Raw genomic sequence first — 576,716 nt, 5'->3', positions numbered from 1 at the left:
TGGACCACGGTGTGAATTACTTGTACGATGGACTCCTCGCCAGAGACGGACTACACCTCAAGAAACCTGGGAAACACACATTCGCCAGAAGACTCGCTACACTCATCAGGAGGGCGTTAAACTAGAAGAAGAGGGGACAGGAAGAAAAACATTAGACTTGAACAAAGAAGACCCAAGAAAACATACTCAGAAGGGAGGTAGGAACATTTCTAAAACAATCCACAGCGAGGAGATTGGAACAAAACAAAATCCTCTAAACTGCATGCTCGCAAACGCCAGAAGCCTGACAAACAAGATGGAAGAACTAGAAGCAGAAATATCTACAGGTAACTTTGACATAGTGGGAATAACCGAGACATGGTTAGATGAAAGCTATGACTGGGCAGTTAACTTACAGGGCTACAGTCTGTTTAGAAAGGATCGTAAAAATCGGAGAGGAGGAGGGGTTTGTCTCTATGTAAAGTCTTGTCTAAAGTCCACTTTAAGGGAGGATATTAGCGAAGGAAATGAGGATGTCGAGTCCATATGGGTCGAAATTCATGGAGGGAAAAATGGTAACAAAATTCTCATTGGGGTCTGTTACAAACCCCCAAATATAACAGAAACCATGGAAAGTCTACTTCTAAAGCAGATAGATGAAGCTGCAACCCATAATGAGGTCCTGGTTATGGGGGACTTTAACTATCCGGATATTAACTGGGAAACAGAAACCTGTGAAACCCATAAAGGCAACAGGTTTCTGCTAATAACCAAGAAAAATTATCTTTCACAATTGGTGCAGAATCCAACCAGAGGAGCAGCACTTTTAGACCTAATACTATCTAATAGACCTGACAGAATAACAAATCTGCAGGTGGTCGGGCATCTAGGAAAAAGCGACCACAATATTGTACAGTTTCACATGTCTTTCACTAGGGGGACTTGTCAGGGAGTCACAAAAACACTGAACTTTAGGAAGGCAAAGTTTGACCAGCTTAGAGATGCCCTTAATCTGGTAGACTGGGACAATATCCTCAGAAATAAGAATACAGATAATAAATGGGAAATGTTTAAGAACATCCTAAATAGGCAGTGTAAGCGGTTTATACCTTGTGGGAATAAAAGGACTAGAAATAGGAAAAACCCAATGTGGCTAAACAAAGAAGTAAGACAGGCAATTAACAGTAAAAAGAAAGCATTTGCACTACTAAAGCAGGATGGCACCATTGAAGCTCTAAAAAACTATAGGGAGAAAAATACTTTATCTAAAAAACTAATTAAAGCTGCCAAAAAGGAAACAGAGAAGCACATTGCTAAGGAGAGTAAAACTAATCCCAAACTGTTCTTCAACTATATCAATAGTAAAAGAATAAAAACTGAAAATGTAGGCCCCTTAAAAAATAGTGAGGAAAGAATGGTTGTAGATTTCGAGGAAAAAGCTAACATATTAAACACCTTCTTCTCCACGGTATTCACGGTGGAAAATGAAATGCTAGGTGAAATCCCAAGAAACAATGAAAACCCTATATTAAGGGTCACCAATCTAACCCAAGAAGAGGTGCGAAACCGGCTAAATAAGATTAAAATAGATAAATCTCCGGGTCCGGATGGCATACACCCACGAGTACTAAGAGAACTAAGTAATGTAATAGATAAACCATTATTTCTTATTTTTAGGGACTCTACTCTATAGCGACGGGGTCTGTTCCGCAGGACTGGCGCATAGCAAATGTGGTGCCAATATTCAAAAAGGGCTCTAAAAGTGAACCTGGAAATTATAGGCCAGTAAGTCTAACCTCTATTGTTGGTAAAATATTTGAAGGGTTTCTGAGGGATGTTATTCTGGATTATCTCAATGAGAATAACTGTTTAACTCCATATCAGCATGGGTTTATGAGAAATCGCTCCTGTCAAACCAATCTAATCAGTTTTTATGAAGAGGTAAGCTATAGGCTGGACCACGGTGAGTCATTGGACGTGGTCTATCTCGATTTTTCCAAAGCGTTTGATACCGTGCCGCACAAGAGGTTGGTACACAAAATGAGAATGCTTGGTCTGGGGGAAAATGTGTGTAAATGGGTTAGTAACTGGCTTAGTGATAGAAAGCAGAGGGTGGTTATAAATGGTATAGTCTCTAACTGGGTCACTGTGACCAGTGGGGTACCGCAGGGGTCAGTATTGGGACCTGTTCTCTTCAACATATTCATTAATGATCTGGTAGAAGGTTTACACAGTAAAATATCGATATTTGCAGATGATACAAAACTATGTAAATCAGTTAATACAAGAGAAGATAGTATTCTGCTACAGATGGATCTGGATAAGTTGGAAACTTGGGCTGAAAGGTGGCAGATGAGGTTTAACAATGATAAATGTAAGGTTATACACATGGGAAGAAGGAATCAATGTCACCATTACACACTGAATGGGAAACCACTGGGTAAATCTGACAGGGAGAAGGACTTGGGGATCCTAGTTAATGATAAACTTACCTGGAGCAGCCAGTGCCAGGCAGCAGCTGCCAAGGCAAACAGGATCATGGGGTGCATTAAAAGAGGTCTGGATACACATGATGAGAGCATTATACTGCCTCTGTACAAATACCTAGTTGGACCGCACATGGAGTACTGTGTCCAGTTTTGGGCACCGGTGCTCAGGAAGGATATAATGGAACTAGAGAGAGTACAAAGGAGGGCAACAAAATTAATAAAGGGGATGGGAGAACTACAATACCCAGATAGATTAGCGAAATTAGGATTATTTAGTCTAGAAAAAAGACGACTGAGGGGCGATCTAATCACCATGTATAAGTATATAAGGGGACAATACAAATATCTCGCTGAGGATCTGTTTATACCAAGGAAGGTGAGGGGCACAAGGGGGCATTCTTTGCGTCTGGAGGAGAGAAGGTTTTTCCACCAACATAGAAGAGGATTCTTTACTGTTAGGGCAGTGAGAATCTGGAATTGCTTGCCTGAGGAGGTGGTGATGGCGAACTCAGTCGAGGGGTTCAAGAGAGGCCTGGATGTCTTCCTGGAGCAGAACAATATTGTATCATACAATTATTAGGTTCTGTAGAAGGACGTAGATCTGGGGATTTATTATGATGGAATATAGGCTGGACTGGATGGACAAATGTCTTTTTTTCGGCCTTACTAACTATGTTACTATGTTACTATGTTACTATGTTACTATGGGAGTTACAGCAAGCAAGTCCCATTTTATTATTTTGAAATTATACCTACTGCTTGAAAAATGTGTGTAAGAATGGACAACCTCTGTAAGGCAAATCTGTGTGTGGCGCCCCTGAGGGTTCAGTCGCCACAGAGGTACTGCACCTCATCAAGAGGTGTGGTATCCCACTCTCACGTAAAGAGGGGGCACTACCCAGGACTCTAACACCAGCATCCAACACCACACCACTCCAGTCAGGGCATCTGGGCGTACCCCATGGGAGGATGGCCTCAATCCAGTCTGGAGGGAGTTACTAGGTAGAGGGTGTGGGTGGAGAGAATAGAGTTGTTATGGAAACAAGAGGGAGGAGTCAGGAAAGGTCTAGAAAGTTAGTCAGTCTGTACTCTGTAGGGAGAAGTGAAGCAGAGCAGACATGAGAGACAGTTGGAGCTGGGGACTTGAGCAGTGAGGAGCTGGTCCCAGCCTCAGAAGACAGAGAAAGTGAGAGAGAAAGAAGGGGTCCTAGGGGCACTTATAGTGAGAAATCCACCCTTGGGGCCCACATCCACACTGACCATCGCTAGGTGGAGGGACCGGCCCCCAAGACTAGTGGAGAACTACAAGGCTCAGCTAGCCAGCCGGAGGCTGTGGTATCTGTACGTGTCACAGCCAGATCCACACATATTCGCTGAAAAGGCAGCCACAATAATCAATGGGACTAGAGAGACATCGCCCGACAAGATCCGCGGCTGCTGGCTGGGGACACTGTGTGTAAAGGCGCAGAGAGATGGCCAGGAAAGGAACATAAGAACGGGGTCCTGGCAAAGTGCACCCAAATTACCTGAGAGCTGGCTGGACCACAGACCCGGAGGACACAACACCCTGGCTGGGGACTGCATCTAAGAACTATGAGTAAAATCATGGAAACTGCACCCTGCTGTGTCCTCTGAATTATTACTGCGTCACCTGCCCTGCACCACAACATCCATCATCACCTTTAACTCCATCACTGCCCTGGTGCTAAGCTCTACCTTTGGAGAGCTGTACCAACTCTGCTGCATCACCATCAGCCCCAGCGGTCTCTTTAAGCAGCGCCGGCCATCCCTAGCCGAGTACCACAGATGGCATCACAAACAATTCCCCATAAACTTTATTTCCCCTTCCATTTCATTTCATCATTTTATTGGACGCCCAGGGCCATGGACCGGGTCACTGCTGCCGCGACAAGCACCCCTTTAAGAACCGTCTGACCCGGTCTGAGTGCCCCACGGCTCTAGTGGGCACACCTTGTGCATGAATATTCATGAATTGTCATTTTGTTAAAGGGAATCTGTCACCTCATTTTGGCCCTATAAACTGCGGCCACCGCCTTCAGGGGCTTATCTACAACATTTTGTAATGCTGTAGATAAGCCCCCGATGTAACCTGAAAGATAAGAAAAACAAGTCGGATTATACTCACCCAGGGGCGGTTCAGTGCAGTTTGGGTCCGATGGGCGTCGCAGGTCTGGGTCCGGCACCTTCCATCTTCATGCGATGTCGTCATCCTCCTTGCTTCTGTCGCTGGGCCTCTCTGACCTTTCCTGGGCGCTGCGCACTGCAGGACTTTGCCCTCAACAGGGCAGAGAATTACACCTGCACAGGAGCCGCGACAGAAGCAAGGAGGATGACGACATTGTATGAAGATGACAGGCACCAGACCTGCGACACCCATCGGACCCGGACCGCCCCTGGGTGAGTATAATCTAACCTCTTTTTCTCATCTTTCAGGTTACATGGGGGGTTTATCTACAGTATTACAGAATGCTGTAGATAAGCCCCTACTGGCGGTGGCCACAGTTTATAGGGCCAAAATGAGGTGACAGATTCCCTTTAAAGAGCCATTCTGGTCCAAGTAATATTATTTTATTCATTCATTAGTTTACATAGCGCTAACATTCATGCTGGATGAGGGACCATGTAACAAGAACAGAGTGAGGACCCGGAAATGACGGATTTACCGCAGAGGGGCACAAAAGGAATGAGCCAGGTAATGTTACTCCTGTCACATAATATTAGTAATATTACTTTTATCAGTAATAACACTTTGGCCCTAGAACGCAGGGCTCATTAATAATGAGGATAACGTGTCATTTTATAATGACTCGTTCATGGACAAGAAAAGAAACCTTTTGGTGATAGATGACAACAGATGCCACTCCTCGTCATTTCGGCAGTTGGGGTGACATTCGGGTATGGGGTCCACATATGCAGGATCTGATATGCCTTTGGGGACATTTGGTGAATGGACAGTGGTCTTATAAGGGTAAGGCGGCTTTTTCTTACAGTTCACTACAGAAGATAATATTCCATAGAAACATCTGTTCTTCCAAGGGAGTGGGGAGCAGCACAGATGTCAAAAGTCAAGTGGGGGTTTAGGGGCCCGGCAATATGGGGTCTTTCTACAGAACTCTCTCTCTCCATTGCCTTAGCTGTGTCCCTACAGAAGCTCCCAGGATCCAGCAGTGCGGTGCTGCCATGTTCCCCCACCCATGCTATGCCAGGCAGTCACACAAAGCTGCAGGCTTGTATTTAGAGGGAAGATGGACAGTATGGAGGTGGCAGGCAGAGAGGGGTCACTAGTGCAGTGGGTGGCTGCTGGATTTCCTCTGTCCTGCAGGTCCACACACGGTTAACAGCCATGGCAGGCAGCAGGTAGGGGAGGAGCAGCAGGCTGTGGTAATGGTTTGCTGGTTGTGGGGGCCGTCCTCCACCGTCTCCTCTCACTCTCAGTCTGTAACAGCACGAAGATGGCGACAGTCGGGGAGAGCGGGGAGCAGCCGTTCTCCGGTGACCATGGGGAGGCGGACAATGTAAGGAGGCTGTGGGCGCTAATGTGGGGTGTGCAGGGGAGGAATGGTCTGCAGGGCTGTTCGATAATGTAGGGCAGTACAGTGTGGTGCAGGCTGACCGTGCAGTGTATGTGTAGTGCATCCTGGCAGGGCACTACAGTGTGGTGCAGGCTGACAGTGCCAGTGTCTGTGTGAGGTACATGGTTGCAGGGCAGTACATGGTAGCAGTGTGTGGTACAGGCTGGCAGTGCAGTGTGTATAGGCTGGCAGTGCAGTCTATAACGTAAGCTAGCAATGCAGTGTGGTACAGGCTGGCAGTGCAGTGTGTGATACAAACTGGCAGTGCAATGTGGTACAGGCTGGCAGCACAGTGTGTTGTGTAAGCTAGCAGTGTAATGTAGTACAGGCTGGCAGCGCTGTGTGCGATGTAAGCAGGCAGTGCAATGCAGTGTGGTCTAGGCTGGCAGTGCAGTGTGGTGTAACTTGCAGTGCAGTGTTGTACAGGCTTGCAGTGTGTGGTGTGGTCCAGGCTGGCAGTGCAGTGTGTGTGGTACAGGCTTGCAGTACAGTGCAGTGTGGTCCAGGCTGGCAGTGCACTGCAGTGTGTGGTAAAGGCTGGCAGTGCAGTGTTTGGTCCAGGCTTTTAGTACAGTGCAGTGTGTGGTCCAGGCTGGCAGTGCAGTGCAGTGTGTGGTCCAGGCTGGCAGTACTTTGCAGTGTGTCGTACAGGCTGGCAGTACAGTGTAGTGTGTAGTCCAGGCTGGCAGTGCAGTGCAGTGTGTTGTACAGGCTGTTAGTACAGTGCAGTGTGTGGTCCAGGCTGGCAGTGCACTGCAGTGTGTTGTACAGGCTGGCAGTACAGTGCAGTGTGTGGTCCAGGCTGGCAGTACAGTGCAGTGTGTCGTACAGGCTGGCAGTACAGTGCAGTGTGTGGTCCAGGCTGGCAGTGCACTGCAGTGTGTTGTACAGGCTGGCAGTACAGTGCAGTGTGTGGTCCAGGCTGGCAGTGCACTGCAGTGTGTTGTACAGGCTGGCAGTACAGTGCAGTGTGTGGTCCAGGCTGGCAGTGCACTGCAGTGTGTTGTACAGGCTGGCAGTACAGTGCAGTGTGTGGTCCAGGCTGGCAGTACAGTGCAGTGTGTGGTCCAGGCTGGCAGTGCAGGCATTACAGACTGTCATGTGTATCCAGTTGTGCTGTTGGATAAACACACGGCTCTATCCATGACCGCAGTGACCACTGATGTCCTGTGCTCCAGTGCGTGGTCACAGCCATTTGTGCCCCTCTAGCAGTGCTGCCAGGGACTGGGGACAGAGATATTCTCCATTCCAGTGAGGTTATGTGGCAGTGAGAAAGCTGTGGATCTGATAGATAAATGCCCACGTAGTTGTGCTGACTGTCATTGTGATTTTCTATAGACCCGCAGATAAGCCTACAGTCATCATACGAGCAGATGCTGCGTGTGACAAACTGAGCTCTGCTCCATTTCTATGTAGTCTTGCGGGAACGGCGGTCAGTAAATGGCGTGCTGCTGGAGTATAAATAGTGGACATGTGCCAGGGCTGGAGGGCTGATCCGGGAGCAATGCCCTGACACTGGGAGGGCTATCAGAGATACTGTCAGCGCTGCACTACTGACATCAGACACCACTGGGACATTGCCTGCATTCATGTCGCCAAGAATCCTGCTCTGTTCTAGCCTGAAACAGAAGGACCTCAGTGTCTGCATGCAGATGGCGGTGACCTAGATGAAGATGTGACTTCTGATCCTTCCCTACCAGCATCGTATCTAATAATAAGAAAGAATAATCTTTATTTTTATATAACGCTACATATTCCACAGCGCACATTGCACACATTATCATCACTGTCCCCGATGGGGCTCACAATCTAAATTCCCTATCAGTATGTCTTTGGAATGTGGGAGGAAACCGGAGAACTCGGAGGAAAACCCACGGACTCCAGCGCTGCAAGGCTGCAGTGCTATCCACTGAGCCACTGTGCTGCCCAAAGTCCTCTATCTATCTATCTATCTATCTATCTATCTATCTATCTTTATTTATCCATCCATCCGTGCAGCCGTAGTTCACATCTCCGTTTTGTACATTACAGTATAGTGTGAGCTGAGTAAATAGCTATCCCCTAATACCAGCTAATGATATTATTCCTCTCCGAGCCGTAGTGATCCAGTAATCAATGTGTGGGGTTGCAGGTCTGTGTTTGCCTGGCGCGGATCTGCAGGAACCCTCAGCAGAATACATATTCCTGCAGCCTGTTCTTTGCACACCGCTGACACAGCCTTGTCTTACACATACTGTACATGTTTTGCTCTATCCTTTTGTGTACCGTAATTTTTTTCTCACCCCAAGTCATATTCTGCTTTGTGTAGAGAAATCTGCAATTGCATGGCTTATGTCTTGAAAAAATACATTGTAACACATCTATTTGTTTACTGTATGGAAAAACATTGTTTCAAGAAGGAAACAGATGAACACACACAGACACCTGAGGCATAGATTTCTCCCACAGAAACCTATGAGTCCATCACGTGATATCTATGTATCCTTCAGACCTAAGCCGTAAACATGGTGTGACCTCAGCTGTACATGGAGTCATTCCTGTAGTATCATTATATCAGGGTATTGACCTTTCTGCAGATCTCTATTATAACCTTCAGGGTATGTTTTCTTACCGGGGATTGGCCTGAAATCCGCAGCAATGTAATAAATGCAGTTTCCTGGCCACACTGCAGTAGATAATAGTGAAAAGGTTATGTTAGGATATAGCTTTCAGATATACAGCTTGTCCTAGTCTGTCTTTACACCTGTGTGCAGTAGTGTTAACCCTCATTCGCACTCGCTGTGCTGTACCTTGTATTGCATGTTTTCTCTCTGGTGATCCAGACTACTGTCTAGGTTGAGAGTTTGATTCGGAAAGAACCCTAGGGGTATTGCATCTTGGCCAACGATGAATGAAACCTGTTCATGTGATGCATACACTAAATTGTAAGAACGTCATCCCGCATCTCTTCATCCACATTCGCGGTAGGAGTACATGGAAGGTGTAGCGGGCATCCTGATTTCTAGAAAGCTTTTCTCCCTATATGTGTCGATCTTACATGGCATAAGGGACATTCGGCTTCCCTGTTTGGGGGCTATTGCAATAATGATTAGTGGTCACAGAATTGGGCATTATATTCTAGTTGCCGTGTTTTGTTCTTAGACTCAGCCCATGTGAACGCTTAGTGCAGATTCCCTAGTGGTCGATATCCCAGTTCTGCAGTAAACATGTAAGGCCTCATTTATCAGAACTGTCTGAGAAATCGTGTCTTGTTACCCATAGAAACCAGTATTCAGCCTTCCATTTTCACCAACAAAAAGCCAACATTTATACCCCTGTCTTCTGTCACTGATTTTGCAGATCTGCTCTTTAAAGGGAACCTGTCACGTACATGAAGTCCGATCTGTGGACAGAAGCGGAGCAGAATGATATTTAGGTGTACAGTAATAGATTCAGTATAACTTGTAATGGGTTCATTTGAAATCCCTGGTGTTTGTATGTATGAGTCCAGTTGGCGGTCCTACTAGTGATTGACTGCTATCTCTGCATGTACATTCTTACAGGGACAACTGCAATCACTAGAAGGATCGCCCGCTGGACTATATACAGACAGCCAGGATTTCAATGCATGAAATGAGTTTTACTGAGTCTTTTCCCAAAAATGTATATCTGCTCCTCCTGGTGTATGCCATCCTGCCTACAGATTAGATACCATTTTCAACATGACAGGTTCCCTTTAAGGTCTGTCAATCCCTTGAGATGGTCCTCCAGACAAGGAGTAGGATCACTGGGGAGGCATCTTAGTCTGGTCCAAGAGAGGAAATGCTGCCTGTTGTAGATTCTTGCTCTGTCTAATGAAGGCCTTTTATTTGATGTGATAGATGGGATTCCATCCTTTCTGACAAAGAGAAAAAAAAAAGAAAGAAGAAGGATCCTGCATTCCCTCTGCCAAGAAGCTGTGGCAGTGCCTTTGTGGGGATCCTACATTACGCTCAGTGAAAGCTATATAAAAAGCCAAGTGCTGAATCAATATGTAGCTTAGAGACTGCATTCTTTTCTGTAACGGTTGCTTCTGCTATTCCAGCTGAACTCTGTGGGCTTCTTGAAGCGCATAGTTCTTGTACCTCATCTGCTGTGAGTCATGCACATATTGGATTCCAACGTTTCTGAGCTGTGGCCACTGCCATATAGTTTGTTCTTACTTTGTGAACCCTGATGCCATAAAGCCTCATCAAGTGTAAGCCACTATAATGCTCTGCCCATACCATGTTATATCTACACCTTTGGTTCACTGTCGTACAGTTGTTAATGTCACCTGTAGACTACCATTGGAAAAAAAAAAGCAAGTACCACATGTTTGTTTTTTTTTAGCAGGCCCCTTTTTACTCTGGAAGGTTCACATCATCAGCGTTGGTAAGATCCTAAAAGATCAGGGGCCCAAACTACATGTCTCCCCATATGACCCCCCGCCACATAAAGGATTATCTATACATATATAGTTACAGTATACCACTGTTGCTAACCATATAACACACTATACGAAAAAAGATTATTATCAAAATTACCACTAAACAAAGCCAAAATAATATGGCTACACAATGGAAAGCTCAATTATCACTATATAGTGAGTACAAAATACATTATGCAAACACTAAAAATACACCTTCCACTATGTAATTACCAAAATACATTAAAGGGCACCTGTCAGGTGATACATACAGCTCCCTCTGTACATAGTATGAAGGTTATACTCTCCTAATCCCGATACTCGGCACTGCAATCTCTATCTTTTCTTCTGTTTTTTTAAAGTGGACCTTCAGAGGCTGCGCAGCGCAATGACATCTTCACGCCATCTATGTGGGTGCACTGAAATCTCATAAGATGAAAGCCTATACTGGTCTGTGGCTTAGGAGACTGACCGCAATAGAGTAATAATAATAATCTTTATTTATATAGCGCCAACATATTCCGCAGCGCTTTACAGTTTAACAGTATCAAACACAACAGTCATAAGTAGCAACGTTAACAATACAATAATTAAAGCGAAATAAGACGACCCTGCTCGTGAGAGCTTACAATCTACAATGAGGTGGGGGAGATACAAAGTACAGGTGTGTATTTACAATGATGTATTTACAATGATGGTCCAGCCATCTTTAGGGGGTGGGGGATAGATGGAGATAGCGAATGGGCTACACACACAAACATAAAATGACTTTGATTAGTTTAGTAAACGTGGTAGGCCGCTTTGAACAAATGTGTTTTGAGCGAGTGCCTAAAACTATGCAAATTGTGGATGGTACTAATATCTTGGGGTAGAGCATTCCAGAGGATTGGCCCAACGCGGGGGAAGTCTTGGAGTAGGGAGTGGGAGGTACGGATTAGTGCAGAGGTTAGCCAAAAGTTATTTGCAGAGCGCAGTGGTCGGTTAGGCCGATAGACAGAAATGAGGGAGGAGATGTATGTGGGTGCCACACTGTGGAGAGCTTTGTGGGTGAGAACAAGTACTTTGAATTGTATCCTGTAATGAATGGGCAGCCAGTGCAACGACTGGCGAAGAGCGGACGCGTCCGAGTAATGATTAGCCAGATGGACGACCCTGGCTGCTGCATTAAGGATGGACTGGAGAGCGGAAAGTCGAGTGAGGGGGAGGCCAATTAATAGAGCGTTGCAGTAGTCCAGGCGGGAGTGGATCAGGGCGACAGTGAGGGCTTTTGTTGTTTCCAAAAGGGCGGATTCTAGAGATGTTCTTTAGGTGTAAGCGGCACGAGCGGGCAAGAGATTGTATATGGGAGGTGAAGGAGAGATCGGAGTCAAACATAACACCCAGACAGCGCGCCTGCTGCTGGGGTGTTATTATGGTGCCACCCACAGAGAGGGAAATGTCAGATTTAGGGAGGTTAGTAGATGGTGGAAGCAGAAGAAGTTCAGTTTTGGAGAGGTTGAGTTTCAGTTAGAGAGCGGACATGATGTTGGAGACTGCAGACAGTCAGTGGCGTTCTGTAGTACAGCAGGGGTAAGGTCAGCGGATGAAGTGTATAGTTGTGTGTCATCAGCATAAAGATGGTACTGAAAGCCAAATCTGCTGATGGTCTGTCCAATTGGGGCTGTGTAGAGGGAGAAGAGAAGGGGGCCAAGGACTGAGCCCTGAGGTACGCCAACAGTGAGAGGAAGAGGAAATGAAGTGGAGCCAGAGAACAGAACACTGAAGGAGCGGTCAGAAAGATAGGAGGAGAACCAGGAGAGGACAGTGTCCTTAATGCCTAGTGACTGGAGCCTAGAGAGTAGGAGAGGGTGGTCAACAGTGTTGAAAGCTGCAGAGAGTGGTCATCGTTACGTTTTGCTGTCAGAAGGTCATTGGTCACTTTGATGAGTGCAGTTTCTGTCGAATGTAGGGGGCGGAAACCGGACTGTGAAGGGTCTAGGCGGGAGTGAGTGGAGAGGTAACGGGTAAGGTGGGAGTATATCAGGCGCTCCAAGAGTTTAGAGATGAAGGGGAGATTGGAGACTGGTCTGTAGTTGTTTGTGCAGGATGGGTTGAGAGCGGATTTCTTTAGTAGTGGAGTAATGATAGAGTGTTTGAAGGAGGAGGGGAAAATGCCAGAGGAGAGGGAGAGATTAAAGATTGTAGTTAAGTGATTTGTGACGACTGGAGAGAGAGACTGGAGGAAGTGTGAGGGAATGGGGTCGGTGGTGCATGTAGTCGGACGAGAAGAGGAGAGGAGCCTGGAGATTTCTTCTTCTGTGATGGGATCGAATGTGGAGAGTGAGCCAGGGGAAATGCAAGGACAGATGGAAGTCACTGAACTGAGTGATTGGGAGTGGATTTCCTGACGGATATTGTCTATTTTCCCTATAAAGTGGGAGGCCAGGTCATCAGTACAAATGTCTGTGATAGGGGCTTGTGCTTTAGTAGTGAGCTTTTTCTCGCTGCTCTATCACAGGATCGGACTGTATCGGTGTCATGCGTATGCCGACACAATTCAGTGTGGCAGTCGCAGGAGATCCTACATTCTGGACAAGAAGCTCAGAGCCGGAGACCTTTGATGCTAGCGACGCCTGGTTCACACTGGACCGAAACATTGCCATAATGGGCCATTAAAGGGAACCAGTCACCAGGTTTGGCCAATATGAGATATGGCCATTACCTTTCAGGGCTGATATACAGCATTCTATAATTCTGTATATCTGCCCCCAACCCAACTTGCAAACCAGAAAAAGAGCATTTATTATCCTCACCTGTGGGGCGGACCGATCCGTGGGGTGTCGCTGGTCTCGGTCCAGTGCCTCCTTTCTTGCTGGGGAGAATGTATGGATAATGTAGGGACGTGTCATCCACACGAAGTAAGAAGATGGGAGGCGCTGGACCAGGACCAACGACACCCCATGGACTAGACCGCCCCACAGGTGAATATAATACCGTAAATGGTCTTTTTCTTCTCTTGCAGGTCGGGTTGGGAGCAGATATACAGCATTATAGAATGTTCTATATCAGCCCTGAAAGGCGATGGCCTCATCTCATATTGGCCAAACCTGGTGACAGGTTCTCTTTAAACTTTCCTATTCTTCATATCTTTGGGTGTGCAGCCTCCAATTGCCTTTTGTATCTATCTATATAATCTATCATCTGGACACTTCTCCTTTCTTTAGAAGTCTTCCAGGCTGTACAAAGTGAAGCATATTAGATGCGTCTATTATAATTCACAAAATATCCACAAAGTGCTTTAAGTTCCCCTTTTTTTTTTTTTTTTTTTTTTTCAATAAATTGGAAAGAAAAAAGAAAACCGGACCACACTAAGTTGGCAATCTGAGTTCTGTCGGATATTTTTCACTGACCCATAGATTAGCATTGCCAATATGATGTGACACTCGTATCCCTAACAGACTCTTATGAACAGCCCCTCACTGTTATGTGGACGAGTGCTTCCTGAAAAACCCAGATAGCACTCGTACACAGAAAACTGATATATTCACAGTTCATTCAGCCATATCCCCGTGAAGTAAAATGTAGTGTGCAGACACAGACCTGTATGAAATGACAAGACTTCTGTTGTGCGTTTCATCAGTAGGTTGGAGAATAATATTTGGATTTGAGAATGTAATAACCAGTTGTTCCTGTTTTCTCGTTGAATTAGCTTAGTAAATACCATAGGCAGACATATCCATTGCAGCGTTGATGTGATTGTTGGCTGCTGTATAGAGAATACTCCCACAGACTTGCTTACATAACGAATTTCCCCTATTAGGCTATGGGACTAGTGTAGGAGTTTGTGAGATCAGATCCTTGGTGACCTTTCCAGGGTGGCCATTCCGGAGCACAGAACAGACATGTAATGGAGACCTTTGGGTGTACAGTTTCACGCTGGAAGAGGGGAATTACTACATGAAAAAATGGGATTTATGTCCATATTGTGTGGTGGGGGTGGTCGGAGAGAATTGGGATGGTCTAGCTGTCTGCTTCCTGAATCCTAATGCGTTGCTAGGCAACATGTTTATCATAGATGGTTACTTTGAAATGACTTGCTGACACTGCTGGGCAACCTGTCATTATTGCAAAATCACTTTTGTGCTATATCTTAAGGGTACTGCATAGGAAGATTATTAATATATTCTATAATGTGTCATAAGACTGTAAGAAACCTCATTGCGCAGCTCTGCAGTGCATGTAGGTTCCTATATTTATTGCCACGAAGAAGAGTCCGGCTAATTACTGAGCAACCTTCTATCAGCCAGACGTTGACTTTAATCCTGGGGTAAAATCAGTTTCTGTGCGGAGCTTTTTATTTCTCCCATGTCTAATGGTTAATTGGCATTCTGTAAAATTAGCTGTTGTATGAACTCGTGCAGACGACCGTATTTTCAGTCCTAGTGCGATCCGACAAAACATTGGATGGCACGACGTTATTCTTTGGGGCCGTGCACGTCTGATTTTTTTTTTTTCCCCTCGGTCCGAGTCTGTCCGGGAGAAAACATAGCTGGATACACAATTTTCATCCGTAAATCGGATCACACACTGCCATGCAAGTTAATGTCTGTTGAAAAAAAGTCATACAGGGTACCCACCTGTAGGATTAGTGCGCACCGTGGCTCGGTCCCCAGCTGCTATTAAAAGAATTTTTTTTTTTTTACTGAAATGCCACAGTGTTTCAGGGTCAAACATAAATGGCTGTGATTGTACAGCCAGTGCCTGATATGTGCTGCCCACAGTTTGGACAGCGTGTATCCCCAGTCAGGTTCCCTTTAAGCTACAGAAAATAAATGATTTAAAGGGGTTGTCCATTACTAGGACAACCTGTTCTTGATCCAAATGTTTGGCTCCTGTAAAATACTAAAGCTTATACTCAACTCACGTGCCAGCGCCGTTCCAACGGTGTCGGCACTCGCGGTCCCATGGCTCAAATGTGGTTGCTGTGACAAGTAACACCGGCGCTCAGCACTGGTGTCACTGTCCCCGCCTTCGGACAAATCAAGCATGAAGAGGAAGGCAGGGCTGCAGCTGTTTTCGGACTTCGGACTTCTGCTCAATTCGACAGGAGGCAGGGACAGTGACACTGGCGCTGAGTGGGCACTGACGTCGCGTGTCTCAACAACCGCACAGGAGACTCGGGATTGCCGATACTATGGGAACAGCGCCAGCACGGGGGGTGAGTATAAGCTTTATTATTTTGGAGGGCTAAGCGAGGGGTATGAGATGAAGTTGTCCAAGTAATGGACAACGTCTTTAAAAAAGAATAGGAAAGCAGAAAAATCTTTCATTTGGAAAATAATTGGATGTTTTAGTCTGATGAGAGTTTAGTACCAAAAATACAGTGGTGTGGAAGTGCTCTCATTTCCCATTAACTTCATACATAGGCATATGTATTTGTAAGGACAACTATAGTGGCATGTAAAAGTTTTGGCACCAATGGTCAAAATTACTTTTATTGTGGAAGCCCACAAAGCAGGAGAAGGCTATAAGAAGGTACCAAAGTGTTTTCAAGTTTCCCTTTACTCAATGCAAAATGAAATTAAGAAATTAAGAAATGGCAGTTAACAAATGGTGGAGGTCAAAATAAGGTCTGGAAGACCAAGCTAAATTGTAGCGATTTTAGTGAGACCTGCTTTTATAATATCTAAAGAGGTGAATCTGAACCCCCTGCTTGACTGCAAAAGACCTTTATAAAGATTTAGCAGACTCTGGAGTTGTTCAAAGACACCTGCACAAATATGTCCTTCATGGAAGAGTTATCCGAAGAAAACCTCTCCTGCATCCTGACCATAAAATTCAGTATCGGAAGTATGCAAAAGACCATCTAAACAAGCCTGATGCATTTTGAAAACAAGTCCTCTGGACTAGAGTTGAGCGACCTTGACCTTTTTAGAGTTGAGCCGGGTTTCGCGAAACCCGACTATCTCAAAAGTCGGGTTGAGTGAAATCGGCCGATTATGACGTAAAGTCGGGATCGACCGAAACACGAAACCCAATGCAAGTCAATGGGGCAGCATAGTCGGCAGTGAGTGGGGGCCAGGAAAACACCTAGAGTGCCCATTTTAATGTCAAAACCATCCATTCTTCTTAATGAAGCTTGTCAAGCGTAATTTACCTTATAATAATTGGAAGGCATTTGAAATTGGGGGTCATTTGGCTAAAGTTGTGGTGGGTAGGGCTGGTTCAAGTAATTAGTGGGCCCAGGAAATCTGGACCACGTCACGGCAGTGGAGCAGGGAGAGGTAAGTATTTCAACTTTGCAAGTGCTGTGAACCTGAGCAAGCAGGGGGGGCCCACTCGTTGGCATTGGCACTGGCACAGGGCCCCTCAAAGTACAGCGGTGTGTTTGCACGGCGGGGGCGCCTCCCACCGGCAGCAACACTTTTGCGTACTATGAGAGGCCCTGTGCCAGTGATGTCGCCAACTAGTATTCCTCCCCCCACCTGATGAAGGAACCTGCACTTTCATCTGCACCTTCCTCTTTGTCCCCGTGTAAGGTGGTATGGTATGCGGGAAGAGCAACCTGACTTTCAGCAGGGTCACAATGTTGTTGTGTAGCGTGCACGGGGAATGTTGCGTTATGGGTCAATGTACCAGCAGACTCATCTATCACTGGCTGGGCAATGGGCAGGATGAGGAGGAAACACAGATATAGGCCCAAATAATAAAGTGGGCTAAATGCAGTTCAAAATTGGTAACACAGGAATAACCAGGGGGCATTGCAGTGGAGGACAACTGGAATGAGAGGCTGACACAGAGAGTAGGCCCAAATCAGTAAGTAGTCGAAATGCAGTTCAAAATTGGCAACCGTAGTAAACAGGCGGCACAGCTTTGTTCAGTGGAGGAGAACAGCAAGGAGTGGCAGACACCGATAGTAGGCCCCAACCCAACTAGTAGGCCAAATGCAGTCTAACATTAACAACTACTTAACGAGCGCCTGAAAACGGAATTTCAGGACAGGAAACCAGGAGAACAGCAAGGAGCGGCAGACACTGTTAGTAGGCCCCAAACCAACTAGTACGCCAAATGCAGTTGTTCCATTTAACCACAATTTAACGAGAGCCTGAAGATAGAAGCTCAGGAAAGGCAACCTGGAGAACACCTTGGAGTGGAACACACCATCTCTCTCCACCCCATACCCATTTTGTAGGCCTAATGCTGTGTAGTTTTCTACAACTACTAAACGAGAGTCGGAAGACCGAAGCAATGGCAAGGCAACCTGGGGAACACCTTGGAGTGTAACACACCATCTCTCTCCACCCGATACCCATTTTGTAGGCCTAATGCAGTGTAGTTTTCTACAACTACTAAACGAGAGTCGGAAGACCGAAGCAATGGCAAGGCAACCTGGGGAACACCTTGGAGTGTAACACACCATCTCTCTCCACCCGATACCCATTTTGTAGGCCTAATGCAGTGTAGTTTTCTACAACTACTAAACGAGAGTCGGAAGATCGAAGCAATGGCGAGGAAACCTGGAGAACACCTTGGAGTGTAACACACCATCTCTCTCCACCCCATACCCATTTTGTAGGCCTAATGCAGTGTAGTTTTCTACAACTACTAAACGAGAGTCGGAAGACCGAAGCAATGGCAAGGCAACCTGGGGAAAACCTTGGAGTGTAACACACCATCTCTCTCCACCCGATACCCATTTTGTAGGCCTAATGCAGTGTAGTTTTCTACAACTACTAAACGAGAGTCGGAAGACCGAAGCAATGGCAAGGCAACCTGGGGAACACCTTGGAGTGTAACACACCATCTCTCTCCACCCGATACCCATTTTGTAGGCCTAATGCAGTGTAGTTTTCTACAACTACTAAACGAGAGTCGGAAGATCGAAGCAATGGCGAGGAAACCTGGAGAACACCTTGGAGTGTAACACACCATCTCTCTCCACCCCATACCCATTTTGTAGGCCTAATGCAGCCTACTTTCCGACAACTACTAAACGAGAGCATGGAGATCGAAGCTCAGGAAAGGCAACCTGGGGAACACCTTGGAGTGTAACACACCCTCTCTCTACACCACAGAAGGGCTGATTCTTAGGAAGGAAGGCTGTCGGAAAGAAGCAGGGCGCGTCCGAGGGTGATTATATTCTTATTAGGTATATACTCACCCTCGGACGCGCCCTGCTTCTATATTTGTAATGAATGTTTATTTGCAATGTGGTTTTGACTTACTCTATTTTTTTGGTAAATAATGATTTTATTATTTTCATTGTTTTGCATCTTCTTGGCAATAATATAAAGAAGACGCGACAGGACAACACTCGGTGGATGCCATATCTGTGTTTTAAATTGAAAAAAACTTTCAGTTAACTACTTGCAGGAGAAAGTTATTGTAGCTGGTGGCCATTTTTAGTACTGTACCAGATTTTTGTTGTATGTGTTTGTTTTTAATGTTAAAATGTCTGCATTTGATATCTCTCCAGTATTTTCTTTTTTATAAGCAAAATACTTATTTTTATATTTTCTGATGTTGGTTCAAGGGGTACACGGGCAGCAGTAGACAGGTCAGTGGAGGCCTAGTGGAAGGAGGGACCGCAGACAGGCTTCGAAGCCCTAACATAATAAATTGGGCTGGCTGTAGGCAATTTAAAATTGGTTCCAGGGGAACCCGGGCGGCAGTAGACAGGTCAGTGGAGGCCTAGTGGAAGGAGGGACCGCAGACAGGCTTCGAAGCCCTAACATAATAAATTGGCCTGGCTGTAGGCAATTTACAATTGGTTCCAGGGGAACACGGGCGGCAGTAGACAGGTCAGTGGAGGCCTAGTGGAAGGAGGGACCGCAGACAGGCTTCGAAGCCCTAACATAATAAATTGGGCTGGCTGTAGGCAATTTACAATTGGTTCCAGGGGAACCCGGGCAGCAGTAGACAGGTCAGTGGAGGCCTAGTGGAAGGAGGGACCGCAGACAGGCTTCGAAGCCCTAACATAATAAATTGGCCTGGCTGTAGGCAATTTACAATTGGTTCCAGGGGAACACGGGCGGCAGTAGACAGGTCAGTGGAGGCCTAGTGGAAGGAGGGACCGCAGACAGGCTTCGAAGCCCTAACATAATAAATTGGGCTGGCTGTAGGCAATTTACAATTGGTTCCAGGGGAACCCGGGCAGCAGTAGACAGGTCAGTGGAGGCCTAGTGGAAGGAGGGACCGCAGACAGGCTTCGAAGCCCTAACATAATAAATTGGCCTGGCTGTAGGCAATTTACAATTGGTTCCAGGGGAACCCGGGCAGCAGTAGACAGGTCAGTGGAGGCCTAGTGGAAGGAGGGACCGCAGACAGGCTTCGAAGCCCTAACATAATAAATTGGGCTGGCTGTAGGCAATTTAAAATTGGTTCCAGGGGAACCCGGGCAGCAGTAGACAGGTCAGTGGAGGCCTAGTGGAAGGAGGGACCGCAGACAGGCTTCGAAGCCCTAACATAATAAATTGGGCTGGCTGTAGGCAATTTAAAATTGGTTCCAGGGGAACCCGGGCAGCAGTAGACAGGTCAGTGGAGGCCTAGTGGAAGGAGGGACCGCAGACAGGCTTCGAAGCCCTAACATAATAAATTGGGCTGGCTGTAGGCAATTTAAAATTGGTTCCAGGGGAACCCGGGCAGCAGTAGACAGGTCAGTGGAGGCCTAGTGGAAGGAGTGACCGCAGACAGGCTTCGAAGGCCTAACATAAGAAAAATGTCAATACAATGGTATTGACAGTGCCAGGCATTAAAGGATGTCAGCGCATAGACTAAACATTGGTGGAGCTGTGAGAGAAAATTTTGCAAGTGGTAGAGCACTGTTTGACCTGGGGGGGGGGACTGTCTTGTGGCCGGCGGTACAGGCCCAGGGCCCCTCATATTACAACGGTGTGTCTGACGTTGTGTGCGCACCACCACCGCCAGACACTTTATTGTACTATGAGGGACCTAGTGGCAGTGCCGTCGACCAAAAGCGGGCACACCCACCTCTTCAGACAAACAGTACTCTCACGGGTGCTGGCGCCAAGTGGCGATACCACGGCCCCGTGTGGGGACTTTGGCCATTTAGGGAGGTGTTAACATGTCGGATGCTGGACAATCAGGTGCTGCAAATTACGAGATTGGAAAAGTCGTTCAGAATAGTCCACAGGCAAGACCTTTACATAGGAAAGCTAGGTGTCAGCCGGGCAAGGTGGGGCAAAAGATTTCGAAATCCAGTTGTGGTTCATTTTAACGAAGGTTAGATCATCTACATTTTGGGTAGCCAGACGAGTCCTTTTTTCTGTTAGTATTGAACCTGCAGCACTGAATACTCTTTCTGATAGGACACTAGCTGCCGGGCAAGCAAGCTCCTGCAATGCATATTCTGCCAATTCTGGCCAGGTGTCTAATTTTGATGCCCAGTAATCAAATGGGAATGACGGTTGAGGGAGAACGTCGATAAGGGATGAAAAATAGTTAGTAACCATACTGGACAAATGTTGTCTCCTGTCACTTTGAATTGATGCTGCAGTACCTGTCCTGTCTGCGGTCATAGCAAAATCACTCCACAACCTGGTCAGAAAACCCCTCTGGCCAACGACACTTCTGATTTCTGCCCCTCTAACACCTCTGGTCTGCTGGCCCCTGCAGCTCGTGTTAGAACGATCACGGGCGCTGTGTGCAGGGAATGCCAGAAGCAAACGGTCAACAAGAGTTGATTGTTTGGTTGCTAATATTAGTTCCAAGTTCTCATGTGGCATTATATTTTGCAATTTGCCTTTATAGCACGGATCAAGGAGGCAGGCCAACCAGTAATCGTCATCGTTCATCATTTTTGTTATGCGTGTGTCCCTTTTGAGGATACGTAAGGCATAATCCGCCATGTGGGCCAAAGTTCCAGTTCTCAAATCTGCGGTTGTGCTTGGTTGAGGGGCTGTTTCAGGCAAATCCACGTCACTTTTGTCCCTCCAAAAACCAGAACCCGGCCTTGCCGCGCCAACAATTTCCACTGGCCCCGGAAAAGCTTCCTCATTAAAAATATAATCATCCCCATCATCCTCCTCGTCCTCCTCCTCCTCTTCGCCCGCTACCTCGTCCTGTACACTGCCCTGGCCAGACAATGGCTGACTGTCATCAAGGCTTTCCTCTTCCTCAGCTGCAGACGCCTGATCCTTTATGTGCGTCAAACTTTGCATCAGCAGACGCATTAGGGGGATGCTCATGCTTATTATGGCGTTGTCTGCACTAACCAGCCGTGTGCATTCCTCAAAACACTGAAGGACTTGACACATGTCTTGAATCTTCGACCACTGCACACCTGACAACTCCATGTCTGCCATCCTACTGCCTGCCCGTGTATGTGTATCCTCCCACAAAAACATAACAGCCCGCCTCTGTTCACACAGTCTCTGAAGCATGTGCAGTGTTGAGTTCCACCTTGTTGCAACGTCTATGATTAGGCGATGCTGGGGAAGGTTCAAAGAACGCTGATAGGTCTGCATACGGCTGGAGTGTACGGGCGAACGGCGGATATGTGAGCAAAGTCCACGCACTTTGAGGAGCAGGTCGGATAACCCCAGATAACTTTTCAGGAAGCGCTGCACCACCAGGTTTAAGGTGTGAGCCAGGCAAGGAATGTGTTTCAGTTGGGAAATGGAGATGGCAGCCATGAAATTCCTTCCGTTATCACTCACTACCTTGCCTGCCTCAAGATCTACAGTGCCCAGCCACGACTGCGTTTCTTTCTGCAAGAACTCGGACAGAACTTCCGCGGTGTGTCTGTTGTCGCCCAAACACTTCATAGCCAATACAGCCTGCTGACGTTTGCCAGTAGCTGCCCCATAATGGGAGACCTGGTGTGCAACAGTGGCAGCTGCGGATGGAGTGGTTGTGCGACTGCGGTCTGTGGACGAGGTCTCGCTTCTGCAGGAGGACGAGGAGGAGGAAGAGGGGGTGCGAATGGCTACAGCCAACTGTTTCCTAGACCGTGGGCTAGGCAGAACTGTCCCAAACTTGCTGTCCCCTGTGGACCCTGCATCCACCACATTTACCCAGTGTGCCGTGATGGACACGTAACGTCCCTGGCCATGCCTACTGGTCCATGCATCTGTTGTCAGGTGCACCTTTGTGCTCACAGATTGCCTGAGTGCATGGACGATGCGCTCTTTAACATGCTGGTGGAGGGCTGGGATGGCTTTTCTGGAAAAAGTGTCGACTGGGTAGCTCGTAGCGTGGTACAGCGTAGTCCATCAGGGCTTTGAAAGCTTCGCTTTCAACTAACCGGTAGGGCATCATCTCTAATGAGATTAGTCTAGCTATGTGGGCGTTCAAACCCTGTGTACGCGGATGCGAGGCTAAGTACTTCCTTTTTCTAACCATAGTCTCATGTAGGGTGAGCTGGACTGGAGAGCTGGAGATCGTGGAACTAGCGGGGGTGCCGGTGGACATGGCAGACTGAGAGACGGTGGGAGATGGTATTGTTGCCGCCGGTGCCCTAGATGCAGTGTTTCCTACTACGAAACTGGTGATTCCCTGACCCTGACTTCTTTGGCCTGGCAAAGAAACCTGCACAGATACTGCAGGTGGTGCAGAAAATGGTGGCCCTACACTGCCGGAAGGGATGTTGCGTTGATGACTAGCTTCATTGGCCGAGGGTGCTACAACCTTAAGGGACGTTTGGTAGTTAGTCCAAGCTTGCAAATGCATGGTGGTTAAATGTCTATGCATGCAACTTGTATTGAGACTTTTCAGATTCTGCCCTCTGCTTAAGGTAGTTGAACATTTTTGACAGATGACTTTGCGCTGATCAATTGGATGTTGTTTAAAAAAATGCCAGACTGCACTCTTTCTAGCATCGGATACCTTTTCAGGCATTGCAGACTGAGCTTTAACCGGATGGCCACGCTGTCCTCCAACAGGTTTTGACTTTGCCACGCGTTTTGGGCAAGATACGGGCCCGGCAGATGGAACCTGTTGCGATGTTGATGCCTGCTGCGGCCCCTCCTCCTCCGCTTCAGAACTGCTGCCGCCTGCACCCTGTTCCCCCAATGGCTGCCAATCGGGGTCAAGAACTGGGTCATCTATTACCTCTTCTTGTAGCTCGTGTGCAACTTCGTCTGTGTCACCTTGTCGGTCGGTGGTATAGCGTTCGTGATGGGGCAACATAGTCTCATCAGGGTCTGATTCTTGATCAGCACCCTGCGAGGACAATGTTGTGGTCTGAGTCAAAGGACCAGCATAGTAGTCTGGCTGTGGCTGTGCATCAGTGCACTCCATGTCAGATTCAACTTGTAATGGGCATGGACTGTTAACTGCTTCACTTTCTAAGCCAGGGACGGTATGTGTAAAGAGCTCCATGGAGTAACCCGTTGTGTCGCCTGCTGCATTCTTCTCTGTTGTTGTTTTTGCTGAAGAGGACAAGGAAGCGACTTGTCCCTGACCGTGAACATCCACTAACGACGCGCTGCTTTTACTTTTACCAGTTTCACGAGAGGAGGCAAAAGAGCTAGAGGCTGAGTCAGCAAGATAAGCCAAAACTTGCTCTTGCTGCTCCGGCTTTAAAAGCGGTTTTCCTACTCCCAGAAAAGGGAGCGTTCGAGGCCTTGTGTAGCCAGACGACGAACCTGGCTCCACAGCTCCAGACTTAGGTGCAATATTTTTTTTCCCACGACCACCTGATGCTCCACCACTACCACTACCCTCATTACCAGCTGACAATGAACGCAACGTATTTGTTGCTGTCACACAACTTACACGGTGAGCTATAACTTCAGTATGATTTAGCTACCCCTTTACAGGTGGGTGAGACCACAACGAAAATCAGGCACAATGTTACACACTCTGTTGTTGGTGGCAACAAATGAGAGAGATGCCACACACCCAGGACTGTCACTGAAGCGCAAATGTAATTAATCTCCCACTGATTTGTGTTTTTTTTTTTTAAAAAGGAGACTTTAGAAAAAAAAAAAAAAAATGATTTTTTAAGGAAGAATTTATAAACCAAATAAAATGAAATGATTTTTTCAGGTAGATTTTGGAACCCAAATCAAGCAAAAAAATTAATAGGCTTTCTATGGCCCACAATTGGAGAGAGAGAGAGAGATGGCACACCCAGGAGTCAAGACTGGCACACAAGCAGAAAGGGCAATATTAATCTCCCACTGATTTGTTTTTTTTGTTTTTTTTTTCAGGGAGACTTTAGAAAAAAAAATACAAAAAAATGAATTTTTCAGGAAGAATTTAGAAACCAAATAAAATAAAATGATTTTTTCAGGGAGAATTTAGAAAACAAATAAAACAAAAAATAGGCTTTCTAGGGCCCACTGAGTGAGAGAGGACGCACACAGGAGTCAGGAGTGGCACACAAGCCCAGAGGCCAATATTTATCTCCCACTGATTGATTTTTTTCAGGTAGAATTTAGAACCCAAATCAACCAAAAAAATAAATAGTCTTTCTATGGCCCACTATTTGTGAGAGAGATGGCACGCTTAGGACTGGCACACAAGCCCAGAGGCCAATATTAATCTCCCAATTTTTTTTTTTTTTTCCAGGGAAAATTTATAAACCCAATAAAAAAATAAATAAATAGGCTTTCTATGGCCCACTGAGAGATGGCACACACAGGAGTAAGGAGTGGCACACAAGCCCTGAGGCCAATATTTTTCTCCCACTGATTGATGTAGTGATTTTTTCAGGTAGATTTTAGAACCCAAATGAAGCAAAAAAAAAAAATAGGCTTTCTATGGCCCACTGAGTGAGAGATGACACAGACAGGGATGGCACTCTAGCAGAAATGCCAATCTTAATCTCCCACAAAAAAAAAAAAAAGGAACTGTCCTTCAATTACTATCTCCCTGCAGTAATCTCAGCCAGGTATGGCAGGCAGCAATAAGGAGTGGACTGATGCACAAATTAAATAAAAAGTGTGGCCAAACAAACAAGATAGCTGTGCAGAAAGGAAGGAACAAGAGGATTTGTGCTTTGAAAAAAGCAGTTGGTTTGCACAGCGGCGTACACACAGCAATGCAGCTATCAGGGAGCCTTCTAGGGCAGCCCAATGAGCTACAGCGCTGAGGGGAAAAAAAAAAAAAAATGTAGCTTCCACTGTCCCTGCACACCGAAGGTGGTGTTGGGCAGTGGAAATCGCTACAGCACAAGCGGTTTGGTGGTTAATGGACCCTGCCTAACGCTATCCCTGCTTCTGACGAAGCGACAGCAACCTCTCCCTAGGCTCAGATCAGCAGCAGTAACATGGCGGTCGGCGGGAACGCCCCTTTATAGCCCCTGTGACGCCGCGGACAGCAAGCCAATCACTGCAATGCCCTTCTCTAAGATGGTGGGGACCAGGACCTATGTCATCACGCTGCCCACACTCTGCGTTTACCTTCATTGGCTGAGAAATGGCGCTTTTCGCGTCATTGAAACGCGACTTTGGCGCGAAAGTCGCGTACCACATGGCCGACCCCGCACAGGGGTCGGATCGGGTTTCATGAAACCCGACTTTGTCAAAAGTCGGCGACTTTTAAAAATGTTCGACCCGTTTCGCTCAACCCTACTCTGGACCATTGAGGTTGAAATAGAGCTCTTTGGCCACAATGATCAAAAGCATGTGTTTAGAAAAAAGGGCACAGAATTTAAGGAAAATAACATTTCACCAAGCATGGGGGTGATTCAATCATGCTTTGGGGTTGTGTAGCAGCCAATAGCACGGGGAGCATTTCATGGCCAGAGGGAAGAATGAATTCAATTAAATTTCACCAAATACTTGAAGCAAAACATAACACCATCTGTAGAAAAGCTGAAGTTGAAAAGAAGATGGATTCTACAAATGGATAATGATCCTAAACACACATCAAAATCCACAATAGACTACCTCAAAAGGCGCAAGCTGAAGGTTTTACAGTGGCCCTCACAGTCCCCTGATCTGAACATCAATGAAAATCTGTGACTAGACCTCAAAATGGCAGTGCATGCACAACGACCCAGGAATCTCACAGAACTGGAAGAATGGATGAAAATCCCTCAGACAAGAATTGAAAGACTCTTGTCTGGCTCCAAAAAGGTTTACAAGCTGTGACACTTTAAAAAAGGGTGCTACTAGGTACTATCCAACTAACGTTTGCATTGGCCCATTTTCCTTTTTGTAATTTTTAAAATGTAAAAGATGCAAATGTATGTAAATTTTTGCCTAAAATAGCATTTTTAACTTTAAGCCTTTTAGAGCTCATTTAATCTTCAACTTGCTTAAAGGGAACCTGTCACCTGAATTTGGCGGGACCAGTTTTGGGTCATATGGGCAGGGTTTTCGGGTGTTTGATTCACCCTTTCCTTACCCGCTGGCTGCATGCTGGCTGCAATATTGGATTGAAGTTCATTCTCTGTCCTCCATAGTACACGCCTGCACAAGGCAAGATTGCTTTGTGCAGGCGTGTACTATGGAGGACAGAGAATGAGCTTCAATCCAATATTGCAGCCAGCATGCAGCCAGCGGGTAAGGAAAGGGTGAATCAAACACCCGAAAACTCCGCCCATATGACCCAAAACTGGTCCCGCCAAATTCAGGTGACAGAGTCCCTTTAAAGGAGTTGCCCACTACTAGCACAACCACTTCTTGATGTTTGATGTTTGGCCCCGATTAAAATTAAAATACCTATACTCACCTCCTATGCTACGCCATTCCAGCGGTGTCAGATCCCAGCGCTATCGTGTGGTTGTTGTGACATGTGACCCTGGTGCCAAATCGGTGTCACTATCCCTGCCTTCAGACAAATCGAACATAAAGAGGAAGTCCGGTCTGTAGCTGCTCTCACTTCTTCTTTATGTTCAATTCGACCGGAGGCATGGACAGTGACACCAATGCTGATTGGGCGTCGGGGTCCTGTGTAACAGCAGCAGCATGATGGAGCGAGTGCCAAAATAGCGGGAAAGGCGCCAGCACGGCAGGTGAGTATAGGCTTTATTATTTATCGGGGCCTAGTGTAGTGCATGAGATGAAGTTGTCAAAGTAGTGAACAACTTCTTTAACTGTTCACAATAAGGGTAAGCTCACACAGGGCGTTTTTGCTGCTTTTTTTTTTCTGCAGCAAAACCTGATCATCTTGGCAGGAAAGAAACTGCATCAAAAACGCAGGTTTAGATGCGTTTTTTTGGTGCTTTTTTTTTTTTTCTTTGTCCGTGCTAATGTCCTTGGATTTTCAGCAGCAAAAATGCAGCAAATAATGATACCTGCATTTTTGCGGCGTTTTTTTCAACACCCCTTTAAGTCGACAATGGGTGAAAAAACGCAGCAAAAACGCTGAAAGAAGGGGCATGCTCTATGTCCAAAAAATGTAGCAAAGCACAAAATACTGATCACACAAAAAACAATGTGTGTGCATGAGATTTTTAAAATCTCATAGGCTTTGCTGGTACTGTAAAAAGCAGCTGAAAATTAGCATAAAAAATGCAGCAAAAAACACACGGAAAAACGCCCTGTGTGAACTTACCCTAACAGTGTAATTTTGACTATGGCAGTTCATATTTGTGGTAGAATCACTTAGGTTTAGGACAAGAATAGCAGATGTGTAGTTTCACTTTCTTTTTTTTTGTTTTCTTTTATAAAACAGTAATTTGTTTGTTTCCCTTTACACTTTTGGACTTGTGTATGCATGCAAATGTACAAGGGATTAAAGTATGACATTCAGTAATAACTGTGCTTTCCCAGGCAAAGATACTGGGGAAAAACTCTGATCTTGGCCATTTAACCCTCTGGATGCTGCAGTCATTATCCCAGCAGTTGGAAACAGAGCCAAGAGGCTCACTTTGTTTGCTAATTAGGACTGTAATCAACACATGACTCAGGGTACCGTCACACAGTGGCATTTTGATCGCTACGACGGCACGATTTATGACGTTCCAGCGATATATCCGTGACGTTCCAGCGATCTCGCTGTGTCTGACACGCTCCTGCGATCAGGAACCCCGCTGAGAATCGTACGTTGTAGCAGATCGTTTGAAACTTTCTTTCGTCGTCTAGTGTCCCGCTGTGGCGGCATGATCGCATGGTGTAACAAAGGTGTGCACGATATTGTATACGATGTGCGCATATTAACCAACGGCTTCTACATCGCACATACGTCATGAAATTATCGCTCCTGCGTCGTACATTGCAAAGTGTGACAGCAGTCTACGACGCTGGAGCGATATTGTTACGATGCTGGAGCGTCACGGATCGTGCCGTCGTAGTGATCAAAATGCCACTGTGTGACGGTACCCTAAAGGTACCTTCACACATAACGATTTCGTTAACAATATCGTTTCTTTTTGTGACGTAGCAACGGTATCGTTAACGAAATCGTTATGCGTGACAGCGACCAACGATCAGGCCCCTGCTGGGAGATCGTTGGTCGCTGGGAATGATCAGGACCTTTTTTTTTGTCGCTGATCACCCGCTGTCATCGCTGGATCGGCGTGTGTGATGCCGATCCAGCGATGTGTTCACTGGTAACCAGGGTAAATATCGGGTTACGAAGCGCAGGGCCGCGCTTAGTAACCCGTTGTTTACCCTGGTTACCATTGTAAAAGTTAAAAAAACAAACAGTACATATTCACATTCTGGTGTCTGTCACGTCCCCCGGCGTCAGCTTCCCTGCACTGACTGTCAGCGCCGGCCGGCCGTAAAGCAGAGCACAGCGGTGACGTCACCGCTGTGCTCTGCTTGCCGGCCGGCGCTGACAGTCAGTGCAGGGAAGCTGACGCCGGGGGACGTGACAGACACCGGAATGTGAGTATGTACTGTTTTTTTTGTTTTTTTAACTTTTACAATGGTAACCAGGGTAAACATCGGGTTACTAAGCGCGGCCCTACGCTTAGTAACCCGATGGTTACCCGGGGACTTCGGCATCGTTGGTCGCTGGAGAGCTGTCTGTGTTACAGCTCTCCAGCGACCACACAACGACCTAAACAGCGACGCTGCAGCGATCGGCATCGTTGTCTATATCGCTGCAGCGTCGCTAAATGTGACGGTACCCTGTGGTCTGCAGGGTGAGTATATTTGGCCCCCTCCCTCTACCATCATTCTCTGCGTCTGCCATGTCAACGCAGAAGGTACGATGACGTCATTACAATGCGCCCGCAGTACCCTAGCAGTGCAGAGGATCAGAAGATGTGCTGCAGAGACCAGCAGGGGAATGAGGAGACGTGATTATTTTATTTATTTTTTTGTGAGGCTCATTATACTGTATGGGGCACTATGTGAGGGCCAATTATACTGTAAGGAGAATAAAAGGAAAAGGATTTTCTCCGGCACCCCAACCCGTGAGATAAAATAAAAAACCTTTATTTGGCATGTCAAGCCATGATTAAAATAATAAAAGAACCTGACGCGTTTCTGACGCATTTCTGACGCGTTTCTGACGCGGTGGTAGCGCCCTTAGTCATAGGATACAAGAATGGCAAAACATATGATCATATATAGGAAAAGTGAGCCAATCAAAAACAGCAAAGCATAATTACATTAGTATGCATAAGGATGTGCTGTGCTGACATCGTAAACATTAAAGGTGAAAAAAAAGTAAATATACAATAAATCATATGAGTAAAAAAAAAATGTGTATGTATATATATATATATATATATATATATATATATATATTTGTTTTTTTTATTGCACCTTTGATGTTTCTGATGTCAGCGCAGCACACTGCTTGTGCATACTAATATAATTATGCTTTGCTGTTTTTGATTGGCTTACTTTTTTCCTATATATGACAATATGTTTTGCCATTCTTGTATCCTATGACTAAGGGCGCTACCACCGCGCCAGATACGCGTCAGGTTGTTTTATTTTAATCATGGCTTCACATGCTGAATAAAGGTTTTTGAATTTATCCTGTTCGTTGATGTACAGAAAACAAAAATTGTTCTAAATGTGGGCCATAGATGAGGTATTTCCATTGAAGACATGACTGGCATATTCACAAGAAGTGCCATAAATGTGGTACATATTGGGGTTCTGCGCCTATTTAGAGCCTTCAGTCATCTCTGTAATGTAAAACAATTCTCTGCTCTTGAGTATACCGTACTTTAATTTTTAAATATGACCGCTAATGTTGCTTGCAGACATTTATTTGGGTTGTTTTCTGTTAGGCTACATTCCAACAATGAGCTTCTGTTGAGTTTTTGATGTTGCAGAATTTCTGCACCTGTTCAATTACCGTAGGTTACTTTACTTTATTTTTTATTGCATTTACTGTATGTTTGTATCGCGTTTTTGATGCTGTTTTTTTTTTCATCTTGTTGGTCAACCATGCTCCTGGACTGATATATCTGGCTTGTATTTTCTGTATTGTATTTATTCCATTCTTATTAGCAAATGAAGGTAAAGTGAGCCAATCACCTCCAAAAAGTTTATTTATCTGCAGATAGTGTTAGTCTTCATGTAAATAGTATTTTATTGCAAATATGGTTATAAGGAAAAGATTAAATGGAACCAGCCATGTGTGTTAATGCTATTAACCGGCAGATATAGAGTTAAATTGTAGGTTAATAACGTTATGAAGGTGTCCAGCCGCAGTGCTGACAGCAAGGTACTGGGAGAAAATGAACTATACACACTCCTGTGCACTGATGCACTTCAGATCCGGCTGTCAGTCAGAGTGCCAGGGCATGCCTACAGCCGCCTCTGTCGCCATATCGGGCATGCCTGCATGACTGATAACTGGTGGCTCTAAGGAGAAAAGTAGAGTTTATTTTCTCCCCGATGCCGCACTTTCATAATGCAATAGTAATATATTAATACCATATCTGCAGGTTAATAGCGCTATCAGACCTGACAGGTTCCCTTTAAGTTTTATTCTGGCTGCAGCCGCTCACTTCTAGGCATTGGGGTGGTGCAGGAAGCTGTTAGTCACCACTCACTACACAGTGTGCTGTTATCATGCCCCTTGAATTTTGAGTGACGGGTTGCTCCACAGTGTTTGTACAGCATGTGTGCGGAGCCGGCTGTCACTGTAACTGCAAGGGTAATGATAACAGGCCACTCGCCATGCAGCTAGTGTTGACTTATTATATCGCCATGCACTGCTTTCATAACTGGAAGGCTACGGGGAGAATAAAATGTATTTTCTCTTACCCCCATGACGGCATCACGGAGAGAGAGGGATCCGCCCTCAGGGACAGGAAACCTACAGATGAAAAAGGCGGTACCTCTCTCCCACATCAGTTCGATTTCCTGTCCCTGACGGGGAACCTGCAGCATGATTGTCGTGGGATGCCGGGGGTCACCGTCCATCAGTTCGATTACTGGCAGCGGGGACCCCTGCTTCGGATACGGTGGATATCTCTCCCCGAAGGCCACGATCCCAGGGTCAGCGGGCCTTGTCTGTGAGCGGGGGGAGAAGCAGTGAAGAAAGGACCCAGTCTGCTTCTCCCTATAAAAAGTTAGAAAGCTGGTAATAGGTGACGGCGGTCACCTGGTGTCTTACCGCCGGTTCACCTTCTGGGCGTCGCGGAGTCTGAGCTCTGACGCTCCTTCTGAGGGGCTGTGCGCCGGTAAGATAGGCGGTATCTCGGGAGCCACCTTTGGTGTGGTGATCTGGCAGGCAGTGGAATGGCGGCGCTTCTGATGCTCCCTCCAGGAAGCGGGATGCCAGAGAAATGAATGCACGTGCGTACTGGCCGCAAAGCATTCTGGTAATCCCAGAATGCTTAGCGCAACGGTCAATTCCGGGGCGGCGCACGGCATCTCTGGGTAATGGATGCAGCGTTGCGCTGCCCTGCTTATGCATAAAAGAAGCAGAAATCACATGGCTGGTGCTCAGAAAATAGTCTCACCATGAGTGAGAAGGAGCAACCGGCAGAAGAAATTCTGCAGTCCCCACCGAAAAAGCGCCAACTGCAGCAACGTCAGCAGCACCATCACCAGCAGCGACGACAGCATCATACTCCTTCCCAGCGTCTCAGCTCAGGATCTCAACGTAGCAGAGGCTCGGGTGGATCCGGAAGACTAGTAATGGTTCAATTCGATGAAGCTACTCCTACGCCAGAACCGGTATCCCCCTTAAATTAGGAGGGTAAGTGATCTTCGTGAATGCTCATTTTCTAAAAAGGGGTTTTATTGTATCTTTCTTAGGGGAAGAAGTGTACAACGAAAACCAGGCACAGACTATGTCCGATTTGCTCTGTAGAACTGCCCGCTACATGGGTAAAAAAACTCTGTCATATGCATAGAAAATACTATTTCTAGAGAGTCCCCAAGATTTGCATCTGACTTAAAACAGTTAATTAAATCCCAAGTAGAGGATGCGTTAAAAAGTGCCAAAAGTTTAAAAAGGAAACAGAAGTCCAAACGTAGATCACAGGAACTAAGTTCCAGCGAAGAAGATAGCTATAGTTCTAATTCGGACAGTTCGCTCTCCTCTCTATCATCTTCTTCCTCGGAGGGGGTCCGCAATTGCTTTCCCATTGATGAGACAGATGCTTTAGTAAAAGCGGTAAGAACAACCATGGGACTGGTAGCGACCAAATAAAAAAAAAAAGTGCAAGACTTTGTTTAGCGGTCTAGAACCAATTAAACGAAGAACGTTTCCAGTAAATGATAAAATACATGCTCTAATAAAAAAAAGAGTGGAAGAGGCCAGACAGAAAAGTCCTCTTAACCCCGAAAATGAAATATCCTTTTGACGACCCAGCCTGTTCTTCCCGGAGTAAGGCACCAAAACTGGATGTCACAATTGCAAAAGCATCTAAAAAATTTTCTTTACCTTTTGAAGATATGGGGACCCTAAAGGACCCTATGGATAAGAAGGCTGAGGTATTTTTAAAAGGCTCTTGGGAAGCTGCTGGGGAAGGGGGGGGAACTAAAACCAGCTATAGCCGCCACATGTACCGCCAGAGCATTAATGGTGTGGTTAGATCATTTACAATCACAACTAAAAGAGAGATCTCCGAGAGAATCAGTCTTAGATTCAATTTCAATAATGAAAGGAGCAGCTGCGTTTCTAGCAAACGCCTCTATAGACTCTGTGAGACTAGCGGCGAGAGCTGGTTCCTTTTCAAATGCAGCAAGGAGGGCTTTATGGCTCAAATGTTGGCCAGGGGACCTACAAACGAAAGCCAAATTATGTTCCATACCCTGTGAAGGGGAGTTCCTATTTGACTCTACCTTAGATGGCATCCTGGAGAAAGCGGGGAACAAGAAAAAAGCCTTTCCGTGGTTCCGTAACCAATTATATAAATGGTCCTTTCGGAACAGAAAATTCATGCGTAGAAGGCCCCCTAAAAATCAGAAAGAAGGATGGGACGATAAAAAATTTAAGGGAAAAGGCTACTTGTTTAACAAGCCTGACACCAAAAAACAACCCCAATGAAGGTGGTCCCCAGGTGGGAAGAAGACTGGCACACTTTCTTCCAGCCTGGGAAGAAATATCGGGGAGCCTATGGACACTAAATATAATAAAAACGGGGCTGAAACTAATATTCCATACAATGCCGTCTCGTCACTTTGTCATGACACCACAAAGGAAAGCGGAGGCCGAACAACTGGGCTTTCAAAAGGAGGTACAAACGCTATTAGCAAAGAATGTCCCACAGGAAGTCCCAAACCAGGAGAAAGGCATGGGATTCTACTCTCCTCTGTTTCTTCGGACGAAACCGGATGGAACTTACATGACGATAATAAATTAAAAAAAGCTGAACTAGTACCTATTGACGGAGAGTTTCAAGATGGAAACAATAACGACATGGGTGAGAATGCTTTATCCGTCTTGTTTTATGACTGTCATCGATTTAAAGGATGCATATTGCCATGTGCCCATCCACCCAGACTACCAGAAATTTCTCAGAGTGGCGGTATTAATGCAGGGAGAGTTAAAGCACTACCAATTCAGGGCCCTTCCCTTCGGCCTAGCCATAGCCCCGAGGGTATTTGCGAAGTTGATGGCAGAGGTCATGGCTCACATAAGAGAGCAAAACATATTAATAGTTCCATATTTGGACGACCTCCTGGTAGTTGGCAAAACTCCTCTCCATTGCACTAAACAATAGAACAAAGTAATGACATCCCTGACAAACCTAGGTTTGATGTTGAACCTAGCAAAGTCCAGAATCATTCCAACCCAAGTACAATACTTGGGGTTAATAATAGACTCAAACCAGCAAGAATGCCGCCTTCCTGGGGAAAAAGTTTCAAACATGGTCCAACTGGTAGAACAACGCAGAGTGTCTCCAATGGTAACTCTACGAAAAGTGATGTCCATACTGGGATCGATGACAGTCTGTTTTCCAGCGGTCCAATGGGCCCAGAGTCAAGTCACACTAGAGACCTCCAGTGGGAGATCTTAGAAGCAGATTCTATGTTAAAAGGGGATTTAGAAAAGCACTTAAAAATCTCCTTGCAAACAATGCATTCCCTAGCTTGGTGGGTAGATCCACACAATCTAACCAGGGGTGTTCCATGGGTATGGCCAACATCTATAACCCTAACTACTGACATGAGTCCTTGGGGTTGGGGGGCTCATTTACACAAACAGATTGCTCAGTGGCCATGGTCGGAGGAAGAAAAACTGGGTTCATCAAGCATGAAAGAACTCCTAGCAGTAAAATATGCACTCGTCCACTTCCTACACTCCCTCCATTCCCATCACATGAGGGTATTATCGGACAACAGGGTGGTGGTAGCCTACTTAAATCACCAGGGGGGCACGAGATCTCGTACACTGATGGAAGTGACAAAATCCATTCTATTGTTAGCAGAGATCAATCTGTCGTCACTGTCAGCCTTTCACATCAAAGGGTCGGAAAATAGAACTGCAGATTTTCTAAGCCGAACACAACTGAAACAGGGAGAGTGGGAATTGAACTAGGCAGTCTTCAACCACATAGTACAATTGTGGGGTCTCCCAGAAATAGATTTATTTGCAAACAGCCAAAATCGAAAGACTCGGGCCTTTTGTCAAATCGACCCATTCGGGAACCCGGTGACCCTAGATGCCTTTTCAATTCCATGGAATTTTCGTCTAGCCTATGTTTTTCCCCCAGTAGTGCTAATTCCTTTAGTGTTGAGAAAGATCAGGGAGGACGGAGTGAGAGTCATCATGATAGCTCCCTTTTGGCCAAAGAGAGCATGGTTTTCATGGCTAAGGATAATGTCTTTAACAGACCCTTGGGTCCTTCCTGAGATTCCGTACCTGCTGTATCAGGGGCCGGTAAATCACCCATCACCCGCAAGTTAAGAACTTGTATATGACGGCCTGGAATTTGAAAGGAAACTTCTAATCAAGAGAGGGTTCTCTGCAAATCTAGTTTCCACTGTTCTGTTAAGTAGAAAGCCAGTGACTACTAGGGCGTATGGGAAGGATTGGTGGAGATTTTTATCAGTATCAGGTTCCAGTTTATCTGAGGAAATCCCAATTCAGAAGGTACTAGAGTTTCTTCAGAAAGGGCTAGAAAAAGGCTTAGCAACAAGCACCCTTAAAGTCCAGGTTGCAGCGCTGGGGGCCCTTTACAACTGTGACTTGGCGGGGAACCGCTGGATAAAGAGATTCATTAAGGCCTCGGCCAGATCTAGACCAGTGGTACACCATACTACACCTTCCTGGGATCTAAATCTAGTTCTCTCTGCACTAACCAAAGCACCTTTTGAGTCACTGTCCCAAGCCTCTTTAAAAATAATATCTCTCAAAACCTCCCTTCTTGTGGCACTAACGTCAGCATGGAGGATTAGTGACATGCAGGCCCTATCAGCATACCCACCTCTGACACGCATACTAGATGACAGAGTAATCCTTAAAACCAATCCATCCTACCTTCCTAAAGTGGCATCACGTTTACATAGATCTCAGGAAATCTCGTTACCCTCTTTCTGTCCAAAACCCAGAAATAGGAAAGAGGAACATCTACACACACTAGACGTTAAAAGATGTTTAGTCCAATATCTAGCAGCCACAAGGGACTATAGGACGGATAGGTCTCTGTTTGTTTGTTTTTCAGCGTCCAAATAAAGGGCATAGAGCGTCGAAGGCCACATTTGCAAGATGGATAAGGGACGCCATCATCCTCTCGTATTCGTCAAGTAATGAAGCCATTCCAGAGGAAGTCAGAGCTCATTGAACCAGATCGGTGGCGACCTCCTGGGCAGAGAGAGCAGGAGCATCAATTGAACAGATATGTAGGGCGGCCACTTGGTCGTCTCCTTCCACATTTTTTAAACACTACCAACTAGACCTGACTCCCTCTTCAGACCTCACCTTTGGCAGAAGGCTTTAAGAGGCAGTGGTCCCTCCCTAATGTACATCTATGAAATTCTCTCAGTGGTGCCATCATGGGGATAAGAGAATATTGTAGTTACTTACCGATAACGGTATTTCTCTGATCCCATGACGGCACCCATACATTCCCCCCCTTCACGTGTGAGTGTGAACACTAGAGTTGGTCTTAATACTTAGTCACGCGGTGCGTCTAATAAGTTAAAATTAAAATTTTGTTTGATAACATTTAAGTTACAGCTGAAGTTCTGTTAAGGCTCTGTAAACCAACTGATGTGGGAGAGAGGTACCGCCTTTTTCACCTGTAGGTTTCCTGTCCCTGAGGGCGGATCCCTCTCTCTCCGTGGTGCCGTCATGGGATCAGAGAAATACCGTTATCGGTAAGTAACTACGATATTTCTGCCCATAGCTGCACTTCCAGTAAGAGTGCAGTCAGATCACATCGCAATCGTCAGACCGGCCGGCGCCTCTTCTGAACTGAGCATGGCAGCATGTATTCTATGCAGCTGTCACGCTCAGGAGGGCTGACAGCCAGTCCGAGAACTGCGATCCTCTCACGGGTAACACTACAGTCTGACTGTACCCTTACACAGTAAAACATGTTTACAATGTGATTTACCTATAAACTAACGCTATATATACAGGTAAATAGCATTTTGGAGGTTACAAGTTTAACATTTAGAATTCAACAGTTATGCTTCAGGAACTGCCATAAAACTGTCATGTTCTTTGTAACCTAATCACCGCTCCTAAAGTTAGACGCACTCATGACATAATTGTTGGTCCCAACACGAATTTCTTCCCCCATGTGCACGCTAGCCACGGATGAATGTCCTTTTTTTTAACCTTCTTTAGAGGCTTCTTCACCCCAACATTTGTGAGTTCAGGCGACTTTTCTCTAATGTGCACCTTGATCGAAATAATGTGTACTTTTTCTTTTTCATCCTCCAACTTTTCATTTTTGTTTTTGAAAAAATGTCAAATATATCCTCTCCTATCGGAGCAGAGGGGTATAAGGAATGGTAGATGCTTGTAGTTAGTGACTAAAGGCACTCAGGCCTCTACAACTACACAAATACTAGGTGTGGGGGTCTCTTCTGTCTTTCCTTTGGTTTTTAACCCCTTCCCGACCTTTGACGCCACGTAGGCGTCATGAAAGTCGGTGCCAATCCGACCCATGACGCCTATGTGGCGTCATGGAAAGATCGCGTCCCTGCAGATCGGGTGAAAGGGTTAACTCCCATTTCACCTGATCTGCAGGGACAGGGGGAGTGGTAGTTTAGCCCAGGGGGGGTGGCTTCACCCCCCGTGGCTACGATAGCTCTGATTGGCTGTTGAAAGTGAAACTGCCAATCAGCGGTTTGTAATTTATAGGCTGAACTGGATGGACAAATGTCTTTTTTCGGCCTTACTAACTATGTTACTATGTTACTATGTTACTATGTAATATTTCACCTAAAAAAACTGGTGAAATATTACAATCCAGCCATGGCCGATGCTGCAATATCATCGGCCATGGCTGGAAACAATGGTGTACCCCCCCCACCGCCACCGATCGCCCCCCCCAGCCCTCCGATCTATGTTCCGCTCCCCTCCGTCCTGTGCTCTGCTCCCCCGTCCTGCCCGCTGCCCCCTTTCTCTGATGCCAGCCCCCCGTGCTCCGACGCTCCCCCCCCCCGTGCCCTGATCTCCCCCTCCCTTATACTTACCGGGCCTCCCGGTGTCCGTCCGTCTTCTCTCTGGGCGCCGCCATCTTCCAAAATGGCGGGCGCATGCGCAGTGGGCCCGCCGAATCTGCCGGCCGGCAGATTCGTTCCATGTACATTTTGATTTTTGATCACTGTGATAGGTTTTATCACAGTGATCAAAATAAAAAAAAAAGTAAATGACCCCCCCCCCCCCTTTATCACCCCCATAGGTGGGGACAATAATAAAATAAAGAAAATTTTTTTTTTTCCACTACAGTTAGAATTAGGGTTAGGGATGTGCACACGTATTCTGGTCCTCTGCGGATTTTTCCGCAGCGGTTTTTATAAATCCGCAGTGCAAAACCACTGCGGATTTATTGCGGCTTTACCGCGGTTTTTCTGCAGATTTCACTGCGGGTTTTCTATTGGAGCAGTTGTAAAACCGCTGTGGAATCCGCAGAAAGAAGTGGAATGTAAACCGCTGCGTTTCCGCGCAGTTTTTTCCGCAGCATGTGCGCAGCGTTTTTTGTAAACTCATGGGAAACTGCTGCGGACCCGCAGCGGCGGAAACGCTGTGGATCCGCAGCCTTTTCCACATCGTGTGCACATATCCTTAGAATTAGGCTTTATGCACACGGTGCGGATTTGGCTGCGGATCCGCAGCGGATTGGCCGCTGCGGATTCGTAGCAGTTTTCCATCAGCTTTACAGTTCCATGTAAACCTATGGAAAACAAAATCCGCTGTGCCCATCGTGCGGAAAATACCTCGCGGAAACGCTGCATTGTATTTTCCGCAGCATGTCAATTCTTTGTGCGGATTCCGCAGCGTTTTACACCTGTTCCTCAATAGGAATCCGCAGATGAAATCTGCACAAAAAACACTGGAAATCCACAGTAAATCCGCAGGTAAAACGCAGTGCCTTTTATCCGTGGATTTTTCAAAAATGGTGCGGAAAAATCTCACACGAATCCGTAACGTGGGCACATAGCCTTAGGGTTAGGGTTGGAATTAGGGCTAGGGTTGGAAATAGGGTTAAGATTAGGCTTGTGGTCAGGTTTATGGTTAGGGGTGTGTTGGGGTTAGGGTTTGGATTAGGGTTAGGATTATGGTTAGGGTTAGGGGTGTGTTGGGGTTAGGGCTGCAGTTAGGGGTGTGTTGGGGTTAGGGTTGTGATTAGGGTTATGGCTAGAGTTGAGATTAGGGTTAGAGGTGTGTTGGGGTTAGTGTTGGAGTTAGAATTGAGGGGTTTCCACTGTTTAGGCACATCAGGGGTCTCCAAACGCAACATGGCGCCACCATTGATTCCAGCCAATCTTGCGTTCAAAAAGTCAAATGGTGCTCCCTCCCTTCCGAGCCCCGACGTGCGCCAAAACAGTGGTTTACCCCCACATATGGGGTATCAGCGTACTCACGACAAACTGGGCAACAACTATTGGGGTCCAATTTCTCCTGTTACCCTTGTGAAAATAAAAAACTGCTTGCTAAAACTTCATTTTTGAGGAAAGAAAAATTATTTTTTTATTTTCACGGCTCTGCGTTATAAACTTCTGTGAAGCACTTGGGGGTTCAAAGTGCTCACCACATATCTAGATAAGTTCCTTGGGGGGTCTATTTTTCAAAATGGGGTCACTTGTGGGGGGTTTCTACTGCTTAGGCACATCAGTGGTTCTGCAAACGTAACATGATGCCCGCAGACCATTCCATCAAAGTCTGCATTCCAGAACGTCACTACTTCCCTTCTGAGCCCCGACGTGTGCCCAAATAGTGGTTCCCCCCACATATGGGGTATCGGCGTACTCGGGACAAACTGGACAAAAACTTTTGGGGTCCAATTTCTCCTGTTACTCTTGTGAAAATAAAAAATTGCGGGCTAAAAAATAATTTTTGAGGAAAGAAAAATGATTTTTTATTTTCACGGCTCTGCGTTCTAAACCTCTGTGAAGCACTTGGGGGTTTAAAGTGGTCACCGCACATCGTGGTTAGTTCCATGGGAGGTCTAGTTTCCAAAATAGGGTCACATGTGGGGGAGCTCAAATGTTTAGGCACACAGGTGCTCTCCAAACGCGACATGGTGTCAGCTAACGATTGGAGCTAATTTTTCATTCAAAAAGTCAAATGGCGCTCCTTCCCTTCCAAGCCCGGCCGTGTGCCCAAACAGTGGTTTACCCCCACATGTGAGGTATCACTGTACTCAGGAGAAATTGCCCAATAAATTTTAGGATCCATTTTATCCTGTTGCCCATGTGGAAATGAACAAATTGAGGCCAAAATAATTTTTTTGTGAAAAAAAGTACTTTTTCATTGTTATGGATCAATTTGTGAAGCACCTGGGGGTTCAAAGTGCTCACTATGCATCTAGATAAGTTCCTTGGGGGGGTCTAGTTTCCAAAATGGGGTCACTTGTGGGGGAGCTCCAATGTTTAGGCACACAGGGGCTCTCCAAACGTGACATGGTGTCCGCTAAAGATTGGAGCCAATTTTTCATTGAAAAAGTCAAATGGCGCTCCTTCCCTTCCGAGCCCTGTCGTGCGCCCAAACAGTGGTTTACCCCCACATATGGGGTATCGGCGTACTCAGGACAAATTGTTCAATAACTTTTGGTGTCCAGTTTCTCTTTTTACTCTTGGGAAAATAAAAAAATTGTTGCTAAAAGATCATTTTTGTGACTAAAAAGTGAAATGTTCATTTTTTCCTTCCATGTTGCTTCTGCTGCTGTGAAGCACCTGAAGGGTTAATAAACTTCTTGAATGTGGTTTTGAGCACCTTGAGGGGTGCAGTTTTTTAGAATGGTGTCACTTTTGGGTATTTTCAGCCATATAGACCCCTCAAACTGACTTCAAATGTGAGGTGGTCCCTAAAAAAAAATGGTTTTGTTAATTTTGCTGTAAAAATGAGAAATCGCTGGTCAACTTTTAACCCTTACAACTTCCTAGTTTGGAATTTTTTTTCACCACTTAGATAAAAAAATAACCTAGTCATGTTTGGTGTCTATGAACTCGTACTGACCTGGAGAATCATAATGGCAGGCCAGTTTTAGCATTTAGTGAACCTAGCAAAAAAGCCAAACAAAAAACCAATGTGGGATTGCACTTTTTTTGCAATTTCACCGCACTTGGAATTTTTTTCCCATTTTCTAGAACACGACATGCTAAAACCAATGATGTCGTTCAAAAGTACAACTCGTCCCGCAAAAAATAAGCCCTCACATGGCCAAATTGACAGAAAAATAAAAAAGTTATGGCTCTGGGAAGGAGGGGAGCGAAAAACGAACAAGGAAAAAAGAAAAATCCCCCGGTCATGAAGGGGTTAAGGTCAAAATAGGCTGGATTATGAAGGGGTTAAGGAGGCTTCTACTTGTGTCAGCGCTCAGTGATAGTAGTTGCTGACGTGTTATGAATTGAGAGTCAGCACCATTTCTTTTCTCAGTGTCTTCAGGTTATTAGCAATAAAAAGTGTGGAATCAATTGAACCAGTAAAATACCAACCAGGCCACCAAGGACATGAGTGGGTAGCAGACACATGGGGTTCACAGGTCATGTTAACTGTCTGACACAACACTGAACCATAGAATCATCAGGCTGTGCATTATGTTGAGCCACAGGCTGTTTACAGTGCTTGGCTATTTTATGATTCACAATATTTCTTTTTTTATACAATTATTATTGTGGGGAAATCCAAATGACTACATTCTCTTTATTTCCTGTAACAATACGCTTTCCGTATACTCATTATAGTCTCATCGTCAGGTGACCTCTATCCCCGGCCAGGGAAGAAAACAATGGAAAGGAACAGTCATTTCCCTGCACCTTGGATTTTCCATGGCCGTCCATTACAGTATCTGTACTTTATCAAGCATTCATACATTTTTACATTTCTCTGCAGCCCAGTAATATGGCTGTTTTACAGCACAGTAAACGCTGACAAGCAGTTGACACTGACTGCAAGATGCCTGGGAGATGAATCGTGCAGAAACATAGGGAGTATTTATTTTTCTAAATTTCTGCAGACCAATGCATATTTTATCCAATGCCTATCAAATATTAATGAAACGCTATTTGGGTTGTGTATCTTTAAGACTGGATCACTACAGCGTCATGTCTCCATTGAAGTGTTTGAAAGGGTTGGTGCTTGCAATTTTTTGGGAACGCGGCCAATATTTTAATATATACAGAACGTGCAGTTGTAGGGCTTGGTGTGTATCAGGAGCGCGTGCTATGCTGTGAATAATTGTAATGAATGTAGTGAAATGTCAATATTTAAAGACGGGGTTATATTAGTCCTATAAGCATAAAGGAAAGTCAATAACCTTTTCCATGATGTTGTCCGTACAGATGTAACATTTTCACTTTTTTCATGCTGTTTGCTTTGGATTTAGGCACAATGTAGAGTTTCTTTTCCATCACTCGTATTATATTCTGTGATTTTAATATTCATACTTTATTTAGTTTCAGTTTTTGTATTAAACAGATGCTTCAAAATATTGTTTTGTCAAGTATGGTACATTGTATGGGATCTGAAGCAATAACTTTGCCTACCTTATAGTGTGCCTGTACAATAGGGATCACCAGAGTACACAAAGACACAAAAATGCTAACCATAGATATAATGATCATTAAAGGGAATCTGTCAGTAGGATCAACCCTCCTAGGCTGTATATATGGGCATATGGTCATAGGAGGCTGACTAAAATAACTTGGTATCTTTAATCCGATGTCCTATTTTACAGAAATCCACATTTTTCTTAATATGTAAATGAAATTAGCTGATAAGCACATAGATCTGTCAGGGAGATCTATGGGCCGGTCATAGATCTCCCTGAGAATCTGCCTCCAGAGCTTATTTTAAGTGAAAGGGGCCGTTACCAGTGTGAGACATGTAAACCAAGAGAACAGACTGTCAGTCATTACATGTCTCACACTGGTAATGGCCCCTTTCATGTAAAATTATCTCTGGAGGCAGATTCTCATGCAGATCAGTGTTCTGAACAGTTCATTTACATAAAAGAGAAACATTGATTTCTCTGGAATAAGACATCAGATTGCAGATATCAAGGTAACATTTTATTCAGCTTCCTATGACCTACATGCCCATATGGACGGCTTAGGAGGGCTGATCCTACTGACAGATTCCCTCTAAACTATGTCTGTAGCAATGTAATGGTTTCTTCATTGCTTCCACTTGTGATGACCTGCTTCCAAGTAATAATAATAAGGTGGCACCATTGAAAAGTTTATATTGCCCAATCTTCCATCAGATCATCATACAGTATCGACAGAGACCTGAATCCAAGGTTGGACATGTGAGATGATGAAGGACAATAGTAGCAACAATGAGTACAATTTTCCACATGGAAGCATGTTATCAATCTCTCTATAAGTAAACCGCCTTCAGGCATCCTGATTTTAAGTGATCATATTTCTGATTTGATTCTCACACCATTTTTGCACAGCTCCAACAAAGTGGGTAGGACGGGGTGTGGTAACCCTCCACCTGTCAAATTCATGACACGCAGCGATCTTCAGGCAGCAAATCTTATTCCAGTTCTAAATTGCAATAAGATTTGTAGTGAGGATCACACCGAGGTTTCTTCATGAATCAAGAGCGTCTGCCTCCAGCACACATCCTCCTTAAGACCACCGTTTTTTTTACACCAGACTTCATGCCTTTTGTATGACTCCAGTATCATTAGCAATTATTGTACAGTTGTGCAACTTGTGGGTGGCATTATTAGCCTATCTCTATTGTCTTAAAAAGGACCTGTCAGCCGGTGAAAAGTGGCCTTATTTTATTCCCGTTGCTCCCCTGAGTGCCATGTGGTTCTAAAGATATGGAGATAAAAAAAGACAAAAAATCCAGCTACTGCAAAAATGTTCTTTTAGGAAAACAAGTGAAAAAATATTAAAAACATCATTTATTTAAATGCTCTAAAAACTGGACTTTAGCTAGACTTTTTGGCTATGTATTCATGCTTATCTGAAGCCGGAGCCAGATTTTGTCCGTGCTCCACACCCCTTGTGGATGATTGTCTACACTGGTGAGCTGATGTGGACTTTGTTTTTTTTCTTTTACTAACCTAGAGTTATGGACCTTTTTATTTAGTGCTAATTTTTGTGGTCTTTACAAAGGGGCATGGCTCACAGAATAATAGCCTAAAGACCTGCCCACGGAGAATTGTAAGCCACTCCCCCTCATCAATGAAATGAAAATGAGCACTTAATAACAAGGTCCACATCTCTGGAGATGTATGGCATAGTTGCAATCAGAAGTGGGAATAAAATAGGTGCAAAATCTGTCCATTTTCAACTGGCTTGGCTAAAGGCAGTAAATGCTATGAAATGCCAAACTCTAGGGTAGCTGGTTGAATGTCCAGTCACCGGAGTACCACCAATCTGGTGGTCTGCATTAGCCTCTTTACCTTTCTGCAGTGGTCTTGTGTCGTAGACTTTAGCATCACCTCCGAGGTGAGTGATTGGCTCTAGCAGTCATATGTGATCACAGCAGGAAAATTTAGACTGTCAGCGAGTACCATATCTGCAACACTGGCGCCAAAAGGAATTTAATAGTTTTGTTCTTTTTTTTTTGCACTTATTGACTTTTTTTTGGTTGCCCCTGGAAAAATCCTTTAACCAGTTCCTGACATGAATGGGGCGGGCTCCCCTTAATGTTTTAGGTGCCAGAAGTAGCAGTGCTTTGGACTTGTGTTCGCTGCGTCCAAAGCGCTGCCTTCTATTGAACGCTGGTGAATCCATATGTGTTCACTGAACTGTGTGGATTTATCGCATCCTATACATTCTTTTGATGAAATTTCGGTTGATGACTTGAAAGACTCGCTGCATGTGAGTCGCCACGGGTGATCCGCAGACGCACATACATGCATAGTGGACATGGGATCTCTGGAAATCCCATGCACTGTGCTGTAACAACTGGTCGCCGCGGTTTTGACATTGCATAAATACATAGCGTCCAACCTGTAGCAATTCCTGATTAGCATGTACCCTTATACAGCCAGCACCTGCCTCTATGTAGTACAGCTACTTCTGATCACTGTTGTTTAACCATTTCAATGCTGCTGTGAATCTCTGCTATAGGGGCCTGGGCTTCATACAGTGGGGAAAATAAGTATTTGATCCCTTTCTGATTTTGTAAGTTTGCCCACTGACAAAGACATGAACAGTCTATAATTTTAAGGGTATGTTACTTTTAACATTGAGAGACAGAATATCAAAAATAAAATCCAGAAAACCATATATAAATTTATTTGCATTTTTCAGTGAGAAATAAGTATTTGATCCCCTACCAACCATTAAGAGTTCTGGCTCCTACAGACCAGTTAGTTGCTCTTAATCAACTCGTTACCTGCATTACAGACAGCTGTCTTACATAGTCTCCTTTATAAAAGACTCCTGTCCATAGACTCAATAATTCAGACTCTATCTTCCACAACATGGGCAAGACCAAAGAGCTTTCTAAGGATGTCAGGGACAAGATCATAGACCTGAACAAAGCTAGAATGGGCTACAAAACTATAAGTAAGAAGTTGGGTGAGAAGGAGATAACTGTTGGTGTAATAGTAAGAAAATGGAAGAAATATAAAATGACTGTCAATCGACATCGATTTGGGGCACCCTGCAAAATCTCATCTCGTGAGGTATCCTTAATCATGAGGAAATCCCATCCACTATGCTGTAACAGCTGGACGCTGCGGGATGGACGGCTGCGCAAGTGCGCAGCATCCAACCCGCAGAATTTACTAACCGTGGGCCCCTACCCTTAGTCTACTGAAGCTCCATATACATATATCCGAAGGGAAATGCATTGGGACATACAACAGTCTGTTCTCAGGGAGGTATTCTGGCTTATGTCTCTGTCTCTGTCTCTTTATCCGGTGTGGTTAGCTACCCCCAGCTGACTGACCAAGGTGACACGTGGCTTGGTTATAGGCAGAGCCAGCCAGGTGCACCTACTCACAGCCTGCACTTATATGCACATGTACACGAACACACACATACTGTATTTATACACTAATAATATGAAAAAAAAACAATTGCTCTTGGAAAAAAAGGGGGAAAAGAAAAGAGCCAAATTAAAATTAATTTTGAAGGAAGGGGTTAATGTTTTATTACCACTAACATGATAAACAATATTTTTTCCAGTTCTCACACTTAAGTTAATGTAATAAGCTTAGCTACTCCTCCACATTTCCCAGTCTTGATAAATCTTTGCCATTGTTTGTTCAGAACATGCCGGTCAGAAGCATCTAATCAGCTGTTTTTATAATGACTTCTCTTTTCAATTTGTAGGCGAAAGATTTTAATATGGAAAATTTGAGCAAGCCGGAACTGCGTTTTCTTTTAAGTATATTAGAAGGAGAGTTGGAAGCAAGGGACCTTGTGATAGAAGCATTAAGGGTAAGTTTTATTTCTCATGCTGTGTCTTGTTTTTTTAATAATGCAATACACATTTTAATGAGCGTACAGAGTAGAAAATGTATTATCAAAATGTACAGATATTCGGATTACTAAACCATTGGGGAACCTAGGTTTGATACTTATGTGTAGGAATAGCCACGGAGAGAGTCACAAACATTGTAACATTATTAGGGCCCCTTGTAATCCTTCTGTTAATTTGATGTCATTGAGGTGCTAGCTGTAGAGCATTGTCCTCAGTTGGCCCTAACATACATTACTGGTGCACCAGTCCTCCGATAAGTGTGATCCTTGTACCGTGATATTGGTCCCCTTTAGGCTTGAGCGAAACGGATCGGACAAATTCAAAAGTCGCCGACTTTTGGCAAAGTCGGGTTTCATGAAACCCGACCCAATCCTAGTGTGGGATCGGCCATGCGGTCGGCGATCTTCGCGCCAAAGTCGCGTTTCGTATGACGCGTTTGGCGCCATTTTTTTCAGCCAATGAAGGAGCGTGGGCAGAGTGATGACATAGGTCTTAGGGGCGTGGACGCCTATCGCCATCTTGTCGCTTGTGCGCTGTAGCGATTTGCAATGTGTAACACCAGCTTTTCTGTTCAGGGACGGAGGGGAGAGAGAGGGATAGGGAGAGATGTTATATTTCCATAATGTTTCAATTACATGACCAAATCCTAGGAGCCAAAATCTGTTTTTTTTTTTATTTTTTAGAAGATTTATTTTAATATCTTGTTTTTCCTAACCTGTATGTGTCACATTCATCTGCAGTTTGGGTGGTAGTATAATGATGACGTCACTAGGGTTCTTTTCCTAGAATCTATGTTCTATTTCTACACTGTTGTCATGGTGAGCTACCAGCATTTAGAGGATCTAAGTCACTATATTTCATCCAGCCTGCTTTGCAGTCTTTAGTTGACTAATGGTCTCCAGGTTGGTTTGCAAAATTACATAAGACAGAAATAGTTGTCAGCTCACCTTGTGACACTTCGGTTGCATTGCAAGGTACTGAGCCACATGTAGTCGAACATATAACAAAATAGCCAACATCCGATATGCGATTGTCACGATACGTATTTCGACCCAACGGGGTTTGGTAGCGGACGGCACAACAAACTCACAACAGGATGGAAAAGGGGGAGGAAGGCCCTATCAATAGGGAAATTAAGAAATGGTTACCTCCTGCTCAAAGCTAAGCCTGTCCCTGCACTCCTCTAATGCCCTAAGTGGGTCCTTTTCCCCACCGCCGTCAGGAACCTCGTCCCTAGGTGCACTGGCCGGCAAGGAGCACTAGCTTCACCACTGCAGATGGTACCACACAGGGGATAGTGACAAAAACGAAAGGGATGAGGGAAAAACACCACACTTAGCTTCCAGACTCAGCTGCCAAGCTCCACATCGCAGATGACACTGAAGAGGACCTCAAATAGCTGATACATGCTGGCACCAGAGAGCTTCTCACAAATCGACTGGTCTCCAGAGAAACTCTATCAGCAACAGTCAGCTGATGCATCAGGTGACCATTTAAAGGATGGTGGGAGTGGTCACCACCCACATCAGCTGACCCAGCAGCACTGCAGTTACACCAGATTGCCAGCATGGGAAAAACTGACATTAAAGGGAACCTGTCACCACCCCAGGCATTTGTAACTAAAAGAGCCACCTTGTGCTGCACTAATGCTGCATTCTGACAAGGTGGCTCTTTTAGTTCGGGTCCCTGGCACTGCTGAAAGAATAGTTTTTGAAATTTGTCCCTCATACCATGAAATCGCCACGGGGGGCAGCTCTTTCCCCCCTAATCCAGACGCTTCACAGCCATCAATCATGGCTTCTGGGCGCCGCCTCCTCTTCTTCCTTCATTCGGGTCCCTGGCTGCTTTTAGTTACAAACGCCTGGGGGGGGGGTGACAGGTTCCCTTTAACCCCTGATGGTCCTGAAAAGAAAAAGGCTACTTTTAAAACGTGAATCCAGAGCTGCCACGAATCCAAAAATGGATCGTGACAGCGCTAAACCATTTTGGCTTTATTTCATCCTTTTTAAAATTATGGGTCTTTACATATAGTGAAGACCTAAATTTGCCATGTAACGCGTTTGAGGCCTATTCAGTCCTTGGTCATAACCAACTAAGTCTAAGGGCTTATAGGTCTAACTCATGTCTTCGTTGATTTAAAAGCATGAAATAAAGCTGGATTTTTTTTATTGCATGTTGGATGCTGTCTATTTTTACAACTGTTTTCAAAGGAACTGTAAAAGTCCAAGTGAAGTGTCACCAGTGCATGTGGAGTTTTGCAAAATGATCTAACAATTGTAAAGCATGTGGATTTTTTTCACATAAAGATACATCAAACGTTAATGCAGAGAAAAGCTAATCTTTTATCTCAAAATAAAATGTACAAAGTGGACCCTAAGATAATGATGAATTTATTAAAATCGGATTTCCCCATTTGTAGAATATTACACCGTAAACTCCGTACTGCAAATGAAATTAACTGCGTTACTTCAAAGCTGGATATGAATGTACTATATCTTGTGTCCATAATATACTGCTCCAATTTTCAGCAATCCCTAAGGCAACAGTTAGTGGACAGTAGTGTGGACAGCTACGTGATATTTTGGGTTGGCTGCACATTGTCAGCCTATGGGACCCATCATACTGTTTATAAAGCAGTGTTTGAAAAATGTTTCATAATGAAAAGAGATGCCAATGGAGTGCTAGAATGTAGAACATGTTCATTTTATGTGGATTAGGAGCAAATTTTAAAAGAAAAAATAACTCTTGTTCTAGAGGACAGCGCACGCCATAATTCTAGTGTGAAATGCGCTTGCACTGGCTTTTAGGTGAATGGTGATCAGGCTGACTTAACAGTGCGTTGTGGATGATGTAGGGGAAATCGCATTTAATGGGGCTGCATTATAAGTTTAACAGGAGATGCTGAGGACAGTCTGCCCATGAGTCTGCCCATGAGTCTGCCCATGAGTCTGCCCATGAGTCTGCCCATGAGTCTGCCCATGAGTCTGCCCATGAGTCTGCCCATGAGTCTGCCCATGAGTCTGCCCGGCTGAGTTGATTAAATGAGTGCACATTTAGAAACCTGTTTTTATGGCTAACAAAGGGGTGGAAGCTGTTTAGTATGGACAACCTGCTGACAGGTTCCCTTTTAATAGATTTTTTGGGTTACCATTCTATTCGATTTGTTTCCATCATGTTCTAGGCCTAATGTAGTTTTCTTTTTCTAAATCTGTCCAAAACTCTGACATGTGCACGCACTTCTGCATGTGATAGCTGGAGGGTACACATCCTTTTACAAAAGCGCTGTAAAGTACTCTCGTTATAGAAATTTCTAAAGCTCTTTTATACAAGATACATCACAAGTACATTTTATCTGAAATAAGCCAATTAAAGTATCATCTGAGAATGTGCAGAGCGTGACCTGGCCCTTAGGCCTCATTGTGCTTATGGCCACTGCTTCTACCTCTTCTTTGAGGCTGGTATGAGGCTATTAATAATCCAAGACTTTTTTTATATTAAATACATAAGACATTCAAACTGCAGGAAGCAATTTTTCAGGCACTTTGTACTAGCAAGAAAATATCTACAGAGCAGCTTCTTCCTAGGGGTTTTTTAGAAGCTGAGCAGTTTGATGTTATTTGATCCTTTTACAAGGCTGCCCTTGACCAAGGAAGAGTGTTCTTCTTCCACTCACAAATATACAACTGAGAATAAATCTGGGATTTTAATCTTCTTTTAGAAACCTTATCATCATCACCCTCCGAATCATTTTAGTTAGGTATATCTCTGAAAGTTAAGACACTTTTCCTGATGAGCACCATCTCCTTGGAAAAGAAGGGTTGTTGACCATGACCACTAAAGATTCATTTTGAATTTCACAACTTATTTGTCGCTATTTTGAGATCATCTAAAGCCACAGACAGTTTGTAAAGTATGATGACAAGCTCAAGTGGGCAATTTCCAGAGCTTAACACATAAAATAGCCCATGTCTTGGAGCTGAGCCAGTCTGGCTCAAGTTTTTGCAGCGGTCTGGAACGACAGAGTTGAATCACAGTGAATTTGGTTTGAACTCTGTTACAAAAAGTCAGAAAAACACTGACTTCACAGGAAGTCCTTGCAAGAAATTTGAAGCCTGTTAAAAATTCAGACCTTACTACACATTAGACTCTAAAAGTTCTAGCTTTCCTCAGGCGTTTCCAAATTGAAAGATGTGTTATCTGCGGCATGCAGTAAAAACCATGCACCCACTACCTCCATCTACCCACAGAATAGCGCAGTTAATGGCCACCTCGTTCAGGAGTGATGTTGGCCATATGCTGCAACGTGAGCTCCCAGCCGAAGGCCGAGTCCAGTTCAGTATTGGTCCCTCATCCAGAGAAAAGGATGATTTTTCTTCTGTATAGTGTTCTGTATGTGGTTTTCACATAGATCCATTAATTTTTTTTACATCTGAATGCCATACGTTTTTTACTTGCACAATTAACAAAAATTATTAAGTTCTGAATTACTTTGCTGTGTAGTCTTTGCAATGAATCCATTAAAAACAATGCTGTCTTTATGGCATCTGTATTTTTTTTTTTTTATGTGCCCGTTGAAAATTGGTCACCAAGTCTTATCTGAAAAACAGAAGAGATTAGTCCATGGTACTCTTTTTTCACAATGGCACTCGGTCTGTGTAGAAACACGTTCATCTAAACTGGTCCAGTTGTATTGTTTTGCAGATGGACAGCATGCGGTTGTGTGAACCTGGCCTTTATATATACATCATTAACCCCTTCATGACCAGGGGATTTTTCGTTTTTCCGTGTTCGTTTTTCGCTCCCCTCCTTCCCAGAGCCATAACTTTTTTATTTTTCCGTCAATTTGGCCATGTGAGGGCTTATTTTTTGCGGGACGAGTTGTACTTTTGAACGACATCATTGGTTTTAGCATGTCGTGTACTAGAAAACGGGAAAAAAATTCCAAGTGCGGTGAAATTGCAAAAAAAGTGCAATCCCACATTGGTTTTTTGTTTGGCTTTTTTGCTAGGTTCACTAAATGCTAAAAATGATTTGCCATTATGATTCTCCAGGTCATTACGAGTTCATAGACACCAAACATGACTAGGTTATTTTTTATCTAAGTGGTGAAAAAAAATTCCAAACTTTGCTAAAAAAAAAAAAAAAAAAATTGCGCCATTTTCCGATACTCGTAGCGTCTCCATTTTTCGTGATCTGGGGTCGGTTGAGGGCTTATTTTTTGCGTGCCGAGATGACGTTTTTAATGATAGCATTTCGGTGCAGATACGTTCTTTTGATCGCCCGTTATTGCATTTTAATGCAATGTCGCGGCGACCAAAAAAACGTAATTCTGGCGTTTCGAGTTTTTTTCCCGCTACGCTGTTTAGCGATCAGGTTAATACTTTTTTTATTTGATAGATCGGGCAATTCTGAGCGCGGCGATACCAAATATGCGTAGATTTGATATTTTTTTTATTGATTTATTTTGATTGGGGCGAAAGGGGGGTGATTTAAACTTTTATGTTTTTTTTTATTTTTTTCACATTTTTTTTAAACTTTTTTTTTTAACTTTTGCCATGCTTCAATAGCCTCCATGAGAGGCTAGAAGCAGGCACAAGCCGATCGGCTCTGCTACATAGCAGCGATCTGCTGATCGCTGCTATGTAGCAGAATTGCACGTGTGCTGTGAGCGCCGACCACAGGGTGGCGCTCACAGCGACGGGCAATCAGTAACCATAGAGGTCTCAAGGACCTCTATGGCTACAATGGAGACGCATCGCCGACCCCCGGACATGTGACGGGGGTCGGCGATGACGTCATTTCCGGCCGCCCGGCCGGAAGCGGTAGTTAAATGCCGCTGTCTGCGTTTGACAGCGGCATTTAACTAGTTAATAGGTGCGGGCAGATCGCGATTCTGCCCGCGCCTATTACGGGCACATGTCAGCTGTTCAAAACAGCTGACATGTCCCGGCTTTGGTGCGGGCTCACCGCGGAGCCCTGCATCAAAGCAGGGGAGCCGGCATCGGACGGTATAGTACGTCCGATGCCGGTAAGGGGTTAAAAGAAAAGCACAAACTAACCTTTAGCTAGTTAAGCTTTGTAGCAGAAGGGTGTTGACCTGTATTGTTAACACCTGTGTTTCTTTAAAACCTGTGCCAAGAGGTAATCATTGGCTACACCCATTTTATTCCCATGTAATGAATGACTTTGTAAATTATGTGACATCTTTCAAATGCCTGTACCTGTGCTTATACATCAGTAATGCAGATTGTGCCTAAAATGTATATGGAATTTTAAATTTTCTGCATATTACTCTACCATAGATTATAGTTAAGGTTTCTGTGCGATTTGAAATAACTGTGTTGTCCAGCGAAGTATTTTTTTATTTCTTATAACACTATAAAATAATAAAAAAAGGGGTCATACTTACTTACCCTACTGATTCCCTGCCATTAACACTAGGACTACTGGACTCGTGACCCCCGACTAGAACAACTGCAAGTAAGTAGTCAAAATGACTATACCAGTAGTCCTAGTGTTAACTCCCTCACCGTCTTCTCGGACAAATCCTGGGAATGATGGAGCCAAAGCATACTCCATTGGATATTGTTCTGGTTCTTGTTTGGCTGCAGTTGTTATATGTCTAGGTAGACCTTTTTTTTTCTTTTAAATGCAGGCATTTCCCAGCTATCTAGAAGTCAGTCTTTTTGGCGGAGAGATGGTGACTGACAAGGCTCTCCACTTCTGCATGTTCACTATTTCATGACAAATGCATTTTATTAACTATATGCACAGGAGAGTGAGAGGAGTGAGCCGTAAGACATAGTTTCATGAAGCTCGATCTGCTTATGTTATTGCACAGCTACACAGCTCAGTACTGCGGTATAATGTCTTCTTTACTGCTGCTTCTCATGCTTGTGAGCAGGGCTGTGGAGTCGGTAAGCCAAACCTCCGACTCCACAATTTCCATGACCCCGACTCCACCAGTATTGGCTCTGACTCCATGACTCCTCAGCCCTGCTTGTAAGAGATATCCTCTATCTCTGTGTGTGCTGTGTATAGGGTAATCTATGGCAGCTAATCCCACCACCTCAGAGAGAAATGAGAAATGAAGACTAGAAATGGTCTGATATAAACGTAGACTAGATAGTATAAAAATGCAACAAGAGCGTGAAACACTTTGTAAAGAAAGACTAGTCTAAGTTTGCGAACAGAAACGTCCAGAAAAGCTGATAAGGCATCAGTACCAACATATAGCGGTATCTATAGTCTTCAGAACTCCCTTGCAGAGCAATATGCCGTAAATCACATCTATCGGTGGCGCTCACATTAGAATTTCAAGTCAGGAAAGAAATATATCTTGGTACCGTTGGTTGGTTGATACAAAGGTATCAACCACTGAGGACTCTCAATTCTAAATAAATTTCAAGTCATGCATCCCAGAAAAAAAGAGAAAGCGGCACTCACAGGGTATGCGATTCATAAGTCCTTTATTTCCAGTTTATTAGAACAAAGACTAGCAGAGCGGAGGGCAGGGAGTGTGCAGCAGAGTACTAGAGCGGTGGCCGTTCTGCGCAGCTGCACTTAAATGAAGTGAAGCTCAGTTGCGCGAAATGGCCGCCATTCTCTGTTTCTTTCCTGCACACTCCCTGCCCTCCCCTCTGTTAGTCTTCTAGTGAACTGGAAATAAAGGATTTATGAATCGCATACCCTTTTTTCTTGGATGCATAGTATGGTAAGTTTGCATTGTCTAAAAGTAAGACTGTGCACACGTTGCACACACATGCAGAAATTTCTGCATCATTTCTGCATGTTTTGGCTGGAAAAACGAAACGTTTTTGATGTGTTTTTTTTTTGCCTGGGATTTTGACTGATTTGAGTGAAGTCAATCGTGAAAATGCAGAGAATTGACACGCTACAGATTATTTTCTGCACCAAATCTGCAAGTCAACAACACTCAGCGTGTGCATGACACGTCAGGTTTCACATTGACTTTGCTGGCGTTAGGATTGCTTCAGGTTTTCCTAGCAAATCTGCATGGCAAAAACGCGCCAAATCTGCAGCATGTGCACAAACCCTGTGACCGTTTTCTCTCTGATTGGTATTTGTGTATAAAGTAATAAACCACACACTCTGAATTAGCACACAGGCAGCCCAATAATGTACTAATTCTTCATTAATATATAAACAGGAGTGAAAGCGGCGCTGGTGAAATAGGGTGTATGAATACCTGCAGCGAATTAAAACAATCACCACCAGATTGTAAAAGAAAGTACCAAATAATAAAAGATTATTCGCGCTGGTATACCCTAAATAATAAATAACAGTCCAATTGCCAAAATAAGTAGTTTTTGAGATAAAATCGCATATGTAGTATAATCCGGGGATTCACATGGGTGTCATCCCACAACCCGTTCCTGCACTCGATAGTCCAATATCCAATTGTCACACAGTCAATGCCCCAATAAGAACATCAATGTGAATTACCAAATAAAAACATATTCCCGTCTCCTGCTAAAATTGTGACATACACTAAAACAATAATAATCCGTACCTTAGACGGTAAGAATCAGTCATCTCCTGGCTTGAATTAGTTTTCCGGCTGTGCTAAACAGCACATGCAAACTCTTTGCAGAAAGCTTGATGCCGGAGAGCTGCCCCGGCCGGTGGCAGCTAACTCCGGATGTCGGGTTCCAGTTGGTGGCGGAGATCCTGCGTCTTGGTCCGGCGACGCCGCGAGGTGCGAGTGGTGTGAGCGGCGCGTCTAGGACCTGTGTGACGTCAGTGATCAGGTGACCGCCCCACGTGACCGTGAAACTCCGTACGAATCGCTGTAAGGACCAAAAACTAACCTTGGAACCCGACCAACTGGAACCCGACCAACTGGAACCCGACATCCGGAGTTAGCTGCCACCGGCCGGGGCAGCTCTCCGGCATCAAGCTTTCTGCAAAGAGTTTGCATGTGCTGTTTAGCACAGCCGGAAAACTTCTTCAAGCCAGGAGATGACTGATTCTTACCGTCTAAGGTACGGATTATTATTGTTTTAGTGTATGTCACAATTTTAGCAGGAGACGGGAATATGTTTTTATTTGGTAATTCACATTGATGTTCTTATTGGGGCATTGACTGTGTGACAATTGGATATTGGACTATCGAGTGCAGGAACGGGTTGTGGGAAGACACCCATGTGAATCCCCGGATTATACTACATATGCGATTTTATCTCAAAAACTACTTATTTTGGCAATTGGACTGTTATTTATTATTTAGGTCATACCAGCGCGAATAATCTTTTATTATTTAATTCTTCATTAATATTTACTATTATGAACCATCTTTGGAGGCCTCTTTAGAACTGTCACCATGAATCCACTGACATTTAGGATTGTGTTTCCTCTTAAGTAAGTGGTAAGCAAGTTAGGTTATTAATACATACGAGAGCTTATGCTCTCTTCATAAAACTTAAGGTAACACAATTCTGGCATCAAACTAATTTGACTATGGGTTTTGTGACCGTAATTCATGTTTGTGAAGCTTTAGCCATTTGTTTTTGCCGTTTCTACTGCTGTAAAGAAACAAGTGAAAGAATGGACTTGTGGCTGTAGAACGAGGATCTGACCAAAGTCCTCACATAGCATTGCTGAGATGCCTGTAAATGTCACTGATCTGCTTGTAAACATACTGCAGGCAACTGGAAATGTTAGATTTATGTGTCTAGTTTCAGCTTCTTCATATCTTCATGCATAACCCCTGAGCTATACTATTTGTGACATTGCGCGTCTCTGCATACCTACAGTATTTTGATGACTCCCATGTCTGTATCGTACTATTACTTTAAAAAGGACCTGTCAGCTCTTCTGACACATCTGCTATTTATATTCTTCGTAGAATAACGATGCAGTATGTATTGTGAGAATTATGCATTATGGATCCTATGGATAAATTCACTACTGGGTGTTACCATCTCATTTGCCAAATCGGCATGTTTCTACATATCGTAGTTTATTTACAATAATTGGACAATGTCAAACTAAGTAGGGGCATACTGCTTTGTCAAATAGAATGGTAACACCCAGTATTCATTTTGTTTTTACATTTCTAGGAGGAATAATGAAGGAACAACACAATCCAGCTTCTTATGTCACTATTATCTCCATAGGCTTTAACCAGTTGAAACAGGCCTCTGCTCCATGACTTTTCTCCCTTCCTTCTGTACTTCTGTAGGTAGCTGAGTCTTTGCATTGTATCTTTCTCCCAATGCAATTGCATCTGAATCAGAAGTGCATCAAGTGGCAACTAGCTGGAGTTGTTCTGAAGTCTGGTTCTAAGGCCACCAGCTTCCTTATCTGGGTTCTCCGTTCCCTTAAGGCCTCTATGTACCGTACATTAGACTAATCTAGGTGAACCCACCGATATCGCAGGATCAGCCAACATCCTAATGTAATAATTCTCCAAATTAGTGCCGAAACGTGCATCAGAGTCTGGCGGCATCCCTGGTGGAAAGGAACAGTATAAGAAAGTTCATTATACCTTTTGTATTTTGATATGATCTGTCTTTCAGTACTCCTTACTTATTCTTGATTGACCTTCATTAATTGTAGGGTTATCACTTGAGCTGTTAATCTATTTATTGTTATTATTTTCTATTTATCACATATTTTGTTGTTGTGATCATCCCTACCTATATCCACACTCACCCTACATTTATCATGTATTTTCTAAATCGTTTTTATAGTCCTCTCTAACCTGCTTTGTCGCCCCATTCTTTGAGACGCTATTTCTACTTAGTTTATAACCATATATTTTAACAAATACATTTTTAGTACATTTTTCATGGGTATTTTAGTTTTTAAGATGTAAGATTATTATATTTTTTAAAACATTGAAGCATTACATGTATTATTTGTGCTACTTTCCACATTACTTTATCGTTTAGTCTCTGGCGCCCTTATCTCTGTTGTTTTGGATTTACAACATTCTAATATGTATGAGGGCCTCCCAACTCTTTTCTGATAGATGGTGTCCAGGGAGATAAGGATCCGGAACAGCGGATTTCCGACAGCTGATCCTTTTGCTCCTTAGATGATATGCTACCTTAGGAGGAGTCGGGCAGTGGCTCTCTCAAGGAGAACAGAAGAGCTCTTGACTGAGCCAAGTATTCTTGTGTATAGAGGAGTCAAGAAAGGTAGCATTGGCTGTCTGACAAAGACCGTGCCTTTGGTGAGAGTACTCAATAAATAGATATTATTTCCGTCCATTTTTCTTTTGGAAAATCTAAACAAAAGGCTTTTGTGTCTACAGAGAATCAGATTATTTGGAAGCAAGTAGCACGTCATTTACCACATTGAGTGCCGCTTTTTGTGAAAAGGTAAAGAATTCTGTCCCTTTTACCTATCTGGGTGTCTGTGTCCAACTGAAACACAAGGAGGTCCCCTAGGTAGATTAGATGCCGTACTTCTGATTACCTAAGTTTTGAAATTGACACATTTCATCGTCCACAAAAGTTATATTGGGCATCTAAGAGGCCAAACACCATTATAGTCCATTTTAATGCTCTTCTGTGAGTTGCATAGTCATATATAGGTTGAAAAAAGACCTAGGTCCATCAAGTTCAACCTTTCTCCACCAATTGTACAATTCGTCACTAATTTAGCTATAACCCGCAATGTTATGTGTAACAAGGAAACCGTCCAGCCCTTTTTTAAAATCTTTTATAGTGTTTGCCATTACTACCTCTTGTGGTAGGGCAGTCCACATTCTGACTGCTCTAACTGTAAAGAACCCTTTCCTGTTTAGCTGTCGGCATCGCCTTTCTTCCACCTGTAATGAGTGCCCCCCGGTCCTCAGTACAGTCTTTGGAAGGAATAAGTCATGTGCCAGTGTTTTGTACTGACCACACATATATTTCTACATGTAAATGAGATCTCCTCTGAGGCGTCTTTTTTTCTAAGCTAAACAAGCCCAACTTTTCCAACCTCTCCACATGAGAGGCCTTCTATCCCTTGTAACAATCTAGTTGCCCGTCATTCAACAGATTCTAATTTCTGAATATCCTTTTTAAAATGTGGAGCCCAAAACTGGATCCCATATTTTAGATGTGGCTTCACCAGTGATTTATAAAGTGGTAATAATACATTGGGATAGCGGGATTTTATCTCTGTTTTTATACATCCTGAAATTGTTTGCCTTTGCGGCTGCTGCTTGATATTGAGTACTGCTGCTCAGCTTACTTGTGACCAGAATACCCAAGTCTTTCTCCTGTTTTGTAGTCCCGAGTATACTCCCATTTAATGTATATGCAGCAATAGGATTACTCCATCCTAGGTGCATTACTTTACATTTATCTACATTAAATCTCATTTGCCAAGTGTTTGCCCATTCAGACATCTTAATCAGATCGTTTTGCAATATTGTAATGTCAAGGTCAGATTTTAATATCCTACATAGTTTGGTGTCGTCAGCAAAGACTGACACTTTACTCTCAATCCCATCAGCAAGGTCATTAATAAAGAAGTTAAAAAGAATTGGTCCTAGCACAGATCCCTGCGTTCCCCACTGCATTTCAAGATCGGATCTAGACTTGTCAGAGTGACAGACTAAGGGGCTTTTCTTTGAAAATGAAACTTTTCTAGAGGGTATGTTTGGCCATTCCTCGTCATATTTAAAGCCCAGCATCCTAACCAGATGTTCTCCTAGTGTTTGTTTTAAATATATCTATGGGAAGACCCCTTTTTTCTCCTCTCCTTTCTTCTGGGAGTGGATGTTGAAAAGGAGAGTCAGAGATTTAGATACTATTCAGTAAATTGTAAGCGCATAATCATTATCGTCACTACTCTCTTCTGTTAATGTCTTTTTCTACTGTCCCCTTTCAGTGGCTGTAGCACATTGATCAATCTACTTCTCTCCTTTTTAAATCCTTTCAGGATGCCCATACACACAAGATAGCTGTAGGCCAAACACTTGTTCATCCGACAACTATCTTTTTCCAATTCCTAGTACACATGAAATCTGTGTTGCCGGGCATTTTTGTTTTTATTGTGGAGAGGTGAATGCTACTTCAGACTCCTCTGACGACGACTTACCTCTCCTGAGAAAAATAGAGTTGGGCATTTCACTTTAAACCGCCCAATCCTTCCCTCACCGGACATCAGACCTTGCCCTTATATAAGGGTAGGTAAAGCTATACAAAAGAAACAGGATTCGTCTTCTGGAGGGCAGGACGCTAGTTGAATAGGTTTCCACCATGCTACGTAAATGTCCACAGAACCCTTCTGAGTCAATACACCAGCTGACATTGTTGGGGAAGGTTGCACTTGGCCACAGTGATTTTATTTTTCTTCAAATAATTGTTCAATCTTTTGTTTATTTTCTGATATCTGATTGACATGACTATGAAGCTTTATTATCTTTTGAGGAAAAGCGCATCGGAAACCGTTTTTACGGGAGGGGTATCCCAATAAACCTTTTATTTATAAAAATTTAGAAGGGCCTCAATGTAAACTTAGTAGCGGGGCACCCAGTCACAATATTAGTGACCTATCTAGCAAAGAGCCCCTTTTGCCCACTTAGTGGCCAAGCCTAGGTGCTAGCGCAACCTCTGCACCCCCTATTCTTTAAAGTTCCAGTAAAGACAAACATTTTGTACAGTGGGATAAGAACTTCTTGCTTCAGAGTTTTGTCTGCAGAGCCTTGGCCTCAGAGTTTATGTTTAGGAATATAGCAGTTTTACAAAGCCAAATATGGCTGTATGTTGGGGTCTGCAGAAGAGACGGCGTATATAGCTTTGTCTCCTCTTCCGTGCACACTCGACAGAGCTGCTTGGAACTTTCAGATCTTTATATTCCAAGTGACAGGCGCTGTGTGCTGGCGAAGATTATGCAGCGCCGTCTTGATTAATCTTTCTGTAGCTGACTTGGTCTGTTTTGATTCAATCCAGATGTTCGCTTGTCATTCTTTTTTGTATTTTGTTACTTTTTGTTTTAGAAGTCTGCATTGAAACAAGCATTGCATATTTTATAATGTTTCCTGACATAATTCCTGAAGATTTGTCTTTTACATAAAACAGCAACAGAAAAGAAAAAGGAGTCTCCATTATTTAACCATAAATGAGATACCGTATCTTATGGAATGTACAGTTATATGAAAAAGTTTGGGCACCCCTATTAATCTTAAGCTAAATGTTTTATAAAAATTGTTTTTTTTTTTGCAACAGCGATTAATAGGGGTGCCCAAACTTTTTCATATAACTGTATTTTATTGGGCGTTCTGACTCTTAAAATATTTAGTTTAAGCTATTTCATTTTTGCAATTGATAGTTAAAAGTATGTTACAGCTACCACGTTCACTGGAGCACATTAAAATGGAAGCCATTTGCAGCGGCTGATTGACAGTGTTAGTCCCCCCCATCGATCAATTTTAGTGTCCTGATGACCCCTTGGAGGATTAAATTCATTATCTCATAGAACAATTCTAATGTTAAACATGAAACTTTTTAGTTTGTAATTCCCATTTTAACTAAAGTTATTACAGCAAACATGGCATTGACCTTCATGTATTGAAACCATATTGGAGAGGAGAAAATGGCAATCAGTTAGACTTTTAAGGAGTTTTTCCATCACAGAAATAAGACGAGCACTGCTGTGCCAGCAAAACCTTTGAAGGTGCCACTTAATTTTCAGGATTGGTGGGAGTCCTGGCAGTTGGACAGACATTGATAATATTCCTTAGAATTCAGCATTATTTGGACTCCATTTTTCTGAAACTCACTGAAGAACAATGTGAAGTCACCCATTTGTTACTATAGACAACAATTCTACTTTTTTCTGTTTTTGAGATTACGGTAGTTTGAAAATTGAAGCCCATAGTGATTCAGTATCATGGTTAAAGGGATTTCTGCCACCCAAAAATTGAAATTGAACTATTGAGACATGTAGGGAAATTAGCCCCTATAATAATCATAGTATTGGTAAAGATATTAGTAATTTTAGTTTTATATACAGTTTTATTAGAAATGTAAGAAGGCATCAGTAAAACGTTGGCATGGCCAAGGGCTCAATGTACCGTTCTACCCTCTCAATTTCCATCCTCCATTCCTTTCCTCTTGCCAATTGATAGCGTTCATTTTAAGGCGCTGCCTGATCTAAATCCCCAACCCTGCACATACTAACACTGCACTGCAGGGACCATGAGCTCACAATGTCATTGTGTGCAGGTGTATTCTAATCCCTTTCCTGTGTGTACTGAGGCCTCGCTGCACACAGGATCACTAAAAGAAAGAGACTGGAGAGGAAGATGATAATGTCAGTGCGTGCTCATTTTCATCTTCCTCGTGTCAGCATCTGCCGCTATCACCAGTATGATTTTTATGGGGGCTAAGCCTCCTATATGAAAGTATAAAAAGTTTAATTTCAGTTTTGGGGTTGACATACTCTCTTTTAAGGGGTTAGGATTCAGGACAACAGAGCAGTTTTTCCTCTTTTGGGCTGCTCTGTTAACAGGGCGTGACTGTCTACGTCATGCTGATTGTCAGCTGACTTATCGCAGTTGGGCAGCAGGTAGCCTGATGTCAATCACCATGAGATCAGCAGTCACACCCCGTCAACAGAGCGGAAGAGAAGTCACTGCTCTGTCATTGTGATGCCAGCGGAAGCTGCACAAACGCCGGCAGGACCAGTCTGTGACCCCTCTGTGCCAGCAGAGAACCAAGCTTGCCAGTTGTGCCTGTGGATATCACACAAACCTGTAGCACCTAATATTTTTTTTATCTTACCACTGAATTTTGGTTGGTTTTCGTATGGGGTTTCTTCTGAAATTTTAAGGAAATGAAAATATATTTTACGGAGTTATTTTGTTAGCCCAGTACAGGCAGGTAGTTAGCCTGTTAGTTCTTAGGCTCATAGTGAAAACGTAATATAGTCCTGTAACCTCCTTTAAGGCAACTCAGAAAACTCATTTCTAGACTTTTTTCACTTAGTGGCTGTAGTCAGAGATATCCAATAAAGGGAATGTTTAAACCCTTACCTGCATTGGGTGTGATAGTACACTGATGTCAGTATCCCTCCCTTTGATGTGGGCTCCGGCGGTGAGCCCACATCTTTCCCGAGACATGTCAGCTGTCTTGAACAGCTGACATGTGCATGCAATAGCCGTGGGTGGAATCGCGATCCACCCATGGCTATTAGCTCATTAAATGCCACTGTCAAACGCTGACAGCGGCATTTAAATGGGGCTTCCGGCAATCGTGCCAAAAGTTTGCACATCGGTGACCTGCGTCACGTTATCGCAGGTCACTAGTGTGTCGGCATGACAGCTCGAGGTCTCCTGGAGACCTCTATGGTTGTCACTGCCGGATTGCTGTGAGCACCACCCGGTTGTCGGCGCTCATAGCAAGTCAGCAATTCTACACAGAGGCGATCTGACCATCGCCTCTATGTAGCAGAGCTGATCTCCCAGCTTCTAGTCTCCTATGGAGGCTATTAAAGCATGGCAAAAGTTAAAAAAAAAAGTTTAAAAATATTTAACCCCTTCCCGACCTTTGACGCCACGTAGGCGTCATGAAAGTCGGTGCCAATCCGACCCATGACGCTTATGTGGTGTCATGGAAAGATCGCGTCCCTGCAGATCGGGTGAAAGGGCTAACTCCCATTTCACCCGATATGCAGGGACAGGGGAAGTGGTAGTTTAGCCCAGGGGGGGTGGCTTCATCCCCCCCGTGGCTACGATCGCTCTGATTGGCTGTTGAAAGTGAAACTGCCAATCAGAGCGATTTGTAATATTTCACCTATTATAACTGGTGAAATATTACAATCCAGCCATGGCCGATGCTGCAATATCATCGGCCATGGCTGGAAACACTAATGTGCCCCCACCCCACCCCACCGATTGCCCCCCCAGCCCCCCGATCTGTCCGGTACACTGTACCGGCTCCCCTCCGTCCTGTGCTCCGCTCCCCCCATGCTCTAGTCCGCTCCCCCCGTGCTCCAATCACCCTCCCCGTGCTCCAACCACCCTCCCCGTGCTCCAACCACCCCCCATGCACTCCTTCCACCCCCCCGTGCTCCGTTCCACCCCCCATGCTCCGATTCCCCCCCCCCCGTGCTCCCCCCTCCACCCCATACATACTTACCGATCCTGCCGGGGTCCGTCCGTCTTCTCCCCGGGCGCCGCCATCTTCCAGTGATCTTGCATTTTGATCACTGAGAGAGATTATATCTCAGTGATCAAAATAAAAAAAATAATAAATGACACCCCCCCCCCTTGTCACCCCCATAGGTAGGGACAATAAAAAAATAAAGAATTTTTTTTTCCACTAATGTTAGAATAGGGGTAGGGTTAGGGCTAGGGTTAGGGGTAGGGTTAGGGTTAGGGGTAGGGTTAGGGCTAGGGTTAGGGTTAGGAATGTGCACACGTATTCTGGTCCTCTGTGGATTTTTCCGCTGCGGATTTGATAATTCCGCAGTGCTAATCCGCTGCAGATTTATGGCAGATTTACCGCGTTTTTTCTGCGCATTTCACTGCGGTTTTACAATTGCGATTTTCTATTTGAGCAGTTGTAAAACCGCTGTGGAATCCGCACAAAGAAGTGACATGCTGCGGAATGTAAACCGCTGCGTTTCCGTGCAGTTTTTCCGCAGCATGTGTACAGCGATTTTTGTTTACCATATGTTTACATTGAACTGTAAACTTATGGGAAACTGCTGCGGATTCGCAGCGTTTTCCGCACCGTGTGCACATAGCCTAATTCTAAAGGTATGTGCACACGGTGCGGATTTGGCTGCGGATCCACAGCAGTGTTCCATCAGGTTTACAGTACCATGTAAACATATGGAAACCAAATCCGCTGTGCCCATGGTGCGGAAAATACCGCGCGGAAACGCTGCGTTGTATTTTCCGCAGCATGTCAATTCTTTGTGCGGATTCCGCAGCGTTTTACACCTGTTCCTCAATAGGAATCCGCAGGTGAAATCCGCACAAAAAACACTGGAAATCCGCGGAAAATCCGCAGGTAAAACGCAGTGCCTTTTACCCGCGGATTTTTCAAAAATGATGCTGAAAAATCTCACACGTATCCGCAACGTGGGCACATAGCCTTAGGGTTAGGGTTGGAATTAGGGTTGTAGTTAGGGTCAGGGGTGTGTTGGGGTTAGGGTTGGAATTAGGGTTATGGTTACAGTTGGGATTAGGGTTAGGGGTGAGTTGGGGTTAGTGTTGGAGGTAGAATTGAGGGGTTACCACTGTTTAGGCACATCAGGGGTCTCCAAACGCAACATGGCGCCACCATTGATTCCAGCCAATCTTGTATTCAAAAAAGTCAAATGGTGCTCCCTCACTTCCGAGCCCCGACGTGCGCCCAAACAGTGGTTTACCCCCACATATGGGGTACCCGCATACTCAGGACAAACTGCGCAACAATTACTGGGGTCCAATTTCTCCTGTTACCCTTGTGAAAATAAAAAAATGCTTGCTAAAACATCATTTTTGAGGAAAGAAAAATGATTTTTTATTTTCACGGCTCTGCGTTGTAAACGTCTGTGAAGCATTTGGGGGTTCAAAGTGCTCACCACACATCTAGATAAGTTCCTTTGGGGGTCTAGTTTACAAAATGGTCACTTGTGGGGGGTTTCTACTGTTTAGGTACATCAGGAGCTCTGCAAACGCAACGTGATGTCCGCAGACCATTCCATCAAAGTCTGCATTTCAAAAGTCACTACTTCCCTTCTGAGCCCCGACGTGTGCCCAAACAGTGGTTTACCCCCACACATGGGGTATCAGCGTACTCAGGAGAAACTGGACAACAAATATTGGGGTCAAATTTCTCCTGTTACCCTTGGGAAAATTAAAAAATTCTGGGCTAAATAATTATTTTTGAGGAAAGAAAACGTATTTATTATTTTCACGGCTCTGCATTATAAACTTCTATGAAGAACTTGGGGGTTCAAAGTGCTCACCACACATCTAGATAAGTTCCTTTCGGGGTCTAGTTTCCAAAATGGGGTCACTTGTGGGGGGTTTCTACTGTTTAGCCACATCAGGGGCTCTGCAAACGCAACGTGACGCCCGCAGAGCATTCCATCAAAGTCTGCATTTCAAAACGTCACTACTTCAATTCCGAGCCCCGGCATGTGCCCAAACAGTGGTTTACCCCCACATATGGGGTATCAGCGTACTCAGGAGAAACTGGACAACAACTTTTGGGGTCAAATTTCTCCTGATACCCTTGGGAAAATAAAAAATTGCAGGCGAAAAGATCATTTTTGAGAAAATAATTTTTTTTTTTTATTTTCATGGCTCTGCGTTATAAACTTCTGTGAAGCACTTGGGGGTTCAAAGTCCTCACCACACATCTAGATTAGTTCCTTTGGTGGACTAGTTTCCAAAATGGGGTCATTTCTGGGGGATCTCCAATGTTTAGGCACACAGGGGCTCTCCAAACGTGACATGGTGTCCGCTAATGATTGGAGCTAATTTTCCATTTAAAAAGCCAAATGGCGTGCCTTCCCTTCCGAGCCCTGCCGTGCGCTCAAACAGTGGTTTACCCCCACATATGGGGTATCAGCGTTCTCAGGACAAACTGGACAACAACATTTGGGGTCCAATTTCTCCTATTACCCTTGGCAAAATAGGAAATTCCAGGCTAAAAAATCATTTTTGAGGAAAGAAAAATTGTTTTTTATTTTCATGGCTCTGCGTTATAAACTTCTGTGAAGCACCTGGGGGTTTAAAGTGCTCAATATGCATCTAGATAAGTTCCTTGGGGGGTCTAGTTTCCAAAATGGGGTCACTTGTGGGGGAGCTCCAATGTTTAGGCACACAGGGGCTCTCCAAACGCGACATGGTGTCCGCTAACAATTGGAGCTAATTTTCCATTCAAAAAGTCAAATGGCGCGCCTTCCCTTCCGAGCCCTGTCGAGTGCCCAAACAGTGGTTTACCCCCATATATGAGGTATCAGTGTACTCAGGAGAAATTGCCCAACAAATTTTATGATCCATTTTATCTTATTGCCCATGTGAAAATGAAAAAATTGAGGCGAAAAGAATTTTTTTGGGAAAAAAAAAGTACTTTTTCATTTTTACAGATCAATTTGTGAAGCACCTGAGGGTTTAAAGTGCTCACTAGGCATCTAAATAAGTTCCTTGGGGGGTCTAGTTTCCAAAATGGGGTCACTTGTGGGGGAGCTCCAATTTTTAGGCACACGGGGGATCTCCAAACGTGACATGGTGTCCGCTAAAGAGTGGAGCCAATTTTTGATTCAAAAAGTCAAATGGCGCTCCTTCCCTTCCAAGCCCTGCCGTGCGCCCAAACAGTGGTTTACCCCCACATATGAGGTATCAGCGTACTCAGGACAAATTGGACAACAACTTTCGTGGTTCAGTTTCTCCTTTTACCATTGGGAAAATAAAAAAATTGTTGCCAAAAGATAATTTTTGTGACTAAAAAGTTAAATGTTCATTTTTTCCTTCCATGTTGCTTTTGCTGCTGTGAAGCACCTGAAGGGTTAATAAACTTCTTGAATGTGGTTTTGAGTACCTTGAGGGGTGCATTTTTTAGAATGGTGTCACTTTTGGGTATTTTCAGCCATATAGACCCCTCAAACTGACTTCAAATTTGAGGTGGTCCCTAAAAAAAATGGTTTTGTAAATTTCGTTGTAAAAATGACAAATCGCTGGTCAAATTTTAACCCTTATAACTTCCTAGCAAAAAAAAATATTGTTTCCAAAATTGTGCTGATGTAAAGTAAACATGTGGGAAATGTTATTTATTAACTATTTTGTGTCACATAACTCTCTGGTTTAACAGAATAAAAATTCAAAATGTGAAAATTGCGAAATTTTCAAAATTTTCGCCAAATTTCCGTTTTTATCACAAATAAACGCAGAATTTATTGACCTAAATTTACCACTAACATGAAGCCCAATATGTCACGAAAAAACAGACTCAGAACCGCTAGGATCCGTTGAAGCGTTCCTGAGTTATTACCTCATAAAGGGACACTGGTCAGAATTGCAAAAAACGGCAAGGTCTTTAAGGTCAAAATAGGCTGGGTCATGAAGGGGTTAAAAAGGGAAAAAATATAAAAGTTCAAATCACCCCCTTTCGCCCCATTCAAAATAAAACAATAAAAATAAAATCAAACATACACATATTTGGTATCGCGACATTCAGAATCGCCCGATCTAAAGTCAAAACTTGCCTGTACAGCCCAGGAGCTGTGGTATGATCAGACCATGTTCCTGGACGGTCAGACACAGCCATTACACAGTACACAGGTGCACATTTATAAGATTATCTCAGCACAGGAACATTTTATTTAAACACATGCAATTGTGGAAATTATTATAATTTATACATCTATTGATTACAATCAACTTTCAAATTAACTTTGTTCGTGGGAAGACCCGTTGGAAAAAAAATGAGATATATATCGATAGATAGATAGATAGATAGATAGATATATAGATATATAATGTAATATTTAATGCTTATTTATCTTTTATTCTCTGTATCTTTCTTTTTGTCACCACTTCAGTTTTTTTCACCCACTCCTCATTTTGGCTTATAAATACTGATGTACAGTACTGACGGTGTGCGTGTGGGCTTATATTACGCCTAGTGGTCAGTGTGAAAATTGCTTCATTTCAGATTGCTTTTTGTAATATAGAAAGTGATATGACAAATATAAAACAATATTCGTAAAAAAAATTAAAACCACTAAATTAACATAAACACCAGATATAAACGATAGGTCATTTCTTGATTGCATTTTATTTAAGTAAAATAAGCATTGTGCAAAGGAAGTTACCTTTCATAAATGACCTCTTACAACAAAATATAAATAAATAAAAATCCATTTAACAAAAAACCTGATTTAAACAATAGATCATTTTCTGATGACTACTTCCCTTTACGTTTCATCTCTGTTAATTATGAGCAAAATTGTTGCCTCCCTCCAGTGCAGTTGGACCACATACATATGGTATTTGTGGAAATTATATACCTTTTAGTAATATGAAGATGGTACATGATGATGATCTTTTCAATAGCACCAGCATATTCTGTAGCACTTTACATTTGTAACAGACAAGATAAATGTCAAATAATAAAAACAAAATATGAGATAAGGGAGAGTGGCTCGTTTATACTAAAGAAGCAATATTTTCTTTCTAACATCTAATGACCAGAATTGGCTGGCAAATGATTAAACTTAATAATGGCATAACAAGTCTGTGTTGACAGATGGTGTGCTCACTTCAGCTCTTCTAAATGCATATTTATTATAATTCTCTTCCACAGAGAGAATTTAACCTGACCTTCACTGTGAAAATTCATATATTTGAATTATTGTGGGTTTTTACAGTGATGGTTTAATTTGAAGCACACATGAAATATTTTTATTCCTACTAATAGGATAAAAAAAACCCATAGCATTTCTTTTCTCCTTCTGTGAAAGACGCTAGCTCTACATGGCCATACAGTAATAAAATTCTGACCTGAAGAATGTTTTAGGGTTAGATTTGTAACTTGCATGCTATCACTTTTTATACCTGAAACATCGCATTTAAAGTGAATGTGTCAGTGGAAATTACCTATTGTTTGAAGTAGGTTTTTGTGTTAAAATTTGTTTTAATTTTTTGTTCAATGTTTTTTCCAATATAACAATCTATATTAATTCACATGTACATTAGCATCAATAGAGTGACTAAAGGTACCGTCACACTCAGCAACTTTGCAACGAGAACGACAACAATCCGTGACGTTGCAGCGTCCTGGATAGCGATCTCGTTGTGTTTGACACGCAGCAGCGATCTGGATCCCGCTGTGATATCGCTGGTCGGAGCTAGAAGTCCAGAACTTTATTTTGTTGTCAGGTCGGCGTGTATTTTCGTGTTTGACAGCAAAAGCAACGATGCCTGCTATGTTTTACACGGAGCTAACAACCAGCGAGAAGGATAAGTGAGTCGCCATTACGTCACTGGATCGCTCCTGCATCGTTCTGGAGCTGCTGTGTTTGACGTCTCTACAGCGACCTAAACAGCGACGCTCCAGCGATCGGCTCGTTGTCTATATCGCTGCAGCGTCGCTGAGTGTGACGGTACCTTTAGATCCTGTCTTTATTGGGAAGTGCAAAGGTTGTTGTGAAAGAGGGGGATGGGTCAGCTGTGACATGGTGAATGGTGTAAAAGAAAAGCATTGTTAGAAGTGTATAAAAATACCGTACTTTCCACATTCAGGTATTAAAAGAAACCTTGCAACTTTCATAGTGGACACCAAATTTTAACCTTTTAGTGTTTCTGGAAATAACCTCTGTAGATAGCCACAATGGTCAGATCCTGATGTTTTGTATTGAAGGGTCTAATGATGCAAAGGGCATTGTGAAAGACTGGGGAGCAGGCGTGTCATTGCCTATTCTGATTGGTAGAACATGCGTTATCAAGTGGGTGCAGAGGTGTTACCTATCATTGTTAGGCTGCCGTCACACTAGCAGTATTTGGTCAGTATTTTACATCAGTATCTGTAAGCCAAAACCAGGAGTGGAACAAATAGAGGAAAAGTATAATAGAAACATATGCACCACTTCTGTATTTATCACCCACTCCTGGTTTTGGCTTACAAATACTGATGTAAAATACTGACCAAATACTGCTAGTGTGACGGCAGCCTAAGGGTATGTGCACACGTTGCGGATTCTCTGCGGATCCGCAGCATTTTTTGCAGTGCAGAAACGCTGCAGATCCGCAATTGATTTACAGTACAATGTAAATCAATGAGAAAACAAAAATGCTGTGTACTTTTTGCGGAAAATCTGCTGCGGAAACGCTGCGGTTTAAAAGAAGTAGCATGTCACTTCTTTTTTGTGAATCTGCAGCGTTTTTGTACCCATTCCATTATAGAAAACCGCAGGGGGAAAAAACGCAAGAAAACCGCAGCAAAAATGTACAAAAAACGCTGCGGAACCGCACAAAAAACGCAACAAATCCGCAGGTGCGTTTTCTGCCAGGAGAGGCAGAATCTGCACCAGAAATTCCTAAGCCTAATCCGCAATGTGTGCACATAGCCTAAGGGTACCGTCACACTATACCTTTTCGATCGCTACGACGGTACGATTCGTGACGTTCCAGCGATATCGTTACGATATCGCTGTGTCTGACACGCAGCAGCGATCAGGGATCCTGCTGAGAATCGTACGTCGTAGCAGATCGTTTAGAACTTTCTTTCATCGCTGTATCTCCCGCTGTCATCGCTAGATCGGTGTGTGTGACACCGATCTAGCGATGCGATCCAGCGATGCGTTCACTTGTAACCAGGGTAAACATCGGGTAACTAAGCGCAGGACCGCGCTTAGTAACCCGATGTTTACCCTGGTTACAAGCGTAAAACTAAAAAAAAACAAACAGCACATACTTACATTCTGGTGTCCGTCAGGTCCCTTGCCGTCTGCTTCCCGCACTGTGACTGCCGGCCGTAAAGTGAAAGCAGAGCACAGCGGCTGTGCTTTCACTTTCACTTTACGGCCGGCAGTCAGTGAGTGCGGGAAGCAGACGGCAAGGGACCTGACGGACACCAGAATGTAAGTATGTGCTGTTTTTTTTTTTTTTAGTTTTACGCTTGTAGCCAGGGTAAACATCGGGTTACTAAGCGCGGTCCTGCGCTTAGTTACCCGATGTTTACCCTGGTTACCCAGGGACCTCGGCATCGTTGGTCGCTGGAGAGCTGTCTGTGTGACAGCTCCCCAGCGACCACACTACGATTTACCTACGATCAAGGCCAGGTCATATCGCTGGTCGTGATCGTAGGTAAATCGTATAGTGTGACGGTACCCTAACTCTCTCTTGCTAATTAGTCTAAGGGTATGTGTCCACGTTCAGGATTGCATCAGGATTTTGTCAGGATTTTACTCAGGTAAAATCCTGACAAAATCTGCACCTGAGCTCACTGGCAGGTCACCTGCGTTGTCCTTGCGTTGTTTCAGCATTGTAAGGACATGCTGCGTTCTTAACTCTCCGTCACATACAATATTCGGACTAACGAGTTCACATACAATGTGCCTGTCAGGCGCCTGCTGGAAAAATACCTATAATATCTAATGTTTGCAATTTCAGTGCTCTAAAAGTGATCAGTGACCTTCATAGGGATGTAATAAAAGAGACTACACATAATCAGTTGCAAAAAAAAAACATTTACTTAACATAAAACATTTAATAACTATGAAATACAAACTTTTCAAAACTCCCGCCAAATAGTCCCCAGTTCGACTCTCTCAAAAAAATGTACAAAGAAAATTTTTGAACACAAACTTAATTTTAAGGTACCTTAAGTACTATTAAAAACATATTCAATCAGAAGTAGATGCTGAGGTTTCCCCAGAAAAGTCACACTTGCAGAGCAAATAGCAAGAATTACACACCATTTTTGCATGTGTCAGGCAAATTGCTTTATGACATTTGAGACATTCATAATTTGAAAGCCTTCTGGTTCCGCGTTCCGTTTGGCAGGTGGTGCATCTCCTTCTTTTGTGAGGTGGTGCAGATGGTGACTTTTCACCATCATCTTCTGGGCGGAACCTTTTGAGCTGAACTTGAAGGCGAGAGGGGATACCGATTGTTTTCACGCTTCTCCTGCGTAGCTCTCCAAGTACTAGTTCATGGGCCAATTTTTTCAGATACAATCGTCTACGGAGTGGTTCAAGCTTGTTTTCAAGGTAAATTACTTGTGAATTTATACCACCCAAATTCAACATAGCAAAAAATATGACCATTGGCCAGCGTTTGATGTTTCTGCTGACGTTGAAAGTGGAGCACATCTGATCTGCTGTATCCACACCCCCTTTGGTGGCATTGTAAAATGTAATTATCTCCGGTTTTTTTTCTGCCCCAGTCCCAGGATCGATGGCAGCATCATCATGAAGTGTTGATAGAAGAAGTACGATTTTTTTGGCATGTGGTACATAGGAAACTAAAGCCTTTCCATTATGGAATGCAAACATACTGCTGTACTGTTGTCTCTCTTTCACACTTACAAACTGTGGCGGCAATTCCCTTTTGTTTTTTCTTACAGTTCCCACATATGACAGCTTCTGAATTTTCAGATAATCAATCAGATCACAACTTGTAAACCAATTGTCAGCTGTAATATTGCGACCCGATCCAAATAAGGGTTCAGCCAGTCTTTTTACAACATCAATGGGTTTGTTGCTCACACAGTAAGGACCTTCTGGTTGTTTTCCTGCATAAACTTCCAGGTTGTAAGTGTAGGTCTTACTGGCATCAACAAGGGCATAAATTTTTATTCCATATTTGTTTGGCTTTGATGGAATATATTGACGAAAGGCACATCTACCACGAAAACCAGGGAGCATTTCGTCAATAGTGAGATTCTCTCCAGGGTAATAACTTTGTTTACAGTTTACAACAAATCTTTGAAATATATCACGAATTGGAGCAAGTCGGTCATGTGTTTTGCGTTCGGTTCGGGTAGTTCTGTCGTCAAACCGAAGGCAACGAATTAGAATCTTGAATCTGTTTATGGACATAACAAGGCTAAATTTTTCAACTCCATCCCCATATTTACCCCAAAGTTCCTCCAAAACTTTGTCTATTTGCCCTATAAGCTCCTGCAAGGTACTGTAATCCAAAATAAGCACGCAGTTCTATTTCATCTGTGGGCTTGATGGTTCTGTTGCAGATGTACTTGTCCTTTATAATGTCTATATATTGGTTGGTATATGTGACAATAGAGTCCAGAATGTCATCTGTAAATATACTGTTCCAGCATTCAACTGCAGTTTTTGCATTACGTGCAGTTCCTATTACTGCAGGAAGGTGAGTAATAATGTTTAAAGGTTCCCTACGTTTTTTCTGGAATGGCTTCTTGTTCCATTTAGTATTTTTATCTTTTCCAATATAATATGATCCAACTTCTTCATCCTCACCACTGTCACCATCTTGTTCTGTTTCAGAATCCAGGACACATTCTTCCACCTCATCATGAGAATCAATCTCACTTTCCTCTCCTAAATCCTCATTCAGTGTGAGGTCTCTATCATCTAACAGCATGTTTGTTACTTCCTCAACATCAAGTTGTTTGGATAAATTGTACATTTTCCTCTCCATTTCAGCAGATAATCTGAAGCAAAGAAGGAATATGTTAGGGAACTACTGTATATGCCTGAGCAGCACACTTTCTTTTATAAAATCTCCCTTATTTCTGTGAAATATCCTCATATTTTGTGCTATACATTCATAAAACAAGCTAAATAAACTATTGTGATGAATAAAAACATAAAATACCAACCTTACTGAATGTGACGTATTCACATACAATGAGCCTGAGAGATCTGTGCAGCTATATCCTCTCCCCTGAAGCTCTGAAATCCAACTGTGATATCAGGTTTCACAGACCTTCAAGAGACAGGAGACTACCTGGAGGGAGGGGGTTTCCTCACAATCTGGTGAGGAAGGAGAAATGAAAGTAAAAGAGAAGCGCCTGTCAGATCAGTTGTATGTGACAGAGGGTTAACCCCTTCATGACCCAGCCTATTTTGACTTTAATGACCTGGCTGTTTTTTTGCAATTCAGACTAGTGTCCCTTTATGAGGTAATAACTCAGGAACGCTTCAACGGATCCTAGCGGTTCTGAGATTGTTTTTTCGTAACGTATTGGGCTTCATGTTAGTGGTAAATGTAAGTCGATAATTTGTGCGTTTATTTGTGAAAAAAAATGGAAATTTGGCAAACATTTAGAAAATTTTGCAATTTTCAAATTTTGAATTTTTATTCTGTTAAACGAGAGTTATGTGACACAAAATAGTTAATAAATAACATTTCCCACATGTCTACTTTACATCAGCACAATTTTGGAAACAAAATTTTTTTTGCTAGGAAGTTATAAGGGTTAAAATTTGACCAGCAATTTCTCATTTTTACAACGAAATTTACAAAACCATTTTTTTAGGCACCACCTCACATTTGAAGTCAGTTTAAGGGGTCTATATGGATGAAAATACCCAAAAGTGACACCATTCTAAAAATTGCACCCCTCAAGGTACTCAAAACCACATTCAGAAAGTTTATTAACCCTTCAGGTTCTTCACAGCAGCAGAAGCAACATGGAAGAAAAAAAATGAATATTTAACTTTTTAGTCACAAAAATGATCTTTTAGCAACAATTTTTTTATTTTTCCAAGGGTAAAAACAGAAACTGGACCCCAAAAGTTATTGTACAATTTGTCCTGAGTACGCCGATACCCCATATGTGGGGGAACCACTGTTTTGGAGCACAACAGGGCTCGGAAGGGAAGGAGCGCCATTTGACTTTTTCAATGAAAAATTGGCTCCAATCTTTAGCGGACACCATGTCGCGTTTGGAGAGCCCCTGTGTGCCTAAACATTGGAGCTCCCCCACAAGTGACCCCATTTTGGAAACTAAACCCCCTAAGGAGCTTACCTAGCCGTATAGTGAGCACTTTGAACCCCCAGGTGCTTCACAAATTGATCCGTAAAAATAAAAAAAGTACTTTTTTTCACAAAAATTTTTTTAGCCTCAATTTTTTGATTTTCACATGGGCAACAGGATAAAATGGATCCTAAAATGTGTTGGGCAATTTCTCCTGAGTACACCGATACCTCATATGTGGTCACAAACCACTGTTTGTGCACACGGCAAGGCTCGGAAGGGAAGGCGCGCCATTTGACTTTTGAATGAAAAATTAGCTCCAATCGTTAGTGGACACCATGTTGCACTTGGAGAGCCCCTGTTTACCTAAAGATTGGAGCTCCCCCGCAAGTGACCCCATTTTCGAAACTAGACCCCCCCCCAAGGGGCTTATCTAGATGCATAGTGAGCACTTTGAACCCCCAGGTGCTTAACAAATTGATCCGTAACTATGAAAAAGTACTTTTTTTTTTTTTTTTTACAAAAAAATTATTTTAGCCTCAATTTGTTCATTTCCACATGGGCACCAGGATAAAATGGATCCTAAAATTTGTTGAGTAATTTCTCCTGAGTACACCGATACCTCATATGTGGTCACAAACCACTGTTTGTGCACACGGCAGGGCTCGGAAGGGAAGGAGTGCCATTTGACTTTTTGAATGAAAAATTAGCTCCAATCGTTAGCGGACACCATGTCGCGTTTGGAGAGCCCCTGTGTTCCTAAACATTGGAGCTTCCCCACATGTGACCCCATTTTGGAAACTAGACCTCCCATGGAACTAATCTAGATATGTGGTGAGCACTTTGAACCCCCAAGTGCTTCACAGAAGTTTTACAACGCAGAGACCCGAAAATCAAAAATTATTTTTCTTTTCTCAAAAATGATGTTTTAGCAAGCAATTTTTTATTTTCGCAAGGGTAAAAGGAGAAATTGGATCCCTATAGTTGTTGCCCAGTTTGTCCTGAGTATGCTGGTGCCCCATATGTGGGGGTAAACCACTGTTTGGGCGCACGTCAGGGCTCGGAACGGAGGGAGCACCATTTGACTTTTTGAACGCAAGATTGGCTGGAATCAATGCTGGCGCCATGTTGCATTTGGAGACCCCTGATGTGCCTAAACAGTGGAAACCCCTCAATTCTAACTCCAACACTAACCCCAACACACCCCTAACCCTAATCCCAAATCTAACCATGACCCTAATCACAACCCTTACCACAACACATCCCTAACCACAACCCTAATCCCAACCCTAATCCTAACCCTAATCCCAACCCTAACCACAACTTTAACCCCAACACACCCCTAACCCTAAGCCTAATCTTAACCCTATTTCCAACCCTAACCCTAAGGCTATGTGCCCACGTTGCGGATTTGTGTGAGATTTTTCCGCATCATTTTTGAAAAATCCGCAGGTAAAAGGCACTGCGTTTTACCTGCGGATTTACCACGGATTTCCAGTGTTTTTTGTGCGGATTTCACCTGCGGATTCCTATTGAGGAACAGGTGTAAAACGCTGTGGAATCCGCACAAAGAATTGACATGCTGCGGAAAATACAACGCAGCATTTCCGCACGGTATTTTCTGCACCATGGGCACAGCGGATTTGGTTTTCCATAAGTTAACATGATACTGTAGACCTGATGGAACACTGCTAAGAATCCGCAGCGGCCAATCCGCTGTGGATCCGCAGCCAAATCCGCACCATGTGCACATTGCGTAATTCTAACCCTAGTTCTAACCCTAACCCTAGTTCTAACCCTAACCCTAGTGGAAAAAATGATATATATTTTCTTTATTTTATTATTGTCCCTACCTATGGGGGTGATAAAGGGGGGGGGGGTTCATTTACTTTTTTTTTTTTTATTTTGATCACTGTGATAGGTTTTATCACAGTGATCAAAATGTACCTGGAACGACGGAGGGGAGCGGAGCACAGAACGGAGGACTGGGGAGGAGATTGTTGGCAGTGGGGGGGTGCAGATCAGGGTTTCCAGCCATGGCCGATGATATTGCAGCATCGGCCATGGCTGGATTGTAATATTTCACCAGTTTTCATAGGTGAAATATTACATATAGCTCTGATAGGCTGTTTCACTTTCAACAGCCAATCAGAGCGATCGTAGCCACGGGGGTGCACATTATCACATTTCTGGCGGTCCTGGAAATATCTCCCCCAGTTCTAATAGTAAATAGCATTGGATCATATGTGTATTGAGTACTTTCTCCATGTAGACTGTGCATGGTGTACATAGCAAGCCGTCCTCTATATATTTAACCCATTGCACTTTTTGGTCAGCATTACCTGCATGTGAATTCTACACATAGTATTTACATATTAAGTCATCTCATTTATAATTAGCACTTTGCACTTTCTTATATGCATTTTCCGCATGTTATATAATTTAAACACATACATTTCTGTATATATTCAGGTTTGCTTGGTATATATATACTTTCTTATATATGTATATATATAACCTTTTTTATACTTCCTTACATATGATCTCGGCTTTTATACTTAGAAATAAATTTTTTTACTTACTGGGGTATCCAGCTTACATATTTAATATATTTTTTGACTTGCCTACAGCACTATATATATATGTCCTTTATGTGCACGTAAGAAAATATTCTTTGGTATAAATTCTACATATACCGTATATACTCGAGTATAAGCCGACCCCCCTAATTTTGCCACAAAAAACTGGGAAAACTTATTGACTCTAGTATAAGCCTAGGGTAGGAAATGCAGCAGCTACCGGTGAATTTCAAAAATAAAAATAGATGCTCCATACCGTTCATTATTGCCCCATAAGATGCTCCTTATAAAGCTGTGCCACATATAATGCTCCATACTGTTCATTATTGCCCCATAGATGTGCCATAGAAAGCTGCGCCATATAGTGCTCTGCACCGTTCATTATTGCCCCATAGATGTGCCATATAAAACTGCCATATAGTGCTCTGCACCGTTCATTATTGCCCCATAGATGTGCCATATAAAACTGCCATATAGTGCTCTGCACCGTTCATTATTACCCCATAGATGTGCCATATAAAGCTGTGCCATATAGTGCCCTGCGCCGTTCATTATTGCCCCATAGCTGCCATATAGTGCTCTGCGCCGTTCATTATTGCCCCATAGCTGCCATATAGTGCTCTGCGCCATTCATTATTGCCCCATAGCTGCCATATATTGCTCTGCGCCGTTCATTATTGCCCCATAGCTGCCATATAGTGCTCTGCGCCGTTCATTATTGCCCCATAGCTGCCTTATAGTGCTCTGCGCCGTTTAGTATTGCCCCATAGCTGTGCCATAGAAAGCTGTGCCATTGCTGCTGCTGCAATAAAAAAAAAATGCCATACTCACCTCTCTTGCTTGCAGCTCCCAGCGTCCGGTCCCGGCGTCTCTCCGCACTGACTGATCAGGCAGAGGGCGACGCACACTATATGCGTCATCGCGCCCTCTGACCTGCACAGTCAGAGCGGAGAGACGCCGGGAAGATGGAGCGACGCCCGGCGTGTGGAACGGGGACAGGTGAATTTTACATACTTACCTGCTCCCGGCGTCCCGCTCCCTCTGCCTGTCACACGGTCTTCGGTGCCGCAGCCTCTTCCTCTATCAGCGGTCACCGTTACCGCTGATTAGAGAAATGAATAGGCGGCTCCACCCCTATGGGAGGTGGAGCCGCATATTCATTTCTCTAATGAGCGGTCCCACGTGACCGCTGAAGAGGGGAAGAGCTGCAGCACCGAAGACCGTGTGACGGGCAGAGGGAGCGTCAGGATCGCCGGGACTAGGTGAGTATGCCTCAGCGCCCTCTCCCCCTCACCCGCCGACCCTGCCGCTCACCGTGACTCGAGTATAAGCCGAGAGGGGCACGTTCAGCCCAAAATTTTGGGCTGAAAATCTCGGCTTATACTCGAGTATGTACGGTACATAGTTATTTTATCCTAATATTTTACTGATTTCTGGCTGTTGCTATAGAATAATAAAAGTAATATATCTAAATATTCCCTGTCATCTTTTTCCTTTCTGGTCTGATTCATGTTCGGTGCATGCTTCTTCTGTTAATGACCTTGTAGAGGGCATGAAGAGTAGAATTTCAATATTTGCCAATGATGCCAAACTCTGAGGCTATGTGCACACATCGGGATTTCTTGCAGAAATTTCTTGATCAAAACCGGACATTTTCTGCAAGAAAGCTGCATGCTTTTTTTCGCTTTTTTTGTCCATTTTTGATGCGTTTTTTTGTGCGTTTTTCGTGTTTTTTTCCGGAGCTTCCCAATGCATTAAATAGCGGGAAAAATGCGAAAAATCCACAAAATTAATGAACATGCTGCGTTTTTTACCACGATGCGTTTTTTTCCCGGAAAAAAAAGCGCATCATGTGCACAAAAATTGCAGAATGCATTAAAAATGATGGGATGCTTATGTATGCGTTTTTAAGCTTTTTTCCCGCGAAAAATGGCTGAAAAAACGTGAAAAATCCTGAACGTGTGCACCTAGCCTGAAAGTGAATTGTTATGCATCTGGATTCTTGGTCCTGTGCTTTGTGGTCGGCTTCTCTAGCCTATGAGCCACACCAGCTGCACCTTTTCTCTGGATGTTTATTATGTTATCCGTGCTTTAGTCTTTTTAGGCTAACAGGTGTTTTCATTTGTCTGCATTATCACCTTTCGGATTCACCCCTGCTGGTATTTCCTGCTGGGGATATTCTTATTTGTATATCCAGCCATATTTCCGCCATGTGTCATTCAGTGAAATATCAACAAGGGTTTACCTTCTGATTATGTTTTTCATGCTGTACCTATCTTCTGTTTCTTGCTTAGAAGGTAGCTGGCATACTCTCTGGGTATGTGCACACGTCAGGATTTCTTGCAGAAATTTTCCTGACAAAAACCGGACATTTCTGCCAGAAATCCGCATGCGTTTTTACCGCGATTTTGACGCATATTTTCTCCTTCGCCTCATTGGGGGACACAGACCGTGGGTGTATGCTGCTGCCAATAGGAGGCTGACACTAAGTGATACAAAAAAAAGTTAGCTCCTCCCCTGCAGTATACACCCTCCTGCTGGCTGTCAGCTAACCAGTTCTTGCTTAGTGTCTGTAGGAGGCACATGGGTCTGTTTCAGACCCCAACGTTTTTATTTTATTGTTTACTTTTCTGTAAATTTTTATTTTTTAATTAACGGAGTGAAGGGGGCGACGGTTCCTTTCAAGGTTCCGATCTCCCCACACCAGCAGCAGGCGACCACATGGAGTGTCGCCTCCATGTATCCTCTCCTGGAGCCAGGCCTAATGCCGGACAACTGGCCCTGTCCACCCGGACTGAACTCCGTGGCTGTACAGAGGCCCCTCTCTATGGCGTCCGAGCAGCCCCCACTGTCCCACCACTGTGAAAGCGGATGGCACAAGGAGGCAGATGGTTCCTCTCCACCTCCCTAACAAACGGATGATGGATTGAGGTTTATCCCTGCACCGTCCACGCTGCACAGAACAGCGCTGAAACCCACATCGACTCTACATCAGTACCCGGGTAAGGAAGTACCTGGCCTGGTCTTAAAGGCATATGGCCAGTATTCCCAGTCTTAAAGGCGCATGACCAGTATTCTCTGGTCTTAAAGGTGCATGACCAGTATTCCCTGGTCTTAAGGGCGCATGACCAGTATTCCCTGGTCTTAAAGGCGCATGACCAGTATTCCCTGGTCTTAAAGGTGCATGACCAGTATTCTCTGGTCTTAAAGGTGCATGACCAGTATTCTCTGGTCTTAAAGGTGCATGACCAGTATTCTCTGGTCTTAAAGGTGCATGACCAGTATTCTCTGGTCTTAAAGGTGCATGACCAGTATTCTCTGGTCTTAAAGGTGCATGACCAGTATTCTCTGGTCTTAAAGGTGCATGACCAGTATTCTCTGGTCTTAAAGGTGCATGACCAGTATTCTCTGGTCTTAAAGGTGCATGACCAGTATTCTCTGGTCTTAAAGGTGCATGACCAGTATTCTCTGGTCTTAAAGGTGCATGACCAGTATTCTCTGGTCTTAAAGGTGCATGACCAGTATTCTCTGGTCTTAAAGGTGCATGACCAGTATTCTCTGGTCTTAAAGGCGCATGACCAGTATTCTCTGTTCTTAAAGGCGCATAACCAGTATTCCCTGGTCTTAAAGGCGTATGACCAATATTTCCTGGTCTTAAAGGCGCTTGATCAGTCCGAGGAGCCCTCCGCCGCCGACCCCAGCTTTATCCTCTAGTTCCCCTCAGTGGACTTCTTCACTGACCAATCCATGGTTCTCTGACCAAGAGATTGAATCCCTCTGTGTACCCTCTGTGTTTGGAGTGCTCGCAGGACCAATATACATGGTTCCTATCCTACATGGTCCCTATCCTACATGGGAGCCGTCGGCTAGCAGGGGCCGCAAGTATTCTAGAAACGTGCAGGCGTCCAGAAACATACAGGCATCTAGAAAACGGAAGTTTTTCGTTTCCTGCTCCCTCACCAATGATTTGATGACAACAAGGCTCTGAATATGGATTGGATATTGCCTGAGCTTGCCAGAGCTTCAGAGACTAAACTCCCTCGAGAGCATTTGCCATTCAATTCGGATAAGCGATTCACTGGACAGAAGCCTCTACGTGGGATGCCATGCCTGGCCTGTTTTTTAAGGGCGACGGGTCCTTTAAAGGGCACCGATCTCCCCACACCATCAACAGACGAGCACACGGAGTGTCGTCTCCATGTTTCCTCTTCTGCATCCAGGCCTAACGCCAGACAACCTGTCCTGTCCACCTGGAGACCTGTACTCTGTGGACATATAGAGGCACCCTTTTTGGCGTACGAGCTCCCCCCTCTGCATCACCACTATTTAGTGGATGATGCAAGAAGGCGGACAATTCCTCTCCACTTCCCTGTTAAGAGGTTGATGGATCGAGGGTGCCTAATTTTTATCTCTGCACCGTGAAAAGAGGAGATGGCAAGAGACTATGACCTGCTGGATGCAGCTGCACATTCTGCCATGGGGCAGATTAACCGGGTAGAATCTCCTGTGGTATTCCTACCAGTATCCCTACCTGATGGGTCATCAATTAAAAATACCACGGACTGTCAGATAGCAAATCTGGTTCGTTCCGTCTTGCGGCTTCGAGTCCAGCGCTCTATCCTCCCTAGCGGTCGCATGGATTGCTAGAGCAATGGTCTCCTGGCTGGAGACCTTAACTACCTTGATTCACACCAGCAACAACTGGCCAATCAAATCCTTTGAGCGGGAGACTGACAAAGGATTGTATAAGGATTGTCCAGCACAGTCTAGATCTAAGGGATCTTGGTTCCAAACAGGGGAACGAAAAGTAAGTCGACCCTGGACCTCAAACTTCTAACAACCTTTGACATGGTCCTCCTTCTTTGGATGGAGTTCCTCCGCTCAGCCATTACTTCAACAGAAAAAGGTGCAGTTTCCGGCATCCATCGACATTCGGGTTGCTTGCCCTCTGCAAAAATTCCTTCGCCTTTCCATTCATCAACAGCATTTTCATGTCACAACCTTGTCCTTTGGCCTTGCTTCCGCACCCAGAGTGTTCGCTCGGGTCATGGCGGATGTCATGTTTCTCTTGCACTCTAGAGGCGTGCTTGTCCTGCCCTGTTTGGTCTGTTTTGCCGCCCTTCCAGGACTACGCTGAGTCGTCTATATCTCTTGCGATACCTTCTCTCCTGGGCTGGCAGCTACACTTAGACAAGTTCTCCTCATTTCCAGCCCAGCAGATATCCTTTTTGAGGATGATCCTGCACACCTCTAGAAGGATGGTAATTCTTCCTCGAGACAAGGTCATGGCCCTTCAACAGGGAGCTCGCGCAAAGAGAGTTCTGAGGACTTGATTACTCACCCCTCATTTCATTCGATTTGCTAAGAGAGTTCTGAGCAGAAATGGTGACGACAATGGAAACGGTTTCCTTCGCTCCGCTCGTTTTCAGCAAGTCAAATAGACTTTCAGACAATAGTCTCTGAGCTCCTTCTTTATCCAGGGCCTTTCTCCCGGTTCAATGGTTATTAGTAACTACTAATGCCAGTCTTCTTCTCCCCATCATTGTTCTGGAGATCCGAACGGTAGTCTTACATCAGGTCCACTGCCTTCTGGCAGGTCACCCTATCCGAATTCAATTGGATAATGCCACGGCGGTGCCTTACGTCTGTCATCTAGCAGGTACCCACGATCAGGCGCCATGACCGAGGTACCTCACTTTCTCTGATGGGCCGAAGTCTATTATTCGGTGATCTCGGCAGTATATATCCCAGAAGTAGAACTCTGAATGGCAAAAAAATTCAGCCGTCAGGGTTCCGCCTCAAGTCAGTGGGAACTTCACCCCGAAGTCTTCCATCAGATCTGTCCTTACTGGAGCTCTCCAGTTGTAGGTGGGATGACATCCAGACTGAAGGCCAATGTACTCGAGTTCGTGGTTCGGCCTCGAGATCCAAGAGCCATCGCTCCATGCTCTGGTTCTGCCGTGGTACCAGTTTCCATAACTCCCCTTCCACTGCTTCCGAAAGCCTTTTGGAAGCAGAAAGGGGCCCCAGTGATCCTCAGAGATCCGCACTGACCGCGTCTGTTTTTTTTTGTTTGCGGAGCTAGTATCTTCTCGCCTTATCGCAGCACAACTGCAAGTAGGGACTTTCTCACAGGGAGTTTTCACATGTAGTTCTTCCCTATCGCATACCGTTAGATCATTGGGACCTTATCATTCCTAGGAGCCTTACAGTAGGCTCCTTTTTCATCCGGGCAGACTTTACGATCAGGGAAAGTCGTCCCGTTCTGCTCTGCGATATTCTCACTCTGACGAGTCTTCGGAGCTAGCTTCTCTGCTCTTTCAGACTTTTTTTTCCCTTATTACCTTCGAGGCAAGGTTGTCCTCAGGCCATCTCCATCCCTTGTTACCAAGGTGGTACTGTATTACCACTGTTATGAGGGCATAGTTCTTCCCTCATCTCTTTTGGCTCCAGTCCACAAAATGGAATAAGATCCCCCATATTCTGGACGAAGTGATTGCTTTGAGTAGGTACGTCTTGAGGACAGCGTCCTTCTGAAGGTTGGACATTTTATTTGGGCTTCCTGACGGTAGAGGAAGGCTTCCTGTCATTTTCAGGAAGGGTTTAGCCGTTTCATCGACCATGATAACATGGTGAATTCTTTTCACCATCCAGGAGTCCTTCCGTGCTAGATGTCAGCCTATCTCCCTGTCTATCAAGGGTTCTAGGCACCAGGCGTCAGTAAGGCACGCCTGCAAGCTTGCGGATTCATCCAGTCCGCATGCATTCTTGCAGCACTATAATTCCCACACTTCCACAGATGTGAGTCTGGGCAGGCGGACTCTGCAGGCTGCGGTGGCGCACTTATAAGTAGCGGTTACACAGGGCCTGATCTATTGTTGTCCCCACCCAGGGACTGCTTTGGGACGTCCCACGGTCTGTCCCCCAATGAGGCGAAGGAGAAATAGGGATTTTTGTGTACTCACCGTAAAATCCTTTTCTCCGAGCCATTCATTGGGGGACACAGCTCCCACCCTGTTATTAGCTTATGCTTGTTTTTTAGAATATGACATGCTATACGCTCATATATTGTTATTGATCTCCTACTGCTTTTGCACCGAACTGGTTAGCTGAGAGCCAGCAGGAGGGTATATACTGCAGGGGAGGAGCTAACTTTTTTTTGTATCACTTAGTGTCAGCCTCCTATTGGCAGCAGCATACACCCACGGTCTGTGTCCCCCAATGAATGGCTCGGAGAAAAGGATTTTACAGTGAGTACACAAAAATCCCTATTTTTGTGCGTTTTTTCCCAAATGCATAGAATTGCGGGAAAAACGCAGAAAATCTGCAAAAAAAGAACATGCTCATTTTTTTACGGCGATGCGTTTTTTTAGCGGAAAAAAACGCATCCATGTGCACAAAACATGCAGAATGCATTCTAAATGATAGTGTGTAAGCGTTTTTAATGAGTTTTTATAGCGTTTTTAGTGCAAAAAAAACGAATTGTATTTTGTGGTTTCTTTTATTCACTGTGGGATCTCTTTCTATCGCAGTAATCCTTCTCTTCTATAGGTAACTAGCACTCTGCCCTGCCCTCCAGTATCTAAGGGTGAATATGACATTCCCACCGCCTTTTCAGACTGCAAGTCCGAGCAGCCATTGTTTAGTTTGTTTACAGCATTACAGAATGCTGTAGCTAAGCCCCTGATGACGGTGAGCTTACCTCACCATCGATTTTGGGGGTGACAGGTTCCCTTTAATCTTAAAAAAAAAAAAAAAAAAAAAAAAAAAAAAGCCAAAAATTGTTATAAAATACATGTTAAATAGTCAGTTATTTAATTACGACACATTGCTTTTTAAAGGGATTGTCTTCTTTCCTCTAAAGAAAAATGGGGTAAATGCTGACAATGCTTTAAAATATAATAATAAATTAGTACTTGTCTGTTAAAATCTCCATTGTCTACACTTGGTCTTTGTTTATATGGCTGCAGCAGTGACCTCATAACACCGCAGAGTTCCATGATTTGTCGAAGTTGTAATGTGTTATACACTTGACATCACCACTGCAGCTCCGTAGACAAAGATTTGTGGGGGGCAGCAGAGAGGTGCGTTGGAGTAGCAGAGACTCCATTAGGTAAATTATGCTTATTTTGTACATTTAAAGCCTAAGCAGCCTGGCTACCTTTTTTTTTTTTTTTTCTGAAAGCAGATAACCACTTTAACCCCTTAGCGACCGCCGATACGCCTTTTAACGGCGGCCGCTAAGGGTACTTAAACCACAGCGTCGTTAATTAACGGCGCTGTGGAAAAAGTGTATAGCGCCCCCCAGAGTCCGATTTTCTCCGGGGTCTCGGCTGCCGGGTGTAGCCGAGACCCCAGAGAACATGATTCGGGGTTTTTTTTACCCACCCCGCATTTGCGATCGCCAGTAATTAACCGTTTACCGGCGATCGCAAAAAAAAAAACGCGATTTGCGTTGTGTTTCTCTCCCCTCTAACGTGATCGGACATTAGAGGGGAGAGAAATAGGGTCCCCCGAGCCCCCCACGGTACCTAATGTACCGGTGAAGGTGCCTCCCCGGTCCCCGACCCTCCTCCTTCCGGTGCGGGCTCCAAAATGGCGGGCGCAAGTGCAGATGCGCCCGCCAAAACCTAGCTTCCCCCGCAGTGTATTGGGGTCGGTTTTTACCGACCCCTGGAGCGATCGCAATCCCGGGGGTCTTTATAGACCCCCGGGGTTGCGATCGCTGCAAATAGTTTGTTAAAAAAAAAAAAAAATGCTTTGCATTCCTCTCCCCTCTGATGTGATCGCACATCAGAAGGGAGAGAAATAGAGCCCCCGAGCCCCCCACCATACCGCCTGCACATTAGTGCTCCTGTCCCCGGTCCTCAGCCCACAGCTCCTGGCCCCCCTTCTTCTTCTCTGCTGGAAGAAAATGGCGGGCGCATGCGCAGTGCGCCTGCCATGATCTGCCAGCAGAGACCCAGCAACCTATGAGAATTTTCTCATTGGCTGCTGGGTTTTGATTACTGTAATATGTCCAATTACAGTGATCAAAACCCCTAATATTTGATAAACATGGCAGCACTTGGGCTGTACCTTTCTCTTCTCTCCTTGTAGTTGTTCTAGGAGAGAAGAGAGAGAGACTACAGTTCAAGTGCTGCCCTGTCAGTTACAAAAAACATAATATCTGCCTCCGCCAGCATCCCATTTACCCACCCCCGTTCTCCGTAATCCCTGCATCATCAGCAGAGGATTATAAAGAAAAAAAAAAATTATAATTTTTTTTTTTTTAATTTTTTGTTAGGGTTAGGGGAGGAATTAGATAAAATGGCCCACAGAACTTTTAGCGCGGAGCAAGCTTACAGCCTGCTTTGCTCCGGCAGCGAAACAGATTCTGCCCCTGAAGTTGAGCAGTTTTCAGACAGTGATGACGACTCTTCCTCCATGGGAGCCCCCAGCCCGGTGGTAGCGGAGTCGGTCGTCACTGCTGAAGCTTCAGAGGCAGGACCAAGTACCGCAGTCCCCCCACCGCTGTGGTATAATGACACCTCATTTTCCCCTCAAATTCCCCCTTTTTCTGCAGTCCCTGGAATAAAAGTAGATGTCGCCAATTTTACCCCCATTGATTTTTTTAAAATTTTCATTAGCCCCGAAGTCCTGCAATTAATTGTCCACCAAACAAATCTATATGCCCGGCAATATATTTCCCAAAAACCCACTGCCTTTCATTCCCGTTCCTGGATCCCCACAAATGTCCCTGAAATAAAAAAATTCTTAGGCCTCACCCTGAATATGGGTATAGTAAAAAAAACCACTCTCCGCTCTTACTGGGCAACAAAAGCTGTCCACTGCACCCCTGTATTTGCAGCCATCATGTCCCGAGCCCGTTACGAAGCCCTGATGAGATTCCTCCACTTCAGTGACAATTCCCAAGCTCTCCCAAGAACTGACCCCAACTACGATCGGCTAAATAAATTAAGACCCCTAATTTCCCTCCTAAAAACTTCCTTTCTAAATTCCTATACCCCAGAGCAAAATATGGCAGTCGACGAGTCCTTGATGAGCTACAAGGGCCGTCTGTTATTCCGCCAATTTATTCCCTCCAAGAGAGCCAAATACGGCGTAAAATTATATAAAGCTTGCGAGAGCTCATCAGGGTACACGTCCACCTTCCTAATTTATGAAGGTAGGGACCGCCAAATAAACCCCTCAAACTGCCCCCAGACAATTGGTATCCCAGGCAAAATTGTCTGGGAGCTAATGACGCCCTTTCTCAATCAAGGGTACCACGTGTATACCGATAACTATTACACGAGTATCCCCCTATACAAATCCCTCCATGCTGCAAATACAGGGGCCTGTGGGACAGTGAGGAAAAACAGAGTGGGGTTTCCGTCACAGTTGGTGTCCAGACGTTCGGAGAGGGGGGCGTCATTTTCACTTGCAAGCGACCAACTTCTTGCAGTGAAGTGGAAAGACAGGAAGGACGTCTATATGCTTTCCACACTGCATACGGACACCACTGTGACGGTCAGAGAGAGGGGTGCCACCAGGGACAAAGAAAAACCTGTCTGCGTCACAGACTATAACAGACATATGGGTGGCGTAGACCTGTCAGACCAGGTTCTGCAACCATACCTGGTCAAGAGGAAGACCAGGGCGTGGTATAAAAAGGTGGGAATCTATCTAATTCAGACTGCCACCTACAACAGTTTTGTCCTATATAAAAAATCTCAAGGACCGCTAACTTTCCTGCACTTTCAGGAAAAAGTAGTAGAGAGCCTCATATTTGAGTCCATGGCACCGGGGGAAGCCTTCGACTCTGAGGATTCCTGGAGACTGTCAGAACGCCATTTTCCTCACCCTGTCCCTGTCACTCCCACCCAAAGGTATCCTCAAAAAAGGTGCCGAGTTTGCAGAAAGCATGGCAGGCGGAGTGATTCCCGATTCTATTGCCCCATATGCTCATCCCAACCAGGCCTTTGTATCTCCCCCTGTTTTGAGACCTACCACACCACCTACAATTATTAGTTTGCTTTTTTTTCAATAATTTTTATTTTCTGCTTAGTGGCCCCAGTAGTACAATTTGGAACAATTGATAAATAATATTTTAATTAGTAGATCCCATTTTACCCCATTTCACAATTAATTCCAGAACTTGATCAATCCCATACCAAACTACTATCCCAACAAATTCTCGTCCACGTACCCACGTCTGTACGCTCTAGAGTGTGGACCCCACAAATGTTCTTGCAAAGTCAGGTCATCTGAAAATTCTACGACTCGATCAATCCCATACCAAACTACTATCCCAACAAATTCTCATCCACGTACCCACGTCTGTACGCTCTAGAGTGTGGACCCCACAAATGTTCTTGAAAAGTGAAATCATCTGAAAATGAATTCTAGGACTTGATTACTCACAAACATTTTTGACCATTTATCTAACTTTGACTGTTTTATGACTCTTGCTACACAAAACTTTGGCTTCCATTTATATTACTTATATTTATGTTGATGATACGGGCATGATCATTGTATTGTAGGATTTCTAAAAAAATTAGGGAGTTCCGTACTTATACACTATGGGCTTTACTTTATGGTTCTTGCCGAACCTCTGGTACCAGACAATACTTTCTATAGAGAACTGGTTGTTTTGTGCATATAGCGGTTCTGACCTTGGTGGGTGGGAGCTTGCTATGGTGTACCACGTCTATTGGCACATTCGTCTCTCATATAGGGATTGATGGAGCTAAAAGGACGTTGTACGACCAGTCTCTGAAAGTGTCTGCCATTCTAGCCCTGATGGTGTTCTTTCATCTTTGGAACAAACTCCGCTTTGCCACATAGTTGGCTGCATTTTCCTACACATTTTGCCCTTCATTCCAGTACAGTTTATTCTTCCTGCTACAATATACGCAAATGCGGGACAACTGTTTTGTTAGCAAGACCAATTTTATAGTCAGCCATTGTGTTTTAGGAGCATGCCTCCCTCTGTGAGTAATAATTCCTGGAAGGATTTTCTTTTTTGCTCAGTGTCTCTAAAAGCTTTGAATGGGTCCTGGATCTTCAATTTCAAATAAAGCCAAATTTGTCACATTGTGCCCCTTTCTGTCCAAGCCCTGCCATTTGTCCAAACAGAACTTTTTGACTACATATGGGATATCGCTGCGCTCATAATAAAGTGGGTAACGAATTGTGGGGTCCACTTTTTGATGTTATTTCTGAAAAAGTGAGACATTCAGGTCTAAAACAAGATTCTCGTGGAAAAAAATGAATTTTTTCAATATGACGACCTAATGTTATCAAACTCTGTGTCATACATGTGGGTTCAAATTGCTCAATATACCCCTGATTAAAATCTTTGAGGGTTGTAGTTTCCAAAACGGGGTCAGTTGTGGGGTGGTTTCTGCTGTTAGGCACATCTACAAACCCAAAATGGCGTCCGCTCTCACAATTAAGAGATTAAAAATTCAAACGGCGCTCCTTCCCTTCCAAGCTCCGCAGTGCGCCCAAACAGAGGTTTACCCCCACATACGGGGTATCGACATACTCAGGACAAATTGCACAACAACTTTTGGGAACCAATTTCTCTTGCTACCCTTAGGAAAATAAAAAATTGGGGGTGAAAAGATCATTTTTGTGAAAAAAAAAAAAAGATTTTTAATTTTTTCGGCTCTATGTTATAAACTTGTGTGAAGCACTTGGGTGTTCAAAGTGTTGACCACACACCTAGATAAGTTCCTTAGGGGGTCTAGTTTCCAAAATGGTGTCACTTGTGGGGGGTTTCCACTGTTTAGGCACATCAGCGGCTCTCCAAACGCGACATGGTGTCCGATCTCAATTCCAGGGAATTCTATGTTGAAAAAGCCAAATGGCGCTCCTTCTCTTCTGAGCTGTACTGTGCACCCAAACAGTGGTCCTTCCCCACATATGGGGTATTGGCATTCTCCGGACAAATTGCACAACAAATTATGTGGTTCATTTTATTTTTTTACACTTGTGAAAATAAAAAAAATTGGTTCTGAAGTAAAATGTTTGTGAAAAAAAGTAAAATGTTCATTTTTTCCTTCCACATTGCTTCAGTTCCTGTGCAGCAACTGAAGGGTTAATAAACTTCTTGAATGTGGTTTTGCGCACCTTGAGGGGTGCAGTTTTTAGAATGGTGTCAATTTTGGGCATTTTCTGCCACATAGACCCCTCAAACTGACTTCAAATGTGAGGTGGTCCCAAAAAAAAATGGTTTTGTAAATTTTTCTGTAAAAATAAAAAATTGCTGGTCAAATTTTAACCCTTATAACTCCCTAATAAAAAAAAAATGTTATTTCAAAATTGTGCTGATGTAAAGTAGACATATGGGAAATGTTATTTATTGACCATTTTGTGTGACATATCTCTTTGATGTAAGGGAATAAAAATTCAAATTTTGAAAATTGCTAAATTTTCAAAATTTTCGCCATATTTCCGTTTTTTTAATAAATAATCGCAAGTAATATCGAATAAATGTTACCACTAACATGAAGTACAATATGTCACGAAAAAACTATCTCAGAATCAGCGGGATCCGTTGAAGCGTTCCAGAGTTATAACCTCATAAAGTGACAGTGGTCAGAATTGCAAAAATCTGCTTGGTCATTAAGTACCAAATTGGCTCTGTCACTAAGGGGTTAATAAATATCTATATATTAATGCCACAACTTTCACTTCCATTATTTTATTTTTTTGTGAAATGGGTTCTGAATTTTTCAAGCAGACCAACCTTGAAGCAGTGCTGTCCCATTCGTTAACCCTCCGTCAGGAAAATATTCGCACTAACTCGTAATGGAACAATGTGCCTGTCAAGCGCATGCTAGAAAAATTCCTAGAATATCTAATTTTCTCAATTTCAGTCATCTAAAAGTGATCATAGACCTTCATAGGGATGTAATAAAAGAGACTACGCATTATCAGGTGCAAAACAAACCAATTTACTCAACATAAAAGTAATAACTTTGATATACGCAAATTTCAATTTGTGTCATTTACAAATTTCATTTGTAAGAAAATCTGCCTTATTTATATGAAATATCCACAAACCTTTCTCTATCCATTCATAAAACAAGCTAAATAAACAATAGTAATGACTAAAAACATTAAATACCAACCTTATAAAGTGTGATGTGTTCGGGACCAATGAGCCTGGGAAGCCAGCACAGCTATATCTTCCTTCCCGAAGCTCTGCAGACCAACTGTGGTATCAGGTTTCACACAGCAGCTAGAGCCAGGAGACTATCTAGAGGGAGAGGGTTTCCTGAAAATCTGGTGAGAAGGGAGAAATGAAAGTAGAAGAGCTGCGCCTGTCAGATCCATTGTTCATGACGGAGGGTTAATATATGAAGTAAGTGCAATCTGAACCTCTATTGTAGGAGGCAAAACCAAATACTACTTTAAAAGTACAGTGGCACCTCGCTATTCCTCATGAATTGGCTCAGAGAGTTGTGACAAGTATCAAAAACTACTACCAAATAAATTTTTCCTAAAAACAATAAAATAAATGTAATGTGTTCCCAAACAAAAGACCGTGTGCATCTTAAGGCAACATGTAAAATGATAGGGATGTATATCATTACTTTACATGAGAAAGAAACCTAAAAATGAAAAAAAAAAAAATTGTTAAATAAAATAAAAAACGTCACTTTATCTGTACTTAGAAGAGTCCATGGCTTGATGAGATAGTGAGATGAGAGTGGTGGTTACATGGATAGCCCAGTAGAACATTGGGCACCTGCACTCTTTCTCTCATCTGCCTGTCTCTGATAAGATCTCAAGGGGATGTGCACAGGAGAAGGGCTACCGCGTAACCAGTGCAAGACCCTTTGTCTTGGCTGCACAGAGTAGCGAGTCATGAGGCAACCAACATCAAGTTCTAGCTTGTTTGTCGGTTACCAATCAAACGTTGAGTACTCGGACAAAAGTCTCATGTCCCAATGTGGCAAATAACAAATTTAGCAACCATAGGCTAATGCAGCCACCAAAAGAGTCAGAAAAATTCAAACTAAGTAAAGCAAATAACCCTTAATTTTCTACGATGATATAGATAAAACATCAAGTTTATTACGTTCAATTAAAACCATGACACAACTACAACCAGATAGACACAAAAATAACACACAACCGTGTGCTCTAGATTGCCCTGTTAGGCAGGATTTGTATATAGGTGCTAATAACAGGGCAATCTAGAGCGCACGTTTGTGTGTTATTTTTGTGTATATCTGGTTGTAGTTGTGTCATGGTTTTAATTGAACGTAATAAACTTGATGTTTTATCTATATCATCGTAGAAAATTAAGGGTTATTTGCTTTACTTATTAAATAACAAATTTAACAAGTTTCAAAGCAGTTGAGTGCCAAGGTATGACTGTAATGTTTTCTATTGAGTACTGACATATTAAGTGGACATTCTAAGATAGAATCTGAAGAACACCAGGAGGCACCATGAAAAGTATTGTGTATTGTTGTCTAAGTGTCAGGCTATGTGCACACGTTGCGGATTCGTGTGCGGATTTCTCCGCACCGTTTTTAAAAAATCCGCAGGTAAAAAGCACTGCATTTTACCTGCGGATTTATCGTGGATTTCCTGCGTTTTTTGTGCGGATTTCACCTGCGGTTTTACACCTGCAGATTCCTATTGAGGAGCAGGTGTAAAACTCTGCGGAATCCGCACAAAGAATGGACATGCTGTGGAAAATACAACACAGCATTTCCGTGCAGTATTTTCCGCACCATGGGCATAGCGGATTTGGTTTTCCATAGGTTTACGTGGTTCTGTAAACCTGATGGAAAACTGCTGCGTATCCGCAGCGACCAATCCGTTGCAGATCCGCTGGCAAATCCGCAATGTGTGCACATACCCTTACATTTATTTTCACTGATTTGAGTTCTTGTTTGTTTTGCATCGTCATTACTAGTTAAACCCTATGATCTTATCATGCAATATGCTACAGTATTACGTAATCCATATGCAGCAATCGTTGTGTGTTTTTTTTTTTTTGATTATGCGATATATTTTCAGCTGGAAGTATTGCAGATAACTTGCATTTTACAGTAAATTGATATATCACACATTTATTTCAGAATTTGCTTTGTAATAGTACATCGTTTAATATGAGTAGGATTTATTTTCCCGGAAAGCAGATGAACAGAAAAGTTGCAGAAATGTCTTCAACAAATGTGCTATGTATGATTTCACCTTTAATGAGCAGTGCAGAATCCCAACATGTTAAAGTATCTGAATGTGTGCTGGATCATATTGAAGGGTCACAAATATCTGGCCAGCCTAATATAGGCAACCCGAAACAAAAACAGACCACCCAAGAGACGTGGACAGCTTTTCTAGATGTAACATGTACCGTAAGTAGTGATACTAGGGGTTGTGTCTCATCGGATATGACAAAGAGGTTGTCACAACTCATTTTTGGAGTCTGGTTCTGCTTTAATTTAAGTGTGGTTTTTACCTTTGTGCCAGCCAGGGTTAATGTCAGTTCTTGCTGGCAGCTGCTTTATTGCTGGTCAGCTGATGTGGATAAGGACCACTCCCACCATCCTTTAAATATTCACATAACGCATCAGCTGACTGTTGGTAATACAGTTTTCTATGTAGACCAGGCTAGGAGTTTGCAGCTCTCTGGTGTCAGCGCTGTATCTGATACTTCTGTGGAGTTCGGGGTCCTGTTTACGTATCTTCTGTTGAGTGGAGCTCGGCAACGGAGCCTGGAGCCGTTTCTTGTTTTCTTACCTAGTCTGTCTTGTGCTTGTCACTACCCCCTGTGTTTATACCATCTGCAGTGGTGAGGCTAGCTAGAGACTAGGTACGTGGTGCTGTGGGGGAAAGGACTCGCATAGGGCATTAGGGGAACTTATGGATAGGCACAGGTTGTTGTTAGGCGGTGCTCCATCCCTCTCCCTTTTTACATCCCAGTGAGTGTGTGTGTGTGTGTGTGTGTGTTGTGCCGTTCGCCGGACTTTGCCATCCTGTGCGTGACAGAGGTCTTTTGTTAGGATCCTAATAATATAGGGCAATGTGGAACCTGTGTAAATGTTTACTTATGTGGACATCACTGTGAATGAGTGATTGGTGAACCCTGATTAATGGCATATCTGCAATGGCACAATGATGGTTTTTCAGAAACACCTTTTTAGTTAGTTTTTTGTACACCAAGCACTAGATTCCTGGTTCTATATACTTTACATGGTATGTAGGGTTTAACTTAATGCCATGTTTTTTTATTTTTAAGGCACGAAGAAAGGAAGTTTTTGTGCAAGAAAGATATGGAAGATTTAATCTTGGTGACCCATTCCTTGCTCTTCAGAGAGACTGTGAAGCAGGTGCTTTTGACAAGGAGAAGAAACCAATTTGTAGCAACCCTCTTACGATCTTAGAAGCTGTCATGGCACACTGCAGGAAGATGCAGGAGAGGTTGACGACTCAACTCGCTGCTGCTGAAAGAAGACAAAGAAAGGCAAGTGTTCCTTTTTTCTTCAAAACTTTTTTTTTAGTACCTAACACTAAAGACTGCACAAAGTAACCGTCAGAAACATATTTCAAACTTTATATCTCTTTGAGTTAAACCGCCATATGTAGGCCAACATAAAGATTCAATCCATGTATATGGACACACATAGCAACTGCTTAGCTACAATTTATCTTATAAAATTTTCAAGGCTGTTATATATTTCAGAAAAAAATAGGTCTAAGTTTATACAGAGATTTTTTTAGCAATTTTTTAGGGAATGAATCCACTCCAAAATACTCCTCCAAAAACAACTTCACAAGATGCTTGGAAAACTATTCCTATTCAATTCAATGGGAAATCCAATTTGAAGTTTATATAAGAAGGTTTTTGAGTATTATTTTCCTGAAGAGGTTTGGACAAAAGCCTGATGGTGGGAAACAAGGTATTTGTCACGACTTTAAAGTGTCCTCTTACATAATCTGCTCCAAACTAAGCACTGTCAAATAAAAAGGCTGCAAAAAAAATGCTTCAGGGATAAACTCCTCCAAAACTCTCTCAAACCCTTTCAGGAAATGCATCAAGAAAATAAAATTCCCTCCCCCAAATAGTATTTCCTAGAGTGGTTTCTGCTTGAAAAACGTATAATTTTTGAATACTTCAGAATACTGTGAGATCATAGTCAGATCAGCATAGCATACACCATAACCATTGTCCTGTTGTTCAGTAACTCTTGATACAATGCCTTGTTGCTCAGAAAGGTAAAAACATGCTCAATAAGCCCTTCCAATATGCCGAACTGGCATGTATGTGAGCCAGATCATTAGAGGTCACTGGACAAGAAGACCATTTTTTCATATTTGCCTATATTAGCTGGCTCTTTATGGCTCACATTTGCCCACGTTGACTTTTAGCTGATAGTTATCTCTCCTGATTCCCCCTTACACATGAGGATCCACTTAATCAAGCTTCACTGTGTTCTCTATGAAAGGCTCCCAGATTCCTCTGGCGGTGTATCTACTGAAGAAAGGATCATCGGTCAGAATTCAGACATGCTGAATGCTTCTCTCCCCATTGTATGCAAATTTCCTCTTCTGAGAAAAAGAGGACTTAAGGTACCTTCACACATAACGATATCGTTGCTTTTTTGTGACGTAGCAACGATATCGTTAAGGAAATCGTTCTGTGTGACAGCGACCAACGATCAGGCCCCTGCTGGGAGATCGTTGGTCACTGAGGAAAGTCCAGAACTTTATTTCGTCGCTGGACTCCCTGCAGACATCGCTGGATCGGCGTGTGTGACACCGATCCAGCGATGTCTTCACTGGTAACCAGGGTAAACATCGGGTTACTAAGCGCAGGGCCGCGCTTAGTAACCCGATGTTTACCCTGGTTACCTGCGTAAAAGTAAAAAAAACAAACTACATACTTACCTACCGCTGTCTGTCCCAGGCGCTCTGCTTCTCTGCACTCCTCCTGCACTGGCTGTGAGCGTCGGTCAGCCGGAAAGCAGAGCGGTGACGTCACCGCTCTGCTTTCCGGCCGCTGTGCTCACAGCCAGTGCAGGAGGAGTGCAGAGAAGCAGAGCGCCGGGGACAGACAGCGGTAGGTAAGTATGTAGTGTTTGTTTTTTTTACTTTTACGCTGGTAACCAGGGTAAACATCGGGTTACTAAGCGCGGCCCTGCGCTTAGTAACCCGATGTTTACCCTGGTTACCTGGGGACCTCGGGATCGTTGGTTGCTGGAGAGCTGTCTGTGTGACAGCTCTCCAGCGACCAAGCAGCGACGCTGCAGCGATCGACATAGTTGTCGGTATCGCTGCAGCGTCGCTGAGTGTGAAGGTACCTTTAAAGGACCACTGTCACACCCCTGCAGCCGTTATAAACTAAAAGAGCCACCTTGTGCAGCAGTAATGCCGCATTCTAACAAGATGGCTCTTTTAGTTTTGTGTTCAGGTATTACTAAAATAAAGCAGTTTGAAACTTTGCAGAAATACCTGTCTTTGTCCATGGAGGCGGGTCTGAAGCCTCCTCTGGGAAGCGCCCAACTGCCTTCATTCATCTCTTCTGGGGCGATGGTCGCCGCCCCCTGCGCGCTGTTTTCTTTTCAAATCCGGTGCCGGCGCTGTGTAAATATTTGTGGGGCAGGCGCAGTAAGCTCTGGCGGTCTGAGGTCCCAGCCAGGCTTGCAGACTGCGCCTGTGCTGGCAGTGCGGCCACCCACCTCGGTAATCCCTGCCCTGCACTGTGTTATGCATTATGCACAGTGCGGGGCTGGGATTCCTGGGCATGCGCACTGCGTGTGTCAGCCACTCACCCAGGTCCCCCTGCTGACACACGCAGTACGCATGCCCAGGAATCCCAGCCCCGCACTGTGCATAATGCATAACACAGTGCGGGGCAGGGATTACCGAGGTGGGTGGCCGCACTGCCAGCACAGGCACAGTCTGCAAGCCTGGCTGGGACCTCAGACCGCCAGAGCTTACTGCGCTTGCCCCACAAATATTTACACGGCGCCGGATTTGAAAAGAAAACAGCGCGCAGGGGGCGGCGACCATCGCCCCAGAAGGGATGAGTGACGGCAGTTGGGCGCTTCACAGAGGAGGCTTCAGACCCGCCTCCATGGACAAATACAGGTATTTCTGCAAAGTTTCAAACTGCTTTATTTTAGTAATACCTGAACACAAATCTAAAAGAGCCACCTTGTTAGAATGCAGCATTACTGCTGCACAAGGTGGCTCTTTTAGTTTATAACGGCTGCAGGGGGGTGACAGTGGCCCTTTAAACTCTATAGCGCCACCTGTTGGAAGTAGCGATCCTACAAGTCACAATCAACTCTTTAACGAGTCATGCAATATGACTTAGGATAAAAGGCAAATTAGTATCTCAATTCGCAGACACGGTGTTTCGGGCTGTTGGCCCTCGTCAGTGCGAAGCATGAGAACTAATTTGGCTAGGTGAGAGGCTCTGGACTGGGGTCTAAGGGGTATTGTTTCTCCTTATGGAGAGTGACATACCATCTCTGGCTTGTCAAGGTAAGGAGGCTTATTTGCCGTACAATGCTCCTCTGGGAAATATAATATGCAAATTGCCTCTTCTGAGAAAAAGAGGACTTAAACTCTATAGCGCCACCTGTTGGAATTATAATTTGTTGGGGAGAGTCGGATGCCCACATACAAATTAGTATGTCAGCTGATCCCACCGACAACGGCAGGTTTGGTGATGTTGCACTACCGTATATACAGACCTTATCTCTTGATCCAATACTCTGATTAAATTATGTTGCTTAGAAATGCTAACAAAATTATAAATGCTCAATAAGACCTTCTAATATTCAGTCATCAGAAGTCACTTGACAGCACTCCCATGCACTCACGTTTGCTCATGTTCACTAACTTTTAGGGTATGTGCACACGCTGCGGATTTTGCTGCGGATCCGCAGCTGTGGGTCCGCAGCGGTTTCCCATGCGTTTACAATATAATGTAAACTTATGGGAAACGAAATCCACAGTGCACATGCTGCGGGAAAAAAACGCGCGGAATCGCAGCGGTTTACATTCCGCAGCATATCAATTCTTTGTGCGGATTTCGCTGCGGGTTTACACCTGCTCCAATTGAAAACTGCAGGCGTAAACCCGCAGCGGAATCCGCAATAGAAACCGCGATAAATCCGCAGGAAAAACCGCAGCGGTTTTGCACTGCGGATTTATCAAAACCACTGCGGAAAAATCCGCAGCCCTCACAGATACGTGTGTGCACATACCCTTAGTCATTCAGGTTACCTTGCATACAATAACATTCTGTTTTACAATGTCACACGTGGATTCGGCTTTGCTTTCGCACAAAATGGCAACGTTTGTTATAAGAAGTGTTGTTTTGTTCTTATCAGATTGATTTAAGTTACATCATTTGCTGAAAAGAGTAAGAAATTAACAATATACTTGCTAAATGGTTGGCATGTTGCCCAACACCTGCTCCATGCTAGTTGTACTCCTCCTTCTGGCATCTGTTACCCTTTTAACTGAAACAAAGTTCCGAAAAGAGATATACCGTATTTTTATCAATTAAAATTTTTGCAAAAACTACTTTTAAGCAGCTGCTTCTTACACTGTTATAATTTATACACCACTCAAAGCATTAGCATTGCAAGGAAACATGAACCAGAGGTACAAATATTAAGAGTTACAAATATTATTCAAAGATATGTGCTGTTTTTCAATGTTTCTGCAAGTTTCTTCAAAATAGATATACCATGTGTAGAATAAAGCGATAATTAGGGGAGACATTTTTCTGGACTTCCCAGCATCAATGTATCTGAATTTCGCTATAGTCCTCCTCTCTTCAGCTTGAAACAACTGCGTAGTAGATTACAGAACATGTATAGATCAAAATACATTCCGCCAGTAGGCTACATTAACATCTGATTCTCTACCCTGCCGTCTGGTACATCACTTGAAAGGTATATCAATGTTTAAACGGTAGGTTCATTTTGCCCAGGATCACTACTTGACATATCAGCATTCACAATTTGTCTGACAAAAAGGAACACTGTTTCCTCCACTTTGAGAAAATGTGAGTGATGTAGCCGATCAGTGATTGCTGACTAGTTACAGCACTCCCATGATGCCCGCTCTATTTTGATTCCAGCAGATCAGTGGGGGGGGGGGGGGGAGAAGTGCTGAGTATGAGAAAGAGAGGCGCCAGTCCGGGAAGTGAGTCTGAATTTTTGTAGTTTTTCTCACCTCCCTGGGCTCATTAATCATGGGTTATGAAGTAGTTATGTTCCCTACACTATTTGACTGTTTTCATATCTGTGTTAGATGGTTTGTTTTTGTGGAAACAAAAAATGTAAATCATTCAATGATGGATTCATCACATGATAAACACAAACATCCAAAAGACCCTATTGATTTTATAGCACTCCGCCTAGTTTCTGTCATTTTACAGAAAAAATGCAGCATGCAACACTATTTCTTTCTTTCTTACTCATTAAAGAAAAGCTATAATTAGAAAATTACCTATTGTTTAAATCTGGTTTTTGTGGTACGTGCACTTAAAAGAAAACATTGGCAATTTTTTTTTAATGTCACGATCATTATTTAAAAACCAGCACCAAAAAAAGCAATATTCTTTCAATTTTCACCCTGGCTTTTTGGCTTTTTTTAAACTCATACTCTCTGTCCTTTCTGAAGAGTGTCCAGCAGACTCTTTATCATCAGACGTAGGCTAACCATGACAGGTAACACCTATATAGGCAGCTAATAACACAGGATCAACCCATCACAGCAGGCAATATCAAAGCTGACCCTGCTTTCCATCCCTCCATAGTGACCTTTTGTACAGATGTTTCAGTACAAAGGATAGGGTCAGGGTCTGACTATTGTGGCTATGTACATATGTTGTTTCCTGAAACAGGAAGTGAGAGTCTGAAAAAGTGCCAGAAATTTGCAAGAAATCTATATTTGTAATAGAGATTATAATATGGAAAAAAACATTTAAAAAATAAATACATAAATTCAAAACACAAACACAAAAGGACATTTTCTATTGCTAGTGCCTCTTTAAAACAAAGTAATTTGCAACATAGCAAGCAGATGTAAATGAGGCCTAATAAACATAGGAAACTCGATCCATTCTACATGAAATGTGCTATTCTCTGAATACTGTTTACATAGTAACTCAATGTAAGCACACAGAACAGATAAGTAAGGCTATGACAAAGAAAAGCGGAACGTATTTTCAGAAACATTTGGTCACAATTGTGTTGGTCTTTCAACTTTGAGATTAGGTTTGTAGTCTTGCAAGCAAATAAATTATTAACCAGTAGATTAACCACATGCTCTATTAATTCAGCAGCACAAACCAAAGAAAGATTGACTTGCACTCAATAAGGTAATTTGTACAAAAACCATTATGTATATTTTCCAAATTAATTTGGCTGCATAATAATCATAATTTAAACATACATGCCAGACTCGCATTGTATCACTTACATCAGTCTAATACTACTGAGGCGCACAATCTAATATTTATATCTCTGGTACAGATGCACACTTGTTAAGCCGCCATACACATTAGATAGCTGTTCTACTGACCTCTATTTCTCCTGACTTTCTCATACACAGTACCATACTCGATAATGATTGGTCGAGAATGCATTTGTTCTCTATTACAGAGCCACTGTGAGAATCCAAAGAATCAGCTGTTGAAAATCAACAGGCCAGATCCTTCTCTCCCTCAACATCTTCTGTCAAGTGAGAGTTGGAAGGCCCCATACATCTAAATGGTTGTCCAATCCTCCCACATAGCACAATTTCTAACATGTTTTTTGTAATACTGATTTCCTCAAATGTTATGGAAAGACTGTTAAGCATCTTCACCACCAGCAGTCACCACCAAGAGCTTGAATGTAAATGCAATTTCCGCAACCCCTATGGCTGTATAGCCTACAGCTATACACCTGCTAAGATTGCTGAGGGTCTTTAAATTTCATACAGTATCTCAATAGGTGCCATCTCATCTCAGTGGAGATATCACTGAACCTGGGCTGCGCTTCTGGGTATGAAGAATCCTCAATGGTATAGAATTAAAGTTTTTATTCCACCAACACATTTCGACAACGGACTGGCGGCAGTCCTGGGCCGAAACGCGTTGGTTGATTTTTATTTTATACCATCAAGAATTCTTAATTTCCTCAAGCCCAGGTACCATGATCTTATCAAAGAAGTGAATTGCTATCTGCAAGATCTTCTCCTCCAACCATGGTGATGCAGCTGTGGCTTTTCTGTGGGGTTTTCTGTGTCATTTTTATACAATGTTTTTAAAAGAAGCCATTATTCCATTGTGGACACATCCAGAAGCATGCTATGAATGTGCTAAAATGAGATGTCTCTCTAGTGACAGATTTTGTTTTTGCTGCCTTTACTTTTTGCTTTAGTCTTTGCCTTCTGACATATTCATTGAAGCCAATAAGTTGTCAAAAGGAGCTTCAAGAACATATACATGAACAAGTAATATATTATTAATAGGAGAGATAAACCAGCAGAATGTAGCATAATTATATGTAACATTAGAATAATTTGGTTTGTTTTTTTCCTAAATGCAGCTCGAGTCAGAAAAAAGTGAGCTTCAAGCTATAGAAGAAGACCACAAAAAGTTATTGGCACGTCTAGAGGAAGAACGCGCCAAAAATAAACATGTTGTACTGATCCTAGTTAAAGAGTGTAAACTTTTGTCCAACAAACTAGTGGAAGAGTCTCAAAAGTTTGATGATGTAGTGTCAAAACTAGAATTGGAAAAGAAGAAGAGTTCTGAGCTAGAAGAAGCTCTAGCTACCGAAAAACAGATCAGGTCCCAAATGGAAGCACAGATGGAGGCTCGGGTTGAAAAACAACTTTCTGAATTTGATACTGAAAGAGAGCATCTCCATGCCAAGCTCTCACAAGAAGAAGCACACACCAAAGAACTACAAGATGAAATAGACAAGATGAAGAAAATGATTGAGCAGCTGAAAATGTATAGAGAAGAAGATAAAACAACTACATCTCTTCGCAAAAATAAAGATAAGCACTCTCTGTCTGCGGGACCTGGATCACGTTCTGTTTCTTGCCAGACATCAGTTGTCGATGGTGACTCTGAAAGTATAAAGAAGTCTCCTTTGACTATACCAGCCAAGCCATCAATAGTTAATCATGTCATGGCAAGCAATGCAAAGGGAAATGTTTGTACAAATTCAGCTTTTGTAAAACATGCTACAGATAGACATACTGTACAAAATGATTCCTTAACAGGTCTTCCTACAAACCATATAGTATCTTCATTTTTAAGCCGCACAGAAGAGAATGGCTGCTCATCAGAACAGATGAGCATTAACTCTGCCAACCCTAACATTCCATTTTGCACCACACCAGCTTCACCAAGCTACCTGTCTCAGTCTATGCAGAGTTTACATACAACTAGTTCTATCACAACCGTAAACTCAGGTCTTAGCCCTCGTATTCAGGCTGCCAAGTTTAAGTTTCAGGCAAATGCCAATGAGCATGACCAAAATGGAAACACGACTCAAAATCTTCAAACAAGAGAATTATCCCCCAACAGCCGTGAAAATATGGTTGCAAAGCAAATGGCTAGAAATACTGTGACCCAAGTCCTTTCTAGGTTTACTAGTCCTCAGGGGAATGCACAAATCAGACCTGGGTTCTCGCACGCAATGGAAACTGGTACATATCCACCAGTTGCTGGACGAATTGGGCATCCATCATTTGCACTTAAATCAACTTCAGTTTCAAGAGTTGATCGAGGAAATCCACCACCTATTCCTCCAAAAAAGCCTGGACTTTCCCAGACTCCATCTGCACCACATCCTCCATTAAAGACTCCATCAAATATTGGGGTGAAAAATGAGCATAAACCCATTACATCTGTTCCTACCACTTCAACACATGGATTCAGGGTAAACGAGGAAACTGTATCTAAGTCTTCACCTCAGCTGCCACCAAAACCATCTATAGATATACCTGTGGCATCTGCAGGCTGTGTCATACCAGCCATAGGCACATCACAGGTGGGTGCTTGGCATTCCCAATCCCCTGGATGGACCGAACCTGCATGTTCAGAAAGTTCCCTTGTCATTCCCACAACCATTGCCTGTAACTCCTCCATACACCCTGTTAGTGCCTCATCCTGTAGACCATGTGATTCAGACAGCCTCCTGGTAACAGCATCAGGTAATGGGATATCAGCTTTACACTGTTTACTCTGCCAAATGTATCATTCTGTGATTACTTGTTTCTTACCTTTCATTCTTCAGATAAGTCTCTATAGCACATTGTACTTCCTTTCATACATGGGGTATGAGAATCTGTTTTATTACCAAATCAGTTTGCACATTCTTTTCCCAACTGATTTTAGAGATTTTTCAGAATTGGGTTAGTGCAATCAAAGTATTTCTTTAAAATTCTATATAATACTATTTTTAGGCAAAATATATGGTGTTTGAGTGTTACGCGTGAGCGTTCTATATAGAAGAAAACAATTATAGCATTAACCGCATTGATGACTGCTTGCCAGATGCTGGTTTTGGAGGACATTTCTAATCTACGGTATATTATAGACAAAATAGACAACTGGAAATAAGGATATTTATTAGCTTAGTTGGACTATACAATGAACCATGGCCCCAGTTGGACAATTTAGGTTCATACATCTTGTTGTATTGCTGTAGCTGTCCATTTCCATTAGGCACTGGCACATGTAATTTTCCCAGAACTTCACTCAACCATCTGTAAGGTTCACCTTCATACTCAACAGTGCTAGCTTACTTATGAAAGCAAGACTTTTCTAGAAGGTGCATAATTGGCAGTTATAAACCCCCTCTACTGTAATTAAAAAGAGGGGCCCTATCAAGTCCTTGACTGTATATATTTTGTGACTCTCTAATTGCTTTCCAGTAGCCCAGATAAAAGATCCCAATGACACGGTGGCAGTCTCTGTTTAAGTGTGATGAGCTGCTCATGAACATTTAGCGACATATAAATTGTGTTTGGACTAAAGTTGCCTTTTCTTCTTATTCCTAGATTTGCCATTTTCCATCAAACAGTCTTGGCTTACTGTGCTCTGCACTTGTTCATGCAGTTTTGAAAAAAGCAGAACATTCTGCCAATTAGGAGGCCCAGCTTCACATAAAAATTCACAAGCGTTTGCCTTGATAGAAGTTAGGTCAGTAACTGTAACCACTTTCTTAATGTAATATTGCCAAAACTGAGTTTATCGGAGACTCTGTGGAGCCTCTTGTCATAATAGTATTTCTCCTGTTTGCTTAGGATTTTGTTTTATCGCACTTCTTAGACCTGTAACTGTTAACAACTCTATATTTCAAGGGGTTCTACAGATTTATGAATTTATTCTTTATTCAGCCTAGCTCTGAATGTGCTCTGAGATTGTAATTTACATCATGTTGGAATTCTGACCTCTATCTTAGAACTGGTGGATTGAAGCTGTAAGGTTGCCTTGTTTTTTTACGTACAACCAACTTCATAAGTCTTCAGAACCTCTTCTAATGGGAGGTAAAATGCTTACGAAAACCATCGAACCTAGAATACTAGTTGGCCTATAAAGAGCTACTAACAAAATACTAATTTACTGAACAGTTATATAACCTGCAAAAACATCTCAAGTGATGGAATGTCTCTAAGGTCATGGCCATTTCACATCTGGTGACTCTGTTTTTGGTAGGATGTGTGAGACAAAAAGAATATTAACCCCTTCCCGACCTTTGACGCATACGCTGCGTCATGAAAGTCGGTGCCATTCCGACCCATGACGCAGCATATGCGTCATGGAAAGATCGCGTCCCTGCAGATCGGGTGAAAGGGTTAACTCCCATTTCACCCGATCTGCAGGGACAGGGGGAGTGGTAGTTTAGCCCAGGGGGGGGTGGCTTCACCCCCTCGTGGCTACGATCGCTCTGATTGGCTGTTGAAAGTGAAACTGCCAATCAGAGCGATTTGTAATATTTCACCTAAAAAAATGGTGAAATATTACAATCCAGCCATGGCCGATGCTGCAATATCATCGGCCATGGCTGGACACACTTATGTGCACCCACCCCACCCCTCCGATCGCCCCCCCCAGCCCCCCGATCTGTGGTCCGCTCCCCTCGGTCCTGTGCTCCGCTCCCCCGTCCTCCTGCCCGCTCCCCCCGTGCTCCAATCACACCCCCCGTGCTCCAAACAAACCCCCCCGCACTCCGATCCCACCCCCGCACAGCGATCCCCCCCCCCGCACAGCGATCCCCCCCGTGCTCCGATCCACCCGCCCGCACAGCGATCCCCCACTCCGTGCTCCAATCCACCCCCCCGTGTTCCGATCCGCCGCCCCCCCCCCCCGTGCCCTGATCTCCCCCCCTTATACTTACCTGGCCTCCCGGGGACCGTCCGTCTTCTTTCCTGGGCGCCGCCATCTTCCAAAATGGCGGGTGCATGTGCAGTGCGCCCGCCGAATCTGCCGGCCGGCAGATTCGTTCCAGAGTGAATTTTGATCACTGAGATAGGTTATATCTCAGTGATCAAAATAAAAAAAAAAGTAAATGACCCCCCCCCCTTCCTTTGTCACCCCCATAGGTAGGGACAATAAAAAAAATAAAAAAAAATTTTTTTTTTCCACTAAGGTTCGGGTTAGGGGTAGGGGTAGGGTTAGGAATGTGCACACATATTCTGGTCCTCTGCGGATTTTTCAGCTGCGGATTTGATAAATCCGCAGTGCTAAACCGCTGCGGATTTATGGCGGATTTACCATGTTTTTTCTGCGCATTTCAATGCGGTTTTACAACAGCGATTTTCTATTTGAGCAGTTGTAAAACCGCTGCGGAATCTGCAGAAAGAAGTGACATGCTGCGGAATGTAAACCGCTGCGTTTCCGTGCAGTTTTTCTGCAGCATGTGTACAGCGATTTTTGTTTTCCATAGGTTTGCATTGAACTGTAAACTCATGGGAAACTGCTGCGGATCCGCAGCGTTTTCCGCAGCGTGTGCACATACCTTTAGAATTAGGCTATGTGCACACGGTGCGGATTTGGCTGCGGATCCGCAGCAGTGTTCCATAAGGTTTACAGTACCATGTAAACATATGGAAAGCCAAATCCGCTGTGCCCATGGTGCGGAAAATACCGCGCGGGAACGCTGCGTTGTATTTTCCGCAGCATGTCAATTCTTTGTGCGGATTCCGCAGCGTTTTACACCTGTTCCTCAATAGGAATCCGCAGGTGAAATCCGCACAAAAAACACTGGCAATCCGCGGTAAATCCGCAGGTAAAACGCAGTGCCTTTTACCCGCGGATTTTTCAAAAATGGTGCTGAAAAATCTCACACGAATCCGCAACGTGGGCACATAGCCTTAGGGTTAGGGTTGGAATTAGGGTTGTGGTTAGGGTTAGGGGTGTGTTGGGGTTACGGGTGTGTTGGGGTTAGGGTTGTGATTAGGGTTACGGCTACAGTTGGGATAAGGGTTAGGGGTGTGTTGGAGTTAGAATTGAGGGGTTTCCACTGTTTAGGCACATCAGGGGGTCTCCAAACGCAACATGGCGCCACCATTGATTCCAGCCAATCTTGTATTCAAACAGTCAAATGGTGCTCCCTCACTTCCGAGCCCCGACGTGCACCCAATCAGTGGTTTACCCCCACATATGGGGTACCAGCATACTCAGGACAAACTGCGCAACAATTACTGGGGTCCAATTTCTCCTGTTACCCTTGTGAAAATAAAGAAATGCTTGCTAAAACATCATTTTTGAGGAAAGAAAAATGATTTTTTATTTTCACGGCTCTGCGTTGTAAACGTCTGTGAAGCACTTGGGGGTTCAAAGTGCTCACCACATATCTAGATAAGTTCCTTGGGGGGTCTAGTTTCCAAAATGGGGTCACTTGTGGGGGGTTTCTACTGTTTAGGCACATCAGGGGCTCTGCAAACGCAACGTGACGCCCGCAGAGCATTCCATCAAAGTCTGCATTTCAAAACGTCACTACTTCAATTCCGAGCCCCGGCATGTGCCCAAACAGTAGTTTACCCCCACATATGGGGTATCACCGTACTCAGGAGAAACTGGACAACAAATATTGGGGTCAAATTTCTCCTGTTACCCTTGGGAAAATTAAAAAATTCTGGGCTAAATAATTATTTTTGAGGAAAGAAAACGTATTTATTATTTTCACTGCTCTGCATTATAAACTTCTGTGAAGCACTTGGGGGTTCAAAGTGCTCACCACACATCTAGATAAGTTCCTTTCGGGGTGTAGTTTCCAAAATGGGGTCACTTGTGGGGGGTTTCTACTGTTAAGCCACATCAGGGGCTCTGCAAACGCAACGTGACGCCCACAGAGCATTACATCAAAGTCTGCATTTCAAAACGTCACTACTTCACTTCCGAGCCTCGGCATGTGCCCAAACAGTAGTTTACCCCCACACATGGGGTATCAGAGTACTCAGGAGAAACTGGACAACAACTTTTGGTATCCAATTTCTCCTGTTACCCTTGGGAAAATAAAAAATTCTGGGCTAAATAATTATTTTTGAGGAAAGAAAACGTATTTATTATTTTCACGGCTCTGCATTATAAACTTCTATGAAGCACTTGGGGGTTCAAAGTGCTCACCACACATCTAGATAAGTTCCTTTCGGGGTCTAGTTTCCAAAATGGGGTCACTTGTGGGGGGGTTTCTACTGTTAAGCCACATCAGGGGCTCTGCAAACGCAACGTGACGCCCATAGAGCATTCCATCAAAGTCTGCATTTCAAAATGTCACTACTTCACTTCCGAGCCCCGGCATGTGCCCAAACAGTGGTTTACCCCCAAATGTGGGGTATCAGCGTACTCAGGAGAAACTGTACAACAACTTTTGGGGTCAAATTTCTCCTGTTACCCTTTGTAAAATAAAAAATTGCAGGCTAAAAGATCATTTTTGAGAAAATATTTTTTTTTTTTATTTTCATGGCTCTGCGTTATAAACTTCTGTGAAGCACTTGGGGGTTCAAAGTCCTCACCACACATCTAGATTAGTTCCTTTGGGGGTCTAGTTTCCAAAATGGGGTCATTTCTGGGGGATCTCCAATGTTTAGGCACACAGGGGCTCTCCAAACGTGACATGGTGTCCGCTAATGATTGGAGCTAATTTTCCATTTAAAAAGCCAAATGGCGTGCCATCCCTTCCGAGCCCTGCCGTGCGCCCAAACAGTGGTTTACCCCCACATATGGGGTATCAGCGTACTCAGGACAAACTGGACAACAATATTTGAGGTCCAATTTCTCCTATTATCCTTGGCAAAATAGGAAATTCCAGGCTAAAAAATCATTTTTGAGGAAAGAAAAATTATTTTTTATTTTCATGGCTCTGCGTTATAAACTTCTGTGAAGCACCTGGGGGTTTAAAGTGCTCAATATGCATCTAGATAAGTTCCTTGGGGGGTCTAGTTTCCAAAATGGGGTCACTTGTGGGGGAGCTCCAATGCATAGGCACACAGGGGCTCTCCAAACACGACATGGTGTCCGCTAACAATTGGAGCTAATTTTCCATTCAAAAAGTCAAATGGCGCGCCTTCCCTTCCGAGCCCTGCCGTGTGCCCAAACAGTGGTTTACCCCCACATATGAGGTATCGGCGTACTCGGGAGAAATTGCCCAACAAATTTTATGATCCATTTTATCCTACTGCCCATGTGAAAATGAAAAAATTGAGGCGAAAAAATTTTTTTGTGAAAAAAAAGTACTTTTTCATTTTTACAGATCAATTTGTGAAGCACCTGAGGGTTTAAAGTGCTCACTAGGCATCTAAATAAGTTCCTTGGGGGGTCTAGTTTCCAAAATGGGGTCACTTGTGGGGGAGCGCCAATGTTTAGGCACACAGGAGCTCTCCAAACGCGACATGGTGTCCGCTAACGATGGAAATAATTTTTCATTCAAAAAGTCAAATGGCGCTCCTTCCCTTCCGAGCCTTACCATGTGCCCAAACAGTGGTTTACCCCCACATATGAGGTATCGGCGTACTCAGGAGAAATTGCCCAACACATTTTAGGATCCATTTTATCCTGTTGCCCATGTGAAAATGAAAAAATTGAGGCTAAAAGAATTTTTTTGTGAAAAAAAAGTACTTTTTCATTTTTACGGATCAATTTGTGAAGCACCTGGGGGTTCAAAGTGCTCACTATGCATCTAGATAAGTTCCTTGGGGCGTCTAGTTTCCAAAATGGGGTCACTTGTGGGGGAGCTCCAATTTTTAGGCACACGGGGGCTCTCCAAACGTGACATGGTGTCCGCTAAAGAGTGCAGCCAATTTTTGATTCAAAAAGTCAAATGGCGCTCCTTCCCTTCCAAGCCCTGCCGTGCGCCCAAACAGTGGTTTACCCCCACATATGAGGTATCAGCGTACTCAGGACAAATTGGACAACAACTTTCGTGGTTCAGTTTCTCCTTTTACCATTGGGAAAATAAAAAAATTGTTGCTAAAAGATAATTTTTGTGACTAAAAAGTTAAATGTTCATTTTTTCCTTCTATGTTGCTTCTGCTGCTGTGAAGCACCTGAAGGGTTAGTAAACTTCTTGAATGTGGTTTTGAGTACCTTGAGGGGTGCAGTTTTTAGAATGGTGTCACTTTTGGGTATTTTCAGCCATATAGACCCCTCAAACTGACTTCAAATGTGAGGTGGTCCCTAAAAAAAATGATTTTGTAAATTTCGTTGTAAAAATGACAAATCGCTGGTCAAATTTTAACCCTTATAACTTCCTAACAAAAAAAAATTTTGTTTCCAAAATTGTGCTGATGTAAAGTAAACATGTGGGAAATGTTATTTATTAACTATTTTGTGTCACATATCTCTCTGGTTTAACAGAATAAATATTCAAAATGTGAAAATTGCAAAATTTTCAAAATTTTCGCCAAATTTCCGTTTTTATCACAAATAAACGCAGAATTTATTGACCTAAATTTACCACTAACATGAAGCCCAATATGTCACGAAAAAACAATCTCAGAACCGCTAGGATCTGTTGAAGCGTTCCTGAGTTATTACCTCATAAAGGGACACTGGTCAGAATTGCAAAAAACGGCAAGGTCTTTAAGGTCAAAATAGGCTGGGTCATGAAGGGGTTAAAGTAACCGTTTATTAACTGGATTCTGACTAGAGCAACACCTAGTTTTTCTATTTTAATTGTCCCCAACCAACACCGAAGTATACTTGTGTGGAGTAGTGCCGGCTGTATCTGTCTCTATATGAGGGCTATTGGAGCAGTTATATCGCAGTTCTATCAATATCAGACTTAAAGGGAATCTGTCACCTCATTTTGCCGCTATAAGCTGCGGCCACCACCATCAGGGGCTTATCTACAGCATTCTGTAATGCTGTAGATAAGCCCCCGATAGAACCTGAAAAATAAAAAAAAACAAGTTAGATTATACTCACGCAGGGTCAGTCCCGGTTCGGTTCGGGTCCGATGGGCGTCGCAGGTCCGGGTCCGGCGCCTCCCATCTTCATGCGATGACGTCATCCTCCTTGCTTCTGTTGCAGCTCCTGCGCAGTCGTGCTGATTTGTCCTGTTGAGGGCAGCGTAAAGTACTGCAGTGTGCAGGCGCCGGGCCTCTCTGACCTTTCCCGATGCCTGCAGAGAATTAGGCCTGTGCAGCAGCTGCGACAGAAGCAAGGAAGAAGACGTCATCGCATGAAGATGGGAGGCGCCGGATCCAGACCTGCGACGCTCATCAGACCCAGACCTCACCGGACGGCACCTGGGTGAGTATAATCTAACTTGTTTTTCTTATCTTTCAGGTTACATCGGTGGCTTATTTACAGCATTACAGAATGCTGTAGATAAGCCCCTAATGCTGGTGGCTGCAGCTTATATGCAAAAAAGGAGGTGACAGATTCCTCATTACCTATTACATCATTGGTCATATTCAAAAAGTACAAACATCTAGTAGAATCAGATAATCTTAACGGAGTTAGCTACTTTATAGTTAATATTAACAAATGTTTGTCAAACTATAGACCAAGCAATTTACTAATATGACACTTTTGCAAAGTCTGCATTTTCAGAAATTGTGGAAAGTATCCATTTTTTGTATTATAAAAACAATGCCCCCTCGCTTGGTCCACTTACTTCCCATCTGCACAACTCTCTCGACCATAAGATAGCTTCTGATGGAGGGTCATTTGTCTCAAAAAGTCACTCCGTCTCTGTTGAAACAATCTGCACTTGTAACATCTGTAATGTAATGCGGTTGACATGTGTTTCAGCAGAAATGGCTGGTTTATGTGCCTGGTGAAAGCATTTTCAGCATGACTGCTAGTATTTATGCCATCTATCACATTGTGGCCACAAAAACAGCAGCGTTAGTCTGCCACAATCCACTATTACTTTTCTTGCGTAAGGGTTGTCCTGTGTTTAGGTTTGGCATTTAGGTTCTATTCACACGTGGAAGAAATTTCTGGAACTGTCCCATTAATCTAAATAGTGATTTCAGAAGTCCATGTCATAGTTGCCAAAGACTATCGAGATACTTCAGAATCAATCCCATGAAATTCAAAACATCCATGAAAGAATTGGGGTGGGATTTATATAAAACCTATCGACAAGTAGATTATCCTTTACAATTTGGAATCATTCTTGACAGATTTGGGGGCATTCCTGGGCAAGACTGGTAACATGACTTAAATGTCCATATCTTTCCAACATCAGTGAGTAAGTTTGCAATGTGCTTACTGTCCCAGATGTATAGACCTGATGATTATCATCTCTCCTGATTCTTAGCCTTTACAGCATAATCTGGTTATTTGCAGCCAGCCAGAAGTCTCTTGATATTAGAAGTCAATGTTTATACCTAACTATTTTCTAAAGTTACATAATAAGTTTGCTTAAACACGCATAGTCTAAACTTGTTAGTAGCTCTTTAAGAAGAAAGTATTTTAGGTATTGGTCTTCATCAATTCTTTAAAAAGTGTTTAACAGCAAGAAAATGGTGACCAATACTCATTTATATCTTATATTTTTTTCCTTTTTGTCAAATTGCAATAGCTATCAAAGACATACATCTGTTTTTACTATAGTTTGCATTTAAATGACTCATTTTTTATGATTTCCAGCATGATGCATTTGAGTTATTGGTTAATTTAAGCTCATAGATTTTCATACCCCATGATATTTATTTTGTATTAAACTGCAATTATTTTTCTTCAAATTGTGAAATCACTGTCTTCACCTCCTTGATATGCAATAATTTTTCCAATGAATGGGATTTGGCTTGGAAGTAGGGCAAAAAGATTAAAATATTGATTTTGGCTCTCAAATTAACCATCTCCACATTCTGAAGCTGATGCCAGAAGCTGTTCTTCTGTCTTTACTCCCTTTTCCATTACTGCATGTTTTTCCGGCTTAAGCAAATGCTTCACTCGTTGGCTTCTTTTGTATGACACATTTTTTTTTTGCTTCTTAAATAATTTGTTCCTTTCTTGAAAAGTGATTTAGACATGTATGTTAAATGGTAAGAGAAAATTTGCCAGTTTGTTAAAATTTATTTTGTTTATTGCATTCACGTTTTTTGCTGTCTTCCCCATATACCATATACCATGCAACCAGTATTGTGTTAAAACAGTGTTAAATTTCTCATCTTATATATCATGATGATAAACTTCCCTTTTGTTTTCCCAGTCTTTTGACAGTGGCAGAGTTAACAGAATGTTAAGAGGTCTCTTTAGCAAACTTACTGGATTTCACCAAATTCCCTATAAAACTTTTAAAATGGGTTAATGGGCTAGATTTACTAAACGGACATAAATTTTCTTACATTGTTAAATCTATCATCTCAATTAAACTTAAAGGGAACCTGCAAACATAGTTTTAACCTGCAAGTTAACACCATTAAAATCATTCCTTCCTTACCTGTTAAAGCAGCGGCTACAGGGAGAAAATGAAGTTATAGTCTCATTGAGCAGCTGCAGGGAGGATATAAGTTCATTTTCTTACTGGTGCCTCTGCTCCGGTAAGGCAGGCATAATTTTAACTCTGTTTTCCTGCAAATTACTACTATATCTGCAGGTATGAACATGAAAAATTCCTTTATCATTTCAAATTGAGAGTCCTCAGTGGTTGATACCTCCAGATTTGGATTGTAGGTAACTACTAGAGGTACCCGGTTATTTTTTTCTTTAGCTTTGTAATGTAGCAGATGATTCCTTGATATTCTGGTGGCTCTTGTAATCTGGTTTTCAATTGTTCTTGAATGGTAGCCCTGATTCAAAAAAGCCTTTGCCTGATGAAGAGACCTGTGTAGTCTCGAAAGCTTGCAATTTGTTACCATCTTTTCAGTTAGCCATTAAAAGGTATCAACCGCTGAGGACTCTCAATTCTAAATATTTTTCTATTTACTGGCTAACATGGTACCAAGATATATATCTTTCCTTTATCATTTCAGATAGTTTATACACAGGTAGATTTAACGTTAGCTATAAATTTATCATACATCTTTGATCAACTTTTGTACCTTTTGTTTATATGAAGTCGACAGATCTTTCAGCATTAATGCAGCAGTATATGTTTTTTTCAGATATTGCTGTCTTAGGCTGGGGTCACACTTGCGAGTGCAATGTGAGAAATTTGCACGAGTCTCTCGCCTCAATACCCGGCACTGCCGCCGGCACTCGGGACCGGAGTGTGCGGCTGCATAGAAGTACATGCAGCCGCACATGCAGTACATGAGACTTGCGCGAGTTTCTCGCATTGCACTCGCAAGTGTGACCCCATCCTTAAAGATAGCCATGCACATTAGACAGAAGTTGATGGTTGAACAATCATTGAATGAGCTATAACTTAACGATCATTATTCTGACACCATTACAACTGGCCATTCATGTTCATTCAAATCAGTCAATGAGCAAACAATATTCATCGAAATGTTCTATTAACTTTCTTTTACTGGAAGATTGTTTATTGACCATCGACTACCACATGAAAACTGACGACATGAGCACAGTCCATGATCATTTAGTTTAAAATATAGTTTATGATCAATTTTAATCAACAAATTGTCATTGTGGTTAAAATCATCTTTCAACTTCAAATTAATGTCTATGGGCACCTTTTGGTGTCCATAGTCATTATTAAGCTTTCATACAATCAAGAAGCCCTCACAGTGAATCTAGATATCTGAAATAAATGGCTAACTGTTTTTGAAGGTCTACCCAAACTTCTGCCATGATGTTAGAAGATCTGTCATTCTTCACTACTGTAAATGAGGTGCAGAGAGTTCCCATTCACAGTACTGTAGGTGCCTTGTGTGAGGGTATGCTTCCTGAAGGGTTTATCCGCTACTCAGACAACTCCTGAATCCCTATGTTTCCCCCAATAAAGTAATAACACTTATGCTCTCCTCCAGTGCCGTGCCAATCCAGTTGTGTCAGCACTGGCTTTTCCGGGGCTCGTGTGACATTGTGATATTGCGGTCAGTCAGTGTTGGCTTCACTCTCCAGTCCTTCAGACAAAACAAGACATCTGGAGGAAGTGAGAGAGCAGACAAAGCTCTCTCTTCCTCCTTTGTCCTTAAGAGAGGAGCATGAAGACCGCATTGATTGGCTTTAGGGATCGCTTGACATAACAATGTCACATGTTCCCCGGGTAAGCCGTTGCTAACACTGCTGGAATGGCGCTGGCACCAGAGGTGTGTATAGGTGTTATTATTTACATGTTATTATTTTACATAGCAATTCAGAAGGGGTTGTTCCAGTAATGGAAAACCGCTTTAAGGGTATGAACTCACAAACTTTTTGATGTGGATTTTTTCCTTGATGTTAACAGTGCAGGGAAAACAAGCATTTTGCCACCAAGTCACATGAAATCTCACACTATATAATCAATGGAAAATTAGGTGATATGCATTCCATGTTGTAATGCATTGAAGGAATATTAAAGTAAGAGTAAACTACCACTTATCCATGGGTTATGTGATAACTACTAGATTAGTGGGGGTCTGAACGCTGAGATTATGGCACTGCCAGAGATCGCGCTGTGCTGTTCCCTGTTCTGGCAACCAGTTGAGTCTCATTGGTTAGATTTCCGCAAACGTAACAATTATCACCTATTCTGTGCATAGGTAAACACTTTTTTGCTATAGTATTCCTCATAACAATATCATGCATGATATCTATATTGATGCTAGTTCTTAATATAGCCGTATGCATGAAGCCTTAGGCTGGGTTGGAAAACGACAGTGATGGTGAAAGTTCCACACTTGTTAATATTATATGTATAACATTGTGTATAGAGGGGGAGGGGATGTGCAGGTAGTCCTGATTAATTGTGCTCAACCTGAATGATAATCTAAGTTGTAGTCTAACACAGCTCTGTGTAGCCCCAGCATTAAAACCATGAGGATTTTTAGTGCAGCCGCAGTTATTCCCATTCACATGTCTATTGGCCACGTAGTTCTGTCTAGTGAATGTAGCCCAAAGACCAAGAAGCCTGTGGTTTACTGGCATAGCTTTACATTTCCCCAAATCATCCTAATTAACTATATAACCATAGCTATCTACCTAACCTGTGATTACGTTAACATTTCTATAAATCTAATCATACCTCTTTTGTATCAACCAAGAAATGATATCATTGCTAATGAAGTCCAGATCCTGTTTTTTTTTACTTAACCTGCATTCTTTCCAGATACTTATATCTGTATTCCCCTTATCATCTATTACTTTGACTCACAGGCTGGTCACCCTCCTTAACTTCTTTGTTAACAAGTGGTGGTCCTGTTCCCCTGGGAGACAGGTCCACCCTTCTTCACCAAGCTGCTGCCCAGGGAAACGTCACTTTATTGTCAATGCTGCTTAATGAAGAAGGACTGGATCTAAATAACTTATGTAAAGATGGCCATACTGCCTTGTATTCTGCTGCTATCAACGGACATACAGGTAAAGTGTTATGCTACCTGGATATACAAGTGTTGTTGTTTCATTTCTTTAGGCTAAAGTTAATTTACACTGGTTTCATGTTTATCCTAGATATTAAGAGGAAAATAATGACAATTTGAGGTCCGATTTCATTGCCTAGCCTGCAGGGCCTAAATATTGGATCAAGGGGATGGGTGCTATTTAATCTAATGCATGTAAATCAACCCATTCCGACATTCATAGAATTGGTCTTAAAGTGATAACAGTAGTGGACAACCTGTTCTGAAAGAAAAAAAAAAAAAAACACATTCTCATCTACCAAAAACAAAGAAGTCAACAAATCTCCAAAACGTCAATAAAAAAAATATAGAATTTTATCAATCAACAAATTCGTAAAATAATACAAAGCCATGCTATTTAGCAATGGCGCATAAGGAAACCTTTTCCATGTGTGAAAATAAATGAGGTTCACAAACTGAGCCCTAAAAATAGACATCAAAGGGTCATGCAGCATAAAAATGTACATGGAAAAGTAAAAAGTGAATATAAATCAATACATCTTCAGCAAGATGTATTGATTTCTATTACTTGCTGGGTCAGTATTGGCCATGCTTGCAGTTGAAATTTGCTGTTACTATTTGGTTACATATACATTTCTGCTATATAAGTATTAGGTTTTGCACATATATATTTCTTGTGCCCCTTCTCCATGTCATACATGGTAACCTCCTTTCTTACTCTCTGTATGTGTTTGGGTGACAGCTGCCCTGTTATGATTTTACTATTCATAACCTTTGATATTTATTAAGTGTGTTGGCTTCACACAATCGCATACAGATTTCTGCTGGTGATGATTTGACTGATAGTTCAGTAGCTATGTCACCCGACTCCTCCATAAACAGACTCCTCGGATTATCTCGAGAGAAAAGGATTCTCACTCAGCAGACTTGCCAGATTGCCACCCCCCTCCTCCCTTACTTCATCTGTCTCTGAGGCCCCCAATCTGTCGTCTAAGTCCACCAATATTGATGATTTCTGTTATTTCACTGGAAAAAATAAATTCTCATTGCGGAGCTATTGTTTTTACTAAAAGCGAACCTGTCATCAGGATTTTGCTAAGTAAACTACAGGCATTGTCAGGACGGCACTGTTATGCTGATTAAAAAACAACCACAAGATGGATTTCTTCAACCCAGTTATTTTAATCTGTGTTTGCAGTTTTGAGTTAATGAGCTGCTCGTGCTTCGGGGCGGCCTGCGGGTGGGTCTTTTTTTTGTACTCTGTCCTCATCAGCATTATTCTCGGCTTAAATTACGGCTCATTGAGCCTTCAGTGACCTGCCTCCTATTTTAAATATTGCACCTGTGCATTTAATATTCTGGTCTTTAAAAAAATGTTGCTTCAACGAAATGGCAACGACACCAGCAATGCTCTCAATCTGCACATGCGCCGCACACTGTGTTCTGGGGATCAGTGCGGGAGCACGCACAAGAAGAGGAAATTGTCGCTACTAAACATAGCAACAGTATCGCACTGGTTCCCGAACACAGTGGGTGGCGCATATGTAGATTGAGAGCATTTCTTGCTTATAGATGCTACTGCGCATGTGCCGCTGCCGGCATCATTTTCTTCAAGCAAATTTTTTTTTTCTTTAAGACCAGAATATTTTGCAGTATTGAAAATAGGAGGCAAGTCACTGAATGTTCAGTGACCTGTCATCTAAGCCCAGAATTATGATGATGCGGCCATTGCATGAAAAATTGAACCGCCCACAGGCACATTGCGCAGCATTAGCATCTTATTAACTCAAAAGTGCAAGAACAGCTTAAACAACAACCACAAGGCACATTTCTTCAACCCAGTTATCATTTTAATCAGGGTAACAGCGCCAACCTGACAATGCCTGTAGTTTACTTAGCAAACTCCTGATGTTTGGTTTGCTTTAAACATAACAATATCTATCATGGAAGCTCTGATACAGAGGTGATAAGCAGAGCTACCAGTGTTGGAACTTCACTTAAAATGTGTCTCATATTTTACATTTGTTGTCATTAATCCTGTATATACTGTATGTATATGTGTGTATATACAGTGTATACTTCTCTCCATTGAAATTGCAAAACCAAGAAGGAAAAGTCGTAGAATAATGAAAATTACTGGATTGATAATATGGAAACAATGAGAAAATGGAGACAAATTTTTCAAATGATCTCAGCTTCTTCAGTATCGAGCATGAGCACCACGTGCAGAAATATATGCAATTCCTTGCCTTGGCATACTATCATTGAGGTTATTAATGGTTGTCTAAGGAATGTTCTGCCGCACTAAATGCTCTTGAGCACTCACATCATCAAGATCCGCTGTTGGCAGCTCCCTTTGCATTTGTGAACCAATGATGTACCAGATGTGTACGATTGGAGACACTGCAGTCCATGGTAGAATGTTTATGCCATGCAGATCGCTCACAGCATGAGCAGCATGCTGCCTGGTGTTGTCTTGTTGACAGACCACTACTGGTACCCTTTGGAGAAATGGCTGTACCACTGCCATTTCAATGTAACGACAAGCTGTTAGTGTATCTGGAATGAAGAACAAACACATACCTGCTGGGAGTCTGTAGTCACACCCCGTAAACAAAGCAGCCTGGAAAAGGAAGAGCTGCTCTGTTGACGTGAAGCATCAGAATCGCTGAAAGGAGCAGTCTGTGATCGCTCTAAGTAGGCGCCAAGCAGAACAGGCAAGTAGTTAGCAACTACCTGCCTTTCAATTCTTATATGCGGCACTCACCCCAATTCAGCAGTGGAAGGCGTGAACTTTAATGGAGAACATAAACAGATACAAAAAATCCGTTAAAACATCAGGTGAGCAGGAGGGTGCGGTGTTGGAGCGTGGACGACGGCCGTTTCGCACACCAGGTGCTTCGACTGGTCCCGATACTGTGTATATATATATACTGTGTGTGTGTATGTATGTATGTATGTGTATATATATATATATATATATGTATGTATATATATATATATATATATATATATATATATATATATATATATATATATATATATATATATATATATATATATATACATACACACATATATATATATATATATACACACACACTAGATGGTGGCCCGATTCTAATGCATCGGGTATTCTAGAATATGCATGTCCACGTAGTATATTGCACAGCCCACGTAGCATATTGCCCAGTCACGTAGTAAATTGCCCAGTCACGTAGTATATTGTCCAGCCACGAAGTATATTGCCCAGACACGTAGTATATTGCCCAGACATGTAGTATATTGCCCAGACACGTAGTATATTGCCCAGCGACGTAGTATATTGCCCAGTCACGTAGTATATTGCCCAGCCACGTAGTATATTGAACAGCGACGGAGTATACAGACTTAAAATAAAAAATAAACATATACTCACCCTCCGTTGAAGTCCTAGCCCTTTGTGCGGTGTACGCGGCAGCTTCCGGTCCCAGGGTTGGTATGGGCGCAGGACCTGTGATGACGTCGCGGTCACATGACCGTGACATCATGGCAGGTCTTTCTCGCAGGACCTGTGATGACGTCGCAGGACCTGTGATGACGTCACATGACCGTGACATCATGGCAGGTCTTTCTCGCAGGACCTGTGATGACGTCGCGGTCACATGACCGTGACGTCATGGCAGTTCCTTGTCGCATACCATCCTTGCCACCGGAACCTGCCGCTTGCATGGAGCGGAGCATCGCGAGGAGCGGGAAAGGCGCCAGAAGGTGAGTATATGATGATTTTTTTTTTTTTTATTATTATTTTTAACATTAGATCTTTTTACTATTGAGGCTGCATAGGCCTGTGTGAGCGCTGACTGGAGGGGAGTACGGAGCGGGCACTGACTGCGGGGAGGAAGGAGCGGCCATGTTGCCGCCGGACTGCACCCGTCGCTGATTGGTCGTGGCAATGGTCGTGGGCGTTTTGCCACGACCAATCAGCGACTTGTATTCCATGACAGACAGAGGCTGCGACCAATGAATATCCGTGACAGAAAGACAGACAGACAGAAGGACAGAAAGATCGAAGTGACCCTTAGACAATTATATAGTAGATATATATATATATATATTATATATTTTAGTGCCTTGCGAATGTATTCCGGCCCCTGGAACCTTTCAGCCTTTTCCCTCATATCATGCTTTAAACATAAAGATACCACATGCAAGTTTTTGGTGAAGAATCAACAAGTGGAACACAATTGTTATTTTAAATTTTTTTCGAAATTCAAAAACTGAAAAGTGGGGAGAGCAATATTATTTGGCCCCTTTACTTTCAGTGTAGCAAACCCGCTCCAGAAGTTCATTGTGGATCTCTGAATGATCCAATGTGGTCCTAAATGCCTAATGATGATAAATATCCACCTGTGTGTAATCGTCTCCGTATACATGCACCTGCTCTGTGATAGTCTCAGGGTTCTGTTTGAAGCACAGAGAGCAGCATGAAGACCAAGGAAAACAACAAGCAGGTCCGTGATACTGTTGTGGAGAAGTTTAAAGCCGGATTTGGATACAAAATTATTTCCAAAACTTTAAACATTCCAAGGAGCACCGTGCAAGCGATCATATTGAAATGAAAGGAGTATCAAACCACTGCAAATCTACCAAGACCCAGCTGTAACTCTAAACTTTCATCTCAAACATGGAGAAGTCTGATCAGAGATGCAGCCAAGAGGCACATGATCACTCTGGATGAACTGCAGAGATCTACAGCTGAGGTGGGACAGTCTGTCCATAGGACAACAATCAGTCGTACACTGCACAAATTTGGTCTTTATGGAAGAGTGGCAAGAAGAAAGCCATTTCTCAAAGATATCCATAAAAGGTGTCGTTTAAAGTTTGCAACAAGCCACCTGGGAGGCACACCAAACATGTTTAACCCCTTAAGCCCCAAGGGTGGTTTGCACATTAGTGACCGGGCTAATTTTTACAATTCTGACAACTGTCCCTTTATGAGGTTATAACTCTGGAACGCTTCAACGGATCTTGGCGATTTCTGTTTTTTCATGACATATTGTACTCCATGATAGTCGTAAAATTTATTCGATACAACTTGCGTTTATTTGTGAAAAAAACTAAAATTTGGTGAAAATTTTGCAATTTTCCAACTTTGAATTTTTATGCCCTTAAATCACAGAGATATGTCACACAAAATAATTAATAAGTAACATTTCCCACATGTCTACTTTACATCAGCACAATTTTGGAACCAACATTTTTTTTTGCTAGGGAGTTATAAGGGTTAAAAGTTGACCAGCAATTTCTCATTTTTACAGCACCAATATTTTTTAGGGACCACATCACATTTGAAGTCACTTTGAGGGGTCTATATGATAGAAAATACCCAAGTGTGACATCATTCTAAAAACTGCTCCCCTCAAGGTGCTCAAAACCACACTCAAGAAGTTTATTAACCCTTCAGGTGTTTTACAGGAATTTTTGGAATGTTTAAAAAAAAAAATTAACATTTAACTTTTTTTCACAAAAAAATTTACTTCAGCTCCAATTTGTTTTATTATACCAAGGGTAACAGGAGAAAATGGACCCCAAAAGTTGTTGTACAATTTGTTCTGAGTACGCTGATACCACATATGTGGGGGTAAACCACTGTTTGGGCGCATGGCAGAGCTCGGAAGGGAAGGAGCGCCATTTGACTTTTCAATGCAAAATTGACTGGAATTGAGATGGGACGCCATGTTTCGTTTGGAGAGCCCCTGATGGGCCTAAACATTGAAACCCCCCACAAGTGACAACATTTTGGAAAGTAGACCCCCTAAGGAACTTATCTAGCTGTGTTTTGACAGCTTTGACTCCCCAAGTGCTTCACTACAGTTTATAACGCAGAGCCGTGAAAATAAAAAAATCACTTTTTTTCCACAAAAATTATTTTTTAGCCCACAGTTTTTTAAATTTTTCCAAGGGTAGCAGGAAAAATTGGACCCCAAAAGTTGTTGTCCAATTTGTCCTGAGTACGCTGATACCACATATGTGGGGGGTAACATGGGGGCACATGGCAGAGCTCGGAAGGGAAGGAGCACCTTTTGGAATGCAGACTTAGATGGATTGGTCTGCAGTCGTCACGTTGCATTTGCAGAGCCCCTGATGCACCTAAACAGTAGAAATCCCCAGAAGTGACACTATTTTGGAAACTAGACCCCCCCAAGGAAGATGTATTTTGACAGCTTTGAAACCCCAAGTGTTTCACTACAGTTTATAACGCAGCGTCGTGAAAATAAAAATTAATTTTTTTCCCACAAAAATGTTTTTTTAGCCCCCCAAATTTTTATTTTCTTAAGGGTAACAAGAGAAATTGGACCACAATAGTTGTTGTCCAATTTGTCCTGAGTATGGTATGTTTATACCGTTCCACGTTTGGTAAAATGGATAAAGCAGTTTTATTCTTCGGGTCAGTACGATTACAGCGATACCTCATTTACATCATTTTTTTTAAATGTTTTGGCGCTTTTATACGGTAACTATTTTATAGAACAAATAATTATTTTTGCATCGCGTTATTCTGAGGACTGTAACTTTTTAATTTTTTCACTGATAATGCTGAATGGTGGCTCATTTTTTGCGGGACAAGATGACGTTTTCAGCGGTACCATTGTTATTTATATCCGTCTTTTTGATTGCGTGTTATTCCGTTTTTTGTTCGCTGGTATGATAATAAAGCATTGTTTATTGCCTCGTTTTTTTTTTTGTTTTTTTTTTTACGGTGTTCACTGAAGGGGTTAACTAGGGGAACAGTTTTATAGATCGGGTCGTTACGGTTGCGGCGATACTAAATATGTGTACTTTTATTGTTTTTTTTATTTAGATAAAGAAATGCATTTATGGGAACAATATATTTTTTTTTAATTTATTTAGGAATTATTTTTTTTTACACATCTAAAATTTTTTTTTTTTTTTCTACTTTGTCCCAGGGGGGACATCACTGACACTTTGCAGAGCACTGTGTCATATCAGCGATCTGGCATACCCTGCTCCTGGCTTACCAGCGCCTGCTCTGAGCAGGCGCTTGGTAAGCTACCTGCAGGACCCGGAAGTAGCTCAGTGGCCATTTTGGATCCTGTACCGATCGTCTCAGGAAAGCACGCAGGGAGCCCCCTCCCTGCGCGATGCTTCCCTATGCCCCCGGAACACTGCGATCATGTTTGATCGCAGTGTGCCAGGAGTTAATGTGCCGGGGTCCATGACCGCTCCTGGCACATAGTGCCGGATGTCAGCTGCAATAGTCAGCTGACACTCGGCTGCGCTCCCCCCGTGAGCGCTGCCGATCGCATATGACGTACTATCCAGTCACTGGGAATTAAGTCCCAGGTCAGCTCGACGGGATAGTACGTCATATGAGATTAAGGGGTTAAGAAGGTGCTCTGGTCACATGAAACCAAAATTGAACTTTTTGGCAACAATTCCAAACGATATGTTTGGAGTAAAGGCAACACAGCTCATCACCCTGAACACACCATCCCCACTGTCAAACATGGTGGTCGCAGCATCATAGTTTGGACCTGCTTTTCTTCAGCAAGGACAGGGAAGATGGTTAAAATTGATGGGTAGATGGATGGTGCCAAATACAGGACCATTCTTGAAGAAAACCTGTAGGAGTCTGCAAAAGACCTGAGACTGGGACGGAGATTTGTCTTCCAACAAGACAATGATCCCAAACATAAAGCAAAATCTACAATGGAATGGTTCACAAATAAACGTATCTAGGTGTTAGAATGGCCAAGTCAAAGTCTAATGGTACCGTCACACATAACGATATTGTTAACGATATCGTTGCTTTTTGTGACATAGCAACGATATCGTTAACGAAATCGTTATGGGTGACAGCGACCAACGATCAGGCCCCTGCTGGGAGATCGTTGGTCGCTGGGGAAAGTCCAGCACTCTATTTTGTCGCTGAATCGGCGTGTGTGAAGCCGATTCAGCGATGTCTTCACTTGTAACCAGGGTAAACATCCGGTTACTAAGCGCAGGCCCGCGCTTAGTAACCCGATGTTTACCCTGGTTACCGTTGTAAATGTAAAAAAAAAAAACACTACATACTTACATTCCCGGTGTTTGGTCATGTTCCCCGCTGTCAGCTTCCCGCACTGACTGGTGAGTGCCGGCCGGCCGTAATGTACAGCACAGCGGTGACGTCACCGCTGTACTTTACGGGCAGCGCTCAGTCAATGCGGGAACACTTTTCAGTGTTTGAGTTTCCACATAAATTTAAAATAACCAATAAATTTTTTTCAACCTTACAATTGTGTTCCACTTGTTGTTGATTCTTCACCAAAAATTAACATTTTGTATCTTTATGCTTGAAGCATGATATGTGGGTAAAGGTTGAAAAGTGGGAATATATATGTATCTACAGTATGTGTGTGTGTGTATATATATTATACAGTACTGTGCAAAAGCTTTATGCAGCTGGGAAAATATGCCGCAAAGTAAGAATGCCTTTAAAATTAAAAGTGTCTATTTTTATTAGTTAACAAAACATGAACAAGCAAAAGAGAAATTTTAAATCAAATCAATATTTAGTATGACTACCTTTTGCCTTTAAATGATTATCCATTCTTCTAGGTACACTTGCACACATTTTTTTGAAGGAACTCGGCAGGGAGGTTATTCCAAACATCTTGGAGAACTGACCACAGATCTTCTGTGGATGTAGGCTTATGCACATACTTCTGTCTCTTGTAATCACAGACAAACTCGATATTGTGATCAGCTCTGTGGAGGCCATATCATAATTTCCAAGTCTCCTTCCTAATTGCTGAAGATAGTTCTTAATAACATTGGCTCCACAATTTCTTCTGTAACAGGCCTAAGACCCCAAACATACAACCAGTCAGTCATTTTCCTGATGGTAGTGTATGATGGATAAGTATCTGTGTGACTCATCATTGTGGGCATCATTAATCCTGACTAAGTCTTCAATTCCATTTGCTGAAATATGGCCCCAATCTTGCAAGGAACCTCCACCATGTTTCACTGCCTACAAAAATATTTAGAATTGAGAGTCCTCAGTGGCTAACACGGTACCAAGATATATTTCTTTCCTGTATCACTGCCTACAGTCATTCATTATTGTACCGCTCTCCAGCCCTTTCGTGAACTAACTGTCTTTTGTTTCAGACAAATATTTCAAATTTCAAGTCATCTGTCTACAGCACTTGCTGCCATTTTTGTCTGTGCCTTACTTCCTATTTTTTCATGCACAGTTGAATTACTTGGTCTTGTTTCCATATTGAATGTGGTCAGTTCAGTATGAATTTTTGGTCACAATTCTTCCATGAAGACCACATCTGGCCAGACTTCAAAAAGTAGAAGAATGTAGCTCGATCCCACTGTTTGCTTCCAATGTTGAACTGATAGCACTGCTGGACATCTTCTGATTTTGAAGGGAAGTAAATATGATGTGTGTTTTATCTTTTGCATTGTTCACTTTGTCGACCACAGCATCTTCGGTCATCTAAGTTGAGCTGTTCTTGGTGTTTTTCCAAAAGAGCTGTAATTGCCCATCTTAAAACCCCAGTCTGCTTTGAAATCTTTTGTCTATAAGACCTTACTGATGCAGAATAATCTTGACATGGTGTATGACCTGTTACATGACCATGTTTTCCACGACCTTACCTTTAGCACAATGTGACTGTTCCTCACCCAGTTTTAAGCCTCCTACAAAGCGGTTTCTGCTTCAGTTAATGACTGTGTTTTAACCCACATATGAAAAGGATGATCACCTGATTGGTATAATTTCTTACTGATACACCTGACTATAATCCTACAAAATCCCTGACAGGCAAAAGGTGGTGACAACAAATACTGATGTGATTTAAATTACTCTTTTTTTGCTCATTCACTTTGCATTTTGCTAATTGATATTCAATTTATGAAAGCATCCTAACTTTCCAGCATTTTTTTCCACTCTTACATAAAAGTTTGTACTGTATATATACAAATAAATGTGTTTTTGTGTGTGCATATATATGTGTTTATGTATGTATGTGTGCATGTATGTTTACAGTTGTGGCCAAAAGTGTTGACACCCCTGCAATTCTGTCAGATAATACTCAGTTTCTTCCTGAAAATGATTGCAATCACAAATTCTTTGGTATTTTTAGAGGAGGAGATGACATACAGCAGGTATATACTATATACAGGGGAGATAACACACAGGTATATACTATATACAGGAGATGACATACAGGTATATACTATATACAGGAGATGACATACAGGTGTATACTATATATAAGGGAGATGACAAACCTGTATATACTGAGGTGAAAATGAGGTGTGATTGCAAAATGAGAGGAGTGAGGGAAAATAGTGGAGTGATTGGAAAATGACTGATGTGAGGTCGAAATGACAAGTGTTAGGGGGAATGAGAGGAGTGAGGGGGAAAACGAGCCGTGATGGGAAAATAAGAGAAGTGAGGTGCTGTAACCAACCACAGATATTTAATATGCCCAGGCAACGCCGGGCTCTTCAGCTAGTATGTGTGTGTATATATATATATATATATATATATATATATATATATATATATATATATATATATATATATATATATATATATATATATATATATATATATATATATATATTATACATACACACTAGATTGTGGCCCGATTCTAACGCATCGGGTATTCTAGAATATGCATGTCCCCGTAGTATATGGACAATGATGATTCCAGAATTCGCGGCAGACTGTGCCCGTCGCGAGGCGACCTTTATGACATCATCGTCGCCTTGGCAACCATTATGACATCATCGTCGCTGTGCCCATTGCTATATATATTATGTATTTATGTATGTATATCTATATTATTTATGTGTATAAGTATATGTGTATGTATGTATATATATTACATATATATCTATATTATTTGTGTATAAGTATATGTGTATGTATGTGTGTATATATATATATATATATATATATGTATATATATATGTATATATATGTATATATATATATATATATATATATATATATATATATATATATATATATATATATATATATATATATATATATATATATATGTGTAAATTTTACTTGCAAAGGTCATTAGTGCCTCTACTGTTCCCATATTGTTTATTGCACGGATTGTATGATCATTCTCTTTATCTACCTCCACAACACATTTCTCCAGCGTTGTTTCTTTCATTTTGCACCCTCATGCTCTATTTTTGTTCTCTTGCAGACTGTGTAAAGTTGCTGCTGACGTCAGGAGCACGAGTAGATGCTACTGTTTCAAATGGCTTTACTGCCTTATGCACAGCAGCTGCTCAGGGACATTCAAAGTAAGTAGCAGATCACTTTGCAAGTATAACCTTAATTTTCTAAATAAGTCTATTCAAAATGTTTACTAAAGCTAAAGGTAGGCATATACCTTACTATCATGGAGCTTCAGACCAAGGCAGCCATAAGGTTATTAAATCGTTTGAGTAAAGTTGCAGCTGAAACATGCCAGGGAGCCTAGTGTCCATAATTTTGGAAAGTAAATAAAGAATAGATATTTGACGTTAACACTTCATTCAGTCTATATGGGGCTCAGTCAGAGGGGCACATCATTCAACCTTTTACATTTTGTTTTCGCCCAAGTCCCTTCATGGTTGATGCTATAAGCTGCCATTACTTGGAGATAAATTCACCCAATAACTCATGGCAACACAAGACCCATTCATTCAAATAAAAGACCAGACATAGTTTGGAAGAAATGGCCGTGATATTTATTTTGGGTTACTTAAAGTCAAATAACACACCACTTTTAATAAATTAAACTCTTAAAATGTCCAAAGCTTAACCACCATAAAACCAATCCACCCAATAAACGGCGATTTTCCAAACGCCATGGCTCAACAAGACATGGCCCCCCACCATACCACAGCCATTTTTCCACCATTGTCTGAAGATTCAGGTTAAATATATCTAAACCTATATCGGACAGATAAATTAAGTCATTTCTATAAAAACCCGGTAAGAAACCTTCAAGGTCTTCATGTCTGAAAGAGAAACCATTAATAAGAGTAAGAAATTTCGCCATATCTCTGTTCACCCTTTTCCGGATTTTCTCTAAAAAGTAAAATTTACCTCTGCTCCATAATAGCCTGGAAATTATTTCGGAAAAAACAAAAGAGGTACCAGGAAAAGCTTGTTTAAGGCCAGTAATGTCCAATCTAAGGGAAGCCAACAAATCTAGAGTTTTGATTTTTCCGAGATCATTACCTGCCAAGTGAAAAATAACCAAATCCGGATAAGGGAGATTACGAACACATCTATAAAACTCGGTAACTAGCTTATCCCAAGACATGTCTCGAATACTATGCCAAAAAACTTGCACAGCTTCAAGGCTGAAGGAAAGTTTCTCTGAGTATGAACGTTGGCTGGCCCTCTTCTCGGCCCAAAATACAAACGAATGTCCTATAATACAGACACCCTTGGGACCTGAAATCAAACTTAGTTAGTAGTCATAAAGGTCATGCCGGACATAAAGTTTAAATCTACCCGATTCCCATCTGCCCAACTGCATAATCTCAGAATCCCGAAGGCCGGATCTCGCTGCTTCCGTAGCCGCTCCAATCTTGAAAGAATGCGAAGTAAACTTCAAATGATCTTTTCCCAGCAAACGTAGACATTTTTTTAAAAGACTTAAATTGAAAAACAGTAGCTGGAGTGCCATCCAAATGAAAGCACAATGGACCAGGAACCCGAGGCCTTGATTGTAACCATCTGCTGGTGTTGGCCAGAGGTCAAATTACTGAATCAGGCATGGGCTCAATTTTTAACTTGAAAACCCTTACCTAATTGATCCGTCTTAGATTTTCTAATAAATAAAATTAAATAAGAATCAAATAAGGTCACATCCGAAATTAAAAGCCCAGAAGGTTCGGCCTTTCTTGATGAGACTAACTCACCAACCCGTAATGCTCCAAAAAATGCTAAGGAAAAAGCAGATGAGAACAGAATGGTTTCGGAGGCATTAACCCCTTCCCGACCTGTGACACAGCGTAGGCGTCATGAAAGTCGGTGCCAATCCGACCTGTGACGTATATGCTGTCACAGATTGATCGCGTCCCTGCAGATCGGGTGAAAGGGTTAACTCCAATTTCACCCGATCTGCAGGGACAGGGGGAGTGGTAGTTTAGCCCAGGGGGGGTGGCTTCACCCCCCCGTGGCTACGATCGCTCTGATTGGCAGTTTCACTTTCAACAGCCAATCAGAGCGATTTGTAATATTTCACCTATTAAAACTGGTGAAATATTACAATCCAGCCATGGCCGATGCTGCAATATCACCGGCCATGGCTGGAAACACTGGTCTGCCCCCCCCCCCACCGCCACCGATTTTCCCCCCCCCAGTCCTCCGATCAGTCCTGTACACTGCTCCGCTCCCCTCCGTCCTCCTGTCCGCTCCCCCGTGCTCTTGTCCGCTCCCCCCGTGCTCCAATCCCACCCCCGTGCTACAATCCAACCCCCCTGCACTCCGATCCACCCCCGCGCTCCGATCCACCCCCCGCGCTCCGATCCACCCCCACGCTCCGATCCACCCCCGCGCTCCGATCCACCTCCCGCGCTCCGATCCACCCCGTGCTTCGATCCACCCCCCCGCGCTCCGATCCACCCCGTGCTTCGATCCACCCCCCCGCGCTCCGATCCACCCCCGTGCTTCCCCCCACCCCATCATACTTACCGAGCCTCCCGAGGTCCGTCCGTCTTCTCCATGGGCGCCGCCATCTTCCAAAATGGCGGGCGCATGCGCAGTGCGCCCGCCGAATCTGCCGGTAGGCAGATTCGTTCCAATGTGCATTTTGATCACTGTGATAAGTTTTATCACAGTGATCAAAATAAAAAAAATAGTAAATGACCCCCCCCCCCCCCCTTTTGTCACCCCCATAGGTAGGGACAATAATAAAATAAAGAATTTTTTTTTTTTCCACTAAGGTTAGGGTTAGAACTAGGGTTAGGGTTAGGGTTTTGGTACCGCTGCGGATTTATAGCGGATTTACCGTGGTTTTTCTACGCATTTCACTGCGGTTTTACAACTGCGATTTTCTATTGGAACAGTTGGAAAACCGCGGCGGAATCCGCAGAAAGAAGTGACATGCTTCGGAATGTAAACCGCTGCGTATCTGTGCAGTTTTTCTGCAGCATGTGTACAGCGATTTTTGTTTCCCATAGGTTTACATTGAAATGTAAACTCATGGGAAACTGCTGCGGATCCGCAGCGTTTTCCGCAGCGTGTGCACATACCTTTAGAATGAGGCTATGTGCACACTGTGCGGATTTGGCTGCGGATCCGCAGCAGATTCGTGGCTGCGGATTCGCAGCAGTGTTCCATCAGGTTTACAGTACCATGTAAACCTATGGAAAACCAAATCCGCTGTGCCCGTGGAGCGGAAAATACCGCGCGGAAAGCTGCGTTGTATTTTCTCTATCCCCATAATGGCACCACGGAGAGAGGGGTCCGACCCCAGGGACAGGAAACCTACAGATGAAAAAGGGCGTACCTCTCTCCCACATCAGTTGGTTTCCTGTCCCTGACGGGGAACCTACAGCACGTACCTGAGGATTCGGCGTGGGATTCCAGGGAGCTGGTCTGGTCGGTTCCTGACAGGGGGTGCCCTGTCACGACGGGACCCAGCAGGTTTTCTCCCCCATTTTTGTCCAACCCTGAAGCACCACCGCTGGGGTCGGTGGGCCATATGGGTGAGTGTGGCAGGGGGAGGCAGTGAAGGGGATCGAGCCTGCCTTCCCCGTGGAAAACAAAAAAAAAAAAAAGGGGAGGAAAGAGGCAGGTGACGGCGGTCACCGATATAGCCTCTGTACCGCTAATCGGTACATGGAGGTAGCGGCGGCTACGCTACCATGTGGGGACGCAGGAGCGCACCAAAAGCGCCCATGGCACCGCCGGACGCCGCCGCCTAAACCGGAAGTGAGGGGGCAGCATAACGAGGGCGGAACGCTAGAGCGCGCGCACAGGCGTCCCCAATAATATCCTCCCTATAGGACGCCTGTGCTGCGAACCGGAAGTGACTCGCGCGCATGCGCAGATCGCCGCTTTCACCGGCGGGAGATTTAAAAAGAGCGTTTTCTAAGGGGAATACGTGGCAATACCTCCTCTTTGCTAAAATCACAGCGGGGAGCCACTATGAGTGACAAAGAGCAGCAAGAGGCACAGGAGTGTGCACAATTGTCGCCTGAGCAAGTGCAGGTACAGCGGCACCCACGCTCACAGCATCAGCGCAAGGGAAACGTTTCCTCTCAGCAGCGCAGCAGCAGTGGACGCTCAGGGTCACAACGCAGCCGAGTCTCTGGGAAAACTACGCGTCCGGTGACGGATCCAGTGGATATAGTCCCGAGGCCAGAGACGGTATCTCTTATTCACAAAGGGTGAGTGATCTACGTGAAAGTAATAATGTAATACGGGATTACTCTTTCTCCTAGGGAAGAAAATGTACAGCCAAATCAAAGCACAAAGTGTGTGCGATATGTCTGGAAGAGCTACCTTCCTCCTGGGAGAAAAAGCTATGCGGGCCTTGCATAGAAAAAACCATTCAGGAGGAATCTCCGGCGTTCGCATCAGACCTAAAAACACTAATAAAAAATCAAGTGGAGAGTGCCCTCAAAGGCATTAAAGTCCCGAAGAAAAAGCACAGTTCAGGTCATAAATCTCCTGAATCTAGCATAGACGAATCAGACAGTGAATCATCCGATTCTAACGATTCGTCGACATCCGAGACCTCTTCACTATCGTCAGAGGGGGGACGCAGTTGCTTCCCCATCAAAGAGACAGACGCACTGGTAAAAGCCATCAGAACGACCATGGGTCTGGTAGACGAACGTCCCAAAAGAACAGCACAGGACATAATGTTTAGCGGATTAGAACAAAAGAAAAGAAGAGTATTCCCGATAAATGAGAAAATTCATTCTTTGATCAAAAAAGAATGGAAAAAAACGGATAAAAAAGTTCTCTTGACCCCCAAGAGAAAATACCCGTTTGACGACCCAGCCTGCTCATCCTGGAGCAAGGCACCCAAACTGGATGTGGCCATAGCAAAGGCCTCCAAAAAATTCGCCCTGCCCTTCGAGGACATGGGCACTCTAAAGGACCCGATGGACAAAAAAGCGGACACTTTTTTAAAAAACTCCTGGGAAGCAGCAGGAGGTGGCCTAAAACCAGCCATCGCAGCCACTTGTACGGCCCTTGCCTTAATGGTATGGCTCAAGCACTTGGATTCACAACTAAAGGAGAAAGTCTCAAGAGAAACAATCCAGAAGTCAGTGTCCATGATGAAAGGGGCGGCAGCCTTTTTAGCGGACGCTTCGGTGGACTCAGCAAGATTAGCAGCCAGGTCGGCCTCTTTTTCAAATGCCGCAAGACGTGCCCTGTGGCTAAAGTGCTGGCCGGGGGACTTGCAAACAAAGACCAAGTTATGCTCAATACCTTGCGAAGGTGAATTTCTGTTTGGGTCAACATTGGATGACATCCTTGACAAAGCGGGAGATAAAAAGAAATCTTTCCCCGGGTTCCCTAACCAGTCATATAGGCGTTCCTTTCGGAACAGAAAATTCATGCGGAGAAGACCCCCAAAAGGGAATAAAGATGGATGGGAAGACAGAAGGAACAAAAACAGGGGCTTCTTGTTCAACAAACCCCCTCCCCCCCCCCCTCCAGATAATAAAAAATCTCAATGAAGGTACTCCCCGGGTCGGAGGGAGACTAGCCGAGTTTCTTCCAGCCTGGGAAAAAATTTCAAACAGTCCCTGGATTTTAGGTATTATACGAGAAGGCCTCAAATTCAAATTTCGTATCCCTCCCGGCTTATCTCCCTAAAATAGCGTCACAGTTTCATAGAACGCAAGAAATTTCTTTACCCTCCTTTTGTCCCAACCCTAAAAATGAGGGGGAAAAAACACTGCATACCCTAGACGTAAAAAGATGTCTGGTCCAATATCTATCAGCCACTAGGGAGTGCAGGAAGGATAGGGCTCTGTTTGTCTGCTTCCAGGGTCCACGGAAGGGACGAAAAGCATCGAAAGCCACGTTAGCAAGATGGATAAGAGACGCCATCGCCCTATCCTACTCATCCTGTGGGACAGCCATCCCAGAGAACATAAAAGCTCATTCGACCAGAGCAGTGGCATCATCCTGAGCAGAGAGAGCTGGCGCTTCAATACAACAGATATGTAGAGCGGCCACTTGGTCTTCCCAGTCTACATTTTTCAAGCATTACCGCTTAGACTTGACCTCCTCTGATCCTACCTTTGGGCGAAGGGTTCTAGAGGCAGTGGTCCCTCCCTAAGAGTTCTATCTATTCAAATCTCTCCGTGGTGCCATCATGGGGATAGAGAAAATGGTAGTTACCTGCCGATAACGGTATTTCTCTGATCCCATGATGGCACCCGTATATTCCCTCCCTTTTTCACACACAGGTGTGCACTGATAATGTACTAGTAATTAATTTTAGTCACGGTGCCTCTGTTAAGTTAAATAGGTTAAGTTTAATTTGTGTAAATATTGAGTTGCAGCTGAAGTTCTGTATAAGGCTCTGTAATCCAACTGATGTGGGAGAGAGGTACGCCCTTTTTCATCTGTAGGTTTCCTGTCCTTGGGGGCGGACCCCTCTCTCCGTGGTGCCATCATGGGATCAGAGAAATACCGTTATCGGCAGGTAACTACCATTTTCCGCAGCATGTCAATTCTTTGTGCGGATTCCGCAGCGTTTTACACCTGTTCCTCAATAGGAATCCGCAGGTGAAATCCGCGGTAAATCCGCAGGTAAAATGCAGTGCCTTTTGCCCGCGGATTTTTCAAAAATGGTGCTGAAAAATCTCACACGAATCCGCAACGTGGGCACATAGCCTTAGGGTTGGAATAAGGGTTGTGGTTAGGGTTAGGGGTGTGTTGGGGTTAGGGTTGTGATTAGGGTTATGGCTAGAGTTGGGATTAGGGTTAGGGGTGTGTTGGGGTTAGTGTTGGAGGTAGAATTGAGGGGTTTCCACTGTTTAGGCACATCAGGGGTCTCCAAACGCAACATGGCGCCACCATTGATTCCAGCCAATCTTGTATTCAAAAAGTCAAATGGTGCTCCCTCACTTCCGAGCCCCGACGTGTGCCCAAACAGTGGTTTACCCCCACATATGGGGTACCAGCATACTCAGGACAAACTGCGCAACAATTACTGGGGTCCAATTTCTCCTGTTACCCTTGTGAAAATAAAAAATTCCTTGCTAAAACATCATTTTTGAGGAAAAAAAATGATTTTTTATTTTCACGGCTCTGCGTTGTAAACGTCTGTGAAGCACTTGGGGGTTCAAAGTGCTCACCACATATCTTGATAAGTTCCTTGGGGGGTCTAGTTTCCAAAAATGGGGTCACTTGTGGGGGTTTCTACTGTTTAAGCACACCAGGGGCTCTGCAAACGCAATGTGACGCCCGCAGACCATTCCATCAAAGTCTGCATTTCAAAAGTCAATACTTCCCTTCTGAGCCTCGACATGTGCCCAAACGGTGGTTTACCCCCACACATGGGGTATCAGCGTACTCAGGAGAAACTGGACAACAACTTTTGGGGTCAAATTTCTCCTGTTACCCTTGGGAAAATAAAAAATTGCGGGCTAAAAAATCATTTTTGAGAAAATAATTTTTTTTTTTTTATTTTCATGGCTCTGCGTTATAAACTTCTGTGAAGCACTTGGGGGTTCAAAGTCCTCACCACACATCTAGATTAGTTCCTTTGGGGTCTAGTTTCCAAAACGGGGTCATTTATGGGGGATCTCCAATGTTTAGGCACACAGGGGCTCTCCAAACGCGACATGGTATCCGCCAACAATTGGAGCTAATTTTCCATTCAAAAAGTCAAATGGCGCGCCTTCCCTTCCGAGCCCTGCCGTGTGCCCAAACAGTGGTTTACCCCCATATATGAGGTATCGGCATACTCGGGAGAAATTGCCCAACAAATTTTAGGATCCATTTTATCCTATTGCCCATGTGAAAAAAAAGTACTTTTTCATTTTTACGGATCAATTTGTGAAGCACCTGAGGGTTGAAAGTGCTCACTAGGCATCTAGATAAGTTCCTTGGGGAGTCCAGTTTCCAAAATGGGGTCACTTGTGGGGGAGCTCCAATGTTTAGGCACACAGGGTCTCTCTAAACGAGACATGGTGTCCGCTAAAAAGTGGAGCCAATTTTTCATTCAAAAAGTCAAATGGCGCTCCTTCCCTTCCGAGCCTTACTATGTGCCCAAACAGTGGTTTACCCCCACATGTTAAGTATCGGTGTACTCAGGAGAAATTGCTCAACAAATTTTAGGATCCATTTTATCCTGTTGCCTATGTGAAAATGAAAAAATTGAGGCTAATAGAATTTTTTTGTTAAAAAAAGTCTCTTTCATTTTTACGGATCAATTTGTGAAGCACCTGGGGGTTCAAAGTGCTCACTATGCATCTAGATAAGTTCCTTGGGGGGTCTAGTTTCCAAAATGGGGTCACTTGTGGGGGAGCTCCAATTTTTAGGCACACGGGGGCTCTCCAAACGTGACATGGTGTCCGCTAAAAAGTGGAGCCAATTTTTCATTCAAAAAGTCAAATGGCTCTCCTTCCCTTCCAAACCCTGCTGTGCGCCCAAACAGTGGTTTACCCCCACATATGAGGTATCCGCGTACTCAGGACAAATTGGACAACAACTTTCGTGGTTCAGTTCCACCTTTTACCATTGGGAAAATAAAAAAATTGTTGCTAAAAGATCAATTTTGTGACTAAAAAGCTAAATGTTCATTTTTTCCTTCCATGTTGCTTCTGCTGCTGTCAAGCACCTGAAAGGTTAATAAACTTCTTGAATGTGGTTTTGTGCACTTTGAGGGGTGTAGTTTTTAGAATGGTGTCACTTTTGGGTATTTTCAGCTATATAGACCCCTCAAACTGACTTCAAATGTGAGGTGGTCCTTAAAAAAATGGTTTTGTAAATTTCGTTGTAAAAATGAGAAATCGCTGGTCAAATTTCAACCCTTATAACTTCCTAGGAAAAAAAAAATTTTGGTTCCAAAATTGTGCTGATGTAAAGTAGAAATGTTGGTAAGGTTATTTATTAACTATTTTGTGTCACATAACTCTCTGGTTTAACAGAATAAAAATTCAAAATGTGAAAATTGCGAAATTTTCAAAATTTTCGCCAAATTTCCGTTTTTATCACAAATAAACGCAGAATTTATTGACCTAAATTTACCACTAACATGAAGCCCAATATGTCACGAAAAAACAGTCTCAGAACCGCTAGGATCCGTTGAAGCGTTCCTGAGTTATTACCTCATAAAGGGACACTGGTCAGAATTGCAAAAAACGGCCAGGTCATTAAGGTCAAAATAGGCTGGGTCATGAATGGGTTAATACATACTTTATGCAAACACAAGCAAAGGTCCTTTAAAAGTGGTATGGAAATAGGGCGTCTGGAATCAGGCTTGAAGTTATGACGTTTGAAACCCTTTTAAGAATTGTTTTATTGGAAACAAAACCGTTAAAGGGACTTTCCCGAATAATTTGAGAAAAAATGATACCCCAGCAAAGGATTTTGCTACTGCCGAATAGGACAGGCCTTTGTTAACTAAAAGCTCCAAACATTTCAAACCAGAAATCGGACTGGAAGTCATAAAATCAAAATTATACACATTACAAAAAGTAATCCACTGCAGCCATGCAGCCGAATAATCGGCCCATGATTGCGCTGGTAATGAATGTTCAATAAAATAAGGTATCAGTTCAGGACAATGTCCCAAATCTCCTGCGGTCAAGGCGTTGCCTCCACATCTGCATTGGGCACCTGTTGGCGAAAAATTGGCCAATGGTGACGACAAAGAGAATAAGTGATCAAACCTAACTTACTTGTCCCCATCTTGGCTTTTAGCCAGATATTAAATTTCAAACAGGCCAATACTAGCTGTCTCAAAATTCTAGTGGTCCATAAATTCTTTGAAGATAGGGTGTTGATAGAAAAAAGTACACCCTTATTAGACAAAACCAGCAGCCTAGCATTCCTCATCTTGTGACCCCACAAATACAAACCTACAAAAATTGAAAACCGTTCCAAAACCGTTGTGTTATCCGTTATATGGTCAGCCAGCTGGCCACTGGTGAGCAAACCAATGAGTAGAAAGTAGAACACCGACGCCATCACTACTGTTAGCAGCAAAAGCAAAGGGAAAAGTATCAGCCAAAACAAAAGGGGTTTGCCAACAGGATTTACCATTAAATCATGAAATGAAAGCAAGCCAGATCTTGGCATCCTCATTTAAATCCATGGAAACCCTAACATGAGAATCAGGGGACGAAAGGCCTATCGTTGCATTATACAACCGTCGAGAAAAAAACTCTGCCCATTGGAATAACGCGTAAGGCGAAATTCAGAAGGCCTAGTAAAGATTGCAATTCTTCTAAAGACACCACCTTTTTTGACAAAAATTTGGTCAATAAGAGGCGTAATTTCAAAATTTTGTCCTCCGGGAGCCTGCATTCCATTGTGGTGGAATCTAAGGTAATGCCTAAAAACTCAATTACCTTTGAAGGTAAACATGTTTTTCTCTTTGCCACGACAGCACCCACTGAGAGAGGGGATCCGCCCCTAGGAACAGGAAACCCTACGGAGAGATAAAAGGGGCGGTCCCCCTCGCTCCCACAGTTTTGGTTTCCTGTTCCTACGGGAAGATCCACGGAGAAGAGGATTCCCAGCCTGGACGCCGCTTGCGCAGTTTACCTGTGAGGACGGCAAGGGCTCCAGGACTGGATGCAGCGTCGGGGGTGCTGATTCAGTTTTCCCCCCTCTGCTGGCAGACGTCGCGAGACCGGGTTGTGGGGGGCCGGTTCGCGGCAGATGTCCGGCGGTCTGCGGGGCAAGCACCAGGTGGTAGCGTCGCGCCGTCCTCGGCGGACGCCTGTGCGGTGTGGAGCCCACTGTATGCCCCCGGAAGTGCTGGTAAGCTTCCGGGGTGCGGAGGAGTGAGACGACGCCGACGCTGAAGCCGGTAACAGCGCCGGAGTATCCAATATGGCCGCGACCCGGAAGTGGTTAGCACTTCCGGGTTCAACAGGAAGAACATGGCGGCCCCCATGTGAAAAGGACGCCGGCGCTGCATCCCGGCGTCCAGAATGGATTCTGCAAGAGAGCCTGCGGTACCTTCTCTAGAGGTTACCACCGTCACCCCTCGCAGCCATGCCAGCAGCAGCAGCCGCTCTAGGCAGAGCGGATCGTCCAAAAGGAAGCCACCTGCATCTGTGTCTCCTCCTCAGCCGGTACCTGATCGGTCAGCTTCTGGGTGAGTGTGCATCTACCCCACTAGTCTGATTATTGTCCCTCTCCCTTTATAATAGGCAAAAAGGAAAGAAAAAGCGAAACACAAGCAGTGTGCGTTATGTATCCAGCCCCTTCCGGATAGTTACACTAAAAGGCTATGTGATTCATGTATAAAATCAACGTTACGTGAGGAAGCCTCAGTTAAATCAGAGGATATAAGGGCCATGATTAGGGAAGAATTACGAGCCCTACAAAGCGTTGACAGAGAGCCACGTATTAAGGAGAAAAGAGGATACGTTTCACCTGTATCCGATCAGCTGTCTGAGTTAGAGGAAGCAAACTCAGATAGATCGCAGCAGGAGATATCCTCAGATGAGGATCAGGATACGTGCTTTCCCACAGATAGCATTGACAATCTGGTGAGATCAGTTTGCAATACCATGGGCATAGAAGATCTTAAAGTCCCTAAAACACAGCAAGACATTGTTTGCTGGCCTATCCGAAAAGAAGAGACCCTCTTTTCCAGTTATAACGGCAGTAAAAAGTCTGATCAAAAAAGAGTGGGAAAGCCAGGGGCAGAGGGGGTTACCACCATCCTCAAAGAGACGCTACCCCTTTAATGATGAAGAATTCACAACATGGTCAAAAGCCCCAAAAGTAGACGCAGCTGTGGCGTCTACATCAAAGAAATCCTTACTGCCTGTAGAGGATTCAGGCTCGTTACAAGATCCTCTAGATCGCAAAGCCGATTCGCTCCTTAATAGAGCATGGGAGACTTCGGCAGGGGCCTTTAAACCGGCAATCTCAGCCACATGCACCGCAAGATCCATGCTTGTTTGGCTGAGTGACTTGGAAGAAGGGCTGAAAGGAGGTCTCTCTCGAGAGAGAAATTATTGTCCTCTATACCCCTAATTAGAGGTGCCACAGCCTTTCTAGCGGACTCATCTGCCGACTCTATACGCCTGGCAGCCAAGTCGGCAGGATTAACCAATGCAGCACGTAGGGCCCTATGGCTTAAGGGCTGGAAAGGTGACCCTCAGACCAAGTCTAAGTTATGCAGCCTTCCGTGTCAGGGTGAGTACCTGTTTGGTACCAAACTGGATGAGATCTTAACTAAAGCAGGGGAAAGGAAGAAAGGCTTTCCAAATAGTAATAATTACGTTCCATTTTATAGGAGAGCGTTCCGAAAGCCCGCATTTAATAAAAGGAAGGAGTTTAAGAACCAGGATCGCTGGGCCACAAGAGACACAAAACAAAAGGGTGCGTTCTTTGGGAAGCGCCCTTTCAAGTTTGAAGAAAAACCCCGTTAGGACAGATCTACCTGTGGGAGGCAGATTGTCCTCCTTCGCTAATGAATGGCGGGCCATAACAGCAAATATTTGGGCAAATAACCTTATTGCCTCTGGGTTACAATTAAAATTTTCCCGAGTCCCTCCTGACTCATTTCTATTGACTTCATTAAAGTCTCAGTTACAACAAGAGGCATTGGAGCAGGAGGTAATAAATCTCCTAGCTAAGGGAGTCTTGGTGGAGGTTCCATTCCTACAGGAGGGAAAGGGATTCTATTCCCCGTTATTTTTGATTCCAAAACCAGATGGAACATTCAGAACTATTATTAATCTTAAAAAATTAAACATCTACCTAGATAATCAAACCTTTAAGATGGAATCTATCCGGTCCACCATTAAACTCCTGTTTCCCTATTGCTTTATGACAGTTCTCGACCTTAAAGATGCATATTACCATCTACCTATCTATGCAGAGCATCAACAATATCTACGGGTAGCGATTGTATTGAATGGGTGTGTCCGACACTTTCAGTATACTGCAATGCCTTTTGGGCTATCTATAGCCCCAAGAGTATTCACTAAACTAATGGCGGAGGTAATGTCATATCTAAGACTAAAAGACACTCTCGTAATTCCCTACTTAGATGACATCTTAGTAGTAGGAAATTCTCCTTCGCAATGTCAACAACGGTTGTGTGATATGATGGCATCTCTGCAAAAATTGGGTTGGATAATAAACTGGGAGAAATCTAGACTTATCCCAACAACTCGGCAAATTTTCCTAGGGATTATATTAGATTCTACAAGCCAGAAATGTTTCCTTCCGGAAAATAAACAGATAACGGTCAGGAATAAAGTTCAGTCAGTAATAGATAAACCCCTAATTTCTTTGAGAGAAGGCATGTCCCTTCTTGGCTCCTTCACGTCATGTATTTCAGCGGTTCCATGGGCCCAATTTCACTCGAGGCATTTACAGTATGCAATTTTACATGAAGAAGAAAAATCTCATGGTCATTTAAATATTAAAATTTCCCTTTCTAATAATGTAATCCAATCTCTAATATGGTGGCTAGATCCAAAAAACCTGGTCAGTGGAGTCCCCTGGGTAGTTAAACCCTCAAATATAATATATACTGATGCCAGTCCTACTGGCTGGGGCGCACATTTAAAAGACCATTTAGTCCAAGGATTATGGTCAGTCACGGAGTCAGACGACTCTTCTAATATAAGAGAGCTAAAAGCTATCTATCATGCTCTATGTGAATTCCTTCCGCAGCTACACGGGACACATACCAGAATTCTGTCCGACAACATGACCTCAGTCGCCTATATCAATCATCAAGGAGGAACAAGATCAGGAACGCTCATGTCTATAACCGAAGACATTCTAACCATAGCCGAAGAACATCTTCTGTCCCTGTCAGCGCTACATGTCAGAGGAGTGGACAACTCAAGAGCAGACTTCCTCAGTCGTCATACCCTCCACCAAGGAGAGTGGGTCCTAAATCATCAAATTTTCAAAATGATAACCATGAAATGGGGTACACCCGAGATAGATCTCTTCGCCACAAGACAAAACCGACAACTAAAAAGATTCGCTTCAATGTTCCGGGCCGACAATCCCGACATTCTCGATGCCCTTCAGACTCCTTGGACATTTCAGAAAGCATACGCTTTTCCTCCTCTGATTCTTCTACCAACAGTAATCAGGAAGATAAGGGAGGACCGGGCAAATATAATCCTGATTGCCCCATTTTGGCCAAAAAGACCATGGTTTTCCCTGCTCAGAGCCATGTCCATCTCGGATCCGTGGATCCTCCCGGAGGATCAGGATCTTCTTTCCCAGGGGCCCTTCAACCACCCTCTTGTGAAGGGACTAAGGTTGACAGCCTGGAATTTGAGAGGCAGCTGTTAAAACTAAGAGGCTTCTCCGATAGTGTAATTAATACCTTGTTATCAAGTAGAAAAAGATCCACTACTGACATATATGTGAGAGTGTGGAAGAAATTTCTAAATCTCTATCCATCGGCGTTATCTAGTGAAATTCCCGTCTCCACTATTCTAGAATTTCTTCAAAAAGGACGTGACCTAGGTCTTTCAGTTAATACTCTGAAAGTACAAGTTTCTGCTCTAGGGGCCTTGTATAGTCACAATGTTGCGGGTAATAGATGGATAGCTAGATTTATTTCAGCTTGCCAGAGATCAGAGCCAGTTCAGATTCCGCAGATGCCTCCTTGGGATATTAATTTGGTCCTGGAAGCCTTAACAGGTCATCCATTTGAGCCTCTAGACTTAGCTCACATTAAATATATTTCACTTAAGACCGTTCTTCTTGTCGCATTAGTATCGGCAAGAAGAGTAGGTGACATACAGGCGCTATCAGTAGATCCTCCCTTTATGTCAATATTTCCTGATAGAATTGTCCTGAAAACAGACCCTTCCTACCTACCTAAAATGTGTACAAAATTCCATAGGTCTCAAGAGATCCTTCTTCCTTCTTTCTATAATAATCCTACAGACCAGGAAGAAGAGAAGTACCATACTTTAGATGTGAGAAGGGCTATAATAACTTATCTGGATAGGACTAGCGCCTGGAGGAAGAGCAGGGCTCTCTTTGTTTCCTTCCAGGGTCAAAGGAAAGGATCTGGTGTTACAAAAGGCACACTATCCCGATGGATTCGGAAGGCGATATACCTGGCCTATTCATCTAAAGGGGAGAATCCACCTGAGACTGTGAAGGCACATTCTACCCGGGCGATAGCATCATCCTGGGCTGAACGAGCAGAGGTTCCTATAGAACTCATATGTAAGGCCGCAACCTGGTCCTGTCCTCCTACCTTCTATAGTCACTATAGATTAGATCTATCTGCCTCCACTGACTTGTGTTTCGGTAGATCAGTCCTTAATACGATAATCCCCCCCAAATAACTATCTCTGAAAGTCTCTCAGTGGGTGCTGTCGTGGCGAAGAGAAAACACCGGATTACGTACCGGTAATGCTCTTTTATAGAGCCACGACAGCACCCCTTCACTTCCCTCCCATTTACATATATTCGTGTACATATGAGCACTGTTAAGGGTGGTGGATTCTTGTACTTATACATAGTTAAATTATAATGAATGATGATAAAGAATTGTCTACTAAAACTGGTGGGCGGTTCCTCGCAATCTCTGTAACCCAAACTGTGGGAGCGAGGGGGACCGCCCCTTTTATCTCTCCGTAGGGTTTCCTGTTCCTAGGGGCGGATCCCCTCTCTCAGTGGGTGCTGTCGTGGCTCTATAAAAGAGCATTACCAGTACGTAATCCGGTGTTTCTCATGTGCAATAGGAACCCCGAATTGTTCGCACATCGTGATGAATTTATTTAATGTTTGAATGCAATTACGAGAGGCGGGAGGACCGGCAAAAAGAAAATCATCCAGGTAGTGTAAAATACCGGCATCCTGGGTGTTGGATTCTAAAACCCAATGTAAAAGGGTTGAACATTTTTCAAAATAAAAACAAGATAAGGAGAAACCCATAGGGAGACATCTATCAAAGAAAAATTGACCTTCAAAATGAAAACCCAAAGAATTAAAGCCAGATGGGTGAACAGGAAGCAACCTGAATGCGGATTTAATGTCAGATTTCGCCATTAATGCATCTTTCCCGAATTTGTGAAGCAAATCAATAGCTGCGTCAAATGATGAGTAAGATACTGAGCATAAGGTTTTGTCTACTTCATCATTTAAAGAGAAGCCATGAGGATATGACAAATGATGTATCATATGGAAGCTGCCGGACTCCTTTTTTGGGACAATGCCGAGGGGGGGAATACGAAAATTTTGAAAAGGAGGAACAGAAAAAGGGCCGGCAATTCTACCTAATTTAAATTCTTCAGAAATTTTGTGTCTAGCTAATTCGCGGTGTAAATTTGGAGCTGACAAATTTTTAACTATGTGACAACCAATACCATCAAATTGAGGGATTGCAAATCCCTGGAAAAAAAAACATCAAACAATAGTTTACTGGTCTCCCGATTTGGGTATTTGTTTAGCCACCAAAGCATTTCTTCCAATTTCACTGGGGTCTGTGCTCTTTGAATTAGGATCCCTGGAAGCTGATTGTGACAATTGTTTCCGAAAGCATTTTGACATGGGATGTGAGTTACCGCAGAAAGAGCATTTGTGGCGAAATCGACAAGAGTTGTTCCATTTACAAAAAGACTCATTGTATGCAAAACAAACACCTCGTTTAGACAATCCAGTCACCGGTTGCTTGCCTGCATAGTGCCTCTGGGGGAGCATAAGGTTGATCCACAAACCAACATCTTTCACTCCCCAATTAACATCAGGGTGAACCGCCAGCTTTTGCCTAAAGGCTTCATCATAATGAAGCCATGTGAGGCCTTCAAAATTGCGGTAAGCCTCAAGAATGTCAACGTGCTAAAATAATTTACTGTATAAATTGGGAAACTTTTCCCCAAGGATGGCTGAATAGATTGAAAAGGCCTGGATCCAATTATGAAACGACTTTAGAGAGCTGCGTTTAGGATCATCCATATCAGCCTTTTCATCTTTCTTTTCAGTTTGTCTATTCAGCTGTTCCTTACGAGGGAGTAGAGAAAATATGTCAACGTAATTGTTATTCCATATGAGCTCCTTAGTAGAGGAGCTCAAATGGAAGCCTAAAGGTGAAAGATCACATGTCAGAGCCTCCCAAAAGGGGTTAATAGGGGCTGAATCGCCAGACAAGGCAGACTCAGGGTTAACACCAAGAGCAGAGGTTGGGGTTGAAGCAACATTAACAAAATGCCCCAAAGCTTCTGACAGTACACTTCTAATAACTTCTCTAAGGTGGGTATGGGGTACAGACAGGGGTACATTAAGCATCTCACCCCTTCCGGGCAGCCTTTTATTGTTAGTCTGATCCGCTGGATAGCCAGTACTCAAGCCCTGAAGTGGCGACGAGTACAGCTGAGGGTCCGCTGGAGGTGATGCATCCTGCTCGTCGTCCGACCCGTCCTGCTGGATACTAGCAGGCGATGCTGGAGGCTGCGCAGCGGACCCGGAGGGTGGTGAGGCCATTGCCACCTGACAGGACAATGCCGCCGCAGCGCTTTTACGACTACGGCAGTCATATGTCCCGCAGGCGGCCTCAGATGCCGTGGAGGTCGCTGCTTGATGACAGCGCTGTAAATCTCGCACTGGGCTGCGAGACTTCCTCAAAGATGGGCAGCGGGACTTCCCATGTAGTTCCTGTGGGCGGCTCCCGGATCTCTGCAGCAGCAACGAAGGGGAGAAGGATTTACGGGGCTTCCTTCTCCTCCCCCGGCTAGACTAAATCGGGGTTGCGTGCGGCTCTTGACCCGGTGTCTGCACCTAGAGGCACGGTTCTAAAGGAGGAGCGACGGCGTCGTAAGCTGCAGGTAAAGGTTCTATAGCTAAGCAGCTCTTAAGCCAGTCCACTCCATCCTCCCGGCCGGCCCTCGTCAGAAGCTGCTGTAGAAGGCTCTCCATTCCTCACTCGGTATCTTCAATTTCTTCTTAAAAACACCGTATGAGGAAAAACCGTCACAATAGGGCTTTATATAACTTTAAAAAGCCCGCCAATAGCCAATGAAAAGCCGTTAAAAATGGAGCCAAAGAACTAGTTTAAACCCGATCTAACTGCTCGTGGTGCTAAAAATACCACAGCTCCTTGCCTCAAAAAGACGTATAAAGTACAGTTAATATACAGAACTCCAATATTAACTCCTCAGGGCCTGTGTTTCCATGAGACCCCCCCCTGTAATGCTTTTATTATGTACGGGGGAGGGCTGTCATTACCCAGGTTTCCAGGGTGTTTTTAAACTAATTTTTCCTGTCATCCACATGCCACTGCCCCAGTATATAAATGGTTTGTTGATAAAAATGACAAATCACATGGCAGCATGTATCTACGATAGAGGTGTGCAACCTTTTTTTGGTCTGTTAGATTAAACCAATCCCAATGGCCGCAATCAATCCTAAAGGCGTAATACTTTCTGAGACATGTAAGGCATATCGAAACTATATACCATAAAAGTATGTTGGGAACCAGCTGACTAACTAGGGAAACCTGTTGCTGATTTTTTTTTTTTTTAGTTCATGCAAAAAAATTGTAGTATTCCATGGTGGTCATTCAGATGGGAAACCACTTCTTGGATGTCCCTGTGGCCTAAAAAGGCATATGGGCTGGGGTTGTTCTAAAGCACCACCCCTCTAAAGCTCAACGTAGATTCTAGAAAGCAACACTTCTAGGTTAATGGGAGACATGCGGTATATAAGGATAACTAGAAGATACAGATATAACTATTTTAGCTAGTGGCGAGAAACGGTTGTGAATAGTCATTTTAGTAGATGCACATGATGAACAGCATGTAACTTCTTTTTTTGTACAACTTTGGTAAATCTTAACTTCCTCTAAACCTTTAATCATGAAATGTAAGATTAATATAAGTAATAATTTTTGCTTTACTTTTTTCTTCTAGTTGTGCAAAAGAATTACTTGTATACAATGCTGACATCAACTATGTTGGTGGAGGACAAACCCCATTATATCTGGCTTGCAAAAATGGAAACTGTGAAACTGTTAAACTTTTACTGGACTCTGGTGCCAATAGAAATATTGCAACAAATGTGGGTACAACCTTGTAAATACTATATTTGTTTTTCTCCTACTGTAAAATGAATTTAAGACTGCAGAGCCTATGATGTGACTCATGTAATTTACATATCTGTAGCCCATAGAATGATGAGCTGTGCTGCCATACTCCATTTTTGTGTTGCTTGATAGTAAAAATGGCCAGGATATAAAGAAAAGGTTTGTGTTTATGAGACAACCCTATAGTAAGAACATTCGTGTGTCCTTTTGGATCATTGGCGGAGTTTGCATAAAGCCATTCAGCGGTCTATAAAGGACTGGTTCGGCCCGTGCACAGGGGCATGAGAATAGAATCGCATAAATGAAGAAGAATGAAGGGTTTTCTTTACCACTCCATTGTAACTGGGCTCTTCAGGACCTCCCTTTCAGGGCTCGCAACAGTTTGGCTCTCAGTGTTTGGGAAGTTATCCAAAGGATAGGGAATAACTTCTAAACCTGGTATTACCCTTTTAAAAATGAGTCCTGGATAAATAGCTTTTCCCAAGATTCATAAGGGTAGGAGTCCACTTTCAGGATGGCCGGCGGTATCGTCGGAGCGGCTTTGCCGCTCTGCGCTACGCCCTGCCCCCTTCTGGGACGCGATGATGCCGGATGTGTTCATAGCACACATCCAGGATCATCACACCCATCGCATAGGGCCCTGTGCTATATCTTGCGTCGCCGCAAGATATACGGACATGCTGCGATCTGAAAAGACGCGCAGCATGTCCGGAGTCGCAGGGCCGCCGCGTGCGTGTTACCACGCATAGTGGAGACGGGATTTCATTCAATCCCCTCCACTATGCTGTAACATCTGGACGCTGCGTGTCTGACGCTGCGGCTCTATGCAGCGTCAGACACGCAGCGTTTCCTGCACGTGGAAACATACCCTAAGAATAATTTTTCATCTACATGTGGAAGTTGATCTTAGAATTATTTTCCTTGCAGTGTAATTTGCTGAGTGTTAATGAGCATTATTTAAGCGCTAGTAATGTCTAGATTGATGTCGAATAGTTTTTGCGATTATAAATTCAATGCTTTCTGCTTTTCTAGACTGGCTGGACACCAGTTCACGCTGCAGCCGACTCTGGGAACACAGATTGCCTCAAGCTCCTCATGTATTATGGAGGTCGAAGTCATTGTGATTCCCATAAGGAGTTTGATGTGAGACTTTATGACCTAAAGAACCAGGACAATGGTAATCTCGAAGCTGTCATTTCTGCAACACTAATCAATAGTGCAGACAGTGAGGGATGGACAGCTGCGCATATTGCAGCATCCAAAGGATTTAAGGTGAGCTTTTCAAAATACTTCTTTTTTTTGTTGTTGTGCCCATGTAAGGTTAGAAGGTGTCATAAAAGAGTGAGTATGAACCCTCCAATAACCTATCCTTTCATCTAAATGTATTGTTCAGCATAAGCGCTATTGTTAGAGAGATCATTTGACTGGTCTGAATATTGGGGCCACAAGATAGAAATGTCAGCAGATGACCTTAGATCTGCTATTACTACAGGAGTGTTGTAGTCGCGTCTATTTTCAGTACAAAAGTAATTATGCCAGCTTCAATGCTGTATAGACGAACATGTTTCATCTGTGTGCTTCTCTTTAATGTTTAGATGTGTCCTATGGCAATTAAGAGATTTTACAGTCATTTAAAGGGGTATTCTCATCTCCAAGATCCTATAATATGTAGTAGGTGTAATAATAATATTCGCAAATAACCTCCAAATAGAAATATAGTATAGTACTTTGATAAGGTATGTACCAAAGGAGAACCAAGAGTCCAATAAATTGCCAAAAAATATAATCAATCATGAGTAATATTTATTGAAAATTATACAACTATACAAAAACAATTAGAACATGTACCACTTATGTAACAACATGTGAAAAATCCGTGAATACATCAGAACCAAGGATCACGGAGCAGGACACTGCCAAGTATACTTATATGCAACATGCAACTAGTGTGCTATGATAACAGGTGTAAAACCACTGATAGACCATGGCACTTAGACTGTCCATTAAAACTAATGTGTGCAATGACGGTAATGTGCAATAGCAGTCATGTCGCCAGGCCGGTCAGATACTCATGGGTAGTGAAACATACAAGATAAAATCCAAGGTTTTATTTACCCATAATAAGTGTGACAGGTCCTGTCCTGAGGGGGCCCCCTGAGGAAGCGGTATTCACCAGACGCGAAACGCGCGTTGGGGTAGCTAACAAGGACCAGGACAGGACCTGTCACACTTATTATGGGTAAATAAAACCTTGGATTTTATCTTGTATGTTTCACTACCCATGAGTATCTGACCGGCCTGGCGACATGACTGCTATTGCACATTACCGTCATTGCACACATTAGTTTTAATGGACAGTCTAAGTGCCATGGTCTATCAGTGGTTTTATACCTGTTATCATAGCACACTAGTTGCATGTTGCATATAAGTATACTTGGCAGTGTCCTGATCCGTGATCTTTGGTTCTGATGTATTCACGGATTTTTCACATGTTGTTACATAAGTGGTACATGTTCTAATTGTTTTTGTATAGTTGTATAATTTTCAATAAATATTACTCATGATTGATTATATTTTTTGGCAATTTATTGGACTCTTGGTTCTCCTTTGGTACATGATTATGATTTGAGTCGCCATCAGTTACTTGGGAAGGTATTTTTGGCTGATGCTCTGTTGATATTCTGATAAGGTATGTTGCTTACCCCATGTGCAGGCATTGCAAGATCTTGGGTATCCATGGTTCCGATCACTACCAACTAGCTAAGTGTTACTATATCAGGGGTCGTGACCATGGATATCTAAGGTCCTGCAATGCCTGCACATGAGGAAAGAAACATAGTGAATAAAAAAAAAAAACAATTCTACATTTCTAATTGTAGACATTTGCTAATATTATTATACCTACTACATATTGGGATAGGATCTTGTAGATGGCAATAGCTCTTGAATTTTTCAGTGTCAGATGGATCCATATAGAGAAGCAATCTTTTATTATTCTTCTAAATACATAGTACTAGACACTTGAAAATCTATAGAACCATAGTTGTGACTGGAGTCAGTATGTTTAAGGGCTAAGCAAAAAAAAAAAGTAGTTTCTATGTAGATCATTAAAATAATAATGACTTCCTTAGCACTGTCTTTAGTTCTCAGCTTCTCCGTTGTTCTCACAGTATAGTTCTCTGTAGCTTTATCTCAGTGGGAGAAGTTAAATCACAGTCCTGAGTGATAATTGTGCATGGCACCTCCCAAAGTGAAGCCCTCCATTGTTTCAAAGAGTTTCTGGAGTCTTCTTTTTAATGCAAGCAAATTATTCACAGAATTCACAGCTTGTTCAAATGTGTGTTTCTTTCATTTGGATTTGCATGAAAAAGGCTTCAAACAACAGCCCCCTGTCATCTCATCCAGGAAGATTTTGAGAGGAAATGGCTTTGCTAGAAGGATTAGTATGCATTTATACTAAAAGTTTGCGCCCGTTCAATGACCCCTCATCTTCTACACACAGGCTGATTGGGGGTCATTTAATAGCCTGTTTAGAAAGGCCGAAAAAACTTTATATACATGATTGTTCTGTGCAAATAAAATATCATTTTTCTCAGCAGCACGTTATGTTTTCTGCCTCAATTGATGATGTTTAGGTAAGGAAAAAGGTACAGATTTACTTTTGAAAAGTAGAGGTTTAGTACCCAAAATTCTTATTCAGGACAAGAAAACAGAAAATATCCATGTGAAATGTTTGGTGATGGAAAAACAATTAAAAAAGAAAATTTGATTCCTACCATAAGATGTGACATTTTGAATGATCATTTACCGATTCTTGACCTGTCTAAATGCACATTTCGCCATGCGTTACTTTACACTACTAGAGAGGGAATTCCTTACCATGTATTTTTCCTATTGGGCTTTACCTGGATCAGCTCTTGAGTTCTACTGTGTATCATAAAGATGCACATAGTGAGAAACCGGACCCCTTATATTTCCTATTTAATAAATATTAGTGATGATCATGCGTACTTGGGTAAGGTGTTATCCGAACATGCTCGTGTGCTAATAGAGCATCTTTGGGGTTCTCTAATACTATGTTTGAGTCCCCGCGGCTGCATGTCTCGCAGCTGTTTGACAGCCACAACACGTGCAGAGATTGTCTAACAAACAGGCATTTCCTGCATGGGTTGAGGCTGTCGAACCGCTTGAGACATGCAGCCGCAGGGACTAGAACATAGTTTTAGAGTACGCTAAAGACATTCGGTTAGCACTCAAACATGCTTGAATTCCCTGACCTGTTTACCTGAATACACCTGTCTATTCTACAGTCGATTACTATGCTACTCTTCCTTTCTTTTCGTGTTCTCATTTTATATTTCTTTTCTTGAGCCCCACCTACTCGGGCTCCCACCTCTATTTCCTCTTCTTTCAATCTCCCCCCTGGGTGAGCTGTTCACCTTCCACCAGCTCGGTGTGATAGGTCTATACTATGATTTATCAGTTACTTTTATAATGATACTATTTGCGTGCATGTCTCGCTCTAGGGGACATGGGCGAACTGATTTTAGGTATGCTTTATTTTATTCACGGTAAGGAAAGTCCTCGCCTGTTGCGGGGGCAAGGAGTTATTGCTTATATGTTAAAGATACCGTAGTCATTCTAGAGGGTTTACTCCCTCTAATTTTTTATTTTTTTTATTTTTATTCTTTCTCTCTTTTATGTAAGATTTATGCAAGGTTTGTGAACGAGTGTTTTTTGTGTTACTCTTCTCGAATTGTATATTATAAGAAAATGTACTTTGATCATTGACGTAGTTTTCAACTACTGTTTTTCTTGTAAAATTCTCTTCTCTTTAATAAAAATATATTTAACCAAACATGCTTGAATAACACCTTAAAAAAGCAAAAGCACCACAAACCGACCAACCAGTCCAATATAAAATAGTTTCATTTTATTAATATGTAATTCCAATAAAAGAAGGTACAAAACGGGAAAATAATTACAGGTAAAAATTATAGGCCACAATGCCAAAATTTCAGCAATAAAACAAGCTAACCACACACAAAACACAAATCATACAACTCCATTGAAGGAAAAATGACAGTTGCGCTTCTGAGAGAATAGGTTCACAAACCAATTTTTTTTTTCTACATTTTTTGAAAGCAGACAAATCTGAAAAAAAATATGTAAACTGGAATCCCTCAGAATTAGAAAATCATGCTAGCGGGTCATTTTTATTTCACGATGAATGCATTGAAAACAAACCACCCCCAAAAAAGCAATGGGATATTCCTTTTTTTTTTTTCCATTTCACCCACTTGAAATTTTTTTTTACAAGTACTTTATTGGGTAACGTGAATGGTGAGATTCACACCTACTACTCGAACTGTCACAACAGACAAACGAACAAAAAAAAAAGTTATGGCTCTTTGAGGTAGTGGAGGATAAAAACAAAGTGCAAAATGAACTATTCTAGCAAACAGAAATTAGTAGCAAAGTACATCATAGGATGCCAACAATGCAGTGATGGTGAACAGATAATATGATGGGTAAATAAAATACCCAGTGCTGTTTGTAACTGTAAGGAAAGTAGTAAATGATATTGCTCCGGGCGTCCAGCTGCTTTCAGCTTGTGTCACAGACCTCTATTTCACTGTGAGATGGAGCCAAGCTGCATGGTGAGAAGCTGTGGAGTCACCAGGAGAGCACCACCTGCTATTTGTCTGAGTACTATTCATGCTTGGCCAGAAAGTTTACCGCACTGGCCATGCCCGCCATATACATGCCAGTAATGGTCTCTTTGTTAGTTACCCATTTATTTCTACTAGATATTTTCTTTTATCTGGCGACAACCCAACAGTCCAGCATAACAGATGACCTCACAGTATAAATTCCTAAAGTACATTTTGGGGAACTTCTCCTTACCCACACAGTAATTCCATTTACTCTTGGCTTTGAATGGAGTAACAGAGAAATGCATGTACAGCTGCTTGCACTCTAAAATAAAAATCAATCATTAAAATCTTTGTCCCCTTATAATTGTTTTGCAGAAGTGATATGTTGCCTAGAATTAAGGGATAATAAATGTATCTGATTAGTCAAGCAGGCAAATGTAATATTTAATACATGGGCAAATCCGGCCCTTTAATAGGCATAAGAGTTAGTGTGTGAAAAATACAAAGTTATTCTTCTTTATTTTATTGTTTTTTTAATTTCCCCTTTAAATAGGAATCTTAGGCATGAATGATAGCTTGTTGAGGATTTTTTATTTATGATCTGCCTCAGCACTGTTCATGTATGAATAATAGATTTCTTCTGCTGGAGAGATTTTATGTTTTCTGGCCAAAGGCAATAAATGAATGCAGCTAGTCATTGGCTCCCTCTGTGGTGTATTCTTCAGAGATTTTCTTGAATTCTCCTTCGCTTTACTAAATAGCATTTTATTTTAGAAGCTAAATGCGTCATTGGTTATGGGTTGTTTTTAATGGTTAAATGTAGAGGTAAAGCAGTTGCCCAGCATTAGACTATTAAAGTAGAAGTCATCAGAAACTGACTTTTAGTTTAAATCAGTTTTTTATGTTTTTTATTTATATCTTCTTTTTTTAAAGAATTTTTCATATCACAATCTGTAATATAAAAAACAATAATAATGATAATCTTACAATTTTCACATTGGCCACTTAGACTTTTTTAGACTTGTATTTCCTTTTCTTATAGGAGGAATTTTTAGCCGGCTCATTATCACCAGTGGCATAAATGCAATGATGCTAACACCTATACACAGCTGATAATGCAGGATCCACTATTCACAGTAGTCACAGCTGACCTTCCTCCATCTCCCTTTTTACTGACAAAAGATAGTCTGAATCAGTCCTTTCCTGCTAATGTACATATGAATTTCCCAAAATAGAAAGTTGTCTAAAATAGTCCAAATGGCCACAATGAACATTGCAAGATTTCATTTTTTTTTGTTTGGCAGTATGGAAAATATTGTCAATTTTTAAAAACGATACATTTGGCTTAAAATCCTGATCTACAACAAGACCACAAAAGCAGAAATTTTCTGATGATGACCCATTCCCTTTCACACACGTTCAACTATTGCAATATATATATATATTGCAATAGTTGAATGTGTGTGTGTATATATGTGTGTGTGTGTATGTATGTATATGTGTGTGTATATATATATATATATATATATATATATATATATATATATATATATATATATATATATATATATATATATATATATATATATAGTATTATTTCAGTAGTGACTGCTGCGTTTCCAGGAGTGTTATGTTGCAGAACTGAAATGGTTACTAAGAACAACGTCTGTGTCTCTTTGATTGGCATTTCTAACAATAAATCAAAATTATTATGGTGGAAAAGGGAAGAGGGCAGTAGTATATTTAATGTTAAAGTGTGACATTTATTGTTAGCCATTGCATACAGTTGCACTTGCCATTTAGCATCCTTGGAACTGCTGGAGAGAGCAGAGCACTGCACTTGACTATCTTCATCATTTTCATAAACAATGAAGCAATAGTGAACAAGCTTGACCAGTCCTCTCTTCACACTGGTGATTAGGGACCTTCAGTTTTGGTTATCAGTGGGGGTGCTATCAGTCAGACCACAAATAATCTATGTTTTTATTCTTTATAAATAAAATATGACTCTATAGTTGCCTATATACATATGAGCATTGAATGATATGCTAATGAGCTGCAAGTGCAGCAGGGTTGGATAATGCACTTGCAGCTGTCCTGCCTCTCTCCCTATTCCCCACCTACCTCCTGTCTCTAATCAGTCTTAGTTCAGCGACCTGCTTTCCCTAACAAGATCTCTCGGCAGTGCAATCAGTGTTGGAGTATGCACAGTAAGGTCCTGATGATGTCACAAGATCCAGTGAGTCGATGTGAACCTGACTTAATAATTATTACTATTAATATAACACCATCATATTTCGAAGTGCTTAAGAGACACCAGCATCATGTAAATCCAACATATGAACTCCTCGCAGATGTTGTCCTTGGTGGTATTTGAACCCAGGACACCAAGATTGCTAACCACTGAGCCACCATGATGCCCAACCCACCTCAGGCACTGACTGTGTTGTTAAGAGTTCTCTGTAGGGAAAGTAGGTCACTAATATGAGTGACCGGTCAGTCAGAGACAGGAGGCATGCGATGTGTAGGGAATAAGTTAAGACAGGAGAGCTAGGAGTGCATTCGACAACACCACTGCACTTGCAGGTCATTAGCATACAATTTCAGCATAGGATTTCTCTAAAATGTCAGGACAGATTTCTACAAACAAGGTAAGCATTTAATCAGCATTAAAGTACATGTACATAGATGCCTTTCATGGGCTTATAAATAACTAATCATAGTAAAAAAAAATATTTTTTTATCTACAATAAATATAATTTTATTAATTACCAACACAGAAGAAAATCAATAGTCACCCCTTAAGACCCTAAAAAGGGACAGTGTGGTCAAAGTTAAGTCATTCTGGACATAATATAAATAAATTTCAAATCATCAGAATTGCATAGAAAAAACAACAATAATCCAAAGAAGGAAAGTCGCCTTGCATAAAATAAATACTGTACATTCAGGGAATGATTGGAAACATGATTGGTAGAAGGAATAACACTGATTGACATACATAGACCGCACAGAAGATGGCCAAATAGTAACCAACAATAGCCAAATGCCAATTAATGACACAAATAAACCCTAAATTACCCACCAGCAAAAGTTATGAACATGCCAAAGTGACAGACAGCACTGCCCTGTATCCCGACGTGTGTTTCACATTAGTTTAGTCAGGGGGTATTATGTCAATTGGTGTTATTTTTTCTAGTCAATAATGTTTGTGTTTTTGTAATTTAATAAAATTATATTTATTGTGGATAAAAAATAAATATTTTTGGTATTTTTCATATTTCTTGACATTGATTGGTTACTTATAGGTCTATACTTGGTTTTGTGAACTGAATCAAACTTATTATTTATTGGTTATGTTGTATGGGTTTTTTGATCCAGTTTTGATTTATACATGCCTATTAGTTTGAGGTATAAAATCCTGATGACCGGATAATCCGTCATGACCAATATTAGGTGAACCCTCCAACTTCCTTTTGGAAATGGCATTCATTGGCAGTCAGAAGGTGACTGATGAGAGCTGCTCTACTGGCAGGAGAGGTCTCAGTGGCTACACAACAAGAGTCAAACGAGTTTCTCAGGGCTTTTTTGACTGCCACACTGGTGTTTTCCACCATTTGGTAACTACTGTATATTTAAAACCGTAACAGAACTTGTGTTATGTATTGACGAGCTGATCTGCAGCTGATATTTTCTCGCTAATCCTCCTAAAACTAATCTGTTTTTGTCCAGGATTGCTTGGAAATCCTATGCAGTCACTCTGGTCTGGAGCCAGATAGTAAAGATAAGTGTAACCGGACAGTGCATGATGTGGCAACCGATGACTGCAAACAGCTCCTGGAGAATCTTAGTGAGTGAACTTTGTTCTTTATTTATCGTGGTATTCTGGTGGCTCAACATTTAAGCTGCATAGATCGCATATAGTCGGAAAGTCTTATCACATAATCCTATTATAGTCTAGGAAGAAAGATTATCATGTTCCATCTATTCATCTTCAGAAGAAGCAATTTCAGAGGAAACCTAAGCAATATAATAGTTTCTTCTTTTAGAATTCTATTACGAAGTAATCAGGGCACCTTCTTCTGCATCTGCCCATATTAGTTCAGATTTTTAAAGTTGTGCAGACTTCATTACATCTGTTAAATTGGTATGATATATACAGTAGGTAACCAATAAAGGTATCTCCTATATTATACTTTTGTCTTTTAAAAAATAAAAAATACTTACGATCACAGTAGTGTATAATATACATTACTACCTTATAATTGTGTGTGTGTGTGTATATACACATATATATATATATATATATATATATATATATATATATATATATATATAATTAGCTATTGAACCCGTTCTACGCCCGGGTGGCGAGCATTTATATTGGTATATGGTCTCCATCCTGGTATGTGCGGCTCCATCCTGCGTCCCCATCCTGTCATGAGCTGCTCCATCCTGCGTCCCCATCCTGTCATGTGCTTCTCCATCCTGCGCCCCCATCCTGCCATGTGTTGCACCCATCTTGCACCCCCATTCTGTCATGTGTTGCACCCATCCTGCACCCCCATCCTGCCATGTGTTGCACCCATCCTGCGCCTTCATTCTGTCATTTGCTGCTCCCATCCTGCGCCCCCATCCTGTCATGTGCTGCTCCCATCCTGCACCCCCATTCTGTCATTTGCTGCTCCCATCCTGTGCCCCCGTTCTGTCATGTGCTGCTCCCATCCTGCGCCTCCATTCTGTCATTTGCTGCTCCCATCCTGTGCCCCCGTTCTGTCATGTGCTGCTCCCATCCTGCGCCACCATTCTTTAATTTGCTTCTGCCATCCATATGCCCCATATGCTGCTCCATTATGGTTGATGGCCCCCATAAGATGCTCCATAGGATATGCCCCCGTACACTGCTCCATTATGGTTTATGGCTCCCATAAGATGCTCCATAGTGTATGCCCCCCCGTACACTGCTCCATAAAGGTTTATGGCCCCCATAAGATGCTCCATAGTGTATGCCCCCGTACACTGCTCCATAAAGGTTTATGGCCCCCATAAGACGCTCCAGTGTGTATGCCCCGTTATGAAAGGTAATTCAGTAACACAATGGACATAGAGGTCAGCGCACATACAGTGACCTGGCAATAACCCAAAAAACAAGAACGAGCTCTGAGACGTGGGAACTCTGTTGACCGCAATCCCTAATCCTCTCCAACCACACTAAAGGCAGCCGTGGATTGCGCCTGACGCTCCCTATGCAACTCGGCACGGCCTGAGAAACTAGCTAGCCTGAAGATAGAAAATAAGCCTACCTTGCCTCAGAGAAATATCCCAAAAGGAAAAGGCAGCCCCCACATATAATGACTGTGAGTTAAGATGAAAAGACAAACGTAGAGATGAAATAGATTTAGCAAAGCGAGGCCCAACTTTCTGAACAGAGCGAGGATAGGAAAGGTAACTTTGCGGTCAACACAAAACCCTACAAAAACCACGCAAAGGGGGCAAAAAGACCCTCCGTACCAACTAACGGCACGGAGGTACACCCTCTGCGTCCCAGAGCTTCCAGCAAGCAGGAAAAAACAAATAGACAAGCTGGACAGAAAAAAACAGCAAACAAATAGCAAAGAATAACTTAGCTATGCAGAGCAGCAGGCCACAGGAACGATCCAGGAGGAGACAGGTCCAATACTAGAACATTGACTGGAGGCCAGGATCAAAGCACTAGGTGGAGTTAAATAGAGCAGCACCTAACGACTTGACCATATCACCTGAGGAAGGAAACTCAGAAGCCGCAGTACCACTTTCCTCCACCAACGGAAGCTCACAGAGAGAATCAGCCGAAGTACCACTTGTGACCACAAGAGGGAGCTCTGCCACAAAATTCACAACAGTACCCCCCCTTGAGGAGGGGTCACCGAACCCTCATTAGAGCTCCCAGGACGACCAGGATGAGCCATATGAAAGGCACGAACAAGATCGGGAGCATGGACATCAGAGGCAAAGACCCAGGAATTATCTTCCTGAGCATAACCCTTCCACTTAACCAGATACTGGAGTTTCCGTCTAGAAACACGAGAATCCAAAATCTTCTCCACAATATACTCCAACTCCCCCTCCACCAAAACCGGGGCAGGAGGATCAACAGATGGAACCACGGGTGCCACGTATCTCCGCAACAATGACCTATGGAATACATTATGTATGGAAAAAGAATCTGGAAGGATCAGACGAAAAGACACAGGATTAAGAACCTCAGAAATCCTATACGGACCAATAAAACGAGGTTTAAACTTAGGAGAGGAAACCTTCATAGGAATATGACGAGAAGATAACCAAACCAAGTCCCCAACCCGAAGTCGGGGACCCACACAGCGTCTGCGATTAGCGAAACGTTGAGCCTTCTCCTGGGACAAGGTCAAATTGTCCACTACATGAGTCCAAATCTGCTGCAACCTGTCCACCACAGTATCCACACCAGGACAGTCCGAAGACTCAACCTGCCCTGAAGAGAAACGAGGATGGAACCTAGAGTTGCAGAAAAACGGTGAAACCAAGGTAGCCGAGCTGGCCCGATTATTAAGGGCGAACTCAGCCAAAGGCAAAAAGGACACCCAGTCATCCTGATCAGCAGAAACAAAGCATCTCAGATATGTTTCCAAGGTCTGATTGGTTCGTTCGGTCTGGCCATTAGTCTGAGGATGGAAAGCCAAGGAAAAAGACAAGTCAATGCCCATCCTACCACAAAAGGCTCGCCAAAACCTCGAAACAAACTGGGAACCTCTGTCAGAAACGATATTCTCTGGAATGCCATGTAAACGAACCACATGCTGGAAAAACAATGGCACCAAATCAGAGGAGGAAGGCAATTTAGACAAGGGTACCAAATGGACCATCTTAGAGAAGCGATCACAGACCACCCAAATGACTGACATCTTTTGAGAGACGGGAAGATCTGAAACAAAATCCATAGAGATATGTGTCCAAGGTCTCTTCGGGACCGGCAAGGGCAAAAGCAACCCACTGGCACGAGAACAGCAGGGCTTAGCCCGAGCACAAATCCCACAGGACTGCACAAAAGTACGCACATCCCGCGACAGAGATGGCCACCAAAAGGATCTAGCCACTAACTCTCTGGTACCAAAGATTCCAGGATGACCAGCCAACACCGAACAATGAAGCTCAGAGATAACTGTATTCATCCACCTATCGGGGACAAACAGTTTCTCCGCTGGGCAACGATCAGGTTTATTAGCCTGAAATTTTTGCAGCACCCGCCGCAAATCAGGGGAGATGGCAGACACAATTACTCCCTCTTTGAGGATACCCGCCGGCTCAGATACACCCGGAGAGTCGGGCACAAAACTCCTAGACAGAGCATCCGCCTTCACATTTTTAGAGCCCGGAAGATATGAAATCACAAAGTCAAAACGGGCAAAAAACAACGACCAACGAGCTTGTCTAGGATTCAACCGCTTGGCGGACTCGAGATAAGTCAAGTTCTTATGATCAGTCAAGACCACCACGCGATGCTTAGCTCCTTCAAGCCAATAACGCCACTCCTCGAATGCCCACTTCATGGCCAGCAACTCTCGATTGCCCACATCATAATTTCGCTCAGCAGGCGAAAACTTCCTGGAAAAGAAGGCGCATGGTTTCATCACCGAGCAATCAGAACTTCTCTGCGACAAAACAGCCCCTGCTCCAATCTCAGAAGCATCAACCTCGACCTGGAACGGAAGAGAAACATCTGGTTGACACAACACAGGGGCAGAAGAAAAACGACGCTTCAACTCTTGAAAAGCTTCCACAGCAGCAGAAGACCAATTGACCACATCAGCACCTTTCTTGGTCAAATCGGTCAATGGTTTAGCAATACTAGAAAAATTGCAGATGAAGCGACGATAAAAATTAGCAAAGCCCAGGAACTTTTGCAGACTTTTCAGAGATGTTGGCTGAGTCCAATTATGGATGGCTTGGACCTTAACAGGGTCCATCTCAATAGTAGAAGGGGAAAAGATGAACCCCAAAAATGAAACCTTCTGGACACCAAAGAGACACTTTGATCCCTTCACAAACAAAGAATTAGCACGCAGGACCTGAAACACCGTTCTGACCTGCTTCACATGAGACTCCCAATCATCCGAGAAGATCAAAATGTCATCTAAGTACACAATCAGGAATTTATCCAGGTACTCTCGGAAGATGTCATGCATAAAGGACTGAAACACTGATGGAGCATTGGCAAGTCCGAATGGCATTACTAGATACTCAAAATGGCCCTCGGGCGTATTAAATGCAGTTTTCCACTCATCGCCTCGCTTAATACGCACAAGATTATACGCACCACGAAGATCTATCTTGGTGAACCAACTAGCCCCCTTAATGCGAGCAAACAAATCAGATAATAATGGCAAAGGGTACTGAAATTTAACCGTGATCTTATTTAGAAGGCGGTAATCTATACAAGGTCTCAGTGAACCATCCTTCTTGGCTACAAAAAAGAACCCTGCTCCTAATGGCGACGATGACGGGCGAATATGCCCCTTCTCCAAAGACTCCTTCACATAACTCCGCATAGCGGCGTGCTCAGGCACAGGTAAATTAAACAGTCGACCTTTTGGGAATTTACTACCAGGAATCAAATCGATAGCACAATCACAATCCCTATGCGGAGGTAGGGTATCGGACTTGGGCTCATCAAATAAATCCCGGTAATCAGACAAGAACTCAGGAACCTCAGAAGGGGTGGATGACGAAATAGTCAGAAATGGGACATCACCATGTACCCCCTGACAACCCCAGCTGGACACAGACATGGATTTCCAATCTAATACTGGATTATGGACTTGTAGCCATGGCAACCCCAACACGACCACATCATACAGATTATGCAACACCAGAAAGCGAATAACCTCCTGATGTGCAGGAGCCATGCACATGGTCAGCTGGGTCCAGTACTGAGGCTTATTCTTGGCCAAAGGCGTAGCATCAATTCCTCTCAATGGAATAGGACACTGCAAGGGCTCCAAGAAAAACCCACAATACCTAGCATACTCCAAGTCCATCAAATTCAGAGCAGCACCTGAGTCCACAAATGCCATGACAGAATACGACAACAAAGAGCAGATCAAGGTAACGGACAGAAGAAATTTTGACTGTACCGTACCAATGGTGGCAGATCTAGCGAACCGCTTAGTGCGCTTAGGACAATCAGAGATAGCATGAGTGGAATCACCACAGTAGAAACACAGCCCATTCAGACGTCTGTGTTCTTGCCGTTCAACTCTGGTCAAAGTCCTATCGCACTGCATAGGCTCAGGTTTAAGCTCAGGTAATACCGTCAAATGGTGCACAGATTTACGCTCGCGCAAGCGTCGACCGATCTGAATGGCCAAAGACATGGACTCATTCAGACCAGCAGGCATAGGAAATCCCACCATGACATCCTTAAGGGCTTCAGAGAGACCTCTTCTGAAAATAGCCGCGAGCGCACCTTCATTCCACTGAGTGAGTACAGACCACTTTCTAAATTTCTGACAATATACCTCTATCTCATCCTGACCCTGACACAGAGCCAGCAAATTCTTCTCTGCCAGATCCACTGAATTAGGCTCATCGTACAGCAATCCGAGCGCCAGGAAAAACGCATCAATATTACTTAATGCAGGAGTCCCTGGCGCAAGGGAAAATGCCCAGTCCTGAGGATCGCCACGCAAAAAAGAAATAACAATTCTCACTTGTTGAACTGGATCACCAGAAGAGCGAGGTTTCAAGGCCAGAAACAGTTTGCAATTATTTTTGAAATTCACAAACTTGGCTCTATCACCATAAAACAAATCAGGAATAGGAATTCTTGGTTCTAACATAGGCTTCTGAACCACCAAATCTTGAAGCTTTTGTACATTTATAACGAGATTATCCAATGAAGAGCACAGACCCTGAATATCCATGTCCACACCTGTGTCCTGAACTACCCAAATGTCTAGGGGGAAAAAAAGTCAAAACACAGTGCAAAGAAAAAAAAATGGTCTCAGAACTTTTTTTTCCCTCTATTGAGAATCATTAGTACTTTTGGCCTCCAGTACTGTTATGAAAGGTAATTCAGTAACACAATGGACATAGAGGTCAGCGCACATACAGTGACCTGGCAATAACCCAAAAAACAAGAACGAGCTCTGAGACGTGGGAACTCTGTTGACCGCAATCCCTAATCCTCTCCAACCACACTAAAGACAGCCGTGGATTGCGCCTAACGCTCCCTATGCAAATCGGCACGGCCTGAGAAGCTAGCTAGCCTGAAGATAGAAAATAAGCCTACCTTGCCTCAGAGAAATATCCCCAAAGGAAAAGGCAGCCCCCACATATAATGACTGTGAGTAAGATGAAAAGACAAACGTAGAGATGAAATAGATTTAGCAAAGCGAGGCCCAACTTTCTGAACAGAGCGAGGATAGGAAAGGTAACTTTGCGGTCAACAAAAAACCCTACAAAAACCACGCAAAGGGGGCAAAAAGACCCTCCGTACCGAACTAACGGCACGGAGGTACACCCTCTGCGTCCCAGAGCTTCCAGCAAGCAGGAAAAAACAAATAGACAAGCTGGACAGAAAAAAACAGCAAACAAATAGCAAAGAATAACTTAGCTATGCAGAGCAGCAGGCCACAGGAACGATCCAGGAGGAGACAGGTCCAATACTAGAACATTGACTGGAGGCCAGGATCAAAGCACTAGGTGGAGTTAAATAGAGCAGCACCTAACGACTTGACCATATCACCTGAGGAAGGAAACTCAGAAGCCGCAGTACCACTTTCCTCCACCAACGGAAGCTCACAGAGAGAATCAGCCGAAGTACCACTTGTGACCACAAGAGGGAGCTCTGCCACAGAATTCACAACAGCCCCCGTACACTGCTCCATAAAGGTTTATGGCCCCCATAAGACGCTCCATAGTGTATGCCCCGTACACTGCTCCATAAAGGTTTATGGCCCCCATAAGACGCTCCAGTGTGTATGCCCCCGTACACTGCTCCATAAAGGTTTATAGCCCCCATAAGACGCTCCAGTGTGTATGCCCCCGTACACTGCTCCTTTATGGTTTATGGCCCCCATAAGATGCTCCATTGTATATGGCCCGTACACTGCTCCATTATGATTTATGGCCCCATAAGATGCTCAGATGGACAGAGTGAAAATTGCAAGATTTATTTATTTTTTTATATTTAATAAAGACTGTTATAAACAGAATTGCAAACATTAAAATATATACGGTATATGGAACATGAAAACTTGAATTAAATAGTCACTTTCTGATGAGAGGTTACCTTTAAATCATGCCACACTTGTTACTTCCAACCCAAGCCTATTGCCAGTTTTGCCTTAATAAGCATACAATTGGTGCCTTGTGACTTGTTACCTAGTTACCCATTTAAAAATACTATAGTTGTTGGGCATTTGTTCCATAGCAACCAAACAGCTTCACTTTTTTTCACCTCCTCAGGTTAAGGGTAGATTTTCATTGTGCTGATAGCAGAGAAAGAAACTTGGCGTGTATGTGTACAGTGGGAGAAATAAGTATTTGATCCCTTTCTGATTTTGTAAGTTTGCCCACTGACAAAGACATCAACAGTCTATAATTTTAAGGGTAGGTTAATTTTAACATTGAGAGATAGAATATCAAATATAAAATCCAGAAAATCACATTGTATAAATTATATAAATTTATTTGCATTTTACAGTGAGAAATAAGTATTTGATCTCCTACTAACCATTAAGAGTTCCTGCATTAGAGACAGCTGTCTTACATAGTCACCTTTATGAAAGACTCCTGTCCACAGACTTAATCAGTCAGACTCTTATCTCTACAACATGGGCAAGACCAAATAACTTTATAAAGATTTCAGGGACAAGATCATAGATAGACCTGTGCAGCGCCCCAGAGTCCTGGACGTTGCAGTAATGTCGTTCTTCCACCGGGGGAGCGATGTTACGTCTGATGACACCGAAGGAGTTCACCCTGCCAGGTATCACAGCCACACACACACTTCACAAGCCGGTCCACCAGGGGGAGCTAAGGGTTCTATGTACTAGGTCACTCCTCACAAAGGGTAAAACTGGTGGGTTGGTTAGGAAGTTAGGCAGTCAGAGTCAGGAGACAGTTGGAGCCAGGAGGAGGAGAGGCTCGGGAATTCCTGTCGGGCAGACAGAGGAACAAGAAGGAACATCAGCGGCTCAGCAGGAAGGACACGGAACTGCGCCTGCAACCCATGCGGCAGCCTCCTCAGAAAGGACAAGAAAGGAAGTGTGCCGTAGTGAGTGAACACAGAAGTCATCAACAAGAGTGAAACAACAGTGGGAGACCAGCTAGAAGCAGGCTGCCTCCATCTGAGCGCAGAGTCGGTGGCTGGAACACCGAGGGAGTAATAGACTCCCTGCTTTACTTCAGAGACCGACAGGGCAGTCGATTCCAAGTTGGTGGTCCGACCTAAACACCTAAGCAGACAAGGTAGCAACACAGAGGAGGGGCTTCTCTAGGGTCCCTATAAAATAGCCTCAGGCCACCACCGTCATACGGGTTATGTCCTATCCATCTGGGGGACGGAGAGAGAGAAATAACAAGAGTGAAGACCTTATGGTAGCTAATGCAAGTAGGGACCTACTACGTTACTGTGCGCAAGGGGAAGGCTACTGATTTCCACCTGGATAAGGGGACTCTGGAATTGCCATCAGAACGGCCCGACTCTGCCTACCCTGTCATCCGGCACTCTGGACTGTGGATGCTGAAGCCTTCAGTAAAGGTAAAGAGACTGCACTCATTGTGTCCTCGTTATTCACCGCGCCTTGCACCATCCACCATCACCATCTACACGTCTGGGAAGCCCTGGGGATATACTTCACCTGTGGGAAGGTATACCATCTAGCTGCCATTCCATCACCCCAGTGGACCCCTAAGCAGCGTCTGTCAACCTGACCAAATACCACAGGTGGCGTCACGAACACTACCGTTTTCTACGAACTCTGCCTTTTATTGGGCGCCCCTCTTAAGGCCACGGTCCGGGTCGGGCCACCGTGACATCCTCACTGAGGGAACTGAAGGACCCGGTACCGAGTACCCCATTGCCCTTACGTGGGGGCGATCCACCTGCACAAAGCTGGAATGGGCCACAAAACCATACATAAGACGCTGGGTGAGAAGGAGACAACTGTTGGTGCAATAGTAAGAAAATGTAAGAAATACAAAATTACTTCCAATTGACATCGATCTGGGGCACCATGCAAAAGCTCACCTGTTGGGGTATCGTTGATCATGAGGAAGGTGAGAGATCAGCCTAAAATTACACGGGGGAACTTGTTCATGATCTCAAGGCAGCTGGGACCACAGTCACCAAGAAAACCATTGCTGTCAAATTATGCTGTAAAGGTTTAAAATCCTGCAATGCTCACCAGGTCCTCCTGCTCAAGAAGGCACATGTGCAGGCCCGTCTGAAGTTTGCCAACGAACACCTGAATAATTCTGTGAGTGATTGGGAGAAGGTGCTATGGTCAGATGAGACAAAAATTGCACTCTTTGGCATTAACTCAACTCGCTGTGTTTGGAGGAAGATAAATTCTTCCTATGACCCAAAGAACACTGCACCCACTGTCAAGCATGGAGGTGGAAACATTATGTTTTGGGGGTTTTTCTCTGCAAAGGGCACACAACTACTTCGCCACATCAATGGGAGAATGAATGGAGCCATGTACTGTAACATCCTAAGTGACAACCTCCTTTCCTCTGCCAGGACATCAAAAATGGGTCGTGGCTGGGTCTTCCAGCAAGACAATGACCCAAAACATGCACTCAAGGCAACAAAGGAATGGCTCAAAAAGAAGCACATTAAGGTCATGTAGTAGCCTAGCCAGTCTCCAGACCTTAATCCCATAGAAAACTTATGGAGGGAGTTGAAGCTCTGAGTTGCCAAGTGACAGCCTAAAAATGTTAATGATTTAGAGATGATCTGCAAAGAGGAGTGGACCAAAATTCCTCCTGACATGTGCGCAAACCTCATCATCAACTGCAAAACCATCTGACTGCTGTGCTTGCCAACAAGGGTTTTGCCACCAAGTATAAAGTCTTGTTTGCCAGAGGGATCAAATACTTATTTCTCACTGCAAAATGCAGATAAATTTATATAATTTATACAATGTGATTTTTCTGGATTTTATATTTGATATTCTCTCAATGTTAAAATTAACCTACCCTTAAAATTATAGACTGTTCATGTCTTTGTCAGTGGACAAACTTACAAAATCGGCAAGGGATCAAATACTTATTTCCCCCACTGTATATGCATGTATATATATATGTGTCTGTGTATATAATATATATGTACAGTATGTGTATATGTAGTGTACGCCTTTAAAAATCATATCATCTCTGATCTAAATATCTACAAATAGAAAAAATAGCACATAATGACACATAATAGAGCACATAATGACTGCAATGGATGTAAATTTATTTGCAGATGGACTCCGGATCCCTGTTAAGATTTTCCTGGATGATAATATTCACATAAGCGACAGCCCAAGTGATTTTGAGAGTGAGGGCATCTGCTATCTTCGTGTTCTCAGACAAACAACATGGGATGATTTTTCAGCGGCTGTAACTCAGGCTTTATTGAACCATTTAAGTGTTATCATGTCTGATGGATGGGAAAGTCAAGAAGCCATGACATTTAATAACTCTGCAGAATCCAACCTTGGACTTGGGGCAATCACGGACCTGTCATTCAAGCTAGGTAGTGAGATTCTTGTAAGATACATGGTCTTCATGGATGTACTTCCATTGTTTCATGCTTAAGTGTTTCTCTTTAATCAATGTAATCAATATTTGTCTGTAATGGATATGATGCATTGCTATAATCAATTAGAGCTGGGACGGACACAATGATGATTGTGACAGTTTTGTTCTTGTTGGTAAAAAACAACATTTAAAAAGATATACATTTATATATTATACAATATTTACAGTCTTTTCATAGAGCTTGCAAGCGCATGCTCTTTGCCTAGGAAACTGGCCACCTCTCAAAGATTGCAGATGTAGCTGGTAACTTTTGGAATGAACAGTAAATTATAGAATTAAAAATCCCTCAGTTAGAATGGAAAGGATTTTAATAAGGCTTACATTGCAGACTTATTTATACAAGCATTTTGCAATAATACATATTTAATAAGGTAAGACAACCCCTTTAAGAGGCATGCGCCTATTACTGAATTGGCTCCTAATACAGCTGCCATGCGCCAGTGTAAGACCTCTACTCCAGTTAGTGATAAGTCTTATATTATTATTATAGTGCCATTTATTCCATGGCACTGTACATGTGACAAGGGGTATACATAATAAAAAACAAGTACCATCACGAAGAATACAATTGACCGACTGGTGCAGGAGAAGAGGACCCAACCCCTGAGGGCTCACAGGCTACAATTCTAGTTTCTGTATTTAGTGTTGATGTACAACCATGCTGTTTACACGTTGTTTGCACCTAGTTTAACGGTGAGCGAAGTCAATATAAAAAATGGAAACTTGTCACTTGTTTCAGCTCTAAAGTGGAGAGTGTGGTCTACATTTATATCATTCTTGTCCAGAGGTGAAGCGGACCATTTCTTCTTGGATAGAGCCTGGTGACACAGCCGTGTTTTAGCAGCACATTGCTGATATAGACTTCTGTCTACACGGCGGTGTATAGGTGTGAAAATAAGCTCGCGTTCCCTACAGCTTATGTCGTTACATTTCCGCTTGGGCATCAAAGGGAATGTAGATTATAAGCAGCATATATAAAGATATGCAGTATTTAATAATGCAGGAAAGACCGTTTAATAACTAGCTACAGCCATCCAAGCCAACTTGCAAAATTGAGTTAGTACATTTATTTAATGCACAGGCTTGCTCTGCTGAAAAATGATAATCGGTCACTCCGCTGCCGCCAATCACTGGGCTCAGCGGTTATGCAGATTATAGAAGGCACAAGACTACTGATCCCAATGATTGGTTAAGTGATCACTGTGGTGCCATGTTGGCAAAGACCGGGGGAGGCCGGGGGTAATTAAGGTTATTTTTTTTATTTTTATGCAGAAAAAAAACTTTAAAAAAAACTAAATTTCATAGTTTTCAGCTTGCTCTAGTTTTCAACAATTTTCTTCCAGAAAATATTGACTGCTTATTGCATTTTGTTTTCAGGAAATTCTACCTGGTCTGTTGGTCAAATTTTCCTCCAGTCACCATGGGAATTTCTCAGAATGAGCAGGGTGGATCAAGTAACAGTGTTCATGCCAGGTAAGGGACGTTCGTGGTCCTTTGTTATAGATGCATTTGTAGCTATGTGAGATATAAGAGCAGGTAAGGCTCAGAACACAGATGGACTTCTGTTCTATTTCATTGTACTCCTACCCTCTGCGTTAGCTATCCCGTCAGCATTTCTTTGGGGTAATGTAAGCCATTAGTCACACCGAGCTAACACTCCAAATTCAGGCCGTGACGACAGCTACACACAATGTAACTTTGGGCCAGAAGAAGGATCTGATGATGGGTCGATATCTTGCTCATCTGTATTGCTGAGACATCTGGCCATTGGAGCAGCGCTGCGGCATATAAATATGGAGATGCGGTTCTCTGCAAGCTGTACAGGTGAAATAGTGCTGCGTGAGAGAAATTGTGCCCCGGAGCAATTCATGTCATTGCTTCAGAATGAAGCTCCGAGAAATAACTCAGCTGAGACTCTGATATTCCCGTGAGACACAAGACATGCTAGCATGCATTTAGGACAAAGTGGAAGCTTTCAGAGATACCAAATATCAGCAAAACAAAAAATCAATAGGAAATATGTGCTGATTACAATGTGTCTGTTCCCCAGTTTCAGTATAATTATAATAATGTCCCATGCTGTCCCCCCTAATAGGACAAACATTTTAGATCTTTTTTTCAAACATTATTATCACATTCTCTATTTTATGACATTCTGCACCAGTGGATCTGTACAAATAGGGGTCCTTTTCCTTAGCACCTTATTTCTGTTTGCTTTTTATCTTTAAAAAGGGTTGTCTGGTGAAAAAATGCTGTCCCGTGTCCATATTATAGGTGACCGCTTATTTATTAGTGGGGTCTGATCACTGGGTCCGCACAAATCAGCAGAATGGGGCCCTTTTATCGTTGTTGCAATAAAGCAGTTTTGTGCATGTATGGCTACCTTTACAGATGTAAGATTATCTCAGCACGGGAACACTTTATTTATACACATCCAATTGTGGAAATCATTATTATTCCAAGATCTATTGATTAAAATCGACTTTTGTTTGTGGGAAAACCAGGCACCTAGTAAAACACTGGGAAAATTCTGTTTGTTTAGTTATTAATGAAGCTGAATTCTCCTTCAGAGTTGATGATTACCCAGAAAGTGGATATTTTCTCTGGCAACAATATTAAACTCTGTAAAGTCGTTGCATCAGTAACACAAAATCTGGAGGTTATTATCAGGCAGTTGAATGCTAAATTTCTTCTCGACAAGTCCTAGTTAATCGGGGTTAGTAGCGTGTCAATTGTTTTTCTTTGAACACGCAGACACCTTACACTTGATTTTATAGATAAGGAATCAAAGTTTTTATATGAGATGGGAAGCAAATGAAATATTTATTTTGCCAGCTGATAATTTAATCATTAATAGTACATTAAATTCTGTTAATTATCCAAATGCGTAACCTTGATGAGTGCACTGTGAGAATTCAGAAGTCTGCAGTCACATAGTATGACTGCAGACTCATCACAACCTTGGACATCCCCTTTAATGTTCCTAACAAATAAAAATGAGAATTAGTATCACAAAAAAAACACATTTACATCCAGGTACCTGATAGATGACGTTGTTTGTGGAGTCGCCTCTTTCTTTTCATCTTCACCTTGTCCAGATGCCATGATGACTCTTCTCATCCACCGGCAGAGCTCGTTTCTGCAGACTTCCATCTTCTCCTGTCTTCTGCAGCACATCCCGACACAACACCCTTAAAGATAGCAGTGTTATTATAATGCTCCGGAATAACAATATCTGCCCTAGGCTGAGCCCCTGAGTAAATAATTGCCCCTCACTTTATTCCCAGCACATATGACCCTCACTGTCCCTCTTATGGTACATGCCATCCACACTACCCTCTCTCTCTTTTCCATACTTCACACTGCCTTCTCATACGGTGTCCCTCATAGAGAGCCCAGTCTCTCTACTGTGCCCCTTCATTACACTCCTGCTACTTGGCATACTGTCTCCTCCTGGCTGTTACCCTCACACTACTCAGTATCTATTATGTGTCCACTCACACTTTCATCCCCCCATACTGTCTGCACACATTTCTAATAGCCCCCTCATGTACATCCCCCCCTGCTAACATACCCCTTTGCTCTCTCCATATTTCCTCCTCACACATTCCCCCCTCACACATTCCCCCGACTCCCCATACTGTCCTCACACATCCCATCACCGTTGCTCCCAGTACTGTCAGCACACATTTTTCCCCCTGCTACTGTGTCCACCCCCATCTCCCCACTCACCCCCACAGAATATATCCACTCCCCTTCCGATAGAATAAATCCATCCCCTTCCACACAGAATAAATGCACCCTGCCCCACACATGCTAAATAAATTCCAGCCCCCCCCCCACGTACACACTGAATAAATCCCACACACTGAATAAATCCCCCCCACACACTGAATAAATCCCCCCACACACTGAATAAATCCCCCCCACACACACTGAATAAATCCCCCCCACACACTGAATAAATCCCCCCACTCACTGAATAAATCCCCCCCACACACTGAATAAATCCCCCCCACACACTGAATAAATCCCCCCCACACACTGAATAAATCCCCCCCACACACTGAATAAATCCCCCCCACACACTGAATAAAGCCCCCACACACTGAATAAATCCCCCCCACACACTGAATAAATCCCCCCCACACACTGAATAAATCCCCCCCACACACTGAATAAATCCCCCCCACACACTGAATAAATCCCCCCCACACACTGAATAAATCCCCCCCACACACTGAATAAATCCCCCCCACACACTTAATAAATCCCGCCCCACGCTGAATCTTCGGTGTCTTCAGCTCCACAGCACAGGAGCACTTACCACCAAGTGTCTTCTGTCTCCTGCGCGCCGGATAGTGACGTCAGCAGCGTGATCACATGACTTGATAACGCTGCTGGCGTCGCTCTGACCCAGCGGTCAGAACCTCAATTGTACTCGCAGCTGGTAGATGTCTGCGAGTACAATTGATCTCCGGGAGCCGGCGCGCTGCAGCTCCTCTGTGCCGGCTGTCAGCTTGACAGTCGGCACAGAGAACAGCTGACTCCCGTTCCCCGCGGCACACCCGACCATGTGTCGCGGCACACTAGTGTGCCGTAGCACACTGGTTGAAAAACACTGGCCTAGACAAATCCCCTCTGTAGCAGCTCTCCTTTATTTGTATGCTCGATCACTAATTGCCTTCTATAGCCATGAACTGATAGGTAGACTGACCTTTCTAGCAGGCACAGATTTATGGATGCCTGAGGTAGGGAGATTAGTTCGCACCCTCGGGGGCATGGACTTGTGGGAGTAAATACATTCTCTGCATGCTGCTGTAAAATGTGTGTGCTGGAGAAAAGATAAGTAATGGCACCCAGATCTGATGCTCTTCAGAGCACGTCTACATGCAGAATCCTTTACAGTATTCATCTTTTTAAGACAAGAAATCCGTTTCTGGTTTTGTATTCGTAAAGCTATAAACTTGTGGTCCAGTTTTGGGCACCACATTTCGAAAAGTATATAGGAATACTAGTCCGTACACAGGCAGGCTAATTACATGGGAAGAAAAAGCTCTCTTATAATAAGAGGTTAGAAAAGTTGGACTTGTTCAGCTTAGTAAAACTAGTCCTCAAAGGCGATCTCATTTACATGTAAATTCATTTGTGGTCAACATAAAGGCACATGATTCATTTCTTTCAAGTACCGTACAAAAGATGGATGCTTTTCTCATAACAAATGACATTGTAGGTTATAAATAATCTAGGAATTCAGAAGGTATAACTGGTGGTGAAAGGCTCCACATGATGGACCGTTGTCTTTTTTTTTCAATTTATAGAACATGATCTGTTTGGTTAGCAGTAATTTCACCATTTAAATAAAACTGCTTTCTGCTGGCTGCTTTGTAATAATTTTGTGTTTTATATTTAATTGCGATAGTATTTAATGTTATTTTTATCATCCCAGGTCCAAAAGTTGGATGTCTTAATAGTGTGGCTTATGCATCGATGATCCCACTCCAGACATTGCAAAATTTCCTCCGTTTGGTAGGTTTTAATATTTGAAGTGGCACATAGTATCTTGCTGATTTCACAGTTACGGCAATTTGCTATCATGTGCCATCAGTACCTTATTTGTCTGCTTAGCTGGGACTTTCATTGACCAAGAGAACAATTGGGCAAAGGGTTATTCATATTGAGTCTCCACAAGCAGGTGATGTGCAGAGACATTATTATTATTTATTATTATGGCGCCATTTATTCCATGGCGCTTTACATGTGAGGAGGGGTATACATAATAAAAACAGGTACAATAATCTTAAACAATACAAGTCACAACTGGTACAGGAGGAGAGAGGACCCTGCCCGCGAGGGCTCACAATATATATATCTTGTATTTTTCAGACTATACCAGGCACCGTACAATAAGATGCACCCCAGGATTAGACGGCAGGAAATAGGAAAAATATTTTTTCTATTAATTACAACTTCCCTGGTGGTGCAAAGTGGAGGGGTCATTATCACAAATTTAAAAGTACTAGGGCAGAATAGAAAAGTAATAAATCTATTGTTAGTATCTCTCTGCAGTGTGTATTATACACACACAGCTCTGCTGCTACATATGCCCATGTACATACACAGCTCTACTACATGCACATATAGACAAACACATTTCTTCTACATATGCATATATAGACACACAGCTCTGCTACATGCACATATACATACACAGAATACATATGTGGACTGGCAGCAATTTAAACTGCAAATCCATGCCAGAAACCCATGGTTCTGTCTAAGACTTCTAGAGATTCCACAGAAAATGTCACATTTTTCCGATGTGTATTTACTGTGTGAGTAGGTCTCGTGGACCAAATACATCAACATGTAAGTATAAAGAAAGCTGCAATCAGCTCTGTCTGCTCTCTGATCAAATTGGTAAGTGTTAAGTGCTGGAAGAAAAATGTCTCTTTAAGGGCTGATTAAGATAAGTATATTATGCGGATGACTTCTACAGTTACGTACACCCATCTCTGACACACAAACAACACTGTACATCACCACATCTTGCTGTTCCTGATCGGGACCTCAACGGAGGCTGCACAAGCTGAGCACATGACCTGAAAGATCCTTTAATTATTCGGGTGAAAGGTCCTTCAGCTGCTCAGCTAGTGCAGCCTCCGTTTCTCAGTAAGCTTAAGCTTCCTCTCCTGCTGTGCACCAATCACATAAATCAGTATCCGACAGGAAGAGACAGGCCAACTATCTGTGATTGGGAAGGATGCTGTGTCAACGTTCTCCTCCATCACAGGAAGCTGCCTCCAGGCTATAAAGGGAATCGCCAAGGAAAAGTATAACTATTGCATATAATCTATAGAGAAACCATCAAAAATGTACTTTCTAAAATATATATTTATTAAATATATTTAGAATCCAATGATAATTACACAAGAACAACAACAACAAAAATTAGTAGGCCACCCTTGAGATTCCAACATCATTTAAAAGATATATTATTGTAGGATATTGTTGAAAATCTGAAAAATGCTGGTGTTCCGTTTGTACGTATTGGGGTGATTCCTGTGTTTGTCCTGCTGGTCTGAATATCTGGTCTATAGTATATACTACATGCCAATTAATGTCCTTATTGGCACGTAGCCCATTTTGGGGGTTTTGTGTGAAATGATGTCCTATTTGCCTTTGTTTCTCTATTTCCTTTCTGTGTATAAGAACAACACACAAAAAACAAATATCTGTATAACAAAATGTATAATTGCAATAATTTTCTTGGCGAAATACTTCAGTTTCTGGAGCAATTTCAAGGGTGCTAACGCTTTCAGCCAAGACTGTATAATTAGATACAGATGTACCATTCTAAAAATGTCAACTATATCATGATGCCAAATTATATTCCAGCACTAGCTGAAGAGCCCGGCGTTGCCTGGGCATAGTAAATATCTTTGGTTAGTTATAGCACCTCACTTCTCTTATTTTCCCATCACGCCTCTCATTTTCCCAATCACATCTTTCATTTTCCCCCTCACATCTCTCATTTTCTCCCTCACACCTCTCATTTTCTCCCTCACTCCTCTCATTCCCCCCTAACACTTGTCATTTCGACCTCACATCTGTCATTTTCTGATCACTCCACTATTTTTCCTCACTCCTCTCATTTTGCACTCACACCTTTTCATTTTCACCTCACACCTCTCATTTTCACCTCATCACCTCAGTATATACATGTTTGTCATCTCCCTTATATATAGTATACATCTGTATGTCATCTCCTGTATATAGTATATACCTGTATGTCATCTCCCCTGTATATAGTATATACCTGCTGTGTGTCATCTCCCCTATATATAGTATATACCTGAATGTCATCTCCTTCTATATATAGTATATACCTGTATGTCATCTCCTCCTGTATATAGTATATACCTGTGTGTCATCTCCCTTGTATATAGTATATACCTGCATGTCATCTTCTATATATAGCATATACCTGTATGTCATCTCCTCCTGTATATAGTATATACCTGCTGTGTGTCATCTCCCCTATATATAGTATATACCTGAATGTCATCTCCTTCTATATATAGTATATACCTGTATGTCATCTCCTCCTGTATATAGTATATACCTGTGTCATCTCCTCCTGCATATAGTATATACCTGCATGTCATCTTCTATATATAGCATATACCTGTATGTCATCTCCTCCTGTATATAGTATATACCTGTCATCTCCCCTGTATATAGTATATATCTGAGTGTCATCTCCTCCTGCATATAGTATATACCTGCATGTCATCTTCTATATATAGCATATACCTGTATGTCATCTCCTCCTGTATATAGTATATACCTGTCATCTCCCCTGTATATAGTATATATCTGAGTGTCATCTCCTCCTGCATATAGTATATACCTGCATGTCATCTTCTATATATAGCATATACCTGTATGTCATCTCCTCCTGTATATAGTATATACCTGTGTGTCATCTCTCCTGTATATAGTATATATCTGTGTGTCATCTCCCCTGTATATAGTATATACCTGTGTGTCATCTCCTCCTGTAGTAGACCTCGTTCACACGTTATTTGCTCAGTATTTTTACCTCAGTATTTGTAAGCTAAATTGGCAGCCTGATAAATCCCCAGCCAACAGGAAGCCCTCCCCCTGGCAGTATATATTAGCTCACACATACACATAATAGACAGGTCATGTGACTGACAGCTGCCGTATTTCCTATATGGTGCAATTGTTGTAGTTTGTCTGCTTATTAATCAGATTTTTATTTTTGAAGGCTAATACCAGACTTGTGTGTGTTTTAGGGCGAGTTTCGTTTGTCAAGTTGTGTGTGTTGAGTTGCATGTGGCGACATGCATGTAGCGACTTTTGTGAGATGAGTTTTGTGTAGCAACATGCGTGTAGCAACGTTTTGTGTGTCGAGTTGTATGTGACAGGTTAGTGTAGCAAGTTGTGTGCAGCAAGTTTTGCGCATGGCGAGTTTTGCGCGTTGCGAGTATTATGTGTGGTGCCTTTTGAGTATGTGCAAGTTTTGTGTGAGGCAACTTTTGCATGTGTTGCAACTTTTGTGCATGTGGCAATTTTTCCGCGTGTGCAAGTTTTGCGTGTGGCGAGTTTTTCATGAGGAGAATTTTGCACTTGTGGCGAGTTTTGCAAGAGCCTAGTTTTTGCATGTGGTGAGTTCTGCGCGTGGCGAGTTTTGAGTGGCGACTTTTGTGTTTTGACTTTTATGTGGCGAGGTTGGTGTATTTGTGGTGAAATGTGTGCTGAGGGTAATATGTGTTCAAGCACGTGGTAGTGTGTGGCGCATTTTGTGTGTGTTCATATCCCCGTGTGTGGTGAGTATCCCATGTCGAGGCCCCACCTTAGCAACGGTATATACTCTTTGGCGCCATCGCTCTCATTCTTTAAGTCCCCCTTGTTCACATCTGGCAGCTGTCAATTTGCCTCCTACACTTTTCCTTTCATTTTTTCCCATTATGTAGATAGGGGCAAAATTGTTTGGTGAATTGGAAAGCGCGGTGTTAAAATTTCACCTCACAACATAGCCTATGACGCTCTCGGGGTCCAGACGTGTGACTGTGCAAAATTTTGTTGCTGTAGCTGCGACGCTTCCAACACTTTTCCTTTCACTTTTTCCCCATTATGTAGATAGGGGCAAAATTGTTTGGTGGATTGGAACGCGCGGGGTTAAAATTTCACCTCACAACGAAGCCTATGACGCTCTCAGGGTCCCGACGTGTGACTGTGCAAAATTTTGTTTCTGTAGCTGCGACGCCTCCAACACTTTTCCTTTCACTTTTTTCCCCATTATGTAGATAGGGGCAAAATTGTTTGGTGAATTGGAACGCGCGGGGTTAAAATTTCGCCTCACAATATAGCCTATGACGCTCTCGGGGTCCAGACATGTGACTGTGCAAAATTTTGTGGCTGTAGCTGCGACGCCTCCAACACTTTTCCTTTCACTTTTTTCCCCATTATGTAGATAGGGGCAAAATTGTTTGGTGAATTGGAACGCGCGGGGTTAAAATTTCACCTCACAACGAAGCCTATGACGCTCTCAGGGTCCAGACGTGTGACTGTGCAAAATTTTGTTGCTGTAGCTGCGACGGTGCAGATGCCAATCCCGGACATTTTTTTAGAAAGCAGCAACATTCTCCTGATAACCCTTCCAAGCAAACCATACTTGTTCAGTCTTTTTTTTTAATTCTTCAGTCATGCACTTAAACATTTAACATTCTAAGGCTACGTTCACATTAGCGTTTCCCGACGCAGCGTCGGGAAACGCAGCGGCGATGCATGCATCATGCGCCCCTATATTTAACATGGGGGGCGCATGGACATGCGTTGTGCTGTTGTGCGACGCATGCGTTTTTTTTGCCGCAAGCGTTGGGCAAAGAAAACGCAACAAGTTGCATTTTTTTTGCGTCGAAATTTCGGCAAAAAACGACGCATGCGTCGCAAAACGCAGCGTTTTTGCATGCGTTTTGGTGCATTTTTATTTGCGTTGTGCGTTGCGTCGCCGACGCAGCAGCGCTCAACGCAAATGTGAACGTAGCCATATTGAGTCCTTTGCAGCGTGAGCTCTTGGCTTTTTTGCAATTTCTTTGGGCATTTTAATCTGGGGTGAATTTCCACTATGGAAAGATTGGCGGCAATCTTGAATGGTTGCCAAAACTTTTGCTTTTAGTCAGCATTCACACCTTGCAGCCGCTTTGCAGTTTTTGGGGAAATTACATCAAATTAGGTGGTTTTTATGCTACAATTGTGGCCGCAAAGTGTGAACACATCCTCCGATGGTTGTCTACCCTATCCACCGGAGGTTGTTATTAATTAAAACAAAAGTGTATCTGGACCCCATTCTTTCTCAGTTCATTTCGGGCCCAAATAATAAGGGATCCGAGCCTGTTTAGTTAAGGCCTCATCTAAAAAAAGATGGCAGATGGGCTCACATACAGATCAAAATGTGTGCAGTGTACCTCCCCTCTCTACGTATTTATGTATATAATGTTTACAGAGTATTCATGTCTGTAGGTAGAGATATTTATTTAGCCTTGTCAATTGGAACATCATTATTTCTATAATTTGCGTAAGTGTGAAGGTTACTAACGGTTACATTGTATTGCAGGTTGAACAATATCACAATATTATCTTTCAAGGTCCAGAGGGAAGCCTGCAGGAATATATAGTGGATCAGTTGTCATGCTGCATTAAGGTAGTACGCTTTGGCTGGTTGCTAAGTATGGATGCATATGAATAAGTCTAGACGGCTGACAAATGGCATCTTTTCATAACAGCACAAAGAAGAGGCTACTGGATTTAGCTGTGATATTGTTAAGGTCGAGGTGGAGTCTGAGTTATCGAAACAGCAACTCGTAGACATATTCATCAATTCAGGTAAGCATCTCGTGGGATGAAATGGTTAATAATTATTTTGTATAGCATGCATAGGTATGCATATGTCATCATTTTGTTTTATTGCATGTGTTTTTTTTATTACTGCTGCAGACCAGGAATGGTGTGGCCTGGATGTTTTACCATGGTTACCTAATCTTAGATATTTTATTGAATCTGTGCAGTACGCTTTGTTCTTTTACCAAATCTATGCCTTGGCCTTGGATCTGCTATAGTGCCTAGACAGGAAACTCCTCTACTCAATACACTTCTTTGTCTTTTCAGTGGCGTTACTTGAAGTTCTTGGACCCCAATGCTAAATCTCCATTGGTACCCCCATCTATCACAGGTCTTTTAATAATACTGGTCTCGTTTGACCCAAAGGGACCATTTGTGCCTCCTAGACTATTTGGACCTGGTGTGAATTTCAACCCCTACACCCACTATAGTCATGCCCCTGCTGTCTATCCAGTGGAAATGACTAAGGGCTTAAAAATTGTTGTGCAGTACTACATGTGCCACACTCTGTACCCCAGACCCACAAGACACGCTTTAATGGATGCCTGACACACACCTAATCCTCATCTACTGTACACAGTATGGTGGTAGCATGCAGTGTATAGTTTACAACATTATTGGAGTATGTTTTAGCTTGTAGTGGTTTACCATGAATACATACGGTAATTTTGGAATAACCATCCATATTTTCGGCTGTACTCAGTAACGCAGCTCAGTCACTTCATAAGGCCAGACCTAGTCGTATGTGTAGATGCACTGTCCTGTCCTAACTGAAAAACATTGATTTGGTTTGTATAGCTGTATTGTCCATTCTGCTGATCAATGATTGTTGAACCCAAAAGATTAGTAGATGCATTGTAGCGATATACCCTCAAAACCATTTTGCTGGCCATAAAAAAAAAAAATATTTGGTAACCTTAAAAATGGTGGTTATTACTGAAAACTCACTATTCTGTGAGCATTACTGAATTTGTGATTAGTATGACTAGCCATTATTCTTTTCTGGACACATTATAGGTTATTGCAGGGATAATTAGACAATTATCATTAGTTAATTGCTTTCTGTTCAGGTTGCCTGATTCCAGTTACTAATGCACCTCCTTCTAAGAAGAAAATCATTATTGTTCTGGAAAAATTGGAAAAGGTCTCCATGTTGGAGCTTCTCGGAGATTTAATGTCTTCCTTAGAAAATCGAGGCTTGGAAAATGCATTTTGTGTTCAGAGAGGTAATTAAAGATTAGTACATTGTTTCTGCTGGTTCATTCCCAAGTGTTGTGGATATCACTGTTAATCTGATGTGTGTGCTGTTTTAGCCAATGGAGTGTCCGAGGCATACTACTTCCATGAAGATTGCTTTTTGATGGGTACAGTGGGAAGATCTCGTCTACAAGGATCTGAACTACTAGTTCAGCAACACTTCCGTTGGGTTCAGCTAAGGTGGGATGGAGAGCCAATGCACAGTTTACTGCAGAAGGTTTTGAAGAGGAAGGTTTTACAGAAGGTATCACTTTAACTGTTGTTATGCCATACAAAAATAGATTATAGCACAGTTTTAGATCACTATGGACATTTGATCCCTCCCTGGCTGCCATAGATTGGGGGGATATTTGTAACCATATATTTCTATGATACTGAAGTGATAAGTGTGGTGTCCTAGCAGCTGAAAAATGGCTACTGTTTCCTAGTTCCCGGACCCAGTTATTAGTTAAAGAAGAGGTTTGCCTCTTAACTATCTGACTGGTATACCGTGATTGATCAAAAGAGTACACGGCAAACCCATGTATTTTAGTTTTGTCCATAGATTGACCTTAATGTTCAGCAAAAAAACAAAAAACATTTTGAACAGAATACTTCCACTTTAATACATAATGTGTTTATATCACAAGTGTGAAATGGTAAAATGCCATAGATTCTTCTTTTTAAAACCCTGCATCCTTAATAAGGTGTGTATCCTGGAGAAATGTCACCATTGATTTGTGGCCTCAGCACCTACTGTGCTTACAAGACAAATGAGAGTTGTATGCAACATGTTTTCCAGTCACATTGTGCTGATCCACTATTGGAAAGTACTTCACGCCAATCTATAAAATGTAAGAGGTCTCAGGTTTGCAATAATCAGATTAAGTTTTGATTTTCTTTTGCAATAAAACATTGCATAATTTGAATCCATTAGCTATGTGTGTCCTTTGAATACAACCCATGAGAATATTTGATTATGTATTTCTATTGTTCGTACAATTGTCAGACTGCTGCTTAACCCGTTAACGTCCAGTGACTGATGTATTCAACATTGATCGCCTCCCCCTTTTCCGGCACATGACAGCCCATCAGAGCCCATGTCACATGACCGTAGGTTGCCGATGGGTTGGCATGACCCGAAGTCTCCTGGAGACCCCTGTGGTTGTCATAGTCGGATAGCTATGAGCGCCGCCCATCGGTTAGAGCTCATAGAAAGTGAGCGTTTCTGCTACATAGTGCAGGGTAGCAGCCCTACTCTATGTAGCACAAGCGATACTGAGCATGCCCATAAAGTGCAGCATGGATTCATCTCAACCAAAAGCCGAGAAACAGACATTTATAGGACATTTCATAACTTTCCCAAATTGTTATGAAAACATTTACAGCACATACTACACTGAACTACTTAACTCAATTTATTATATACACTGCTCAAAAAAATAATGGAATACTAAAATCCCACATCCTAGATATCACTGAATGAAATATTCCAGTTGTAAATCTTTATTCATTACATAGTGGAATGTGTTGAGAACAATAAAACCTAAAAATGATCAACGTAAATTACAACTAATATCCCATGGAGGTCTGGAGTTGGAATGATACTCAAAATCAAAGTGGAAAATGAACTTACAGGCTGATCCAACTTCAGTGGAAATGCCTCAAGACAAGGAAATGATGCTCAGTAGTGTGTGTGGCCTCCACGTGCCTGTATGATCTCCCTACAACGCCTGGGAATGCTCCTGATGAGGCGGTGGATGGTCGCCTGAGGGATCTCCTCCCAGACCTGGACTAAAGCATCCGCCAACTCCTGGACAGTCTGTGGTGCAACGTAACGTTGGTGGATGGTGCGAGACATGATGTCCCAGGTGTGTTAAATCGGATTCAGATCTGGGAAACTGGCTGGTCAATCCATTGCTTCAATGCCTTCATCTTGCAGGAACTGCTGACACACTCCAGCCACATGAGGTCTGGCATTGTCCTGGATTAGGAGGAACCCAGGGCCAACCGTACCACAAGGGATCTCATCTCGGTACCTAATGGCAGTCAGGCTACCTCTGGCAAGCACATGGAGGACTGTGCGGCCCTCCAAAGAAATGCCACCCCACACCATTACTGACCCACTGCCAAACCGGTCATGCTGAAGGATGTTGCAGGCAGCGGATCTCTCTCCACGGCATCTCCAGACTCTGTCACGTCTGTCACAAGTGCTCAGTGTGAACCTGCTTTCATCTGTGAAGAGCACAGGGCGCCAGTGGTGAATTTGCCAATCCTGGTGTTCTGTGGCAAATGCCAAGCGTCCTGCACGTTGTTGGGCCGTGAGCACAACCCCCATCTGTGAACGTCGGGCACTCAGACCATCCTCATGGAGTCGATTTCTAACTGTTTGTGCAGACACATGCACATTTGTGGCCTGCTGGAGGTCATTTTGCAGGGCTCTGGCAGTGCTTCTCCTGTTCCTCCTTGCACAAAGGCTGAGATAGCGGTCCTGCTGCTGGATTGTTGCCCTCCTTCGGCCCCCTCCACGTCTCCTGGTGTACTAGCCTGTCTCCTGGTAGCGCCTCCATCCTCTGTACAGTATGCTGACAGACACAGCAAACCTTCTTGCCACAGCTCACATTGATGTGCCATCCTGGATGAGCTGCACTACTTGAGCCACTTGTGTGGGTTGTAGAGTCCGTCTCATGCTACCATGAGTGTGAAAGCACAACCAACATTCAGAAATGACCAAAACATCAGCCAGAAAGCAGTGGTACTGAGATGTGGTATGTGGTCCCCACCTGCAGAACCACTCCTTTATTGAGTGTGTCTTAATAATTGCCAATATTTTCCATCTGTTTATTCCATTTGCACAACAGCATGTGAAATTGATTGTCAAACAGTGTTGCTTCCTAAGTGGACAGTTTGATTTCACAGAAGTTTGATTTACTTGGAGTTTTATTCTGTTGTTTAAGTTTTCCCTTTATTTTTTTGAGCAGTGTATTTTCAGTCGGTGCATTTTATATCGCCTCCGACTCCTCAGCCCTGGCTTCAATACAGAGACTGTTTTAACACCAGGAGCTTATCATTTTCCAGACGGGTACCCAAATGAGAACTGGTCTAACACCCCCAGTAATGATTAGCAATTTACTGTCAATATACAATGTGCACAGAAAGCTCTGGTGTGGATGAGGGCAGCTTTCTGAGCTCTGCTGCATCTAAAAGCTCTGAATGTATCACAACTGCTGCACCCAGTAATCTAAGTGATACATCACTGGAATCAAGGTCTCTTTTCCTACATTATGCTGCTCTCAGATGTGGTAGCAAAAATGTGGTGACAGATTCCCTTTAAATGTATTGCTTGTTAAAGGTGTTTTCTTAGTTAGACAACCTCGATTGAAATGCCATTGGGGACCGGTGTAATATTTTATTTTCCTCGTGGTAGTGCTGCATGGGAGTTGAATCCTTGTTACTGGATCTTCCAATGTTACAGCTGAGGATAATAAAAATGTGGGATATCCTTTGATCACGTAATTATTATGACAGTTTCCAACACGTTCTGTCGAAAGTTAGGGTTCACATTCTGATTTTAATCTCCACTAAGTGTCTATGCCAGAAAAAGCTCTTGAGGTTCATGACAAGCTTATTCCAGGGACATGACGGAAGGAAAAAATAGTTATTTTGGCCTGTACAGTTATGTTTTTCTGTAACTTCATATTGGTATATCACTAAAACGTTCTAGAATGTTGTAGTAGCCTATGGCATTTCATACAATGGTGTAAGTATGAACCACACGCCTCCAGTAAAAAAGCGTGTAATGCGAATATTCATTTTAACAAAAGGACTCTATAGGGGATGGATACCACTTTATGGCATTTGTTAAACTCGGGAGGTTTTTTTTTATTTACTCCCAATGAAGACCCTAAACATAATGTGAATGGAGCCTTTTTTATACACGAAGTTTAAAATAAGCATTCATATTATATTCTATATGTCTTTATTTAAAATACATTTAATCTGTTGTATGTTTTAGTTCAAAGGTAAAACGCCTTCACCCTGTGACCCTTTATGCCGAGGCACTGACTGGATATACATGGTTTGGCACCAGCTCAACTCCTGCTTATCCCGCTTAGGCACCCCAGAGGCCCTCATAGGCCCGCAGCCATTTATGTCTTGCCCAGTAGTACCTGGAAGTCTTCATATAATGGTGAAGTAAGTCCACAATTCTGATTCTTCATACCTGATTTATCATTTCATACCAATGTTGGGTTGTAATGGTATCTTTCTAAAATGAAAGCTTTTAACCCCTTCATGACCTTGGGATTTTCCGTTTTTTCCGTGTTCGTTTTTCGCTCCCCTCCTTCCCAGAGCTATAACTTTTTTATTTTTCCTTCAATATCGCCATGTTAGGGCTTATTTTTTGCGAAACAAGTTGTACTTTTGAATGACATCATTGGTTTTAGCATGTCGTGTACTAGAAAACGGGAAAAAATTCCAAGTGCGGTGAAATTGCAAAAAAAAGTGCAGTCCCACACTTGTTTTTTGTTTGGCTTTTTTGCTAGATTCACTAAATGTTAAAACTGACCTGCCATTATGATTCTCCAGGTCATTACGAGTTCATAGACACCTAACATGACTAGGTTATTTTTTATCTACGTAATGAAAAAAAATTCCAAACTTTGCTAAAAAAAATTGCGCCATTTTCCGATACCTGCAGCGTCTCCATTTTTCATGATCTGGGGTCAGTTGAGGGCTTATTTTTTGCGTGCTAAGCTGGCTTTTTAATGATACCATTTTGGTGCAGATACGTTCTTTTGATTGCCTGTTATTACATTTTAATGCAATGTCGCGGCGACCAAAAAAACATAATTCTGGCGTTTCAAATTTTTTTCTCGCTACGCTGTTTAGCGATCAGGTTAATGCTTTTTTGATAGATCGAGCGATTCTGAACGCGGCGATACCAAATATGTGTAGGTTTGATTTTTTTTTTATTGATTTATTTTGAATGGGGCGAAAGGGGGGTGATTTAAACTTTTATATATATATATATTTTTTTTTTTTTTCACTTTTTTTTTTTTTTTTTTACTTTTGCCATGCTTCAATAGCCTCCATAGGAGGCTAGAAGCTGGCACAACTCGATCGCCTCTGCTACATAGGAGCGATCATTAGATCGCTGCTATGCAGCAGAAATGCAGGTGTGCTATGAGCGCCGACCACAGGGTGGCGCTCACAGCTACCGGGGATCAGTAACCATAGAGGTCCCAAGGACCTCTATGGTTACTATACAGAAGCATCGCTGACCCCCAATCATGTGACGGGGGTCAGCGATGCGCTCATTTCCGGCCGAAAGCGGCGGCTGAGTGCCGCTGTCAGCGTTTAACAGCGGCATTTAACTAGTTAATAGCGGCGGATGAATCGCGATTTCACCCGCCGCTATTGCAGGCACATGTCAGCTGTTCAAAACAGCTGATATGTCCCGGCTTTGATGCGGGCTCACCGCCGGAGCCCGCATCAAAGCAAGGGTTCTGACCTCGGACATACTATCCCGTCCGAGGTCAGAAAGGGGTTAATATTTCATGCTCTACTTATAAGAACACTTTAGCATATATTTCCTATATTTCCATACTTTTAATAATTTAGGACAATTTGAAAATGTTTTGAAGACCCTTACTTATTGAAGTTTCAATTCTCATGATCCTAATGAGTTATAGAAGTGGTTTATAGTTCTTCAATAACTTAGGGTGAAACCTGATATGTTTTTATAGGTGGATGTCAAAATTGTGGAATGCAGTAATAGCTCCAAAAGTCCAAGAAGCCATTCTGTCCATTGCCACATCAAAAAGGGCCTCTGTTCTCCGACAAGTTACAGCCACAAAAACGCCAAGCCGAGGTCAACAGGCAATTGTTAAGGCTGCTCTCAGCATTCTGCTTAACAAAGCTATTCTACATGGCTGCCCAGTTCCAAAAAATGGTAAGAATGGCCTGTAAAATGGTTAGGATTAAGTATAAATAATCGCATTGCAACAGTCTTTCACAGGGTGATTGTTTTTAGACTAAAGGAGTTGTCCGGCCTCAGGGTACAAGTCTGCAGTCACCATGTGTGACTGCAGACTTGTGAATCCTCACATTGCGCACACTGCACTGTGAGGATTCTCCGGTGCTGGCATCTGGAGCAGGTGGTCATGTGATCGCAAATATGCAATTTGCATGCTTCTGACCTCATTAGAACTAGACGTGTCTGGCCTTGCTCAATACACTTACATTGAGCTAGGCAGCGCATGTCTACTTCATGGTGGTGTTTGGTTAGTGAGTCTCTTGTTAATGGTGTTGCAGCCTCTGTGGCCTTTCAGAAAAGGTGTGTATATACTGACAGACCATGTGACACTTAGATTGCGCACACGTCGACTTCCTTTCACTAAGCATGTGACTTATGGAGGTAATTACATGCACCAGAAATGTTTAAGTGCTTCATCACAAAAGCAGTGAATACATATGCCCATGCCAATTTTTAGTTATTTGATCCTATAAATTTAATCTGTGCCTATATTTTCTCATTTCACTTCACCAACTTAGACTATTTAGTGCTGATACATTACACACAAATCGGATTGCAAAAATATTTAAACACAGGATGTAATGTAACAAAATAGGTAAAAAAAAAAGGGGGTGAATACTATTGCAAGCCACTGTAGATGTTTCGTTATGCTCTTTAGTGGCCATCTGTGTGTGTTTAGACTAATAACTGGAAGCATAGATGACCGAAATACATGAAAATCCAACATAGGAAGCGTTACGATTAAAAAAATAAGCTTTACTGCCTTAGGTTAAGTGCACACGTTGCAGAATTGCCTCGGAAATTTCCACGGCAATTCTGCGCCTCCTGCCGCGGGTATATCGCATGCATATTCCCGCAGAAAACTAGCGTTTTGCAAGCATAATTAGCTTGCAGAATGCTAGCGCTTTCCAAGTGATCTGTAGCAGCGCTTGGAAAACTGATTGACAGGTTGGTCACACTTGTCAAACATAGTGTTTGACAAGTGTGACCAACTTTTTACTATTGATGCAGCCTATGCCGCATCAATAGTAAAAGATAGAATGTTAAAAATAAAAAAAAATAAAAAATGGTTATACTCACCGCAAACAGCCGATCTCCTCAGCGGCTTCCGTTCCTATAGATGGTGTGTGTGCAGGACCTTCGATGACGATGGAGCTAGCAGATGCTCCATCTGCGCTAGCGCAGTGCCAAATTCGGCACTTGCGTTAGTGCAGTCCGTTTAACGGATTTGTTGAACGGACGCAACAATGCAAGTGTGAACCTAGCCTTAGTAAGTGTAAAAATGGCCAGTACGCAGCCTGGTTTGCATGCGGTAATGCATTTGACATTACATCTGACAGATGCAGAATATGTACAGTATTTTTCTGATAAGAGACACACGTCTTATAATGCGGATATACCAGGGATTCAAACCAGGGATTCAAGCTTGAGGAGGATAATTTGCATATTCCAGGTGCCTTCTGGGAAAGCGAAGAGTCTCCCTAAGCTAGAAGATCGTTGGGTACAGCCGGGACCAGCTGCTTGGAAAGAATCATCAAACCAGGGATTCAAGCTTGAGGAGGCTAATTTGCATATTCCAGGTGCCTTCTGGGAAAGCGAAGAGTCTCCCTAAGCTAGAAGATCGTTGGGTACAGCCGGGACCAGCTGCTTGGAAAGAATCATCAAACCAGGGATTCAAGCTTGAGGAGGCTAATTTGCATATTCCAGGTGCCTTCTGGGAAAGCGAAGAGTCTCCCTAAGCTAGAAGATCGTTGGGTACAGCCGGGACCAGCTGCTTGGAAAGAATCATCAAACCAGGGATTCAAGCTTGAGGAGGCTAATTTGCATATTCCAGGTGCCTTCTGGGAAAGCGAAGAGTCTCCCTAAGCTAGAAGATCGTTGGGTACAGCCGGGACCAGCTGCTTGGAAAGAATCACCAAACCAATTTTTGCCTGTAGGACATTATTGCAAGAGAGCTTGGCTGAGTAGATTACACAAGAAGGAAAACACACAGCAAGTCAGCAGGATCTAGGAGCAACATGGCAGATGTGACAACCTACATGGTGAGCTGCAGCATGTGCTACATGTTCACAGATCGACCAGAAGAAGAATTAAATTTCACCTGTCAGAAGTGTAGACTAGTGGCCCTTTTAGAAGAAAAGGTGCGGGGTCTGGAAGAAAGAATAGCAACCTTGAAACTCATCAAAGAGAATGAAGACTTTCTAGACAGAACAGAAGCATCTCTACTGGTCACAGAAGGTGAAAAAAGTGTCAGAGAACCTCCAAAAGCAGATGAGTGGAAGCATGTGACCAAAAGAAGCAAGAAGACCATGGAGAAATCACCAACCACACAACTGAAGAACCGATATCAAATCTTTGTAGAGGATGAAGATGGCACACCTAAGAATGAAGCAATACCAGCAAGCAAAAAAGAAAAGGGCACACAGCAACAAGTGACAGAAAAAAGTACAGCCAAGAAGCAACGAAGAGTGGTGGTGGTGGGAGACTCACTACTGAGAGGCACAGAAGCAGCCATCTGCAGACCGGACATAACTGCAAGAGAAGTATGCTGCCTTCCAGGTGCGATGATCAAGGATGTGACCGATAGGATACCAAAGCTCTTCAACTCCAAGGACGTCCACCCATTTCTTCTGATACATGTTGGCACCAATGACACGGCAAGGAAGGACCTACCGACAATCTGCAAAGACTTTGAAGAGTTGGGGAAGAAAGTAAAGGAACTGGATGCACAGGTAGTTTTTTCTTCTATCCTTCCAGTAGACGGGCATGGCACCAGGAGATGGAACAGGATCCTTGATGCAAACAACTGGCTAAGACGATGGTGCAGACAACAAGGATTCGGATTCCTGGACCACGGTGTGAATTACTTGTACGATGGACTCCTCGCCAGAGACGGACTACACCTCAACAAACCTGGGAAACACACATTCGCCAGAAGACTCGCTACACTCATCAGGAGGGCGTTAAACTAGAAGAAGAGGGGACGGGAAGAAAAACATTAGACTTGAACAAAGAAGATCCAGGAAAACATACTCAGAAGGGAGGTAAGAACATTTCTAAAACAATCCACAGCGAGGAGATTGGAACAAAACAAAATCCTCTAAACTGCATGCTTGCAAACGCCAGAAGCCTGACAAACAAGATGGAAGAACTAGAAGCAGAAATATCTACAGGTAACTTTGACATAGTGGGAATAACCGAGACATGGTTAGATGAAAGCTATGACTGGGCAGTTAACTTACAGGGTTACAGTCTGTTTAGAAAGGATCGTAAAAATCGGAGAGGAGGAGGCGTTTGTCTCTATGTAAAGTCTTGTCTAAAGTCCACTTTAAGGGAGGATATTAGCGAAGGAAATGAGGATGTCGAGTCCATATGGGTCGAAATTCATGGAGGGAAAAATGGTAACAAAATTCTCATTGGGGTCTGTTACAAACCCCCAAATATAACAGAAACCATGGAAAGTCTACTTCTAAAGCAGATAGATGAAGCTGCAACCCATAATGAGGTCCTGGTTATGGGGGACTTTAACTACCCGGATATTAACTGGGAAACAGAAACCTGTGAAACCCATAAAGGCAACAGGTTTCTGCTAATAACCAAGAAAAATTATCTTTCACAATTGGTGCAGAATCCAACCAGAGGAGCAGCACTTTTAGACCTAATACTATCTAATAGACCTGACAGAATAACAAATCTGCAGGTGGTCGGGCATCTAGGAAATAGCGACCACAATATTGTACAGTTTCACCTGTCTTTCACTAGGGGGACTTGTCAGGGAGTCACAAAAACACTGAACTTTAGGAAGGCAAAGTTTGACCAGCTTAGAGATGCCCTTAATCTGGTAGACTGGGACAATATCATCAGAACTAATAATACAGATAATAAATGGGAAATGTTTAAGAACATCCTAAATAGGCAGTGTAAGCGGTTTATACCTTCTGGGAATAAAAGGACTAGAAATAGGAAAAACCCAATGTGGCTAAACAAAGAAGTAAGACAGGCAATTAACAGTAAAAAGAAAGCATTTGCACTACTAAAGCAGGATGGCACCATTGAAGCTCTAAAAAACTATAGGGAGAAAAATACTTTATCTAAAAAACTAATTAAAGCTGCCAAAAAGGAAATAGAGAAGCACATTGCTAAGGAGAGTAAAACTAATCCCAAACTGTTCTTCAACTATATCAATAGTAAAAGAATAAAAACTGAAAATGTAGGCCCCTTAAAAAATAGTGAGGAAAGAATGGTTGTAGATGACGAGGAAAAAGCTAACATATTAAACACCTTCTTCTCCACGGTATTCACGGTGGAAAATGAAATGCTAGGTGAAATCCCAAGAAACAATGAAAACCCTATATTAAGGGTCACCAATCTAACCCAAGAGGAGGTGCGAAACCGGCTAAATAAGATTAAAATAGATAAATCTCCGGGTTCGGAGTGCATACACCCACGAGTACTAAGAGAACTAAGTAATGAAATAGATAAACCATTATTTCTTATTTTTAGGGACTCTATAGCGACAGGGTCTGTTCCGCAGGATTGGCGCATAGCAAATGTGGTGCCAATATTCAAAAAGGGGTCTAAAAGTGAACCTGGAAATTATAGGCCAGTAAGTCTAACCTCTATTGTTGGTAAAATATTTGAAGGGTTTCTGAGGGATGTTATTCTGGATTATCTCAATGAGAATAACTGTTTAACTCCATATCAGCATGGGTTTATGAGAAATCGCTCCTGTCAAACCAATCTAATCAGTTTTTATGAAGAGGTAAGCTATAGGCTGGACCACGGTGAGTCATTGGACGTGGTATATCTCGATTTTTCCAAAGCGTTTGATACCGTGCCGCACAAGAGGTTGGTACACAAAATGAGAATGCTTGGTCTGGGGGAAATTGTGTGTAAATGGGTTAGTAACTGGCTTAGTGATAGAAAGCAGAGGGTGGTTATAAATGGTATAGTCTCTAACTGGGTCGCTGTGACCAGTGGGGTACCGCAGGGGTCAGTATTGGGACCTGTTCTCTTCAACATATTCATTAATGATCTGGTAGAAGGTTTACACAGTAAAATATCGATATTTGCAGATGATACAAAACTATGTAAAGCAGTTAATACAAGAGAAGATAGTATTCTGCTACAGATGGATCTGGATAAGTTGGAAACTTGGGCTGAAAGGTGGCAGATGAGGTTTAACAATGATAAATGTAAGGTTATACACATGGGAAGAAGGAATCAATGTCACCATTACACACTGAATGGGAAACCACTGGGTAAATCTGACAGGGAGAAGGACTTGGGGATCCTAGTTAATGATAAACTTACCTGGAGCAGCCAGTGCCAGGCAGCAGCTGCCAAGGCAAACAGGATCATGGGGTGCATTAAAAGAGGTCTGGATACACATGATGAGAGCATTATACTGCCTCTGTACAAATCCCTAGTTAGACCGCACATGGAGTACTGTGTCCAGTTTTGGGCACTGGTGCTCAGGAAGGATATAATGGAACTAGAGAGAGTACAAAGGAGGGCAACAAAATTAATAAAGGGGATGGGAGAACTACAATACCCAGATAGGTTAGCGAAATTAGGATTATTTAGTCTATAAAAAAGACGACTGAGGGGCGATCTAATAACCATGTATAAGTATATAAGGGGACAATACAAATATCTCGCTGAGGATCTGTTTATACCAAGGAAGGTGACGGGCACAAGGGGGCATTCTTTGCGTCTGGAGGAGAGAAGGTTTTTCCACCAACATAGAAGAGGATTCTTTACTGTTAGGGCAGTGAGAATCTGGAATTGCTTGCCTGAGGAGGTGGTGATGGCGAACTCAGTCGAGGGGTTCAAGAGAGGCCTGGATGTCTTCCTGGAGCAGAACAATATTGTATCATACAATTAGGTTCTGTAGAAGGACGTAGATCTGGGGATTTATTATGATGGAATATAGGCTGAACTGGATGGACAAATGTCTTTTTTCGGCCTTACTAACTATGTTACTATGTTACCTTACCGGTACCGTTGCTGCAGGCTAGGATGAGGGGGGAGTCCCGTGTTGCTGTGGGTGTCTTCGGTGCTGCGTGGGCTCTGCCAACATTTTGTGAGAGGCCAGAACCCCCACAGTTCCATGATTTCCTATGCGGTGGACACCCCCGCAGTACCGGGCGCAAGCAGCGGCGCGCCACACATCGGAAAATCACCTCATCACAGCCTGCGGCCTGCAGCATCACTCCACTTCCAGCAATGACCCTGGGACCCCACTTCACTACAGCCACCACCCCCCGGTCAGCGATAAGACGCATTGTTTATAAGAAGCACCACCATTTTATATACAAAAAATGTTTCCTATTTTTCTCCTCAAAATTTGGGGTGCGTCTTATAATCCGGATCATCTTATAATCCTAAAAATACGGTATATGACTACATGAAATCTCATCCAACATTTCCAAGTTGCCTTCCTCTGATAATCAAGGCTTTGTAGCTAAGATAGTAACAAAAAGCAAAAATTGAAATCTCTATATACACTGCTCAAAAAAATAAAGGGAACACTTAAACAACAGAATATAACTCAAGGAAATCAAACTGTCTACTTAGGAAGCAACACTGTTTGACAATCAATTTCACATGCTGTTGTGCAAATGGAATAGACAACAGATGGAAATTATGGACAATTATCAAGACACACTCAATAAAGGAGTGGTTCTGCAGGTTGGGACCACAGACCACATCTCAGTACCAATGCTTTCTGGCTGATGTTTTGATCAGTTTTGAATATTGGTTGTGCGTTCACACTCGTGGTAGCATGAGACGGACTCTACAACCCACACAAGTGGCTCAAGTAGTGCAGCTCATCCAGGATGGCACATCAGTGCGAGCTGTGGCAAGAAGGTTTGCTGCGTCTGTCAGCGTAGTGTCCAGAGGCTGGAGGCGCTATCAGGAGACAGGCCAGTACACCAGGAGACGTGGTGGGGCCGTAGGAGGGCAACAACCCAGCAGCAGGACCGCAACCTCAGCCTTTGGGCAAGGAGGAACAGGAGGAGCACTGCCAGAGCCCTTCAAAATGACCTCCAGCAGGCCACAAATGTGCATGTCTGCACAAACAGTTAGAAACGAGTCCATGAGGATGGTCTGAGCGCCTGATGTCCACAGATGGGGGTTGTGCTCACAGCCCAACACCATGCAGGATGCTTGGCATTTGCCACAGGACACCAGGATTGTCAAATTTGCCACTGGCGCCCTGTGTTTTTCACAGATGAAAGCAGGTTCACACTGAGCACATTTGACAGACGTGACAGAGTCTGGAGACACCGTGAAGAGCGATCTGCTGCCTGCAACATCATTCAGCATGACCGGTTTGACAGTGGGTCAGTAATGGTGTAGGGTGGCATTTCTTTGGAGGGCCGCACAGCCATCCATGTGCTCGCCAGAGGTAGCCTGTCTGCCATTAGGTACCGAGATGAGATCCTCAGACCCCTTGTGAGACTATATGCTGGTGCGGTTGGCCCTGGGTTCCTCCTAATGCAGGACAATGCCAGACCTCATGTGGCTGGAGTGTGTCAGCAGTTCCTGCAAGATGAAGGCATTGAAGCTATGGACTGGCCCGTCCGTTCCCCAGATCTGAATCCGATTGAACACATCTGGGACATCATGTCTCACACCATCCACCAACGTTACGTTACACCACAGACTGTCCCTGAATTGGCGGTTGCTTAGGTCTGGGAGGAGATCCCTCAGGAGACCATCCACCATCTCATCACTGGAGCATGCCCAGGCGTTGTAGGGAGATCATACAGGCACGTGGAGGGCACACACAGTACTGAGCATCATTTCCTTGTCTTGAGGCATTTCCACTGAAGATAGATCAGCCTGTAACTTAATTTTCCACTTTGATTTTGAGCATGATTCCAACTTCAGACCTCCGTGGGATATTAGTTGCGATTTACATTGATCATTTTTAGGTTTTATTGTTCTCAACACATTCCACTATGTAATTACAACTGGAATATTTCATTCAGTGATATCTAGGATGTGGGATTTTAGTGTTCCCTTTATTTTTTTTGAGCAGTATATGAGGGAGCCATCTGCACCACTAGTCAAATAATTTGCTAATTTAGAAAGTGTAAGGGTTAAAGTAAAACGCAAATAAAATCTCACAATCCTCATTTGTCTGATGTCAACTGGTTGCTGAAATAATATACCGTACTGCTGTTCCAATGCTAAAAATCAATGTGTCCATCTGGTTCTTCAGCAGTGCTCAGCTTATTGAGTTCATGAACGCCTTCACGCCAGGGCCGTTTTCTGTTTTTTGTTCCCCTTCTTCCAAGCGCCATAACTTTTTTTATTATAATCGTATGAGGGCTTCTTTTTTGGGGACTAATTGTATTTTTGAATTACACCTTTCATTCTACTGCATAACTGCATAGTTTACTGGAAAACGGGAAAAAATTCCAAGTGTGTTGAAATTTTTTTAAAAAAGGACAGTTTCTCAATTATGTTTTGGGGTTTTTATTTACCATATTCACTATATGGTAATACTGACCTAGCAATATGATTCTCCAGGTCCGCATAGTATGCAGATAGTAAACATGTATAGTTTTTATTTTAAGTGTCGAAAAAGAATTCAGAAATTTGTATTAATTTTTTTGTTTGTTTGTTTTTTTCACCATTTTCCAAGACCTGTAACATTTTCATTTTTGGGGATCTGAGGCTATGTGAGGGCTTATTTTTTTGTGCCTGAGCTGACATTTTTATTGATGCCACTTGGGGGTAGATGCAATGTTTTGATTACCTGTTATTGCATTTTATTGCAATGATGCAACAGCCCAAAAAAAGCAATTCCCGTGTTTTGTTTTGTTTTTTTCACTACGCCATTTTACCGATTGGATTCATTTATTTGATAGATCAAACTTTTACGAACGTGGCAATCCCAAATATGTTTATATATATATTTTTTTTAGTTGTTTTATTATTAATAGGGTAAGGGGGGGGGGGTAATTTGAGCTGTGTGTGTTTTTTTTCTTTTTTTTTTCATATCTGAAACAAAAAAAACAAAGCATTTTTACTGGATTTAATAGTCCCTGCAGAGACACCACCTACGGATGTTAAAGCCACACGATGGCTAATTAAATCAGCCTTCATGTGCAGGAAAAGATGCGGGCTCAGCATGCGAGCAGGGCTGGCTTCAGCACCCGGCGTACCCTGGCAAGTGCCGGGGCCCTGTCGAGACAGGGGGGCCCATTCAAGGCCGGCGTTAGGGGCAGGCAGCTGCCAGTGCCTAGGACCACCGGGGGCTGTCTAATTATACTCACCTACTCCTGGTGGCTTGCGCGGTCCCTGCAGATCCCCGGCTCCCCAGCTTCTTCCTGTACTGAGCGGTCACATGGTACCGCTCATTACAGTAATGAACATGCGGCTCCACCTCCCATAAGGGTGGAGCCGCATATTCATTACTGTAATGAGCGGTAACGGTGACCGCTCAATACAGGAAGAAGCTGCCGGCGCCGGGAAGCAGGGACTGCACAGCGCCAGGAGCAGGTGAGTATAACGGGGAGTGGAGCGCTGCGCGATATTCACCTGCTCCCCATTCTGGGTGCCGCTCTGTCTTCAGCGTCTTTTGCAGTGACGCTGAGGTCAGAGGGCGCGGTGACGTTTTTAGTGCGCGCCCTCTGCCTGAGCGCCAGTGTAGAAAACGCTGAAGAAGATGGAGCGGCGGCTGGAACGAGGACAGGTGACTATTGAAAGTGCAGGGGGCCTGAGCGACGGAGAGGTGAGTATGTGATTTTTATTTATCGCAGCAACAGCAAATGGGGCAAGTGTCTGTATGGAGCATCTTATGGGGCAACTGATTATGTATAGTCTCTTTTATTACATCCCTATGAAGGTCACTGATCACTTTTAGAGCACTGAAATTGCAAACATTAGATATTATAGGTATTTTTCCAGCAGGCGCCTGACAAGCACATTGTATGTGAACTCGTTAGTCCGAATATTGTATGTGACGGAGGGTTAAATCAGCCTTCATGTGCAGGAAAAGATGCGGGCTCAGCATGCGAGCAGGGCTGGCTTCAGCACCCGGCGTACCCTGGCAAGTGCCGGGGCCCTGTCGAGACAGGGGGGCCCATTCAAGGCCGGCGTTAGGGGCAGGCAGCTGCCAGTGCCTAGGACCACCGGGGGCTGTCTAATTATACTCACCTACTCCTGGTGGCTTGCGCGGTCCCTGCAGATCCCCGGCTCCCCAGCTTCTTCCTGTACTGAGCGGTCACATGGTACCGCTCATTACAGTAATGAACATGCGGCTCCACCTCCCATAAGGGTGGAGCCGCATATTCATTACTGTAATGAGCGGTAACGGTGACCGCTCAATACAGGAAGAAGCTGCCGGCGCCGGGAAGCAGGGACTGCACAGCGCCAGGAGCAGGTGAGTATAACGGGGAGTGGAGCGCTGCGCGATATTCACCTGCTCCCCATTCTGGGTGCCGCTCTGTCTTCAGCGTCTTTTGCAGTGACGCTGAGGTCAGAGGGCGCGGTGACGTTTTTAGTGCGCGCCCTCTGCCTGAGCGCCAGTGTAGAAAACGCTGAAGAAGATGGAGCGGCGGCTGGAACGAGGACAGGTGACTATTGAAAGTGCAGGGGGCCTGAGCGACGGAGAGGTGAGTATGTGATTTTTATTTATCGCAGCAACAGCAAATGGGGCAAGTGTCTGTATGGAGCATCTTATGGGGCCATAATTAATGTTTGTGCAGCATTATATGGGGCAAGTGTCTGTATGGAGCATCTTATGGGGCAATAACGTTTGTGCAGCACTATATGGGGCAAGTGTCTGTATGGGGCCATAACTTTTGTGCAGCATTATATCGGGCAAGTGTCTGTATGGGGCCATAACGTTTGTGCAGCACTATATGGGGCAAGTGTCTGTATGGAGCATCTATGGGGCCATAACGTTTGTGCAGCACTATATGGGGCAAGTGTCTCTATATACTACATGGCTGTTCTATATACTACGTGGGCCATGTTATATACTACGTGGGCTGTGCTATATACTAGATGGCTGTTCTGTAAACTACGTGGGCCGTGTTATATACTATGTGACTGTGCTATATGCTATATGGGCTGTGCTATATACTACGTGGCTGTGCTATATGCTACGTGGGCTGTTATATACTACATGGTTGTGTTTATATGCGATCATGAATCGTGGTATGTGTTAAAGGGGGGGCCCACTGAGACTCTTTCGCCCGGGGCCCTCAAAAACCTGGAGCCGGCCCTGCGTGCGAGCCTGCATCAAAGTTTTCTTCATATGTCGTGAAGGGGTTAAAGCAGTGTTCCCCAACTCCGGTCCTCAAGAGTCACCAACAGGTCATGTTTTCAAGACTTCCTTAGTATTGCCCAGGAGATAATTGCATCATCTGCACAGGCCGGAATTCCATCACCTGTGAAATACTAAGGAAATCCTGAAAACATGACCTGTTGGTGGTTCTTGAGGACTGGAGTTGGGGAACACTGGGTTAAAGCTAACTGGGAACTAGACCCCAGCCCTTTTCTCTAAAAATTGGTTTTCAACAAGTATGTCACACTCTGGGAGGCAAGAGCCTTCTATGTCTGCAAGATTTCAGAATCTATATAAAGTGAAGAAAATAATTGATCCTTTGCTGATTTTGTAAGTTTGCCCTCTGACAAAGATATGAACAGTCTATATAATTTTAAGGGTAGGTTAATTTTAACACTGAGAGATGGAATATCAAAAATAAAATCCAGAAAATCACATTGTATAAATCATATAAATTTGTTTGCATTTTGCAGGGAAAAATAAATATTTGATCCCTCTGGCAAACAAGATTTTATACTTAGTGGCAAAAACTTTGTTGGCAAGCACAGCTGTCAGACATTTTTTGCAGTTGATGATGAGGTTTTCGCACATCTCAGGAGGAATTTTGGTTTACTCCTCTTTGCAGATCATCTCTAAATCATTAAGTCGCATGGCAACTCGGAGCTTCAACTCCCTCCGTAAGTTTTCTATGGGATTAAGGTCTGGAGACTGGCTAGGCCACTCCATGCCCTTAATGTGCTTCTTTTTGAGCCACTTATTTGTTGCCTTGACTGTATGTTTTGGGTCATTGTTTTGCTGAAACACCCAGCCACGACCCATTTTTAATGTCCTGGCGGAGGGAAGGGGGTTGTCACTTAGGATTTTACAGGACATCCATTCTCCCATTGATGCCGTGAATCAGGGCCGGCTCCAGGTTTTTGAGGGCCCCGGGCGAAAGAGTCTCAGTGGGCCCCCCCTTTAACACATACCACGATTCATGATCGCATATAAGCACAGCCATGTAGTATATAACACAGCCCACGTAGTATATAACACAGCCCGGCGTGAATTAATCCTGTGCTCTTAGCAGAGAATCACCTGCAAAACAATGTTTGTACTCCATGCTTGGCAGTGGGGACGGTGTTCTTTGGGTAATAGGCAGCATTTCTCTTCCTCCAAACACGGCGAGTTGAGTTAATGCCAAAGACCTACATTTTTGTCTCATCTGACCACAGCACCTTCTCCCAGTCACTCACAGAACCATCCAGATGTTCACTGGCAAACTTCAGATGGGCCTGCACATGTGCCTTCTTGAGCAGGGGGACTTTGCGGGCACTGCAGGATTGTAAACCTTTATGGTGTAATGTGTTATTATAACGTTCGGAGAAGGAGAGTGGACCCTCTGGATCGTGGAAGACCTACCCCTGGGTGAGCGGACCTAGTGATGTACCGACCCCTATAAAGGGACCGCCAGGGGCAGGCCCAGATGTCACTTACCCACGGTGGTAGTACCAAGAGGGATGGCTCCGAGAAGGAAGAAGAGACAGAAGGACCAGAAAGTGGGTTCCAACGGGGAATCCGGTTAGACGGATGACTGACCGGAGAGCCGGAATGGAGGAAGGCTATGGAAACAAAAGGTGGAATTAGGAAACTCGATAGGTAAAAATAACAGAAGCAGTGAAGAGGTACAAAGGAACTACAGGGAAAACAAACGGACTAGCGTAGCAAGGCACAGAACCAGACTGTACTGTGTACAGGGTACGAAGCACAGGGAAGTGTAAGTGCCAGACGCACAAGCAAAGGCTATGTGACAATCAGGCACCTAGATGCCGGATAGACTGCCTCTTATAGCAGAGGCAAAACCAGGATTGGCTGCTGGAATCACTGACCTTGGTGACCCCAGGAAGGAGAAACGAAAAGGATGTGCCTGCGCCCTCTGGAGATGCACAGACACAGAATCCCCCTGGGAGAGCGAGGCACCGGAAGTGGAGAGGAGAGACTGGCGTGCCCTGACCCAGACCCGGAAGCAGAGCGTCGGGAGCGCGCCGCTGCTGAGGAGGAGAGACTGGTGTGCCTAGACCCGGAAGGAGAGCGGCTGGAGCACGCCGCGACTGAACCAGGCACCACAGCAGAGGATGAAGAGCAGATACGCCCAGACCCAGCAGCACGGTGGCGGCGAAGCGCAGCAGCGGAGGAGCAGATGCGCCCGGACCCGGCAGCAGAGCGGCGACGACGAGCAGCAGCGGTAACAGTTACGAATGCTTTTCTTGGTGACTGTGGTCCTAGCTGCCTTGAGTTCATTAACAAGCCCCCCTCCCCGTGTAGTTTTAGGCTGATTTCTCACCTTCCACATGACTGAGGATACCCCACGAGGTGAGATTTTGCATGGCGCCCCAGATCGATGTTGATTTACAGTCAGTTTGCATTTCTTCCATTTTCTTACTATTGGACCAACAGTTGTCTCCTTCTCACCCAGCGCCTTACATATGGTTTTGTAGCCCATTCCAGCTTTGTGCAGGTCTATGATCTTGTCCTTGACATCCTTATAAACTCTTTGGTCTTGCCCATGTTGTAGAGGTTAGAGTCTGACTGATTAATTGAGTCTGTGGACAGTAGTCTTTATAAAGGTGACTTTGTAAGAGAGCGGTCTTTAACCCCTTCCTGACCTGTGACGCCATGTAGGCATCATGAAAGTCGGTGCCAATCCGACCTGTGAAGCCTATGTGGCGTCATGGAGGGATCGCGTCCCTGCAGATCGGGTGAAAGGGTTAACTCCAATTTCACCGGATCTACAGGGACAGGGGGAGTGGTACTTCAGCCCAGGGGGGGTGGCTTCACCCCCCTATGGCTACGATCGCTCTGATTAGCTGTTGAAAGTGAAACAGCCAATCAGAGCGATTTGTAATATTTCACCTATGAAAACTGGTGAAATATTACAATCCAGCCATGGCCGATGCTGCAATATCATCGGCCATGGCTGGAAACCCTGATCTGCCACAGCCACCGATCTCCTCCCCAGTCCTCCGTCCTGTGCTCCGCTCACCTCCGTCGTCATGTCCGCTCCCCGTCCTCCTGTCCACTCCCCCCGTGCTCTGAAAACAACCCCCCACCCCCATGCGCCGATCTCCCCCCCCCTTCCCCCGTGCTCCGATCTCCCCCCCTCATACTTACCGAGCCTCCCTGCCGGTGTCCGTCCATCTTCCCCATGGGTGCCGCCATCTTCCAAAATGGCGGGCGCATGCGCAGTGTGCCTGCCGAATCGGCCGGCAGATTCGTTCCAGGTACATTTTGATCACTGTGATCAAAATAAAAAAAATAGTAAATGAACCCCCCTTTATCACCCCCATTTTTCCACTAGGGTTGGGGTTAGAACTAGGGTTAGGGTTAGAACTAGAGTTAGGGTTAGAATTAGGCTATGTGCACACGGTTCGGATTTGGCTGCGGATCCATAGCGGATTGGCCGCTGCAGATTCGTAGCAGTGTTCCATCAGGTTTACAGTACCATGTAAACCTATGGAAAACCAAATCCACAGTGCCCATGGTGCGGATAATACCTCACGGAAACGCTGCGTTGTATTTTCCACAGCATGTCAATTCTTTGTGCGGATTCTGCAGCGTTTTACACCTGTTCCTCAATAGGAATCAGCAGGTGAAATCCGCACAAAAAACGCTGGAAATCCACGGTAAATCCGCAAGTAAAACGCAGTGCCTTTTGTCTGCGGATTTTTCAAAAATGGTGCGGAAAAATCTCACACGAATCCGCAACGTGGGCACATAGCCTTTGGGTTATGGTTGGAATTAGGGCCAGGGATGGAAATAGGGTTAAGATTAGGCTTGTGGTTAGGGTTAGGGGTGTGTTGGGGTTAAAATTGTGGTTAGGGTTGGGATTAGGATTAGGGTTGGGATTAGGTTTAGGGGTGTGTTGGCGTTAGGGTTGTGGTTAGGGGTGTGTTGGCGTTGGGGTGTGATTAGGGTTATGGCTAGAGTTGGGGTTAGGGGTGTTGGAGTTAGTGTTGGAGGTAGAATTGAGGGGCTTCCACTATTTAGGGACATCAGGGGTCTCCAAACGCAACATGGCGCCACCATTGATTCCAGCCAATCTTGCATTCAAAAAGTCAAATGGTGCTCCCTCTCTTCCGAGCCCTGACGTGTGCCCAAACAGTGCTTTACCCCCACGTATGGGGTATCAGTGTACTTAGGACAAACTGGGCAACAACTATTGAGGACCAATTTCTCCTGTTACCCTTGCGAAAATAAAAAAAAAATGCTTGCTAAAACATAATTTTTGAGGAAAGAAAAATGATTTTTTATTTTCACGGCTCTGCGTTATAAACTTCTGTGAAGCACTTGGGGGTTCAAAGTGCTCATCACATATCTAGATAAGTTCCTTGGGGGTCTAGTTTCTAAAATGGGGTCACTTGTGGGGGAGCTCCAATGTTTAGGCACACAGGGGCTCTCCAAACGCGACATGGTGTCCGCTAAAGATTGGAGCCAATTTTTCATTGAAAAAGTCAAATGGCGCTCCTTCCCTTCCGAGCCCTGTCGTGCGCCCAAACAGTGGTTCCCCCCACATATTGGGTATCGGCGTACTCACGACAAATTGTACAATAACTTTTGGGGTCCAGTTTCTCTTTTTACCCTTGGGAAAATAAAAAAATTGTTGCTAAAAGATCATTTTTGTGACTAAAAAGTTAAATGTTCATTTTTTCCTTCCATGTTGCTTCTGCTGCTGTGAAGCACCTGAAGGGTTAATAAATTTTTTGAATGTGGTTTTGAGCACCTAGAGGGGTGCAGTTTTTTAGAATGGTTTCACTTTTGGGTATTTTCAGCCATATAGACCCCTCAAACGGACTTCAAATGTGAGGTGGTGCCTAAAAAAATGGTTTTGTAAATTTCGTTGTAAAAATGAGAAATCGCTGGTCAAATTTTAACCCTTTTAGCTTCCTAGCAAAATTGTGCTGATGTTAAGTAGACATGTGGTAATGTTATTTATTAACTATTTTGTGTTACATAACTCTCTTGTTTAACAGAATAAAAATTCAAAATTTGAAAATTGCAAAATTCACAACATTTTTGCCAAATTTCCATTTTTTTCCACCAATAAACGCAAAAATTATCGACCTAAATTTACAACTAACATGAAGCCCAATATGTCACGAAAAAAAATTCTCAGAACCGCTAAGATCCGTTGAAACGTTCCTGAGTTATTACCTCATAAAGGGACACTGGTCAGAATTGCAAAAAACGGCCAGGTCATTAAGGTCAAAATAGGCTGGGTCATGAAGGGGTTAATGCAGGTAACGAGTTGATTAGGAGCGTCTAACTGGTCTGTAGGAGCCAGAATTCTTAATGGTTGGTAGGGGATCAAATACTTATTTCTCAGTGCAACATGCAAATAAATTTATATAATTTATACAATGTGATTTTCTGGATTTTATTTTTGATATTTTGTCTCTCAATGTTAAAATTAACCTACCCTTAAAATTATAGACTGTTCATGTCTTTGTCATTGGGCAATCTTACAAAATCAGCAAGGGATCAAAAACTTATTTCCTTCACTGTATATACAGTTAGGTCCATATATATTTGGACAGAGACAACATTTTTCTAATTTTGGTTATAGACATTACCACAATGAATTTTAAACAAAACAATTCAGATGCAGTTGAAGTTCAGACTATCAGCTTTCATTTGAGGGTATCCACATTAAAATTGGATGAAGGGTTTAGGAGTTTCAGCTCCTTAACATGTGCCACCCTGTTTTTAAAGGGATCAAAAGTAATTGGACTATTGACACCAAGGCTATTTCATGGACAGGTGTGGGCAATCCCTTCGTTATGTCATTCTCAGTTAAGCAGATAAAAGGCCTGGCGTTGATTTGAGGAGTGGTGCTTGCATTTGGAAGGTTTTGCTGTGAGGTAAACATGCGGTCAAAGGAGCTCTCCATGTAGGTGAAACAAGCCATCCTTAAGCTGCGAAAACAGTGGCAAAATCTACAGTTTGGTACATCCTGAGAAAGAAAGAAAGCACTGGTGAACTCATCAATGCAAAAAGACCTGGGCGCCCACGGAATACAACAGTGGTGGATAATCGGAGAATAATCTCCATGGTGAAGAGAAACCCCTTCACAACAGCCAACCAAGTGAACAACTCTCCAGGAGGTAGGCGTATCAATATCCAAATCTACCATAAAGAGAAGACTGCATGAAAGTAAATACAGAGGGTTCACTGCATGGTGTAAGCCACTCATAAGCATCAAGAATAAAAAGGCTAGACTGGAATTTGCTAAAAAAAAAACATCTAAAGAAGCCAGCACAGTTCTAGAAGAACATTCTTTGGACAGATGAAACCAAGATCAACCTCTACCAGAATGATGAAAAGAGAAAAGTATGGCGAAAGCGTGGTACAGCTCATGATTCAAAGCGTACCACATCATCTGTAAAACACGCCAGAGGCAGTGTTGATGGCTTGGGCATGCATGGCTGCCAGTGGCACTGGGGCACTAGTGTTTATTGATGATGTGACACAGGACAGAAGCAGCCCAATGAATTCTGAGGTATTCAGAGCCATACCGTGTGCTCAGATCCAGCCAAATGCAGCCAAACTGATTGGTTGTCGTTTCATACTACAGATGGACAATGAACCAAAACCTAAAGCCAAAGCAACCCAGGAGTTTATTAAAGCAAAGAAGTGGAATATTCTTGAATGGCCAAGTCAGTCACCTGATCTCAACCCAACTGAGCATGCATTTCACTTTTTAAAGACTAAACTTCAATCAGAAAGGCCGACAAACAGCAACTGAAAACCACCGCAGTGAAGGCCTGGCAGAGCATCAAAAAGGAGGAAACACACCGTCTGGTGATGTCCATGAGTTCAAGACTTCAGGCAGTCATTGCTAACAAAGGGTTTTCAACCAAGTACTAGAAATGAACATTTTATTTAAAATTATTGAATCTGTCCAATTACTTTTGGTCCCTTTTAAAAACAGGGTGGCACATGTTAAGGAGCTGAAACTCCTAAACCCTTCATCCAATTTTAATATGGATACCCTCAAATGAAAGCTGAAAGTCTGAACTTCAACTGCATCTGAATGGTTTTGTTTAAAATTCATTGTGGTAATGTCTTTAACCAAAATTAGAAAAATGTTGTCTCTGTCCAAATATATGTGGACCTAACTGTATAGTTTGTGCTGAAAGAGAGGGATATCTTTGTATATAATGTTTACAACCTTGTAATGTTTCAGATATAGAACAATATATGGCTGATTTTAAAGGAGGAAGTTTTACCTTATCAATGAGCTCTACATATAAGTGTGGAGGAAAGAAGAAAGGAGAAAATGGAGCCTGGAGAAAAGTCAGTACAAGTCCTCGTAAAAAGTCTAACCTGAACGCCTCATGGAGCTCTACAGAAGAGAGGAAAAAAGGTGATTTTTACTAATATTTGTTGCAAAAGTAGTTTCTACATTTCACTAATTTACTGACTAATAATAAAATAGATGTTAATATTTCACTGTCTAATCCAAGTGGTGTAATATATAGAAAAATATTTAAAACGTATCTTTTAATATACAGTACAGACCAAAAGTTTGGACACACCTTCTAATTTAAAGATTTTTCTGTATTTTCATGACTATGAAAATTGTACATTCACACTGAAGGCATCAAAACTATGAATTAACAAATGTGGAATTATATACTTAACAAAAAAGTGTGAAACGACTGAAATTATGTCTTATATTCTAGGTTCTTCAAAGTGGCCACCTTTTGCTTTGATGACTGCTTTGCACACTCTTGGCATTCTCTTGATGAGCTTCAAGAGATAGTCATGAAAATACAGAAACATCTTTAAATGAGAAGCTGTGTCCAAACTTTTGGTCTGTACTGTATATTTTCAAATAGAATATATTACCCAAGAACATAAGTGACCAGAATTTCTCTAACAGTACCTAGAATAAATATTACTGCTAACAAGCAATATCCCCTGTCAGTATATATAACTATTGTGATTATCAGGTTATGCTATATTACTATTCAGATCTCGATTATGAACATGAAAAAATGATAACCAGTATCACACTATTGACCCCAATGGCCCAGAAATCCACATATTCAGATATCAACTCAGGATTTCAATTCCATACTAGTATAATTAATGGGAGTCTACGTGTCAGTTGTCATATATGATACACATAATAGTGACATGATAACCACAACCAACACATACAGTGACTGACATTCTAGTAAGTGGCATGATAACCACCATCACTACATATATCAACTGACCACTAACAACTAGGATTGGTTCTCCTAGAATCAAAGCCATAAGACTACAAGGATAGCAGAGTTTTAAATCACTAGCCCTAGGACTGCAGAGCTATCCCTACGCGTTTCTTCAATCATTGGTTACTGCTGTGAATCATCAGGGGCTAGGAGTGTGTACATTTCGATAATCATGATAAACTGTGATATAACAGCACTGGCAGGATTGCTGGCCGCAGTCTGTCTACGTTTCATTCTAACATACGAGTCATACCTGAAAGCAATGGACCACTTTTTGACTTATATCATATAAACACTTATAAGGGTTGTGATGACAATCCTATATTGAAATGTAGCCCTGACTTGTTCTCTTCTTTCTATTAAAGTAAACAAGCATGTTTATGGTCGTGTCTGGTTGTTGATAGCCAGCTTTACTAATTGGAAGCAGTCACTTGATTCATGCTGACCAAACCACAGGCGGCATGAATCACAGAGTGATTGCTCAGTTGCAGGCAGGAATATTTTTCTGTGAGATGCCCTGCCATTTCTAAGAAAATGTAGTTAGGAAATCCATCCGGGGAGTACAGGCAGAAATAAAACTAGTCCGCACGGCCCTTGGCTGATTTCTGATGATTGTCAGGTCTCTCTCATAGCACGAAGACCTATCAGTCACCTGGAGCAGTGAAGGGGATGCCAGCCATGGTCGACACCAGACTAGTTTCCTATCTCCCTATTAGAAAGTACTGCACATATAGTATTCACCCCACATGAAAAATGAGAGGCCTTCTCCAATTTTATGATTCAGCAAGGGTAAGATTATTGTGGAGACCTCATCATGTTTGGGCTGTTAGAATTGTAGTTCTGTCATGAAGGGTGGAGATTTCTCATCCCACACATGGTAATAAAATAACACTATCTTGTTGGGTGATACAAAAATGTGATCCATTTATGAAAGTGTCCGTGTGGTAAGGTATATTGGGCAGACCACTAGAATGATCAGGATTCGTTTGAGTCACTGTTCAATGATTAAATTGTTTAGTGTAAAAATAAAAAAAGATAATTAAATTAGATCAGAAGGGAAAATAACAGAATAAAGGTACCGTCACATTAAGCGACGCTGCAGCGATATAGACAACGATGCCGATCCCTGCAGCGTCGCTGTTTAGTCGTTGTGTGGTCGCTGGAGAGCTGTCACACAGACGGCTCTCCAGCGACCAACGATGCCGAAGTCCCCGGGTAACCAGAGTAAACATCGGGCTACTAAGCACAGGGCCGCGCTTAGTAACCCGATGTTTACCCTGATTACCATTGTAGATGTAAAAAAAAAAAAAAAAGCACTACATACTTACATTCCAGTGTCTGTCGCGTCCCCCGGCGTCAGCTTCCCTGCACTGTGTAAGCGCCGGCCGTAAAGCAGAGCGGTGACGTCACCGCTGTGCTCTGCTTTACGGCCGGCCGGCGCTGACACAGTGCAGGGAAGCTGACGCCGGAGGACGCGACAGACACCGGAATGTAAGTATGTAGTGTTTTCTTTTTTTTTTACATTTACAATGGTAACCAGGGTAAATATCGGGTTACTAAGCGCGGCCCTGCGCTTAGTAACCCGATGTTTACCCTGGTTACAGGTGAACACATCGCTGGATCGGCGTCACACGCCGATTCAGCGATGTCAGCGGGTGATCCAGCGACGAAATAAAGTTCTGGCCTTCTAGCTCCGACCAGCGATGTCACAGCAGGATCCTGATCACTGCTGTGTGTCAAACACAACGATATCGCTATCCAGGACGCTGCAACGTCACGGATCGCTATCGTTATAGTTCTAAAGTTGCTCAGTGTGAAGGTACCTTTAGATTGAAAAAATATGGCGAAACAACTGTGTTCGGCATTTTTGTGAATTTGTCCATATGGCGGCGTGTGATCTAGTGCGTTTTAGAAGAAACTGATAATGAGCAAATTAGGATAAGACGTTGACGGAGGGAAACTTACTATTATTTGGATTCAGTATGTCCTAAAGGACTTGAGATATTGAATATTAATGTATATATGCAAATGGCACTCGGTATGCTTGAGTACAATTCAGCGTTTAATGCATCTATTTAGTATATCTGGTAGAATTATTGATAGATTTATATATAAATAAAATGTGGGTATTTTGTATATTTATATAATGTAGGTTTAGTTTTTTGTTAATGATATATTCATAAATGTATATTTCTATGTGATCCCACCATAGATACTCTTGGAACTAATTGTTTCGCCTCGATACAGAATTATATATTATGTTTTTAATTGTTCATTTGAATTTTTTTTAGTTATGTATTTATCAAACTAATTAAACCAGTTTTAAATTAACAAGTAACAATCAATCTACGATTTAATGTTGGAGCAAGATGCAATACGCATGCCTGAGGAAGGGCCATGTCCCTGAAACATTGTGCCATTATGAGGCTCTACATGCTGAAAACTCTCTGATGAGGTCTCTACAATAATCTTAATTTTACTATACCATTTAATTGAATAAGGGCTCTCATTTTTGCACGCTGGGTGAATATCTTATGTGCAATACTTGTTAATATGAATTATGTTGTGGCATATGGAAGTTCCAAATTCTTGGCTTATATTTGCAAGAAAAGAATATAAATCTTGAAGAAATATTACCGCATCTTGTGGTTGGTTACTATTGTGAGGAGATTATCCTTACATACACTTAGCGGTTTCATTGTGCTTTAAAAAGGTTTTTGTTATTTTGACTTTGTCTGCCATTGTAAATAACAGGACACAGTTAAGGCCCCTTCACATTAAGCGACACTGCAGCGATACCGACAACGATTCGGATCGCTGCAGCGTCGCTGTTTGGTCGCTGGAGAGCTGTCACACAGACCGCTCTCCAGCGACCAACGATGCCGGTAACCAGGGTAAACATCGGGTAACTAAGCGCAGGGCCGCGCTTAGTAACCCGATGTTTACCCTGGTTACCTTCCTAAAAGTAAAAAAAACAAACACTACATACTTACCTACAGCCGTCTGTCCTCCAGCGCTGTGCTCTGCACTCCTCCTGTACTGGCTGTGAGCACAGCGGCCGGAAAGCAGAGCGGTGACGTCACCGCTGTGCTTTCCGGCTGACCGACGCTCACAGCCAGTACAGGAGGAGTGCAGAGCACAGCGCCGGGGACAGACGGCTGTAGGTAAGTATATACTGTTTGTTTTTTTTACTTTTAGGATGGTAACCAGGGTAAACATCGGGTTACTAAGCGCGGCCCTGCGCTTAGTTACCCGATGTTTACCCTGGTTACCAGTGAAGACATCGCTGGATCGGTGTCACACACGCCGATTCAGCGATGTCAGCAGGGAGTCCAGCGACGAAATAAAGTTCTGGACTTTCTTCAGCGACCAACGATCTCCCAGCAGGGGCCTGATCGTTGGTCGCTGTCACACACAACGATTTTATTAACGATATCGTTGCTACGTCACAAAAAGCAACGATATCGTTAACAATATCGTTATGTGTGAAGGTACCTTTAGGTCCAGTATTATTTGAATAGTGACATTGTTTTCATCATTTCTCCTGTATACAAGAGTACAGTGAATTCAAAAGGAAGCCTTGAAGATGTAACGTATATACTCACGTATAAGCCGACCCGAGTATCCGTATAAGCCGAGGCACCTAATTTTGCTACGAAAAACTGGGAAAACTTATTGACTCGATTATAAGCGTTGTATGCATGTCCTCCTCATCCCTATCCTTGTATGCACGGCCTCCTCATCCCTATCGTGGTATACATGGTCCCCTCATCTCTATCCTTGTATGTATGGCCCCCTCATCCCTATCCTTGTATGCATGGCTCCTCATCCCTATCCTGGTATGCATGGTCCCCTCATCCCTATCCTGGTATGCATGGTCCCCTCATCCCTATCCTGGTATGCATGGTCCCCTCATCCCTATCCTGGTATGCATGGTCCCCTCATCCCTATCCTGGTATGCACGGTCCCCTCATCCCTATCCTAGTATGCACTGTCCCCTCATCCCTATCCTAGTATGCACTGTCCCCTCATCCCTATCCTAGTATGCACGGTTCCCCTCATCCCTATCCTTGTATGCACAGCCTCCTCATCCCCATCCTGATATACATGGTTCCCTCATCCCCTCATTCCTTTCCTTGTATGCATGGCTCCTCATCCCTATTCTTGTATGCATGGCTCCTCATCCATATCCTTGTATGCATGGCACCCTCATCTCTATCTTTGTATACATTGCACCACCCTCATGCCTATCCTTATATGCATGACTTCCTCATCCCCATCTTGGTATGCATGCTTCCTCATCCCCATCCTGGTATGCATGGTTCCTCATCCCTATCCTGGTATGCATGGTTCCTCATCCCTATCGTGGTATCCATGGTCCCCTCATCCCTATCCTTGTATGCATGGCTTTTCATCCCTATCCTTGTATGCCTGGCTCCTCATCCCTATCCTTGTATGCTTGGCTCCTCATCCCTATCCTTGTATGCGTGGCTCCTCATCCCTCTCCTTGTATGCGTGAGACCCTCATCCCTATCATTGTATGCATCGCTTCCTCATCCCTAGCCTGGTATACATGGTTCCACATCCCTATCCTGGTATGCATGGTCCCCTCATCCCTATCCTGGTATGCATGGTCCCCTCATTCCTATCCTGGTATGCATGGCTCCCATCAAAAAAGCACAACAAAAACAAACATCCTACTTACCCTTCTTGCGCTCCCTCGTAGCTTCTGCGTCTTGCCCTGGTGCCAGCAGCTGCTTTATGCTTGTAAGCAGCGCTTGGCATTGACGTCACGTGCTGCTTACAAGCAGAGCACAGCTGCCAGAATACTCACTGCTCTCCACTCCAGGACTATGTGCGTGGAGGGCAGTGAGTATCCATTACTATTAAGTGGTGTACACAGTGTCAGCCGCAGCCGCCGTGTGATCACGTGTCCCCGCTACTTAAGGGAACAACTATTCACTGCCAGCGCAGTGAATATTCATTTCTCTTTACAGCGGGCACATGAGTTACACACCGACGCCGGCTCCTGCTTCCTGTGACTCGCTGCTGCTACTGCTCCCCTCCATCTTCTGGGACAATGACTCGATTATAAGCTGAGGGGGGCATCTTCAGCACAAAAAAATGTGCTAAAAAACTCTGCTTTTATGCAAGTATATATATGGTAATTGAAGTGTTGAGGTTTTATGAAAATTTAATAAAAGAAGTTACCGTATTTTTCTGACTATAAGACGCATTTTTGTTCCCCCAAATTTTGGGGGAAAGTGGGGGGTGCGTCTTATAGTCTGAATCTGTGTGCTGTGCTGTAGAGGAGGGGGAGCAGCTCTGGAGTGGTGTCAGGGGGCTGGAGTGGGCTGGCTGCCAGCTGCAGAGACAGCAGGAGGTCCTGTGCTCCTGCTCATTAGCCTCATGTAATATTCACTGCACCTGCTGTCCATCACCTTGGTGCTGAACCTGTACCAAGTTGATTCACAGGGGAGCAGCCAATATTACATGTGCCTGCATCTCCCCCCCCCTTCCCATCATGGATATGGCCTCGTCACTCTTATATGCCCCCCTGTGCCGCTGGCAGGCACATGCCCCCCCCTGTGCTGCTGGCAGGCACATGATAAAATAACAAACACTTAACTCACCTTCCGATGATGGCTCCGTGCTCACAGCTCCTTTGTTGTGCTTCCTGTGTCTGTTCTGACATCTTATCATGTGATCGGCACAGCACAGTGATGACATCACATGATCCGATGCCTGGGAAACGGGAAGCACAACCGAGGAGCTGTGAGCATGGAGCCATCATCTGAAGGTGAGTTAAGTGTTTGTTATTTTATCATGTGTCTTCCAGCAGCACAGGGGGTGCATGTGTCTCCCAGCAGCACAGGGGGTGCATGTGTCTGCCAGCAGCACAGGGGGGGGGGGGGCATGTGTCGGCCAGAAGCACAGGGGGGCATGTGTCTTCCAGCAGCACAGGGGGGCATGTGTCTGCCAGCAGCACGGGGGGGGGGGGGGGGGGCATGTCTGCCAGCAGCACGGGGGGGCCATGTGTCTGCCAGCAGCACGGGGGGGGGAGGTGTCTTCCAGCAGCATAGGGGGGGGCATGTGTCTGCCAGCAGCACAGGGGGACATGTGTCTGCCAGCAGCACAGGGGGGGCATGTGTCTGCCAGCAGCACAGGGGGGGCATGTGTCTGCCAGCAGCACAGGGGGGGCATGTGTCTATCAGCAGCACAGGCAGGCCATGTGTCTGCCATCAGCACAGGGGCCGCATGTGTCTACCAGCAGCACAGGGGGGGATGTGTCTATCAGCAGCACAGGCAGGCCATGTGTCTGCCATCAGCACAGGGGCCGCATGTGTCTGCCAGCAGCACAGGGGGGCATATAGTGACCGGGGGGCCTGTACCTTCCAGCAGCACAGAGGGGCATATTGTGACCGGGGGGGGGGGGGGGCATGTCCCTGCCAGCAGCACAAGAGGACATATTGTGACCAGGGGGGCATGTGCCTGCCAGCAGCACAAGGTGGCATATAGTGACCGGGGGGGCATGTGTCTGCCAGCAGCACAGGGGGGCATGTGCCTGACAGCATCACAGGGGGGCATGTGCCAGCACAAGAATGGGGGTTATATAGATACCAGGATGAGGGACATATGATTTGTAAGACGGACACTGGTATTATAAGACAGACCCCCATTTAACATAAAAAAAAATATTTTTTTCTCTTTTTCGCCAAATTTGTGGGTGCGTCTTATGGTCCGGTGCGTCTTATAGTCCGAAAATACGGTATCATGAAAACAAGTTATCAACTTTTCACAGGCTAGGTGATAACCTACTGATCGATGGAGGGTGAAACCCAACTGCCTGAAAAAGCCTGGAGCAGTGCTCGGTTGTCTCATAGGGAAAGGATAGAGCTTTAGTCGAACATGCGCACTGCCATTCTATTACAATGGGAATATACCGTTGCAGCAGGTGATCACTAGTGATCGAACATGCTCGGATAATGTCTTATCCGACCATGCTCTGATGTTATCCGAGTATCTTGGGCGTGCTCGTATATTATGTTCGAGTCCCTGTTGCTGCATGAGTTGCGGATGTTAGACAGCCTAAACACATGTGGGGATTCCCTAATAAACAGGCCACATGTGTTGAGGCTGTCTAACAGCCGCAAATCATTCAGCAACAGGAACTCTAACATAATATACCCGCATGCCCAAGATAGTACGCGAGCATGCTCGGATAAAATGTTATCCAAATATGTTCGTTCATCACTAGTGATCACCCAACCTATCCTATGGATAAGTGATAACCTCTTTAAGTATTCTTTAATTACTGACATTAATGGTGTCTATTGTCACGAACACTGCCGGCTCTCTGCACACGTGATTCAGACTTGACTGTAAAGGGGTACTGGGGTACTTGGCTACTTGCACTCACTCTTACACTCACTGATCACAATAGACTAGGAATGAGCCAAGTACACCCCTAGCCAATCCGCTCATTCACACCAGACTTTTTGTTGCCACCATTCGCTGTTTTGTTAGGCTAGTGAATGCCTACCTCAGGTAACGCACTATTGCACCCAGCTTTTCAGAACCATACTGGTACACTTCCAGCCCTCTGACATACACAGGGTAACACAATCAGGCTGTATTTTGCCACTTTGAGTTTGTGGGTACGTTTAGAGCAGGAAGTAATACACATATTAATTTTTACATTTGATATACAAAAGGTACAATGCTTACAAAAGTTCTAAAAAAAAAAAAATGTAGCTAGAAAAAGACACACACCAGGCAAAACTGTACAAAGGGATAAAGAAAGTTATCATGAAAACTTGTTGTTTCAATACAGGAGACTCCTCAAGGAATGAGATGGAGAATGGAAGCAGTTCTTCAAGGACCAAACAAAGGTATGACCTGTTTAATTGTGTTTTTTATTTTACTTTAAAATGCTAAGAAGTTTCAGTAAATGAGTTGTCTCAAGTTTTCAAATGATTACAATTGCAAAATGCTTTTAAAAACAAGGATCTTTGCAATTTACTGTATTATTCTGACCATAAGACGCACTTTTTTCCTCCACATTTGGGAGGAAAGTGTGGGTGCGTCTTATGGTACGGATGTAGCATGTGGGGAGGGGGCAGCAGTGAGTGGGATCGCACTTCAGGATGTCCCCACTGCCCAGAATCAGTGCTGGGGAAACCTTGTAGTCCCGATGATTAAGTGCAGTGAATATTCATTAGCTACTCCCGTCCACCTATCAGCTGAGCAGTGAGGGAGAGGCAAATGAATACTGCACTTAAGCAGCGACACACATGGCTGAGATCTGTGTGTCCGGGGGGAGGAGGCAGCAGCAGGGTCCGGGGGAGAGGAGATCGCTGTACCTTCCTGGGCTGGAGCTGAGTGCTGTGCAGTGTGCACAAGGAGGACCTGTGATGATGTCAGAAGTGGGCGGGCTGGAGCATCACATGGCAGCACAGAGCCCTCCCTCTTCTTGACATCATCACAGGTCCTTCAGACCTGGCTTCCATTACCTGTGCTGTGGAAAGGCAACAAGAGGGAGGGCTCTGTGTGCAGTCATGGGATGCTTTTACCTCACCACAGTGTGGCTGGCTGCCACAATTAAGAGGTTAGTCTTTCCAAAACACAATAAAGCACTCTGCCACTTCTTTAGTGAACTATAACTCCCAGCATGTCATAGGATCTGCAGGACATGCTGGGAGTTATAGTTCTCCCATTGGATTTTAAAGCAGCACTCCAGTGTTATTTTGCAGTGCTGGAGTGGTGCTTTCAATATAAGCCCTGTGCCCCCGTTCTTATACTCACCCTCCAGCATCTTCATATAGTACTGTACAGACACCACACTGTTCCCGCAGCTTCCAACATAATAACATACTATTATATGTGGTGTTATTATATATAATAGTATGTTATTAAATATTTTACCACATTTTTTTGCTTCAAATATTTTTTTCCCTATTTTCCACCTCTAAAACCTGGGTGCGCCTTATAGTCCGGTGCGTCTTATAGTCCGAAAAATACGGTACCTCATATTGAAAATTCTCTCCATTCTAACAGAGTGATTTAAAATGTTATAGTTTACAGCTTCTTGTCTTGGCTACTGGTGAATCTGGTGACCAGTTAAATTGGTAAGGAGCGTGTAGCACAAGTGGGCTCTATGCTTTAGTGTCCGCTCGCACTGCCCTGAAAGTGGAAGCATAACTAGATCCGGCCAGCTACAATCCCTTCTTGCATTTCCAAGGCTACAGATTCAGAACTGCCTCTGCTAGTAGTATAGGGTACAGTATATTTTGTATGTTAAATGGCTGGAAAATGTTTGCTATGATTTATATTTTCCACAGATCTCTAGGAGGTGATCATCCCAGATCTCTTCACATGGAGCAAAGACTGTCAGCCTGTTCTGATGATGAGGCTGACCTTGTGAAAGAACTGCGCTCAATGTGTTCCAGCAAGTCCGAACCAGACATTACCAAGGTAACAGATAAATAGCAGATTTCTAAGAATTAGAATCCCATGTGCAGTTCATGGACGAATTTGTCGTTTTTTTTTTTTTTTTTTTTAATAAATATTAGAATATAAATAATGGTCTAATTAAATTTGTCTTATTCGTAAGAGGGTTACCTGGGCTCTGAAGAAATGTCCTACATCCATTAGACAGTGTTAGTGAAGGTAGTGAACCTCATATTTTGTGCAATTTTTCTTTTTACCGGGATTTCAGTACTTTCCACTGTCTTGCTCTGCATATGTACTTCATGAAAGGAGCAAGTCAGTAGTTTCAACGATATACTGAAAATGATATCTCACTAGATACCTCTCTATGCCCCACTCTTCATTTTGTACAATACTGTGCAAGAGTATAATAAAGTATTAAAACACCATGTGTCTTTATTTCATTAAAATACTTTTTAATAATGTGTGTTTTATTAACCATTTCTTACTATTTGATTAATAATGGATAGGTGTCATAATTGACGCCTCTCCATTATTAACCTGGCTTAATGTTACCTTTCAATAGCAAGGTGACATTAACCCTTCATTACCCTATATCCCACCGCTACACGGGAGTGGGAAGAGAGAGGCTAAGTGCCAGAATAGGCGTATCTTACAGATGTGCCTTTTCTGGGGTGGCTGGGGGCAGATGTTTTTAGCCAGGGGGGTCCTATAACCATGGGGTCCCTCTCTAGGCTATTAATATCTGCCCTCAGTCACTGGCTATCCCACTATGGCGGAGAAAATTTCGTGTGAGCCCACGCCAATTTTGTCCGGGATTTAACCCTTTAATTTAATAGCTAGAGACCCCAAATTTGACACAAAGACACTTCTTACATTACTAAAGAGGAATATGTAATAAAATAAGGGATGTGAGATGGTTAACTGTATGTAAACCATGTCTCATATCCTGTCGGGTTTGTGAAGGAGATAGGAAAAGCCGGCAATTGAATTACCGGCTTTTCTGCTATCTAGAGCTGAATTAAATATATATATACCTATACTATGTGTACACATTTATTCTACCTATTCTGTTCTATTTTATTCTGTCAGTGTGATTTTACTGTACACTGCGCTGAATTGCCGGCTTTTCTATAGAACACTGGTGCGTATTTCTCGCAAGTCACACTGATGGTTCGTGTGTAATTCGATTTTTTTTTTTCTCGCCCCCATAGACTTTCATTGGCGATTCTCGGCCGAGATACGGTGACAATCGCAGCATGCTGCGATTTCACTCGGATCCTGAATACGGCCGAGAAAACAACGGATAATAGGAGCTGCCCCATTGATTAACATTGAGCCGAGTGCTAGGCGATTTTTTATCGCATTGCACTCTGCTGTATTACGGTCTAGTGTGACTCCGGCCTAAAGGATCTGGGAATGTTTATCTTGCAGAAAAGAAGGATAAAAGGAGACCTAATAGCGGTCTACAAATATCTGAAAGGATGTCAAAGTGTAGAGGGATAATCGTTCTCATTTGCACATGTAATGAAACTAAAAGGGAGAAGATACAAGTTAGATATTAGAAAAAACTTTTTGACAGTGAGGGTGATCAATGCGTGGAACAGGCTGCCACAAGAGGTGGTGAGTTGTCCTTCAATGGAAGTCTTCAAACAGAGGCTGAACAGACATCTGGCTGAGATGGTTTAGTGAATCCTACATTGAGCATGGGGTTGGACATGATGACACAAAAGCTGTGTGCCCACGTTGCGTGTTTTTATGCGTTTCTGCCGGGGTTTTTTCCCACAGCGGAAATGCTTAAACCGCATTCCCATGCAATCCTATGGGATTCCGCAGCTGCTGTGCCCATGCTGCGGATTTTCCCGCTGCAGAATCGCATAGTGGCAAAATGTGCAGCATGTTCATTATTTCTGCGGAATCGCAGCGATTCCGCAGCCATAGGATTGCATTGAAAGCTCACTTTACGCATGTTGCTATGCCCACCATGCGTAAAGTGAGTGCTTCATGTGCGGATGGTACCCAGGTCTGGAGGAGAGGAGACTCTCCTCCAGGCCCTTGGGAACCATATTTCTGTAAAAAAAAGAAAAGATAATTAAAATGAAAAAATAGGGATATACTTACCTTCTGATGGCCCCCGGAGACCTCCCGCCTCTCAGCGGTGCACGCGGCGGCTTCCGTTCCCAGGGTTGCATTGCGCGAAGGACCTGGGATGACGTCGTCACGTGACCGTGACGTCACAAAGGTCCTTCGCGGAAAGCATCCCTGGGAACGGAACGGAACGTACCGGGAGCGCCGCTGAGGAGATTGGGGGCCGTCGGAAGGTGAGAATAACCCTTTTTTTTTGTTATTTTTAACATTCTATCTTATACCATTGATGCTGCATAGGCAGCGTCAATAGTAAAAAGCTTGTCACACTTGTTAAGCACTCTGCCTGACAAGTGTGACCAACCTGTCAATCAGTTTTCCAAGCGATGCTTCAAATCACTTGGAAAACGCAAGCATTCTGCAAGCTAAAAACGCTTGTGTTTTGCGGGAAAATGCATGCGAATTCCGCATGCGTTTTTCCCACGGCAGGGAGTTGCGGAAATGCTGCAGACATTTCCGCAGCATTTCTGCAACGTGGGCACATAGCCTAAAGGTCCCTTCCAATTGTAACATTCTGTGCTTCTAAGTCACTAATTTCAGCAATATACTGAAAACGATATCTCCGTAGCAACCTCTCTATCCCCTGCTCTTCTGTTCCATTTTGTACAATACTGTTCATAAGATGGAAAATTTGGACACACTTTTGCAATACCATCATCTTTTATCCTTACAGATTGCAGACCTGGATAACTGTCTGGTGACTTTTAAAAGTCCTTCGAATGACCAGAGTTCAGCAACAGTTAACAAACTGTGCTATCAAAAGCCTCATAAAGTAAGTAGCATTTCTTCTAAGGCAGTGTTCACATTGCCTATTTTGGATGATTAACTACAGCTTAAAGGGAGAAGTGTAACTGAATTATTTATGTGTCTCCTATTTTATGAGCTATTCCTAAATTTGTCTAAAAAAATATGTAAACAGAAAATACATCATAGCAGATGTGGACACGGACAGTGAATTCCCCCTTTGCCGGTCATGTGACCCCCCCTAAGTAATCCCCAGCCTATTATTTTATACACACGCACATACACACATACATGAAAAACATACGCATGCATATTTAATTCACATTAGACCCACATATATCACACACACAAGTATATTACATTGCACACACTTTATACACATACTACAAATGGGTGCACATAGAACACACACCCACACATGTACAGTTGTGCTCAAAAGTTTACATACCCCGCAGAATTTTTGCTTTCTTGGCCTTTTTTCTCAGAGAATATGAATGATAACAAAACTTTCTCTACACTCATGGCTAATGGTTGGGTGAAGCCATTTATTGTCAAACTACTGTTTTCTCTTTTTAAGTCATAATGACAACCCAAAACATCCAAATTACCCCGATGAAAAGTTCACATACCCCATTTCTTAATACCATGCATTACAGAGATTGAGTTGCTAGAGTTGGTGAGAATTTAGTCCCACAATCCCATTTCATTGGCCTTGACTTGACAGCATCTATGGCTCTTCTTTTGATTAGCTGGCCTGACTCAACATCATATGTGCATCGTGCCGCAACAATGACATAGTGCCAGGCCAACCAATCAAATGACGAGCTACAGATGCCGCCAGTTAAGAGGCGGTATTGATTCTCCCATCCAGCAAGCACAGTCCGCTGTCGTGACTGATGGAATGGGATGTGCAAAGCGATTTGCAGCAACTCTAGTTCTAGCACAGATGAGCCCTATACAAGCTGAGAATTTATTTTAATGTATTCACTGAGCACAGTAAGATATCAAAGGGGTCTCTCCACCTTTGTCCTAATTCCTTGGAGGAGAATCTACACACGTGATAAAGAGAAAACACAGAATATGTACTAGCATTATGATGGAGCCAGTCAAATCACCATCCATCATGGATACAGATAGTCTTCCTGGCTAGACCCCCTCTCCCTCGACCCTTGTGCAGCTTAAGTTGGTACACATTCAGTAAATCATATTCCATGTCCATATACCCTATCTTGCATCCTAGATATGCTCACAAATTCATAAATAATTTATGATAAAATTTAAAAATGCAGCGCTTCAACAGTGTTTTCAAATGATTCTTCACATTTATATAAATTCTGCTGCCAGATCTTCCATGAGAAAAGCACCCTTTATTTGTTTTAGACAGGAAAAAAACACCAAAGGGCCGATTTATCAAGACTGACGTAGCACATGCTGGAGTAGAGGGAGCCAAATACATTAAGAGGCGTGCTGCATATTGAATTTGACACCTCTTCAGGGGCCACCCTAGAAATGTGCCACAACAGGAATACTGCTTCAGTCAGGGACCCACCCTGCCCTGGCTTCTCTCTAGCCCGGCCCATTTCAACTGACTTTTCGGACAAAGACTTTGATGAATCAGCCCCCCAAGTGTTGGCAATAGATATATCCTTTGAGATTTCTAGAAATAAATTATACCGTATGCTGCAGTGGCAAAACAATGCCCAGCATTTACATATTTGCCAACCCCCAGCAGTTACATATTTTACTCCTGATAGCTAACATTAGGACAGTGCATATTTTTCTCTCTTGTGCCATAAAGTCCATCTAGGTATACCACAGGATATGACACAAAGTAGGTGTTTTGCCAATTGTAGTTTTGGTTGAGGCCCCAATGTCTACCACAATTGTCCAGGGCGTTTGGGGTCTCTTGATGACATGTACTGTAGACTTTTTATTGTAAAAGGTTGCTGTTATTTTGGACAGCAGTGTTCTTCATTTTTCACCCAAAATCCATATTTTCATTTTTCTGTCATATATAATGAATTGTGTGTGCAGATAGGACACACACTCTGTTTTTCCATCAGGATTTTCTGTTACAGTATCAGTATTGTAGATGGAATTCTATGAATAAAAGAAAAACTATAATCCTGCAATTATTTTTTTTCTTGTGGGGGTGGGGTTCTTTTTCTGGTATTCATTGTGCAGGTTTCATTTACTCACTCACTGACAGTCATATTCCAAAGACATTATCATCACTGTCCCCATTAGGGCTCACAATCTAGATGCCCTATCGGTATGTCTTTGGAGTGTGGGAGGAAACCAGAGGAACCTCACGCAAAACATGAAGAGAACATACAAACTCCTTGTACTTGGTGGGATTTGAACTCAGGACCCCAAGCACTGCAAGTCTACAGTGATAACCACTGAGCCACATGCTGCATCTTAAATTTTAATACAAAATTTCATGCATAAAGAAAATGTCATGTTAATGTTTGCGTAAGTGCGATTATGGTGACAACAAATTTCTATAGCTTTTTATGTTGTGCTCATTTTGCAACATTTAAAAAAAATAATTTGTGTCCATGCATTCCAAAAACCATAACTTTTTCATTTATCCTTGAATTAAGCTGTATGAAGGCTTGTTTATGTAGGACAGGCTTTAATTTTGGTGTACCATGAGTAGTCAATAGGGTCATTACAACTATACCAGTTGTCTACTTCTTATGCTTTTTATTTTTCGACCTATTTTAGGAATTTGCAGGGAGAAAATGTTTTTCTTTTTTTTTTTCTATTTTGTTCGCCTATACAGCGATAGTTGTCTTTTTCAGTGTATTATGACTGTCCATGTAAAACTGAGAAGCAACCTGATAGACCCCGGATCTGTCTAGGCCCTCAACTGCCATAAAATCCCATTGCCACTAGGTAGTGGTAGCCTTTCGTATGTTTAACCACTTTGATACCATGTTCAAAATTGACCATGAGAATCCAAAATAAGTAGAGGTTTAAATTAATAACACATAGGATATACTATATTTTGTGTAAAATCTGGAGCTTGTAACTTCTTTCAGCGTTTTTACAGCATTGTTCGTCCATTGAAAGTAATGAGTGGTGAAAAAAACACTGAAAAAATGCAGGTATCACGTTTTGCGGCGTCTTTTCTGCCAAAACTTGATGAAGTAGAATAAGATTTATATTTTTGGCACTAAACTTTATCAGCATGCACGAGAGACAAATGTAGTATGACAAAAGCGCAGCATAAAAACAAGCAACAGCATATGCCACCAAGGGATTAACATAAGGTACAATGGAACATTTTAGATAGGTGTGAAAATAATTTTGAAAAGTAAGAATGCTTTAAAGAATAGAAAAGTCAAGTTTATTTTTTTTTATCAATGTGGAGCTTACTCTTTGCCACATGGGTTTTTTTTTGCCTTCCTCTGGATCAACATGTAAGGGCATGTTAGGTTAGGCTATGGGTTGAACTAGATGGACTTATAGTCTTCCTTCAACCTTAATAACTATGTAACTATGTAAAAATGCAAGGTGAATGAACAAACGAGAAATGTAAGTCAAATCAATACACAGGGAAAACCTGAAGAGACAGAAGGGTTTGTGTAAGCCTACACCCACAGAAGATCTGTGCTTAGTTCTCAGACGTTTGGAACAATCTCTTTGTGGAGTTCCTTCAAAAACTGTGTACAGTGTACCTAGAACTGATGCATTCATGCTGGTTTGAAGACAATATAATGATCTAGATTTCTCTCTTGCTTTCGCACTTAGGGTACCGTCACACAGTGCCATTTCGATCGCTACGACGGTACGATTCGTGACGTTCCAGCGATATCCATACGATATCACTGTGTCTGACACGAAGCAGCGATCAGGGATCCTGCTGCGAATCGTACGTCGTAGCAGATCGTTTGGAACTTTCTTTCGTCACTGGATCTCCCGCTGGCATCGCTAGATCGGTGTGTGTGACACCGATCTAGCGATGCGTTCACTTGTAACCAGGGTAAACATCGGGTTACTAAGCGCAGGGCCGCGCTTAGTAACCCGATGTTTACCCTGGTTACCAGCGTAAATGTAAAAAAAAAAAAACAGCACATACTTACATTCCGGTGTCAGTCAGGTCCCTTGCCGTCTGCTTCCCGCACTCAGTGACTGCCGGCCGTAAAGTGAAAGCAGAGCTCAGCGGTGACGTCACCGCTGTGCTGTGCTTTCACTTTACGGCCGGCAGTCAGTGAGTGCGGGAAGCAGACGGCAAGGGACAGACACCGGAATGTAAGTATGTGCTGTTTGGTTTTTTTTACGCTGGTAACCAGGGTAAACATCGGGTTACTAAGCGCGGCCCTGCGCTTAGTAACCCGATGTTTACCCTGGTTACCCGGGGACCTCGGTATCGTTGGTCGCTGGAGAGCTGTCTGTGTGACAGCTCTCCAGCGACCACACTACGATTTACCTACGATCACGGCCAGGTCGTATCGCTGGTCGTGATCGGAGGTAAATCGTATAGTGTGACGGTACCCTTAGTTTATTTTGTTTAATTAACCAGATACAATCAATTCATCTATTGTGAAAACATTCTTACTTTGCAGCATTTTTTTCACAACTGCCTAAAACTTTTGCCCAGTACTGTATATTAAAGTTTTAAACATATTTCTCATTATTCTTGCCTCATTACTGCCACACCTGTTCTCAATCAAGAATTCACTTAAATAGGACCTACCTGACAAAGTGAAGTATACCAAAAGACCCTCAAAAGCTAGACATCATGCCATGATCCAAAGAAATTTTTGGAACAAATGAGGAAAAAAAGTAATTGTGATATATCTGTTTGGAAAAACTCCTAAAGCCATTTCTAATGCTTTGGGGCTTCAGCGAACCACAGTGAGATCCATTATCCACAAATGGCAAAAACATGGAACAATGGTGAACATTCCCAACAGTGGCCAGCGAACCAAAATACCCCCAAGAGCGCAGCAGTGACTCATCCAAAAGCCCCACAACAACATCCAAAGGACTGCAGGCCTCATTTGCTTCAGTTAAAGTCAGTGTTCATGACTCCACCATAAATATGGCAGAGTTCCAGGACAAAAACCACTGCTGAGCAATAAGAACATAAAGGCTCATCTCAGTTTTGCCAGAAAACATCTTGATCCATAAGACTTTTGGGAGAATACTCTTTGGACTGACAGCACAAAAATTGAACTTTTTGTAAGGTGTTTGTCCATTGCATCGGGCTTAGAAGTAAAACAGCATTTCAGAAAAGGAACATCATACCAACTGTAAAATATAATGGTGATAATGTGATGGTCTGGGGCTGTTTTGCTGCTTCAGTACCTGGAATGATTGCTGTGGTGAATAGAACCATGAATTCTGCTTTTTCCAAAAACAAATCTTGAAGGAGAATGTCCGTCCATCTGTTCGTGACCTCAAGCTGAGCTTGGGTTATGCAGCGGACAATGATCCAAAACACACCAGCAAGTCCACCTCTGAATGGCTTAAGAAAAACAAAATTAAGACATTGGAGTGGTCTGGTCAAAGTCCTTAATTCAAGTGAAATGCTGTGGAATGACCTTTAAAAAGGTGGTTCATGCTCAGAAACCCTCCAATTTGGCTGAATTACTACAATTCTGGAAATATTACTGCGCTAAAATTGCTCCAGCGTTTTCTAAAAGACTCATTGCCAGTTATCGCAAACACTTGATTGCAGTTGTTGCTACTCAGGGTGGAACAACCAGTTATTAGGTTTAGGGGGCAATCACTTTTTCACACAGGGCCCTATAGGTTTGGATTTCTTTTTCCCTTAATAATAAAGACCTTCATTTAAAAACTGCATTTTGGGTTATCGTTGTCTAATATTTAACCCCTTCCCGACCTGTGACGCCTATGTGGTGTCATGGAGGGATCGCGTCCCTGCAGATCGGGTGAAGGGGTTAACTCCAATTTCACCCGATCTGCAGGGACGGGGAGTGGTACTTCAGCCCGGGCCTCCCCGTGGCTATGATCACTCTAATTGGCTGTTTAAAATGAAACAGCCAATCAGAGCAATTTGTAATATTTCACCTATGAAAAGTGGTGAAATATTACAATCCAGCCATGGCCGATGCTGCAATATCATCGGCCATGGGTGGAAACCCTGATCTGCCACCGCCACCGATCTCCTCCCCAGTCATCCGTTCTGTCCCTTACGGTGGTCCGCCCCCCCTTGCTCCAATCCACCCCCCCCGTGCTCCGATCCATCCCCCCCATGCTCCGATCCACCACCCGTGCTCCGATCCATGCCCCCGTGCTCTGATCCCACCCCCTCATACTTACCGAGCCTCCTGATGTCCGTCCGTCTTCTCCATGGGCGCCGCCATCTTCCAAAATGGCAGGCGCATGCGCAGTGCGCCGCCGAATCGGCCGGCAGATTCGTTCCAGGTACATTTTGATCACTGTGATGAAATCTATCACAGTGATCAAAATAAAAAAAAATAGTACATGAACCCCCCCCTTTATCACCCCCATAGATAGGGACAATAACAAAATATAGAAAACATTTTTTTTTTCCGTTAGGGTTAGAATTGGGGTTATAACTAGGGTTAGGGTTAGAATTAGGCTATGTGCACACGGTGCGGATTTGGCTACGGATCCGCAGTGGATTGGCGGCTGCGGAATCGTAGCAGTTTTCCATCAGGTTTACAGTACCATGTAAACCTATGGAAAACCAAATCCGCTGTGCCTGTGGTGCGGAAAATACCGCGCTGAAACGTTGTGTTGTGTTTTCCGCAGCATGTCAATTCTTTGTGCGGATCCCACAGAGTTTTACACCTGTTCCTGAATAGGAATCCGCACAAAAAACACTGTAAATCCGCAGGTAAAACGCAGTGCCTTTTACCTGCAGATTTTTAAAAAATGGTGCAGAAAATCTCACACGAATCCGCAACATGGGTTAGGGTTGGAATTAGGGCAAGGGTTGGAAATAGGGTTAAGATTAGGCTTCTGTTTAGGGTTAGGGGTGTGTTGGGGTTAGGGTTATGGTTAGGGTTGGGATTAGGGTTAGGGTTGGGATTAGGGTTAGGGGTGTGTTGGGGTTAGGGTTGTGGTTAGGGGTGTGTTGGGGTTAGTGTTGGAGTTAGAATTGAGGGGTTTCCACTGTTTAGGCACATCAGGGGTCTCCAAACGCAACATGGCGTCACCATTGATTCCAGCCAATCTTGCGTTCAAAAAGCCAAATTGTGCTCCCTCCCTTCCGAGCCCCGAAGTGCGCCCAAACAGTGGTTTACCCCCACATATGGGGTACCAGCATTCTCTGGACAAACTGGGCAACAATTATTGGGGTCCAATTTCTCCTGTTACCCATGCGAAAATAAAAATTGCTTGCTAAAACATCATTTTTGAGGAAAAGAAAAATGATTTTTTATTTTCACGGCTCTGCGTTGTAAACTTCTGTGAAGCACTTGGGGGTTCAAAGTGCTCACCACATATCTTGATAAGTTCCTTGGGGGGTCTAGTTTCCAAAATGGGGTCACTTGTGGGGGGTTTCTACTGTTTAGGCACATCAGGGGCTCTGCAAACGTAACATGATGCCCGCAGACCAATCCATCAAAGTCTGCATTCCAAAAACGTCACTACTTCCCTTCCGAGACCCGACGTGTGCCCAAACAGTGGTTCCCCACCACATATGGGGTATTGGCGTACTCGGGACAAACTGGACAACAACTTTTGGGGTCCAATTTCTCCTGTTAAAATTGCGGGCTAAAAAATAATTTTTGAGGAAAGAAAAATGATTTTTTATTTTCACGGCTCTGCGTTGTAAACTTCTGTGAAGCACTTAGGGGTTTAAAGTGGTCACCGCACATCTAGATTTAGGATCCATTTTATCCTGTTGCCCATGTGGAAATAAACAAATTGAGGCTGGTCATATGGGGGTGGGGTTATGGAGGGGTGGAGCTTAGTGCATACTTATCATGTAATTATGACATTTATAATGAGAATGTGATTCACACATTCACACACACACATTCACACACACACATTCACACACACACATTCACACACACACATTCTCTCACACACACACATTCTCACACACACACACATTCTCACACACACATTCTCACACACATTCTCACACACATTCTCACACACATTCTCACACACATTCACACACACATTCACACACACATTCACACACACACTCTCACACACACACACATTCACATTCTCACACACACACACATTCACACACACACATTCTCACACACACACATTCACACACACACATTCACACACACACATTCTCACACACACACATTCTCGCACACACATTCTCACACACACATTCACACACCCCTCTCACCTCTCCTCGCACTCTACCACAGCATCTCATTGCCTTCCTCTGACACAGCCGGCCGCTGAATGATGACGTCATCCAGCGGCGCGTCTGTGTGAGAGGAAGCAGGAAGACAGATCGCTGGGCAGCGGAGCTGCGGGGATTTCTCCCTGCCCGTCGCAGCCACCCTGCAGGGGCTCCCCTCCACCTCTGCACACGTTGGGAGCCGGCGCTCTGCAGCTTCTCTGTGCCGGCTGTCAGCTTGACAGTCGGCACAGAGAACAGCTGACTCCCTGACCGGGGGCGGCAGAATGCAGCCGCCGGGGGAGACACTGCGGACCGCCGAATGAGGCGGCCCGACTGCGCCCCTCCCTGCCGGCTGCGCCCGGGGCAAATGCCCCGGCTGCCCCCCCCCTAGATACGCCACTGGGCGTGTCAGTGAGGAGAGCCTGCCGCCCCACCCCATCAGGAACACACCATGCTGCGCAGGAGGGCTGCGTCACTAAGACCCGCCTGACGCCCCGCCCCGTCCTGCATAATGTTCTCTGCCGGGAGCTGCGAGCTGTCACAGAGTGTGCTCTGACCAGGCGCAGGGCCGCGAAGCTAGCTGTCAGCGGCGCCGCGGACCGGCTGAAAAACCTCAATGGCCCGGTCCTGGTCCGCGGACCGGCGGTTGGGGACCTCTGCTCTAAAGATTGGAGCCAATTTTTCATTGAAAAAGTCAAATGGCGCTCCTTCCCTTCCGAGCCCTGTCGTGCGCCCAAACAGTGGTTCACCCCCACATATGGGGAATCGGCGTACTCAGGACAAATTGTACAATGACTTTTAGGGTCCAGTTTCTCTTTTTACCCTTGGGAAAATAAAAAAATTGTTACTAAAATATCATTTTTGTGACTAAAAAGTTAATGTTCATTTTTTCCTTCCATGTTGCTTCTGCTGCTGTGAAGCACCTGAAGGGTTAATAAAATTCTTGAATGTGGTTTTGAGTACCTTGAGGGGTGCAGTTTTTAGAATGGTGTCACTTTTGGGTATTTTCAGCCATACAGACCCCTCAAACTGACTTCAAATGTGAGGCGGTGCCTAAAACATATGGTTTTGTAAATTTTGTTGTAAAAAATGAGAAATCGCTGGTCAAATTTTAACCCTTATAACTTCCTAGCAAAAAAAAATTTTGTTTCCAAAATTGTGCTGATGTAAAGTAGACATGTGGGAAATGTTATTTATTAACTCTTTTGTGTCACATAACTATCTGGTTTAACAGAATAAAAATTCAAAATTTGAAAATTGCGAAATTTTCAAAATTTTAGCCAAATTTACATTTTTTTTCACAAATAAACACAAAAATTATCGACCTAAATTTACCACTAACATGAAGCCCAATATGTCATGAAAAAACAGTCTCAGAACCGCTAGGATCCGTTGAAGTGTTCCTGAGTTATTACCTCATAAAGGGACACTGGTCCGAATTGCAAAGAACGGCAAGGTCATTAAGGTCAAAATAGGCTTGCTCATGAATTAAATTCGTTTGGTGGTCTGAAACATGTAAGCATGACAAACATGCAAAAGAATAGGAAATCAGGAAGGGGGCAAACAGTTTTTCAAACAACTGTATATCGCTGTCTTTTTGTATGAGAGGTCTTCAGAAGTTAACCCAGTTATCCTAATGTGGTCTTAGTAGATCTCCGTATAGTGCCCCTTTCTACTGGCTATATCTCTAGCTATAGATCTAAGAATCCTACTTGCTTTTTTGAACTGCCTAGCTACACTGTTCACTTACGTTGATTCTATAAAAAATCAATGCCTCTAAATCCATTCTCAGTCATGTATATTCTGTTTACTTACATTGAAACTTAACAGGTAACTTCCCAAATTTCTTTCTTTTCACAGAATGGGAATTGTCCTCTCAGCAACAGTCAGATGTCAGAATACAGTGACCAAAAGCCAAAACTAGAACCTGGCAGTACAAGAGTCAAATCATTGCTTCCCATACCAAGAAGTAATAGAAAAAGCAGCAGTAATACAAGGCAGTTAGCCATTACTAAAGACTCGAAATAGGAATTCTGAAGCTGCGTACCAGGAATTTATACCTGTCGTGTATTTAACCTGTGGTGTGCAGAAGGAACCTGAAATATATTGCTGTGTTGTAATATATCGAAGGCCTTCCTAGTACAACAGGATAACTATTTCTTGTATAAAGTAATGTACATAATGAACACTTCCCTGTATTATAGATTGTAAATGGGGCCACAGATGCGTTATATGTATATATGTTTATATTGTATTGATGTGAGTCGTTTCAGTGGAATATTCAAGTATTGGGAATCTTGGCTGTTTTACTAACTCATTATTGTTAATATTTTTTAGGAAGTGAACAAAATGATTGTTTTGCCAAATGTGTAAAGTGTTTATGACAGAGGTATTACAACTGACCACATTCAGGAGGATCTGATTCCTGTGTTGTATTATGCACAGACCTGGTTCACATGGAATCTACCTTTCCACTTATATCTATTTTTAATATTCACTTTCTGTACTCGCAATTGCAATGCAGCGTGGCAATAACTAGACCCACTGATTTGATTAATGCACCTTTTTTTTTTTTTACACAAGCCATAGACGAAATGTTGACTGTTGATTTTAATCAGCCTGAAGATCACACCTTGCATCTTGTGTAGAACATATATTGCCGTTTTTCTTTTTTGTTTTTGCTTGCTCTGTTTTCATTGTTGCTTCACTACTTCTGTACAAAAAGAGTTCTTATTGCAATAAACACAACATTTCTTGTCTAGTAGTGTTTGTGATCCATTAATGTGTTTATTTCTGTGGATTTGTACCGCACAAGTCATTTGGTACATTGTTGCATATGACATGTTTTTTTCAACAATCGCTATACATGATAAAGTGACATAAGCAGGCTCGCTTAGACATAGTGCTACTATAAGTTTTCCATGATGTCCATGACGAGCGCGAAATAGAATATCCAGTCATATAGGGAACAGCTACGTGTAAACCTGAGTGCCAAGTATTTCAGCTTAATGTTACCTGATTACATCAATTGTAGGATGCACAGTTTTCAAGAAAACATGAAGGATTGAAGGCAAAAAGATCATGGTTCATCTGATCTGATTTTTTTATTAGTACCTTTTATTAACCTAGGACTTAATATTTTCTTATCACTGAAATGTTTTAATTGCATCTGTCTCCAGGTCAAAAGTGACCAGTTTTTGCCCTTATTTTCTTCTCGTTGCTTCCCTGAGTATTCTTTTTTTGTTTGTTTTTTAATTTTGCATACAGCTCCATAGATATGGGCCTTTTTATTTCGTGATCGCTTTTATGGTATTTACAAAGGAGGTGTAGCTCACAGGATTCTCTGGAGATGTGTCTTTGGGTTAATCAGCACTATTACCCTGTGTGCCACACCTATTGGTAAAAAGAATAAAACCATCAGTAAATAAAAAGGCCAGATCTCTGAACTTGTATGGTTGAGTAAATAAATGGAATACATTGGTAGCAGTTATATACTTTATTATATGACTGCAGTGCTGTTTCTTACAGCAACACAACATTGAATGTACAAAAATAAGCTTTGCTTATCCTGAAAGAGCTGCCCACGCCCTTTATCAGGATGATATTAGTAGGGAACACATGCCCTTTTATTTGAGAATGACATATTAGACTCTGAATATCTCTCCAGGTTATTCTGGGGCTGATAAGATTTTTACGGATGTTTGTTGAATGGAACATTTCAGAAATATAGCACAAAACTTATTTGTGATTCTGGTTAATTTTCTTTTGTGAACACTAGAGGGAACCAAAGCTCACAGGTTGTCTCTTCTGCACCAGACTGATCTATTTTCATGTAAATACCTTGTAATACGGTATTTAATTTCTACATAAGGTTCTTCTTGTAATATATACATAATACCTTCATCTACTATAGACCACTTCATAAATAATAGTGATTAGACTCCTTCTGGGAAGAATAATGGCAGCCAAAGTTCCAAGCCTATAACATCTCGGCAAGAAGAAAATATGCCCTTGGATGGAGACAACTCACAAACTACAGCCCAGGCTATTACATCTTTACTTATGCCTACTATAGATACTCTCCTAACTACTTTCCAGTCTTCACCTTAGGCCGGGATCACACATGCGAGAAATACGTCCGAGTCTCGCATGGTAATCCCCGGCATTGCCGCCGTCACTCAGGAGCGGAGAGTGCGGCCACATAGCAATACATGCAGCCTCACGCTCTGCTCCAGAGAGACGGTGGCAGTCCAGGGTATTACCATGCGAGACTCGGACGTATTTCTCGCATGTGTGATCCCGGCCTTATAGTGTTGCAAATAACAGACCATGGGAACAGGATTTCCACTTCTGAACAAAGAATCTCTGACTGAAAGGACTCAGATCACACAGGGACTGGGCAAATAAAAAGTAAAGGAAAAAAAATCAGCTTCTTAATACATTTCAAGACAAATTTGATGCAATAACTTAAGCCTTTTTGGAGTTCCCGAGTCTATCAAACCTAACCAACTGCATTGGCTTACTTCAGAATGGCTTCCCCAAACTCTGAAAATAGTGGGTTCCGCTGGATCTGTCGCTATTGGAAAAGCCTGCAAAATTGGTCTTTGGTTTATATTAGAGCTGGGTGAACCGAAACAGCTGAAGGGCTGAAAATTGGCAAACGGGCCCCACCATAGCCTCACCCACCATCCGTCCACCACCCGCTGTCACCACTATCCTTGTCCTCAGGATATAGACAGCGGTGAATACATTGGTGGAGGATGGAGTTCAATGGTTCCATCGTCCACCAATCAGCTTGTGAGACAGCAGTCACGATGACATCACTTGATTGCGTCAGTGTGCACTGCAGAGAGTCTGCATCAGAGAGAGTAGAGCACTGAAGGAACAGGAGCAAGGTAGGGCACATGCTGTATACAGGAGACTGGGGGCTCATATTGTATATATAGGGCTATGTGGGGTTCATACTGTATGTAGGGGGCTATGCAGGGCCTATACTGTATATAGGTGGCTATGTGGGGATTCATAATGTGTAAGGGGGCTATGTTGTTGCTCATGCTGTGTATATGGGGGCCATGATGTATATAGGAAGCTATGTTGTGGCTCATACTGTATGTAGATGGCTATGTGGAGGCACATACTGCATATAGGTGCCTATGTGGGGCCTATACTGTATATAGGGGCTATGTGGGGGCTCATACTGTATACAGAGGGCTATGTGGGGCATATACTGTTTAGGGGGCTATGTTGTGGCTCATACTGTGTACAGGGGTTATTTGGGGCTCATACTGCATATAGGGGCTATGTTGGGGGCTCATACAGTATATAAGGGGCTATGTGGTGCCTATACTATATATAGGGTCTATGTGAGGCCTTATGCTTTATGTACGAAGCTATGTGAGGGTTCATACTGTATATAGGAGGCTATGTGGGGCCTATAATGTATATAGGAGGCTATGTGGTGGCTCATACTGTGAACAGGGAGCTATGGGGGGGCTCATACTGTATATAGGGGATATGCGAGAGTCATGCTGTATATCGGGGGATATGTGGGGGCTCATGCGGTGTATAGGAAGCTATATGAGGGCTCATTCTGTATAATAGAGGCTATGTAAGGGCTCATGCTGTATATGGGATGCTGTGAGGGGCATTCTGTATATGGGAGGCTATGTGGGGCTCATGATTTATATGGGAGGCTATTGCTGTATACAGAAGGGCTATGTGGGGGCTCATGCTGTGTATAGAAGGGCTATGTGGGATCATACTTTATTAATGTATATAGGGGATCATGCATGGATTATACTGTATTACTATATATAGGGGGTTATACGGGGGATCATACTGTATTAATTAGTTATGAGCGAATATACTCGTTACTCCAGATTTCCTGAGCATGCTCGTGTGTCCTCCGAGTATTTTTTAGCGCTCAGAGATTTAATTTTCATCGCCGCAGCTGAATGATTTACAGCTGTTAGGCAGCATAAGTACATGTGGGGGGTGCCTGGTTGCTAGCGAATCCCCACATGTAATCAAGGTGGCTAACAGATGTAAATCATTTAGCTGCTGCAAGGAAAACTAAATCTCCAAGCACTAAAAAATACTCGGAGGACACCTGAGTGTGCTCGGGAAATCTCGAGTAACGAGTATATTCGCTCATCACTAGTATTAATGTATATAGGGTGTCATGCAGGGATTATACTGTATTACTATATATAGGGAGTTATGCGTGGGATCATACTGTATAAGGGGGCTATGTGGGGGTATCATACTGTATATAGGGGCTGTGAGCTCAAACAGTATATAGGGGTATGTCATCATACATAATTCTGTTCAATATTAAGTGATGCAATTAATATTAAATAATTATAATTGATATGATATTAATATTGAAGTGAATTAATTTCAGCCTATTGGTTTGGTCCTCCACAACAGTCACGGTCTCTCATGTGGACTCTCGGAAAAATTAATTGCTATTCTCTGGTCTAGACCGAGGTGACCATGTGGAAAAATCAAGACCAGTTTCCTTCAAGCTGCTTAACTTTCAGGACAAAATCAAGATGTTGGAAGCATTTAGGAAATTACAACCTATCATCAGGGCCAGTTTTAGACAGAGCGGGCCCCTGGGCAAAATTTTAAAGTGAGGCCCTAAAATGCTCACATATTGCATCAGCACACAGAAACATTTTGGTTGTATTTACACGTGCTGAGTTCAGACCGTTAAATGAGCGTGATCGACAATATTGAAGTCGTTCGATGCTTGTTCCTAAGTTTCTTTACACCAGCAGAGGAAGAATGATGGGGCAGATAGTCCTCGATACAGTATAATGCAGGTCCCACATAGTACATACAGTCTAATGCACTCCCCTTGGTACTTGATAGACTATACTGCAGCCCCCACCACCACCACCACACACACACACACACACACACTATAATGCAGCCACCATACACACAGTACAATGCATACGCACACAGTATAATGCATACATATATATATATATATACATACACACACAGGGTAAGGTCAACACTTGCACACATACAATACTTACCTCTCCCCATTTCCCCACTGATCTGGCTTCTGCAGAGGGCCTCATTAACTCCATTGCTGGCACAGTGTGGTGCATAATGCAGTAACGTCATTGCACGCCCACTGAGTCACAAGTAGAGGGGAATGATGGGAGAGAGCATCACCTGACGTTCTCTTCCATCATTGCTTTCAATTGTATGCTGATAAGTTGAATGCGGGGCGGGGGGCATGTCGGGCACCTCTTACTCATGGGCCCCTTAGCATCCACATGATGTCCCCTATTAGAGGCACACCCCTTGCTGGGGACCCTTTGGAGGAGAGGGGGCCCTAGGCAGCTGCCTGGTCTGCCTGCCCCTAACGCCAGCCCTGCCTGTCATACAAGTAGGCAAACTCTTTTTCAGGACTTCTCAGCATCAGACTGAAAGCCTGGGGCTGCCTGGATGAAGAAAGTTATTTTCCTGAAAGTAACTGCACTTTCAGTGTGGCAGTCAGCCTATTTTGGAATGCTGTTAACCTGCAGATTAACCACATAACTGGAGGTTAATAGCATTTTTGGATGTGACAGGATCCTTTAAAATGATTTACATAAAATACGCTCACATACAGTATTTCTCCAAAAGACACATTGAATCAAAAAGAAACATCCACCTTTATAAAGTAAAAGATACCCTAATTGTATTAAAACCTCTTTAAAGCAAAATATAAGGGGTAGTAATTCTATTTAGTTCCCAAATTAATTATAAACTACTGGATGTTCGTGAAGAACCAGTGAGCAGATATGGTCAGAGTAATCATTGAAAGTCAAACCTATTGCTTGATCAATGTATACACACCTAGTTCTCCAAATCTAAGGCCACTCCTTAATGTTGTTTTTCCTGGATTTACGAAATACATAAATTCTGTCCATGCCTTCATAACTATAGGCATGTACAGATCCATTCATCTCTTTTGCAGGTTGCATTTTCCTTCACAAGATTGCTTCCTTCAGAAGATTTTAACTGGTTTCTGGGAAAATTATGGAGATGATAACCGCCCACCTAGACAATATTAATCTTTTCAGGTCTAACTCACAGGCAGTCATTAGAGGTCAACTAACTGAATATGTTTTGCGAAAAAAGAAAAACAGGCAGTTCACTTAGCCCTGAAAAATCAATCAAACACTTCTAAGCAAACAACCGTCTTAATATTCCAGATACCCGACAGGCTTTCCTTGATGTTAAAAGTGCTTCTGATACTTTAGCTCAGGGGTCCCCAACTCCAGTCCTCAAGGCCCACCAACAGGTCATGTTTTCAGGATTTCCTTTGCATTGCACAGGTGATGCAATTATTACCTGGGCAAGACTAAGGAAATCCTGAAAACATGACATGTTGGTGGGCCTTGAGGACTGGAGTTGGGGACCCCTGCTTTAGCTCATGGAAGTGCCCTCACAAATCTTGATTATCAAAAACAGAAATATTTTAAATGGGGTAATAAACCAGGAAGACTTTTAGCCTCCTTGACTAAACCTTTTAAATTGGCTACAAAATTTACCAAATTAAAATCTAAATCAGCTCACAGATCCTAGAGCAGGCTTGAACAACATAAGGCCCGAATAGGAATGGAGACAATGCGGGCAATGGTAAGTGCTGCATGGAGGAGCCAAAGAATACATGTTTTATCATTGTGGATAAGTGGGTTAATGTAACTGTGAGGCCATATATTGGGGGAACAATTGTGAAATGGGGCACAGCATTGCAGAGGCAGTGAGGGGGAGGAGGGGTACTTTATTCAGAGGGGGTATATTATGGACCCGAACAGAACAGCAGGGTGAATATAGTGGTTCTAGTGATGTATTCATGTAAGTACCCCTTTGAAAATTTTTGTGGCCCTTGAACCACAAAAAGTTGTGCATTCCTGTCCTAGAGAAATAGGTGTAGAGTTTGGAAAGTTTTATGCATCTTTATATCAAAAAGAACCCAAAAATCTATATGAGGAAGTCAATTTTTTAAAAGAAGCCTAGGTACCCAAATTAACTAATGATCATTGGGAAAAATGAAATTGCCCAGTTAGAAAAATATAAATTGAAATGACCATAAAATCTATTAATTTAACTCCTTCCCGACATGTGCAGGGTATGTACGCCACTGTGGGAGCTGCGATCCCTTTAACCGCTGTCTAAAAATTTCCCCAAACCCACCTCACTCACGCTGAGCGCCGCCACGATGCAATGCGGGTGTAAGCTCTATATGCGAACTGACACCCTGCAACAATGCACATGATCAGTGCTAGCAGCAATCGTGTGTGTTTAACCCCTCTAATGCCGCTGTCAATAGAGACCGCAACATTGATGGGCATCACAGAGGGAGGGAGCTCCCTCGCTTCTCCCATCAGCACAATGCGATTGCGGTCACGCTGTGCCGATGGTCTCCATGATGACCATCAGCCTAAAAATAGCTGCAGGGTCTCCCACTGATGGGGCCTGTAAGCTCCCGTCCAGAGCAAGAGCTGACACGCCTCCTTTCTGCCTGTGATGCAGAGATCTAACGCCCTGCAAAGCAGAAAACTGATGTCACATAGTTGGAAAAAAATTTTTTTAAAAAATTACTAAAAATTGTATTTTTAAACATATTAAAAAAAATCACAAAATAAAGAGCAAAAAAATGAAACAAATATGAATCCAATAAATACATTTATTTGTGTAAAAACAAAACTTAGGCTGGTTTCACACTTGCGTTTTGATCTGCAGCGTTTTAAACGCAAATGCATTTGGTGCAAAAACGCGTTTAAACGCTGCGTTTTTTAGGCGCACGCATTTTTGCATGTTTTATGCATGTTTTAACGCAAACGCGGCGTTTTGACACGTTTACAAGCATTTTTGTCCTGTGTTTGCGTTTGAAACGCATGATGAGAAGTGTGTGACAGCTGCCAATCATCAAAATCAACTAGAAAACCCACTATAAACAGAAATACCTAGGGTTAGGGTTAGGATCCCTAGTAACCCTAGGGATCCTAACCCTAAAACACAAACTCTAACCCTAACACAAACTCTAACCCTAACCCAAACTCTAACCCTAACACAAACTCTAACAAACTCTAACACAAACTCTAACCCTAACCCTAAAACACAAACTCAAACTCTAACCCTAACCCTAAAACACAAACTCTAACCCAGTGTTCCCCAACTTCAGTCCTCAAGAGCCACCAACAGGTCATGTTTTCAGGATTTCCTTAGTTTTGCACAGGTGATAATTGCATCACCTGGACAGGCAAGCATTCACTCACCTGTGCAATACTAAGGAAATCCTCAAAACATGACCTGTTGGTGGCTCTTGAGGACCGAACTTGGGGAACACTGCTCTAACCCAAACTCTAACCCTAACCCAAACTCTAACCCTAACACAAACTCTAACAAACTCTAACACAAACCCTAACCCTAAAACACAAACTCTAACCCTAAAACACAAACTCTAACCCTTACACAAACTCTAACCCAAACTCTAACCCTAGGGATCCTAACCCTAACCGTTAGGGTTAGGATCCCTAGGGTTAGGGTTTTGGGGTGGCTTATCAGTGTGTATTCTTGTGTTTTTCTATAAAAACGCATGAAAACGCATGTGCTTAAAAACGCATGCGTTTACATAGACATCAATACGTTTTTTTGCCGCAAAAAAAGCATACTTTTTTTGCGGCAAAAAAATGCAGCTAAAATTACTACATGTTGCATTTCTGCAATACAACGCATGCAGAGAAAAAATGCATGCGTTGCAAAAACGCATGCAAAAAAGCATGCGTTTTAATGTTAAGTATAGGAGAAAAAAACGCATGTGTTTTTTTTTGCGTTTTTTAGCGCAAAAACGCAAATGTGAAACCAGCCTAAGCCAAAAAAGTACACATATTTGGTATCGCTGAACCCGGAAAGACCAGACCTATAAAACTGTCCTACTAGTTAACTCCTTCAGTGAACACCATAAAAAAAGTGAGGCAAAAAAACAATGCAATCCAAACAAAAAGTGGAATAAAACATGATCAAAATGACAAATGTAATTAAAAATTATATCTCTGAAAATATAATCCTGTCCCGCATAAAACAAGCCGCAATACAACTCCGTCAGCGAAAAAATATTAAAATAAGATTTATTGTATAAAAGCAACCCCCCCCCCCCCCCCCCCCCAAAAAAAAAAAAACAAAAAAAAAAAAATAAAAATAAAAAACACCAATATAAATGTGTTAATGCTTCCTGAATTGCTTGCTGGGAGTGTGTCTCTATGAGGCTATGTTCACACTTTGCGGATTTTGCTGCGGATCCGCAGCGGATTTGACCGCTGCGGATCCGCAGCAGTTTCCCATGAGTTTACAGTACTATGTAAACCTATGGGAAACAAAAAACGCTGTGCACATGCTGCAGAAAAATCCGCGCGGAAACGCTACGGATTACATTCCGCAGCATGTCACTTCTTTTCTGCGGATTTTCACCTGCTCAAATAGGAAACTGCAGATGAAAATCCGCAGAAGAAACCGCAGTAAAAACCGCGATAAATCCGCAGTAAAAACCGCGACGGGTTTTCACTGCGGATTTTGGAATTCTGCTGCGGAAAAATCCGCAGTGGAATCCGCAAAGTATGAACATAGCCTAAGAATGAACTTGGCACTACAACATACTGGTTACTAGAATGTCTTGAGCACTACAATGGCAGATTACAGTTTTCACTCAGCAACATCCAGTACTGGATGTTACTGGAAAATACCCATGGAGTTAAAATCATCACTACACATGTAGAGAAATTCCCAGAGGAGTATAATTTTCAAAATGGAGTCACTTGGGGGGGTGGGAACTGTGAACACTTAGGGACTCAGTTAATGGAGCCTATTCTAGTAAAATCTGTGGTCCAGGAGGCAAATAGCGTTCTGTTCCTCCCGAGTCTCGCCGTGTGACTAAGCAGTACTGTACGGCCGTATATAGGGGTTTTCTACAGTCATGGACAAAAATTTTGAGAATGAGACAAATATTAATTTTTCCAAAGTCTACTGCTTTATTTTTTCTAATGGCAATTTGCATATACTCCTGAATGTCAGAGTGATCAGCTTAACAGCAATTACTGTACTTGCAAAGTCAATATTTGCCCAGAAAATGAACTTTCACCCCCAAAACACATTTCAACATCATTGCAGTCCTGCCTTAAAAGGAGCAGCTAACGTCGTTTTAGTGTTTGATCCATTAACACAGGTGTGGGTGTTGATGACGACAGGGCTGGCGATCAATCAGTCATGACTAAGTAAGAATGACATCACTGGACACTTTAAAAGGAGGCTGGTGCTTGGTATCATTGTTTCTCTTCAGTTAACCATGGTTATCTCTAAAGAAACACTTGCAGCGATCATTGCACTGCACAAAAATGGCCTAACAGGGAAGAGTATCGCAGCTACAAAGATTGCACCTCAGTCAACAATCTATCGCATCATCAACAACTTCAAGGAGAGAGCTTCCATTGTTGTCAAAAAGGCTCCAGGCCGCCCAAGAAAGACCAGCAAGCGCCAGGACCGTATCTTAAAACTGTTTCAGCTGCGGGATCGGACTATCAGCAGTGCCGAGCTTGCTCAGGAATAGCAGCAGGCTGGTGTGAGTGCTTCTGCACGCACTGTGAGGCGGAGACTCTTTGAGCAAGGCATGGTTTCAAGGAGGGCAGCAAAGAAGCCACTTCTCTCCAGAAAAAACATCAGGGACCCACTGATATTCTGCAAAAGGTACAGGGAGTGAACTGCTGAGGACTGGGGCAAAGTCATTTTCTCTGATGAATCCCCTTTTCGATTGTTTGGGACATCTGGAAAACAGCTTATTCGGAGAAGAAGAGGTGAGCGCTACCACCAGTCTTGTCTCATGCCAACTGTAAAGCATCCTGAAACCATTCATGTGTGGGGTTGCTTCTCAGCCAAGGGAATCGGCTCATTCACAGTCTTACCTAAAAACACAGCCATGAATAAAGAATGGTACCAGAATGTCCTCCAAGAGCAACTTCTCCCAACCATCCAAGAGCAGTTTGGTGCCCAACAATGCCTTTTCCAGCATGATGGAGCACCTTGCCATAAAGCAAAAGTGATAACTAAATGGCTCATGGAACCAAACATAGAGATTTTGGGTCCATGGCTTGGAAACTCCCCAGATCTTAATCCCATTGAGAACTTGTGGTCAATCATCAAGAGACTGGTGGACAAACAAAAACCAACAAATTCTGGCAAAATGTAAGCATTGATTATGCAAGAATGGACTGCTATCAGTCAGGATTTGGTCCAGAAGTTGATTGAGAGCATGCCAGGGAGAATTGCAGAGGTCTTGAAGAAGATGGGTCAACACTGCAAATATTGACTTGCTGCATTAACTCATTCTGTCAGTATAACCTATTGGTACTCATAATATGATTGTATTTATATTTCTGTATGTGATATAAACATCAGACAAACACTAATAAAAAAAACAGAGGGCAGCAGATCATGTGAAAATATAATTTTGGTGTCATTCTCAAAAATTTTGGCCATGACTGTACATTCAGCAGAAATTGTGGGACAAATTTTGGTTCCATTTTTACCCATTTCCCATTGTGAAAATTTAAAATCTGGGGCTAAAAATATTTTTTGGTGGAAAAAATTTAATTATGTTTAATATTTATTGAGATGTGCAGTTTGTAAAATGGGGTCACTTATGGGGGGTTCTGCTGTTCTGGCACCACAGGGTCTCTGCAAATGTGACTTGGCACCCTCAAACCAGTCAAGCAAAATCTGAGTTCCCAATATGGCGCTTTTTCTCTTCTGGCCTCAAAAGTAGTTTTTGACCACATATGGGGTATCGTTGTATTCAGGAGAAATTGCACAACAAAATTGCTATCCATGTGAAAATAAAAAAAATAAGGCTAAAAAAACATTTTTGTGGGAAAAATATATATTTTTTTCATTTTCATAGCTTGTAACTTCTATGAAGCCACTGTGGGTTCAAGGTGATCATCACACATCTACATAAATTCTTTGAGGGGTTTTGTTTCCAAAATGGGATTACTTGTGGGAGGTTTCCACTGTTTAGGCACATCAGAGGCTCAAAAAGTCAAATGCTCAAAAAGTCAAATGGCGCTCCTTCCCTTCCGATCCCTGCCATGCACCCAAACAGTGGTTTTCCTCCACATATAGGGTATATATGTACTCATGAGAAATTGCTCAACAAATCTTGGCTTCCATTTTCTCCTGTTACCCTAGTGAAAATAAAAAAATTGGGGCTAAAAGAACATTTTTATGGGAAAATGTTTTTTTTTCCATTTTTACTGCTCTACATTATAAACTTTTGTGAAGCACCAGGGGTTCAAAGTGCTGAGCACACATCTACATAAGTTTCTTGAGGGGTCTAGTTTTCAAAATGAGGTCACTTATGGGGGTTGTCTACTGTTTAGTCACATCAGGGGCTCCCGAAATGTGACATGACACCTGCACACCATTCTTTCAAAGTCTGTGTTCCAAAACGTCACTCCTTCCTTTCTGAGCTTTGCAGTGCGTCCAAACAGACGTTTTCCCCCACATATGGGATATATTCGTATTCAGGAAAAATTGCACAACCAATTTTTCTCTTGTTAAAGAAAATGGAACTAAAACAACATTTTTGTGGGAAAATGTCTTTTTTTATTTTCACAGCTCTACATTATTAATTATTGTGAAGCACCTGGGGGTTCAAGGTGCTCAACACACATCTATAAAATTCCTTGAGGTGTCTAGTTTCCAAAATGGGTTCATTTGTGGTTGATTTCCACTTTTGAGGCACATCAGGGGCTCTGCAAATGTGATATGGCAACCTCTAGTGATTTCAGCGAATTTTGCATTCAAAAAGTCAAATGGCGCTCCTTCCCTTCCGAGCCCTGCTGTGGAAAAATTTCAGAATTTAAAGCAAATTTTAGTAAACAACAGTGTAACTTTTGGAGATAGCTTGCAGTGTCATGCTTGACCCCTGAGGATCACTTTACGGGTAGCTTCACATGCAATGGATTTCCCTGCAGCAAAATCCACTGTAATTACAGTGATGTCATCCACTTCCTGTACACTTTTTCTGCAAAAAAATAGGCCTGTTGGTGCAGATTTTCTAAAGGAACATGCCAGCTTAATCACTTCAATTTTATATCACCATGAATTTCAACCCTACTACATTGAAAATCTGCTGAGAAAATATGCAACAGAAGTTGACATTTTGAGGATTTTGAAATCCACACTGCCGGTTAATACCCTTGCAGAGAAGTTCTGTAACATAGATGAGATTTGTAAAATCCACTTTCCTATTACTGTATCTCTCTGTGGATTTTACCTGCGCAAATCTAGAAGGTAAAATCTGCAGCATTTTTTCCTCATGGCTTTTCCTGTTTTTTATTTATTTCAGTTGTGTTTCTACATCATTATTCAGCTTGCATTCATTGGCCATGGTATCCTTCTAGAGAAGACCTTTTTATTTCGGCATTGTTGGAGCACACTACTAGTGTGACAAACACCAGGCCTCTTTTTTTTCTGTTTATTCGGTACTTATATTTGTGTTTAAGTTGAAGCTTTGAACAAAGAACATTCTTTGTGTATTGCAATAATGTACGTGTCTGGAACCTGGCCTTTATTTTAAGGCCTCTCCTGAAAATCAAGTTTAGGTAATCCCTGTGTGACCTCTCATAAGTGAACAGAATGACTGTTTGCTATGGTTGTATGCTCATAATGAGGTTTACTCTATGCTGCAGTAATCCTGCCTGCTTAGTACAGGAAAATCATAGTGTTGATGTTTTACAAAAAATGGAATTTCACATATAGTATCTCAAGGTTTCTGCCATTGCCAAATTGTTTGCTTAAAGAGGAGCTCTGTCCGATTACGGTATTTATTTACGGTACATACATAAACATCTGCACAAATGTGATGATATTTTTGGTGGACATGATCACTAAAAAATGGGTTTTTCCTTTATGACATATCCATAAGAGCAAACAATGTTAGAGCTTTTTGGCAGATTTAGCCACCATTAAAGATAAAAATTAACAGAAAATGAAAGCAGGAGCCAATTCATTACTTAAAGAGTTTTTCCTATGAACAAAAGTTCATTTTAATCAATAGATCGTGGAATAATAATAATTTCCACAATTTGATGTGTATAAATAAAATGTTCCTGTGCTGAGATAATCTTATAAATGTGCCCCTGCTGTGTACTGTGTAATGGCTGTGTCTGACCATGCAGGAACATGGTCTGATCATACCACATCTCCTGGCCAGGGGGAGAAGCAAAAGAGTATACAGACAGGACAGCATGGGATCATGGTATAATTATTTTTGTGAGTTAAAATATTTCCCTTTCAGTTTTTAAACAATGTTTCTTTGTTTTACCTCAAAGAAAGTATAATTTGCTATCCCATGCTGTTATGTCTGTATACGTTTTTCCTTTCTACCCTGCCCAGGAGATTTATTATGACCATGTCCCTGTACGGTCAGACACAGCCATTACACAGTACGCAGCAGGGGCACAATTAAAAGATTATCTCAGCACAGGAACATTTTATTTAAACACATCCAAATGTGCAAATTATTATTTATCTCCAATCTATTGATTAAAATGAACTTTTGTTCGTGGGAAAACCACTTTAAGTATAAAAAAAATGTATGTAAGATTGGTATTGCCATAATCATACAGAACTGGAAAATTATGTTTCAAAATTATTTTTACTGTGAAATTACCACCATGAAAACAAAACCCCAAAACCTATGGCAATTTAATACATTATGTGTTAAAGCAGGGGTGTCAATCTGCAATCCTCGAGGGCCTCAGACCATGCGTGTTTTCAAGATTTCCTTTGCATTACACAAGGTGATTAAATTATCACCTGTGCAATACAAGGAAATCCTGAAAACATGACCTGTTTGCGGCCCTCGAGGAATGCAGTATGACACCCCTGTGTTAAAGTGTATGATGTCAATCAAAACTACAGCTTGACCTGCAGAAAAACAAGCCCTCATACAGTTATGTCAAGAGAAAAATAAAGTTACGGCTCTTGGAAAAATAGATAAAAATGAAAGCACAAAAAATAAAAAATGAGCCCAGGCACTAAGGGGTTTTAAGAAAAGACAAAAGACTTTAGGGTAAGTTTTTACGATGAGCATTTAGTGCGTTTTTAATACTATTTTCCTAGTGCAAAAAAACGCAGTGTCTTTCAGGTTCAGCAAAGTGAATGGGATTTCTAGAAATCTCCTGCCCACTTTGTTATATAGACCTGAAGAAGACTCATAAGAGTTGAAACGCGTTGTATGCTGTACTACTAAAACTTGGTTTTAGAATATATCATCGTATCTCACCCACTGTGTTCCAGGAGCGCACACCACCTGGAGAAGAACTACACATGCCACTTTGTTTTCACGCAGCGCAAACTGCGGGGCATTGTTTAAAGTCTGCAATAATGTCAATTTATCTTGTGGTACATATGCATTTTATTTGTGGATTATCTCCATAGACTTGAATTGTAGTTGTAGATCAGAAACCTCTGTCACTTCAACTCTATTCCTCGCCCAGCGCTGCATCCTCTTGCTTGATTGACTGCTCCTTTGGATGAAGTCACACAGCATAAAGGCTGTAATTCAAACAGGAGGAGGCACCACTGGGCAGGGAATTACGGTGTGAGGTGAAAACATGGTATCCAGCTCCAGAGATAAAAGCAAAAGTCTTTATTTTAACATTTTAACAAGTTCTGCAATACTTTTACATGGCCAATTCGTTGCTCCATTACTGAGAAGGGAGTGTTTGAAATGATACACAAATGACTGTAGTAGATCTGAAGCATCTGTCACTGAACCATAATTCCCTAGAAATAAAAAACAAGAAAGAATTCAGCTCACCCTCATAAGAGCATTTCCATGATCTTGAGGGAATAGTCCAAGCACAGAGAAGCGTCTCTGCCCAACGCTGAAAACTTGTGTGAGGAGAAAAAGAGGTATCCAGCTCCGGAGATAAAAACAAAAGTCTTTATTTTAACATTTTTTAAATGAGAAGCCTCAATTTTACACTCTTTGTTTCATTGCAGCCATTTGGTAAATTCAAAAAAGTTCATTTTTTTCTCATTAATGTACACTCTGCACCCTATCTTGACTGAAAAAAAACAGAAATATAGACATTTTTGTATATTTATTTAAGTATTCAGATCCTTTGCGTAGTATTGAGTTGAAGCATGCTTTTGAGCTAGTACAGCCATGAGTCTTCTTGGGAAGGATGCAACAAGTTTTTCACACCTGGATTTGGGGATCTTCTTCCATTCTTCCTTGCAAATCCTCTCCAGTTCTGTCATGTTGGATGGTGAACGTTGATGGACAGCCATTTTCAGGTTCTGTACATGCGCAAAACCGTCAAACTCCCAGGCCTCTGGTAGAGGACCCGAAAATGAGAAAGGACCTCTACCAGAGGGGGGAGTGAGAAGGAAGTTTTTTTTTTAATTTATATCAGAAAATACCCAGAAGTTACACCTTTCTAAAAACTACACTCCTCAAGCTGTTCAAAACCACATTTGAGAAGCTAAATAACCCTGCAGATGCTTCACAGGAATTGAAACAATGTGAAAGGAAAAAAATAAACATTTAACTTTTGATCACAAGAATGATATGTAGCCCAAATTTTTTTTGTGCAATTGCTCCTGAATATGACGATACCCGATATGTGGGGGGGGGGGGGGACTACTGTTTGGCCGCATAGCAGGGCTCAGAAAGGAAGGAGCACCGTTTCACTTTTTGAACGCAAAATTGGCTGGAATCGAGAGTGAACACCATAAGAGAGACCTGATGTGCTTAAATAGTGGTAAGCCCCCACAAGTAACCCTATTTTGGAAACTAGGCCCCTCAAGGAATATATCTAGATGTGTGGTGAGCACCTTTAACCCCTAGGTCCTTGCAAGAAGTTTACAACGTAGCGCCGTGAAAAAAAAAAAACGTTCCCACAAAAATGTTTATTTTAGCCCCAAATTTTTTTTAACTTCACAAGAGTGACAGGAGAAAATGGAAAACCAAAATTCTTTATTGTGGCATCATCATACCAACAGCAGGCAGATAAAACAGTGGAGCAAATACAGACGACGATCGTTTCACGCTTACATTGCGCTTCAACAGGTCATGGTCATGGAAGGAGTAACGTGTTGGAATGCAGACTTTTATGGAATTGTCTGTGGGTGTCTTGTCACATTTGGAGTGCCCCTGATGTGCTTAAACAGTGGAAACCCCTTTCAAGTGACCCCATTTTGAAAACCAGACCCCCACAAGGAATTTATCTAGACATGTGGTGAGCAGCACCTTAAACCCACAGGTGCTTCACAGAATTTTACAACAATGATCTCTGAAAATGAAATTGTTTTAGCCTCTAAAGTTTTTCATTTTCATGGTTTGAAGGTGCCATGTCACATTGGCGTACACAGAACAGCAGAAACCACCCCATTAGTGATCTCATTTTTCAAACTACACCCCCCTATGATTTAATCTATGGGTGCAGTGATCATATTGACACTGCAGGTGTTTCACAGAATTTTATATCATAGGGCAGCGAAGAAAAAATAATTACATTTTTACCACCAAAATTTTGTTTTAAACCCAGATTTTATGTTTTCACCCTGGGAATGGGTGAAAAATAGCACCAAAGTTTGTTACACAATTTCTGCTGAATGTAGAAATACCCAATATGTGGCTGTACAATACTGCTAAGCCTTACGGCTAGAATGAGAGGAGTGAAGCAGCACTATATGACTCCTTGACAAAAGATTTTCCTTGAAAAGTTTGCGGACTCCATATACAGAGCTCCTTGGTGCTAGAAGAGAAGAATCTGTCCTCAAGTGACGCCATTTTTGAAATTGCACCACTCTGGGAATTTATCTACAGGTGTAGTGACATTTTTGATTCCATGGGTGTTTTCTAGCAACCAGAAATAGTGGATGTTGCTGAGTGAAAATTGCAAACTGCCATTGTAGTACCCAGTACGTTGTAGTCCACAGTTCATTGTAGTGCCCAGTACATTGTAGTGCTTAGCTCATGCTTCTGGAGACAAGCACCTGTAACTAAGGTGAGCTCTAATCGCTTCAGAAATGGTAAACATGTGTACACTAAATGTGGTTTAGGCAGACTGGTGCTCAGAAGGGAGAGGGGCATTTGGATTTGGGAGAGCAGAATTTGCTGAATTTCTTTTGGAGGGGTGAAAAGACATAGCGTTTTTCCAGAGCCTTTGTACTATCAGTAATGTGGAAGCTCCCTATATTTCCGTTACCAAAGACTAACACCGCCGGATCATATGCCAGAGTCCACAGTGTCTCCTTTTACCTCATAGCGAATCCTCTACCGGGGTTCTGTCTGAATCATGGATTTCAGAGATTTACACTACAACCCCAGTGTAGGCGCTCAGCGCAGAGCAAAGGATAAATATGCGCCGAGCCTTACTGCAATCTTTGGAAGGCAGAATGAACAAATTAACAGCAGGTAAAGAATTGGCTTTATTTATTTTTTTACACCGTTCCTCGCGTGGTATAAGTTATTAGACGTCTTTATTCTTCAGGTCGGTGCAATTACAGCGGCACCAGATTTATATTGTTTTTTTCTGTTTGGGTTGTCCTAGTAGTGGACAACACCTTTAATGGATCGGATAAGCAGGGAACCAGGCATTTCAGGAACACGGGTGTGTATAAAATAGCATGAACAGCATAACAGGAAAAAAAACACTCACCATCCTTTAAAACATTTCTTCTTTTTTCGAAAATTAAAACATAGGGTTTGCCTAGGTAAATGGAATGCTTGCAGGACGGCAGCCATTTCTCACCAACTGTTTCTTCAATAGGTCCTAACGCAAGGACCTGTTGAAGCACCAGTTGGTGAGAAACGGTGGGTGAGTGCGTTTGTTCCTCTACTTTTTTCTGCTATGCTAAAAAAATGCGTTTTATTACAAAAAAGTTTTTGCATCACCATATTTTGAAAGCTATTATTTTTCCATATTTTGTCTGACAAAGTCATCTAATGGATTGTTTTTTTGTGGAACGAGTTAACGTTTTTATTGGTACCATTTTCAAGCACAAAGTTTTTTAGTTTTTCTATTGCTTTCTATTCCAATTTTTGGGAGGCAGAATGAATAAAAAAACAGCAATTCAAGAATTGTTTTTTATGCCAATCCGCGTGTCGTAAAAAGCAGCTTTATTTTTTGGGTCAGTACGATTACAGCGATACTATATTTATATAGTTGTTTTATGTTTTGGTGCTTTTACACAAAAACTATTTTATAGAAAAAATAACTATTTTTGCATCGCTTTATTATGGGTGCTATTACCTTTTTTATTTTTCAACTGATGAAGCTGTTTGGCAGCTTGTTTTTTGCGGGACACAGCTATGTTTTCAGTGATACAATTTTTCTTTACATTTGTCTTTTTGATCGAGTTTTATTCCACTTTTTGTTCGGCGGTATGATAAAAAAGCATAGTTTTTTGCCCCATTTTTTATGGTGCTCACTGAATGGGTTAACTTTTTTTTACATAAAAAAATACAAATTTATAAGTACAATATGTTTTTTTTATTTTGTGATTTAAAAAATACTTTTTACATTTTTTTTGTGCTTTTTTTTTTAACTTTACATGAGCATTGCAATGGTTTATAACGTCAGTGCTGCATTGTCACAAGCCTTGTCACCCGGATATTGTCATGATGACCTCGGGTCACCATGGCAAAGGTCGGGTCCCTGCAATGACATTGTGGGGTCGCCGATCGAAGGGGAGAGCGAGCTTCCTTTCCCTGCCTTTTACATGCTGCAACTGATATCGATCGCAGCATATAGGCTAAACCGCTAGGAGCGGTGCCTGCAAAGTTCCTGGCAATGAGAGCCAGGAACACCCGGCGGCGATCGCAATATTTCCATGACGTACCTAGTACGTCCTATGTCGGGAAGTCATTCCCAACCAGAACATACAGGAAAAGGGAAAATAGTGAGCGGCTTCCAAGTGGAAGCCTTCCAAAGAATGAACATGCTACTTTTTTTTAAACTGTTTCCAAGCTTTCAAAGTCTGAAAGGAGTTAAAAGAAGTGACAAAAGAGTGAAGTGACAAAAGAGTGAAGTGACAAAAGACGATACATAGACACAGCAAGACATTTTTAAATTTATGTTCGTATGTTCATTTTTTGCAGCAGTTTTTTGCAGTTTTCATACAGAATCCGCTTGATGAAGACAAAAAAGATATACTCTTAACCTTTTAACTCCTCTTTAATGTGGGCACCGGCGCGCAGCCCGCATCTTTTGAGGAACATGACAGCTGATTTGATCAGCTGTCATGTGCCCCTAACACCCACGGGTGGAATCGCGATCCACCCACTGCTGTTAACATGTCAAATGCTGCTTTCAATCTCCATCGCTGACGTCCATAGCAGATGCTACACATAACAGTGTTGAATCCCTGCTATGTGTAGCACAAGCAGTCAGAGGATCACAGCTTCAAATCTCCTAAAGAGACTATTGAAGCCAGTGAAAAGTAAAAAAAATGTTTTTTTTTAAATAAAAATATATAAAAGTTCAAATTACCCCCCATTCGCTTCATTCAAAATAAAACAATAAAAAATATAATAAAACCACATATTTGGTATTGCCGCGTTCAGAAACGCCCGATCTATCAAAACATAAAAATCAAAACAACACTGCAATAAAATGCAGTAACAGGTTATCAAAACATCGTATCTACCACAAATGATATCAATAAAAATGTCAGCTCAACGAGCAAAAAATAAGCTCTCACTCGGCCCCAGATCCTCAAAAATAGAGACGCTTTAAGTCTCAGAAAATGGAGCCTTTTCTTTATTTTAGCTTTTCTTTTTTACCTACACTTTGGATTTTTTCCAACAATTAAATAAAAAGTAACCTATATATGTTTGGTATCTGCAAACTCATAATGACCTGGAGAATCATTATGGCAGCTCAGTTTTAGCATTTAGTGAACATGGTAAAAAAAAAAAAAAAAAAAACAAGACAAAAAAAATTGTAGAATTGCACTTTTTTTTTCAATTTCACTGAACTTGGATTTTTTTTTCCTGTCTTCCAGTACACTATATGGTAAAACAAATGGTGTCGTTCAAAATTACATCTCGTTCCACAAAAAAACAAGTCCTCACATGGCTATTTTGATGGAAAAACAGAAAAGTTATGGCTCTGGGAAGAAGGGGAGCGAAAAACGAAAACGCAGAAACGGAAACCCAATGTGGTGAAGGGGTTAAAGGTGGGAACAGCTACCTTCCGCCGGGCCGCTGTACACTGCTACCAAGGCGAAGCTGACCCGGCATTGGGGGCTACAACTAACCAAAAGGTGGGGGAGGACAGAAGGGGGATATCTTGTCCTCTCTGCCCAGGGATGCAGCCTGTGGACTGATGCATTTCACATGGAACCTATTACACTGGGGAACAATTTGAAAAAAATTTCTGTTGAGTTAGGTTTTTGAGCTGATTTATACTAAAATTGGCATGCTGATTCCAAAAATGTAGTCATTTTTTTTCTAGCACGTCAAGTTTTTCCTCCACAACTTACCTGCCAGAGAAGCACAATTGCACTGATATCTGTAATAAGACTTGTTATCTGATTACAATTCGACTCATATAGAGCTACGTGGCAACTTGTAAGAGTAGTCACAACTGAGACAGTGTGGTGAGAGGTGTGTGCAGCTCCCAATACGTCATAATTATCAATATCTTTATCATAGTAGGAATAAATAGGATTTGTGATAGCTTCTCTCTTTACATTGGGCGCTTAGTTGTAATTTATATATCTTTTATTATTTTTTTTCTTTGTTAGTTTTCAAAGCTTGTAACTTTCCATCTCAGTGTTGTATTTACATATGTACATATTTCCTTTGTTTCAGATCATGTCTGCTCCTTCTTCCTCTCGTCGTAAATGCCTATTTGTACTATTTTAAAAAAACAAAAACACTTTTTTAGGTACAGTAGTTTACATATTTTTGAGAAGACAAAAATCCTATAGTTCAAAAACTTGACGTGATAGAGAAAAACAGATCATTTCTGGATTCAGCATCCAACAATTAGTTAAGAACAGTTGTCTGACCTAACTCCTAAAAAATTGTGTTCCCCAGTGTTATACATAATATATATATAGCATAACATATTCTTGGTGCTGGGGGTTCTGTAACAGTAGTTTTTTGGGAATAACTTTTTCACCTCCTCGTCCAGCGATTTATTAAACTAATAAATGGTCCTTTTATTCTCTTTCCCTTGGGTGACATAAAGGTGGTAGCTTAGAGATTTACAGCATGGGTAATGTGCGTTGTAGTGTGGATATCACTGCTGCAGCAGAGAGACATGACACTGAGCCAGGCTTTTTTTTAGTAGTACGGCCAATGGGGCGGAAAACACTATTCCTTGAAAAACTTTAAAAAAGAGCCTTTTTAAATGTAATGAATGTAATACAATAAAGGCCTCTTAAACTAAATCTTGGCTGCTTTCAGCAAAATGACCCAAACTTTTTCAAGTCAGCTTTCAGTAGGTCAGGTCCATATATACTGTATTTCCTGAAAGTAAACTGAACAACAGGTGATATATTCCAATTCTGTTTCTCAACCTCACAATTTTTATAACTACTAGAATTGTGTTCTAACTTCAAAATTGAAGGATGACCACTACAAAAGCAATCACACAGTAAATGTCTCTTTATTAACACAATGTTTTGAAATGTCCATAAATATCAAATATACATCTGAAATAACAATCTTTATAGGCAGTGTGCTGACTGAATATATCATATATTTCCATCATTGGCAAACTGAAGAGTAATTTGGCAGTAATTACAATTGTAATACTATCAAATGAGCTATCTAATTAAAATATAAATGAAGAACAATACACAAAAATATAAAATTGTGCTAAATCATAGCATAATTTGAATAGAACTTATACAGAAATATATTATTTGACATAGTGCACTATTGAATCATTTAAATATATTAATATATTAAGAAACATTTTTAAAAAATGAAATAAATACTCAATCATAGAGAAAATGTATTGCAAACCGCAAAACTGTAGTATATTTTATATAAAACAATATATATAAATGTATATATACATATATATTTATATACATTTATAGTGTGAACTTTTGCATAATTGTAATTTACAAAGTGCAATTGCCTGTTAAAAATAAATAAGCAATGTTAACAATTACATTTTTGCAGACTATATTATTAAAACTTCTAAAACAATTTCAATTGATCTAATGGTAGCAGAGAATTTTTATTGCATAGAAGATGTCCCATGCGCTCACTAGGACATTTAATGTGGTACAATTGGGTTTCATCAATATGCCTAGGCTCACATAATAAGTGATCACGTGTATTCCTCACCATAGAGGGCATATATGTGGCCTATATATATTTTATCTGGTTTTATGTCAGTGAAAAGTTTAAAAGTCATGAGGAAAGAGCATGGTTTATTAGAAGGAAAGCTTCACAGTGCCTTTAGATCCTGACGTACAGTACCTTCTGCCTCATTCACTCACAGGACGTTACCAGTACCACAGGACACTGCAACCTCATCACTATCATTTTTTACCCAAACCTGCCTGCCTACATAATACTAGAGACAGCTCCCCTCTATATATATATATATATATATATATATATATACACACTGCTCAACAAAATAAAGGGAACACTTAAACAACAGAATAGAACTCCAAGTAAATCAAACTTCTGTGAAATCAAACTGTCCACTTAGGAAGCAACACTGTTTGACAATCAATTTCACATGCTGTTGTGCAAATGGAATAGAGAACAGATGGAAATTATTGGCAAGTATCAAGACACACTCAATAAAGGAATGGTTCTGCAGGTGGGGACCACAGACCACATCTCACTACCAATGCTTTCTGGCTGATGTTTTGGTCACTTTTGAATGTCGGCTGTGCTTTCACACTCGTGGTAGCATGAGACGGACTCTACAACCCACATAAGTGGCTCAGGTAGTGCAGCTCATCCAGGATGGCACATCAATGCGAGCTGTGGCAAGAAGGTTTGCTGTGTCTGTCAGAGTAGTGTCCAAAAGCTGGAGGTGCTACCAGGAGACAGGTCAGCACACCAGGAGACATGGAGGGGGCCGTAGGAGGGCAACAACCCAGCATCAGGACCGCTACCTCAGCCTTTGTGCAAGGAGGAACAGGAGGAGCACTCCACTGCCCTGCAAAATGACCTCCAGCAGGCCACAAATGTGCATGTGTCTGCACAGATAGAAACCGACTCCATGAGGATGGTCTGAATGTCCGACGTCCACAGATGGGGGTTGTGCTCACAGCCCAACACCATGCAGGACGATTGGCATTTGCCACAGAACTCCAGGATTGGCAAATTCACCACTGATGCCCTGTGCTCTTCACAGATGAACGCAGGTTCACACTGAGCACCTGTGACAGACGTGACAGAGTCTGGAGACACTGTGGAGAGTGATTTGCTGCCTGCAACATCTTTCAGCATGACCGCTTTGGCAGTGGGTCAGTAATGGTGTGGGGTGGCATTTCTTTGGAGGGCTGCTATAAGTTACCGAGATGAGATCCTCAGACCCCTTGCGAGACCATATGCTGGTGCGGTTGGCCCTGGGTTCCTCCTAATGCAGGACAATGCCAGACCTCAGGTAGCTGGAGTGTGTCAGCAGTTCCTGCAGGATGGAGGCATTGAAGCTATGGACTGGCCCACCCATTCCCCAGATCTGAATCTAATTAAACATCTGGGACATCATGTCTCGCACCATCCACCAACTTCATGTTGCACCACAGACTGTCCGGGAGTTGGTGGATACTTTAGTCAAGGTCTAGGAGGAGATCCCTCATGAGACCATCCGCCGCCTCATCAGCAGCATGCCCAGGTGTTGTAGGGAAGTCATACAGGCATATGGACGAAACACACACAACTGAACATCATTTCCTTGTCTTGAGACATTTCCACTGAAGTTCGATCAGCCTGTAATTTGATTTTCCACCTTGATTTTGAGTATCATTCCAAATCCAGACCTCAATGGGATATTCATTTTGACTTACATTGATCATTTCTATGTTTTATTGTTCTCAACACATTCCACTATGTAATGAATAAATATTTGCAACTGAAATATTTCATTCAGAGATATCTAGGATGTGGTATTTTAGTGTTCCCTTTATTTTTTTGAGTAGTATATATATATATATATATATATATATAAAACCTTCTAATCAGAATAACAAAGAAACGGCAAGAGCGAAGAGTTCTAAAAAAAAAAATTAGATCATTTACTAAAAAAGACAAGTCAGGAGATCTGGAAGGCTCTCTTGAAGTGATTTACTGGACATATGTCTTAGGACATGTTCTCTTTGCATCTTTTTCCAGCATTCACAAACATCTGTTTTTCAAGAAAAGATGCTTCAAGAATCGCTCCTTTTTTAGTTTTGTAAACCTGAAGCATTTTTTTAGTTCTTAATTGTTTTTTTAACCCTTTTTTTGCTGCCAGTGTTTTTTTTAAGGGTTGTTTTTCATCATTGTTCCCCAACTCCAGTCCTCAAGAGCCAACAACAGGTCATGTTTTCAGGATTTCCATAGAAATGAATTGCCCAGGTGATGGAATTGTAGTACCTGCACAGACAAGAATTCCATCACCTGTGCCATACAAAGGAAAACATGATCAGTTGGTGGCTCATGAGGACTGAAGTTGGGGAACACTGTTTTTCAGAATTTTTGGATATCTTTTGACAGGTATTTTCCAAGTGCTTTTTTTTTTACTCCATTAAACAATGGATGCCAGCACTTTTAGAAGCAAAGACACCAACACATCTTCTTAGCCTTCCTGATGACTTCTAATGAAAAGTATTGAGAATCCTCTCAACCGAAAACACCAGTGCATGTTATTTCTTTTAAGTGTGTTGTTTGCCCATACAAATTACTTAAACAATTGTTTTGTCCATTTTGTGCTTTTTCGTACTTTTTTTTAGGACCGACTCAAAAAAATGGTTAGAAAAACATGCAGTGTGAGCATATCCTTAGGGTAAGTCAGATTTTTATTCAGCTACCTACTATTTGGCCTTCAGTATTTACCACATATCATGCAAAAATGATGGCTAAAAATAAAGTATAATTATACATGAAGCTCTTCATTTTTGGTCTATAGTCACGATTATTCTCCCACTTTAAAAAACGTGCATCAAGTAATAAAAAAGCTTCAGGAACAGACAGGAGGGTGAAAATAATGGCCTCCAACAGAGTATGTACTTACAGTTTTTTCACCACATCCCTACTGTTAGTTTTTCATATTCTGTACATTTTTCAGTAATGGTAACATTAGTGGCTCTAATTATTATTTCATTTTTAATGCCTTTCCTCACTTCATATCAAACGAATTTAAAAACAGCCTATAACTGTATGTCTCTAGTGGAAATAGAAATGTTATATTTTCAAGGTACAATATGCTGAGAGTATTAAATACCCTTAATTTCTAGTTTTCTTTTTTTATATAGGAAATAAATAATTTCAAATATGTGCTACATGAAATAAAAAATAAAATCTAAATCGACGACGCTAATGAAATTATATTGTACTATTTTTTAGTCATATACAGCCAATTGTTGGCATTTGATACTTTTGAATATACTAATCTAAAAAAATGCTAAAAATATTTTGCAAAAATATTAAAATATCTCCAAAGCTACAAAAATATGGCAGTAAAAAGTGACAAAAACCCACAATATTATTCAATAACTCAATAGTGAAACCTGAAGCAATATTAGTGTGAAAACATGATAATTTATTTCTCTTTTCTAAGGGGTAAATTCAAAAAGAGAAAATACATAGTAAGTAGAGAACACTAAAATATCTCATATCCTACTAGCGCACATTGATATGGTTAGCCATAGTTAGTAGAAGTGGCGCAGAGAGTAACAGCTTACTTATTGTACAATAGACAAGGAACATACAGTATTGTGTGTGAACTGTTCTAGAATCTCACCTGAGTATAGGTGACTGTAATGCTGTGTACGAGTATACCGAAATGTAGTAAGCACCAAGCACGGCTATTACAGTGAAACTCCCATAAAGGACACCTCTATGAGAAGACCGCCCCCTTATCCAGGCCAGATTTTCTGTGACAGATTGTCAGTTTCACTATATGCTCTTATTACCAACCATCTTCTCCTTTAAGAAGATGACCTTCCACCAGAAGACCACTTTTCAATGAAATTTTGGCTGATAGCCTCAAAGAGGTTTCACTGGAAATCACTTGAAATAAGAAAGTGGAGTATACCTCTGCTTTCTCCATAGCAACAGACTACAAACTACTTCGGAGCAAGTGAATTTCGATGCTCATAAGGGAAGTCTCTCCAAGCTATGCTTTAACGAATGCTATCAAGAATGTTACATTTTCTATTCTTCTTGGCACCTGGTATGTCTTACACAGAAAGATAAATGTTGTTGCAGAGATTCGGCATTGTGCTTGATCACAATCTTGTCTCTTGCACCTCTTCTTCTGTTTCTTCTTGTAGAGCAGTGATTTTGGGTCTGGACTTTCTCTTACTGGAGTTCCGCCGGTGTAAGGGAAACAGTTTCAAGCGATCAGAGTGACTCATTGCCTGTTTGAAGAAACTCTTCTCATTCATGATTTTCTGTATGGAATCATATTGTCGCACTGTGTTTTCTTCTATCACCTAAAATAAAAGGATTTGGGACATTTTTTAAATACTTGAAGAAATATTATGATGATGATGGGGCTACACGGCAACTATGGTCGCGACACGTTGCATGGCCAAAGATCGCTAGGTGTCACAGGTACATCAGAGCGCGATACAAGTAAATTTGGTCACATTACAACCCTGAAGAAAACTGTGACTGTAACAATGAAGTCACAAAAGGTCAAACCACTTTGGATTTTTTGTGACTTGCTTGTCACGGTTGCAGTATCCTCAGAGTGGCAATTCAATCCCATTGACTTGGGCTGCGATGTAGGAGGAACAACTAGTGATCTTTGGCCTCAAAAAATAGCAGTCAATGTATTATATATATATAATCGTGACAGAGTCATTGGCTTTGTGGAGGAAGGGAGGTACGGATCACTGCGCGGGTGGGAGGGTGCTCACCATACCCCCTTTCCTGCAGGACCTGCAGGTGTTTGAGGACCTGCAGTGATGTCATGATCACGTGACTAACACATGACATAATATAGCTGGACCTGTGCTTCAGTCAGTGTGGCGTGCTGTGGGGAAAAGTTGTACTTCCCACAGAAGGACTAAGAGTGGTTTTCCCTAATTGTGTGCTGGCAAAACCTGCACCAGGTTGAACTGTATGCTACTATTTTTGTTTTGCTTTCTACCGTGCCAGAGGGCTGTGTTTTGTTTTAACCCGCTTACCCCCAAGGGTTATTTGCATGTAATGACCAGGCCAATTTTTAAAATTCTGACCACTGTCCCATTATGAGGTTATAACTCTGGAACGCTTCAATGGATCCCTGTGATTCTGACAATGTTTTCTGGCATTTGGCAAATTTGGCAAACATTTTGAAAATTTTGCAATTTTCCAACTTTGAATTTTCATACCCTTAAATCACACATATACAGTACAGACCTAAAGTTTGGACACAACTTCTCATTTAAAGATTTTTCTGTATTCTCATGACTATGAAGATTGTACATTCACACTGAAGGCATCAAAACTATGAATTAACACATCTGGAATTATATACTCAACAAAAAAGTGTGAAACAACTGGAATTATATCTTATATTCTAAGTTCTTCAAAGTAGCCACCTTTTGCTTTGATGACTGCTTTGTACACTCTTGGCATTCTCTTGATGAGCTTCAAGAGGTAGTCACCGGGAATGGTTTTCACTTCACAGGTGTGCCCTGTCAGGTTTACGTAAGTGGGATTTCTTGCCTTATAAATGGTGTTGTGACCATCAGTTGTGTTGTGCAGAAGTCTGATGGATACACAGCTGATAGTCCTACTGAATAGACTGTTAGAATTTGTATTATGGCAAGAAAAAAGCAGCTAAGTAAAGAAAAAAGAGTGGCCAAATGAAGGGCAGTCAGTGCGAAAAATTAGGAAAACTTTGAAAGTGTCCCCAAGTGCAGTGGCAAAAACCATCCAGCGCTACAAAGAAACTGGCTCACATGATGACTGCCCCAGGAAATTAAGACAAAGAGTCACCTCTGCTTCTGAGGATAAGTTTATCTGAGTCACCAGCCTCAAAAATTGCAGGTTAACAGCAGCTCAGATTAGAGACCAGGTCAATGCCACACAGAGTTCTAGCAGCAGAAACATCTGTACAACAACTGTTAAGAGGAGACTTTGAGCAGCAGGCCTTCATGGTAAAATAGCTGCTAGGAAACCACTGCTAAGGACAGGCAACAAGCAGAAGAGACTTTTTTGGGCTAAAGATCACAAGGAATGGACATTAGACCAGTGGAAATCTGTGCTTTGGTCACAGTGTCTTTGTGCGACGCAGAAAAGGTGAACGGATGGACTCTACATGCCTGGCTCCCACCGTGAAGCATGGAGGAGGAGGTGTGATGGTGTGGGGGTGCTTTGCTGGTGACACTGTTGGGGATTTATTCAAAATTTAGGCATACTGATCCAGCATGGCTACCACAGCATCTTGCAGCGGCATGCTATTCCATCTGGTTTGCGTTTAGTTGGACCATCATTCATATTTCAACAGGAAAATGACCCCAAACACACCTCCAGGCTGTGTAAGGGCAATTTTACCAAGAAGGAGAGTGATGGGGTGCTACGCCAGATGACCTGGCCTCCACAGTCACCAGACCTGAACCCAATCGAGATGGTTTGGGGTGAGCTGGACCGCAGAGTGAAGGCAAAAGGGCCAACAAGTGCTAAGCATCTCTGGGAACTCCTTCACGATTGTTGGAAGACCATTCCTGGTGACTACCTCTTGAGGCTCATCAAGAGAATGCCAAGAGTGTGCAAAGCAGTCATCAAAGCAAAAGGTGGCTACTTTGAAGAACCTAGAATATAAGACATAATTTCAGTTGTTTCACACTTTTTTGTTAAGTATATAATTCCACATGTGTTAATTCATAGTTTTGATGCCTTCAGTGTGAATGTACAATTTTCATAGTCATGAAAATACAGAAAAATCTTTAAATGAGAAGGTGTGTCCAAACTTTTGGTCTGTATTGTATGTCACACAAAATACCTAATAAGTAACATTTCCCACATGTCTACTTTACACCAGCACAATTGTGGAACCAAAAATTATTATTTTGTTATGGAGTTATAAGGGTTAAAAGTTGATCAGCGATATCTCATTTTTACAACACCATTTTTTTAGGGACAACATCACATTTGAAGTCACTTTGAGGGATCTATATGATAGAAAATACCCAAAAGTAACACTATTCTAAAAACTGCACCCCTCAAAGTGCTCAAAACCACATTCAAGAAGTTTATTAACCCTTCAGGTGCTTCACAGGAAGTTTTGGAATGTTTAAAAAAAATGAACATTTAACTTTTAACAAAAAAAATTATTTCAGATCTAATTTGTTTTATTTTATCAAGGGTAACAGGAAAAAATGGACCTCAAGCGTTGTTGTGCAATTTGTCCTGAGTACGCTGATACCCCATATGTGGGGGTAAACCACTGTTTGGGTGCATAGCAGAGCTCGGAAGGGAAGGAGCGCCGCTTGACTTTTCAATGCAAAATTGGCTGGAATTGAGATCGGACGTCATGTCGCATTTGGAGAGCCCCTAATGTACCTAAACAGTGGAAACTCCCCACAAGTGAAACCATTTTGGAATGTAGACCCCCTAAGGAACTTATCTAGATGTGTGGTGAGGACTTTAAACCCCAAGTACTTCACAGAAGTTTATAATGTAGAGACGTAAAAATAAAAATCATATTTTTTTCCCGAAAAATGATCCTTTCGCTAAGAATTTTTTATTTTCCCAAGGGTAACAGGAGAAATTGGACCTCAAAAGTTGTTGTGAAATTTGTCCTGAGTACGCTGATACCGCATATGTGGGCATAAACCACTGTTTGGGCGCATGGCAGAGCTCAGAACGGAATGAGCGCCGTTTGACTTTTCAATGCAAAATTGGCTGGAAATTAGATTGGACATGTCACATTTGGAGAGCTCCTGATGTGCCTAAATAGTGGAAACCCTCCACAAGTGACAAGATTTTGGAAAGTAGACCCCCTAAAGAACTTTTCTAGATGTGTGGTGAGCACTTTGAACCCCCAAGTGCTTTACAGAACTATATAATGTAGAGCTGTGAAAATAAAAAAATAATTTTTTTCCACAAAAATGATTTTTAGCACGCGTTTTCTTATTTTCCCAAGGGTATCCGGAGACATTGGACCTCAAAAGTTGTTGTGCAATTTGTCCTGAGTACGCCCATACCCCATATGTGGGGGGGAACCACTGTTTGGGTGCATGGCAGAGCTCGGAATGGAAGGAGCACCGTTTTGAAATGCAGACTTTGATGGAATGGTCTGCGGGCGTCACGTTGCGTTTGCAGAGCCCCTGATGTACCTAAACAGTGAAAAAAAAATCCCACAAGTGACCCCATATTGGAAATTAGACCCCCCAAGGAACTTATCTAGATGTGTTGTGAGAACTGTGAATGCCCAAGTGTTCCATTAAAGTTTATAACGGAGAGCTGTGATAATAAAAAAAATCATTTTTTTCTACAAAAATGATTTTTTTAGCCCCAATTTTGTATTTTTACAAGGTTGACAGCAGAAATTGGACCCCAAAAGTTGTTGTCCAATTTGTCCTGAGTATGCTGATGCCCCATATATGGAAGAAAACTACTGTTTGGGCACACATCGGGGCTCGGAAAGGAAGTAGTAACGTTTTGGAATGCAGACTTTGGTGGAATGGTCTGCGGGCGTCATGTTGCGTTTGCAGAGCCACTGATGTGCCTAAACAGTAGAAACCCCCACAAGTGACATCATTTTGCAAACTAGACCCCCCCAAGGAACTTATCTGGATGTGTTGTGAGAACTGTAAACCCCCACGTGTTTCACTAAAGTGTATAACGCAGAGCCGTGAAAATAAAAAAATCATTTTTTCCCCACAAAAATGATTTTTTAGCCCCACATTTTTATTTTCACCAAGGAAACAGGAGAAATTGGACAACAAAAGTTGTTGTCCAATTTGTCCTGAGTACGCTGATACCCCTTATGTGGGGTTAAACCACTGTTTGACTTTTTCAATGCAGAATTGGCTGGAATTGAGATCGGACGCCATGTCGCATTTGGAGAGCTCCTGATGTGCCTAAAAAGTGGAAATCCCCCAATCCTAACTCCAATCCTAACCCCAACACACCCCTAACCCTAATCCCAACCCTAATCATAACCTTAACCCCACCCCTAACCCTGACACACTTCTAACCCTAATCCCAACAGTAAACGTAATCCCAACCCTAACCCAAAACCTATCTTTAGCCCCAACCCAAACCCTAACTTTAGCCCCAACCCTAACCCTAACTTTAGCCCTAACCCTAACCGGAAAATGGAAATAAATACATTTTTTTTTACTTTATTATTTTTCCCTAACTAAGGGGTTGATAAAGGGGGGCAGCTGTCACATGCTAAAAGATGCTTTTTATGGCAAAAAATCGTTTTTGCATCACCACATTTTGAACGCTATAATTTTTCTATATTTTGGCCCACAGAGTCATGCGAGATCTTGTTTTTTGCAGGACGAGTTGACATTTTTATTGGTACCATTTTCGGGCACATGACATTTTTTGATCGCTTTTTATTATGATTTTTGGGTGGCAGAATGAACAAAAACCAGCAATTCATGATTTTTTTTGTGGGGGGTGTTTATACCATTCAGCGTGTGGTAAAATTCATAAGACCGTTTTATTCTTCGGGTCAGTACGATTACAGCGATACCTCATTTATATCATTTTCTTATATTTTGGCGCTTTTATACAATAAAAACTATTTTATATGAAAAAATTATTATTTTTGCATTGCTTTATTCTGAGAGCTATAACTTTTTTACTTTTTTGCTGATGACGCTGTATCGCAGCTCGTTTTTTGCAAGACAAGATGAAGTTTTCACTGGTACCATATTTATTTATATCTGTCTTTCTGATCACGTGTTATTCCACTTTTTGTTTGGTGATATGATGATAAAGCATTGTTTTTTTTGCCTTGTTTTTTTATGGGGTTCACTAAAGGGATTAACTAGTGGGACAGTTTTATAGGTTGGGTCGTTACTGACGTGGCAATACTAAATATGTGTACTTTTACTGTTTTTTTTTAATTTACATAAAGAAATGTATTTATTGGAACAATATTTATTTACTTTTTTTTATTTAGAAATTTAAAAAAATATATTTTTACACAGTATAATATTTTTTTTAACTTTTTTACTTTGTCCCAGGATGTGACATCACTGTATAATGACACTTTGCACAGAACTGTGTCAGATCAGCTATCTGACAGGCAGTGAAGGAGGCTTGCTGGTGCCTACTCTGAGCAGGCACTGAGAAGCCACCTCCCTGCAGGCCCCGGAAGGACCCCGTGGCCATCTTTGATCCGGGGGTCTGCAGGCAGGGAGAATCTCAGAACAACGCGATTATATCGCGTTTTTCTGAGAGGCTGAGGGAAGCACGCAGGCACTTAGTACCGGGTGTTAGCTGTGATAATCATCTCCCTCTGTAAGCACGGCTGATCGCATATGAAGTACTATTCCGTCCATGGGAATTAGGGCCCAGATGGCATGGACGGAATAGTACATCTGATGGCAGAAAGGGGTTAAGCACCGTGGTTTATGCTGCACACAATAAACCCACTGGTGTTTTCAAGTGCATGTGCTCCTGAGTCTACCTGAAGGCTTCTACCAAGAGTGGCATCCCCCCCCCCTCTCTCTCTCTCTCTCTCTATATATATATATATATATATATATATATACAGTTAGCTCCATATATATTTGGACAGAGACAACATTTTTCTAATTTTGGTTACAGACATTACCACAATGAATTTTAAACAAAACAATTCAGATGCAGTTGAAATTCAGACTTTCAGCTTTCATTTGAGGGTATCCACATTAAAATTGGATGAAGGGTTTAGGAGTTCAGCTCCTTAACATGTGCCACCCTGTTTTTAGAGGGACTAAAAGTAATTGGACAATTGACTCCAGGGCTATTTCATGGACAGGTGTGGGCAATCCCTTCGTTATGTCATTCTCAATTAAGCAGATAAAAGGCCTGGAGTTGATTTGAGGAGTGGGGCTTGCATTTGGAAGGTTTTGCTGTGAAGTAAACATGCGGTCAGAGGAGCTCTCCATGCAGGTGAAACAAGCCATCCTTAAGCTGCGAAAACAGAAAAAACCCATCCGAGAAATTGCTACAATATTAGAAGTGGCAAAATCTACAGTTTGGTACATCCTGAGAAAGAAAGAAAGCACTGGTGAACTCATCAATGCAAAAAGACCTGGGCGCCCACGGAATACAACAGAGGTGGATGATCGCAGAATAATCTCCATGGTGAAGAGAAACCCCTTCACAACAGCCAACCAAGTGAACAACACTCTCCAGGAGGTAGGCGTATCAATATCCAAATCTACCATAAAGAGAAGACTGCAGGAAAGTAAATACAGAGGGTTCACTGCACGGTGCAAGCCACTCATAAGCATCAAGAATAAAAAGGCTAGACTGGACTTTGCTAAAAAACATCTAAAAAAGCCAGCACAGTTCTAGAAGAACATTCTTTGGACAGATGAAACCAAGAACAACCTCTACCAGAATGATGGAAAGAGAAAAGTATGGCGAAGGCGTGGTACAGCTCATGATCCGAAGTATACCACATCATCTGTAAAACATGGCAGAGGCAGTGTGATGGCTTGGGCATGCATGGTTGCCAGTGGCACTGGGTCACTAGTGTTTATTGATGATGTGACACAGGACAGAAGCAGCCAAATGAATTCTGAGGTATTCAGAGCCATACTGTGTGCTCAGATCCAGCCAAACTGATTGGTCGTCGTTTCATACTACAGATGGACAATGACCCAAAACATAAAGCCAAAGCAACCCAGGAGTTTATTAAAGCAAAGAAGTGGAATATTCTTGAATGGCCAAGTCAGTCACCTGATCTCAACCCAATTGAGCATGCATTTCACTTGTTAAAGACTAAACTTCAGACAGAAAGGCCCACAAACAAACAGCAACTGAAAACCACCGCAGTGGAGGCCTGGCAGAGCATCAAAAAGGAGGAAACACAGCGTCTGGTGATGTCCATGAGTTCAAGACTTCAGGCAGTCATTGCCAACAAAGGGTTTTCAACCAAGTACTAGAAATGAACATTTTATTTAAAATTATTTAATATGTCCAATTACTTTTGGTCTCTTTAAAAACAGGGTGGCACATGCTAAGGAGCTGAAACTCCTAAACCCTTCATCCAATTTTAATGTGGATACCCTCAAATGAAAGCTGAAAGTCTGAACTTCAACTGCATCTGAATTGTTTTGCTTAAAATTCATTGTGGTAATGTCTATAACAAAAATTAGAAAAATGTTGTCTCTGTCCAAATATATATGGACCTAACTGTATATATATATATATATATATATATATATATACATACATATAGATTATATAAATGTGACACAATGTAACTATCCTAAATAAACAATTTTGTATTTAGCTGGACCCTGTGTGTCTTAATAATTGAGTACTTTATTATTTTTTCCCCAACACAGCACACTGTGAAATTATCCACACAAGATACGGCACTAGAAGCATTGTACACCATTCCTAAGGTTCAAAAACAAATGGCACATTGACCTTTGGGATCGCAGAACAGTGGCTCACTTTCTCAGCTAATAACAGATTGAGCAGTGCTGATATAATCTGATGTTTGGTGTATGGATTGTACTAGACTACAAGGAACTCACACTAAGATTTCGGTCCACCATTCCAATAAATATTTTTACTTATTAAGTCAGTGCATTACAATGTGTGAGGTGCATTAATAAGACCTGGGACATCAATGAGATTGCAAGAAAAATTATATAGGAATCCCCTAATAACAAAATGTCAGTTCCATTTTTTATAAAAACTGTATATACTTAGCCGCCTTACTTATTGCAGGAACATAGCTAATGGGGTGGGGGTGCGCTAACAAGCCACTTTGCTTAGGTTAGATTATTCAACTACAGAGTTGGGTGAGTATATTAAACCTTTTATCTCAGGAGACCCAGATGAAGAAAAGTCTAACTACAGAACTGCATTGGGTGATGTAAGTTTAATTTTTTGGGAGGTCGGAAATGGGGCATTTGGAAAATTACTTGCACAGAATCTGACTTCGAAAGTTTTCTGCTACTTCTTTCTTGCTTAGTAGAATTACTAAACCATATTTCTCAACAATTGGATGCCACGGTTGTAAAATGCCACTCACAACACTAGAATTAGACACTGAGGTAAGTTGGTACAATAAAAAGCATGAGCGAGGGACAAGGGGACTTTGATCCACAAGAGGCTTTTCTGTAGGATGCACTGGCATTAGCAGAGAATTGATTACTGAAGTTTGTTGATCGGTGATATGATCCCACTAAATTTTAAATATTTGCCTCTATAGACTGTCACGAGGTTGTCACTGTCTCTATATGTGACAGATGGTATTGTAATGGTCATCATATCAGTTTTGTTAGTAAGAAATATGAACAACCTACCAAGAAGAACTGACATTCGAGCATGGCTTCTAGCCTGTGTTCAGACAAGATGACGGTACAATTTGCAAACGCGTGCTTCAGAGTCTTCCTAATGATCTGAAAAGTTCTGTAAGAAAATCAAGTCAAGTTTTTTAGTAATTGAAAATTGAAATTGCAGGAAGTGAAATCATATTGGTGATATATAAAAACTTACATTGGGTCTAAGTGAGCACTAGGTTCATCCAGTAGAAGAATCTTGGCTTTGCTAAGAACAGATCGGGCCAAACACACCAACTGTTTGTGACCATGACTTAGAACACATCCACCGTCCAGAAGCACAAAGTCCAACTGACCTGGAAACTGCTCAATGATTGACTTCAGGCCAACCTGCAAAACAGATAAAACACGTTTGCTGGAATATGGTTGTTTTTTTTTTTTTTAAATAACTGCATTTCTGTAAAAAAAAAAAGTATGGTTAGATGGAGGAGAAGCTGCCAATAACTTTTTAAGTTCCTCATTTCACTCCTATCATCAAGCAGTCTCGGGATTCCTCTGCCAGCCATACTGGCTCCAGACTCCATTTCTTCAGGGAAATTTATAAAATGATATAAGTTATATATATAATAATCCTCAATCTGCACCCGCTTTTAGTCAATGAGACTATTGAGTCTGCTTGCATTGGAAGGCAGCTCTTGACAACAGAGGAAGATACCCAAGGTGCTGAAGTGTACATCAAGACCAAAAATCTGGTTGTCACTTTTCAAGTCATCTGAACCATTTTCTGGACAAACTAAACTGAGGACATCATAGAGTTCACTAATTAGCACAATAAAATTGTATGCGCCTGTAGCGGGAGGGTCAAGTCCATGTATAGTTCTTCTATAGCAAACAACTAATATTTTTCTTAGAACTCTGTATTGTGATGTTCCCCTTTTATTTCTCCTGGAAAAGTATGAACAAGTTGACTGTCAGCAGTGTTTGGACAGTGTCATACTGTGCATTGTTTCACTGCTCGGACAAGGAATACGGCACCTAGCTAGCAATGTATTCATATGTTTCCAAAAGGAATAACCTAGAGAGGGCACAAAATATAGTTAGACGTTCCACATTTGTAACTTTATGATGACTTATCTTGCTTTGTATACTTGACATTCAGTTAACAATAGCATTGTCTAGTAAGAGTATAATGCCAAGACTTCTTCACTTTGCCAGTGGTTTTTAATAGGCAAAAATATACTCATAACGTTGTTTCCAGACATGCAATACTGCTGTCTTACCACAAGGTGGCAACACTGTATGAAAAATCTCCCACTGCTCAGTGTTTAACAATGAAACATTTGAATGCCCTTAACTGAGTCTTTTGACATCAAGAGGAAATGGAAGCACGCATCCAGTAATCAGCCTTTGTTATTTGTGTAATATTGTCGGGATGTTCACAATACAGTCCATTGTCAGCACCAGTCATTTTGTAATCCTTGTCACGCAAATAATGCAGTTGTTTTACCTCTTCAGTCACTTTCCAGATTTCGTCATCGCTGTGTTTTCCATAAGGGTCAAGGTTTTTCCGGAATGTCCCAGAAAATATGAACACTTTCTGTATGAGAGATAAGAATGAATGAGTAAGAATTATTTGCCTGGTGTTTCAGCGGATCGGCAGAATTCTCATTGTTTGCATAACACTGAACTTCCTTGTGTAGTGTAATAGAAAATGAGCTTACACGTCTAATAAAAAAAAGGAATTCAGTTTCCTCCTGAGGTTGAATGAATATATTAGTTATGTGCTTCATTATAAATTGCCACCTTTATTTCACTCATTTTCAAATAAATGGGTTCACCACATCAGTATTTTTTTAGAAAAAAAAATACAGATAATTTTTATTATTTCCCATGTAAAGTACAGGCTTCCTACAATAATGACTCTCTATGCCATCATATCCATCCTAGAAACTATCTAGAGGTATCTAGAGATGAGCGCGCACTAAATTGCTCAGATGCTCGTTACTCGAACCAAGCAATTCCAAATACTCACATGAGTAACGAGTGTAATGGGAGTCAATGGGAAAGCCGAGCTTTTTTGCGGCAGACCCTACAAAGAGGTCTGGGGGCAGTGAAAATGTTCCAATAGATGGGAAAAGTGCTGAATGGAAGGAGAACAGCACAGGGAAGACTCCTAGAAGCATCACTGACTCCCAGATCGCTGCTGAGAACAATGGTGTCACATTTTTACTCCACTTTTACTCCACTTCTTGAATTCCTATTGCTTTGCATGTTTGTCACACTTAAATGTTTCAGATCATCAAACAAATTTAATTATTACACAGACAACACAAGTAAACACAAAATGCAGTTTTTAAATTAAGGTCTTTATTATTAAGCAAAAACAAAATACAAACCTACAGGGCCCTATGTGAAAAAGTGATTGCCTCCCCATCTTAAAACATAAATTAACTATGGTTTATCACATCTTTGGGAAGCTGAGTTCAAATACCCTAGCCACACCAAGGCCTGATTACTGCCACACCTGTTTTAATTCAAGAAATCACTTAAATAGGACCTGCCTGACAAAGTTAAGTACACCAAAATATCCTCAAAAGCTAGACATCATGCCGCGATTAAATACATTCTGGAACAAATGAGAAACAAAATTATTGAGATTTGTCAGTCTGGAAAAGGTTATAAAGCCATTTCTCAACCTTCGGGACTCCAGTGAACCACAGTGAGAGCCACTATCCACAAATAACAAAAACACGGAACAGTGGTGAACCTCCCAGGTGTGGCCAGCCAACCAAAATAACCTCAAGAGCACAGCGACGACTCATCTAAGAGGTCACAAGGGACCCCACAACAACATCCAAAGAACTGCAGGCCTCACTTGCTTCAGTTAAGGTCAGTGTTCATGACTCCATCAATAAGTAAGAGACTGGGCAAAAATAGTCTGCATGGCAGAATTCTAAGGTGAAAACCACTGCTGAACAATAAGAACATAAAGTCTCCTCTCTGTTTTGCCAGAAAACATCTTGATGATTCCCAAGACTTTTGGGAGAATATTCTGTGGACTGACAAGACGAAAGTTGAACTTTTTGGAAGGTGTATGTCCCATTAAATCTGGCGAAGTAACAGCATTTCAGAAAAAGGAACATCATACCAACAGTAAAATGTGGTGGTAGTGTGATAGTCTGGGGCTGTTTTGCTGCTGCAGGACCTTGAAGACTTGCTGTGGTAAATAAAACCATGAATTCTGCTGTCTACCAAAAAAAACCTGAAGAAGAATGTCCGACTATGTGTTCATGATAACCTCAAGCTGAAGTGCACTTGGATTATGCAGCAGGACAATTATCCAAAACACACCAGCAAGTCTACCTCTGAATGGCTTAAGAAAAACAAATTAACACTTTGGAAAGCCTTAGTCAAAGTCCTGACCTGAATCCAATGCTGCAGCATGACCTTATAAAGGTGGTTCATGCTCAAAAACCCTCCAATGTGGCTGAATTACAACAATTCTGCAAAGATGAGTGGGTAAAAATTCCTTCAGAGCATTGTAATAGACTCATTGCCATTTATCACAAAAACTTGATTGCAGATGTTGCTGCTAAGGGTGGCCCAACTAGTTATTAGGTTGAAGGGTCAATCACTTTTTCACACATGGCCCTGTAGATTTGGATTTCTTTTTCCCTCAATAATAAAGACCTTCATTTAAAAACTGCTTTTTGTGTATACTTGTGTTATCTTTGTCTAATATCTAAATTTGTTTGGTGATCTCAAACATTTAAGTGTGACAAACATGCAAAAGAATAGGAAATCGAGAAGGGGGAAAATACTTTTCTCACACAAGTATAGTACCAATAAGGGTATGTGCACACTTTGAGAAAAATTTCTGCATCTCTTGGCAGGAAAACAGCTACAAAAAAAATATTTGCCTGTGTTTTTGATTGATTTGAGTGAAGTTATCGGTGAAAAACGCAGGGCAAAAACGCATAGAGAATTGACATTCTGCAGATTATTTTCTGCACCAAATCTGCAAGTAAAAAATACTCAAAGTGTGCATAACACGTCAGGTATCACATTCCCTTTGTTGGCATCAGGTTTTGTCACAAATTTGAGACGAAAAAACGTGACAAAAATGTTTTCACACAACTTTATATAGCATTGAAATCTACGCAAGAATATGTAAAAGTCTGTGGATGAGCAATATAATACTGATACATTTTTTAACAAGTTTTTTGAGGGTTATATACCAACGAAATGTACTCCAGACCACAGAAAAGTCTATGGGTGATCAATATAATGCTGATAAGGGTATGTGCACATGTTGAGTAAAATTTCTGCACCATTTCTGCGTCTCTTGGCAGATAAAACAAAAACATGTGTTTTTGGTGCATTTTTGGTGCAAAAACGCACAGAGAATTGACATGCTGCAGATTATTTTCTGCACCAAATCTGCAACGCGTGCACACAGCCTAAAGTTTTGAACAAGTTTTTTGAAGCTTATATAACAACGAACAGTACCCAAAAAGATATAATACCCTATGGATGAGCAATATAATCCTTCTATATTTTTCAAAACACTCTTTTTCGGTGATTACTTTGTATCTCCATTAATACTGCACCCCCACACACAATTGATACACCATTTGAAAGGGAACTTGCTCCGTTCAGCAAGAAAATAGCCTTACAAACCACACATCCACGATGTTATCACAAAATACATTTTAAACATTAATTTTCATAAAACTACAGTAAGGAAAAATGACCTGCAGGTGGCACCACACTACCCCAAAGCATACTAATACAAAGCTGAAACAAATCCTAACATTTGCCTTGGGGGTTTTCCAGCTTGCCGAACTCCTTGCCCAGCCGATTTCAGGAAGGTACATATAAAATATTTGCTACATATGTGGAAGTAAAATAAAAGTAAAACTTTACCTGTTTAAGACTTCAGCTTTAAAATTGAAGATATAAATGAATGCAGCCTAAAACTGACCGGGCAGGTTCTGAACCATCAGATTTTCCGTATTATTGGACAGTCATTGAAAAGTCTATCTTCCTTCTAAGGTTGCAGCTTATTGGTGACCTGGAGTCACCTCTGGTTCCAAGAAAAAAACTGCAGCGTTGACATAACTCAGACTGTACATTGTTTCCCGATGGGAGAGATTGGTGGAAACAACCTTGCAAAAATTGAAAAAAAAATCTAACCGTAGGGAATAAAAGGTAAAATAATCTGCAGATATTACTTTTTTTTTTAAAGGGATATTCCCAATTATTATACAATGGTGTAAATACGCTCAGTTATGGGGTCAATTTTCCTTCATTTTTACTGTCAAAGTGGCACTGCTGTACAGGGAGCTGCTCCGTTCACATATGAGGCGCCCCAGAGATCTGGTCGTTGCAGTATGACACTCTGCCGCTAAGGGGAGTGATGGTACGTCTGATGGCACTGAAGGAATTCTACTGACCAGGTATCACCAGCACACATTACACTTCACACTCCGGCCACTAGGGGGAGAAAAAGGCTTTATTTATTGGGCCACTCCTCACACTGGTAAAACTAGGGGTTGGATAGGAAGTTAGTCAGAAGCTGACTGGGTTGGATTCAGGCAACATCCAGTGGCAGGGGGTGTTGCAGGGAGAAGATTCAGGGGGGTGCCTGTCAGGCGTGGGAACCTGGCAGGTACCTAGCGAACAGAACAGAACGTTACGGAACCGCGCCTGCACTACCTTGCGGCAGTATCCTAAGAAAGAGACACGAAGCGAAGGATATTGTGGAACAGTGAGAAACAAGATCAAGCACAAAGGAGAGCCAGTAGGTGTCGTGCCCCGAGAACGGCAACATCTTACTGAGGCGCGTAGCCGGTGGCCAGAACACCGAGGAAGTAACTGACTCCATGCCTTACTTCAAACTCCGCAGGACAGTTAATTATAGGTTGGCTGTCTACCTTAAATTTCCTACGGAGACATAGGGGACAAAGAGTGGAGAGGGGAGTCTCTAGGCTCCCGGAAGAGCTCCGAGCCTTCCCGTCATACGGGTGCGTCCTAGCCATAACATACCTGGGGGACGAGAAACTAGTAACATCTGGAACGAAATAGAAAGAAAGAGAAAGAACTAGAAAGAAGAAACAAACGAACGAACTAGGACAGAAGTTGTGAGGACTATACTGAATGCTCAGCAGGGTAGCACTACAACACACAGGCGCTATTGGTAGGCAACGATTTCCACCTGCAAAGGGAACTCTGGATGTGCCATCAGACCGGCCGAACTCTGGATGTGCCATCAGACCGGCCGGTCTCAGACAGCCCTGTTAACTGTGCTCTGGATTGCGGATCCTGAAGTCTTCAGTAAAGAGGTAAAGAGACTGCAACCCTGTGTTATTGTCTGCACCTCACAACATCACCATCCACCTTACTGGGAAGCCCTGGGCACATGCTTCACCTGTGGGAAGGTATACCATCTAGCTACCATTCCATCACCCCAGCGGACCCCAAGCAGCGTCGGTCATCCTGACCGAACACCACAGGTGGCATCACGAAACCTTGACAGACTCCTATCACCTTTTATTGGACGCCCCTTAGCAGGGTCACGGACCGGGTCCAGCCACCGTGACAACCCCAGAACTGAGACAGAAAGGACCGGTACCGAGTAACCTGTGGCCCTGTGTCTGGGGGCGATCCAACTTGGCGTCACAAACAGGATTGTACTTAAGCCTGAGGAATCAGGTCATGTGTGCCTTGGAACTGTGATCGAATTGTGCTTGAACTGTGATTTACTGCAAAGACTGTGTATTGCTATCTGCTGCAAGATTCCTGCCAAAACCGCCGCCATTGCCGCGCCACGAGGAGCGCAGGAGAAGGAGGGCGTGACATGGGCGGAGACTGCCAAAGAGGCGTTAAAAGTGACGACCGCCCTCTCCGACTACAGCTACAGGATGACGAGCTTAGGAATGGAGGACCTCAAACCCCAGAAAATGGAGGAGCCTCGTGTGTGCTGTCGCAGGTCCAGGAGAGGAGACGGTGACCAGCGAGTGCCTGAGCGACGACGAAGTGACCCAATATCACTGCAACCCAGCAGAGCCGGACCAGGGCTCCCCGCCACAGGGGGGTCTGGACCCCCTGGAATTGCCGTATGAGGCATCGAACCACCCGACTCCAGACGGGGGGTCGGCGACGGCGAGGAAATGGAAGTCGGAGCTGTGCTGGAAGATCGCACAGGGGGAGTCGTGGTCAGGGCCGCAGCGGACTCCAGCGTCCTCGTCGACTGACATCGGTGGAACCACATCAGATGCAGGTACCAAAAGCGACCCTGCCCCACTGACCGATCCGGCTCCGGTGACCGCTCCCCAGCCCATTGATGACTGGTCTCCCGCTACTGAGATTGTGGTGGCGGCCCTTTATGCCATGAAAGGGATACTGCCCCCGCTGCCGACACCTCTGGGTAAACCGATAGACGTGAGTCCCAGGGGGGTGGTCTTTGAATGGGATGCTCCCCGGTTCCAACCAGACGGGTCACGACAGGAGGGCTCCTACGTCATCAGGCTCACCTGGGATCAGTATAGACGAAGCTTGATTTCACAATGGGAAGACTGGGAACGAATGGAACAGACTGCCTGGCCAGAGGAATGGGTGCCCCTCGTCAATTGCTGCCCTGAGAGTTTGGTGAGACAGGGGATTGTGCTGGCCTTCCACCGGGGAAGGGGTTGTGGCTTCATATTAGAGCCAGGGCTGCTGACTGAAGTCTTTGTGACTAGCTGCGATGTGGAACCCCAGTCCCGCAGTGTACCTCCACTCGGAAACTTGTACAGAGGGGACCATGTGACCTACACCCTCCACTGGAGTGAGCGAGGGTGGTATGCCAAGAGAGTCAAACGCTGCGCGCTCGTGGTCGCGCCATCTACGATCACGACCGAAACTGGTGGCGGAACTCCACTGACCCCAGACCCCGCAGGACCCAGCACTACCACCCCGGCGTGTGGTGTCCTGCTTGCGGAGTCTGCCACTGGCACCACCGCTTGTAACCAGACCACTGCTGAGCTGATGAAGATGGTGCTGGACGACGACCCAAAGCCAGACCTTCCCCGGCCGGGAAGTGGTCACCACCGGCTGATGTCCTGTCACCTGCTATAGAAATAAACCTCGAAACCCCAATAGACTGTAAATAGTTAACTGTTTCCTGTTTTGCTGCTTTAAACCCGTCTAGGGTTATTTCTTAAAGGGATCCCTTTGTTGACCCGGGATCCCTATTGTTTTACATCTTTTCTATTTTCTACAAGTTTATCATTGCTAAAAGACTGCCGGATCAGGAACAGTGAATGATTCCAAAACTGTTTTGTACATAGGTCGCACCTTATTAAGGGTGCCCCCTACTGGTTTTACATCGAAAGAAGACTTTGCGAAGAGACTGCTTTTGGACATGACGCGGAAGGTCTTGCTTTCATTGGACTTGCAGACAGAGAGAATCTGCACTATTCTAAAGAGACTTGGCTCCCTCTTAAAGGGAATGTTCATATGTTGCACTGAAGTTATAATGTTGCCTTAAAGGGACAGTCACCTGAATTTGGAGGGAACAATCTTCAGCCATGGAGGCGGGGGTTTTGGGTGTTTGAATCACCCTTTCCTTACCCGCTGGCTGCATGCTGGCTGCAATATTGGATTGAAGTTCATTCTCTGTCCTCCATAGTACACGCCTGCGCAAGTATCACCGAGCACGTTCGCTCATCCCTAATGGTATCTGGTCAGCAGTGGAATGTTATAGAGAAGGAGAAGCTGAGAAGATTAATACATAGGTTTCTGGGAAAAGATTAAGTAATAAGAATTTATTAATCTGTTCAGCTCTTCCTGCTCTATAACATGCTGCCCATGTTGCGCAGTATTTCCTTCAAGGTGCAGCTAAGTAAATAATTCTTTTTTACTTTTGCAGCTGGCATGAAACAAAGACAATGCCTAAAAAGGGTGAGTTGAGAGGTAGTACCTAAAGGTACCGTCACACTAGACGATATCGCTAGCGATCCGTGACGTTGCAGCGTCCTCGCTAGCGATATCGTCCAGTGTGACAGGCAGCAGCGATCAGGCCCCTGCTGTGCTGTCGCTGGTCGGGGAGGAAAGTCCAGAACTTTATTTGGTCGCTGGACTCCCCGTAGACATCGCTGAATCGGCGTGTGTGACACCGATTCAGCGATGTCTTCACTGGTAACCAGGGTAAACATCGGGTAACTAAGTGCAGGGCCGCGCTTAGTAACCCGATGTTTACCCTGGTTACCATCCTAAAAGTAAAAAAAAACAAACAGTACATACTTACCTACAGCCGTCTGTCCTCCAGCGCTGTGCTCTGCTCTCCTCCTGTACTGGCTGTGAGCGTCGGTCAGCCGGAAAGCAGAGCGGTGATGTCACCGCTCTGCTTTCCGGCCGCTGTGCTCACACAGACAGTACAGGAGGAGAGCAGAGCACAGCGCTGGAGGACAGACGGCTGTAGGTAAGTATGTACTGTTTTTTTTTTTTTACTTTTAGGATGGTAACCAGGGTAAACATCGGGTTACTAAGCGCGGCCCTGCGCTTAGTTACCCGATGTTTACCCTGGTTACCGGCATTGTTGATCGCTGGAGAGCGGTCTGTGTGACAGCTCTCCAGCGACCAAACAGCGACGCTGCAGCGATCCGGATCGTTGTCGGTATCGCTGCAGCGTCGCTTAGTGTGACGGTACCTTAAGGTGCCACTGAGTGGTGAAAATGAAATAAAATGTATGCTTTGCCTTTTCATTTTGTACTAATCAGAGTAAATAAATAAACACTATAGATTGGTTGAGATAATGGTGCAGAAGACAACTATCCAGCTATTCTCAAGCTGAACTTAAATGGCCGATAGTGATAAGACAGACATACAGAAACCACTGCCTGGGGATACAACAGCACTTGTCTTACCTAATATTATACAATCAATTATTTCAACAGGTATGAAACTGCTCCTGGCTTTTTGGCTCTCATCAGTCAAGGTCCCATGGGGTACACCTTGGGTATGGCAAATCATGTATTATAAATATATTTATTAATATTATCTTAAAGGGAGTCTGTCATGCAAAACTGACAGTATAAACTGAACACATAGCCTTACAGGGGAAATACAGTGGGGCAAAAAAGTATTTAGTCAGTCAGCAATAGTGCAAGTTCCACCACTTAAAAAGATGAGAGGCGTCTGTAATTTACATCATAGGTAGACCTCAACTATGGGAGACAAACTGAGAAAAAAAAATCCAAAAAATCACAGTCTGTTTTTTTAACATTTTATTTGCATATTATGGTGGAAAATAAGTATTTGGTCAGAAACAAAATTTCACCTCAATACTTTGTAATATATCCTTTGTTGGCAATGACAGAGGTCAAACGTTTTCTGTAAGTCTTCACAAGGTTGCCACACACTGTTGTTGGTATGTTGGCCCATTCCTCCATGCAGATCTCCTCTAGAGCAGTGATGTTTTTGGCTTTTCGCTTGGCAACACGGACTTTCAACTCCCTCCAAAGGTTTTCTATAGGGTTGAGATCTGGAGACTGGCTAGGCCACTCCAGGACCTTGAAATGCTTCTTACGAAGCCACTCCTTCGTTGCCCTGGCGGTGTGCTTTGGATCATTGTCATGTTGAAAGACCCAGCCACGTTTCATCTTCAATGCCCTTGCTGATGGAAGGAGGTTTGACTCAAAATCTCACGATACATGGCCCCATTCATTCTTTCATGTACCCGGATCAGTCGTCCTGACCCCTTTGCAGAGAAACCGCCCCAAATCATGATGTTTCCACCACCATGCTTTACAGTAGGTATGGTGTTTGATGGATGCAACTCAGTATTCTTTTTCCTCCAAACACGACAAGTTGTGTTTCTACCAAACAGTTCCAGTTTGGTTTCATCAGACCATAGGACATTCTCCCAAAACTCCTCTGGATCATCCAAATGCTTTCTAGCAAACTTCAGACGGGCCCGGACATGTACTGGCTTAAGCAGTGGGACACGTCTGGCACTGCAGGATCTGAGTCCATGGTGGCGTAGTGTGTTACTTATGGTAGGCCTTGTTACATTGGTCCCAGCTCTCTGCAGTTCATTCACTAGGTCCCCCCGCGTGGTTCTGGGATTTTTGCTCACCGTTCTTGTGATCATTCTTGTCACGATTCCCCTGACCGCTGTCACCAAGTGGTCAGGATTCACACCGTGACCGTCACCCCTACGTCACGGATCAGGGTGACTTTAGGCCAACAGACAACTATCACCTGTGCAGGGGGGCTTATCTTAGTTATCCCTCCACTGCTAACAATGTGATGAAAAACCACACACAAGGCTATTGACCTCTTAGTTTACTGCAGGGGCTTATTTTAGGTATCCCACTGCTTTTCTATATACCACAAACTGCAGGGATTTATGTATATCCCGCTTACAGTTCCACTTAACACTTGCAGCTCTCTGGCGCCCCCTTACTCTCAGGTCAGATTAGGTACTGCACCCTGGGTAATTAGTCGCCAGAAAGGCTGCCTGCTAGTACTGGCTATTGGGCACGCTGCAGCGACGCGGTAAACTACTCCCACTCAGGCAGGAACAATAATTATCAAACCCGCAGTTGCTTCAGCATAATCCAACAGTCAGCGCACTTTCGCTGTCACCAGCTTCGATTAAACGGGTCCGAAGCTAACCCAACACAACAGTAACAGTAGCGTATTTTCCCTTCAAGAGACTTAGGGTACGGTTTAGAACAGGAGAACGAACTAATATATAATAGTATATCCCATTAAAATTAATTAGGCAGTGCTTTATGAAAAAATATTTTATAAAGAAGTTACAAATGAGACAATTGCAAATATGTACATGGGTAATTATAACATAAAGGGAATAAATGAGAAAAGCAACACTCACAAGCATGACAGGCATCCAGGCTAGTGGAGTTTTTCCATATGTCCCAGCTCATTTGGACGTGCTGCTGGCTTCAGAAGACAAGCAGTCCAGAAGGAGAGATCAGCAGAAGAGACAGCTGGGGAGCCTGCCACAAACTTAATACCTTAAGGCTTTGACATCACAGAAGGGCTGGCTTATCCAGACCCTCCTCTCTCTACCTTCTGCCTAAACTTTGAACTATTCTTTCTAAGTTCTATAACTTCACTACAAAACACGCCATAGTTCTACCAAACTCATCATTCATCTCAGATTAACGTGGGCATTCTAATGAGATCAAATATGTCCTATCTGGGATACATATTTACAGAGAAATCCCTACTTCTTTACCAGATGGAGTTAGAAGCCCGAGTTTCATGGGATGTGTAGATACACCGAGTGAAAATAAAAATATATATTTTCGTATTTCTAGCTTAAATCGTTTGCCTAATATCTAACAAAAACTAAACAAAGAATCTTTCCTGAATTATTGGAGCCATTTTTCCAGTTCTGACTGGTGAAGGTAGGAGGGGTGAGGGACTTTCCTCTGAGCCTGGAATTTACGACCCCAGGGCAATAAAACCCCCTTCTAGCATACAGTCTGTAGCCGAGAGAGAAACAAGTAGAGTCAGCTAGTGAAAGGGGGGGTTTAGCCCACCTCATGAGCTGAAGAGCAACTAAACTTATATGATATTTCATACCATATCGTGACAATTCTGACCCCACGGGGTGGGATTTTGCGTGGAGCCCCAGATCGAGGGAGATTATCAGTGGTCTTGTATATCTTCCATTTTCTAATTATTGCTCCCACTGTTGATTTTTTCACTCCAAGCTGGTTGGCTATTGCAGATTCAGTCTTCCCAGCCTGGTGCAGGGCTACAATTTTGTTTCTGGTGTCCTTTGACAGCTCTTTGGTCTTCACCATAGTGGAGTTTGGAGTCAGACTGTTTAAGGGTGTGCACAGGTGTCTTTTTATACTGATAACAAGTTTAAACAGGTGCCATTACTACAGGTAATGAGTGGAGGAAAGAGGAGACTCTAAAAGAAGAAGTTACAGGTCTGTGAGAGCCTGAAATCTTGATTGTTTGTTTCTGACCAAATACTTATTTTCCACCATAATATGCAAATAAAATGTTAAAAAAACAGACAATGTGATTTTCTGGATTTTTTTTTCTCAGTTTGTCTCCCATAGTTGAGGTCTACCTATGATGTAAATTACAGACGCCTCTCATCTTTTTAAGTGGTGGAACTTGCACTATTGCCGACTGACTAAATACTTTTTTGCCCCACTGTAGATCCAATAACAATAGCAACTTTAGAAGAAATAGAAGTTTACTTAAATACACTAATTAGGCTGTGCACCCTTGGCATGACTAAACAGCTCTATGCACTGTTCCACCCGCTCGTTTTTCTATATCCCTCACTGGTGACTGATAGTTCTAGATTACTGTAGAGAGCGCTGTGTGCAGAGAAAGATCAGGAAAACAATTGATGGCAATCACCAGTGAGGGAGGCGGAGCATGCAGTGTAATGGTGTGCTAAGCCTCTTGGCCACACCCAGGGTGCAACAAGCTAATCAGCATACTTGATAGAAATTAGAACACCACATGTGTGATTTTTATAGGGCTATATCCCCATCAAAGCTTAGTTTAGTTTACGCGGTCAGTTTGGGCTGACATAATACTTTTAAAAGAAATCTCTCACCAGAAAAAAAACTCTATTAACCTGCAGATAACTGATCACTGCAGGGAGTAAATGCACTTTATATCCCCTGAAGCTTTCTGGTTTCAGTCACAGGGGTGGAGCCAGTTCAGTCATTACTCTGAGTATACAGAGTGGGGCTGGCTGTCAGTCAGGGATGGGAGCACGGTTACAGCCTTCGCAAACCTGTGGAGGGAATAAAGTGCATTTTCTCCACACTGTGTTCGGCCTTGTGCTGGCTATTAATTCCATATGTGCACATTAGGAGCCTCATATCCTGTCAGGTGACATCCTCTTGGTCCCCTTGACCCTATTTAGCTGCCTTTTCAGCGAATATGTATGAATGTGGCTGTGACACTTACAGATGCCACAGGCTCCGGTCTTGCAGTTCTCCACTAGTCTGGGGGCCAGTCCCACACTGCGACCTGGTCCTTCCACCCAACTATGCTCGGCGTGAATTCGGGCACCACGGGTGGATTCCTCACTTTCCTGGTCCCTAGGACCCCTTCTCCCAAGAGCTCCTTCCTTCACGTCTCCTCTCCTCAGCTCCTCCCCTCCAACTTCTAACTGACCAACTAACTCCTCCCTCTTATCTCCATGACAACTCCTCAAACTGTCACACTCCACCCACACCCTCTACCTAGCTCCCCCTCCAGCCTGAGATGGGGCCCTCCCCCAATATGGTCCACCCAGATCCCCTGGCCTGGAGTGGTGTGTGGTGTGATGCTAGTGTGTGAGTCCTGGGTAGTGCCCCCTCCTTACCCGAGAGTGGAGTACCACACCTCTGGCTTAGGTGCAGTACCTGTGTGGTGACTGGACCCTCAGGGGTGCCACAATAACACATACAAATAATGCACTGTAAGGAATAAACAAAATAGTAATCATATATGTACCAAACAAAAGAGGGAGAACTTGGATAGTCCTACTTAACCCATTATCTACCAATGTCCTTTTTATGGGACGCCTAATCTTTAGCTTCTAGCAACTAAGATTTTATAATTTTTAAAATTAGGTCCAATTTTTTGTGTTGTGTTTGTAAAATGAATGTTTTCAAAATAGGAAATCATGTCATTGTCATTTTTAAATCAATATTGGGACGCCCTTTTCTGAAAAATCCGTACTTGTAAAAATTTTAATTAGGCAAGTAATGGGTTAAAAGGTGCAAGTGCAAAACAATGGATGAGTTAATTTAAAAAGCCAAATGACCAAAAAATAAAGTGCTATATCGAATATTGCTTCACATACCATAATGAATTCATGGTACCAAGTGGTCATGGAAGTAAAGTGCATATGTTTATTGTCTCTTCTTGAACCAATAAATGTGTCAATTCATTTATATTGGGCATTCGCTTACTTTCTTTTGTAGGTTTTGCTTTCTGTTTAAAATTAGTAGTCGTGGTATAAATATATTGCTATGGAAAGGCAATATACAAATAGTAATACCATGCTAAAGGTGGCTACAATGAAATAGTATTCCTATATACAGTGGGTACGGAAAGTGTTCAGACCCCTTTAAATTTTTCACTCTTTGTTTCATTGCAGCCATTTGGTAAATTTAAGAGTTCATTTTTTTCTCATTAATGTACAATCTGCACCCCACCTTGACTGAAAAAAACAGAAATGTAGAAATTTTTGCAAAATTAATAAAAAATAAAAACTGAAATATCACATGGTCATATGTATTCAGACTCTTTGCTCTCTCATATTTAAGTCACATGCTGTCCATTTCCTTGTGATCCTCCTTGAGATGGTTCCACTCCTTCGTTGGAGTCCAGCTGTGTTTAATTAAACTGATAGGACTTGATTTGGAAAGGCACACACCTGTCTATATAAGACCTCACAGCTCACAGTGCATGTCAGACCAAATGAGAATCATGAGGACAAAGGAACTGGCCAAGGAGCTCAGAGACAGAATTGTGGTAAGGCACAGATCTGCCCAAGGTTACAGAAGAATTTCTGCAGTACTCAAGGTTCCTTGATTTAAAAAGAGAAAACACACTAGTTTGACTATAAATGGCTTCACCCAAACACTAACCATGAGTAGATAAAAAGTTTTGGTGTTATCATATATATTCTCTGAAAAAAGGCCAGGAAAGCAAAAATTCTGCCGGAGTATGTAAACTTTTGAGCACAATTGCATATAACTACTAATAAATAGTTGGAATGCATACTGTAAGGTATTACATATCAAGGCGCCTAATCTGCTTAATCAGTAGGAATAGCAAAACTGTACATACAGTGCCTTGAAAACATATTCATACCCCGTGAACTTTTCCACATTTTTTCACATTACACCCAAAAACTTAAATGCATTTTATGCGATATACCAAGACAAAGTAGCAAGTATTTATAAAGTATAAAAGGAAATTATTCATAATTTTCTAAATATTTTACAAATATAAATCTGAATATTGTGACATGCATTTGTATTCAGCCCCTGAGTCAATACCTAGTAGGATCACGTTTTGCTGCAATTACTGCTGCAAATGTTTTGAGGTACAGTACAGACCAAAAGTTTGGACACACCTTCTTATTTAAAGATTTTTCTGTATTTTCATTACTATGAAAATTGTACATTGTACAACACTCTCCTTCTTGGTCAAATAGCCCTTACATCCATCACCTGTGCAATACTAAGGAAATCCTGAAAACATGACCTGTTGGTGGCTCTTGAGGACCGGAGTTGGGGAACACTGTTACAGCTAGCGGAACGCACCGAGTAAATATAGATGTTTATTATTATTGGTGTGTTCGCAGCCCGGGGTCCACCGTGCAGGAGGACCCTGCTGCTAGTGAATGGTGGCACTATTTGGCGGTATAGGCTAGCTCTGTTACTTCACAGAGTAGCCGTGATAGGAAAGCACTACGCCCTGTTAGACTCACAGGAGCACAAGCTAACTGCCGAACTGATAGCGGTCAGTGGTCATGCAAGCACACAATCTCCACATCGGAGGTGCCGGTATTCTAGGGGCTTATCTCAGCCGGGTCCCTGAATACAATCACACAATTTCCTCACCAGAGGTGCTGGTATTCTAGGGGCTTATTTCAGCCGGGTCCCTGAATACAATCACACATAACCACACTGGCGCAAAGCACATAACTTGGATTGATATCAGCGCATGGCCGTGCGGTCATGCGAACCTTTTATATCTGCAGCAAGTACAGGACCTTCCCAGAAGGACCAATGGGAGGCTGCCACAGAAGTTAAGCACCTTCAGGACCTTCCTAGAGGACTAATGGGATTAGCTGCAGTATCTAAGCATGTGACCCTTGATCTCCAATGAGAGATCTTACCCTGGGCATGCTCAGAAGGGGAAAAGCAGGACTTAATCCCAAAAATATCTGCTCGCCGCTGCCCAGTACTTGCTACAATGGCAGAAGCTGAGTCAGACTGAGCGAGACACTTGGACCGACATCTCCGCTGAGCAGACTCCACTGCGGCAGGAGAAGAATGGGAGACCGCAGCGGAGATGGCCCGAGATTCCCCCTGTGCAGAGGCGGGAACTCGACCCCTAACACCAGTGGCGTATCCAGGGGGGGCAGCCGGGGCATGTGCCCCAGGCGCAGCCAACAAGGGGGCGCCAGCAGGCCACCTGATGCGGTGGTCCAAGGAGGAGGCTCCCCGTCGGCGGAATTCTGCCAGGGTCTCAAACATGCAGCCCCTGAGGCAAGCATCTGTGGCCCGAGGTGCATGCTAGAAGAGGAGGCGGCACGGAGCTCTGGGACTTTCGCAGCTGGTGGAGAGCTGCCCACAATGCGTCGCCATGGATACGCAGTGACTTCCAACCGTCCAGTGCCCGGAGAATGAGCCGTGCATCGCCAAACAGGAAGTGTGCAGCACCTACCACCTGGAGCAAAGGATTGCGGGGGCCGGGTGGGATGCAGAGGACAAGGTATGGGCTCTAATATACTGCGTGGGCTGCTATTTACTACATGGGCTGCTATATACTACGTGGGCTGCTATTTACTACATGGGCTCTGCTATATACTACGTGGGCTGCTATATACTACGTGGGCTCTGCTATATACTACGTGGGCTCTGCTATATACTACGTGGGCTCCTATATACTACGTGGGCTGCTACTTACTACATGTGGGCTGCTATATACTACGTGGGCTCTGCTACATACTACGTGGGCTCCTATATACTACGTGGGCTGCTATTTACTACATGGGCTCTGCTATATACTACGTGGGCTGCTATTTACTACATGGGCTCTGCTATATACTACGTGGGCTGCTATTTACTACATGGGCTCTGCTATATACTACGTGGGCTGCTATATACTATGTGGGCTGCTATTTACTACGTGGGCTGCTATATACTACGTGGGCTGCTATTTACTACATGGGCTCTGCTATATACTACGTGGGCTGCTATTTACTACATGGGATCTGCTATATGCTACGTGGGCTGCTATTTACTACATGGGCTCTGCTATATACTACGTGGGCTGCTATTTACTACGTGGGCTCTGTTATATACTACGTGGGCTGCTATTTACTACATGGGCTCTGCTATATACTACGTAGGCTCTGCTATATACTACGTGGGCTGTTATTTACTACATGGGCTCTGCTATATTTACTACGTGGGCTCTGCTATATACTACGTGGGCTGCTATTTACTACATGGGCTCTGTTATATACTACTTGGGCTGCTATATACTACGTGGACTGCTATATACTACGTGGACTGCTATATACTACGTGGGCTGCTATTTACTACATGGGTTCTGCTATATTTACTACGTGGACTCTGGTATATACTACGTAGGCTGCTATTTACTACATGGGCTCTGCTATATACTACGTGGGCTGCTATTTACTACATGGGCTCTGCTATATACTACGTGGGCTGCTATTTACTACGTGGGCTTTGCTATATACTACGTGGGCTCTGCTATATACTATGTGGGTTGCTATTTACTACGTGGGCTCTGCTATATACTACGTGGGCTGCTATTTACTACATGGGCTCTGCTATATACTACGTGGGCTGCTATTTACTACATGGGCTCTGTTATATACTACGTGGGCTGCTATTTACTACATGGGCTCTGCTATATTTACTACATGGGCTCTGCTATATACTACGTGGGCTGCTATTTACTACGTGGGCTGCTATATACTACGTGGGCTGCTATATACTACATGGGCTGTGTTATATACTATGTGGGCTGTATTATATACTATGTGGGCTGCTATATACTACGTGGGCTGCTATTTACTACATGGGCTCTGCTATATTTACTACGTGGACTCTGGAATATACTACGTAGGCTGCTATTTACTACATGGGCTCTGCTATATACTACGTGGGCTGCTATTTACTACATGGGCTCTGCTATATACTACGTGGGCTGCTATTTACTACGTGGGCTTTGCTATATACTACGTGGGCTCTGCTATATACTATGTGGGCTGCTATTTACTACGTGGGCTCTGCTATATACTACGTGGGCTGCTATTTACTACATGGGCTCTGCTATATACTACGTGGGCTGCTATTTACTACATGGGCTCTGCTATATTTACTACATGGGCTCTGCTATATACTACGTGGGCTGCTATTTACTACGTGGGCTGCTATATACTACGTGGGCTGCTATATACTACATGGGCTGTGTTATATACTATGTGGGCTGTATTATATACTATGTGGGCTGCTATATACTACGTGGGCAGTGCTGTATACTACTATATGGTCTGTGCTGTATACTATGTGGGCTGTGCTGTATACTACTATGTGGGCAGTTCTGTATACTACTGTGTGGGCATTGCTGTATGTATATTACTATGTGGGCTGTGCTGTATACTACAATGTGGGCTGTGCTGTATACTACAATGTGGGCTGTGCTGTATACTACTATGTGGGCAGTGCTGTATACTACTGTGTGGGCAGTGCTGTATACTACTATGTGGGCTGTGCTGTATAGTACTATGTGGGCGTTGCTGTATACTACTATGTGGGCAGTGCTGTATACTACTGTGTGGGCAGTGCTGTATACTACTGTGTGGGCAGTGCTGTATACTACTGTGTGGGCTGTGCTATATACTACTGTGTGGGCTGTGCTGTATACTACTATGTGGGCAGTGCTGTATGCTGCTATATGGGCTGTGCTATATACTACTGTGTGGGCTGTGCTGTATACTACTGTGTGGGCTGTGCTGTATACTACTGTGTGGGCTGTGCTGTATATACTACTGTGTGGGCTGTGCTGTATACTACTGTGTGGGCTGTGCTGTATACTACTGTGTGGGCTGTCCTATATACTACTATGTGGGCTGTGCTATATACTACTATGTGAGGACTGAAGCAAGGCCAGGAGGCTGGATGGGTGCAATGTCCTGATTTCTGCCCCCATAATGTGCTCAGATTTCTTCTGCCCCCCTAATGTCCTGATTTCTGCCCCCATCCCCCCCATATGTTCCTCAGATTTCTCCACCACATGCAACTGCAGCGGGGAAGGGAGGGGATGGGGCAGAAGAAATCTGAGGAGATTATAGGGGACTGAAATCTGAGGGGGGGCGCCAAACTGATCTTTTGCCCCGGGTGCAGGAGGAGCTAGATACACCTCTGCCTAACATTATCAGATGTAAATCATTCAGTTGCGGCAAGAAAAACTAAATCTCCGAGCACTAAAAAATACTCGTAGGACACCCGAGCATGCTCGAGAAATCTCGAGTAACGAGTATATTCGCTCATCACTAATCATTTTCTTTGTGCTTCACAGATACTTGCTACTTTGTGTTGGTATGTCACATCAAATCCAAATAAAATACATTTAAGTTTGTGGGTATAGCATGAAAAAATGTGGAACAGTTAACAGGGTATGAATACTTTTTCAAGGCACTGTGTACATTGTGAATAGATAGAGAAAAAACATGTGATAACAGCATGTCAAAAAGAAAGCCTGCATATTGGTTGGTTTAGATTAGACCATTGGACCCTAAAGCATGACACATGCTCATAGGTTCTGCATTTGGTCAGTATTTTATATCAGTATTTGTAAGCCAAAATCAGGAGTGGAACAATCGGAGATAAAGTATATTAGAAACACGTCACCACTTCTGTATTTCTCACCTACTCCTAATTTTGACTTACAAATACTGATGTAAAATACTGACCAAAATACTGAACATGTGAACATGGCTTAATGGTAATAATGGTAGAATATGATGTGTCTAAATAAGACAAATGCACAGGGGACTGACAAAGAATAGGAAAGATACTGTATACATTGTCTACATAGACAAATTCGCTTTTTCGTATAGGAATGTTGCATTATGCTTCTGTGTAAGTTTTGTGTTTGCAAATAAAAATCAATAATGTGAAAACAAGCTTTTCATACTTCATGACAGCAAATATACCTAGATCTTAAGCAAACATTAAGAAGTGTTGCTGAGAACTCATATAATCCTCCCATTAACACAGCTGACTTAGAAGTTAAATCCTGCAGAAACATAACGTACTTGAGGTCAAGGGGTATTCTTAGGCCATGTTCAGATGTGCTGTTTTTTAGCAAGTAAATGGGGTATTACAAAACGCCATTTACATGTGGCTGACAACATTCTGAGCAGATTATGTAGTATGCTGCAGATTTTGGTACACGAACGTTACTTGTACAATTACTTGTAGATAGGGTAACATAATTTGTAGACTCTTTGAGGTGAGGAATGTGCACTGAAAATCTGTGATAATTTAGACACATAAGCCTTTGAGGACATGTGTATTTTAACAAATCTCATCTACAAACTGTGGAAATATCCACATGGGGTTCATACTTTTAAGGCTGGAGTCACACTAGTGATTTTAAAATCGGTCCGATTTTGATGCAGGAGAGTCGGACGAGTGTAATGCGAGTGTCATGCATTGTTTAAGTGAGTACAATCCGATTTTTCACGCCTAGCATCCGATTTACATCCGAATGCAGTGTGATTGCTATCTGATTGCAATGTGATTTTAACATGAGGTTTTACATATAGCAATTCTCTATGGCATTTACACAATTTTTCAAAGAAAATATTCATCAAAACACACACACACACACATATATTGTGTGTGTGTATATGTATATGTATATATATATATACGTATATATATATATAATCTATAATATAACGCTGGGAGCGTCACTCTGTCCGAAGCCTTTATAGACTGCGCAGGCGCAAGCGCCGGCGCAGTCTGGGCCTCACAGAGTGACGCTCCCGGGAGATCGCGGTATGCGTTCACACTGAACGCACACCGCAATCTCCAACAGAGAAGCAGGGACCACCAGGAGGGTGAGTATCGGCTATATTCACCTGTCCCGTTCCACCGCTGAGCGCCGCCATCTTCCCGGTCTTCGGCCTCAGAGGGCGCGATGACGCGCTTAATGCGCACCGGCGCCGCCCTCTGACTGACCAGTCACAGCCAGGAGACCGGGAAGATGGCGGCGCCCAGCGGTGGAACGGGGCCAGGTGAATATAGTAAGTGCTGGGGGGCCTGAGCTGGCGGCGATACCGGCACCTGACCCCCACAGTGCGCCGGTGTCCCCACCTGCTCAGGCTCCCGGATGGGTGCAGCACATGACAGGATGGGGACGCAGGATGGGTGCAGCACATACCAGGATGGGTGCAGCACATGACAGGATGGGGACGCAGGATGGAGCAGCACATACCAGGATGGAGACCATATAACAATATAAATGCTCGCCACCCGGGCGTAGAACGGGTTCAATAGCTAGTATAATATATATACACAGTGTCTTGCGAAAGTATTCGGCTCCCTGGAACTTTTCAACCTTTTCCCACATATCATGCTTCAAACATAAAGATACCAAATGTAAATTTCTGGTGAAGAATCAACAACAACAACAAATGGAACACAATTGTGAAGTTGAACGAAATTTATTGGTTATTTTAAAGGGAACCTGTCACCAGAATTTGGCGGAACCGGTTTTCGGTCATATGGGCGGAGTTTTCATGTGTTTGATTCACCCTTTCCTTACCCGCTGGCCGCAATATTGAATTGAAGTTCATTCTATGTCCTCCATAGTACACGCCTGCGCAAGGCAATCTTGACAGGTTCCCTTTAAATTTTTGTGGAAATTCAAAAACGGAAAAGGGGGGCGTGCAATATTATTCGGCCCCTTTATTTTCAGTGCAGCAAACTCACTCCAGAAGTTAATTGTGGATCTCTGAATGATCCAATGTTGTCCTAAATGCCTAATGATGATAAATATAATCCACCTGTGTGTAATCAAGTTTCCGTATAAATGCACCTGCTCTGTGATAGTCTCAGGATTCTGTTTGAAGCACAGAGAGCATCATGAAGACCAAGGAACACAACAGGCAGGTCTGTGATACTTTTGTGGAGAAGTTTAAAGCTGGATATGAATGCAAAGTGATTTCCAAAACTTTAAACATCCCAAGGAGCACCGTGCAAGCGATCATATTGAAATGGAAGGAGTATCATATCTCTGCAAATCTACCAAGACCCGGCCGTCCCTCTAGACTTTCATCTCAAACAAGAAGACTGATCAGAGATGCAGCCAAGAGGCCCACGATCACTCTGTATGAACTGCAGAGACCTACAGCTGAGGTGGAACAGTCTGTGCATAGGACAACAATCAGTCGTAGACTGCACAAAACTGGCATTTATGGAAGTGTGGCAAGAAGAAAGCCATTTCTCAAACATATCCATAAAAAGTGTTGTTTAAAGTTTACAACAAGCCACCTGGGAGCCACACCAAACATGTGGAAGAAGATGCTCTGGTCAGATGAAACCAAAATCAAACTTTTTGGCAACAATGCCAAACGATATGTTTGGCGTAAAGGCAACACAGCTCATCACCCTGAACACACCATCCCCACTGTCAAACATGGTGGTGGCAGCATCAAGATTTGGGCCTGCTTTTCTTCAGCAGGGACAGGGAAGATGGTTAAAATTGATGGGAAGATGGATGAAGCCAATACAGGACCATTCTTGAAGAAAACCTGTTTGAGTCTGTAAAGGACCTGAGACTGGGACGGAGATTTGTCTTCCAACAAGATAATGATCCCAAACATAAAGCAAAATCTACAGTGGAATGGTTCACAAATAAACGTATCCAGGTGTTAGAATGGTGAAGTCAAAGTCCAGACCTCAATCCAATCAAGAATCTGTGGAAAGAGCTGAAAACTGCTGTTCACAAACGATCTCCATCAAATCTCACTGAGCTCGAGCTGTTTGCCAAGGAAGAATGGGCAAGAATTTCAGTCTCTCGATGTACAAAACTGATAGAGACAGACCCCAAGAGACTTGCAGCTGTAATCGCAGCAAAAGGTGGCACAACAAAATATTAAGTTAAAGGGGCCAAACAATATTGCACGCCCCACTTTTCAGTTTTTGAATTTCCACAAAAATTTTAAATAACCAATAAATTTCGTTCAACTTCACAATTGTGTTTCACTTGTTATTAATTCTTCACCAAAAATTTACATTTGACATCTTTATGTTTGAAGCATGATATGTGGGAAAAGGTTGAAAAGTTCCAGGGAGCCGAATACTTTCGCAAGGCACTGTATATATACAGTGGGTACGGAAAGCATTCAGACCCCTTTAAATTTTGCACTCTTTGTTTCATTGCAGCCTTTTTGGTAATTTCAAAAAAGTTCATTTTTTCTAGTTAATTTACACTCTGCACCCCATCTTGACTGAAAAAAAACAGAAATGTAGTAATTTTTGCAAATATATAAAAAAAGTAAAACTGAAGTATCACATGGTCATAAGCATTCAGACCCTTTGCTCATGATTGAGTAGAAACACCATTTTGAGCTAGTACAGCCATAAGTCTTCTTGGGAATGATGCAACACGTTTTTCACACCTGGATTTGGGGATCCTCTGCCATTCTTCCTTGCAGATCCTCTCCACTTCCATCAGGTTAGATGGTGAACGTTGGTGGACAGCTATTTTCAGGTCTCCCCAGAGATGCTCAGTTGGGTTTAGGTCAGGGCCCTGGCTGGGCCAGTCACAGAATTGTTCTGAAGCCACTCCTTTGTTATTTTAGCTGTGTGCTTAGGGTCATTGTCTTGTTGGAAGGTGAACCTTCGACCATGTCTGAGGTCCAGAGCACTCTGGAAGAGGTTTTCATCCAGGATATCTCTGTACTTGGCCGCATTGATGTTTCCTTCAATAGCAACCAGTCGTCCTGTCCTTGCAGCTGAAAAACACCCCCATAGCATGATGCTGCCACCACATGTTTCACTGTTGGGATTGTATTGGGCAGGTGATGAGCAATGCTTGGTTTTCTCGGTTTTCTCCACACATACCGATTAGAATTATCACCGAAAAGGTCTGTCTTTATCTCATCAGACTAGAGAATCTTTTTTCTCTTAGTCTGGGGGTCCTTCATGTGTTTCTTTAGCAAATTCTATGCGGGCTTTCATATGTATTGCACTGAGGAGAGGCTTCCTTCGGGACACTCTACCATAAAGGCACGACTGGTGGAGGGCTGCAGTGATAGTTGACTTTGTGGAATTTACTCCCATCTCCCTACTACATTTCTGGAGCTTAGCCACAGTGATCTTGGGGCTCTTCTTTACCTCTCTCATCAAGGCTCTTCTCCCATGATTGCTCAGTTTGGCTGGATGGCCTGGTCTAGGAAGACTTCTGGTGGTCACAAACTTCTTCCATTTAAGGATTATGGATGGCATTGTGCTCTTAAGAACCTTGAGTACTGCAGAAATTATTTTGTAACCTTGTCCAGATCTGTGCCTTGCCACAATTTTGTCTCTGAGCTCCTTGGCCAGTTCCTTTGACCTCATGATTCTCATTTGGTCATGCACTCTGAGCAGTGAGGTCTTATATAAACAGGTGTTTGCATTTCCAAATCAAGTTCTCTGAGTTTAAATAAAAACAGCTGGACTTCAATTAACCATCTCAAGCAGGATCACAACGAAATGGACAGCATGTTACTTAAATATGAGTGTCTGAGCAAAGGGACTGAATACTTATGACGATGTGATATTTCAGTTTTTATTTTTTAATAAATATGCAAACATTTCTACATTTCTATTTTTTTTCAGTCAAGATGGGGTGCATAGTGTACACTAATGAGAAAAAAAATGAACGTTTTTGAATATACCAAATGGTTGCAATGAAACAAAGAGTGAAAAATTTAAAGGGATCTGAATACTTTCCGTACCCACTGTATAATAGATAGACAGATAGATAGATAGTAGAAAGGAAGAGCCTTCTGAGACTGCTGGCAGGGGATGCGTGCACTTTGTAAAGGTATTTTGTCTGGTGCTGTTCCAAATTTTTTCACTAGATAGGTAGAAGAAAAGCTGGCATTCAGTAGCTGCGGTAGTGTAAAATCTCAGCAGGAGCCAACAGGATAGAATAGATGGATTACATACAGTAAATACCGTATATACTCGAGTATAAGCCGACCTGAGTATAACCCCTAACTTTGCCACAAAAAACTGGGAAAACTTAATGACTCGAGTATAAGCCTAGGGTAGGAAATGCAGCAGCTACCGGTAAATTTAAAAAAAAATAGGTACCAATAAAAGTAAAATTAATTGAGATATCAGTAGGTTAAGTGTTTTTGAATATCCATATTGAATCAGGAGCCCCATATAACGCTCCATACAGTTCATGATGGGCCCCATAAGATGCTCCATACAAAATACGCCCCATATTATGATCCATAAAGCTAATGATGGGCCCCATAAGATTCTCCATATTAAAATATGCCCCATATAATGCTGCACAAAGGTTAATAATGGCCCCATAAGAAGCTCCATAGACACATCTGCCCCATACAGTGCTGCATAAAGGTTAATAAGGGCCCCATAAGATGCTCCATAGAGACATTTGCCCCATATAATGTTGATTATGGCCCCATTACATGCTCCATAAAGTTATTTGCCCCATATAATGCGCACAAATGCTGATTATGGCCCCATAAGATGCCCCATAGAGATATTTGCCCCATGTTGCTGTTGCTGCGATTAAAAAAAAAAAAAATGACATACTCGCCTCTCGTAGCTTAGGCCCCCGGCACTTGCAATATTCACCTGTCTTTGTTCCACCACCGGGCGTCACTGTGTCTTCGACATCCTCTGCACTGACGCTCAGGCAGAGGGCACGCACTAACCATGTCACTACGCCCTCTGACCTGAGCGTCACAGCAGAGGACGCAGAAGTCGGAGCGGCGCCCGGCGCCCGGAGACCATCGGAGATTCAGGGACCACGCCAGGAGCAGATGAGTATGTGACAGGCGCCGCCAGGGGCTGACTGGCAAATTTTAGCCTGGGGGGCAAGCACAAGCAGTGGCCCATGAGTAGCGGCCCATCCTTAAAGGGGTTGTCGGATCTTAAGCTACATGTCTACAGTCACTATGTGTGAATCCTCATATCGTGTGCACTGTGCGCTGTGAGGATTCTCTGGTGCCATCGCCGCGAACAGGTGGTCTGGTGACCGCAAGCATGTGATAGATAGAGATATTATATATATATATATATATATATATTTAGACACACACATTCCCACTATATAATGACAGGCACAGCCCCACTGTATAATGACACGCACAACGCTACTGTATCATGACACACACACACACACACAGCCCCACTGTATAATTAATGACACACACAGCCCCACTGCATAGTGACAGACACACAGCCCCACTCTATAATGAGGAGTGGTACTGTGCAGTGTATAGATACAGAATAAGGCCACATTCAGTATTTGACCTCAGTATTTGTAGCCAAAACCAGGAGTGGGTGATAAATACAGAAGTGGTGCATATGTTTCTACTATACATTTCCTCTGGATTGTCCCACTCCTGGTTTTGGCTTACAAATACTGATGAAAACACTGAACAAATACTGACCGTGTGAACGTGGGCTTAATACAGGTGCTCATTAGGGTGGAATAACACTAGCATATGGCATCAGATGTGATATGTCAATGATACTCGGCTCTTGCTCTGCTGTGAGCGTGATCAGAGTGTCCGTGCTCCAATGCTCTCGCAGCACAGGTGTGGAGGAGACGGAGAAATTAATTTCTCCATCTCCTCAATGGTCTGACTCGCCGTGTATCAGACTGCAACATCTGCTGAGAAAAAAAAAAAAAAACACGACTGCACACGGACAGCAAGAGAGAAGAAGATTGTACCACTTTTGTGGAAGAAAATGGAACCGATTTTTTTTTTTAATACTCTTTATTAGTCAATGTGGCAACATTTCACTTCCATATCAGAGAAATGTTCAGTTATGGATCCAAAACGTTGCCACATGGGCCAATAAAGAGTACGCTACTTTTCTCATAATTAATCGTTGTGCTAGATAGACAGATACACACATACAATAGAAAAGATACTGAGAATTACACCATTTATGCAGGACATTAGAAGTATACACAGCTCCACAATATACTGTATATACTTGAGTATAAGTCAACCCAAGTATATGCCGAGGCACCTAATTTTGCCACAAAAAACTGTGAAAACGTATTGAGTCGAGTATAAGCCAGGTATGCATTGTCCCCACATCCCCGTCCTTGTATGCATGGCTCCCCTGTCCCTGTATGCATGGTTCCTCATCCCCGTCCTTGTCTGCATGGCTCCTTATCCCCGTGTCTGTGTGCATGGCTTCTTATCCCTGTTCATGTATGCATGGTTCCAAACAAAAAACAAAAAAAAAAAAAACATCCTGCTTACCTTCACTGCATGCCCTCGCAGCATCTCGTTCCGGTGCCAGCAGCTCCTGTGGTCGGGCGATCACGTGTCCCCCGCTCATTAGGGTAATGAATATTTACCCACACCTATGGGAGTAGAGAGGGGTGAATACTCATTACCTTAATGAGCAGAAGACACGTGATCGGTCGCCCTGAAGAGCTGCTAGCGCCAAAACGAGATGCAGCGAGGGAGCGCAGGGAAGGTAAGTATGATGTGTGCTGGAAGCCGGCGGCTGTGGCTGTCAACGCTCTAAGAGAAATGAATATTCACTGCCATTGCAGTGAATATTCATTTCTCTTTAGCAGTGGCACAGGCTTTAGCCACAGCCGCCGGTTCCTGCTTCTGTCACCCGCTGCTCCTTCTCCATCTTTCTGGGACAATGATTTGTGAATAAAGGTACCGTTACACTAAACGATTTACCAATGATCATGACCAGCGATACGACCTGGCCGTGATCGTTGGTAAGTTGTTGTGTGGTCGCTGGGGAGCTGTCACATAGACCAACGATCAGAGGAAAGACTTCGGCATCGTTGAAACTGTCTTCAACGATGCCGAAGTCCCCGGGTAACCAGGGTAAACATCGGGTTAGTAAGTGCAAGGCCGCTCTTAGTAACCCGATATTTACCCTGGTTACCATTGTAAAAGTTAAAAAAAAACAAAAAACAGTACATACTCACCTTCCTGTCACGTCCTCCAGCATCAGCTTCCCTGCACTGTGTAAGCGCCGGCCGTAAAGCAGAGCGGTGACATCACCGCTGTGCTCTGCTTTACGGCCGGCCGGCGCTGACACAGTCAGTGAGGAAAGCTGACGCTGAGGGACGTGACATGTGAGTATGTAATGTTTTTTTTTTTTTTAACTTTTACAATGGTAACCAGGGTAAATATCGGGTTACTAAGCGCGGCCCTGCGCTTAGTAACCCGATATTTACCCTGGTTACCAGTGAACACATCGCTGGATCAGCGTCACACACGCCGATTCAGCGATGACAGTGGGTGATCAGGGACCAAAAAAAAAAAGGTCCATTCCCAGCGACCAACGATCTCCCAGCAGGGGCCTGATCGTTGGTCACTGTCACGCATAACGATTTCATTAACGATATCGTTGCTACGTCACAAAAAGCAACGATATCGTTAACGAAATTGTTATGTGTGAAGGTACCTTAAGCCGAGGGGAGTGTTTTCAGCACAAAAAAATATGCTGAAAAACTCGGCTTATACACGAGTATATATGGTATACTACAATCTATTATATACAGAGAGGCATATTATATACCGTGTTAAGGAATATAGAGCGGTGCATATATTATATAGTGTAGAGATGTGGCAGCAGTGTATATAGTGTGAATTCCACACTATATGCATAGCGCCATACTATATAAACATCTCTACAATATATGGTAATTAAGACAGCATTATACTATATTATGATGCATACATCACATAGGAGACACTGCGACTGCTGAACATATATCACATTGAAACTACTGTATATACAATACATATTAGATGGTGGCCCGATTCTAACGCATCGGGTATTCTAGAATATGTATGTCCACATAGTATATTGCCCAGTCACGTAGTATATTGCCCAGTCACGTAGTATATTGCCCAGCCACGTAGTATATTGCTTAGCCATGTAGTACATTGCCCAGTCATGTAGTACATTGCCCAGCCACGTAGTATTCAGCACACAGCCACGTAGTATATTGCCCAGCCACGTAGTATATTGCCCAGTCACGTAGTATATTGCCCAGCCATGTAGTACATTGCCCAGTCACGTAGTATATTGCCCAGCCATGTAGTACATTGCCCAGCCACGTAGTATTCAGCACACAGCCACGTAGTATATTGCCCAGTCACGTAGTATATTGCCCAGCCACGTAGTATATTGCCCAGACAGGTAGGTATATAACACTGCCCACGCAGTATTTAGCAGTGTGTGCACCATATCCCTGTTAAAAAAAAATTAATTAAAATAAAAAAGTTATATACTCACCCCTGGGATCGAGCGAAGCTGTGTGATGCGGCCGCCATCTTCTGTTCCCAGGATGCATTGCAAAATTACCCAGATGACTTAGCGGTCTCGTGAGACCGCTAAGTCTTATGGGTAAGTACGCAATGCATCTTTGGGAACGGAAGATGGCGGCCGGCTGGAGCGCATCGTCCGACGACGGAAGGTGAGAATAGCAGGTTTTTGTTTTTTTAACATTACATCTTTTTTACTATTGATGTTGCATAGGCAGAATCAATAGTAAAAACTTGGTCACAAAGGGTTAATAGCGGCGGTAACGGAGTGCGCTAACCGCGCCATAACGCGGTCTGTTACCGCTGGCATTAACCCTGTGTGAGCGATGACTGGAAGGGATTATGGAGCGGTCACTGACTGCGGGGAGTATGGAGCGGGCGCCGGGCACACGGACTGCGGGGAGTATGCAGCGGGCGCCGGGCACACTGATTGCGGGGAGTATGGAGCGGGCGCCGGGGACACTGACTGCGGCGAGTATGGAGCGGGCGGTGGGCACTGTGACTGCAGGGGTGTAGGGGAGGGACTAATCGGACTGTGCCCATCGTTGATTGGTCGCGGCAGCCATGACAGGCAGCTGGCGAGACCAATCAGCGACGCGGGATTTCGTTACGGAAATTGCCGACAGAAAGACGGAAGTACCCCTTAGGCAATTATATATATATATATATATAGATTAGACACAGTAGTAGAAAAAACGGAACAGCACAACGCTTTACCTATCTTCTGGGTGCAAAGCCTCCAGGCAGCCCGTCCACCGGCTCTCCTTAGTCCATAGATTCAAGCAAAAAAACAGGCAGCACTCCATTATATCTCAAGGCTTGAGAAAGGCTCATTTGGAGCCGAAACGTCGTGGTAAAGACATGTGGGTCTAATTAAACTCTGCACAGTTGACAAAGATATAATGGAGTGCTGCCTGTTTTTTGCTTGAATCTATAGATTAGACACAGATAGATAGTGCGACTATACACAGCAGTGTCGCCTATATAACGCATATACATTAGTCGGTACATTATACAGGTGATACTGCAAATGTTGGATACACGTTATATAGGCGATAGTGCTGTATATAATGATAGTATCACCTATATATCATATATACGGCAGTCTACATTCATTATATAGGCAATACTGCTTCTGATGTGTATATATGTTATATATAGGTGTTACTGCTGTGTATATATGTACGTGTGTGTGTGTGTATATATACATACACACACACACACCAGTATCACCTACATAACGACATATATACACAGAAGTATCACCTATATGCACATCAGTAGCAGTATTGCCTATATAATGTGTATAGACTGCTATATATATACATTATATAGGCGATACTGCTGTATATAATCACTATACCACAATATAATGTATGTATAGCAGTCTATATCCTATATAGGTGACACTGCTACTGATGTGTATATACCTTATATAGGTGATACTGCTGTGTATACATGTACATATATGTGTGTATATATATATATATATATATATACATACATACACACACCGCAGTGTCACCTATATAAGGTATATACGCATCAGTAGCAGTGTCACCTATTAAGATATAGACTGCTATACATGCATCATAGTGGTATAGTGATCATATACAGCAGTATCACCTATATAATGTATATATAGCAGTCTATACACATTATATAGGCAATACTGCTGTATATACATTAAAAAATCATCTTGGGACTCACCCAGGTCCCTGAGATGGGGGGAGGTCGGGAGGATGAAGAGCTGAGGTGGGTCGGGTGACGGGTCCTGGCCAGCGTTGGCAGTGAAGTGGAGAGGAAGGATCATCCCAGGCATTGGTGAGCAGTCTGTCTGACGCTGGTGCAGGCCGGCCAGCGTCAGACACAGTCAGGCTATGCGCGCCGGCTTTTTCAAATATGTGCGCGCAGCCGCGCATGGTCTCCTCTCTCCTGCTTGCCCGCTCTGACATGGCCAGCGAGCACGCGCAGGAACTAGGACCGCGGCCGTGCTCGCACACTAGTGCGGGCCGCCGCGGCACTTCAGTGCAGGCAACGCGCGCGCACATGACCTGACTAAAGGGCCGGCTGGAGGGACGCGGCGCGCTATGTATTAAAATCGCTGCCGATCCTCCAGCGGCCCTGTGCACCTGCTCAGGCACCGGCCCGGGGGGCAGATGCATTCCTGCCACCCGGCCCAGTCCGCCCCTGGGCGCCGCTCTTCCTCTCCCGCCGAACCCCTGGGACAATGACTCGAGTATAAGCCGAGAAGGGCATTTTCAGCCTAAAAAAAAGGGCTGAGTATATACGGTACATATAGACTAGGTAGATATATAGATGTTTGTGACAAATACAATTAGTACAGTGTGTGCGCAGCTTACTGTACGTGCATGGAGCTTCCCAGGCTGTTAATATTAGCTCACAGCTCACTTAGTCAATGACATCTATATATGTATTCTATGTGTATATATCTATTCTCTCTATTCTATTCTAACCTGTTAGTGTAATTTTACTGTACGGGGCAGGTGAATTACTGGCTTTTCAAATGCGATCAGTGTGGAAAAATCGGACAGCACTCGCATGGTCCGAGTGCTGTGTGATTTTTTTCTCGCCCCTATTGACTTCTATTGCAGGATGCTATCCAATTACAATCACAGCATACTGCGATTTTTTTCCAGTCCCATTGAGATCTAATCTGAGCTTGAAAAAAAAAACGCAGATGAACACAGAATGATAGAATAACATTGGTCCGAATGCAATTCGATATTTTATCAGATTGTATTCGTCCGATTTCATCGCAAGTGGAAATTTGCCCTTAGGGAAGTGTTCCCCAACTCCGGTCCTCAAAAGCCACCAACAGGTCATGTTTTCAGAATTTCTTTAGTATTTCACAGGGAATAATTGCATCACCTGCACAGGAAATAATTCCATTACCTTTGCAATACGAGGAAATCCTGAAAACATGATCTGTTGGTGGCTTTTGAGGAGTTGATTTGAGGAACACAGCCTTAGGGTATGTTTCCAGAGAGCATACATAGTGGATGAATTCTCAATCTGGATTTTGTAGGCAGAAAAATCTGCTCCATATTAGACCACATTCACACTATCAGTATTTGGTCAGTATTTTATCTCAGTATTTGTAAGCCAAAACCAGGAGTCAGGAGTGGGTGATAAATACAGATGTGGTGACGTGTTTCTATTATGTTTTCCTCTGATTGTTCCACTCCTGACTTTGGCTTATAAATACTGATGTAAAATACTGACCAAGTACTGAACGTGTGAATGTGGCCTTACTCTGAGCCGAAAACCCAATGGAAAGCAATCAGTGTGGTAGATTTAAAATCTGCAGCACATTTTTATATTTACACCTTTCAGCTATAAAACTGTTTTTTTAGGTTCCTGATGCTGTGGTGTGTTCTACGCCAAAATGTAAAAACAGCTCTGACCCACCGACACCTGAACTCCGCAACACCTCTGGAGGTGTTCTTTGGTATCTGTCATCTACCGTATTTTCCGGCACATAAGACGACTTTTTAACCCCTGAAAATCTTCTTAAAAGTCGGGGGTCGTCTTATACGCCGGGTGTCGTCTTGTACGCCGGGTGCAGACACCAATGTGTATATGGTGGGTGGGGGGAGATCTCGGGAGGCAAGATCTGAATCTGAGCATGCGCCGCCCCCAGCGGCCATTTTCCCGGAGGCCACCGCATTGCAGCAATGGAGCTGCCGGGGCCTCCGGGCTTTGAGGAAATGCCGGAGGAGCCCCGACTGACTCTGCACTAAGATATGCCACCGCCGCCCCACAGCACAGACGCTGCATGAAGAGGAGCCGCCGCCCCACAGCACAGCACCCACACGGCACAAAGAGGAGTAGCCGCCGAGGCTCCCCAGCACAGAGACCCCACGCTGCAGCTACAATGAGGTAATGGGGGATACTCCACTCACACTTTCCTGTGAGACTCCCCCTCTTCGTCATCGGGACCACTCCCTCCCCAAAAGGCACATTAGTCACCACCCCTATAAGACGACATACAGCGTATAAGAAGACCCCCGACTTTTAAGAAGATTTTATATTTTAACTGGAAAAGCTGGGGGGTCGTCTTGTACGCCCAGTCGTCTTATACACCGGAAAATATGGCATATGTTTGTAGATAATCATTTAAATCCTGTGATCTGTAAAGGCTTAAAGAGGGGGGTTTGTTCTTGTTTTTTAGCACATCCCACAGTTACTGGATCTGATTGAGATCATTGTCATGTTCTTCAAACTATTTCTAAACAATTTTCAGTGATGCACAGCTCATAGTCCTGCTGACACAGCCACTGCCATTAGGGAATACTGTTACTTGGTCTGCAACAATGTTTAGCTAGTTGGTACATATCAAAGTATAATTCTCATAGAATTTCCACTGCTACATGGTCCATTTCAGGTGATTATATGCCCATTGTAAGCTGTTTTGGCTGTATGCAGGAGTCAGAGTTGGTGCTCTGATGAGTAGGCAAAGTCTAATACACTATGGGGCAGATTCATCAAGGCTGACACAGTGCACGCTCATGCTACACAGTCTTGCTGGAGAGATTCCATATATATTAAAAGGTGCACACCACTTAATGAAGTTGACGCATCTTCTGAGTGACGTACTCCTCCGTGCATTGCGCCAGAAATGTTACTCAAGTCCGGAAGCGCGGTAGCATTTCTGCTGTACAAAACACTATTACTGTTCATGACTTGGAGGGGCGAGCATAGCTATGTTCTATCCCACAACGACTCTTACCCAGCTCCGATCATTTTGGCATAGCTGATTCAAACTGGCATGAAAACAAAACTAACACCACTTTTCTTGCATAAACACTTTGATGAACCGACCCCACTGTGTTCTGACACCTTTCCAATATAACTAAGGCTACTTTCACACAACAGGTTTTTTGTTTCAGGCAGAATCCGGCAAATGTTTGAAAAAACGGATCTGTTGCAAATAGTGTAAAAACTGATGCAACGTATCCGTTTTTCTGCCGGATCCGTTTTTTATTTTTAATATGGAGTGAGAGAGAGAGAGCCTGATTCATCTTTTCACATGTCCGTTTCACACGTTTTTGGCTGTTTCTGTCACTGTGCGCTTTTTTTCGCCGAACGAAAAAACGTTCATCTGGACATTTTCTCCGTCTGTTGGAAACGACTATTGGGACGGATCCGGAAAAAAACGGATGAAACGTCTGACCATCAGGCGCAATCCGGCGCTAATACAACTCTATGAGAAAAAAACGGATGCGGCGCAAAAAAACCAGATCCGTTTTTTTTAAAAACTTGCCGGATTGTGCCTAAAACAAAAAACTGATGTGTGAAAGTAGCCTAAGAGTGGTCCAAAATTCCAGTTGACAAGTTGAGTAAGAAGCTTGCTCATGGTTATTGGAAGCAATTGATTGGAGTTATTTATTCCAAAGAGTGTGCAACCAAATATTAAGCTGAGGGTGCCAACAATTTTGTCCTGCCCATTTTTGCAGTTTTGTGTGAAATTATGTCCAATTTGCATTTTTTTCCTGTTTTTTTTGTGTCGTTCCAATACACACAAAGGAAATAAATATGTGTAATTGCAATAATTTTCTTGGAAAAATACTTACTTCATTTATTGGAACAATTTCAAGGATTCCAACACTTTCGGCCATGACTGTATATAACTATGTATAGATATATATATACACATATATCCCATACAGTACCCATAATGTGTATGCCACCAATTGAATTTGCCAAATATGTTTGCAAAAAATTGGCTGCAGAGAGAAGAGAACAGGAACGTTTGTATAATGGTGTTTGCTTTCTATTGATGTTAAAAGTGTACTAATGAAAGAGCCATTCTCTTTTCTATGTCACAATCTAAAAAAGTTAAACTGAACTAACCAGTCTCATACATAAGCTTGAGAATTCTTTGCCCGTAGCGCAGTCTAAGATAAGGAAGGAACAAAACACTTAGAAGTCTCTAATTGTTTGTATTGTAAACTAACGCTTCTAACAAATGGAGGTAAACACTGAATTTTCATATGTCTGGTGTATATATATACAGCTAGTCCTGTACAAAGCGTACAGGATGCCCCTTAGCAAAGATATTAAGGGGCTCTATTCATATACACACTAGCACACTTGGTAGTGGTGTCCTGGGACACGTAGTGCTGTCACCCATCCTCTTTTCACGGAATTTTTCACTTCCATCGCTATCGCATCGGGAGGGTGGTTTTGCATCGGGGGAGTCCCAGCAGCGGGGGGTCCAGAGGCCCGATGTGAGGGTGGTTTAGCGGCGGGGGAGTCCCAGCAGTGGAGGGGTCTGGCGATGACCCGCTGTTGGTACTGCGCAAGGGCCTGGTACCATCAGCGGGTGTCATATTGGAATATCCATCAATTGGGTATTCCAATATGGCAGTCGGCGTACTTCCGATGCAGCGTGGTGGATGGTGGGATTTGAGGACGCCCAGACGGAAGTGGATGACAGACAATTTAAGGTAATTATTCAACTAGATAAGACAATCGATTTCAACTAATAGAAATCTGATCAGTTAATAACTTTTCAGTTATGCATCAAAAGCGCTCTCATTTGTGAAAAATACATTTGAGAATAATTTAAAGAGTAACTATTGTTTTAGTTTTTATTTAATAAATCAATAGTATACAGTACATGAAAGTAAGAAACTTTGTAATATATCTTATGAGAAAAATGTGTTTCTTTCTCTGCCAGAATTGATCAGTCACTACCAAAATTCTCAATTCTGAGGTAAAATCTATTCAGTGAAGACAGACGTTCCCATTACTGAGACAGGAGATGGCAGTTGCTACTATGGAGGAGCTCTGCCTTCTCCATATCCACAGCAACTGTCAGCTCAGTAATGTGAGAGTCTATTTTCACTGAATACAGATTTTACCTCAGGATTGAGAATTTTGATAATTACTGATCAATTCTGGCTGAGAAAGAAGCAATATTTTCTCATAAAATATAGTAAAAAGTTTCTTACTTTCATGTGTACTATTGATTTTTGAAATAAAAATTAAAACAACGGTTACTCTTTAACCCCTTTCCGACGTTGGGCGGTGCTGAGCCCACATCTTTCCCGACACATGTCAGCTGTTTTGATCTCTGACAGTGGCATTTAAGGCCTCTTTCACACTTCAGTTTTTTGTCGTCAGTTTCAAACCGCCATTTTCGTCAAATAGCGGATCCGCCCTTTTTTTTGGGGCGGATCCGCTATTTTCCCATTGACTTGCATTAGCGACGGATTGTGGTGGATGGTCGTCTGTTCCATCCGCCATGCGACAGATCCGTCGAGATTTGGCGGACATTGTCTAGACATTGACGGACTTTGTAACGTTTTTGTCGCCGCCGAAATGGCGGACCGCGGCGAATCCATCGCGTCTGCCACTTTCTAGCATAAGCGCCTATGGGCGACGGATCCGTTACGATCCGTAATTTGGCGGATCCGACGCCCCAATCCGCTTTTTTAATTGAGCATGCTCCAAAAAGTGGATACTTTGCCCAGACAACCCCAAAACTATATAAAGAGGACAGGTCATTCCCAAATGTGCCAGCCAGCAAGAGAGACCCTGCCACCCAGAGAGACCCTGCCAGCCAGACCCTGCCAGCAAGAGAGGCCCTGCCAGCAAGACCCTGCCAGCAAGAGAGACCCTGCCAGCAAGACCCTGCCAGCCAGACCCTGCCAGCAAGAGAGGCCCTGCCAGCAAGACCCTGCCAGCAAGAGAGACCCTGCCAGCCAGACCCTGCCAGCCAGAGAGGCCCTGCCAGCCAGAGAGGCCCTGCCAGCCAGCCCTGAGACAGCCATGTGAGTACTGCCATCCAGTATGAGGTGCGTGTGTGCGTGTGTGCGTGTGTGTGCAGGCCATGCGTGCGCCTGCCAGCCCTGTTTATATATTTTTTTTTCATACTGTGCTGGTATTTTGAATAGCTGTGCTGTATGTGTTTTGTGTGTGTATAAATGTTGTGTGATGTGTTCTGCATTTTTGTTGTTTTTCATACTGTACTGGTATTTCAAATAAAGAGCAGTGTAGCTCCTACTTTCCAAACAAAAAAAAATTTTTTTTTTTAAATATAGTAATAAAAATTTCACAAAACTGTCAGTAGTCTCATTTCAAGATAAATTTAAAACTGGGTATACGTGCAGTAAAGGTTCTATATACAAATGCGGAATGCAAATCTTTGCTATAGAAAATGTTATCTGGTTTTAGAAAATACAAACTGTAGGGTAATCATAATTAACAATTTTGGGAATTGGTATTTTAATTTTGAATGAGGAACATTTTTTAGAAGGTTAATACTTTGTTTAGGTGGGTTTGCCAGCATGCGCATGGCGCATATCAAGTTCGAAGTAGTTTTGGTGTTGCTTTCAAGGGATTTTTGGGGTTTTTTTTGTGGGGAAACAGGAGGTAGAGGGTTTGGCAGCTTGTGCATCAAGCATATCTAGCATATCAAGTTTGACGGTTAACAATTTTTTTTTTTTGTGGTGGGGGAAATCAAAAAGTAAGTTGTCATACTTCATAATCATTCTAATTAAAACTGTCTTCAAATTGGAAGATTTTACAGGAACCAAGTAAGGAACTGACCCAAGACGTACACAGGCAGGCTCCCCAAGTTTTGGAAACAGATGTAAGTGTAAAGTCCTGAAAGCTGGATCTATCTATCCTTTTGTATAGTAGCTTAGAACTCTCTTTATGCTTGCAGATTCTAGGGACCAAGAGGGACTCAAGACACATAGGCAGGCCCCCCAAGACCCCCCAAGACCATAATGTCTTCTTCTGAGAGCCCCCCAGCACATCGTCAGCAAACGGAGGTGTTTATTTTTGTTCTTCATAATTTTTTTATTTTGGTACAACTATGGCAATTGTATTTTAACCCTTTAAGTCTTTATTCTGTATTCACAGGAAGATGAAGCAGAGGGGCTTACAGGAGACGGACAGGGTGGAGAAATACAAGGAGCGGGAGCGCATAGTGTAAGTTTTGCACAGACCGATCGTCACATACAACACACTACATTCAGCACAGCACATACAATACATATGCCTCCATCCAAGCACATTATTTATTTATTTATTTATTTTATTAGTCTTCTTCTTTAACAGCACTTTCTGCAGCACTCGGGAGCCTGCATCAGAGTTGCACCCCTCCGGAGCGATCTCTAGGGAGTCTGCCACCGGGGACTACGTCGACCCCTCTGTATCTGTACCTTCCCTTTTGTTTGATCCCTCAGACCCATCCACCAGCGCTGGAGCAGCAGGTCGGACTTCATCACTTGAAGCTGCAGGTGATGAGTTAGAGTTCCCTTTACCCCACCCCTCTGCCACTGCCGCAACATCTAGACCACCTTTGGGGTCAGGACGGCAGCACCAGAGAGGTCAGGAAAGGAGCTATGCGCCTGATTTTTTGCAGCTGAATGCATCCTTCCACAGTGCCATCAAGCTTTTGAGTGAGCAAACGTCTGCTGGGTACAATATGCTTAACAAAAGCATACTTGAACTCAGCAGTCGTCTGGATAGGATGCAATCAGATGCAAACCAGTCACCAAGACTGTCGGTCATCAGGCACATGGAAAATCTAACTCCTGACCTGCAGATGCATGTGATGCAAGGCTGCCACACTGCTCTAGTGCAGGTGATGTCCCAAACCCCTCTACCTACCCTTCATGTTTCTACACCTTTCCCCTCTCAAGCCACCATCTATCCTCCCCTCCGTCCTCCTCCAGTCCATTCTACTCCTTCGCCATTCCTTCCTTCCCCCCTTAGTCTTTCACAGTTTTTACCTTCCCCTTTCCATTCTTCCCCTTTAACTTCACCGTTACAGATCCCACCAACACCTTCATACCTCTCACAAGCCACATCTGCACCTCAACTCTCTGCCCAACCTCATGTTTTCACCACCTATTCCACTTCTGTTCCTCCCCATGATGTCCGTGATGTCCTGTCCCCCATTGTCAACGTGGTCCGCCCTGTCAGCCCCTCCGCTACTATCTCCACCCCAAATTATGAGAACCTGTAATGTAGATAATAAATAAACTTTTTTTTGGTTTAAAAACAATTTTATTGTCTTTCCTTTTTTTTTTTGTAAAAAACTGTATTAAAGCCACCAAGGTTATGGTAATAGTAACAGTAGAAAAAGTTTTAAGGGTACCAGTTCAAAACATACAATAATGCAAGGTTAAAGTACAAAGGTTTTGTAACCAAACAAAAAATGGTATTTTTACAAGTGTGGAAAAAAATAAATAAACCATTTCATACTGCCAGTCAACTGATCCTGGAGGAGACATGAAGTAGTCTGCAAAATTGTCCCGCATTCTGGAGACTGCTACTGGACTGCGAAAAGTTGTGTTGTGGTAATCCCGCAAGGTGCTTTCTGACACATTATCCTCCAGGGAAACTTGTTCTTTTGATAAAACAAAATTGTGAAGTACCACGCAAGCCTTCACCACATCATCGACAGTTTGAGTCTGCAGTTTAATTGCAGTTAGTAGTATTCTCCATTTAGCAGTTAAGATGCCAAAAGCACATTCCACTACTCTTCGTGCTCTGGTTAAGCGGTAATTAAAAATTTTCTTCCTCTGGGTCAGTCCACGACTTCCAAAGGGTTTCAGCAAATGTGGGGAAAGCTGCAAGGCATCATCTCCAACGCAAACAAATGGTAATGGTGGACCGGTGGTTCCAGGGAGAGGTCTAGGGGGCGGAAAGTCAAATGTCTCTCCATACAAACGACGCCCCATTGGTGAAGTTTTAAAGATCTGTGAGTCATTTGCGCGTCCATACGCACCGATATCCACAGCGATGAACTTGCAGTGTGCGTCGGCTATGGCCATCAATACAATTGAGAAGTACTTCTTATAGTTGTAAAACTGTGATCCAGAGCCAGAAGGTTTGACGATCCTTATGTGCTTCCCATCGATTGCTCCGACACAATTTGGGAACTGGCATATTTGTTGAAAATTTTGTGCAATCTCTAGCCACCTCTCCTGTGATGGCTCTGGAATGTATTCCGCTTGTAGGCACTCCCACAATGCCCGGCAGGTCTCTCTGATGATCCCTGAGATGGTGGATATCCCAAGCCTAAACTGAAAATGTAGGGATGAGAATGACTCTCCAGTTGCAAGGAATCTGTTAACAAAAGGAAAAGACAATAATTAATAAAAACGTCAAAAAACAACATTACAGTTATAATTCTGATGAATGAGAATCATTTAAAAAAATAAATAACTTACCGAATAGTCACCAAGAGATGCTCCGCTGGTGATATGGAGAAGCGCATCTGGGTGTCTCGTCTCCGTATAGAGTCTTCCACATGGCCCAATAAAATTTCAAAATTTTCAGCTTTCATCCTCACATAGTTGAAGAACTTCTGAGGGTTTTCCCTCAGTTCAATGTAAAGTGTGGAATAAACACCACGGGTCATGCGTTGGGCTGTGATGGGATGGATCCACAGCCTTCTCTTCCGCCGCTGCCGCAGGATGCGCATTCTTTCTTCCTCCTTGTCTCGAACGATGACTGCCAACCGATTTGCCTCAAAAGTAAAATCCGCAGATATCTTCACAATGTTCGCCAGTACTCCTTCCATCTCTGCCACTTTCTCTACAACCTTTCAAAGAGGTGGTGTAAATACACAGTATATATAGTTTTCCAGTAGTTTCCAGTAGCCAATCACATTGAGATCCTCCCTTTTTAAAAAACGGATCCATCAAAAAACGGTTACAACGGATGGGAAAACGGTCGCAACGGTTCTAACGGATCCGTTTTTTTAACGGATCAGGGCAGCTGATCCGTCAAAAAAACAGATCCGTTAGAACCGTTTTCTCAACAAATTTGACGGATCCATCGATCCGCCATGATGTCGGACCTAACTGATGCCAAACAACTGAAGTGTGAAAGAACCCTAACTTGTGCTTACAGAAAGAGTGCCGGAAATCCCACCCTTTAGTGACCCTGTCACATGATCGCAGCTCACTGATGGGTTGACAGGACAACAAGCAGACCTCATATATATATGTCAGGGAGACACCTATATATATATTTAATGCAGCGCTAGATAGCTTAAAAGCCGGTAATTCAATTGCCGGCTTTTCCTATCTCCTTCCTAAACCCGACATGATATGAGACATGGTTTACATACAGTAAACCATCTCATATCCCCATTTTTTTTAGTAGTGTGTATGTGCAAAATTTGGGCGCTCTAGTATATCTATTATATTTAAGGGATAAACGGAAAAAATTGGCGTGGGCTCCCACGCAATTTTCTCCGCAAGAGTGGTAAAGCCAGTGACTGAGGGCAGATATTAATAGCCTAGAGAGGGTCCACGGTTATTGGCCCCCATGACTAAAAACATCTGCCCCCAGCCACCCCAGAAAAGGCACATCTGGAAGATGCGCCTATTCTGGCACTTGGCCACTCTCTTCCCATTCCCGTGTAGCGGTGGGATATGGGGTAATGAAGGGTTAATGTCACCTTGCTATTGTAAGGTGACATTAAGCCAGATTAATAATGGAGAGGCGTCAATTATGACACCTATCCATTATTAATCCAATAGTCTGAAACGGTTAAAAAAAAACACAAACACATTATTACAGAGTCTTTTAATGAAATAAAAACACAGGTTGTTGGAATATTTTATTATCCTAGTAATCCACCTGAAGACCCTCGCTCTGTAACAAAGGAAAAATAAAAAAACAACAATATCTCATACATTCCGATGATCTGTCACGTCCCACGATGTAAATCCATCTGAAGGGGTTAAATTTTTTTACAGGCAGGAGCCTGCTGGTTGTCCTCATATGAACTCGAGCCTGGGAACTTTTCTGATTTTTTCCCACGCTCGAAGGACATCCAGCAGAGGGCGCATCACCACGAATGAAGGTAACTACAGGTCATTGACCTACTTTACATTCATTCGTTGGGGTTTTACAGCCAGGAGCACAGCTGCATTATAGCAGAGCTTCTGCCTGTAAAAAGCCTCTCCATTATTAATCTGGCTTAATGTCACCTTACAATAGCAAGGTGACATTAACCCTTCATTACCCCATATCCCACCACTACACGGGAATGGGAAGAGAGTGGCCAAGTGCCAGAATAGGCGCATCTTCCAGATGTGCCTTTTCTGGGGTGGCTGGGGGCAGATGTTTGTGAAGGAGATAGCAAAAGCCGGCAATTGAATTACCGGCTCTGAAGCTATCTAGCGCTGCATTACATATAAATATATATATATAGGTGTCTCCCTGACATATATATGTATATATACCTATTCTATGTGTATATATCTACTCTAATCTAACCTGTCAGTGTGATTTCACTGTACACTGCGCTGAATTACCGGCTTTTCAAAGGAGACCCATGCGTAAAAATCGGACAGCAATACAGATGTCATACGGATGTTGCAATAAAAAAAAATCGCATGACATTCGCATGACACTCGCATGACACTCGCAGACGTTACATCCGTTTTTTCGGTCCGTAAATCGGACCCTTTTTTTTCTCACAAGTGGAAAGGGGCCCTTAGAATCATAATGGCAGGTCAGTTTAAGCACTTAGTGAACATGGTAAAAAAAAACACAACTGTGGTATTTCCCCTTTTTTGCAATTTCACTGCACTTGGAATTTGTTTCCAGTTTTACAGTACAGGATATGATAAAACCAATAGTCCTGTTCAAAGGAACAACTCATCCTGCAAAAAACAAGCCCCCACATGGCCATTTCGACTGAAAAATAACATTTATGGCTCTGGGAAGAAGAGGAGCAAAGAGCAAAAACAAAAATACTTACGGTTTTTAAAGGGTTAAATAAATAATATTTCACATGAGGATTGAGCAATGTTGCACAGGAAAAAGTGATCACTTTTGTGATGGAAAATATATTTCTGTGTTTGTCTCCTTTCAGACCGTTTCAAATTAATTAAAAATATAGTTTTGTTAGGTTTGCTCAATATTGCATGTATTTGGATGTTGACTATTTTTTTTGGTTCCAAAAAAAAAAGTATGAAATAGGTATACGCTTTTTTTGAATGGAAGATGTATAGCAATGTATAGCAATATGTTTTAATCTATATAAAACATACTTTTTCCTGTTAGTACCAGTAAAATCTAATTGAAAAACATAAAAAAGTATTTTTTTTTAAGTATATAGAAATACCTGGACATTTCCATTGAAATTCAGACAGTCATAGCTTGATCTATAACAAAAGTAACAATTTAACCTTCATACCCTGATGACAACAGGTCTCTGGCGAAACAAGTCGTGGAGGTACTAGGGCAATTTTTTATTTACACTGGCCAGATGTGTATGGTGATTCTGAAGGGAATTAGGTAGCGGCCGCACCAAGAAATCCCTATAAACCATGATACATAAACCATGATACAGGACAAGGAATATTAGTAAGGAGACAAGCACTGGGACTATGATCAGTAAGAGATAGGATATATCTGATCTGCTCCTTACACACACTGGCCTATATAGGATTTTAAAGGGAACCTGTCACCCCCCCCCTCCAGGCATTTGTAACTAAAAGAGCCAGCTTGTGCAGCACTAATGCTGCATTCTGACAAGGTGGCTCTTTTCGTTATTGTTCATTGCACTGCAGAAATAATCGCTTTTGAATTTGGTCCCTCATACCTTCAAATCGTCCGGGGGGCAAGTCTTTCCTCCCTCATCCAGACACAACACAGCTGTCACTCTGCGAGAAGTGCGCCGCCTCCTCGGCATTATTCAGTTGTCCAGGCGCCTGCACGGTCATATTCTGCCTTGGGCATGCGCACTTCGCGCTGCCCGACCAATGACATCACTTGATGTCTTCTTTACTGCGCCTACGTGGACGCGCGGGATCTCCTTTTTTCCTTTTTTGGAAATTGTCTGTTTTTATAAAATCTCTAAAAAAGATTGTAGTTCTTTTTTGGGTTATTCACTACCATTCAAAAGTTTAGGGTCACTTAGAAATGTCCTGATTTTTGAAAGAAAAGCACAGGTTTTTTTTCCAAAGAAGCTAACATTAAATGATTCAGAAATACACTCTATACATTGTTTATGTGGTAAATGACTGTACTAGCTGCAAACGTCTGGTTTGTAATGCAATATCTTCATAGGTGTTTAGAGGCCCATTTCCAACAACCATCACTCCAGTGTTCTTATGGTACTTTGTGTTTGCTAACTGTGTAAGAAGGCTAATGGATGGTTAGAATACCCTTGAAAACCCTTGTGCAAGTATGTTAGCACAGCTGAAAACAGTTTGGCTGATTAGAGAACCTATAAACCTGATCTTCCTTTGAGCTAGTTGAGAATCTGTAGCATTACATATGTTGGTTCCATTAAATTCTATCTGTAATGGAGTGGCCAGCGCAGTCACCAGATCCTAACCTGTTGTGAATTCTGTGGCTGAATTCACTCCTGTGGTCACAAGTGGTACTGCAGCTTCTGAGCTTCCTCCCTCAGGTGTTCTGGTGAGCTCGTTGGCTGCTTTGTTATTTAACTCCGCCTGATTCTGTCTTCCTTGCTCCTTGTCAATGTTCCAGTGTTGGATCTGAGCTTCTGGATCTTTCCTGTGGCCTGCTACTCTGCTTAGATAAGTGCTTCTTTGCTTTTGTTGCTACTTTTTCTGTCCAGCTTGTCATTTCGTTTTGCTGGAAGCTCTGAGACGCAAAGGGTGTACCGCCGTGCCGTTAGTTCGGCACGGTGGGTCTTTTTGCCCCCTTTGCGTGGTTTTTTGCTTTAGGGTTTTTTGTAGACTGCAAAGTTCTCTTTGCTATCCTCGCTCTATTTAGAATATCGGGCCTCACTTTGCTGAATCTATTTCATCCCTACGTTTGTCTTTTCCTCTTGCTAACAGTCATTATATGTGGGGGGCTGCCTTTTCCTTTGGGGTATTTCTCTGAGGCAAGCCAGGCTTGTATTTCTATCTTCAGGCTAGTCAGTTCCTCAGGCTGTGCCGAGTTGCATAGGTAGTGTCAGGCGCAATCCACAGCTGCCTTTAGTTGTGTTTAGGATAGGTTCAGGTATTGCGGTCTACAGAGATTCCACGTCTCAGAGCTCGTTCTATTGTTTTTGGGTTATTGTCAGATCACTGTATGTGCTCTGATTGCTGGCACACTGTCACTGGATTGCCTACATAACAGTACAAGGAGCCAGACTAATGATTCTCAATAGAGGGAAAAAAGAAGTTCTGACATCATTTTTTTTTCTCAGCTCTGTGTTCAGTCTTTTTTTTCCCCTAGACATTTGGGTGTTTCAGGCCACAGGTGTGGACATGGATATTCAGGGTCTGTGCTCTTCAATGGATAATCTCGTTACAAATGTACAAAGGATTCAAGATACTATTGATCAGAAATCTATGTTAGAACCAAGAATTCCTATTCCTGATTTGTTTTTTGGTGATAGAACTAAGTTTCTTAATTTCAAAAATAATTGTAAGCTATTTCTGGCCTTGAAACCTCATTCTTCTGGTAATCATATTCAACAGGTTTTGATTATTATTTCTTTTTTGCACGGTGACCCTCAGGACTGGGCATTTTCTCTTGCGCCAGGAGACCCTGCATTGAGTAATGTCAATGCGTTTTTCCTGGCGCTCGGATTACTTTACGATGAGCCTAATTCAGTGGATCAGGCTGAGAAAAATTTGCTGGCTTTGTGCCAGGGTCAGGATGATATAGAAGTATATTGTCAGAAATTTAGGAAGTGGTCAGTACTCACTCTGTGGAATGAATCTGCGCTGGCAGCTTTGTTCAGAAAGGGTCTCTCTGAGGCTCTTAAGGATGTCATGGTGGGTTTTCCTATGCCTGCTGGTTTGAATGAGTCTATGTCTTTGGCCATTCAGATCGGTCGACGCTTGCGCGAGCGTAAATCTGTGCACCATTTGGCGGTATTGTCTAAGATTAAACCTGAGCCTATGCAGTGCGATAGGACTATGACCAGAGTTGAACGGCAAGAACACAGACGTCTGAATGGTCTGTGTTTCTACTGTGGTGATTCCACTCATGCTATTTCTGATTGTCCTAAGCGCACTAAGCAGTTCGATAGGTCTGCCGTCATTGGTACTGTACAATCCAAATTCCTTCTGTCCATTACCTTGATATGCTCTTTGTCATCGTATTCTGTCATGGCGTTTGTGGATTCAGGCGCTGCCCTGAATCTGATGGATTTGGATTATGCTAAACGTTGTGGGTTTTTCTTGGAGCCTTTGCGGTGTCCTATTCCGTTGAGAGGAATTGATGCTACACCTTTGGCCAAGAATAAACCTCAGTACTGGACCCAGCTGACCATGTGCATGGCTCCTGCACATCAGGAAGTTATTCGCTTTCTGGTGCTACATAATCTGCATGATGTGGTCGTGTTGGGGTTGCCATGGCTGCAAACCCATAATCCAGTATTGGATTGGAACTCTATGTCGGTATCCAGCTGGGGTTGTCAGGGGGTACATGGTGATGTTCCATTTTTGTCTATTTCGTCATCCACTCCTTCTGAGGTCCCAGAGTTCTTGTCTGATTATCAGGATGTATTTGAAGAGCCCAAGTCCGATGCCCTGCCTCCGCATAGGGATTGTGATTGTGCTATCAATTTGATTCCTGGTAGTAAATTCCCTAAAGGTCGATTATTTAATTTATCCGTGCCTGAACACGCCGCTATGCGCAGTTATGTGAAGGAATCCCTGGAGAAGGGACATATTCGCCCATCGTCATCACCACTGGGAGCAGGGTTCTTTTTTGTAGCCAAGAAGGATGGTTCGCTGAGACCGTGTATTGATTACCGCCTTCTTAATAAGATCACTGTTAAATTTCAGTATCCCTTGCCATTGTTATCTGACTTGTTTGCTCGGATTAAGGGGGCTAGTTGGTTCACTAAGATAGATCTTCGTGGTGCGTATAATCTGGTGAGAATCAGGCAAGGAGATGAATGGAAAACTGCATTTAATACGCCCGAGGGTCATTTTGAGTATCTAGTGATGCCGTTCGGACTTGCCAATGCTCCATCTGTGTTTCAGTCTTTTATGCATGACATCTTCCGTGAGTATCTGGATAAATTCCTGATTGTTTACTTGGATGACATTTTGATCTTCTCAGATGATTGGGACTCTCATGTGAAGCAGGTCAGAATGGTTTTCCAGATCCTGCGTGCTAATTCTTTGTTTGTGAAGGGATCAAAGTGTCTCTTCGGTGTGCAGAAAGTTTCATTTTTGGGGTTCATCTTTTTCCCTTCTACTATCGAGATGGATCCGGTTAAGGTCCAAGCCATCCAGGATTGGACTCAGCCGACATCTCTGAAAAGTCTGCAAAAATTCCTGGGCTTTGCTAATTTTTATCGTCGCTTCATCTGTAATTTTTCTAGCATTGCCAAACCATTGACCGATTTGACCAAGAAGGGTGCTGATTTGGTTAATTGGTCTTCTGCTGCTGTGGAAGCTTTTCAGGAGTTGAAGCATCGTTTTTGTTCTGCCCCTGTGTTGTGTCAACCAGATGTTTCTCTTCCGTTCCAGGTCGAGGTTGATGCTTCTGAGATTGGAGCAGGGGCGGTTTTGTCACAGAGAGGTTCTGGTTGCTCAGTGTTGAAACCATGTGCTTTCTTTTCCAGGAAGTTTTCGGCTGCTGAGCGTAATTATGATGTGGGCAACCGAGAGTTGCTGGCCATGAAGTGGGCATTCGAGGAATGGCGTCATTGGCTTGAAGGAGCTAAGCATCGCGTGGTGGTATTGACTGATCATAAGAACCTTACTTATCTCGAGTCTGCCAAGCGCTTGAATCCTAGACAGGCCCGTTGGTCGTGATTTTTTGCCCGCTTCGATTTTGTGATTTCGTACCTTCCGGGCTCTAAAAATGTGAAGGCGGATGCTCTGTCTAGGAGTTTTGTGCCCGACTCTCCGGGTTCATCTGAGCCGGCGAGTATCCTCAAGGAAGGAGTCATTGTGTCTGCCATCTCCCCTGATTTGCGGCGAGTGTTGCAAAAATTTCAGGCGAATAAACCTGATCGTTGTCCGGCGGAGAAACTGTTCGTCCCTGATAGGTGGACTAGTAAAGTTATCTCTGAACTTCATTGTTCGGTGTTGGCTGGTCATCCTGGAATCTTTGGTACCAGAGAGTTAGTGGCTAGATCCTTCTGGTGGCCATCTCTGTCACGGGATGTACGTACTTTTGTGCAGTCCTGTGGGATTTGTGCTAGGGCTAAGCCCTGCTGTTCACGTGCCAGTGGGTTGCTTTTGCCCTTGCCGGTCCCAAAGAGGCCTTGGACACATATTTCGATGGATTTCATTTCTGACCTTCCCGTTTCTCAAAAGATGTCAGTCATTTGGGTGGTCTGTGATCGCTTTTCTAAAATGGTCCATCTGGTGCCCTTGGTTAAATTGCCTTCCTCCTCTGATTTGGTGCCTTTGTTCTTCCAGCATGTGGTTCGTTTGCATGGCATTCCTGAGAATATTGTTTCTGACAGAGGTTCCCAGTTTGTTTCAAGATTTTGGCGAGCCTTTTGTGGTAGGATGGGCATTGACCTTATCTTTTTCCTCGGCTTTCCATCCTCAGACTAATGGCCAGACCGAACGAACCAATCAGACCTTGGAAACATATCTGAGATGTTTTGTTTCTGCAGACCAGGATGATTGGGTGTCCTTTTTGCCGTTGGCTGAGTTCGCCCTTAATAATCGGGCCAGCTCGGCTACCTTGGTCTCTCCATTTTTCTGCAATTCTGGGTTCCATCCTCGTTTCTCTTCTGGACAGGTTGAGTCTTCGGACTGTCCTGGTGTGGATTCTGTGGTGGACAGGTTGCAGCAGATCTGGACTCAGGTAGTGGACAATTTGACCATGTCCCAGGAGAAGGCTCAACTTTTCGCTAATCGCAGATGCCGTGTGGGTCCCCGACTTCGTGTTGGGGATCTGGTTTGGTTATCTTCTCGTCATATTCCTATGAAGGTTTCCTCTCCTAAATTTAAACCTCGTTTTATTGGTCCATATAGGATTTCTGAGATTCTCAATCCTGTGTCTTTTCGTCTGACCCTCCCAGACTCCTTTTCCATACATAATGTATTCCATAGGTCGTTGTTGCGGAGATACGTGGCACCTATGGTTCCATCTGTTGAGCCTCCTGCCCCGGTTTTGGTGGAGGGGGAATTGGAGTATATTGGGGAGAAAATTTTGGATTCTCGTGTTTCTAGACGGAAACTCCAGTATCTGGTTAAATGGAAGGGTTATGCTCAGGAAGATAATTCCTGGGTTTTTGCCTCTGATGTCCATGCTCCAGATCTTGTTTGTGCCTTTCATGTGGCTCATCCTGGTCGGCCTGGGGGCTCTGGTGAGGGTTCGGTGACCCCTCCTCAAGGGGGGGGTACTGTTGTGAATTCTGTGGCTGAATTCACTCCTGTGGTCACAAGTGGTACTGCAGCTTCTGAGCTTCCTCCCTCAGGTGTTCTGGTGAGCTCGTTGGCTGCTTTGTTATTTAACGCCGCCTGATTCTGTCTTCCTTGCTCCTTGTCAATGTTCCAGTGTTGGATCTGAGCTTCTGGATCTTTCCTGTGGCCTGCTGCTCTGCTTAGATAAGTGCTTCTTTACTTTTGTTGCTACTTTTTCTGTCCAGCTTGTCATTTTGTTTTGCTGGAAGCTCTGAGACGCAAAGGGTGTACCGCCGTGCCGTTAGTTCGGCACGGTGGGTCTTTTTGCCCCCTTTGCGTGGTTTTTTGCTTTAGGGTTTTTTGTAGACTGCAAAGTTCTCTTTGCTATCCTCGCTCTATCTAGAATATCGGGCCTCACTTTGCTGAATCTATTTCATCCCTATGTTTGTCTTTTCCTCTTGCTAACAGTCATTATATGTGGGGGGCTGCCTTTTCCTTTGGGGTATTTCTCTGAGGCAAGCCAGGCTTGTATTTCTATCTTCAGGCTAGTCAGTTCCTCAGGCTGTGCCGAGTTGCATAGGTAGTGTCAGGCGCAATCCACAGCTGCCTTTAGTTGTGTTTAGGATAGGTTCAGGTATTGCGGTCTACAGAGATTCCACGTCTCAGAGCTCGTTCTATTGTTTTTGGGTTATTGTCAGATCACTGTATGTGCTCTGATTGCTGGCACACTGTGTCACTGGATTGCCTACATAACACTAACCCCATTGAGCTGTTGTGGGAGCAGCTTGACCATATGGTATGCAAAAAGTGCCCATCAAGCCATACCAACTTGTGGGAGGGGTTTCTGGAAGCATAGTGTGAAATGCCTCCAGATTACCTCAGCAAATTAACTGCTAGAATGCCAAAGGTCTGCAATGCTGTAATTGCTGCAAAGGGAGCATTCTTTGACGAAAGCAAAGTTTGAAGGAGAAAATTATTTCAAATAAAAATCTTTATATGAGTTTTCATTGAAAACACAACATTGTCTGAGTGACCCTAAACTTTTGAACGGTAGTGTATATCTATGTCGAAGAGGGCTTACTGATAGAGCGGTTATTTTTTGGATACTTATATACACTATTAGACTGAAATACATAAATGAGGACTCGATTTTTTACTCTTACGAGTGAACAGAACACGCGCATACCAGTAAGCTGAAACTTTTCATCTGGTTACATACATTTTTGAAAAATGCAAGGCATATTCTTCTGTTAAACGCCTTTACTTATTTCAGGAAACGGTATGTCTTTAAACAAACAGAGGAAAAGTATCTGCTTGATATGGAATCAAGTAATGGACTCAAGGAATTATAGTAGTATTTTAACAAAAGATGCAAGACGTGGCTGCAAATGTCAGAATTACAGCTCTTTGGTAAACAGGTACTTCATGGACTACTGGATCACATTTGCTGGGAAACCAAACCATAGTGGATGAGACTGTGTATCTAACACCAGATGTTGCCTATAGCTGCATTTACACTGAAAGATTATTGTGAACGCGCATTCATAAATAATATTTCAGTGTAAACAGGCTGCCGATCACTCCATGAATGAGCAATACATTGGTGGTTCATCTTTTTGTGCAGAGCATAAGATCACTGTTCTTGGTGGCACATAGTCATATAGATAATAGCTAAAAAAAGAAATATAGGATACTTAATTGACAATATTTTGATTAAAAGAGCTTAACTGTTATCACACCATGACATGATGTTCCCAATCAGGATTGTCCCTAAATCTAGTATCTCTTCTCACTATCTGCCAAAGCCCTCAGAATAGACAGGGGCAGAACTGGACCTAGAATCGACTGTTTCACACCAGTCTATGGAAAGCTAAATAGACAAGATGTACAGCCCCAAAAGATTTTTCAGTGTGCATTATTACTGCGGTCTACCTGTGCAAACAGGTTACTGAACAACCACTGATTGTTTAGTGCCTCCAATCGGTCTATGTAAATGGACCCTAAGGCACCGGTTACTCTCTGGGGATTAAAAATATTACTACAAGCAACTTTCTTGTGCCAAAAGCTGATGCACTACAAGGCCTCTTTGGAACATTTACACATGGGGCACAACAATCTTGGGCGCCAAGGAAACTGATAGTGGAGAAATTTGTGGCATTAAGATCCGCACACACTTCCTCCATTTACTAAAAGGGAGGATTAGGGTTGGAAAAGACGGTAGATAAAAGTCAATTTACATACTCTTTTCAGATAAATCAGAAGATCTCTAGGTGACTGATACAACTGTAATCATAGAACTGCATATAGCAAAAATGACATACCTGTGGAATAACTCCAAAGGCCTTTCTCCATTTCTGAAGTGGTAATGTCTGCCAAGATACCCCATCAACCTGAATTTCACCTTGAGTTGACAATAATCTTAAAAAGGCGGACAACAAGGTGCTTTTTCCAGAACCAGTTCTTCCCAATAAGCCAACCTGGAATGTGAGATATTTAAGAAATGAATGTAAAGCATGTGTTTTAAGGAGCACTATGCATCAGAGAGTGAAGAGTTTAAGAGGTAAGATATATGTGTTCAGACAGAAAGAAAAAATGAAGTTAAATCTAGGTTGTTAAACTGAATATATTAAAACCATCCATGTAAAATAATATTTTCCATATAAACACAAAAAGCATTGTGTTATTATTAATAATATTATTAATAATATCTAAAATTCTCATAGACAATTAAATATACTTAAATGTATGCTACCAACATCAACCACCTGGGTTTGGGTAGGCTAGGAAAGATTCAGGAAGTAGTAACAGATGTATTCCTGACACAGTCCCTGTTAGGTGGCCCTATAGTGGCTTTCACCCACCTAACAGCGGAGGCCGGCACCCTAAATTTCGATGCGGCGCCCCCGCTCCACGTCGACTGTCCCTTCTAGCCCTACTAGGCCCTACCAAATACCCACGCCCAGGTCCCCACAGACATACACACAAATTGACCAAAAGGTCACACTAACCAAAAACGTGAAAAAAGTGTAAAAAAAAGTGAAAAAAGTGTAACAAAACAACTAAAAAACAACGCAGCAAAAGATAGTGCTGCGTAAAAGTCCACTAATTGCGTGTACCCCAAAGCTATATCAGCCAAAAATGGTATAGATATTGCTCGATGAATAAATGGTCTTAAAATATAAGTGATGATACACGAGCAATGATCAAAGATCAAAATAATGGGGTACAGTAGAGCACAGATATATTGTGCTCATAAATACTCAGAGGTCATAGGGAATAGACACCTCTAGTATATGTACCAATGTGTCACTGTCTTTGTTAGTACATCATGACCTACATGTCATAAAGGCAGACCTATACATAGGACCCATACACAAAGCAGATACCAATGATAAGGTGTCTCAAATCCGGAATAGCAGATACATTAGATCACTCAGTAGATGTTCATATGTTTGGGTGATATATAAGTTTATACCCTGGATGCCATACGGGTTCAGCATAAGATGTCAAAGATAAAAAAATGAGCAAAATGTTCAACAAAACAAGAAAAAAACCATAAAACACAAATGAAAAAAATATCTGCTATGTCAAGCATCACATATAGTGTCTCTCATTTAAATTGGGCCAATGCACCAGGAAGCCCGATAGAGCTGAGGCCAATCCCTCATTGCTTTCTCATGAATAAATGCAATATCCGATCTTATGCGAGCTCATTTGTCTGGGTGATATATACTTTTACACCCTATATATCATACCAATTCAGTATCATGTATCAGAAAAATAAGCAAAATATTCAACAGAACAAGAAAAAATAAAAAAACACAAATGAAAAGATGTCTGCTATATCTGGTATCGCATATGGTGTCTCTCATTTAAATTGGACCAATACATAAAGGATCCCAACACATCTGAGGCCAATCCCTTGTTTTTTTCATATAGGTAAATGCTATGCTCGGTCCTTTGAGAGCTCATTTATAAGGGTGATATATGAGTTTACACCCTGAGTACCATGTGAGCTCAGCATCAGATATCAGAGATAAAAAATAAGCAGAATATAAAACGGAACAAGAAAAAATAATAAAAAACAAATGAAAAAATGTTTGCTATAACAGGTATCGCATATAGGGTCTCTCATTTAGATTGAACCAATGCATATAAGAGCCCAAGGCAACTGAGGTCAATCCCTCATTACTTTCTTATAGATGAGTGCTATGCTCGGTCTGCCGTGACAGATGAAAAGAAAAACTTATCTGAGTATGTGACATAGTTCGTCCCATCTCGCCATCCCTACGCGTTTCGCCCCTTCCCAGTATAGGGGCTCATCAGGGGATAAATTAGGGTGCAGCAGCAATGGCTCAGGAAGTGGATATCAGCGTGCGAAGGTGGCCGCGCTCTTCTTAATGACTCATAGTACCGTAATGTTTGGAGACAGCTGTCTGTTCTGCATATTAAATGGCGACATTCTAGAGTGTCGGCGCCGCTCTTAGATACTTAGCGTGCGCTTGTTATGCATCGTGGGGCTAAGTCCCTCCCCACTATCACATGACCATCCCGGAACTCCCAACTAGAATGAAACGCAAACTGCGTGTCACCCATATCGACATGCGCAGTACTCGCGCTACTTCAACGAGCTAGCTCATTGTACACGTGAGGATAAAGCCCGCCCCACCATTTGTTTAGTTTCAAGCGTTCCTAAGGGAGTGGGACGCAAATGTAAGTCGCCGGCGCGCTGTGCCAGCGCTACTTGAAAGCGCTTATTATGCTCGTTGGGGCTAACTCCCGCCCCCTCATCACATGCCTTTCAGCGCTCCCAAAATAGTGGAGCGTAGATGCGTGTCAGCCAGTGCCGACATGCGCACTACTTTAAGCCTAGTCTTATGCCAGTCTATGTATCGGCTAGAAGTCATTCCCGGATATCAAGTCATAATAGTAGTTCAATATTAATGGCTCATATTTTCGGGACAAGTGTAGTGCGTGCTCATTAGCACCGAGTCCATATTCATATAATATAGTTCTATAATGCACTGCGCTATTTGTGCCATACTTAGTAGTATTCCGTATAGTACGGTCTTCACGTGCCTAAAAGGACACCAAATTGTCTCATATACATTGCAGCCATTCAGTGTGTATACCTCCGCACACACCACTGTATTCTGTGTATCGTATTTTTTGCCAGAGGGCATCAATGCCCACACTTAAAGGCCATCTGGCCTTTATTGATGGAGGTAACACTGCAGGAAAAAAATAACCTACAGTATCGTTGGACTTCACAATCAGTCAAAACACGAATGGACCAAAAGGATTATCTACCGGAATTAAAATCCTTCGCACGAGCAGTCCTAAATGAAGCAGGTATATGTCAGTTGTTCATTGAGTCCACCAGGGCTCATACTCTCCAGCCAGAAGATCCATCTACATTCTCGCTGAAGGATCTTTTTGTCCCAATCGCCCTGTCTGATGGAGGGATATACTACCTCAATGATTTTAAACGAGATACAATCAAATTTCCCTTGTGCACAGAGTTGACATGTCTGGCTAGCGGAGAGTCTCGCCTATGTCTTATGTCTCCTAGGTGCTCGCCCATTCTGACCCGCAGCTGTCGCTTAGTTTTTCCTACGTAGTCCATAGGGCAAGAGCACGTACAGACATAGATGACACCCTCCATTTTACAGTTGCCGAATTGTCTATTTTTATAGATCCTTTTTGTCACCGAGCTCTGGAACGTAGTAGATGGTGCAATATAGTTACAGAAGCTACAGTGACCACATCTAAAGGTCCCCACAGATCTGTTCGCCAACCATGTCTCTTTCACTTTTGGTGGATTATAGTGGCTATTGACCACCATATCTCTAATGGACCTACCCTTCCTATAGGTGACAGACGGGTAAGGGAAGATCCATCTATTAAGATCTGGGTCTGTTCTCAAGATCCCCCAGTGTTTCCTTAATATGCCCATGACCCTTTCTTGCTGGTCATCAAAAGTGCCAATGAGTCTTGTTTTAGGGGTCTCATTATCATTTTTTCGGGGATGAAGCAATGTTGTCCTTTCCATGGTTTTGGCATATTGGTTAGCTTCCCCAAGTAGTGCCCAAGGGTATCCACGATCCGTGAATCTTTTTTTCAGATCTCTTGCTTTATTTTGGTAGTCTCCATTTTCAGAACAGTTTCTCCTCAGCCTTAAAAACTGTCCTTTTGGTATCCCTCGTTTCAATGGAGTCGGGTGATAACTCTCCCACCTTAGCAGCCCATTAGCCGCCGTTGGCTTGCGAAAGAGGGTAGTTCTTATTGAACCATTATCTTCAATGGACAGTTTCACATCGAGGAATGAAATCTCTCTACCTCCCACCTCATACGTGAACCTGAGGCCTAGTTGGTTCTCATTTAAAGATTCCATAAAGGAGTGGAAGGTAGGTATGTCTCCAGTCCAGAGGACGAGGATGTCGTCTATGTAACGACCCCAAAATTGTATATGGGGTCCCCAGACGGCATCCCCGTCCCCAAAGACCACCGTGTCCTCCCACTAGCCCAGGAGCAAATTCGCGTAAGTGGGCGCACAAGGGCTACCCATAGCGGTGCCCCTGAGCTGGTGGTAAAACTTCCCATTGAATAAGAAAAAGTTATGGCACAAAACATACTCAAGCAGAGTCATCACAAATTCATTATGTGGAGCCAAGTGGTTACCTCGTGTATTCAAAAAATATTGAACTGCCTTGAGGCCCGCCTCATGGTGTATACTTGAGTACAAGGCCTCTAAGTATTGTCCCTGCTTCCACAGAGACCACATCCAGTTTAGTCAATAGATCAGTTGTGTCTCTCGTATACGATGGCAGGGCCACAACGAATGGCCTCAACACCTGGTCAAGGTAGACGCTACTGTTTTGTCCCAGAGCATCTATACCCGACACTATTGGCCTACCTTTAAGCGGGGGGTACCCCTTGTGGATTTTTGGAATTGCATAAAATGTCGCAATAATGTCGCAAAAACGAGGGATACCAAAAGGACAGTTTTTAAGGCTGAGGAGAAACTGTTCCGAAAATGGAGACTACCAAAATAAAGCAAGAGATCTGAAAAAAAGATTCACGGATCGTGGATACCCTAGGGCACTACTTGAGGAAGCTAACCAATATGCCAAAACCATGGAAAGGACAACATTGCTTCATCCCCGAAAAAATGATAATGAGACCCCTAAAACAAGACTCATTGGCACTTTTGATGACCAGCAAGAAAGGGTCATGGGCATATTAAGGAAACACTGGGGGATCTTGAGAACAGACCCAGATCTTAATAGATGGATCTTCCCTTACCCGTCTGTCACCTATAGGAAGGGTAGGTCCATTAGAGATATGGTGGTCAATAGCCACTATAATCCACCAAAAGTGAAAGAGACATGGTTGGCGAACAGATCTGTGGGGACCTTTAGATGTGGTCACTGTAGCTTCTGTAACTATATTGCACCATCTACTACGTTCCAGAGCTCGGTGACAAAAAGGATCTATAAAAATAGACAATTTGACAACTGTAAAATGGAGGGTGTCATCTATGTCTGTACGTGCTCTTGCCCTATGGACTACGTAGGAAAAACTAAGCGACAGCTGCGGGTCAGAATGGGCGAGCACCTAGGAGACATAAGACATAGGCGAGACTCTCCGCTAGCCAGACATGTCAACTCTGTGCACAAGGGGGATGTTGATTGTATCTCGTTTAAAATCATTGAGGTAGTATATCCCTCCATCAGACAGGGCGATTGGGACAATAAGATCCTTCAGCGAGAATGTAGATGGATCTTCTGGCTGGAGAGTATGAGCCCTGGTGGACTCAATGAACAACTGACATATACCTGCTTCATTTAGGACTGCTCGTGCAAAGGATTTTAATTCCGGTAGATAATCCTTTTGGTCCATTCTTTTTTTGACTGATTGTGAAGTCCAACGATACTGTAGGTTATTTTTTTCCTGCAGTGTTACCTCCATCAATAAAGGCCAGATGGCCTTTAAGTGTGGGCATTGATGCCCTCTGGCAAAAAATACGATACACAGAATACAGTGGTGTGTGCGGAGGTATACACACTGAATGGCTGCAATGTATATGAGACAATTTGGTGTCCTTTTAGGCACGTGAAGACCGTACTATACGGAATACTACTAAGTATGGCACAAATAGCGCAGTGCATTATAGAACTATATTATATGAATATGGACTCGGTGCTAATGAGCACGCACTACACTTGTCCCGAAAATATGAGCCATTAATATTGAACTACTATTATGACTTGATATCCGGGAATGACTTCTAGCCGATACATAGACTGGCATAAGACTAGGCTTAAAGTAGTGCGCATGTCGGCACTGGCTGACACGCATCTACGCTCCACTATTTTGGGAGCGCTGAAAGGCATGTGATGAGGGGGCGGGAGTTAGCCCCAACGTGCATAATAAGCGCTTTCAAGTAGCGCTGGCACAGCGCGCCGGTGACTTACATTTGCGTCCCACTCCCTTAGGAACGCTTGAAACTAAACAAATGGTGGGGCGGGCTTTAGCCTCACGTGTACAATGAGCTAGCTCGTTGAAGTAGCGCGAGTACTGCGCATGTCGATATGGGTGACACGCAGTTTGCGTTTCATTCTAGTTTGGAGTTCCGGGATGGTCATGTGATAGTGGGGAGGGACTTAGCCCCACGATGCATAGCAAGCGCACGCTAAGTATCTAAGAGCGGCGCCGACACTCTGGAATGTCGCCATTTAATATGCAGAACAGACAGCTGCCTCCAAACATTACGGTACTATGAGTCATTAAGAAGAGCGCGGCCACCTTCGCACGCTGATATCCACTTCCTGAGCCATTGCTGCTGCACCCTAATTTATCCCCTGATGAGCCCCTATACTGGGAAGGGGCGAAACGCGTAGGGATGGCGAGATGGGACGAACTATGTCACATACTCAGATAAGTTTTTCTTTTCATCTGTCACGGCAGACCGAGCATAGCACTCATCTATAAGAAAGTAATGAGGGATTGGCCTCAGTTGCCTTGGGCTCTTATATGCATTGGTTCAATCTAAATGAGAGACCCTATATGCGATACCTGTTATAGCAAACATTTTTTCATTTGTTTTTTATTATTTTTTCTTGTTCCGTTTTATATTCTGCTTATTTTTTATCTCTGATATCTGATGCTGAGCTCACATGGTACTCAGGGTGTAAACTCATATATCACCCTTATAAATGAGCTCTCAAAGGACCGAGCATAGCATTTACCTATATGAAAAAAACAAGGGATTGGCCTCAGATGTGTTGGGATCCTTTATGTATTGGTCCAATTTAAATGAGAGACACCATATGCGATACCAGATATAGCAGACATCTTTTCATTTGTGTTTTTTTATTTTTTCTTGTTCTGTTGAATATTTTGCTTATTTTTCTGATACATGATACTGAATTGGTATGATATATAGGGTGTAAAAGTATATATCACCCAGACAAATGAGCTCGCATAAGATCGGATATTGCATTTATTCATGAGAAAGCAATGAGGGATTGGCCTCAGCTCTATCGGGCTTCCTGGTGCATTGGCCCAATTTAAATGAGAGACACTATATGTGATGCTTGACATAGCAGATATTTTTTTCATTTGTGTTTTATGGTTTTTTTCTTGTTTTGTTGAACATTTTGCTCATTTTTTTATCTTTGACATCTTATGCTGAACCCGTATGGCATCCAGGGTGTAAACTTATATATCACCCAAACATATGAACATCTACTGAGTGATCTAATGTATCTGCTATTCCGGATTTGAGACACCTTATCATTGGTATCTGCTTTGTGTATGGGTCCTATGTATAGGTCTGCCTTTATGACATGTAGGTCATGATGTACTAACAAAGACAGTGACACATTGGTACATATACTAGAGGTGTCTATTCCCTATGACCTCTGAGTATTTATGAGCACAATATATCTGTGCTCTACTGTACCCCATTATTTTGATCTTTGATCATTGCTCGTGTATCATCACTTATATTTTAAGACCATTTATTCATCGAGCAATATCTATACCATTTTTGGCTGATATAGCTTTGGGGTACATGCAATTAGTGGACTTTTACGCAGCACTATCTTTTGCTGCGTTGTTTTTTAGTTGTTTTGTTACACTTTTTTCACTTTTTTTTACACTTTTTTCACGTTTTTGGTTAGTGTGACCTTTTGGTCAATTTGTGTGTATGTCTGTGGGGACCTGGGCGTGGGTATTTGGTAGGGCCTAGTAGGGCTAGAAGGGACAGTCGACGTGGAGCGGGGGCGCCGCATCGAAATTTAGGGTGCCGGCCTCCGCTGTTAGGTGGGTGAAAGCCACTATAGGGCCACCTAACAGGGACTGTGTCAGGAATACATCTGTTACTACTTCCTGAATCTTTCCTAGCCTACCCAAACCCAGGTGGTTGATGTTGGTAGCATACATTTAAGTATATTTAATTGTCTATGAGAATTTTAGATATTATTAATAAAGTATTTTTTTAGGATATTTCGTTTCTTTTTGGTTGTCCTTGAGGACTCACGAGCCTTGTCTTGACAGGCGGTCTGGTGAAATCCTGCCCTGGGGACTCTTCTGTCAGAGTAGCTGCCTGCTTCCTGTTCTGCCAAGAAAACCTCCTCATCCAATTTATGTGCCTGCTAACTTACCTTCCTCGTATTTGTCTTTCTTGGATGTCTTTGACAAGAAAGAAGCAGAGATCTTGCCTCCACGTTGACCATACGACTGCCCAATCGATCTTGCACCAGGCTCCACTCCACCCCGTGGTCGAATCTATCTGTTGTCTCCAACCGAGACTCAGGCCATGAGTGAATATGTCCGGGAGAATTTGGCTAAAGGCTTTATTCGCAAGTCCTCCTCCCCAGGTGCTGGTTTTTTCTTCATTAAGAAGAAGGCTGGTTCCCTCCATCCATGTATTGACTACCGAGGCCTCGACAATCTCACGATCAAAAACAAGTATCCTCTACCTCTTATTCCAGAGTTGTTCGATCTCCTAAGGGGAGCATGAATTTTCACGAAATTGGATCTTCGCGGAGCTTACAACCTAATCTGTATTCGTTCTGGAGACGAGTGGAAAACCACCTTTAACACCCAAGATGGCCACTATGAGTATCTAGCCATGCCTTTCGGCCTGTGTAACACTCCAGCGGTGTTCCAGGAGTTCGTGAATGATGTCTTCTGGGATCTAATCTACTCCTGTGTGGTGGTATATTTAGATGACATTCTTGTGTTTTACTCGGATCTTGCTTCCCACAGGAGAGATGTCCACCAAGTCCTATCTTGTCTTAGACAGAATCATCTTTATGCCAAACTCAAACAATCTTCGTTACCATTCCTCGGCTATATCATCTCTGACTCAGGCTTACGGAAGTGTCTGCTGTTCTTAACTGGCCATGTCCTTAAGGGGTAAAGGCAATTCAACGCTTCCTCGGGTTTGCAAATTACTACCGGCAGTTTATTCCACATTTATCTACTGTGGTCTCCTCAATTTCTGCCTTGACTCGCAAAGGGTCCAATCCTCACATCTGGACTTCTGAAGCTGAAGAAGCCTTTCGGTCTCTTAAGCAAGCCTTTGCTTCCGCTCCTGTACTTCGTCGTCCTGAGGTCAACAAACTTTTTATCCTTGAGGTAGATGCTTCTGCCATTGGCGCTGGCACAGTTCTTTCCCAGAGAGCATCTTCCAAACAACTGGCTACTTGTGGTTTCTTATCCAAAATCTTCTACGTCTCGGATAGAAATTAAGCCATTGGCAACAAAGAACTATTGGCCATCAAGTTGGCGCTGGAGGAGTGGCGGTATTTGCTGGAGGGAGCTGTTCACCCTTTCAAGATCTATACTGACCACAAGAATCTCGAATACATCCGTTCTGCGCAAAGACTTAATCCCCGACAGGCCAGATGGTCGTTATTCTTTGCCCGCTTTGACTTCGAATTACATTTCCGACCTGGCAACAAAAACTTCAAAGCTGATGCCTTGTCCAGATCTTTTCTTGCATCCGATGTTGAAGAAGAACCTTCACATATCATGGATCCCAGCAAGATCATTCTAGTAGTTCCAATCAGCATGTCTTCCTTACCTTCAGGTAAGACCTTCATCCAGGCAAACAAGAGGTCTCGAGTTCTACGTTGGGGTCATGCCTCCAAATTGGCAGGCCATATAGGGTACAAGAAGACACTCGCTCTCATCACATGCTATTATTGGTGGCCGTCTCTCTTACAAGACGTCCGAAGTTTTGTCGCCTCATGTCCTTCTTGTGCAAAGAACAAGGTTCCTAGACATTTGCCCTCCGGTCTCTTGCATTCGCTTCCAGTTCCTTCGGCTCCCTGGCAACACATCACCATGGATTTTATTACTGATCTTCCTCGCTCTTCTGGACATTCGGTCATTTTTGTAGTTGTGGATCGATTTTCCAAGATGGCTAATTTTGTCCCTTTGCATGGTTTACCTTCCACTCCAGAGTTGACAAGAATCTTCATAGCTCACATCTTCCGGATTCACGGTTTTCCTCTACACATAGTCTCTGATAGAGGTGTCCAGTTCACCTCTTGATTCTGGCGGGCTCTAGGCAAGCTGATGAATGTTACTTTGTATTTCTCTACTGCTTACCATCCACAGACCAACGGACAAGCTGAGCACACAAACCAAATTCTAATGACCTATCTCCATCATTTTTACAACGGTCATGATAATAACTGGGCTGATTTGCTTCCGTGGGCCGAGTTCACATACAATAACCATATCAATGACTCTTCTTCCAAATCTCCCTTCTTCATCGTTTATGGGCAACATCCTCGGGTGTGCCAGCGGCCGATCTTCAGTCCGAGGAGTTCTCCAGGGTCTGGCAGGAGACCAAAATCGCTCTTGAACAGGCACAGGTCAGGATTAAAGGGAAGGTACCGCATTTGTAGATCAATAATAAATAACTGTAATGTAGCATAACTTGCTGCTATAACCAAGTTTTAAATGCATGTGAAACAGATTACGTGTGTAAGATGAGTTTAAAGAAGGCACTGGGGGCTGATATCTTGGTTTCACAGCAGTTCACGACACTATCAGTGTCATTTTACGGCACCCCATGGACATAGGAGATAATAGACCGGCGCTGACCCTATCTCTAACATTGTAGCTGCTTTAGCAGTGAGCAGGGCACGCCTCTGTGGGCTGCACAATTCCCTGCTGTAGGTGTGACTGGCTGCCATTTTATTATAGCCCAGTGCTATCTGCTGAGCTCCACTTACTTTCTATCGCACGAGAGAAGCACTCACTGGAACCGGAGGATGGGGAGTGCGGGTGATTTATCTCCATGCTCCTCTGCTCTCACATGCTGCCCTCCCTGTGTGCTTCTCCTGCTCTGTCCCCGCCTCCTCACACACAGACCCTGTGATCTCTGGTAAGCTGCATTCACAGCCTGCCTCTCTCTCTCTCTGCCATACAATGTATCTCTCCCCTCCATTCACAATGCCTGGCCATTCTCTGCAGACCTGGATCTCCTCCTTCTTATCTTACTGAGGGATGAGTCACAGACAGCTCTGCTCAGATAATGCTGCTCCATACATAAACACCACATGTCTTCACTTTTCCTCCAGTCCACCATGCTGCTGAGCCCACTGTGTTCTGCTTTTTTGTAAACTCTGTAGCTGTGTTTCTGATGCAGTAACTGCTGGTGATAGCAGATCACAGGGCAATCACACACAAAATGGCTCTGCCCTGTGATGCTGCTCTTCATTCTGCCCCAGGGATATTAGACCACCCAAAAGGGGAGGGAAATGGTGATGTCAGCAGTTACTGCCCCAATTTTACAGCTAACAGTAAAGTTGGTAAGTCTTACTATAGCTGCTTGAGGTCTAAAACGGAAAATGCTCCCCCTAGTGGTCAATATATATATTTCTAAGAAAATATGTAATATTTTTCATATAGAAATGTTTGCAACCAGGGCAAACATTGCATTAATACATTTTATTTACTATTTTAAGCTTAATTTCACAAAAAAACAAACTACAAAAAAACTGGTGGCACCTTCCCTTTAAGAGACATGCCGATAAGAGACGCCTGGATCCTCCTTTATCCTTCGGCCAGTTGATAAGGTCTGGTTGTCTTCCAGGTTCATTCGTCTTAAGATCCCCTCGTATAAGTTTGGTCCACGGTACATAGGCCCCTTCGAGTTTTTGGCTCGTATCAACGATGTTTCCTACAAGTTGAAGTTGCCCGCTTCACTTCGCATAGCCAACTCTTTTCACGTTTTCCTTCTTAAACCTGTCGTTTTCAATCAGTTCCATGCTTCTCCTGCTCAAACTCCTTTGCCTGTTTCCGACCTGGATGTTTTTGAGGTTAAAGATATTCTTGCCATGAAAAAGTCTAAAGGTAGAACCCTCTTTTTGGTTGATTGGAAGGGTTTTGGTCCCAGGGAGAGGTTTTGTGAGCCCTGTGAGAACATACAGGCTCCTCAGATTTTAGCCAAGTCTTAGAAAGAGGGGGAGTAAGGGGGGGTTCTGTCACGCAACCGCTCCTGCTGCCCTGCCTGCCATTCTGCCCCTCGCTCCCTTCTCCGCTTGCCGGCATACTTACCTGCTTCGGCGCGCTCCTCCTGGAGGTGCGCGTTCTTCCTTCTCCTCTTCATGCCTCACCGCAGCTTCTGGGATTCCGCCGGCTGCGCGTGCGCACTTTGCACTCCTGCTCCCTCTGCACACGTGCACTTCCGCTTTTGATATACAGGCGTGCCGCTTCTCTTCTCTTTGACCCTGGAGGACCCTGACCCGAAAGTCCTTCTGCGTCCCATGTATTTAAGGTAACCCTTCCTCTGCCTCCTTGCCTGATTGTCATTTGTGCTACTAGTGACCCAGGTCCTCTCTTGTCTCTGCGCGGTCCATCCTGTGTCTCTGCTCAGTCTGGTTCACCTAGTGCAGTGTTCTCCAACTCTGGTCCTCAAGAGCCACCAACAGGTCATGTTTTGAGGATTTCCTTAGTATTGCACAGGTCATTGAATGCTTTCCTGTCCAGGTGATGCAATTATCACCTGTGCAATACTAAGGATTTCCTGAAAACATGACCTGTTGGTGGCTCTTGAGGACTGGACTTGGGGAACACTGGCCTAGTGTCTCAGTCATTTTCAAGTCTTCCTTGTTTCTCCGTTCTAGTCCGGTCGGTCCTGTGTCTCCTCCGTGTCCTGTCCACATTCCACCTCTACAATATAAAGTGACTAGCACACTCCAGGGTGTTGTGATGCAAAAAAGTGGGGATTTATTACATACAGTAAATCACAAACGTTTCGGTCGATACTGGACCTTCATCAGTGTGCTACAAAAAAGGAATTATATACAGAACAAAAAACAATAAATGTGTTGTACATATGAAAGACAAAAACAAAACAGAAACAAAAGTATATACATCACGGAGACACAGGTCATAAAATGAGGAGAGAGAACAATGACCCTGGAGGACATTCAACTTGCGTGGATACAGGTGTATATATATATATATATATACATACATAATTCTTTAAATCATAGGCTGCAAGTTCTAACATGGAAAAGCCGTAGGTACGCTGAGGACATAGGTCCAAGAGGGAGTGTGAGAGGACTACTTTGTGGAACACGAGCGGTGAAGTGATATGCCGAGGGGAGAGTTGGTGTACAGTGAACACATACCTAGGTATAATTGTATACTTGTATGGCCCCAAAAACAATAGACTACTCGGATTTGCATCTAGAGATGAGAAAACGGGGTTACGGTCACAGACACTAATGGTGCCGAGTGTGTGTGGAGCTAAATAAGGCTACCTACCAATCAGACATGCTGGAAAAAAAGCAACAAGCCGGGAAGAAACAGAACCAGGCTGGTCTGTGGAGTAATGGTGAAATAATAATGGAAATGTAAGACAAGATGCTATTATGTGTACATGGAGAGTAATAAGGAGGGGTACATACCAACTGACGGTGAGTCAGAATAATGGGTGGCACTGAGGCTCAAAAGAGCTGTCTGTAGGAGGAGGGTAAAAATCTATTGTTAATGTACTACTACAGAGACCATGTAAATTGTACCGCCATAAGTTGCAGAGTGACGCTGAGAGACTTACCAGTACGCCAGGACACTAGGGATAAATGCGGTATCCACCGCTAATAGAGTGTGTGCAGGGATTGCCGGCATGGCCCTTTATATAGTGGGGCAGAGCACATAGTGTGCTGTGTAAGCTGGCAAGACACAGGAAGGGGTGGGGCGGTGATGACATGGGAGTCAGCTGACTAATGGGGGCGGTGATCTGAGCGCTCCACTGACAAAAAAAAAAAAAAAAAAAAAAATAAAAATATTAGAGGTGTATTCCAGCTGCTGGGATGAGGTGTTAGCTGACCGCAGAGGGCGGTGATGTGAGCGTTCCACAAATGGAGGTGCATTCCAGTTGAGAGGAGCAGTGAATAGCCGTGCATTAGTGGTGGCCGAAAGGTGTCACAAAACGGCAGCGGAGAAGTGAAGTCAGAGTGGGCGATTCTGTGAAAAAGAGCAAAGATAATTACTATGCTATATTGAACACATTAAGCAGCAGACATGATAACTACATTGGAATATACCAAACGTGCAATATTGATACCGATATAGATGCAAACCAAGGGGTTATACAGGTAAAAAAACTGGGTTATATTACAGACCTGGAGAATAGGAATAACAATAATTATTGTTAGCAAAAAACTCACAGTGAGTTGCGGGGGTGAAAAGGACAACCCCTTAATTATGGGATATACAAGACCCAAAGATACTATACCATAGCATAATGGTTGCATGATAAAAAAAGGTGCACTTAGGTATAAACCTGATGAAAGAAACCATATGGGGCCACTAAAGATAGAGGTACTCCTGTCAAGGAAACAGAACTGCAGGTTATAAATAATATGATAACAAAATGTAGAATCATAAGGCAACAATAGCACATTGATGTTACAGATGATCAGAAATTGGATTTTTGATTTCAAATGAAGGACATTAGTTCGTAATCCCTGTTGAGACCTTTGGGACTTAAGGTGTTAAGCTCGTGTATCCAATAAGCCTCCCTACGCTTCAGTATAGTAACTCTGTCTCCCCCGCGGCGAGGTGGTGTGACCTGTTCGATTATTTGAAATCTGAGTTGGGACAGGTTGTGGTCTTTCTCTATAAAATGAGACGGTAATGGGAGCATGAGATTTTTGCACCGAATGGTGGACTTATGTTAAGATATACGTGATTTTACTGACTGAGTGGTCTCGCCCACATATAAAAGACCACAGGGGCATTTGATCAAATAGACTGCGTAATTAGTATCACAGGTAAAAAAGTTGTTGATTGGGTATCTCTTTCCTGTGTGTGGGTGATGTATGGTATTGCCCCGCAGTACGTTGTTGCACTGATTGCAACTCAGGCACGGGAAGGTACCCGTTTTGGGGTTGGCTAGAAAACGCTGAGTTGGGCCAGAGTGTGTGGGGCCAATGTCTGCACGGACTAGGTTATCCTTGATATTACGCGGTCTTTTAAAGCATGGGAGAAAAGGATGTTGAAATTCTTGGATCGTGGGGTATGCTTCTTGAAGAATATGCCAATGTTGGCGAATGGTTCTGTGTAGTTTATAAGCTGCAGGATGGTACTGGTGTACAAATGGGATCCGTGACGTAGCGGATATCCTGTCTCTGGTAGTACTGTTGGCCTGGGCGGTATCAAGGATACGTGGTGGATAACCCCTTTCACGGAATTTTGACCTCATCTCAGTTGTTCTAAGGTCTTTGGTGGCAGGGTCTGAGACTATTTTTGATACCCTGTTTAGTTGTGATTTGGGAATAGATTTTATCATGTTTTTGGGGTGGAAACTACTGTAATGCAACAGACTGTTGCGGTCCGTAGGTTTTGAGTATAAATCTGTTGACAAATTCCCATTATCATCTTTGATGACCAATGTATCGAGGAAACTGATTTGGTGAGTGTCATACGTCATCGTGAAATCCAATCCGGGCCACGAGGTCCTAAGAACTTGAAAAAAGGCTTGTAGGGTTCTAAGATCACCCCCCCAGACACAGAAGACATCATCTATATAGCGCTTCCATGTCAATGCATGGCTACGAAAGAGATCTTGAGTGTATATAGATGTGTCTTCGTAATGGGCCATGTAGGCATTGGCATATGGAGGTGCCACGTTCGAGCCCATGGCCGAGCCCTTTATTTGGAGATAGTAGGTGTCTTCGAACAAGAAAAAGTTATTATTCAGAACGATAGACAGGAGCTCACAACACAGGTCAGAAAGATCGGGGTTCATGTGATTAGTGGTGAGTAGCCAGCGGACAGATTGTATGCCATTTGTATGGGGTATGGACGTGTACAAGTCCTTCACGTCAAAGGATACTAGATAGGCGTCAGGAGGGACAGGGGATATGTTCCTAACAGTTTCCAGAAAGGCACCCGTGTCAAGAAGGAAGGAAGTGGTGTTCCTAATGAGGGGTGTCAAGATCTTTTCTAAGTAGATAGAAATGGGAGCCAAGATCGAATCAGTAGATGCCACAATGGGTCTACCAGGTGGATTATGTAAACACTTGTGGATCTTGGGTAGGATGTAAATTACTGGTGTAATCGGATGTTTCTTAGTCAAAAAGGCCCGAGTTTTGCAATCTAGGATGCCCCGGGTTTGAAACCCATCTAGAGTTGTGCGGATGACATCTTGGATGGTTTGAGTGGGATTATAGGAAAGTTTTTTGTATGTGGTAGTGTCGCTGAGTTGGCGGTACACTTCACTACTTAGAAAAGATCTTGACACCCCTCATTAGGAACACCACTTCCTTCCTTCTTGACACGGGTGCCTTTCTGGAAACTGTTAGGAACATATCCCCTGTCCCTCCTGACGCCTATCTAGTATCCTTTGACGTGAAGGACTTGTACACGTCCATACCCCATACAAATGGCATACAATCTGTCCGCTGGCTACTCACCACTAATCACATGAACCCCGATCTTTCTGACCTGTGTTGTGAGCTCCTGTCTATCGTTCTGAATAATAACTTTTTCTTGTTCGAAGACACCTACTATCTCCAAATAAAGGGCTCGGCCATGGGCTCGAACGTGGCACCTCCATATGCCAATGCCTACATGGCCCATTACGAAGACACATCTATATACACTCAAGATCTCTTTCGTAGCCATGCATTGACATGGAAGCGCTATATAGATGATGTCTTCTGTGTCTGGGGGGGTGATCTTAGAACCCTACAAGCCTTTTTTCAAGTTCTTAGGACCTCGTGGCCCGGATTGGATTTCACGATGACGTATGACACTCACCAAATCAGTTTCCTCGATACATTGGTCATCAAAGATGATAATGGGAATTTGTCAACAGATTTATACTCAAAACCTACGGACCGCAACAGTCTGTTGCATTACAGTAGTTTCCACCCCAAAAACATGATAAAATCTATTCCCAAATCACAACTAAACAGGGTATCAAAAATAGTCTCAGACCCTGCCACCAAAGACCTTAGAACAACTGAGATGAGGTCAAAATTCCGTGAAAGGGGTTATCCACCACGTATCCTTGATACCGCCCAGGCCAACAGTACTACCAGAGACAGGATATCCGCTACGTCACGGATCCCATTTGTACACCAGTACCATCCTGCAGCTTATAAACTAAACAGAACCATTCGCCAACATTGGCATATTCTTCAAGAAGCATACCCCACGATCCAAGAATTTCAACATCCTTTTCTCCCATGCTTTAAAAGACCGCGTAATATCAAGGATAACCTAGTCCGTGCAGACATTGGCCCCACACACTCTGGCCCAACTCAGCGTTTTCTAGCCAACCCCAAAACGGGTACCTTCCCGTGCCTGAGTTGCAATCAGTGCAACAACGTACTGCGGGGCAATACCATACATCACCCACACACAGGAAAGAGATACCCAATCAACAACTTTTTTACCTGTGATACTAATTACGCAGTCTATTTGATCAAATGCCCCTGTGGTCTTTTATATGTGGGCGAGACCACTCAGTCAGTAAAATCACGTATATCTAAACATAAGTCCACCATTCGGTGCAAAAATCTCATGCTCCCATTACCGTCTCATTTTATAGAGAAAGGCCACAACCTGTCCCAACTCAGATTTCAAATAATCGAACAGGTCACACCACCTCGCCGCGGGGGAGACAGAGTTACTATACTGAAGCGTAGGGAGGCTTATTGGATACACGAGCTTAACACCTTAAGTCCCAAAGGTCTCAACAGGGATTACGAACTAATGTCCTTCATTTGAAATTAAAAATCCAATTTCTGATCATCTGTAACATCAATGTGCTATTGTTGCCTTATGATTCTACATTTTGTTATCATATTATTTATAACCTGCAGTTCTGTTTCCTTGACAGGAGTACCTCTATCTTTAGTGGCCCCATATGGTTTCTTTCATCAGGTTTATACCTAAGTGCACCTTTTTTTATCATGCAACCATTATGCTATGGTATAGTATCTTTGGGTCTTGTATATCCCATAATTAAGGGGTTGTCCTTTTCACCCCCGCAACTCACTGTGAGTTTTTTGCTAACAATAATTATTGTTATTCCTATTCTCCAGGTCTGTAATATAACCCAGTTTTTTTACCTGTATAACCCCTTGGTTTGCATCTATATCGGTATCAATATTGCACGTTTGGTATATTCCAATGTAGTTATCATGTCTGCTGCTTAATGTGTTCAATATAGCATAGTAATTATCTTTGCTCTTTTTCACAGAATCGCCCACTCTGACTTCACTTCTCCACTGCCGTTTTGTGACACCTTTCGGCCACCACTAATGCACGGCTATTCACTGCTCCTCTCAACTGGAATGCACCTCCATTTGTGGAACGCTCACATCACCGCCCTCTGCGGTCAGCTAACACCTCATCCCAGCAGCTGGAATACACCTCTAATATTTTTATTTTTTTTTATTTTTTTTTTTTGTCAGTGGAGCGCTCAGATCACCGCCCCCATTAGTCAGCTGACTCCCATGTCATCACCGCCCCACCCCTTCCTGTGTCTTGCCAGCTTACACAGCACACTATGTGCTCTGCCCCACTATATAAAGGGCCATGCCGGCAATCCCTGCACACACTCTATTAGCGGTGGATACCGCATTTATCCCTAGTGTCCTGGCGTACTGGTAAGTCTCTCAGCGTCACTCTGCAACTTATGGCGGTACAATTTACATGGTCTCTGTAGTAGTACATTAACAATAGATTTTTACCCTCCTCCTACAGACAGCTCTTTTGAGCCTCAGTGCCACCCATTATTCTGACTCACCGTCAGTTGGTATGTACCCCTCCTTATTACTCTCCATGTACACATAATAGCATCTTGTCTTACATTTCCATTATTATTTCACCATTACTCCACAGACCAGCCTGGTTCTGTTTCTTCCCGGCTTGTTGCTTTTTTTCCAGCATGTCTGATTGGTAGGTAGCCTTATTTAGCTCCACACACACTCGGCACCATTAGTGTCTGTGACCGTAACCCCATTTTCTCATCTCTAGATGCAAATCCGAGTAGTCTATTGTTTTTGGGGCCATACAAGTATACAATTATACCTAGGTATGTGTTCACTGTACACCAACTCTCCCCTCGGCATATCACTTCACCGCTCGTGTTCCACAAAGTAGTCCTCTCACACTCCCTCTTGGACCTATGTCCTCAGCGTACCAACGGCTTTTCCATGTTAGAACTTGCAGCCTATGATTTAAAGAATTATGTATGTGTATATATATATATATATATACACCTGTATCCACGCAAGTTGAATGTCCTCCAGGGTCATTGTTCTCTCTCCTCATTTTATGACCTGTGTCTCCGTGATGTATATACTTTTGTTTCTGTTTTGTTTTTGTCTTTCATATGTACAACACATTTATTGTTTTTTGTTCTGTATATAATTCCTTTTTTGTAGCACACTGATGAAGGTCCAGTATCGACCGAAACGTTTGTGATTTACTGTATGTAATAAATCCCCACTTTTTTGCATCACAACACCCTGGAGTGTGCTAGTCACTTTATATTGTATACGTTCAGGTTTGGGCACCTATGACTGTGCACCTCCCCTATTTAGGCTGTGCTTAGCATCTTCTATATCACAGTATCTTCCCATATGCTCAGCACGCCGACATTGTCATGTCAGCTTTAACCTTTTCATATAACCCAGAGGAGACATCCAACATTATCGCGTTGTCCAAAGTTCCTAGCGACTTCCTTAAGATCCCCCCCTGTGAAATACGGGGTAGGGATTGGGAGCGCGAACTCCGACGCTGCACCAATCTCGAACTGCATGGGGCCACTCTAACTGAGTATCTCAAAGCTCAGAGGATTCCCCGGGGCCTAAGGGTTTCACTCCGTCCCACCCTATTTAGCAATTCCACTGAATTCTGTACTAAGTTTGAATTGATTTTAAACAAATGCTCCTTTGATCTTATGGTCCTAACATTAGAACACCTTCACAAGGAGATCTCTACCACCCAGGAACAGATCAAGAATCTCGAGAGTCAACTCTCTTCCACCATATCGGTTGACGAATTTAATTCCCTTAAGAAGAAAATCGATTCTAACATCAGTCTACATCGCCGCGACATCGAGCTGAAAAAAAGGACCAAGTTCCAAAGGGACCTTGAGGACTATGAACTAAATAGAGTGTACCAATGGCAGGACAAGTCTACCTCCAGAAAACCTTCCAGGCAGGAAGGCTACCATTCATCAGTAGACTACACTACGTCAGATTCGGATCCAGAGCGACCTGGCAGATACCCGTATCCGGGTCGTTTTTTAGGCCGACAGAAACGACAAGGCAAAAGAAGAGGGCCAGACGGGGGCTTCACAGGACCCAGAAACATGGACTTTGCGAGAGTGACACGATCTCAGGTACACAACCGTTAGTCGTAAATATTTCCTCCAAAACTCTAGGGGTAGCTGAACACAGCGCCTTACAGAAAGGGCTCTCATTTTGTCCGAGTTACAAACACAACACGTTCCAAATGGATATGGATCTGCAGAAGTTCTACAGATCCTTAAGACTCAAGTTACACTTTGCTCATACAGACCATGCAACACCCCCTAACCTACAAGCCATGGCACCTATAGGGATTACTGCAGCTAGCCTTGGGCTACGTGATAAGAGCACATATCAGCCACCAAAAGGGTCACATCCCCTTGAGACCTTCATCCAATTTGTAGACAAATCTTTTCAAAAACTGAGGAACGACACGGATAGAGGTAGGATCCACTACCCTTCAAATCTTTCCGTTACCGAGAGACAGGCCTTAACATCCTTAAAACAAGAGAAGGACATCATTATCAAGCCAGCAGATAAGGGTGGGGCCATAGTGGTAATGGACAAAACCCTTTATAAGAATGAAGTGTACCGCCAACTCAGCGACACTACCACATACAAAAAACTTTCCTATAATCCCACTCAAACCATCCAAGATGTCATCCGCACAACTCTAGATGGGTTTCAAACCCGGGGCATCCTAGATTGCAAAACTCGGGCCTTTTTGACTAAGAAACATCCGATTACACCAGTAATTTACATCCTACCCAAGATCCACAAGTGTTTACATAATCCACCTGGTAGACCCATTGTGGCATCTACTGATTCGATCTTGGCTCCCATTTCTATCTACTTAGAAAAGATCTTGACACCCCTCATTAGGAACACCACTTCCTTCCTTCTTGACACGGGTGCCTTTCTGGAAACTGTTAGGAACATATCCCCTGTCCCTCCTGACGCCTATCTAGTATCCTTTGACGTGAAGGACTTGTACACGTCCATACCCCATACAAATGGCATACAATCTGTCCGCTGGCTACTCACCACTAATCACATGAACCCCGATCTTTCTGACCTGTGTTGTGAGCTCCTGTCTATCGTTCTGAATAATAACTTTTTCTTGTTCGAAGACACCTACTATCTCCAAATAAAGGGCTCGGCCATGGGCTCGAACGTGGCACCTCCATATGCCAATGCCTACATGGCCCATTACGAAGACACATCTATATACACTCAAGATCTCTTTCGTAGCCATGCATTGACATGGAAGCGCTATATAGATGATGTCTTCTGTGTCTGGGGGGGTGATCTTAGAACCCTACAAGCCTTTTTTCAAGTTCTTAGGACCTCGTGGCCCGGATTGGATTTCACGATGACGTATGACACTCACCAAATCAGTTTCCTCGATACATTGGTCATCAAAGATGATAATGGGAATTTGTCAACAGATTTATACTCAAAACCTACGGACCGCAACAGTCTGTTGCATTACAGTAGTTTCCACCCCAAAAACATGATAAAATCTATTCCCAAATCACAACTAAACAGGGTATCAAAAATAGTCTCAGACCCTGCCACCAAAGACCTTAGAACAACTGAGATGAGGTCAAAATTCCGTGAAAGGGGTTATCCACCACGTATCCTTGATACCGCCCAGGCCAACAGTACTACCAGAGACAGGATATCCGCTACGTCACGGATCCCATTTGTACACCAGTACCATCCTGCAGCTTATAAACTACACAGAACCATTCGCCAACATTGGCATATTCTTCAAGAAGCATACCCCACGATCCAAGAATTTCAACATCCTTTTCTCCCATGCTTTAAAAGACCGCGTAATATCAAGGATAACCTAGTCCGTGCAGACATTGGCCCCACACACTCTGGCCCAACTCAGCGTTTTCTAGCCAACCCCAAAACGGGTACCTTCCCGTGCCTGAGTTGCAATCAGTGCAACAACGTACTGCGGGGCAATACCATACATCACCCACACACAGGAAAGAGATACCCAATCAACAACTTTTTTACCTGTGATACTAATTACGCAGTCTATTTGATCAAATGCCCCTGTGGTCTTTTATATGTGGGCGAGACCACTCAGTCAGTAAAATCACGTATATCTAAACATAAGTCCACCATTCGGTGCAAAAATCTCATGCTCCCATTACCGTCTCATTTTATAGAGAAAGGCCACAACCTGTCCCAACTCAGATTTCAAATAATCGAACAGGTCACACCACCTCGCCGCGGGGGAGACAGAGTTACTATACTGAAGCGTAGGGAGGCTTATTGGATACACGAGCTTAACACCTTAAGTCCCAAAGGTCTCAACAGGGATTACGAACTAATGTCCTTCATTTGAAATTAAAAATCCAATTTCTGATCATCTGTAACATCAATGTGCTATTGTTGCCTTATGATTCTACATTTTGTTATCATATTATTTATAACCTGCAGTTCTGTTTCCTTGACAGGAGTACCTCTATCTTTAGTGGCCCCATATGGTTTCTTTCATCAGGTTTATACCTAAGTGCACCTTTTTTTTATCATGCAACCATTATGCTATGGTATAGTATCTTTGGGTCTTGTATATCCCATAATTAAGGGGTTGTCCTTTTCACCCCCGCAACTCACTGTGAGTTTTTTGCTAACAATAATTATTGTTATTCCTATTCTCCAGGTCTGTAATATAACCCAGTTTTTTTACCTGTATAACCCCTTGGTTTGCATCTATATCGGTATCAATATTGCACGTTTGGTATATTCCAATGTAGTTATCATGTCTGCTGCTTAATGTGTTCAATATAGCATAGTAATTATCTTTGCTCTTTTTCACAGAATCGCCCACTCTGACTTCACTTCTCCACTGCCGTTTTGTGACACCTTTCGGCCACCACTAATGCACGGCTATTCACTGCTCCTCTCAACTGGAATGCACCTCCATTTGTGGAACGCTCACATCACCGCCCTCTGCGGTCAGCTAACACCTCATCCCAGCAGCTGGAATACACCTCTAATATTTTTTTTTTTTTTGTCAGTGGAGCGCTCAGATCACCGCCCCCATTAGTCAGCTGACTCCCATGTCATCACCGCCCCACCCCTTCCTGTGTCTTGCCAGCTTACACAGCACACTATGTGCTCTGCCCCACTATATAAAGGGCCATGCCGGCAATCCCTGCACACACTCTATTAGCGGTGGATACCGCATTTATCCCTAGTGTCCTGGCGTACTGGTAAGTCTCTCAGCGTCACTCTGCAACTTATGGCGGTACAATTTACATGGTCTCTGTAGTAGTACATTAACAATAGATTTTTACCCTCCTCCTACAGACAGCTCTTTTGAGCCTCAGTGCCACCCATTATTCTGACTCACCGTCAGTTGGTATGTACCCCTCCTTATTACTCTCCATGTACACATAATAGCATCTTGTCTTACATTTCCATTATTATTTCACCATTACTCCACAGACCAGCCTGGTTCTGTTTCTTCCCGGCTTGTTGCTTTTTTTCCAGCATGTCTGATTGGTAGGTAGCCTTATTTAGCTCCACACACACTCGGCACCATTAGTGTCTGTGACCGTAACCCCATTTTCTCATCTCTAGATGCAAATCCGAGTAGTCTATTGTTTTTGGGGCCATACAAGTATACAATTATACCTAGGTATGTGTTCACTGTACACCAACTCTCCCCTCGGCATATCACTTCACCGCTCGTGTTCCACAAAGTAGTCCTCTCACACTCCCTCTTGGACCTATGTCCTCAGCGTACCAACGGCTTTTCCATGTTAGAACTTGCAGCCTATGATTTAAAGAATTATGTATGTATATATATATATATATATATACACCTGTATCCACGCAAGTTGAATGTCCTCCAGGGTCATTGTTCTCTCTCCTCATTTTATGACCTGTGTCTCCGTGATGTATATACTTTTGTTTCTGTTTTGTTTTTGTCTTTCATATGTACAACACATTTATTGTTTTTTGTTCTGTATATAATTCCTTTTTTGTAGCACACTGATGAAGGTCCAGTATCGACCGAAACGTTTGTGATTTACTGTATGTAATAAATCCCCACTTTTTTGCATCACAACACCCTGGAGTGTGCTAGTCACTTTATATTGTATACGTTCAGGTTTGGGCACCTATGACTGTGCACCTCCCCTATTTAGGCTGTGCTTAGCATCTTCTATATCACATTCCACCTCTGTCTCACCTAGCCATCCCTGTGTCTGCATCATTTTCAGTTATCTTCTTGTCTCGTTTCTTTCCAGTCCACACCAGTCCATCCAACGTCTTTTCTCGCTCAGTCAGAACCATGCTCTCCCTCTCTCTTTTGAACCTCCTATTTCCTGTCCCCAGGTGCCAGCTTCTGTGGCAATAGTCTCCCTTGGGCCTGCCCCTAACGCTCCCTGCATTGGGGGTGGTCCACCTGGCTAGCTCACCCTTGGGAGGTTCGTTGTCGCGGATCTGCGGCTTCACTCTAGGAGTTCCAAAACTTTACAGTAACAGCACATCGGGACACCAGATTGTAAGTGGGGTGGAGTGTGGAATGGTGATGTTTTTTCTATCAGAAACAGTGATGATGCAGTAATTTAATCCTGATGTTTTCTGTTCTAAATGATGTTCATGCAGTAACTTCGTTCAGCCACCGGTCACCCTTGAGTTTATACTGTGATATAGAGATATATATATATATATATATATATATATATATATGTGTGTGTGTTGGGGGGAAAAACTGGTACCTGTGATCTATTGTAAATTAGGCGGGAGGCGGGTGTGGAGAACCACATGTCACAGGCACAGTATAACCCCGTGTAGGCCCGTTACATGACATCACTGGAGGTTCTCAAACAAACTTTCTGTCATACAGGGAGTAGGTAAAAAAATAAAGCAGTCAGAGTAGTAAGGGAAAGATAGTGACTTTTTAATTAAAATATATTAGAAAAGATATTAGATTATGAGTGTGACATTAGAGATTTAGGATTAAACTATATGTTAGTTTCAGATCACCCTTTTAATGGTGGTAATTCTGCGGAGATGTGTCACGTGAATATATTTGTGTGAATAAATGTGGAAATAGAGTTCTAAAACCTAAGAGGAACAAGTACAAACTCAAAAAAGCTTGTGGAAGAGAAGCGAGACAAGAGGCACAGAGCATAATATAATGCACGCATTATCCAAATTTTTTGTTCCCATTTCAATTACATAGGTTTCTTTTTTTTTGGCCTTTAATGGATTATTTGAAGAAAAGATCAATCCCTTCAGTCAATCTGGTTTAATAAAGTACTTTCCATAAGCCACATCATTGGTGCAGGATTTAAGCATATAATTCCTCACTATTTGTTTTTCACAGGCAAGTAGTTGTAAAAGAATATGGCATTATTAAATGTAAGGTTACATATTATAAATTAAAATTAATTCACTCACTATAAATTAAAATGATGAAATACACATATTAGCAATTTATACAGAAGCTAACTAGAATTTTAGACAGCAAAATGTAGTATTTTCATAAAGACACCAAATACTATTTGACTGCAAAATGTGAAAAAACTATTCTCATCAAGATTATACATTTATATCATGAGATATGTAATCAATTTAGAGATCAAACATCTGCATATATGAAATTTGTTTTGAAGGTTCCAAAAAAATGTTTGTCAAAGATTTAATTAGCGCATATCGGAATATGCTAAGTACTGCATTATATAAATACAATTATTAATCATTATTATTAATATGTTGCATCATGCCCAGGAGTTAAATGAAATGTCAGCATTACAGTAGTGTATCAATCACATATTAACTCAGTATTGATCTTACCCTTTGACCAGGATTAATTGAGAATGAGATATTTTCCAGAACAGCATGACCTCCTTCCTCATACTTAGCAGACAGGTTTTTAACAGTCATCTGACCCCCAGATGGCCAGTCTGGATCTTTCTTGGTGTATTCATTCTCAATGATGAGAACCTCTGACAAATTCTCCGTATTTTTATTGTTACTTGGCATATCTTCTCTCGGGAGATCAATAAACTTAAAGATTCTGCTAACTGAACGCATCTTAAAAAAAATAATGAACTTTGTTGATTTACTGATTTGGGATTACAAATGTGAAATAATGTAAAGTATCAACATCACAACTGATTATGTACAAAGCAGATACTTGTAGGTGCTAAACAGGATGACTACCCAAAGATGTCCAAGGCCTCATCCAGACATCCTGTTTTAACGTACATGTTCCATCTTTGATTTTCACGGATAGATAACGTAGCCATTTTATGGAGTTATTGACATGTATTTTTTGGAGATCATGTGTCCAAAAAAAAAAAACAGAGTAATGTGTCCATTTTTGATAATTGAACATGAAGTCTGTGAAAATCATGGATGGGGTCAATGTACAATCGATGAACTGTCTATGATTAACACTGTAATGTACAGGAGACGATTTATAAGTTGTATATTTGTACATGAAACACTGACGGTAAAACTGACACTGCTTAAATACTGATGGAATTCAGATCCAAAACACTGATAAAACTCAGACTGTTATTTACCGTACATACGGTATATAAAAAATGACTAATGTCTGAATGAGGCCTTAGGCAGGCCATCTGAAATATGGGCATAGGCAATAATTGTAGACTTGTAATGATAAAAACCCTACACAATCATATAGTGCTGCTTTTTTAGTGAATTTTAGAAAAGGGAAAGAATGAACGCAAGCGTGACATAATACTGAATAGAACTACAGCCTCTCATCCGGCACTGATCGTCCATGTACAGTATGTCATTTTTGTGAGAATATGGGGAAATATACACTGCTCAAAAAATAAAGGGAACACTTAAACAAGAGAATAGAACTCCTAGTAAATCAAACTTCTGTGAAATCAAACTGTCCACTTAGGAAGCAACACTATTTGATAATCAATTTCACATGCTGCAAATGGAATAGGCAACAGATGGAAATTATTGACATTTATCAAGACACACTCAATAAAGGAGTGGTTCTGCAGGTGGGGACCACAGACCACATCTCAGTATTAATGCTTTCTGGCTGATGTTTTGGTCACTTCTGAATGTTGATTGTGCTTTTATACTTGTGGTAGCATGAGACAGACTCTACAACCCACACAAGTGGCTCAGATAGTGCAGCTCATCCAGGATGGCACATCAATGCGAGCTGTGGCAAGAAGGTTTGCTGTGTCTGTCAGCATAGTGTTCAGAGGCTGGAAGCCTACCAGGAGACAGGCCAGTACACCAGGAGACGTGGAGGGGGCCGCAGGAGGGAAACATCCAAGCAGCAGGACCGCTACCTCAGTCTTTGTGCAAGGAGAGAACTGCCAGAGCTCTGCAAAATGACCTCCAGCAGGCCACAAATGTGCATATTTCTGCACAAATGGTTAGAAACCGACTCCATGAGGATGGTCTGAGTGCCCAACGTCCACAGATGGGGGTTGTGCTCACAGCCCAACACTGTGCAGGATGCTTGGCATTTGCCACAGAACACTAGGATTGGCAAATTTGCCACTTGTGTCCTGTGCTCTTCGCAGATGAAAGCAGGTTCACACTGAGCACATGTGACAGACGTGACAGAGTCTGGAGATGCCGTGGAGAGCAATCTGCTGCCTGAAGCATCCTTCAGCATGACCGGTTTGGCAGTGGGTCAGTAAAGGTGTGGGGTGGCATTTCTTTGGAGGGCTGCACAGCTTCCATGTGCTCGCCAGAAGAAGCCTGACTGCCATTAGGTACCAAGATGAGATCCTCGGACCCCTTGTGAGACCATATGCTGGTGCGGTTGGCCCTGGGTTCCTACTAATGCAAGACAATTCCAGACCTCATGTGGCTGGAGTGTGTCAGCAGTTCCTGCAAGATGAAGGCATTGAAGCTATGGACTGGCCCGCCCATTCCCCAGACCTGAATCTGATTGAACACATCTGGGACATCATGTCTCGCACCATACACCAAAGTCATGTTGCACCACAGACTGTCCAGGAGTTGGTGGATGCTTTAGTCCAGGTCTGGGAGGAGATCCCTCAGGAGACCATCCGCCGCCTCATCAGGAGAATGCCAAGGCATTGTAGGGAGGTCATACATGCACATGGAGGCAACACACACAACTGAGCATCATTTCCTTGTCTTGAGGCATTTCCACTGAAGTTGGATCAGCCTGTAATTTGATTTTTCACTTTGATTTTGAGTATCATTCCAAATCCAGACCTCCATGGGATATTCATTTTGATTTACATTGATCATTTTTATGTTTTATTAGTCTCAACACATTCCACTATGTAATGAATAAAGATTTGCAACTGAAATATTTCATTCAATGATATCTAGGATGTGGCATTTTAGTGTTCCCTTTATTTTTTTGAGCAGTGTATATATTGACAATCTAGTAAATACAGCCCACAATGGAAAACATAACATTAACCCTCTCATTTATGCTCAACACCAAGTTGATGAGCTACTGAGAGACCACACCAAAAATCTAAGAGGACACTCCAAAATATAAATCATCATACCCAGAGAAAAATGGAGTACATATCCAAAGTAGTGTAAAAAGATATACATTTATTACATACTATATCAAAAGACAAAACTTACATAGCAAATCCACAAAATTGTTACATGCTCAGCGAGGAAAGCAAGATAGAACAAAGACCATGTGACCTCCTAACACTGCTAAATACATAAAAAGTAAAGTGCTTCGTGCTGTATAAGTAGATGGGAAAACGAAACACCAGTGGGGCTGCACTGTGTGGACCACCTGATACTGCGATATGGGTAAGGAACCCAGGGCTAGGTATTTACTTAGGATGATGAGACATTTGTGATTGCGGGTTTCTCTATGGATGTATATGCTAGACATACTAACCACCCTGTCCTGGTGTTTCATTTTCGCCAGGAGTATGTAAAACGCATGCATACCCCTTGGTCCCAGGTCTGAAACCGGTGTGCCCTGGGAGGATTGATAAGTCTGCAGTCATTCAGAGTGACTGAAGACTTATTGATTTGGACTGGACAACCCCTTTAATTTTGAGAAAATTATGGCCATGATTAATCAAAGCAATTTTGACAGAATTCTGGCGTATGCCGCTCATCAGACTCTCCTGATTCATAAAGAGGCGCACATTCGTTCATAAATCAGAAACACCTGACTCTACCAAATCACTGATTTTCTTGCCTATCTTGATGAATCAGGGCCTATATATGTTAAAAATGTCACTAATCACAAAACATCTTCAGTCTAGGCTGACTAATGTTTCCAGTATTTACTCACCAAACTATCCACATCAATACTTGAATTTACTGCCCATTGTAGAGTATTCATGATATTCATGGCCAGAGTCAAAACAATTCCAACTTTCGCTTGTCCAGCACCTGAAAGGCATGACATGGTCATAAAGACTGACTAAAACAACTCGTGGGAATTTTTTTGCTCACCGCTTTCACCGATATTTTAGCTTAGTGGTAGGATGCCTCCATCAGCCTGATATACTTAATACCAAAATTGGTGTAAATACAGGGCAAATGTAAGATGCACTGACTTTTGGCTCATCAACAGCCAGAGAGATGTATCAAAGTTATTGAGAAGCATGTACCTCTTAATAAAATTAGATGGCAAACTTTAGTGAACTAAAATAGGATGCATCTGATATTATTAAGTGGCGCATGTTAACTTCATAATGAAATGCCCATCTCAGTACATAATACTGTGCATGCACTGCCCAGCCTTCTCGTGAGTAGAGAATAGAGGATGCTTGGCATGTGTGGGTGTAAAGTGTGGTTGGGCAGCGCATGTACAGTAGAACACTCGAGCCAGTGCCTTTAACGGGGTATCTAACTGCAACAGCAAGAAAAGTGGTGATCTAAGCAGGCGCTATATTATTGGGTGGCTCCTGATGTCACAGCCACATTGAGCTGTCACTCAAAGAGTGAGAGGAGCTAAGGATGAAAATAACCTCAGGAGACAGAGTTTCGCTAAGTGCTCTAGGTGTGACAAAGCACTTAAAACTTAATTTGGAGTTTGAAAAATCATGCATTTCTCAGGATTTATGCAAAGAATAGCATAAAGGTACTAATACATTTATCTTTCTTTGACCTACATGCCCATATAAACCGTTCAGGGGGTCTGACCTTTCTGATAGATTCCCTTTATTGTAAACAATGACCACATGTTGTCACATGAATGACTCAAATATAATAAATAATAAATTACTTAGGACAAACACAGCAAACTAAATGTATGAAAATGGTGAAAGCTGTATATAGGGCATACAGCATTTCTCATCCTCATGCCAACTTAGGCTGGGTTCACATTTTTCCTGTGCACTTTGTACTTCATCTGGCTTCCATTCATTTGCTGTCCATCTTTTTTTAGATGGTCACATCTACCATAGTCTACCATACAGTAAGAATGTGAACCACTACGTATTATTGGTGTACATAGAGGCCCCCAAAGAGCTGAACGTCTACCATAATAATACAATTTATGACTCTTCTAAGCCAGGCTTCCTTTTTCTAGCTACTTTATAATTTGTTATCTCACCAAGAATAGGAGAATTTTTCATTTTTGCGCTTTTTTCTCTTGTTTTCCAATATACATATTTTTTTTACCATTCCATTGACAAAAAAAAGTTGGTTCAGAGCACGATTTTCTGACATCCCTCATTTATTTCTGTCGCCAGACATAAAGTACAGATAACATTTTTATCGCTTTTTATTGAATTTTATTTTTTTGTGATGTGTGAGTTGGGGGTGAAGAGTAACAGAAAAAAGCCATTTTTGCATGTCAATTTTATTTTTCTGTCTGTTTTGATATTCATTGTGTGGGATAAATATTTTTCTATTTTGTCAGTTTGGGCGATTACATATGTGGCAATGGCAACTATTTTAATTTTTCTTAGTTTTTTCATTTTACTCTTTAAGCATGGAAAAAAAGGCTGGTGATTTAACCCTTTAGTTTTTAATATTTGTTTAAAATATTTTAATGTATTTTTACAATTTTTATCATTCCCATCAGGGAACTTGACTTTTTTTGACCATACCATACACTGATATAGAGAAGTATTGCAGTTTATTGTACAATTCCTGGTTTCATTTGATGCCCAGCTACAGGTTGGGTTTCATAGGAGTATTATCATGGCTGACATTTAGGCTTTCAGAACGCCCTCAGCTGGTATGGTGACCACTGAGACAACCGCCATGTTGGAGGACTTTTTAATGCCGCTGTCATGCTTGACAGCAGCATTTAAGAGGTTAAACTGATGGAATCAAAGCGCTAACATATTCTGCAGTGCTTTGCAGTTTTTGTACACATTATTATCACTGTCCCCGATGGGGCTCACAATCTAAATTCCCTATCAGTATGTCTTTGGAATGTGGGAGGAAACTGGAGAACCTGGAGGAAACCCAAGCAAACACGGGGAGAACATTCAAACTCCTTGCAGATGTTGTCCAAGGTGGGATTAGAACCCAGGACTCCAGCTCTACTGAGCCACGAAATATAGCTGGCAACCAAGCTGTACAGAGCAGGCTCAGCTCCTGAGCCTGCGCCATATAGTGATGGAGCAATGAAATAAAAAATAAAATTGGAACACAATTTATTTAGCAAATGTTTGAGCAATTTTTGACAGAATTCTAATATTTTACGTATATTTTATATTTTACGTACCGTAATAGCTGAATAACTGTAAAAGTAATTCATGGTATACTGTACCTGATGTCGCAATCGAGATAAATGAAACAGCACAGAAAAAGATGACGAAGATCATTTCAATAGTCATTTGGAACCATCGAAGCGTGGACAGGTAGAGAAACCAGTTTGCTGTATGCAAATTTAGTGCCTTATGAAAAAGGGTTTCAAAATATGGCTGCCGTCCAAAAGCTCTTAGAGTCCACAAACCTTTTAAACTGGTTATCAAATGAGTGAATATTGGACTGCGTGCTGTGAATGGAAAAGGAATTTATTTATTAACATGCATCACTTCATTTTCACAAAAAAAATATTATAAACAGAAAGATTGCGAGAGACACTCAGATTTTAGGCTGGTGCAAAACCATCCAATATTTAAGAGTTGGTTAAAATAATGTGAGTGCGTAATGGCAAGACAATCTGTTACACCTGTGTGAAACATAATTGGACATGCTTTACAACCTACTACTGCTGGTAATTGTGAATTTCCATGTGGGGCAATACAAATTTTACAGTTGTACAAAAATTGAGGAAATTACACTAATTTTGCAATTTAAGGGATGGGCATTAAAAAAATGATCACTTATGTTACTGTTTCAGCTCTTAGGCTGCCTTCACACTGTGTGTTTTTCTTCACCATCACATCAAATTTTTGTGCCTAATATGGATCAATGTACAGATATGAGGCCATGTTAATAAGGAGCTACTGTATGTTAGGCTATGTGGCTATTCACACAGGCAAACATGTGTTACGTACGTTTTCGAATAAACTCTTGTAAACCTGGCCTTAGAGCTTATGACAACCCTCTATGCACTGCTGTTCAGGCTTCATGAGGTGCCAGACATACGTAGATAAGTGTCCCACAGGAAACAATGGAAACCAGCAAAAAAAAACAACTCTTTATGAATATGAAGGCATACTGATGTTGATTAGTAGTCTCATGCATCTCACAAATGGTCATGTCCATGAGGGATTGCAACTTTTCATGGATCCAGCCATAAAAATTCTGCAAGTATTTAGGCCCCATACCCCTTGACTAACGTCTGCCATACTCACCGATATTGATGTACTCAGCTGACTGTCTAATATGTATGGATCCCTGACTCATCACAGATGATGTATGGAGAAATAAGAATCTCAGACTGCCAATCCTTTTGTTGGCTAAGAAAATAAGCCACTACCGAAGGAGTCTCAATTTACTGTCAGTCAAAGCACTGTTTTTTTTAGAATTATAGCATAATTTTCTACTTAGTGTATAATATCAGTATTCTGATAAATTGTAATCTAGTACAAATACTTTATAAACTATAATTATACACAGTGATCAAAATCTTAGGCCCCTTTCACACATCAGTGTTTTGCCGTCAGTCACAATCCGTTGGCTGGACGGATCAACGGGTCCGTTGCAGGTTGTGAAAAACTGATGCGACAGATCCGTTTTTTTGAACAGATCCGACTAGTGGAGCTGGCTAATTGGATCAGAGCATGCTCAGTTAAAGAAAACGTCATTCCGTCATTTGACTGATCTGGCGCCATAGGCTTCCATTCAAGCAAACAACGGACGGCGACAGATCCGTCGCTATCCGTTTTTTCGACATACACAAAAAATGTTACTTTGTCCGTTGTCTCTGGCAGCTGGACAAACAATTTTTGACGGATATTCCTCACTGTAATGAGCGGGACCACGTGACCGCTCACACAGCACAGGCTGCAGCTGCTGAGAGGAGACATCGCTGGAGCTGGGTGTCGGTGAGTATTTCCTGGCAAGCGGGGGGGGGGGGGGGTTGGGCGCACAGGGGATGGGAGGCGGGAGGGGACGCACAAACTTTATTTTTAAGGGAAAAGAAGAAAAAAAAGATTATTCATTCCTTCTCTCCAGCGAACGCTGCTGGGAAGAAGGGATGAATACCGGCTTCAGCACCGCACGCAGGGGACAGCGCTTAACTGCCGCACGTGTGCCACACTGATGTGCTACATAAGCACACGGACACACGGACATGGATAATTCCGGTATCGATTTTTCCGGTACCAGAATTATCTGGATGTGTGGGACAGGCCTTACATAAAATCATGAGAAGACTGATAATGTTGGAAGGGAGCAGGAACATGCATGTTAAATTTAAACATCTAATAGAGCTTTGACTTGCTTTACTCCATAGAAAGTAGAGATGAGTAAACTTGTTAAGAAAATGTTCACCAATCTCAAATACGGCACGAATGTTGCACATTCAGATTAGAGTTCGTATTTCCAAGCTTTTTTCCTAAAAATCTGCAAAAGTCGTATAAGTTTGGTAAATGACCGAGTTCACTAAGTGCTCTTTCAGACGTCTGTGTTTCTGGTAGCAGCACGGGCTGCAAAACGTCCAGCACACATGCACACTGATCCCGGTGTCATCAGTGTGACACGTACTGGTGCCTGGGAATCAGCGATACTGTTCACGTTGTTCTCCTGCGCTGGGTGCTGAAGTGAAGACAGCTCACATCACTGTTCCCTGCTAGCACTGTTGCTAATGTTGACTTTTTCTCCCTGTGCTAGTGGTCATCTCACCGAAGTCACCTCAGTTCAGGCTGGGACCGCAGCCTCATTGACCTGCGGTAAGGTAACCTTGATGATGTCACCGCTGGTCACTGATGATGTGCTCACCGCAGCTCATTCCTCAGTGGTTCTCAGCCTGGACGGTCACATCTTGGCACAGTCCAGGTTGAAACCTGTTTATCCCCAGACATGGATTACATTATGGTACCGAATGACGAACAGGTGAGGAACATGGTTGTTTTTTTTTATCTTTGATTTATTACAGGAGACCATGGCTACAGTGGAATGGGTGATGACACAGGTATGATTTAATTTAGGTTCATTAAAGGAATCTGTGTCACTCTTTTAATCAAAAGGACTTTATTCTGGCTGTATGTCATGGGCTTGATGTCACCGGACAATGCAAATGTGACATTAACCCCACAAATATGAACTTCACTTGCCACCACCAAAAGGCAAGCAGGAAGACCTGGGCAAAGCACCAGAATTGGCGCATCTAATAGATGCGTCATTTCTGGGGCGGCTGTGGGCTGCTATGTTTAGGTTGCGGGGGACAATATCCATGGCCCCTTACCAGCCTGAGAATACTAGCCCCGAGCTATCAGCTTTAGCTTGGCTGCCTGAATTTAAATAATTAAGAAAAACAGCGTGAGGACCACTCTATTCTTGATAACCAGCCTTGTTAACGCAGACAGCTGAGGGTTGCAGCCCGTAGCTGTCAGTTTTGCCTGGCTGGTTATCAAAAATACAGGGGAACCCATGTAATTTTTTTTATTTATTATTTATTTATAGTGCAATTGATGGGTCAACTGATGCCACTTTTCCTGGTGTCTGTCCCTAATTTTAGTTGTTTTGACAGCTTTTGGCCCCCCTGAAGGTATTGTCTAATAGTTTGGTTTTGCCTTCCATTAAAGTCATTGGCGTTTGGGTATGTTACTAGAACCATTCATAGATCATGTTCGGTGAACATTGGGATGTTCCCCATTCCGAACCGAACCTTAAAAGATTCGCTCATCTCTAATACAAACCACATGAACGCCTGGCAGAATACATCATGCATGTGTATTGTTGGCGAAATATGCTCGGCTTCTATGCTACCAACCCATGATACACATGCATGCTAATTTTTGCCAAGCATTTATGAGGTTTCAATAGGAAGAGTAAAATATGTCAGATTGGGTGCTGAAATTTAAAGGAAAACTGTCAGCCAGATTTTACCCCCAAACAATTAATATATGCATTTAACTCATTCAAAGACAAGTCTAGCAATACCTTTACACTGGCAGTCCACTCCCATTATTGACAAATCAGCACTTGAATTATGCAAATGAGATTGAAGATCTGAATTCTATGTCACTCCAGCTCTATTCCCTGCCCTGCACTGTCTCCCCTTGCTTGACTAACAGTCTCTATGCTATGTGACTTCAATCAAAGGAGCTGCCAGACAAGCAGAAGAAGACAGCAGTGAGTGGGGAATAGAACTGGAGTGACATAGAAGTCAGATCTATAAATAGCTCTTCATCTTCATTTGCATATCAATTCAAACTCTGACTTCTCAGTAACAGAGGAAACGGACTAGCCATGTAAAGATATTGCTGGACTTGTCTTTGAAACAGATACATTCACATATAAATAGTTTGGGGGGGTGAAATCCTACTGACAGATTCCATTTAACATGCATTATCCTTCTCTACCCTCAAATTACCTGGTGAGAAAGAGTCGGGAGGCCCCAGCACATTGGATGGTGACTAAAGGTACCTTCACATTCAGCGATGCTGCAGCGATACCGACAACGATGTCGATCGCTGCAGCGTCGCTGTTTGGTCGCTGGAGAGCTGTCACACAGACAGTTCTCCAGCGACCAACGATGCCGGTAACCAGGGTAAACATCAGGTTACTAAGCGCCAGGGCCGCGCTTAGTAACCCGATGTTTACCCTGGTTACCAGCGTAAAAGTTAAAAAAAACAAACACTGCATACTTACCTTCGCTGTCTGTCCCCGGCGCTGTGCTTTCCTGCACTGACTGTGAGCACAGCGGCCGGAAAGCAGAGCGGTGACGTCACCGCTGTGCTTTCCGGCTGGCCGGCGCTCACAGCCAGTGCAGGAAAGCACAGCGCCGGGGACAGACAGCGAAGGTAAGTATGTAGTGTTTGTTTTTTTTAACTTTTACGCTGGTAACCAGGGTAAACATCGGGTTACTAAGCGCGGCCCTGCGCTTAGTAACCCGATGTTTAATCCTGGTTACCAGTGAAGACATCGCTGAATCGGCGTCACACATGCCGATTCAGCGATGTCTGCGGGAGTCCAGCGACGAAATAAAGTGCTGGACTTTCTGCAGCGACCAACGACATCACAGCAGGATCCTGATCGCTGCTGCCTGTCACACTGAACGATATCGCTATCCAGGACGCTGCAACGTCACGGATCGCTAGCGATATCGTTCAGTGTGAAGGTACCTTAACTCTAGCGGCTTAGACTAGCTTTTCCCTAATGCACAGAAGGGCTTTAAGGTCAGCATTACATAAATATTTATATATGTTGAGAAGGTCAATTTTATATGTTGGTGTCATAGCTAACTACCTGTATCTGCACTTTAGTTGGCACACTTCACACCTACGATCTTAAAGTCTGTGAGCACAGAAGAATTTAGGGTGTGGGCCTCTATGAACAATTGCCCTGTCAATCCTCATCTATTAACATCAGTATTAAAACACCCTCCCTAAATTCCATGTGAACAACCTAAATCAATATGTATATTAGGAAGAATAAATGAATGTTGGAAGAGGAGTAGATAGCATTCTGCCAACAGGAAAGGTATATATGCATTTTAGATAATGTTCCTCTGTTGTCCTTACCTTCAGATTCTAACTGTTTTAATTGCTGGGAAGTATGCAGAAAATATGATCTTAATAAGATAAAAGCAATAATCACAGGAACGGTAGCCAAGAAGATATAAGGCTCCAAAATGGAAACCACTGTGATTGCCCCAATGACTATAAGCACCAACTGGAAAGAGAAAAGATAGAATGTTTTAACATGGATTACTGCTTAACAAAAACACACATGGAAAGAAGTGTTTGTTCAAAAGACACTCACCACAGAACATGCTCCGCTACAGTATAATCACACTATCTACTATTTAAATATTTACTTTAAGTGTATTAGATCCTGCACTGCCCCCATTTAATAGATAATAATTTATAATAATAATTTTTATTTATATAGCGCCAACATATTCCGCTGCACTTTACGTTATAGAGGGGACTTGTAAGGACAATAGACATTACAGAATAACAAACACAGATCAAAACAGATACAAGAGGAATGAGGGCCCTGCTCGCAAGCTTACAATCTATAGGAAAAGGGGAGACACGAGAGGTGGATGGTAATTGCTTTCGTTGTTTGGACCAGCCATAGTGTAAGGCTCGGGTGTTCATGTAAAGCTGCATGAACTGGTTATCAGCCTAAGTATGTAACAGTACAGACACAGAGGGCTATTAACTGCATAAAGTGAATGAGAACATGATGCGATGTTATAACTTATTGCCTATAGGTGAATCAATCCACACAATAGATGCCTATGTCATTGCCCACAGTGTAACCCAATATATTCCTGCAGTGCTTACGGAGGTGTAACCAGCAGATCCTGTAGCCCTGTGAAGGGACTTGTATGAGTCCTGTGTTCTCATAGGGCAGAGAGAATTTTGTGGGGTTCTCATGTGGCAGAGAGAATTTTCGATCTCCCCTCAAGCACGAGGGAGTAACTACTACACCTAGCAGCACTATATGTAAGGCCGCTGTCACACATGCGAGTTTTACGGACGTAAGAGCGCAGAATCTACGTCCGTAAAACTCGCAAAAAATACGGCACAATTATTCTCTATGCCCCTGCTCCTATTTGCCGTATTTTACTGATCAGTATTATACGGCTTTCTACGGCCGTACAAAATCGCAGCATGCTGCGTTTGTCACCGTACTGCGCAAGAAATACGCCAATGAAAGTCTATGGAAGCGTGAAAAATACGGATTACACACGGACAAGCAGTGTGACTTGCGAGAAATACGCAGCGCTGTTAGAGAGAAAAGCCGGTAATTCAGTGCGGTGTACAGTAAAATCACACTGACAGCTTACAGTAGAATAGATAGAATAAATGTGTACACATAGAATAGGTATATATATATATATATGTCAGTGAGACACATATATGTATATATATTAATATTTATTCCAGCGCTATACAGCTTGAAAGCCGGTAATTCAATTACCGGCTTTTTCCTTCTCCTTCATAAAACCCGACATGATTTGAGACATGGTTTACATACAGTAAACCATGTCTTCTCTCCATTTTTTTTGCAGATTCCACACTACTAATGTCAGTAGTGTGTATCTGCAAAATTTGGCCGTTCTAGCTCTTAAAATAAAGGGTTAACTGGCGGAAAAAATTGGCGTGGGCTCCCGCGCAATTTTCTCCGCCAGAGTAGTAAAGCCAGTGACTGAGGGCAGATATTAATAGCCTGGAGAGGGTCCACGGTTATTGGCCCCCCCCTGGCTAAAAATATCTGCCCCCAGCCACCCCAGAACAGGCACATCTGGAAGATGCGCCTATTCTGGCACTTGGCCACTCTCTTCCCATTCCCGTGTAGCGGTGGGATATGGGGTAATGAAGGGTTAATGCCACCTTGCTATTGTAAGGTGACATTAAGCCTAATTAATAATGGAGAGGCGTCAATTATGACACCTATCCATTATTAATCCAATTGTAGTGAAGGGTTAAATAAAACACAAACACATTCTTTAAAATTATTTTAATGAAATAAAAACAATGGTTGTTGTAGTATTTTATTCAACGCCCAATCCAGTCACTGAAGACCCTCGTTCTGTGAGTAAAGAAACATAATAAACCAACAATATACTTACCCTCCGCAGATCTGTAACGTCCAACGATGTAAATCCTTCTGAAGGGGTTAAAACATTTTGCAGCAAGGAGCTGTGCTAATGCAGGCTGCTCCTCGCTGCAAAACCCCAGGGAATGAGGCTAAAAATAGATCAATGATCTATATTTAGCATCATTTGCGGTGAGGCGCCCTCTGCTGGCTGTTCATAGATCGTGGGAAATTACCTAGAAAGCCAGGGAGCCAGGGAGCTTTCTAGGTAATTTCCCACGATCTATGAACAGCCAGCAGAGGGCGCCTCACCGCAAATGATGCTAAATATAGATCATTGATCTATTTTTAGCCTCATTCCCTGGGGTTTTGCAGCGAGGAGCAGCCTGCATTAGCACAGCTCCTTGCTGCAAAATGTTTTAACCCCTTCAGAAGGATTTACATCGTTGGACGTTACAGATCTGCGGAGGGTAAGTATATTGTTGGTTTATTATGTTTCTTTACTCACAGAACGAGGGTCTTCAGTGACTGGATTGGGCGTTGAATAAAATACTACAACAACCATTGTTTTTATTTCATTAAAATAATTTTAAAGAATGTGTTTGTGTTTTATTTAACCCTTCACTACAATTGGATTAATAATGGATAGGTGTCATAATTGACGCCTCTCCATTATTAATTAGGCTTAATGTCACCTTACAATAGCAAGGTGGCATTAACCCTTCATTACCCCATATCCCACCGCTACACGGGAATGGGAAGAGAGTGGCCAAGTGCCAGAATAGGCGCATCTTCCAGATGTGCCTGTTCTGGGGTGGCTGGGGGCAGATATTTTTAGCCAGGGGGGGGCCAATAACCGTGGACCCTCTCCAGGCTATTAATATCTGCCCTCAGTCACTGGCTTTACTACTCTGGCGGAGAAAATTGCGCGGGAGCCCACGCCAATTTTTTCCGCCAGTTAACCCTTTATTTTAAGAGCTAGAACGGCCAAATTTTGCAGATACACACTACTGACATTAGTAGTGTGGAATCTGCAAAAAAAATGGAGAGAAGACATGGTTTACTGTATGTAAACCATGTCTCAAATCATGTCGGGTTTTATGAAGGAGAAAGAAAAAGCCGGTAATTGAATTACCGGCTTTCAAGCTGTATAGCGCTGGAATAAGTATTAATGTATATACATATATGTGTCTACTGACATATATATATATATATATATATATATATATATATATATATATATATATTCTTTTCTTTTTGGGACACATGGATCACTTCTATAGCGGTATGTTGGTTTTGCAAGCCTGCGAGAAAACCACGCAGTACGGATGCCATACGGATTACATACGGAGGATGCCATGCGCAAAAAACGCTGACACAGCCTGCCTACGGAGGAGCAACGGACCATTTTTTGGGGGACTTTTCAGCGTATTACGGCCGTAATATACGGACCGTATTGTTTTACGCTGTGTGTGACGCCGGCCTTACTCAGATAAACGGAGAGTGAAATGAACGGCACTAGAGGCAAACTAGTTCTAATGGAATAAGACTCTGATGAGAAGCCGAACTGCAGGTGCCACGAAGCTGGTGGGTATAAGGTGCTCTGCATACCAAGCATATAAGCTGAATATAAGTCCAGGTAAAAAGAGTGAGTGCCGCATATTTTTCTCTTTTTACCTGGACTATATGTTACTACCCTACCTTACTTTCAGCTAAGGCCTCGTTCACACTTCTGTCTTCCAAATCTGCAAGACGTTGAAATGACGGATCCTGTGCAGAAAACGTGTGCATTGGGCCAGTCTTTCTGACCGACCCGTCAAGGCTATGTGCACGTGTTGTGTATGCGTCTTCGCAGCGGTTTTCCGCTGAGTTTAATAAGGAATTCAAAATTAGGCCAGCCGGTTATCTCTTATATGCTCATTATTAATTACCTAATAAACTTCCACCACATAGCTTGTCTGTTAACATAAAAAAAATACATACAAAAAAAATGGTTCCATATTTTTCTGGAGATTAACCCTATAGCCGCAGCAAAGGTGGCAACTGAAAAAAAAAACCTTTAAGACTTAAGAAAAAAAAGTACACTATACTCACCTCCCTGGTTCTTCCATGGTACCTCTGCTCAGTCCTCTTTGAGTGTTAGGCTGCCGTCACTTTAGCAGTATTTGGTCAGTATTTTACATCAGTATTTGTAAGCTAAAACCAGGAGTGGGTGATAAATGCAGAAGTGGTGCATATGTTTCTATTAGGCCGGGATCACACTACAGCGAGATACGGCCGAGTCTCGCTGGTTAAAACCAAGCTCTGGCACCGGCATTCCAGAGCGGAGCGTGCAGCTCCATGTATTGCTCTGTGGCCGCACGCTCCGCTCTGGAGTGCCAGTGCCAGAGCTTGGTTTTAACCTGCGAGACTCGGCCGTATCTCGCTGTGTGTGATCCCGGCCTTATACTTTTCCTATAATTGTTCCACTCCTCGTTTTGGCTTACAAATACTGAGGTAAAATACTGACCAAATACTGCTAGTGTGACGGCAGCCTAAGGCTTCTTTCACATTTCCGTCGGTACGCGGCCGTCGCTAAGCGTCGGCACCACATACCGACGGACGTTGTTAAAATTCAGCACAATGTGGGCAGCGGATGCAGTTTTTCAATGTATCCGCTGCCCATTCTAAAGTCCCGGGAAGGAGCTAGAGATCTCCGCCTGGGCATGCGCACTCCAAAGTGCAGAATGCGACGTACAAAAAAACATTCCCTTGAACGATTTTTTTGTGATGACAGTCCGCCAAAACACGACGTATCCAGTGCATGACGGACGCGACGTACGGCCATACGTCGCGATCCATCGGCAATACAAGTCTATGGGAAAAAATGCATCCTGGGGGCACATTTTCAGGATGTGTTTTTTCCCCAAAACGACGCATTGTGACGGATCTAAAAAGACGGAAGTGCGAAAAGTAGCCTTAGGCTGAGTACACATGTCACAAATTTGCTGTAGATTTTCTGCACAGACTCAACACCGCAAATAAGCAGCAATTTACAGTAGTATAAGCTAATAGCTTTTTTAAAAGCTCAGTTACACATTGTGGCAAAAAATCAGTGCGAAAATGAAAGCATGGTGCAGATCTCAAATCTGTGCATGCTCATTATTATGTGGATTTTTATTGCAGTTTTCACTCTTTTCATTGCTTAATAAATGTAGTTGGGTGAGTGCAGCAGCCAAAACCACAAAATCTGCAAGTAACACATGTGGATTAGTTATGGATTAGATACCAAATACGTAGTGGAATTTTTTGCTTCATGGGAATGTAGCCTGAAACTTGCAGTAGCTCACAGGCTGCAATGGTCACATGGGACAAGAAAGCACCACAGGACGCCAAAGTAAATAGAAACTGCCACAGAAGAACTAGGGTGGGTGAGAAAACTTTCTGAGGCCGGTTTCACACGTCAGTGGCTCTGGTACGTGAGGTGACAGTTTCCTCACGTACCGGAGACACTGACCCACTTAGACACATTAAAATCAATGTGTCTCTGCACATGTCAGCGTGTTTTCACGGACCGTGTGTCCGTTTGGAAAATACGGAGACATGTCAGTGTTTGTGGGAACGCACGGATCACACGGACCCATTAAAGTCAATGGGTCCGTGTAAAACACGTACCGCACACAGATGCTGTCCGTGTGCAGTCCGTGTGCCATGCAGGAGACAGCGCTACTGTAAATGCTGTCCCTCCAGCTTGTGGTGCTGAAGCCCCATTCATTTCTTCTCTCCAGCAGCGTTCGCTGGAAAGAAGGAATGAAAAATTTTTTTTTGTTGTTGTTGTTGTTAAAATAAAGTTCCCGGGAATCTGCCCCCTCCCACCCCCTGTGCACCCGCCCACTGGCATTAAAATACTTACCCAGCTCTCTTGGCACTTCCATCCTCTCAGCGTCGCAGCTCTTCCTGTATGAGCGGTCACGTGGTGCCGCACATTACAGTGATGAATATGCGGCTCCACCTCCTATGGTTGTGGAGCCGCATATTTATCACTGTAATAAGCGGCACCACATGACCGCTCATACAGGAAGAGCTGCGACGCTGAGAGGATGGAAGCGCCGAGGGAGCTGGGTAAGTATTTTAATGCCAGCGGGCGGGCGCACAGGGGGTGGGAGGGGGCAGATTACCGGGAACTTTATTTTAACAACAACAACAACAAAAAACTGATTTTTCATTCCTTCTTTCCAGCGAACACTGCTGGGAAGAAGGAATGAATTCTGGATTCAGCATCCAAAGCAGGGGGCAGCGCTTAACTCTAGCGCTGTCTCCTGCACGGTGCGTGTGGTACCCAGTTGGCACACGGACGGCACACGGCTGCCGCACGTGTGCCACACTGATGTGCCAGGTAAGCACACGGACACGGATAATTCCAGTACCGATTTTTCCAGGACCGGAATTATCTTGACGTGTGGGACAGGCCTGATACAGCTTTCTGATACAACTTTACAACTTTTTGATATTTGGTCATGTGTGAATTACATGAATTTTTGATGATTTTCTGCTGCAAAAATGCCCTTAAACCACATGTGTGTTTTTCCCCTGTGAATTTTCTGCATCTAATACAATTTTATGGAGTTCTATGGGGAAAACCTGCAAATAAAACTTATGAGAGTTTTAGAGAAGTTGACATATTGCAGATGGTCAGTTTCTGTGGTGTAAAAAAAAGCACAATGGGCAGAAGATTTCTATAAATCCCTCCAATTTGCTGGAACTGTAAGACGCTGCATTAAACTCACCAAAAACCCATGGTAGGAACAATGCCTAAAAATGCGATTAAGCACCTGTCACTTATTCATCGGGATGCTTGTTAAGTGTCCATCCTACTGATGTGGTATCAATTGGCTGTGCTCAATACCTGACAATATCTGGTAAGTGACTAATTAATGCCACATCCGTATCGGTTGTCACCCCCATGAAAAAGGCATATCGACCATGTACTTGAAAAACAGATGCCTGGATGAGGCCTTAAGGGGAATATGTCAGCAGGTTTTTGTTACCTCATCTGAGAGCAGCATCATGTAGGCAAAGAGAAGCTGAATCCAATGAGGTATCACTCAGTTTATGGGGTGTGGCCATTTTGACTCAGAGTTCTTAAATTTAGCAATACAGCAGAGCTGAGGAAGCTAACCCCGCCCACACCAGGCTCTTAATGTACTATGACTATAGGCAATGAGATGCCAATCAGAGGAAAGGGCAGAGTTGAACAAGGAGGCAGACACTACTGTGTCCCAGCAATGATAAACTCCTGGTGCTAAAACAATCATTGCAAGTAAACAACAGGATGGAGATTGATAAGAGAGGCATCACTGAAGTCTGTGTTTTAACCCCTACAGAATGCTGTCTTCAGATTACGTAGCAAAAAATTGCTAATAAATTCCCTTTAACCCCTTTACCCCCAAGGGTGGTTTGCACGTTAATGACCGGGCCCAATTTTTACAATTCTGACCACTGTCCCTTTATGAGGTTATAACTCTGGAACGCTTCAATGGATCCTGGTGATTCTGACATTGTTTTCTCGTGACATATTGTACTTCATGACAATGGTAAAAATTCTTTGATAGTACCTGCGTTTATTTGTGAAAAAAATGGAAATTTGGCGAAAATTATGAAAATTTCGCAATTTTCCAACTTTGAATTTTTATGCAATTAAATCACAGAGATATGTCACACAAAATACTTAATAAGTAACATTTCTCACATGTCTACTTTACATCAGCACTATTTTGGAACCAAAATTTTTTTTTGTTAGGGAGTTATAAGGGTTAAAAGTTGACCAGCAATTTCTCATTTCTACAACACCATTTTATTTTAGGGACCACATCTCATTTGAAGTCATTTTGAGGGGTCTATATGATAGAAAATACCCAAGTGTGACACCATTCTAAAAACTACACCCCTCAAGGTGCTCAAAACCATATTCAAGAAGTTTATTAACCCTTCTGGTGCTTCACAGGAATTTTTTGAATGTTTAAATAAAAATGAACATTTAACTTTTTTTCACAAAAAATTTAATTCAGCTCCAATTTGTTTTATTTTACCAAGGGTAACAGGAGAAAATGGACCCCAAACATTGTTGTACAATTTGTCCTGAGTATGCCAATACCCCACATGTGGGGGTAAACCACTGTTTGGGCGCATGGCAGAGCTCAGAAGCGAAGGAGTGCCATTTGACTTTTCAATGCAAAATTGACTGGAATTGAGATGGGACGCCATGTTTCGTTTGGAGAGCCCCTGATGTGGCTAAACATTGAAACCCCCCACAAGTGACACCATTTTGGAAAGTAGACCCCCTAAGGAACTTATCTACAGGTGTGGTGAGCACTTTGACCCACCAAGTGCTTCACAGAAGTTTATAATGTAGAACCGTAAAAATAAAAAATCATATTTTTTCACAAAAATTATCTTTTCGCCCCCAATTTTTTATTTTCCCAAGGGTAAGAGAAGAAATTGGACCCCAAAAGTTGTTGTACAATTTGTCCTGAGTACGCTGATAGCCCATATGTGGGGGTAAACCACTGTTTGGGCGGATGGGAGAGCTCGGAAGGGAAGGAGCGCCGTTTGACTTTTCAATGCAAAATTGACAGGAATTGAGATGGGACGCCATGTTGCGTTTGAAGAGCCACTGATGTGCCTAAACATTGAAACCCCCCACAAGTGACAACATTTTGGAAAGTAGACCCCCTAAGGAACTTATCTAGAGGTGTGGTGAGCACTTTGACCCACCAAGTGCTTCACAGAAGTTTATAATGCAGAGCCGTAAAAATAAAACAAAATTTTTTTCCCACAAAAATTATTTTTTTAGCCCCCAGTTTTGTATTTTCCTGAGGGTAACAGGAGAAATTGGACCCCAAAATTTGTTGCCCAATTTGTCCTGAGTGCGATGATACACCATATGTGGGGGGAACCACTGTTTGGGCACATGGGAGGGCTCAGAAGGGAAGGAGTGCCATTTGAATGCAGACTTAGATGGAATGGTCTGCAGGTGTCACATTGCGTTTGCAGAGCCCCTAATGTACCTAAACAGTAGAAACCCCCCACAAGTGACACCATTTTGGAAACTAGACCCCCTAGGGAACTCATCTAGATGTGTTGTGATAGCTTTGAACCCCCAAGTGTTTCACTACAGTTTGTAACACAGAGCCGTGAAAATTAAAAAAAAAATCTTTCCCCCCAAAATTATTTTTTAGCCCCCAGTTTTGTATTTTCCCGAGGGTAAGAGGAGAAATTCGACCCCAAAAGTTGTTGTCCAATTTGTCCTGAGTACGCTGATACCCCGTATGTTGGGGGAAACCACCGTTTGAGCGCATGGCAGAGCTCGGAAGGGAAGGAGCGCCATTTGGAATGCAGACTTAGATGGAATGGTCTGCAGACGTCACATTGCGTTTGCAGAACCCCTAATGTACCTAAACAGTAGAAACCCCCCACAAGTGACCCCATATTGGAAACTAGACCCCCCAGGGAACTAATCTAGATGTGTTGTGAGAACTTTGAACCCCCAAGTGTTTCACTACAGTTTATAACGCAGAGCCGTGAAAATAAAAAATCCTTTTTTTTCCCACAAAAAATATGTTTTAGCCCCGAGTTTTGTATTTTCCCAAGGGTAACAGGAGAAATTGGTCCCCAAAAGTTGTTGTCCTATTTGTTCTGAGTACGCTGATACCCCATATGTTGGGGTAAACCCCTGTTTGGGCACACGGGAGAGCTTGGAAGGGAAGAAGCACTGTTTTACTTTTTCAACGCAGAATTGGCTGAAATTGAGATCGGACGCCATGTCGCATTTGGAGAGCCCCTGATGTGTCTAAACAGTGGAAACCCCCCCCAATTATAACTGAAACCCTAATCCAAACACACCCCTAACCCTAATCCCAACAGTAACCCTAACCACACCTCTAACCCAGACACACCCCTAACCCTAATCCCAACCCTATTCCCAACCGTAAATGTAATCTAAACCCTAACTGTAACTTTAGCCCCAACCCAAACTGTAGCCCTAACCCTAGCCCTAACCCTAATCCTAACCCTAGCCCTAACCCTAGCCCTAACCCTAGCCCTAACCCTAGCCCTAACCCTAACCCTAGCCCTAGCCCTAACCCTAGCCCTAACCCTAGCCCTAGCCCTAACCCTAGCCCTAACCCTAGCCCTAACCCTAACCCTAGCCCTAATGGGAAAATGGAAATAAATACATTTTTTTAATTTTTCCCTAACTAAGGGGGTGATGAAGGGGGGTTTGATTTACTTTTATAGCGGGTTTTTTAGCGGATTTTTATGATTGGCAGCCGTCACACACTGAAAGACGCTTTTTATTGCAAAAAATATTTTTTGCATTACCACATTTTGAGAGCTATAATTTTTCTATATTTTGGTCCACAGAGTCATGTGAGGTCTTGTTTTTTGCGGGACGAGTTGACGTTTTTATTGGTAACATTTTCGGGCACGTGACATTTTTTGATCGCTTTTTATTCCGATTTTTGTGAGGCAGAATGACCAAAAACCAGCTATTCATGAATTTCTTTTGGGGGAGGCGTTTATACCGTTCCGCGTTTGGTAAAATTGATAAAGCAGTTTTATTCTTCGGGTCAGTACGATTACAGCGACACCTCATTTATATCATTTTTTTATGTTTTGGCGCTTTTATACGATAAAAACTATTTTATAGAAAAAATAATTATTTTGGCATCGCTTTATTCTCAGGACTATAACTTTTTTATGTGTTTGCTGATGATGCTGTATGGCGGCTCGTTTTTTGCGGGACAAGATGACGTTTTCAGCGGTACCATGGTTATTTATATCTGTCTTTTTGATCGCGTGTTATTCCACTTTTTGTTCGGCGGTATGATAATAAAGCGTTGTTTTTTGCCTCGTTTTTTTTTTTTTTCTTACGGTGTTTACTGAAGGGGTTAACTAGTGGGCCAGTTTTATAGGTCGGGCCGTTACGGACGCGGCGATACTAAATATGTGTAATTTTATTGTTTTTTTTTTTTTATTTAGATAAAGAAATATATTTATGGGAATAATATTTTTTTTTTTTTTCATTATTTTGGAATATTTTTTTTATTTTTTTTTTTACACATTTGAAATTTTTTTTTTTTACTTTTTTACTTTGTCCCGGGGGGGACATCACAGATCAATGATCTGACAGTTTGCACAGCACTCTGTCAGATCACTGATCTGACATGCAGCGCTGCAGGCTTCACAGTGCCTGCTCTGAGCAGGCTCTGTGAAGCCACCTCCCTCCCTGCAGGACCCGGATCCGCGGCCATCTTGGATCCGGGGCTCGAGCAGGGAGGGAGGTGAGGAGACCCTCGCAGCAACGCGATCACATCGCGTTGCTGCGGGGGGCTCAGGGAAGCCCGCAGGGAGCCCCCTCCCTGCGCGGTGCTTCCCTGCACCGCCGGCACATTGCGATCATCTTTGATTGCGGTGTGCCAGGGGTTAATGTGCCGGGGGCGGTCCGTGACCGCTCCTGGCACATAGTGCCGGATGTCAGCTGCGATAGGCAGCTGACACCCGGCCGCGATCGGCGGCGCTCCCCCCGTGAGCGCCGCCGATCGCGCTGGACGTACTATCCCGTCCATGGTCATAGGGGCCCACCCCACATGGACGGGATAGTACGTCCGATGTCAGAAAGGGGTTAAGGAGTTCAATAATTGCTAGAGATACAAAAGTTACACACTTTATACTGTACTCACCTGTATGAAGTCAAACATTGTCAGAGGCAGCAGATCATCTAAGATAGCGATATCCTTTGAAAATCTGTTAAGGATCCGCCCTGAAATTTGTAGAGCAAAAAGCCAAATTAATCTCATTGTTTACTTTGCTACATTATGTGAGATATTCTCCATACAGAACATCATGTCAAATTAAAGAGAAAATATGGTGCAATTAAAGTAAAATGTTTCATTATGCAGACTAAACAGGCTGCCCAGCGTTTCATGAAAAAGCAAAACACTCTTTCGCTAGGTGAATAGATTTTTTGGTTTGAACCAAAGATCATCATTTTCTGCTGCACAGTATCTTGTGTTAACAGAACCTCGCTGCTGGCAGCCTATGTGTACTGAACCACCCATTACAGATTACTCAGTGGGCATCTGAACGCGTGCAGCCTGTGTGCACAGGTTTTTAAATATCTACTGATCAACAAGTATTTACCAATCAGTGGTCATTTAATGCAGTAAAGTCAGCTAGTGTAAAAAGGCCTTTAGATTTAAAATTTCAGAGAGAGGCCCAGCGCCTGCGCACTGCAGGAATTTGCTCTGCCTTCAACAGGGCAGATAAATACGTCTGCACAGAAGCACGATGTCGGGGAACCTGTGAAGCAAGCAGGAGGGCGGCTGTTGTGAATTCTGTGGTCACAAGTGGTATTGCAGTCTCTGGGCGTCCTCCCTCAGGTGTTTTGGTGAGCTCGTTGGCTGCCTTGCTATTTAGCTCCACCTGAGTCTGTCTTCCTTGCTCCTTGTCAATGTTCCAGTGTTGGATCTGAGCTACTGCATCTTTCCTTGGGCCTGCTGCTCTGCTAGATAAGTGCTTCTAGTTTGTTTTCTGTTTTTTCTGTCCAGCTTGTTATTATCTTTTGCTGGAAGCTCTGAGAAGCAAAGGGGTGCACCGCCGTGCTGTTAGTTCGGCACGGTGGGTCTTTTTTGCCCCTTTGCGTGGTTTTCGTTTTAGGGTTTTTTGTAGACTGCATAGTTCTCTTTGCTATCCTCGCTCTGTCTAGAATATCGGGCCTCACTTTGCTGAATCTATTTCATTCCTACGTTTGTCTTTTCATCTTGCTAACAGTCATTATATGTGGGGGCTGCCTATTCCTTTGGGGTATTTCTCTGAGGTAAGTCAGGCTTGTATTTCTATCTTCAGGCTAGTCAGCTCCTCAGGCAGTGCCGAGTTGCATAGGTAGTGATAGGCGCAATCCACTGCTGCTTCCAGTTGTGTGAGGACAGTTCAGGTACTGCAGTCTACAGAGATTCCACGTCTCAGAGCTCGTCCTATTGTTTTTGGTTATTGCCAGATCTCTGTATGTGCGCTGATTACTGCACGCTGTGTTGCCTGATTGCCAGCCATAACAGTACAAGGAGCCAATTCAATGATTTCCAATAGAGGGAAAAAAGAAATCCTGACATCATTTTTTTTTCTTAGCTCTGTCTTCAGTCTTTTTTTTCCCCTAGACATTAGAGTGCTTCAGGACACAGCTGTGGACATGGATATTCAGGCTCTGTGCTCCTCAATGGATAATCTCGTTGTAAATGTACAAAAGATTCAAGATACTATTGATCAGAAATCGATGCTAGAACCAAGAATTCCGATTCCTGATTTGTTTTTTGGTGACAGAACTAAGTTCCTGAGCTTCAGAAATAATTGTAAGCTATTTTTGGCCTTGAAACCTCATTCTTCTGGTAATCCTATTCAACAGGTTTTGATTATTATTTCTTTTTTGCGCGGCGACCCACAGGACTGGGCGTTTTCTCTTGCACCAGGAGATTCTGCATTGAGTAATATTGATGCATTTTTCCAGGCGCTGGGATTGCTTTACGATGAGCCTAATTCAGTGGATCAAGCTGAGAAAAATCTGCTGGCTTTATGCCAGGGTCAGGATGATGTAGAACTATATTGTCAGAAATTTAGAAAATGGTCAATACTCACTCTGTGGAATGAATCTGCACTAGCGGCTTTGTTCAGAAAGGGTCTCTCTGAAGCTCTTAAGGATGTAATGGTGGGATTTCCTATGCCTGCTGGTTTGAATGAGTCTATGTCCTTGGCCATTCAGATCGGTCGTCGCTTGCGCGAGCGTAAATCTGTGCACCATCTGGCGGTATTGTCTGAGAGTAAGCCTGAGCCTATGCAGTGCAACAGGACTATGACTAAAGTAGAACGGCACGAACACAGACGTCTGAACAGACTGTGTTTCTATTGTGGTGATTCTACTCATGCTATTTCTAATTGTCCTAAACGCACTAGGCGGTTCGATAGCTCTGCCGTTATTGGTACTGTACAGTCCAAATTCCTTTTGTCCATTACCTTAATGTGCTCTTTGTCATCATATTCTGTCATGGCGTTTGTGGATTCAGGCGCTGCCCTGAATCTGATGGATTTGGATTATGCTAAACGTTGTGGATTTTTCTTGGAGCCTTTGCGGTGTCCTATTCCGTTGAGAGGAATTGATGCTACACCTCTGGCCAAGAATAAGCCTCAGTACTGGGCCCAGCTGACCATGTGCATGGCTCCTGCACATCAGGAAGTTATTCGCTTTTTGGTACTGCATAATTTGCATGATGTGGTCGTGTTGGGGTTGCCATGGCTACAAACCCATAATCCAGTATTGGATTGGAACTCTATGTCGGTAACCAGCTGGGGTTGTCAGGGAGTACATGGTGATGTTCCATTTTTGTCTATTTCGTCATCCATTCCTTCTGACATCCCAGAGTTCTTGTCGGACTTTCAGGATGTATTTGAAGAGTCCAAGTCTTATGCCCTTCCTCCGCATAGGAATTGTGATTGTGCTATCGATTTGATTCCTGGTAGTAAATTCCCTAAGGGTCGTTTATTTAATTTGTCCGTACCTGAACACACCGCTATGCGCAGTTATGTGAAGGAGTCCCTGGAGAAGGGACATATTCGCCCATCGTCGTCACCATTGGGAGCAGGGTTCTTTTTTGTAGCCAAGAAGGATGGTTCGCTAAGACCGTGTATTGATTACCGCCTTCTTAATAAGATCACTGTTAAGTTTCAGTATCCCTTGCCATTGATTTCTGACTTGTTTGCTCGGATTAAGGGGGCTAGTTGGTTTACTAAGATTGATCTTCGTGGTGCGTATAATCTGGTGAGAATCAGGCAGGGAGATGAATGGAAAACGGCATTTAATACGCCCGAGGGTCATTTTGAGTATCTGGTGATGCCGTTCGGACTTGCCAATGCTCCATCTGTTTTTCAGTCTTTTATGCATGACATTTTTCGTGAGTATCTGGATAAATTCTTGATTGTTTACTTGAATGACATTTTGATCTTCTCAGATGATTGGGAGTCTCATGTAAAGCAAGTCAGAATGGTTTTCCAGGTACTGCGTGCTAATTCCTTGTTTGTGAAGGGATCAAAGTGTCTCTTCGGTGTGCAGAAAGTTTCATTTTTGGGGTTCATCTTTTCCCCTTCTACTATCGAGATGGATCCGGTTAAGGTTCAGGCCATCCAGGATTGGACTCAGCCGACATCTCTAAAAAGTTTGCAGAAATTCCTGGGCTTTGCTAATTTTTATCGTCGCTTCATCTGTAATTTTTCTAGCATTGCCAGACCATTGACCGATTTGACCAAGAAGGGTGCTGATTTGGTTAATTGGTCTTCTGCTGCCGTGGAAGCTTTTCAGGAGTTGAAGCGTCGTTTTTGCTGTGCCCCTGTGTTGTGTCAACCTGATGTTTCTCTTCCGTTCCAGGTCGAGGTTGATGCTTCTGAGATTGGTGCAGGGGCGGTTTTGTCACAGAGAGGTTCTGGTTGCTCAGTGTTCAAACCATGTGCTTTCTTTTCCAGGAAATTTTCTGCTGCTGAGCGTAATTATGATGTGGGCAACCGAGAGTTGCTGGCCATGAAGTGGGCATTCGAGGAGTGGCGTCATTGGCTTGAGGGTGCTAAGCATCGCGTGGTGGTTTTGACTGATCATAAGAACCTTACTTATCTTGAGTCTGCCAAGCGCTTGAATCCTAGACAGGCCCGTTGGTCGTTATTTTTTGCTCGTTTTGATTTTGTGATTTCATACCTTCCGGGCTCTAAAAATGTGAAGGCGGATGCTCTGTCTAGGAGTTTTGTGCCCGACTCTCCGGGGTTATCTGAGCCGGCGAGTATCCTCAAGGAAGGAGTCATTGTGTCTGCCATCTCCCCTGATTTGCGGAGAGTGTTGCAGAAATTTCAGGCTAATAAACCTGATCGTTGTCCGGCCGAGAAACTGTTCGTCCCTGATAGGTGGACTAGTAAAGTTATCTCTGAACTTCATTGTTCGGTGCTGGCCGGTCATCCAGGAATCTTTGGTACCAGGGAGTTGGTTGCTAGATCCTTTTGGTGGCCGTCTCTGTCGCGGGATGTGCGTGCTTTTGTGCAGTCCTGTGGAATTTGTGCTAGGGCTAAGCCCTGCTGTTCACGTGCCAGTGGGTTGCTTTTGCCCTTGCCGGTCCCGAAGAGGCCTTGGACACATATTTCGATGGATTTCATTTCTGACCTTCCCGTTTCTCAAAAGATGTCTGTCATTTGGGTGGTCTGTGATCGCTTTTCTAAAATGGTCCATCTGGTGCCCTTGGTTAAATTGCCTTCCTCCTCTGATTTGGTGCCTTTGTTCTTCCAGCATGTGGTTCGTTTGCATGGCATTCCTGAGAATATTGTTTCTGACAGAGGTTCCCAGTTTGTCTCAAGGTTCTGGCGAGCCTTTTGTGGTAGGATGGGCATTGACCTATCTTTTTCCTCGGCCTTCCATCCTCAGACTAATGGCCAGACCGAACGAACCAATCAGACCTTGGAAACATATCTGAGATGTTTTGTTTCCGCTGACCAGGATGATTGGGTGTCATTTTTGCCGTTGGCTGAGTTCGCCCTTAATAATCGGGCCAGCTCGGCTACCTTGGTCTCTCCATTTTTCTGCAATTCTGGGTTCCATCCTCGTTTCTCTTCAGGACAGGTTGAGTCTTCGGACTGTCCTGGTGTGGATTATGTGGTGGACAGGTTGCAGCAGATCTGGACTCAGGTAGTGGACAATTTGACCTTGTCCCAGGAGAAGGCTCAGCTTTTCGCTAATCGCAGACGCCGTGTGGGACCCCGACTTCGTGTTGGGGATCTGGTTTGGTTATCTTCTCGTCATATACCTATGAAGGTTTCCTCTCCTAAATTTAAACCTCGTTTTATTGGTCCGTATAGGATTTCTGAGATTCTCAATCCGGTGTCTTTTCGTCTGACCCTCCCAGACTCCTTTTCCATACATAATGTATTCCATAGGTCGTTGTTGAGGAGATACGTGGCACCTATGGTTCCATCTGTGGAGCCTCCTGCCCCTGTTTTGGTGGAGGGGGAATTGGAGTATATTGTGGAGAAGATTTTGGATTCTCGTGTCTCTAGACGGAAACTCCAGTATCTGGTCAAATGGAAGGGTTATGCTCAGGAAGATAATTCCTGTGTTTTTGCCTCTGATGTCCATGCCCCAGATCTTGTTCGTGCCTTTCATGTGGCTCATCCTGGTCGGCCTGGGGGTTCTGGTGAGGGTTCGGTGACCCCTCCTCAAGGGGGGGGTACTGTTGTGAATTCTGTGGTCACAAGTGGTATTGCAGTCTCTGGGCGTCCTCCCTCAGGTGTTTTGGTGAGCTCGTTGGCTGCCTTGCTATTTAGCTCCACCTGAGTCTGTCTTCCTTGCTCCTTGTCAATGTTCCAGTGTTGGATCTGAGCTACTGCATCTTTCCTTGGGCCTGCTGCTCTGCTAGATAAGTGCTTCTAGTTTGTTTTCTGTTTTTTCTGTCCAGCTTGTTATTATCTTTTGCTGGAAGCTCTGAGAAGCAAAGGGGTGCACCGCCGTGCTGTTAGTTCGGCACGGTGGGTCTTTTTTGCCCCTTTGCGTGGTTTTCGTTTTAGGGTTTTTTGTAGACTGCATAGTTCTCTTTGCTATCCTCGCTCTGTCTAGAATATCGGGCCTCACTTTGCTGAATCTATTTCATTCCTACGTTTGTCTTTTCATCTTGCTAACAGTCATTATATGTGGGGGCTGCCTATTCCTTTGGGGTATTTCTCTGAGGTAAGTCAGGCTTGTATTTCTATCTTCAGGCTAGTCAGCTCCTCAGGCAGTGCCGAGTTGCATAGGTAGTGATAGGCGCAATCCACTGCTGCTTCCAGTTGTGTGAGGACAGTTCAGGTACTGCAGTCTACAGAGATTCCACGTCTCAGAGCTCGTCCTATTGTTTTTGGTTATTGCCAGATCTCTGTATGTGCGCTGATTACTGCACGCTGTGTTGCCTGATTGCCAGCCATAACAGGCGGCATCGCAAGAAGATGGGAGGCACCGGACCAGGACCTGCGACATCCATCGGACAGGACCGCCCCCAGGTAAGTATAAAAGTTATTTTTCTTCTCTTACAGGCTGAGTTGGGGGGCAGATATACAGCATTATAGAATACTGTAGATAATCCCTGATAGGTGGTGGCTGTAACTCGGTTTTGCCAAACCTGGTGACAGGTTCCCTTTACGAAAAGGTGAACAACTCAAAAAGTCAACCAGACGGCAAAGAGATTCTGGCACAATACTGTGAGAAACTTTGCTAAACAACGGTTATAGTCTTCTTTTGTACAGTTACTATCCTAGACGCACAATTTGCCCAGCACATGCGATAAATGAATTCAAGAAAGCAAACAATGAACAGCGCAGAATGTAGAAAACAATAAATACCTGGAGGTTTACAAGGCTTTCCAATAACAAATAAAGGATAAAGCACAGTTTCCATAGGCCATAGAACAGATTGCATCCCAAGATAGGAAAAGAAAAAGAAAGAACCATAGAGTCATAAGCAGTGCTGAACATGTACAATATGATTCTCATGCCCACACTTCAGCAGCCTATAAACATACCAGTTCTCATTGTATTGAACGTAGACATTGGGGTATGAAGAATGGCATTTAGCATTTTCTGGTGTAACACCTTGGAGGCGGATATGAGGCCATGAACAAGTGGCAAACCTCGGAATATTCCCATTGCCAGCAGGGAGTCAGCCACACCAACGTAAATATAGAAGACGTAGTAAGAGCTCGTTGAGGTCACGATTACCGGGGCCTTAGAGGATTCATTTGTTGCAGGTGTTGTTTTATTAACTTCAGAACCTCTTCTAAATGAGAAAAAAAGAGAAATTGTTCAGAAAACCTGCAGTAAGGTGCACTTATCACCTTGTTCTTTATTAATTAAACCTGCCAGCAGATTTGCTCATACCAACCCGCTGAGATGGATAGATAGGAGAACTGGAGATCTGCATAAGTGTAAATACAAGTGGTGTATTAGTGTCAGCATGACTTTTGAAATACAGTTTCTCCTAAGTGAATTGGGAAGAGACCGCAGTTTTGAAGTGTTCTCTAGTTTCTATGATGAGCCCCGCCTCCCTTTCCCCCTCTGTGATTGGTTGATGGCTGTAATAACCATAGAGGGGCCCGATCCAGCCATGTATGGTAGGCAGTTGGGGAAGGGAGAGAGGTGGGGGGTTGGGAAGCTCTTCGCCAAAAAAACAAAGTGCACTTCACAGCTAGGGTTTGCCTCGAATCAACTTACTGGAATAGCAGACAACTGTATTTCAGAAGTCATGGTGCTACTTACTATGAATAGGAATATACTGTATACTGATATCTATTTTATATTTGGAATATGCTTTTTTCTTCTTTATTCATTTCACATTTGTAGGCAGTCAGAGTGACAATGCTACTGCTCAGAGTTGTAAGAAACACAATTCCACAGATTTACTTTAGAGAAGAATAACCTATTCATTAAGTTGGAAGACTGTTGTGAGCATGCTCTATTACATGTGCACAGGTTGCTGTGCAGGGAAGGCAAGAAGGAAAGAAGAGGTGAACTGTGACACACCAATATAATGGTGTCATTTTGAAATTTTGCATTGTCCATGTAAAGAATACATCCCAGTGAGATCTGGACCTTGATGATAATGAGATGATAAAAGTGATCTCCACATTTCAAGAAAAATATATCTTTGCACCATGTTAGCCAGTAGATAGAAAAATATTAAAATTTGAGACTCCTCAGTGGTTGATACCTTTTAATGGCTAACTGAAAAGAAGGTAATAAATAGCAAGCTTTCGAGAATACTCAGGTCTCTTCATCATTATACAACATCATTAGAACTATGTACAATAAAGCAAAATTCCACAGCAATTTGTGGATCATTAGCCACTTAAAGACACAAATGGCCCGATTTATTAAGATTGACGCTTTCCACTCAAGTCTTATTGACAGAGACTGCTGGCATGAGATGCGTCTAATTCATTAATAAGAGTGCGCCACAAACAGAAGTGCCCTGACTGGAGTACATTTCAGGCAAAATTTAGGCCTTTAACATGGTGTAAATATGTTTTAAAGTAGATGCCATGCCTCATCTAGCACATGCTCCACCCAATTTGGCGGAACTGGCGTAAAACTACCAAACATTGCAAATCTTTTGTGCAACTGCAAATTGAGCGAAAAAAAAAATTACAACATTTGAAGGAGTTTTACAAGAGAAAGCTGGAAAAAAACAACTTCATGATTCATGGCCAGAAATCCTATTATATAAATGACCAAATTAAATGATTTTATAATTGTCAATGACATGGATATGACCCAATAACCTGTTTCGGCAAGGCATCCATGCTGTCACTAGTGCTTGATAAAATCGGAGATAAAAACTTCCTTTATACCCTTCTTCCATGCTAAGGCCAATGGTGGTTCTGGTAAAGTAAATCATGCGTAGCAAGAAGACAGTTTAAGTCAAATTTTAACAAGTAAAATGTGAGATATTTTGTAGCTCAGTTAAAAGATAATAATTGCCCTTTTAGGAATCCAAAGTATCTGTGGACAAACTGTTTTTTTCTGCGTTTTTTTCTCCATTCATTAGAATAGGTCAAAATGATCCAAAAACACTGAAAAAACTGACATGCTGCAGATATGAAACTCTTTCAAATCTCCGAGGTAAGAATAAGCACCATATGCATGAGACTCCAGGAATCTTATTCATTTTTCTAGCACTAGGAAATCCTTCAGTTTTTGTGACAAAGCTGAGGGTAAAAACATGACAAAAATGCTGCAAATACTTAATCCAAGCAAGACTAAACATCTTACATTTTCAGGTTTATTAATATTTTGGATGGACCGACAGCAATGTGGCTGTTCAATAATAGAATGAATAATTAATAATACAAAATTCTTAATAACTGTGCACACAGTGTACCATACTGGTGATGACAAAATTGCATTGAACTTAATAATGGGTGCTTGCAGTGTACTGGAGCCACCAGAAGTGGCGCTGGAAGTATCTCTTGGCTCTAGCTAAAAAAAAGATCATAAATGGTAGATTATACTTACTGACTGATAAGCAACAATCCTGCCAAGGAAGCAGCAACCTGTAAACCAAGATGGCAATCACATTATTATTACGACTTTCATTGATCATAGTGTTATTATGTATATAATTATAAATGAACCAACATCAAATATGTATTAGTATTATATCTGGTAATCCAAACTAGTATAAATCACATTATTCAGGGATGTAACTGTGCTAGAAGGACGTAGATCTGGGGATTTATTATGATGGAATATAGGCTGAACTGGATGGACAAATGTCTTTTTTCGGCCTTACTAACTATGTTACTATGTTACTATTTATTTATTTTACTCAGTTATATAGCGCCATTAATTCCATATCGCTTTAAAGTCAGCAGCATCACTGTCCCCGATGGGACTCACAATCTAAATTCCCTATCAGTATGTATTTGGAATGTGGGAGGAAACCGGAGAACCCGGAGGAAACCCACACAAACACGGGGAGAACATGCAAACTCCTTGCAGATGTCCTTGGTGGGATTTTAATCCAGGACTCCAGCACTGCAAAGCAACAGTGCTAACCACTGAGCCACCGTGCAGCCCCTAACTATAAAGATAGATCAATTACATAAATAATGTGAAACATCATTCACTTGTATATAGAAAGGTACTATGCACATGTGAAATGTATAAATCCTACATATACATAATGGAAGTGCAAAATTCATAATGTAGACTCAAGCAAACTTTAAGAGGGGTCATCCATTCATAGGTATTTGATGACCAATCTACAGTATAGGTCATTAATAGCAGATCGGTGGGAACAGAATTGCTAAGTGTGTAGTTTATTCAAAGTATAGCTTTGTAGAACAGCTGATGATCCAGCATTTCTGGTTACCAGTCTTTAAATCTGCCATAGAAGTGAAAAAAGGCTGATTGTGTGGTCACAGGATGTTGGACTCCCACAAATCTTCTATCAATAACCAATAGTTTATCAAATGCCTAAGCCCAGACCACTAGTGTGGGTAGCAGGTTGGTACATACCTAAGCCAAGATCACTAGTGTTGGTAGCAGGTTGGTACATACCTAAGCCCAGATCACTAGTGTGGGTAGCAGGCTGGCACATACCTAAGCCCAGACCACTAGTGTGGTAGGCAGGTTGGCACATACCTAAGCCCAGACCACTAGTGTGGGTAGCAGGTTGGCACATACCTAAGCCCAGACCACTAGTGTGGGTAGCAGGCTGGCACATACCTAAGCCCAGACCACTAGTGTAGGTAGCAGGTTGGCACATACCTAAGCCCAGACCACTAGTGTGGGTAGCAGGTTGGCACATACCTAAGCCCAGACCACTAGTGTGGGTAGCAGGTTGGCACATACCTAATCCCAGACCACTAGCGTGGGTAGCAGCTTGGCACATACCTAAGCCCAGACCACTAGTGTGGGTAGCAGGTTGGCACAAACCTAAGCCCAGACCACTAGTGTAGGTAGCAGGTTGGCACATACCTAAGCCCAGACCACTAGTGTGGGTAGCAGGTTGGCACATACCTAAGCCCAGACCACTAGTGTGGGTAGCAGGTTGGCACATACCTAAGCCCAGACCACTAGCGTGGGTAGCAGCTTGGCACATACCTAAGCCCAGACCACTAGTGTGGGTAGCAGCTTGGCACATACCTAAGCCCAGAACACAAGTGAGGGTAGAAGGTTGGTACATACCTAAGCCCAGACCACTAGCGTGGGTAGCAGGTTGGCACATACCTAAGCCAGACCACTAGTGTGGGTAGCAGGTTGGCACATACCTAAGCCCAGACCACTAGCGTGGGTAGCAGGTTGGCACATACCTAAGCAAGACCACTAGTGTGGGTAGCAGGTTGGCACATACCTAAGCCCAGACCGCTAGTGTGGGTAGCAGGTTGGCACATACCTAAGCTCAGACCACTAGTGTAGGTAGCAGGTTGGCACATACCTAAGCCCAGACCACTAGTGTGGGTAGCAGGTTGACACATACCTAAGCCCAGACCACTAGTGTGGGTAGCAGGTTGGTACATATCTAAGCCCAGACCACTAGTGTAGGTAGCAGGTTGGTACATACCTAAGCCCAGATCACTAGTGTGGGTAGCAGGTTGGCACATACCTAAGCCCAGACCACTAGTGTGGGTAGCAAGTTGGCACATAGCTAAGCCCTGACCACTATTGTGGGTAACAGGTTGGCACATACCTAAGCTCAGACCACTAGTGTGGGTAGCAGGTTGGCACAAGCAATATGTCTCAGCTTATTTTTTCTGCTTTGATATAGAAGTTTCTCAAAATTATAAAAATCGAGCCATTCACTGCGGCATATGTTACTTTTACATACCTCTGCTAAGAAAATCACTAGGACAAGAATAAGAATGACGACTAGGCTCTTGTGAGCAGTGGCATATCTGAAATATGTGTTCCAAGTAGTGGTTGGTGAGGCGCTGTCCGTGTCATCGAGGAAGCATTCCTGCATGGTACGGGTTACATGGTGCAGTTAGGTCATGGTTACAAACACTTACGCTAGAAGAACACTTTGCATTAATTCACACAATGTTGGTGCTTATGTGCCAAACATACAGCCAGGTCTACTGTGAGTAATTGTTGCCTTTGCAGTTGCATATATAGACCACAAATTAAAAACAAAATGACATACCCTGGGGTCAATCTTTTCATGTTTTTAAAGCTGTATTGAAAGCCCAGTTGACAAATCAGTTTAATATTGTTAAGGCTGCAGAATCCCCATGTTTAAAGGGGTTGTCCTCTTTTAGAGAACTTTATGCTACATGCTGCGATAATCATAAAAAAAACCTCCTCTAGGTCTGCCTCCTGCTTTCTGCTGCTCTCTGCCCTGGTTGTTTCGCTGCAACGCTGACATCATGTCAACAGCGCTGCAGTCAATCATTGCACATGGAAGTACTCAACTATTTTTTTAGAAGTATTGCAGCATGTGATATAACGTTTTCTTAAAGAGGAAAATACTTGTATTACAGAAGGTCAGAAATTATGTATATTTTGTGCATTAAGGAGGACCTGTCACTAGGTTAAAAGTGGTCCGATCCCGAGGATTCTATTCTCTACTTTTTAATTTATTTGTTTAATTCTGCAATATTGCTCCAGAGATACACGTCTTTTCATTCAGTGTAAATTTTTATGGTCTTTACCAAGGGGATGTGGAGTAAAACTCTCTGCAGCATTCTCTCTTTTCTCCACGTACAATGTACTGAACACCTGGATATTGCACAGTTTTCCTGCTGCAACCATGTCATTGTCAGTTAAATTATATAGTAAATCAAGCATGCATGTGCAGACCGGTTACCAATAAGACGAGCACGAGGATGGTGTATCACTGAGGCCAATAACCTGCTCCTCTGATGTCATCACCTCACTGTCTGGTTCCCAGGTCTTGTCCTCCTCTGAATTATCATCATCAGCTTCATCCTTCGTTCTGGTGACAGGTGGGAAATGACCTTAGCTCCCTGGCCACCTGCCTGATACCCACCTCAAGATTTGCCCTGGCTTAAAGGGTTACTACCATAGCCAGTGCCCCTTCCACATCATGCAGAGTTTGCAACACAACTAGGCACTGAAACTGTTTTCTCCATCTCCTCAAGCCCCTTGCTATCTGAAAATATGCTTCTTGGCTTCAGCAGCGCACAACGCAGGACCAGAAGTTCAGAATCTAGCCTCCGGTCATGTGCAGTGCGACTCTGAAGCCGGGAATCATATACCCAACTGAAGAAGTGCAGTGACACTGCCGAAATGTGCAAGATTTACAGGGGCTGGTGATGACGACAGCTCCTGCAAATTATGTTAGCACACCCACAAGGGCTATGATAACATGGAAAGAGGGCCGACAAGTCTGGAGAAACTAATGCCCCATCGACTAGTCAAAGCCCTCATTAGCATAGGAAAAGGGGTCATTATAAAAGCTTTTTTAAGCCTCCTTTTTACAGGAAAATATTATACTGGGCTGGTTAGGCAGGGAATTTACTGATAAATAAGTGAATGCTGCTGGGTTGGTGGGCATGGCCGACCTTAACCATAACTAAGCATTGAATGCTTGAAGTACTAAGCATGAAGCCAGTACAGCTATTAGAAAATGTCATTTGACATGCAGACATAGTTTATTCGACTTGTCTGAAAATGTTTTAATGTGTATGTAGGCATATTGTCTCTTTGGGAAGAGGAGTGTTGCTATATTATAATTTTTCAGAAAGAAGAGGAAATTCTGGAATTTAGTCTAGAATGTAATCTATCTTTTGTTTTGATTCCTTCTGTAAATACATTGATAATAAAAAAACAAGAAACGACCACAAGCTTTGGGCATTCAACGTCTTATCTCTATCTGGAAAGGCTGACTTTGTACTAGCGAGTGTGCCTAATACCCTCAATATCCTCAGTCCACAAATGAAGACCGGCTGTTTAAAGGATGTGTCCACTATGAACAATCGATTTTTATTAGTATTGTGCCCGATAGGTAAGGTTACATGATCTCCTGCTGGAGTGATTCATACTAGCTGTAACCTATTGAGGAACACAGCAGTATGTTTTTTTATGCTGTATTGTTCTTTGTTATATTTTGCCACCGGAATATTAATTATCAGATTAGGTTGACATTTTCTGCTCTTATTATTGTTTTTCTTTATTCTTAAAATGAAATCTTGGTACCAACTGTAGTTAAACAACTAACTATAGTCATGTCTGGCAATCAGCCTAAATTAGACTCAGATTGTGAAAATCATAGTCGTTTACACTGCACCACCTGCTCTTAAACGATTGACAATCAGCTACATATTTACCAATCCACGGCAAATTTAGACAAAAGGAACACATTTCTGATGCACACAGAACGATCGGTAATTGATTGATATGTGCACGTAGACTGACATTTTTCTTGGCAGCACTTGACGTGTTTATATACTAAAATGTGCTGCCGAGAATGATAATTTTTAAGTAAGTGTGGTGTGGTGACCCATCTTACAGCCAGGGAACGCTGTGTGTGCGCTTCAGGATGTGCCTGGAGGCATAATAATTGTGAATTAGTGACCGGAAGAGTTGTAAATGGCCGGTATGTGTGTCGCAGAGGAAGATACTCTGCACTGTCAGCCTGAAGTAAGGATGTTCTGGGACCCTTAGTCTCACAAGTAAATGTGTTGTTTGTATAATTGTAAAGGGAGGCTGTCAGGGCTATGAGAGATGGGCAGGTCAAACTAGCCACACACACACACAACTCCCACCTATGGGAGTGGTTACAACCATATAATGTGACTGAGGTCTGGTCACATGGGTCAGAGTGTATGGATCGGTGTGGTCCATGTGCAAGGTCCGGTCTGTGTTGGAGTCTCCTGGGAGTGGAGATGTCCTGGAAGCAATTAGAAAGACTGTGGACCTGAATGCTCAGGGTGTTGGATTGTCCTGGGATGGACTGGAGTCCTGCAAGCACCTGGTGAGAGTGTGAGTCCTGATGGTCTGTGTTGGAAGCTCCTGTGAGTGGAGTCTTCCTGGAAGCACCTGAGAGACCGTGGACCTGGTTGTGTGTTGGAAGCTCCTGTGAGTGGAGTCTTCCTGGAAGCACCTGAGAGACAATGGGCCTACAGAGCCTGGGATGGCTTCTGTGCTGGCGAAGCCAGGACTGACATGGAGTCAGCACGAGGAGCTTAGTTCCTGAAAGGTAACCCCGGAAAAGGGGACTCTACATATGCCAGAGACATTTTTCTGATGCATGAACAGACTGGTGGTCGTGACAGGTACATAATTCTATATAATGAACTGCATATCCCGGTTTATGATGTTTAATAAACCAAATAGACTAACTTAAGTTGAGAAATCGTGCTTGAGTGATTAAATCCCGTGTCAAGCGAGTGTCACCCAACACACTCAGGTAGCGTTTCACCACATTAGCTTAAATATAATTTCACCTAACAAAGGAGAGTTTTGCTCATGTGTCCGGTTATTTTCAGCCTGTTTACACTAGATTATCAGGAAACAACAATTGCCTAGTTTAAATGCACCCTAAGGCAACCCATTACTAAATTGTAAAAGTGTAGTACAATATGAAAAGAAAACAAATGAATTTCAGTCAGTTATACATGAATCATTCTGGCATAACTTTGGTTTAATTTTTTTTTTCACATACGGTACAATTTTTAAATGCAGGAATTAATATTAATGGAAACTATCAGATCCAATAACACTAATATCCTGTAGATATAGGGTTAATCTGCAGGTTAATATTGTTATGTTGCTACCCAGCTGTTGTACTGAAAGTGCGGCACCCAGAAGAAATTGAACTTTAGTTTTCCCAAGAGCTGCCAGCTTTCAGTCATGCAGGCGTGTTCCGAGCAATTACAGTAACCACTCACAGAACTGAGGGCAGAGGCTGTAAGCATGTAGTGGCATTGAGTGACAGCTGACTCAGCAATATATCAGTACAGAGGCAGCTGTCAGTCAATGCCAGGTGTGCTTACAGCCGCCGCTCTCAGGGCTGTGAGTGGTGACTGTAGCCATGCTGTACATGACTGAAAGCTGTCAGCTCCCAAGAGCAATAAAGTTAATTTTCTCCTTGGCGCTACACTTTCACTTCTGTAACCAAGCACCTTCATAATGCTATTAATCTGCAGATGAACCCTATATCTGCTGCCTTATGGTACTATTGGACCTATCAGGTTCCCTTTAAGGCTCTGATTCATCAAAATGATTCTGCCAATATTCTCTAGTAGTAGCTCAAAAATTTTGCAGCTTTTGGTATCTTTACGCCTCCTCCGGTCAGCTCCATCATCATTTTGAACGGCAGGCAGAGCTTAGCAGAAGAGATGTGCCAGTCTATGCCTGGAGTACATTTTTTTATTCTGCTGCATGACAGCTGTAATTTGCACCAAATTCATAAAAAGATGCAGCTTTCAAGACTGCAGTTACCAGAGTAAAAAATATACTCAATATGGGCAGGAGAATATTTCTGCTATAATTTCTGCCACTTTCTGCTGCAAATTAGAGTGTGTTTGAGGAGCAGTGATTCCCCAACTTTCCCCTAAACTTCTTGGAAATAGTGCTGTAAAAGTTGCACAATGAACAGAAAACTAATCTTTGAACATTCTAATATAAATAATGTAAGAGTATAAGACTTGTTTGTACCTTTAAATCTTCCTCATTAATTTCTTCACTGATTTCCATAACACTGTCCTGTGAAGACCGTCTGCTATAAATGTCTAATTCTGGTGACAATTTGGATTGGGGGGCCATCGACATCTTCCTAATTGATGTTCCCCTTCCAAAGGCACCTTGACTTTGTGAAACTGATGTACCAGTCATTAAGTTCAACACAGATTGTCTTCTTCTACCTTGAAAAGTTGGTCCAGTGTTAAGAATGTTACTCCTTGGCAGAATTGCTTCCCCTTGCTCTGAATCTGGAACTAAGGAGAGCTTTCTTTCTTCGGGTTCAGTGGGAGATTCTTCTTCTATTCCACTCATTTGTGGTTGAGATTTTTGCATGATAGACAATTTTCGGCTTGATTTCCGAGCGTTAATAATTGAGTTTTTTCTCTTTTCTATAAATTCAGCTGCTTGCTTGAATGACTTATTTTTTACTTCATTTCTAACAACTACTGGATCATTCTCGATGGAGAATCTCCTCAAGGTCTCTGTTAATATTGAATTTCTCCTTTCTGCGCTAAAGTTATCGAAAGCATCAATCCCCATCAACTGAGAGCTGAAGTCAGGACGTTTATCTTGAAGTTCTGCAAATGTTCCGTAGAAATAACAGCTGCCTTCATGCAGCAGGAGAATTTTGTCAGCTTTCTTAAGTTGTTCTAATTTTGAGGTAACAAGAATTCTGGTCTTGTTGGCCATTAGTTTACAGATGCAGCTAAAAGAAAAAACAAAGTTTATTAAACTTAATGTGCATATATTTCATTGCTAAAAAATAGTCCTACATAAAGCATTTATTTTTATAAATTTATTTTTCACAGATTTTTTTTAATGAAAATAGTACAATGGTAGATAATACTATATCTTCAAATCTTCCTATGAACTACAGTACTTCCTCTCCTTGTATTTTAAGGATTTTGAGGAGAAAAATGTAAACTTGTTCTTGCAATATTTTTTAAATCTTATTAAATTTACATAAAATATTGAATATACAGCATACATATATATTTTTTGTACACTGTAATACTTTTAAAATAAATTGTGTTTTATATTCCATTTAGAATGACAAGTTTAAAATTCCGAGTTCGTGAAAATTAAATAGCAGGACCCGGTCCTTTGGCCACATCAATATCTGTGGTTGCCGGATGGGAGCCCTAAAAAACACTCTTTCCTAATGGCATCCTTGGCTCTTCTATTGGTTGGCAGTTCTGACTTAATATTATTGTTGTGATGTGATCCACATGTGTTGGCTCTCCAAGCTAGCTAATCAAAAGAAGAGCCACAGTCATAGCTATTCTCAAGGCGTCTGGTCATTTGAATTGATGCACACCAACTCTATTCAGCACATATTAAAAACCCAAGTTTTAGTACACCTTAAAGCAAAAGTTCAACATTTAACCTAATGTCATGTGGAAAGGCTGGAAGAACAATAGCGCAAATAGGGTCTTATCCTATTACAGATTAGAATGTAATTCAGGAAAGAACTGCTCACCTCTTCAGGCTGTGTAACACAACCATAGATTGAATACAGCTGCTGCAGACCCACCAAAGGAATGACGATGATTGTAAGAAAAATGGGGTAAATTCTGTACTGCTGGACCAAAGGATTAAAGATGAATGAAGCCAATGATCCAGGAGGATAAAAATTTGTTTTATTTATTTTTTGCATTTCGAAGTAGAAACGCTTCTTCTTCAAGACAAACCACAGATCTTCTTCTTCAGGACTAAGCACAGATATTTCAAAGTAGCAACACTTCTTCAGGACAAACCACAAATATACTGTGGAATGATCCAGCTGAAGGTGGAGGTGGTTCAAACTTTGTGAGACTTTATTAGACAACTAAAATGATATATCGTTCTTCAAAAAAGTCTTTGCATAGCAAACACCTGGCACACCAGTAAGGAGGATCAACGCGTTTCAACTAGGATATATCGTTTTAGTTGTCTAATAAAGTCTCACAAAGTTTGAACCACCTACGCCTTCAGCTGGATCATTTCTCTTCTTATCTCCATTTGCTTTGGGCGCTCACCCCGATCAGTGCTGGGTGTTGGCAGGTCTGGGGATTCCTTCTAAGACCGGTAAGCTGACTACATTCCTTTTTTTTTTTACAAATATACTGTGGTTTGTCCTTGAAGAAGAAGTGTTACTACTTTGAAACACATAGACAAATAAATTACATATTTTACCTCCTGGATATTTGGCCTCATTCATCCTTAATCCCTTAATTCGGCAGTGCAGGATTGAACCATTTAGTCCTACAATCGTCATTTTCTACTTTAAGTCTAAAATTCTGGCAGAATAATTTCTTAGTATATCAGTATAGCAATAAGAGCTCTAACTCACTAATTCAAAGCTCCAAAGACTGGCTACTTCCATGCACCATTAGGGAAATTTTACTGTTATTTTAGTTCAATGTATAAACATTGCAGTAAATGCTTAAGTCACATTAGTGACAGTAATGTCTATAAAAGGATTTAGCCCTTTGTATCTAGTCGGTAGCTATGTTGGGTGCAGAAGAAGTAGTTGGATCCAATCCCTGGTACATATGTTACATACACATTGGGTCAAGTTATATATTCGCTTTAAGTCATAAAAAAGCTCCAATTACTGTAAAGATATATTAAGAAATAAATCAGCACAAAAATGTTTACCCTTTTTAGAGAAAATGTACTATCCAACCTTTTAAATTGATGACCTAGCTTTAGAATAGACAATCATCATTAGATTGGTGTAGGTGGGGGCTACTTTTGTCACTCCAGCCAGTCAGATGTCAACAGCCTCTTTAATGTTTACATCAGATTAAAGCAAATTCTTACTTGTAAATGAAGTATTGGCAGTGCATGGTATTAAATTGATAATTTATCTAAAGTGTAGTCAGTCAGTATTATGCTGGTGTGGGTCAACTCTTGTCATCCCTGCCAATAGGCTATTTGAAGGTAACATAGAAGCCTCTTTAATGCTCATATCAACATGTGTAAATACATGTGTATTTAGAGCACGGTCTAATTGAGGTGAATTTTTAGAGACCAAAATAAATATATAAATGAATACTTTTAAAGAAACTCTGTCAGCACAGTGTGATTGTTCAAAGTAAGTCCAGGCGCTCGGTGCTTCATGACAGGTCCAATCATTTAAACACACCTTCCCACCTGCTTTGTTTCCCTCTATCTCCTCCCTTCTGTCTCTAAGAAACCAGAGCTGTCAATTGAAAAAGAGGGGGACTGAGGATAGAGGGGAAAAAAGCAGATGGGAAGGTGTATTTAAATGATTGGCCCTACCATCAAGCACTGAACAGAGGGACTTGTTTTGAACAGTCATTCTGTGCTCAGAGTGCATTTATGGTGAATTATTTAAGGTTTCCTGAATCACTTACCCTCCTATTAATATGAGTCTACAACAATAGTTAATTTTAAAAAATATGGAGAAAATGTCATATTCAATATAAAATGGTGAATCACTTTAACAAGTCTCTGTTGTACTTTAAAGATCAGAAAATATTCTACAAGCTATATGGGGAAAGATACATTTGCAAAAGTTAATTGAAAACTTTTCTATTGCAAAGTTTTAGCTTGATTGGTGATTAATTATCACTATGCAACAATAGGATTTTACATTGATAGCCTACCCAGAGATTACCTTCACAATAATACCATGACCCATGAAATACTCATGAATGTAAATGTGCCAGGTACTGTAGCTCAGCCCCTCTCACTTTATTAGATTGAGCTAGAGGCTTGATTGAGCTGGAGGCTTTATAAGATGTACGGTAATTATTTTTGATAGGAAAAAGTAGCACTACATGCAGTATCATCCAGTAATGGAACGTCATCTGTGTAAAACCCCATTATGATTTAGTAGGTTTATTGGGCATTGCCAGAGTTTATGGTTGCGAGAAAATCTCAATACAGATATTTTTGTTGTGGTTTGGTGTTGTTTAACTCAACCAATATAGGATTGTTGTTTCCCTTCTTAACCAAAACTGCAACACAATGTGAACAGAACCTTACAATCCGGTAATATGCTTAGAAAAGCACTTAAAAGTTGTTTTTCTTCCGTAGCTTTACAATTTTTTTTATCTGTTCTTTCACGCACGTCTTTACAATTTGCGATATAACTAATTTTAACTTGATATCATGGTCAACTTTCTTATTCTAATGATTCAGGCAATTACTGTTTTGCCCTCTTATTTTTGTATCTTCATATTTTGTTGTTTTGTATTCTTATATTTATATGATATGATACTTAATTATCTATACTGTTATTGTAAGTTTAGGTTGCTATTAAGAAAAATTAGACAAAATAATAATAATCTTTATTTTTATATAGCGCTAACATATTCTGCAGCGCTTTACAGTTTTGCATTATCATCGCTGTCCCTGATGGGGCTCACAATCTAAATTCCCTATCAGTATGTCTTTGGAATGTGGGAGGAAACCGGAGAACCCGGAGGAAACCCACGCAAACTCCTTGTAGATGTTGTCCTTGGTGGGATTTGAACCCAGGACTCCAGCGCTGCAAGGCTTCAGTGCTAACCACTGAGCCACCGTGCTGCCGTGTGAGTTTCCAAGAAAGTAAGTGTATTGATAATATTTGACCCAAATATAATGTTAGCTCTTAGAACATACCTCTCAAATATTTCCTTTTCTGTAAACAAGTCCAGATAACTAAATGGGGAGTCCAGTAAGTAGAGATCAGCATCCTTGTATACGGCTCTGGAAAGTCAGAAATACACTGATACTTAATTCTTAATTTGCATGTTACATTCTTTATGAGCTATTACAAAAAGTATTAAAGTATAAAGGAAAAATGAAAATGGTCACATTTAGGCAGGCGGTGCTGCGGAAATGAAGAGCCATGGGATTCTAGATCATTGTTTATTAATACCAGCGCGTATCTGCATCAGACCGGCGCCTTTTTCAAAGTATGAATACCAAGTGACAAACAGGCCAATGACGAAACAAAATCTTGTATCAATTGGCCATCAAAGTGGGCAAAGTTATGGTCACATGCAGCTGACCCTACCCTGTGAGTGAATGGCAAAAGTCTGATTTATTTCTGTATACTGTGACTATTGGCAATTACAATGCAACTTCTCTGCATCCTTTTGTTACTGAGGCACTGAAACCTTGTCATGTTTGTGCTACTCTGCAACAAGCTGTAATTTCACTTGAGTCCCTGGGCACCAATGTAAAATATGTAACAGGCCACAGAGGTAAAATGCATTATTTACAATAATGGTGTCTTTGCGGCAGAGAGGCCTCCTGGACTCCTTACATACTAATGGAGTGTATGCCATATAGCTGTCCCTTTGCAAGTAACTGCAAAACTGTGATTATCGAGACCAGTCCTAGTAAAGCCTAATGTCTTAGCTTCAGACGTAGACAAAAAAGTGCAATTTTGGCACAACATAAAGTTGCACTTAACAATGGAGTCCCCTCATAAGCATGCTATGACCACTACTACATATGCAGAACTAAGCAAACCTCGGACAGCCCTGTTATTAGACCAGAAAAATGACCAAGCTGGAAAAATTACCAAGCTGGGGACAACCTTCAGTGTCTCTATTAGGAATTTGGTGATTAGAACAGGAACTTTGTAGCCCTACTTGAGGAATTTATGAGAATTTATATAACTTTAATAAGGGCAAATGCAACTCTCTTTCGGAATCAGACCACTCCTTGCAAATTAGGGAATACCTTACAAAACATATTTCTTTCTCTATCTCCAGGGAAAAGATTGACTCTAATTTTACAGCTTTGTAGTTGCTCTTGACTATCCGAGATCGTAGACAGATTTTCCACCACTCAGTCAACTCCTTCTTAAATTTTGTGTAAAAAAAAACAAAAAACATAGATACTCACTTCTCACATTGGTGCCATTACAACAATGTCGTAATGAGAGCGAAGGAAGACCTGATGCCGATATAGCTGAAACAGCACCGATGCGGGAAGTGAGGACCTATATTACGTTGTTCAAGGAATCTAATGAATTAGGTCCTGGCTAAGTACCCAAACCAACTCAGGACTGTAAGCGACCAAAGTGCCACTGTGAGACGGTACGGACCTTAGCCTCCAATCCTTCCCCTCAAATCTAATCTATCAATGAAACTGCACAAAGGCTTGTGGTCTAGCTCAGGCCTGTTGTGGGTCTTAGGGTACCGTCTCACAGTGGCACTTTGGTCGTTACGACGGCACGATCCGTGACGCTCCAGCATCGCTCCATTATTGCTCCAGCGTCGTAGACAGCGGTCACACTTCGCAATGCACGACGCTGGAGCGATAATTTCATGACGTGTTTGCAATGTAGAAGCTGTTGGTTACTATGCGCACATCGTATACAATATTGTGCACACCTTTGTTACATGATGCGATCATGCCGCCACAGCGGGAAACTTGACGACGAAAGAAAGTTTCAAACGATCTGCTACGACGTACGATTCTCAGCGGGGTCCCTGATCGCAGGAGCGTGTCAGACACAGCGAGATCGTAAGGATATCGCTGGAACGTCACGGATCGTGCCGTCGTAGTGACCAAAGTGCCACTGTGAGACGGTACCCTTAGTCTTGTTTTGAAAGGAGAAATAATATTATGGTTGTAAATATTTTTCACTCTGAAGTTAGGGTTCAGCCTATAAAATAAAAGCTAATCTGCTTCTTTTTTTAAGCTGCCCCATGTGCAAAGTATGTATGGATACAATATATCTTCTATAGAAAATATGTTTTATGGCATATGGAGCCATGAAAAACCAAGGTAGGTGACCTTTTAGATGGCTGCAAGCTAATACTAAAATTGACATATACAGAAGGATTACTTACCAACACCACAGACAGTGACTTTATTATTGCAGTGGATTTTCTGCGTGACATTTATTCAAAGCAAGGTAATAGCTGTTATAAGATATGGTGCTGGAAGCTGAAAATATAATCTTAGCCTTACCTTGCTAGAGAAATTCTTGCCCGCTGACCTCCACTAAGTGTTATTCCTCCTTCCCCTAGAACAGTATTATCTTTTTCTGGAAACTTTGCAATGTCCTATAACGATAAATAAATATGATGACTTTTAACCCCTTAGTGATGGAGCCAATTTTGACATTAATGACCAGACCACATTTTAGAAATCTGACCAGTTTCACTTTATGTGGTAATAACCCTGGAACGCTTCAATGGATCCCAAAATTTTTAGTGCCATATTGTACTTCATGATAGAGGTAAAATTTGTTCTATATGACTTTCGCTTATTTGTGAAAATATCGCAATTTTGGTGAAAACTTTGAAGAAAATCATAATTTTCAAACTTTCAATCTTTATATTCTTAAACGTTAGTCATGCTTTACAAAATAATTAATAAATAACATTTCCCATATGTCTGTTTTACATCTGCATCATTTTTCAAAAGTAATTTTATTTTGCAAGGATGTTAGAGGGGTTAAAATTTTTGCAGTAATTTCTAATTTTTTCAACAGGAAAAACTGTTAGCCAGTGGATAGACAAATATTTAGAATTGAGAGTCCTCAGTGGTTGATACCTTTTCATGGCTAACTGAAAAGATGGTAACAAATTGCAAGCTTTCGAGACTACTCCGGTCCCTTCATCAGGCAAAGACTAAAAGAAATTCTGAAGTCAGTCTATGCCTGATGAAGGAGCTGGAGTAGTCTCGAAAGCTTGCAATTTGTTACCATCTTTTCAGTTAGCCATGAAAAGGTATCAACCACTGAGGACTCTCAATTCTAAATATTTTTCTAATTTTTTCAACAAATTTACAAAACCTGTTTCTATAAAATGTCAATGGACCTTGAGGGGCATATATATTGGGAACTCCAAAAGTGATACTATTTAAAAAAAATGCACCCCTCAAATACTTACTCCGCTAGAAAAATGTACGATACTGTTTGAAACAATGGTCTCAGCTGTGGCAGAGTTTTTAGGAATGAACTCAATGCTACTACAAAGCATAGCTGAACACTTACATATATAAAGGGGATAGCTACTGCTGCTTATATTACAAAGCAATGTACAGTCTGATATAAATTACAGCCTTTGTACAAAATCAAGATAACAAGTGACAGAAAAGACAATAGAAACTAGATGCATTACTTTTTCAGCATGTGAACATTTCAACATGCCTTACAGTATATATTACACAAGAGAAGTCATTGCCAGATGCTGGGCACTCCATGCCTTAAATACTTATTATTTTCACTATTGTTCTAAAGCACATAAAGGTCAACTTGCCCTTCGCTTCTAGGGACTAATAACTGATGTACTTGTCTTTCTGTTAAATAATCAACCTCCAAGGTGGCATCTGATTTAATTTATTGTACTCCCATACCTGAGTAAACATATGAGCACATTCCCAAAGAATAAAAATGACACTCATTAGCACTTCACCCGGATGACTAATATGAACATATGGAGCTAGTAAAATGTTAGCGACAAGAGCTATGCGGAAACAGAAAGTCCCCACTCTCTCTGCATTAGGAATATGTATTAAGAGACAATTCCAGCAAATCTACCTAGTAGGAGCCTAATTGTGTTACAAACTTTTTGCATTACTATTGTTTTTTGAACTTGTAGACACAAAATATACAGTGGGTACGGAAAGTACTCAGACCCCTTTACATTTTTCACTCTTTGTTTCATTGCAGCCATTTGGTAAATTTAAAAAAGTAAATTTTTTCTCATTAATGTACACTCTGCACCCCATCTTGACTGAAATGAACAGAAATGTCACATGGTCATAAGGTCACATGGTCACATGGTCATAAGTATTCAGACCCTTTGCTCAGACACTCACATTTAAGTCACATGCTGTCCATTTCCTTGTGATCCTCCTTGAGATGGTTCTACTCCTTCATTGGAGTCCAGCTGTGTTTAATTAAACTGATAGGACTTGATTTGGAAAGGCACACACCTGTCTATATAAGACCTCACAGCTCACAGTACAGTGCATGTCAGACCAAATGAGAATCATGAGGTCAAAGGAACTGGCCAAGGAGCTCAGAAACAGATCACAAGGCACAGATCTGGCCAAAGTTACAAAAGAATTTCTGCAGTACTCAAGGTTCCTAAGAGCACAGTGGCCTCCATAATCCTTAAATGGAAGAAGTTTGGGACCACCAGAAGTCTTCCTAGACTTGGCCAGGTCAAACTAAGCAATCATGAGAGAAGAGCCTTGGTGAGAGAGGTAAAGAAGGACCCCAAGATCACTGTGGCTGAGCTCCAGAGATGCAGTAGGGAGATGGGAGAAAGTTCCACAAAGTCAACTATCACTGCAGCCCTCCACCAGTCGGGCCTTTATGGAGTGGCCCAATGGAAGCCTCTCCTCAGTGCAAGACATATGAAAGCCTGCATAGAGTTTGCTAAAAAACATATGAAGGACTCCCAGACTATGAAAAATAACATTCTCTGGTCTGATGAGACAAAGACAGACCTTTTTGGTGATAAATCTAAGCGGTATGTGTGGAGAAAACCAGGCACTGCTCACCACCTGCCCAATACAATCCCAACAGTGAAACATGGTGGTGGCAGCATCGTGCTATGGGGGTGTTTTTCAGCGGCAGGGACAGGATGACTGGTTGCCATTGAAGGAAACATGAACGCAGCCAAGTACAGAGATACCCTGGATGAAAACCTCTTCCAGAGTGCCCTGGACCTCAGACTTGGCCGAAGGTTCACCTTCCAACAAGACAATGACTCTAAGCACAAAACTAAAATAACAAAGGCGTGGCTTGAGAACAACTCTGTGACCATTCTTGACTGGTCCAGCCTGAGCCCTGACCTAAACCTAATTGAGCATCTCTGAAGAGACCTGAAAATGGCTGTCCACCAACGTTAACCATCCAACCTGATGGAACTGAAGAGGATCTGCAAGGAAGAATGGCAGAGGATCTCCAAATCCAGGTGTGAAAAACTTGTTGCATCATTCCCAAGAAGACTCATGGCTGTACTAGCTCAAAAGGGTGCTTCTACTCAATACTGAGCAGAGGGTCTGAATACTTATGACCATGTGGTATTTCAATTTTTCTATTTTAATAAATTAGCAAAAATTTCTATATTTCTGTTTTTTTCAGTCAAGATGGGGTGCAGAGTGTACATTAATGAGAACAAAATGAACTTTTTTGAATTTACCAAATGGCTGCAATGAAACAGAGTGAACAATTTAAAGGGGTCTGAATACTTTCCGTACCCACTGTAGATCATGTAATGCAAAGTCCATGAGGTCTGTATATACTAAAGAAAACTTGAGGTGCCATAATGAATGTTTTGCACATTACTATGTTGTTCCTTTTGATACATTGGCATAATGCCATCATAGGCTAGGCCACAAAAAGTTCAAAGAAAATGTAATTACAAAGAAATGGCATTGGCAGCTAATGACAGCGACACTTGCATCATCAAAAGAAGGCTGAGCTGCCAAAAGTGACAAGACAGTGAATACATAATAATTCACTAGAATTTCTATCAATCCCGACACCAATATAATACTCAGAGTTACAAATTTCAAATAAATAAATTGCTTTATGAGCAGATTAGGGAAGTGTAATGAATAGCAGTAAATATTTGCACTCGGCACACAAGTGTCGCACACCAGAACTGCTTTAACTGTCCAACAGTCTATTTCGCAATGCAGATTTATTTAGTAAGATAAGAGTTCACTTTACATGTTGTAAATTGTTTTTATTCTGGTTTTACACAATTTAGACTTGGCTCAAGAAAGTAAATAAAAACATAATGATCAGCTCCTAATGTAACGTAATGGACTTACTCTTAAATCACAAAGGGGTCAAGAAATCTATGATTTGGGATACTGATTGATGAATTGTTCTCAGATGGTGCTCACGGTGGACACCAAAAAGAATTTTGATAACAATAAGGTTCTGTAGTGACATAGATTAGACTCGGTGGGTCTGCTACATCTTAGCATCCCTTCTAATGATAGTAGCCACAACAGAGGACAACAGCACCACTATCAGGGTAGTACCGGCAGCACTGCCATTAAGGGCTAAAAGAAAATGTGCAAAAAAAGGGGCCCACTACCACGCTCCAGTGTGCAGCGGATAGTGTCAGTCAAGAAGCCCACTGTTCATGAAATCAGTTATTATCAAAGGCCACCTCAAACCCAATCTCCAATTACATAAGTCATGAGGCTGGCAATGCAGCTGGCCCACCCACCCTACATATGCAGCTGGCCCACCCACCCTACAGCTCCTCTCTGTCCCCCACCAACATAGCCTTATGTGTGAAGAGGCAGTGTCTTCATAAAACGGAGCAGTATGAGCAATGATTTTTTGGACAACTGTTATTCTCATGTCCTGTCAAGTTCTTTGTCTACCTTCCTTCACTAATTGGCCGCCACCCAACTAACTCTTATTGTTTACCTAAGTAGCATTGTCCACAGTTGCGTCACGTTGGTCAGGAGATTTTGTCTACTTCATTTGACTGAGTTCCAGCAAGGTGTATATCAATTCCTAAGGTACACCTCACTTCCATGCTACAATTTGTATGGTTTCCAAGCTGACTCCAGACTGCACTTACTTCTCTGTCCATTGCTGGTACTAACCACTGCCAGGCTGAAAGATACCAAATTGTATTTACTTCTCAGTTATTTCTGTGTTCAACCATTTTGTAGCTGAAAGATACCAGACAACTGCTTCTCTGCAGGAAGATTGCCAGCTCCTATATTGTTGCTATACTCATGCGTATCACACCTGGTTCTGCTGCATCTGTGTTACATAATCTGCTAACCTGTCTGCTAATTTATCCTGCATCATAATAATAATAATAATAATAATTTTTATTTATATAGCGCCAACATATTCTGCAGCGCTTTACAAATTATAGAGGGGACTTGTACAGACAATAGACATTACAGCATAACAGAAATACAGTTCAAAATAGATACCAAGAGGAATGAGGGCCCTCTCGCAAGCTTACAAACTATGAGGAAAAGGGGAGACACGAGAGGTGGATGGTAACAATTACTATAGTTATTCGGACCGGCCATAGTGTAAGGCTCGGGTGTTCATGTAAAGCTGCATGAACCAGTTAACTGCCTAAGTATGTAGCAGTACAGACACAGAGGGCTATTAACTGCATAAAGTGAATGAGAACATGATGCGAGGAACCTGATTGTTTTTTTTTTCTTTTTTAAATAGGCCACACAGGGATCGTTAGGTTAATGCATTGAGGCGATAGGCCAATCTGAACAAATGAGTTTTTAGGGTACGCTTAAAACTGTGGGGATTGGGGATTAATCGTATTAACCTAGGTAGTGCATTCCAAAGAATCGGCGCAGTGTAAAGTCTTGGAGACGGGAGTGGGAGGTTCTGATTATTGAGTATGCTAACCTGAGGTCATTAGCGGAGCGGAGGGCATGGGTAGGGTGGTAGACTACATACACTTCTGTCCCGCTCCTCACATATCCATGTGTCATCTAGCAAGACCCACTTCTGCTGCCCTGTCGCCTCCATTTATGTTGCTCAGACATACTGCTTAAAAAATGCACCTCACCAGATAAGCACACAGGGAGCCTGTCAGTTGCCTTGTGCCCTCCAATCCACCAGAATTCACATATGTATTATTAAACTCCAGCCCTAACCAGCCCTATATAACACAATTGAGTTACATAAATGCTTTAAAAAACATTAATAACTTCTGCTTTCCCTATGCTACTGATGGCTTTGACTTTCTTTATATGTACGTAGCAGTACATTATACAGACCTCATTCTGGACACATTTTCGTTCAGTGTCTTTTTCTTCTCCTGTATGTTGCATTTGGCATATCTGTATTTTATATGTTTTGATCTTTTTGGTTTGTTAATAAAATGTATTTACTTAGTCTCTACTATTGTTGGATGATCCCTTCCTTTTTTGCAGGTATTTTTTTTTACTTTTGCACATTAGCTACTATTAATTGCAAAAAATGTTTTTGCATTGTCATATTATGACAGCTATAATGCTTTTCCTTTTTTTTTGTTGTTGACAAAGACTGTCCTATCAGCTCACAGGGAATATCCCCCATCTGTTGTGCTTCTTACAGATCTTAGGGAAAACAGATTTTCATTTTAAATCATAACTATATACAGTTGAAACTAGATGTTTACATACACTATATAAAAGACACATAAGCATGTTTTTCTCAATATCTGATATGAAATCAGAATAAACGTTTCCCGATTTAGGTAAATTAGGATTACCATAATTATTAATATTTGCCAAGTGCCAGAATAATGAGAGAGAGAATGTTTTAAGGTATTTCAATTACTTACTGCAAAGTCAAAAGCTTACATACACTAAGATTCCTATGCCTTTAAATAATTTGGGACTGCCCATATGATGATATCATGTGTTTGGAAGCTTTTTTGGCAACATCTGAGTTAATTAGAGACACGCCTGTGGATGTATTTTAATGCACACCTGTACAAACAATTGTACGCGAGTACAAACAAGATGTGAATTTCCAGCCATCATACTGCTCATGAAGAAGAAGGGGTCTGTGTCCCAGAGATGAATGTGCTTTGGATTGTGGCATATCAAAATCTTGTGAAGATGATAGCAGAAGTTGTTAAGATTGTGTCAATATCCACAGTGAAATAAGTACTGTATCAACATGGGCTGAAAGGCCATTTAGTCAGGAAGAAGCCATTACTCCAAAAGAAACATAAAAAAAGCCAGATTTATGTTTGCAAATGCACACATGAACAAAGACCTTAATTTTTGGAGACATGTCCTGTGGTCTGATGAAACTAAAATTGAACTTTTTGTCCATAATGACCATCGTTACAATGAAAATTGCACTCTATCGTGCTAAAGCGTGTCAATGTGAAATATATGAAATATGAATAGCAATACAGCTTCTGAATATTAGGAAAAAAATGAGACGCCTTGCACATAATTTGGCCAAATCATGCCTGCCGATCAGGAGGTAGCTGCTCCTGGTACCCACATATACACACTAGTTTGGATGTGCCAGTCAGTTTTTTTCTTATTTGTATGTTAGCTTACTGACTGAGCACTCCAGCCTTCAACATGTGGTGATTTTAATTACAGCAATTTCCTACCTACCCATAAATGCAGGCTTTTCTGAGAGGTGTCCACATTCACCCAAAAATTCAGTCATCAGCCTAAGAGAGGTATTCATATTGATACGTAGGGACCCAGCAGTTGTTTGAGATCACCTTGACAATGGTTGATGGATAGGCATGATTTGGCCAAATTATGTGCAAAGCGTCTCATTTTTTTCCTAATATTCAGAAGCCATATTGCTATTCATATTTCATATACTTCACATTGCACGACAGAGTTCAACCTTTTTTTTTGTATGTTGTATATGGAGGTAGCTGACCCTCGTATGCACCTATTCACACTTTTGGATGTGCCAGTCAGTTTTTTGTTATTTATAATTATTCCAAATGGACAGTGACCCGAAGCATAGTGCCAAAATGGTAACAAAGTGGCTTAAGGATAATAAAGTCAATGTTTTGTAGTGGCCAACACAAAGCCCTGACCTCAATCATATTGAAAATTTATAAAATTTATTATTTACAAACCTGGATCAGTTACACCAGTTCTGTCAGGAGGAATGGGCCCAAATTCTGACCAACTATTGTGAGAAGCTTGTGGAAGGATATCCCAAACCTTTGACCCAAGTCATTCAGTTTAAGTGCAATGGTACCAAATACTATTAATAAAAATGCCTTAAAACATTCTCTCGCTCTCATTTTTCTGGCATTTGGCAAATATTAAAAATGATGCTAATCCTAATTGACTTAAAACAGAAAAGGTTTATTCTGGTTTCATGTCATATATAGAGAAAAACATTCATATGTGTCTTTTTATATAGTGTATGTAAACTTCTAGGTTCAACTGTACATCAGGTGAAATAAGCATTGAACATGTCACCAATTTTCTTAGTAAAATATATTTCTAAAGGTGCTATTGACATGAAAGTCTCACCAAGTGTCGGTAACACCTTATCCATACCACATAGGCAAAGAAATCAAACCACACATGTCCATAAATCAAATTATGTGTAATAATGAGAAATGACACAAGAAAAAATTATTGAACACAAAGAAAGAAATAGATTATAAAAGCCATGGAAAGTCATGTGTTGTGAATTCTGTGGCAGAGCTCCCTCCTGTGGTCACAAGTGGTACTTCGGCTGGTTCTCTCTGTGAGCTTCCGTTGGTGGAGGAAAGTGGTACTGCGGCTTCTGAGTTTCCTTCCTCAGGTGATGTGGTGAAGTCGTTAGGTGCTGCTCTATTTAACTCCACCTAGTGCTTTTATCCTGGCCTCCAGTCAATGTTCTAGTATTGGACCTGTTTCCTCCTGGATCGTTCCTGTGGCCTGCTGCTCTGCATAGCTAAGTTCCTCTTTGCTATTTGTTTGCTGTTTTTTTCTGTCCAGCTTGTCAATTTGTTTTTTTCTGCTTGCTGGAAGCTCTGGGACGCAGATGGTTTACCTCCGTGCCGTTAGTTCGGTACGGAGGGTCTTTTTGCCCCCTCTGCGTGGTTTTTGTAGGGTTTTGTGTTGACCGCAAAGTTACCTTTCCTATCCTCGCTCTGTTCAGAAAGTTGGGCCTCACTTTGCTAAATCTATTTCATCTCTACGTTTGTCTTTTCATCTTAACTCACAGTCATTATATGTGGGGGCTGCCTTTTCCTTTGGGGTATTTCTCTGAGGCAAGGTAGGCTTATTTTCTATCTTCAGGCTAGCTAGTTTCTCAGGCCATGCCAAGTTGCATAGGGAGCGTTAGGCGCAATCCACGGCTGCCTTTAGTGTGGTTGGAGAGGATTAGGGATTGCGGTCAACAGAGTTCCCACGTCTCAGAGCTCGTTCTTGTTTTTTGGGTTATTGCCAGGTCACTGTATGTGCGCTGACTAGGGTTGAGCGAAACGGGTCGAAATTTTTCAAAAGTCGCCGACTTTTGGCAAGGTCGGGTTTCATGAAACCCGACCCCAGTGTGGGGTCGGCCATGAAGTCGGCGATCTTTTGAATCTAGAATCGGAATTCCGATACCGATTCCCGATATGTTTAAGATATCGGGAATTGGTATCGGAATTCAGATTTAAGTGTAAAATAAAGAATTAAAATAAAAAATATCGCAATACTTACCCTCTGACGCGCCCTGGTACTAACCGGGAACCTTCCTTCCTTAGAATCAGCCTTCCAGGACCCTGCGGTGACGTCGCGGTGACGTCGCGGCTTGTGATTGGCCGCGCGGCCGCCCATGTGACCGCTCGCGCGGCCAATCACAAGCCGCGACGTCACCCGCGACATCACCGAAGTTCCTGGAAGGGCTGATTCTTAGGAAGGAAGGCTGCCGGAAAGAAGCAGGGCGCGTCCGAGGGTGAGTATATACCTAATAGGAATAGGAAAGAAGCAGGGCGCGTCCGAGGGTGAGTATATTCCTATTAGGTATATACTCACCCTCGGACGCGCCCTGCTTCTTTCCGGCAGCCTTCCTTCCTAAGAATCAGCCCTTCCAGGACCTTCGGTGACGTCGCGGCTTGTGATTGGCCGCGCGAGCGGTCACATGGGCGGCCGCGCGGCCAATCACAAGCCGCGACGTCACCGCAAGGTCCTGGAAGGCTGATTCTAAGGAAGGAAGGTTCCCAGTTAGTACCAGGGCGCGTCAGAGGGTAAGTATTGCGATATTTTTTATCTTAATTCTTTATTTTACACTAAAATATGGATCACAGGGCCTGAAGGAGAGTTTCCGCTCCTTCAGACCCTGGGAACCATGGAAACCCAATGCACTGCATTGGGTTTCGGGTTTCGTCCGACCCCGACCCCTACTTTTTTATAGGATCGGCCGATTTCACTCGACCCGACTTTTTCAAAAGTCGGGTTTCGTGAAACCCGACCCGATCCTATAAAAGTAAAGGTCGCTCAACCCTAGCGCTGACCTCTATGTCCATTGTGGTACTGAATTACCTTTCATAACAGTACTGGAGGCCTAAAGTACTAATGATTCCCAATAGAGGGAAAAAAGAAGTTCTGAGACCATTTTTTTTTCTTTGCACTGTGTTTTGCCTTTTTTTCCCCCTAGACATTTGGGTGGTTCAGGACACAGGTGTAGCAATGGACATTAAAGGTCTGTCTTCATGTGTGGATCAGCTCACGGCAAGAGTACAAAGTATTCAAGACTTTGTGGTTCAGAATTCTATGTTAGAACCGAGAATTCCTATTCCTGATTTGTTTTTTGGAGATAGAACTAAATTTCTGAGTTTCAAAAATAATTGTAAACTATTTCTGGCTTTGAAACCTCGCTCCTCTGGTGACCCAGTTCAACAAGTTAGGATCGTTATTTCTTTTTTGCGTGGCGACCCTCAGGACTGGGCATTTTCTCTTGCGTCAGGAGATCCTGCATTAAGTAATATCGATGCATTTTTCCTGGCGCTCGGATTGCTGTACGATGAGCCTAATTCTGTGGATCAGGCAGAGAAGAATTTGCTGGCTCTGTGTCAGGGTCAGGATGAAATAGAGGTATATTGTCAGAAATTTAGAAAGTGGTCCGTACTCACTCAGTGGAATGAAGGTGCGCTCGCAGCTATTTTCAGAAAAGGTCTCTCTGAAGCCCTTAAGGATGTCATGGTGGGATTTCCTATGCCTGCTGGTCTGAATGAGTCTATGTCTTTGGCCATTCAGATCGGTCGACGCTTGCGCGAGCGTAAATCTGTGCACCATTTGGCGGTATTACCTGAGCTTAAACCTGAGCCTATGCAGTGCGATAGGACTTTGACCAGAGCTGAACGGCAAGAACACAGACGTCAGAATGGGCTGTGTTTTTACTGTGGTGATTCCACTCATGCTATCTCCGATTGTTCTAAGCGCACTAAGCGTTTCGTTAGGTCTGCCACCATTGGTACGGTACAGTCGAAATTTCTTTTGTCCGTTACTCTGATCTGCTCTTTGTCATCCTATTCTGTTATGGCATTTGTGGATTCAGGCGCTGCCCTGAATTTGATGGACTTGGAGTTTGCTAGGCGCTGTGGTTTTTTCTTGGAGCCCTTGCAGTATCCTATTCCATTGAGAGGAATTGATGCTACGCCTTTGGCCAAGAATAAGCCTCAGTACTGGACCCAGCTGACCATGTGCATGGCTCCTGCACATCAGGAGGTTATTCGCTTTCTGGTGTTGCATAATCTGCATGATGTGGTCGTGTTGGGGTTGCCATGGCTACAAGTCCATAATCCAGTATTAGATTGGAAATCCATGTCTGTGTCCAGCTGGGGTTGTCAGGGGGTACATGGTGATGTCCCATTTCTGACTATTTCGTCATCCACCCCTTCTGAGGTTCCAGAGTTCTTGTCTGATTACCGGGATTTATTTGATGAGCCCAAGTCCGATACCCTACCTCCGCATAGGGATTGTGATTGTGCTATCGATTTGATTCCTGGTAGTAAATTCCCAAAAGGTCGACTGTTTAATTTATCTGTGCCTGAGCACGCCGCTATGCGGAGTTATGTGAAGGAGTCTTTGGAGAAGGGGCATATTCGCCCGTCATCGTCGCCATTAGGAGCAGGGTTCTTTTTTGTAGCCAAGAAGGATGGTTCACTGAGACCTTGTATAGATTACCGCCTTCTAAATAAGATCACGGTTAAATTTCAGTACCCCTTGCCATTGTTATCTGATTTGTTTGCTCGGATTAAGGGGGCTAGTTGGTTCACCAAGATAGATCTTCGTGGTGCGTATAATCTTGTGCGTATTAAGCGAGGCGATGAGTGGAAAACTGCATTTAATACGCCCGAGGGCCATTTTGAGTATCTAGTAATGCCATTCGGACTTGCCAATGCTCCATCAGTGTTTCAGTCCTTTATGCATGACATCTTCCGAGAGTACCTGGATAAATTCCTGATTGTGTACTTAGATGACATTTTGATCTTCTCGGATGATTGGGAGTCTCATGTGAAGCAGGTCAGAACGGTGTTTCAGGTCCTGCGTGCTAATTCTTTGTTTGTGAAGGGATCAAAGTGTCTCTTTGGTGTTCAGAAGGTTTCATTTTTGGGGTTCATCTTTTCCCCTTCTACTATCGAGATGGACCCTGTTAAGGTCCAAGCCATCCATAATTGGACTCAGCCGACATCTCTGAAAAGTCTGCAAAAGTTCCTGGGCTTTGCTAATTTTTATCGTCGCTTCATCTGCAATTTTTCTAGTATTGCTAAACCATTGACCGACTTGACCAAGAAAGGTGCTGATTTGGTCAATTGGTCTTCTGCTGCAGTGGAAGCTTTTCAAGAGTTGAAGCGTCGTTTTTCTTCTGCCCCTGTGTTGTGTCAACCAGATGTTTCGCTTCCGTTCCAGGTCGAGGTTGATGCTTCTGAGATTGGAGCAGGGGCTGTTTTGTCGCAGAGAAGTTCTGATTGCTCGGTGATGAAACCATGCGCCTTCTTTTCCAGGAAGTTTTCGCCTGCTGAGCGAAATTATGATGTGGGCAATCGAGAGTTGCTGGCCATGAAGTGGGCATTCGAGGAGTGGCGTCATTGGCTTGAAGGAGCTAAGCATCGCGTGGTGGTCTTGACTGATCATAAGAACTTGACTTATCTCGAGTCCGCCAAGCGGTTGAATCCTAGACAAGCTCGTTGGTCGTTGTTTTTTACCCGTTTTGACTTTGTGATTTCATACCTTCCGGGCTCTAAAAATGTGAAGGCGGATGCTCTGTCTAGGAGTTTTGTGCCCGACTCTCCGGGTGTATCTGAGCCGGCGGGTATCCTCAAAGAGGGAGTAATTGTGTCTGCCATCTCCCCTGATTTGCGGCGGGTGCTGCAAAAATTTCAGGCTAATAAACCTGATCGTTGCCCAGCGGAGAAACTGTTTGTCTCTGATAGGTGGACGAATAAAGTTATCTCTGAGGTTCATTGTTCGGTGTTGGCTGGTCATCCAGGAATCTTTGGTACCAGAGAGTTAGTGGCTAGATCCTTTTGGTGGCCATCTCTGTCGCGGGATGTGCGTACTTTTGTGCAGTCCTGTGGGATTTGTGCTCGGGCTAAGCCCTGCTGTTCTCGTGCCAGTGGGTTGCTTTTGCCCTTGCCGGTCCCTAAGAGGCCTTGGACACATATCTCTATGGATTTTATTTCAGATCTTCCCGTCTCCCAAAAGATGTCAGTCATTTGGGTGGTCTGTGATCGCTTTTCTAAAATGGTCCATCTGGTGCCCTTGGTTAAATTGCCTTCCTCCTCTGATTTGGTGCCTTTGTTCTTCCAGCATGTGGTTCGTTTGCATGGCATTCCTGAGAATATTGTTTCTGACAGAGGTTCCCAGTTTGTTTCAAGATTTTGGCGAGCCTTTTGTGGTAGGATGGGCATTGACTTGTCTTTTTCCTCGGCTTTCCATCCTCAGACTAATGGCCAGACCAATCAGACCTTGGAAACATATCTGAGATGCTGTGTTTCTGCTGATCAGGATGACTGGGTGTCCTTTTTGCCTTTGGCTGAGTTCGCCCTTAATAATCGGGCCAGCTCGGCTAGCTTGGTTTCACCGTTTTTCTGCAACTCTGGGTTCCATCCTCGTTTCTCTTCAGGGCAGGTTGAGTCTTCGGACTGTCCTGGTGTGGATACTGTGGTGGACAGGTTGCAGCAGATTTGGACTCATGTAGTGGACAATTTGACTTTGTCCCAGGAGAAGGCTCAACGTTTCGCTAATCGCAGACGCTGTGTGGGTCCCCGACTTCGGGTTGGGGACTTGGTTTGGTTATCTTCTCGTCATATTCCTATGAAGGTTTCCTCTCCTAAGTTTAAACCTCGTTTTATTGGTCCGTATAGGATTTCTGAGGTTCTTAATCCTGTGTCTTTTCGTCTGACCATTCCAGATTCTTTTTCCATACATAACGTATTCCATAGGTCATTGTTGCGGAGATACGTGGCACCTATGGTTCCATCTGTTGATCCTCCTGCCCCGGTTTTGGTGGAGGGGGAGTTGGAGTACATTGTGGAGAAGATTTTGGATTCTCGTGTTTCAAGGCGGAAACTCCAGTATCTGGTTAAGTGGAAGGGTTATGCTCAGGAAGATAATTCCTGGGTCTTTGCCTCTGATGTCCATGCTCCCGATCTTGTTCGTGCCTTTCATATGGCTCATCCTGGTCATCCTGGGAGCTCTGGTGAGGGTTCGGTGACCCCTCCTCAAGGGGGGGGTACTGTTGTGAATTCTGTGGCAGAGCTCCCTTCTGTGGTCACAAGGGGTACTTCGGCTGGTTCTCTCTGTGAGCTTCCGTTGGTGGAGGAAAGTGGTACTGCGGCTTCTGAGTTTCCTTCCTCAGGTGATGTGGTGAAGTCGTTAGGTGCTGCTCTATTTAACTCCACCTAGTGCTTTTATCCTGGCCTCCAGTCAATGTCCTAGTATTGGACCTGTTTCCTCCTGGATCGTTCCTGTGGCCTGCTGCTCTGCATAGCTAAGTTCCTCTTTGCTATTTGTTTGCTGTTTTTTTCTGTCCAGCTTGTCGATTTGTTTTTTTCTGCTTGCTGGAAGCTCTGGGACGCAGATGGTTTACCTCCGTGCCGTTAGTTCGGTACGGAGGGTCTTTTTGCCCCCTCTGCGTGGTTTTTGTAGGGTTTTGTGTTGACCGCAAAGTTACCTTTCCTATCCTCGCTCTGTTCAGAAAGTTGGGCCTCACTTTGCTAAATCTATTTCATCTCTACGTTTGTCTTTTCATCTTAACTCACAGTCATTATATGTGGGGGCTGCCTTTTCCTTTGGGGTATTTCTCTGAGGCAAGGTAGGCTTATTTTCTATCTTCAGGCTAGCTAGTTTCTCAGGCCGTGCCGAGTTGCATAGGGAGCGTTAGGCGCAATCCAGGGCTGCCTTTAGTGTGATTGGAGAGGATTAGGGATTGCGGTCAACAGAGTTCCCACGTCTCAGAGCTCGTTCTTGTTTTTTGGGTTATTGCCAGGTCACTGTATGTGCGCTGACCTCTATGTCCATTTTGGTACTGAATTACCTTTCATAACAGTCATGACACCACTATGAATCTATCAGTAATTACTAGAAAGCAATCCTGGCACTTAGTGAAAAATAATATCAACTCTTTCAACTGTTGTGCTATAAAAAGGTGCCTCGTTTCCAAGATACCATACAAGAAACATCTGATGATGGGAAAAAAACAGTAAGCTGTCTCAAGACCTTTGCAAACTTATTGTTGAAAAACATGCAGATGGCATTCGTTACAGAAGAATTTCTAAACTACTGAAGGTTCCAAAGAGCACTGTTGGGGCAATAACTAGGAAATGGAAAGAACATAATTTCACCATAAACCAGCTACAACCAGGTGCTCCCTGCAAGATTTCATACAAAGGAGTAAAAAAGAATTAGCAGAGGAGTTGTTCAAGAGCCAAGGACCACCTGTGGAGAGCTACAGAAAGACCTGGAATAAGCAGGTACAATTGTTTCACAAAACTATAAGTAATGCACTCAACTTCCAGTGCCTGTGTACACGCTCACCACTCAAGACTCCATTCCTAGCAAAATAATGCTCAAGTTCATGCAAAGCTTGCTCAACAGCATTTAAATTTAGACAAGCGTTTGATATACTGGAAGATTATGATTTGGTCAGATGAGACCAAAATTGAACTCTTTGGATGCCATAATACAAACCATGTACAAATGTACCAAGACATTCTTGATAAAAATCTGCTGCCATCTACCAGGATGATAATCAAACAAGAGTGGGCATTTCAGTAAGACAATGATCCCAAACACACAGCCAAGGAAACTCTCAATTGGTTTCAGAGAAAAAAAATAAAGCTGCTAGAATGGCCCAGCTAATCACTTGATCTAAATCCAATAGAAAATATATGGATGGAACTGAAGCTCAGAGTTCATAGAAGGAGCCCACACAACCTTCAGGATTTGAAATTTTTTTTTTTATCTACAGCAATATGGCGGTGGCGTCTGTGCAGCAGCATCTATCAAACATGTACCCCATCATAGAGACAGAGAGAGAAACAGACTGTGCTTCGGGATGGCCTGTGGGCAGGTCTCTTCTTGGTTTTTCTGGCTTTTGGAAGAAAGATAAGACTCTGCCTACAGTCCCGTCCCGGAGCACGGGCACCTCATTAACTGAAAACTTCTAACACTGATTACACACGAACGACAATACGGATTTCTTCACCCCAAGTATCATGTTAATCAGTATAACGGCTCCAACCTGAAACTCCTAAACCCTTCATCCAATTTTAATGTAGATACCCTCAAATGAAAGCTGAAAGTCTGAACTTCAACTGCATCTGAATTGTTTTGTTTAAAATTCATTGTGGTAATGTTTATAACCAAAATTAGAAAAATGTGTCTGTTCAAAAATATATGGACGTAACTGTATGTAGTTTACTTAGCAAAATCTTGCTGACAGGTTCACTTTAACAGTTTAAGAAAATCCTATTTTTTTTTCTAAATATCATCAGAGCCCATTCATACATTTGGTTCATAAAAGAAGGCGACAGGTACAAAATTCGTACCTTTGTATGTGTGAGGAAATCCTTCCACATTTGTCTTATAACTGCCTTGAGGAATGTTCTGCTTATGGATTTGTGTGCTAATGAGACAGACAGCATCCACAAGGAAAAACATGTCTCTCGTATATAAGACAGATATGTTTTAAGGAGAGATTAAGGTCAAAGGCTCTGTCAGTTTTGTCATCTTTTAATGTAAGAATAGTGCAGCATGCAGGGTTATTCCACTTGCAAAATGATGGACACCATGAAGGTAACTGACAGACCAAACGTAAAAGTGTACAGACTTGACGATCCGACATTTATCATCTATCCTGTGGATAACCTCCATGCATGTCTAATAAAAACGGGGAAGCAATACAGTTAGGGATTATACAGGCATACAATAGTTGAACGATGAACCATGCAATTGTAACTCATAACGATCAAACAATGTCAGACAATTGTTTACACAGGATGACAAACGTGAATGAAATAGTTGAATAGTGAGAGTTTCATCATAATATCGAACATCGTGCGCTGGGATCACACAGACAGATAATCTGAAGAGTATTTGTGTTCAATGTTCAAATCCCATAAATGATTATACTTACTTTAAACAGCACAGACCAAAAGTTTGGACACACATTCTCATTTAAAGATTTTTCCGTATTTTCATGACTATGAAAATTGTACATTCACACTGAAGGCATCAAAACTATGAACTAACACATGTGGAATTATATGCTATTCCATCCGGTTTGCGTTTAGTTGGACCATCATTTATTTTTCAACAGGACAATGACCCCAAACACACCTCCAGGCTGTGTAAAGGCTATTTGACCAAGAAGGAGCGTGATGGGGTGCTACGCCAGATGACCTGGCCTCCACAGTCACCAGACATGAACCCAATCGAGATGGTTTGGGGTGAGCTGGACCGCAGAGTGAAGGCATAAGGGCCAACAACTGCTAAGCATCTCTGGGAACTCCTTCTAGATTGTTGGAAGACCATTCCTGGTGACTACCTCTCGAAGCTCATCAAGAGAATGCCAAGAGCGTGCAAAGCAGTCATCAAAGCAAAAGGTGGCTACTTTGAAGAACCTATATATACAACATAATTTCAGTTGTTTCACACTTTTTTGTTAAGTATATAATTCCACATGTGTTAATTCATAGTTTTGATGCCTTCAGTGTGAATGTACAATTTTGATAGTCATGAAAATACAGAAAAATCTTTAAATGAGAAGGTGTGTCCAAACTTTTGGTCTGTACTGTATGTACAGTGGGGCAAAAAAGTATTTAGTCAGTCAGCAATAGTGCAAGTTCCACCACTTAAAAAGATGAGAGGCGTCTGTAATTTACATCATAGGTAGACCTCAACTATGGGAGACAAACTGAGGAAAAAAAATACAGAAAATCACATTGTCTGTTTTTTTTACAATTTATTTGCATATTATGGTGGAAAATAAGTATTTGGTCAGAAACAAACAATCAAGATTTCTGGCTCTCACAGACCTGTAACTTCATCTTTAAGAGTCTCCTCTTTCCTCCACTCATTACCTGTAGTAATGGCACCTGTTTAAACTTGTTATCAGTATAAAAAGACACCTGTGCACACCCTCAAACAGTCTGACTCCAAACTCCACTATGGTGAAGACCAAAGAGCTGTCAAAGGACACCAGAAACAAAATTGTAGCCCTGCACCAGGCTGGGAAGACTGAATCTGCAATAGCCAACCAGCTTGGAGTGAAGAAATCAACAGTGGGAGCAATAATTAGAAAATGGAAGACATACAAGACCACTGATAATCTCCCTCGATCTGGGGCTCCACGCAAAATTCCACCCCGTGGGGTCAGAATGATCACAAGAACGGTGAGCAAAAATCCCAGAACCACGCGGGGGGACCTAGTGAATGAACTGCAGAGAGCTGGGACCAATGTAACAAGGCCTACCATAAGTAACACACTACGCCACCATGGACTCAGATCCTGCAGTGCCAGACGTGTCCCACTGCTTAAGCCAGTACATGTCCGGGCCCATCTGAAGTTTGCTAGAGAGCATTTGGATGATCCAGAGGAGTTTTGGGAGAATGTCCTATGGTCTGATGAAACCAAACTGGAACTGTTTGGTAGAAACACAACTTGTCGTGTTTGGAGGAAAAAGAATACTGAGTTGCATCCATCAAACACCATACCTACTGTAAAGCATGGTGGTGGAAACATCATGCTTTGGGGCTGTTTCTCTGGAAAGGGGCCAGGATGACTGATCCGGGTACATGAAAGAATGAATGGGGCCATGTATCATGAGATTTTGAGTGCAAACCTCCTTCCATCAGCAAGGGCATTGAAGATGAAACGTGGCTGGGTCTTTCAACATGACAATGATCCAAAGCACACCGCCAGGGCAACGAAGGAGTGGCTTCGTAAGAAGCATTTCAAGGTCCTGGAGTGGCCTAGCCAGTCTCCAGATCTCAACCCTATAGAAAACCTTTGGAGGGAGTTGAAAGTCTGTGTTGCCAAGCGAAAAGCCAAAAACATCACTGCTCTAGAGGAGATCTGCATGGAGGAATGGGCCAACATAGCAACAACAGTGTGTGGCAACCTTGTGAAGACTTACAGAAAATGTTTGACCTCTGTCATTGCCAACAAAGGATATATTACAAAGTATTGAGATGAAATTTTGTTTCTGACCAAATACTTATTTTCCACCATAATATGCAAATAAATTGTTAAAAAAACAGACAATGTGATTTTCTGGATTTTTTTTTCTCAGTTTGTCTCCCATAGTTGAGGTCTACCTATGATGTAAATTACAGACGCCTCTCATCTTTTTAAGTGGTGGAACTTGCACTATTGCTGACTGACTAAATACTTTTTTGCCCCACTGTAAATTATACTGAATGCATCAATTCAGAAAGTTTTGAGCCAATATTTCTACATTTCTGTTGATACTGTAAAAAGAATATTTAATCAATTTAACAAAACAATTTTTGTTGCTATCTACGAATATATGTACTTGTTCCAATGCTCCAACTGTTACAGAACTGTTTATTGCCTTGGGACACGATCAAATCTATTTAGGACTTGAATTTTGATTCCTCCTTCTTGTTAATCAAATCAGTGAATGAGCGAACAATCTCCATTTACATTACACAATTTTCAAAAATGTAACAAGAATCTTTTCACTTCCTTAGCCCCTTCACGACATGCGCCGTACAAGTACTGCACACAACCAAACAAGAAAAAGTGTATGCATAGAAATTAGGATCACCACAACAATTATAAGAATATGTATACAATCTTTATTTGGGAACAGTACACAAAAAAATTTTAAAAACACTTAAAAACCCATAACATAAATTAGGGTAATGGTTCCACATAGATAACAGGTAAACACCAACAAGAGATACATATCACTAAACAGCCAAATTATAATAGAGTAATATTAACATAAGTAGATAACATATGCCAGTCATTAACCAGTACACACATATCCAATAACTACATATACCGGTATTAGATAGAAACAATCTCGTTAGCAGGTAAGTATAAATCAATGTACCCTGTGATGCTAACAGCAGGTAATAGCGAGAAAGAAAAAAAGTTAACATCCATATGGTAGAAGTATAGCAAGCAGTGCTTGTTCCACAAGTTTTAACCCCATGGGGTGGAGCCACATATTCATCACTGTAATAAGCGGCACCACGTGACCGCTCATACAGGAAGAGCTGCGACTCTGAGAGGAAGCATCGGGGGAGCTGGGTAAGTATTTTAATGCCAGCGGGCGGGCGCACAGGGGGAGGGAGGGGGGAGATTACCGGGAACTTTTTTTTAACAACAAAAAATTTAAAAAAAAATGATTTTTCATTCCTTCGCTCCAGCGAACGCTACTGGGAAGAAGGAATGAATTCTGGATTCAGCACCCAAAGCAGTGGACAGCACTTAACTCTAGCACTGTCCCCTGCATGGTGCGTGTGGTACCCAGTCGGCACACGGACGGCACACGGCTGCCGCACGTGTGCCACATTGATGTGCCACATAAGCACACGGACACACAGACACGGATAACTCCGGTACGGATTTTTCCGGTACCGGAATTATCTGTATGTGTGGGACAGGCCTAAGTTCCTTAGACTCTTCCAGAGGCAGAGTATTGGATTTTTAATATTGAGCAGCTGAACCACTCTGTTTCTCATACTGCTGTATGGACTGTTTTTATTATTACAATCTGCTGGAAGTTTATGGAGATAATAAACTTTCCTCTTTAGACAAGAAATTGCGTGCATGTGTGAATGCTGCCAACTACCAGCACGCTAAATCCCTGGTTAAAGGGAACCTGTCACCCCGTTTTTTCAGATTGAGATATAAATACTGTTAAATAGGGCCTGCGCTGTGCGTTACAATAGTGTATGTAGTGTACCCTGATTCCCCACCTATGCTGAGAAATACATTACCAAAGTCGCCGTTTTCGCCTGTCAATCAGGCTGGTCAGGTCAGGTGGGCGTGGTGACATCGCTCTTTTCTTCCCCAGCTTACCATTGGTGGCGTAGTGGTGTGCGCATGTCCAAGTTCCGAATTCCCTGCGCGCACGTGAAGAAGCAGCGCGCGATCTGCGCTGTTATCCCTGTCATCGGTGGGGGCGGCCATCTTCCTGGGGCCGCGCGTGCGCAGATGGAGTGCTCTGCTGCACGGGCCTTCAGGAAAATGGCGGCGGGATGCCGCGCGTGCGCAGAAGAGATCGCGGCGGCCATTTTCCCAAAGCCGAGTTTGCATCTCGGCTTTGGGAAAATGGCCGCCGCGATCTCTTCTGCGCATGCGCGGATTCGTCACTGCGACATGCGCACACCACTACGCCACCAACGTAAAGCTGGGGAAGAAAAGAGCGCTGTGAACACGCCCACCTGACCAGACCAGCCTGATTGACAGGCGAAAACGGCGACTTTTGTAATGTATTTCTCAGCATAGGTGGGTAATCAGGGTACATTACATACACTATTGTAACGCACAGCGCAGGCCCTATTTAACAGTATTTATATCTCAATCTGAAAAAACGGGGTGACAGGTTCCCTTTAAATTTACCCTTATTGTGAACAGTTAAGCAAGTTGAAGATGAAATGATCTTTAAAAGGGCAAAAAGTAGAGATGATTTATTTCCTTTGTATTTTATGCAAAAAAAAGTATATTGTCATTTTTAACAATTTAACCCCTTCACCCCGAAGCATGATTTTAACTTCCTGACAGGCCATTTTTTTGGCTATGTTGCAGATTTCCTGCGGATCCACAGCGTTTTTTACCATGCAGAAATGTTGCAGATCCGCAAGTGATTTACAGTACAATGTAAATCAATGAAAAAAAAAATGATGTGCTAATGGTGCGGAAAATTCCGTGCTGAAACGCTGCGGATTAAAAGAAGTAGCATGTCACTTCTTTTGTGTGGATCTGCAGCGTTTTTGTACCCATTCCATTATAGAAATCCGCAAGGGTAAAAAACGCATGAAATCCGCACAAAATCTGCAGTAAATCCACACAAAATCCGCATAAAAAATGCATCAAATCCGCACCTGCGTTTTCTGCCAAGAGGTGCAGAATCCGCACAAAAAATTCCACAGGCTAATCCGCAACGTGTGCACATAACCTAACAATTCTGCCCACTGTCACTTTATGAGGTCATAACTCAGAAACGCTTCAACGGATCTTGGTGATTCTGAGAATATTTTCTCGTGACATATTGTACTTTATGATAGTGGTAAAATTTCTTCAATATAACTTGCGTTTATTTGTGAAAAGAACGGAAATTTGGCGAAAATGTCGCAATTTTCAAACTTTTAGTTTTTATGCCCTTAAATTAGAGAGTCATATCACACAAAATAGTTAATAAATAACATTTCCTACATGTCTGCTTTACATCAGCACAATTTTGGAAACATAATTTTTTTGTTAGGAAGTTATAAGAGTTAAAAGTTGACCAGTGATTTCTCATTTTCACAACAACATTTTCAAAACCCTTTTTTTCAGGGACCACCTCACACTTTTTATTTTACCAAGGGTAACAGGAGAAATTGTACCCCAAAAATTGTTGTGCAATTTGTCCTGAGTACGCTGATACCCCATATGTGGGGGTAAACCACTGTTTGGGCGCACGGCAGAGCTCGGAAGGGAAGGAGTGCTGTTTGACTTTTCAAAGCAAAATTGGCTGGAATTGAGATCAGACACCATGTCGCATTTGGAGAGCCCCTGATGTGCCTAAATAGTGTAAATTCCCCAATTCTAACTCCAACCCGAACCCCAGCACACCCCTAACCCTAATCCCAATGTTAACCATAGCCCTAACCAAACCCCTAACTTGAACAAACCCCTAACCCTAATCCCCACCCTAAACACACCCCTAACCTCAACACACCCCTAACCCTAATCCCAACCCTAACCATAACCCTAATCACATCCCTAACCCTGACACACCCCTAACCCTAATCCCAACCCTAACCCCAACTGTAAATGTAACCCAAACCCTAACCCCAACTCTAGCCCCAACCCTAACCCTAACTTTAGCCCCAACCCTAACCCTAACCCAAATGGGAAAATTGAAACAAATACTTTTTTTAATTTTAATATTTTTCCCTAACTAAGGGGGTGATAAAGGGTGGTTTGATTAACTATTCATAGCGGGTTTTATAGCGGGTTTTTATGTTTGGCTACCCTTACACAGTAAAAGACGCTTTTTATTGCAAAAAATAGTTTTTGCATCACCACATTTTGTGAGCTATAATTTATCCATATTGTGGCTCACAAAGTCATGTGAGGTCTTGTTTTTTGTGGGACGAGTTGACGTTTTTATTGGTACTATTTTTGGGCACATGACAATTTTTTGATCGCTTTTTATTGAGATTTTTGGGAGGCAGAATGAACAAAAAGCAGCAATTCCTGAATTTTCCGTTCTGCGTGTGGTAAAATTGATAAAGAAGTTTTATTATGTACGATTACAGTGACACTTATATACTTTATATCTTTTTTTATGTTTTGGTGCTTTTACACAAAAACTATTTTATATATAAAAATCATTGTTTTTGCATCTTTATTCTGAGAGCTATGACTTTTTTATTTTTCTGCTGATGGAGCTGTGTGGCAGCTTTTATTTTTGCAGGACAAGATGACGTTTTCATCACCATTTTTATTTACATCCGTCATTTTCATTGCGTTTTATTGCACTTTTTGTTAGGCAGTATGATGCTAAAGCATTGTTTTTTATTTTTTTTACGGTGTTCATTGAAGGGGTTAACTACTGGGCAGAAGCGTAGCTACTGGGGGGGCAGAGGGGGCCATTGCCCCCGGCCCGGTCACCTGAAGGGGCCCACTGGGAGATCCACTGCCGAAGTGTCAGGGAGAGAGCAGCACAATGCCGGCTGCAGAGCCCCCCTCCTGCAGAGTGCGATGTGGTCTCACCCAAGGAGTCTCTTCCTGGCTGGCAGCAGCAGATGCAGTTACTTATGTTTGGTTTGGCTGAGGCACGCTGGGTCCTAGTGCCCTCCTGCATCTATCTGGACACTTCCTGGTTCTCCTCACTGCCTGAAAACTTCATCAGTAAGTGGGGATGGGGTTTATTAGAGTAATTCGGTTTAGGCATATCATGGTCACTGTGGGGGTGAATGTGAGAGGATTGTGTTATTGTAGGGGCTGAAGTGGGAGAGGAGGACAAGGCACTGTGGGGTAAATGTGAAACGATGGGGGTTATTGTAGGTGTGCAGGGGGACAGGGCACTGTGGGGTAAATGTGAAACGATGGGGGTTATTGTAGGTGTGCAGGGGGACAGGGCACTGTGGGGTAAATGTGAAACGATGGGGGTTATTGTAGGTGTGCAGGGGGACAGGGCACTGTGGGGAAATGTGAAACGATGGGGGTTATTGTAGGTGTGCAGGGGGACAGGGCACTGTGGGGTAAATGTGAAACGATGGGGGTTATTGTAGGTGTGCAGGGGGACAGGGCACTGTGGGGTAAATGTGAAACGATGGGGGTTATTGTAGGTGTGCAGGGGGACAGGGCACTGTGGGGTAAATGTGAAACGATGGGGGTTATTGTAGGTGTGCAGGGGGACAGGGCACTGTGGGGTAAATGTGAAACGATGGGGGTTATTGTGGGTGTGCAGGGGGACAGGGCACTGTGGGGTAAATGTGAAACGATGGGGGTTATTGTGGGTGTGCAGGGGGACAGGGCACTGTAGGGTAAATGTGAAACGATGGGGGTTATTGTGGGTGTGCAGGGGGACAGGGAACTGTGGGGTAAATGTGAAACGATGGGGGTTATTGTAGGTGTGCAGGGGGACAGGGCACTGTGGGGTAAATGTGAAACGATGGGGGTTATTGTGGGTGCGCAGGGGAACAGGGCACTGTGGGGCTGAATGAGAGAGGATGGTGGTATTCTGGGAGGGGGACAGTGTACTGGGGGTGAATGGGAGAGTTTGAGGGTATTATGAGGGCTGACGTGGGTGAGGGGGCACTGGGGGCTGATTATTATTATACTGTTTAATGTTATGAGATATTCACTCTATCATATGTAAGGGTATGTGTCCTCGAGGTGTATTGGCAGCGCTTTGGAAGCAGCAGATACCCCGCTCTGCCTAAAGCGCTGCCCCCTGTTGTACGCACGGTGATTCCGCATATATTCATTGAACACAGGTGGAATCACCACATCCTATTCATAGACTGTTTTATTTATCTTGTGGAGACGGAGCATCTCCACAAGATCAATAGACATGCTGCTGTCTAGAAAAACGCGCCACATGTCCGGTTACGCATGCCTGCCACCTGCGTCTATGTACGCATAGTGGAGACGGGATTTAATAAAATCCTCTCCACTATGCTGTAACATCTGGAAGCTGCAATTTCGATGCTGCGGATGTACACAGCATCCAATCCCCAGCAAAACCCCAAGCAATACGCCCCTTGGAAACATACCCTAATAGTTGCTGTCTTGGGGGCTGGAGATGGGGAGGTCGGGGGCTTTTTATTATTGCGAGCTGGGTCTTTTATAAGTATTAGTAAAACAAGCATAGCAAAGAAGGTTAATATTACTATAACAAGGATAAGTATTAACATAAGGGCGCAGACAGACACTGTATAACTCATGCAACGAGCGCATTGCAATCCTCGGACTGGCCCTGACACCTCTCCTGACAGCATGATAGATTACTATGCAACTGTCAGCCTCAGGTCAGGAGAGCCGACAGTCAGTCCGAGGATTGCAATGCGATCCTCACATGAGAAATATGTCCGTCTGTCTGCCCCCTAACAAGTATAACAATACAGTAACCACGGGCTGTATTCTATGTTATAAGAATAAATTGCTTATAATTAAATTATTAAAGGGAACCTGTCACACACCCCCAGGGCCTATTAAGGTAATACAGCCAGCCACCTTCAGCACTAAGGCTGCATTCTGTGAAGGTGGCTCTTATGTTTTTGTTCCCTAATAACGCTGAAACATTCACTTTTATAAATTGCGTGCCATACCTGTATTGAGTCTGGGGGTACGTCTTTTGTCCCCGGACACAACCGCCTCCAAGCCGTCCATCATCCCACCGGGCGCCGATGCCTGGGCTGGGCTCTCATTTTTCGGGCATGCGCCGTGTGCGCTGCCCTGGAACTCCCATCAGCTGATGTACTGATATCGCGCCTGCGTGTAGCGGAGGACCGAGATCCCGCCCCGCAGTGTGTTATGGTGTATTCACATTGCGGGGCTGGGAATCTGGCGCTGTGCGCAGGTGCGATCTACTTACATCACTTGATATAAGTTCCAGGGCAGCGCGCACTGCGCATGACCGAGAAATAATTGCAGAGCGCCGGTGACGGCACAAGACAGAGAGGAGGCAGTGCTCGGTGGGATGATGAACGGCTGCGAGGCGGCTGAGTCAGGGGGAGAAAACGTACCCCCCGGACTCAACAATACGGGTATGGCGCACAATTTATAAAAGTGAATATTTCAGCGTTATTATAAGGGATAAACATAAGAGCCACCTTCACAGAATGCAGCCTTAGTGCTGAAGAAGGTGGCTCTTTTACCTTAATAGGCCCTGGGGGGTGACAGGTTCCCTTTAAGTTATTAAAGGCTTGGGATAATTGTCTGCAGTCACTCTACAGACTGCCAAACCATGATGTGGTGCACCTGCCGTCATGAGACCCCAAGACCACTGGTGTGGTCAGGCGGTCATGCGACCACGTTTGCTATTTGCACGTGTTCACTAGACAAGTTTGACTTCTCTCAATAGAAGAAAATCGTCACATGACCTCCTGCTCTCATCAGCGATGCTGGGGCCATCATTACTGTACATAGGGGGACTCCTAAATATTAAGTAGGCACTTACGAAGCATTGAAGCCTAACTACTGGGTGGCAGATAGTGCTGTACCGGCTGTCAGTCTGTCCCGGGGCATCAGTTACAGCCGCCGCTCTCTATGCACAGAGCGGTGACTGAAAAATGTGGAAGTAATAGTATACACAGATGGGAAAAGTGAATGGCTCCACCGGAAAGAACGTCATCTATAAGTCACCATCTATAACTGTACTGTGATCTCTCTATGTCATGCAGGACTGGTCTCTACCACTATATGGTATTACCGTATGGCGGTAATATCAGTGCTGGTTATTGTATAGAGATTTATTTTCAATAACAGTGCGGTCATCTCCTGAGGTTCCCCTATACCACCGTAGTTACAATCATGGTTACCTAGTTAAGGGCCACAGGTGGACACAGACAGAAAAGGGTCCATGTGCAAGAACAATATATGGGCCCTGTGCAGCCCAAGAACTTCTAAAAATACAAAATTGCACCTTATTTAGAGGTAGAAAAGGCCCCCCTTAACTCTTGGGCCCATGTGCTGCCGCATAGTTTGCACTAATGATATGTCCGCCTGTTAGGGGCCCACTCACATGTTTCGCCCCCCCTGAGCTGAACCCCTAGCTACGCCTCTGCTACTGGGATATTTTTATAGAGCGGGTCGTTACGGACGCTGCGATACCAAATATGTGTACTCTTATTGTTTTTTTTAATTTACATAAATAAATGGATTTATTGGAAAAATATTTAATTTTTTTTCTTTATTTGGGGATTTAAAAAAAAATTTTTTTTATACATTCCCCCAGAGCAGTACTAGTACGGCGCATGTTGGGAAGGGGTTAAAAGTTACAAAAAGGCATATGAGCCCATGCAAAATTTTGGGCACCCTTAGAGATTTGTGTGGTCATATATCTTTGACTAAAGTTTCAAACCTTAATTAGCCTGTTATGATTATGGCTTGCTCACTATCAACGTTAGGAAAGGCTAGGTGATGCAAATGTCCCAGCTTTTTTAAACCCAGCCAAATTGTGCCAAAACACAGCAGCAATGGGTTCTTTTAAGCAGCTGGCTAGTACACTGAAAATGAAAATGGCGGAGGCCCACAAAGCAGGAGAAGGCTATATGAAGATAGCAAAGAGTTTTGAAGTTGCCCGTTTTCAAGTTGCCCTTTCCTCAGTTCGAAATGCAATTAAGAAATGGCAGCTAAAAGGAACAGTGGAGGTCAAGATAAGGTTTGGAAGACTAAGCAAAATTTCAGTGACAGCTGCTTGTAGGATTGCTAAAAAGGCATATCTGAACCCCTGCTTAACTGCAAAAGACCTTCATAAAGATTTAGCAGACTCTGGAGTTTTTCGAAGACACCTGCACAGTGGAGGTCAAGGTAAGGTCTGGAAGACCAAGCACAATTTCAGAGAGGGCTGCTCGTGGGATTTATAGAGAGGCAAATCAGAACTTCTGCTTGACTGCAAAACACCTTCAGAAAGATTTAGCAGACACTGGAGTTATGGTAAATTGTTCTACTGTTCTGAGACACCTGCAAAAATATGCCCTTCGTGGAAGAGTCATCAGAAGAAAAGATCTTCTGCGTCTTCACCACAAAATTCATCATCAGAAGTATGCAAAAGATCACCTAAGCAAGCCTTATACATTTTGGAAGCAAATCCTCTAGACCGACGAGGTTAAAATAGAACTCTAGCCACAATGACCAAAGATATGTGTGGACAAAAAAGCGTAGAGAATTTGGTGTTGTGTAGCTGCCAATGGCATGGGGAACATTTCACTGAGAGAGGGAAGAATGGATTCAATTAAATTTCAACAAATTCTTGATGCAAACATAACACCATCTATAAATGAAAATCGTATGGCTTCCAAAAATGGATAATGATACTAAGCACACAACAAAATCCACAAAAGACTACCTCAAAATGTGCAAGCTGAAGGTTTTTCAATGGCCCTCACAGTCCCTTGATCTGTACATCGTTGAAAATCTGGGGTTACACCTCAAAATAGTAGAGCATGCAAGACACCCCAGGAATTTCACTGAACTGGAAGACTTTTCCAAGGAAGAATGGATGAAAATCACTCAAATAAGATTTGAAAGACTCTTAGCTGGCTACAAAAAGCGTTTGCAAGCTGTGATACTTGCAAAAGGGTGCTACTAGGTACTAACTATGCTGGGTGCCCAAACTTTTGCATTGGCCCATTTTCCCTTTTGTAATTTTGAAAGAGTAAAAAATGACAATATACTGTATATGTGTTTTGCCTAAAAAGGGAATGTGTCAACTTTAACTTTAGTTTTTTAAGAAATCATTTAATCTTCAACTTGCTAACTGTTATCATTACCAGTCATTTTAACCAGAGGTGCCCAAACGTTTACATGCCACTATATATATATATATATATATATATATATATATATATATATATATATATATATATTTATATATCACAACTATAATCATGTTAACGTATTCATCTAAAACGCAACCCAAAACAAAAAATATCTATTTCCATTTAAAAGTGTTGTATAAACTGTGGGTGTTTGTCCATCTGTCCCTGTGACATCATATATTCCATGATGGATAAAAGATGCCCTGTGCAAACACACCCTAAAGTAATTGGCAGCAGAAATATAATCCATACAAATTGGATTATATTTTAAGAGTAGTGTGATTTTCCGGTAATGCTGTTTGTTACGACACATCAGTAGTATTATTATAATAACACAACTGTATCATTAGTGCACACAGTGCTGCACAAACGACAACGTGTATTTCAAAATTTAGCAGAACAAAAAATGATACTATTAACAGAACCCTCAAATCAGAAAGTACAAATTCTAGTTAAAGAAAATCCAGTTCTGAAACACACCGTAAAATTACCTATACTTGTAATTGGAGAACTGGAAGGAGGCACTAAAATATCCCACCTTTTAGAATATCATCTTAAGATGCTCTCATGATATGTAATGTTGCAATCTCACATAAGTGACCAGCTCTAATTGCACATAAAACAAAACCTGCAAGAAACAAAATATACATAATAAACATAATTATGTTTTATCTGTCCTTATTCACACTCCGAGGTCAATTCTGCACATGTTAAGGTTTTCAATATTAGACAGCGTAGGACCATCCTGATTAGTGTCACCTTGACGTGGTGGGATGGCTTTTATACTATTTTTGATCAAAAACAGTATTACTATGAGTGATTTAAATGCACTTTTGCTTTTTTACTTATTTAGTTACAGCAGGGTTTATGTTTATTTTGTTTGTTGTAGGTTTTGTATGTTTATGGCCAATGTGAACATGTGTTTATGTACTGCATGTATACCAACTTAAACCAAGCTCAATTTTTGTGTTTTTGCCCATAAAACATATTTAGATACCTCATTGTGACAAGCCATAACTTCACGATCACTGGGGGGCAGGGAAGGGTGGGGTGGTTGTTGGACCACTGGAAGCTCCACCAATCCTGAAAATGAACAGAGAATCTAGAAGAAACTCAGTGCTAAAAATGGCACTATCTCTATGACTCTCAAAGTCAGTGGGAGTTCCAGAGGTAAGGTCAACTGCACCGAGGCCCGAAGGTGGAGGGGGGCCCCTACAGGATGTAATCATGCAAGTTGCAACTACCCAGAGCTGCGGAGAGAGCAGTGTGCTGAATGAGGGAGTTCAGAAAGGGGGCGTGTTATGCAGGGAGAGATGCTGGCCAATGAACGCTTCCCTCACCAGACTGATGAGAGCGCTCACTTCCTGCCGTCTCTGTCCTCTTGCATAGTGCGTCCCAATGGTGAGTACACAGGGAACAAGAGTGGAGGAAGAGCAAGACTATGGGTACCGTCACACAGTGGCACTTTTGTCGCTACGACGGTACGATTCGTGACGTTCCAGCGATATCCATACGATATCGCTGTGTCTGACACGCAGCAGCGATCAGGGATCCTGCTGAGAATCGTACGTCGTAGCAGATCGTTTGGAACTTTCTTTCGTCGCTGGATCTCCCGCTGTCATCGCTGGATCGGTGTGTGTGACACCGATCTAGCGATGCGTTCGCTTGTAACCAGGTTAAACATCGGGTTACTAAGCGCAGGACCGCGCTTAGTAACCCGATGTTTACCATGGTTACCAGCGTAAATGTAAAAAAAAACAAACAGTACATACTTACATTCCGGTGTCCGTCAGGTCCCTTGCCGTCTGCTTCCCGCACTCAGTGACTGCCGGCCGTAAAGTGAAAGCAGAGCACAGCGGTGACGTCACCGCTGTGCTGTGCTTTCACTTTACGGCCGGCAGTCAGTGAGTGCGGGAAGCAGACGGCAAGGGACAGACACCAGAATGTAAGTATGTACTGTTTGGTTTTTTTTACGCTGGTAACCAGGGTAAACATCGGGTTACTAAGCGCGGTCCTGCGCTTAGTAACCCGATGTTTACCCTGGTTACCCGGGGACCTCGGCATCGTTGGTCGCTGGAGAGCTGTCTGTGTGACAGCTCTCCAGTGACCACACTATGACTTACCAACGATCACGGCCAGGTCGTATCGCTAGTCGTGATCGTAGGTAAATCGTATAGTGTGACGGTACCCTAAGTCACTTACATTGTGTTTTCTGCTCACTCCACTGTTTTATTACCAGCAGGCTGCAGCATCTCAGAGAAGAGGTCGGGGGAGGAGGCTCACTGCAAGGGGCAACACAGGACAGGGGGAAGCCTGATATCAGTGCTCTCTGCTGTGTTCCCATCCCCCAAAGTGGGGCGTGCAGCCCTATCCAGCTGATCTCTGTAATGAGGCCGACCTCCTCCAGTGTGTGTATATACGTACAGTATATGTATATGTGTGTATTCGTTTGTGTATGTGTACATCTGTGTATATATGTGTGTATCTGTGTGTATGTATGTACAGTATATGTGTATGTGTATCTACGTGTGTGAATCTGTATGTATCTATGTGTGTATCTATTTACAGTATATGAATATGTGTGTATGTATGTGTGTATATACGGTATATGTGTATGTATGTGTTTATGGTATGTGCATACTATATGTGTTTATAAGTGTGTTTATGTATGTACGGTATATGTGTGTGTATGTATGTTCGGTGTATGTGTGTATGTACGGCATATGTGTGTGTATCTGTGTGTATATGTACGGTATATATGTGTATGTATGTATGGTATATGTATGTGTATCTGTGTGTGTATGTATAGTATATGTATTTATGGTATAGGTATGTGCGGTGTATGTGTATGTACGCAGGCTCGGACTGGCCCACCGGGAGATCGGAGAATCCTCCAGTGGGCCCGCCTCCCAGTGGGCCCTCCCCCTCACCAGCAGCAGACTCCTGCCTCATTCAATTCATTATTAGTGCCTGCACCCAGCGGTTAGTTCTTTATTCTATACCCAGTGCCAGCCGTCTGCACTGCTCAGTAACAAGTGATGTGAGCGCTTTGTCATCATTTGCTGCGGCTTCTGCTGATCTAGTGGCACTCACCACTCTATCAGCTGTGGTGTGCTGAATGAGATCAATAGAAGCGGCAGCAGCAGGTGATGAGAAAGCGCTCACCTCACATCACTTGTTACTGAGCAGTGCAGACGGCCGGCACTGGGTGTGGAATAACACACCACGCACAGCACAGAGCCACAGGCTGTGAGACTGCACACAGCACACAGCCTCTAGAGCGGAGTTGATTTTTAGAGCCTGAGGGCAATGGCATGATGTCACTGGAAGGGGCGGGGCCTCCATCAGACCAGTGACCAGGAAGCAGCGTTGTTCTGAGGCTCAGGCTGCTGGAGAGGAATGAAATGAGAGGCTGCACATGGAGCCCCGTGAGGAGAGGACCAAGGGGCTGCGCAATGAACCCCTGAACAAATAGGAATGAAGACCCAGGATTCAGTGAGTGGTGAGAGGATGTGTTTTGGAAAGGGTTGATGTAACTAGAGTGGGGCTTGTATAGGGAAGATGATGAGAGGCTGTGTGGAGAAGGAGGGATGATGAGGGGCTGTGTGGAGAAGGAGGGATGATGAGGGGCTGTGTGGAGAAGGAGGGATGATGAGGGGCTGTGTGGAGAAGGAGGGATGATGAGGGGCTGTGTGGAGAAGGAGGGATGATGAGGGGCTGTGTGGAGAAGGAGGGATGATGAGGGGCTGTGTGGAGAAGGAGGGATGATGAGGGTCTGTGTGGAAAAGGGGGGGTAATGAGGGGCTGTGTGGAGAAGGGCGGATGATGAGGCCGTGTGGAGAAGGAGGGTGATGAGGAGCTGTGTGGAGGAGGAGGGATGACGAGGGGCTGTGTGGAGAAGGGCGGATGATGAGGCCGTGTGGAGAAGGAGGGATGATGAGGCCGTGTGGAGAAGGAGGGTGATGAGGAGCTGTGTGGAGAAGGAGGGATGACGAGGGGCTGTGTGGAAAAGGGCAGATGATGAGGCTGTGTGGAGAAGGAGGGATGATGAGGCTGTGTGGAGAAGGAGGGATGATGAGGCCGTGTGGAGAAGGAGGGATGATGAGGCCGCGTGGAGAAGGAGGGATGATGAGGCCGCGTGGAGAAGGAGGGATGATGAGGCCATGTGGAGAAGGAGGGATGATGAGGCCGCGTGGAGAAGGAGGGATGATGAGGCCGTGTGGAGAAGGAGGGATGATGAGGCCATGTGGAGAAGGAGGGACGATGAGGCCGTGTGGAGAAGGAGGGATGATGAGGCCGTGTGGAGAAGGAGGGATGATGAGGCCGTGTGGAGAAGGAGGGATGATGAGGCCGTGTGGAGAAGGAGGGATGATGAGGCCGTGTGGAGAAGGAGGGATGATGAGGCCATGTGGAGAAGGAGGGATGATGAGGCCGTGTGGAGAAGGAGGGATGATGAGGCCGTGTGGAGAAGGAGGGATGATGAGGCCGTGTGGAGAAGGAGGGATGATGAGGCCGTGTGGAGAAGGGCGGATGATGAGGCTGTGTGGAGAAGGAGGGATGATGAGGGCCACTGCAGTTCAGGGGCCCAGCTGGGAACACAGCCTCAGTGACCTGCCGTAACCTCGATGAGGTTAGCCGACGCCAGTAACCGGAGGTAAACTATACCTCCGATAACAGCTGCGGGTTCAGATCATTTGACAGCATGTGGACCTCAGCTGTCTGACTGGCGAGGATGATTTTACCGCCGATCAGAAGCAGTGTTTGCCACTCTGTCTTGCAACTCACAGAGTGGTAAACACTGGAAGTTCGGGCCCCCCATTCAAATGAATGGGGTCTGGGTACTGTTCTGTACCCGAACCTGGACTTTTTTTTAACTGTTCGGCTGGACCCGAACATCCAAGGGTCTGCTCATCTCTAATCCTGTGTCTAGTGTGTGACTGGTGTTTGTATGCTTTGTAAGTGTGTCATGTGTCTAGCATGTGACTGGTGTGTGTCACGTGTTAGTATCCTGTGTCTAGTGTGTGACTGGTGTGTGTCACGTGTATGCATCCTGTGTTTAGTGTGTGACTGGTGTGTGTCACGTGTATTTATCCTGTGTCTAGGGTGTGACTTGTGTGTGTATGTGGCACATGTCTAAATAATAAAATCTTTGTTCTTACAGAATATCATTGTGTTCGGCAGCACTTGTCTTGTGTACCCATAATTATCTGCTGCAGATAAGGGTGCTTGACTAGATGGAAGCTAAGGGAAGACTCTGCAGCTAGTAGCCCTTAAGCATGGTGGGCCCTTAGAATGATGTTCTCTGGTGGGCCCAAGCTACTCCAGTCCGACGCTGTATGTACGGTATATGTATGTATGGTATATGTATGTGCTCTGTATGTGTGTGTATGTACAGTATATGTACGATGTATGTATGATCCATCGGATTGTGGATAACTTGCTGATCACTGGGGATTCGACCACTGCGCTCCCCCCCAGAAATTCTGAGAACAGCGGTCTGTAGTCTCATCCTAGATGGAACAGATGCTTGGCCTCTGCTCTATTCATTATCCATAGAGCTGCTGAGCACTGCGCTTGGCTATTTCCATCAGTTTTGCAGACAATGAATAGAGCAGATACCAGACATATAATGTAATCTACTATATAATTGTCTAAGGGTTACTTCCGTCGTTCTGTCCTTCTGTCTTTCTGTCTGTCACGGATATTCATTGGTCGCGGCCTCTGTCCGTCATGGAATCCAAGTCACTGATTGGTCGTGCCAGCTGCCTGTCATGGCTGCCGCGACCAATCAGCAATGGCACAGTCCGGCGGACAAATGGCCGCTCCTTCCTCCCCGCAGTCAGTGCCCGCTCCGTACTCCCCTCCGATCAGCGCTCACACAGGGTTAATGGCAGCGTTGACCACGGTGTATCGCACTCGATTAACACTGCTATTAACCCTGTGTGACCAACTTTTTACTATTCATGCTGCCTACGCAGCATGAATAGTAAAAAGATCTAATGTTAAAAATAATAAAAAAATAAAAAATAGTTACATACTCACCTTCTGGAGCCCCCGAATCGAAGCGCCCGGTTACCGATGCTCCTCACGACGCCCCAGTGACCGCTCCATGCATTGCGATCTCGCAAGATGATGATGTACGGTCACACGAGACCGCTACGTCATCATCTCGCGAGACCGCAATGCACTCTTCAGACCAGAGCGCGCGATGAGCATCGGTAACCGGCCACTTCGATCCGCTCCGGAAGGTGAGTATGGGATATGGTGCATACTACGTGACTGGCCAATATACTACGTGACTGGGCAGTATACTACGTGGCTCTGTGCTGTATACTACGTGACTGGGCAATATACTATGTGGTTGGGCAATATACTGCGTGGCTGGGCAATATACTACGTGGTTGGGCAATATACTACGTGGCTGGGCAATATACTATGTGGCTGGGCAATATACTACGTGACTGGGCAATATACTACGTCGCTTGGCAATATACTACGTGTCTGTGCTGTATACTACGTGGCTCTGTGCTGTATACTATGTGGCGGGACAATATACTATGTGGCTGGGCAATATACTATGTGGCTGGGCAATATACTATGTGGCTGGGCAATATACTATGTGACTGGGCAATATACTACGTGTCTGTGCTGTATACTACGTGGCTCTGTGCTGTATACTATGTGGCTGGGCAATATACTATGTGGCTGGACAATATACTACGTGGCTGGGCAATATACTATGTGTCTGTGTTGTATACTACGTGGCTCTGTGCTGTATACTACGTGACTGGGCAATATACTATGTAGCTGGACAATATACTATGTGACTGGGCAATATACTACATGGCTGGGCAATATACTACGTGGCTGGGCAATATACTACGTGGCTGGGCAATATACTACGTGACTGGGCAATATACTACGTGGGCTGTGCAATATACTACGTGGACATGAATATTCTAGAATACCCGATGCGTTAGAATCGGGCCACCATCTAGTATAATATATACATGGCCGGACTCTGCCAGTTCAAGCAGTTATCACGTAACCACGAGGAGGCACTTTGCATACTTGCTGTCATGTGCCACCTTGAGTGTCAGCCACGTTTTTTTGTGCTGAAAACGCCCCCTCGGCTTATACACGAGTCACAATCCCAGAAAGCCAGCGGAGGAGGGGGAGCGGCGGAGCAGCGGGTCACACAGGCAGGAGACGGCTAAAGCCTGTGCTGCTGCTGCAATAGCGCACAGTGCCGGCTTCCAGCACTCATACTCACCTACCAGCGCACCCACGGTGCTGGCACTGCATCTCGTTCCGGCCGCCAGCGCCCGCATCTCTTCCTGCCGAGCGATGACGTGGCACCGTTCATTAAGGTAATGAATATGCATGCCTCTCCACTCCAATAGCCGTGGCACGCATATTCATTACCTTAATAAGCGGAGCCACATATGCGCTCAGCAGGAAGAGCTGCTGGAAGCCGGAACAAGATGCAGTGCCACCAAGGGAGCGCAGGCAGGTACATAAAATGTTTTTTTTTTTATCAGGAATCATACATAGGAATAATGAGCCATGCACACCAGGACAGGGACTGGGTAGCCATGCACACCAGAACAGGGACTGGGAAGCCATGCACACCAGGACAGGGACTGGAAATCCATGCACATCAGGACAGGGACTGGGGAGCCATGCACACCAGGACAGGGATTGGGAAGCCATGCACACCAGGACAGGGACTGGAGAGCCATCCACACCAGGACAGGGACTGGTAAGCCATACACATCAGGACAGGGACTGAGAAGCCATCCACACCAGGACAGGGACTGGGGAGCCATGCACACCAGGACAGGGACTGGGGAACCATGCAAACCAGGACAGGGACTGGGGAGCCATGCACACCAGGACAGGGACTGGGAAGCCATGCACACCAGGACAGGAACTGGGAAGCCATGCACACTGGAGGCAAATTTCCACTCATCAACCCGGAAGCTGTGCATGGGACGTACTTGGACGTTCAACATGACAATGATCCAAAACACAAGGCCAAGTTGACCTGTCATTGGCTACAGCAGAACAAAGTGAAGGTTCTGGAGTGGCCATCTCAGTCTCCTGACCTCAATATCATTGAGCCACTCTGGGGATATCTCAAGAGCGCAGTTCATGCTAGACAGCCCATGAATTTACAGGAACTGGAGGCTTTTGCCAAGAAGAGTGGGCAGCTTTACCATCTGAGAAAATAAAGAACCTCATCCACAACTACCACAAAAGGCTTCAAGTTGTCATTGATGTTAGAGGGGGCAATACACAGTATTAAGAAATGAGGTATGTGAACTTTTGATCAGGGTCATTTGGATGTTTTGGGTTGTCATTATGATTTATAAAGAGAAAACACAGTAGCTTGACAATAAATGGCTTCACCCCTAACCATGAGTGGAGAAAAAGTTTGGGTGTTATCATTCATATTCTCTGAAAAAAGGCCAAGAAAACAAAAATTCTGCCCGGGTATGTAAACTTTTGAGCACAACTGTATATACAGAGAACGCTGAAGCCTCTCTCACTGGGAGCCTCCATCATGAGACATTTTGGGGACACACGTCTATGGTTATTTTCTCTCCCTGTTATAAGCTAACTGGGCACGATATGAACTGTGAATATCTGAATAGCGAAATTATGCTGGAGCCCACCCTAATTTGCTTATTTAATTATTTATTTTACACACGATTTACACAGTGGGTGCTGAATACAATGTTCATTATTGTTGCCTGATCACGCTAATCTCAGAGAGACCAGATGGAAAGATAATGATCAGAGCTGTCTCTAGCACCCGTGACACATACCAGCACATGGATGTCATCAGTGTGCACATTTGCGGCATGCAATTTGTCCGTGGTGAACGTAAAAAATTGGCATATCTGCGGGTTTTCACACAGACACATACCTGACATGTGTGCACCACCATTGAATGCAACGGGTGTGCGTGTAAAAACAAACCACAAATGGAAACAAAAAACAGACCTGTGAAGAGGGCCTAAGACGGAGTTCTGAAGACCGATGTTCCTGGAATCCTGAACCCTGTTTTTGGTATCTTCAGGGCTTCCAGTCGTTGGACTCTCAGTGATCAGTAAATTGTTTATCTCGTGGATAGGGGATAACTTACAATTCTCAAAATAACTCTTTAAAGTTTTTCTCAAGTATTTCAGGTCCAATATATACAATATACTAAAATGATCTCATATTGACTGTATAGGATTCCGTTATCTTTTGAGAAAACATACAAATACAGTTGTAGGTATCATTACGTTAACGCCCAAAATGTGAGAAGATCTTTGACGCATTTTATCTCATAGTAAAAACAGATTTCTCTTGAAGAATGTAGCTTTTACGCCAGGTTTCCTCCCAGATATGTTTAGAACATTTCCAAAATGGAAACGTCAAAAATCAAAGTGGATAGCAGTTCATGCTGTTAACCCCTTAAGCCAGTGGTGGGGAATCTTTTTTTCTGCAAGGGCCATTTGGATATTTATACCATCCCTCGAGGGCCGTACAAACTCCGCCCACAAAGTACATCCTGACTCTGGCACTGGTGTCAGGACGTAATCTTTCATTGCATGCCCTTCAATGTTCAGTAGGGAACACTGCATGTGTGTGCTAACAGAGCAAGAAAAAATTAATGAGCTGGTGGCAATCAAAATACATCTTCCTGCGCAAGAATGCGGTCCCTGAGAATCTGCTCGGGGGCCTGATAAAGGGTCATCGAGGGCTGTAAATGGCCCTGGGCCCCGAGGTTCCCCACCCCTGCCTTAATCATCAGCAATATCTCAATTACAACACATTGATGGTCCAACATGGCAAGATTTTCATTTGCGCAACAATGATTCTGTTTGCTTTCCTAGCCTTTCATTTAGATACTGCAGCTAATCCCACCCCAGAATACCATAGCTACGCCCCTGGTTAACAAATCAATACACTCATATTCTTTGTTGTACATTCTCAAGTTCAGGTTAAAAAGTTTGATTCCCGGCATGATGAGGAAGAGGCTTCTAACTTTACAGCTCAATTGTACAACATGTTTCAATTAAAAGACTCATTTATGAGCACGTCATGTGATTTCATTACGGTAATTATTGTTTTGTGTACATATAACAGATGAGATGGAATGGTGAAGATTAAACAGGACCATACCTTTCCTCCGGGTTTACACCAGCACACACAGCCTTATGATGACAGCCTTGCCCATTGTTCTTCCATCTGTCCTGTTTTACCGCTCCACATTATTTTCTATCGCAAAGTTAATAATTGCTTGGGAATGAATATTTACCCTAATATTAGTGTCAGCCCACAGGCTTTTTGCCTTCCTCTGGATCAACATATTAGGATATTTATTGGTTTTATATTAGGATATAGGTTGAACTCAGTGGACTTAACTCTACCTCCAATCATAAAAACAATGAAACTACTGTTTCTTTTCAAAATGTTTCTGACATTCATCAATATTGTAACGGAAATTTGGCTTAGAAGTGAGCCACAATAACTGGGAAATATTTTGAACATCGTCTAACATTTAAAGAGGCTTTCCAAGATGTTTCCAAAGTTGCAAAAGAGCTGAGAATGTTGTAAATGTAGAAATAGTCATTACTTTCCCCATAAATAACCTGCCGCTCAGGCACCAACACTCCACTGGTCCACATCTATCCTACACTGATGATGTCAATCATTCACGTGAACGCTGCAGCTAATCACTGGCCTCAGAGGTGAAGTAGTGATAAGAATTTGCTTAACCATCATCACTGCTACACCAGCGGGCACCACCCAAGTGACAGGGATGGAGTGTTGGGGGAAGGTCAAAGAATATGTGTGTAAGGACTTGGACTGTATATCTGTTTCTAGTTGCTGTTTGCCCTCAGTTCAGTTACTTTTGCCCTTACCTAAGATGGAGTCATTGGCCTCACGGGGGCCATCTTGTTTCCTGTCAGATTTTCCATGTTCCTGTCTGTGGTGTATTTAAGGGAGCTCTGAATATATACTCATTGCTTGAGTATCTTGTTCCTGACTTGTGATCAAGCTGGAAGAACTGCTATCTTGCTGGTTTCTTCGTTACTTTGGGATACCCCATCTGTCTCCGGTTCTACATCTCTTCATTGCAAAGACTTGTTTCCCTGGATCCGCTCTGCACCCGTCTCTGCTGCTGGACTGCTCCCTGCTAGGAGGCCTAGCCTGGTCTCCAGGTCTCTGGATCTCACATACTTGGACTTCCACGGTCTGTACACGTGCTTACTGCCTATCCAGCTCTGTCTGCTACTAACCTGCTGTGTCATAGCTGTTTACCTGCATATCATTATAAATATTCTTGAACTCTTAACCTATTGACTCTCGGCCTCTTTTCTGACCCATGATACTGATCTCCACTGCACTTAGCACTAAGTTTATTACATAATACTCAAGCCCAAAAAAAAAAATGGAGATCTCTGGGTCAGATTCTATGGAGGTGCGAATGAAAAAACTTTGCTCATTTGTCTCTGGACTTCATGTGGAGCTGCAGGCTATAAAAACTAAACTTGGGACATTAGAATCGCAAACTAATCACAATGCGAATGTAGCTGATACGTCTATTCAGGCCTTAGCGTCTCGACTTTCAAATGTGGAGATTACAGCTGCAAACATGGTATCTGCTCCAATCCCGGCTCCTGGTCCAGCTTTTCCTAAACTCCCACCATTCAGGTTTGGTGGTGAGAGAAATTTCGGGGGTTTTTGAATCAATGTCAGCTGTATTTCTCTGCACGTGCAGCCCAGTTTGCAACTGATCGGGATAAAGTATTGACTATAATTATGTTGCTAACAAACAAAGCATTAGCCTGGGCTAATCCACTGATTGAGACTAATGATGTGTGCTTGAATTCCCTGAAAGACTTTACTGCAGCAATGTGTCAGATGTTTGATGACCCTAATCGGAGTATCACAGCTGAAACCGCATTACTGACACTACGTCAGGGGAAGCGTCCTGTTGTGGAATACGCAATGGAGTTTCGGAAATGGGTGCTGGATACAACATGGTGCGATTCAGCGAAATATGCAGTGTTCAGGAGAGGTTTATCTGCTTCCATCAAAGATGAACTAGCTCGAGGTGAATCACCTACTAACTTGGCTGACTTTATACATCATTGCATTCGGATTGATATTCGTCTTACCGAACGTCGCCAAGAAAAATGGGCCGATGCTAATCGTAATAACTTTATGCCTTTTCCATCCACCAAGGAAACGCTGACTAAGACTTTATCTCAGACAGAGCTGGAACCTATGCAGATTGACGCAGTACGGAGGAAACCCATCGATGCACGTAAAGAATATCGCTTTAAAGAGAATTTATGTTTTTACTGCGGTAAATCGGGTCATTATATTTCAGAGTGCCCCGGGAAAAATCGCAAGTCCGCAGCTGCGGTAACTGGACTTGATTTTTCGGATTTATCTTCAGTGTGTTCTCTTCCGCACAGACAGGAAATATCTGCTGAAAACTTTGATTTTCCTGATGACTCATCAGTAACATCATCACCTGTGGACATAGCTTTACTTTCCGTTAGTTCTACCACAGCGAGGAGGGATTCGCTCTGTTGCATTTCCATCAAAATTCAGGTGTGTTCCTGCTGGATCACCTGCTCCGCCATGATAGATTCTGGAGCTTGCAGCAATCTTATGGACATCTCTTTTGCTGAAAAACATGGCATTCGCTCACGAAAAAGAGACTCTCCGGTGTTTATGGAAACCGTGGACGGGTCTCCACTAATTTCTGGGCCTGTGAAACTTGAAACAGTCCCATTAAAGATCCGTATGGGCGCGGATCATTCTGAAAATATGTCCTTTTTGTTGATTTCTTCTCCCAATTTTCCTATTATTTTAGGTTTGCCTTGGTTGCGGCTGCGAAATCCGACTATCAATTGGACAACAAAAGAATTACAGTTTCCAAATGAATCAGCATTGTCTGGAGAGCTGGCTCCAGTGAAGACTGCAGTCACGGTCGACTCGACATTGCCGGTAGAGTATCGGGATTTTAGTGATGTGTGTGACAAAAAAAAATGCGGATAAATTACCGCCACATCGGCCTTATGACTGTCCCGTGGAATTATTGCCTGGTGCCGCGATTCCTTTCGGGAGTATTTATCCATTGTCTGGGCCAGAATTAAAAGCTCTCAAGGAATACATAGATGAAAACCTAGCTAAGGGGTTTATACGACCATCTTCCTCCCCAGCAGGTGCTCCAATCTTCTTTGTCAAAAAGAAAGATGGCTCACTCCGACCATGCATTGATTACCGGGAGCTCAACAAAATCACAATCAGAAACTCTTATCCACTTCCACTAATTCCCGAATTACTTGAGAGAGTGCGACATGCCAAAATCTTCACAAAATTGGATCTTCGTGGAGCGTACAATCTAGTACGGATTCGTCCTGGCGATGAGTGGAAAACGGCGTTTCGGTCACGTTATGGGCATTTCGAGTATCTCGTTATGTCTTTCGGCCTTCGTAACGCACCGGCTACATTCCAGCATTTGGCGAATGATGTTTTCAGGGATATACTCGATATTTTTGTTGTGATTTATTTGGATGACATTTTGATTTTTTCCAGCAATATCGAGTACCACCAGCGACACGTGAAAATGGTTTTGGATCGTCTACGGCAGAATCACTTATACATCAAACTGGAGAAATGTGAGTTTCACAAAACAGAAATTCAATTCTTGGGATATGTTATTTCTCCCCAGGGTCTCAGTATGGATGCAAGCAAGACCCAAGCCATTCAGGAGTGGCCAACTCCTAAGTCGGTGAAGGAAGTACAGCGATTCATCGGATTCGCCAATTTTTACAGACGCTTTATTAAAAATTTTTCAGCGATCGTTGCACCCATCACTCAGTTAACCCAGAAGAAGACGCCATTCGTCTGGTCTCCTCAAGCTCAAACAGCATTTTCTACGTTGAAATCTAGATTTACGACAGCTCCCATTCTTGTCCACCCTGATCCAGACAAGGCCTTCATAGTGGAAGTGGATGCCTCGGACTGTGCTGTAGGGGCCATACTTTCGCAAAGAACAGGTGAGAAAGATCTCTTGCATCCGTGTGCCTTTCTCTCGCAAAAATTGTCACCCGCAGAAAGGAATTATGACGTTGGCAATAAGGAACTGTTAGCCATCATAACCGCATTTAAGGAATGGAGACATCTGTTACAAGGAGCATCCCAACAGATTGTTATACTCACGGATCATCGGAATCTTGAATTCATGAGGTCGGCAAGATGTCTGAAACCTAGACAGGCTCGGTGGAATCTCTTTCTTAATCAATTTGATTTTGTCATTTCCTATAGGCCGGGCTCGCGTAATAAGAAGGCTGATGCACTATCCAGGATTCATTCAGATGAAGCAATTTCAGCTTCATCTTCAAGGACCATTCTATCTGAGAAAAACTTTGTAAGCGTCTTGCATAATCAGGATCTTCTAACTGAGATTAAGGAAGCTTATGCTGCAGATTCGCTTTTGAGTCAGCCACCCACTCAGGTAAATCTGACTTTCAAGAATGGACTTTGGTTTCAAGGACAGCGTTTGTATATCCCAGAAACAGTAAAACTGAGTGTGTTGAAATTAATGCATGACTCTAAGGTTGCCGGTCATAGGGGAGTTCAGAAGACTCAGGAATTTCTGTCTCGTTTTTTCTGGTGGCCGACTTTTCGGAAAGATGTTCTTCGGTATGTCTCATCATGTGAGGTATGTGCCAAGTCAAAAGTTCCTCGTTCTTCACCTACTGGACTGTTGCAACCTCTGCCTGTTCCATCCCGTCCCTGGGGCTCTATTTCAATGGATTTTATTGTGGAGTTGCCTTTGTCACAGGGAAAAACCACGATTCTTGTAGTAGTTGACCGGTTGACTAAAGCTGCTCATTTTATTCCCTGTGCTGGTGTCCCAACAGCTAAGCAAACAGCGGATCTTGTTGTGCAAAATGTTTTTCGTTTACACGGAGCTCCGGATGAAGTAATATCTGATCGTGGGGTTCAATTCACCTCACGGTTCTGGCAAAGCTTCTGTGCTGCTCTGGACATCAAAGTAAAATTATCATCTGCTTTTCATCCACAGTCTAACGGCCAAACAGAGCGAACCAACCAAACTTTGGAGCAGTATCTGCGTTGCTACGTGTGTCATCTTCAAGACGATTGGGTGAGTCTACTGCCATTGGCTGAGTTCACGTATAACAACTCTCAGAATGCTTCAACCAAATTATCTCCGTTCTTTGCTAACAAGGGATATCATCCCAGTATTCTCCCTCGACTCCCCATAGACATGTCTGTGCCTGCGGTTGCTGACCGCATTGCATCTTTACAGCAAAATTTGGACGTTCTAAAGAATACTTTAGTTTCAGCACAGGAAAGATTTAAAAAGGCAGCAGACAGATTCCGTAAGCCAGCACCAACATACAAGGTAGGAGACATGGTCTGGCTCTCAACAAAAAACTTGAAACTCAGAATTCCGACTTCCAAGTTGGGGCAAAAATATGTTGGCCCATATAAGATCAGCGGTATTGTGAGTCCTGTAGCCTGTCGACTCAAGTTGCCTAACTCTCTAAGAATTCATCCTGTTTTCCATGTTTCCCTGCTTAAACCAGCAGTGCCTAATTCTTTTCCCGGACGCACCTCTGCTCCTCCTGATCCAGTCCTCATTGACGGGCAAGAGGAATTCGTCGTGGAGAAAATCTTGGATTCACGGATTCATAGGAGACGTCTTCAGTATCTGGTGAAATGGCAGGGATACTCGACTGAAGAAAATTCCTGGGAACCTCTGGAGAACATCCATGCTCCCCATCTGATCAGAATGTTTCACAGCAGATACCCCAATAAGCCAGACTTGAGATCGTCCAGAGGACGTTTTTTAAGAAGGGAGTAATGTAAGGACTTGGACTGTATATCTGTTTCTAGTTGCTGTTTGCCCTCAGTTCAGTTACTTTTGCCCTTACCTAAGATGGAGTCATTGGCCTCACGGGGGCCATCTTGTTTCCTGTCAGATTTTCCATGTTCCTGTCTGTGGTGTATTTAAGGGAGCTCTGAATATATACTCATTGCTTGAGTATCTTGTTCCTGACTTGTGATCAAGCTGGAAGAACTGCTATCTTGCTGGTTTCTTCGTTACTTTGGGATACCCCATCTGTCTCCGGTTCTACATCTCTTCATTGCAAAGACTTGTTTCCCTGGATCCGCTCTGCACCCGTCTCTGCTGCTGGACTGCTCCCTGCTAGGAGGCCTAGCCTGGTCTCCAGGTCTCTGGATCTCACATACTTGGACTTCCACGGTCTGTACACGTGCTTACTGCCTATCCAGCTCTGTCTGCTACTAACCTGCTGTGTCATAGCTGTTTACCTGCATATCATTATAAATATTCTTGAACTCTTAACCTATTGACTCTCGGCCTCTTTTCTGACCCATGATACTGATCTCCACTGCACTTAGCACTAAGTTTATTACAATGTGAAGGTTTTTTCTTGATTATATAACATCCTTTATGCTATTGCAACTTTTGAAAATTCTCCCAACCTGCCTTTAAAACAGTGCAGCATGGCATATTCCTTAGTAAAATACTGCTGCCTTGCAGTGCTGAGCAAGGACAAGATCTGCCTGGAGTTTCTATGTGCTCCCCATGCTTGCCTGTGCACACTCCAAAGGAAAAAGAATATATTAATACTGTAGTTTTATTCTTAGTTTAGATTGTAAGCCCATATGGATTAATGTAACTGATGACAGTCTCTGTACAGTCTTCTGGAATAGGTTGGCACTAAATAATAAAATAATGTTAAGGTATACCTCCTTTATAATCGATATTTGTATGTTTAGTGTTTCAAACCTATGGTTGTCCAGTCATATTAAATTGATCACCTATCCTTAGGACTGGTCATCTGTGTCAGATCGGAGGAGATCCAATACCTGCCACCCACACCGCTCACCTGCTATGGGCGCTGGCGGCGGCTAGATGAAAGTACTGAATGGAGCTACACTGGTCAGCTCTGTTCAAAGTGCAGCTGCCGCTGCCAGGTGCTGCAGATCAGGTCCTGTCCATTTGAACTGAATGGAGCTGTGCAGTGCTGCTTCGTCCAATGCTTATATCTAGCTGCAGCCAGTGCTAGCAAGAGCTGACTGGTCGGTTTTCGGGTGTGGGACCTCCATCTAAAGATAGGTCATCAACACCATATGACTGGACTATCTCTTTACCCATTTGTATGATCCTTTTTATGTTTACACAAGTCAATAAAAATGAAAATAAAATGCTGACCTCTTCCAGCTGGCAGGCTTTTATGACACTTAGATATCTGTACTGGTCATATGAGACGCCAAACACTATATTCTCCTTGATGGTTCCAGGCATGATCCAGGAGAATTGAGGAGAAAATGATATCCTTCCACTGTGCTTTATTTTCCCTGATGATGGCTCTAATTCTCCCATGATCATCATTAAAAGGGATGTCTGAAATTAAGTGAAATATACATGATATCATGTGCAACTCATTATCATATATAGTAAGTAGACACGAATAATCTGTCAAATAGCTAATAACACTTTTAGTACAAATATACAAATACACAACCTAGAATTTGTGACATCACGATATAGCTACTCAATATCCTTGTTCCAGCTCTGAATCCAATAAACTGAACCCCCTTATGTACATACAGCATATAAAGAGAAGTTAGAATGCAAAATTATATGGAGAGTAGTGGAGACTTGGTGACGTCTTATTCATGCAGCCCGAATCATAGGTTGTGACACTTTAAGGAAAACATACTTTGAAAAGCCATCTAAAGACTATCTTGGCTGACTAGTCTGAAGAAGGTCCTCGGTGACCTACATCCATCGTGATCCCATTGACAAGCCTTTCTCTATATGGAGAGACCTGTCAGTCTAGGGGAGTGGGCCGGCAAGCTTTACAAAGTACATTTTCACAGCGTTTCACAATAAGCATGAATCAGATGACAGGTTCACTTTAACACTGAAGTGGTCAAAATACTGTACTTCTGTGTGTCTACACAATGATCGGACATGTGGGGGCCATGTGAAATGTTGTGAAGCATTTCAAGTGTTTGCCCGCCTGTCCCTGTCTATACACTCCAGGCGTCTGTCTCCCTCGGAAGAATGGCCTTTCTTAAAGCCTATTCATACGGTTAGCAAACAATTTATTGATATAGTAAAATGCTGCCAACCTTAAATCATTATTTATAAAGGACTTGACAACGTATACATTAATCTTGGTGTTTGTGAGTGAATATATTGCAATATTATTTCAGTGTCAGAATGCAGGAATTCTGACCCAACACTGGACCTCTGATAAGGTTATATCGGCAAAAGTTAGATAAGAAGATGCATCAGTATGTTGGGAAACATTTGTGAAATCTAAGATGATTTTTTATTCCAAGACACGGTAGCTCTGGAAATAATTGACTAAACAAGCAATCGCTATGCATTCAGTACTGTAAAAGGGGACATACACTGTTCTGGTAACGTTCCAATTTTATACAAACCAAAACTAGTATTAGTATTATTATTTTATCCTTGCTGTAATAGAAGACTTTTCAGAATGCAACCTGGTGTTGATCAAGACAGAAACTGAGGGAAGAACTGTGGGAAGGGGGCGGGAACAGCGGCCTGGACCAATGTGGAGACAGGGGGTGTGTCTCAGACTCCCATTACAGACTGCAGATATGCGGAAGTTAAAGCTCATAGCTGAGGAACAGAAGAAAAAAACTAGAAAAGCAAAACATAATTATGAACATACCTTTTTCAACTTCTAAAGCCCACATACAGGTAATCTGTTTCAGTTTTTGGTTTGCATAAAGTCAAAAATCTACATAGTGTTTAAAGAGGTTGTCCACTACTTTAACACTGACATATCCTTGGGTTAGGTCATCAATGTCAGATCGGTGGGTGCCACACCCAGCACCCCCACAGATAAGCTCCTTCCTGTGTCGGCGGCAGACAGGACTGCTCAGTTACCGAGCTGCACAGTACAGCTCTATTGACAGAATAGTGGCCATGTACAGCTCTACTGATTTGAATTGGTGGATGTGCAGCTGCTATACAGTTGACAAAGCTGTGCTGTGCAGCTCAGTAACTGAGCAGTTCCAGTCGACACCTGGAACAGCTCATCGATTGGGTGCTGGCTTTTGCACCCCCACGGATCAGACACTGATGACCTATCATAAGGATAGGTCTATCCTAGGAACAGCTGATTTTGCCTGATGAAGCCATGACCAGAGTCTATGATGTCTATGTTCCCTAATGTGTAGAAAAAGGAAGCCAGGGACATAGAGAAATTCTAAAACACGTCTTTATTCCAGTATACTAAAAATAATTCATATTTTTCAGGTAAGAGTCCCATCTGTATATACAAAAATGCAGAAGATAAAACTAATAAAAGAGAAAAAAGAGAGAGTAAGAGTAGAAGTAACTGGAAGACGTATAGAAACAAAGGAGAAATGAAAAAAAAGGAAGCCAAAACTATAGGAGAAAAGTAGTTTAAAAAAAAAGGGAGAGGCCGGGGAAATGACTTGAATAAGTGCAGTTCCAATATACCTTTTACATTTATAGCTGAAGTGCCTCACAAAATAGAGGCTGCAGCAGGGAACAACACATGACTGTGTCATCAAATACTAAAATGCATTAAAAATTAGCTATTGTCTCATATTTATGAGTTAGGCTTGAAAGCAAATTTAGAAATTAGTAAGCAGCACAGACAATTCATGAAAAATTAAGAACACCACATCATAAGGTGGTAATAAAAATTACAGACATCTCCATTCTTTGTAAGTGGGAAAACTTGCAAAATCTGCAATTTTCCCCATTGTATATGTTATTCTTTTCTGTCGTTACCATTTCAATACAGTGAAACTGCTTGAATAGACCATTTCTTTAAGAAGACCAGATTATTAAAGATGCCCTCCCAGTTTTCATCCTCTTAAAGTATTGCAGTCATCATATGATGCTCACCCACCTCTCCACTCTGTCTTTCCCCATGTGCCTTCTTTGTCCTGTCTACCTCATGTGCTATCCCCCTTGTCTGCTGTCTATCTCCTTCCTGTGCTGTGTTCTCCCCTCAAAGACAATACTGACAATACAGCAGGAGATCGCAAAGTATACATTTTATGAGGTAAAATATTGTTTAAAAGCAGTCAGTGAAATATGTTACCTGACAAAAAAAATCCACTGTGATCCCCTGCTGTAATGTCAGTATTGTCTTTTGCTTCCTCCCCTGCCCAGAGATGTGGTATGCTCCGTACAAGGTCAGACACAGACAATTTTTAAAATGATCTTTTGTTTCCGGGAAAACCCCTTTAATGTGACCAGCTTCCTCTGCCTGTAGACATGTTGTGCATCTGCCGCCGGGATCAGTCGAATGATTCACTGCGCCTACGCGGAATTCGCGCAGGCGCAGTAAATCAGACCGCCACCATCTTTGTGCAAACAGATAGCGGCGGTCACATTAAAACTGCGCATGCACTCCTCCTGTACAAAGATGGCAGCGGTCATTGAATCATTTGGCTGATCTCGGCGGCAGCGTGTTTGCGACGGTGTACCGCTGGTGATACAATGCAAGAGGCTGCGTATGGTGTTACAGAACCCCCAGCACCAAGAATATGTTATGCAGTATACATTATGTATAATAGGTTCCATGTGAAATGCATCAGTCCACAGGCTGCGCCCCTGGGCAGAGAGGACACGATATCCCCCTTCTGTCCTCCCCCACCTTTGTAATTCCCACAGTAAATAACAGCAGGCTCTGGCCCCCTGCGGCTATTGTAATGTATGTCTGGCCTGTTTTTTCTATTGGCCTGCCCTGTGTATCTGTGTTATATATTCTGTGTGTTGTAAATAAAGTTTGTTCTTTTAGACTGGAAATACCTGGAGTAGCAGTCAGCTTTTATATGCTCCCATGTAATCAAGGAATTCCAGCCAGCGTCCTTCATTCAGAATCCAGCAAAAGCAGAATGGACCTCCTGAAACACGGGGTGGTACTGAAAGAGGTACCCCAGCTTGGTAGCTTATACAGTGTGTGTGTACGGTGTATACAGTGTGTGTTTGTGTGTGTGTGTGGTGCGTATGGCGTATACAGTGTGTGTGTGTGGTACGACGGTGTTCTGCTGGTGGTACCGCGCAAGAGGCTGGGATCTGGACACATCTGAACGGAACAGAATGTGAAGACATTACAAGGTAAGTATATATTAAGATAGCACTGTGCACTTACAAATGCTCATTTTGCCTTTCTTTCCAGCTAATTCTTCTCCTCTCCATTAGATCTGTGACATCATGTTATTAAAAACTGACTAGCTGAATCCTTCTAAGCTCTATGTAAAAACAAGAAATCTCTTTTCACTGAATGATTCGTCATTAGAACTATAATTTTACTCACTGCAAAGTCCCTAAGTCCTGATGTCATAGATCTAATGGAAAAAAGAATTATCAGGGTAGAAAGGCAAAATGAGCAATTGTAAGTACACAGTGCTATATAATGTGATGATTGCAATATATTAGAGGGATAAAAACTATGATGAGAGTGGTTCTTTAAAGGGAACCTGTCACCCTGAAATTCGCGGGTGAGGTAAGCCCACCGCCATCAGGGGCTTATCTACAGCATTCTGTAATGCTGTAGATAAGCCCCCGATGTTACCTGAAAAAGAAGAAAAAGACGTTATATTATACTCACCCAGGGGTGGTCCCGCTGCTGGTCAGGTCAAACGGGCGTCTCTGGTCCGCTGCGGCGCCTCCCATCTTCATTACAAGACGTCCTCTTCTGATCTTCAGCCACGGCTCCGGCGCAGGCGTACTTTGCTCTGCCCTGTTGAGGGCAGACAAAGTACTGCAGTGCGCAGGCGCCGGGCCTCTGACCTTTCCGGCGCCTGCGCACTGCAGTACTATCCTCTGCCCTCAACAGGGCAGAGCAAAGTACGCCTGCGCCGGAGCCGTGGCTGAAGATCAGAAGAGGACTTCTTGTAATGAAGATGGGAGGCGCCACAGCGGACCAGAGACGCCCGTTTGACCTGACCAGCAGAGGGACCGCCCCTGGGTGAGTATAAAATAACGTCTTTTTCTCCTCTTTCAGGTAACATCAGGGGCTTATCTACAGCATTACAGAATGCTGTTGATAAGCCCCTGATGCCGGCGGGCTTACCTCACCCGCGATTTTCGGGGTGACAGGTTCCCTTTAAAGCAAATTTGGGAAGCCATCACATAGAGATTTCAGTGTATATGGGTTAAGTGATTAGAGAAATGATCTCACAATGTGTGTAGGTCATTGCAGTCTGCAGTAGTGCGAGCTGACAAACAATGTATAGTAGATGCCTTCAGTTATGTACCAAACTTCCAATAAGCTGCTCTTCAGGTTTTTGGTGCTATCAAGGAGTATCTTATACTTAATGTATTATTTCAGCAGATATTAAACTCTATAAAGGTAAAATGACTACCACGCCATTGGAGCGAGTCAAATAACGGGCCCCACTGCTATCCTAGGAACGTTTGTGGAGTTGTAAGGGTTCCCTTCACTTTCAGCCACTGCATATGATTTTATTTAAAATAAAATTAAGGACTTTGTTTTTAGCTACAAATTTATTTTCTGCTTTTTTTTTAATTCGTGAGTTGCCTTATTTCTGTCCATGGTGTAGTTGAAGCCGTATCTAGAAGATTTGGATATTTACTTATCGTAGGGATTTTAGCACACTATGGAAACATTGGTTCTAATTTCCAAAATACATCCACTTATAATCATATACAGGAAATAATCATTTTATCATATTTTTAATTGAACAAATATTAGTTCTAACTAGTGGTAAGCGCAACAACCAATTGTAAAAGCGGTAAAAAGGTCATAGTGAGACGTACACGGTCCTGTGTGGGAAAGTCTCCTCACTGTCCTTGTCGGCGGTTAATACCGAGCGCTGTGACAAATGACTCCACATATCACCTTGTAGAATCATATTCCCAGGTCTCACATCAGCAGATAATCGGAGGATTGACTACAGCTCACACGCTGAAAGCGGCAATAATTCTTTAGTTAATTAGTAGACAGCAACCTTGATCAAAACTAGGAGTTGAGAAATGCAGCGAGGGTGTTACATGTATCAGCTCAGTGCCAGGCTTATCACCGGCTTCCTTTCTGAGGTCAGTAACGAGCCAAAGGTTTAGGAGTAAATCGCAGATCATTCGGGGAAAACAATTTAGCATAATATTAGACGTCATAAACTAACGTAAGATATCACATGTATATACAAATGAGTGCAGACACTTGTGTGCAATGTCTTCTAGTAAAGTGAGGGCCACCTAACAGAACTGATCGCAACAGATCGTTACCTCTAACAATCACTTGTTGGAAGCCACTGATATGGACAAAACACATAAAGCCTTAAACTACCAGATATTACTTCTTTTATATTTTTTTAGTAAAAAGAAAATCTGAGATTTGGAACAACAAAAACATCCGTTTTTCCTTTTTTTCATTAACCCATCATAAATAATTAGACCACATTGTATACATGTGGATCTGTGCTACAAGTCAGCACATTCTAAATTGTAAAGGGATGTGGAATATATCAACGCTACAGTAATAAAATTATTAAATGAGCTTACTGCATTCTGTCTATACATCAAATTAATTAATGTAGCTGCATATTAATGGTGGCTCCAAGGAACCAGAATTTTATGTTTTAGAGGAGTTCTTCGTTTGATCCCAGGACATGGTTTGTTTAAAAAAAACAAAAAATACAACTGTTGTTTACTCCCTATCTGTTTCCGGTGCCGAGTCCCTGCTGCTGCTCCTTGTCATTTATTGTCGGCAGCACTGATGTCCCGTCCGGCAGCTGCAGCCAATCATTGAGCTTAGCATATTGACTTGTGTGGAGCCGCTGAGCTCAGTGACTGGCTGCAGCGCTGTCGGTGTGATGTCAGCGCTGCAGACAATAATAGACACCAGGAGCAGCAGCGCATACTCTGCACTAGGCCTGAAGAGGTTGAGTATAGCGCACAGTTTGTTGTTTTAAAATTAATCTGGGAAAAAAGAGGTTTTCCACAAACAGAACACCCCTTGCGGGCTATGTGCACACACAGTCGTTTTGCTGTATTTTCGGAGCAGAAACTGAGCAGAATCTTCAAGGTTTTGAGGAGTTTTAAAGGAAGATTTAGAGCGTTTCTGCTTCGTTTCAGCTCCAAAAACTCCTCGGAATACTCTGTATGCACATAGCCTAACTTCTTTGCTGGTAATCTGGATATTTTTAGGTGAAAAAGCAGAACCTTGATCCATATAAAGTACAGTTATTGACATCAGACAGATCCAATGATCTACTCTAAAGATGAATGTACCATTTAACCCACGTTCAGATCTGTCTTCCACTGACATACATTTCAACATGGCCCTTTTTACAGCAGCCTACATCTTTCTGGTACCACTAAAAACGTGATCTGATGTTGTAGACTTCTCAGACACAGACTACTGTGAATGATCGCTATGTACATTGCTGTGGAAAATGTTGGCACAATAAAGAACAGACGTTTGCCTCCTGTACATTGGGTACTTAGATCTGTTTTGTATATATTTTGTGCTAAATAATAGAAATATTATAAAACAACAATACCTTTCCAGATCCTGTAGAGCCCGCCACTGCCAGAAGTTGTGCCTTATCCAGACTAAAACTGATATTAGAAAGCACCGGAGTGACGTGCAACGTAAAGTTACTGAAAAACACATTGGGGTCTTCCTTAGAAGTATTGCCCCCATTTTGAAGCATGGCTTTTCCAAAGGCTTCTCCAATTCCCTGTATGAAAATAATGCAAGAAATTACCATTTTAGTGCTGGGATTTTGTAATTGGGTGAAACAGCTTTCTTATACATTCTTAGAGAGATTTCCGGCTGTAACTCCGTGTTTGCCGTCAATGCATATACTATGAGTGACCTGTACTACAGCCAGGGCAGAATGACATCTGTGAGATTACAGCATGATATTGACCATCACTGTATTCTGTTACTGCCAAGTATGGAAATATTACAATTATTAATTAAATGTTTCAAAATAAAGTGATTTTCCATTACGAACAATAACAAATAGAGCCAATAATCAAGTATACAGACCTCATCCCAGGAAGCGGTTACGTTCTCCATGGCCACCTCGGTGGTTGTCAGGTTATACTCCAGTGACTTATACTCATCTTTTTGTAAAAAGTCCTGTTAAACATATTGAAATATATTAGGTGCTATCTATTTCATACAAAAATCAATATCATCAAACAAAATGTCATCCAAACAGCCCTGCAGATTACTTCTGACAATAAGGTTGTTGCCGAGGTCTCGGATTAGGAGCAATGTCAGGAGTCATTCCTGGTTGTCATCTCCATGGAACAAAAGTGGAGAATCTTGGTAGCTGAATGTTTCTTAGACGGAATAGTGTCAGGCAGTAGGTAGAGTGACACACTCAATGTATTGACATGTTTCCAAGAAGAATAAGTGAGGTATAGTACAAGACAGTGTTCCAAAACAGAGGGGCAAGAATGTGTTTCATTTTTATGGGGAATGCAAGTATTTACTTAAAAACTCCTATTCAAAGTGGTACTTTTTTAAGAATAAGCTAGAATGTGTGTGTATAGGTAAAGTGGCGTGGGGCGTTAGCAGTGAGTGAGGTGCTCATCTCTTATGTTGCATGATAGCGGGGGTCCTGGCTAGGTGTGGACTTCGTAACGACCTAGCATGTTACCAATGGCTTCGGTTGACCAGGACCTTGCGTTGAGCAGTTCAATGATTAAGACCGCCAGTCAAAAATAAACTTTCTACTGAACAATATCTTGGTGGGGATTATGTACAACAGATAGCGAGTACACAGCTAGAGGAACGTTTCCTTCACAATACAGAGCATTTTCACACACAATCTCAATAACATTGTCTAAACGCACTTGGCCTCGGTCTCCAGTGTTTCACCTTCCTTCACCACAACCCAGCTCAATACTACAGTCCATTTAGTGAGAGCCCTATTCTCTACCAACGTCTTCATTCCGCTCAAGATAACTAGTTTGCCATTAAGGCCGATACTTAGCTTCTCTGCCTTGGAACTCTCAACTGGGGAATTCTCATCTCACTTTTTCTGCGTCGTCCTGGCACGTTACCTCTCTGAGTTATAAACTATGGGCCATACTGCTAGGCGTCCTCTACCAGGACCCATCTTTGCTTGACAACTCTGTCCTTCTCTCAGTTTTCCTTCCTCTTTATTTCGTATCACAGTGCTTCAGTCTCCGCTCACTTTGGGACAACCACGTCAAGTGTTAACTGCTTACTGTCCATACCTTAGGACTGCGTCTTACACACACTGGGCCCTATCTGACGTCCTGACAGGAAACTTTCTGTCCCTTCATTGCAGCCCCTCCCACTCTGGGCTAGTCCCAAGCATTTATTATTTTATTAATCCTAACTCGCCCTACTGTCGAGCAGAATACAATACCATCACCAATAAAGCATGTCACATTACATATTACAACAGTAGAAAAATATGGTTGTCTTCAAGGGGGAATGTGGATGGAATATCCCTCTCCTTACATATATTATGAACAACCTTGTTTCTGATAATCTTATGACTTTCTCCTGCTTTTTATCAGTTTTTCTCTTTTCACTAGAGACTTGTCAGTTATTTTTGCATGCTTTGCCTTTTTCTCTCTTCAGTTTCTCCCCTTCACCTCCGCATAGCTTTATAGGCAGAAGGTGTATTTTGATCAAACACTGAAGACAAATTTGTAGACAGATTTAAGCAGATTTGGAGAGTGAATGATCAATGCCAGAGACAAAAAATGCCACCTGGAAGAAGAAGTATATTTCTCTAATAACATATATTACAATATTTCTTATCTCCACTTGCTTGTACAACTGATTTCAAAAATAAAAAATAAAAGTGTAGCTATACAAATATCCTGAGCAAATAAGTAACCGTCATTAAAAAGGTTTTTGTATAAATACATTACTGTTTTCAATCAAGCTTTGACATAATTATCTCAATGGTTGGCATAACCAGCCAAGGAATCTGTCAACAGGTTTTTGCTTTCTAAGCTGAGAGCAGCATAATGTAGAGGCTGAGACCCTGATTCTAGCAATATGTGACTTGCTGATCTGCTTGCTGTCCTTTTAATACAATCACAATTTTCTCTGCTGCAGATGTAGCAGTGCTCAGAATGCTGAGCTGTATAGCCCGACCCACACCACTGATTGACAGCTTTCTGTGTACACTGTACATTCACAAAAAGTTGTTAATCAGTGGTGGGGTCAGTTCATATAAGCAGACGACTAAGAATCACCTAGTCCTGTAGTGATAATAGCTTACTGATAAAACAGCAACACACAGCCAAGAAACATAACACTGGAATAATGGTCTCTTCCCCTACATCAAGGTGTTCTTGTATTACATAACAAAAACCTGCTGACAGATTCCCTTTAAGGGTTATCTCCATTTTTATAGATTGACATTTGGCAGACTTGAATTTGGAAGGCCAAGCACTTTTGCTATTAAAGCGAACCTGTCAGCAGGATTTTGCTAAATAAACTACAGACATTGTCAGGTTGCCGCTGTTACACTGATTAAAATGATACATGGGGTGAAGAAATCCGTCTTGTGGTTCTTGTGTTAGAAGTGTTCAGTTAATGAGAGAGTCTTATCTTCCTGCCCACAGGCCACCCTGAAGCACAAACAGTCTGTCTGCCTCTATGCTAAGGAACATGTTTGGGGCGGACTGTGGGCAGGTCTTTCCTTGGTTTCCCTGGCTTGGAGCAAGAAAATAATAACACTCTGCCTACAGTCCTGCCCCGAAACACAGGCATCTCATTAACTGAAAACATCCAACACTGATTACACAAGAACCACAAGATGGATTTTTTCATCCCAGGTCTCATTTTAATCAGTATAACAGTGGAAACCTGACAATGCATGTAGTTTACTTAGCAAAATCCTGCTGACAAGTTTGCTTTAATTGCTTTATTTTCAAAATTTGCAGCCATTCTTGCGCTAACACTTTTAGGCAGTCAGTTCTTGCAGGCACTGAAGCTGGCCACGATTAAATGCTAACAATGTGCTCCAGCGGTTGTGACCAGCTTCACAACAGTGCTTACAAGCTAAAAAAAGATCAGTACTGCACATGTTTGATCACCACAGCTAGGCCGCAGTGCTTTTTGGTCTTCTAGGCAAGAAGCTGTAAATGCAAGAAAAGAAACATGTCAATATCTCTAGAATGGCTGAAAATGTTACCAGCACTATCTGACAATACTAGTCTATGAAGATGAGAATAACCTTCTAAATTTGCCTATATTTGCCTAAGTTTCTGTCTGCCTTGGAGGCGCTGTCTACCTTTCGGAGAACTTTGTGTATTTACTTATTTTTACTTAAATGCTTGTATGTGGATATTAAAATAAATTTTCAATTGGGTTTCATTAAAAATTTGGAACAGTTTGGCTTTTACAGGCTTTCTCTTTCCTTGCATATTAAATTTTGATGTGGTCCATGATCAGAAATCAGCTGAGTAGTGATGGGTGAACACATGGATGTTCGGGTCTGGCGGGTTAGGCTGAACATCTAAAAAAGTTTGGTTCAGGTACAAGAACAGTACCCAAACTCAAACCCTATTCAGATGAATGGGGGCCCGATCATCAGTGTGACAGCGAGACAAACATGGTTCTATTCTTAGGATAGGTCATCAATGTCTGATCGGTGGGGGTGCGACATCTGGCAAATCTGCTGATCACCTGTTCCCGATGTCAGCAACAACCACAACTGCTCATCAATGTTAAAGTCCCAGTCAACCAATTAAAAAAAAAAGTTCCTAAAAGTTGACAACCCATTAACATCTAGTAAAATCCTTATGTCTAAGGCCTCTTTCACACATCAGTTTTTTGCCATCATTCACAATCCGTGTTTTTTTAGAAAAAAACGGATCCAGCAAATGTTGCTGCTGGATCCATTTTTTTCTCATAGACTTGTATTAGCAATTGTGACGGATGGCCTCACGTTTCATCCGTCAAACGGTTTGACGGATCCGTCGTAAAGTCTTTGTCCGTCGGGCGGAGACAACGGACCTAGTAACGTTTTTGTGTACGTCGAAAAGGCGGACAGCGACGGATCCTGCGCCGTCCGTCTTTGGCTATTATGGAAGCCTATGGGCTCAGGATCCGTTGCTGTCCGTCAAAAGACGGAATCCAGTGACGGATTCCGTTTTTTTAAACTGAGCATGCCTGGAAGAATTTCTATTCATTTAATTTAACCCATTTTTCCATTCATGGAAAATCTCTCTCTGTCCAGAATTCTGTTCCTTTAAATTCCTGCGGCAGCTGCTTTGACGGATCCGTCCAAAAAATGGATCCAGGGCATCTGCACAGGATCCGGAAACAGAACAGGGGCCAGAGTAAGTTTCACACATCAGGTTTTCGCCGTCATGCTAGATCCGTCGACTCTTGAAAAAAAGTGGATCCGTTGTAAATTGTGAAAAACTGATGCAACGGATCAGTTTTTTGCCGGATCCGACTAGCTGACTTCCGGGCATTAATTACTGGTCCAGGGCGGAGATAGAGAGAGATTTCACTCCACGTTTCATCCGTTTATGACTGGAACCATCGCTGTGCGTTTTTTCGCCGGACATAAAAAACGTTCCTCTGGACTTTTCTCCGATCGCCGGAAACGTTATTTTCTATGGATCATGCAAAAAACGGATGAAACATGTGGCCATCTGTCGCAATCCGGCACTAATACTACTCTATGAGAAAAATCGGATCCGGCGGAAAAAAAAAGGATCCGTTTTTTCAAAATTCGCCGGATTGTGCCTGACGGCGAAAACCTGATGTGTGAATGTAGCCTTACAGAACTAGTCAAACGCCTGAGATCTTAGTAAAATCAGGTGTAGCACCTCGTTACATATTTGATTTGTGGAGCTTGCTGAATTAATGCCGATGCATGTTTTATTAATACAGACATAATGAGAGGGTGATATACTGTAACTCTGCACCTCTCTAGGTCTGTACAGATACAAAGCCGTACAAAGCAGCTTACTTTTGCTACAGAAGGAGGTCATGAAGTAGGCATGGGTCACATTGACATGTCAATAAGTGCTCACAATGGAAGCTTTCATGGTACTGCAGTATACTCTATTTACCTCTTACCTGTCTTAATGATTTTTTTTACCATGTTATACCATTTTTATTTCTATAAGGTAAAGAATATTGGAAAACATCCATCTGAGCATGAGAAATCTCACTATCGTGATTAGCGAGTGATTTCACTGCTCATATAAACAAACGCTGTGCTGTAAATGTATCTTATCCTTTAATCTTTCTAGTGTTCTGATCCTATTGTTCAGCAATACACAAGCATACCTGGATTTTATTTATAACTCCCAGGGAGTCGTACCAGGTCTGCACAGCCCAGGGGAACTGGCGAGTAACAGTCATACGTAGAACAATGCAGAATGAAATGGTGGTGAAGATCTTTCGGATAGTAATCCCATGAGTTAGTAAATGTGGAAGAATGGAAAGAAACACCACAAAGAAGCCAGAGAAGAAGAAGGCTGAGCTGTTGAAATATCTCACATACGCAGCTTTTCTGGTGAGCTTCAGTTCCGTCCTGTGTAAAAAGCAAACCACCCTGTGAGTTTCAGGCTCAAAGTGATCAAAATCAAATGTATACAAATTCTGAAACTATTTTAGAGGGAATCTGTCAGCAGGTTTTTTCTTATTTAAGCTGAGAAAAGCATGCAGTAGGGGAAGAGTCCTTGATACCAGTGATGTGTCACTTACTGGGCTGCTTGTTGCAATATCAATAAAATCAGTGGTTTAGCAGAAAGAGTTTATCACTAGAGGACTAGTTGTCTCATGCCATGTTGTCCTCCTGCTGTGTTTAGTGTCACTAATTAGCAACTCTCTGCCTATGCAGTTTACACAGAAAGCTGCCTGTCATGGGGTTACCGCAATGGAGTGGAGCCAGAAGACCGCAGTGTCTGGTGGCTCCTACTCCACCGGTGAGAAGAAGCACTTCTCCAGTGTATTAAACGTGTTTATTTATTTATTCCAGCAGAACAGAGGTTAATCGGCCATGTTGGAAATTCCTGCATTCAGCTGTGCTTGGTTAGCCACTTTTTTTCCCTATAAAATCTGGCCTCGATTACCAAGTCCTTGTCTGAGTTAGCAATTGCTACAAGACATAGGAGTGGGAGAAGTTGGTTTTGAGAAGGAGTGCTGGAGGAGTTTATTAGTGACTCTTGTCTGGTTTGTACGCTTGCTAATGCCTTATCCTTCCCTGTTTTGCTTTCTTCCACTTCCCTACACACCCTGGTGAATACCTCTGTTATATGTGAGTGAATATTTTGTGTGTGGAGTTTTCAGTTTCCCCTTGTCTTTGTTACCCTGTCTGTCGAGTTGGTGTACTGAGTGCACAGTGGCGCCCCCGCTTCCCTGGGTGGGGGAAGGGAACAGACAAAGGGCTAATCTAGGAGATAGAGCAGGGCTGTCTTCGCCATCTGAAGTATCCTGGGGAACAGGGTGAGCTAGGGCGCCCCCTAGTGTTAGGGCAATTAAAGGAGCCCATGGTCCCAGGTCACTCATTAGTCGATTCATGACATTGCCATTCTGTTATACAGAGCTCAGCATTCAGAGAACTGGTAAATCTCCAGCAGATAAAAGTGATATCAAGACTGCACCAAGCAGCCCAGTAAGTGATACATCACTAGAATCAGGGTCTCTGTCCCTACATCGTGTTGTACTCAGATGGGGTTGTAAATACCTGGTGACAGATTCCATTTGATTATTGATTGTACAGTTCAGTGCTTTTTCTGGGTAACATTTTAGATGGGACAATGGCTTGTTTCTGATGATTAGCATGGAGCTTCTGGGTCTGTCTATAGGTACCATAATGTCATTGCCTTTTGAATTACTCCAACAGACTTACTGTAATGATAGCTATACTGGATAGAGACATATTAGATTATACAATTATTGATATTAACATTGAATTTTGTGGGGTATTAACAAAACCCTGTATGCAGTAACATTGGTACTTAGTAAAATACACTAATATCCAGAAAATGTGTCACATTGGGGTTGAAGTTGTTTGATACCATAGTAATCAGATATTTCAGCACAGCCTGATTCTAATATACGGTATGTACTGAGTAATGTATGGCCTCACACAATGTACTTACTGTCTAAGCAACAGAATAATCTTCTCCATTGCATCTTCCCAACAGTAGGCTTTTACGGACTGAATATTGTCAATAATTTCTGAAGTGATCACAAGTCGTTCATTGATCTTGCCGGCTCTTCTGTCTCTATAAGACATTAACATAAAGAATACATACTATATGTAATATATAATTCTGTAGGTAATGATCAAGGATTACTATATACAGCTCTGGCAAAAATGAAGAGACCACTGCAAAATGTTCAGTTTGTCTGATTTTTCTCTATATAGGTATATTTTTGAGTAAAATGTAAATTGTTCTTTTATTCTATAAACTTCTGACAACATGTCTCCAAACTTCCAATCAATAAATTTTGTATTTTTTTTTCTGACAAAGAAAAATGGCCAAAACTAAAAAAAAAATAACCCCATTGCTTTCAGACCTCAAATAATGCAAAGAAAACAAGTTCATAATCATTTAGAAACAACAATACTAATGTTGTAACTCAGGAAGAGTTCAGAAATCAATATTTTGTGGAATAACCAGGATTTTTAAATGCAGCTTTCATGCGTCTTGGCATGCTTTCCACCAGTCTTTCACACTGCTCCTGGCGCAAAAATGTAAGCAGTTCTTCTTTGTTTGATGGCTTGTGACTATCCATCATCCTCTTGATTACATTCCAGAGGTTTTCAATGGGGCTCAGGTCTGGAGATTGGGCTGCCCATGACAGGGTTTTGATGTGGTGGTCTCCTAATTTTTGCCAGAGCTGTATATCAATTATTATAAATGCACAGTATATAATATAGTATATCAGTATGATTATGTCGATGCAACAGATTGTTGACTTGACAGTGGTGGAGCCATACACCCGCTTAGTAACAGTAGTAATGCTTACTTTGGCAGCATGCCGGTGCTTGAGTTGAGTGATGCTGTACGTCACGTGTAACACATTTGTAAAACACTTCAGAATTTAAATAACACTATATTTCATTATTACAATAGAAAAAACCATAACATCTTACCTATACTTCATCATCCTTCGCCCCAACCATGCCTGAAACAAGGCCATAATAATAAGGAAGCCCAGACCACAGAAAACAGAAGCCTGCAGCAAGTCCCAAATGAGACCCAGTAAAAGGATCACCTGAAGTGGAGCGATCCACACAAAATGTGCCAAGGCCAGACCCTATGACAGAGGAATGAACACGGAGTAACAATATTACAAAGGTACAGACTCATCTAGTTTCATCTGCATGTAAGTCTGTATGAACAAGAGTGCAGGATATTGTGGTGGAATTTGGTTGCATGTCAATATGATTTTACTTATTGCAAATATGGTACCTTAAAGTTTAAAACTATGTTGATACATTAATGTAAGCCATGTTAACACTGCACTTAGTTTTGACTCAGGTGGGCATAGTGTCACAATCTGTATTCCAGACATTACATCTGGACGTTCATAGTTATATTGAAGACCCCTATGATGCTATAAATTTGCTAGTTTATTACAACTGCATTCCCAAGAAACTTGTTATTGCCTAAACCTGTGTAAATATATATGCAGTGTAGTGTAAGTGCAGTAATATAATCGCCGATCACCGTCTTTTGCCGATCAAAGTCTTCCACCGATCAGCGTCTTCCGCCGATCACAGTCTTCCACCGATCACTGTCTTCCACCGATCACCGTCTTCCACCAATCACCGTCTTCCACCGATCACCGTCTTCCACCAATCACCGTCTTCCACCTATCACTGTCTTCCACCGATCACTGTCTTCCACCGATCACCGTCTTCCACCAATCACCGTCTTCCACCAATCACCGTCTTCCACCAATCACCGTCTTCCACCAATCACCGTCTTCCACCAATCACTGTCTTCCACCAATCACTGTCTTCCACCGATCACCGTCTTCGTCAGATTGTAGATTGTAAGTTGTCACAAGCAGGATCGTTTTTTTTTGTATTAATTATTGTTATCGTTGTTACTTAGTGTAGATTGTAAGCTGTCACGAGCAGGGTTGTTTTATTTCTGTTTAATTATTGTATTATTGTTATCGTTGCTACTTAGGACTGTTGTGTTTGAAACTGTAAATATGTTGACACTATATAAATAACTATAAATATTAATATTAGAACACAGAGAAGCAGGATGGAGAGTTTCCAGCGTCGCCCCGATCCTCTTTTGGGTCATGTGACTGCTATTTTGACTCTCCAGATCTCTTTTACAATGTAAGCCTGTAGGGCCTCACAATAGTCATACATTGCAAAAGTGAGTTCCTGCTCAGATATAACCCCAGTGTGATCTGGAGAGTCGAAATAGCCTTCACATGACACATGGCTTGGGGCAGCGCTGGAAACTGGGGAAGGCTGCAGTCCTTGAGTGTATTACTGCACTTGCACTATCCTACATATATTTACACATGATTAGACAAGAACAAGTTTCATGGGAGTGCTGTTTTATATAGTAAAAACTCAGATCTGTGTATTCCAAGCCTAGGCGGGTGCAGAGTAGAATTTACAATGTCAACATAAGATCAGTGTTTCAATTAGCAGCGAATATAGATGCTAAGTGTGGCCAGGCTATAGCAAAGTGTCTCAAAATTCCACACAATGGTTTCATGCTGTACAAGCCACCCGATGCTCCTAAAAAGGTTCCTTTATTTTAATTTCATATTCACATAATATGTTCATTTACACTCGATATGAAGGTTATTCTGCAACATATTCTGCAATGTAGATACTGGAGGAGAGAAAATCGGTCTGATGTGGATTGAATTTGTCTCAGGAATTCACATACATGTGAAAGTCAATTTGATATTACTAAGGCTGTGTTTACATGCAAAAGCTTGAAAAGGTTGAATACAGTCCTACGGAACATCAGATTGTTGTATGCTCTGATCTCTGGCCTCTGCCAGTCTGTGGCTCCTGCTTGCTACACCCAGAAATGATGTGATTGAATGGCTTCAAAGAGGAGCCTGAAATCTCAGCGTGCCCCACACCCACAGTGTGCATGTGCCATGACATTATAAGCACTTTTAGGCCTCTTTCACACGTCCTTGTGATTCTTCTACTGGAAAAAATAGCACTGGTGAAATCCATGGTCCGTCTCTGTGTACCATCCGTATGTATGTGACATCTGTGTACAATCCGTGTGACATCCTTGTACTGTCCGTGTATCGTCAGTGTCACTCATATGGAATGAAATGCAGAATACAATTTAAAGAGTTTGGAGTATTAAAGATGTTCAAAGAGAGATAGAAATATGTCAGTGTGATTTCTAATCCGTGCTTATTTTTATACTAGATGGAGCTGCAAAGCCTGCCGCCATCGGCACGTCACCATCCTCCCGATGCAATAGCATTGGGCCTCCATCATAGTATACAGTATTTCCTCCTGTCCTCTCACCGTCTCCACTGCTCTCCGCTGCTTGCACCTCCGCACTCATTAGCTCCGAGATCAGCATCGCGGAGATCAGCATCTCCGGGATCCATCAGCCGCATCTGCTCTCATCCATGTGAGCGGTGATCAGCACTCTGTCCTGCCAACATGGCCGCTGCCGCTAGGATTGTTGGCGGGAGGAGTGAGGGGAGACGGGGGCTGTGGATAGGGGAGATGGGGGGCTGCGAAGAGGAGCGAGGGGAGCGACGGAGAGGAGTGAGGTGAGATGGGAGCGATGGAGAGGAGAGAGGGGAGCGATGGAGAGGAGCGGGATCAACAGAGAGGAGTAAGGACAAAAGAGAGGGGAGACGGGGAGCGACGGAGAGGAGCGAAGGGAGATGGGGGAGTGATGGACAGAAGGGAGGGGAGACGGGGAGCGATGGAAAGAAGGGAGGGGAGAAGGGGAGCGACAGACAGAAGAGAGGGGAGAGAGCGACGGACAGAGTGGTACCACCAGCGGGTGCCATATTGGAATACCCATCACTTGGGTATTCCAATATGGCGGTTGGCATACTTCTGGTGCAGCACGGTGGATTGTGGGATTTAAGGACGTCCAGACGGAAGTGGATGACAGACAATTTAAGGTAATTATATAAATAGATACTTGTATTTAAAAAAAAAACAGGTAAATAAATGAAAAAATAGCTTTGGGTCCCCCATAATTTTCATAACCAGCTGAGGAAAAGCCAACAGCTGGGGGCTGACTTTAATTTTCTGGGAAAGGAACAATAGCCATAAGGGTTCCCAGGCTATTAATAACAGCTTACAATTGATTGTTTAGTCTTTACTGGTTATTATAGGGGAGACCCTCCCCCCAAAAAAGTTGCCATAGATATTGATTCCCTTCCAGACTAAGTATATCAGCTCTTAACCACCCCAGAAAATTTAGCCGCTTAGCCTCGCTCTTCCCACTTACTTTTCTCTGTGTTTTCATTACATTTGACTTTGGGGTTAGTAATGGGGTGTCTTATAGATGCCTCTCCAGTACTAACTTGTGGGCTTGATGTCAGCGGCCATAATACAGCTGACATCAACCCCGCTATTACCCTACTTGCCACACCACCGAGGCAAGTGAGAAGAGCCAGGCCAAGGGCCAGAATTGGCATGTCTTATGGATGCGCCATTTCTGGGGCGGCTGAGGGCTGATGTTCTTAGTCTGGGATGGGGCCAATATTCGTGGCCCCTTTCTAGGCTACTAATATCAGCCCATAGCTGTCTTGTTTAGCCTTTGCTGGTTAGTAATTATACTGGGGATCCCATGTCATTTTGTGGGGAGTCTCCCCTATAATAACCAGTACTGGCTAAGCAAACAGCTGTGAACTGTTATTAATATCCTTGGAATCTTTTGGCTATTGGCTCCTTTCCAGAATATTAACATTAGCCCCCAGCGGGTGGCTTTCCCTCAGCTGCTTATGAACTGCAAGTCATTTTTATTTAATACACACGATACACAAAGGTCGCTGACTAAAACTATCACCATACTCGCCTTGTCTCGCTGATTGCAGGAAGACCAGGCAACAATGATGACAGTTGTAGTCAGCGTTTGACACAAATGGTGGCCACTGACTACAACTGTGATCAGACTTGCCTGGTCTCACTGATAGGGAGGATACCAGGTTAGGATGATGACATTTGAGTAAGGGAAAAATTAACTGTGAGAATTTTAATGCTGTCAATCAAGAGTGGCAGGCATATTGGTGCACCGACCCATTGGCCATGCCTAGGGTATACCAAAGTGCCCTCATTTGCAAATGGATTAAAAATGAATTTATCTTCAACTACACCATTAAAATTAATATTACTGGTTTAATCCTATTGGCGCAAAGTCCCCTATATAAATGTTTAAGTAACTGAATTTTAATTTTGGGGGTGACAGACTCCCTATAAAGATGGTAAAACTTTAATACAGACTGATTACATCTACATGTTACAATTCTAAAATCAGGCCACAAGGGAAAAAGTATAATGCAGTGAGTTTCACTAACAATCAAAGCCAATGGATTATCATTGTTTTCAGGTGTTTTAACAAGTTCCAATCCCCTTCTAGTCCTGGAAATTTGAGCCTCATGAATTGTACTTACTTGGGCACTGTCTAATAATAATAATAATAATAATAATAATAATTTTATTTATATAGCGCCAACATATTCCGCAGCGCTTTACTAATAGGTAATTATGATCTTAGAGACCATTGTTCCAACCAACATAACATTCTAGCATTGCAAGGAAAAACAGAAAGCAGGATTGCATGGGACACACTGTATACTAGATGGCACACTTATCTGACTTATAAAATATTCATTGGGTAATAGGTCCAGGACCAGCAGCACTCAAGGAAGTCAGGGAGATGCAGAAGCTTTGGATTTTGTCCTGTGTGGTTTCTCTTACACAGGTCAGTAGCACTAAGTCTAATCCACTGCATTGTAGATTGCATGTTCAAGTCTGTTTAAGACCAATAAATATTGTACAATAATTAGGTTTTAAAGGCGTTTTCCACTTTCATAAAAGTTGTAAATGATTGGATACTTGTAAAAAAAAACAAAGACATGCTCAGCCTCTCCCAGTCCAGCACTGTTCCCCACCATTGCTCTAGTCTCTTTATTTTGGCTGCGGTAGTGATTTCATGACTAGAGGTCACCTCACAGTAGTAGACAATCACTAAACTCAGTGGCTCTCCTGTGGTAGGTGACATGAGCCACGGAGTTCAGTGATCACTGATAGTGAGAAATCACTGGATTGGGGTAAGTTATTAAATAATTACTGATTTTGTTTTTTTTACCTATCCAATTGTTTTTAGATCAATTTCTAGAAGTGGTTTAAAAAATCTTTTTTTCTTTTAAATTGCATATTTTGAGAGAAAAAAAACTTAGAAACCGACTCATATTTATGATAGTATTTATGAGTTTGTAGCATTCTGTAATATTACATTATTTCATTACTTATGCCACAGAGTGAACATCACAGACATGTACAAAAACAATATCAGAATTGCTGTTTTTATTAATCTTGTTATTTTGCTTATACAAAAGTAGTAATACTTAAAACAAAAACTATATACGGTAAATCTGGTATTGAGATAATTGTATCGACTTGCAGAATAAAGCTAACATGTCATTTATATCGAATGTTGGGTGGTTTTTACATAAAACTAAATTGCTATTTTTTTTAGTTAATTCCACTTCCAAAAGGATGTCATTAAAAGTGATCTAAAAGTCAAGTGTTCCACAAAATGGTACCAATGAAAACCACAGCTTTTCACACAAAAAAGAAGCCCTTTCAGAGCTACATTGAGAACCAATGGCTCTCAGAATATGATGGCACAAAAATAAACCATTTTTTTTAAAACACTATTTATTGTACAAAAGTAAAAAACATAAATTAAACTATATAAATTTGTTATCAGTGTAATCATATTACACCCACAAAATAAAGTTAACACTTTATTTCTTCAGCACGTGAATTTAAAAAAAAAATTGCTGTTTTTGTCTCCCCATAAAGTTACTAAAAGTTAGTTAGTTCCATGAACTCCAGAATGGTGCAACTGACAAATGCAGCAAAAAAAATACGGAAAAGAATGATGGCTCTAGAAAAACAACAATTTGGGGTCATTAAGAATAGATCCTTTAAGGGGTTGATTAATAAATAAATAAAATCTGCTACCAATATTTTGAGTCTGTTGTTTGGAGTCACCCAAACCAAATAAATGGTACATTTACTGACAATATATAACCAATTACAAGTTAGAACAGTGAACCAATGTGTGCGAATAGACTTAAGTGGCTACCACCAACAAGATGGTTATCAGGCTGTAAGCATGGCACCACAATTAATAATATTGGACTGATCCTGGTTCCATTAATGCTAAGATCACAATTTTGCATTATTAAATGGCTGCAGTTTCACAGCGTTTTGCACTAACCAAAGCAAAAGACTTTACTTGTATGGGTTTACGGTAAGCGTTGCCACCAACCTGGAAGCCACATCCCTAAGGGTCAGGAAAACATGTGGCCACAATGTCATTGATTGGGATTTCTGCTAAGAACAAGCTCTTGTATCGTTTTTATGGCAATTATGGAAAGGGTTGAGCTCAGCTGCGCTTGTCTGTTTCCATAGTCTTGACTACTTGTGTCCACCACATAGAGAACCGCTATTGCCGTCTCTGCTCATCAGCGAAACAAAATAAATTACTGTAGCTGAAAAAATCCAATATGGAAGATTCACTTTGTATTTGTGACCGGGCACCTAACATTTCCGAAGCAAATTAGATTTTTGGTATCTCCCAACTGAAATGTTGAGCTAACATCAATATAATTGAATGTGTATGGGAGTTTAGGACTCTCCTTCCCAACTTCTGTCCTATAATGTTAATATGGATACTAAGGAACTCTACGTATTGAATGTGATAGTAAATTAACATATCCTGTAAATCAGGCCCAGATTGGAATCTGTCCAACCCAGAAGAATCCACATTGGCTGGTGCAGTCAGTGGGAGAAATGGGTCACCATGAAAGAAACTGGGCAGGGCCAATGTTGGAGACTTTTTTTGTGTTAATACAAGAATACTCATGGAACAGCAGGGGAAAAAAACTTACCCCTGCCTGATGGCTGGCAGATGCCACTCAGCGGTGACAAATGGGAGTCTGGATAGCTGATCCCTCCTATCTGATCTGATGGTGTCACAGGAAGTTGCCAGTTAGCAAGTGGCTAGCTGCACCATATTGGCCAGGAACCAGGAGTAAGGAGCAGGAGGCAGGACAACAAGGAAGAGAAACAGACAGAGCAAACTACAGAGAAAGAAGACAGGAGGAAAAGAGGAAAAAAGAAAGGAGTCAAAAAGTGTAATGTACAAAGGAGATGGAAGCATACAAAGACAGGAGTTGTGAGAGGTTCCGAAATATACAAGCAAACTGGAGGTGTGATGTGGCAGTGAGGGAGCAAACTCAGCAGACCTGACATGAAAGGCCACCAATTCATATACAACTATCTGGCCCCACCACCCTCTAGACCGCAAGCTCATTAATAAGAGATGTTTACACGATCACAATAAAAAAGCTGTGATCTCTGAAAAACTTTGGGAAAATTGCAGCAAAAAAATACAAAACAAAAATGCATTGTGTGAACATTCCCTTAGGTTGTATTTAAATGCTGTATTCATGTTGGGGCAACTTGGCAACATGTGAGCACAGCTGTATACCAGTCACACCCTAAGACCTTAATCAAACTGGGGAAAAAAATGTGTTTTTATAACAAACTGCCAGTGTTCCGTAGTGAAGACTGGTGATCCATGAGAAATTGCTGTAAAATTGTGTGCATTTCTTTGTGTGGTTTGAACTTGCGCTTTACAAACGGAGCCTCAATCACAAACTCTGCAATGAACCTAGAGAGTTCACTGGCGGGGTAAAATACAACTGTACCAAGGTGGATAGGGAAGTCTGGGCACAGATTCAGAGTGACACCCCAACAAGGAAAAAAATAAAATAAAACCACCACTACCAGACCTACTGCAGCAATGAGATTTCTTAGATCCACATGATCCACTTCAGCCAATCACTGGCCTCAATGCTTCTGACTGTACCTATGGCAAAAGACCGCACAGACCGATGATTTTCTGCAGCATTCAGGTGGAATGAACAATGGTGGTGCTGGAGAGGCACCTGCACTTATTTCTTTAATAGTTCTTTATGAGATCTTAAATAGTTCAGTGCTATTAGTTATATTATCTTCTTTGTAGTTCTTTAAAGTTGTCATTTTCTGAGCATATTAAGAATTTTAGCCTCCACCTGTATGTATGTTATACTTACCCTCCTCACCACTAGGCTTTTGTTCAGTTCCAAGAGCCACCCGCACTGGGCACTGATGTCATTTAGCTACATACTCTGGATGCTGTCGCCATTAGCAGCCAGAAAGCGGCAGCAGCTAGTACTACACATGGGTCCAGGACGGAGGAGAGTAAGTATCTGAGTCTGCTCTAAGGTCTAAATGGTGTTCATGGCCTGGGGTTAAAATTTATTTAGAGGTCTGCTCTGAGCTGTAATACTAATTTTTTTGTCTGGACTAGGGTCCGAAAGAAGTTGCCCACTATTTGGACAACTTCATGTCATACCACTCGCTTGGCCCCGATAAAATAATAAAGCCTATACTCGCCTCCCGTGCCAGCGCTGGTTCTGTGGTGTCAGCACTCATTCTCTCTGGCTCCCATGCTGTTGTTTTGACAGGTGACGCCGGCGCCCATCATCACTGGTGTCAGTGTCCCCGCCTTCAGAAAAATCGAACATGAAGAGGAAGTGAGAGATCAGCTGGAGCCCGGACTTCCTCTTCATGTTCGATTTGTCCGAAAGCAGAGATAGTGACACCAGTGCTGATTGGGTGCCGGCATCGCCTGTCACAACACAGCACTACAGCCATATGTGTTACAGAAAGTCTCTGTGCAGCCACAGCCTGACAACTTAGCATCACCTTCCTGACACCTCATCAAAAGGATATATCTATACAGAGGGTGATACACTTATGAATGTGATACTCATTATATGCAGCTTATGAATATGGATGACTACATGGCAGGAAGTTTACTAGTCCTCTAGTGATAATATTTTGCTGATAAAACTGTGATTTTATCAAATCTACAGCAAGCAACCCAGTAAGTGGCACATCACTGGAATCACTGTCTCTAGACATCATGCTTTTCTCAGTTTAGGTGGCAAAACCTGATGACAGATTCCCTCTAAAAGTTCTTTCTTGAATTAATGGTGCATTTCAATATTTCAAAGAGTGGTGAAGGGCAAGGCCCAATAATGCTAAAGCACTGCAGCATCCAGCATAATGTAGAGAGGGGGCAATACTGTATATGGGTTGGTGAGTTTTGTATGTCAGGGCAGTTCTTTCATTCCACTCTGGCCCTATTGTAAATATCTAAGGGCGGGCAGACACAACACCATGTTGGTCGAGTGGTTAAATTCTCCCAGACAGCATATTCATCATATAATGGCAGAACAAACTATTCCCACAATTCTTTACACAATAACAAATTAACAAACTAAAAGAACGTCATAAATCATGGACGGCTGGAGTAATGAATGAATTGCCGTTGTGAAACGCTACCAGTATTCTAGTCACTTAGAAAGTTGTAAACCATAAAAGCCATAATCCACCAGGCATCATCATGGCGGACTTTCCCAACATTACAGGTTCCGATACATGGCTGACATTTTTATTCTGGTTTATAAATTAGCATTGTGCGTCCAGTTTTACTCTTATCAGTTCATTAAAAAGCCGGTGTATGTCATTTACCATGATGTAAATTGGCAGCGACCTCTTCAATGACGTACTTGTGGAAGAGGAAACTGTAGATAAACTCCGTAAATATGTAGAATGCTCAACTGTGTTTGTTACTCATTTGACTCCAGTTGACAAGACATAATTTATACTCCAGATTAGCTCGTGGTCCTGGCTGCATGCCCACTTCTCCACAATGTCTTATATGGAACATATGCCATACTGCTTTCCAGTGTGCCGCACGGTTGATATAGCTGGCAGCAGTTTCCTACTTTGATGTTTCGTGATTTTTGTACAAATCAGAATGCAAGTGACTGAAGCATATTCTAGGCATATGTATAATCACAGGAGCAAGACGTGGTGCGATGTAAAAGATTTACACCCTTCTGATTTCTTCAATCTGCTTTGTAAAAATTGATATCAGTCAATCTATGACTGAAAAGGCAGAAACGATACAAAATGGAACACAAAAGGAAAAAATAGGCCCTGGGCAGTGCTTAGTTTAGAGGAGATTCCATACGGAGCCACTTTCTTTCTTTCCACCAGACTTTTTCAAAAACTAAAGAGGAAAAAACTTTCAAAACAGCGAGCAAAAGAAATTCAGAGTAGTTTTCCAATAGAAATTACTAGGAGTCTGTCAAGTGTTTAAGGCTATGTTCACACGCTGCATTTTTTTGCTGCTTTTTTTTAATGCAAATTTTAGGCTGTGTTTTACAGTACCAGCAAAAGCTATGTATGAGATTTTAGAAATCTCATGCACACACTGTTTTTTTTATTTCTCTGACCGAATTGGAAAACTGCAGCATGTCACTTAGTGTTTTTGCAAAGTTTTTTCACCCATAGAAAGCAATGAGTAGGTAAAGAAACACAGCAAAAAAAACACAAGTATCAGCTTTAGCTGTCTTTGGTGCAAAAACCTTAAGTAAGTTGCATCATGCTTTTTTGGGGGGTACTAATCTTTATCAGCATGCACAAGAGACAACAAAAACACAGCAAAAAAAAAACAATGCAAAAACAGCAGCAAAACCTTCTTTTTTAAAGCATCTTCTGTACTGCCGAGAGAGCAGGTTTTGCCTGCAGAGAACAACACAGCAAATACACAACGTGTGAAGATATCCTTGAAGCTAATTTTCAAGATTTTTTCGGTTGAACTGACTCAAAAAAGTCCTCAAAAATTCTGTGTGCACATAACCTGAGGTCTTTATTCATTACATAGTGGAATGTGTTGAGAACAATAAAACCTAAAAATGATCAACATAATCACAACTAATATCCCAGGGAGGTCTGGAGTTGGAATGATACTCAAAATCAAAGTGGAAAAATAAGTTACAGGCTGATCCAACTTAAGTGGAAATGCCTCAAGACAAGGAAATGATGCTCAGTAGTGTGTGTGGCCTCCACATGCCTGTATGACCTCCCTACAACACTTGGGCATGCTCCTGATGAGGCGGCGGATGGTCTCCTGAGGGATATTTTCCCAGACCTGGACCAAAGCATCCGCCAACTCCTGGATAGTCTGTGTTGCAACGTGACATTGGTGGATGGTGCGAGAAATGATGTCCCAGATGTGTTCAATCGGATGCAGGTCTGGGGAATGGGCGGGCCAGTCCATAGCTTCAATGCCTTCATCTTGCAGGAACTGCTGACACACTCCAGCCACATGATGTCTGGCACTGTCCTGCATTAGGAGGAACCCAGGGCCAACTGCACCAGCATATGGTCTCACAAGGGTTCTGAGGATCTCATCATGGTACCTAATGGCAGTTAGGCTACCTCTGGTGAGCACATGGAGGGCTGTGCGGCCCTCCAAAGAAATGCCACCCCACACCTTTACTTTCCCACTGCCAAACCGGTCATGCCGAAGGATGTTGCAGGCAGCAGATCGCTCTCCACGGCATCTCCAGACTCTGTCACGTCTGTTACATGTGCTCAGTGTGAACCTGCTTTCATCTGTGAAGAGCACAGGGCCCAAGTGGCGAATTTGCCAATCCTGGTGTTCTGTGGCAAATGCCAAGCGTCCTGCACGGTGGTGGGCTGTTAGCTCAACCCCCATCTGTGGACGTTGGGTACTCAGACCATCCTCATGGAGTCGGTTTCTAACCATTTGTGCAGACACATGCACATTTGTGGTCTGCTGGAGGTCATTTTGCTCCTCCTGTTCCTCCTTACAGAAAGGCTGAGCTAACCGGTCCTGCTGCTGGGTTCTTGCCCTCCTACGGCCCCCTCCACATCTCCTGGTGTACTGGCCTGCCTACTGTTAGTGCCTCCAGCCTCTGGACACTACGCTAACAGACACAGCAAACCTTCTTGCCACAGCTCGCATTGATGTGCCATCCCGGATGAGCTGCACTACCTGAGCCACTTGTGTGGGTTGTAGAGTCCGTCTCATGTTACCATGAGTGTGAAAGCATAATCAACATTCAAAAGTGACCAAAACATCAGCCAGAAAGCATTGGTACTGAGATGTGATCTGTGGTCCCCACCTGCAGAACCACTCCTTTATTGAGTGTGTCTTGATAATTGCCAATAATTTCCATCTGTTGCCTATTCCATTTGCACAACAGCATGTGAAATTGATTGTCAAACAGTGTTGCTTCCTAAGTGGACAGTTTGATTTCACAGAAGTTTGATTTGCTTGGAGTTATATTCTGTTGTTTAAATGTTTCCTTTATTTTTTGAGCAGTGTACTTCTCCTCTGATTGTTCCACTCCTGATTTTGGCTTACAAATACTGATATAAAATACTGACCAAATCCTCAACCTAAGAACATGGCCATCGGGTATGGTCATATGATTCCTGTGCAAGATCCTCATGCATTTTTGTGACTCTCACTAAGTAATGGCACAAGTTTATATGCACTTTGTTGATTTGAAAATTCACTGTAGTTTATTGTAGATTTTCTGTGTAGAATCATCACTAAAAATTGGTAAACAAATTTGAACAAACCCTTACATAGGATTACCTGTGCAAGAGATAGTAAAGGGTTATTTGAAGGAATTTTGGGAGGGTAAAGGTGCTTCTCACTATAATGTATTCTTTGAATTCATTCACATTTTGCCTCTGAGCCAGGTGACCTTGGTTGTCAAGTGATGTTGGATACACTTTCTCTTCTTTGTGATGTCACATAACATCATTTACAGAGTCTCACCATACTGATCACACTGACAAAACGCTATGCTATGTCATTTGTCATGTGGTGACTCAGTGTCAGATTGAAGAACATTGGGCCCACTAGAGGATTTGATTCTGAGGTCCCATGTTTCTTCCCTACTCAAGAGCTCGGGCCCACCAGAGGATTCTCCAGTTTGCTGGTGGGCCAGTCCAACATTGTGTGGGAAATGTGGCAAGAGATGACCAGGTTACTGCCAACATAGAAGCCACCTAGGGCAAGAGAAGTACAGAGGGAAGGCTTTCAGCAGATAAAGGGCATGGTGGTGCTTTTTTATTTATTGTAATTGTTATCCATTATTTTCCCAAAATAAAAAAAGACTGAATTGGAAAATATACAGGAGACAAAGCTCAAGGTTATGAAGAACAACAACAAAACACGCACACCTACAGTTGTTACCAAAATGTCAGATGGGAACATTTATTTTTTCAAGACTTTACTTCATATTGAGAAAGTTTTATGTAAGCAAAGAGGATATTGCATATCCCAAATTATGAGCTGAACAACAAGAGTCCGGTACTGAATGGGGTATTCTTCAGACCTCATGCACAGGTGCACATACTTCGCTGAAGTACCTCCATGTCTATACTACAGAACCATGCTAATTGGTGCATCATATGCCACCACATTACGTAGTAATTATTGGCATTCAATAAACTGCGGCATAATTTCCTTTCTGTCTGACTCATTCATAAGCAATAATTTATTTTAAAGCACTAAAACATTAAAATAAGTAATGAGTGGATTGCTTTGTGCAACCCTGTCCACGGTTCAGGTCAGTGCTTTCTGGCCGTAGACAGAGGCTGCACGAATTTCTTGAGCTTCCAGGTTACCAGCGTAGCGTGTGATTCATCAGCCTGGCATGACGTTATCTGTTCAGCGTGTGGTACATATAGATGACATCTTGACCAGTTAGCTAATCATAAACCTAGCCTAGGAATCTGGAGAATAAGGAAATTTGTGTAGCTGCTGTCCACAGCCAGAGCACTGACCTGGACCATGGGCCGGGGTTGCGTGAAGAAATCCGCTCATTAAAATCAATCATACTGAGCAGTAAATAAATCATAATATATATAACTTTTTTGTAAAATTTTGAAATTGCTCTTCGTATGACAATTGTTTTTAAGTACATCTGTTGTACAAAAGCAGAGTTACAAATATGCGGCTCCATGTAAAAAATGTGACAAAGCATTGTTTGTCACCAAATTGCTCCTTGATTGTTCGGAGAAGTTGCTCTTGAAGGATGTTTAGAACTCATTCTTAATTTATGGCAGTGTTCTTAGACAAAATTGTGAGTGTGCCCATGGATGGAAAGCAACCACACCTAAATAGTCTCAGGAGGCTTTGTTGTTGGCAATACACAGAACTCATGGTAGCAATCACCTTGCATTTTCTGGACAATCATTCTTCCAAAGGTCCAAAACAGTCTGACTGAGCATCATTAGAGATAATAACTTAGCAGGAAGTAAAGATATTGGACTAAAGTTATTTTCTATGATGAAGACCCCATGAGACTGTTTGGGACATGAATTTGGTGACTAAGCATGTGTTTTCCTGCATGATGGCACACCATGTCACAAGGCCAATGTGATAACTAAGTGGTTCTATGTACAACACATTGAAATTTTAGGTTTATGGTCAAGAAACTCCCCAAATCTTCATTCTATTGAGAACAAGTAGCCAAGCCACAAAAAAGTAGGTGAACAAACAAACACAGAAACCAAAATTTGCATCATTCTCAAAACCTTTCGCTGAGACTATATACTGAGTAGGTATGTGCAGCATAATCCAGGCTGCCACTGGGAAATACAAATAAAGAACCTGACTAATTTGCAGCACTGCAAGGTTTGTACGTAAAAGTGAATAGGAGAAAACTTTGACTTAAAAATTCAGTCTTATGTATGCCACATAAAAAGAGAGTAGGAGATTTTTTAATCAAGTGTTGTGGTCTGAGGAAAAAGGAACTGCAGAGAAGGAACCTAAGCCGAACATAGACTAGATATGAGGAGGCAAGGTCTGAAACATTCTAAAGAATCAAGCTTAGGGTATGTGCACACGTCAGGATTTCTTGCAGAAATTTTCCTGACAAAAACCGGACATTTCTGCCAGAAATCCGCATGCGTTTTTACCGCGATTTTACCGCGTTTTGACGCGTTTTTGTGCGTTTTTTCCCAAATGCATAGAATTGCGGGAAAAACGCAGAAAATCCGCAAAAATAATGAACATGCTCATTTTTTTACCGCAATGCGTTTTTTTCGCGGAAAAAACGCATCCATGTGCACAAAACATGCAGAATGCATTCTAAATTATAGAATGCATAATGTATGCGTTTTTAATGAGTTTTTATAGCGTTTTTAGCGTGAAAAAACGTGAAAAAAACTCAAAAAAACCTGAACGTGTGCACATAGCCTTAAAGCATGTCAAGAAACAAAAGATAAAGATAAGATTCTACACAAGACCAGGAATAAACAGTGTAAGCTCATATTGAATAACTGCAAACAATAGAAAATATGTTACATAGAAATAATATTTACTGCACTTAATCTTACCTCATCAAACTTGTTTAGGTTGTTTGAGAGAAGACTCACAAGCTGCCCAGTACTAATTTTATCTAAAACTTTGCTGGATAATTTTAATGTCTGCATAAAGAATAAAAATAATACATTTATATTGTTTTGCCAATCAAGGAGACTCCTTTACAGATATCATTGTGTGCTATATATTAGAGATGAGCGGATGATCAATCTACGGAGGGCCAGGTTTGAGTCGAATTTAATGAAAGTCAAACATTTTGAGATTCGATTCACGGTTAGCAAAAAAAGAAAAATCTCTGACAGCGGCATCTAACTCTTGCTTCCGGGAAGCGACCTGGAAATCCCACCCATCAGTAACCCCGATGGGTCGGCATGACAACCAGAGGCCTCTATGGTTGTCACAGTCGGTGGTCGGTACTCATAGCAAGAGAGCATTTCTGCTACATACAGACGATCTGATCATCGCCTGTATGTAGCAGAGTCGATCGGACAACTGCAGCTTCTAGTCTCCCATGGAAATTCTAGAAGCATGCAAAAAGTAAAAAAAAAAAGTTTTTAAAAATATTTAAAAAATAAAAAAAATAAAAGTTCAAATTATCCCCCCTTTCACCCCATTCAAAATAAAAACAAACAAACAAATAAACACATGTTTGGTATTGTCGTGTTCAGAATCACCCTATCTATCAAGCTATGAAAATAATTAATCCAATCGGTAACTGGCATAGAGAATAAAAAGTCAAAACCCCAGAATTACGTTTGCATTAAAATGGAATAACGGGCGATTAAAATATTGTATACACCAAAGTGATATAATCAAAAACTTCAGAGCAGCACGCAAAATATCAGCCCTCACACGGCCCCAGATCCTGAAAAATGGAGACGCTACGGGTCTCGGAAAATGACGCTATTTTTTTTATTAACAGATTTTGGATTTCTTTTTAACACGTAAATAAAAAAGAACTTAGACATGTTAGGTGTCTATGAACTCATAATGACCTGGATAATCATAATGGCAGGTCTACTTTAGCATTTGGTGAACATGGTAAAAAAACAGACAAAAAAACTGTTGTGGAATTGCACTTTTTTTGCAATTTCACCGTACTTGGAATTTTTTTTCCCATTTTCGAGTACACAATATGGTAATACCAATGATGTAGGTCAAAAGTAGAACTTGTCCTGCAAAAAACAAGCCTGCACATGGCCAAATTGACGGAAAAATAAAAAAGCTATGGCTGTGGGAAAAAGGGGAGCGAAAAACAGAAACTCAAAAACGAAAAAGGGCTCCATAATAAAAGGGTTAAGCTGCCATCAGTGTTTCGTTAGTGATGCAAGGTGTCACCCTAATGCAATGTGCATCACTCACATTGTTTTCTCAAAGAAAAGCTGCCAGCATGATGTGTAAAAAAACACTTTATATCATTAGTAGATTGCATCAAATACCTTTCGTTTCAGTAATAGGGGTAGCACATTTTACCTCATCAGTGACGGTCAATCATGATACTGCTCAAAATTATTCACGCCCACCACATAGTGATTACAGTGACTGGTCTGACATCACAGCAATGGCCTCGGAAATCCCAAGCTTGCACACTGTGCATCAGCTCCCCAGGCATGCGCACTGAATCTGGATGTACGTCCCCAGCTTGTTTTCACATGTGAGCATGCTCAGCGGCGGTCAGCGGGAAGACAGTGGCACGCATAGCATGCGCGTTCACAAACTACCATGTGGCCCCTGAGTCACAGCAGCTACGGAGCATACACATATGTGAAATCAAGCTGGGGACGTACCCAGCCTCAGTGCTCATGTTCGGGCACCTGATGGGCAGTACGCAAGCGCCTGACCTGACAGGTTCCCTTTAAGCTGTTATGGTCAACGTGGTTCTCTCTCCTATGGCGTGTCAGCTATTATGAACAGCAGGGCCCTTGTTCTGTTCTGTAGAGTAGAATGTAATTCTTTTTTAAGAACCTAAAGCCACCATGAAAAAGCATATAAACTAATTTTATTTAAAAATAGCAAACATAATAATAAAGTACCTAAAAAACTGTTCATTTATCAGAGGGAAAAATGGTAATAGGAAATATTCAGCAGATAAGCATATACTCATATATCAAATAAGTTTCTAACCTTAATAAATATAAATACTTCTGTTTGTCAGTTTAGTCACCCTTAGATGTGAAAACATGCAGCTCCTGACAAAACTGTAGAGGCGGTGAAATGCACGTCGAGGTAACCAGCAGCAGCTCTCCTCTACTATAGCCACAGGTAATAGACCATCTGTCCGACCATGCAAACTAGCATTTGCCATTTTTATAGTGTAACTGTGCGCTTTACTTCCTGACTTGATAATTAAGAGCCAGCAGTCATATACAGTGGGGGTAATAAGCATTTGATCCCTTGCTGATTTTGTAGGTTTGGTTTTTAAGGTTAGGTTAATTTTAACATTGAGACATAGAATATCAAAAATAATATCCAGAAAATCACATTGTATAAATTATATAATTGTTTTTGCATTTTGCAGTGTGAAATAAGTATTTGATCCCTCAGGCAAACAAGACTTAATACATAGTGGCAAAACCCTTGTTGGCAAGCACAGCAGTCAGACTTTTTTTTGTAGTTGATGATGAGGTTTGTGCATGTCAGGAGGAATTTTGGTCCACTCCTTTTTGCAAATCATCTCTAAATCATTAAGATTTTTAAGCTGTTATTTGGCAACTGGGAGCTTAATAAGTTTTTTATGGGATTAAGGTCTAGAGACTGGCTAGGCCACTCCATGACCTTAATGTGCTTTTTTGAGCCACTCCTTTGCTGCCTTATTGTATGTTTTGGGTCATTATCTTGCTGGAAAACCCAGCCACGACCCATTTTTAATGTCCTGGTGGAGGGAAGGAAGTTGTCACTCATGATTTTATGGTACATGGCTCCATCCATTCTCGCACTGATGAGGTGAAGTAGTCCTGTGCCTTTAGCAGAGAAGCACCCCCAAAACATAATGTTTCCACCTCAGTGGGGACAGTGTTCTTTGGGTTATAGGCAGCATTTCTCTTCCTCCAAACACGGCGAGATGAGTTAATGCCATAAACCTCGATTTTTGTCTCACCTGACCACAGCACCATCTCCAAATCACTCACAGAATCATCCAGATGTTCATTGGCAAACTTCAGACAGGCCTGCACTTGTGCCTTCTTGAGCAAAGGGGGGCCTTGCGGGCACTGCAGGATTTTAAACCTTTGCGATGTAATGTGTAACCAATGGTTTTCTTGGTGACTGTGGTTCCAGATGCCTTGAGATCATTACAAGTTCCCCCTGTGTAGTTTAAGGCTGATCTCTCACCTTCCTCATGATCAAGGATACCCCATGAGGTGAGATTTTGCATGGTGCCCTAGATCGATGTCGATTGACAGTCATTTTGTATTTCTTCATTTTTTTACTATTACACCAACAATTGTCTCCTTCTCACCCAGCGTCTTACTGACATGCTTATAAAGCTCTTTGGTCTTGCCCATGTTGTAAAGGTTATAGTCTGACTGATTAATTGAGTCTGTGGACAGGAGTCTTTTATAAAGGTGACTATGTAAGACAGCTGTCATTAATGCAGGTGATAAGTTGATTAGGAGCTTCAAACTGGTCTGTAGAAGCCAGAACACTTAATGGTTGGTAAGGGATCAAATACTTATTTCTCACTGCAAAATGCAAATAAGTTTATATAATTTATTCAATGTGATTTTCTGGATTTTATTTTTGATATTCTATCTCTCAGTACTAAAATTAACCTACGCTTAAAATTATACACTATTCATGTCTTTGTCAGTGGGCAAACTTACAAAATAAGCAAGAGATCAAATACTTATTTCCCCCACTGCATGTGTTAGGCCGGTTTCACATTAGCGTTTTGAGGAGCTGTGGAGGGCTGCGGACTTCCTCTGTGAAGCTCCGCCCTCGGCCGCACCTCCGCCACTAGCTCTGTCTACTTCTGCATGCGGCCTGCATGCGGCCTGCGTACCTACCTTTAACATTAGGTACGCAGGTCGTGCCACTATATGCGGATGCTTCCGCATGCGTCGTTTTGACGATGCGGCGACCAGCGTAGGACGCAGCGTGTAGCAATTTTTTTTCTCCCCATCGTCAAAATGACGCATGCGGAAGCATCCGCATACAGCGGCACGACCTGTCTACCTAATGATAGGTGCGCAGGCCGCATGCAGGCCGCATGCAGAAGTAGGCGGAGGTGTGGCCGAGGGCGGGCTTCACGGAGTTCTAAACAGCAAGAGCACAAGAAGAGGATTCAGAGATCCTCCAAAAAATAGAAAAAAACAGCAAAACAAGGCAGAGCTTCTTACCTGCCTAGGCCTCTAAACAAATGCATCAGGATGCAGTGGACCCATGTGGTTAAGATGGAGACACCACAGGTGCAGCATAACCGATGAGGCAGCCACTCTCAACCTACCAAACTAATGGAGGGGGTGGCTGCTTGGCACAATGCTGCACATAAAAGACTTGTATGTGGCGCTGTTCACACTATGGAGATGCACAGCATCCAGGCAAGCCTAGTAGTGACACCCTTCTATTAGATCAGGCGGGCCTGCCCAGCGCTTCACGGAGGAAGTCCGCAGCCCTCCGCAGCTCCTCAAAACGCTAGTGTGAAACTAGCCTTAGCCACATCTACAGACTACTATACTGACAGACAGAAATATTCATATTTATTAAAACCAAAATTATTCACTCCCACCACATTGTGATTGATTTCTGTGACTGGCTTGATATCACGGCAACGGCCTCGGAAATCTGGTGCTTGCGCACTGGCCATTAGGTCCCTGAGCATGCGCACTGAATTCAGGTGTACGTCCCCAGCTTGTTTTCACATGTGCGTATGCTCTGAAGCTGCTGTAAGTCAGTGGCCTCATGATAGATTGTGAACGCACATGCTATGCGTACCACTGTCTTCTCGCACCCCGCCGATGAGCATGCTCACATATGAAAACAAGCTGGGGACATACACCCAGATTTAGTGCACATGCCTGGGGAGCTGATGCGCAGCGCAGCACACAAGCTTGGGATTTCAGAGGCCATTGCTGAATAGTTCCTGTTACCACTTTTCCTTTTGATAAATAAACAGGATTTTTTAGGTACTTTATTATTATTTGCTATATTTAGATAACATTTTTTATTATCTTTGTTTATTATCTTCTGATTGCATGCTCCTTCATGGTCGCTTTTAGGTTATATTGCTAGTATTGGAAGGGATCACTTTCCCATTGTTTAAGAGTAATTTTGTTGGTTAAATGTGTCTTCTTTTGTCTGTAGGGATCTCTCTTCTTTAGAGTGTAATCTCTTTTTGTCTACAGGGTTTTTTCTCTCTCTCTCTCTCCTTGTCTCTAAATTCTAAGCACTTATGGTCAGCAGGGCTGTTTCCCCTTTCACCCACATGTGTTTTACAAGCACTGAAAAGCTTTCCAGCATCGAGATTTGCGTGAATTTATTCACCACAAATCACATTTTTGAGAAAAATTATGCAAAGTTGGCATATTTGAATTTCAAAAGATCCGTTCATCTCTGCTATATATAACAAAAATGGGAAATGAAAATAAGCGATACTTGCCTTTTTATAAATTAAACTGAACATTGCTATCCTCATTTGCATCCCTATATGATGGAGGCCGAATATGGCAGGATGTAGAAGCAGCATTCTGATAGCAAAGAGAAGAGATAGGCCGATTGCCAAGTAGTAAGCAATGGATCGCTCCAGCTTGTTATTTGTGTCATAAGAAGCTATAATTCTTCCAAGAAGAAGTGGTTGGACAGCTTTGGTGACTTCCTAAGATGGAATGGAATGTATTAGAAAGGCATTATTAGTATTATCCATTTATTTTTAGATTTAAATAAAAATACATGACCTTCACAAAATCATACAACATGAGGCAGTACCTTACTGTTAACTAGAAGGTAGGGCAGTTCTGAACACCACAAACAGGATGGGCAACAAGTGTCCTGACAGTTGTGTATCAGATCGAGACAATACGCTCAGTTGTCGCTAATCTTTGGCTGTCATTTTCTTCTTTCTTGTGCTACTGCCCAGTTTTACTTAATGACTTTCATTTATGGAAAGATGGGCTGGATGGTGGCCAGTACAAGACTTGCTCATCGACTCTCATAATAGAGTTGCATAACTCCTTCCTGTACAATAAAGTAGGTGTAAAGTGCTACCCAAGCCAGATATGAAAGTCCTTATGTTTGCACTGTACAGTATTTAAGAAGTTAGCAATTTGGTGTTTGAATGGGCCACCTTCCTGATCCAGCAATATCTTCAGTCTACTTGTCTGCCCCATTGCCCTCCTCTTTGCTCAGAAATCGGTGCGAGTGAGGTGGTCAGTGTGAGACTGTGGCTAGTTGACAAAATAGCTCTAAAGGCTCACTCTAATCTATAGAGAACTTTGCTGCACATCCTTTCGAATTGAACCCTAAGTTTTCTAGTTATTAGTTAGTGTGAATCAGAAACAGGAATTATACCCCAATAGTCAGTAATTAGCTCACAGTCAAACTACAAATGACATTGTCATCTGGGGAACCTTTGAAGCCATTTATGATGTCAGATCCTGGGACCACTGCAGGATCTTTTAGTGCTCTAGTGCAACCCTGTGAACAGCAGAAAATATTTCAAATGAAAAAAAAAATCATGATTCAACAATAATTTGTAGTACTTAGCACTATGAGAAGAACTTGGCACTCAAAATGGTGAAAGGTGAAATAAAGTCTCTTTTTATTGTTGCAATCAAAAGTTGAACGTTTTCGGTCTTAAAATCAGACCTCCATCAGAATTGATTGCCAAAGGTTAGTGAGGGGCCATATATAACGTCCTTCACTGAGGAAGTACTTAGATTAACATCAGTTGTAATTGATAGTGAGTGATGTAAAGCAAATAAAGGGGGGTTGCATCATCTTAAATGGGTAAAATTTCAAAGTGCTTGAAAAACAAGCAATGTTACAATTACCTTATATACTCGAGTATAAGCCGAGATTTTCAGCCCAAATTTTTGGGCTGAAAGTGCCCCTCTCGGCTTATACTCGAGTCATGGTCGGCGGCAGGGTCGGCGGGTCAGGGGGAGAGAGGACTGTCGCATACTCACCTGCTCCTGGTGCTCCTGGCGCTGTCCCTGCCTGTCCCATGGTCTTCGGGTGCCGCAGCTCTTCCTCTGTTCAGCGGTCATGTGGTACCACTCATTAAAGTAATGAATATGGACTCCACTCCCATAGGGGTGGAGCCGCATATTCATTCCTGTAATGAGCGGTACCAGTGACCACTGACAGAGGAAGAAGCTGCAGTGCCCAGAGACCATCTGTCCGGGAGAAGGAGCCAGGGACCACGCCGGAGCAGGTGAGTATTTCATATTTAGTCTTACGCATCCTCTGCAGCGACTGTTCAGGTCAGAGGGTGCGATGACGTATTAGTGTGCGTGCCTCCCTCTGCCTGAACAGTCAGTGCGGAGAGATGGAACGCTGAGGATCAGCGGGCAGCGACGAGAGGCGAGTATGTCATTTTTTTTATTGCAGCAGCATTATATGTAGCACAGCTTTATATGGAGCATCTATGGGGCAATAATAAACGGTATGGAGCATTATATGTGGCACAGTTTTAGGCCGGCGTCACAATAGGTGTACGAAAATACGGTCCGTTATTTACTTGTTATTAAAAAAATTCTCTTTTTTCAAAAAAAGGGGGGATTTTACATTTTATTGCATAATGCTCAGAGCCTAGGTTGCCAACAACTGCTGCAGTCTATCAGCTTTGGATGGTCTCCCAGGCAAAGAGTACAGCTCTTTGCTACAGAGCTTGTAAGTCCAGCTCTGAAGTACAACTGCACTCTTCCTGTAATACAATTCTGTTTAACAACATGATATAACTCTTAATGTACCATGTGGTCTACAGTGGGGCTTGAAAGTTTGTGAACCCTTCCATCATTTACCTAAAAAGAAAGACACAGTCTAATATTTGTAGCTCATTTGTTTCCTTTGGTACTCTTTAACTAATTTTAGGATTTATAAAAATCTGATGTAGTTTTAGTTCAAATGTATGCAAAAATGTGCAAAATTCGGAATCGTTCACTAACTTTTAAGAACCACTGTATGTTACTGAGGTCAGACATCAGTTGAGTTCAGATATGGACAGACCTAACCTTAATGTTTAGAGTGACAATGTACCAGGGATCTCCTGCTCTCTATCTCTTTCAATGGGCATAAATTAAGGTTTAAATTCCCCAGATCTTTTGGAACATGGGCCACAACTTTATTTATTGGCAGAAATGGTAAGAAGGTAAATATTACCATGGAATATTGGCTGAATACATTACTTCAAGGCCAATGTGCTGATGGATGAGATGACTTTTGTAAGTTGAATCAATTAGGTTGTAGAATTATTACATTATGACTTCCAAGGTGTATTGGATGATCCAAAATGCAAATAAATAATCATTTTATAGTTTTAGGTAAAGTAGACTGTTACGTATTACGGAACCACTCAGCACCCAGAATATGTTGTGCAGTTATATGTATGTATAATAAGTTCCATGTGAGATGCATGTCCCTAATGCATCAGTCCACAGGCTGCGCCCCTGGGCAGAGGGGACAAGATATTCCCCTTTTGTCCGCCCCCACCTTTGTAATTCCCACAGTAAATATTGGCAGGTTCCGGCCACCTGCGGCTATTGTAATGTATGTCTGGCCTGCCGCTTTTCTATTGGCCTGCCCTCTGTATCTGTGTGATATATTCTGTGTCCTGAGAGTGAAGTGTTGTCAGACTGGAAATACGTGGAGAAGCAATGATCTTTTATATGCGCCCATGTAACCAAGCAATTCCAGTCAGCGTCCTTCATTCAGACTCCAGACAAAGCAGAGTGGACCTCCTGAAACACGGGGTGGTACTGAAAGAGGTACCCCAGCTTGGTAGACCCCGTTACATAGACTACTAAAAGAAAGGGTAAATGACTTGTGATACTTGATTGGTACTTTATCAAATACATGTAAAGAATGTTGTTCTTTTTTTTTCTTCAAATAATGCAAAATGCAATATATAGCAAATGATTCAAACAATATAAAACTAATGTCACAAAGCATGAAATAAAATGTCTTTAGACAGGACTTGCCCACAGTGTTCTATTTATTTTATTAATTTACGAGGCAACCTAGGAGGTTGACCGCTGAAGGATGATTTTAACTTGATATTAAGAACAATATTAACAACACTGAATTAAAATACACTATAAGGGCGCAGTCAGATAGCTGTATAAATTGGACTGAGATCAGAATGCAGTGTACGGAATGGCTAGCAGCTCTCCTGACCAGAACGTGAAAGCCATCTGACTGAGCCCTTGCAGTGAATAAGAAAAAATGTGAGATAAAATTTGCGTTAAAAAAATGGATATCGTATATATACGACAGTATAAGCCGACCCCCCTAATTTTGCCACAAAAAAATTGGCAACTTAATGACTCGAGTATAAGCCTAGGGTGGGAAATGCGGCAGCTACCGGTAAATGTCAAAAGTAAAAATAGATACCAATAAAAGTAAAATTAATTGAGACATCAGTAGGTTAAGTGTTTTTGAATATCCATATTGAATCAGGAGCCCCATATAATGCTCCATAAAGTTTTTGATGACCCCCATAAGATGCTCCATATTAAAATATGCCCCATATAATCCTGCATAAAGGTTAATATTGGCCCCATAAGATGCTCCATAAAGATATTTGCCCCATATAGTGCTGCACAAACCTTGATTATGGCCCCATAAGATGCTCCATACAGACACTTACCCCATATAATGCTCCACAAACATTAATTATGGCCGCATAGGATGCTCTATACAGACATTTGCCACATATAGTGCTGCACAAACATTGATTATGGCCCCATAAGATGCTCCATACAGACACTTGCCACATACAATGCTGCACAAACGTTGATTATGGCCCCATAAGATGCTCCATGCAGACACTTGCCCCATATAGTGCTGCACAAACGTTATGGCCCCATACAGACACTTGCCCCATATAATGCTGCACAAACGTTATGGCCCCATACAGACACTTGCCCCATATAATGCTGCACAAACGTTATGGCCCCATAGACACTTGCCCCATATAGTGCTGCACAAACGTTATGACCCAATAAAGACACTTTCCCCATACAGTTCTGCACACACGTTATAGCCCCATACAGACACTTGACCCATATTGTTATGACCTGGTGGTTAGGAGCACCCGGAATGACCTGATAGTTAAGCCTCATACAGGACGAGCTCTGGGATGTGGGAGCTCTGCTGACCGCAAGCCCTAGTACTATCACACACACTAGAATTAGCCGTGGAGCGCTCCTGACCAGACCTAGGCGCCTCGTCACAGCCTAGGAACTATCTAGCCCTAGAGATAGAAAATAAAGCCTACCTTGCCTCAGAGAAATTCCCCAAAGGTAAAGGAAGCCCCCCACATATATTGACTGTGAGTAAAGATGAAAGTCACAAACGCAGAAATGAAACAGGTTTCAGCAAAGGGAGGCCAGACTTACTAAATAGACAGAGGATAGGAAAGGTAACTTTGCGATCAGCACAAAAACCTACAAAAGACCACGCAGAGTGTGCAAAAAAGACCTCCGCACCGACTCATGGTGCGGAGGGACCACTCTGCATCCCAGAGCTTCCAGCTAGCAAGACAAAATCATGAAAACCAGCTGGACAAGAAAACAGAGAACAAAATAAGACTATAATGAACTTAGCTTCTGCAGGAGAAGGCAGGTCACCAGAGAGATCCAGGAGCGAACTGAACGAATGCAAAAACATTGACAGCTGGCATGGAGTAACGATCTGAGAGGAGTTAAATAGAGCAGCCAACCAAAGGATAAACCACGTCACCTGTGTAAGGAACTCTACTAGTCCATCTATCAGGGACAAACAGTTTCTCCGTAGGACAACGGTCAGGTCTATCAGCCTGAAACTTTTGCAGCACACGCCGCAGATCAGGGGAAATGGCAGACAAAATTACCCCTTCTTTAAGAATACCCGCCGGCTCCGGAACACCCGGAGAGTCAGGCACAAAACTCCTTGACAGGGCGTCAGCCTTCACATTCTTAGATCCCGGAAGGTATGAAACCACAAAATCAAAACGGGAGAAAAAGAGCGACCATCGAGCCTGTCTAGGATTCAACCGTTTGGCAGACTCGAGATAAGTTAAATTCTTGTGATCCGTCAAGACCACCACACGATGTTTAGCTCCTTCAAGCCAATGTCGCCACTCCTCGAATGCCCACTTCATGGCCAACAACTCCCAATTGCCCACATCATAATTGCGCTCAGCAGGCGAGAATTTTCTAGAAAAGAAGGCACAGGGTTTCATCACCGAGCCATCAGAACTTCTTTGCGACAAAACAGCCCCTGCTCCAATTTCAGAAGCATCAACCTCAACCTGAAAAGGGAGCAAAACATCTGGCTGGCACAACACAGGGGCAGAAGCAAAACGACGCTTCAACTCCTGAAAAGCCTCTACAGCCGCAGAGGACCAATTGACCACATCAGCACCTTTCTTGGTCAAATCAGTCAACGGTTTAGCAATACTGGAAAAATTAGCGATGAAGCGACGATAAAAATTAGCAAAGCCCAGGAACTTCTGTAAGCTCTTCTCAGATGTCGGCTGAGTCCAATCGTAAATGGCCTGAACTTTAACAGGGTCCATCTCCATAGTAGAAGGGGAAAAAATGAAACCCAAAAATGAAACCTTCTGAACTCCAAAGAGACACTTTGACCCCTTCACAAACAAGGAATTCGCACGAAGGACCTGGAACACCATTCTGACCTGCTTCACATGAGACTCCCAATCATCCGAAAAGACCAAAATGTCATCCAAATATACAATCATGAATCTATCCAGGTACTCTCGGAAGATGTCATGCATAAAGGACTGAAACACAGATGGAGCATTAGAAAGCCCGGATGGCATAACCAGGTACTCAAAATGGCCCTTGGGCGTATTAAATGCCGTTTTGCATTCATCACCCTGTTTAATTCGCACAAGATTATACGCACCACGAAGATCTATCTTGGTGAACCAACTAGCCCCCTTAATCCGAGCAAATAAATCAGACAGCAGCGGCAAAGGATACTGAAATTTGACTGGGATCTTGTTAAGAAGGCGGTAATCAATACAAGGTCTCAAAGAACCATACTTCTTGGCCACAAAAAAAGAACCCTGCTCCCAATGGTGACGACGACGGACGAATATGACCCTTCTCCAAGGATTCCTTTATATAACTCTGCATAGCGGCGTGTTCTGGCACAGATAAATTAAATAGACGGCCCTTAGGAAACTTACTACCAGGAATCAAATTAATAGCACAGTCGCAATCCCTATGAGGAGGTAGGGCACCAGATTTGGGCTCTTCAAATACATCCCGGTAATCTGATAAAAACTCAGAGACTTCAGAAGGAGTGGATGGCGAAATTGACAGCAATGGAACATCACCATGTACCCCCTGACAACCCCAGCTGGACACAGACATAGATTTCCAATTACTTAGTTACTGAAGTTGAGTGCTAGACTTTTTGTGCTATATAGATTTCCAATCCAACACTGGATTATGGACCTGTAGCCATGGCAACCCCAAAACGACCACATCATGCAGATGATGCAACACCAAAAAGCGAATATCCTCCTGATGTGCAGGAGCCATGCACATGGTCAATTGAGTCCAGTACTGAGGCTTATTCTTGGCCAAAGGCTTGCATCAATTCCTCTCAATGGAATAGGATACTGCAAGGGCTCCAAGAAAAAACCACAGCGCCTGGCAAACTCTAAGTCCATCAAATTCAGGGCAGCGCCTGAATCCACAAATGCCATTACAGAATAGGACGACAGAGAGAAAATCAGAGTAACGGACAAAAGAAATTTAGACTGTACCATACCAATGGTGGCAGACCTAGCGAACCGCTTAGTGCGCTTAGGACAATTGGAGATAGCATGAGTGGCTTCACCACAGTAAAAACACAGCCCATTCCGACGTCTGTGTTCTTGCCGTTCAGCTCTGGTCAAAGTCCTATCACACTGCATAGGCTCAGGCCTATGCTCAGAGAAAACCGCCATATGGTGCACAGCTTTGCGCTCACGCATGCGCCGATCGATCTGAATGGCCAAAGACATAGACTCATTCAGACCAGCAGGCGTGGGAAATCCCACCATGACATCCTTAAGGGCTTCAGAAAGACCCTTTCTGAAAATTGCCGCCAGGGCACATTCATTCCACTGAGTAAGCACAGACCACTTTCTAAACTTCTGACAGTACACCCCCGCTTCATCCTGACCCTGACACAAAGCCAGCAAGATTTTCTCTGCCTGATCCACTGAATTTGGTTCATCATAAAGCAATCCAAGCGCCAGAAAAAATGCATCAACATCACGCAATGCAGGATCTCCTTGCGCAAGGGAAAATGCCCAGTCTTGAGGGTCACCACGTAACAAAGAAATAATGATTTTTACCTGTTGAACGGGGTCACCAGAGGAGCGGGGTTTCAAAGCTAGAAACAGTTTACAATTATTTTTGAAATTCAAGAACCTAGATCTATCCCCAGAAAATAAGTCAGGAATAGGAATTGTAGGCTCTAACATAGGATTCTGAACCACAAAATCTTGAATGTTTTGTACCCTTGCAGTGAGATGATCCACACAAGAGGACAGACCTTGAATGTCCATAGCTACACCTGTGTCCTGAACCACCCAAAGGTCTAGGGGAAAAGAAAGACAAAACACAGTGCAAAGAAGAAAAAAAATGGTCTCAGAAGTTCTCTTATCCCTCTATTGAGATGCATTAATACTTTTGGCCAGCTGTACTGTTATGACCTGGTGGTTAGGAGCACCCGGAATGACCTGATAGTTAAACCTCATACAGTACGAGCTCTGGGATGTGGGAGCTCTGCTGACCGCAAGCCCTAATACTATCACACACACTAGAAATAGCCGTGGAGCGCTCCTGACCAGACCTAGGCGCCTCGTCACAGCCTAGGAACTATCTAGCCCTAGAGATAGAAAATAAAGCCTACCTTGCCTCAGAGAAATTCCCCAAAGGTAAAGGAAGCCCCCCACATATATTGACTGTGAGTAAAGATGAAAGTCACAAACGCAGAAATGAAACAGGTTTCAGCAAAGGGAGGCCAGACTTACTAAATAGACAGAGGATAGGAAAGGTAACTTTGCGATCAGCACAAAAACCTACAAAAGACCACGCAGAGTGTGCAAAAAAGAACTCCGCACCGACTCACGGTGCGGAGGGACCACTCTGCATCCCAGAGCTTCCAGCTAGCAAGACAAAATCATGAAAACCAGCTGGACAAGAAAACAGAGAACAAAATAAGACTATAATGAACTTAGCTTCTGCAGGAGAAGGCAGGTCACCAGAGAGATCCAGGAGCGAACTGAACGAATGCAAAAACATTGACAGCTGGCATGGAGTAACGATCTGAGAGGAGTTAAATAGAGCAGCCAACCAAAGGATAAACCACCTGTGTAAGGAACCTCAGAAGCAGCAGCTTCACTCATAGCCACCAGAGGGAGCCCACAGACAGAACCCGCCGAAGTACCATTCACGACCACAGGAGGGAGTCCGACAACAGAATTCACAACACCATATAGTGCTGCACAAACGTTATGGCCCCATACAGTGCTGCACAAACGTTATGGCCCCATACAGACACTTGCCCCATACAGTGCTGCATAAACGTTATGGCCCCATAAGATGCTCCATACAGACACTTGCCCCATTTGCTGTTGCTGCAAAAAAAAAAAATCACATACTCACCTCTCTGTCGCTCAGGCCCCCGGCACTTTCAATATTCACCTGACTTCGTTACGGCACCGCTCCATCTTCAGCGTCTTCTGCACTGACGTTCAGGCAGAGGGCGCGCACTAACCACGTCACCGCGCCCTCTTACCTGAGCGTCACTGCAGAACACGCTGAAGACGGAGCAGCACCGGAACAAGGAGCAGGTGAATATCGCGCAGCGCTCCCCTCCCCGTTATACTCACCTGGCGCTGTGCAGTCCCTGCTTCCCCGGCACTGCAGCTTCTTCCTGTATTGAGCGGTTACCGTTACCGCTCATTACAGTAATGAATATGCAGCACCACATCTATAGGAGGTGGAGCTGCATATTCACTACTGTAATGAGCGGTACCATGTGACCGCTCAGTACACGAAGAAGCTGCCGGCGCCGAGAAGCCAGGGACCTGCAGGGACTGCGCCAGGAGTAGGTGAGTATTATTAGACAGCCCCCGCTCCCCCTTCCCTGCCGACCCCTGGGTATGATTCGAGTATAAGCCGAGAGGGGGACTTTCAGCCCAAAAAAGTGGACTGAAAAATCTTGGCTTATACTCAAGTATATATACGGTAATTGAGAATTGTTAACAAATGTTGGTAAATGTAAAAATAATTAACATGAATACTAAAGTACATAGTCAACTTGTCATGGTACAAAATACTCAAAATCATTATATATTTAAATAAACTTGTCTTCTCACCCCAAGGTAGAGTAAAATACCGTAGAAAAGGAATTTCCAGAAAAAACAACGTTTTAGTGCGTTGATTAACTTGGGATTTGTCTTTGATGTTGCCAATTCCCTGTCCCATTCTCTAAAGGAAAAACACAAAACAAGATAGTTATCCATCAAATGCAGCATTTACACTTGTAACATTCCTCCTAATTTCCAGGTATTTCCAGGGAAACTTAGCAAGGTCAAATAATGATGGCAATAAAAACAAAGCTTTAGAAAACCAAAGTGATCTATTCTTCATGATCATAAAAATGTTAGTGCAGGGACAGCTCATTCATGCCTTTGACAGATTTAGGTACCCAACTATATATCTCATGGCAGGGAGTTAATTCATGTAAAGGTCATTCTATGTCTAAAAACTGCCAGGGATCTTAAGACCAATGCAAAACAATAGGCAAATAAAGTTTTTGGATTTCATCCAGTGCTCAGCAAGACGAAAACAAAGACAGACTATTCTCACTGGTAACAATGCAGACAAAGCTGACTTGTTGATAGAATAACATCTTATCTATCAATGTAGAAATGAGGCAAATCAAAACTTTTCTTACACTCTTATTGAGACTTTGTTTCTGAGTGTGACAGATGGCACAAACGAGCATATAATCACAGATAAGACAGGTATAGGCAACAGTCTTCCTATGAACTGTCACAATATGCATTAGCTGAAATGTAGAGAAAAATGTAAAGCCCAAAACGTGCATAAGAATAAAAAGCCATCATTATACATATTACGATAAATTTAAACTTTGGGTCGTGCTACGATCCTTTACTTTCAGATCCTAGTGCTGAACAGGTCAAAGAATATCACCCTGGCACAATATAGGGACATCAAATGTGTGCCACGATGACATCTGAGCCATATTCTGCCAGAGAAAGCGGTAAGAATATAAATATAGAGAGAGCTTCTTTGCATGGTTGAATTTGCCATCTATGATGCCTCTTGGAATTTTTTTTCCTGAAAAGATATGAACTCAGGTAAGGGAGAAAAGGACCAAAGAAACAGCTAATACTGCAAAGATTTTTTGACAGAAAACAGATGGGACATTAATGAAAAATCTTGCTGCATCCTGTGTTCAAAGCCCATTCTTGCTCCCCATAGAACCTCCATAAAAAATGATCATTGTATGGCTGCCAAAAAGGACAGCCACATCGTCTTCAATAAGAATAAGCCAAATTATTCTTCCTCGAGAGCCAGTAGCAGTGTTCCCCAATACAGATCTAGTCAAACAATGACTCTGTGGCAAAAAATTCATATTCTGTCAGTTGGGTATCGCTGTTTGTGAGGGATCAATCATTCTAACATGTACTTTATTAATTTAAATCTCAGGCAGAATGAATATACTGACTGGATCCCTTTAAATCTCAGATCGTTCTTGGCTTTTCAGTTTAAGGAGGTTCTAATCAATTATTGGCACCCTTCCTTTTATAATTGTGCATTCCGAGCGATTTGTCAATCACCGATTAGGATCACCCTTTTACTGAAATTCCACAATGAGGAAGAATATATAGGGTCAGTAGATTCACTCTGCCTGAATTACCCTCGGCATGAATCAGTGTTTGGATTCGTGATTGCGGCCATGGACGGTTTTGTTCTAAAGGGAACCTGTCAAAAGAATTGTGCTGTCAGAACCATGTATGATTGCAGTCAGGTATTTTCTTTTCTGAAATGCATCAGAGTTTTAAAATTTCAACAGGGACTTTAGGGAGAGACCTGGCTAGTCTCAGGGCTCCTTATCATTGACTCGCTCCAGTTGGTTCACAGGTGTCTCCCTAAATACACACATGTAAAAAACCTGTCAATCACCTGCAGCAATGCAGAGAGAAGCCTGTTGAGGGCGCAGAAGGACTAGTCAGGTCTGTCCCTATAGTCACCATCTAGCTTTTCAACCCGAGTTTTATTTGAAGTGACACAGCATTTCAGCGTAAAACATACCCGTCTGCAATCTCACTGTGTGACTCCTATTCATACTGCCCATAGATCAGAAAGCATGAATCTAATGACAGATTCCCTTTAAATGAATAAAACACAGAGTGTACTGAATTCTTTTTAATAAAACCATATATCTCGTCTTCTTTCTAGCTCCATATCATGCTCCTGTAAATTGGACTGCCTGCATTTTCAATGTGAGAGGCTCACTTTAATTTCTCCAGCATTTTGTGCCACGGTACCTCTTTATAGGATCAGATTACACCAATTAGCCTTTGCTCTCTGTGCTCATGAGCTTTTGGCATTCATTCACAGATGTTTAAAAAAAATGATATGTATAGTTTCATGAAATTCTATGCTCTTTGTTTGAACCAGATAGCAAACGGATAAGAAATTCTGTTGTTTGAATATGCTCTCACACAGTGAGAGTGCATCATTGAATATTCACGGAGTACATGAACCCTAACATGATTAGTGTAAGATATTCTTGATTCATCACCATTAAATATATCGTCTTAAATTATATTGTCCTTTCAGTAGAAAGGTATTTCTATCGAACTGTTCAATTTTCAACTCAAAGGCCCAACTTATCTGTGAGGCACGTACGTGTTCCACACATGTTTTACACGGACAGAACACATAACCATTACTGCCTATAGGGGTGCTCACATGTTCGAGTGGTCCGAAAAAAAATCATGTTGACAAGTCCGTTTTTGATCGAAATCATAGATGAAAATTATCCATACAAGTCTAGGGATCCGTGAAAGTCACGGACACCACACGGATGGCATCTGAGGGCAATCCATCTGCTGGTCGGGATTATCACTGTTGCGGATAGGAGAAACATTGTAAAAACCAATGCACTGACTAAATACTAATGAAACTCAGATCCAAAACACTGATGAACAACAATCCATGTTTTTATGTATAAGAAAATGGCAGATGTCTGAATGAGACTTAATACCGTACAGTAAAACAAAAACACCAAGATTGGAAATCAAATATGGTAAGCAATATATAAAATATTGAAATTAAGGCCAAGACATAGAAACGTATGTAAAAGAATGCCTTTATTTATTATATAAAGGCACGGATGATTGACCTCGTGGAGACCAAAACATCCAACACCGCGGAGACACCATCACGTGTTTCTCAACGCAGTGATCCAGAACACTGCCCCCATCCCTTATGGGAAATATGCAAATGCATGTAGAGGAGCTGCGGAGACACCATCACGTGTTTCTCAACGCAGGCAGTGAATAGCCAGGCCTTTCCCCGGGAAGGAACAACCAAGGGAAGGGCAGCATCCAATAAAGGAAAACATCCAATAAAGGAAAACCACCTATGCCAAGCATGGTATCCATCCATAGACAGCTGTTTCGGGGTTTTTGCCCCTCATCAGTGTGGAGTAGGAAACTGGCTATCAGGAGCAGTGCCTAGTAGCGAGATATATGACAAAAAATGATAAAAGAACAGTGATGCGCGTCCGGGTGCGCTGTACTTGGAGGGATTTTGTCATATATCTTGCTTCTGGCACATGGCATTTATGTAGGATATAGGTATATACACCTATATCATTATATTTTATTTATTAGCCCATAGCTTGATTATTTGGCTCCTCACAGTATAGTATTTGCACATGTCTAGTTTTATTACTGCATTTATTGCATTATTTGCACTTTTTGCACATTGCTTCTTTGCACAACACTTATATATGTAGATACATGTATTGTGCCTACCACGGTCCAAGTCTTATATGATTTTTTCATTTTTCTATCCGTCTGGTCATTATTTTATTGTTTTACACTTTTTGATTAATTCTTCCAAGTACAGGCACATTATGTAGTGCCATTTGCCATATAATAAATAAAGGCATTCTTTTACATACAGTACGTTTATATGTCTTGGCCTTAATTTTGATATTTTATATTTTATATATAGTTTACCATATTTGATTTCCAATCTTGGTGTTTTTGTTTTGCTAAATATTCCGAATGGTCTGCCATTCATTTTGTTATGCAGCTGTTACTCTTCTCTCTTATTAATTTTATTTACAATTAAATTTGATCAAATATATATATATACCCTTCTTGGTTGGAGAATAGGTTCGCTGCATATACGTTTCCTTAATACCGTACAGTGACTACAACTTCCAAGTATGAAATGGGCAATACGCTGTCATGGTTTTGGCTTATAGATTAAACACCAATATATTGCTCCTCTATGTACCTTTCAAGTTGTTCAGACAGATTATCTGCAGAGTCCCCGGTAGAAATTTGGTAAATATCTGACAATTCCAATCGCTGCCGGTATCCTTTCCTCAAAATTGGCTTCGTCCAACTGGAATGAAACAAAACTTTAACTGTTAATGACAGGATAACATTAAGAAATAAGTCTTTCTTCCATTGACAATAATACTCATGGGTATTTTTGGGAAGAAGTACAATACTTCAGTCAGGAATTCATTTTAACAGTATATATTTTATTTTATGTAAATTAATATTGGTAGAAATATTTCCAGAAATGCACAGGTCAATACAGTTGTTCCCTTTTTTCCTATGTGCTTAAGATAGGTTGTTATATATAATGGATAATGATGATAAGAATATTAGAAGTCAACAAAAGTCCCATAACCCTTAAAGTAGAAAAAAGCTGCAAGCTGGGTGCTTGGGCACAGCAACATATGACATACAGATAACTCGGCAACTTTTACCATATGAATTACTCAGAGTAAGTGCACATTATGCCTTGAGGAACCGGGATGGAGGTGTCACTCATGCGCTGCTGATGACGGATCCAAGGTGAATTATAGTAAAAACTTATTGTGCAGGTTTTAAAAGTCAACGCGTTTCAAGGTCACGCAGGACCTCTTCATCGGGACAAAAACCTAGGACCAGGTTAGGCCTATGACACTCAGCTCAAGCTCTGTCAGAATGTGATGCGATTCTCTTGCATGAGAGAATTGCAGCACAGGTGTGGAGAAGATGGGGAACTTACTTTCTCTATCTTCTCCATTGTCTGTGTCTGCTTAAATAGTGAGACGATTGGCCGTGATATAAGCCAGTGTGAGTGAGCCCTTTTTTTTAAAGATGTGCTCAGATGTCCAACCCTATTATGGGCTGTTAGGCAGGGTATTTAACAAGTAATATACAAATGCTGGTAGGTTATAAGCTATAATGGTAGGATGAGACAAGCTCTCTTGGTCCTCATAAGCACTCTCTAGTGTGCCCTGCTACCCAGGAAAGCTTAATAGCCATTGGAAGCACAATCATTAATTTAATTGCCCCCGTGAAATCCCTATTTTCCCACGCAGTCCCTGACATTTCCGTTGGTCACCATCTCTTGCGAATACACTTGAATTTTTTCAAATACTTAATTTTGTCACATAGTGACCTAGACTGCGAAGAACTGTACATACAATCCTTGTTTTTGTTTTCATCTTCTCTATCTCCGAAGCATTCGTGAGCTTTATACTGAATGCCAATGTGTTACAGGTAAAATTATGGCCCCGAGTTGTCAAAGTGTTTTGGCCAGAAACCTGTCATAAAACGCTTTGACAAGTCTCTATATTTTTGCGTAACTTGAGTCTATGCAAACATTCTGCAATGTTTGTAGCTTTTATACCAGTTCCGCCAAAGTGGGTAGAGCTGGGGTGGGAAGGGGTTGGGATGCCACAGTTCGTCTAATTCAGGACCAGCTGTGGTATGCCTTAAGCTAGAAATCTTACTCCAGTCCCTGACTGGAGTAATATTTGTGGCAAGGCTTATGGAGGCGTACCAGGGCCGGCGTCAGCACCTGGCACAGCGGGCAAATGCTGGGGTCCTGGGGAGAGAGGGGGGCCCACTTAGCTGTCATAGATACAGCTGGGAGAGCAGAGCAGGAGATAACATGCTCTCTCCCCCCACAAAGTCACTGCTGGCTGCGTTCTATTAACCCCTATGTGCCAGCTCTGACACAAGCATCTTCTCACTCAGTCAGTGCAGCCAGGCAGGCACACATAGGGGTTAACAGAAGGCAGCCAGCGTGACTGTTTGTGGGCGGAGAGAGCACCTTCTCTGCTCTCCCCCTGGCTGGCTGCAGACAGTGCTGAAGTTTATCAGGCAGATTCCGGAGGAGCTCCGTCCTACCAGTGCCTGAGTGCAAAGGTATCTTGCAGTTGTGGCTCAGTCTGCTGCTGTCTGTCTCCACTGCCTAAAAATGTGGGTGATGTCTGGAGGAGCAGCTGGTGGGGTGCAGCCTGTAGCCGCCCAGCTCACCCAGAATACATGCATGCTGCACCAAACCTGCACCAGTGGGGTAGGAAGAAGCTTAACCCCTTCCCATCTGTATGAAGGTTATTGCTGAACCTTAAAGATAACAATCCGACCCGCATAAATGGGGTTAACCAGATGCCAGGAGGGAGGGGAGCTGCTGCCATGGATAAAACTGAGCTGTGGGCTGTAGGTTGGGGCCCCGTGGCCCCAGGCTGGTGACTGGAGGGACTTTTCCCAGTGCTGGCATGTGGGTGATTTCTGCTCCGGAGTCTCAGCTTCTCTCCTCCACATCACACTGTGCAGTCACAGCAACATTGGTTGTCTCTGTCCAGGTCCCAGCAGCTGCCACTGCTCCCACCACGGACATGGCATCACTTAACCCTTCCCCTGCAGCCACCGGCAACAAATCTACATTATTCCTTGATTAAATCAGGTTCCAACCCAATAGAGGAGCAGACATTTCCTGCTGCCATTAGGGTCCGGGAGGGGGTGACATTGGCTGCCCTGCTACTCTGTAGTGGGGGGTGACAAGTGTAACATGGGGTAACGATGACGGAGAAATGCACAGGATAATAGTGAGAGCGACAGAGGGCAGTGTATGGTATGGAGCAGTCAGGGGGTGGGCTGCAGGATCCCCCCATACTGTACATGACTGCTCGGGACAGGGAGGCGTTTAATGAGCTTCTAATGATGGGGCACTAATTGGGTCAGGTCCCTCATTAATGCCCGAGCCGCCTGTTACTTTGTAGCACAGATCTGTTGGGGCCGCAAAACCAAACAACGTTGTTTATGTAGAAAAGTCGTTTCATAGAAAAACTCAAAACAGAAAAGCACCTCTCCTGTATATATACACTGCACAGCACCTTTCCTCCTGTATATATACACTGCCCAGCACCTCTCCTGTATATATACACTGCACAGCACCTTTCCTCCTGTATATATACACTGCACAGCACCTCTCCTGTATATATACACTGCACAGCACCTTTCCTCCTGTATATATACACTGCAGAATCTACAATAGCTGTCACTCATGTAAGAAGTGAAATCTGGCATTGTACTATACATTTCTCTGCCGTATCTGTGCATCATAAATCAGGGTATGTGTTAAAGGGGGGGGCCCACTGAGACTCTTTCGCCCGGGGCCCTCGAAAACCTGGAGCCGGCCCTGAGGCGTACTGCACTTTTTCAGAGGAAACAGATTCATTAAGAGGTATACGTCTCATAATGAATCAAGAGCTTCTTACTCCAGCACACTCCCTCCTCAAGACTTAATGGCCAAAAACTTAGGGGTATTTGATCCACACTGTTTAACACATCTTTGCTTAAAATAAACATGTTTAGAGATGTTTCCCCAATTTTTACTCTACTCCCTACTGCAGTGAGGACTGCAACATTTTTGTGACTTTTTAAAATGTTCCAATTTGTTGATCCTGTTTATACCAACGTGTCCGGCTAACCATGACATTGCTCCCATCCACTTTTTAAAAGTGGTGAGAGGAGCGTAAAATTGCAAAAAGTTGCATTTTTTATACCGCAAGAACTACAACTGAGCTGAACTGTAACATAAAACTATTAAAGTGTGATAAATACCTAACCATTTTGTAATTACAATGTTAAGTTTTTATATACGGTATATGTATATATATATATATATATATATATATATATATATATTGTAGCGTTTCACCCGCTACGGGTCTTGGGGACACTCGCTTGGCAGCAGGATAAACACTTCAGGCATGATATCTCACACATATCAGTCCATATGGTTTATTTAAACTCCGCATAAACCAGGCAGGGTACAGTCCATTTCATTACAGCCATGAAATATTAGACAGTTCACGTAGCAGATAGGCTTCTCTGCTGTATATTATAATCCCGTTGTCTGGGGTTACCTCTCAGAAGTTCCACTCCTTACACTGACTTCAGGTCAGTCCCAGGTCCTCAACACAGATCGTCCAGGTCTACGGTCTCCAGGTGCTTCCAGGAGCTTCCAGGACAACTCCACTCACAGGAGCCTCCAACACCGACTGTCCAGGTCTACGGTCTCCAGGTGCTTCCAGGACAACTCCACTCCCAGGAGCCTCCAACACCGACCGTCCGTGCTATGTCCAGCACGCAGGCTCTCCAGCCTGGAATTGTCTCTGTGTGCTTCCAGGACATCCCCACTTGGAACCGTCCATCACACAGGCCATTCTGCAGTGTCCTGCCAGGACACACAGAAGTGTGTCCACCCTGACAGACACACTCACTCAATCTCTCTCCTACCATGTGGTGCACACGCCTCCTTTTCATAGGTGTAACCACACCCAGGTACCTGTCACATGGCTAGTCAGGTGAGCGTGACATCACCACAGGTCCTTACACACAAAACCATCTTACGTGTTCAGACACGCCTCTTTGGCTGGGTTTGTAGGTGACTGAACCCACCCATCTCTCCAATCACCTGGAAGCCTTCCCAATGTAAACAAACCCCTAAGCAGTAGATCTGCTTGAGCAAAACATACCCAGGCTTCCATCACAGGGCCATCCACCTCTGCGATACATACCATCCATCATTCACATGACCAGTCGCTATGCTACAATATATATCATTGCACCTGGGAGAGTTTCTTATTGTTTTCTGTACACATTAATCTCTTGTGTTCAGCACATTGTTTCATCATTTTAATTTAAGTATCAAGTTACTTAAATGCAACGTCAACGACATTCACTAAATCACCTTTAATCAATGCACACCATTCCCTATGCGCTATATCAGGAGCGGAAGCAAATATTTTTCCCTAGCGGGAGCGGATTTCAACAGTACGGTTCTGCTTAACAGTGTGTGTGAGACAATAACATCTGAAAGCCAATAAAGACTATTGTAAGACAGGTTTATAAGTTACAACATAATGAGTGAGATGTACGTACAGAAGTATAGAAAGTGATAAGAAAGACTTATGACATTTGTTAAGCTAAGAGGAAGTGATTGAGAAATTTTGGAAACCACTCTTCCCCATGAACAGACATCAAATGAAATATAAACCAATGCCTGCTAACGGTAGATCCCTCTTTGGGCACCATGTTAGTTTACTCTTTTCTATATATCTAGTATTTTTTTGTAAATTGATTATTTTTCATTTTGAGTTGATACTAAATTAAAGCCTCTATTTTAGTCCATTGCAGCATTCACATATACTGTATATCAGAGCTGAAATCTTCCAGTATTCCTTCCTGTCAATAACTGCACAAAGCTTGCCCAGGTGGTCTGTATACTGTGGTCTATACTTTTGTACCGTAACATTGGAAATAATAACACTTCTACCATAGAACATAAGCTCGTTTTATTGACGGCTCCGGAGTACTGTGCCTTTTCTAGTACTCTCCTGAATAAGAGATAAGGTGCAGTGCCCGTTAGAGGTCTCTAAACCATATACAAAATCTCAGATACAGATACCATAATCAAACAGTAGTCCTGCGGAGACCATCCACAACTACTTGGGATACTACCCTGTGAAGCTCCCTATTAACATTGAATACAAAAAAAATGAAGCATATCCATCACAAAGATTGCAAAAAGAATAAAAAAATTATATGTACTCTAATAACAATGAGATATATAAAATACAGTCAATTACATTTAGAACATGAGTATCAGAAACAGAGCTATTTGAATATAAGGCACAAGTGCACCTGTAAGGAATGTCACACTAAAGACACCGGATATGGGGCGGAAGGTACGAAAGAGTCAATATAACCTCCTATTGTAAAAGTATATAATAAAGTAACAGTGCATTAAACAATATAAAGGCGGATACAGTTCCCTACTACCACATAGGTATCCAATAGTAAATATCCCACATTTCAGATCGGTCTATGACCAAAAAGTAAAACCCATGTAATAGAAGAGCCAGTGTTCCCATTATTTACACCTACCCATATCAGTGTCTATTGATGCAGACATGTGCCTCTACGCGCGTTTCCCTTGCAGCTTCCTCGGAGGGCGAATATACCAGCAGTTTTCTGGCAAAACTTTTTGATGAATCACCGGCTATATCTCCTGTGCAGGAGCAGCAGGAACAATTGCCACATCTATGCTTGCCAATGGAAAGTGTCATTCGACAACTATTTTCTAAGCAGCCCTTTAACAAATGAGCCCTTCTTCTAAAGGACAATATGGGTCTGCGAGTTGCTGTTTCAAATGTCATATTGGACTCAATCATAGTCCAATTTTTATATAGTTCTAATTTTTCCAGCTATCGAGCTGTAATCTATTTAAAACACAAATCCCCAATCTTTTGCATTCAATCACATTTTGCGGGTAACTCCTACTTTGTAATCTTTCCTGTAATTCACTGGCCTGTTTTTCCTGTAACTCTTCCTTCACCACAAGTTATCATCCTTAAAGGGAATGATAACTTGTGCAAACTCGGCTTTGGGAAAATGGCCGCCGCGATCTCTTCTGCGCACGCGCGGCATCCCGCGGCCATTTTCCTGAAGCCCCGTGCAGCAGAGCACTCCATCTGCGCACGCGCGGCCCCAGGAAGATGGCCGCCCCCACCGATGACAGGGGGTGATAGCGCAGATCGCGCGCTCCTTGTTCACGTGCCCACAGTGGATTAGTCACCTCAACGTGCGGACACCACTACGCCACCAACGTAAAGCTGAGGAAGAAACAGCGCTGTGAACACGCCCACCCGACCTGACCAGCCTGATTGACAGGCGAAAACGGCGACTTTGGTAATGTATTGCGCAGCGTAGGTGGGGAATCAGGGTACACTACATACACTATAGTAACGCACAGCGCAGGCCCTATTTAACAGTATTTATATCTCAATCTCAAAAAACGGGGTGACAGGTTCCCTTTAAGACATTACGAGATCACTTCCATATAGAAAGTTTGTCAAACTACACAGGATTGATAATTCAGATGAAAATTTTGTATAAAAGGCCAGTGAATTAAAGAAAGATTACAAAGCAGGGATTACCCAAAAATGTGATTAAAAAAGAAATAGAGGAAGAACGAAAACAAAAGATAGGAGACTTGTACTTTTGTTTGAATACAGCCTAATGGCTGGAAAAATTAGGTCTATCATCAATAAAAACTGTACTATGATTGAGTCCAATATGGCGTTATTTTAAGTAGCAAAACACAGACCCCTATTGTCATTAGAATAACTAAAAAAAGAAGGGCTCATTAGGGAAAGGCATTTAGAAAAGAAAAAAACAACCTGGATGAGTGACACTCTTCCCTTTTTTTCAATAACAGGTGCAACAATTGTTCCTGCTGCTTACATATGAGGGGAGACTTTTAAGGTTTGGACTAATAAATCATGGTGTAACGGGGTCTACCAATCTGGGGTACCTCTTTCAGTACCACCCCGTGTTTCCGGAGGTCCACTCTGCATTGGCTGGAGTCTGAATGAAGGACGCTGGCTGGAATTGCTTGGTTACATGGGCGCATATAAAAGATCACTGCTTCTCCACGTATTTCCAGTCTGACAACACTTTACTTACAGGACACAGAATATATCACACAGATACAGAGGGCAAGCCAATAGAAAAGTGGCAGGCCAGATATACATTACAATAGCCGCATGTGGGAATTACAAATGTGGGGGGCAGACAAAAGGGGAATATTGTGTCCCTTTTGCCCAGCGCGCAGCCTGTGGGCTGATGCATTAGGGACATGCATCTCACATGGAACCTATTATACATACATATAACTGCACAACATGTTCTGGGTGCTGAGTGGTTCCGTAACACATGGTGTTCATGATTTTCTCACCGGCAGAAGTGATTTGCTTGTATATACAGTGTTTGCCCATGTGAGTCTTACTATGTGGATAAAATCATTTTCTCTTTAGATAAAGTAAATAAAGAGCATATTTGTTCAAGTACAGGTATTGGTAACCCTGAATTGATTTAGCATTTTATGGAGGACCATAATGATGACCCAACTATAATCACATTTAGGCTGGAGTCACACTAGCGTTTAAAAATTCAGAAAAGTAGGACAAGTGCAAGTACAATGTGATTTTTAGCAAAAATGCAACTTCATTGCCGATCGCTGAAGTTAATAATGTGACTTGAGTTTGTAGCCGATGAACTCCGGGCACCTCACTGACGTCACTTCTCACTGCATGATAAATTTCTCACCTTACTGACGCCATCACTTGGCACTAAAGCTGCTTTCTTCACATTTAGCTTAGTGTGTCCAGGATACCGGGCTGAGTGGTCGCATTGTATGTGACCTCTCAGCAAAGCATCCAAATGTAGCTGAGCTGGGCTCGTCGCAGGGCAAATGGATTATCGGCGAGCAGGTGAGGATGTCTTGGTTTTTTTATTTTTCTTCGGATATTAATAAATGGATAAAAGAGGGTCAGGGAGTTCTTATTGCAAATAAAGTACTTTACTCTGTGTTTGTTTTTATTAAATTTGTCAAAGGGGGGTGTGTCCTAGCTGGCCATGTGAGCGGATGCTGAGGAAAGAGCTCCCGCTGCTATAAGTAAGATAATCTTGAGCAGACACAGCTGTCTGCTTCAAATTGTGCCGTACCTGCGGGCTGAAGTCCCCAGGAGTGAAGGGGAGTCACAGAAGCCGCCCGGTGAGAGACGAAATGACGAGGAGGAGGCAGAAGGATGTGGGCACAGGAGAGGCTGGAGGGACCCAAGATGGCGCCGCTGCCAGAGCGGACGCTGTGAATGCAAATGCAGCCTGTCAGAAATGCCTTGAGGCTCCAGCAAAGCTACAAAGGTTTGCCTGGGTGGATGGTGAGGAAAAGGCACAGGAAATATCTGAAGAGAGATCTGAAGGAGAGGTGGAGGAGAGACTTGATAAAGGAATTCCAGGGGCTCAGAAGGGGGAGGAAGACAGTGGCATGGCTGCAGAGGCTGTAAAGGCAGTGGAATTGAGTGGGGAACCAACCATAAAGGATGTGTTTATCCTCTTATCTTCTTGTAATCAGTCCGTAAATGACTTAAGGTACCGGGTCCGTCACACATAACGATATCGTTAACGATATTGTTGCTTTTTGTGACGTAGCAACGATATCGTTAATGAAATCGTTATGTGTGACAGCGACCAACGATCAGGTCCCTGCTGGGAGATCGTTGGTCGCTGGGGAAAGTCCAGCACTTTATTTTGTCGCTGGATCTCCCGCTGACATCGCTGAATCGGCGTGTGTGACGCCGATTCAGCGATGTCTTCACTGGTAACCAGGGTAAATATTGGGTTACTAAGCGCAGGGCCACGCTTAGTAACCCGATGTTTACCCTGGTTACCGTTGTAAATGTAAAAAAAAAAAACACTACATACTTACATTCCCGGTGTCTGGTCATGTCCCTCGCCTTCAGCTTCCCGCACTGACTGGTGAGCGCCGGCCAGCCGTAAAGTACAGCACAGCGGTGACATCACCGCTGTACTTTACGGCCAGTGCTCAGTCAGTGCGGGAAGCTGACGGCGAGGGACATGACCACACCCCTGGGAATGTAAGTATGTAGTGTTTTTTTTTTTTTACATTTACAACGGTAACCAGGGTAAACATTGGGTTACTAAGTGCGGCCCTGCGCTTAGTAACCCGATATTTACCCTGGTTACCTGGGAACTTCGGGATCGTTGGTCGCTGGAGAGCTGTCTGTGTGACAGCTCTCCAGCGACCAAACAGCGACGCTGCAGCGATCGACATCGTTGTCAGTATCGCTGCAGCGTCGCTTAGTGTGACGGTACCTTTAACCCTTCAGATGAAGGAGGTTAAAGGGGAGATTATACACATAAAGGCTGCTGCACAGAGAATGGACAAACGTATGGGAGAAGTGGAAGAGAGGATGAGCACTGTTGTTGAGGATCATATTGTAAAACTGCAAAAGGCAGAGAAAAAGTTTTGTCCAACAGATAACGGAATTGGCAGCAAAAAATGAGGATCTAGAAAACAGATCCAGAAGAAATAACATCCGGATAGTCGGTTTGCCGGAAAAAACAGAGGGGAGAAATCCCACTGAGTTTATTCAAAGCTGGCTGAAGGAGAAGATTGGAGCTGAAGCTCTGACAAAGATCTTTGCCATGGAAAGAGCGCACAGGGTGCCACCGCAGCCCCATCCCCCTGAAGCTAGCCCCCATACTATGCAGGCTAAAATATTAAACTACAGAGACAGAGACATTATACTTAGGAAGGCCAGAGAAATGGAGGACTTCACTGCTGGAGGACAGAGGATTGCCATTTATCCGGACTACTCTGCTGCGGTCCAGAAACAGAGAATGCAGTTTACTGGCGTCAAGAGGCGATTGAGAGAACTGGGGGTGCAATATTCCATGTTTTTCCCTGTGAGGTTGAGAGTGGTTGCCTTCAATAAAGCACACTTCTTCACGATGCCAGAGGACTCTACTCAGTGGATTGATATTAATGCCAAGAAACTGCAGGCTGCAGGAGACTGACTTTCTGTGGCAACATGTGTGGTTATTGCTTCACTTTTGACAGAAGAGAACTGGGCTTCTTTCTATGTTTATTTTCTGCCTATAGCTCTTTCAAACCTTGGAAGAGTGGAGTATTGCCCGGTTGATTAATGGGCCAGACAGAGTTTGAGTTGGATAATATGGAGGGGGGTGGGGGATGATAACAGGGTGCTCTGCAAATATTGCTTTTGTAATTTATTTACTTTATTGTATGTTTTGATATGTTATTAATCAATGTAAGGAGCTGTGGTGCTGTTGGTGGCAGGAGCCAGAGGGTGGTGATAACTTAGGTGAGAGTGTCTCAAACGGGCCTAGGAGCCCCACTCTCGATGAGAGGAAAATGTGATAGTTTGGGGGGGGGGGGGGGGTTGGGATGGGAGGGGAGAGTTCAAGGGGGGAGGGCGGTTAGACAGCTCAGGTTAGGGAGTAAGGAATCTTGGATCACTATTCTGCGACATGATGGGGGAATACATCAAAATACTAAGTTGGAATGTTAGAGGCCTAGCAGACAAGACCAGAAGAGCGGCGGTTCTTCAGTATGCTCGTGATCAAAGGGCCTCCTTGATATGTCTGTTGGAACCGCACTTGGTACGTGATAGGGTCGATGTCTTGAGTAGGAGATGGCTGCAGAGGTCATATCACTCCATTTTCTCTACGTCCGCAAGAGGAGTATCGGTGCTGGTCCCAGCAGGTGTGCGTTATGAAGAGGTGAAGGTGTATGTTGATGTGGAAGGGCAATATGTGATAGTAAAATGTAGACTGCTTGGGGTTTTGATGTATGTGGTGGCTATGTACATCCCTCCCCCCTATTCTAGCAAAGAAATTAGAGAAGTTTTGGAATTGATTGGACGTGGAGATCCGTTGCCGCTTTTAATGATAGGAGACCTCAATAACATTTGCGATGATTTTTGGCATAGAAATAAAAACATACACCATAGGATGGAAAGTCATACTACGGCATTTGGAACATATGTGCGAGAGATCGGTATGATTGATCTGTGGAGAGTGCGACACGTGGGGGAGAGGGGATACTCCTGCTACTCACCGTCTCATGACGCGCTATCTACAATAGACATGGTGCTCGGGAATAACATGTTTGACACTTTGGTGGGCAAAGTCAGGTATTTGCCACGGGCGTTCTCAGATCATAATCCGTTGGAGGTGTAGTTGAGGCCGGCGGGGACATGGGCGTGACAAAGGGGAGAGTGGAAAATTCATCCTAACTGGTTGCATAGTGTGAGCTTGGAGACCATACAGCGAGAGGTAGGAGTTCTTTGAGATTAATGAGGGTAGTGCGGATATACTTACCATTTGGGAGACTATGAAGGCTTTTTTGAGAGGGCTGCTGTTTAGGGATATTAGTAGATGTAAACGTCGGTCAAAACAGGCGGAAAATGACGCGAAGGAAAGACTGAGAATTGCTGAAGATGATTTGATTACACTGGGTACTCCTGAGGCTGGGAAACTGCTAAAGAAACCCAGAGCTGCATGGATAAAATTCTAGTGGAGAAGGCAGAGAGGAAGAGAGAGTTCCAACATCTGGCGTTTTATCAGGAGGGAGAGGTAGTTGGACATATGTTGTCATTGATGGCCTCTGCTCAGAGGAGTGCATCATTCGTGCATTCATTAGAACTTGACAATGGTATGAAAATATCGAAGACCTCTGAGATTTTAAGAGTCTTTATGGAATTCTACGCGGATCTGTACTCCTCTGGTGTGGTCCCATCGGAGGGAGACAATATGGTATTTTTAGAGGGCATTGCCTTGCCTAGACTGAGTGAGGAGAATAGGGAAAGTTTGGAGGGCCCTATTACTGATGAAGAACTAAGTCGGGCTTTAAGGGCAATAGCAAAAGGTAAGGTGCCAGGAGTAGATGGGCTAGCTGCAGAAATATATAAAGAGATGGAAGAGGTGTTAATACCCAGATTAAGAGTGGTTTTGGAGGAGGCCAAGCTTAGGGGAACCTTGCCAGCTTCCATGAGGGAAGCCATAATAGTAGTAATTCCGAAGGAAGATAAAGATCTGCGAAGGCCTGAATCGTATCGCCCGATATCTCTACTTACTACAGATGTTAAGCTCCTGGCCGGGGTGTTAGCGGCCCGATTAACAGGTGTTGTTTCTAAACTAATTCACCCAGATCAGTCCGGCTTTATGCCTGATAATTCTACGGCAGTGAATCTAAGAAGACTCTTTTTGAATTTACAACTGGGGGATGATAATGGTGGGCATAGAGTTATTGCTTCCTTAGATGCCCATAAGGCATTCAATAGTGTGGAATGGGGGTGCCTGTGGCAGGTATTGCACTGTTTTGGCTTTGGCCTACATTTCGTGTCTTGGGTTCAGCTGCTATATGATAAACCATCAGCTAGAGTGAGAGTGAATGGCGAGCTTTCTCACACTATTCAGCTGCATAGGGGAACGAGACAAGGGTGTCCACTCTCCCCTCATTTGTTAACTCTGGCCGTGGAACCGTTGGCCGCCAAAAATTCGACAGTCCACCGAGGTTTTAGGGTTCAAATATGGGTCGATAGAAGAAAAGATAGCGCTTTACGCTGACGATATACTGCTATTTCTGGGGGACCCGCATGACTCATTGAGCAATGCTATGCAGCTTATTGAGGGATTTGGCTCTCTATCAGGACTAAAAATAAACTGGAATAAATCAATGAGGCCTAAGGCTAAGTTCCCATGATTAGTATTTGGTGAATTTCTGATGTTGTAGATTTTCTGCAGCATTTCTGCTCGAATTAGCTTCATTGGGGTATGTGCACACATCACGTTTTTACCTCGAAAAATGTAGCATTTTACTGTGCTAGCAAAGCATCAGATTTTTTAGGTCTCAAACACATTTTGATTATTTCTTCCTTGCAGATTTAAAGCAGTTTTTATATCTGCAGCATGTCAATTCTTTTAGCGTTTTTCACCTAATCTAATGTGGGGACACAAGAAAAAATGCACCAAAAAATGCAAGCAAAAATGGGGTAAAAACATGTGTTTTTAGTGCAGCGTTTTTCCTGCCAAGAAACACGTTTTTGGAAACTTCCTGTAAGGCCACGTTCACAAGTTGAGTATTTGGTGAGTTTTTTACCTCAGTATTTGTGAGCCAAATCCAGAAGACCAGGGGATAACGTTCCTCCTTGTGGAGAGAGACAAATCAAACATGTCGAGGTGAGGAGACTTTTAAGCCGCAATGTTCCTCTGGGAAATATGCAAATTGTCTCTTCAGAGAGGAAGAGGACTAGAACTCTAGTGCCACCTATAGGAAGTAGCAATCCTAACAGTCAATGTCGACCCTTTAACGAGCCTTGTCACATGACTTAGAATAAAAGCCAAACCAGAATCTCTATTTGTACGTACGTGAATAAGTGGTACTGGTGTTATCAGTGTTTAAAGCATGTGTAATCAGTGTAAGGTCCTTGTGTCCATTTTTACCATCAGTGTCAATTTTTTGATGGATGAATAAATGAATTACAAGTCTTCTACCCTTTTGTTAAATACATACAGCACACTGATGCCATCTGTGTGCTGTTGGTGTTTTTCACAGATATATAGAATTGTATGGGCTCTTTTCAGCCGTGATACCAGAAAAAAAAGGAACACACGGTCCACGAAAAACATAAACATGTGAATGGCCCCATAGATTATAATGGGCACAAGTTGTATCCGTGAAAAACAGAGACGCAACACATATGTGCAAAAGGGATGTCTGAATGAGGCCTTAGATTGACTTTAGATGGCTGAAAGGATCAGTATGAGGTAAGAAAAACGAGGCTTCATTTCTCCAGGAACAGTGCCACTTCTGCTCATAGGATGTGTCTGGTGTTACAGCTGTCTAATTCAATAGAAATGAGTTGCAATAACAAACTGAGCCTATGGACAAGAGTAGAGCGGGAAAGAAACCATGTTTTCTTAATGTCGTATCCCCTGCTTTATACAGAATCTGAATATTTAGTTGGATGCATAAATTTGACTTAAATCTAGAAAAATATATGCAAACTTTTCCTAACTGTTTTTCCTAAAAAGATTTCCCAGCTTGGTCCTGATGAGACCCAGTCCTGATAACAGACTACTCAGGCTATGTTCCTACAAGTTTGAGTTTTGATGTTGCAGATTTTCTGCACCCATTAACTAAAATAGGTTACTTGCATTTTTTGTAAGAAAAAAAAAAAAACTCATCAAAAATTTATTGGGGTAACATAGCCTAATAATGATCAACCGCAAATTAGAATTATAATCTCTAAAAATCCTGTTCACACAATGTGAGGTCTGCGAACGGATATACCGTATATTACATATATAAAATGCTTTTGGCAATTCACAGCTCCCGTCACTGATTTGGCTGAGAATTCTGATACATATCTCAAGTTCCATAAATGACGTTTTAAATAGACTTGAAATATGTTTCCAGTATTCACAAGAGCACGTCTGTCCGATTGTCTTCAATGTTTACACAAAAGCTTCGGAGAGAGAAGATTTGATAGTTACGTAAATAGCGCACTGGTTTTCTTTTCTTCACTACCCATTGATTTGATGTTTATTTGCTATTATCTGTAGATCTGTGATTGTTGATATTACCCTAATAAACTTTATAAGGCGCGCTTAAACCTTGTTGACAGCTGAAAACATGAAGGATCTGAAGTATGGCTCCCTGACCTTGTCTTGCGGAGCTCAGCTAGGAGCCCAGTGTGTGTTAACAACACATATGTTTCATTTGCTGTAGAAAAATACTGCATTATAATACATACAATGTTCCCTCAGCATGAGCACGGGGACACATACCTAACTCATTAAGAGTGACGTAATGGCATTATTTTGACAATTCTGTCATCATAGCAGAAAAGAATGCACATAGCATTAGTGCTACTGATCCTGCTCTTGGACTCTTCCATTCAAACCCAAAATGATATAGTTGAATCAAGTTTTTAGCAAATAATGGTTTCAATATTGTATCAGCAAAAAAGAAGAATTAACTAAAACATCACTTTTAACAAATACTAATTAAAATTAGTCACAGCTGTAATTGGTCACACTTAATAAAATACCTATTGAATGACAGGCCATAAACACATGCCGCAAAAAACACACACCGAATAAATGCCAAATCCACAGTGATGGATGCCAATATAAACAGAGTCACCCACAGTGATGGAAACATTACAGAAATCTGAAAATGGCCAATTCACCACAGATGGTCCATATATGTATATTATTTGCCAACTTGTTTATCAATGAACCACAAGCTATCCAGTTTTTCATAGCACAGTGCAAAATAAAAAGGGGAAACTTATAAATTAGAATTATCCCACCCATCTGTCTGAATCCAGTAGGATGGGAGTCTTGAGGCAAAGAAGGACTTAAATTAAAATGACGGAACGTATGCTTCGCAAGTCGTTTTGACATTGTAGTGCGTATGTTCATTCTTTGTAGCATTTTTTAAGTGCTTTTTCAGGAGACTTTCTAAGAGGATCTGCCAGAAAAAGGCATTGGGGGTGATTCATCTGACCGGCCCATCTTGATGAGAGGGCGTTTGACGCTCATAATGCATTATGTCTAATGTCTCTCAATGAATTAGGCGAGGCATGTTGTGGCGTTTGTCGTTGTGTGCACCCCGCCACAAATCTTACTCCAGCCCAGTGTTGCTCAATACTGAATAAATTGAGATGTTTGGAAAATTTTATTTGCAATTTTTCATGATTTGCATATCAGTAACATGTCTATTGATCCTGGGATTTTCATATTTCCACTTTTCCTTCTTGGTGTTGCAATTTCAATGTTGAGGAATGTGACATTAAGTGAATTATGCAATTGGATGACAGAGAGAGCCCTTCCCTATGTCTAATTATTTAGATGTCGAGGTCACAATTCACTGTAGAATCTTAAGGTCCGTTTATACTGCATAATTATCATGAATGGAGTCCCTAGGAATGCTTGTTTCTCAATAATAGTATAGTCTAAGTAGGCACCAAAGATCATCTTTCTCGGCAACGTATCACACTGTGTACACAGGGCTCGTGCAGCTGAAAAGAATGGCAGCCTATGCACACTAAACGATCTATCACAGATTGTTAAGTGCACATATAGAGCTGGGTTGGCCTGTGTAAGTAGACTATCAAATTGGCTATTAAATACTGCGCATTGCACAGTGTAAAAGGACTTGTAGAGGTTAAACTGCCGTGAGGCAAAGCTAATTTTCCCCATCTTAAGTAAACAATTCTTTCATATATTTTCCTGGATCAATAGCGGAAATAAAGTAACTATAACATGGAATATTACACTAAAGAAAGGAGTACAGGCTTATTTTGAACTTCTTTAGTTTATTAAATATGACAATCCCTTTGACAAAAAGTCTCATTGTCTTGCTACTCTTACAGTAGAGCACCTATGTATGTCAATGTTGAAACCTTTTTATAGTTACAGCCCTCGCTGGATACAGACAGGGTCAGACTGGGGTGCCTAGGGCCCACCAGTGGAATTGACTCTAGGGGCCCACTCTATGGCTACCATAAATGGTTTTATTATTTGTGTATTTTTGGCCTCTCTCACTAAAACGTGTGCCTTGTAGCAAACTATACAGTGTGCAAAACAGAACTATATAGTGCACTGCACTATATCATACTGTTTCTTGTTAAGCAACTTATTTATTGGAGTTGATAAAGGAATCTGTTATTTACAATCAATAGTTTTTGCACACATGGACATTTCTTGTCCTAGGTAGACCACCTAGCCCCTCAGCCAATTTACAGGGAACCTGCCATGTCTCCTGCGCCCTCAGTTGTGTCTGCATATCTAAACACCCTGCCTAACAGTCCCTTCATTACATTACACACAAACAGATTTGTAGAAAAAGTATTTCTAAAGTCCGTTTATCATATGTAAGTGAGGGCTTTGACCAATCTATCTGCACTCCCGATCATGCGCAGTGCGCCTTTCTGTAACTGCTTTACACCCAACTTCAGACGATCAATTCAATGAGGGGAAGAAGCCGCGCACACAGAAATGTACTTGCTGCGGTCTGGAGAGACGCGCGCCGCATGTCCGTCTCCACAGGTAAGCCACAGGGGTCTGTGGACGCATAGTGGACATGAGATTACTTGAAATCCCATCCACTATGCTGTAACATCTGGACGCTGTGGGTTGGACGCTGCACAAGTACGAAGCATCCAAACCGCAGTGTTTACTGATCGTGTACACATACCCTTAGACGTTGTAGTATATGACAGAAGATTAATGTTAGCAATTCTAAATATGTATATTGTACACAGGTCAGGAACAGAAACTGAGAGCAAAGGGCCCTTGTGCAAGAATTGTGTATGGGTCACCACCTCAAAATAACACGTCATACCATAAGAACAAGTTCTATACACATAAGCACCATACACACATGACTCACAAGTCCCACAAGCATCATGTACACACATCACACAAGCACCATGTACACATGTCACACAAGCACCAGACACACACGTCACCCAGGCACACATGTCGCATAAGCACCAGGCACACACGCTGCACAAGCACCATAGACACATGACTCACACATCACACGAGCACCACATACATGACTCATATGTCACACAAGCACCATACACACATGACTCACACATCACACAAGCACCATGTACACACGTCACACAAGCACCAGGGCACACATTGCATAAGCACCATGTACACACGTCAAACAATCACCATACACATGCCTCACACATCACACAAGCACCATGCACACATGTCACACAAGCACCAGGCATACACGTCAAACAAGCACCAGGCACACTCATCCGACAAGCACCATGTACACTCGTCATACAAACACCATGCACACTTGTCACCCAAGTAACATGCACACTCATCACACCACAAGCACCATGCACACTCGTCGGTCTTCCCCTGCTCACTTCCACTATGTCCGCACTCCCCCGAGCCGTGAACACGTCATGATGGATTTTTTACCTTCAATAAAGGTTTGATCTACGCAATCTGGTGAGTGCTGCCGCAGTTCTTCTTTTTGTCTTCCCCTGCTCACTTCCACTATGTCCGCACTCCCCCGAGCCGTGAACACGTCATGATGGATTTTTTACCTTCAATAAAGGTTTGATCTACGCAATCTGGTGAGTGCTGCCGCAGTTCTTCTTTATGCATATTTATACTGGATTGTTTGTTTTTTCGTATGCAAGCACCTCCAGTTACTGAAGCCCTACACCCACAAGTGACTTTGTTCTTACCAGTACGTTACATTCAGGCTGTGCAGCAATACTTTTTTCTCTTCATTGATTGAAGCACCATGCATACTCATCCGTCAGGCACCATGCACACTCGTCACACAAGCGTGGAGTTCAGCTGTCCTGCCGGTCTCTGATGTAAGTCATAGAGGTCCTTACAACCTCGGAGTTCCGGCTACCGGTCTCTGAGCCTCAGAAGGAGGCAGCCTGCTCGGGGCTGGTCTCCCCCTGATATCCTCTCCTGTGCTTTGCTCTCTTGCACACGCTCTGTAACGTATTTAGCTTTCTGAATGTCTCTTTCCGGGAACTGCTGCACTGCGGCTACACAGCTCCGTAAACCCACTGCTGCCTTAGACTGATCCAGTCTGTCTCCTGGCAAGAACTAACTGGACCATCCTGGAGCTGACTGACTTTCCCTACAGACACCAGTTTTATATATATGGGGAGTCACCTAGTAAATAGGATCAAAAGTTCCCCCTGGTGACTTGGAGTGTGAATATGTTGCATGTTTGTGGCACCTGGTTACAGTTATCCCTTCTTGCCTTCAAGTGTAACATCACTCTCCCCGGGAGGAAAGCAATGCTACTGTGACGTCCAGGACCCTGGGGCGCCACACACTATGCACACTCGTCACACAAGCACCATGCACACTCATCACATAAGCTCCATGCTCACTCGTCACACAAGTTCCATGCACAGTCGTCCGACAAGCAGAATGCACACTCGTCACGCAAATACCATGCAAACGCGTCACACAAGCACCATAGACACTCGTCACACAAGCACCATGCAAACTCATACAGCAGCTCACATGAAACAAGTGCAGTGTACACAAATATGCAGCACAGAATATGCACAGCACAAACACATTCTACACATGACAGTAAAGTCACATTATTGCTTGCTTACCTCATCCAATCCTGTCTCCATTCCACTAAGATGCATCCTGAACATAGAGTAGTGGGCCCTAAATGGTAAGCTCTGCCCCCAGGTCAACAAATTTAAAGAAGTTATAACACTCTTAAAACTTTATGCCACACGCAGGTCACTGTGCAGCTGCTGTGAGCCTGGAGACTCCTCACTGCTCACATACACAGAGCAGTCTGCAGAGTCTCCCATATCAATTAGCCTGCACACGGCATGAGAAGAAGAGCCCGAGAGTGAAGCAGCCATAGCTCCGCCCTCACTGGACATCCTGCCGCCAGCACCATGCACAGGAGAAGGACGCTGTGGTGACTGCAGGAGCTGTCAGGGAATGAAGATGTCTCTTTCTCTCTCTCAGCAAGGGCCCACCGGGGGTTTCACCGCTACCCCGCCAAGCAAGTCTGACCCCTGATACAGATCATTGTGGAGATCTCTGTATTAGCCTTTAGTATGCTTATACATTTTTATTAGGTCACCAGTCAGCCATCTTTATTTATAACCCTAACTTTAATAATTTTGGGGGTTTTATAGTCCACCCACATTTTATTTTGGTTGCTCCTTGCTTTTGCCAATTCAGTCTATTTAGTAAGCAAACTGTAACGCTGGCGTCCTTACACACAGTTTGCCTCTCGCCCAAGCAAGACATCAACATTCTCACCCTCAAGGCCACCCAGCTGTGTCCTCTGTTCTGGGTCTCACAGAACCTCCTGTGTCCCAGGGCCTGCGCACTTGGCATCTGAACTCAACTGAAATGACAAGGCGCTGGTAACTGCCTCCTGGGAGTGATTGTCAGGAAGAATTAAAGATGAACTGACCAGTCGAGACATTCCTACTATTCTGGATTATCTAATTTCCCTGGCTATCAATACAGACTTGAAGTTCCAGGAGCATACCAAAGAAACACTTACGTGAGAGAAAACCGTTTTGTCAGGTACCATACTTCTAGAGGCCACTCATTCCCTAGCCTTCCATGGCAGCAGTCTCTCCTGACCCTATGCAGGTTGATCGCATTAAGCTGGCTGAGCAACGACTAAAGATCTGTCGCGCCAAGGGATTGCGCTACTACTGTGATAGCATTGGACACCTTACTTGCTCTTGTCCAGAGAAATCGGAAAACTCCCAAACCTATGACTTGAAGGACAGGCTATCCTGGGTGAGAGTAATTTCTCTCCACCGTTGACCCTGACCGTATCCATATCATTTGGAGGTTCCTGGTTTGTTGAGACTGCTTACCTGGATTCCGTTGCAGCAGGAAACTTCATGCACAAGCAGTGGTAGATCAATACCAGATTCTCATTCAGCGCCTTCAGAGTCCGTTGGTCGTGTCATCTGTCAATCAAAGGGCCCTATCCATAGTTGTTCATGTTGTTACTGAGCAGGTAGAGCTCCAGATAGGAATGCTGCACACGGAGAAGATTCCCTTCTATGTGCTTCCTGGTCTGTTCCATGCACTTCTCCTGGGTCTTCCGTAGCTACGTATTCATGAGCCCATCTTAGACTAGAGATCCCTATTTGCTTCGTTGGGGACAGTCCTGTCACAAAAGGTATCTCATTCCTGTGCATCCAGTCCAGTCACCGGTGGTGCCATCTACTCTGAGTCTACCATCCGCTTATTGGCTCTACGCTGACGTCTTCGATAAGAAGGTAGCAAAGGTGTTACCTCCACATAGGCTGTACAAGTGTCCCATAGACCTGATCCCGAGATCCTTACCACCTCAAGGCCAGTTCTACCCTCTGTCACAGTCAAAGACCCAAGTCATGTCTAAGTGTGTAAAGGAGAATCTGGAACCAGGATTAATCCAGAAGTCTTCCCCACCGGCTGGAGACGGCTTCTTCATGTTAAGAAAAAGGATGGAACTCTCTGGCCATATATAGATTATAGGGGTCCAACCAGATTACGATTAAAAGCAAATATCCGTAGCCACTAATCACGGAATTGTTTGATCATCTTAGAGGTGCCAGGATCTTGACCAAGCTGGATCTGAAAGGAGTCCACAACTTAATCCGCATACGCTAAGGAGATGAGTGGAAGACTGCTTTCAATACCCAGGACTGCCATTAGGAGTACTTAGGTATGCCATTTGTGCTCACTAATGCCTCAGGAGTCTACCAAGAATTTGTGAATGACATTTTCGGAGATCTCTCGTAGGAGGAACGTTCGCCAAGTCTTGCAGCGACATAGGGAGAATTACCTGTACGCTAAGTTTAAAAAATGCATTGTTGAACAATGTTCTCTGCCTTCCCTAGGATATATCATCTCGGACACAGGATTGAAGATAGATCTGGAGAAGGTTTTTTCAATTCTCAAGTGGCCTCGTCATGCTGGTTTTAAGACAATCTGGTGTTAGGACAATGCATCGATTCCTAGGCTTCGCTAACTATTACCAACAATTGTGGAGACACGGGGGTCAGCAGGTGCTCTAGTCCACTAGCCAAATCCGCATGGACCAGGGCACATCCCACCGAACACCCGCTCGCCTTTTACCATGGGCATAATACTACTCAGACAACACAAGGTGAGGATAAAACAGTATGGCAATACTTTATTGAACCACAAAACAGGCAAATAACACAAAGAACAGTCCCAGAAAAATACCCAAGATGATACAAAATTACAGAGTCTCACCCTTCCACTGACTCTCTGGGATAAGAGCAGCTGTGACTTCACATCTTACAGGGCCAACTACCCCACCTGTGGCACACACAGAGAGGAGGTAACGAAAAGATTAGGAAGCTGACAGTTCATTGAAGTACAATGCCAGTTGACAGGAGGGTCACAAGCAACCTGGCTTCTCCGAACATCTCCATGGAGCCAGGTGACCAGTGGCAGTGAGTCCCATTGCTGGCTTTCCCAAAGTATCCATGGGGCTCAGGTGACCGGTGTGTCCAAATTCTGACTACCTCAAATGTATCTGTGAGTTCAGTTATCATCAATGAAGCAGATCTGTATTCTTTCAGCCAAGGCCCTGTTCACCTAAGCTGACATCCTGTAGAATATCAAATCTGTGTTCCTCGTGATGGAGGCATGATGTCTTGTCTGCTGTCTTGCAAAGAGTCTCTGGATCTTTTGGATCTCTGGATCTCTTGTCTGTCTGGATGACTAGAGGTATATCTGTATGATGTTACAGAGGTGCATATCCTTTTTTATAGTTAACTGTCCTTCGAGCCAGCATTTCACAGGTCAAGAGAAAGATGTGATAAGGTTAACTTGCATTGTTTGATTATTTATAGTTTATCCTTCAATGTTTGCAAGACAACAAACTGGCTGGCCTGGACAGTGTGTAATCAACATATCAGTAAACATCATTGTTCAATTAACCTGTGTCTCTGTCATCAAAGATAACAGCACAATATGTTACAACAAATGTCAACTTACAAGTCAATATTACAATTTTCTACAAACAACAATATGTGTTTTCTTGACCACCAAGAAAGAAACACATAAATTAAAAAGTCAACATATAGATAACCGTCTATTCCTCCTAGCTTACTGAAAATAGACATCGGGTTATTTAAGATAAAATGCTGTGTTGTCACAACATATTTATTCTTCATTTCTTGTCTCGGATCACCCTCATCTCAGCAATGATCCATAAGGGCGCTAATCCAAAAGTATGGACTCCAGAGGCTGAGAATGCATTTCTCTCCTTGAAACAGGCATTATCCTCTGCTCCTTTACTACATAGACCCAAAGTCAACAAACAATTCTTCCTGGAGTTGGACGCCTCATCCTCTGGTGCAGGGGCAATTCTCACCAGTCTTCCACCGATCAAATGGTTAATTTTGGTTTCTTCTTGAAAGCATTTTCTGCTTTTGAACGGAACTACTCAATAGGCAATAGTTAGTTATTGGCGATTAAAATGGCATTAGAGGAATGGCGTTACCTTCTTAAAGGAGTAGTCCATTCGGTCGTCATAGACACCGACCATAAGAGCCTGGCTTAGCTGCAGTTCGCACAAAGGCTGAATCAGCGCCAGGCAAAGTGGTCACTGTTCTTTGACAGTTTTGACTTTGTCTTGCATTTTAGGCCAGCTGACAAGAACGTCAAGACAGATGTGCTCTCTAGGTGTTTCCTACGCACCAATCAAGAAAAGGCACCCCAACTTAGCATCGAGTCTTCCAAGATGGTTACTGTTGCTCTGGTAAACTTGTCTCAGATTCCTCCAGGGAAGACTTTAGTGTCGGAATCTGATAGGAGGATAGTTCTGCTGTGTGGGCAATTTTCAAAGGTGTGGTCATGTAGTTATACAAAGATGTCTCAGCTTATCTCACCTTATTATTAGTGGACAACCATGTGAAAGGATATTATGGATTTTATTTCAGCCTGTCCTTCCAGTGCCTATAACAAGATTCCAAAACAACACTCGACCAGGGAACTTCTACCACTTCCGATGCCTTCAGCAAACTGGCAGCACATCGGTATGGATTTTATTACAGACCTCCCTATGTCCTCTGGAAGCTCTGTCATCTGGATGGTGGTGGGTTGCTTCTCAAAGATGGCTCACTTTACACCATTGCCTGGTATTCCATCTCGCTCCTGAACTTGCAGAGAGGTTTATTCACCATATCTTCAGCCATCACAGGTTTTCTCTCCACAACGTATTTGACAGGAGAGTACAATTCACTTCCAGATTCTGGAGAGCTTTGTACAAACCTTTGATTATGGACCTGGACTTCTTATCTGTATATCACCTTCAAACCAACAGTTGGTGAAGAAAGTCAACCAGCTTCTGTCTCATTTCATGCAGCACTTTACACATGTGCACCATGTTGACTGGGTCAAGCTAATGCCCTGGACGAAGTTATGCTATAACAATCATGTAAGCGAATCTTCTGCAAAATCACCGTTATTCATTGTCTTTGGTCTACAGCCTAGTATCCCTCTTCTGGTGTTGGCCTCCTCTGCCTTTCCTGCAGCCGATGCTCTCATTAAGTATTTCTCCAATGTCTGGGAAAACACCAAAGCCACTCTAGAGAAATCATCCAAAGAAATGATGAGGCATGCTGACAAGAGATGCTTGGACCCACCATGCTTTCGGCCTGATGATAAGGTGTAGCTCTCTTCTACATACATCTGTCTCAAGATCCCATCATACAAGTTGGGTACTTGCTTCATCTGTCCCTTCAAGGTCCGTAAGCAGATTATAGCAGTGTCTTACAAGTTGAAGCTTCAAGCCTTGTTACGTGTGCCTAACTCCTTCCACTTATCTCTCCTCAAGTCTGTTGTCTTAAGTCAGTTCTTCAAGGGTCGTGGTTATACTCTTGCGCCAGTCAGCACATAGAATGTTTTTGAAGTGGAGAGCATCCTAGCCATGAAGAAGGAGAGGTAAAACCTTTGTTTTAGTGGATTGGAAGGGATTCAGTCCTGAAGAGAGATCGTGGGAGCCCAGGGAGAATATTCATGCCCCACTTCTCCTAAAGATATTCCTTGCTAGCTTGTAGAAGAGGGAGCGTAAGGAGGGGGGAACTGTAATGTATGCACCCCTGCATTCTGCTCCCGCAGGCAGGGATGCCAACATATTCACCACCGCGGCCACCCAACTGTGTCATCTGTTCCAGGTCTTGCAGCGCCTCCTGCGTACCAGGGTCTGCCCATGCCACACAGGTCTCCTGGCAGTGCGCTAAGTGCAAGCATGCTCCCTGTCTCCCTGTCTCTGAAGAAACGTGCACAAATGGACAGCGACATTTTTTTCCTATCTAAATGCAAAAAGGAGAATCTAATTCCCAAAGGACTCTGGATTGACTCTGTATTACAAACCCAATTCTTCACTGAAAAAACCCTGTCTCTTAGAAACTGTGCGTGCATCTGATGTGTCCTCAGCCAATGGACAGGCAGCACTTAGTACTTAAGGCACCTTCACCTGTTGACAGCATTAGTATCTTTGGTATTTTCCAACCTACAAGTCCTTTGCCAGGTCCCCGTTACTGCACCCATCCTGTGTTCCAGTACCTTTGTCAGTTCTGTCTATTCCTGAGCTTGCCTAGTCTGAACTAGTCCCTGAAACTGTCACTTGTTCTGTCAATACCAGAACTGGGACTACTAATCCACTCCATGTGAACCAGCATCAGCATCTGGTCCAGCTTTAGACTCCAAGTCCGCTCATTCTTCCCGATTTCCTGGGATCAGCTGCTACAGTTTCGGGGTCTGTCCTGGAGTGGTACATGGCAACCACCTGTGGCTCAAGTCTCTCCACACCATCAGGGGCTCTAGTGAAGAAACAGGTGTTTTTTTTTAGTTACGCCCCTCCAGGTTCTCTCCGGTTCAATGGGTCCACATCCACCTGCATGACACAATCTTAGCATATTCCTTCCCGTGTTCATAACCTTACATTCCCATATTTTAACCTTACATTATTGACATCCCTGAGGGCAGGGTTTAGGATGACATATCCTGTCCTTGATTTCTCTGCAAAGTATATCCAGAAACTCAGCAGCAGATCAGTAATTTGTCTATAGCACAAGCCGTCTTTAAAATTCTTTTAAATTTACTTAATTTCTAGAGCTAATAGGCTAATAAGTAGTGGCAGTTTAGTGAGCAAAAAACTCCTTCCTGGTTTCCTTTAACTTCGCAACCTGTAAGTTTATTGAGCTATGAGATAATAATTACCCCAAAAATATGATGAGCACAAAGTCAGGAAACCAGAAAACACTTGATTTGCATACACATTTGCTAATCAGGCTTGGATCATGTCATAAGTAGCCAAAATACCATCAGGCATCATATATAAACTGATATGACACCTACTCACCTACCTAAACATCTACCTACCTACTAATCGGTCTCCCCTCTCAAATGTGTCCTGAATGCAGCAGCCAGGATCATATTCCTCTTCAACTGCTACACTGATGCCTCTACCCTGTGCCAGTCATAGCACTGGTTGCCCATTCACTATAGAGTCCAATATAAACTTATGACTCTCAAGCACAAAGCTCACCACAGTCCTGCACCACCCTTCATCGCTTCTCTTATCTCTGTCTATCACCCTACCCGTTTCCTCCATTCCACTAATGAACTAAGACTAAAATGCCTAAATCAACTTGATTGAGCATCTTTGGAATGCAATGGATAAATAAGACTGATCCATTGAGGTCCTACCCATCCTAGCAACCTGCGAGCCTTTGCGGGCAGGGTCCTCTCTCCTTCTGTACTTGTGTGTGCCTTGTATTGCTCATGTTTATTGTACTTGTCTATGTATGCCCCTTTTTTCACCTGTAAAGCATTATGGAATAAATGGCGCTATAAAAATGAATAATAATAGGTCAAAGGTGTTTGGGCAGCATCAGGGAAACCTACGCGACTTTAGGCTAATGAGAGTATGTATGACTTTCTATATACAAGTGGTTTTTCTTTTGTTTGCAACTTAAACGCTTTTCTGTATTTCAAGCTACAGAAAATTTAGTAACAACATTCTGGGTAATAATTGAAACCTATAATTACTACATCTATAAAATCACTGAAAAGTGATGCTCCATATGTGGCAGACACAATACAAATATACATAACATTTTTCAATTAACTCTATTAATACTATACTTTCCCTTTAGTTGTCAATGAAGGTCCTCTATGGGTCTACACAGCCAGTTTGTCAAATCTGGAATAAGCAGTGTACTGATCCAATTTGCAATGTGACTACATGTGCCTGAGCTGCCCGGCATCCCTATGAGTGATTTGACTGGTGACTTGTCTGCAGCAGAGTGGCTGTGCCATCCACAGCACAGGAAAGGCTGTGGCAGACTGTGGCCTGAAGTGGCCAAGCTGGATGCTGGAGATACGGTGCCCAGACGCTTACCGTACGGTACCACTTACACTCTGGGTCTCATTCTTCTTATACAATGCCCCTGCACTGCCACTATCCAACAAGTAGTTCAGAGGAACTGCCCACATATAAGGAGGTGCCTGAGGAGCGACAGGCGTACGGTGTCCTCCCAAATGCTTGTAGTGTTACATAGGACTGTAGGCAACATCTACTATATTATCCGTGCTCAGAGAGTTATCACTGTGTTATCTGTGGTGTTACATAGGACTGCAGATAACATCTAATAAATTATCTGTACTCAGAGAGTTATAACTCTGTGTTATCTGTGGTGTTGCATAGGACTGCAGGTGTCATCTACTACATTATCTGTACTTAGAGTTATGACTGTGTTGTCTGTGGTGTTACATAGGATTGCAGGTGTCATCTACTTAATTATCTGTACTTAGAGAGTTATGACTGTGTTATTTGTGGTGTTACATAGGACTGCATGTGTCATCTACTACATTATCTGTACTTAGAGAGTTATGACTGTGTTATCTGTGGTGTTATATAGGACAGAAGATAAAATCTACAAAATGTGTACTCAGAGAGTTATCACGGTGTTATCTGTGGTGTTACATAGGACTGCAGGTGTCATCTACTACATTATCTGTACTCAAAGAGTTATCACTGTGTTATCTGTGGTGCTACATTGGACTGCAGATAACATATACCACATTATCTGTACTCATAGTTAGAACTTTGTGCTATATGTGGTGTTACATAGGACTGCAGATAATGTTTACTAAATTATCTGTACTTAGAGAGTTATGACTGTGTTGTCTGTGGTGTTACATAAGACTACAGGTGTCATCTGCCACATTATCTGTACTCAGAGAGTTATCAGTGTGTTATCTGTGGTGTTACATAGGTTACAGGTGTCATCTACTACATTATCTGTACTCATAGTTAGAACTTTGTGCTATATGTGGTGTTACATAGGACTGCATATAACATTTACTAAATTATCTATAGTTATGACTGTGTTATCTGTGGTGTTACATAGGACTGCAGGTGTCAACTCTCGGAGTACAGATAATGTAGTAGATATCAGTGTGTTATCTGTGGTGTTACATAGGATTGCAGGTGTCATCTACTAAATTACCTGTACTTAGAGAGTTGTTGTCTGTGGTGTTACATAGGACTACAGGTGTCATCTACTACATTATCTGTACTCAGAGAGTTATCAGTGTGTTATCTGTGGTGTTACATAGGATTGCAGGTGTCATCTACTACATTATCTGTACTCAGAGAGTTATAACTATGTGTTATCTGTGGTGTTACATAGGACTGCAGGTGTCATCTACTACATTATCTGTACTCCGAGAGTTATCAGTGTGTTATCTGTGGTGTTACATAGGACTGCAGGTGTCATCTACTACATTATCTGTAATCAGAGAGTTATCATTGTGTTATATGTGGTGTTACATAGGACTGCAGATAACATCTACTACATTATCTGTACTTAGAGAGTTATGACTGTGATACGGCTGTCTGAGGTGTCTCCCTGGTGGCTGCATTTTTCTGGCCCCGGGATTGGGAGTTGGCCGTTCTTTGAGCTAGCTGACAAACTGACAGCAGACTCCGAGAAGGTGCAGCGTGGCGGCTTCCAGTGATCAATTGTACTCACTCACTTTGTATTTCAGATAAGGTCATATGATCATCACTCTGCTGACATCACTAGCCGATGCTGCAGAGGTGCGAATGGTGGTAAGTTCTCCAGTGGAGCTGAAGTCACTGAAGATTTATTGTAATGGTGTGTAGGGGAGAAGAAATAGGATTTGAGGACATAGTTTGTGGGGAGAAGACATAAGATTTGGGGAACAAGGAAGGGATGAGTGCAGACACAATATGGGGAGGGGGAGGAGGAAGCGGGAGAGATTTGAGGACACAGTATGAGGACCAAGAGGGAAACCATATGAGGAAACCATATGAAGGAGGCATGGGTGCAGACACATTATGGGGAGTCGGGGGGATGTGTGAGGAGGCAATATGAAGAATGATGGGATAAATATCTGAGGAGACCGTATGTTTAGCAGGGGGGATGTGAGAGGAGACAGTATGAGGAGGGAGGAAGAAATGTGTGAGGAGACTATCGAGGGGAATAGTGTGAATGGGCACAGAATAGAGACTGAGTAGTGTGTAGGGAGGGGGATAGCATGGGGGCGACAGTGTAAGGGCACAGCCAGGAGATGACAGTATACCAAGGAGGGGTGTGATGAGGGGGCCAGTATAGAGACTCTGTTTGATAGGAGGGACCAAGTGTGAGAGGACAGAGTGAAAAGGGGGCCCAGTATGGAAAGAGGGAGCATTGAGGAAGGCACGTATCATAAGAGAGACAGTGTGTGGGTCACATTTTGTCCATGGAATATAGTGAGGGGCTATTATTTATTCCAGGGCAAAGCATAGGGCAGATATTTTAATTCAAGAGCATTATAATGAAACTGCTATTTCTAAGGGCATCATATGGGGATGTGCGGCACAAGACCGGAGAAGTCTGCAGAGAGGAGCTGTGGCTGCGAAAAGTCATCACAGCGTCTGGACAAGATGAAGAAAAGAAAGAGAACGACTCCAATCAGAGACAATGTCATCTATAAAGTACCTGTACTGTATGTAAATGTTTTTTGTGATGCTGACTAATTCTCATATTTTTATCTATGTTCGAAGCATTAAAGGAGCAAGTTTGTGATGAGTCTGTGGTCATTCTATGTGACTGCAGACTTCTGAAATCTCTGTCAGGATTCTCTGGTGCCGGCAGTGAGAGTCGGAGATCACGAAATAGCAAGTATGTGATTTGCATGCATGCGGTCATGTGGCGACTAGACACGTGTGGCCTCACTCAATGAAAATGAATTGAGCAAGGCCGGACACGTCTAGTCGGAATGTGGCCAGAAGTATACAAATCTCATAATTGTGCTGACATGACTGTCCACTCTTGCCACTTGCAAGTGAGAATCCTAAAGTGTGCAGTGCAAGTTCTGTGATAATTCAGAAGCCTGTAGTCGCACAGAGTGACTGCAGACTTTCATCTCAAACCTGGACGCACCCTTTAATTATAAAATGAAGCCCTATAGGGTGCCAATCCTAACAGCATGTAATATCCTCACTGTCAGGATTCAGCTCTGCTTGACGGTTCCAGCAGTCATCACATAACCGTTTCACTTATATGTGATTTTGATACTTACTGTCACCCGACAACAAGCTTCTCTTCCTGCTTCCTTCTTCACTGATCATTGAGAGAACTAGGGAGAGCAGCTCATCGGGACGTGACTGCCAGTGTGCAAATCGCAAATGGGCTTGGGATGGGGGGAGCGTCAATCTGAAATCTTGCTCTGGGTGCTGGTGAACCTAGATACATCTCTGACTGCAAGTCTCATCTACTACAGTATCTGTCACAGCCAGTCATTGTTTGGCTGCAGTTACATTAATGATGAAGGTCATCATTGCGGGAACGGTGGGGACCACCAGCGTAGTAGCAGCTGGAGATTAAAAGTAGTGGCTTTATTTTATAATGTTTCCTACTCTCTCTGAAAATTTATATTAAATGCCAGAGTGCCCATTTAGGTGCAATTACAAGAAATAGCGGCAATCTTTGTGACATCCGTGTGTAATTCGTATTTAGACATCAACAACTTACAATGTACATGATGAGATAGATTCCTGGGTTAATATTGGCAATGTAGCCCTAAAAATCGGATGCAATATGGTAATCTGTATGGAATCTAATTTTTCTTAGCAACAACAGACTTGAATAAGTAAGTCTCATCCAAAATATCGAATGAACTAGTGCATGCTGCGATTTAGTGCACAAGGACACCTGGCCTGTGGGAAAAATTTGTCATCTGATCAGTCCTATTGAATAACATTGACAGTGTGCTGTCCGTATGCTATCAGTTCTTATCATCGACAGCACATGCCCATACAATCAATACACATCATACAAATACACTGAGTGAACGAGCCCTTAGGCTGCATTCTTACATCCGTGTGAGGGTATGTGCACACATTGCGGATTTGGCTGCGGATCCGCAGCAGTTTTCCAAGCATTGTACAGTACCACATAAACCTATGGAAAACCAAATCCGCACTGCCGATGCTGCGGAAAATACCAGGTGGAAACGCTGCGGTTTATTTTCCGCAGCATGTCAATTCTTTTTGCGGATTCCGCAGCGTTTTACACCTGCTCCACAATAGGAATCTGCAGGTGTAAAACCGCAGGTGGAATCCGCACAAAAAACGCACGTAATCTGCTGTAAATCCGCAGGTAAAACGCAGTGCATTTTACCTGCGGACTTTACAAAAACTGAGCACAGAAATCCGCAACATGGGCACATAGAATGAGTGTTACCATCTGAGGGAAATGGACTGATTTTTTTCTCTCAGGTGTCATCCATTTTTTTTCTTAGTCGTTTTTTTCACTGACGCAGGTTGACTGCATGAACTTTTTTATCCATTGGCCATCTACAGCTTAGCAATGGATCAGTTAAAAATGGATACAAATAGGATGGACCTCTGAAGTGCACAGTATGTTTTCAGCGTGGCATATGTTTTATATGGATTACTATAGGCTTTAATGTCCAAGTTGTAGCAGCAAAACACATGAGGATAGGACAAGCTCTAAGCCTTACTGATCTGTTTTTTAACCCCCTTACTGATATAGGACTCACTGCTACATCATATGTCAGTTCCTCTTCATTGATGCAGGCTCAGGAGCTGAGCCCGTATATTTCCTGTCAGATACCGGCTGCTTTATACAGCAGCCATCTGCCTCTAACAGTTGTGTTAACCTATTAAATGCATCTTGCAAGTGTCAGGGAGGGTGCGCCGTTTAAACTGCTAATGGCCCCTCTCCCACTCCAATGGGTTGCCATGGCATCCAGGAGTCTGCTGAAGACCCCTGTGAATGTCAGGACAGTTCTTCTATTAGTGTCAGCTTGAAGCTGGCTTTCATAGGAGACCGTGATTTTTTCAATATACAATAATACTGTGGCACTAATATCTATCGTACAAGAGATGACACAATCACAGGTTCAAGTCCTTTAAGAAATATGAAAATTATAAAGAAAATATAAAAATTCTAATCACCCTGATTTTCCCCAATAAGATTGAAGAAATAAAAAAATCCACATACGTGGTATCTCCGCATTTGTAAAAGCCCAGTCTATCAAAAGAAATTGATTTTACCTATTAATTTTAATTAACTTGAGAGGTAAATGGCGTAATAAGAAAAAAAAAAGATCAAAACACCAAAAGTTTGGGTTTTCTGCAGTTACAACAGCACAAAAAAAATGCAAAAAGAATCAATCAAAACCTTGTATCTAGCCCAAAATGCACACACAAAAAAAGCCCCCACATAGCCCCACTGACCGAAAAATGAAAACGCTACAGGTCTTAGAAAATGGCAACACAAGGAAGTTTTTTTTTTCTTTTTTTTTTAAATAAATTTCCAAATGTGTTTTCACCACTTAAATAAAAAAAATGTATGTATGTTTGGTATCGCTGTAAATGTACTGACCTGGAAAATCATGTTGACCAGTCATTTGTATCATGTAAAAAACCCTATAAAAACAAAACCTCAAAAACCGTTGAGGAATTGGGCAATTTTATAGCAGTTTTTTATTCCCATTTTCCAATATATCACATGATAAAAAAAAGGTGTCATTCCAAAGAACAACTTGTCCTGCCTCCTGGAAGAAGATAGAAAATAACAAAAGCACAAAAACGGAAAATCGCCATGTCAGGAAAGAGTTTAAACTGATTTCTGTATCAATTAAACTCTATGGGACGATGTGCTATCTGAGAAAAAAAAGCGGACAGCACCCAGACATGTCACATGAGTCTATGAATGCAGACGAGCATATAAAGTGGATACGTGCTAGTGGATTTTTTATCCAATATCACACGGACAGCACACTGACCCATCTTATTCAATAGGGCTGCTCAGACAAATGATTTTTCTCTCGGTACGACTATATATGAAAGAAAAAAAAATCGCAACATGTGCTTCCTTCTTCCAAGTCTATCAAGTCTATGGGTGCATAAAAAAATCAGATCCCACCCAAAATACATTTGTATTCCTAACTTAGGAAACTGGATTTGATGATGTACGTTTTTTAGTGTAAATGCATGAAAATGGATCAAATAGAGACTTCTACTACACAGTCTAATACATCCGAGTGTCCACCTCCAGTAGGCGTCCAGGCCCCAAAATAATGCACAACAGTGCGCACCTTAGCTCTGCCGGCCCCATTATAGTCTATAGCCCCATCAGAACATAAGGTTCACGGGGACCACCGAACGGGTGCCTGAATTTAATGTGAAAGCACCCTTTCCTGGAGTACAGACCTTTGGTGGTCCTCGCTGTGACTAAACAGTGAAAAAAAAACGAATTAAGAAACATGATGATACTATAGAGTCCGGCACTTTAAGCATTTTTTCTGATGAAAGCGGAGGTATGCCTTAAGATTGCCATACAAGAAATGCTCAAGTTTTATATAAAAAAAATATAACCCCGCGCTAACCAGAGAGCGCCCGAATCTGAACAGGTTAATTAATAAAAAGGAAGTCCTCTCTGTGATTACACACAACACCATTACTATTTATATAAAACCCCTGGTGACAACAAATAGTGTTATTACAGACAAGGAAGGAGCTATTGTGTATTATCAGAAAACACCAAGAAACAAAAAGATATTACTAAATCCAGCTGTGTGTTATGACAGTAAACCTTCAGGATGGTGAAAGAAGCTCCTGTCCCCGGATTTGGGAACACACCATCAGAAGTCCCTGCGGAGCTACCTCCATGGCCCCTGGAAACACATTCTGATTAATAACAAGATTATCCTTTCATCCACATTAATATCACTATGTGACTCTATCCTCCTTCCCTGTATATAGATCCCCTGCCTTCCCCACACATGGATTGTCACTCACACAATGGCAGATCTATAAGCTTTGTGTTCTCCCTGCCACACATACTACCAAGGCATTTACCAGGAGATCATGGAGATCTGATCCAGAGGTATAAACCCAGAGGTCATTTCTGTGCTGTTCTTCCAAGGTGTTGCAGGGACAGATCCTGCAGTGGGGTATGCCTACTGTCTACTGCAGGTGCAGCTGAAGGGTTTTCTTTAAGGCTCATTTCTTGCACAGGAAGGAACTTTCACTGCCAAATAGCTTTTCTCCCCTGTTCATTTACTTTTATAACTACTTGTGGTGAAACAAGACGTGTAATTCAGAAAAAAAAGTGTCCAGGTGCCTGCAGTGAGACAGCAGGCAGTGCCAGCAAGTACAGGAATGCTGCCATGCACTGTCACCTCCCTACTCAGATCTAAAGCACATACCTGAAGAAGAGCTTGGAGAAGATGTTGGCTTTCTCCAGCGGGGACCTCTGCATGGTGGCACAGCCTTGTGTCCTGGCTCTGAAGGTCCACTCTGTGCCTGCTGCTGCTCACCCACCTTATTCTACCAGCCGGCTGATGTCACTGCCTCCTTGACTCTGCCCAGGTTAAGAAGAGCTGAGCACAGGGAGGCAGCCCAGTCCTTCATATCTTCCTCCTCTTCTCCCTCTTTCTCTTCCACTCCCTCTCAATCTGTTTAGGTAACACAAAAGGGGTGTGCTGCAAACAATTCTGATCAGATTTCATTACCCAAGGCATATTGTATTTTGGGTCAGCACAAGGTAATGGACCTTGTGGTGATTGTGGTAATTGAGAAGGTCAACCTGGTCTCAGGTCACTAAATCTCCATATCTTTTACAAGCAGATGACCCGGGACAATTTATTGCAGCCTACGATCCCTGCGGATGTCGATCTGGTTTGGATTGGGAATGTTTAATAAGCTCCAGAATTATTTATTTTAGCAAGTGCTGTACATTATGCTGGAAAACAAGCAATGTGTGCGTTGGCGATGGCGTACTGGGCAAGAGTATGTGCACTGTTTTACACATTCATATTACTTTCCCTACACTATTGCAATGTCTCTCTAGAAAAATTCAATTTCCCAAATGGAAAATGCGACTAAAAGACCATTCATCTAATCATAATTAATCCATTATTTTCACGGCTCTTACAGACATTTAGTAAAGGGATGCTTTTATATATTTGTTGATTCTGAGTTATTTACTAATTATGTAAAATCTGCATTGCTACAGATGTATTTTTTATTTGTTTTCAGCACACTCTAAACTTTAGCCCTATTTCCAGCTCTAGCCATAACCTTTTGCCCTTTAGAACTAGAAATAGTGACATGAAAACCTATTTGCCCATTTACCTAATTACGGTACCTTCTGTCTTCCACAGTTGCCTTAAGGCTAGCTTCACATGACTAGAAAGGGGGGGGGGGGGAGAATAAACTCCAAAGATAGCCAACATCTATAAAAATGCTTTATTGTGCAGGGCATGAGGATGGTGATAGCTACAAGAAGTCACCAGACGGAATAAAACACAAGGGTACTGGGAGAACCACAAAATCCCATTAAAGAATGTACAATGTATACAACATACTCATAACAGAGATATATACCCGGGCAAAAGTGCATAACAACAATTATTATATAGTACAGCATGAGGAGATATAGTAGAGCGTAGACATATGCATATGCAGCATCCCAGCTCAGGCAAACACGAGCTGGATGTATAGTAAAATACAATTAATATAACATGCGGTACATAAGTAAAGATAAATACATCACCCAGGTAATGTCAGCAAGTGCAGGCAGATAGTGGGTCCCAGCGCCCGCCCCAACGCGCGTTTCGGGAACCTTCGTCAGGGGGCACGCTAACAATGGTGGGACAGGGGATTATAAAGGCCGCGTACCGGAAGCGCCAGAGTCGCGGGGCCGGAACTACGCCCACGCTCCCTAGCAACCCAGACGCCGAGAGATCAAGCTATGCATGCAGAGACTAATGCACCGGAAGTGCTCAGTATCAGAGCACAGGAAGCACATGATCGTATCCTGGAGACCGGGCAAAGCGTCCTCCAGGCCACGTGTGCGGGAGTCACGTAGGGCCCCACGTGATCCACACACAACACAGCTCCAGAAGGCGCCGATACCCAGGTCGGCAGGTACGAATGTGCTCACAAATGTGGGCACAGTGACAGATCGCCATATAGTCAAAGGCATCAAAGAAATATGATGCCAAAATAAAAATGCCCACATAGATATATAAGGTGCATAAGGGAATAGATATCTGGAAACACGGGACGTTGTTATGTTTGCTAATGACAGGTGTTATGAAGGCAATCCAGAAACACAGTGTGCTTAGCGATCAGAGCGCACACAGTGATCTGACAAATACCCAAAAATACAAGAGCGAGCTCTGAGACGTGGAAACTCTGTAGACTGCACACCTGATCCTATCCTAAACACAACTAAAAGCGGCTGTGGATTGCGCCTAACAACTACCTAGGCAACTCGGCACAGCCTAAGAAACTAGCTAGCCTGAAGATAGAAAAATAGGCCTGACTTGCCCCAGAGAAATTCCCCAAAGGAAAAGGCAGCCCCCCACATATAATGACTGTGAGTAAGATGAAAAGACAAAACGTAGGGATGAAATAGATTCAGCAAAGTGGGGCCCGATATTCTAGGACAGAGCGAGGACAGTAAAGCGAACTTTGCAGTCTACAAAAAACCCTAAAGCAAAACCACGCAAAGGGGGCAAAAAAAACCCACCATGCCGAACTAACGGCACGGCGGTACACCCTTTGCGTCTCAGAGCTTCCAGCAAAACAAAAGACAAGCTGGACAGAAAAAAAGCAACAAAAAAGCAAATGGCACTTAGCTATACAGAGCAGCAGGTCACAGGAACAATCAGGAGAAGCTCAGATCCAACACTGAAACATTGACAAGGAGCAAGGATAGCAGCATCAGGCGGAGTTAAGTAATGAAGCAGTTAACGAGCTCACCAGAACACCTGAGGGAGGAAGCTCAGAAGCTGCAGTACCACTTGTGACCACAGGAGTGAATTCAGCCACAGAATTCACAACAGGACGTATAACAATATATAAAAATACAAAAAAGGGGATCAAAGTCCATATGTATCCGTAATATATAGGTAAAGGTATATGAACAAATGGATTCAAGGAGAGATATATCTATGATGGAAAACATTTGATATGATGCAATAATGTAATACAAATATATCACTACATACTAAAAGGCATAGTCATACATAATTAGAATTTATATAATTACTTAAAAGTATATAAATGGAAGAAAGGAAATGTAACAATAAATACTATTACAAAACAGGTATACAAGTCTCACTGCCAAAGTATATATACATATGCCATATACTCAATATCCCTCATATTACAGAGACATAATATGGTAATAATACATAATGGAAAAATCCCATTCCAACGTATAGAGTCCTGACAGACGAAAAAGTTCCAGAATTCATATTCCACGGTCCGCAGGCAAAGCAACACTCCATATTCACGGCCAAGAAGTATAAATCTAAAAATATAATAAAATAATATTGAAAAGATATAAAAACACGTCCGGTGAAAAACCGGCAGCTACGGGAGGTCCCCACAGCCAGACGATCACAGAAAGGGGGCGAAACTAAGATTCTCATTTAATCCAAGGGGGTATACAGTCCGCAAGGTCCATATCCACCTGGACTCAAGACGCGCCAATTTGGAGGACAGCTTACCACCCCGTATACCTACATTTAAGGCATCAATTCCACGAAACCGGATTAGTCTCCCATTGCTCCCATGGAAAGACTTAAAATGTCGGGGGAGCGTTTTTAAAGTAGAGGGGTCCGTACATCCTGCCGCTGATTCAATTCCCAATACGTGTTCACGTATACGTACTTTAAATTGGCGCGTGGTAAGGCCCACATAAATAAGGCCACAGGGGCAAGTGGCATAGTAGATTACAAAACGTGTGTTACAGGTAATCTCTTTTTTGATCTTAAAGATCTTACTGCCAGCGGAATCAGAGAATGTATCTATCCGATCTACGTTAGGGCACGCCACACAATGGCCACATGGAAAGAAGCCACATCGACAAGGGAAATTATCAAGAAATGTAGTTCTCGGTATTCCCTCATAGTGGCTCCGCGTTAAATGGTCTTTTAAGTTGCGCGCCCTTCTGAAGGATATGAGAGGACGCTCTGGTAGAATTTTAGAAATGGTCTTATCAACCTTCAAAATAGGCCAGGATTTCCGTAGTGCCTCACGAATTTTGTCAGATTGGGAGTTAAAATCAGTCACAAACCGTAGTTGTTGGCTAGAATTTCTATTATCTACATGATTATAAAGTAGAGATGTACGTGTAGTGAACCTAGCCCAATTGTAGGCCTTTTTAATGGACCGTCTACTATAGCCACGGTTAAGAAAGCGTGTCTGTAACTCCTTCGCTTGTCGTTCAAAATCCGACTCAGACGAACATATCCTTCGTAAACGGAGAAATTGACCTGTTGGTACTGCTCCAATAATATGGGAGGGATGACAAGAAGATGCATGTAGCACAGTATTAGTAGAGGTGGGTTTACAAAATAAGTCAGTTTGTATGAGACCAGAGGGATCCTTTCTCACCAAAACGTCCAAAAATTCGATGCTAACAGGGTTCCACTTAAAAGTTAGGTGGATATTCAAGCTGTTATCATTCACAAAATCAATAAACATAGATAACTCATCTGAAGAGCCCTGCCAGATCAGGAATATGTCGTCGATGTACCGGGTCCAAAGAAGGACCCGGTCCATCGACGCCCACCGACCTGACAGGAAGAGGTCCCTCTCCCACAGCCCCAGGAACAGATTAGCATAGAAGGGCGCAAAGGCCGCCCCCATGGCTGTTCCCTGGAGCTGCAGGAAGAAGGACCCTTTAAAAACAAAAAAATTATGAGTTAACGCAAACTCCAACAAGGTGAGTATAAGATTGCAAAATTCAGGGGAAGAGCTGGACATGCCGAGGAAGAAACGTACTGCATTTAAGCCATCCTGATGCCTAATGCTCGTATACAGTGATTCAACATCAGCTGTAATCAGGATGGCATCTCCGTCCAAATGGACAGAGTCAACCTTCTTGAGGAGCTCTCCAGTGTCCCTCAGGAAGGAAGGCAACTCTTCGACAAGAGGTTGTAGATGGAAGTCTATCCACTGATTCACGTTTTCGAGAAAGTTCCCATTCCCAGAAATAATAGGTCTACCAGGTGGCACCCTAGCGTCCTTATGTATCTTAGGGAGGAGATAAAAGGTCGAGGCTGCAGGCTCCGTTACGCGGAGGGCCAAGGACAATTCCTTGGTGATAACCCCACCCTCAACAGCGGAATTAAGGATATCGTCCAATTCTGAGCTGAAAGCCGACAAGGGATTAAATGTCAATTTTCTGTAACATACGGTATTATTAAGTTGTCGATAGGCCTCTTTCTCATACATTACTTTGGGCCAGACGACCACATTCCCTCCCTTGTCGGCTGGTTTCAGCACGATATCTTGGATGTTTTTCAGATACTGCAGCCTCGACCTCTCCTCACGACTAAGATTATCCCTCCCAAAACGTTGTGGTATATTGAGGAAATCCTGGGTAACCACCTGGACAAATAGATCAATGTTGGAATTGGTAGAGAGGGGTGGGAACTTTCTCGAACGTGGTCTAATGGAAGGTGGAATCTTACCTTCGTCAGGGATATTTTCACGGGAGAGCTCCTCAAGTGTCCTCAGCGCATCTTGTTCTTCCTCTGTAGGAAACAATTGATAAAGGTTATCGTCAAAGAAATGGCGTTTAAACAATAAAGATCGTGCGAACAAATGTAAGTCTTTGATGGCTGAAAAGGCATCAAAGCCCACCATAGGAGAAAAGGACAGACCTCTACTAAGAAGGGAAATATCTGATGGAGAAAGAGCATGATTACTCAAATTGATCACCTTATTGTCTTTCCCTGGGTGATCAGGTGAACGTGAAGGACGCCTCTTATACAGTGGGGCAAAAAAGTATTTAGTCAGTCAGCAATAGAGCAAGTTCCACCACTTAAAAAGATGAGAGGCGTCTGTAATTTACATCATAGGTAGACCTCAACTATGGGAGACAAACTGAGAAAAAAAAATCCAGAAAATCACAGTGTCTGTTTTTTTATCATTTTATTTGCATATTATGGTGGAAAATAAGTATTTGGTCAGAAACAAAATTTCATCTCAATACTTTGTAATATATCCTTTGTTGGCAATGACAGAGGTCAAACGTTTTCTGTAAGTCTTCACAAGGTTGCCACACACTGTTATTGGTATGTTGGCCCATTCCTCCATGCAGATCTCCTCTAGAGCAGTGATGTTTTTGGCTTTTCGCTTGGCAACACGGACTTTCAACTCCCTCCAAAGGTTTTCTATAGGGTTGAGATCTGGAGACTGGCTAGGCCACTCCAGGACCTTGAAATGCTTCTTACGAAGCCACTCCTTCGTTGCCCTGGCGGTGTGCTTTGGATCATTGTCATGTTGAAAGACCCAGCCACGTTTCATCTTCAATGCCCTTGCTGATGGAAGGAGGTTTGCACTCAAAATCTCACGATACATGGCCCCATTCATTCTTTCATGTACCCGGATCAGTCGTCCTAGCCCCTTTGCAGAGAAACAGCCCCAAAGCATGATGTTTCCACCACCATGCTTTACAGTAGGTATGGTGTTTGATGGATGCAACTCAGTATTCTTTTTCCTCAAAACACGACAAGTTGTGTTTCTACCAAACAGTTCCAGTTTGGTTTCATCAGACCATAGGACATTCTCCCAAAACTCCTCTGGATCATCCAAATGCTCTCTAGCAAACTTCAGACGGGCCCGGACATGTACTGGCTTAAGCAGTGGGACACGTCTGGCACTGCAGGATCTGAGTCCATGGTGGCGTAGTGTGTTACTTATGGTAGGCCTTGTTACATTGGTCCCAGCTCTCTGCAGTTCATTCACTAGGTCCCCCCGCGTGGTTCTGGGATTTTTGCTCACCGTTCTTGTGATCATTCTGACCCCACGGGGTGGGATTTTGCGTGGAGCCCCAGATCGAGGGAGATTATCAGTGGTCTTGTATGTCTTCCATTTTCTAATTATTGCTCCCACTGTTGATTTCTTCGCTCCAAGCTGGTTGGCTATTGTAGATTCAGTCTTCCCAGCCTGGTGCAGGGCTACAATTTTGTTTCTGGTGTCCTTTGACAGCCCTTTGGTCTTCACCATAGTGGAGTTTGGAGTCAGACTGTTTGAGGGTGTGCACAGGTATCTTTTTATACTGATAACAAGTTTAAACAGGTGCCATTGCTACAGGTAATGAGTGGAGGAAAGAGGAGACTCTTAAAGAAGAAGTTACAGGTCTGTGAGAGCCTGAAATCTTGATTGTTTGTTTCTGACCAAATACTTATTTTCCACCATAATATGCAAATAAAATGTTAAAAAAACAGACAATGTGATTTTCTGGATTTTTTTTTCTCAGTTTGTCTCCCATAGTTGAGGTCTACCTATGATGTAAATTACAGACGCCTCTCATCTTTTTAAGTGGTGGAACTTGCACTATTGCTGACTGACTAAATACTTTTTTGCCCCACTGTATGGATGGTAACCACGTGTTCTATTAACAATTGCGCCAGATCTAGTTGTCATCGATAGAGTAGAAGTATCGGATTGTCCACTCAGGGAAGAGATAGATGTCACGGATGTAGCATGTTTAAGATGTTGATACGCCGGTCTGCTCTTTCTCCACTGGTATACTGTATGCTGTTGATAATCCCTCTGGTCTCTATTAAATTTGCTAGTTTGTGATTCATGAATTTTCTTGACCAAAGAGTCAAGTGCTTTCTCCAAATTGGAATCAAAAGTCTGAATTTTTTCAGATGGACAATTGGACCGTAATTCATTTTGAGCAGTGTCAATCAGTATATCAAGTTCACTAATGTTAGTGGTATTGAAACCAATCAACAATTTCATCATAGTAACAGAACATATGTTACATGCTTCCTCCCAACTAGAGACGAATTGTGTATCTTCAATAGGAAAAGTGGGGACCACGCGGACTCTCAACCCCCTTGGAATCATATTGCATGTTACATATTTCTCTAGGAACACACGGTTCCACCATAGCTTAGTTCGCTTTATCAGTAAATCCTGTATGGAAGAGCAAAGCTCATCCCACTTGTGATCATCTGGCCGTGAGGCACTCATACCACCTCCAAACACCTGATCCACTTGGCCTAACCAGGCCTTTTCTTTAGCTCTGAAATCCATAGGGTCGCCAGCAGGGTCTGTGCAAAACACAGCAAACATACATGAATAAATAGCTAGGAAGGCAACATACGGCAGCATCATTTAATTTAGGATAATTATAGTAACGTAAAGATAGAATAATAATCAATTATTATCCGAAAAATACTTTCGCCATGGATATAAGAAAATAGTACTAGACTAGCTATCAAAAAACATATCAAGAAAGGGGGGGAGAATAAACTCCAAAGATAGCCAACATCTATAAAAATGCTTTATTGTGCAGGGCATGAGGATGGTGATAGCTACAAGAAGTCACCAGACGGAATAAAACACAAGGGTACTGGGAGAACCACAAAATCCCATTAAAGAATGTACAATGTATACAACATACTCATAACAGAGATATATACCCGGGCAAAAGTGCATAACAACAATTATTATATAGTACAGCATGAGGAGATATAGTAGAGCGTAGACATATGCATATGCAGCATCCCAGCTCAGGCAAACACGAGCTGGATGTATAGTAAAATATAATTAATATAACATGCGGTACATAAGTAAAGATAAATACATCACCCAGGTAATGTCAGCAAGTGCAGGCAGATAGTGGGTCCCAGCGCCCGCCCCAACGCGCGTTTCGGGAACCTTCGTCAGGGGGCACGCTAACAATGGTGGGACAGGGGATTATAAAGGCCGCGTACCGGATCCGCCAGAGTCGCGGGGCCGGAACTACGCCCACGCTCCCTAGCAACCCAGACGCCGAGAGATCAAGCTATGCGTGCAGAGACTAATGCACCGGAAGTGCTCAGTATCAGAGCACAGGAAGCACATGATCGTATCCTGGAGACCGGGCAAAGCGTCCTCCAGGCCACGTGTGCGGGAGTCACGTAGGGCCCCACGTGATCCACACACAACACAGCTCCAGAAGGCGCCGATACCCAGGTCGGCAGGTACGAATGTGCTCACAAATGTGGGCACAGTGACAGATCGCCATATAGTCAAAGGCATCAAAGAAATATGATGCCAAAATAAAAATGCCCACATAGATATATAAGGTGCATAAGGGAATAGATATCTGGAAACACGGGACGTATAACAATATATAAAAATACAAAAAAGGGGATCAAAGTCCATATGTATCCGTAATATATAGGTAAAGGTATATGAACAAATGGATTCAAGGAGAGATATATCTATGATGGAAAACATTTGATATGATGCAATAATGTAATACAAATATATCACTACATACTAAAAGGCATAGTCATACATAATTAGAATTTATATAATTACTCAAAAGTATATAAATGGAAGAAAGGAAATGTAACAATAAATACTATTACAAAACAGGTATACAAGTCTCACTGCCAAAGTATATATACATATGCCATATACTCAATATCCCTCATATTACAGAGACATAATATGGTAATAATACATAATGGAAAAATCCCATTCCAACGTATAGAGTCCTGACAGACGAAAAAGTTCCAGAATTCATATTCCACGGTCCGCAGGCAAAGCAACACTCCATATTCACGGCCAAGAAGTATAAATCTAAAAATATAATAAAATAATATTGAAAAGATATAAAAACACGTCCGGTGAAAAACCGGCAGCTACGGGAGGTCCCCACAGCCAGACGATCACAGAAAGGGGGCGAAACTAAGATTCTCATTTAATCCAAGGGGGTATACAGTCCGCAAGGTCCATATCCACCTGGACTCAAGACGCGCCAATTTGGAGGACAGCTTACCGCCCCGTATACCTACATTTAAGGCATCAATTCCACGAAACCGGATTAGTCTCCCATTGCTCCCATGGAAAGACTTAAAATGTCGAGGGAGCGTTTTTAAAGTAGAGGGGTCCGTACATCCTGCCGCTGATTCAATTCCCAATACGTGTTCACGTATACATACTTTAAATTGGCGCGTGGTAAGGCCCACATAAATAAGGCCACAGGGGCAAGTGGCATAGTAGATTACAAAATGTGTGTTACAGGTAATCTCTTTTTTGATCTTAAAGATCTTACTGCCAGCGGAATCAGAGAATGTATCTATCCGATCTACGTTAGGGCACGCCACACAATGGCCACATGGAAAGGAGCCACATCGAGAAGGGAAATTATCGAGAAATGTAGTTCTCGGTATTCCCTCATAGTGGCTCCGCGTTAAATGGTCTTTTAAGTTGCGCGCCCTTCTGAAGGATATGAGAGGACGCTCTGGTAGAATTTTAGAAATGGTCTTATCAACCTTCAAAATAGGCCAGGATTTCCGTAGTGCCTCACGAATTTTGTCAGATTGGGAGTTAAAATCAGTCACAAACCGTAGTTGTTGGCTAGAATTTCTATTATCTACATGATTATAAAGTAGAGATGTACGTGTAGTGAACCTAGCCCGATTGTAGGCCTTTTTAATGGACCGTCTACTATATCCACGGTTAAGAAAGCGTGTCTGTAACTCCTTCGCTTGTCGTTCAAAATCCGACTCAGACGAACATATCCTTCGTAAACGGAAAAATTGACCTGTTGGTACTGCTCCAATAATATGGGAGGGATGACAAGAAGATGCATGTAGCACAGTATTAGTAGAGGTGGGTTTACGAAATAAGTCAGTTTGTATGAGACCAGAGGGATCCTTTCTCACCAAAACGTCCAAAAATTCGTCTTGAGTCCAGGTGGATATGGACCTTGCGGACTGTATACCCCCTTGGATTAAATGAGAATCTTAGTTTCGCCCCCTTTCTGTGATCGTCTGGCTGTGGGGACCTCCCGTAGCTGCCGGTTTTTCACCGGACGTGTTTTTATATCTTTTCAATATTATTTTATTATATTTTTAGATTTATACTTCTTGGCCGTGAATATGGAGTGTTGCTTTGCCTGCGGACCGTGGAATATGAATTCTGGAACTTTTTCGTCTGTCAGGACTCTATACGTTGGAATGGGATTTTTCCATTATGTATTATTACCATATTATGTCTCTGTAATATGAGGTATATTGAGTATATGGCATATGTATATATACTTTGGCAGTGAGACTTGTATACCTGTTTTGTAATAGTATTTATTGTTACATTTCCTTTCTTCCATTTATATACTTTTGAGTAATTATATAAATTCTAATTATGTATGACTATGCCTTTTAGTATGTAGTGATATATTTGTATTACATTATTGCATCATATCAAATGTTTTCCATCATAGATATATCTCTCCTTGAATCCATTTGTTCATATACCTTTACCTATATATTACGGATACATATGGACTTTGATCCCCTTTTTTGTATTTTTATATATTGTTATACGTCCCGTGTTTCCAGATATCTATTCCCTTATGCACCTTATATATCTATGTGGGCATTTTTATTTTGGCATCATATTTCTTTGATGCCTTTGACTATATGGCGATCTGTCACTGTGCCCACATTTGTGAGCACATTCGTACCTGCCGACCTGGGTATCGGCGCCTTCTGGAGCTGTGTTGTGTGTGGATCACGTGGGGCCCTACGTGACTCCCGCACACGTGGCCTGGAGGACGCTTTGCCCGGTCTCCAGGATACGATCATGTGCTTCCTGTGCTCTGATACTGAGCACTTCCGGTGCATTAGTCTCTGCACGCATAGCTTGATCTCTCGGCGTCTGGGTTGCTAGGGAGCGTGGGCGTAGTTCCGGCCCCGCGACTCTGGCGCTTCCGGTACGCGGCCTTTATAATCCCCTGTCCCACCATTGTTAGCGTGCCCCCTGACGAAGGTTCCCGAAACGCGCGTTGGGGCGGGCGCTGGGACCCACTATCTGCCTGCACTTGCTGACATTACCTGGGTGATGTATTTATCTTTACTTATGTACCGCATGTTATATTAATTGTATTTTACTATACATCCAGCTCGTGTTTGCCTGAGCTGGGATGCTGCATATGCATATGTCTACGCTCTACTATATCTCCTCATGCTGTACTATATAATAATTGTTGTTATGCACTTTTGCCCGGGTATATATCTCTGTTATGAGTATGTTGTATACATTGTACATTCTTTAATGGGATTTTGTGGTTCTCCCAGTACCCTTGTGTTTTATTCCGTCTGGTGACTTCTTGTAGCTATCACCATCCTCATGCCCTGCACAATAAAGCATTTTTATAGATGTTGGCTATCTTTGGAGTTTATTCTCCCCCCCCCCTTTCTTGATATGTTTTTTGATAGCTAGTCTAGTACTATTTTCTTATATCCATGGCGAAAGTATTTTTCGGATAATAATTGATTATTATTCTATCTTTACGTTACTATAATTATCCTAAATTAAATGATGCTGCCGTATGTTGCCTTCCTAGCTATTTAGCTTCACATGACTGTAGATTCTCTCATCTGAGAAACATCGGTCCTACTGTGCGAATCACATCCTGATCAAAGTTTGATCAGAGTGTGATCATAGTGTGCTCCAATTTTCTCGCATGTGGAGAAGATGGAAACATAAACTCTCCATCTTCTCCATTCTGTCAGCCTGTGAATATCGGATTGCACTCAGATGTCATTGGCGCACTGTCGAATTCTTTTTTGACCCATTGACTTGCAGGGACGAGTGAAATGCAATAATTGGATGCAAATCGAGCATGTTGTGATTAATAGGACATGTGCATGACCCCATAGATTATATTTTATAGGATCGGACTCGGACCAAAACTAACCTCATCTGCACAAGCCCTAAATGGCAGTAATTAGTAGAAAGTATGTGTGTAAGTGCTGTAGGCTGCTGCAGTCAGTAACATTGGCCGTACAGATTACATGGTGTTTACTGTCACTCTGCCTGATGACAGCTCTTTCCACTGACCGCCCATAAACATGCACATTCGCATACCCAGACACAATTGTTATCATTGCTCTAATGCAGCTCTTCCATTTTACTTGAAATGCATAAACTGCAGTACAAGACACAATATGTGAAGTCAACTCCACTAGTCAACGACTGATGACCCTGGACAAAGTCCTAAAGAACCTCATTAATTAAATGTGACCGCTTCCTTTTATATTCTTCAATCTCACTGATTGATTTGGCTGAATATAAGGGCGGGCATAGACCACCCACTAGCGGTCTTTACTGACCAATGATAAGCTACTTGTTTGCCGATTGTCAATACAGGCAGAGCACATGTCCTATATGCACAGAACAATCAGTAACAGATCATTCTGTAAACATAGACTGCCATTGTCCTCGGCAGCACATGTTCTCTCTACATATGACAATGTGCTGCCAAGAATAATTTTTAAGTTTACTTAAAAATTATTTCACTTGAAGAACGTATGTTCTGCTCATTTGTCAGATGATTGTCAATTTGTTTACCCTGCCAGATTATGGGGAAACAAGCGTTCCAGGAAACACTTGTTCGTTATAATCATCCGATGTAAATCCAGTTTACAGGGAACCTGTCACATTATACACGCAGTCTGAGCTCTGGACAGTATGGTAAAGTGAAGGAGAGGCTGAGCAGAATGATATATACAGTGGGGAAAATAATTATTTGATACACTGCCGATTTTGCAAGTTTCACACCTACAAAAAACGGAGAGGTCTATAACATTTATCGTAGGTACACTTCAACTGTGAGAGACAGAATCTTAAAAAAAACAAAACAACAGAAAATTACATTGTATGATTTTTAGATAATTCATTTGCATTTTATTGCATGAAATAAGTATTTGATCCAATAGAAAAACAGTACTTAATATTTAGTACAAAAACCTTAGTTTTCAATTACAGAGGTCAGACGTTTCCTGTAGTTCTTGACCAAGTTTGCACACTCTGCAGCAGGGATTTTGCCCATCCTCCATACAGAGCTTCTTCAGATCTTTCAGGTTTCGGGGCTGTCGCTGGGCAACATTGAGTTTCAACTCCCTCCAAAGTTTTTCTATTGGGTTCAGGTCTGGAGACTGGCCATGCTACTCTAGGACCTTGAAATACTTCTTTGGGAACCACTCCTTAGTTGCTCTGGCTAGGTGTTTCGGGTTATGGTCATGCTGGAAAACCCAGCCACGACCCAGCTTCAATGCTCTTACTGAGGGATGAAGGTTGTTGACCAAAAGCTATACATGACCCCATCCATCCTCCTTTCAATACGGTGCAGTCATCCTGTCCCCTTTGCAGAAATGCACCCCCGAAGTATGATGTTTCCCTGACCATGCTTCACAGTTGGCAGTGTTCTTGGGGTTGTACTTATCCTTCTTCCTCCAAACACGGCGAGTAAAGTGGATACCAAAAAGTTCTATTTTAGTCTCATCTGACCACATAACCTTCTCCCATGTCTCCTCTGGATCATTCGGATGGCTATCGGCAATCTTCAAATGGGCATAGACGTGCTAGCATGAGCAGGTGGATCTTGCATAATCTGCAGGTTTATTTATGGTGGGGTAGTGAGTTTCTAATGGTAATGTTTAAGACTGTGGTTCAAGATTTCTTCATATTATTGGCAAGGTCCTCCCATATAGTTCAGGGCTGATTCCTGACCTTTCTCAGAATCATCCTTACCCAGTGAGGCAAGACCTCACATGGAGCCCTAGACCGAGGAAGATTAACAGGCGTCTTGTGTTTCTTCCATTTTCTAATAATTGTGCCAACAGTTGTTGCCATCTCACCAATCTGCTTGCCTATTGTTTTGTAGCCGATTCCAGCCTTGTGCAGGTCTACAATTTTGTCCCTGGTGTCCTTAGACAGCTCTTTGGTATTGGCCATGATGGAAAGGTTGGAGTGTGTTTGAGAGTGTGGACAGGTTTCTTTTATACAGGATAGGCTGGTTTCACACTTGCGTTTTTATCTGCAGCGTTTGTACCACAAAAAAAGCATGCGTTTTTTTCCCCTATGTTTAACATTAAAAACGCATGCGTTTTTTTTATACGCGTTTGGTTGCGTTTTTGAACGCATGCGTTTTTTTGCTGCATGCGTTCTTTTGCAGAAATGCAACATGTAGTAATTTTCAGTATGCGTTCGTATGCGTTTTTTTTTGCGCCAAAAAATGCATTGGAGTCATTGGAAACGCATGCGTTTTTAAGCACATGCGTTTGGTTGCATTAAAAACGCATGCGTTTTTATAGAAAAAAAACAGAAAACACACTGATATGCCACCCCCCACCATAAAGGTGATAAAGAGATCCTAACCCTAACCCTAGGGATCCTAACCCTAACCCTACCCCTAACCCTAACCCTAAGGGTTATGGTTAGAATCCCTTTAGGGTTAGGGTTAGGGGTAGGGTTAGGGTTAGGATCCCTTTAGGGTTAGGATCCCTACCCCTAACCCTAACCCTAGCTATTTCTGTTTATAGTGGGATTTTTACTTGATTTTGATGATTGGCAGCTGTCACACACTTCTCATCATGCGTTTAAAAAACGCAAACGCATGAAAAAACGCATGTAAACGCGTCAAAACGCCGCGTTTTTTTTCACCACATCCAAAAACGCATTCGTCTAAAAAACGTAGCGTTTGCACGCGTTTACATGCGTTTTTTCATCATGAGTTTTTTTTTTAAACGCATGCGTTTTAAAACGCAAGTGTGAAACCAGCCTAACAAGTTCAAACAGGTGCAATAAATACAGGTAGTGAGTGCAAAGTGGGAAGGTTTCTTAAAGAAAAACTAACAGGTCTGTGAAAGGCAGAATTCTTGCTGGTTGGTAGGTGATCAAATACTTATTTCATGCAATAAAATGCAATTTAATTATTTAACAATCATACAATGTGTTTTTCTGGTTTTCATTTTTAGATTCTGTCTCTCACAGTTGAAGTGTACCTGCGATAAAAATTACAGATCTCTAAATTCTTTGTAGGTGGGGAAACTTGCAAAATCGGCATCAAATACTTAATATACCCATTGCAGGAGTGCTGGAAATGAATCAGTATCAATTGTATTTTAGTCACTGAAATCCCTGGTGTTTCTATGTACAGTATATGAGCCCACTAGGTGGTCCTACTAGTAATTGACAGCTATCTCTGTATATGCATTCATACAGTGAAGACTAGTAATCGTTAGTCACTGAGTAGGACCGCACATTGAACTTATATGCATACGAACACCAGGGATTTCAATAAAGTGCAATGCTTACCGAAACTTTTTTTGCAAAAATGTATATAAATCTGATCAGTTCCTCCTGCCCTTTAACATGGTGCCTGCAGATCTGATACCATTAGTAACATGACAGGTTCCATTTTAAAAAAATTATCAAAACTGAATAGTGACCTTTGTTGTTATATCCTGAAGAAATTCCATACTACACTGCCAAAATCATAGGCACATTTGTATAAATAGATAGATAGATAGATAGATAGATAGATAGATAGATAGAGTGACAAGGTCACTAGTAAAGTACCGGAGGGGAGGTTAGTATCACTGGGGATGTTAGCTTCAGCAATATGAACCTGGGGAAAATTCTCCAGCACTGGTGTTGAATGGGGTTAATCAGCCATGTTAAGGTCTGTTTTTTTTGTGAACAGCTGAAGAGTGGATGGGAGGCTGTTCACCATATCTTTACCCAAGGGTGGGATCAAGAGGGTAAATGGTCAGCCTTCTGAATCATTCAGTGTTCGGTGTGCCTGGAGACGAGAGCTCCAAAGCTGTGTTTGTGGTAAAAAGAGGTGAACCCTGTTGTTTTGCTGAGCGGGCGAATCCCCACCGCTTCGCCAGCAGGGTCATGCTTATTTTTCTGAACTTTGCACTGGTTTATGCCGTAACTTTTTAATAAACCAGTAGAAGATTCAAACGAGAAATGTTCCTGTATCTACCTCTGTGAGCAGCAGAGTGAGCAAATGTACCACATATATGTCCGTTTAAAGATCATGAACTCAAATATTTGGGATTTTTTGCTGCCTTTGCACTCTTTGAGCATTTTTATCAAGCTGGCCACTTATAGCAACATTTTATTAATTTATTTAATTATTTAGTTAGTGACTTAGTTATTATTTATTGAAAGATTGCTTTTCAGGAAATTTCTCTGATCAAATTTTTGAAGTGTGGTACAATCACTTGTTAAAGGATATGTACACTTTTGGGGCATTACTTTTACTTAAATGCATGTATTTGGGGCTAAAAATTATTTTTGCAACTGGGTTTTATTAATCATTTCACAACATTTTACATTTACCGGATCTAGGTTTCCCTGGCTGCAGAGCCTGAGTGAGTTAAATGGAACCAGGTTTTTGCTAACTCAAAAGAGACCCTGATGCAAATGATATATCACTGTGTTTACAGGGTGCCAGCTGAATATTTTGCTCAAGGTTACGCTGATTCTGCATGTTCGTGGAACATGAACCATGCTTGTATCAGAAAACTGAACCTTACCTTCAGGTCTCCCAACTTGAGATAACTGTCCCATAATCATACATGAAGCATCCACATAGAGTTAGCTCAAGTTGAAAGACCCATTGGTCAGACTGAGTCTACCGAACTGATCATAGTCTGTATTTCACACTCCTGTGAATCCCGTCTTAGAGGAAAGATAGATGCGCGTGCCTTCCAGCAGATTTTTTTTCCCCCTGGGAACATTACACTAGAGCCCACAATGTTGAGTTGTTTTTTGAGGCCCTTATAATAATGAACAGTTTTAGACCTCATTCACAAGCCCACATTTAAACACATAGGTAGCAAAATGGTACATGTCTCATCAGTGTTTTGGATCAGTGTGTTATCAGTGTATGGTCTGAGTCTGAGAGTACATGTTTGCCATTAGTGTGTCAGTGTATGGTCGGTGAGTCCATATTTACCATAAATGTGTCATCTGTGTATGGTCGGTGAGTCCAAGTTTGCCTTCAGTGTGTCATCAGTGTATGGTCGGTGAGTCCATATTTGCCATCGGTGTGTCATCAGTGTATGGTCTGAGAGTCCATGTTTGCCATCAGTGTGTCATCAGTGTACGGTCTGAGAGTCCATGTTTGCCATTAGTGTGTCATCAGTGTATGGTCGGTGAGTCCATATTTACCATCAATGTGTCATCAGTGTATGGTCCGTGAGTTCATGTTTGCCATCAGTGTACGGTCAGTGAATCCATGTTTGCCATCAGAGTATGGTGGGTGAGTCCATGTTTGCCATAAGTGTGTCATCAGTGTATGGTCGGTGAGTCCATATTTACCATCAATGTGTCATCAGTGTATGGTCCGTGAGTTCATGTTTGCCATCAGTGTACGGTCAGTGAGTCCATGTTTGCCATCAGAGTATGGTGGGTGAGTCCATGTTTGCCATCAGTGTGTCATCAGTGTATGGTTGGTGAGTCCATGTTTGCCATCAGTGTGTCATCAGTGTACGGTCAGTAAGTCCATGTTTGCCATCAGTGTATGGTCGGTGAGTCCATGTTTGCCATCAGTGTGTCATCAGTGTACAGTCGGTGAATCTATGTTTGCCGTTAGTGATGAGCGAATAAACTCGTTACTGGAGATTTCTCGAGCATGCTCGGGTGTCCTCCGAGTATTTTAGTTTTTCTTGCCATCAATGTGTCATCAGTGTACAGTCAGTGAGTCCATGTTTGACATCAGTGTGTCATCAGTGTACGGTCAGTGAGTCCATGTTTGCCATCAGTGTCATCAGTGTATGGTTGGTGAGTCCATGTTTGCCATCAGTGTACAGTCGGTGAGTCCATCTTTGCCATCAGTATGTCATCAGTGTACAGTCAGTGAGTCCATAGTAGAACCTTTTTGTGTCTTCAAGTTTCTTGGTGATGTGAACAGGTTTCTACAGACTTGTTCACTGTGCAAGTAGCCCATGTGTTTTTGGTTCTATAATTGTTCTCTTGTTTCTACAAGACTGGGGAGTCCACCACTCCTCTGTGGGCCATTTGCACTAAAGCTGTTCCATTCTGCATGTCCACAAGGATATTTTCTCTCTGAACCCTGCTTATACAGGTACTATACAGATGATCAGGTTTTTAAATACATCAGATAGGGATTATATACATTAGATAGGACTGCCCTATTATGGGTATTGTTACAGAACCCCCCAGCACCAAGAATGTTATGCAGTATATGTATGTATAATAGTTTCCATGTGAAATGCATCAGTCCACAGGCTGCGCCCCTGGACAAGATATTCTCTTTCTGACCTCCCCCCACCTTTGTAATTCCCACAGTAAATAGCGGCAGGCTCCGGCCCCCTGCGGCTATTGTAATGTAGGTCTGGCCTGCTTTTTCTATTGGCCTGCCCTGTGTATCTGTGTTATATATTCTGTGTGCTGAAAATAAAGTGTGTTCTTTTAGACTGGAAATACGTGGGGTAGCAGTCAGCTTTTATATGCTCTCACGTAACCAAGGAATTCCAGCCAACGTCCATCATTCCGAATCCAGCAAAAGCAGAGTGGACCTCCTGAAACACAGGGTGGTACTGAAAGAGGTACCCCTTGGTAGACCCCCTCCCACTGGTGACAGCGGGATGTGATATCCCTTCTACAGGAGGAAAGGAATGAATGGAAGACAACTACCAGAAGTTAAAGAGGACTACATTAAAAGATCTGGTGGAAGCCCGAGGGTTAATCGCCAGCAACAAAACAAAAGCGGATTTGATAGCAGCCATCATGGAACACGACAGTGCAGCGCCCCCCAATGTGAATGTGCAGGAGACTGAATTCCAGAGGGAGGTAAAGAACAGACTGGCGTTCTATGGCCCAAACCCTGCAGTAGTGTTATGATCTGGTGGCCTAGGAGCAGCATGAGACGTACTCTGGAGAAGGTGGTACCTGTACTGACCACAAACCCTGAACTAGCAGCGCAACTAGAAGTAGCCGTGGGGGGTACCTAACACTCCCTAGACCCCTCGACACAGTCTAAGAACTAACTACCCCTAAAGACAGAAACGGGAAAACTATCTTGCCTCAGAGAAAATCCCCAAAGGATAGATAGCCCCCCACAAATATTGACTGTGAAAGGAGAGGGAAATAACATACGCAGACATGAAATCAGGATTTAGCATAGGAGGCCATACTAGCTAAAAAGGAAGAATAGGACAGAGTACTATGCAGTCAGTATTAAAACACTAGAAAATATCCACCACAGAAAATACAAAACACCACATCTGACTAAAGACATGGAGGGTATATCTGCATCTCCAGAGACACAGCTTATAGTTACATAGTTACATAGTTATTAAGGTTGAAGGAAGACTATATGTCCATCTAGTTCAACCCATAGCCTAACCTAACATGCCCTAACATGTTGATCCAGAGGAAGGCAAAAAAAAACCATGTGGCAAAGAGTAAGCTCCACATTGGGGAAAAAAATTCCTTCCCGACTCCACATACGGCAATCAGACTAGTTCCCTGGATCAACTCCCTATCAAGGAATCTAGTGTATATACCCTGTAACATTATACTTTTCCAGAAAGGTATCCAGTCCCCTCTTAAATTTAAGTAATGAATCACTCATTACAACATCATACGGCAGAGAGTTCCATAGTCTCACTGCTCTTACAGTAAAGAATCCGCGTCTGTTATTATGCTTAAACCTTTTTTCCTCCAACCGCAGAGGATGCCCCCTTGTCCCTGTTTCAGGTCTATGATTAAAAAGATCATCAGAAAGGTCTTTGTACTGTCCCCTCATATATTTATACATTAAAATAAGATCACCCCTTAGTCTTCGCTTTTCCAAACTAAATAGCCCCAAGTGTAATAACCTATCTTGGTATTGCAGACCCCCCAGTCCTCTAATAACCTTGGTCGCTCTTCTCTGCACCCGCTCCAGTTCAGCTATGTCTTTCTTAAACACCGGAGACCAGAACTGTGCACAGTATTCTAAGTGTGGTCGAACTAGTGACTTGTATAGAGGTAAAATTATGTTCTCCTCATGAGCATCTATGCCTCTTTTAATGCATCCCATTATTTTATTTGCCTTTGCAGCCGCTGCCTGACACTGGCCACTGAATTTAAGTTTGTCATCCACCCATACACCCAGGTCTTTTTCATTGACGGTTTTGCCCAGAGTTTTAGAATTAAGCACATAATTATACATCTTATTACTTCTACCCAAGTGCATGACCTTACATTTATCCCCATTAAAGCTCATTTGCCATTTATCAGCCCAAGCTTCTAGTTTACATAAATCATCCTGTAATATAAAATTATCCTCCTCTGTATTGATTACCCTGCAGAGTTTAGTGTCATCTGCAAATATTGAAATTCTACTCTGAATGCCCCCTACAAGGTCATTAATAAATATGTTAAAAAGTAGAGGGCCCACTACTGACCCCTGTGGTAACCCACTGCTAACCGCTACCCAGTCCGAGTGTGCTCTGTCATGATCCCAATGGCAGGGGATCACAAAAAGGACAAGCACAGATACAAACAAGCTCTAGGGCGATGGAACCTGAGCTGACCGCGACCCTGAACCTAACACACAAATAAAAGTAGCCGGGGAACGTGCCTACGATGATCCTAGACGTCTCGCTCCAGCCGAAGATCTAACTTCCCCTATCAGAAGAAACACAGACCTCTCTTGCCTCCAGAGAAATACCCCACAGCAAATAGCAGCCCCCCACATATAATGACGGTGAAATGAGAGGAAAGCACATACGTAGTATGAAAACAGTTTCAGCAAAATGAGGCCCGCTAAAGCTAGATAGCAGAGGATACAAAAGTGAACTGCGCGGTCAGCGAAAAACCCTTCAAAAAACCATCCTGAAATTACTTGAACTCATGTGCCAACTCATGGTACATGAAAAGCAATTTCAGCCCACTAGAGCAACCAGCAGCAGAGAATCACAAATCTGCAGGCTGGACTAAAAACCAAATTAAGCAAAACACAAAACAGGAAAATCCAAACTTAGCTTGTCCAGAAGGTTCTAGGAGCAGGGAGCAAAGGTATCAAGACACACTGGATACATTGATAACCGGCGAGGAAATGCCAGCAAAGCCAGGTTAAATAGGAAACTCCCATATGCTGATGGAACAGGTGGAACCCAGAAACCCAGGAAAGACAAGTCACCCAGTACCATCAGTAACCACCAGAGGGAGCCCAAAAACAGAACTCACAACAGTACCCCCCCTTGAGGAGGGGTCACCGAACCCTCACGAGAACCACCAGGGCGACCAGGATGAGCCCTATGAAAAGCGCGAACCAAATCATCAGCATGAACATCCGAGGCAACCACCCAAGAATTATCCTCCTGACCATAACCCTTCCACTTGACCAAATACTGGAGTTTCCGTCTGGAAACACGAGAATCCAAGATCTTCTCCACAACATACTCCAATTCTCCCTCCACCAGCACTGGAGCAGGAGGCTCAAGAGAAGGAACAACAGGTACCTCATACTTCCGCAACAACGACCGATGAAACACATTATGAATAGCAAACGATGCCGGGAGATCCAAACGAAACGACACAGGGTTAAGAATTTCCAAGATCCTATAGGGACCGATGAACCGAGGCTTGAACTTAGGAGAAGAGACCTTCATAGGAACAAAACGAGAAGACAACCACACCAAGTCACCAACAAGAAGTCGAGGACCCACGCGGCGACGGCGATTAGCAAACTGCTGAGCCTTCTCCTGGGACAACTTCAAATTGTCCACCACATGACTCCAAATCCGATGCAACCTATCCACCACCATGTCCACTCCAGGACAATCAGAAGGTTCCACCTGACCAGAGGAAAAACGAGGATGAAACCCCGAATTACAAAAGAAAGGAGAAACCAAGGTAGCAGAACTAGCCCGATTATTAAGCGCAAACTCGGCCAGCGGCAAAAAGGTAACCCAGTCATCCTGATCAGCAGAAACAAAACACCTTAAATAAGTTTCCAAGGTCTGATTAGTTCCTTCAGTCTGGCCATTCGTCTGAGGATGGAATGCAGACGAAAAGGACAAATCAATGCCCATCTTAGCACAGAAAGTCCGCCAAAATCTAGACACAAACTGGGATCCCCTGTCAGAAACGATGTTCTCAGGAATCCCATGCAAACGAACCACATTCTGAAAAAACAGAGGGACCAACTCAGAGGAGGAAGGCAACTTAGGCAAGGGTACCAGATGAACCATTTTAGAAAAGCGATCACACACAACCCAGATGACGGACATTTTTTGAGAGACAGGGAGATCCGAAATAAAGTCCATGGAAATGTGCGTCCAAGGCCTCTTCGGGATAGGCAAAGGTGACAACAATCCACTGGCCCGAGAACAGCAAGGCTTAGCCCGAGCACAAACCTCACAAGACTGCACAAAAGAATGCACATCCCTCGACAAGGAAGGCCACCAAAAAGACCTGGCCACCAAGTCTCTAGTACCAAATATTCCAGGATGACCTGCCAACGCAGAAGAATGGACCTCGGAGATGACTCTACTGGTCCAATTATCCAGAACAAACAGTCTCTCAGGCGGACAACGATCAGGTTTAGCCACCTGAAACTCCTGCAAAGCACGTCGCAAGTCTGGGGAGACAGCAGACAAAATCACCCCATCCCTAAGGATACCAGAGGGCTCAGAATTTCCAAGGGAGTCAGGCACAAAACTCCTAGAAAGAGCATCCGCCTTCACATTCTTTGAACCTGGCAGGTATGAAACCACAAAATTGAAACGAGAGAAAAACAGTGACCAACGAGCCTGTCTAGGATTCAGACGCCTGGCAGACTCAAGGTAAATCAAATTTTTGTGATCAGTCAAGACCACCACACGATGTCTAGCTCCCTCTAGCCAATGACGCCACTCCTCAAATGCCCACTTCATGGCCAAAAGTTCCCGATTACCAACATCATAATTCCGCTCAGCCGGCGAAAACTTTCTAGAAAAAAACGCGCATGGCTTCATCACTGAGCCATCGGAGCTTCTCTGTGACAAAACCGCCCCCGCTCCAATCTCGGAAGCATCAACCTCAACCTGAAAAGGGAGCGAAACATCTGGCTGACGCAACACAGGAGCAGAAGAAAACCGGCGCTTAAGTTCCTGAAAGGCCTCCACAGCCGCAGGAGACCAATTAGCAACATCAGCACCCTTCTTAGTCAAATCCGTCAAAGGCTTAACAACACTAGAAAAATTAGTTATAAAACGACGATAGAAATTAGCAAAGCCCAAGAACTTCTGTAGACTCTTAAGAGATGTAGGCTGCGTCCAGTCACAAATAGCCTGAACCTTGACGGGATCCATCTCAATAGTAGAAGGGGAAAAAATATACCCCAAGAAAGAAATCTTCTGGACTCCAAAGAGACACTTTGAGCCTTTTACAAACAAGGAATTGGCCCGCAGGACCTGAAACACCTTCCTGACCTGCTGAACATGAGACTCCCAGTCATCAGAAAAAAACAAAATATCATCCAAATACACAATCATAAATTTATCCAGATATTCACGGAAAATATCGTGCATAAAGGACTGGAAGACTGAAGGAGCATTAGAAAGTCCAAAAGGCATTACCAAATACTCAAAATGGCCCTCAGGCGTATTAAATGCGGTTTTCCACTCATCACCTTGCTTTATTCGTATAAGATTATACGCACCCCGAAGATCAATCTTAGTGAACCATTTAGCCCCCTTAATGCGAGCAAACAAATCAGTCAACAATGGCAAAGGATACTGATATTTTACAGTAATCTTATTCAAAAGACGATAATCTATACAAGGCCTCAAGGAACCATCTTTTTTGGCCACGAAAAAAAAACCTGCTCCCAAAGGGGACAAAGATGGACGGATATGTCCCTTTTCCAAGGACTCCTTAACATAATCCCGCATAGCAGTATGCTCTGGCACTGACAGATTGAACAAACGACCTTTAGGAAATTTACTGCCTGGAATTAAATTTATAGCACAATCGCAATCCCTGTGAGGAGGAAGCGAACTGAGCTTAGGCTCCTCAAAAACATCCCGATAGTCAGACAAAAACACAGGAATCTCAGAAGGAGTAGATGAAGCGATAGAAATCGGAGGTGCATCATCATGAACCCCCTGACAACCCCAGCTTAACACAGACACTGATTTCCAGTCAAGGACTGGATTATGAGTTTGTAACCATGGCAGACCAAGTACTAGAACATCATGCAAATTATACAGTACCAGGAAGCGAATCACCTCCTGATGAACGGGAGTCATACGCATGGTCACTTGTGTCCAGTACTGAGGTTTATTCATAGCTAAAGGTGTAGAGTCAATTCCCTTCAAAGGAATAGGGACTTCCAGAGGCTCCAGACTAAACCCACAGCGATTGGCAAATGACCAATCCATAAGACTCAGGGCAGCGCCTGAATCCACATAGGCATCGACGGAAATGGATGATAATGAACAAATCAGAGTCACAGACAGAATGAACTTAGACTGTAAAGTACTAATGGCAACAGACTTATCAACCTTTTTTGTGCGTTTAGAGCATGCTGATATAACATGAGCTGAATCACCACAATAAAAGCACAACCTTTTTTCCGCCTATACTTTTGCCGTTCACTTCTGGACTGAATTCTATCACATTGCATTATCTCAGGTGACGGTTTAGACGACACCGCCAAATGATGCACAGGTTTGCGCTCCCGTAAACGCCGATCAATCTGAACAGCCATAGTCATAGACTCATTCAGACCAGCAGGCGCAGGGAACCCCACCATAACATCTTTAATGGCCTCAGAAAGGCCATCTCTAAACTTTGCAGCCAGAGCGCACTCATTCCACTGAGTAAGTACCGACCACTTCCAAAATTTTTGACAATAAATTTCTGCTTCATCTTGCCCCTGAGAGAGGGCCAACAAAGCTTTTTCAGCCTGAATCTCTTGGTTAGGTTCCTCATAGAGCAAACCCAATGCCAGAAAAAACGCATCTGCATTAAGCAACGCAGGGTCCCCTGGTGCCAATGCAAATGCCCAATCCTGAGGGTCACCCCGCAGGAAAGATATAATTATCTTGACTTGCTGAGCAGGGTCTCCAGAGGAGCGAGATTTCAAAGAAAGAAACAACTTGCAATTGTTCCTAAAATTCAGAAAACGAGATCTATCTCCAGAAAAAAACTCTGGGACAGGAATTCTAGGTTCAGACATAGGAGCATGTACAACAAAATCCTGTATATTTTGAACCTTAGTGGCAAGATTATTCAGGCTGGAAGCCAAACTCTGGACGTCCATGATAAACAGCTGAGATCAGAGCCATTCAAAGATTAAGAGGAGGAGGAAGTAGCCAGGCTGCAATAAGGCTAGGCAGCAAACTCTGAGGGAAAAAAAAAAAAAAAAACTTCCTCAGACTACTTATCCTCCTACTTCAGCCAATACAATTAACACTTTGTGGGCCGGTTATACTGTCATGATCCCAATGGCAGGGGATCACAAAAAGGACAAGCACAGATACAAACAAGCTCTAGGGCGATGTAACCTGAGCTGACCGCGACCCTGAACCTAACACACAAATAAAAGTAGCCGGGGAACGTGCCTACGATGATCCTAGACGTCTCGCTCCAGCCGAAGATCTAACTTCCCCTATCAGAAGAAACACAGACCTCTCTTGCCTCCAGAGAAATACCCCACAGCAAATAGCAGCCCCCCACATATAATGACGGTGAAATGAGAGGAAAGCACATACGTAGTATGAAAACAGTTTCAGCAAAATGAGGCCCGCTAAAGCTAGATAGCAGAGGATACAAAAGTGAACTGCGCGGTCAGCGAAAAACCCTTCAAAAAACCATCCTGAAATTACTTGAACTCATGTGCCAACTCATGGTACATGAAAAGCAATTTCAGCCCACTAGAGCAACCAGCAGCAGAGAATCACAAATCTGCAGGCTGGACTAAAAACCAAATTAAGCAAAACACAAAACAGGAAAATCCAAACTTAGCTTGTCCAGAAGGTTCTAGGAGCAGGGAGCAAAGGTAACAAGACACACTGGATACATTGATAACCGGCGAGGAAATGCCAGCAAAGCCAGGTTAAATAGGAAACTCCCATATGCTGATGGAACAGGTGGAACCCAGAAACCCAGGAAAGACAAGTCACCCAGTACCATCAGTAACCACCAGAGGGAGCCCAAAAACAGAACTCACAACAGTGCTCCATTAATAACCACCCTTTGTTTCCTATCCCTGAGCCAGCTCTCAACCCACTTGCACATATTTTCCCCTATCCCCATTATTCTCATATTATGTATCAACCTTTTGTGTGGCACCGTATCAAAAGCTTTTGAAAAGTCCATATACACTACATCCACTGGGTTCCCTTGGTCCAATCCGGAACTTACCTCTTCATAGAAACTGATCAAATTAGTCTGACATGAACGGTCCCTAGTAAACCCGTGCTGATACTGGGTCATGAGGTTATTCCTCTTCAGATACTCCAGTATAGCGTCCCTTAGAATGCCCTCCAGGATTTTACCCACAGTAGAGGTTAAGCTTACTGGCCTATAATTTCCGAGTTCAGTTTTTGTTCCCTTTTTGAATATTGGCACCACATTTGCTATACGCCAGTCCTGCGGCACAGACCCTGTTATTATGGAGTCTTTAAAGATTAAAAATAATGGTCTATCAATGACTGTACTTAATTCCTGCAGTACTCGAGGGTGTATCCCATCCGGGCCCGGAGATTTGTCAATTTTAGTGATTTTTAGACGCCGCCGCACTTCCTGCTAGGTTAAGCAGGTGACATTTAATTGGGAATTTTTATCACTAGACATTTTGTCTGCCATGGGATTTTCTTGTGTAAATACTGATGAAAAAAAGTCATTTAGCATATTGGCTTTTTCCTCATCCTCATCCACCATCTCACCCAGACTATTTTTAAGGGGGCCAACACTATCATTTTTTAGTTTCTTACTATTTATGTAGTTAAAGAATATTTTAGGATTATTTTTACTCTCTCTGGCAATGAGTCTCTCTGTCTCAATCTTTGCTGCCTTGATTTGCTTTTTACAGAATTTATTTAATTTTCTGTATTTATTTAATGCCTCCTCACTACCTACTTCCTTTAATTCTCTAAATGCTTTCTTTTTGTCACTTATTGCGCCCCTTACAGCTCTATTTAGCCATATTGGTTTCCTCCTATTTCTAGTATGTTTATTCCCATACGGTATATACTGTGCACAGGTCCTATCCAGGATGCTAATAAACGTCTCCCATTTTCTTTGTGTATTTTTGTGTCTCAGGATATCGTCCCAGTTTGCTTGGCTGCAAAAAATCCTTCACAGACAAAGCTGGACTAAACAAAACATGAAAATTCACAGAACTATAAGGTCCACAGCAGGTGGACAGAAAAAACAAGGCCAGAAATTATCTTTGAAGAAATGAACAGCAGACCAGGAGAGACCAGGAATGGATGTGAATCCTCCAAAAACAATGGACAACTGGCACTGACTAAAGGATAAAGCAGGACTTAAATAGCCCAGCCCAAATTGCAAAAAATGGGTACACTTGATAAATGCTGCGATGCAACTACCGCAGCACTACCACTCATAACCACCGGAGGGAGCCCAAGAGCAGAATTCACAACAGTACCCCCCCCTTCCTTGAGGAGGGGTCACCGAACTGTCACCAGAGCCCCCAGGCCGATCAGGACGAGCCAAATGAAAGGCACGAACCAAATCGTCAGCATGAACATCGGAGGCAACAACCCAAGAATTATCCTCCTGGCCATAACCCTTCCATTTGACCAGATACTGAAGCTTCCGCCTCGAAAAATGAGAATCCAAAATCTTCTCAACCACATACTCCAACTCCCCATCAATCAACACCGGGGCCGGAGGATCAACAGAGGGAACAACGGGCACCACATACTTCCGCAACAAAGATCTATGGAACACATTATCGATGGAAAAAGAGGCTGGAAGGGCCAAACGAAAAGACACTGGATTGATAATCTCAGAAATCCTATAAGGACCAATAAACCGAAGCTTGAACTTAGGGGAAGAAACCTTCAAAGGATCATGACGGGAATACAACCAGACCAAATCCCCAACCCGAAGCCGGGAACCAACACACCGATGACGGTTAGCAAAACGCTGAGCCTCCTCCTGAGACAACACCAAATTGTCCACCTCATGAGCCCAAATCCGCTGCAGCCTGTCAACCACAGAATCCACACCAGGACAATCAGAAGGCTCAACCTGTCCTGAAGAAAAACGAGGATGAAAACCAAAATTACATAAAAAAGGCGAAACCAAGGTAGCAGAACTAGCCCGATTATTAAGGGCAAACTCGGCCAATGGCAAGAACGCCACCCAATCATCCTGATCAGTGGACACAAAGCATCTCAAATAAGTTTCCAAAGTCTGATTAGTTCGCTCGGTCTGGCCATTTGTCTGAGGATGAAATGCGGAAGAAAAAGACAAATCAATGCCCAGCCTAGCACAAAAGGCCCGCCAAAACCTAGAAACAAACTGGGAACCTCTATCGGACACAATATTCTCCGGGATGCCATGCAAACGAACCACATGCTGAAAAAACAACGGAACCAAATCAGAAGAGGAAGGAAATTTAGGCAAAGGTACCAAATGAACCATCTTAGAAAACCGGTCACAAACCACCCAGATAACCGACATCCTCTGGGAAACCGGAAGATCTGAAATAAAATCCATAGAAATATGCGTCCAAGGCCTCTCAGGGACCGGCAAAGGCAGAAGCAACCCACTAGCGCAGGAACAGCAAGGCTTAGCCCGCGCACAAATCCCACAGGACTGCACAAAAGAACGCACATCCCACGACAAAGAAGGCCACCAAATAGACCTACCAACCAAATCTCTGGTACCAAAAATCCCAGGATGGCCAGCCAACACAGAACTATAAGGTCCAAAGCAGGTGGACAGAAAAAACAAGGCCAGAACTTATCTTTGAAGAAATGAACAGCAGACCAGGAGAGACCAGGAATGGATGTGAATCCTCCAAAAACAATGGACAACTGGCACTGACTAATGGATAAAGCAGGACTTAAATAGCCCAGCCCAAATTGCAAAAAATGGATACACCTGATAAATGCTGCGATCCAACTACCGCAGCACTACCACTCATAACCACCGGAGGGAGCCCAAGAGCAGAATTCACAACACAGTAGAGATCATACGAGAGGTGATGGCTGATGTGCGTACTGATCTGAAGGAAGAGATGGCCGAGCGGACCAGGATAGAGCTAACCAAGATGGAGATGGCAGAGCGGACCAAAGTTGAGCTGGCCAAGATGGAGATGGCAGAGCGGAGAGAGAAGAGTCAGCGAGCAAGGAGAGCTCTGGCCTCCGCCCAGGTACCTTCAACCGTAAGCCACAAAAAGATCCAGTATAATGCCTTCCGACAGTTGGGGGAGGTAGAGGAAGACATTGATGGCTTTCTGCAGGACTTTGAGCGGCAGTGTGCCCTTCATCAAGAGAAGCCGGCGGAAGGGGTTCAGATTCTGGCCAGCAAGCTGACAGGCCGGGCAGCGGACGCCTATAGCACGGTACCTGATGAGGACTGTATGGACTATGAGCGGATCAAAGAAGTGATCTTGGCCCGGTATGCGCTGACACCAGAGGCATACCGCCAAAAGTTCCGCGGACTTATAAAACGAGTAACCGATACCCACGCTGAATGGGCCTGTAAATTACGGCGGTCACTGCTACAGTGGGTACAAGGGAGCCAAGCAACCACTAAGGAGGACGTCCTGCAGCTCTTCTTGTTAGAACGATTCTTTAATGGACTAAACCCCGAAACAAAGGAATGGCTTCGGGACAGGCGGCCAATTACTCTTGAGGAAGCCGCTCGTCTGGCCGATGAACATCATGACGCCAGGAGGCCTCAGTTGTCCGGATCAAAGATGGTCACTAGGAGTCCGCCCATGGTCCTGGAGGGCCCCAAACCACCGAAGATTGTAGGGGGACCAGCTAGAAACCCGGCCTACCACAGTTCCCCTGGGGCGCGATGCCACACCTGCCGTCAGCTGGGCCATCTGCAAAGACAATGTCCCAACCGGACTCAGCATACCCAGTGGCCAAAGGCGGGAACAGCTACCTTCTGCCGGGCCGCTGTACACTGCTACCAAGGCGAAGCTGACCCGGCATTGGGAGCTACAACTAACCAAGGGGTGGAAGGCATGGAGGAAGTGCTGCATGAAGTAGACCCCGTGCAGGCAGCCCAGGCAGATAATCGACAACAGCATCGACAGGTCATGTGGGTTAATGGGAAACGCATGCAGGGACTAAGAGATTCCGGAGCAACTTTGACCCTTGTGAAGCCTCATCTCGTCCGGGACCAAGAGAAGATGGACCGGACAGTGGCAGTCCGTGTAGCAGGGGGAGCCATACATCGACTGCCCACTGCCAGGATTCACCTGAACTGGGGAGTTGGGGATGGCCTTGTTGAGGTCGGCTTGATGGAGGATTTGCCTGCAGACGTTTTGCTGGGAAATGACTTGGGGCCCATGTTGTCTGCCTTCTCGGTTGCCCCTCTGGCTGAGACATATCCTGTGACCACCCGGAGACAAGCTCGAGCTGCGGAGGTGGAATCACACTCAGAGGAAGCCCAGGTAAGACATCCCAGCCCTACATGTATTCCCATAGCCAGACACATTTCTTGGGCCACCCCAGATGAATTTAAGAGGGAGTTACTTGAGGATCCTTCATTGGAGGGATATCGTGGGAAGGCACAGGAGGGGAGAGGGGTACTGGAAGGGGAAAAGTTTATATGGAAGCAGGGACTCCTCTACCGCAGGGGTCCCCAACTCCAGTCCTCAAGGCCCACCAACATGTCATGTTTTCAGGATTTCCTTAGTCTTGCCCAGGTAATAATTGCATCACCTGTGCAATGCAAAGGAAATCCTGAAAACATGACCTGTTGGTGGGCCATGAGGACTGGAGTTGGGGACCCCTGCTCTACTGGATCACAGAGCAGCACCACACAGGGACGAGCCCCACTATAAAACAACAGCTGGTAGTTCCCAAGAAGTATAGGCAGGAGTTACTGCGAATCTCTCATGACATACCCTTGGCCGGGCACTTCGGCGTCAGTCGCACCAGGCATCGTCTGACACAAAACTTCTTTTGGCCGGGGTAACCTATGATGTTCGTCAATACTGCAAGACCTGTGACAGTTGCCAGCACAGTGGCAAGAGGGGAGATCGATGCAAGGCCAAATTACGCCCCCTCCCCATTGTGGAGGAAGCATTTAGCCAAGTAGCGGTCGATCTGATAGGGCCATTAGCCAAACCCAGTCCGTCAGGGAAAAGGTATATATTGACAGTGGTAGATTATGCCACACGGTATCCAGAGGCGGTTGCGTTACCTAACATACTGGCAGAGACGGTGGCGGCTGCCTTGCTTCAGGTTTTTTTTCCCACGGGTTGGATTCCCCCGGGAGATTATCTCAGACCAGGGTACCCAGTTTACAGCAGAGGTGACCAACCAACTGTGGAAGCTGTGCGGCGTAAAGTCCATTAGAAGCGCCCCGTACCTCCCGCAAACCAATGGGTTGTGTGAACGCTTTAACGGGACGTTAAACAACTCATTGGGACTTTTACCAGGACCTACAGGGACTGGGAGAAATTCTTGCCTCACCTCCTGTTTGCCTATCGAGAGGTGCCCCAAGAGTTCTCCCCATTCGAACTGGTATACGGGAGACGGGTAAGGGGACACCTAGACTTAGTGCTAGAACACTAGGAAGGGGAGGGCACCATAGAAGGGGTACCTATTGTACCCTATGTGCTGGAATTCCGGGACCGCCTACAGGAGCTGACCCAGGCTGTACGTGGGAACATGCAGGTGGCCCAGCGGCGCCAGCACGTATGGTACGATCGGAGGGCCAGAGAGCGCACCTTGGAAATAGGGCAGAAGGTCCTGGTGTTAGAGCCCACTAGGCAGAACAAGTTCCAAGCTGCATGGCAGGGGCCCTACCAGGTAGTGGGGAAAATAGCCGACACCACCTATAATGTCGCCGATTGTGACGACCCCAGGGTTATCCGCATGTTCCACGTGAATATGCTAAAGCCCTATCGGCAGCGCCCTGAAGAGGTAGTGGCCATCTGTGCACCTGAAGCAGAGGATTTAGCCGGACTTCCCTTGCCTGATGTCTTAGGGGAAAGGACTCAGTCTAAAACATGGGACCAGGTACACTGGGGTGAAGACTTAGGTCCCCGGGAGAGACAGCAGGCGGAGGAGTTGTTGAGACAGCGACAGAGGATGTTTTCGGGGAAACCCGGGTACACTCACCTGGCACAACACAAGGTTGAGACCCAGGATAAGACCCCCCTGCGACAACCCCCCTTCCGGGTCCCTGATTCTGTACGAGAAGGGATGCGACAAGAGATACAAGAGATGTTGCATTTAGGGGTCATTGAAGAGTCAGATAGTCCCTGGGCATCCCCTGTAGTGTTAGTGCCCAAGAAGGATGGGACTACACGGTTTTGTGTAGACTATCGTAAGCTCAATGAGAAAACAGTGACGGATGCGTATCCCATGCCGCGTGTGGATGACTTGTTAGACCGGCTGGCAGGGGCAAAGTATTTGACCACCATCGATCTATGCAAAGGCTACTGGCAGATTCCCCTTAGTCCTGATGCTATTCCCAAGTCGGCATTTGTCACCCCGTTTGGCTTATTCCAGTTTCGAGTTATGCCATTCGGGATGAAGACTGCCCTGGCAACCTTCCAGAGGCTGGCTGACCGGCTTCTGGATGGTCTCCAGGACTATGCGTGTGCCTACCAGGATAACATCGACATCTACAGCGCGACATGGGAAGAGCAACTAAATCACCTACAGACAGTATTAGACAAGATCCACAAGGCTGGAATCACCCTGAACCCAAACAAGTGTCACGTGGGCAAAGCAGAGGTTCAGTATTTAGGGCATTGGGTGGGAAGTGGGAAACAGAGACCAGAACCAGCCAAGATTGAGGCCATAGCCAAATGGCCAACCCCACGCACTAAAACCCAGGTCATGGCGTTTCTAGGGACGCGGGGTATTACAGGAAATTCGTTCCCAATTACAGCAGCGTAGCCAAGCCCCTCACTGATCTGACCCGTAAGAACCAACCCCGCCAGGTAACCTGGACCCCAGAGTGTGAGGAAGCTTTCCGCCAGCTAAAGGACGCCCTCACCAATATCCCTGTATTGGCCGCACCCGATCCAACTAAATGTTTCCTTGTCCACACAGACGCTTCTATGTTTGGATTGGGGCAGTACTGAGCCAAGTCGGGCCGGACGGCCAAGAACACCCGGTAGCTTACCTGAGTGGGAAACTACTGCCCCGTGAAGTGAGCTATGCGGCCATCGAGAAGGAGTGCCTGGCAATAGTATGGGCACTCAAAAAGTTACAACCATATTTGTATGGACGACAGTTTTCCCTCCTAACGGACCATAATCCCCTAGTCTGGCTTAGTCGGGTCTCCGGAGACAACGCCAGATTACTGCAGTGGAGTTTAGCCCTACAACCTCTGGACTTCACCATCCACTACAGACCCGGCAAACAAAACAGTAACGCCGATGGACTAAGTCAACAAACGGAACTCGTACCAACCCCATAAACTTCGGTCATCCCCAAACCGATCCGTTAAGGATCAGGCTGTGTATGCCGATCGCGTCGCTGAAAAGGGGAGCCGTGTTACAGAACCCCCCAGCACCAAGAATGTTATGCAGTATATGTATGTATAATAGTTTCCATGTGAAATGCATCAGTCAACAGGCTGCGCCCCTGGACAAGATATTCTCTTTCTGACCTCCCCCCACCTTTGTAATTCCCACAGTAAATAGCGGCAGGCTCCGGTCCCCTGTGGCTATTGTAATGTAGGTCTGGCCTGCTTTTTCTATTGGCCTGCCCTGTGTATCTGTGTTATATATTCTGTGTGCTGAAAATAAAGTGTGTTCTTTTAGACTGGAAATACGTGGGGTAGCAGTCAGCTTTTATATGCTCTCACGTAACCAAGGAATTCCAGCCAGCATCCTTCATTCCGAATCCAGCAAAAGCAGAGTGGACCTCCTGAAACATGGGGTGGTACTGAAAGAGGTACCCCAGCTTGGTAGACCCCCTTACAGGTATACCTTGGCGATTGGTGGAGCAGCTTGATATACATTTTTTTTGCAAAAAAAGTATTAACTAAATACCCTGTATTTTTTTCATTTTTTGACTAGCACTTGCTCATTTACTGTGACTTCTTTACAACAGAGTATTTTTGACCTCGCTGTGCTCTTTTTGTGTCTTCAAGTTTCTTGGTGGTGTGAACAGGTTTCTACAGACTTGTTCACTGTGCAAGTAGCCCATGTGTTTTTGGTTCTATAATTGTTCTCTTGTTTCTACAAGACTGGGGAGTCCACCACTCCTCTGTGGGCCATTTACATAGTTACATAGTTATTAAGGTTGAAGGAAGACTATAAGTCCATCTAGTTCAACCCGTAGCCTAACCTAACATGCCCTAACATGTTGATCCAGAGGAAGGCAAAAAAAAACCATGTGGCAAAGAGTAAGCTCCACATTGGGGAATATAAATCCTTCCCGACTCCACATACGGCAATCAGACTAGTTCCCTGGATCAACGCCCTATCAAGGAATCTAGTGTATATACCCTGTAACATTATACTTTTCCAGAAAGGTATCTAGTCCCCTCTTAAATTTAAGTAATGAATCACTCATTACAACATCATACGGCAGAGAGTTCCATAGTCTCACTGCTCTTACAGTAAAGAATCCGTGTCTGTTATTATGCTTAAACCTTTTTTCCTCCAGACGTAGAGGATGCTCTCTTGTCCCTGTTTCAGGTCTATGATTAAAAAGATCATCAGAAAGGTCTTTGTACTGTCCCCTCATATATTTATACATTAAAATAAGATCACCCCTTAGTCTTCATTTTTCCAAACTAAATAACCCCAAGTGTAATAACCTATCTTGGTATTGCACACCTCCCAGTCCTCTAATAACCTTGGTCGCTCTTCTCTGCACCCGCTCCAGTTCAGCTATGTCTTTCTTATACACCGGAGACCAGAACTGTGCACAGTATTCTAAGTGTGGTCGAACTAGTGACTTGTATAGAGGTAAAATTATGTTCTCCTCATGAGTATCTATGCCTCTTTTAATGCATCCCATTATTTTATTTGCCTTTGTTGCAGCTGCCTGACACTGGCCACTAAATATGAGTTTGTCATCCACCCATACACCCAGGTCTTTTTCATTGACGGTTTTGCCCAGAGTTTTAGAATTAAGCACATAATTATACATCTTATTACTTCTACCCAAGTGCATGACCTTACATTTATCCCCATTAAAGCTCATTTGCCATTTATCAGCCCAAGCTTCTAGTTTACATAAATCATCCTGTAATGTAAAATTGTCCTCCTCTGTATTGATTACCCTGCAGAGTTTAGTGTCATCTGCAAATATTGAAATTCTACTCTGAATGCCCCCTACAAGGTCATTAATAAATATGTTAAAAAGAAGAGGGCCCAATACTGACCCCTGTGGTACCCCACTGCTAACCGCAACCCAGTCCGAGTGTGCTCCATTAATAACCACCCTTTGTTTCCTATCCCTGAGCCAGCTCTCAACCCACTTACACATATTTTCCTCTATCCTCGTTATTCTCATTTTATGTATCAACCTTTTGTGTGGCACCGTATCAAAAGCTTTTGAAAAGTCCATATACACTACATCCACTGGGTTCCCTTGGTCCAATCCAATTTGCACTAAAGCTGTTCCATCCTGCATGTCCACATGGATATTTTCAATCTGAACCCTGCTTATACAGGTACTATACAGATGATCAGGTTTTTAAATACATCAGATAGGGATTATATACATTAGATAGGACTGCTCTATTATGGGTATACCTTGGCGATTGGTGGAGCAGCTTAATATACATTTTTTTGCAAAACAACGTATTAACTAAATACCCTGTATTTTTTTCATTTTTTGACTAGCACTTGCTTATTTACTGTGACTTCTTTACAACAGAGTATTTTTGACCTCGCTGTGCTCTTTTTGTGTCTTCAAGTCAGTGAGTCCATGTTTGCCATCAGTGTGTCATCAGTGTACGGTCGGTGAATCCATGTTTGCCATCAGTGTACGGTCGATGAGTCCATCTTTGCCATCAGTGTGTCATCAGTGTACAGTCAGTGAGTCCATGTTTGCCATCAGTTTGTCATCAGTGTACATTCGGTGAATCCATGTTTGCCATCAGTGTGTCATCAGTGTTTTTCACACAGATGAATAAATAAGTAAATAAAGTACAAAGTTTTTCTACTATACTTTGTAACATTAAGCACAGTGCACAGATAGCACATGTATGGCATCCATGTGCTTTGCATGTTTTTCACAGATCCATAAACTTGTATTGGTATTTTTCATCTGTGAGCAAAACGGACATACAGTCTGTGAAAAAACAAGCACATGTGAATAGCACCATGAATTATAAAGGATATGTGTGAGTGAGGCCATAGCAGTATCTGTGGTAGTAGAACTGACACACAGGCAGCAGAGTCACGAGTGAATTTCCTAGCCTTGACTTATAAAATCTTACTGCTGAATCCTGAAGTGTATCTTGTTTGTCAGCTATGGAAGAAATTAACTTTTCTTTTTTCCAGTGTAGCAGGGAGCCACAAAGAAAGCTAAAGCAGCATTTCTGTGCAAGGCCTCTGCATACAGCAACAAATATTTCTGTCATTTTGAACACACTCCATCAGAGGCGTATCTAGGGTTTCTGGCACCCGGGGCAAGAATTCATTTTGGTGCCCCCCCAAGGACATATGTGATTTTCACACTTAGTCATGTACCCACGAGCTCCTTTCCCTAATGCTGTCAATATTCAGTGAAAAACAGAGAAGCAGAAGAGAAGCTCGTTGTCACAGGACCATACGTATGAAAATCGTATATGAGTGAAGTATCCATGTGACGACTACTGGAACCTGCAGAGCTGAATCCTGACATTGCAGCTTCTGAATTCTCACAGCTAATGCACTGCACACTTTTAGGATTCTCCCTGGCTGGTGGACAGTCATGTCAGCACAAGCATGTGATTTGTATACGTCTGACCACATTCCGACTAGACGTTCCCGGCCTCGCTGAGATCATTTTCATTGAGTGAGGCCACACATGTCTAGTCGGCACGTGACCGCATGTATGTAAATCGCCGGCACCAGAGAATCCTGACAGCGTGCAGTGCGCACTGTGAGAACTCAGAAGTCTGCAGTCACAAAGAATGATTGCAGACTCATTACAAACCTGGACATCCCCTTTAATGCTCCTAACATAAATAAAAACATGAGAGTTAGTCAGTATCACAAATAACATTTACATCCAGGTACCTTATAGATGGCGTCGTCTCTGGAGCCGTTCTCATTTTCTTCATCTTGTCCAGACCCCATGATGAGTTTTCTCATCCACAGCCGTCTCTGCAGACGTCCATCTTCTCCGCTCTTTTGCAGAAAATCTTCACATGATACCCTTAAAGATACAAGTGTCATTATAATGCTCCTGAATGAAAAATTGCCACTCACTATATTGTCTGCATAAAATATGACCCCCACACTGTCCCTCTTATGGTAAATGCTCTTTACACGGACCTCCCCTTTCCATACCGGCCCCCATTTTCACACTGTCCTCTCACACTGTGTCCCCCCTATAGGGCTTAGTATTTATACTGTACTCTCTCATCACACTCCCCCTCCTTGGTATACTGTCCCCTCCTGGCTGTGCCCTTACACTGTCCCCCCATGCTACGCATGCACACATCCCAACACCCTCCCTCCCCGTACTCTGTCCACATACGTTTTTCACATCGCTACTCATACTGTGTCTGCATACATTCCCCCATTTGCTCCCCAAACTGTCTGCACCCATCCCCCATACTGTTTCCTCATATATGCCCCCCATTCCCCGGTATTGTTTCTTCATACATGCCCCCCATCTCCCCCTTTGCTCTTCATTTTGCATCCTCAAATCTCCCCCAATCATTATTATTATTATTTATTTATTTATATATATAGCACCATTAATTCCATGGTGCTGTACATGAGAAAGGGGTTACATACAGGGTTATAGATATCGTTTACAGTATACAGGTTTACAGCGACGGACTGGTACAGAGGGGAGAGGACCCTGTCCTTGCGGACTTACATTCTATAGGATAGTGGGGAAGAGACAGAATAAATCCCCCATCTCCACTCACATTAAATCCCTTCCCCACAAAAAATCCCCCCATCTCCACTCATATTAAATCTCCCTCATCCAATAATAAATCCCACCATCCCCACTCACATTAAATCCCCCCCACAATAAATCCCCCCCATCTCCACTCACATTAAATCCTTTCCCCACAATAAATCCCCCCATTTCCACTCATATTAAATATCCCCATCCAATAATAAATCCCACCATCCCCACTCACATTAATCCCCCCCACAATATATCCCCCCATTCCCACTCACATTAAATCCCCCCCCTGCACCTTCGGTGTCTTCAGCTCCACTGGAGCACTTTCCACCAATCTGCGTCTCAGTGCCTCTGCTCTGCCTCTGCTCTGCAGCGCGGGCGAGTGACGTCAGCAGTGTGATCACATGACCTGATCACGCTGCTGGCGTCGCTCTGACCCGGCAGTAAGAGCTTCAATTGTACTCGCATCTCAGATGCAGTACAATTGAACACTGGGAGCTTCTCTGTGCCAGCTGTCAGCTTGACAGTCGGCACAGAGAACAGCTGACTCCCAGTGCAGGGGGCGGCAGAATGCAGCTGTCAGGGGAGACACTGCAGACCGCCGCTTTAGGCGGCCTGACTGCGCCCCCCTGCCAGCTGAGCCTGGGGCACATGTCTCGGCTGCCCCCCCTAGATACGCCACTGCACTCCATACCAAATAATAAAAAATACATAAGGTCCAAGTGGCCAAAGTATAAAACAAGAGAATATTCAGCAGTGGTATCGGCAGGAATTGAATTACATCTTGATAGATACAACAGCCAAAGGTTAAAGAAAAGTCAAATGCTGGGTCACATATCTACAATAAAAATCGAAAATGACACTTCATTCTGTACAGACAACACACCCTTCAAAGAACTTTGCAGGGGTCAGAGTTTCATCCAGCATAGTCTTTCCATGCACACTGTACATATGGTTGGACATACTGTGTGAGGACATTACACTAGCATGGGTAAGGTGCTGTACACTAAGCAGGGTTTTGCAAACAAAGGATAATTAGAGTTTGGAAGAGGTCAAGGAGTTTAAAGTGTTTAAGATTTTACAGACAACAGTTAATGGGCAATAGCTAGTCCCATGCAACAATTGAAGACACCTTACGATCATTTCATGATCACCATTCAGTCTAAATGGGCTGCTGGTCTCCATAAGGCCGGCGTCACACACAACGTATACAAAATCGGTCCGTTTTTCACGGATCAGAATCACACAAATGTTTCATGAACAGTGATCCATGTGCAGTGCGAGGATGTAATTTTTTTCTCCAAAAAATATCCGTGTGTCATCCGTATGGCATCTGTATGACGAGATTTTCTCGCCAGCTTGCAAAATGGACATATAATGGATTCATGGGCTCAAATATTGGTGAAAACATAAATATAGTCTATATATATATATATATACATACATATATATATATATATATATGTATATATATATATATATATATATATGCAGCGCCTCGGGGTCCTGATCGTTGCAGCAATGTCACAATGTCATTTTCCTCTAGTGGGAGTGATATTGCGTTTGGAGGCAAAGAAGGACAACTGCAGCCAGGTATCACAAACATGCAACACATTTCACACTCCAGGCCACCAGGGGGAACCCTGCTCCTATTTATTAGGGCACTTGTTGTGAATTCTGTTGTTAAGCTCCCTCCTGTGGTCATGAATGGTACTTCGGCTGGTTCTGTCCATGGGCTTCCTCTGGTGGTTGTGAGTGGGGCTGCGGCTTCTGAGGTTCCTTCCACAGGTGACGAGGTTAATTCGTTAGCTGGCTGCTCTATTTAACTCCACCTAGATCATTGCTCCATGCCACCTGTCAATGTTCCAGTATTGGTCTAGTTCACTCCTGGATCGTTCTTGTGACCTGTCTTCGCAGCAGAAGCTAAGTTCCTGCTTGTTTTTCTCTGTTTGCTATTTTTTCTGTCCAGCTTGCTATTTTGATTTTTGTCTTGCTTGCTGGAAGCTCTGGGACGCAGAGGGAGCGCCTCCGCACCGTGAGTCGGTGCGGAGGGTCTTTTTGCGCCCTCCGCGTGGTCTTTTTGTAGTTTTTTGTGCTGACCGCAAAGTTACCTTTCCTATCCTCTGTCTGTTCAGTAAGTCGGGCCTCACTTTGCTAAATCTATTTCATCTCTGTGTTTGTAATATTCATCTTAACTCACAGTCATTATATGTGGGGGGCTGACTGTTCCTTTGGGGAATTTCTCTGAGGCAAGGTAGGCTTTATTTTTCTATCTCTAGGGCTAGCTAGTTCCTTAGGCTGTGACGAGTTGCATAGGGAGCGTTAGGAGCAATCCACGGCTATTTCTAGTGTGTGATAGGATTAGGGATTGCGGTCAGCAGAGTTCCCACGTCTCAGAGCTTGTCTGTATTATTAGTAACTATCAGGTCATTCTGTGTGCTCTTAACCACCAGGTCCATTATTGTCCTCACCACCAGGTCATAACAGTACAGGTGACCCAAAGTACTAATGCATCTCAATAGAGGGATAAGAGAAGTTCTGAGACCATTTTTTTTTCTTTGCAGTGTGTTTTGTCTCTCTTTTCCCCTTTACCTCAGGATACAGGTGTAGATATGGACATTCAAGGTCTGTTCTCTTGTATGGATAATCTCACTGCAAGGGTACAAAACATTCAAGATTTTGTGGTTCAGAATCCGATGTTAGAGCTTAGGATTCCAATTCCTGATTTGTTTTTTGGGGATAGATCTAAGTTTCTGAATTTCAAAAATAATTGTAAATTGTTTCTTGCTTTGAAACCTCGCTCCTCAGGTGACCCTGTTCAACAAGTGAAAATCATTATTTCTTTGTTACGTGGCGACCCTCAAGACTGGGCATTTTCCCTTGCGCCAGGAGATCCGGCATTGCATGAGGTTGATGCGTTTTTTCTGGCGCTTGGATTGCTTTATGATGAACCAAATTCAGTGGATCAGGCAGAGAAAATCTTGCTGGCTCTGTGTCAGGGTCAGGATGAGGTAGAGATATATTGTCAGAAGTTTAGGAAGTGGTCTGTACTCACTCAGTGGAATGAATGTGCCCTGGCAGCAATTTTCAGAAAGGGTCTCTCTGAAGCCCTTAAGGATGTCCTGGTGGGATTTCCCATGCCTTGCTGGTCTGAATGAGTCTATGTCTTTGGCCATTCAGATCGATCGACGCTTGCGTGAGCGTAAAGCTGTGCACCATTTGGCGGTATTATCTGAGCATAGACTTGAGCCTATGCAATGTGATAGGACTTTGACCAGAGCTGAACGGCAAGAACACAGACGTCGGAATGGGCTGTGTTTTTACTGTGGTGATTCCACTAATGCTATCTCCGATTGTCCTAAGCGCACTAAGCGTTTCGCTAGGTCTGCCACCATTGGTACGGTACAGTTGAAATTTCTTTTGTCCGTTACTCTGATTTGCTCTTTGTCATCCTATTCTGTTATGGCATTTTTGGATTCAGGCGCTGCCCTGAATTTGATGGACTTGGAGTTTGCTAGGCGCTGTGGTTTTTTCTTGGAGCCCTTGCAGTATCCTATTCCATTGAGAGGAATTGATGCTACGCCTTTGGCCAAGAATAAGCCTCAGTACTGGACCCAATTGACCATGTGCATGGCTCCTGCACATCAGGAGGATATTCGCTTTTTGGTGTTGCATAATCTGCATGATGTGGTCGTTTTGGTGTTGCCATGGCTACAGGTCCATAATCCAGTATTGGATTGGAAATCTATGTCTGTGTCCAGCTGGGGTTGTAAAGGGGTACATGGTGATGTTCCATTTTTGTCTATTTCGTCATCCACCCCTTCTGAAGTCCCGGAGTTTTTGTCGGATTACCGGGATGTATTTGATGAGCCCAAATCCAGTGCCCTACCTCCTCATAGGGATTGCGATTGTGCTATCAATTTGATTCCTGGTAGTAAGTTTCCTAAGGGCCGACTGTTCAATTTATCTGTGCCAGAACACGCCGCTATGCGGAGTTATATAAAGGAATCCTTGGAGAAGGGTCATATTCGCCCGTCGTCGTCACCATTGGGAGCAGGGTTCTTTTTTGTGGCCAAGAAGGATGGTTCTTTGAGACCTTGTATTGATTACCGCCTTCTTAATAAGATCACAGTCAAATTTCAGTACCCTTTGCCACTGCTGTCTGATTTATTTGCTCGGATTAAGGGGGCTAGTTGGTTCACCAAGATAGATCTTTGTGGTGCGTATAATCTTGTGTGTATTAAACAGGGCGATGAATGGAAAACAGCATTTAATACGCCCGAGGGCCATTTTGAGTACCTGGTTATGCCATTCGGGCTTTCCAATGCTCCATCAGTATTTCAGTCCTTTATGCATGACATCTTCCGAGAGTACCTGGATAAATTCCTGATTGTGTATTTGGATGATATTTTGGTCTTCTCGGATGATTGGGAGTCTCACGTGAAGCAGGTCAGAATGGTGTTCCAGGTCCTTCGTGCGAATTCTTTGTTTGTGAAGGGGTCAAAGTGTCTCTTTGGAGTTCAGAAGGTTTCATTTTTGGGTTTCATTTTTTCCCCTTCTACTATCGAGATGAACCCTGTTAAAGTCCAGGCCATTTATGATTGGACTCAGCCGACATCTGTGAAGAGTCTGCAAAAGTTCCTGGGCTTTGCTAATTTTTATCGTCGCTTCATCAGTAATTTTTCTAGTGTTGCTAAACCGTTGACTGATTTGACCAAGAAGGGTGCTGATGTGGTCAATTGGTCTTCTGCGGCTGTGGAAGCTTTTCAGGAGTTGAAGCGTCGTTTTTATTCTGCCCCTGTGTTGTGCCAGCCAGATGTTTCACTCCCGTTTCAGGTCGAGGTTGATGCTTCTGAGATTGGAGCAGGAGCTGTTTTGTCGCAAAGAAGTTCTGATGGCTCGGTGATGAAACCATGTGCCTTCTTTTCTAGAAAGTTTTCGCCTGCTGAGCGCAATTATGATGTTGGCAGTCGAGAGTTGTTGGCCATGAAGTGGGCATTCGAGGAGTGGCGTCATTGGCTTGAAGGAGCCAAGCATCGCGTGGTGGTCTTGACGGATCACAAGAATTTGACTTATCTCGAGTCTGCCAAACGGTTGAATCCTAGACAGGCTCGTTGGTCGCTATTTTTCTCCCGTTTTGATTTTGTGGTTTCGTACCTTCCGGGCTCTAAGAATGTGAAGGCTGATGCCCTGTCAAGGAGTTTTGTGCCCGACTCTCCGGGTGTTCCTGAGCCGGCGGGTATTCTCAAAGAGGGGGTAATTTTGTCTGCCATCTCCCCTGATTTGCGGCGGGTGCTGCAAAAATTTCAGGCTGATAGACCTGACCGTTGCCCAGCGGAGAGACTGTTTGTCCCTGATACATGGACTAGTAGAGTTATCTCTGAGGTTTATTGTTCGGTGTTGGCTGGTCATCCTGGAATCTTTGGTACCAGAGATTTGGTGGCTAGATCCTTTTGGTGGCCGTCTTTGTCGCGGGATGTGCGTTCTTTTGTGCAGTCCTGTGGGACTTGTGCTCGGGATAAGCCCTGCTGTTCTCGTGCCAGTGGGTTGCTTTTGCCCTTGCTGGTCCCGAAGAGGCCCTGGACGCATATTTCTATGGATTTTATTTCGGATCTCCCTGTCTCTCAAAAGATGTCGGTCATTTGGGTGGTTTGTGATCGCTTCTCTAAGATGGTCCATTTGGTACCCTTGTCTAAATTGCCTTCCTCCTCTGATTTGGTGCCATTGTTTTTCCAGCATGTGGTTCGTTTACATGGCATTCCGGAGAACATCGTTTCGGACAGAGGTTCCCAGTTTGTTTCGAGGTTTTGGCGATCCTTTTGTGCTAGGATGGGCATTGATTTGTCTTTTTCCTCGGCTGTCCATCCTCAGACAAATGGCCAAACCGAACGTACTAATCAGACTTTGGAAACATATCTGAGATGCTTTGTTTCTGCTGATCAGGATGATTGGGTGTCCTTTTTGCCTTTGGCTGAGTTCGCCCTTAATAATCGGGCCAGCTCGGCTACTTTGGTTTCGCCGTTTTTCTGCAATTCTGGTTTCCATCCTCGTTTCTCTTCAGGGCAGGTTGAGTCTTCGGACTGTCCTGGTGTAGATACTCTGGTGGATAGGTTGCAGCAGATTTGGACTCATGTGGTGGACAATTTGACATTGTCCCAGGAGAAGGCTCAACGTTTCGCTAACCGCCGGCGCTGTGTGGGTCCCCGACTTCGTGTTGGGGATTTGGTTTGGTTGTCGTCTCGTTATGTTCCTATGAAGGTTTCCTCTCCTAAGTTTAAGCCTCGTTTCATTGGTCTGTATAAGATTTCTGAGGTTCTCAATCCTGTGTCATTTTGTTTGACCCTTCCAGCTTCTTTTGCCATCCATAATGTATTCCATAGGTCGTTGTTGCGGAGATACGTGGCGCCTGTGGTTCCATCCGTTGATCCTCCTGCCCCGGTGTTGGTTGAGGGGGAGTTGGAGTATGTGGTGGAGAAGATTTTGGATTCTCGTATTTCGAGACGGAAACTCCAGTACCTGGTCAAATGGAAGGGTTATTGTCAAGAAGATAATTCCTGGGTCTTTGCCTCTGATGTTCATGCTGCCGATCTGGTTCGTGCCTTTCATTTGGCTCATCCTGGTCGGCCTGGGGGCTCTGGTGAGGGTTCGGTGACCCCTCCTCAAGGGGGGGTACTGTTGTGAATGTTCCAGTATTGGTCTAGTTCGCTCCTGGATCGTTCTTGTGACCTGTCTTCGCAGCAGAAGCTAAGTTCCTGCTTGTCTTTCTCTGTTTGCTATTTTTTTTGTCCAGCTTGCTATTTTGATTTTTGTCTTGCTTGCTCGAAGCTCTGGGACGCAGAGGGAGCGCCTCCGCACCGTGAGTCGGTGCGGAGGGTCTTTTTGCGCCCTCCGCGTGGTCTTTTTGTAGTTTTTTGTGCTGACCGCAAAGTTACCTTTCCTATCCTCTGTCTGTTCAGTAAGTCGGGCCTCACTTTGCTAAATCTATTTAATCTCTGTGTTTGCAATATTCATCTTAACTCACAGACATTATATGTGGGGGGCTGCCTGTTCCTTTGGGGAATTTCTCTGAGGCAAGGTAGGCTTTATTTTTCTATCTCTAGGGCTAGCTAGTTCGTTAGGCTGTGACGAGTTGCATAGGGAGCGTTAGGAGCAATCCACGGCTATTTCTAGTGTGTGTGATAGGATTAGGGATTGCGGTCAGCAGAGTTCCCACGTCTCAGAGCTTGTCTGTATTATTAGTAACTATCAGGTCATTCCGTGTGCTCTTAACCACCAGGTACATTATTGTCCTCACCACCAGGTCATAACAGGCACTCCTCACACTTAGGTAAAACTGGTTGCCTGGGGAGGAAGTTAGTTGCTGGCTGAGCTTCGCTGAGGTAGTTGGTCCCTGACAGGGGTGGGATCCTGTCAGAGATCGAGACAGAAGGACACGGAGCTGTGCATGCCCTGAGAGCTGCAGCTTCCAGAAAGAGACACTGAAGGAGAACTGTATTGCAGAGAGGGTGAAAGAAGTCATAGCAAAGGAGTGGATTACAGGAGGGGAACAGCCCTACATAGGCTGCCTCCTTCTGAGGCGCAGGATCCCGGTAGCAGGAACACTGAGGGAGCAAAGATCCTTTATGCCTTGCTCCAGAGACCAGTAGGACACCTCATTTCATGTTACCTGCCCACCCCTACACCCAGGAGGCAAGGTGGCACCCCTTAGAGGCTAAGGCATGATAGAGTCCCTATAAAACGCCTCAAGCCACCGGTCATACGGGTTTGTCCTATCCATCTGGGGGACAGAGAGAGAGACATAACATTTACAACATCTGTGAGGACCTTATGAGAAGCTTAGCAGTAAGGGACTACAACACAGCAGCGCTAGAGGAAGGCTACTGATGACGTCGCGGTCAGGTGACCGGTCACCTGACCGCTCATGTGACTGCGATGTCATTGAAGGTCCTTCACTCACTGCATTCCTTAGGAACGGAGGGAGACGCTAGCAGCACTGTGAGCCAGGGGCCGTCCGAGGGTGAGTATATCCATGTTTTTTATTTTTATTCTTTATTTTTTACATGAATATGGATCCCAGGGCTTGAAGGAGAGTCTCCTCTCCTCCAGACCCTGGGAACCACACGCCGTATAAGATGACTGGGCGTATAAGATGACCCCCGTCTTATACGGCGGGCATATCCCAAATTCCATATTTTATATGGAAAAGTTGGGGGTTGTCTTATACGCCCAGTCGTCTTATACACCAGAAAATACGGTATATTTAAAACATTTCCATATTTGCTCTTTTGAAGTCAACACTTTATATATAAATGGATAAATAAGAAATGAAAACATATTGTCAGAGTAGGGACACTGCCAGCCACGGCGACACGGCTTACAGCTGCCTGTAGAAAGCAATTTTCATAAATGAATAGCAAACAGATTGAGATTTACTGCATACACAAAGTAGAGGAGAAAAATGCTGATTTGCATGTTACTGATATAAACATACAGAAAAAAACATATAACCATACGAAACAATATGTAAAAGTGTAAGACAGTGATAAGAAATTATCTTATAAATGGCTTAAACAGAAGTGGATGCAAAGGACAAAGTGTTCAGCAAAATCTCATAAGTTGCAATAACTAAGAAAACTCAGGAAAGTCTCAGAGCAATGATAATAATCGTTAACCATAAACTTACAACAGTTATAATTATTTTCTCAATTGACTCATTTTTATACGCATTACAATGTCACATAATAAAGTGATAACATCTAAAGCTGTTAGACTGCAGTAAAGTGTTTATTGGAGGTGTCATAAACTTCATATAGACACAAGGTACCGCTTAGTCAATAAAATGTGGAGTGCATGAGTAAGGCCGGGATCACACACAGCGAGATACGGCCGAATCTCGCAGGTTAAAACCAAGCTCTGGCGCCGGCACTCCAGAGCGGAGCGTGCAGCTGCACAGCAATACATGGAGCTGCACGCTCCGCTCTGGAGTGCTGGTGCCAGAGCTTGGTTTTAACCTGTGAGACCCGGCCGTATCTCGCTGTAGTGTGACTCCGGCCTTATAGTCATTCACTGATGGTTTTGTGCTCTTTCTGTTGCTTTATCTTCCATTGTATTGCATTGTTCTAGGCTTGGACTGGCCCATAGGGCAACAGGGGAGTCCCCCGGTGGACCCCTGTGCAGATCTTGGCTCCCATCCCCACTGTATGGGCAGTACTTGGCATAATTCACTTGATTCACTCTGTACAGAAAAAAGCAGCATCTTATCAATCATTAACTAAACTACCCAGTTTATTATTATATAGAGATATAGTTACATTTGTGAATGAGTGTAGTGTAACATTTGTATTCAGGTGAAAAGTGGGTCCCCCAAAGTCAATGTTACTGGTGGGCCCTTGGCACCCCAGACCAACACTGATTGTTAGTGTCTCACTCTCATTCTCTTTCCTTAGGCTACGTTCCCATTGCGTTAGGACAATCTGTTTAGCGCATAGAGCTAGCGGATTGCGCTAACGCAATGTATTTTTTGGGGTCACGTTTAACGTCCCCGCTAGCGCAGATCCCCGATCTGCGAGAGCGGGGAACGGACCTCGGGCGCGCCTCGAACGCTGCAAGCAGCGTCTGAGGCACGTCACAAAAGAACATTGCTGCCAATAGGTGCGCTAACAGACGCGTTGCACAGCGTTAATTTCGCCGTGCAATGCTGTCCATCAGCGCTGTCCCATTAATGCAATAGGAAACTAGCCTTAGCAAATTCAAAACATTTTTGATTTGATTCACAAATTGTTTAAAAAAATACCCAACAACATTTTACGCATTGCTGAAGATTGGATCAAAAGCAGCAGCCAGTTTAGTGTTATTTTACGATAGTGAGAACATGCAAGAACTCACATCTCAGCAATAGAGACAGGAAGAGAAAGTTCTAAAACAGTGGACAAATGCTCCATGATATTGGATGCCAAAGTTGTAGAATAAAGACACGGACTGCACCTCCAAAACTTATATATTGTTCTCTTGTGGTTAAGCAAAAATGTACAAAACAGAACACAAGGTTCTTTCAGTTGTCCCCTGACCTTGAAGGTGCAGCGCAAGTTGCCGAACACCACCGAAGCAATGGCGCACCCAGGGGGAGCAACTACATGCTGCACAGTACATGTGCTGTATGGCGAAGATGCCGGGACCTCCACCCTTGCCGTGACGTGGCAGTGGGCTTCAAACAATTTGATCAGAATGTTAAATTAAGAAACTCGTGTTCAGTTTGAAAAAGTACATTTTTGCTTAGCTGCAATAAATCAGTGTATAACTTTTGCATGTACATACAGTCCATTACTTTTTTCTACAGCTATGGTTTAATATGAATGAATAACCAGAGCAGTCAGGAAGATGAGATTAATAGTTGTGAATAATTCAGAGATTCAATTAAGGGCTCATGTAGATATCCGTGCAAATTGGCCCGATCTCGGAACATAATGCACAGACTGAGCATGAAAGCCTCATAGGAATATATGAAGCAGTAAAGCTCAGGTTGGGATATCTGTGGTCAGTCCGTGCATTGATGTCCAAGATCAGACCGATTTTTACAGATTTCTGCATAAGCCCTAATAGGGCGAGAAAAAGACGGAGATAGCCAAGGTGCTAGCAACAGTGATAGTCAGTGAGATGGATCAGTGATATAGTGTAGCCGGCATCTGTCCTACTACTTTTGAATTATAAATATACATTTTTTTTCTTTCTTCATTTCTAATGTACTAAAAAGCAGTAGCAAGACAGCACAATAAATTTCACAGAAAAAAGTGACATCAGTGTCAGACAGCGTGCTTGCTTATCACAAGCAACTGTGAGTAAAAAGCAAAAAACGAGGGGAAAGGAGATGCAATAAGCTCACTCCATGTTCCAAAGGAAAAACTTACCTACTCCCTTGATTAACAGGTATAACAGCAATTGTGAATATTAAAACATAATTTTTAGTAACTCATTAAAAAAATTGCTGTTGCTGGCATAAAACCGTCTACCAAAAATGGTAAACCAAGATAGTCAATTCCTACTGATATTGCACATATGTCCACTTCTGTAGGTTGCATGGAGACCAATAAATATAAAATAAATCCATACATATATAGGCAAATTTATCCCATTAAATAGTAGTAGAGGGATAGCTAGGGGTTCAGCTGGGGGGAAGGGGGGGAGAGGGGGAAACATCTGAGTGGACCCCTAACAGGTAATCCTGACTACACTGGTGCACTGATATTACTGCTATATGATGGCATATAGTGGTGCATACCAGTCCTGCAGAACATACAAGTGATTACAGCACAGTTATAGGAAAAAATGCAGGCAGCACTCCATAGCTTAACCCCTTAAGCCCCAAGGGTGGTTTGCACGTTAATGACCGGGCCAATTATTACAACTCAGACCACTGTCCCTTTATGAGGTTATAACTCTGGAACACTTCAACAGATCCTGATGATTCTGACATTGTTTTCACATGACATATTGTACTTCATGTTAGTGGTAAAATTTGTTTGATATTACCTGAGTTTATTTGTGAAAAAAATTGAAATTTGGTGAAAATTTTGAAAATTTTGCAATTTTCCAACTTTGAATTTTTATGCCTTTAATTCACAGAGATATGTAATACAAAATACTTAATAAGTAACATTTCCCATATGTCTACTTTACATCAGCATAATTTAGGAACCAACATTTTTTTGTTAGGGAGTTATAAGGGTTAAAATTTGACCAGCAATTTCTCATTTTTACAACACCATTTTCTTTTAGGGACCACACCTCATTTGAAGTTATTTTGAGGGGTCTATATGATAGAAAATAACCAAGTGTGACACCATTCTAACAACTGCACCCCTCAAGGTGCTCAAAATCGCATTCAAGAAGTTTATTAACCCTTCAGATGTTTCACAGGAATTTTTGGAATGTTTAAAAAAAATGAACATTTAACTTATTTTCACAAAAAATTTACTTCAGCTCCAATTTGTTTGATTTTACCAAGAGTAACAGGAGAAAATGGACCCTAAAAGTTGTTGTACAATTTATCCTGAGTACGCCGATACCCCATATGTGGGAGTAAACCACTGTTTGGGCGCATGGCAGAGCTCGGAAGGGAAGAAGCGCCATTTGACTTTTCAATGCAAATTTGACTGGAATTGAGATGGGACGCCATTTGCGTTTGGAGAGCCACTGATGTGCCTAAACATTGAAACCCCCCACAAGTGACACCATTTTGGAAAGTAGACCCCCTAATGAACTTATCTAGATGTGTGAGCACTTTAATGCACCAAGTGCTTCACAGAAGTTTATAATGCAGAGCCGTAAAAATAAAAAATCATATTTTTTCTCAAAAATGATCTTTTCGCCCCCAATTTTTTATTTTCCCAAGGGTAAGAGAAGAAATTGGACCCCCAAAGTTGTTGTGCAATTTGTCCTGAGTACGCTGATACCCCATATGTTGGGGTAAACCCCTGTTTGGGTACACGGGAGAGCTAGGAAGGGAAGAAGCACTGTTTTACTTTTTCAACGCAGAATTGGCTGGAATTGAGATCAGACGCCGTGTCGCGTTTGGAGAGCCCTGATGTGCTTAAACAGTGGAAACCCCCAATTCTAGCTGAAACCCGAACCCAAACACACCCCTAATCCCCACCACACCCCTAACCCTAACCACACCCCTAACTTCAACACACCCCTAACCCTAATCCCAACCATAACCCTAACCACACCCCTAACCCTGACACACCTCTAACCCTAATCCCAACTGTAAATGTAATCCAAACCCTAACTTTAGCCCCAAACCTAACTCTAGCCCTAACCCTAACTTTAGCCCCAACTCTAACCCTAACTTTAGCCCCAACCCTAACCCTAACTTTAGCCCCAAGCCTAACCCTGACTTTAGCCCCAACCCTAACTGTAGCCCTAACCCTAACTTTTGCCCCAGCCCTAACCCTAACTTTAGCCCCAACCCTAAATGTAGCCCTAACCCTAGCCTCAACCCTAACCCTAGTCCCCACCCTAACCCTAACCCTAGCACCAACCCTTACCCTAACCCTAGCCCTAACCCTAACCTTGACCGTAGCCCTAACCCTAGCCCTAACATTTTTTTAATTTTATTTATTTTCCCTAACTAAGGGGGTGATGAAGGGGGGTTTGATTTACTTTTATAGTGGGTTTTTTAGCGGATTTTTATAATTGGCAGCAGTTACATACTAAAATACACTGTTTATAGCAAAAAATAGTTTTTGCGTCTCCACATTTTGAGAGCTATAATTTTTCCATATTTTGGTCCACAGAGTCATATGAGGTCTTGTTTTTTGCAGGACGAGTTGACGTTTTTATTTGTATAATTTTCGGGCAAGTGACATTTTTTGATCGCTTTTTATTCCGATTTTTGTGAGGCAGAATGACCAAAAACCAGCTATTCATGAATTTCTTTTGGGGGGGGGAGGCATTTTTACCTTTCCATGTTTGGTAAAATTGATAAAGCAGTTTTATTCTTCGGGTCAGAACGATTACAGCGATATGGAGAACATAATTTTACCTCTATACAAGTCACTAGTTCGACCACACTTAGCATACTGTGCACAGTTCTGGTCTCCGGTGTATAAGAAAGACATAGCTGAACTAGAGCAGGTGCAGAGAAGAGCGACCAAGGTTAATAGAGGACTGGGGGGTCTGCAATACCAAGATAGGTTATTACACTTGGGGCTATTTAGTTTGGAAAAACTAAGACTAGGGGGTGATCTTATGTTAATGTATAAATATATGAGGGGACAGTACAAAGACCTTTCTGATGATCTTTTTAATCATAGACCTGAAACCGGGACAAGGGGGCATCCTCTGCGTTTGGAGGAAAAAAGGTTTAAGCATAATAACAGACGCGGATTCTTTACTGTAAGAGCAGTGAGACTATGGAACTCTCTGCCGTATGATGTTGTAATGAGTGATTCATTACTTAAATTTAAGAAGGGACTGGATACCTTTCTGGAAAAGTATAATGTTACAGGGTATATACACTAGATTCCTTGATAGGGCGTTGATCCAGGGAACTAGTCTGATTGCCGTATGTGGAGTCGGGAAGGAATTTTTTTCCCCAATGTGGAGCTTACTCTTGCCACATGGGTTTTTTTTGCCTTCCTCTGGATCAACATGTTAGGGCATGTTAGGTTAGGCTATGGGTTGAACTAGATGGACTTAAAGTCTTCCTTCAACCTTAATAACTATGTAACTATGTAACCTCATTTATATAATTTTTTTAATGGCGCTTTTATACGATAAAAACTATTTTATAGAAAAAATTATTATTTTTGCGTCGCTTTATTCTGAGGACTGTAACTTTTTTATTTTTTTGCTGATGATGCTGTATGGCAGCTTATTTTTTGCGGGACAAGATGACGTTTTCAGCAGTACCATGGTTATTTATATCTGTCTTTTTTATTGCGTGCTATTCCACTTTTTGTTCGGTGGTATGATAATAAAGCGTTGTTTTTTGCCTCATTATTTTTTTTACGGCGTTCACTGAAGGGGTTAACTAGTGGGACATTTTCATAGGTGGGGTCGTTACGGACGTGGCGATACTAAATATGTGTAATTTTATTTATTTTTTATTATTTAGATAAAAAAATGTATTTATAGAAACAATATATTTTTTTATTTAGAAATTTTTTAATTTTTTTTTATTTTTTTACACATCTAAATATTTTTTTTACTTTATAATGTTGTCTCAGGGGGTAACATCACACTACACTGTGTTCCAAATTATTATGCAAATTGGATTTAAGTGTCATAAAGATTTAATTGTTTTGTTTTTCAAATAAACTTGTGG

General features: G+C 43.0%; 4 protein-coding genes across 4 annotated transcripts; 2 read left to right on the top strand and 2 right to left on the bottom strand.

The window, feature by feature from the left end:
• Window positions 1–5,902: 5,902 nt before the first annotated feature.
• Window positions 5,903–229,144, top strand: CTTNBP2 (cortactin binding protein 2). Its single transcript, XM_069764853.1, has 23 exons — window positions 5,903–6,004; window positions 46,682–46,789; window positions 95,036–95,260; window positions 102,357–103,977; window positions 116,489–116,692; window positions 127,929–128,028; window positions 146,788–146,935; window positions 147,993–148,232; window positions 156,350–156,467; window positions 167,112–167,384; window positions 168,827–168,922; window positions 172,899–172,978; window positions 178,596–178,682; window positions 178,765–178,864; window positions 179,950–180,105; window positions 180,193–180,380; window positions 184,131–184,309; window positions 185,863–186,068; window positions 204,686–204,865; window positions 213,556–213,613; window positions 215,063–215,195; window positions 217,990–218,088; window positions 228,244–229,144. The coding sequence occupies exons 1-23, from the start codon at window positions 5,942–5,944 to the stop codon at window positions 228,409–228,411; spliced, it is 4,830 nt and encodes a 1,609-aa protein (XP_069620954.1). The 5' UTR covers window positions 5,903–5,941; the 3' UTR covers window positions 228,412–229,144.
• Window positions 229,145–254,898: 25,754 nt separating this feature from the next.
• CFTR (CF transmembrane conductance regulator) lies at window positions 254,899–523,227 on the bottom strand. The gene is made up of 27 exons (XM_069764852.1): window positions 523,052–523,227; window positions 488,310–488,420; window positions 484,121–484,232; window positions 474,176–474,391; window positions 468,594–468,683; window positions 453,189–453,352; window positions 452,188–452,313; window positions 450,368–450,614; window positions 445,109–445,201; window positions 444,615–444,794; window positions 437,275–437,466; window positions 390,786–390,880; window positions 388,476–388,562; window positions 383,838–384,567; window positions 379,045–379,173; window positions 376,728–376,765; window positions 374,240–374,493; window positions 367,355–367,434; window positions 355,607–355,757; window positions 350,239–350,466; window positions 347,800–347,900; window positions 344,340–344,579; window positions 318,018–318,173; window positions 266,567–266,656; window positions 265,277–265,449; window positions 265,084–265,189; window positions 254,899–256,086 (listed from the first exon to the last, which is right to left on the bottom strand). The coding sequence occupies exons 1-27, from the start codon at window positions 523,102–523,104 to the stop codon at window positions 255,880–255,882; spliced, it is 4,449 nt and encodes a 1,482-aa protein (XP_069620953.1). The 5' UTR covers window positions 523,105–523,227; the 3' UTR covers window positions 254,899–255,879.
• Window positions 305,515–307,208, bottom strand: LOC138674098 (uncharacterized). Its single transcript, XM_069762034.1, has 2 exons — window positions 306,616–307,208; window positions 305,515–306,511 (listed from the first exon to the last, which is right to left on the bottom strand). Exons 1-2 carry the CDS (start codon window positions 306,966–306,968, stop codon window positions 305,542–305,544), a joined length of 1,323 nt encoding a protein of 440 aa, XP_069618135.1. The 5' UTR covers window positions 306,969–307,208; the 3' UTR covers window positions 305,515–305,541.
• A 30,065-nt stretch (window positions 523,228–553,292) lies between the features above and the next one.
• LOC138674097 (uncharacterized) lies at window positions 553,293–557,624 on the top strand. The gene is made up of 2 exons (XM_069762033.1): window positions 553,293–554,289; window positions 556,910–557,624. Exons 1-2 carry the CDS (start codon window positions 553,582–553,584, stop codon window positions 557,006–557,008), a joined length of 807 nt encoding a protein of 268 aa, XP_069618134.1. The 5' UTR covers window positions 553,293–553,581; the 3' UTR covers window positions 557,009–557,624.
• Window positions 557,625–576,716: the final 19,092 nt, after the last annotated feature.

This window comes from Ranitomeya imitator, chromosome 4 (assembly GCF_032444005.1).
Source record: "Ranitomeya imitator isolate aRanImi1 chromosome 4, aRanImi1.pri, whole genome shotgun sequence".
In the NCBI taxonomy this organism is placed as follows: domain Eukaryota; kingdom Metazoa; phylum Chordata; class Amphibia; order Anura; family Dendrobatidae; genus Ranitomeya; species Ranitomeya imitator.
The sequence above is the reverse complement of the archived record's forward strand: the minus strand, read 5'-3'. Positions and strand labels throughout refer to the sequence as shown.

What these genes read in the sequence shown, in the direction of transcription:
- LOC138674097 (XM_069762033.1), top strand. Translation starts at nt 553,582, where the DNA reads ATGGTCACTAGGAGTCCGCCCATGGTCCTGGAGGGCCCCAAACCACCG. An exon ending in CACACTCAGAGGAAGCCCAG is followed by an intron (nt 554,290 to 556,909) that starts GTAAGACATCCC and finishes TTGTCCACACAG; the next exon opens with ACGCTTCTATGTTTGGATTG.
- CFTR (XM_069764852.1), bottom strand. Translation starts at nt 523,104, where the DNA reads ATGCAGAGGTCCCCGCTGGAGAAAGCCAACATCTTCTCCAAGCTCTTC. An exon ending in GGATTGTTGCTTATCAGTCA is followed by an intron (nt 374,494 to 376,727) that starts GTAAGTATAATC and finishes TTTCTCATTTAG; the next exon opens with AAGAGGTTCTGAAGTTAATA. An exon ending in AGTGCTCACTTAGACCCAAT is followed by an intron (nt 265,190 to 265,276) that starts GTAAGTTTTTAT and finishes ATTTTCTTACAG; the next exon opens with AACTTTTCAGATCATTAGGA.
- LOC138674098 (XM_069762034.1), bottom strand. Translation starts at nt 306,968, where the DNA reads ATGGAAGGAGTACTGGCGAACATTGTGAAGATATCTGCGGATTTTACT. An exon ending in CATCTCTTGGTGACTATTCG is followed by an intron (nt 306,512 to 306,615) that starts GTAAGTTATTTA and finishes TTTTGTTAACAG; the next exon opens with ATTCCTTGCAACTGGAGAGT.
- CTTNBP2 (XM_069764853.1), top strand. Translation starts at nt 5,942, where the DNA reads ATGGCGACAGTCGGGGAGAGCGGGGAGCAGCCGTTCTCCGGTGACCAT. An exon ending in ATAGAAATATTGCAACAAAT is followed by an intron (nt 146,936 to 147,992) that starts GTGGGTACAACC and finishes CTGCTTTTCTAG; the next exon opens with ACTGGCTGGACACCAGTTCA. An exon ending in AGACATATTCATCAATTCAG is followed by an intron (nt 178,865 to 179,949) that starts GTAAGCATCTCG and finishes CTTTCTGTTCAG; the next exon opens with GTTGCCTGATTCCAGTTACT.